We start from the raw sequence: 475,122 nt of genomic DNA on the forward strand, positions 1-475,122 counted from the left end.
GACACAGAGTTTCAAAGAGAAGCCCCTCAGCTCTCGCCCACTGCCCAATCTCCCCTCGGCCCTTCAGCTCTCTGAGGCACGAGGGAGAAAGGCCCAGTCGGGGGAGAAGGCGCTCCAGACCCCACACTGGCTGGAGGGGTCCGGGGACCTCCACTCTCGGACCGCTGGCCAGAGCTCCAAAGCTTGTCGCGGCTCTGACTCCCCCTCCCCAGGACAGCGCGCCAAATCGGCGCATGCGCACTCACAGGATTGCCGCGTAGCTCTTTCTCCCCCCCCTTCTTTCCCCGCCCCTTCTCTCCCTCCCTCCTTTGCCCGTCCCCTCCCTCTACCCCCCTCGCCCCCCCCCCCGGTCGCGGCACCTCAGTCCGGGGAACAGTGGTGCGAGCTCCAGGCCCGTGCACTGAGGAGGCGGAAACCGGGGGAGCCCCCAGAGCTCCATCAGGCCCCTTCCAAAGGCTCCCCCACCCGGTCCACGCCCCCCACCCCCTACCCCGCCTCCTCCCAATTGTGCATTTTTGCAGCCGGAGGCGGCTCGGAGATGGGGCTGTGAGCTTCGCTCGGGGAGGGGGAAAGAGGGGAGAAGAGAAAAGCTGGGGGTGAAGGGTTTGGATTTGGGAGCAGGGGGCGGGCGCACCCCCGTCAGCAGGCCCTCCCCAAGGGGCTCTGAACTCTACCTCTTCACCCACGCCCCTGATGCTCTTTGCTTAAGGATAGGATAAGAATAGAGGAGGAGGAGGGGAGAAGGAGGAAAAAGGGGGACCCCCCAATTGGGGGGGCGACGGCAAGAAGTAGCAGGACCAGAGGGGAGGGGGCTGCTGCTTGCATCAGCCCACACCATGCTGACCCCGCCGCTGCTGCTGTTGCTGCCCCTGCTCTCAGCTCTCGTCGCGGCCGCTATCGACGGTGAGTGAGATTCCCCGGCCCCCTTGGACCCCTGGGGACACCCACTCCCCAGCCCCCACTCCTGCGCTCAGATGGGGAAGGGAGACGCGGGAGGGGGTGCCTTTTGTTATCCCAGTCCAGCTGACACAGCAGCGGCCAGACTGGGGGCGGGGATGGGGGTCCGATTTGGAGGATGGGGGCCCTGGGCAAATGATGCTTCCGGGACCCCCCAGCCCAAACAAAGACCAGAGGCCTGGGAAGGGAGAAGAGGGCTCCCCTTTTTTCTGATTCTGGGATCCAGAGGCCTTCTCTTCCTATATCTGGTTGGGGAGGGCCTCCGCCTCCCCTACATCCTCCCCCCCCCCCCATCTGAAATGTGAAGGAATCCGGATTTGCAATGTACGGCTGCAAAAAGGGGGGGGGGGGCTTTTGCAGTGGCCTCTGAATCTGGAAGGGGAGCTGGGTCAGGGTTGCCCTGCTGGGCAGAGGGCAGGCAGGCCCGGGAAGGCTGTGGGTGGGGAGAGGGAGGGCCTCGGGGAGGGCCCCCTGCTTGGGTGTGGAATCTGGGCCCGGGAGACCAGGCTTGAAGGCCTGGGTCCAGGATCCAGCGGGGCTGCCCGCCTGGGTTCCTAAGTGGGCACTTCCCCCTCTCAGGGCCTCTGTCAGTAGCCTGGATAGGGCTGTGTTGGGGGGGGGGGCAGCGATGCTATGTGACTTTGAATTTTCCTTCTTAATTCCTGGGAGCTTTGAGATGAAAAACGTCAGATGTCATCATTGGGGAAGGGGACTGGAGAATGGCCTGGAATGCTGAGGTGGGAGGGAGGAGGAAAGCTGGTTTCTCCCTGACTTCTGGCTTGATCACAGTTTGGACTGGAAGGAGAGTTGGAGGTTGGATGGGGGTTATGGCTATGCCCCTGCCCCCCAATTCCCTGCTCCTCTAGTAAATGTGTTTATTTCTCTCCATCATTTCCCCATCTCCCCCCCCACACACACACACTTTGTATACTGCAGTTAGGCTTTCGCTAGAACAGCGTCCTTTGGGGGAAATGAGGAGCCCCCTTTCCCCCTTTATGTCAGCTATTTTTCTTTTCCTTGTGAGTCACTGGTTCAAGTCTTGCCTAAGCTTTGAGCTGGGATCACGGGGTTGGGCTGGGCTGGGCCCCTGATTTGAGGATCTCATACCTTCCCGTCACTTTAGTCCATCCATCCAGGGAAAATACTGGGCCCAATACCATCATGCACCCCTCCTCCATCTTCTAAATTTTGCCAGATTGGGATTGGGAAAGTTTTTCTCTGAAACCAGATTATCTCTCCCTCTCCTCCCCTCCCCCCAACTCGCTTCAGTTAGAGGAGAGAGGTTAGGGGGTCAGGAAGTAACTGTGCCCAGAAAGACAGTATTTTCAGTGACCCCCAATGATGCCATCTTGGGGACTGTCTGTCCCCTTCCCCACCACTACCTCAATTATCTGCCCCAGAGGAGGAAAGAGGCTCTCTCCTGAATATGCTCCAGATCAGCCCTCACAGGCAGCCCTAGCCCATGACTTCCTTGTTATACATGTTCTTTCCTCTTTTTCTCAACCCTGTGAGGTAGAAGGGGAAACTAAGGCAGAGAGGTTCAGGTGCGTGACTTCTAGGAAGAATAGAAAAAACATTTTAAGAGAGAGAGTCTCATCAGGAACCCCATGATGGAGTTAGGCAGAAGCAAGAGGGGTCTCTGTGGAAAGCAGAAAAAGGTCCCCAGCCCACTCAGGAAGGGCCCTGGTTGCGTCACCCCCAAGGTTCTCAGGTGGTTCTATTTACCACGCTATAGGTCGGTTGGTGGTGGGTGGAAGTGGGAGATACTGGTCGTGTTCTCCTTAACTGTCTCCCTCCTCTTTCTTAAAATTTCCACTGAGCCCACATCTGTAATCCAGCTCAAACTAAACTGTCTCCAAAGGCCCAGGAAGAGGACCGCTCCCCAGACACCCTCTACTGCTCTTACCTTGGGAATGGGAATATGAATCATTGGTTCTACCCCACTCTGAAGGGTGGGAAAGGGGAATTGCACAGACCTTTAGGGCCAGTGCTATCCAGGGCAGCCTAGAGGATTCTCTTATCTCTACCCCTGCCCTCATGCCTTGGGCCCACAGACATGGAACGTTGTTTGCTTTCCAAAGAAGGAAACCTCCTGACCCCAGATACCTTAGTGTCTAACTTTCCTCTCTGCTGCTGTCACAGGCCCAGGGGCCTCCCCCACCTCTTCTGCTTTGTCAGCTATGCCTGAACTCACATGGGGTTCCCTTCTCTTTGGGGAGCAATGTCACCCCACTAGTAGGCAGAATTGAGTGTAGTTGCTACCAGTGAGGATGGGGAAACAGATGAGGTGGGGGATGGGCAAAGGGGTTATTGAGGACCCTGCTGAGATTAGGAACATCTTGGTGTGGGAAGGGCAGCCCCAGCAGACCGGGCTCAAGGAAGGCGGACTGCCTCCTACTCTCCACACCCCTCTCCACACATCCCTTCCTTGAGCCAGTGTATTACCAGTTATCAGACAAGCCGCACAGTTGAAGTGAGTTATGAGGCTGAGGTGTTTGCCTGCTGGCTCTCTGAGAGAAGGTTCCAATCTCCTTTTTTCCCCAGCCAGACCCAGATCCTTGAACACCTCCCTTCCCCCTGGTCTTTCAAAGCCGAGATGTGTAGCGCATTGATTTGGGGATGGGAGGGGTATTTTGATGTTCGAGGTTGCTTCACAAGACTTCCTTTTCGTCCAGTCTTGCTCCCCCTTCCTCCATTTTCTCCATATTTTTTTTTTTTGCCCCCACCCTTTCCACTGTCACTGAGCTTCTTAAGGATGTCAGCTGGGGTCCTGGCCAGACCCTGTCCACATCCCCCCACCTCTTCCAAACTCCTTCCTCTAGGAAGCCCTTCTTTATTCAAGTCTAACTTTCTTTCCTCCTGCTGCCGTCTTAGCCTTTGCACAGCAGAACCCCAAGCTTGTTGCCCTTCAGTAGTCTCTTGTTGGGGTCCCCTCACTCTGTGGACTCGCCAGCATTCAAGCCCTCTGGCTCTGGATTGGGGGGGTCATCACCCTTGGGGAATCTGGGTGCAGTTGATTGGGGCCATGCAAGGTCCTTGACCTGGTGGAGCTGGGTGCCGGGTGTGAGCATTTGGAGAACTCAGTCCCACCCCACTGTGTCCAGTCCCAGATTTCAGCCCAGTTAGCAGGGTCCTGCATTGTTTGGAGAAGGAAGCAGTTGGCTCTGGAGTGCTTCCGGTGCCGTGGCCCCAGGCACCAGTGTAAAACCTCCCCAGGAAAGAGGTGAGGGATGGTGGGAGAGAGGTATTTGTACCTCTTGCTCCCTCAGAGGAGATGAGAGTCTCTCCCAGGCCTTGGCTTCCCTGGGTGCAGAGCTCCAGTATTCTTCCCCCACCTCCCTATTCTGTGGGAGGCATTAACCCCTGTTCTGCGTATCCCTCGGGTCACACACGGCTAGGGCAGGGACTCTGTCTCCCTGAGTCAGGATATATGTTGCCCCCACCCTACTCTGAGTCTCAGGAGGTTTATTATTTTCTGGGTTCATCCCAAGACAACCGTGCCATTATCTTGGCAACTTCTGGGCTAAGACCCCTTCCTGTCTATTTTTCCTCCCATCTGCTGTCATTGGTGTGTGCTGTCTTGGCCTCTTGGGACCTCTGTCTCTCATCCTCTTGGTTCATCTCTCTCTGGTTGCCCACCCTTTGAGGCATTCTCTATCTCGCTTGGTCTCCATTGCTTGATTTGTCTCTGCCTGTCTCCATCCACCTCCATCCAGGCCTGTGGGTGTCCCCAGAACTACCTGAGAACAGACGTCCCTCCTGGGCTTTCCCACCTGCTCTCCAGTCCCCACCTTGTCATTTTGGAGTTATTCTCCCCCTCCCAGGTCAGAGTCGGAATGTCCTGTTGTGCAGCCCCCCCCCCCCCCACTTTCCTCCAAACTTCTCTTTCTTCCTCCCCCTCCACTGAGTTTAGGCATGGGTTTTGGAGAGAATGTTTCTGGAGGAAGGGAACTTGATACCCTTCGTGGGCTGAGTAACAGGGGAAAGGAGATATTTCAGAAGGAAAGGGGGAGGTTAGACTTCTAGCAGAACTTCCCTATGACCTGAGAACTGGTGAAAGGTGTGGGGAATAGGTCAGGAGCTCAGAGCTTCTGCTTCTGCTGAGCATAAGCCATGTGTGTGTGTTGGGGGGTAGGTGGAGAGGGCTTATAAGGGCCCAGTGAGAGATATATGATGACCTCTGGAGGCATTCGAGGGGTCTGAGTTTTACTTATGGGGAAAGGAAAAGATGGTGGGGAGGTCACTGGTCAGGCTAATGTCCTGCTGAGTCAATATTGACTCAGGATGGAGGGGGAGACCCTTCCCCTCCCCTGGCAGTCCAAGCCATCCCGTCTGTACGTCTGTCCAGGCCGCAAAGCAGAGGCCCAGACTCAGGAATGACAAAAATGTGTCTGAGCCTCACTGAGCTGCGGGAAGGAGCCACCGGGTAACACCCAAAATACATAAAATTCAGTGAAAAGCTCTCGGTTTGGGTCTGGGAGGCCCTGCTGCCCCACCCCCATATGTTTGAAAGCTTAGATTCCTACAGGCTCTGCCCCCCAGCCCCTGGCCACCCCCTGGCTCCTCTGTTCCCTTAGATATTTCATGTGGTTCCCTTTAGAAAATATCCCCCAGCCAACACAGCCTATCTCTCCCTCTGCTGTCTCTGCTCTTGAAAAAGGCCTCAAGGGTCTCTTTCACACTTTCCTGGCCTCAAGTCTCCTGGTCTTTTAGGAGGAAGTGCCATCTGAGGTCTCAACTCCCTTCCTCACCCTCACTGCTCCCACCGGGATCAATGGATGGGTCTCCTCCTCTGGAGAAGACTCTCTCAGGGTCTGTTCTTTCCTGTCATCCTCTCTTCTCTGGCCAGGCACTCTTACCCCCCCTTCCCCACCCCACCCCCAAGGTCCCAGAATGGGACAGAGGACGACAGCCAAGGCTCAAGCAGGGCAGTGGGGTCCGTGTTGTGTCTGGACACACACCCAAGCCTACACCTCCTGTCCCGGCTCCAGCTTGGTGGCCCTGGGGGCCATGGCTGGGCTGGGTGCCTGGGCTTGAGGGGGGGGCAGGGGTGCTGGCCAGAGTTAGCATGGCGGTCACATTCATCTCCAGGCAAAGCTGAGAACAGACGGCCCCTGTGTCCTGGCGTTCTCGCTGCAACCTCGCTCACTCTCCTCCCTCTCCAGTCCTCTCCTCCTTCTTCTCCTTCCTCTGTCTTCCCTCTCTGTTCCGTTCTTGTCCCTCTCTGCCTCCTCCACCACCCCCTCCTCACTCCAAGGAGCCCTGAAGGTCACTGCCACCCCCTACAATCTCTTTCCCCACTCCTAGTGCCAGAGAACCAAAATGTTCTTCCTGCTGGTTCCTTTTCTTCATCCTTTTTCATCTGGCCCCATCCTCATGGCCAGTGAGGAAACCACCTGTTTGTTCAGTTACTAAAATCGCTCTGTGCCTCAGTTTCCTCATCTGTACGATGGAGATCGCAACAGTACCCACCTCCCAGGGTTGTGAGGATTTCAGTGAGTTAACACGTACAAAGTGTTTCAGATCAGTGGCTGACGCAGAGTGACCAGGTTGAAAGGTGTTAGCTCATATCATTAGGAAGCCCCAGTTCTCATGAGGGGGTTAGGCAGGGCAGGCCAGTGGCTGCTTGCTCCTGAACTTGGGGCCATGTTGTTCCCTCACCTAAGTGGCAGGCCACCAAGATGGGTCTTCTGGGTGCTGGCGTCAGATGCAGAAGGCTCCGCTGAGGGGAGTGGGGTTGGCTGGCAGTTCTAAGCCGATTACAAGTGCCCTACCCCACCCCCACTTCTATGTAGACTGCCCCAAAGTAGGTTATTTGTTTCTTTCCTCCCCACTCCCCCTGAAGGAAATCAAAGACAGGCCTCAGCCTTCAAACTCCAGATTCCTGGGGCTTTCTCCACCATCCCTGACAGGAAGGAAGTGCTTTCACATATCTCTCCAGGATCCTTGTGCTGCCCTGTCCCGTGGGAGCAGGGCAGCACCCCCAAGTCCCTGTGCCCTGGGCCCGAAGAGGTGCTGCTGTGGGACAAGGGGCCTGAGTGCGCCTCTTCCTTTCCCTCCCCCCACCCCCCACTCCCCTCCCTCCACACGAGCACATCTGGTTTGTGAATCTCTCTCATTCCAGCTTTCGGAGTTTGCCAGCTGCTGTTTCCTCGGCCGAGTTCAGGCCAAAAGTGGGGGTGGGGGACAGTGGGGGGGCGCAAAGTGAAGGCCAATGGAGGGGAGATCGTGGCCAGGACATGGAATGGAGGGGGGGTTGGAGTGGCCAAACAGTGACCTCACGGGGCTATGAGTTCTACCCTGGGGAGGAGTGGGGGCAGGGACTAAGTCCATGTGAAGGGGTGGGGGTGGCATGGGGGCCATTTCTGGGCTCCAAACAGCCCATCTGCCTTTAGTCCCATTCCAGCCCCTTCTACCCCCCACCCCCACCCCCCCACCAGCCAGTCTCGGCTGGCCAGGGGAAGAGGACCGGTCTCCGGCATGCTAACTAGGCTGGCGGGCTGTTTCCCCGGGAAGACCTCACAGCTGGCCCAGTGGGGCAATGAACTCAGCATTATCCACCTCCTCAAGGGGCCTTTATTCGCTGCTCAGGGTGGGAGGTAGGGGAGGGGGACGCCGGGGGTGGGGGAGCCTGGCCAGGCCATCCCTGATGTGTTTCCTGAACTCGGCTCTCATCCTGGCCAGGGGCCTGAGTGCAGTCCCCTCTGCCAGAGATGGGGGTTAGGGAGGGAGGACACGGTCTCCGTGTGGCCCTCCTCAGACTCTACCCTCCCTGCTCGGAGCCCTGACATACTTTATTTATGCTCTGTCCCAGCCCTGAGCTCATTCTGCCCTGCATTTGATTAGTTGTGTACAGCTGTCTTCCCAGGGGGACTGGGGCTCCCAAGGGGGCAACTCACTCCTCCTTGGCACCCCAGTGGCTAGTGCAGAACCTGGTACAGAGCTGGTCTTCAGTGCATGCCAGCGGAATGGAGATGGAATTGACCACAGGCCGAGGAAAAGGCAATGAAGGGCTGGGAGACTAGGAGCCCAGCCCTGGGTGGGGACGGAGGAGGGTAGAGGGCTTTTCTTCCCATGGAGGACATGGTGATGGGGTTGGAAGGAAGAGCTCCGAGTATCTCTCAGTGGGAGTGGGAAGATTGATGTGGACTGCAAGGGTTAAAAGCGTAGAGTTGGCTCAGCTGGTTTCAGTCCTGGTTTTGTCACTTGCCTGCTATGTGACCTCACCCTCTCTGGGGCTCGGTTTCCTCATCTGTGAAATGGTGGTATTAGTATTACCTATTTTGTCATATTGTGGAGAGGATTAAATGAGATAATAAGTGGAAAGAACTGGTTTACCACAGTTCCGGTACATGCTGAGCCCACAATAAGAGTTAGTGTTACCGTTCTTAATTCCTCCTTGAAGAAGGAGGTAGGAAATCTGAGTAAGAGCAGAGGAAGCCTGGTGGGGGTGAAGGGTAGGGCAAAGACGTCCTGGGCTGAAGCCAGCTCCTGTAGGTCACCCCAGTCATGCCCCTGCCTCAGATCTCCAATTGTGACATCCTGAGCAATCTTAGGTGCCTCTTATCTCGCACGACATCTACTGAAAGTCCTCCCTGAGGTCTAACCAACAAGGAAGGCTGTGTCTTTGGAGAACGGAGGTGGAGGCAGGGCTCCCCCCGCGCTGCCCCACCATGCCTTCCTGTACCCCTGCTGATACAATCTCCAAGTCACCGCTGTGCCAAGGGCACCCCCACACACACTTCCTGTCCGGGGGCCTGGTGCTTAGGACTTGGAGATGGGCAGGCTGATGGGTTTCAGGCAGCAGGAGTGTCCCAGAGGGCACACTGAGCAGAGAGGTTAGAAAGGAGCAGTAGAGCGTGCAACTCTTGATCTCAGGGTCGAGTTCGAGCCCCGTGTTGGGTGTAGAGCTTACTCAAAAAAAAAAAAAAAAAAAGCAGCTGCGGGGTTCTAGTGGGAGGAAAAGGAAGATAAAGAGAAAACATGTCAAAGGCCTAAATGCCGCATCCTTCACCGTCCCTCTCGGTCGGCAAAGCCGGGGCTGCTGGTGTCTGACCGGAGTAATGCAGAACGGCAAGGGCTTTGAGCCTGAGGACTGGAGGAGAGGCACACTGGACAGGCAGCATACGGCGCCGGGTCGGGGGCTGTAAAATCTGTTCCCTGCCTCCTTCCCCTCCTCCCACCACAGGCACACGGTTGTTCAGGAGCGGCCCACAGCCACCTGCCACCCCTAGGCACCTGGACTGTAGCTCAGAGTCTGGGCCAGATGGGGATTGATGCTGGGGAAGGAAGAGGAGCCTAGGGCACTTTAAGGGGCCTCCATCCTTCATTTACATCCTCATTTTCCTTCCTTACTCCTAGCCCCTAAGACTTGTAGCCCCAAGCAGTTTGCCTGCAGAGACCAGATCACCTGTATCTCAAAGGGCTGGCGGTGTGATGGTGAGAGGGACTGCCCGGATGGATCTGATGAGGCCCCTGAGATTTGTAAGTACCTTTTCTGATCCCTCCCCCTAAACACCTTTTCCTTTGGGCCCAGGCAGTTTGGGATAAAGACGGTTGATCTCTAGCCCGGTGTGGACCTTGCTCTGTGATTGTTTGTCCATGACACAGCTAAAACTCTCCCCCTCTTCAAAGTGCCCGGCATGGTGCCTGATGTGCTCCTAAATGGCACCTCTGATTGCTCGTTAACGGCTGCACCCCCAAGCCTGTCAGCGACTTTGTTGTCTGGGCTGACAGCTTTGCTGCAAGGAGAGAGCCTGGCTTCCCTGCCCTTCTGGCTCGGTCTTCTTCCCATCTCGGAGACTTCTGACTCTTGATAAGTGCCCCCAGGTCTTGCCAGATCCCCTTCCTATCCTCAGGCTCCCAGGCCAAAGGCCACTGGCTCTTGCTCAGCCTCCGTACCAGAAGCCCCACCCCTGTGCGTTTCCCGCCACCCCCGCCTTCCCCTGCCCCAGTAAGTGGTGTAATCAGAGGCAGCTGTTTAAACTGGGAGAAAGGTCCCCACCCAGCCTTTACCCTGCCAGTGGGGGGTGGAGGACTTGCTGGCAGGACCCCAGAGTCCTGGGCAGCTGGCCGAGTCCTGGGGTCTCCACCTTTAGCCTCTCCCTGCTTGGCTAATCTGGGCCACGGTCTAGGAGACCCTGCATTCCTAGGTCTGTCCCTGTTCTCTCTCACAGCTCCATCCCCTGGCCTCTCCCCATACCCTCACCCACAATTATCAGGGGTAATTTTAGGGCCAGAAAGGGAGCCTCCACTTCTCTCTGCCTCACCCCCATACCCTGCCCTCGAGGGGTGGGGCCAGAGATATTCTGCAAGCGTTTCTATGGTGAGGGTGGTTCAGCCTGGAGTCTCTTCTTGACTGATGCCACCTTTATGCCCTACATTTTTTTACCCTCGTGCTTGATGTTGGGGTGATGAAAGCCATGCAGAGGGGCCAGATCTTCCTTTAGTTGGATGCAAACCCCACCTTATACACATCCCCACACTGTTCCCACTCATATATGCTCCCAGGCCCACCATACTCACACACAGCCCCTCCTGGACACCCATGTGGCCCTCCCCCACCCCGCCCGCCACCCCGAGACTAAGGCAGATGTCAGCACAGACATATTCTCACTGCAACAGAGTCAATACTCTCAAACGGGGATGCAGAAGCCCGACCTCAGACAGATGCCCCCAGGCACTCACATACAAACTCAGACTCAGATTCAGACTGTGTACTCCTCCCCAGGCACACATGGACAGATGCACTCACATGGGGACACTCTCTCACTCACACACCCTGTCCATTGTGGAAACCAGTAGGTAGTGATCTGTCTCTCAGCCCACGGCTCAGCCAGCATCCTAGTCTGCGTGGCCTCCTTAGGCTTCCCTGAGGAGCTCTACCCTGCTCGCCTTGGCCCATCATCAGTGGGCCCCAACCTTTGATGCTTCTCAAATCCTTCCAACCAGGCAGGCTGCTCTGGGGTCAGGCATTTAGAGTGGTGCTGTCCAATAGAAATATAATGCAAGCCACATATGCAATTTTGAAATCTTCTAGTAGCTACATTACAAAAGGTAAAGGTGGGGGCGCCTGGGTGGCTCAAGCAGTTGGACGTCTGACTCTTGGTATCGACTCAGGTCTTGGTCTCGGGGTTGTGGGTTCGGGCCCCTGCATTGGGCTCTGCACTGGGTGGGGGGCCTGCTTAATAAAAATAAAAATAAATTAGGGCGCCTGGGTGGCTCAGTTGGTTAAGCGACTGCCTTCGGCTCAGGTCATGATCCTGGAGTCCCGGGATCGAGTCCCGCATCGGGCTCCCTGCTCGGCAGGGAGTCTGCTTCTCCCTCTGACCCTCCTCCCTCTCATGCTCTCTGTCTCTCATTCTCTCTCTCAAATAAATAAATAAAAATCTATAAAATAAAAAAAATAAATAAATAAAAATAAAAATAAAAATAAATTAAAAAAATAGAAAATTTAAAAGTAGTTAGGTGAAGTTAATTTTCACTTTATTTTACCCAATATATCTGAAATATTATTATTTCAGTATATTAATCATAGAATATTAGTAATGAGATCTTTTGCGTTCTTTTGTGTGTGTGTGTCTGTGTGTGTGTATGTGTGTGTGTGTAGTATTAAGTCCTCCAAAGCCAGGGTGTATTTTATACTTCCAGTTCAAACTGGTCACCTCTCAGGTACTCGATAGCCACATATGGCAGTTGCTATGTGTTGGACAGTGCAGTTCCAGAAAACTTGGTCTGGCTCTCAGCCCCAGGCTCCAGGCCCTGGGGAGCTATGGGAAGGCGGTGTTCTTTAGCATGTGAGCCTCCCTGCCGAGGACTCTTGCTTTCCTTGGCTTATCCAACCCTCTCACCTCTAAACCTCAGCCTGTCTCCTGAGTGTACGATGTGGAGGTGCTGGGATCCATGGGTACCGGGCACGTGGGGAGTGGACTCTGCTGAAGGCCTAGTTCTCCCCTCCCCCTGGCTGTGCGGCTCCCGTGGGGGTTGGTGTAAAAGAGCTCTAGGTGGGAGAATCTAAGCAGCCCCCGAGGCCTCCTGAGATGGGAGAAGTGCAGGTGTCTGCAACGCCGCTCTCGGTCTCCTCATCCCCTCTCCCGGTGGACAACTGGCCAGACAGCCAGTGTAGCCGGCTCGCCCACGCCAGCCTTTCCGTGTGCCCCCAGGTCCACAGAATAAGGCCCAGCGATGTCAGCCGAACGAGCACAATTGCCTGGGCACCGAGCTGTGTGTTCTCATGTCCCGCCTCTGCAACGGGGTCCAGGACTGCATGGATGGCTCAGACGAGGGGCCTCACTGCCGAGGTAAGGGCTCTTCCACCTCTCCTGCCCCAGGAGATGGATGCAGTGAGTTCTCAGCTGGGCACGTGATGGGTTTGGAGGCCCAGTGCCCAAGGACTCTCCTCACACCTCCAGTGGGGATGAGGCATTGTCCTGCTCCGGTGCTCCCAAATCAGTGGGCCTTTGGGCTTGGGGCTTAGTCAACAGCCCTGCGGGGATCAGCTGGGGCCCCGGCCTGGGCACCTCTCTTCGGCTGTGTGTGCCTGGGCAAGTCACTACCTCTTTCTGGACCCCAGGATCCCGCCTATAAAATGAGAGCTCTGCACTAGATCAGTATTTTCATCCTTTGTTGTTGTTGTAAATCGTGGGGTCCTTTCTTCAAATGGTTTCTTACATGAAACCTGAGTATGAACAGGGAAGAGCAGATGCTGTGATTGAAGCTGGGGGTGGGGATGTGGTGTTTGCTCCACCCTCCTCCCTGCCAGCCAGTGCCCCTGAAGACATCCTCCGGGGAAGTGCAGATCTTTGAGACACCCTAAAGTGGCTTGATGGGAAGGGCACCCAGGCCGAGGAGGAGGGAACTTTAGGAGGATAGGTCCCTTCCCCTCTGCGGCTCAGGTCACCAGCTCTACTGTTCTTCCCCTGAAGGCCCCTGTGGGCCAGGGAGAACCTGGGTCATTTGAGAGCAGTGGGGGAGGATTTGTCCTTAAGGCAGAGCCTCGGGCCTACGAGGCAGGGACTAGGGTATGGTGACTTCTCCCTTCTACTGAGCTCAAGGCCTCCAGAGCCTGAGCAAGCCCCTGGGTGAGGGTGGCATGCTGTGCCTATACGCTTGTCAGAAACATCTGCCTGTGGGAGGAGACACATCTGGATCCTGTTCACCGAGGGCAGGGAGTGTGGAGCAAGGAGTTTGTGGAAGATTTTTATCCTTTCCTTGGGTCGAGTTTGCATGTTTTCGTCTAGAGCTCCTGGGATGGGATGCAGAGCTTGGGCCTAGGGGCTGACTTTAATGACCATGCCCATCACATCTTATCACGTGGTATATGTTCAAGTTTGCTTCCTTTTGAATACTTTGTCAGCATCGAAAACAACAAAGAACCTTGAGAACCTAGGGTTTGAACTCCCTTCTCTGCTATTAGAGAAGTTGGGCCTCCTTATCCTCCTGCCACATGTCCAGAAGAGAAATTCTTTTCTAGATTTTTCTGAACAAACAATATCGTCCCCCCCCATCCCGGCCCTCCCCCACTTTGTGGGGAAAGCCTGGCCAGGCAGCACCTTTGGGCTCCCGGGTGGAGGTGGAGAAGAGAAGAAATCAGTGGGGACTGGCCCCCCATCCCAGCTCCTCCTGGCAGGCTTAATGCCTCTGAACATCTTAGCATCTCGGGCAGCGCTCTCTTCTAGGTGGGGGGGAAGCGGGGGTGTGAGGCAGCTGGACAAAGGGGTCTTTGTGGCCAGGCCGCCTGGCCCCACGCAAGGCCATTAATTGGGTCGCTGGTCTTGGGGGGGCAGCTGCTCCCCCACCTCTTCCCCCTCCTGTCTCATTCCCTTCTGTCTCCCCTGTGGAAGTGGGTCAGTGGCAAGAGGAAGATTAGAGAAAGGTCCTGAGGGAACCAGTTTTGTTCCTCCTCCCATTTTCCACCTAGACCTTGGACCTTCTCTCTGAGGCCTCCAGGGCTTAAGGGATGGGTTAGAGGGGTGCTTCCAGACCAGAGCTGGGATCCTGAGGGGAAAGACCCCACCCCATGCCCACTCCTCCCCCTTAGCCCCGAAGCCAGCGTTGGAGTTCCTGGGCCGTGCAGATAAGAGGCAAATGAAGGGGCCGAGACTCACCGTCCTCGCTCCCTGTTGACCCCAGCAACTGCCAGACCCCTCTCCACGGGGACGGAGGGAGTCCAGAGCTACTAAGGCAGGCAGATATGGCCTCTAAGCCATAATTGGCTATGGGACCTTGGGCCCATCTTATACCCTCCCTGGGTCTCAGTTTCCTCACTTGCAAAATATATTAGATGATTCCTGAAGCCTCTTCCATCTCTGACGCTGCGGGCCTTGGAAGTGGTTTCCCAAGGGTTGACGGGAGGCGGGGGAAGGTGGCAGTCTGGGGGCCTGAGTATGTGCTGCCTGCCCCCCCGCAGAGCTCCAAGGACCCTGTTCTCAGCTGGGCTGCCAGCACCACTGTGTCCCCACACTCAACGGGCCCACCTGCTACTGCAACAACAGCTTTCAGCTGCAGGCAGATGGCAAGACCTGCAAAGGTATGTGAGCGCATGTGCTTGTGTGTCCGTGTATACATGCTGGGGGGGGGGCATGCGTGGCTGGGGGGCGGGCGTGGGGCAGGGCCGGCGGGTAGGAGGAGAGTGAGACGGAAGGTACAGACAGGAGGCCCACCCCGGGGCGTGACTGTGAGCCCTGACCACTTGCTGCCACCAGATTTCTAAATTCCTCTTAAAATCTCATGGGTCGGATATGTGAGTTTTCTTGTAAAAACCTTAAAACATTATAGATAAAACCAAAGTCCCCTTTGACCAGTCCTCTTCAGCTCTGCTCCCTTTCCCATCTCTGGAGGTCAGCTGTGTTATCGGTTTGCTGCCTCTGTCTCTAGGCCTTTCTCTACGCATTGGAATGCATGGATCCGCAGATAATCCAATTGAAAGTGTTATTTATGTGCGTGCGCCCTTTTCACATAAATATCACATGGTACATACCTTTCTTCAGTTTTTCTACTCAGTACGTTCTGGAGATTTTTCTGTATTAATATGTAGAGATCTACCTCGTTCTTTTAGAAACCACTATGAAGTAGGACTATTACGACAGTTTACTTGGCCATCTCCCTATTGGTGAGATGTTCCAATTTCTCTCTGTCACGAACAGTGCATCCTCTTCTGTTTTAAATTTACCTCCCTCGGCTCTTTGCACAAATGCCACTTTCTCAGGGAGGCCATCCCTAAAATCACAACCCACTGCCTGCATTCTCTACCCCCATCTCTGCTTAATATTTTTCCCACCAGTCACTTTCCACTGCACTAGCCTTTCTAACATATAATTTACTTTTTTGTTTTATTTATTACTGAAATACCAATATTTCATTTATTGTCAGAATTTATATTTCATGAGGGCAGCAATTTGAATATATTTTATTCACAGCTGCATCCTCAGAGCCTAGGACAGTGCCTGGCATTGGGCAGGTGCTCAAGAAATCTTTTCTGAAGGAACGGATGATGTGCGCGTGTGCGGGGGTTTCACGAGGGCAGATTCCAAGCCTGGACTTGCTAGGGGATGAAGTTTGCACATCTCTCCTTGTGATAGATTCTGCCAAATTGTCCTCCAAAGTAGCCATAAGGATGGACAGCCTCACTGGTAGGGTCTGAGGGCACCCGCTTTCCTACCCTCGTTACGCGGGAGATGACCACACTCGTACCCCTCTCCCGGCAGACTTTGACGAGTGCTCAGTGTACGGCACTTGCAGCCAGCTGTGCACCAACACGGACGGCTCCTTTACATGTGGCTGTGTGGAAGGGTACCTGCTGCAGCCAGACAACCGCTCCTGCAAGGCCAAGAATGGTAGGTGGAGTCCCCTGCGGCCACAGCGATAGATGGCCCCCGTGTTGCTCCCTGGGGGGGCGGCCTGAGAGGTCCTAGAGCCCCTTGTCGTATCGCCCCTCTCTCCTCCATCTACAGAGCCAGTAGACCGGCCCCCCGTGCTGCTGATTGCCAACTCCCAGAACATCCTGGCCACGTACCTGAGCGGGGCCCAAGTGTCCACCATCACGCCCACTAGCACGCGGCAGACCACAGCCATGGACTTCAGCTACGCCAACGAGACTGTGTGTTGGGTGCATGTTGGGGACAGCGCTGCCCAGACACAGCTCAAGTGTGCCCGCATGCCTGGCCTGAAGGGCTTCGTGGATGAGCACACCATCAACATCTCCCTCAGTCTGCACCGTGAGTCGCCTGCTCCTAACTTGGAGAGCAGGGGAGGGCGGGGAAGATGGAGCAAGCTGGAGCCTGCCTAGGACAGAGGCAGAGGGTTAGACAGGATGACCCCTGTCTGGGGCAGGAGTCCAAATAAGAAGCCCTTGACTGAGGCCAAGGCAGGGGGCTGCACAAGATGACCCCTGCTGGGGGGCAGGGGCGGACTGATGGCTCTGCCTCCTTCCCTCTCTCTGAGCTTAGTCTCTAGATGGCTCCTGAATTTTGGGCCAGGGCCAAGGAAAAATGCTAAGGGGGCAATGAATGGTCAATCTCCAGAGACCCGGGACTGTCCCTTCTTAGAGAGAAGAGTGTTGATTCGACCGCAGAGGGGCTTTCCCATGTAGCAGGAGCCAGGGCAAGGGTAAGAAAAGGCCTGGAGCCCAGGCGGAGCCTTGCTAGGTTGTGGCTGAGGGCAAAGGTGCCAGGGTCTGGCTGGGTCTATCTCCATGTTCTGTCGTTTTCCTCGGGGACATCATCAGAACGGATCCATGGCTGCAGGGTGAGTGTGGGGGTCCTGAGGCTGTTTGGGGGGCTTTGTGACAGTGAATGAGACTAGAGGAGGAACAGAGAGCACTGGGGCCACAGGAACATTTTAAGACCTCTGGGATGTTTCCATTCAAACTCCTTCCCTGGGCTGTACTTTGCTGTCTTAGGGGTGGAAGAAGGGATATACCTAGGGATGGGGCCAGGGCATAGATCCACTGCCAGAGGCAGCCCTGCTCATCTCAGATGCTGTTACATAAACAAACAAACATCTGGCACCATCACATTTCCAGGAAGCCACACTGCAGAGATGAGGGGGAAGATCTGGCCTTGGTTGATCCGACCCCCGGGAGGGAGGGTAATTTGATCTGTGACCTTGAGTAAATCAGAATTCCCTGTGCCTGCTTTGATTTCCTAATCTGCATCATGGGTTTGAGCTTGCCTGTCCAGAGCAGATCAATTGAAGTGAAAGCGAGAGGCAACCCATAAGGTTTAGATTGTGAACCCTGGGCCTGCTGGAAGATCTTCATTCTTCATTGCATCCCCGTATTATGATCACCACAGAAGACAGATCCCAAGAGGACACATGGGCTTAGTTCTGGACTAGCAGGGGTTCCCCGAGAGCCCTTACCCTCTGCAGCCTCATCACCTCGTCCGCACCTCGGCTCCAGGTCCTCCAGAGCATCCCAGTGGTGTCTCTGGTCTGTTGGTCACCAGGGCTCACTTGGGATCCGACATGTCTTCCTTGGAATGCTGGGCTGGGGGCTGCCATACTTGGTTGGCTGACCTCTCGAGGGGTGGGCAGATCAGGGAACCCAGTGGCAGAGAGGGTAGCATAGGGCGAGACCCCTGAGACAGCTGCCCTCTCCCTGCTCCTTGTTGACGGCCCCACCCAACAGGCCTGTCTGGACAAACAGCTCTGGCAGCTCCCTCCCTGGCCCTGCCTCGGGGCCAGACGATGGGCTCGTGGGTAGGCGGCTGGCGAGGGCGCCCTGATGGGAAACTTCTCGGCTTTTGCTCTGGCCTGGCCCCGTCTCCTGCCTTCCTCCAAAGGAGAAGCAGGAAATAAGCTCAGGCGGGTACCCCTCCCTTGGCAAATAGAGCCTTGCCTCCCAGTCTGTTAGATTCATTGGGCCCCTCTGGGGCAGAGTCCAGGAGGCAGGAACAGATCAAGGTTCCGGGGAGAAATGCTAGTGGGGTGGACGAGTGGGTTCCCATTGCCCCAGCCTCTGTGCCTCCTCCCGGCCCCCACCCCACCCCCCATGCCGCCTGAATGTCTGGCTGTCACCCTGAGGATAGTTGTTTTGCTCTCATCCCACAGACTAATTATGGGCCCTGCGATGAGGATGTCGGAAGTGTCTCTCCCTCTCCCCAGCACCCTCCCCCATCCCTAGCTCCGCCCCTTCACAGGAGAAGCTGAGTGGCCTGTCCTGGTGTGCGGGTGGCTGGTCCCGGGCACTCACCTGTGCAGTGGGCTGCTGGCCTGTAATTAGCTCCCCAAGGGGGATGAAGAAGAAAGGTTGCTGCTTTCTCCTGCTTTCTCTCTGCCCCCTAGGGGAGCCCTCCCTGCAATCATCCCATTCCTGGCTATGACTGTGACCTCCATTGCACCCCTGGGAGGGAGCCCCATGCAGGAGGGAGGAGTCTGACAATTGAGAGGTGCTGGGGCCCAGAGGCCAAGAGGCAGAGAGAGCCTGCTTGCTGGTGTGGGAAGAAGGGGGAGCCTGCCCCAGAGAAAACTCTGGTAACAGAAATAGAATAGAAAAAAGGAAGGAGGCCAGGAAGTGAGCCTGTTTCACATGGGTCCTAGGGCATGTGTGTGCCAGACCTGCTCGGAGTCCTGAGAGCCCTCAGAGGGCCCCTCCAAGACCCTGCCATGCTCAGTGGTCGGTGCAGCTTCCAGGAGAGGCTCCGTGGAGCCAGCTGGGGATCAAAGCTCCTGCTTTTTCCTGTCTTGATCCCAGCTCCTTCCCTCTGTTTCTACTCAAAAGTTGGGGGACACTCTCTGACCAACTTCTTCACATGATCTGGAAGGGGTGTGTGTGTGTGGGGGGGGTGCATGCGCGCATGTGCTTTCCTCCCTTAACTGAGCCCCGGCTGCCAACACTTCTGTCTGTGACTTTCACTGACCTGGACTGGGGGGACTTGGGGCTGAGTCCTCACCACTTCCCCTCCCTCCTGGGATGTAATCCCAGGGCCCATCCTCCCCTCTGCCGCCGTCCCAGCAGCATGGGGAGGTCTCTGTGGATTCTGATTCTGTGACTGGAGAACATGGTAGTGAGACAGAAGACCCTTAGGGAGGACTGAGGCTGACCCCTCAGTTTTGTTTTGTGTTTTTTAAAGATTTTATTTATTTGACAGAGACACAGCAAGAGACAGAACCTAAGCAGGGGGAGTGGGAGAGGGAGAAGCAGGCTCCCCACTGAGCAGGGAGCCCGATGTGGGGCTCGATCCCAGGACCCTGGGATCATGACCTGAGCCGAAGGCAGATGCATAACGACTGAGCCACCCAGGCACCCCTGACCCCTCAGTTTTTGATAGTGCCTTTCCCAAAGCAGGGATGCCTTGATTTTAAGTGGTATGTGGACGTGCATTTTTTTTTTATTGTTACAGTTTTTGTGTAATGCCCATTAGGAAACTCCTATAACTAGCACATCAAATCTATGATTTCATAGATTGCTTAGGATGCAGCAAAATAAGAAACATGAGTCGACTTACAGAAACAGTAGGTAAATGATACATATGTACATAAATGTACATAACCATGGCAAGCATTTAGAAAATGATACACGAAAGACTGAAGTTGTGGAAACTGAGACCCAGAGGGGACAATGGGTCTGGTAGTTCCATAGCCAGGCCTGGCCTGCCCTCTCTGCCTCTCACCTCTGACCACCACCTCTGACCACCGGCTCAGGGAACCTTAGGCTCCGCCCAGCCCCCTGCAGGGCTGCCCCTAGGCGGGACTGGAGGTCAGATCTACTGACCTATCCTCCCCAGTCCCCCACCCCCAGCCCTGCATTGCCTTAGCTGTGCTCCTCTGACCTGTCTTCCCCTGGCTTTGAGGATGTTTTCACCCTAGAAAGAATGAGGGCAGCCTGCAGGAATGGGGCCCTGGGAAGGGGTGTGTGTGGGGAAAGAAGGTTCTGACGCGAGGCCTTTTTAAAGGAAGTAAGTTTTGCTGAAGTCACTTAGTTTTGGACTGTGTATTCGGGGATGCTCTGGAAGGGCCCTCCAGGGTCCTGGGGTTTCTTCCTTGTACCATGCCGCATGGGGAAAGGAGTGAGGAGGCAGAAAAGGCCCCCTACACTGCAGGCAGCAAGGTTGCGAAATGAGTCCCCAAGTCCAGCTGGCCAGTTTCTCTTATCCCTCCCTCTTTCTTTGTGTGCCTGTGTGTATGTGTGTATGTGTGTGCTTAAAATCACAACAGGAAATGGGTAGTGATGTGTCTAGAGGGAAGGCAGAGAGGGGGGCAGAGAGTAGCCCCTCTGAGTCTGAGATGAACTGACTTCCCTGGCTGGAAGGGGATCCGTCTTCCCACTGAACTGGGCGGCCCGGGCCCTCTCTGCCTCCCACCCTGTACATATGGAACCCTTCCAGATTTTATGTATGAAAGCCAGCCACCCCCCCACCCCCCCGCCGACCCTCTCCCTTGGCCTTCCTCACCCTCAGGGTGTCAGAATCCTGGGGGGCTCTTGCCAGCACAACCTTTGGCCTTGGGCCACCCGTGCCCTGGTGCTTTTGCTCCCCGCTCCCACTCCCATCCCGAGTTTCCGAATCATTTCACAGCCCTTCTCTCCTCTCCCTGGCCGAGCCAGCCCCACGTCTCCCGGCTCAGCTCCAGCCTGGCCTCTCCTCCCCCGCTGTCTCCTTGAAGCTGCCTCTCCACCCAGCCTGCTCCCAACACAGCCCCCCTCCCTGTTTTCAAGCCACAGGAAGTAACTTCAGCAAGAGAGATGCATTTTAGAGCCCAGCAAGGATTTCTCAATAGTGGGAAGACCCTGGTTCTGATTCTGAATCAGAGCTGCAGAATCCGAGCCTCTCATCCCCGGGACCAGGACTGACCGCCTTTGTGGGCCTGGGCCAGGCAAGGGAAGAAGCGGGGCATGCACCCCAGGCCAGAAGTACAAGCAGGGCAGGAAGGGAGCCCAGGAGACAGAGGCGATGTGCTGCGGCTGAGCCCTGGCCTCGCTGGGAGCAAGAGGTGCTGAAGTCAGGAAACAGGGGCATGAGGACGTGCCATTTGGCAGAGCTTCTGCCAGGCCTGCCTGGCTATCTCTTACCTACTTGCAAAGCCCCCAGACTCCTGATCATCTCCCCTGGGCCTCTCTCTCCCCGCCAGCCCTCAGGGCAAGAGCCCCGAGTGACTCTAAGAAACAGGAGGATTACCAGACAGATGTGTTCTCCCACCGTCTTGGGGCCAGAGAAGGAAGATCCTGGCAGTCGAAGGGAAGGGAAAAAGTGATGTCCCAGCACTAGGACAACAGAGTGAGGACTCAGTGCTCAACAAATATTTGTTGAATGAATCAGTATATGTGTGTCAGACACTGGGGACAGAGATGAAAGATAGCACCCTGCCCTCACAGTATTTGTAGTCAGGTAAACAGGCTGTGGTAAAAGGAGTGACTGGGGCTTACGGGAGTCGGAAATACAGAAAGCTTTCTTCTGGGGACCTGAGCTGAGTCTTGAAGAATAGGAGGTATTAGCCCCAAACTGCCCACCTGGAGGGCCCACCTTTAGTCAGGAAGCCACGGGGCTCTAGCTGAAGGCACAGATGGTAACTTGTTGGAGAAGGTAGGGAAGAATGGGGTCAAGGTTAGAGGGGACGATGGTACAAACAACAGCTCCCATTTGTGGAGTGTTAATTATGTGCCAGGCCCTGTGCTAAGTGCTATGAATGTACCATACCATTTTGCAGATGAGCAAACTGAGACTCAGACATTAAGTAACTTTCCCATAGTCCCATTTACAGATGAGCAAACTGAGACTCAGACATTAAGTAATTTTCCCATAGTCCCATTTACAGATGAGCAAACTGAAACTCAGACATTAAGTAACTTTCCCATAGTTCCACAGTTGGAAGGTGATAGAACCAGGATTCATACCCACTCTCAGTGTCTGGAGCTCTGTGCTAAATGCTATTAATGTACCATACCATTTTACAGATGAGCAAACTGAGACTCAGACATTAAGTAACTTTTCCATAGTCCCATTTACAGATGAGCAAACTGAGACTCAGACATTAAGTAACTTTCCCATAGTCCCACAGTTGGAAGGTAATAGAACCAGGATTCAAATCCGCTGTCAGTGTCTGGGGCCTGACTGGGCCCAGGGCAGAGCAGAGTGATGGGAGAGGTGGGGAGGTTCCTGGAATAAGGACCAGAATGCAGTGTGTTCATTGGGGATGTGGTTAAAGTGGGAATGGGGTTTATCCTTGCTCATCCTTCCTCATCCAGGGACCTCATGCCCTGTCCTACAATCTTTGGGTATATGGATGCATTAGGGGATATTTCCTCTGGGCACAGAGGCCCCCTTCCTCTCCCAGATTTATTTTAGGGTGAGTGACTAGAGCCCTGCAGCTGAAGCCAGGGCCTTCTTGGGAATGGTGGGGCAGGGGTGGGGGTGGGGGTTGTTTTTGGAAAAGCAGCAAATGTTTAGGGAAATATCTCTTGAAGTTGAGAAAAATTGGAGTTATGGAGAGGGCAGAGTGCTGAGCATTGGTGGGTGGGAGGGGGGGAGAGTGCAGGGAGGACTTATCAGTTATAGACACACACCAGGTCTATTCTGGAGCCTGGAAGTGAAAGTCTTTTGTGACATCACTGGCAAGCTGTGGTCTGTCCTCTGACTGTCTCACCCCCCTCCTAGCTTCCTAGCCTCCTCCTCTATGCTGGAATCCCCAACAACGTGACTCCCAGACCACCCCAGACCCTTCCCACCACATAGCACTCTTCTCCTTAGGTTTACTTGAGATTCCCCTGTCTTCAAGATTTGCGGCCCTTGGGGACGCCTGGGTGGCTCAGTCGTTGAGCGTCTGCCTTCAGCTCAGGTCGTGATCCCAGGGTCCTGGGATCGAGCCCCACATCGGGCTCCCTGCTCTGCGGGAAGCCTGCTTCTCTCTCTCCCACTCCCCCTGCTTGTGTTCCTTCTCTCGCTGTGTCTCTCTGTCAAATAAATAAATAAAATCTTAAAAAAAAAAAAAAGATTTGGGGCCCTTGGCCAGAGCCCCTCTGGAGGATGCTCTGGGGTCAGCCCTGAGAAAGCTGGGCCACAGGGGACAGCTGCCTTCTGAATGTGTGGGGCCAGAATGTTCAGGTCTTCTGGGGTCAAACCCAGGAGTCAACTTGCCCCCCATGCCATGAGACAGGCCAGTGGCCCAGACACTGCCCATAGGGGAGCCCAGGAGGGAAGGTGCCCTCTCCTAATCTGAGCCCATCTGTCTTCACTGGCCTTGGATAGGTATGAGTGGCCGTGTGTGTGAGTGCGTGTGGTGGGGCGGGCAGAGGAATCTGGACTTTAGCAGAGAGGAAAATAATGTGGTGGAGGGGGGTTGTATAACAAAGGATTTTTGCTTGCGACTAATAGTCTCCAGCTGCAAAAATACCAAAGTAGAGGCCAGGCCGGGCTGGGGACGCCCGTTCTTGCCAACTCCTCACCGGCCTGCTGAGTGGGGCCCTGCCTGGCCTTTGGGAGGTGGAAGGGGAGACCGGCCAAGGGTAAATAATCTAGAGCAAGGACGATCCCTCTGCCTGCTCTCCCGGAATTGGCAGGGAAGCCAGGCCAGGAGGGAGTCTCAAAGGTCGGCCACATCCTGGGGGGCACGGGGGGCGATTGTGGAGCTGCACCTGTGATGGGGGGGCATTCGATCTCTTCAGATTTCTTCCTCCTTCCTTCTTGCTGAGGGAAGGGTGGATGGGAAGCAGCGCCAGGGTGTTGCCAGCCCTGAGCTGGGCAGTGACTCAGGGAAGCCTCAGGAAGTTAGAGAGAAGGACGCAGCTGCACCAGCTGGTGCTGGGAAAATGGCTTCCAGTGAAGTTCCCTTGCATGCCATCAGCCCCCCCACTGTGGCCACCAAGTAAAGGGCGCGCGGCCCGATTTCCCTTCCAACCTACTTGCCTGCTAGCTGCCCGGTGCTGCAGCAGGTCTCCCGCCCCACCACCACCACCTTGGGGACTTTGGGTTTCCTCCAGAGGCCGCCTAGTGGCATTCATTTTGATCTGTTTTCTCTGTGGTCACAGTGTGTGGGGCAGTGTGATTGCCTTATCCCAGCCCGGGGCCCTCTTCCTCTGTGGCCTGGGACCCGCACTCCCCAGGCTGCTCTGCCTCTCTCTTCCCCTATCAGCAGGATGAGCCAGTACTGGGAGCCCAGAGGAGACAGTGCTTGGGCTTAGGGGTGTGTCAGCAACCACAGGGGCAGTGCCTCTTCTCCGTGACCTCCTTCTCTGGTCACCTTGAAGTGAGGCTTAACGGGGGGCGGGGGGGACCTGAAGAGGAAACCAGTTTGATGAGAGCCCCGAATTGGCTCTTGCTCTTCCTCCCGCGGCCTAAGTCCTGTGACTGTGAGTCAGTGTCAGGGCCTGGCCAAGTTCCTTGGGAGCCACGTTCCTGTTCCCTTTGCCCCCACCCCCACCCACTGTTAGGAAACAGCCCCTGAATCCCTGTGGGTGGGGGGAGGATTAGAAGGGGGTTGAGCAGAGCGTCTAGTTATTATACCCACAGCTCTGTGGGGGCAGAATAATCCCTACTGGGTTTGAGTGGGGGTAGTGTGTGGGAGTAAGTTGCAGCCAAAGGCAGGTGGTCCACAGATCTCTTTACCTATTGGGGCAATTGGTGGAGGTGGAGTGCAAGGCAGGGGTCCCGAGGAGTCGCTGTCTTAGGAGATTCCCAGTTTGCAAGAGGCATTACCTCTGGTGGTGGTAGTTGGAGGGGGCAGTGAGTGGATGGGAGCCAGTGGGTCTTGGAGAGGAGGAGTCCGAGGAGGCCCGCAGGGGTCCCTGTCCCCAGATTTCCTACTGTGCCCTACCCCTCCCCTCTTCAGTCCTTTTTAGCCTCTCCCATCTCCCCCAGAGATGGCATAAACTGAGTGTGGGCACCTGGTCTCCATCCTCCTCTCGTCTTCACGAAGCTCCCCTTCTTTGTGAACCATGCCTCAGTTTACTTTCAGAGTCCTTTTATGGCCCTCCTCCTATGTTCTCTGTCCTCCAGCCCTGGATGTTATTCTCTGCTCCTTCCCACCCTCCCTAGGATAGGAAATTGAGCAATAAGGACATTGAAGAAACGGGAACGGGGGTGAGTAGAGGAAGTTTGGCCTATGTCACTGGTTCCAATCTTTTGATACCATGGGCCTTCCCTTTTCCATGTCTATGGGTGCCATATTTTGACACACTTTTCTCTCAGATTGAATTTATTTATTTATTTATTTATTTTAAAGATTTTATTTATTTGACAGAGAGAGACACAGTGAGAGAGGAAACACAAGCAGGGGGAGTGGGAGAGGGAGAAGCAGGCTTCCCCGCGGAGCAGGGAGCCCGATGTGGGGCTCGATCCCAGGACCCTGGGATCATGACCTGAGCCGAAGGCAGATGCTTAATGACTGAGCCACCCAGGCGCCCCTCAGATTGAATTTATTAATGGTGTGCCCTGCTTTTCCATTTTTAAGAGTCACACAACATGTACGTGTCTGGTCAGTGCCCTGGCTGGCATGAGATAACTTGACTTACCATATAACGTTGATGAAAATCCAGCCAACATCAAACATGCGTGATGTTTTAGTTAGCCTGAGTGCTGGTATCTCAAGTAAAAGCATATGTAAAAATATTGGAATGAACTTGGGCACCTGTCCTCACTGCCTTTTGGTACCCCAAGAAGATGGTCCCGCTCAGGGAAGGGCTAGAGCTGGGGAAGCTTGTCCATGAACTAATCAGCCAACATGCCTCCTGTGTGTGGCCCTGAGCTCGGTGTGTGGAGCAGGGCTCTGTGGGAGGGCACTCGGACACTTGTCTTTGGAGAAACCAGATAGAAACCAGCTAGGAAAGATGGCAAAGAATACAAGGCAAAATGTGCCCTTGCCAAGAACTCCCACAGGAGCTCAGAGAGGAGAGACAGCTATAGCCTACGTGGTGAAGGAGGTCGCCCCAGAGGAGGTGGGCTTCCAGGGGTGGGTTCTGCACCAACAAGGGTGGGCACGTCTGTAGGAGGACCTCCCCCCATAGCTCTTTCATTCACATTTTCCAGACGTGGAACAGATGGCCATCGACTGGCTGACGGGCAACTTCTACTTTGTGGATGACATCGATGATAGGATCTTTGTCTGCAACCGAAACGGGGACACGTGTGTCACTTTGCTGGACCTGGAGCTCTACAACCCCAAGGGCATTGCATTGGACCCTGCCATGGGGTAAGAGGGGTGGGCCGAGGCTGTGGTGGAAGAGAGAGTGCCCGATGTCCAGAGCCCAGTTAACGTGCCCTCTGCCCACAGGAAAGTGTTCTTCACTGACTATGGGCAGATCCCAAAGGTGGAGCGCTGTGACATGGATGGGCAGAACCGCACCAAGCTGGTTGATAGCAAGATCGTGTTTCCTCACGGCATCACGCTGGACCTCGTCAGCCGCCTCGTCTACTGGGCCGACGCCTACCTGGACTACATTGAGGTGGTGGACTACGAGGGCAAGGGCCGGCAGACCATCATCCAGGGCATTTTGGTGAGGGGAAAGTTTTTTCAGGGCAGCCATTCCCTAGGCCTCCCAGTGAGAGGGAGGATGACATGGGAGCACGTTTGCCTTCTGGTGGGAAGCGGGGTAGACATGAGCCCCTCAAGGAAGGGAGTGGATATGGCTTCTACTCTGATGGAAACAGGTCATTTTAGAGACATCTTTTACTTCCCTTTTCTCACTTGATCCTTACAACAACCCCTGGGAGATAAGCGGGCAGGTGTCTCAGTTCGCTTTTGGCATTAGAAAAAGCAGGGTTCAAAGAGGTTAAGAGATTTGCCTGAAGTTACGCAGCTGGGAAATAGCACTGGGACCAAGTCTAGAAGCCCTTCCAACTCAGAGATGGCACCTCCATTCTGGGATCATTGAGGTGACCAACCATCCCTGTTAGCCCTGGACGTGCCACAAACCAGCAAATCCCTTTGTCTTGAACAAGCTGGAACAGTCACCTTGGATAAGTTATGTGGGTAGCAAGGGCTGTTACCAGGCTTGCTTGGGGCAAGTCTGTCCTCTCAGTCTTCCCAAAGCTGGTGGCTAGAGTTGGGCTAAGAATGTCCTCCTGCGGACAGAGTTTAGGGCCCAACTCCAATTCAGTCCAAAATGGTTCCATTATCCACTGTATGCCTGAGCCTGTGGGGGACGTGGTTCCTGCCCTCAAGGGGTTTGAACAGAGTGGATGGGATGAGTCCACAAATCACCAGTCAGTGGATAATAGCCAGAGAGATGGAGCGTGAAAGGTGAGCCTGTGTCTGGTTAGAAGATCCCAGAAGCTCTTCAGAGAGACGCTCTGTGAAGGATGAGTGGGATTTTGACAAGCAAAGATCTCAAGAGCCGGAGGAGACAGGAGGAAAGCGCAGAGTTAGACAGTTGTGGAATGAAGTGGGGAGTGCAAATGATGAAATTTGGATGGGAAACCGAGGGGCTCTCCAGGACAGAGGGAGGATTCCCTTCTCCTCTCATGCTGACCATTCCTACCTGCCCGTCTCAGATTGAGCACCTGTATGGGCTGACCGTGTTTGAGAATTATCTCTATGCCACCAACTCGGACAATGCCAATGCCCAGCAGAAGACGAGCGTGATCCGAGTGAATCGATTCAACAGCACTGACTACCAGGTCGTCACCCGTGTGGATAAGGGTGGCGCCCTCCATATCTACCACCAGCGGCGTCAGCCCCGAGGTGAGGGGGGCCCCGCAGCCCCTGCATGGACCCTCCTGTGGGAATGCCCGGTTCTCTCATATCATGACTGCTTCTTATAGCAATCCATCCCGGACTAGCTCCCCTGGCCCCTCAGCTTCTCCTGCCAGCCCCTTCCTGCCCCTCAGCCTCTAGATCCCACCTCCATGGAGCCCCTGCACCCAATTCTGCTCAGGACATAGGTTGCTCCTCCCGGTTCCCTGGCTGCTTCAGAGTAGAAGCATCTGACCACGGGCACTGGTGTGACTCTCTCCCCTGGCCGCAGAAACGGCCACCTGCAAGTCTGAAGGCAGAGAAATCCCAGTCCTGTGGCTTCTAAAGCTTCAAATGGGACAACAGGCTTAAAGACCACAGCAGGAAGGAGTGTGGTCAGACCTCAGGAAGCCTTCCCAAAGCCTGGGCACGGGGGCTCTGGAGGGGCCTGACTAGCTCTCCCCTGCCTGCAGTGAGGAGCCACGCCTGTGAGAATGACCAGTTCGGGAAGCCAGGCGGCTGCTCCGACATCTGCCTGCTAGCCAACAGCCACAAGGCACGGACCTGCCGCTGCCGCTCCGGCTTCAGCCTGGGCAGTGATGGGAAGTCATGCAAGAGTGAGTGACCGCGGGGGGTGTGTGCCCGCTGGGATGGGGTGGGACACGTCCTTGTCTGCCTCCCCACAGCCTGGCCATTTCTGTCTGAGATGCAGAGAAATGAAGGGATTTACCCATTTTGCCTCTAGTGGGGGGCCGAGACGGAATTTGAACCCACATCCAAGAGCAAGGCTTTTCCCATTACCCTCCTCGGGCTCCGTAGAAGACTGTCAACTGGCCCATTCAATTCATTCATTCATTCATTCATTCACTCAACAAATACCTCGTGAGCACGGGCTGTGTCTGGTGCTGTCCTGGCCATGAGGATTCGGCAGTGACAAGATAGATGTCATCTCTGCCTTACGGAGCTTATAGTCTGGCAGGGGAGACAGACGAGTAAAAGTTACTCCAGGTGGTACCTGGTGTTAGGAAGAAAACAGTGGAGCACAGCCCTGCTGATGGCAGTGAGGGCCCCAGCTGGGGTGGAGTGATCAGGGAAGGCTTCTCTGTGGAGCAGGGATTTGAGCCAAGTTCTCTATGAAGGGAGGAGCCGAGTCACGTGACCACCTGAAGGCAGAGCCCTCTGGCAGAGGGCATCAACAGTGCCAGGCTTCAAGGCTGAGAAGGGCACAGCATGAATGAGGCGAGACAGGAAGGAGAGGTTGGACGGGATTCGAAATGGGACGAGGAGCTCTTGGTGACTTTCCAGCAGAGAAGTGACGTGATGTGCTTCACATTTGTCAAAAGATCATGCTGGCTGGACGCTGGGTAGAGGGTGAACAGCAGGGGAGTGGCAGGAGCTCCTTCTGTGCTGTAAGCAAGGGGTGGTGTGGCTTAGATAAGGATGATAGGAGTAGAAGTGGTCCAGCGTGATCCGAATCCAACATTTTACCACGGAGCAGTGAGCACCTAACTGAAAACCTGCTCCTTGCTACTCTTGCACCATCTCCTACCCTTAGACTGGCAAGGCAGACCCCCCAGGGTGCTGTCCCTGGCCTTTACATGTTTATGGATCTGTCCATGTGACCCCGACCCCCTGCCATACCCATACCCCCTGACCCAGGAGAGCTGGGGCATTGCAGCCTCTTGGGCCGTGGCCCTGGAGGCGGGGTGGTAGTCTGTGTGTGTGTGTGTGTGTGTGTGTGTGTGTGTGTGTGTGCGCGCGCGCACACACATGCCTGACTTTGTGCCCCTCCTTGTGCCTGCCCTAGAACCAGAACACGAGCTGTTCCTTGTGTATGGCAAGGGCCGGCCAGGCATTATCCGGGGCATGGATATGGGGGCCAAGGTCCCGGACGAACACATGATCCCCATTGAGAACCTCATGAACCCCCGGGCCTTGGACTTCCATGCTGAGACTGGCTTCATCTACTTTGCCGACACCACCAGCTACCTCATCGGCCGCCAGAAGATCGATGGCACCGAGCGGGAGACCATCCTGAAGGACGGTAAGGGCCCCCGAAGTGAGGGCTGTGCAGATGGGACTCCCGAGGGACACCCACCTGGGAAAGGAAGCCACGTGAGGCCTGCGCATCGCCTTCTCAGCGCCCTCTCAGCATGGAGAGTCCCCTGCTGACTGGCTGGCTGGGCCGGTTGGCATGGAGATGAGGGGATAGACAGATTGACCCCTGTGTGACCCCCTTCTTGGCTGAGCCGGAAAGAGGCAGGAGGATGGATGGGTTAGGCAGCGTGCGCCGTCCTTGCCAACCCTTGGGAAAACTCGGGGTCTCTCTGCCGTCGGCTCTGAGCTCCGGAGCTGCACCCAGGACACAGCCCAGGGGAGGCCTGAGGCCTTGAATAGAGCAGCCCTGCCAGCACCTGGGTGCCCACAGAGGGCCTGCACAGCCCTCACAGCCACCAAAGCTGCTTGCTTATTTGTCCTGCGAGGAATATGTTTTGGGACCTGAACCCAGTTTTTCCCTCTGAGCTGCTTGGGCAGGACAACACTACATTGTCTCCTCGATTTCCATCTGCCTCTGAGCTCCTGAGTTCTGCCCCTTTCCTACTGGGTGTCAGGAATTCCCAAACCTGCACTTGGACCCCCAGGACAGAGCTCTCTACCCAGTGAATCTGGCTGACGCCCAGTTACTGCTCCCCACCCCCCCACCCCAGTCCTGCTCATTGAACCTCAGCAGTCAGCAATCATAAGACTTTGGGGAAATCAGAAGTAACTCATCAGGAAAAGATTGGGGTTCCCTATACCAGGGGAGCTGCTATGTAAGCTTGAGATGAACCCTTTGGCTAAGTGAAAAATCACTTCCTAATTTATTCATTTTGTTAGCTCAGGACTTTTGGGCCTGGGATGTTGTGTCACACTTGTGCTCAGAACCACACGCACCCCAGCTCACCCCAGCTCAGGCTCAGACAGGCCCTCACATGAGAGCTTGCATCTGCCACATAGGTTCACGGGCTGCCGGCCGCAGTTTTGAGAGCCCCAGGGCCTCAATGCAGTCTCCTCAGCTCCTTTTCCAACCCCCCACCCCAGCACACCCACCATCTCGGGCACAGGGTGCTCCCCGCACGGCCTGGGTGTCGGGTTGCTCAGAGGCAGGCAGTGTTGAGGTTCCTTTGAGGCTCTCTGTCATGGCCCTCTTCACTCCCTGCAGGTATCCACAATGTGGAGGGGGTAGCTGTGGACTGGATGGGGGACAATTTGTATTGGACGGATGATGGACCCAAGAAGACCATCAGTGTGGCCAGGCTGGAGAAGGCTGCTCAGACCCGAAAGACTTTAATCGAGGGCAAAATGACACACCCCAGGGCCATTGTGGTGGATCCACTCAATGGGTGAGTCTTCCCAGGGCCTGGGGGTAGGAGGAGTCAGGAACTGTGGGTCTCAGAACTGGGAGGTGAGACAAGGAGTATACAGGGGAGAGCAATCTAAAGTGGGGTGCTGAGGCAGGACTCAGAGGCTGAATGGGGGAAAGGTGCCCCATCTTCAGGACAATGAGAGTGATGCCTTAGACACATACAGAGAGATCTGGTCCTGTCACTCCCAACTTGGGGCCCCCTGCGGGCTCCCCTCGCCCTTGGAGTGAGAGCCACATACCTTATCAGGCCTGGGCTCCTACAGGATCTGCCTGCATCCCCTCAACCTCATCTGCATCTCTCTGCTACCCTAGGAAATTCTGTCCCCACCGCCCCCTGTCTGTTCCTCAGACCCCCCAGCTCTTCCTGCCTCAAGGCTTTTGCTCTGGGAGTTGCTTTGCCTGGAGCTCCCAGACATTTGCAGATCTAGCCCCTTGTCCGCATTCACACCGAGGCTCAAATGCCGCCTCCTCAGGGAGGCCTTCCCCAGCTGCTGCCCAGTCCACTCTCTATACCGTCACCCTGCTTCGTGTCCTCCCTGGTTTTTCTCGACCTCCAATGTGTGTCACCTTCCAGTTGACTTGTTTCTTGTCTGTACCCCTGGGTGGGATGTGATCTCCAGGAGAGCAGGGGCCTTGTCTGCCTGGGTCTCCACTGGGTCCCCGAGTGCCAAAACTGTGCCCAGCTCACAGTGGGCACTTGACAAATACTGGCTGAGTGGAGGAATGAATGAAATGTTGGGGCGAGGGTGGAGTAGGCAGGAAGCCCCTGGGAGGAGCTCTGGTACAGCACACGTGGATCGGGGTCACACAGCAGGCTGCCGAAGGCAGCGGTGGCCCATGGGTGCTGACCAGTCACTGCCCACAGGTGGATGTACTGGACAGACTGGGAGGAGGACCCAAAGGACAGTCGGCGAGGGCGGCTGGAGAGGGCCTGGATGGATGGCTCACACCGAGACATCTTCGTCACCTCCAAGACAGTGCTTTGGCCCAATGGGCTGAGCCTGGACATCCCAGCGGGACGCCTCTACTGGGTGGATGCCTTCTATGACCGCATCGAGACCATACTGCTCAATGGCACAGACCGGAAGGTGGGCAGGCACGCACCTGTGTGGGGGTGTTCTTGTGTGCGTTGCTAGGCCACGTTTGTGTGTGGATGGGGCTTTTTTCTTTTTTTTAAGATTTTATTTATTTGAGAGAGAGAGAGAACAAGCAGGGGTGGGGGCAGAGAGAGAGGGAGAAGCAGACTTCCCGCTGAGCAGGGAGCCCCACGCGGGACTCGATCCCAGGACCCCGGGATCGTGACCTGAGCCGAAGGCAGACGCTTAACCGACTGAGCCACCCAGGCGCCCCTGGATACAGCTTTTTGTGTGTGAATGTGTGGGCATCTCTGGATCTAGGCCCGTGTGCTTCATGCATGTCCACCTCCGTCCCTGTGGATGTGCGCCTCTCTGTGCTGTGTGTGTTACGTGTCCTATTGCCTGAGGATCGCCTCTCCAAGAGCGTGTCTGGGACTGCATGCTGTCTGCGGGCTTGGCCACTCATGTGCGTACCGGAGCGGACAGCGCGTGTGCATCTCTGCACGTTTGTGCACACACACACAGCACACTTTGGTGTGAGCCTGCTGTGTTTGCCTCTGTGCAAGTGCAGGACTCCTAGAGATGGAGTCGACGCGCGCTTTTTCACTGGGTCGGCCTTATGCTTCGGGAGTCATGTGCATATCTAGGCATGTGGACTGAGCCTTTTCCTGGTATAGAAGGCCCTTGATGATCTGGCCTCTGACTATCTCTGTGGTCTTATTTCTCCCCCTATTCCCTGTACCCTGACATTTGAGCAAGTGACAGAAGACAGCTTGGAATTCCCAGCACATAGCGTATGGGGTGCAGCCCCCTGTGCTGTTGCTGACGCAGTTTCCCCACTCCTCCTCCCCTGTCCCATGGCTCAGGAGCCACCTTCTCCGGGATGTTGTCTCCAGACCCCTCTTCCAGCCTGGATTACCGTGTGTGCCCTCCATGAGACAATAGTGGCTTCAGGGCAGGGACGGTGTCTTTTTCATACCATAGCTTGACCCTTAATAGATCCTGGCAAATGTTTGTTGAGTGAAGAAATGAACGGATGAATTCTGGCTGTCTGCTCAGTACTTTGTGTGTGCGTGTGCGCATATACCCACGTTGGAGGGATATGAATGCATATGAATGGATCCAAGGGAGGATAGTGTGGACAAGTTCCCCATCAGCATCCTGCTGGGTCCAGGGTCTGGCACCTCAGTGTGTGCAAAGCTGTCACCCTCACGGGCTCCTAGGCTAATGGGGGAAACAAGACCCACACCCAGGACATGGACATGTGAATGAACAAAATGGTAATCCCCCTGGGCCCTCCTCAGGCACCCCATTTCTCCTCAGCTCCTCAGTAACCTCCCCTCCATTCTTAGATTGTATATGAGGGTCCTGAGCTGAACCACGCCTTCGGCCTGTGTCACCACGGCAACTACCTCTTCTGGACCGAGTACCGGAGTGGCAGTGTTTACCGCTTAGAACGGGGCACAGGCGGCGCCCCCCCCACCGTGACCCTTCTGCGCAGCGAGCGGCCCCCCATCTTTGAGATCCGCATGTATGATGCCCAGCAGCAGCAAGGTACCGCCTGCGGCTGGGGTCAGTGATTGGGGGGGTCCTGGATGGGGAGTGAGGCTACTCGGGCGGTGGGGGTGAAGGCACTCCCCAGGGAACCTAGGCTCTGAGTTTCGAGGCCCTGGAGAAGAGAGTTTGACCGTCTTCCACGTCTCCCTCCCTGTCCCGTGCCTCCATGTTCTCTCCAACATGCTTATTGTCCTGTCGTCACTGCCTCCCTTTCTGACTCCTCACTTGAACGTGACTTTTCCCTGTCCTCGCCGGCCCCTCCCTCGGCCCTGCCTTTGTAGTGGGCACCAACAAATGTCGCGTGAACAACGGTGGCTGCAGCAGCCTGTGCCTGGCCACCCCTGGGAGCCGCCAGTGCGCGTGCGCTGAGGACCAGGTGTTGGACACGGACGGCGTCACCTGCTTGGGTACGAGGTGCCCAGCCGGGGTGGGAGGCCTGGGAGCAGCCAGCGGGAGGGGGCCAGAGTGTCCGTCAGAGATGAAAGAGGCAAGGGAGACCCTGCGGGGGCAACAGGAGGCAAGGGTTGTGGTGAGAGAAGGCCCTGGGGGCAGGAGGGCGTTCGGGGAGGACCGGGGATGGGAGGAATCTGGGAGAGCACAAAGATTAGGGGAAACTGAGTGATGACCAGGACAGCTTTGGGAAGAGGAACACATCCTTTTACATTTGTCTCCCCTGGATCAAAGTAATATAACAACAGTTTTAAATACTGGAAATTAGAGAGGGGAAAAAAAGCCCAAATCCCACCAACAGACCCCAGTGTATTGTTAGCAGTGTGGGGAAGGAACACCATCTCTTTATGACCAGCTGGGTTACATGGTCGGGTTTAGGTAGCTGAGATCATACTGCACATAAAATGTCTTCCACCCGCTTGGGCTCATATATGTCACAGCATTTTCTGTGTTATTGTTACATTGTTTTAAATAGGCTCTTTTTAGATAAAAGTAGGTCATGCTCGTTGTAAAAAAATAAATAAATGAACAGTATAGAAAAACATAAAGAGAAAGTACAAGCCACCCCAAATACCACCATCCATGGATGTCACTGTTACCATTTGGGGGGGACACCCTCCCAAGCAGTTCTCTACGTGTTTACCTTTACTTAAACGGAATCGTGCTCCACCTGCTGTTCTGTTTTCTGCTTTTTGTCACTCAACAGTAGGTCATAGATATGTCAGCAGAATTTTTAATGACTGAAATATATTTCATTAGTAAACGGTCCTTAATTTTCTCAACCATTTCTCTCTACTGCAGGATGTTTAGGTTGTTTTTCTCTTTTGTTATAATCACAGCTAACATTGATTTCTTGAGCACAGACAGGATTATAAGCACTTCCCATGCAGTAACTTGTTTACTCCTTAAAATATTCCTGTAGGGAGCGTATATTTTATTATCCCCAGTATACAGATGAAGAAATTGAGGCCCAAAGTCCAAATAGGGATTTGAACCCAGGAAATCTGACCCAGAGCCTGTTTTCTTCATCACTTGCCCTGCTATTTCCCACACCTTCCTGCCTTCCCATATTCTGGATTGTTACCTTAAGATAGAATCCCGGAAATGAAAATGGGTCAATGGGGCCTTAGCAGACAGCTAAGGAGTGACTGAGGCCAGGTGGAAGGCAAGAGCATTGGCCGAGAGGGAAATCAAGTGGCCAGGGTGATGGAAGGATCCACACGGACATTGAAATCCTCGAGAATTAGAGCAGGAGAGAACAGGGGAAAAGTGACACCAAGCCAGGAGCTAAAAACCCTTAAGATGCCAGGGAGTGGCCTGGGGGCCCGTAGAAGTAGGGGTTGGTATAGTCTAATAGCATGAAAGTCAGCGCTGATTTTTCAGGAAAGAGAGAATAGTCGGGAAGCAGTAGCGAGGAGCAAGGTGACACATACCAAGGCCCAGTGGTCCAGGGCCACAAGAGAGGCAGTAGGCACCCACGGGATGCACAGAAGTTTCAGGGATTAGAGCGGGGATGAGAGATGGATGGGTCAGAAAGGCATCCAGCAGAGCTCAGGGTGCAGGGACAGGGGCCGACATGGGAGTGCTGGGCTTCTTGACGTTACCCATGCAAGCACAGACCAAGGACATAGTGGTTTTACTGCTGAGAGCTCAAGGCAGACAGGGGTGGTGAGGTAGGAGTGTCAGGGGACAAGAGGGTGCAGCCTGCAGAGTTCTGGGGCCTGTGTTCACTCCTTCTGGCGGAGCTGATGCATCTGTGAAGGAAAAAGCCCAGGGACCAGGACAGGGCCCTGGGGGTCCCAGAGGTGACTTCCAAGAGGCAGTTTGTGGAGGAAGCGGGTGAGGAGTGGTCTTCTCAGTAGGAACAAAAGTAACGGGGCGGGGGGTGGGGCTCCAGGCTCTCTCGGAGGCAGCTGGTCTCAGGTCATACTGAAGTACTGAAAGTGTTCAAGTAAACATCACCCTTGCGGCTTGAGAAAGAGCTGCACTTTCCATCCAGATTATTTGTTCGTGAAGAATTACGCCCTAGGAAAAATGACTCTCGGGATATTATTTAAAATAATACAACAGGCAAGCATAGTACAGAGAGCAGAGCCCCTGCCCCATGACCTGGGTCTGACTTTCCCCCCACACCCCTGTGGTGCCCGCAGCGAACCCATCCTACGTGCCCCCACCCCAGTGCCAGCCGGGCGAGTTCGCCTGCGCCAACAGCCGCTGCATCCAGGAGCGCTGGAAGTGCGACGGGGACAACGACTGCTTGGACAACAGCGACGAGGCCCCGGCCCTCTGCCGTGAGTCCTCAACCCCCCTCCCCGGGGGTGGGGGGCACGGCAGGCCTGCAGGGCAGCAGGTGAGCGAGCTGGGCCCCGCCCTCTCACTGACCCCCGACCTGTTCGCTCCCCAGATCAGCACACCTGCCCCTCGGACCGCTTCAAGTGTGAGAACAACCGGTGCATCCCCAACCGCTGGCTCTGTGATGGGGACAACGACTGCGGGAACAGTGAAGACGAGTCCAACGCCACTTGCTCAGGTGTGGGTTCGGGGTAGACCACACAGGGTGCCCCGCAGGCAGGGAGGGGGAGGTGGGGGCGGGGGGGGCAGCCAGGCTTGGGAAGACAGAGCGGCCTCGGGAAAGAAAGGCGCGCGGGGTATTAGGGCCGAGAGGACGGGGCTGCGAGCGGGAGAGGAGTGCTCTCCCTGTGCCCAGAAGAATGGGGTTGGCTCTGAGGGCTGAGGTTTCAGGGAACAGAGCGTGGCTTCAGATTAGAGACAGGAGCAAGGAGGGTGGATCTTCTCCTTGGAGGACACCAGAGAAATGGGGTGAAGCAGATGGGGTGTCAGACCACATGGCTGTTGTTTTTTTTTTTTTAAGATATTTATTTATTTATTTATTTAAGAGAGAGAGCAAGTGTGAGCAGGTGGAGGGGCAGAGGGAGAGGGAAGGAGAGAATCCCAAGTGGACTCCATGCTGAGCGCAGAGCCCAACGTGGGGCTCGATCCCACGACCCTGAGATCACGACCTGAGCCAAAACCAAGAGTCGGACGCTTAACTGACTGAGCCATCCAGGCGCCCCACACATAGATGGCTTTGAGCTTCTCTAAGAGAAATGGCTTTGAGACCCTTGGGAAGACTTCCTGATAGGCAGAGGATAGTAGGAAAGAACAGGAAGTTGAGAGGGGGACAGGGCTATGAACACTCGGCCCATCCCTGTCCCCAGCTCGCACCTGCCCACCCAACCAGTTCTCCTGTGCCAGCGGCCGCTGCATCCCCATCTCCTGGACGTGTGATCTGGACGATGACTGTGGGGACCGCTCCGATGAGTCTGCCTCATGTGGTAAGGGGGGCAGCAGGGAGGTGAGACTGGCACGGGGGGGGAGCCCAGGAGAATGTGCACTGGGGCAGGGGTGCTGGAGGGCCCCTGAACCTTAGTCCCCAGGTAGCCATGAGCAAGTTACTTCATCTCTGTGGCCTCTGTGAGTTTTGCCTGCAAAATGGGGGATAATAAGAGCCCTGATGTGGGGATTCAGTGAGATCCTGCATGAAAAGCACTCAGCGCAGGGTGAATGGTTGGTAGCTAGAAGCTTGAGAAAGGATTGCTCAGAAGGATGGGGATGAATGAGCAGAGCTTCAGGCTGAGCCCCCGCCACTTAGCTTTCCCACCCCTGACTGGCCGGGCTATGGCTGCTGGTTCCACGAGGGACCCCGCACCCACCTGCCTGGGGCTCTGATGCTGTATAATCTTGAGGGCCCTACTCAGCTGTTCTTTCTCTCTGACAGCCTATCCCACCTGCTTCCCCCTGACTCAGTTTACCTGCAACAATGGCAGATGCATCAACATCAACTGGCGATGTGACAATGGTAAGAGCTTGCCCCCCTTAACCTGCCCCGATTCCTAGGAAAGCTAGAAGCTACAGCCAGGTCCTGGGTGGGAGGTAAAGGGGTTTTAGAATCAAGCTGGGGCCTCCTTCCAATTCACTGAAGCCCCACTCTGTCGGCTGGGAGCAATGAGGACAAGCCAGAAATGCCATGGGGAAAACCAGTATGGACCGAGGGGAGACCCTCCCGGTCACCCATCAGCACCATTCCTCCCCAGATGGAGCCTGAGCGGCCCATTCTCTGGCAGAGGCTTGGGGCCAGGGAGAAATGAGTGAGAAAGGCTAGAAGGAAAGAGCAAGGGGAGCCCAGTGCCCAACTCTCTTCCCCCTACAAACCCCAGCTCCTGGGGTCCTTGGTGCACCCTCCAGGCTCCGGCTTCAGGCTCAGGAGCCCACCTGGCGGTCAGCCACGGACCACGGGATTTCAGCCCCGAGCCCTGGGGGCCAGGATCGTCATGTGTGTGCCGTCTGGTGGCTCTGGTCATGTCTGTGTGTTGTGACGTGTTGTACCAGTGGCTCCCGCCCTGGCTAATGTGTGAGAGGATGCACTGGGTCAGCGCCATGTTGCCCCTCATCTTTGCTGTGTCTCGTGTGCCAATGGTTGCCCTGGCGGTTTCTGTGTTTCAGAGAAGGATTGTGGGGACGGCTCTGACGAAAAGACCTGTCCTGAGCCTGCCGGTCAGTGCATAGAAGCACATGCACCATCACCCCAGAGCCCGAGCCGGCCTCAGGCCGCCTCTCAGGACCCCCAGGCAGCTCCCCTCTCCAGAGAGCTCCTAGGATGTGAAGGGGAAGAGAAGGGAGAGAGGAGGTGACAGAGAAAGACAGTGGAAGGGCAAGAAGTAGACAGGGCAGAGGAGAGGAGATGACAGAGGTGGGAACAAGAAGACCAAGACACAGAGGGGAGGAGAGACAAGCAAATCCAGGTGGAAAAGAGGCAGGGACACACCCCAAGGGAGGAAGCCATGCCCCAGTTTCCTCAAGCGTCCTGAAAATGTGGAGGGAAGTCCCGTAACCCCCACCCACAAGGCCTCGAAAGCAGGACATTCATTCAGTCACCCTCAGATGCCTTCCAGAAGTGGCCCCTGACCCTTCCCAGCTGCAGACCATACTCCCCGTGAGCCGGGTGCCCAGAGCCTGGGGTCCAGCAGTGCCCACGCTCAGGGGGGGCCTGATGAGGCCCTTCCCTCCCCAGCAGGACACCTCACCTACACTCCCACCTCACTCCCTCCCAAACCAGAGAAGTCTCTGCCTTTCCCCCAAAGCAAGCTGACCCCTGTTCCCGCACCCTGCCGAAAGGAGAAAGGGAAAGGAACGTGTCCAGTCCCCGACCCGCCGCCTTCCGAGACTCAGGGAAGGGCCGTCGTGGCCCCCCCCCTCCCCGCCCTCCTGCGTGGGCCATGGTGCATGCTGCAGTCTATGCAGTTTCTGTGTCTTTTCTGTTTGTTATTTTCTCAGTGGGGGGGGGGGTGGGCTGAGGTGGGAATGGGGAGGTGGGCGTGGGGGCCCCAAGCTGAGGTCACAGAGAAGGCCGCTTGCTGACCTGCTCCTCGCTTCTGCCATTCTTGCCTCCCCCCAGACAATGACTGTGGGGACAACAGTGATGAGGCCGGTTGCAGCCACTCCTGCTCCAGCACTCAGTTCAAGTGCAACAGCGGGCGCTGCATCCCCGAGCACTGGACCTGCGACGGGGACAACGACTGCGGGGACTACAGTGACGAGACCCACGCCAACTGCACCAACCAGGGTGGGTGTGCGGGGGCAGCAGGCGCGGCAAGACCGTCCGTGCCGGTCACTCAGCCGGCCCTCCGGCCCTCCGTGCCTCCCCCGCCGTGTGCCTCTGCCATCTGGGAACTGAGATGACCCAGACACGGCTCTTATCCTCAGGAGTTGCCTGTCGTGAGGGAGGGAGAGAGATTGTCAACAAACCGTCGTCACACGCTGTTAAGATTACGGGCTTTGCAGTTGGGTGGCCTTGGGTTTGCGCTCCAGCTCTGCAACTTACTATCTGGGTGGCCTTGAGCAAGTTACTTCATCTCTGTGGGCCTCTGTGAGTGTCATCTGCAAAGTGGGGATAATAATAGCGCCCACATCACAGCGCTGATGTGGGGGTTCAGTGAGATCATGCACAAAAAGCGTTCGGTGTACAGCCTGTGCTCGAGAGCTGGGAGCTTGAAAAAGGATGCTCGGGGGGGGGGTGAGGATGAACGAGCACAGTGGGGACCAAAGGAGAGGGGCATTGGCTCTGTGAGGGTCCTCAGGGCCCAAGCCTCCAGGGCCCAGCCAGGGGGCAGTGGGGACCGAGTTTAAGCTGGGAGCTTGAAAAAGGATGCTCGGGGTGGGGGGCGGGTGAGGATGAATGAGCACAGTGGGGACCAAAGGAGAGGGGCATTGGCTCTGTAGGATCCTCAGGGCCCAAGCCTCCAGGGCCCAGCCAGGGGGCAGTGGGGACCGAGTTTACTGGAAGGCACAGACTCTCTCAAGGAAGGTTTGTTTCTTGGCTCTGGCTGATTGTTTCCATGGAAGACTGCAGACCCAGAGTTGCCCAGGCTTTAAGAGAAGTCAGAAAAGCAGGTTTTTATGTGAAACCTACCCACTTCTAAACACTGGTGTATTTAGCTTCCTGTGCCTGCCACAACAAAGTACACAAACTGAGTGGCTTAAACAGCAGATATTTATCATCTCCGTTCTAGAAGCTCGAAACCCAAGTCCAAAATGTTGGCAGGGTTGGTTCCTTCTGAGGGCTGTGAGGGAGAATCTACCGAGGGCTCCCTCCTAGCTTGTGACGTTTGCAGGCAATCTTCGGGATTCCTTGGCTTATATATGCTTCACCCCAGTCTCTGCCTCCATCTTCCCATGGTGTTCTCCCTGTGTGTGTGCCTGTCTCTGTGTCTGGATTTCCTCTTTCCACCCCAATGACCTCATCTTAACTCGATCATTTGCAAAGACCTATTTCCAAAGAAGACCACGTTCACAGGTACTATGAGTTAGGACATCAGCATATTTTTAGGGAACACAAATCAACCCAGAACAACTGGCAATGGACTTTAAAAGTTTTAAAAATACTGCAGGCCAAAATCTTTCCACAGGCCTTATCTGGCCCCTGGACCTCCAACTTACAACCTGTGCCTTGTAGAGTGAAGGTGCATCCAGTGAGAGTAGTATGATTGCACGAGCTCCCGCCAGGGGCCCAGGACTGAGAGGGAGGGTGGGGACGGTCACCTGAGGCCCAGGAAACAGTTGCTAAGTCTCAAGGGCCATCTCAGAGGTGCTGGGTGAGTGGGACAGGTAATAGTGCTTTGAGATTCTGAGAAGGGGGCCCCGAGGCCTGTGGTATGGCAGGAAAAACACTCTGCCCCTCACCTACAAGCTGGGTGAACTTGGACAAGCCATTTCTTCTGAGCCTTGGCTTCCTCCTCCATGAAATGAGAGGGGATGTAAGGGACCTGGCCGGTGGGAGCAGGCATGTCGTAACTGGTAGCGACCGCTAACAGTGGTGGTGAGCTAAAGTGGTCTGGGGCCATTTAGGAAGAGGTGGGGTCTGAACAGGGCCCTGATGAGGGATTGGACTGTGGCCAAAGGGACAGGAGGGAGGGTCCTCAGATGGGAGGTGGGTAGGGGTGGAGAACCCAGCAGCAAGATGTAGAGGGTGAAACCGAGCACTTTCGCCTCTGCCTTTTGGGGCCCGTCAGGCTGGAGGAGCCGGCCAGGAATGAGGCTGTGCCCAACGGGGGCAGATGACACCAGCTGGTGAAAGTCAGGCGCTGGAGCCTCTGAAAGACTTTGAAGCTGGAAGGTGCTTTCAGAGGACAATCCTAGAAGGGGATTCAATTAGAAAGAGGTTCAGGGGCCCCCAAGGAAGGAAGCTCAGCTCGGAGGCCACTGCCGAGATGCAGGCATTGACCAATTGGCGGTGGGGGGTGGGGGGGTGGGGAGCAGACAGCAGCGTGAGAGGGAGGTGGGGCTCCTGCACTGTCACCGGTGGGTGCCTCCGGGTGCCGCTCCTGCTGCTTCCCGGCCTCCTGAGTCAGATCTCGGTGCAGCAGCCCCACTGAGCCTGCAGCACATGAGTCACATCACTCCCCAGCCCTGCCCTCCAGCCTGCCGGGCTCCCACCGCCTCGCTGACCTGTGTTCCTGCCACTCATTTCCTCCTTCACTCTACTCCAGCCGCGCAGCCTCAAATACACTTTGGGCATTTTATGAATATGCCCCGCATGGTCCTGTCTCTGAGACTTTGCACCTGCTGTTCCCTCTGCCTGAGCTGCACCTCCCGGGATTCTCATGGCTCACGTCAGTCAGGCCTCTGTTCAAACATCTCCTGCTCGGAGGCCTTCCTTGGCCATCTTACCCAGTGGCATCCCCACCCCTCTCTCGCCTTGACCCAGCTTCGTCTCCATGGCTTTGATCGCTCCCTGCTAGAACTTGAGCTCCGTGAGCGTGAAGACTTTGTCTTGCTCACACTGGCACCTGGAACAGTGCCCGGAACACCAGAGGTGCTCAATAAGTGTTTGCGGAGTTCCTGGGTCAAACAGAGGCTAGGCGAAGGGTGGGGGGGGGGCGCTTTGAGCTCTGGCCTAGCAAATTGCTTAGCCAATAGATCACCGGTGTGTAAAATAGAGAGATTATTGACTAGCCAGCCGCTTGCTGGGGTCCTGGGAGGTGTGACCTTCCTGACTCCAAGTTAGCTTCTGAGAAGGGTCAGCAGGGCTCAGAGAACTCTCCATCCCTGCCTCAGCTCATAGCTCTGGACTGGGCAGAACAGGAGGGGGGTTGGGAAGGTAGACACGGGAATGGCTGACCTGGAGGCCCTCCGCCCCCATGCCCTCCCTCTGTCCCCTGCAGCCACGAGGCCTCCTGGCGGCTGCCACAATGATGAGTTCCAGTGCCGGCTGGATAGTCTGTGCATTCCCCTACGGTGGCGCTGTGATGGAGACACTGACTGCATGGACTCCAGTGATGAAAAGAGCTGTGAGGGAGTGACCCACGTCTGTGACCCCAACGTCAAGTTTGGCTGCAAGGACTCTGGTAAAAAGAAGGATGGGTGGGAGCCTAGACTGGGGCAATATGGACAGGAGGAGACCATACTGAGAGCAGGGGAGTGGCAAGGGAGACAATGCTATGCTAGGAGGGGTGGGGGGAGGAACACTGTGAAGCAAAGGGCACAAACAGAATTTTGTGCATGATGCCTGGGGGAAGTGGTGAAGGGGTCAGGGTCTGCACTAAGGGCCCTGGGAACCAAAACTGTCACCACCAGATTTGAGCTTCCGCACCCTCTGCAGATTCTTGCTTTTTCTGTTGCCTATATGAATCTGACAGAGAAGGCCTCAAGGTTCCTAGTGGACCCCAAGGCATTACAATCATGGCCCTATTAGAGAAGCCCACTGGGTCTGGGAAGAAAGGCATGGAGAGCCCTCCTGTCCCGGCCTGGCCCCTCATACCATACCCATCCCTCAGCTCGATGCATCAGCAAAGCATGGGTGTGTGATGGCGACAGTGACTGTGAGGATAACTCGGATGAGGAGAACTGTGAGTCCCTGGCCTGCAGGCTGCCCTCGCACCCCTGCGCCAACAACACCTCAGTCTGCCTGCCCCTCGACAAGCTGTGTGATGGCAACGACGACTGTGGAGATGGCTCGGATGAGGGCGAGCTCTGCGGTGAGGCCCAGGCCTCGGAGAGGCCCCAGGACAGGAGTAGGGAGGGTGGCTGGGTGAGGCGTCTGGGCCAGGGCCAGCGCCGGTGGAGCAGGACAGGCTCTGTGGGGAGAGGTCTCAGAGCGGGAAAGCCGGCTGCTGGGCAGGACACCCCCAGAGCAGTTACCAACAACCCTTGTTGAGTTCAGACTCACCCGGGCAAGAGGCTGTGCCGAGCACGCCACACTATTATAGCATATTAATCCCTCAGACGGCCCTGTGAGGCCGATGGAATTACCATCTCCATCTTCCAGATGAGAAAACTGAGGCAGAGGGGTTAAATAACTGGACCAAGGTCACGGGGCTATGAAAGTGTTGTGGAGAGAGCACAGTGCAACCCCGTCCTGTGGCCCCTTGCCCACACCCAGCTGGCGGAACAGTGCGGAGCTGCCTTTAAAAATGAAGGCACCAGGGTTGCGGGTTGATATGGTCAGGGCAGGTTTCCCAGAGGAGGCAGGGATTTAACTGGGTTCCCAAGGACGGACGGTTAGATCTTGTACAGCAGGGGTGGGGGGGGTTGGCGAGGAGGCTGTGCGTTCAAGGAGCAGAACAAATAGGGGTCAGGGAGGGCTGCGTGGTGTGACGTGGGGATGAGGAGCGGAGCAGACCGCCTGTCTCCCCTGCAGAGGCAGAGCGTCTGTCGCTCGGGGAGAGGAGTGGGAGAGGAAGCAGGCTGGGGCTGGCCTGGAGAACGGCTGACAGCTCTCAGGGTGTGTCAGAGAACCCGGCAGGACATTCCCTACCACACCCCACCCCAATCACACCCAAATCAGGGGAGATCAAGGAAAGGGCAGCCCTCCGAGAGAGGCGAAAAGCTGCCCCCCTCCACCTGCCATGGGCTCAAGGAGGGACAGGGAAACGGAGACCAGATGCTGCCGTGATGTGGGGGTGCTCCTCCTGGTCCCAGTGGGGGGTGCCAGGGTCCCAACCCTGGCCCTGAGGAAGCCTGGGAAGTGGTGGGACAGACGCTTGGCCAGAAATGCAAAAGAAGGATGCCACGGGTAGGGAGCCGGGGCTCTGTCTGGGCCACCCAGGACTTGGGGCCCAGTCAGGCCGTGATCCTGCCTCGTCCCGGCTCCTGACCCTGGTCCTGTCCCCTGCCGGCCACCCTGCAGACCAGTGCTCTCTGAATAACGGAGGCTGCAGCCACAACTGCTCGGTGGCACCTGGTGAAGGCATTGTGTGCTCGTGCCCGCTGGGCATGGAGCTGGGGCCCGACAACCACACCTGCCAGATCCAGAGCTACTGTGCCAAGCACCTCAAGTGCAGCCAGAAGTGCGACCAGAACAAGTTCAGCGTGAAGTGCTCCTGCTACGAGGGCTGGGTGCTGGAGCCGGACGGCGAGAGCTGCCGCAGCCTAGGTGACATACGGGTGAAAGGTGGCGGGGAAGGCTGGGCAGGCTGAGGCAGGCCCCTGAGCTGCCGTTGGCGGGGTTTGGGCTGCCAGATGCCAAAGGCTGCGGTTTCCACCCATGACCAGGCCCCGGGCCAACAGAGACCCCGCCTGCTCCTGGACAGGGTGGCTCTGAGGCAGCAAGCCCCAGGCTGACCCCTATCTCCCACCCCTCCCAGACCCCTTCAAGCCATTCATCATCTTCTCCAACCGCCATGAGATCCGGCGCATCGACCTTCACAAAGGGGACTACAGCGTTCTGGTGCCTGGCCTGCGCAACACCATCGCCCTGGACTTCCACCTCAGCCAGAGCGCCCTCTACTGGACCGATGTGGTGGAGGACAAGATCTACCGCGGGAAGCTGCTGGACAACGGAGGTGACCGCCCCCCTCCTGCGGGCCTAGGACTGATGCGGGTGGCGCGCGCAGAGAAGGGGCACTTGGGTACTCAGAGCTGCAGACCCAGATCCAGGCTGCCCGGAAGCCGAGGCCCTTAGCTCCCCCATCCCCCACATTCTCGTTAATTGGGTTAGATTTTGCTGTGGGTCTCAGTTCCTGACGCCCCGTAATTATCGTCAGCAGAGCTGCCAGCCTGATAATTAACAAAATGATCAGCCTTTCTTTGGAATGGCCTGGAGCTCCCCAAATCCTAGAACGGCAGGCTTAAAAGCAAAAAGCCATTTAGGGATGGGGTACCTGAATCCTGCCTTCTGTCCAAAGGCAGCCTGACCCATCACAGACATCTGTCATTATAATACACATATTGAGCACCGGCCATACACACAGAGCCCTGGTGAGACAGCAGTGATCAAAACAGGCCAAAACGTCTGCCCTCATGGAGCTTACACACCAGGGGACACATCAGATATAAACAAAACAAATGGGTACAACATGGAATATAGCAGAAGGGGATAGTGCTGTGGATATAAAGAAAGGAGGTGGGGTGGGGGTAGGGAGACTGGGAGTTGACATTTTAAATTGGGCGGTCAAGGAAGGCCCCCTGAGAAGGCAACATCTGAGCAAAGACTTGAAAGAAGCACATTTTACTAGAGGAGTTTGTATTGTTTCTAATAGAGAAAACTTGGAACCATCCCAAATGTTCATCAACAAGGGGATGGCTAAGTAGATTGTGATAATGTTCACACTATGCAACAGTTTTAAAAATAATTATATATATAAATATACATATATTTCCATGGAAAAATATATTAAAAATATATATATATATTTCCATGGATAAATCTTCAAGACAGTTTATGAAGTGACTTCTAGAAAGTTCTGTCCTCCTCAGATTGACTCTATGCCTATCCCCCAAAGCCTCCACCCTCTGCTCTGACCTCTTTCCATCGGTTAGCCCTTCACAGAGCTGCAAGCAGAGGAAAGCTGTGACCTCCCGTTCTTCAGGGTTCTAGAAACTAGGCCTCTCCTCTCCTATCTGACCTCCTGGTGGGGCAGGGGGCCTGGGTGAGGAGAATAGGAGGGGGGGGTCTGTGAACCCCAGGTGAAGCCAGGGTACATCAGAGATACTGGCAGTGTCAGGGTGGAGGGTGAGTCATCCAGGCTGCCTAGTCTACTGTGATTTCACACCCATGACCTTCTCTTTACCAGCCCTGACTAGCTTCGAGGTGGTGATTCAGTACGGCCTGGCCACCCCCGAGGGTCTGGCTGTAGACTGGATTGCAGGTAACATCTACTGGGTGGAGAGTAACCTGGACCAGATTGAGGTGGCCAAGCTAGATGGGACCCTTCGGACCACCCTCCTGGCTGGTGACATTGAGCACCCGAGGGCAATCGCGCTGGATCCACGGGATGGGTGAGGACCCTGCCCAGCCCTATTCTGGCCCCATGGTCCCCTCTGAAACCTCATTCAGCCAGGTCAGGGACACCTGTCTCTTCAAATGCTATTCACCCCCTCTGCCCTTTACCACTATAATAGCCCCGCTCCAGGCCCTCGACCTTGGCCCCCCTGACCCCCTCCCCATTCCCCAGGATCCTGTTTTGGACAGACTGGGATGCCAGCCTGCCCCGCATCGAGGCCGCCTCCATGAGTGGGGCTGGGCGCCGCACCATCCACCGGGAGACAGGCTCAGGGGGCTGGCCCAACGGGCTCACCGTGGACTACCTGGAGAAGCGTATCCTCTGGATCGATGCCAGGTCAGCGCCCCCCACCACGTCCCCAGAGGCCTCCATGCCCCCCGCTTCCCCTCTAGGGATAGGGTGGGGTCAGGAGTCTCAGGACTTGGTAGTAAAAAGGCCTGGGCAGCTGGAGCCAGAACTGGGGCAACCAAGGACTGGGCCGGGTGGGAGGACTGAGGTGAGGGGCAAGTGAGGCTGGGCCGGGGGAAGAGGTGTGGGAAGAAGAGGGTGGAAGCAGGGCTGTCACCCTGCATGGGGGGGGGGGGGCTGGCCCAGGCATGAGCAAGGCTGAAATTCAACCTCTTGTCCTCACTCACAAATCTGTGCACTCTGCTCAGGGGCTTTATCTGCCCAGGGGAAGGGGAAACTTCTTCTAATTGGTCTGCTCAGAGGGGGTGCCTTTTCCCAACCTCCTCAAAGCCCCGTAGGTGCCAACTGTGGCCCTGTGGAGGAGTGAGCCAGGGGATTCAGGGCGTGGGAATTGGGATCTGAGAGCTGGGATCCTAGACGGCGAACCACTCTGGGTCTCACTCCACATTGTTGGCCTGGGAGGAAGGCCTGCTCCAGTGTGCTCGGGGGTTGTTGAGGGGGGCGGCGGGCCAGGGCCAGGGCTTGGCCCCAGCCAGCATCCTCACTCTGCCCCGACCACGCTCTCAGGTCAGACGCCATTTACTCAGCCCGTTACGACGGCTCCGGCCACATGGAGGTGCTTCGGGGACACGAGTTCTTATCGCACCCGTTTGCAGTGACGCTGTATGGGGGGGAGGTGTACTGGACGGACTGGCGGACAAACACGCTGGCCAAGGCCAACAAGTGGACCGGCCACAATGTCACCGTGGTACAGAGGACCAATACCCAGCCCTTTGATCTGCAGGTGTACCACCCCTCCCGGCAGCCCATGGGTAAGGGGCCAGAGAGGGGCCGGCAGCCTCTGCAGAAGCCCTTGGGAAAAGAGCGGGCCATGAGAGCATGAGGGGCTGTGCTGAGATGGTGGGGATGGGCCAGCCGCGGGCGATGCTGCAACGGGGAGGGGGAGAGCGGGTGAGGAGGGGGTGGCCCAGGTGAGAAAGGTAGGGGCCAGCAAGTCACAGGACACCCTCACTTCTCCTCTCCCCCAACCCCAGCTCCCAATCCTTGTGAGGCCAATGGGGGCCGGGGCCCCTGCTCCCACCTGTGTCTCATCAACTACAACCGGACCGTCTCCTGCGCCTGCCCCCACCTCATGAAGCTCCACAGGGACAACACCACCTGCTATGGTAGGAGGCCCCTCCCTCAAGAGCCACTGGTGAACTGAAGCCAACAGGGAAGGGGTCGGGTACCAGGCTCACGGCTATAAGCGAAGGTAGACGGTCCCAGTCTGGGGAGCGGGGGGCTGCTGGGAGAGGCTCCAGAGACAGCCACTGTAAGAAGATGCAGGAACTCAGGCAGGGAGGTGAAGCCCAACGGGGGCACTTCCTGAAAGCCAACGGCCAGCTGCAAATGGAAGGAACCAGAAGAAGGAGGGACCCTCATTTGGGTGGGTGGGAAGCATGAAGGTAGGGGGCTGCCCTCAGTGACCTGCCCATGCCCCACAGAGTTTAAGAAGTTCCTGCTGTATGCACGTCAGATGGAGATCCGGGGGGTGGACCTAGATGCCCCCTACTACAACTACATCATCTCCTTCACGGTGCCTGATATCGACAATGTCACGGTGCTGGACTATGATGCCCGCGAGCAGCGCGTCTACTGGTCCGATGTGAGGACACAGGCCATCAAACGGGCCTTCATCAACGGCACGGGCGTGGAGACTGTCGTCTCTGCAGGTTCTGCCCTCGCCCTGGACCCCCGCAGTGGGTGTGGGCGCACCCCCACCCGGGCCTTCCTCCCATCCCTGGTCCCCTTGGTCCTGATACTTCTTTTCCAAATCTTCCTCCTTCTCAGTGCTCCAACCCTGGGTTCCCGATCCCCATTGCCCCCCCAAACCAGGCCAATCCCCCACTTCCTCCAGCCTCCTGACCTATGCCCTGCAAACACCCAACCTCCAACTCCCTGCTGTGCCCCCCAGACTTGCCAAATGCCCACGGGCTGGCTGTGGACTGGGTGTCCCGAAACCTGTTCTGGACAAGCTATGACACTAACAAGAAGCAGATCAATGTGGCCCGGCTGGACGGCTCCTTCAAGAATGCGGTGGTGCAGGGCCTGGAGCAGCCCCACGGCCTGGTGGTCCACCCGCTGCGTGGGTCAGTCCAGGGCCCAGGGTTGGGGAGCGTGGGGCGTGGGGCAGGAGCAGAGGGGTCTGACTTCACCTTCCTGCAACTTCCCAGGAAGCTCTACTGGACTGACGGGGACAACATCAGCATGGCCAACATGGACGGCAGCAACCGTACCCTGCTCTTCAGCGGCCAGAAGGGCCCTGTGGGTACGAACTTGCCTTGCCTGCGCTACAGCTCTTCCCTAATTCCTCAGTCAGGAGATCCTCGGGGTCCCTTGATTGCCCCTCTGTCTCCCGAACTCCTAGCTTAGTGCGTGTCCTCACCATCCTCCCCACGACCACACACCTTCAGCCCCCAGCCCAGGGGCCAGGCTCCCTGGCAGTGACACTCACCTCTTTCAGGCCTGGCTATCGACTTCCCTGAAAGCAAACTCTATTGGATCAGCTCTGGCAACCACACCATCAGCCGCTGCAACCTGGACGGAAGTGGGCTGGAGGTCATCGACGCCATGCGGAGCCAGCTGGGCAAGGCCACTGCCCTGGCCATCATGGGTGAGGGCTGCTGGGTGGGGGCAGGGACGGGGGCGGAGAGGACGGGCTGGGCTGGGCTGGGCTGGGCTGGGGGTGGGGCCCTCCCCGGGGTCTCATCCCCTCCTGCCTACCCAGGGGACAAGCTGTGGTGGGCAGATCAGGTGTCAGAGAAGATGGGCACGTGCAACAAGGCTGACGGCTCAGAGTCCGTGGTCCTGCGGAACAGCACCACGCTGGTGATGCACATGAAGGTCTACGACGAGAGCATCCAGTTGGGTGAGACTGGGGCTGGGGCCACAGGCAGGGGCTGGGATACAGAGAGGAATCCCTGGGCAAGGAGGTGAATGGGAATGAGCACGGGTTAGACTCCACTCAGCACCCAAAGGGGCTCCTCTTTCTCATTCTCACAAAGGTAACCATATGTGCTGACAGCCACCCTGGTCACAGGAGCCAGGGGCCTCTGCCAGGACAAAAGACCTGGGTGGGGGTTGGGTGGTGACCCCCACAAGGTCCAGGGTGAAGGCAGTGACCGTCCTGTCCCCAGGCAGCGCAAGCCTGACACAGGTCCCGAGGAGGGCCACCTCAATCCTTTCTTTCTCTGTGCCTCCCACCTCCCCAGACCACGAGGGCACCAACCCCTGCAGTGTCAACAACGGTGACTGCTCCCAGCTCTGCCTGCCTACATCCGAGTCGACCCGCTCCTGCATGTGCACCGCCGGCTACAGCCTCCGGAGCGGCCAGCAAGCCTGCGAGGGTCAGTGCCCGGCACCGCCCGGGCCCCCAGCCCTGCCCCTCTTACCCTCCCGCCCCATCTGCGGCCTCTCACCCTGGGGACAGGGCTGGATTTATCACATATTATTAAGTGCCTCCTGGGTTAGGCGCTTAGTAAGCCCCCACCGTGTCGGGTGCTGCCGGGGAAGCCAGGGGGCAGAAGTCCCTGTCCCTGTGCCGCAGTCTTAACCAGAGAGGGGGCTCACCGGAGGGGAAACTGGACTGTGAGGCGGCTCTCCAGTGCCTGCAGGAGGGTTTTGGAGACAGAGATGTCGGCAGGCAGCGCCAGGGCCGGCTTCATGGAAGAGGGGTGCTGTGAGCTGGGTTCTGTAGGACAAGTAGGATTTGAGTGCGTGGGTCAAAGGAGAGAGGACAAGTGAGGCACGGGGTCCACAGCAAGAGGAGGATGTGTGCAGCGCCCCCGCCCCCCCGCGGCACCAAGCCCGAAGGGTGGGCAGAGTGTGGGGGGGGAATCATAGGTGATGGGCTGTGGGCTAGGGCGGGCCTCCTGTGGGTTCTCAGCAAGGAGTGCCTGGAAAGTGGTGTTTGGGGCAGATTAACCTGGCGGCAGAGAGCCGGCTGGGTGGGGGAGGGAGAAACCGAGGCAGTTAGACCAGTTAGGAGGCTATTAGCGTGAGCCCAGTGTGAAGAGATGGGGCTTAGCAGCTGGGTTGAAGAGAAGGGGTGAGACTCAGACATTTCACAAGAACTTGCTGACTGATTTATGAATTTGCCCCAGGACAGCACTTCCCAAAGTGCGCTCTGGGAACCTCCCTCTTTGATGTGGGTAGATGTTACAGAAAGAAGCACTGGGTTGAACAAAGTTTAAGTGTTTTTTGCTGCAGAACTTCTCAGAGTCTTGAATATGCAGATCTGCACTGAGATATTTTCTCAAAAGAAAACTCTAATGTTTGGGGTTGCTCCAAACTCCCTTGACTTTTTTTCACGGAGGCTGAGAAACCAGAGCCTACTGGGGGAGTCATTTGGGGCACACTGTATCCAGGGATAAAGGCAGTGGAGGATTCTGGCTCATGTTGATAGTGGCGCCTCGTAAGAAATGGGAAGAGAGGGGCACCTGGGTGGCTCAGTCGGTTAAGCGTCTGCCTTCGGCTCAGGTCATAGTCCTGGGGTCCTGGGATCGAGTCCCGAATCAGGCTCCCTGTTCAGCAGGGAGTCTGCTTCTCCCTCTCCCTCTGCCCCTCCCCCTGACTCATGCTCTCTCTCGCTCTCTGTCTCTGTCTCTCTCTCTCTCTCTCAAATGAGTAAATAATTTTTTAAAATCTTAAAAAAAAGAAGAAGAAGAAATGGGAAAACAGAATGAGACTGGCTCAGGAGTGAGGAATCAGGGATGTTGAGTTTTAGGTGTTTGAGAGAGGGTATGGATGGCACAGGCCCAACTGGGGAGGATGAAGAGCAACCCAAGATGGAAGTCTTCATTGAGGAGTCATCTAGTTCCGTTGTCTTGTCTGAACCTCCCCAGGTTCTCCCTAACAGCTTTTGAGGGTGCAGTTGCATTGAGTGAAGCAGGACTAAAGGGCCCCCTTCGGGAGAGAGAAATCCAGGTCTCTCCTGCCCTCTAGTGGGGGCTAGCAGTCTTGCAGGTTCTTCCCGAGAGCTGCTCTCCTTTCCCACCCCCCACACCCTATCAGCCAGGTGACCTCCCAGCCCAAGCTGCAGGCCTCAGGCTAAGGTGTGTGTATCTGTGTGTGGAGCGGGGAGGAGTGATGGCTGGGAGAAGATAACAAAAAGAAGCAGAGAACAATAGGTTTGAGAGTGACAGACCCCAAGCTTAAACGGGTGTCAGTGAGGCCCATGCCTGAGTGTCCTTGTGTTTCAGGTGTGGGTTCCTTTCTCCTGTACTCTGTGCATGAGGGAATCCGGGGAATCCCCTTGGATCCCAATGACAAGTCAGATGCCCTGGTCCCAGTGTCAGGGACGTCCCTGGCTGTCGGCATTGATTTCCATGCTGGTGAGTGATTTGGTGGCAGGAGGGAGTGGAACATTACCTTGGGGGTGGTGTGGGAGCCCAATGAGAGTCTGCCTGACCACAGCTGGAGGGGGAGACAACACAGCTACCCTCCCCCTCAGGCTCTGTCTTCCCTCCCAAGCCCCCTCCCCCCCCAGCACTCACCTCCATTTTGACACCATTTGATTCTGACCCCCCCCCCCCACTTTTCCCCCACCTTGTGGGACATCCTCATGTTGGCTCCTCTACCTCCAGAAAATGACACCATTTACTGGGTGGACATGGGCCTAAGCACTATTAGCCGGGCTAAGCGAGACCAGACATGGCGCGAGGATGTGGTGACCAATGGCATTGGCCGCGTGGAGGGCATCGCCGTGGACTGGATTGCAGGTGAGCTATGAGAGGGTCCTGGGTGGGCTGGGGGCCTCCAGGTGAGGCGGAGGCCTGGTGGGGGGCATGTGGGATCTCAGGAGCAGTCTGAGGAGAAGAAGTAAGCCAGAATAGATGGGGGAGCAGCAGGGATCTAGAGGCGGGAAAGGGACTAGGTACATGCATTCCCACCCAATCCCCCTAATCTCCACCCACTCCCTCCTCAGGCAACATCTACTGGACCGACCAGGGCTTTGATGTCATCGAGGTCGCCCGGCTCAATGGCTCTTTCCGCTACGTGGTCATCTCCCAGGGTCTGGATAAGCCCCGGGCCATCACTGTCCACCCAGAGAAGGGGTGAGAAGCTGGACAGGCTGCCCACTTCCCAACCCTGGCTCGGGTCTGGCCTGGTCACTCTCCACAGCCCGCACTGACGAGACCCTCTCCTCCATGGTCTGGGGACTGACCCCCAACTTCTACCTCCTCCACCCCACAGGTATCTGTTCTGGACTGAGTGGGGCCAGTATCCACGTATTGAGCGGTCTCGGCTAGATGGTACTGAGCGAGTCGTGCTGGTTAATGTCAGCATCAGCTGGCCCAATGGCATCTCGGTGGACTACCAGGTTTGGGTGCAGGCTTGGCCCTGGAGCCCACGGGATATCCGGACCCCATGCTCTGGGGGGGAGGCTCCCCTTACCCTATGCTCTGCTCCCCGTTGACTCTCCCGGTGATGAGGCCCTATTCGGTGGGGAGATACGGACCCAGGGTAGTCATGGGGTCTTCTGGCCCAGTTCCCGACCCAGAGTGGGACTCCTGCCACCCCAGAAGGGTAGGGGGGCCGTCACTCAGAAGCGAGGACTGAAGGCATGCCTAGAGGTTGTCAGATCGGCAGGTCAGAGGGCAGGGAGGATATGGAGGAAGAAAGAGAAAGACACGGGAGGCAGGAGTGAGTGGGACACGCCCTGTGGCCCAGGACACTGGGGCTGGCGGGGAGCACTGGGCATTGGAGGTGAGGTGGGTGCCTCTGGCCTATAGGATGGGAAGCTCTACTGGTGTGACGCCCGGACAGACAAGATTGAGCGGATCGACCTGGAGACGGGCGAGAACCGTGAGGTGGTTCTGTCCAGCAACAACATGGACATGTTCTCCGTGTCTGTGTTTGAGGATTTCATCTACTGGAGTGACAGGTGAGGGCTTCTGCCCTGGCCTTCTCCTCCACCATCCATTCCCGCCCTCCTGGCCTCCGTCAAGGCCCTGCTCACAGCCTAGCCCTTCCCTTCCCCCCAGGACTCACGCCAATGGCTCCATCAAACGTGGGAGTAAGGACAATGCTACAGAGTCTGTGCCCCTGAGAACGGGCATCGGTGTCCAGCTCAAAGACATCAAAGTCTTCAACCGGGACCGCCAGAAAGGTGAGGCTGGGGCCCTGGGCCAGGCAGGAGAGGCACACGGGGGGCCCCCTGGCCTGGGAGTGATCCCCTGGAGTGAGAGGGGCTGGGAGAGATGCGGGACCCACGGGGCACTTGGCAGCAGCCCCAGAGAGCCGAGAGGGGGAAGAGAGGCTGAGGAGCTCTAGGACCGGTCCGGGAGCCGAGCGCAGGGGCCGGGAGGGTTGCCGGTGCTGAGGCCCCGTGGTGCCGCAGCCAGAGTCTCCACCGGCCGGGAGGTCGGAGGCACCGGCGAGCTACGCTCTGTGACCATCTCCTTCCCCGCGCCCTCCCGCAGGCACGAACGTGTGCGCGGTGGCCAACGGCGGGTGCCAGCAGCTGTGTCTGTACCGGGGCGGGGCGCAGCGGGCCTGTGCCTGCGCCCACGGGATGCTGGCTGAAGACGGGGCGTCGTGCCGCGAGTACGCCGGCTACCTGCTTTACTCAGAGCGCACCATCCTCAAGAGCATCCACCTGTCTGACGAGCGCAACCTCAACGCGCCCGTGCAGCCCTTCGAGGATCCTGAGCACATGAAGAATGTCATCGCTCTGGCCTTTGACTACCGAGCAGGCACCTCCCCGGGCACCCCCAACCGCATCTTCTTCAGCGACATCCACTTCGGGAACATCCAGCAGATCAACGATGATGGCTCGGAGAGGACCACCATTGTGGAGAGTGAGCCCAGACCCCGATCCTCCCCGGGAAGGGGAGGCTCGAGGGCTGTGGGGAGGACCGGCACCGCCTGAGGGGAGAAGCCCTCGGCCTGCCCAGCGTGCCCCAGATCTGAATCCCAGCTGTGACTGCATCCCTGACAATTCGCCAGCTAACCACACTGCACCCATTATAGTTACTTGAAAGTTTCTCCTCATTTGGAGTCAGAGTCGCCTCCCCTCTTCCTTCCCCCTCTGGCCCTAGTTTGCCCCCAGGTGGCACAGAATAAGCCAAAGCTCTGCTCTGTGTGGCCGGGACTCACGGCACAGGCTGCAGAGAGTCTGGGTTCAACCCCAGACACAGGATTTCCGGCACCTGGGCCAGTTGCCTCTGCTGTCCAAGCCTCAGATGTCTCATGTGCATAGAGAGAGAGGGTCACCTGAAGGGCAGGTGTGACAGCTTAGCTCAGCACAGGACATGTGTGCATGCTCCACAGAGAGTACTGAGAGCTAGAGATAGCATCCTAGAACAGCTGTTCGGCTCTTTGCAAAGCGCTCTTTTGTTCCGCTACGGTTTTCTCTTCTGGCTGGATAACCCGTGATCCTTTGACTCACTCCTTTGCTCATTCCTTCATCCATCCTGTCCACAAAGACCTGCCAGTCACGGAACTAGATGCTGGTATCCAGCGATGGTATGCATCTGTCCGTTGAACCTCCTCTGGACATGTCCCGCTCCACGCAGAACGCGCCTGTCTAAAAATGTGTCCAAAGCTAAACTAGATACTCTGCAACCGTAGCTTGATCAAGAGAGACTGGCAAGAACTGTCCCCTCCCTTCGGGCCATTGTTTAAGCTACAGTACTTCTAATGCTGCAGCCTTCTGGCAAGCGCAGCGTCATACAGCTAGAAGCCACGAAAACCCGAGGCTTTTTCTCTTGGGCTATGGTTCCACTAGTCATCGTGCACTTAATTCTTTAACCAGAGTTTAGGATGTTTACAGACAATCCGGTTCAGGTCTTGTTCAGTTGGAAGCTCCCAGTACAGCCCAAGTCGGGTGTGATTTACCAAAATCCATAAAGCCATTTCTACCCAGCTGTGGGGAGACGCAGGAAGAGGGGTCAGGGAGATGCACCATGGATCATTTGCGTAGAAAATAGGGAAGGATTGGGGGGGCTTGGGGGTGCCCAGGGCTGTGCTTCCACGTGCCCCCCAGCTCCCACACATCCCCATACAGCCCCAATATGCCAGAGGAGTGGGTGCTCCAGGCTGTCATCCCCCTTCGGCTCTGCTCCCTGGCCCCATCCCGACCCACGACTGCTCCTCTCCCGTTGCAGATGTGGGCTCCGTGGAAGGCCTGGCCTATCACCGTGGCTGGGATACCCTCTACTGGACAAGCTACACAACATCCACCATCACCCGCCACACAGTCGACCAGACCCGCCCAGGGGCCTTCGAGCGTGAGACGGTCATTACCATGTCAGGAGACGACCACCCACGGGCCTTTGTGCTGGATGAGTGCCAGAAGTGAGCTGCTGGGTGCAGGGAGTGGGGAGCGGGGAGGGCTAGGCCACAGGGTGGCAGAAGCTGCCCCAGGCAGCCCCGGGTAGGGGTGTAGCGGCAGGAGAGGCTGACTGTCCCCCGAGATCAGCTACCTCCTTGCTTTGTGACCTTGGACCAGCTATATGAACTGTCTGAGCTTCAGTTTCCTCATCTGTAATATGACAATAATATTTCCGGTGCCTGAACCAAGGGGAGGATCAGGGGGACTCTGAAGGACAATTCTGGCTCAGTGATGAATTGATTCATTCATCAGAGAGCCATGGTCAAGGCACATAGTAGGTCCTCTGTGTTTCTGGCACGCGAAGCTTCAGGCAAAGGTTGTTCACTGAACACCTACTGTATGGAAGCCTTCATCCGGGCCCATTTAAACCACCTCGCTGGGGCGAGAAACCATAGTGCTGGGAAGCGCAGAGCCCCGTATAGGACGGTATGTGGTGACCAAGAAGCATCCCAGAGGCCATGCTGTGGCCCTGGGCCTAGACGTGGGGAGGCCAGGGAGGGGCAGCCCAGACATAGGGCAATGCTTTGAGCAACCGCTGGAGGAGGGGGAGTGCTCTAGGCAGGGAAGGACTGTGAGGGGCCTACCCATGCCCGGTCAGGGAGTCCCCATGGGCAGGAGCAGGCATGCAGATGGCCCAGGAGGCTGGGATCAGGATGCAAGGGAGTCCAGAGCACGAGTCAGGAGGACTTGGGAGGAAATACCCCCGGGTCTCCACCTGCTCTGCTCTCCTGCAGGGCCAGCCCCCCCGCTCCATTTCCAATGTATGGGCCTCTGGTGAACCACCCCCTCACCTTAGAAATCCTGGCCCACGTGAAAGCAAAACTGTTTTCCCCAGAACTCAGCAACCCTTGGAATATTTTCCCAAAGCTTTGCTAGGAAACTAAGGGACAAACAAAACCCCAAAACAGCTGCTTAGAAACGGGGAGTGTACCGAACCTAGATTCCTTACCCTGATGTCACTCAAGTCCAGCCTCAGCCCGGCCTGCCTGGCCCTGCAGACGAGGACAAGGGCCCTCTCCCTGGTCTGCCTCACCCTGGCCTGCACATACATGGCTCAAGACAAAGATCCTCTCTTCCCTCTGTGACCCTTGGTGACTTTAGCTGCTTGGGCTGGCCCCAGGGCCTGTCGCTGATGGGCCTGGAGCCTCCATGAAGGGGTGGTGCTGCTGGGTACCCCTGCCTGCCTCCCACCCCCAATCCAGAGGTGATGGAGCACTGTGGCTTCTAGAAGCTCCCTCATGGCTGCCCACCAGGTTCCTTTGTTCTGAGCCCAGGGGATTCCATCATTCACTCAGCAAATGGCTTTTGAGAACCAACGATGTGCCGAGGAGCCAGGGGAGGATGAGATGGACCTTGGCTCTACCTCAGGCCTATTTGATGTTAATCATGAGGCTTCAGGGAGCTTTATGAGTGTGTAACAGGACGTGACCCAGCTGGATATCAGGAACGCGTCCTCAAGGCGGCAGCACCTGAGCTGGGGTCTGGAGGATGACCCAGGTGAACTGAAGCCAGGGCAGGGTGCAGGAGAAAGAGCTGAACTCTCTGGGAGAGGCCCTCTCTTGGCCAGAAGGAGCGAGTGCTGGGGGGGCAGGCAGTGTGCACCCAGATGAAGGAGACAGGGACCTCCTGCTGAGCCTACCCTACAGCTGGCCCTCAGGGAAGCCCCCCCTCCCGGGCCTCCCCCACCCCCACCCCAGCCCCTTCCTGGGACATGGTTTTACCAAGCCTGGAAGCCTCAGCTGTGGGACATGTCCTTCTTCCACACGCAACAGTTTATCACGGTAAAAGGAAAGCCACTTCCTACCACAGAGTCAACTGGGCCCTACCTGAGGGTATGGAAGTCCCTGGTTGGGGACCAACAACGCCAGGAGGCTGACTCTAGCAGCTGTGCCTGGGACACCCATTTTCTCCTATGGAGGCCAGAGAGAGATGGCACCATCCTCGATGGCATCATGCCACCATCCAAACTCCCATCCTGATTCCAGGAGCCATCCAGAACCGCCCCCAAGCTGCGGCTCAGACTCCAAATAAGCAAAAGCCTGAAATTATGGAGAGGGTGCTTTTCAAGAACTTCTTGAGGGTAGGATCTGTGTGTCCCTGGCACTGGCAGACACGAGACGCTCACAAGGGTGTCCTGGATGCCGGGCGAAAAGCAGTTAAGAATAAAAGACTGGGAAATAGTCATATGACATCATTAGGTGAACATTAACTCTTAATCCTTCAACCATTCTACGAGGCAGGTAGTAGTATTATCCCCGCCTCATAGAGAAGGAAACTGAGGCACAGAGAAGTTAAGTCACTTGCTGAGGTTCCTCACTGGTAAGTGGCAGGGCTCCGATCGGAACCCAGAGCCTGCCTTACTTGGCTACACTGTCTCTCAGTAAAAGCAGATAGTCGTTTCCCAGACGCTGAGAAATACGTGTACACGCGTACCCACACAGAGACCCTGTGGCAGCTGCCCCCTCTGGGCGCCGGGGCTGTGTTGGCCTTGGTGGCTGTGAGGCTGCCTGGGGTGCTGGCGTCTGGGTCACACCCTGGCCGACCCTTGGGTTCTGGTCGATTCCTGGCCCTCGCCCGGGCCCTCCACGACAGACTCCCCGGCTTTGACTCCTGATCCCCGTGGCCCTCCCTTCCCCCAGCCTGATGTTCTGGACCAACTGGAACGAGCAGCACCCCAGCATCATGCGGGCAGCCCTGTCGGGAGCCAATGTCCTGACTCTCATCGAGAAGGACATCCGCACCCCCAACGGCCTGGCCATCGACCACCGTGCCGAGAAGCTCTACTTCTCCGACGCCACCCTGGACAAGATCGAGCGGTGCGAGTATGACGGCTCTCACCGCTATGTGAGTCTGGGGTCGCCGACGGAGCGGGGGGCTCGAGGCGGGCTGGGGTCAGGGGACGGCTGGTCAGCCAAGAAGGAGATGGCCCAGGCAGAAAGGGAGGCGCCCTGGTGGGATGATTCTGGAGGAGAATGAGGCACAAACATTGCCCCTTAGCTGTGTGGCCGCGTGCGGCCCTCATCCTGTGCAGGCTCGGCTTCCTCGTCGGTTCAGTGTGGAAACGGCAGGATGCGTCTGTGGGTCCTTCCCCTTCCAGACCGTGTCCGGGGACCCTCGCCCCTGGGGCCAGCTGCAGTGGGGTGGACTTGGGAGAGGCCCAAGCCTGCCCGTGATGGGCCCCGTGCTGTTGCCACAGGTGATCCTGAAGTCGGAGCCAGTCCACCCCTTCGGGCTGGCTGTGTACGGGGAGCACATCTTCTGGACCGACTGGGTGCGGCGAGCCGTGCAGCGGGCCAACAAGTACGTGGGCAGTGACATGAAGCTGCTGCGCGTGGACATCCCCCAGCAGCCCATGGGCATCATCGCCGTGGCCAATGACACCAACAGCTGTGAGTGGGGCCACTGCCACCAGCCTTGCTCTCCTGCCCATGGTGCCAGCACGTACACACACACACACATGCACGCACACACACACGCACACACGCACTACACCCTGGTCTTGTTCTCCCAGAGCCTCCATGCGCAGACATACACTTGTACACACCTTCACCCCCAAGAAACTCCAAAATGCCTAATGCTCCTCTACTCCAGCTCCCTCAAGACATCTTTGCACGCGCACGCACACACACGTACGCACATTCACACTACCCACCACTGGTCTCACCTGAATCCTTGGACACCCCAGCACATGCCCTAGTCCTTCTCCCACCCAGAACCACATGTGCCCCCAGAGCTGATCACACACATCCCAGGCTCTGCCTACCCCATGCTCTGCGTGCATGTGTGCATGTACATGCGTGTGCACAGAGACACTCCCACCCTGGATCTGCCTTGCCCAGTGGCCCCCACCCAGATCCGTAGCTTTCCCAGGCCTCTCACACATACTCCTGGGCCCCACCACGATGCTCCTTAGACTTGAATCTCCCCAAGCACACAACGAAGCCCTCATCATCCCCCTAAGAGCACCCCCCCCCACCCCAGGCCCACCCCAAACACTCCCCCTGGCCCTCCCATAGCACCTTTTCTGCTCCCTCAGCCGGGTGCCGCTGTGCCAGGGCTGGGGCTAGGAAGCTCCATGAAGCTGTGTGAGTGGGTGTGGGCATCCCGTGTGTGCACAGCCGGGGACACTCCTAGCCCATTGTCGTCCGTCCCTGTTCCAGGCGAGCTCTCCCCTTGCCGCGTCAACAATGGGGGCTGCCAGGACCTGTGTCTGCTCACTCACCAAGGCCATGTCAACTGCTCTTGCCGAGGGGGCCGCATCCTCCAAGAGGACCTCACCTGCCGCGGTGAGAGACGGGGGACACTGGTGGGGGACCCTGGGCACACGCTGGGGACCATCGCCTCCCAGACTCCAACAGCCCGGCCCCCCGAATAGTTTTACCAAGGAGAAACTGAGGATGACCTGAGTTCCGGGGGGCAGAGGGGTAGAGGCATTTGAGGCCCCAGGGCCCAGGCTCATGAGGCTCCCTCCACGCCCCCTCCAGCCGTGAACTCCTCCTGCCGGGCACAAGATGAGTTCGACTGTGCCAACGGCGAATGCATCAACTTCAGCCTGACTTGTGATGGTGTCTCCCACTGCAAGGACAAGTCTGACGAGAAGCCATCCTACTGCAGTAAGGCGCCCCCGCAGCCTCAGCGCCCCGCCTTCCTCCCTTCCCCCTGGCCTCCAGGCCCCCCAGCCTCTGCCTCCGGCAGGGCCCAGTGTGGGAGTGAGGGGAGCAAAACCTCCATGACCCACTCCGTGGCTGAGGAGTCTGGGGAGGTCGTGAAGGGCAGAAGCACCGCTAACCCTGGGCCAGACCCAGAGCAGGGCTGAGCAGGTTGTCAAGGGAACAGACGAGCGAGGTCCCATCGGAGGCAGCGCCTCCCCCGGAGCTGCTGCTGACTGGTGGCCCGCTCCCCCGCTCCCCTCCGCAGACTCACGCCGCTGCAAGAAGACCTTCCGCCAGTGCAACAACGGGCGCTGTGTGTCCAACATGCTCTGGTGCAACGGGGCGGACGACTGCGGGGACGGCTCCGACGAGATTCCCTGCAACAGTGAGTGGGACCCCGCTTCCGCCCCCCCCCACCTCCCCAGGCCCCACGGGGTCTGCTTCAGCGCGCTCTGCGGGGGTGCCTGGGGTCTCCTGGTCCCCACGGCGGGGGGGGGGGGGCTCTGGCCTGATGATCTTGGGGTGGGTGCTGTTCTAGAGACGGCCTGCGGCGTGGGCGAGTTCCGCTGCCGGGACGGCACCTGCATTGGGAACTCCAGCCGCTGCAACCAGTTTGTGGACTGCGAGGACGCCTCTGACGAGATGAACTGCAGTGAGTGACACCAGTCCCCGGCGCCTCCTAGTCCTGCTCCCTCGCCTCCTGCCTGGCCTGCTCGCTTGGCGGCCTCGGTCCCCTCACAGCCTGTGTGCTCCTGCCCCGACGCCAGGCCTGGGCTCTGGGGTGGCGTGAGTAGAAGGGGCGGTCAGCATCTCCTCCCCTGAAGGGTACCAGGCCACTGTCTAAAACACCAAGGGCAGCTCCGGGGGAGGGAGTGTGGAGGGAACCGGGTGTCACCCGCATCCCTGCCCCCACCAGGCGCCACCGACTGCAGCAGCTACTTCCGCCTGGGCGTGAAAGGTGTGCGCTTCCAGCCCTGCGAGCGGACCTCCCTCTGCTACGCCCCTAGCTGGGTGTGTGACGGTGCCAACGACTGCGGGGACTACAGTGACGAGCGCGACTGCCCAGGTCCCTCCTCGGGCCGGGTGTGCGGCGGTCGGCGGGCCCTCCAGGGCGCCAGTGCCCTCACGCCTCCCTCTCCCCCCAGGAGTGAAGCGCCCCAGATGCCCCCTGAATTACTTCGCCTGCCCCAGCGGGCGCTGCATCCCCATGAGCTGGACGTGTGACAAGGAGGACGACTGTGAACATGGCGAGGATGAGACCCACTGCAGTGAGTGCCCCACCGCAGTGCCCACCCACCATGGCCACGGAGTCCCAGTCCATGCCCCACCTTTCAGTTCCCTCCCAGGAAGTGTCCCCTTGGGAGAAGGACCCCGGGGCCCCCCTGTCTGGCTCATGCTGAGCCCCCACAAAGGGATGCCTTGGGTCTCTCCTGTCCGTCCTCCACCTGCCTGCCCAGCAGAGTGACCTGCCATCCCCTCCCCCATCTCACTTTGGTTTCCAACCGCCCCAGACAAGTTCTGCTCGGAGGCCCAGTTTGAGTGCCAGAACCATCGCTGCATCTCCAAGCAGTGGCTGTGTGATGGCAGTGACGACTGCGGGGACGGCTCAGACGAGGCGGCTCACTGCGGTGAGGGGTGGCTGTGGTCAGCTCAGGGAGGGGCTCCTGAGGGACAGACGCCCCCACCCCACCCACACACCCACACACCCTCCTACAGGAGGGGCGGCATGAGCGTGGGGATGTCACGCCGACTGCCCAGCCCGCTGTGCCTGCTCCTGAATCTCTTGGCGGCTCCCTGTCCCCCCAACAGAAGGCAAGACATGCGGCCCCTCCTCCTTCTCCTGCCCCGGCACCCACGTGTGTGTCCCCGAGCGCTGGCTCTGTGACGGTGACAAGGACTGTGCAGACGGTGCTGATGAGAGCATCACAGCTGGCTGCTGTGAGTGGCGGGGGGGTGGTGTGAGGAGTGGGGTGGGTGGCAGGTGGCCACAGCCTCACTCTACAGAAGGGGAAACTGAGGCCAAGGAGAGGCGGTGCTTCAGCCGGGGTCGCTCAGGTGGTTAGTGGCAGAGCCCTGTCTACAACCCAGATGGCTGTCTGTGCACTCGGACCCCACGAAGGTCCCGGGGGCAGGCAGCGCTGGTCAGGTGGGGGCTGAGGGGCCACGTCCGCCCGTCTCCACCCGCAGTGTACAACAGCACCTGCGACGACCGCGAGTTCATGTGCCAGAATCGCCAGTGCATCCCCAAGCACTTCGTGTGCGACCACGACCGGGACTGCGCGGACGGCTCCGACGAGTCCCCCGAGTGTGGTGAGGGTGCTGGGCCTCCGGCGGGTGGGCCGGCCTGCGGGGGGTGGGGGGCCCGAGTGGCGGTGGCAGCAGGGGCGTGCCCTGCCCTCCCTGCACCTGGGCCCCGCCGGAGCCTCCAGCCTCACCCCCTCACCCCGCCCCTCCGCCCCCAGAGTACCCGACCTGTGGCCCCAACGAGTTCCGCTGCGCCAACGGGCGCTGTCTGAGCTCCCGCCAGTGGGCATGCGATGGTGAAAACGACTGCCACGACCAGAGCGACGAGGCCCCCAAGAACCCGCACTGCAGCAGCTCAGGTGGGCCCAAAGCCCGGCCCCTCCCCAGCTTCGCCCCCCCCATCCCCGCAGCCCCCCTCCCCCCGCTGACCTGCCCCTCCCCCCCCAGAGCACAAGTGCAACGCCTCCTCGCAGTTCCTGTGCAGCAGCGGGCGCTGTGTGGCCGAGGCTCTGCTCTGCAACGGGCAGGACGACTGCGGGGACGGCTCGGACGAGCGCGGCTGCCACGTCAACGAGTGTCTCAGCCGCAAGCTCAGTGGCTGCAGCCAGGACTGCGAGGACCTCAAGATTGGCTTCAAGGTGTGCCCCACCCCGGAGTGGGAGCTCCCACACCCCCAAGGCCGGCAGGAGCTCCGTTCCCCACCCCCTATTCATTCATTTGCTGGCTCATTCGTTCGTTCGTTCACCGAGGGCGCATTGGGCACCTAGGCTGCCGGGCAGTGTTCCAGGCGCCGAGGCCCCGGTGGGGAACAGAAGCGAAGCCTGTGCTTGGGGGCCTCCCTCTCTTTGGACGGTAGAGCCAGCAAGGGCTGCGGGAGAAGGAGGGATGTGCAGATGTCAGGGGGGCGCCAGAGGTAGGGGTACCCAGCTCAAGGGCGAGGCCCGACGGGAGCACCGAATCTGGGAGTTTTCACCGTAGAGACAGCATTTAAATCCGTGAGCCCAGAGAAGTTCCCCAAGGGAGTGAGTGTAGATGGAAAAGAGGGGAGGCCCAAGGCCTGAGCCCTGTGCTCAGCCACACCAAGGCCGGTGGGGGGTGGTTTGTGAGGGCGGCCGGCAGAGGAGCCTGAGAAGGGGCAGCGGCTGGGGTGGGAGAGCAGCCAAGTGAAGAAAGCCTCGGAGGAGGAGCATGATCAGCTCCGTCAGATACTGCTCACGGGCCACATAAGATGAGACCTAAGCGTCATCCTCTGGGGATAGAAGCACGGTGGTCATGGGTCACCGCCGCATGAGAGCCAGACTGCTGGCATGGGGCAGCTCAGTCCGTGCTTGCTGCCTGCCCACCCTGCCAGCCTCGGTTTCCCCAGCAGAGCCAGCCGCCCCGGGGTGGAGAGAGCCGGAGCGCCAGTCTCCAGGGGCGGGGTGGGGGAGGGGAGGCCCAGACCCCTGCGTATGCCCAGCGCAAGGCTCCCTGTGCCCGCAGTGCCGCTGCCGCCCCGGCTTCCGCCTGAAGGACGACGGCCGGACGTGCGCTGACGTGGATGAGTGCAGCTCCACGTTCCCCTGCAGTCAGCGCTGCATCAACACACACGGCAGCTACAAGTGCCTGTGCGTGGAGGGCTACGCCCCCCGCGGTGGCGACCCCCACAGCTGCAAAGCCGTGACTGGTGAGACGGGCACCCGGAGGGCAGCCGACGGCTCGCACAGCTGGGGGCCGGGGGTGCTGGCACGTGCCGCAGCTGAGCCGGGCTGAGCCAGGACGCTCTCTCTCCAGATGAGGAGCCGTTCCTGATCTTTGCCAACCGGTACTACCTACGCAAGCTCAACCTGGATGGCTCCAACTACACGCTGCTTAAGCAGGTGCCGGGCCTGGCCCTCCTCACCCCACCTGTCTCCCCAGGCCCAGAGCTAGTACCCTGCCCTGTACAGCCCCCTCATCCTCCCCACTTGGGCCCATGTTCGTCACCCCTACTGACTTCTCCAGCCACCCGTGTCCTGATCCTGTGGTCCTCCTTCTCCCGCACCCCCCATATCCAGGGCCTGAACAACGCCGTCGCCTTGGACTTCGACTACCGAGAGCAGATGATTTACTGGACGGACGTGACGACCCAGGGCAGCATGATCCGAAGAATGCACCTTAACGGGAGTAACGTGCAGGTGATGCCCGGGTCACTGCACAGCTCTGCTTGTCCTGGCTTCTCCCTCCCCTCCAAGCTCAGAGAGTGAGGTCTGGGAGATTCCTCCTGCTCTTTTCCTAGTCATCGGTAGCTTCCCCCTTAGGGCTGGCCTCTCTTAAATGCACACCCCAGATACTATGGGGCTTGGGGTGCGGTCTCTCTCACCTGGAGACCCCTGCCCTAGAGCCTCCGCTGACACCAGGCCCAGCGCTGGGCCTTTTCCATCCGTTGTCCTCCCTGCCAAGCTGGAGGACAGAGCTCCGCTTCACTTCACACCTGGGGGAAGCTGGGCCCCAGAAAGACTGAGGGTCCCGCCCCAGGTCACCCAGAGCTCTTCCTTCCCTGCCCCTGCCCACAGGTGCTGCATCGGACAGGCCTCAGCAACCCGGACGGACTGGCTGTGGACTGGGTGGGCGGCAACCTGTACTGGTGTGACAAAGGCCGGGACACCATCGAGGTGTCCAAGCTCAACGGGGCCTACCGGACAGTGCTGGTCAGCTCTGGCCTCCGTGAGCCCAGGGCTCTGGTGGTGGATGTCCAGAATGGGTACGTGGGTGAAGAGGGTTGGGGGAGCCCCTGAAAGCCAGCAGTGTGCTCAGGCATCCAGGCCCAGCCTCCCTGTGGGCTCCCAGTGGGACCAGTCACAGGATCTCTTAGGGCTCACTGCCTGCCCACCTGCCAGGTACCTGTACTGGACAGACTGGGGTGACCACTCACTGATCGGCCGGATAGGCATGGATGGGTCTGGCCGCAGTGTCATCGTGGACACCAAGATCACATGGCCCAACGGCCTGACACTGGACTACGTCACCGAGCGCATCTACTGGGCTGATGCCCGCGAGGACTACATTGAGTTTGCCAGCCTGGACGGCTCTAATCGCCATGTCGGTCAGTGAGGCTGCCTGCGCACAGCAGACCTGGGGGCTGGGGGTCTGAGGCTCCGGAGGATCAGGCCACTGGGGCAAGAGCATAGGATTAAAAGTCGGAGGGCATGGTCTGAGGACACCACCCACCAGGGGTATGGGGGGTCCAGAACATCTCAGCTTACAGCCTTGGACAAGCCCAGGCATGAGGCCACCATCTGCAACCTCGGGAAGGAGAAAGAGAGGTCCCTTCTTATGCACAGTTCGGGGGGCTCTGAGAAAGGTGAGGGTGGGAGGCCTGAGGGTGGGGTACTTTGGCACAGGGAATCATAAAATATTACGGAGTAGGAACCTGTTGTCAGAGGCCCAAGTTCGAGTTCCAAGTCTGCCACTTATTAACTGCACGACCTTGGGAAGCCATTTAACCATCCGGAAGCAGGGCAAGCGCCCACCTCAAGTGGTTGTTGTGGGGTTAAGGGCGTCCAGTAGGGAAGGTGCTGACCGGCTGCCGGGCCTATTCCCTCCCCGGTCTGCAGTGCTGAGCCAGGACATCCCACACATCTTCGCACTGACCCTGTTTGAGGACTATGTCTACTGGACCGACTGGGAGACCAAGTCCATCAACCGAGCCCACAAGACCACGGGCACCAACAAGACACTCCTCATCAGCACCCTGCACCGGCCCATGGACCTGCATGTCTTCCACGCCTTGCGCCAGCCAGATGGTGAGTAGCCGAGTGGGGGGGAGCAGATGAAGGGTGAGCCTGGTACCAGGGGCCCCTGTGGGAGGATGGGGCCCAGCAGGACTGGTTGCAGCCCGCCCCTTCTCCAGCATTGCCTGAGACGTGCTTGCCAGACACTGGGAGATTAGGGGGCCTGTAGACAGGCCAAGATCTGGCTTTCAGGAGTTACAGCCCAGCCCGGGGCCAGCCGCGGAGTCTCGTAGCAGCAAGCCCCTGAGGGTGCGGACCACCGAGGTGGGACCCCAAAGGCAGGCAGGCCGTAGCTGAGGGCGGGCCCAGGGGAGGCAGTGTACGAGGCTTCAGGGCTGGCCTGATCCTGGGACCTCAAGAAGAGTCCTCTCCTTTCTCTGGCTTCAGCCTCCTCCTAAGCGAGTAGGATTTGGATCCGTCCTACCTCTGCCAGGATAGAGTGGGCTAGGCAGCCTTCAGAAGACCAGAAAGTGTGGCACCAGGGAGTGCCGGCTTCACTCTGCCGGAGGCCCGTGGCTCAGGGAGCCTGGCCCATACACTGGGCCCAGTCGGCTGCGCTTTAGCCACTTTCTCTCCGGCAGTGCCCAATCACCCCTGCAAGGTCAACAATGGTGGCTGCAGCAACCTGTGCCTCCTGTCCCCCGGGGGGGGCCACAAATGTGCCTGTCCCACCAACTTCTACCTGGGCAGTGATGGGCGCACCTGTGTGTCCAACTGCACAGCAAGCCAGGTGAGGCTCTTCCCCCTGAGCCCCATTCACCAATGCCTCGCTCCCCCAACCCCCCACACCAGTACCCCCACTCCTCCTCAGACCCCAACACCCGCTCTAATGTCCTCACGCCATCTGGTTTTTCCACGCTAACGCCCCCACATTTCTTGCCTACCTCTTGTCTCCCCACAGCAATACTTTTATACCCGTCACCTCACACAAACACTCCCACACCCTAACCCTGGCCCTCCCTCCCCAGTACCCCCCACGCTGACCCCCCCACGGATACCCCATCACCTGGCCTTCCTGCACTCCTCACATCCCAACCTTCCATCCAGCTCAGCGCCCCCACAAAATACCCTGACCCTCCCGCTTCTTTGAAACATCCCAGCCCCTCAAAAGAAATCCTCCCAAGTTCCCCAGACCCCCACCAACCCCTCTTGCCCCCACCTGCCCTCCAGTTTGTGTGCAAGAACGACAAGTGCATCCCCTTCTGGTGGAAGTGTGACACGGAGGACGATTGTGGGGACCACTCAGACGAGCCCCCGGACTGTCGTAAGTGCCCAGAGCAGGGGTGGCAAGAGGGTCCTGGCTGGTGGCAGCCTGACTCCCGAGGCTCTAAGTGGCCATGCCCAGCCCCAGCCCTTCTGACTCTGAGGCTCCCCTCCCGGCAGCCGAGTTCAAGTGCCGCCCGGGACAGTTCCAGTGCTCAACGGGCATCTGCACCAACCCTGCCTTCATCTGTGATGGGGACAATGACTGCCAGGACAACAGTGACGAGGCCAACTGCGGTAAAGGGCTGCCCAGCCACCGGCTGCCCTTCTTCCCCCCCCTTCTCCCTCCCTGGGATTTGGAGGTTTCATACTACACTCCAAGGGCAAGGAAGCTCGGCCCACAACAGCCTCCTCTCCAGGCTGGACTCCTGCTACTCTGGGCCCTGAAGCCAAAGGCTCACTCCCGAGGGGGTGGGGCGTCCCTTCCCTGCCCCCGAATCCTCTGCCCTCCATTAGTTACCCTCCCCTCCTTCCCACCTCCCACAGATATCCACGTCTGCCTGCCCAGTCAGTTCAAGTGCACCAACACCAACCGCTGTATTCCCGGCATCTTCCGCTGCAACGGGCAAGACAACTGTGGGGACGGGGAGGACGAGAGGGACTGCCGTGAGTGCCCGGAACTGTGGGCGGGGAGCGGGCTGGTGGGCAGACAGGCACAAGAACACAGTCCACAGTGAGATCTACCCACCGCTTCTTCCAGGGGCCGCGCCGCTCTCCAGGAACGTTATTAGATGGGCAACATAAATTATATTGGGTGTGACTTGGCTTGCTCATGAAATCATCATGCTCGGCATAGAGATGTGCAGACCAAAAGCACCCAAACTGGAGCTAAATGGTCCCTTTCTCCTAAGAAATTGCTGGCAGGACCAGGGCCAGAGCTTGGAAGAGGGAGAAGGTGGTGATCTTGAGCTGTGGTGCAGGTGCAACGGGCAGGTCCTCACTCTCTCCCCCACTCTGCAGCCGAAGTGACCTGTGCCCCCAACCAGTTCCAGTGCTCCATCACCAAGCGCTGCATCCCCCGAGTCTGGGTCTGTGACCGGGACAACGACTGTGTGGACGGCAGCGATGAGCCCGCCAATTGCAGTGAGTGGCCTGGTGCCCCTGGATCCCACCTGCCCTCCGTAGTGTCGGCTGCTCCCGCGCCCCCCCCACTCCTGCGAGGAGCCTCCCCCTCACCACCGGCCGCCCCTTGCAGCCCAGATGACCTGCGGAGTGGATGAGTTCCGCTGCAAGGACTCGGGCCGCTGTATCCCGGCGCGCTGGAAGTGTGACGGAGAGGACGACTGTGGGGACGGCTCCGACGAGCCCAAGGAAGAGTGTGGTGAGCCTCCCCGTCCCCGCTCTCAGGTGAAGGCGTCCAGCTGGCCTCCCGTGCCCACCACCTCCCGTCTGATTCCTCGTCCCCGCCCCCACCGGCCCCTCAGGAGCACACACCTGTGTGGAATCTTCTCTGCCCACCCCACACAGGGGGCTCTGTCGTCCCCGCCCCAGGGCAGCTCCTCTCACTCGTGCCCCTCCCGCCTCATAACCTCCTTGCGGACCCCGCATCTCAACCAGAGCGCTGCGTGGCCTCCCCCTTGCCTCCCTCGATCCCACTCCTGGCCATCCTGCCGTGCCTGTCCGAAACCCTCATACCTGCCCCCGCTCCGTCCCTGACGGCCCCGACGTTTGCCCCCCAATCTTGCCTCCCCTAGACGAGCGTACCTGCGAGCCCTACCAGTTCCGCTGCAAGAACAACCGTTGCGTGCCAGGTCGCTGGCAGTGCGATTATGACAACGACTGTGGGGACAACTCGGATGAGGAGAGCTGCAGTATGTGCCCTCCCACCCCCGCCCCGGCCCGCAGGCTCCCCGCACCCAGACACCTGGGGCCCCTCCCCTCTCAGCACCCCTGCCCCCGCCAGGCCGCAGCGGGGGCAGGCGGCCACCTCCCAGGGCTGGGGGTCAGGTGCCGCCTCCCTGCTCACCCCACCCCACCCCGCTCCATGTCGTGTATTTGAGTCTGTGCCATTTCACCTCATCTCATGTTTCTCTCCATTTTCACACTGTCCTCTCGGGGTTGCAGAGGTAGGTATCTCCGATGTGCCCGTGCTCCCACCACACCCCCCGCCACTGCCCCAGAGCCCACCCGTCCCTGTGCTGTGCCTCAGCCCATCAGCCTGTACTGGCCTCTCCCTAAACCCTGGTGCTTGTCTCAGTGGTCTTGTCCCTCTCCTGTTCCCCTCGATCCCCCCGCACACAGTCTGTCCTGAGGGCAGAGCCAGGGACCCATGCCCTCTCTCGTGTGGCTGGCCCAGAGGGGTAAGTGTGAGCCCCTGCTGGACCCAGCTAATCCCGTGAGGGCAGCCAGTTGGCTCGCTCGCCATTGGCTGAGCATCTTGGTCATTATGCCAGTCACCTGTGGCTCTCAGGGACACAGGGATGGGTGGTATCGCTCTGCCAAGGGCTGGAGAAAGCCCGAGGGCTGAGTCCCTGTGCCCACCCTCCTGGGGCCTGTCTCTCCCCTGTCCTTCTCCAGCCCCTCGGCCCTGCTCCGAGAGTGAGTTCTCCTGTGCCAACGGCCGCTGCATCGCTGGGCGCTGGAAATGCGATGGGGACCATGACTGCGCAGATGGCTCCGACGAGGTGGGGAGGGGGACCAGCGGAGGGAGGGGTGGCCTCCGGAGGATCGGGGCGGGACTGCAGGGGTGCCCCGATCTGACCGGGATGCCCGCTCCTGTGCCCACAGAAAGACTGCACTCCCCGTTGTGACATGGACCAGTTCCAGTGCAAGAGCGGCCACTGCATCCCCCTGCGCTGGCGCTGTGATGCGGATGCCGACTGCATGGACGGCAGCGACGAGGAGGCCTGCGGCACTGGCGGTGAGCCCCTCCCGCCGCCCCCGCGCAGCCCAGTCACCGTGCCTTCTCTCCTGTAGTCACTGCTCAGGCAAAAAATCGTTCTTAAGCACCTATCGGGTGCCAGGCGCTGTCCCAGGCATCGGGGATAGAGCAGTGGACAAGACCCAGGGCCTCAGGCTACATTTCTGTGCGGGTTGTGCCCTCCACAGCAGCACTTAGTCAGGGGGCCAGCTGGACCCAAATCCCGCAGAAACCCATTGGCTGTGTCCATCCAGGCTCCACACGAGTTCCCACAGGGCAGTCCCCGCTCACTTTCCTTTCCCTTTCCCGGGGCAAGGAAGAAGCCCCTGCCCCTGGCTGACCTGCCTGGGCTCAGTGGCCCAAGGCCACATGGTGAAGCTTGCATAAGAGAAGTCTGGGGCTTGGAGCAGAGATCCCCCACCCCCACCCCCACACCGACAGGGAGGGCAGACGCTCTGGCTCTGCCCTGGTGGGCTGGAACCTAGGTCTCCTGACTCCCAGCCCAGTGCTCCTCCTTTGTGCCTGCCATTGAACTAGGGTAGGCCCCGATGCCCTGCCACAGCCAGCAGAGAAAGAGGGCCCCCTGGACCTCTCTGTACATGCTTCCCCAAAAAGGCCTCTTCTCTCCTAAATAACCAGAGGAGGCCATTCTGCTCAGCTGCAGGGCTGGTATAAAATTAGGAGGCCTGGGTTCGTTCTGGCTGGACCACTGCTTGCCTGGTGATCCCTCTGGGCCTCCACCTGTGGGGGGGGGAGGCAAGATCCTGCCGCCAGCAGCCAGCCTGGGGCTCAGGGCTCACTGTGGGCTCTTTGCGGTCCGCCGGTGCCCAGTGCGGACCTGCCCCCTGGACGAGTTCCAGTGCAACAATACTCTGTGCAAGCCGCTGGCATGGAAGTGCGACGGCGAGGACGACTGCGGGGACAACTCCGACGAAAACCCGGAGGAGTGCGGTGAGGCGGGGGGCGGGGCCCGGGGGCGGGGGCGGGGCTCTCACACCGCGCGGGGCTCCAGCGCCGCCTCCCAGGCTGATTCTGGCTCCGTGCGCTCCCACCGCTGCAGCCCGGTTCGTGTGCCCTCCTAACCGGCCCTTCCGTTGCAAGAACGACCGCGTCTGCCTGTGGATCGGGCGCCAGTGCGACGGCACCGACAACTGTGGGGATGGGACTGATGAGGAAGACTGTGGTGAGCAGGGAGCCAGTGGAAGGAGCTTGGCGCCGGCGGGCGGGCGCGCGCTGCGCCCTAGTTTGGGTGCTGCCCAGGGGCTGGGGGGTGGGCCGAGTGCGAACTGCGCCTGGGGAGGGGGAGGAGCCAAGGCCGGGAGCCCGGGGGCACTTCCTTGGGAGAGAGAAGCCCCGGGAGAAAGCCCGGGAGGCTTCCTGGCGCCTAGGTCTTGAGGTGGAGCTTGGGACTCTGAATGTTTAGGCAGCAACCCCCCGAAGCTTGACAGACAGCCACAGGGGGTCCCTGCGGCAGGAGGCCGTGGGGTGGCGAATAGTCAGATCTGAAGCCCCCGCCCTCCCCAGAGCCCCCCACGGCCCAGACCCCCCACTGCAAAGACAAGAAGGAGTTCCTGTGCCGGAACCAGCGCTGCCTGTCCTCCTCGCTGCGCTGCAACATGCTGGACGACTGCGGGGACGGCTCGGACGAGGAGGACTGCAGCATCGGTAAGCCCCGCGCTGGGCTGCGGGGCGGGGGTGGGGGGGGGCGCCGCGGGGGCAGAGAACCGAGGCCCCGGCCCAGGGCGGCTCAGGGCAGGGGACCCGCTCTGTCCCCCGCAGACCCCAAGCTGACCAGCTGCGCCACCAACGCCAGCATCTGCGGGGATGAGGCCCGCTGCGTGCGCACCGAGAAAGCCGCCTACTGCGCCTGCCGCTCGGGCTTCCACACCGTGCCAGGCCAGCCCGGATGCCAGGGTAGGAAGGCGGGACTCGGAGGGGGCGGGCAGACACCCAGACTCTCCATGACCCTCCCACCCCCGTGTAACCCCCAGACATCAACGAGTGCCTGCGCTTCGGCACCTGCTCGCAGCTCTGCAACAACACCAAGGGTGGCCACCTCTGCAGCTGCGCGCGCAACTTCATGAAGACGCACAACACCTGCAAGGCCGAAGGTACCGCCCCCAGCCCGCAGGGGACAGGAGTGGGTGGGGCTAGCAACACCTGGATGTAAACCAGGGCTGACATGTGGGAGGGGACGCTTCCCTCCCCGCACTGTGCCAAAGCACAGAACCCCAGACCCACAGGCCCGCTGCCGGGTAGAGGGTGCTGGTTTGGGGGTTGGCTCATCTGAGGAAGTTTGGGGTGGGGGCAGCACACCTATATCCCACATGTGCCTCCTCGCCCACCACGCCCTGGAGGAGAGCACACAGGCACGCATCACCACACAATCACGTGTACCCCATTTGCTTTTTGTTTTCAGCTTTAGCGGAGTGTAATTGACAATATTGTCAGATATTTAATGTGTACAGGTGATGATTTGATATATGTACACCTTGTGAAAAGTTTCCTTTCATTGAATTAACACACCATCATCTCATATTTACTTTCTTGGGGGGCAATGAGAACACGTAAGTTGTACTTCTCCGTGTCTTTTGGCGTACACCTGCACCTGCCTGAGTACAGAGAGCCCCACCCAGCCGCGCACACACCCCGTACCCATGAAGGCATGTGTATACACACAGTCCCACCATGGGCACCCACAAGCACATATCACACGGCGTGCGGCAGAGTGTGGTGATGCCAGCCGGAAACTATGGGGAGGCAGAAGTCCCTGGGGCTGGAGAGGCCCAGAAGGTTTTCTAGAGTGGCAGGTCATACCAGATTAGCTTAGGGAAGAAGAGGAGGAAGCCCATCCCAGCAGCAGGCCCGGCGTCCCCCAGCCTGGCCTCCTGCCTCTGCCTTTTCCCTCACCCAACGCCTGGCCTCTTGCCCGTCCAGGCTCTGAGTATCAAGTCCTCTACATCGCCGACGACAATGAGATCCGCAGCCTGTTCCCCAGTCACCCCCATTCGGCTTACGAGCAGGCCTTCCAGGGTGACGAGAGTGTCCGTATCGATGCCATGGATGTCCATGTCAAGGCCGGCCGTGTCTATTGGACCAACTGGCACACGGGCACCATCTCCTACCGCAGCCTGCCACCTGCCGCACCTCCCACCACGTCCAACCGCCACCGGCGACAGATTGACCGGGGTGTCACCCACCTCAATGTGAGCACCCCACCTGGGATGGGATCCGCACAGATTAGATGGGAAGACTGCAAAGAGCAGATGGTTCAGAGCAGAGTTTGAAAGGGCCAGTGGAAGGGGGCAAAGGGTGAGACTGGTGGGCAGGGCAGGCAGGATCATGTTGTGGGCACGATGACAGGTGGGCAGAGCCATGCCAGTTGTCGGTAGTTGGCTCTACCACCTCGCAGCCCAAGGTGGCAGGGCACAGGGGGCACACTGGCCTTGAGCCTCAGAGCCACATTCAGCTCCTGATGGTCGATGCCACCCTCTGTGTCGGTCTTGGCCGCCCATTTGACCTCTTTGGGCCTCACTTTGTTCCTCAATAGAGCAAGGTAATATCTAATCTAGCAAAACATGAGAAAGCTCTAAGTAGGGCTCATAAGGTAAGTGTCAGTGAATCTCTTCAAAATCAGAGAACTGGCCCTCCGCCTGGGATGACTTGGTAGCAGGGACAAGCCAGCAGGTGGTGGTGGGGATAATGGGCAAGAAGACAAAAAGTAGTAGCCCCTGAAATTGTCATCCGCCCTGTGCAGATTTCAGGGCTCAAGATGCCAAGGGGCATCGCCATCGACTGGGTGGCTGGGAACGTGTACTGGACGGACTCGGGCCGAGATGTGATTGAGGTTGCACAAATGAAGGGCGAGAACCGCAAGACACTCATCTCGGGCATGATCGATGAGCCGCACGCCATTGTGGTGGACCCGCTGAGGGGGTGTGCAGGGTTCCTGCCGGGGGGAGGCAGCCAGGCGGTGCTAGGAAGCCCCTGGGAGGGGAGTGGGTACCCAGCGTCCCCAAGCATGTGCTTCCCCTTCCAGACCACCCTGAGATCAGAGTCCTCCTCTGGCCCTTGTGACTTCAGGCCACCCCCAGCTCTGGCCCTCCCCAGTGCTGCCTTTGCCAGAACTCCCAGCTGGCCTGTCGGGTAGGGGCCTGACCTCCACTTGGCTGGCTGTCATGTGCCGCCAAGTTCCGGCTCCTCCTTTGCTCCACGGGGCAGTTCTGCCCACTTTGTTGACTCTGGATCAGCACAGTGTGGTTTTAGAGTAAAAGATCCTTAACCTGGGCAGAAAGCTGACTCCCCTGGTTTTCTCTGGAGGAGGTAGACAGGACACCCTCCTCCCAATACCCAGCAGTCCCTGTGCCCAGGCCATAACCTGGTGGCCCACCTTGCTCAGCCTCCTCTGGCAGTCCCAAGGCCTACCCACACTTCTTCTCCTTCCCTAGCACCATGTACTGGTCAGACTGGGGGAATCACCCCAAAATTGAAACAGCAGCAATGGATGGGACCCTTCGGGAGACCCTGGTGCAGGACAACATCCAATGGCCCACAGGTCTGTGGCAGCAGGGGCAGGGGGTGTGGGAGGGGTGGGCTTGCTGAGCCTGAGGTCACATAAAAGCTAGGAGGGGAAGGGGCTTGGACTGGGAGAGACAATGAGTCGTGGAGGCTTTTCCTCGACATGACTAGGAGTGGTCGTGGAAACAGAACGGAGCTGTCCCAAACATGGAGACAGTTCTGCTTTTCCTCGAGCCTAGGGTGGGAGAGGCTGGGCCCTCACAGTGCTCTCTGCCTCCCGCCCCCGCCCAGGCCTGGCTGTGGATTATCACAATGAACGGCTGTACTGGGCAGATGCCAAGCTCTCAGTCATCGGCAGCATCCGGCTCAATGGCACAGACCCCATCGTGGCTGCTGATAGCAAACGAGGTCAGCATCTGAGAGCAGCCTCAGCTGGCCCTGCCCTTGGGCCTCTTGTCCTCCCCACTGAGTCCAAGGCCTCATCCAGCACCTCCATCCTCCTCATCCTGGCGCCCAGCAGTCCTGCAGTGCCTTCCAGGCCTCGACCCCTCCTCCCCCACGCTGGACTCCCTCTGTACCAGCCCTGCACTGTCTGGCCCACTTGCCCATTCATTCATTCCACCAATGAGTATTGAGCTGCATGGAGGCAACAGAGGTGGCAGGAGGAGCTTATTAAATGTAGGGAGAGGGAGCAGAAGTCCATCCTGATCCCAGAAGTCTAGGGCTGATGGGACCTTTTGCCAGGAGGGGCCGCAGGAGGAGGAACAGGTTGGGGGGAGTTCTGTTTGGGACGTGTTGAGTTTGGGGTGCCTGGGAGCCATGGGAGCCAGTGTCCTGGAGAGTGACCAGGGCCTGAGTCCCCTCTGAGTCTACCTCCTCCCCCAGGCCTAAGTCACCCCTTCAGCATCGATGTCTTTGAGGATTACATCTATGGCGTCACCTACATTAACAATCGTGTCTTCAAGATCCATAAGTTCGGACACAGCCCCTTGATCAACCTGACGGGGGGCCTGAGCCACGCGTCTGATGTGGTCCTGTACCACCAACACAAGCAGCCTGAAGGTAGGCAGAGAGGGCAGGCCTGGGGGCAGAGTCTCCAGGCTGTCGCCTCAAGTCTCGGTGGGCGGGGGGGGAGGTCCTGGGTCCCCAAGGCTCAGCATCCTCCCACCCCTGCCCGCACCCGCAGTGACCAACCCCTGTGACCGCAAGAAGTGTGAGTGGCTCTGCCTGCTGAGCCCCAGTGGGCCTGTCTGCACCTGTCCCAACGGGAAGCGGCTGGACAATGGCACCTGTGTGGCCGTGCCCTCGCCAACGCCCCCACCAGATGGTATGCTCGGGCCCCTCCCGCGTCCCGACCTCCGGCCCCGGGACCCTCTGCCCCACGACCCCTGAGTTCCCCTCTTTCCCTGGCTCTGTGCCTGACGGTCCTTCCTGCAGCTCCTCGACCCGGAACCTGTAACCTGCAGTGCTTCAACGGCGGCAGCTGCTTCCTCAATGCGCGGAGGCAGCCCAAGTGCCGCTGCCAGCCCCGTTACACGGGCGACAAGTGTGAGCTGGACCAGTGCTGGGAGTACTGCCGCAACGGAGGCACCTGCGCGGCCTCCCCCTCCGGTACGGCCTCCCCCTCCCGTACGGCCTCCCCCTCCGGTACGGCCTCCCCCTCCCGTACGGCCTCCCCCTCCGGTACGGCCTCCCCCTCCCGTACGGCCTCCCCCTCCCGTACGGCCTCCCCGTCCGGTACGGCCTCCCCCTCCGGTACGGCCTCCCCCTCCCGTACGGCCTCCCCGTCCGGTACGGCCTCCCCCTCCCGTACGGCCTCCCCCTCCGGTACGTTCTCCCCCTCCGGTACGGCCTCCCCCTCCGGTACGGCCTCCCCCTCCGGTACGGCCTCCCCCTCCCGTACGGCCTCCCCCTCCGGTACGTTCTCCCCCTCCGGTACGGCCTCCCCCTCCGGTACGGCCTCCCCCTCCGGTACGGCCTCCCCCTCCCGTACGGCCTCCCCCTCCGGTACGGCCTCCCCCTCCCGTACGGCCTCCCCCTCCCGTACGGCCTCCCCGTCCGGTACGGCCTCCCCCTCCGGTACGGCCTCCCCCTCCCGTACGGCCTCCCCCTCCGGTACGGCCTTCCCTTCTGCTGCCAGGCCTGCTTCCGGCTCCTCGGCGTCCCCCGGCCCCAGCCTCTCGGCCGTCGGCTCCACCTCGGGCGGGTCCCCAGCGGCCACCCCCCCCCTGCCGTCCTCCCTGGCTTCACCTCTGCCCCCCGCCCCGTCACGCCTCACTCCCCCAGCCCACGGCCCCAACGTCGCGTCCCTCTGCCGCCCGCCATCCGCCCGGGTGCCCCCGGCCCCGCTCCCCCCGCAGCAGGGCCGGCGCCTCGGTGGGCCACAGCCCCGCTCACACATCCTCTCCCGCCAGGCATGCCCACGTGCCGGTGCCCCACGGGCTTCACGGGCCCCAAATGCACCCAGCAGGTGTGTGCGGGCTACTGTGCCAACAACAGCACCTGCACCGTCAACCAGGGCAACCAGCCCCAGTGCCGATGCCTCCCGGGCTTCCTGGGGGACCGCTGCCAGTACCGTGAGTGAGCCCCCCGGGCCCCGGGGCGGGGCGCCCAGGCTGGCCGTCACAGGGCCATGCTTTAGGGAGGGAGGCCGCTCGCCGCTCGGGCCGGCTCAGGTTGCTCCCCCGTAGAGGCTCAAGGTGGTGAGCCCCCGGCATCAGGATTGTTCCAGCAAAAGCAGTGCCCTGTCAGGCTGTTTGGGGCCGTGTCCTTATGCTCTGAGTCTGCCGACGGGGGGTTGGCCACAGGGGGCTCAGGAGGAGGTGGGAGTCACCTACAAGACCTGGGGGTCCCCTCGGGTGTCCACAAGCTGGGGAGGACCCTCGTGAGGGCGGGGCTTGAGACACCTCCCCCCCCCCCCAGGGCAGTGCTCTGGCTACTGTGAGAACTTGGGCACGTGCCAGATGGCCGCCGACGGCTCCCGGCAGTGCCGCTGCACCGCCTACTTCGAGGGACCGAGGTGTGACGTAAACAAGTGCAGCCGCTGCCTCGACGGAGCCTGCGTGGTCAACAAGCAGAGTGGGGACGTCACCTGCAAGTGAGTGGGGCCTGCCCCGCAGTCCTGCCCGGCCTAGACCCCGGCCCGGCCCGGCCCCCCTCTGCCCCGGCCCTCCCTCGGCGCCTGAGCCACCCGCTCCCGGCCCAGCCAGCCTGCTATTCCTCCCTCAGCTGCTCCGACGGCCGGGTGGCCCCCAGCTGTCTGACCTGCGTCGGCCACTGCAGCAACGGCGGCTCCTGCACCATGAACAGCAAGATGATGCCCGAGTGCCTGTGAGTTGCACCTGAGCCTTCCCGAGACCTAGCTCATCCCCACCCCTCCCCCAAATCTGAGCAGGGACCCTCGGGACCCTGCGGCCCCTCCCAGTTCCATGGCAGCCATGGCTGCGGAGGCTGTGCCTGCTCAGGTCTGCCCCTCCTGCCTGCAGGTGCCCACCCCACATGGCAGGACCCCGGTGTGAGGAGCAGGTGGTCAGCCAACAGCAGCCTGGACGTAGGTGGCAGGGGATGGGGAGGCAGAGCTCCAGGGGCCTGCAGCAGGGAGATTTTAGCCTCCTGTTTCCCCTGATCCCCTCTGACTCCGTTTCCCACCTCCTCCCCTCCAGATATGGCCTCCATCCTCATCCCTCTGCTGTTGCTGCTGCTGATGCTTCTGGTAGCTGGAGTGGTATTCTGGTACAAGCGGCGAGTCCGAGGGTGAGTTATGGAAAATTCTGGAAAATTCTGGCTATTAGTTTACCATCCTAGCCTTGCCCTCCTAGAATCCCTGCCCCATTAAAATCCTGCTTCCCCCAGGGCTAAGGGCTTCCAGCACCAGCGGATGACCAACGGGGCCATGAATGTGGAGATTGGGAACCCCACCTATAAGATGTATGAAGGCGGGGAGCCTGATGATGTAGGGGGCCTACTGGATGCTGACTTTGCCCTGGACCCTGACAAGGTGGGCCGGGAGGACAGAGGAGGAGGCTTCCAGGGTAGAGACAAGAGGCTGTGGGTGGGACAACGAAGGGCACTGGGTTGGATGATGGAATGGAGGTGGGGCGCCGGGCACCTGGGCCACAGATCCCATCCCCTGAGCCCCACTTGAACCCTCTGTCACCTTGCAGCCCACCAACTTCACCAACCCCGTGTACGCCACACTCTACATGGGTGGTCACGGCAGCCGCCACTCCCTGGCCAGCACGGACGAGAAGCGAGAACTCCTGGGCCGGGGCCCTGAGGACGAGATAGGGGACCCCTTGGCATAGGGCCCTGATCACTGGACTCACCCCAGAGAGCCTCCTGCCCCCTGCCAGAGAAGTCCTTCGATGAGCCCCCTCCTGCCCAGCCAGCCCTTCCCCGGCCCTGCCGGGGTGTATAAATGTAAAAATGAAGGAATTACTTTTTATATGTGAGTGAGCAAGTGAGCAAGCGAGCACAGTATTATCTCTTTCCGTTCTCCTCCTTCCTGCCTGCTCCTCAGCACCCCCCCCCATGCTGCCTTCAGGGAGAGGGGCAGGGAGGGCTCTGGGGGCTCCTGCGGCTCACAGGTACCTGCCTCCCACCTTCCACCAAAATGCACCCCCACTGGGAGAGCTGGTGGTGCTGCCTCCCCTCCCTGTACGAGACACTTTGTCAAGGCTCTCCCCTCCCTCGCCCCACCCCCACTCTCATCCCCCACCCCCACCCCCCCAGCTCCCTGAGGGCTCCTTCTGGGAAGGGAGAGTCCTTTGCTGCCCCTCTCGGGAAGACTTGGCTCTGGCTGAGGGAGCAAGGAAAGGATGGAATTTTTTAGTTCTTCCTTGGGGGGGGGGTGTTCCATGCGCCAGCCCCCACTCTGGGGCACCTCTGAGATGGCCATGCTCAATACCCCTCCCAGACAGGCCCTCCCCCTCTCCAGTGCCCCCACCGTGGCTCCCAGGGCTGGAGACTTTCTTCGGTAAATGGTCCCCCGGCCTCCCCCACCCTCCCCTGGGGATGAGGAGAAGGTGGGGCACACCCAGAAAGGGCAAGCGGGGCAGCCCCGCTTTGGGGACATGAACGTTTTAATAATTTTTGCTGAACTCCTTTACAACTAAATAACACAGATATTGTTATAAATAAAATTGTAAAAAAAAGAAAAAAGCCACTTGTGTCTACCTATGAGTGTGAGACTCTGGGAGCTGGGCTGTGCTTGCCTGCTTCTGCCACCAGAGGGAGGCCTGCTCTGTGCTGGAGGCAGGCTGCAGAGTCTGGTCTTCAGCGCCCTTCTCCCTGAGCTCCCTCCCTCTCCATCTGGCTGGCAGGGGAAGGGGGTGGCACTGGACTTGAGGAGGAAGACCTGTTTCTCCTGGCTGTGTGACCTTGAGCCAGAGACTTCACCTTTCTGGATCTCGTATTGTCTCTGGCTCTACGACGGTAACTCCAAAACCTGCTTCTCTGCATTGTCACTTACAGGATAACACCACCAGCCTCCCCAAAATGATCTCCCACAGTGAGAAATCCCACCATAAGAACTGAACACACTGGAGTTGTGAAGGGCTTTCTAATCAGTCCTTCAAGATGTTCCCACACAGCTCTCTCTGCCTGAGTTTGCTCTTGAAGCGCTAACATCATCATGGAGACTAATTAATCAGATGCCAAGAGTAGAACTCTAGATTCAGGAGAAATGGGAGCGGGGGGTGCCCCTGGACTGAAGGAGAGCTGGGAAGACCAGTTAGCCAGGCCCCACTGGCCACCAACAGATCCAGCTCACCCATAATTTTAGACATCCCAGGAGTTGACAGGAAAGGACTGCTATAATCAGAGGGGTCGTAGGTCTACTGCGACCCTCACCCAGAGAGAGGGGAACCTCTTGCAGAAAGTTACACAGCCTTACACTGTCCAAGACTGAGAGAGTTAGAGCACCGCTCTCCCCTTAACAGCAAACGTGAGCTCAGGGAGGGCATCTGCAAACACTGGAAGAACCGTTACCCAACTCCCAAAGGAGGGCACTATGTTGCTTTCTGCCTCCCTCCCTGGTTCAACCTCCTCATCTTACTCCCTTCTTGAGGAATCTATGGGCCTAGGCACCTCTAGAAACAAGAACCTTCCCCATCCCTCTTAGCCCTGAGATCCCATCTCCAGCCTGAGCCTCCAAGCCAGTTCTGAGATCGTCCACTGTCTGGGGCACCTCAGAGCCCCAGGGCAGAGTCACCCTGCTGGGGAGAAGAGGCATCCTCCACTGTTGCTTAGGAAGGTTTGTGACCTCATCTTTCCACCAGGTGGCGCACGCACTCCTGCAGCGCTGCTCACCCGTAAGCCCGGCACAGCCCCCTCCCCAACACTAATTATGCACCTGCAGGCGGACCCCAGCCTAGCCTCTCACTTCCTTCCCTCGGGCTCTTCTGCCACACCCCCTCCACCCTCCACCCTCTGCCCGCCGGCTCCCCTCCCTCCCCCAGCGCCTGCCTGCTCCCCACCACCACCAGCCCCACCCCCTCGCTCCCTCCCTCTGTCAGCCGTGCATCTGGCGCCCCCGGGGAGCCACTGATTCTCAGCCTGTCGCCTCAAGATCCTGGGCAGAGCGAGAGGGGCCCCCAGCTGCGGCTTGGAACACACACCCCTCCAGTCAGCTTCCTCCCTCTGCCCCTCAGGACCGGCCAGGAAAGAGTCTACCAGGAGGCAGTCCTCGAACTCCTCACCTGGCAAGGACATCGGGCCTAAGACAGAGATGGAGAAGAGACAGGGACTGAGGCTGATACAGACAGAATGAGAGACAGAGATATGGGGATGGAGAGATGCAAGGGCAGAGGCAAAGACCCAGAGACGGGAGTGGGGTGTGTGTGTGTGTGTGTGTGTGTGTGTGTGTGTGTGTGTGTGTGTGTCTATAGCTGGAGATAGAAGGAGGTGACCTAAGACTAGCAAAAGGAGAAGAGATGAGGTGGGGCAGTCGGGACTCCAGAAGATCAAGACCCTAGTGATGGGCTGCTACCCTGGGTACCCTAGGCCTGGGAGTCTCCACTGGCCCCGTCTACTACCTCACAGCAGCCCCTGTGCTGGGCACCTGGGCTCAGGATTCTGGTTGGAGCCTTGGGGCGTCAGGCCTGGCCATTCCTGCCCCTTCCAGCCTCTCTCCTCCCTGCCCCATCTGCACCCAGGTCCCTGCCTCCTGGCTTCTGTCTGTCTCTCTGGGTGTCTCTGTGTCTGCCTCATCTTCTCAGCATCACTGATCCTTTCTGCTGTCTGTCACATCTTTGTATCTGAATATCTCTTTGTATGTGACTGGGCTTGTCTTTTGGACTGCCAGGGCCAGCGTGTACCTGTGCGTGTGTCCATCTCTGTCTGTGGATGTTTGCTCTCTGCCAAGGCAAGGAAGGGGGTGGGGTCCGAGCACCTGGCTGGGTGTGCTTGTCTCTTGCTGCAAATGTGCATTTGTCTGTGTGTGTGTGTGCATCTGTGTGTGTGTGTGCATCTCTGTGTGTGTGCATCTCTGTGTGTGTGCATCTGTGTGTGTGCATCTGTGTGTGTGCATCTCTGTGTGTGTGCATCTCTGTGTGTGCATCTGTGTGTGCGCTCCTGTGTGTGTGTGCATCTGTGTGTGGGGGGGTGTGCATCTGTGTGTGTGTGTGCTCCTGTGTGTGTGGGGGTGTGCATCTGTGGGGGGGTGGGTGTGCATCTGTGTGTGTATGTGCTCCTGTGTGTGTGTGCGGGTGTGCATCTGTGGGGGGATGGGTGTGCATCTGTGTGTGTATGTGCTCCTGTGTGTGGGGGGGATGTGCATCTGGGGGGTGGGTGTGCATCTGTGTGTGTGTGTGCTCCTGTGTGTGGGGGGGGTGCATTTGTGGGGGGGGTGCTTCTGTGTGTGTGTGTGCTCCTGTGTGGGTGTGTGGGTGTGCATCTGTGGGGGGCAGTGTGCCTCTAGGTGTGCACCTGCCTGCATGTGTGTGCTGGTTTCTGCATGACCATGTTTCGCTCCGCCCGTGGGCTCACCTCTGTGTGCGGCCTGCCCCTGTGAATGCATCTGCGTGCGTGCCTGGGGGGGGTGTTGGTGTCTCAGGGCATGCGTCTGTCTCTCGGTCTCTTTGCTTGTCCCCATCTCTCACTGTCTAGGTGTCGGTCATACCACAACCTCAGCCACAGCCTCAGCGCATAGCAACAGCTGACAGCTGAAGACTCCCCGGGCAGGGAAGAGAGCGAGACTGGGGGGGCGGGGAGGGAGCCGAGCCGATGAAGAAACAGCCAAGAGGATAGGGACAGGGACAAGGCTGGGGCTGGGGACAGAGACAAGGGCAGAGACGGAAAAGGAAAGGGACGAGGACCTAGAGGAGCTGGTGGTGAAAGATGGGACAGTGGAAGGGAAGGGGTAGAGACTGCACCAAGAGGCTGGGCAGGCGGCGCTGAGGGGACTTCCTGCCCCACCCCACCCCCCTGCAGGGACTCTCTGGGCCGCGCGGGGGTCAGCGGTGGGGCGCGAGGGGCAAAAGTGAACGGCCGGTCCAGCAGAGGGGTCCGAAGGCCGCGGAGGTGCCTTGGGGGCGGGGGTGGGGGCGTCGGGCGCCGTTTGTCAGCCCTATTGACAGACGTGATGGGGTTTCCGTCCGTGATCAATGATTCTCATCTCCGGGCCGAATGAGCCGCGGGGCGCCCATCCATCCCCGTCAGCGCCGCGCGGCCGCAGCCGCCCGAGGCCCCGCCCGGCCTCACCTCGGCCCCTGCCCTACTCCTGCCCCGGACCCACCTCAGCCCGGAGCCTAGAAGGGGCCCGGAGCACCGAGGGACCCTGGTCTTGAGGGGCCGCTGAGCCTCGCCGGGCTCCTGCTCCGCCGTGCACCCCTTTGGCGACACGGTCCCGGAGCCTTGGGCCCCACGCCCGGCCCCATCCCCATCGGCGCACAGACCTAGCCCCTCGGGTACGCGACCCCTAGGCCCCGCAGCCCTCTGCGCTTCGCACCTGGGCCGGGGGCGTGTCCGGGGCGTGTCGGGGTGAAAGTCACCTTCGGTGCCCCCAGCTGGGCGGGAGGGGGCGCGCGGGGCGCGGCCGGGATTGGAGCGACGCGGAGCCCCGCCCCCCCCCGCCCGCCCGCCCGAGTCCGACCCAACTTTCTCCCCCGCCCGCGCCCCGCCCCCAGCGCCGAGCTCCGCTCCTCTCGCTCAGTCCGCGCGGGCCGCGCCGCCTGCTCCCGCCGCTCCGGCAGCCGCCCCACGGAGCGCCAGCCCGGGGCCCCTCGCCCCCAGGCCCGGCTCCGGCCTGCCCGGGACCCGTCCCGCCCGCCCCGCTCGGCCGCCCGGGAAGATGCGGCTGCTCCCGGAATGGCTTCTCTTGCTCTTTGGTCCGTGGCTCCTGAGGAAGGTAAGGGCGAGCCGGGCTGGAGCGGGAGCGCCGGGGTCCGGGACGCAAAGGTCCCAGAGTGCGAGGGGCTCCGTGCGCCCGCCCGGCCCCCAGCGCGGAGCGTCCCAACTTTGCGCGGCGCCGGGGACGCGGACAGACAGACTCCCCGATCCAGGACGGGCGCTCTCCCAGCCCAAGTTGGCTGAGGGTTGGGGGTGGGTGCCGGGGTGGAGGCCCGACTTGGATCTGGCTCCAGGCTCGGCGGGGGAGGGGACGAAGCCCGACCCGCGAGTGCGCCAGACTGAGCGGGAGTGCGAGACAGACAGACAAGCCAGCAGGGTGTCAGCCTTGCCGTCTTTCCGCGCCAACCTCGCTCGCCTTCCTCGCTGTCTGTCCTTCCACCCTTCCACCCCGCCTTCCTATTTCTCTTCTCTGCACTTGTCACAATGCCAGGCGGGCACCGTGTTCCGAGCATACACGACCCGAACACACGCGCGCACACAGATTCGGCCGAACTTGGCTACAATCTCCCATCACATTTCTCGCGGAGACACCTTCTCCCCTGCACAAACCTCGCAGACACACCCCTCTCTCGCGCCCAGCTGATGAGGGTGGGGGCTGTCTCTCTTCCTGTGCTCTCCTTGCTCCCACATCCCACGGCTGCCTCTTTCCCCCCCACCCCCAGGCTCTGGGGCGAGCACCGAGGCTAAGGAGGCCCAGATTTGATCTGCCTCCCTCCCAACTTAGAGGCTTCAGCTCCCGAGCGCAGCGTGCTCCTATGTGCTGGTGTGGAGTGTGTGGGTCAGCGCGTGCACCTGTGTGCATGCATGTGTCTGGGGCAGCCAGGCTTCGGTCTCTAGTGCTGGGGTCCAGGGTGCATGTGTAAGCTACTGTGGTGTGTGGTGTTGGCTTTGAAGGGGTGAGTGCAAGCGCCTGCTTCACAGTGCCCTGCTATGTGCCCCACAATGGGGGCCTAGGCCCTGGACCCCGTCTCCTTTCATGGCCTCCTTGCCCAGGACTTTTCCGTTTCCTGCACCCTAACTGCGACTTTCCTAGCTTGGCGGCAGGCAGGTAGATTCCTAAACCCCTACTCCCTGCACACCAGCCCCGAGCCCCTGTGGAATCTGCAAGGGGTGTAGTCCTCCTACCTTTCCCCTGCCAACACTCGGACCCCACCTGCTCAGCCAAATCAAACTCAGCAACTCCAGCAGGTTAGGGGCTGTCCTAGTGAAGGTGGTGATTGAGCTTCCTGATTCTCCCAAACGCGCCTGGTGACCTTGAGGGGCTGGAATGTGGGCAGAGGGGCTCCCTTCACAAAAACTGCTTCCCCTGGTGGGGGGCCCCTTTGGACTCGCTGCCCAGCTCTGCCCTTAGACTACTGCAGGAGGGGGCCTGGGCCCCACAACCCATCTGTGTATGTGAAGGCCTGGGGGAGAGGAGGTAAGGATGCTACTCCCCTGCCCCTCCTTTGTACTTCCTCCCCACTCTCCTCTCCACTCTCCCCATCAAATAAACTCCCCTGTGGACAGATCTGGTTTAATTTCCTTGCCCCCTGAAGGGGAATGAAACATCTGGTGAAGACTTGAAGGAGAGTAAGCGTGAGGATGTGAGTGATGGGGATCTGAGTGTGTGTGAGCTGGTTGTGGGCCTCCGTGTTGGAGTCAGTGGGGGAGAATGTATCTGCCATTTGGTCCAGCTTGTGTGCATGTGAGAATCAGTGTTTACACGCATGTAAGTCCTGTGGCTGTGTACATATGTGTAGTTGCATGGCAAGAGTGTGTGTAGAGAAGTGTTTGTGTGTCCAAGTACCTATCTGTGTGTGCTTGTGTGCACTTGTGAGTACAGTATGGGCACATGGCCTGTCCCAAGGTGGGTCTCCGAGTGCATCTGTGCGCTGGGGTGCATTGTTGCCTGTAGGTAAGTCTCTGGCATTTGTGAGAGTCTGTGTGCTTGTGGTTTGGAGTGCCTTGGGGTGTGGGTATGGGATTGTGAGGCTCAGGATGTGTTCATGTATCTGAGTGTGGCTTATGTGTGTGTGTGAGAGCTCAGGGCTGTCTCAGTGCCAGGCTGGGAATATGTTGACATGGTAAGAGGCTGGTGGGGGACAGTTTACAAGGTAGCTCTTTGGAAAATCCTAATTGTCCAACGCTAACAACCCTGCCTCCCCAGCCCCCTCCTGGGCCTGGGACTCCGGGCTTCTGCTACCCCGGGGGCTGTGGCCTTTTGGCCAGACCTTCTTCAGGATCTTTCTGATAAGGTCTCTGACTCCTCTCCCCCTCTGTCTCTTGTCTTCCCCACCCCTTGCCAAAGCGGCTGCCTACTAGGAGAAGCAGCAGGCGATCAATAGTCACTAATCACTAATCACTAATTACTAATTAGCTGGGGGAGGGCAGGGGCGGGGCCCTGTGGGACCTTCCATCTCTATCCTGCCTCAGGGCAGGATTAGGCCTAAGCGAGCCTCTCAGAGCCGGCGGGGCCCCAGACCTGCGTCTAGCCACCCCCTCCTGCCTCATACCCCTCTCCAGCCCCCCAGCTAATCTCTGGCTGGGCCACTTAGGCACGTGCAGCCTGGGCGAGGGCCCAGAGCCTTGGCGGGGATTTGGGGTAATCAGGGGCCGCAGCTGGGCCAGGGGCACAGGAGAAGGGGGGCCCTGTGAGAGCTCCCTTGGGCCAGAGCCTGCATGTATGAGAGAGGTGCTCATTGGAAAGGAGAATTTAGAGGGTCATGAGGTTGGGGTGGGGGAGGAATTGGAGATCCAGGACTGGGTGAGTGGGGAAGAGGTGAGGTAATTGGGAGACAGAAACAAGGTAATGAAGGGTCACTGGGGTCAGAGGCGAGGTCACTGGGAAGGGGCGACATAAACGTTGAAAGAGACCAGGTAAGTGGAGGGGGCGCCCCATCCCAGGGCTCAGAGATGAAGTCATTGTCAAGGAGATGGGGAACTTTGAACAGAGCCCAGCAACTCCACATGGGTGGGGTCCAGGAAGGGGACAGGGTGACAGAGAGAGGGCAGGGTCATGGGGTAGGTAGGGGTCCCAGGGCTCAAGCACGGCTGGGCGCAATGGGGAGTCGCGGGTGTGGGGTGCAAGCGAGCTGCGGGGTGGGAATGGGGAGCAGGAAGCCCTGCCTTGAGCGCTAGAAATTGGCGAGTCTCCCCCTCTCCCTCTCCTGCCCCTCCTCCACCTCCACCCCGCCCACTCCCCCTCCGGCTCCGGCTTCGGGAAATTACATCCCCGCTCCGCGGCTCTCCCCCCCCCCCCCACCGCGCCCCGGAGCCCGCGCCTTTATAGGCACATTTATTGCAATAATAAAGTGTGGCGCGGGGCGGGGGGCGGGGGGCGGCCGTTCCCGGGGGGACCGCGCCGGCTCTAGGAAGCAGGGAAATAAAATAAAATAAAATAAAATCAAAATTCAGATAACGGTAGCCTTGCGCTGCCGGCCTCGAGCAAGCGGGCAGGCGGGGCTGAGGGGGAGGGGGTGCCCGGCCCAAGGGCAGAGCCCGCCCCACCAGCGGTCCCCGCCCCCTCACGCTATAGTGGGGTCTGGAAGGAGGTATCAGCGCTTCCACCTGCCCGGCCCCCTCCCATAGCCTAATCCTGCCTGTCTTCTGCCTTTTCCTCTGACTTGTCCTCCATACCTGTCCTCAGCTCCTGTCTCTGTCCCTGTCTCCCATCTCCTTCCTTGTCCCCCCATTGCCCATTCCAGTCCCCATTCACATTTGCCATCCCCATCTCCTGGGTCTCTGCATCCCTCAGCACCCCTGTTCCTGCCCAGAAACCCATCCCCCATTTCTGTTCCCACCCCGGTCTGCTCCCCATCCCCATCCTCCAGTTCCTATCCCACTCTCAGTCCTGCTTGCTGTCCCCAGTGCCCATCCCTCATCCACCATCCCTGTCCTCCTTCATCCCCATTTTGGTTCCCATACCATTCTCTACCCCTCGTCATTCCCCTAGTTCCTACCCCATCTACATCCCTGTCTCTGTCCAATGCCTAACCACCATGTATGATCTCCTCTCCATCCCGGTTCCATGCCTATCCTTGTTCCCTCCTTATCTCTGCACCATATACTGTGCCTGCCGAGTCCCAAACCCCAGTCCCCCTCTCTCTCCATCCCAGCCCTCACCCCAGCCTGTCCTGTCCACCCGCCTCTGTCCTTACCCCAGTCTCTGTCCCTGGTTCCCAACCAGACCCTGTCTAGTCCACCCCCCGCTGTCTGCGGTGGCCCCCACCCCCACCCCTTGCTAGGTACAAGGGCTTCATATGCTATTCCCTGCCCTTCCTCAGCCCAGGCCCGGAGCACTCTTCCTTCCCCAACCACAGGGTGCAGTTCCCTTCCCCGGGCCGGAATCCTGAGCGGCCCCGCCTGACCCACACAGCCGGAGAGAAGCCAGAGACTGGCCTGGAGGCCTGGGGGAGGTGCGCCCTGCAATGCGGCTGGGGGCCGACAGCCTGAACCTCCCCCCTTTCCCCACGGTCCCATCCCGTAAGAACCCCCCCCACACACACACGGTGGAGTTTGTTCAGCAGCAAGAGGCTGCCTCAACTCCCCTCCATTGTGTGGGCTCACTGCCTCAGGGGCAAAGCGCTCCTGGCTGGGCTCCCGCCCCGCATGGGCCTGGAGGCGCCTGGTGAGGAGCACCCCCCACCCCCACCCCCACTCCCACCCCCGCCTGCCACCAAGCACCTCCGCCCCCTGCGCCGACAGCCAGACTAGCCTCTCCCCTCGGCAAATGTCACTGCGCCCAATTAGCTTAATTAAACCAGCTCTGGAGCGAGGGGGACCCCTCCTCGGACAGCACCCTGCTCCCACTCTCAGTCAGAGAGGGGGAGGGACAGCACCATGGGTCTGGGGAAAGAGGGGCTCTTTTATCACCCTGCTTTCCCTCACTCCCACTGCACCCACAGTTGGAGACAGCCTGAAGGATAGAGGGAAAGAACCAAGAGAGACAGACAGAAACAGGGAGAAAAACAGAATCACGGAAGGAGAAAATTCGAGACAGAGTGAGGGACTGAGAGAAGAGTCGTGGAGAGAGATGGAAAACAGTGAAAGAGGGAGCGCGAGAGAGAGGGAGAGTGATCGTGCAAGCGAGGAAGCCAGAGGGAGGATTTGATTTTATTTTATTCCATGTTCCCATTTCTCGGCTCGTTTCCTCACAGGCTCTCACCCCTCCCTGTCTGAGCTCCCCCCAAGGTCGCTTTGGCTGCCCCCCCAACTCTTCCCTTTTATCTTGGCAGTCTCCTGCAGTGGGTGGGGGTGCGGGTGCCCAAAGCCCAGGGATTTGCCAGGATCAGAGAAGCGCAGACAGCAATTTGTCTGGGATCGCCGGGCGGTGGGGGCCGGGGGCGGGGAGACCCCCAGCACCCCTCGCCACCCAGCCAAACCTCCTTCCCTCTCCCAGCTCCTGCCTGCGAGGAGTCGCTGGACTGAAGCAGCCCTTGACAAGTCCTGGGCTGGATGCAGGACTACGAGCGCTGCGGGGGTGTACTGGGAGGGGGTGTCTCAGAGGCATTCGGGGTCATAAGAGCAAGTGACTGGAGACTGATGGATGCCCCTGGGAAGGCAATGTTGGGTCCAGAAGGGTGAGGAGATTAGGAGTCAGAGTTCAAATGACTCCCCCCTTCTTTGACTTTCTCTGGAAGCTTTATGCACTCCCTTTCTCCAATGACCTCCCTGAGGCTCAGGCCCTGCCCTCTCCAAGCCCACCTCCTTGGACGCCTGCCTTGCCCCCTCTCCCCCCCACGGTGGCCTGGGACCCTTCCCACCGTCCTTTTCAGGCCCACCCTCCTGGTGTTAGCTGCTAGCTCAAGCTTGTCTGTCTGAGTCAATCACTCTTGCCGCCCCCGCCCCCCTCACCTGAGCTGGGAGGAGGGATGGACGGGAGGAGGAATGAGGGGGGCGATAAATATGTATGACGAGCGGGTGGCGGCGGCGGCATTAATAACCCGGGATCGCAGTGCTGTGGGGATGGGGACCAGGCGGTGGAGATTCTAGCCCAGCAGCTTGACTCCGGCATTCCTGTCCCTTGTGGACTCCTGGTGTGTACACAGGGCGTGTGCAAACAGAGGGGGGCACCCATGCTACCAGGCCTCTTTACCTACCCAAAGCTCAGCCTGCAGGCCAGTGCGGGGAACCCCCCAGGGACCAGTCATATACTCACACAAATGCACCCCTCCCCTCCGGGAACAGACCGCACTTGTTCGTTCTGTCATTGTGGGTATGGTGACACACACCCTTGAGAAAGAGCTTGACACATGGCCAGAGGATGATAGGGGCTCACACAGGAAAAGTAACAGCTCCCGAGAACCAGACACAGCCAACCCAGGCGTACAACTACACCACTCACACCGACGCAAGCACCACAAGCTGACCGACAGCCTCGCTCAGACCAGCCCGCGGGCACACACAGCGCACCCAGGCACACGCACAACCAGGCGCACGCACAACCCAGGCACACGCACAACCCGGCACACACACAACCCAGGCACACACACACCAAGGCTCATGCACAACCCGGGCACACGCACAACCTGGGCGCACGCACAACCAAGGCTCATACACAACCCGGGCACACGCACAACCCAGGCACACGCACAACCAAGGCTCATACACAACCCGGGCACACGCACAACCCGGGCACACGCACAACCCGGGCACACGCACAATCCGGTCACACGCGAAACCCAGGCCCATGCACAACCTGGGCGCATACACAACCCGGGCGCACGCACAACCCGGGTGCACGCACAACCCAGGCACACGCACAACCCAGGCACACGCACAACCAAGGCTCATACACAACCCGGGCACACGCACAACCCGGGCGCACGCACAACCCAGGCACACGCACAACCCAGGCACACGCACAACCAAGGCTCATACACAACCCGGGCACACACACAACCCGGGCACACATACAACCCGGGCCCATGCACAACCCAGGTGCACGCACAACCCGGGCACACGCACAACCCAGGTGCACGCACAACCCGGGCACACGCACAACCCGGGCACACATACAACCCGGGCACATACAGAACCCGGGTACACGCACAACCCGGGCACACGCACAACCCGGGCACACGCACAACCCGGGCACACATACAACCCAGGCGCACACACAACCCGGGCGCATACACAACCCAGGCGCACGCACAACCCAGGCGCATCTACACAGCCCCAACAGACTGACACAACAGTCAGCACCACAGGCACAGGCACACACACACACACACACACACACACACACAGGCCCCTCAGACCACCGTGCGCAGCCCCTCCAGCAGACACGCTCACCCATAACCATAGGTTGAGACACATGGTGAGCGTGCACGTACACACACGCTCTCACACACATCGTCACGCCAGGCGCACACACACACACACACACACACACAACCAAGCCCGGGCTGACAGAAACACCAGCACGCCAGGCTGACACACGCGCCCCCCCCCCTCCGCCCCGACAGTCTGAACCTGGGCAGCAAGGGCCACGCCAGCCGGCCACAGCTAACAGTCTGCCTGACACACTCTGACACCGCGGCTCCTCTCCCTCCCGCCCCCCTCGCTGGAGCGGCATCTCCATATTTCTTCCTCTGGCTCTCACACGTCTCCTTCCTTCCCGGCCACCCCCCGCCCCACCCCACCCGCCCCAGATAATTGATGGCCCGGGCCTGGCCCGGCCGCTCCCGCCTCTCGATCCATCTTGTACTCGCGCCCGCGCTGTCTCCCGGATCGGCCGCCACCTGAGACAGCCGGGGACGGGTGAGGGCGGGCGGGGTTGGTCCTCCGGCCCCTCCAAGCCCCGGGAAGGACCACTAGGCGGCCTCCCCCACAGTAAGAGGGCCGGAGGCGGAGAGGGGTGCCCGCGGAGCCCCCCAGCCTCAACCCACAGCGCCGAGACTCTCCATGGCTCTTAGTTCAATCGGTTTCCCGGGCCCCTCCCCGCAAGGGAGTGGAGGCTGAGGCCTGCGTGGGGGGCTTTAGTCTGGGCAGAGGTGTGGGGAGGTCTTCACTTCTTTCCTGATGCTGGGATGTTGACAGCGGTCATGGCCTGGACTGCCTGAGTCCACCTCCTCCCTGGTCCACCATTACTCGGAACCAAGCAGGTTCCAGGCCAGGGGAGACGCAGACGGCGTCCACAGCTCCACTCCCTACTCTACCCTCGCGGGCTTTGGCTTTTTTGCCTTTCTCAGCTCGCATCGGAGTTCTCTGAGAACACATGGATTCTCAGTGTCATTTCACAGATGGAGAAACTGAGTACTGGTCGGTGACTTGGCCAAGAGCACAGAGGGCTGAAGGGCTGCCGGCCGGCACCAGTACACGCTCCCGGAACCACTGACTGTGGACTGCCCAGTTCCCTCTGGGCTCCTAGCGGCTGGGGAAAGGGGCTGGCCGGGGGGGGGTGGGGGGGTGGGGGTGGGGGTAGGGCCCTGGGATGGCCAAGGACAACTCCAGCGTCTCTCTTTTCTGCTCTTTCTCCGTCCACAGGTCGTCAGCGCCCAGATTCCGGAGTCCGGGAGGCCGCAGTACCTGGAGCTGCGCCCCGCCGCGGCCAGAGGGGGCGCCCCTGGCCAACAGCTCGCGGTGCCGAGGGCTTCCCACGGCCTGGGCACCGCCGGCGCCTGGAGCTGGGCCTGGCCGGCTAATCACACCCGGGCGCTGGCCCGGGCGGGGGCGCTGCCTGCGCGGCGCACCAAGAGGAAGCCGTCTATCAAAGCGGCCCGCGCCAAAAAGATCTTTGGCTGGGGGGACTTCTACTTCCGGGTACACACGCTCAAGTTCTCGCTGCTGGTGACCGGCAAGATCGTGGACCACGTGAACGGTACCTTCAGCGTGTACTTCCGCCACAACTCGTCTAGCCTGGGCAACCTCAGCGTCAGTATCGTGCCGCCCTCCAAGCGTGTCGAGTTCGGGGGCGTCTGGCTGCCCGGGCCGGCTCCCCACCCGCTGCAGTCTACGCTGGCCCTGGAAGGGGTGCTCCCCGGGCTGGGGCCCCCGCTGGGGATAGCGGCCGCGGGACCCGGGCTAGGGGGTACCCTCGGGGGCGCGCTGGCGGGCCCATTCGGGGGCGCGCTGGGAGTGCCCGGGGCCAAAGAGTCTCGCGCTTTCAACTGCCACGTGGAGTACGAGAAGACAAACCGCGCGCGCAAGCACCGCCCGTGCCTGTACGACCCGTCGCAGGTGTGCTTCACCGAGCACACGCAGAGCCAGGCCGCCTGGCTCTGCGCCAAGCCCTTCAAAGTCATCTGCATCTTCGTCTCCTTCCTCAGCTTTGACTACAAACTGGTGCAGAAGGTGTGCCCAGACTATAACTTCCAGAGTGAGCACCCTTACTTTGGGTAGCGCGCCTCGTCCTCGCCTGGGCCCTAAGCTTCCCGCCAAATCCCGGCCTCCCTCAGTGGGACCCCTCCCTGTGCCCCGCAGCTCCTGTGGCCGCGTCCACCCCTTCCATTCCGAGGGCGAAAGGAACAGCCCTCCCGGGGACCATCAGCCGGCGTAGGTCCACCCTTTCCTCATGGGGAGTGCCCACGAGGCAGTGGGGCGGCGGGGGTGGGGGGAGAGGTAGCCCCCTCCGCTGCCTCCCAAAGTGAAGAGGCAAGAGCGCAGGCCTAGAATAGGCGGGGCTTGGAGGCGGTCCCAGCGTCCCTCACGTCTGCCGTGGGTCCCCCCCCATGCCGCAGGCGCTGGGCTGGACATTCCCTTTGTCCGCATCTTTAATGACGCCTGGCCTGGCACCCTCGTCGCACCCTTTCTTACCCCCAGGCGCTTGTCCTCCTGTTCCATCCTGTCCCCACGTAAAGACTGTGAGGCCTATAAACTGCGGCCTATCCCCGACCCCTTCTGCCTGCCGGTATGCCTGTCCGCCTTTCCCCGAAACCCTAATTAGGGTAGCGGAAGCAGAACTCCTGGGCCTAGGCGATCGACTGGGCGCCTGCCCTCTCTGCCCGTCTCCCTCTCGTCCCTGCAGTCCTGCTCCACCTGCCCCTTTCCGGCTGCTTCCTCTTGGTGATATTTTTCTACGCCAAAACAGACGGGAAAGGGAACAAAATAAAGTGAAATCCAATACGTGTCTGTGTGAGAGACCTTCGTAGGGAAGGGGGTGGTGCTGTGGGTTTAAGGGTGGCAGAGACCTGGCCAGGGCCTCCTCCCTCGGCGGCTCGTGGGAACTGAGGCAAACATTGAGGGAGCTAACACCTTGGAGGTCATCCAGGACCAGATCAGGGAGAGACGAGGGCGACCCTTGCGGTAGGAGCTCTGACTGAGATGGGGGATTTTCTCCCCGAGGTGGGCGAGGTGAAGCAGCAGCAGATCGAGTGGGGATGAGACCTGAGAGGGGACTACCAGCGGACAGTTGACACGACTTGGGGGAGGAGGTATAAGGCCTTGAAATGGGATGGAGTTGCAGGGACAGCGTAGGCAGAGCGCTGACAACCTGCTAAGCTCCGAGGGGCTGGCGGGAGGCGGCAGGTGGGGGGAAGGGGGAACGGTGTTTGCGGCATCTGGAGTCATCGATCTTCCTTTTCCTTCCTAATTTCGTGGGCGCTGAGTTTGCAGACGGCTGAGAGAGGGAGGGAGGCCAGAGACGAGGGGGTGGGGGAAGGGACGAGCGCGAGTTTGGAGAGCCGGGCCGCGTCGCCGCCGCTCGCCGCCTGCAAACGAGGCCCCCTTCAGCCAGCTGCCCACCCTCCCCGCCCCGCCCCTGCAGCTCCCTCCTGCCGCCGCCGCCGCTGCTAATTTTATCCGCCCCCAACTCTGGCCCGGGCGTTAATTGGCTGCGGCTTCATTAGCAGTTCTCAAGCTCAGCCGCCCCCCTCCCCTGGGGACCCCTGACTGGGGCGAGGGAGGGGATAGGGACAAGCTGAGGCACAGAACGACACCAAGACACCTCGTCTTCTGCCCTCCTTCTCCTTGAGTCCTGGGCCAAGATACCGACTCAGAGAGTGCAGGACTCTCCAGGGAATTGCCCACTGGTTCTAGCAGGAAACTGAGTCAGAGGTGAATCTGATCTAAACATGCCTGGAAGTGAAAAGTCGTTGAGGGGAAAATAAATCATGGATGGATGGATGGATGGGTGGGTGGGTGGATGGATGGCTGAATAACAAGATCAAGCTGAAAGGAAGAGGGAGGTGGGAGGTGGTTGTAGGTCAGAGATTGGAGGAAGGAGAACCCCCAAAGAGAGCCCATTGCTGGAAAGACCTGAGAACACCTGAGGCTAGAGTAGGAGGGAAGGAGGTTAGAGCTAAGCCAGGACTTCTGAGGCCTGGTATGAGAGCCAAGTGGGAATGTTTAGAATTAGCAGGTTAGCCTATCTGGGCCTCAGTTTCTTCACTTGTAAGGCAATGATAAAACATGTCCTGGAGATTAAATGAGACTGCATTTGAACGTGTTTTGTGATGGATTGTCCTTCTCTTCCTCTGACTCACAAACTGCCTCCTTTACAGCCATCCTCTTCTCCTCCTCCCCCACCCCTTCCCCCTGGGACATCTGGACCTCTGGGAGCTGAGTTGCCCCTGCCCATAACTGCGCTTGTTGCATTTTGTTACCTGATGTCCCAGCAGTCAGTGATCTATTCTTATATCTCCAAGGCTAGGCCATGTCTGGCACAGAGTAGGAGCTCAACACGTCTGTTGAATGAATGAGTGAATGAATGAATGAATGAATGGATGTGTAATTTTGCTAAGTAAGGCAATGGTTCTCAAAATCACTGCTTATTAGAATCACTGAGAGGTTTCACTGTCACCATGAGTGGGCAAATGTCTACTCATTAAGATCCATTGAATTAGAACCTCTGAAGAGAAGCCTCACACTCATATATTTATACTACATTTCCCAGCCAATTCTGATACCGAGGTTTTGGGACCTACTTCTAGAGGGGTCAGTGAGTCCCTCTCCCAAAGGATGAGTCCAGACGAAGTCAGGCTGAAAGGAAGATCCTGTGCGGTTCCAAGGATCTAGAGCCCCAGGCATATAAAGAGAGCTCACTGACTGCTGGAGCAGCAAGAGGTGAACAGGTAGCAAAAGTGCAACAACAGGAAGGGGACACCTCACTCATCTCCAGGATATCGCAGGAGAAGGAGATAACCATGCAGTAGTCAGAGGATCAGGGGAGGGTGATCCATCCCAGAGCATGTTTACATACAAAATCTCACTTAATCCTCACTACATGTTATTTTTGAATTACAAGTGAGGAAACTGAGGGCCAGATAGGCTAATTTGCTAGTTTGTCCCAGAGGTGGAACTTGAACTCAGGTCTCACCCTTCCAAGCCAGAGGGCTTTCCGGTGCACCAAGGCTCTCTAGCTCGAAGAGGAGTCTTTATATTTTCAAAGAGCCTAATAATGCTAGGTATTCAGTAGGCACCCAGTAAATGGCTGTTGTTTGGACAACAGTGGGGGGTAAACCCACTAAGCTTCGGGACAATGAGGAGGTGGTGCAGAACTGGATCTCTTTTCTTTCAGGCAAGTAGCTTCTGTCTGACCATGGGCTACAGATGAGGAACTGAAGCGGAAGAGGGAGGGGGGAAAAAAAAACTACAATTCCCAAGAGACCATAAAGGGACCACCTCACGCATGCGTAGGTCCCTCCCCTTAATCCGGTGGTTTCTCGGGCCGTTCTCGCGCACGCGCTCTCGGATCAGTCTTCTTCCTACCCTTTGCTTCCCCCGGCTAGAGTTGGTGGCTGGACATCCTGCGACCTCGGGTTGCGATGCTGCCCTCCTCTTTGCTCTGGGCGACTCGGGTAAGAATGGGGCTTCGGAGATTGGGTGACCAATAGAAAGCGAGCTCCCCTCCTACTTCAGTTCCCATTCACAAACTCTGGGGTTCTCCTGGCTTTTCCACGCACGTGGTTTTGGTCCTCGGGGAGCGGACTTGCAACCAGGGAATCCTTGAGAACCCCTCCACCCCCAGTGCCCGCGGAGCACCTGGGGCCCCTCCCCATTCCGGCAACCAGACGCCCGAGGGCCTGCGACCACCCATTTCACGTGGCATTAAGGAGAGAACTGCACCAGATGCCCCGTGGACCCTGGTGAACAAGCCGGTTTCCTGGACCGGACCTGCGAGCCGAGTCTTTCCTGCCAGCTCTGAGCCGTGCAGATGATGCAACGCGGCCCCACTACTTACATCAGGCGTCCCTTGGCACTGTGGGCTGGAAGGACATGGGAAGAGTTGGGGGGCACAGAGGGCAGGATGTGGGTTCTGGCTTCCCTGCCAGCAGGCTCCCCACCACCCACCACCACCATCCCCCTTTCCCCAGAGACTGCTAATGGTCTCCTCTGCCACCTCCATTGCTCTGGAAACTACCCCTACAGCCTATTGCCTGAATCCTTGCCAACTCAGCCTACAACCCCCTGACTGCCATGGAGGCCCTGCAGGAAGATCCTTTTGTTCCTGTGGGTTGGGGAGGTTCTGGAACCTCAGTAGACTGCCCCTGAGCTCCAGAGACATAGGCTTCTGGAGGACAAACTTTGCCCTATGGCTTTGCAGAGTGGTTCATGCGCCGAGGTGGAGGGAAATTCTGAGGTGAGGTAAATGGACCAAATCAGAACCACCCCCTGGACATTGATCTCGACCTTGGCTCTGGAACTGGCATTTGAAGGCAGAGGTGGGGGTGGTGAGAATTGGAAAAGGCTGGCTCGACCACTGGCTGCTAGGTTTGGAGCCAGAAAGCCTGATAAGCATGGTTGAGGGTTGTTGGGAGACTGTTTGGGTGCTTTTTATTTGACTCTGGTTTTTCCTCTCCTAGCCTCTGCAGAGATGTGGTCAGCTGGTCAGGAGGGCCATCCGGTGCCAGCACAGTGAGGTGGCCCAGACCCAGACCGGAGAAGCAACCAGGGGCTGGACAGGCCAGGAGAGTCTGTCAGACAGTGACCCTGAGATGTGGGAGCTGCTGCAGAGGGAGAAGGACAGGCAGTGTCGTGGCCTGGAGCTCATTGCCTCAGAGGTGGGGCTTGGGGAGAGGGGCCATGACATGGGCCACCGTGGGTGCAAGAAGTAACAGGTCATTGTACTGCTGTTTCTCCACATTTCCCTTGCAGACTCAGGGCCTTCTTGCTGGGCCTTATTTCCTTCTCTTCTTACTGTCCTCTGAAGAAGAGGCAGGGCCAGTCTGGATTATGGGATGGGGACATTAGAGAGCTTCCAAAGCTGTCCGGGGCCCCTGTCATCTAGTCTGGTCCCTTCCCCTTCCCAAGAGGAAGGAGGAGCCTGGAAGCATAGGTTCGAGTGGACAGGTGGTCTTGCTGGGGACACCTGTCACGGCAGCTGGGTTTCTCAGGATGCTGCCTCTGGCCTTTCTTCAGGCCTGACAAGGAACGCTGAATGACCAGAGCTTTCTGTAGAGCCCAGCTCCTCCCTGCAGCCTGGGGCTCTGGCAGGAAGGGGCTGTGGGGGGCTCCAGGGAAAGGGGCTCAGTGCCTTCTGACATTAACCCCACCGCTCCCCCCTCACCCAGAACTTCTGCAGCCGAGCAGCGCTGGAGGCCCTGGGGTCCTGTCTCAACAACAAGTACTCGGAGGGTTATCCTGGCAAGAGGTGAGGGCTAGGCACCAGAGGGCTGGAAGGCAGCCTCAGGAATGCTGCTCCCCGTGGGGGACACCTGCCTGTACCCTCCCAGTGTGTGTAGAGGAGTGGCCTTTGCTGCTGGTTGTGGGGGATACTGGAACCCTTTTTGTGTGCCCTGATACACCCCCATCTCATGGCAGATATTATGGAGGAGCAGAGGTAGTGGATGAAATTGAGCTGCTCTGTCAGCGGCGGGCCTTGGAGGCCTTTGACCTGGATCCTGCGCAGTGGGGAGTCAATGTCCAGCCATACTCGGGCTCTCCAGCTAATCTGGCTGCCTACACAGCCCTTCTGCAGCCTCATGACCGAATTATGGGGCTGGACTTGCCCGATGGGGGCCAGTGAGTATGGATGGGGTGGGTGATGGGTTTGGTGGGCAGGATGGGCATTGTTATCGAACACCTCCCGTGGGCCCTGCCCTGCAAGTCAGTGGATGAGGATGAGAAGAGCCCAGTCGCCAGTGTTCACCATGGAACGGACTGGGCAGGGGCTTGTGTATACGAGGAGCAGCGTTCCAGGGACAGGGGCCTTTGGAGCCGGGTGGGAAGGGTGTGGTGAAGTCAGGGAGTTACTCGTTTCTGAAGCTCTCTTTTCTCTCTCATCCGCTGCCAGTCTTACTCACGGCTACATGTCTGATGTCAAGCGGGTCTCAGCCACGTCCATCTTCTTTGAGTCCATGCCCTATAAGCTAAATGTGAGTGCTGGGGCCCTGGCGGTCCTCTGCTGGGGACGGTGAGGGGCTGGAGTCCTGGGCACCCTCCAGGGTCAGGAGAGCGAGCTGCCCTGCTTCCTTCTCAGGGCTTCAGCTTTTCGTTTGTCCACCCAGCCCAAAACCGGCCTCATCGACTACGACCAGCTGGCACTGACGGCCCGACTCTTCCGCCCACGGCTCATTATAGCTGGTACTAGTGCCTACGCGCGCCTCATTGACTACGCCCGCCTGAGAGAGGTTGGTGGGGGGCTGGCATGCCGGCCGCTTCCCAGGGGGGTAGTGGGGAGATTTTGGAAGGGGAGCAGCCTTGGGGAGGCCTGTGTGGGCCCTCCCCAGGCTAAGGCCTGTCTCTGTACCTGCCCAGGTGTGTGATGAGGTCAAGGCACACCTCCTGGCAGACATGGCCCACATCAGTGGCCTGGTGGCTGCCAAGGTGATCCCCTCACCTTTCAAGCATGCGGATGTTGTCACCACCACCACTCACAAGACCCTTCGAGGGGCCAGGTCAGGCTCCCCTGAGGTCAGGCCTTGTCTTTCCCTGCCTTCACGCCCTATTCCAGGGGCATGGTTGGGCTGCATCTGAGAGGAGTTCGTTCCCACCTGAAACCCTGAAGACTTCTGCCCAGGCTGTGATGACTCTCCTTGTCTTGTCTCCTTATCTTGCCCATGGTGGCAGTTCCCTGCTAGGGGATTTGGGGGTGGGACTGAAAGGCTGCTCTCCTTGACCACTGGAGTCCTGCACACCGGCCCGACTGAGACTCCCAAGAGCACAGGGGGCCCAGGCCAGCCAGCTTCCCCTGCTTTCCCAACCCCTCGTCCTTTCTTCTCAACTTAGATTCTAATCACCCACTTCCCACGTAGGTCAGGACTCATCTTCTACCGGAAGGGGACGCGGGCTGTGGACCCCAAGACTGGCCGGGAGATCCCTTACACATTTGAGGACCGAATCAACTTTGCTGTGTTCCCATCCCTGCAGGGGGGCCCCCACAACCATGCCATTGCTGCCGTGGCTGTGGCCCTAAAGCAGGTTGGGGAGCCGACTCTTGGGGGGGGGCATTGGCCTGGGGCCTTAGACCCTGCTCCTTGCTAAATGAATCAGAGCTGATAGAAGGGAAGTGTCTGGGTGGGGTCAAGCCTGGAGTCACAACTGTGCTGGAGGGGGAAGGGCAGAGGGGGTGGCCCTTGGGGTCCCAGGTGCTACTGTCTCATCTCCAGGCCTGCACCCCCATGTTCCGGGAGTACGCCCTGCAGGTTCTGAAGAATGCTCGGGCCATGGCTGATGCCCTGCTAGAGCGAGGCTACTCACTCGTGTCTGGTGAGCCAGGGGGGTGGGTGAGAGCCTCTGTAGCCTCAGACAGGGGCCTAGAACTCACCCCTCCCTGCTGACTGTCCCTCCCCTCAGGTGGCACCGACAACCACCTAGTGCTAGTGGATCTGCGGCCCAAGGGCCTGGATGGAGCTCGGGCTGAGCGGGTGCTGGAACTGGTCTCCATCACAGCCAACAAGAACACCTGTCCTGGAGACCGAAGTGCCATCACACCCGGGGGCCTGCGGCTCGGTGAGACCTGGGGTTTGAGGAAGGAAGGATGGCTGCCAGGTAGGCTTGGATTGTGCTGATCCTCTTCTGCCTCTCTCCCAGGGGCCCCAGCCTTGACCTCTCGACAGTTCCGTGAGGATGACTTCCGGAGAGTTGTGAACTTTATAGATGAAGGTGTCAACATTGGCTTGGAGGTGAAGAGCAAGACTGGTGAGTGGGCAAGACCCTGGCTGGGCCAGCCATACGCTATCCATCCCTCCCCCACTGGCTGATCTAACTGCCTTCTCTAGAGTTCTGACCGCTCTTTTCCTCATCCCCCTCTAGCCAAACTCCAGGATTTCAAATCCTTCCTGCTCAAGGACGCAGAAACAAGTCATCGGCTGGCCGACCTCAGGCAACGGGTGGAGCAGTTTGCCAGGGCCTTCCCCATGCCTGGTTTTGATGAGCGCTGAGGGCCCTTAGGAAATGAGGCCCACAGACTGAAGTTTATTCTCCTTCTGTCTCCCGGGGCCAATGGAGAGGAGAGCTTTCAATTTTTTGCTGGAGGAGGGAAGGGCTCTTACCTTGGGAAAGACCCAGCTATATTCTGGACTTTGTAGCTGAGAAGATTTCTTTTTGTAACTAGACTTAGAAGGAGGAGGCCTGGGGCTTTTTGCCCTGAGCTCTCCCATTATCTCAGTGTCACAGACTCCTTGCTCTTATTTGAAGAGAGGGGAGTTGCCCTTGTGAGCCAGAGGAAGGGGTAGGTAGGCACCCACCTTTCCGTTTTTATCTAATAAAATGCTATCCTGCCTTGAGCTCTCCTTTCACTGTGGGAGGGGTCCCCTGGGCCAGGTGGTGACTTGTCTCCCTCAACGTGTTCCTCCCTCCCCTCCCACCACCACCACCACCATCAGGACCCCCCCTCCACCCCCCACCCCCCGGGCCGCAGCCTCCTTTCTCTGTCTCTGATCAGAGCCGACACCAGACGTGATTAGCAGGCGCAGCAAATTCAATTTGTTAAATGAAATTGTATTTTGCCCACGGCTGCTTCTGTTTGATCCCAGGGGACTGAGGGGAGCAAGGGAGGGGCAGAATGGCAGGGGGAGGCCCAGGTGCAAGGCCACGGGAGGGCATGCCTGTTGGCCCGGGAAGCAGTGGGCTTGGGCACGGGGAGGCGCTCGCTGCGCTTCCCTGGGGCGAAGGTGCCTCATCCAGGGCAGGCGGGGCAGCCGGCGCCGAGCCCAGGCGAGCTAGAGCAGCACCGCCCCTGCGCGGCGCCCGAGCCTGGCCTAACGCGGGGCCCGCCACGTCACTTGGCACCGAGAGGCCTCCGCTTGCTCTTGGCTCACGTTGGCCACGCTCAACACGTAGCCTGAGCCACACCCTGCAAGGCCCGGGTAGGGGGGCAGAGGGGCTGGCTTGAGCCTTTTGGGTCAACACACTGCCTGCTCTCCTAACTCCCCCCACCCCCCCTGCGTGGGACTCAAGCTGAGGGTCAGAGGCGCTTCCGCTGCGGGAGCAAGGGAAGGGGGTGGGGAGCTGTGTCCCCTCCTGTGGGAACCAAGCCTGTGGAAGCAGCAGCTGGGCAGGGTGGCTGGAGTGGCGCCCTGGGGGCAGGGGGCAGAGAGTGGAAGAAATGAGTCGGCTGGCTGGCTGGCTGATGGTGCTTTACTGCTCACCACTCGCTGGCACCCCAGCCAGCTCAGAAGTCTGGCCGGTCCTTCTTCAGCTTCTTATAGTCAGTGGAAACTGCAAGAAACTATAGGAGGGAAAGGGGCACTGAGTGCCCCAGACTTCCCTTCGTGGCCTGGGGGTGAGGAGGGTGGTCCTGGGACCAAGATGAACAGATGGAAGAGGTACCTTGTATTGGTCGTTGGGGCTCAGGCGGTTCCAGGGCTCTGGGTTGTTCTTTCTGTCCCAGCTACAGAGAGGGAGGGGGAAGGTAAGGGTTTCCTCTCTGGAAGCTAGGACCCTGGGGCCTAAAGTGACAGGGTCTCTGCCCCACCCAACACCCCCGTCCTATCCTGGAGGGGGGGCTATTTCCCAGACACTGACAGGGGTGGGGGCAAGGTAGCAGGTGCTGACAAGTGAAACAAGGCTGTCGCCACTGTCAGTATGGGGCCAGGTGACAGACTGACAACCCAGCCCAGGGCCTCCCGCTTGCTTCTTGCCTCCCTAGGTTCACCCCCCAGAGCGGAGCGGCGGGAATGAGGCAGAGATCCTGAGGGCCTGGGGTTTCAGTGATGTGCCTGCAATTCCGACGCCGGAGGTGCTCCTGGCTCGGCCCGAGAGCCCCCACTCCCCACCCCCGCCGCCCTTGCTGGGGCTGGGAGTCTCCGCGCCACTCCAGCCCCAAAGGCGCCCCTCGCCCCTCACCCGGCCACACCCCCAGCGCTCAGGCAGGGAGGTGGAAGTACTCAAAGGCCGCCCGCCGGCCAGCACGTCGCCATGGCAACCGGGCCGGGAGCGGCGCGGGTTCCGCAGCCCAAAGCGGGTCGAGTTTGGGGCCCCGAGGAGTGAGTAGTGGGTCGGACGGGTGGAGGGGAAGGCCGGCGCCGCCCGGGTCAGGAGCGGGCTGCAGCCTGCAGTTGCCGCGCGGTGCACACGCAGGTGCGCTGCCCGGGGATCCCTGCTAAGACCACCGGTTCGCACCGTTCCTGAGAGGCCCTTGCGTTCCTACCCTATCCTTGCCTCACCCGGGCCCCCTGCTTGCGTCCCAGACCCGGGCTTTACCAGACGTCGGGGCTGCGCAGGGCGAGTCTCAGCAAGTACAGCGCCGCGCTGCCCATTCCCAGGCCAATGAAGCCGATCATCGGGATGAGCTGCGGAGAAGACGGAGGGCACTTTAGCAGTCAGCCCCCTCCCTGCAGTCCCGAGCGCCCTTTACAATTTTCTCTGCCAGCACCCGCCCCCGCCCTCGCCCCAACCCGGGTCTGGCTCTCCCTCCCGTTTGGGAGAGAGAGGACCTGGAACCTCCCACACTACATTTCCAGCCTTGTCTCCCTCATCCCACAGCGAGCGGATCCCAGGTGGCTTCAAGGGACAGGGGGCATATTGCAGGGATAGATTGAGGGCACGCTGGAGAAAGATTAGGAGCACTGGGGGAACTGGGCAAGAGGCAGGGTACTGGGAGATTTGGGGGCCCGCCAGGGAAACGGGAGAATCAGGAGTTAGATACAGTGGCTCTGGGGACCGAACTCACCGCGGGATGTCTCTTGATCTGCCGGTAGAAGCGGGCCCCGAGATTCGTTCCCGCCATAGCGCCTCTCCACCGTCTGATGCTCCCCAGCGGCTCTGCTCCTTCGCTCCTCCTGGGGTCCCGCCCCCGACTGGGGAGGGGTCAGCCCAGCCCAGCCCAGCCCAGCCCAGCCCGGCCCAGCGGGGCCCCGCTTCAGCAGGCTCACCCCACCCCCACTCATCTCTCCCTCCCGCAGTTCCCAGCTCCGAGCGGGAGAAGTGTCGGCAAGCAGAGGGCTTTCTGCTCTTGCACTCCTTCTGATGGCCGCACCCTGGTCCAGGGGACACCCTCATACCTGGGGCTCTGAACTGGTCTGAGAGAGAGGCAACGCAGGCTTTGACCAAGAGACTGATTGAGGGAGGATCCAGAGGTGGCAGGAAGAACTCACCACGGGACAGGCAGTCAGACAGAGAGACTTGCAAGCAAAGTGCAGGGGTGGAGGGTTCAGGGGTGGGACCAGGAAGGGCCAGGGACCAGTGAGGGCATCTGAAGCACTTCCCGCACAGCCCTAGAGCTAATCCCCAGGGAGCTGGCAGATTCCCAAAGGCCCTAGTTCTGTCTCCCTACACAGTGTAGTGGGAGGAGGAGAGGGACAGACAGACCCACAGCACTGAAGCAGCCCCAGCTCCTCTAGTCGTGGGTAGTTCTCTGAGTTGTGTTGTGGTTGGCTTGGAATAGTGTTTAGAGGTCAGGGGAGCTGGGTGTATTTTAAACCTGGCTCAGGATCGAGTAAGTCAGTTGTGAAGTTTGGGGTTTTGATAGACTTGCTTGCGCTGCCTCCCTCCTATCGGGATGAAGCCAGAGCCACCCAAGGAGGCTCTCTGTTTCTGGCTGTGATAGGAAGAGAATGGGGTAAGGGAAATAGTCAAGGAAAGATAGAAAAGATGGTGAAGGAGGAAAGAGAACAAGACACACAGAGATAGAAGGGCAGAGCAATCGCCTCCCTTTCTGCAGCCAACTTCGGTGTCAGCTATGCTGCTAGGGTGGGAAGGCTCACTGCCATCGTCGTTGGGGAACTGCGGTCCTAGGGACCCAGCCTAGTCTAACCACCTCTCCCCACCGCCATGCTAACTTCCGCCCTCCCATCCTCCTCCCTCCCACCCCGCCGGCGAATCCGGCAGAGCTCCCCCACTCCTCCGGTCCAGAGCCCTGTGGTGGCAGGGACAGGGGTGAGTTGTGCACCCACCACTGGACCTGAGGGGGGGGGGAGGTGTAGAGGGAAGGAAGCTACCCTTCCTGGCCTCCCCACCCCCTCTTTCCCGGCGCTGATACCTCCCCCGCCCCCTGCGCTGACAAGCGCGGCTGTAATTAGGCTGCGGGGTCCCAGGCTCTCCGCCTCCCTCCGGCGGATAATGAGATAAAGTGTCAGAGACACGGCGAGAACAAAGAGACAGAGACTCGCAGCGATGCGTTTGGGGGGGGGGGCGCGGAGGAGGGGGACTGACGGGATGTCAGAACCTGGAGCAGCGCAGAGCCCGGCCCTCCCTGAGCACTCACACCTCCAGGACCGGGCCGGGGAGCGGAATGTCCTGGCCCTCGTGTCCCCCAGCCCTCCAGTCTCCGGGACTAAAAATCAATCCCGGAACTCGAGCTCCAGGGGCTGCACATCTGGGCTGCACATCTGGCTCTGCATGGCACAGCTGGGGTGCCAGGACGCAGACAGGGACGTCTGGCCCCCATGCCGCGCCCCCTTGGCTTCTCGGGCCCTCGCCCCGGCTCTTGTACCATTTCTTGTGACTTTTGGTGACTAGGGTCTAGCGCTTTCCGAACCCTCCGCGCCGCTCCTTTCCTAGAGCCGCGGCTGTTCCTCCTGCACTGGGCCTCCGCCCCCACTTTCCAAGCGCCTTATTACGTTATTGCTTCTGCTCTGGCCTCTCCAGTGCTCCTTGACCCTGCACCCGTGCCTGGTGCCAGTCCCTAAGCCCTTGTCTGCGATCCTACTTCTAAGCCCCCACCCATCTCTGGATCATGATCTCTGGGGCCGAGCTGGGACGCAGGACTCCTTGAGTTCCGGATCCCATCTTTCCCCACCTTCCCGTACTTTCCCATCAGAAAGACTCAGGCCACGCTGACCGAGCCGCGTGAGGGACGGCAGAAGTCATTAGCTGCGGATCAGGCGTGGCCTGGGGCGTGCGGGGGTCCCGTGGGGACCAGATTCCGAACGCTAAATCGCACCGGGACACTAATCCGCGCGCTGGCGGCGCCGCTCGTCAAAAGCAGCTGGGCTGGGCGGAGAGAGCTGGCTGCCGGGGTTGTGGGCGCGGGCGCCCCCTGGAGGTTGAGCTGCTCCCAAGCTCTTAGGGGAGATGCCTCGGGCGCCCCCTGTCGGGTCGTGCAGGCTCTGCGCCCCACAGTTTTGGGCAGGTTAAGTCAGTGCCTGGAGCGTCGGTCCAAGCCCCGCCTGCCGCTCCTGCCACTCCCGCCGCCAAGGGCACTGGGTCCCGCAGCTTCCCCTCTTCTGGTTTGAGGTGGGGCCAGGGGCAAGCGCGGAGAGGGGACGAGGGATCTGCCACCTCTCCAGCTGTGGGAGGCACCACAGGTGCAGGCTGGTCCCTCTCCCGGGGCTGGGTCTCTGCCCTGACTGCCCTCTGCCCCTGCCTGCCCCAGTCTCTGGCTGCCCTTCTTTCTGCTTCTTTCTTCTTCCGGCCCTGTCTGTCTACCTCGGTCTCTCTGTGTCTGTCTCTGTGTCTGTCTGTGTCTCTCTGTTCCTTATCATTCTGGCCGTGTCTGTCTGTCTCTCCCTCTGCTGCCCTCTCTACCAGGCTTTGTCCCTCTGCATCTGTTTCTGTGTCTCTCTGTGTTTGTCTCTCCTTCCCTCTACATCTCTCTACCCTCTGTGTCTCTCTTTACAAATGCCTGTCTCTGTCTTTATCTCGTTCTCCCCCCTCCCATCCCCCAGTTCTATTCCTATTCTCCAGCTTGCTGCCCCTGGGGGGCTGCAGCAGTCCAACGAGACCAGCCTGGGGACACCTCAGGGCACTGCCCCGGGTCCACTTCCCGGTCACCTCCACATGCCCATCACCTCGGCGCGGACTCCGTCTTCCCTCTGCAGCCGTGGGGCGTGGAGGGGGCGCCCGGGAGGGAAGACACAGTGCCCAGCATCTGCTCGGGAGCCCCGGAGCCCCTGACCCCCTCTGCAGCTATTAAGGGCGCCGGGTCCCGAGGCTCCGAGAGATGATCATGATTGCATCAGCCAGACAGCCGCGGAGCTGGGAGCCGCGGGGCGAGCGAACGAGCGAGACAAAGACGCCCGCGCCATCTGTTTATGCAAAGCACTCTCCGCCGGGGACCCCGGCGTCCCGGGGCCTGGCCCGGCTCGGGGCACGGGGTCAGGAGCCTGCTCCCGCCCGGCGCCCCCTCGGCGCCGCGGCTCCCCCCGCCCCAGCACCCAGAGGGGCTGCGGGGCGAGCTGAACGGAGGGGGGCGGGGGGTGTTGATGTGATTGGAGCGGACGCGGCTGTTTCTTCAATAATGGATGGAGATGATGCGGACGGCGGAGCCAAGCCCGCCCGGAGAGGAGAGAGGAATAGAAATAGGGAGAAGGGGCGGGTGCGGGAGACTCACCCAGGCGCTCGCGCGCGCGCGCGCGCGCTCACACACACACACACACACACACACACACGCACACACGAGCGCGCGTGCGTCACACTGTCATTCGGATACACGCTGTCGCGCGGCTCACACCCGGGCACACGCCCCCGCACTGTCACGGAGATACACGCACCTGCAGGCAGAGACGCCAGAGCAACACACACTCACCGGCGGCTCTTCGTGATTCTCACACGTACACAGTCCTGCAGGCAGAGACACGCGGAAATGCCCACACTCGGGGCACACCCAGGCGTGAAGATTGTACAGACACATAGACACGCCAAAGCACGTATGCACACCTAGACCCTCAGGGGCTAAGCCAGACAAAAATCATAGGGGGGGGCAGAATGGGGACAAGTCCGACCAATACATACGTAAGGGCACAGACACACACCGGGGCACACATACCAACTTACACTAACACCTGGTGCTCTGATATACACACTTCACACACTTGGGGCACAGGCGCACACAAACACACACCAGAGGCACAGACACCCATAATCTCCAGGGACACAGAGGGACCCCCACCAACCCCCACACATTCAGAGGTTCGCACCCACACACATGCAGGAGCTGCTGTCTGTGCTCTCTGGTGGTGGAGTGTGGCAGAGAGGTTGCTGGGGTTCTAGAAGCAGGCCTTGTTAGCCTAGCCACATAATGAGGTCTTAGTGACAGGAGGTGCCTGGGGCTGTGGACTCTGCTCCCCTGCTTGACTGCCTGCTAGCTTCCTTCCTTGGCCCCCAGGGTGGGTGGTGCAGACCCTGGGCCACTCTGACAACAGCCAAGCCAGCTGGTCCCAACCCCAGCACGTGGGGAGGGGTGGGGAGCCACAGAGGGACATTGGTGGCTGCATAGGGACTGCCAGGATTGCCCACACAGCCATGAGGCAGGTGTGGAAGGGACAGTCACTCTGGATTCCCCCTCATTCCCCCGTGCTGCCCAATCTTCCCACTTGTAAGGGGTAATTTCCTTGCTAAGAGCAGAGTGGGCACTGCAGAGGGGTAGGGTGCAGGTTGTGTCCTGGACCGGGTAACCTGGCTCCTCCTCCAGTCTGTTTTCAATTCAGTCCGTTCCTTGGCTCAGACTTATGACCTTTGCTGCGTGTGGCAACATCATCCATCACCTAGGCCGCCGTTTGTGGGAGTGAGGGGCGTTGGGGGCTCACACAGGGGCGCTGACGCTCCTGCTTCCGTCATGAGTCCTGCTCTCCGCTGGCAGGCCTGGGCTCAACCCGCGGGCAAGTATTGGGGGGAGGGCGCTGATCATGGGGCTCAATCGCGATACTGGGCCCGTGTCCCCATCCCCGGCACCCCAAGCACCGGTCCTTCCAGCTCGGCACAGCCGGCCTCCCCGCTCCTCCCGCCCTCCCTCTCTCGGGCCCTTCGCTTAATTTCCTATTAACTGCTGATAAATCCAATTAAACCGCCGCTCTAATTAGGGACAGCTGCCGGCTCCGCGAGGCGGGGGGAGGGAGGTGCCCCCCGAGTGTAGAGGGGGGAGAACAGCAGCTCTCTCTGCTTCTCGGCACCCCCACACCAGCATCGCCGCCCAATGAGCCAGTAAATTGGTTTTGCTTTTGCATTGTGGGGGGGCCCTCTCGAGGATCTCAGGGGCTCTGGTTTGGAGTCCCTCAGATCTCTTGATGAAGAGATGCGACCCGAGTCCTAGCATCCCCGCACCGGGCCTCCGACCACCCACCCACACACCACGCCTTTCTTAGTAGGCGTATCCCGAGGAGGGATGGGGGCAAAAGGCTGGATTTGTGTGTGGTGGTGGAGGAGGACTGCTTGTGATCGGCTCCTATTCCAGCCCAAGAGTGATTACAGGGGGGCCGCCTGAGGCTTCCTTTATGACCCCGCCGCCGCCCCCAGGCGTCCGGGACAGTCAAGGGCAAAGGGAACAGGAAACCGAACCCGGTTCCGCATTGGGTTTTCCTGTGTGCTTTCCTACCCCCTCCACACTTCAGCCTTCTGGAAGGGAAGGGGGGCGCGTCCGTCCCGGGCCCTTCTCTTCCCCAGCCCAGCTGAGCCTCTGCCCTCCCCCCGTCAGCAGCAGATGGTGCCCGGGCTCCCGCTGCCAACCTTGCTAGGCGGTGCCAACCTCAGGCCTGGCAGACAACGGGCAGAAGAGGATCTCCTGACTGGCGGGGCTGACCCTCCCCCATCCGCCATCAAGCTCCAGACCCTCGGCCTGCCCTACTCCAGGGACCACCCCGGGCTGCCTCTCACTGGTCCGCTCCCAGGTCCCCAAACTCCTCGTATCCTTCAGCTCCCTTCCCCACACCTTCCCGCTCCCCGCCACCTGCCACCGTGACCGGGGCCGGCACATTTGCATATTTGCATATGCAAACAATAACATTTGCATACGGCGCGCCGCAGGGGGGTCTCCGCGTGAGCCGGTTTGCTGTCTGCCCAGCGCCCTCTCACTCGGTACCTGTCGCAAAGGGCTGGGGCGGGGGCCGCGCGGGAGGGGTTAGGCCCCCCGGCCTCGCTCGCTTGGTTCCCAGAGGACTTGAGGAAGTGTTGCCATGGAGACGGCACGCACCCCACCCCCTCCCAGGCCCAGGGTCTCCGGCACGGTGTCTCAGGTTCTCTCCTTCCGCCCCCCCTTCCCCCCGCCCCGTCCCTCGCTCTCCAACCGAGATCTTGCATCGCCCCCTGGCGGCCTAGCTCGGCACTGAGCCAGGTTCCGAAATGTAAGGGGGGCTGCTCGCGGCTAAATCGCCAAGAGCTAGGGGGACCTACCCTGGTGCCAGGTCCTTCTAGACGCCGGGGCGCGGGGGCCTGACTGCAGTCAGGCTCCCCTTTCTTCACTGACAACAGAGGCCTCGCCTGGCGGACGCACCTGTCTCCTCACCTCCCACCGGCCTCAGCCCAGGTTGATGTCGGGTTACCTGATGCTAGTGAGGTGACACAGCTGGGGAGGATTCTCCACCGCTTCACAGGCCCTCTACTCGGCCCCTAGTTAAAGAACAAACTTTTCTAACTTTTTTCAAAACTTTAATACATTCGCAGCGTTCGACAGTTCGCCTCCCACATCCCCGGGGCGCCTCCTAGTGGGGACGCGTTCTTCTTCCAGCTCCCGCGGGCTGGGCCTGAGGAGTTGCAGGTGAGGCTGCTCTGCCTACCAGGTATCCAAGGCCCGAGGCCGGGGGAGGCGGGCGGGAACCAGTCCCTTCCCGGAAGCCCCGCCATGCTCCGCCGGGCCTTCCCACCCCTCCCCCATCCAGCATAGTTGCTTTCGCCCCTTTCCTCCCCAGCCTCCACTGGGCCTGCCCAGAATGGGGCATGGGTATCTCCCGTCAGCAGGCGCCTGCACGCCTAAATCTCCTCCAGGAAGTCGGTGGGGAACAGCCCCACCTTGCGGCCGGTGTAGACCTTGACGTAGCCGCCGGCTTCATCTCCTTTCTGGACCACGATCTGAATGAAGGATTAAAGGTTTAGGTAGGAGAGGGATTAAGGAAAAGGTAGAAGAGGAGAGCAGGGGAGCCCGGATTTATGGAGGTCTATCCTAGCCCCATTAATGAGTTAAGATCTGCAAGGAGTATGGTTTGCTGAGGAACCCTGGGGCCTGGCGTTGGATTGGGGCGCCAGAGCTACCTGGTCCTTTATCTATCTATCTATCTATCATCTATCTATATTTATTTTATATATTTTAAAGATTTTATTTATTTATTTTAGAGAAAGAGAACACAAGCAGGAAGGGCAGAGGGAGAGAAAGAATCTCAGGTGACTCCACCCTAAGCACAGAGTCCACGCAGGGCTCAATCTTCCCACCCTGAGATCACGAGCTGAGAAACCTAGAGGCGGTTGCTGAACCCACTGTGCCACCCAGGCACCCCTACCTGGTCCTTCTTGAGAGTGATCTGCCCTATTTCACGGTTTCCCACGAAGGATCTGGTCACACGGTGCACACGCTCTCCAGACCGGACCCGAATGATGAAGTTTGGAGGGAAAAATCCAACCTTCTCCCCTATTTTCCCCTGGAGGAGATGGTAGGGAGAATCAGTCTCTCAGTCTGATTCTAAAGTCAAATGATGTCCCACCCTAGCCTCAGCCACTTCTCTTACCCGCCACCACTCCTCATTGGAGTCATCAATGACTGTGATCTTCTCTCCAGGCCTGGGAGAGGAAGGGAGAGGCCTCTGAGATTTAGGGGGCTTACTTACCTATCTGGCCCAGGTCCAGCCCCAACAGGCTCCAAGCCATGAGTGCCCCCTTTTCCTTTCCCATAGGGAGCCAGGCTCTCCCCTCTCCACTCCCGGTACACCCCCATCCCAGTCCTAAGGCCTCTCACGGGAAATCCAGATCGTCCTTCTCCAGGGCTTTGAACCGATACAGAGCCACAAAGTAATGAGACTGCTGGAAGCCAGGCTGCTTGTGCTGGGGGTGAAAGGAGGTGATGAGTCTCGGACTCCTCTGTCCCACATTGAGGGGCAGGAGTCCAAGGCAGGGGCATTCTCCAGACATACTACATTACAACTCTCTTCCAGGTCCCTGAACTAAGAGGATTCTGTTGCGTGCATGCATGCTCACGCACATGTGTGTGAGGTGGTGGAGAAGGCAGGTTAAGGGTGATGGGAAGTCATGGAGTAAGTGTGAGCTTCTGCTGAGGCCATGAGTGGTGTCAGACCTGGGTTGGGGAGAGGACTGGGGTCCCTGCAGGGAGAAAGGAGTCTCACTTTGTCATCAGGTGTCTTCTTTTCAGCCTTCTTATTCCCTTCAGGGTTTCCTGGGATGGGAAACACCGACAAGTTGTCTCTAGCTTCTGGAGGGTAGCCCTCATTCTTTTACTCTTCTGTTGCAGAGCCTCTTTGATCTCCAAACCTGGCATGCCCTTTGGCCCTCCATCCCCTGTACCACAGCAGAGTCCCTGACCCTACTCCCTCTCTAGGGATGGAGGTGGGTGACACTCACCATCCTGGGGTTTGCCTTCCTCTGGTCTGGCAGACTCTGGCTCTTCTTCCATCATGGCTGCTAGAGGCTGGAGGGGGTACCAGAGTTAGAAGATGCTCTCTTGGGAACCCACACTTGCCCTGGCTCTCCAGCCAGGCCAGCCAACTACAGAATAATAGGATCTCAGGGTTGGAAGAAGCCTTGGAGGAAATACCTAGTTCAACCACCAGCCTAATGCCTGAGCTTCCTGTAAAACATCCTGGCAGGTGGACCATCCACATTTGTGCTTGAATGTAGCTAATGACAAGAAACTCACTACCTTACAAAGTAAGCCCATGCCATTTGAGGGAAATTCCCTAAATTAAACCTATTTGGTCTCCCTGTAACTTTTAGTAATTGGTCCTGATTTGGCCTCTGGAGCAATATAGAACAAACATCGTCCCCTTAAAGATCTGAGGATAGCTGGTAAGTCCCACCTGTCTTTTCTTCCTTAATTAATCCCTTCAAATCACCCCCTTCCCCATGATGCTGATTCCAGGATTTTTACTACATCTGTTCTTAAAAATACTCTAGTGTGTAAGAGAAAAATGGGCAGCACAGTTTTTATAATTCCCTTAAGAGAATAGAACCTGAGTGTGCTTGCCTTTCTGGAAGAAGTCAAATCACATGGCTATGGCCTTGTAAATCATAGTTCATTCTACAGAAATCTCTTAATTTGCACCCAACCTCCATATCAACTACTCTGAGGCCAATCCCTAGTTCTGTTTTTGTATGGTTGATATTTTTGATCCAAGAACAGAGGTGTACATTTTTCCTTACAAAATTTCAAATTATTGGTTTTGGGCTTTTCTTCTAGTCTGTAAGATATCTGAATATACTGTTCAGTGTATAAGTTTTCCTTCCTAGGTTTACCACAAACTTAAGGGATAATACCATTTATATTTTCATTTGCATCCATGAGAAAAATCTCCATAGGTGAGGACCGAGGACCAAATCATGTTATAAGGTATCAGAAATCTCCCTCGAGCTAGACATTCCCTACAGGACCTGGATCCTTTGGGCACAGTCATTCATCCAATTTTAGGACTCCATCTAACTGTTAACCATATCAGTCCATCCTGGTGGTCCAGAAAGATATAAGGATATGCTAACAAATTCTTTGCCAAACTGAATGCAAGTCTATGGCATTACCAATCTAGTAACTCTATTTCAAAAAGAAATGAAGTTGCTTTTGGCTGCTAGTCTGGGGCCTCAGTTTCCTCATCTATAGGATAAATGAGTTAGACTAGATGATATTCATGGACCCTTCATGGCTCTAGAATTCTGATTACTTGGCATGATAGGTTTGCTTCCCCAAATCCAAAAGTATGGCTCTTGCCTCTGTTGTCCAGCAATGCCGGGGGCCTGGGACCCAGACCTCAGTGGGGTATGGTACTTAATCTGACAATTCCAGAAGGGAGTTTCTGAAGAAAATACATGCTATGGCGGGAGTTCTCAACCTGAGGCCCTCTAATATTGCATGCAAAAATGTGTCTGTTGGGTTATGTGCGATTTTAGGGGAAGAGAATCCCTAGCTTCTATCAGTTTTCCAGAGAGGAGACAGGACCCACTGCTCAATGGAATCTCTCGGAGGGACCTCAGGAGGAAAATATGGTGCTCACATTTTTCTTATCTGCCTGGCCCTTCTTCCGTTCCTTGTTTGCCATGATCACCCCAGTGCGCAGGGTTTCAAACACAGGATCATTGTGATTGGCAGCAGCTAGTGGGAATGGGAAGAAGAAAGAAGCCATTACTGGGGAAGCAGAGAAAGAGCTGGAGGAAAGAGAGACCTAAGTAAGGGAGAGGTGGGATCGAGTAGATGGATACGTGCGCGCGCGCATGTGTGTGTGTGTGTGTGTGTGTGTGTAATTAGGGTAGGGTCAGCTGGGCCTATCTAGGTCATCAATCTATAAAGAGCTCTAAAAACATCACTGGAAATGTAATGTGATGGAGAAAAATACCAGCACTGCTTCCAGGCAGAGCATTTTATGATGTTGGAAAGACAACCTTGCTACTAAGTTGCTTGGGATTTGGGGGATGCTCACAATCACTATTCCCCTTCTAGGGAGAGTGGTCCTTTAACTGCTGGCTTTTTTGTTCCACTGAGTGGCATGTGCAAGCTGGGGTGCTGCCACCAGTGGGTTCTTCCTTTTTCCACCCATGCTCCTCATAAAGTTCAGCCTCTCCTCCAAATAAGTGTTGAGTAAATTGTCAACGAATTTGTAAGGGTTGCCGAATTATGAATCTGCCCAGAAAGCCCACAGCTCTTGGTCTAGCCCTGAGACTGGTATTACTCTGTAACAAGGAGGAGGACAGTCAAGAATCCTTGTTCTTGCTTAGAAATAGTTTTACAGAGGAAGAGCCCAGATTTTGAAGCTAGGCAGATGAAGGTTTCAGTCTTGTCTCGGTCTCCTGTTAGACATATAGAGCCCTTGCTAAATCTTACCTCCCTCAGCTATTAGAACAGGAATATTGACTCTGTTTTCAAATTGGCTAAAATATTAGGTTTAGAGAGAACCATGGGAAACAGAATCTTTCTGTTTCAGAATTTAGCTTCCAAATCTAGAGGTGGTGCTGGAACCATCTCTAGGCTTGCCCTTTCCCTTGGGTCCCACATGGAGCACTTACAGAGATCTTTGACACAAGCGTACTGCTGGTTGCTGTAGAGTGGGGAGCTATAGGCCCGATGGAAACCAGGGGGCTGTAGGATGGGATGGGAGAAAGCATTAGAGACAGCAAGGTATGGCCCAGAACCCCATCTCTCCCATGAGTGCAGCCCCTTCTTAAAGAGATGGGCTGAGAAAGAAAAAGCAGGCAAATGGAAGTGATGACTTGAGAGGGACTGGAAGTGGGGGTGCTGGCAACACGTCCCCTCCCTTCTACTTTCTCGCTCCCCAGAGCCTACTCACGATCTTGCCGAAGCATCTCTGCATCTCCACATAGGACTGACAGTGTTCATGGATGTTAGTTTTGCAGTTCTTACAGCGGAGCCCAAATTTGTTGTTGACTTGGGAGAGGGAAGAACATTTGGGTGAGGTTCTTGATTTCCCCTTCCCTTTGTACCAGTGCTGCTACTCTAGCTCTCAGGTCCCTTTTCCGTCTAGGACCCAACACTCTCAGTTTCTAATAGTGTTGTTTTTATTTTTTAAAGATTATCTATTTGAGAGAGAGAGAGAGTGCGCAAGCAGGGAAGGAACAGAGGGAGAGGGACAAGCAGTTCCCTGCTGAGCATGGAGCCCTGTGGGCTCGAACTTAAGACCCTGAGATTGCAACCTGAGCTGAAATCAAGAGTCGGATGCTTAACTGACTGAGCCCCCCAGGCGCCCCTCTAATAGTGTTTTCTTAAAGCCACCTCTTGCCCCAGCCTGCCTGCTATACAAATGCTCCTCTCCTGAGCCTGTACCCCCCCCCCCCCCCCCCCCCGCCTCCAACATCACACTCTCTCCACTTCCCTTCGTGACTCACGCACAATCATCCGGGCACAGACATCACAGAACTTGGGCTTCTTGAAGAAATGATCTTTGAATTTGTGAGGCTTGTCATTGACAAGCTTAGGAGGTTCTGGGGGTGGTTCCTCCTCCTCCTCCTCTTCTTCCTCCTCTTCCTCATAGATGTAGTAGATGGGCCCACCCCCAGCTCCCACTGCCTCCCCATTGGCCTGGGGCTCTGGGGGAAGCTCCATCTCCTTTGTCCCCGGAGGCTCCTTCCTGAATAACTGCTTCAGCCTCTGTAGCTGAGGGCGGGGATGGGGGAGGGGAGGAAACCCAAAGTTAAAAGAACTGTCACGCTCTCTACAGCAGGTAAGGCTGAAGCTAACTAAACATTTTTCTAGCGTGGGCAAGGGGCACACCCCAGGATTAGGAGATATTGGGGGCTGCAGGTGCAGGCTAGCATTCCGACGATGGATGAGTCACATACAAGTGAGATCAATTCAAACATTCAAGGGCTGCGGTGGCTTCCCAGCTCCCCACACCGGTGATCACAGGCCCAGACTCACCCCACTTTGCCGAGTCTCTGCTGGCAAGGAGGGCTTAGGGGACTCCAGCACCTCCTTTTCTGTCATCCTGCAAGAGGTTGGACCCCACTATGAAATCTAATCCCTGACTGCCATTCTTCCCTGTCCCTGTCCTAATTCCTGTCCCTCACCGTAGGGTGGTCCTTGAATGGGAGACTTTGGGAGAAATTTGGTTAAACAGAAATCCTTTCACAGGCTTATCGACAGAAAGACTCCATGGAGGTCCAGAGAAAAGCGCAACAGACCAAAGAACTTCCCAACCGGTTCCTCAAACTGATGCACATCCTTCCCTGCCCTACGGGGCCACCCGTTTCCAGCCCCAACACAGTGCTCAAAGCTGCATGGTTTAGGGATTTTCCTAGTTTGTTTCTCCTGGGAATCTGTGGGCAAGAGAGATGTGACACACATCTTCCCAGATCCCCTTTCTTCAAGAGGTTTAATGTGTGTGTCCAGAAGCATGCTTGGAGGGATGGGCTGGGGACATTTGTTCACCCCAGCCCCTTTCTTGAGTCCCGGGGGCCCGGGGCCTAGTTCCCAGCCTGCTTCAGTCCTCAGCTATTTTAAGTTTTCAGAGTAATATGAGCCTTTCCTTCCCTTACTACTCCATTCCCTTGACACCACCCCCACCCCACCCTCCAATCCTAGCTCTTGTCCTGGAGTCATAATTTCACTCCTAAAACCCTAACTACTCACAGGCAAGAGAGGAACGAAGACACTGAATAGGCTACAGATTGGGGAAGCTGCGGGGAGCAGTTCTGGCGATGGGCAGAGGATGAAGAGGCAACTTACGTTTGGGATTCCCTAAGTCAGTCCACAGTCTGTGGAGGGAAGAGGGAGCCCCTGGGGTCTTGATGGTGGTGCTGGGGGAGGACTGGTCCTCTTCCTTGGGGGCTAAGCCCCCCCAGTACCCTCTGTACTCACACCGGCTACCCAGACGTTATTTGTAGACCTCCCAGTCTCTCGCCTTGGTGTCAGAGCTGAAATGACAGGGCTGGAGGAAAGTGGACAGCTGAGCGACACAGCTGACACAGAGAAATTGGACACGGGGAGGTCTGGGCTGGGCTGGACCCTAACTCCTCCCATCCCCCAGAGCTGCTATACCCTGGTTTTTTATCTATGGTGTACAGGTCAGGTCTAGCTAAATTCAAGAAGGGACAGTGTCTGTTCATGCTGCATACTCATTTAGGTGATTTTGGATGACTGAAGGTAAAGATGAAATTGTAAACAGCTTTCCCCAAGGTCCAAACACCTCTCCAATTCTACCTTCCCTGGACCTACTTTAGGAACTAACTTTTGATTTTTTAGCCATTGTCTTTCCTGCGGCCATGTGTTTTTACACCCTCAAACATTGATCTACCTCTACCTCAAACCTTTAGGAAGGAAAGGGCCGGGAACTGGTGAAGAAAGGAGAATTTCAGTTCTCAGAGGCTTCCTGTCAGCCAGACTAGATTGCATCCTTATCCATGGATAGTTGGAGGGGTACCTCGCTGCCATCCTAAAAGGGAGTGAAGAACATGCATAGTACTGCTTTATTCCCTCCAGTGCCCCTAGGAACATCCCCCCACCCCCTTTCTAAAATCTTGTCCTCAGGGTGAAGGGAAATCTAAGAGCTACTGAAAAAATCCAGGCTGGGACTTCTGTCTGAGGGATTCTGGGAGAGTGTGGGTCTGATGGTCAGGGTAGAGATGGTCTCATTCCCACTGGACAGAAGACAATAGCTACCACATGGTGGGGGCGGGTTATCTTCTCTAAGTAATGTCTGCCTCCCCACGAGGACTGCAAACTTCTGGAGGTAAGATAGCCATGCCCCACACTTGCGAAATCATTTGGATTCCCTGATTCCATCTCCCTCATCTGATGCCCTGGTATATGAACTTATGGGTCAGTGAGGTATCTGGCATTCTTATCTCGCAGGGATGCAGCCTTCTCCTACTCTGGACTGTGACATGGCTGAAAGAGAAGATACTCCCATCTCGGAGGACAGCCATTTGGATGTGGTCATGTAGTGCTGCTTTATCCCTTGTATCTGTAAGAAGTAAAGGATTACACTGGAGGTTGGGTCAGACAAGCCTCAGAGGAGCCTGGCTAGAGACACTGCTACCCAAACCCAAGAGATTTCCAGGGTCATGTGCTTTGTCATTTCTGTCACTACTCTTTTTCTTTCTTTAAGGGGTGGGTGAGATTGAATAGGGCCTGCTGGATGGCTCTTAATGGCCCCGGTCTGACAGGCTGCACAACAACAGGGCTAGCTTTGAGAAGCTGCAGAGAGAGGAAAAGCTCCGTCCATGCGGGGTAGGGAATGTCTGCTTTTCACCTTTCTTCAGTTGCATAGGACAAGGACTGCTGAGCATGCCTGGATAATATGGCATCTTGGCACTGCAAGTTCAATTGATGTAGCTTTTACTATAAAAACATCCACTTCTGTTCTGCCACGCAACACTCAATGGCTTTTGTATTAAAGACAGGCCCAAGTCCTCCGGCCCTGAAACGTTTTCAGAAGATCAGATTCTGGACACGTATGAGGCCACCATCTCAACCCAGTTTTGGACCTCACTCACCCCTCCCCAGACAGCCATGAGGACCCTAAATGAGTATCACAGAATTAACACAGTGGAAAGAACCTCAGAGGTAAGCTAGTTAGTCCAAGTCTCTTATTTTACTAATAAGGACTCAGAGGTCTGGAGTTGAGAATGGATGTGCTTGATGAAACCACACTTACTGGGAGTTGGGAGTTGGGAGAGCCCAGAACAAAGGTCCCATTGGAGACCCAGCCACCTGTCCGAATATTATGTCCAAGGAGGAGAATGGGATGAGGGAATAGTGTTAGGAAGGTATGTGTGCATATGCTAGGGAAAGCCATCTCAACCTATATGAGATCCCTCCAACAGCTGTGGGACTGTACCTACCCAGGACCTCCAACTCCCACCCATACCAGGGCAGCAACAGAGAAACAGGGACTGACGTCCAGTGACAGATTTTTTTTTTTTATATTTAAAAACAAAATCAACCTCCCCCCAAGTAACCCCCCAAACAAACAAAAAATCAGATTAAATAAAATTTACAGTGAATATACCCAGCAAACATCTGTATGTGCAATTAAATACTGTCTGTTACTGCGGCACGAACCTCAAACAAACAATATACAAGTGTTCTGGGAGGTGGGGGGAGGCCCAAGTTTTAACTCTTTGGGGTTTGGGGAGACAAGATGGGGGAAGTGAGAGAAAGGGGAAATCAATTTTGCTTTTCTTAATTCTGTCCATATAAATATATTCATAAAGACCAGAAATGAAAAGGGAGCTTGGGATGGTAAGGAGATTGAATAGGGGAGTGTGGGACCCTCCCAATTCTACCTGACCAAAAAAATATGAAAAAAATTAATTTCATGGTGGGAGAAGAGATAAAAAATGACAGAAGAGGATGGGAAGGAGAAGGAAGCAAGGGGGGCCAACCAGGGGAAAAAGAGGGGACCCATGGCAGGGGAGCAAGGAGGAGTCCAGTGCCAGTGTGTCTGTTCCATCTTCATCCCCACTGTCTCAGGCTCCAGTTCAGTGTCTGTCACCTTCCTTTCTGCCTCTGTCCGTGATCTGTCAGGATCCCTCGACCCCCTCCACCCTGCCCCCACCCCTACTGTGCCGGTCCCTTCCCCTCCTCCATTTATTGGGAGCTGGCTCGCTCCAGGATCCTCAGGTCATAGTTCTTTTTGGCCACTCGAAGTTTGAAGCGACTCACAGAGTTGTTGAGGCGAAGAGAGGCATTCTGGGCAGCCAGGGGGCTGGGAAACACAGCCACAATGGTGTACAAGGCAGCGAGGTCCGCGTGGCGGCCATTCTCAGCAGTCCCACTGTTGTCCCCCCCGCCCCCGCCAGGCAGCCCCTGAGCATCTTTGAGCCATTGGATCTTGGCGCCAGACATGGCAAGCTGAGTGAAGAGTTTGTCTGCCTCGGTCCGAGTGATGCCCTCAGGGAGATCTGTCACCTCCAGCACCCGGCCCAGGACTGGAAGGGGAGGAGAGAGGACATGGTTGTGAGAAGAATAGCAAGCAGGCAGCAGAGAAGTCTGCAGCTGACCCAAGTCTATAGACGGCGTCCTCAAAAGCCTGGCCTTGCCCACTTGGCCCATTCCTACTTCCCCAAATCAATGCAACACCCCACCATCTAGGCAGCTAGGAGAAACAAAAAAACCTTTTTCTTCTCTTAGACCAAGAAGAAACTGGGGGTCAGAATCCCAGATTTCTTCAGATCTGGAGACCTACACCTCAGTTCTTGTGCCAAGTCAGTAGCCCAATCTGAAATATATCCCACAGTCGTCCCCTTCCCAGAGATCCCTCTTCCTTCTCATCTAGGGAAGTCCATTTCCCTGCCTTTCCTTATTTAGGAAACCACTCCAAGTAAGGGTAATGCTTAGTGGGGAAGGCCTGCAGGGGGGGTTACTCCCCCATATTCTCTTGTCAAGCTTCTCCTAAAGGACTAGGAAGACTACCAAGGCAGACATCCTAGATTAGGGTCAGGACCACTCTCATAAGACTCTCCTGTTAATAGGCTCAGCATCCCCCGCCACTGTGTTATACTCAGTTTTTCCCATCACCTTTCCCAGGACCTGAAATGGCCTGATAAGGAGGACTGAGATGCTTCAATTCTCCAGTTTCTCCTTGCTCTTGAGTACAGAAGGGTCCTATTTCTACTCCCCACCCTAAGCTGGCTTTTCTCACTCCTCCTGGGCTGGTAATGCAGGCTGGAGGGGTGAGCACCTTCTCTTGGGGATTCAGCATTTTGTCACTCACCGACATCTGTTGTCCCCAGGTCAGTGGAGGCAGATTTGAGTGCTTGTCTCTTGCTCCGGTTTCCATGCTTCAATCCACTCTGTCCCTTCAACATTTGAAAGATAACTCTCATCCCAGGTAAACAACATTGACTGCCTTGCATCCTAATGTCTGAAAGATTAAGGAGCAGCACCCAACCCTGAGGATCCTGCCTGGTAGCAGGCAGACTGGCCAGAGTGGCCACTGAGAAACAGAGTCCTTCCCCCTTGGCACTGGGGTCAGGTGGGAAGAATGAGTATGGGAGAAGGGTAAGGCCCCTCCCACTTTATTCATTCTCACTATGCTATCTCCCCTGTCCACCCCACTGGTTGAGGTGGATGGCTCAGAGCTAGGGGCCTGGATGAGAAGAGGGGTCTGTTGGTGGACACCCTTACCTGGTGTACCGTGTAAGTCGACTGGCCATGGAGCAAGGGAGGGCAGATAGACAGATTATACTGTAATGGCTGGCCCAAGAGGGAGTAGCGCCCATCACCTAGGGAGGAAGAACAGATGGTTTTCTGGGAGTTAGAACTTCATGATACGACTTTTATGGGGGCTCTGGAGATAGATGACAACAATGCATACTTTTCCCACTTTTTCTATGATAGGAGTGCCCATGTGCCTGACTGAAAAGTTGTCTCTCTTCCTAAACTCCTTGGCTCTCGGCCTAGGTATCTCAGGCAAATGGGGCTTTTAGGTTCCCTCACCCTTGAAGAAGGGCTCTGTCCACTGCAGATGAAAGGCCCTGGAGGAAACCTACAGACCCTTATGAATGTTTTTCATTCATTCATTCATTCATTCATTTATTCATTTCCTTCCTTCCTTCCCTCCCTTCCTCCCTCTCTCTCTTTCTTTCTAAGTAATCTCTATGCCCAACATGGAGCTTGAGCTCACAACCCTGAGATCAAGAGTCACATGCTTTACCGACTGAGCCAGCCCGGTTCCCCTAATTTCTTACATAGATTCTCCGACCCCAAACCCAGGGCTCAAGTTTCTAACTCCTGTTGAGTGGCAATACAGTGAGTGGGTAAGAGCACAGGCTTAGAGCCAAACCGCCTAGGTTCAAATCCTGGCTCTGTTACTGGAAATGAGAGGTTGGGTACATTTTCCTTTCATCAGTGTTGAAGGTTGAGTGAATACAAGACACACAAAGCACTTATAGTAATGCTTTGTACACAGTAAGCACCATAAATGTTACTTTATTGTTGATAAATGTTAGATTTCAGAACACTTTAGTTTTTAAACCATATTCTCATCTGATTTTTAATACTGCTTGTGACAGCCAAGGCAGAAACAGATATTATTATTTCCATCTTATATGTGATTAATCCCATTTTATAGATTTGGAAACTGAGGCCTTGTTCCAAGGTTAAGTAACATGCTCAACATCACAAAGCTAATTAGTGGTAGAACATGAACTTTAACCCAAGTCTTTCAACCCAACTCCACTGTTCTCTCTTCTAAAACCACACTGTTTCTGACACATCCCCATAGTCTCAGCCCTCAGACTCAGTACTGATGAGTTAAACTCTTAGGTTCGTTAGAAAGTTTCTTTCCTGGGCTCACAGTCCCCTACCTTGTAGACTTGGTAGTAAATACTAAATATGTAAAGGAGGTCTGAAGTAAGCTGACTATGGGCAGCACTAAAGAGGGGCAGGTGTCCTTGGCCTAAACAGGGATATTAAAGGAAGAGTTGGCTCCGAGAGCTGGATGACCAGGCCACACTGGTTTCCTGCCTGTTGCTACCATCTGGATCTTCCCACTTGGGAATGGGCTGTGAAGGGCAGCAGCCAGCCCTAATCTAACCCCTTACCCTGTGCTGGACCCCCAGGCCTGGGAAACTGTGTGAGGACAGGAAGGGGACTGAGTCCTGTGCAGACACTGCTGAGGCTGGTGACAGGAGAGGGTGCTGGAGACTGGGTAGGAGACGTGACGGGGCTGCTGCTCATCTGAGTGTTGGCCTGTGGGAGAGAGGAGCACACATCATATGTACACCAAACATGACCCTCTGGATATTCCTATGGCTTGGCTTAAAATTCACCTTGCTCAGAAAACTTCTCTTGCAGAACTCTGTCAAAGTCAGACTGCTCCTTCCAACAGCCCCCTTAGTCCCTAATTAATTTGTATTAATTAATTAATGTATTTAGTTAAAAGATTTATTTATTTTAGAGAGAGACAGAGTGAGCGTTGGGGGGGGGGTGGGGAGGAGCAGAGGGAGAAGGACAGGGAGAGAAGTACAGAATTTCAAGGCAGACTCCCTGGTGAGCTCAGAGCCCCACGACCCTGAGATCATGACCTGAGCCAAAATCAAGAGTCGGACGCTTAATGGACTGAGTCACCCAGGTGCCCCAATTTGTATTATTTTAACATCCACTTTTTGACATAGTGTTTTAAGTATTCTCTTGGCATTTCCAAGTATGTGTCCCTTAGATCTTAGGTTCCTTGAAAGCAGATACTCTCCTCTATTTCTTATGATTCCCCCCTGAAGAGTGCCCATGGACAGACAAGTAGAAGAGGCTGCTCAGTCAATGGCAAAGATTATTCCCCGAGAAAAATCTGGTCTCCTCCTTGCCAAGATAATGTTGGGCTGCAGGACTCACCTGGGGGCTACTGTCAGGATTGTATAGGTCTCCAGGTTTCTGCCCGCGCTGGTCCATGCTGTAATATTTACAGTGACTCCACTGGACCATGGATGGGTTCTGGGGGGGCTGGGGTCCATTGGGGACATTCAGCTGCATGACCACCACACCTGGTCCAGAAGGTGACACTCCTGAGTGGCAGGAAGAAAGGGATCAGTTGTGAATTCAGACTATATTTTGACCTTCCAACTAACCCTGAGTGTGAAAGCCAGTAAGCAATCAACCCACTCGCTTCAGGGTCACTTAAACTGTGTCTTGCCAGGAATCTGAGATAGTTGCTGATTTAGTGTGACTCCCCTCTCCCAAACTAGTGAAAGTTTGAGTGGAAGAGACATGGGTCCCAGATGCCAATGCTCTCGTGGCCTTGACCTGGTGAGGGGTGCCTGGTATGCTTGGCAGAAAACTACTCCATTTGTCAAAATCAGGTATTACCAAATGCCCAGGTCAGATTGCTTAACTGTCTGGGCATGGTACAGGTCCCAGCCTGGGGCTTGGGCCAGGGCCATAGGCACGTGCAGGCTTTTCTGGTAATGGCTGCAGATAGGTCAGCGATCTCTCTGGTTGCTCTGGAGATGAATGCACACAGCTTCCCTAAGCCAGGCCAGGAAGCACTTGAATTGGGAATGGCATGGAGCTGTACGTCACATTCAGGAAATGACAAATAATTCAAGGTGCTGAGGCACAGGGGTTGTGTAGGGGAAGTGGGAGATGAGATATGTTCATTCATTTATTCAACATTTATTGAACATTTACTAGGTGCCAGTTCCTATGCTGGGCACTGGGTGTACAACAAACAAAAGTGGTCCTTGCCCTTACGGGATGGACAGTCTATCGGAGTCACACGTTAAGCAAACAGCTGGTGTCAGAGTTTGAAGCACGTTCTCGTAAGGGCCTTTATCCTGTAGGTGTTGGGAACAGAACTTCAGAGAGCTAATTCAAGAGGCCGGATGTAAAATGGCTGAAGAGAGGGAGGGACCAGAGGCAGAAACATGAACTGGAAAGCCTCTACAGAAAAAAGAACGAGGAGGTTTTGAATTAGAGCAGTGATGGCGGGAATCGAGCGGGAGGGTCAGACTCTCTGAAGGTTTCGCTGACAGGTTCAGGTGACTGGATGTGAGCCTGAGGTTTTAGCACAAACAACCATGGGTAGCCTTACCCTCTCACAGGCCGGGGGAAGCAAAGAGCTCAATGTGGAAGAACATTAAGTCCTGAATCTTCCTCATGGTGAAAGGCCAAGGTAAGGGATCAGGGAGAAGCCGTCTGAACGACAGTCCCTGCTGGGAGGGATGGGCAGGAGCTCTGCTTCCCCACAGGGGACTGTCCAGCCTGAGCGTTTGCTCCTGACCTCTCAGGCTAGATCTCCGTTGAGGGACAGGCTGAGTCCGTGTGTGTGTGGCGGGAGAGAAACGGCACTGGGGGTGCCTAGCGCGAAAACCTGCCACAGTGCTGCCGTTGTCACGGCTCGGTGCTCTGAGGTTGCCACTGGCTGCCGCCGTCACATCGCTTCCTGGGACAGGAAATGCTGCAGCCTCTGCCCTGGGCACCGGTCATGCTGGGAAGTGAGCATGACTGCTTTTCTCAGGTAGCGCCAGTCAAAGGGAAGGAAAAGCAGCAGCAGGAGGCCTCAGAGGGCAGCTTGGGAGACACAGCATCTGTCGTACCCTATTCTCCAGTCAATTTGTGGCCCCCACCCTCTGGGGTCCATCTAATCAGCACAAATACTCAGAGTGACAGGCTCGCCTCTCCCCATCCTCTGCCACAGGGGACAGGGTATTCGTCAGCATGGCTTGTGGAAGGGCCACCAGAAAATCGAATAGCTGTGGAGTGTCATACATTTAACAACTCCCCCCTTACTATAGCTGCTCTGGGCATTTTCTTTCCCCATCCAAAGAGCCCCACCTGCTCCAACATCCTCTTCCAACAAAATTGCAATTGACCTTATTCGAACACCTCATTGCTACCTGAGGGGGCCAACGCAAAAATAATCAAATCTACAGCTTTCTAGAAGGCAGCTCATAATCTGAGCCTAGTGCCTCAGGCCAGGAAGGATGGGGGGGACATGTGAGTGTGTAGGGTGTGGGCATTTAAGGAAAATGGTGGAAGCTCTTTCTAATACCAACATGTAGCCATAAGGAGCTATTAGAGGGCTCAAGGGGAGGGGGAAAGAGAACAAAGTCCTCATATTATTTTCTCTGATCCCGACAAAAACAAAGCCAGGGTTTTCAGTCCCAGCCTTGGTCCTCCCCACACTGAGCCCTCCCCCGCTGGCCTGGCGCATTGTTCCTTCACTCAGCCGGGACACAGAGCACTACGCTGATGAGCTGATTTTTATGCTTCTCTTCCTCAAGCCAAAAGCAGGTGGCATCCGTTAACAGCTAAACTGTCGCTACTTCTTAATGGACGTGGCAATAAAAAAAAAAAAAAAAGAAAGAAAGAAAAGAAAAAGAAAAAAAAAAGAAAGAAAGAAAAGAGAAGAGAAAAACCACCCCACTACCGAGGGACAGCACTTCCATATAATCAGGTTGGGGAAAGGGGCCTCGGTTGAAGCGGGAAGGGGGAGAGGGGGGTTGAATAAGGAAATCAATTTCAGCCTGAAAGCTCTGAAAGGAGAGGGGACGTGTGAATGGCTTTTTAAGTGGCATCATTAAACCTGGGCAGAAAGGTCGATTGGGCAAAGCAAACCGCATAAATACAAACAGATGACATTTATGTCTAGCAGAATTGGTTTTTGTTTAGTTTTTTTTTTTTTTTTAAATCACTGAGGTAGAAGACTGATAAGGCTTCTTCCTTACCACCAGGAATCAAATCTATGGAAAGGAATGTCCAGAGAAATAATATCCACAGGCATCTTTCCCATATTACAGGATACAATCCACAGTATCTTAGTGTTTTTCCCCTTTTTTGGTGAAGGAAAGTTGTATCCTTACGGAGTGGGAGAGAAAAGTGTTCGTTTCCGCTCTGGAATCCCCTCAGCTACAAAATGAGCCGGTAAGTATGTGAGAGGCTATTTCTGTATATACGTCACTCTGGCCACGGTGCTGTGTCACAGTGAGCTGGGAGTCTGTGTATATGTATCACTGCCATTTCACATCTGTGTGCATCTTCCCCAGACACGCGCTTCTGGAGTAACCTCAAGGGACCTGTGGGCCATCATTTTAGTGGGAAGAAAAGTATTTCCTGGGGTTATAGTGCTGTCTAATAGCACAGTGGAGGAATTAAGGTCTAGGCCTGGGGGTAAACTGGACAACTACAAAAATGTATTAATAAGCCAGAACAGTTGTTCCAGGAACAGCCAATCTTAATCCCTGCCTTTATTTTTGGAAAAGTGACCATGTTGCTACATGGAAGAAGGGCGGGTGACTGTCCTCTGAAGGTGATAGCAGCCCTTGTGGGCTATGCTGGCTTTCTCTCCTCCCAATAAAGGGCAAACTGGAAAGGAAGGAAGAAGCAGCACTTGTTTTTTTCCTTCCAGCTCCTCTTATATTCCCATGAGCAGAGACTGAAGACTTAAAATCAATGATATGGTGAATATGGTCTCTTAGGTGACACAGCTGGAACATAGGGTCCCATCACCTAGAAAGAGTACAAGGGATCAGTCAGAGAAGTCTAGAATCAATCAATCAGGGAAGCTTGGAAGAAAAGACATGTAACAGGAAATTCCAAAGAAGTAAGGCAACTAGATGATGAAGAGGGCTTCCTCCATTTCTATTGATTTGGGAAGAGCACAGATGATTTCCTTCTAATCCCAGGCCAGACCTCCAGTGCTGCCAACGTTCAGAACAACAGCTGTTCCAGTTTGCTTAACCTAGCACTAAGTCCAGAGTAGGTAGTGAAAAATTCTTCTCACTTGCTTTGTTTCTAAGACCTTGTACTTGAAGATGAAGAGATACAACCACAGAGACCCAATACATACACTGAGATACCACTAAGGATTCACATAAAAATGCACATACAAGTATACCCATATGTACATGCACATTTGTTTTAACAAACAGGAGAGAAAATGCCCTGCAGGAGCAAGAACCACCAGAGGCTACAGCGGTTCTTGGAGCTGGTTTCTATAATTTCCATATTCCACTGGGAATTTCAAGGTCAAGTGCCCCCGGCGGACACTAGGAGAAACAGCTAGAGAGACCAGTAATGTAATAAAGGGTAAAGGCTGTTGAATTTAAAACCTCTCAGCCTGTGAGAGAGCCATGTTTGGTCTGGATGAAGGGAGAAGTCATTGCTCCTTGAAGGTAAGAACTGATCATGTCTTATGAGCAAGATTAATTCTGGAATCCATTCCACAGCATCTAACACAGACTGCAAAAACTCCTAGGTGAAAATCTTATTTCTAAAATGGGGAAAACTGTCAAAATATTTCCCTCTCACCAGAAGAGGGCACTCTGATATTCCCACAACAGAGGGAAATGGGGATGGCTGGAGACTGCATTAAGACGTCCTCCACTGGAGAACCCCCGAAGTTGCTTTAGCTGCCGTATAATGCTGTGCCAGGGTGAGGTGAAAGGGCGACAAACAAGGGTAGCTGTACTTGGTGTGTTGGGAGAATTCCTGGCAAAGGCAGAAAGTGAGAGGCTGCATGGCATCAGCCTATTCACGGGACAGCTGCCCCTTCAAAGAAAGCCTTTAGCTATTGAACATGATAGCCATTTATTTCCCACTGGAGGGAAAGGAACAGAGTACAGAGACCTGTTGGAAGTATGATATTGAGGGTGCAGGATGGGTTATGAAAAGGCAAAAGACCCAAGTTCAAGGTCTAGGATCGTGACCTCAGGCAAGTCATTTATCCTCTTTGAGTCTTAGATCTTATCTTCACAGAGTTGTGCTGAGAATTAAAATGATACAATGTATGTGAGCACATATGAAAAACTGCCAAACAAATCTAAGATATGACTTAAAAAGCATTTTATCAGCCTCCCTCACACTCCCAAGAGAAAAGTAATGCTGTCTATAGGAAGAATGAGTGTGGGAGACAGAGGTAAGTAAGCACTTCATGTCTCAAAGGCATGTGAGTGGTGAGTGTAATGCTGGATACAGGGAGGAAAAAAAAAATAAGAAAGAAAGAAAACAAGGAACCCAATCAAGGATGTGGCTTCCCAGGGATGGAGATAGGGCAACCAGCCTTACCTCTCAAGAGGTCAACTTCAGCACCCCTGGAAAACACCAGTCAGGACTCTGGTCTTTCCTCGTGGTGGCGTTACAGCTGGGGACAGAGCCAATCCCTGAACCCTCTTGTCATTCCCAGCTCTAGAGCACAAATCCTTCAGCAGTGTTTGCTCTTGCCGGTACCCAACACCTCCCAATTCTTTATCCTCTTACCTGAGTACTGCTGTGGCATCTGTGGTGGACTGCAGGGAGAGGGAGACTGAGGCATCTGGTACTGCTCAGAGCCGGGAGGTTGCAGAAACCCCACAGAAGGGCTGGGGGATGGAGAAGAGAGTAGTGTTAAAGTGGGAGAGGGAGGAGCACAGCTCCTGGCAAACAGCTGCTGCTTGCCGGGCCTCCCCCGTGGGAAGCAGAGGCAGCAGCCAGTCATTCCCAGACCAATTTGCCATGCAATTTCTAAAATCACTCATCAGTTCAAAGTTAATTATATATATTTGTACTTGATCATCTTTCAATTAGGAAGCTGCTAATCAGTGCTACAGATGGAATGTTAGTGACACAGGCTCTTTCTTCCCAACAGTGTTGAAACACCAGACACATACACGTGCACACACACACACACACACATTCTGAGAAACACGAAGTGCCAGAAACAGGCACACAGTGCCAGAGAGAGATGGGTAAAACAGAACTAAGGAGACGTCTGATTTAGGATATTTACACAATGGCAAACAGAGTTACCTAAAGACAAAGGGGGAATCCGCCCCCCAATACTCAAGATAACATGGAGACATACACACAAAAAGAGAAGTAAACATACACACTTCGAGCAACACAGAAATACATACAAGTAGGCCCAGACTTGACTTCTAGTTCCAGCTCTACTTCTAACTAGCTGGTTGACTTTGAGTAAGTTTCTTAATCTCCCTAGCTGGAATTTTCTCATTTATAAAAGGGAGAAAAATAAAACAAGGGGAGTGGACTAAATATTTCTAAGGTGGCTTCTACCTCTAAAATTCTATCAGCTATGACATATACTAATATATATATAAATAGACATACAGAAATAGACCATCTGAGATTCATCCATGGATATAAACAGAGGTACATAGGAAAATTTACATATATATATATATATACTCCAAATTGCTTCTTTTAATGATGAGCAGTTTCTATCCCATAATTCTAAATCCCACTGATAAGAAAAACAAAACACTGGGGACATCATAAAGCCTCTGTCTCTGGAGTACGAATTTTTTTCTGCTGATGAGCTCTTATTCAAATGTCAAAACAACAAGGAGAAAAGAAGAATGAACTCCCTCACATTCTACCTGCTTTAGGGCACCACTGGAATCTTTCCCCTGTCTTTCTTTTCTTAGGTCAGTGGGAAGTTGCTGAAGGTCTATGGGAGATGTGCCCCGACTCTCTGGGAGTCCTCACCTCGTACCGTTCTGCTGAGCCGGTGGGATCACGCTGTAGTACACTGGTACGCCCCCTGCTGGGAGGCCCCCTTGCACAGATTGGCTCGCAGGGACCAGCATGGGTTGCTGGAAAGGCGGCTGGACCACATTTTGCGAGTCATTACCCACTGGGACCTGGGTAGAGATAAGAAGAGAATGACCACTTGTACTCCCAATGAGCTCATCCAGAGAATGGCCAAATAAGTCATCACTACACCAGGACACTGACTTCCTTCCCTACCTGTAGAGACTCCTCCTACTCTCCTCATCTGCCTAAAGAAAATGTGTACAGAGCTTTCTGCACTTCCCTATTCTCCAAACACCTCCCTCGGGCATCTGATGTAGAGAAAGGAGCCTGACTTCCTTTAGATCCTACTTTTCTGGGCCATATACTCATTTGCATGGCTGTATAAAGACCAAACAATTTAAATAAAGACAATCTTCTCAGACTCTCTGGGCTTTCTCTCAGAGGAAAAACACCTACAAATTCTAGGGGGAAAGTGAACAGTATTTTAGTGTTGGAGTTGTCACACTGGATGATGTGGGAGACTGTCTTCCTTTTCCTCATCCCAAGGACTGGGTGATCTTTCCCAGTGCAGAATGCACCTACTTGGTAAGAAGGCAGTGGAGTGTACTGAACCACCAGGCCTTGCATCTGGCCCCCCATGCTGCTCCTCTGGTTGCTGAGCAGGCCCTGGTTCTGTGGCTGCTGGACCCCAATCATGCCTTGGTAAGCCGCCTGCTGCTGGTTAGGCATCATGGGCTGTAAACCTAGGGACAGGCAAGGCAGAAAAGACATTAGCATGGTCTCAATAATGTTTAGGAGGTTACACTCTCTCAGTAATTTTCCTTCTCCTGTCTATTTTACCTTTTCTTTTTCTGGAGATCCTGGGTCCCTCTTGGAACTAATCATTCCTGTTGCCTTTTTTTTTTTTTAAACAAGGAAGGTACTTCTCTCTGAGAAAGAGAGGGCACCTTCCACTGCCCTTCCTCTATTTACTGCCTCCCTACCCCAGCAGTTCCTCTTACCAGGCTGCTGGGATGGCTGAGGCAGCTGTTGACCACGTTGGGGGCTGTAGGCCACCGGGTGAGAGAGAGGTCGATATTGCTGGTTGGAGTTAGGATACTGTCCAGGGGGATAGTAAGAAACCTGGATCTATGGTGAGAGGAAACAGATATGTGAGAGGCTCCCTTAAATTCAACCCCAACATCCCCAACTATTAAATGCATCAGGGTATGGGCGCCTGGGTGGCTTAGTCAGTTAAGCATCCGACTCTTGATTTCAGCTCAAGTCATGATCTCAGGGTTGTGAGATCAAACCCTGAGTTGGGCTCTGCGCTCAGCAAAGAGTCGGCTTGAGATTCTTTCTCTCCCTCTGCCTCACCACCCCCCAAATAAATAAATATTTAAATCAATAAATGCATCAGGGTCAAAGGCCAGAAATCTGTAAACAGAGATGTCTGGACCTGCAATTGTAGCATTAATATACAAGTTTGAAACAGAACAGGAATGATTTATGTTATGCAGAAGGATGACCTTCTGACTAGAAAGACAACTCTCAAGTGCAAGGTGGGGAAATGGAAGTGGGGACAGGTATCTCCTCTGATCTATCTAAACTAGACGAAGAAAGGAGGATTATAACAGTGGACAAATTGAATTAGTGATTTAAGCTGGGAGCCCATGCTGCTCACCTGTTGAGGGGGCTGCATATAGCCCTGGGGCGGCAGGACTTGCTGAGTAGGTGGCGCATGGCTAGAAGGGGAATAGTTGGATGTGGGGAGGGGCTGTCCCGTAGAAGCCATGATGAAGCTAGTCTGCTGAGGATGCTGGGAGATAAGTGGGGGCTGGAACAGAGCTGAGGATGGGTCAGCTGCTTCAGTAGAACCTTGGCGGCTAAGGCTCATTTGTCCAAAGGGGTTGCTGAGGTCATCTGCCTGTTGAGACAGCAAGGGAGACTTGAAGACTCAGGTCATATCAAGCCCCCTGTATCTGGCTTCAACACAAAGACAGATAGACAGAAATAGCAACCCTCTCTACAGCCTTCTTTACTTACACCAGTTTGGGATACTCCTGCCTCCATTCCCTGGGAGGCACTTTTTAGCCCTAAGCCTCTATCATGTGGTGTTTTAGACTGCTGTGAACTACGGGCGCCTGACTGGCTCAGTCTCTGGAGCATGTGACTCTTGATCTCAGGGTTGTGAGTTCGAGCCTCACATTGGGTGTAGAGATATTTAAAAATAAAACTTAAAAAAAATTGCTATTAACTGAACAGGTGTTTGAAGCCTAACTCCAGAATCAGACTCCTCACCACATATGAGATAACAATGGCCACTGCGACTATGACCTCTATCAGAATTAGTCTTGGAGAGATGGGAGCAACAACACAACTTTCTGTATATATAGAAAAGACAGGACAAACTAATTAGGGCTTAAAAAAAAAAGATTGTAAGTCCTTCTCCATTTCCTGTCTTCCTCATGTCTCCAACCATACAAAAGGCTCTATGTTGCCATAGATCCTGTTTTTATAATAAAGGACCTAGATAACACCTTGAGTGGACTAGGGATGGCTAGGTTCATGTGGCTCCCCAGCTCTGCCTATGTAGCGGAAGGACTGGTGGGCTTCCCCTCCTGCTGCTTATCTCCTTACTCCCTCCTCTCGAGGTCATTTCCACCTCTGTTCTCTGACACTTGCCTAGAGTTCTCCTGCCCTTCAGGAACCACTTCCAATTCTCACCTCTGAAAGGAGGCCAGGCTGAGTGGCTGAGCTGGAGGGCAAGGAGAGTGACAGGCTAGTCTGTAATTGCCTCCTCTCTCAGCTCTCTTCTCTAAGCAGCAAGAGGGATAGATGGTGTTCCGCCTCTCACTTATATGATGATAGGTCAGAATTTGTTAGCTTCCCCGTTCCTTCTGCTTCCTGGATGGTAATTCTCTCTCTCACACACACACACACACGCACGCACATGCACACGCACACGCTAGAGCAGGACTTCTTATGAAAAACAAACTAGTAGAAACAAAAGACAATGCTTTCCTGTGGTTTCACTTAATTTTCAGGAATCTGATCTTCAAGTTAGCTGTTTTGCTACCTTAGTGGGCAGGAATAGATGACAAGAGGACTGGACTGCAGATTATTTTGAGGTCCACATTCCAGAGCTTTTCAGAATGGAGATGAGAGTTGGAAGGAAAGAGGGGATTCCAATGAAAAATCAGACCGTGTGATTCACACACACACACAACCAGGGCTCTCATAACCATGATAGGAGCTATCAACTATGAGGTAAATCAGGTCTTCACAGGTACAAACAATTGAAACAGCATGTTCTATGCAGTGGAAGTGGCTATTTTTTATATAAAATAACACAGTAAGACAGAGGAACATTTTAAGTTTTTACCAGTAATGGCAGAGAAATCTGCAATTGTGTTTTTATCTTCGAAGGAAATTATAGAAAACCATCCTATACAGGATAAACTGGGTTCTGGGAGTTCATACCTGTCCAGAAAGGAGATGAGATGAAGGATGCACATAGAAGAGCGATGAGGAGGCCAGGTTAGAGCCAACATCCAATTCTGTACCCCTCCTGAAACTCAGGGGAACTCAGTGCTCCTTTCTGTCTTATATTTAGGCATCTTTGATGCCTGAAATGCTGTGACGAGGCCACTAGAATGGACTATAGCTCAGCCTGTGCTAGCCCTTTGCTCAAGAAGAAACACCTTTTAACACGGCCTTCCAGAAAGTGCAACTGCTTTGTCCCAGATGGACCCCACAGACATACCACAGATACAGGCCACACATGGACATGACAAAAAGGGGAACGGAGTTTATACCATGTTGTACTGCTGGGGCGGAGAGACTGGCAGAAGGACTTGGGGACAGGAGCCTGGAGAGAACTGAACAGGCTGCGGAGAGGGCTGCAGAGCCGGGACTGGCTGTGGACCAGCAGAGAGGCATGTGGACAGGGAAGAAAAAAGGGAGATACAGGGAGAGGAAGGGGGAGGGGAGCAGAGGCGGGGAGGGAAAGGGGAGGAACAACAAGGTTAATCATAAAAAAAAAATGTCACATGAATAGCGAGGCTGCTGAGCAGACTAGAGAGCAAGCCCTAGATAGCTTGCGGCTTCTGCATCTCTGACAAATAAGCAATCTCTCCTATGAGGAGAGACCCGTGGCAGCGCACACTCCACCCCGTTAGCTACTCAGAGCTCAGCAGCTGTTGTGAGCAATCTTAGGACTCTCAGAGCCAGTGTCTGCAGCCTGATTCCAAACACAGCTTTTCCCAAAGCATTTTTTCTGAACGCACGATTCCTGGGGAGCATGATCGTAACCCTCCTTGAATGCCCACTTGAGCAGGGATTCCTGCTTCTGTAGGAGGGGTTATCCAAGGTCTGGCTCAGCTTTCCCAGCCAAGCCCCTGATTTCACACCACAGCTCTCCTGGAGGAAGTGTTCATTCACAAGGATCGTCTCCCTCCCGAGGGTAGGGAAGGAAAAAACAGCCAGTCCATGCCTGGTTCCAGCTACTTCCTCCTGCTTCATGATTGTTCTGTGCTCCTCCAGGCTGTGAGGGCAGTATGAAAAATGCCCCCATAAGCAAACAGGGAGGGATTTGGAATAAAATATAAATAGCTTCACTGTAGCTTTTGTTCCTTCAGTCCCTCCACTAGCCTCAAGCAGGAAGATTTGTTTATGAGGAACATGATGTGTTCTAAAGCAACTAATGGGAAGTTCTTTTTTCTCTCTCTTTTTCTCCTCCAGCCATTTCAATCACCTCTCCTGGAGAATCGGTTCTCCAGCCATAGCCCCTGGTGGTAGATGGGGTGGGAGAAAGGAGAGAGGCTAGGAAGGTGGGGGGGGGGGAATACCATTTATATACACCGTCTCATTTACATACGTATCTCATTACAGACTCGCAATAATCCATAGGGAGAGGTGATAACTTGTATTTGCAGTTAGGATAGTAAGGCTCAGAGGAATTCAATCACACGTGCAGGAGCACACAGCTAATGCAGCTGAGCTGGGATGGGAACCTACCTCTGCCTCACACGTATTCTTTCTACTCCACTCTGACAGTAGGGAGCAGGCGAAGGAAGAAGTTAAACAGAATTATACAAACATGTTTTTGTTTGTATGATTCTCCTCCCTCCTTTCAAATTTAGAAGTATGGGGGCCCAAGGTGTCAATATCATCTCTTGGCATATACCTCTGGGGAGGCCCTTTCACAAAGGGGACTAATAGTTCTGAAGGCAGAATCCGGGAATTAGGAGCCCTCCAAAACAGAGAATGCTCCTGTTACCTGGATTAAATAAAATCTAAGTCATCTTGGTTAGGAAAAAAGTACTGAGAATCCACTGCGTGCCCTTGGGGGAGATGTTGCAGCACCTGTGATAAACTCCCAGCTCTCCTGGCATACCCAGTGTCTGTGAGCCATTTCAAATATAACTGCTGCCCAGGCTGCTCAGCATGAGCTACTTGTGCTGGTAGCTTTTAAACCCATTTTCTATTATCCTAATCCTTTTCTTTCTCTTGGGGGAGGATCTATTGTGCTTCAGGTCTTATATCCTCTGGAGGGGGAGGGGTAGCCATAGGTATAGCTGCCTGTTTCTTCACATTTGTGAGTTCTGAGGAAAAAGGGGGAAGAAATGATGCTCCTCTCTTAGGCCTCTTCCTACTGAGGAAGGGTAGTGGTAAAAGTAGGTGTCTCCGTGCTATTTTTAAGTTCTTCCACCACTATCCTCAGCTACAGTTCTCAAAGAATCTCAAACTCCAGGGCTAGGGAACTTTGGAAAAACCATGGGGAAGCCAAACACTGGCCCTGAGGGCTTTGACTGCCACCTGCTGGTGAATTTAGATCACTGGCTCCTGGCTGCCTGACTAGACTCCCAGAGGGCTCCTCCTCAAGAGGTCCACGCCACCTTAGGTAAATAGGGCAAAAGGTAGCCACTGGTCCTTTAATCCTCAGCCTCACCCGTTGGTTTCATGTGTTCTACTGACACATGACAGGGAGTTCTGCTCTGCCATCAGAAGCCTGCCAAGAAGGGAAAGTTTAGCATAGTTTAGCCATCACTGTCCCCAGGCCTGTTGCAAAATGCCTCTTGCTACAAATTTCTGAGGGAACAGAATCTCTGTAACGAATAATGCTCCTCTGTCTCCAATTTACAGGTCCTAACCTAGTACTGGACATCCTGCAGGAGATCAGTCAATACCCATGACCTATCCACTGACCCTCGTGATCCAGAAGCAGGGCCAGAATGAGTAAAAGTTTGGGATTTAGGGCCAGTCACCCAGACACTCTAAAATTCTTCCAGCCCCAAATGGTTATTCTTGTTATCTCTTTATTCTCTTCCCACTCTTGTTGTCTGTTTCTAGATATGGATGGAAGGAGGAGGCAGATGAAGACCAAGAAGGAGAAAAGAGAGCAAAACTACATTAAATTACACACATCCTAGAAAATGCAAACAAATATTGGGACCGTAGACAAGTGAAGGACGCACAGAAACACAGTAGATAGCCAGAGAGAGAGAGAGGCGTACCCACTTATAGGTCTGAATGAAGACCCATCAGGGAAAGCACATACACATGTCACACTTCAGTATGGAGCGAAGTAAGCTGGTAAGAATGGGACTTAATGAGGTAGATGGTGGTAGAACCAGAACAAAAGTCAGGACTACAGAGAAACTGATTTAGGGGCCAAGATAAAGGCCTGGAATGATCTGCATGTAGGTTACATTAAGACACAAAGCAGGGAAGCAGGGTGTCCCAGATCATCAAAATATCAGAATGGGGTAGTACTGGCCACCCTTCCCCACTTGTTCCTGGGGAATGAGTGTCTGCGATTTGCTTGTTCTACCTACAGAAGAGACAGATCTGAGGCCAAGCTGCACTAACAGAGCACAGAGGTGAGGGAGCCTGGGAGCTGAAATGAGAAAAACTGCAGCAGCAGAGTGCAGACGTGGGCTTCCCGACTAGCAGAGAGCACCACCAGAGATACTCCAGGACAGAGGATGGGCTCCACTCATGGGCAGCTCTACTCATGGAAAAAAAGAGTAAGTGAAGACCTCAGCACAGCTCTCCTCAGAGTATTAAGGAGACTTAAACCTAGAACGCTAACGTTCCAGTTTAGAATAGGGACTGATTCTGATGCTGATGACTTGCATGACCTCCACAGAAACAAAACTTCACCAAAACCCTACTTGGTATCAACCTCTATCAGTCCAGCAACACAAGGAGAAAGAGCTCTTTTCTGGCACGGGAAACAAAGACAACTTTGGGGGGGGTTGTGCCTTATGGCATATGTATGGCAGGGGTCTTGAGCATATTTCCTTTCCTCAAACCCCAACTCATAAATATGTGTTTATGGCTCAACAGTCACATGAACACATTCAGTCAGTTATGGCAGGAGCTGTGATCTCTTCAAGCTCCATATATGGACACAGTGAACAAAATCGCCTCGCTAATTACACAGGACATCGAGGGAGATGAGGTACAGCAGAAGTGTGGAATGGGGTAAAAGATCCCACTGGCAGTTCTCAGGAAGAAGAAACAGAAAGCAAAAAGCCCGCAGGCTGACTCTAAGAGCACCTTAGCCAAACCCTTGCCCTTACGCCTCTCTCCCCACAGCTTACAAACCAGAAACGGAGGAGGGAATGGCAGGCTTCCAACAGATCTTTCCTGCCACCCACAGCACAACAGACATGACTGTACTTCCAGAGCTCGCTTGAATCGGAGCGGAGGGGGCTCTGGCACTGAGTGGTGACTCACCTGTGAGATCATGTGATTATTCAAGGGTGGCTGTTGCTGAGGCGTGGGTGGGAGAGCAGGAAGTTGCGGCTGCTGCGGCTGCTGCTGGCCAGTACAAGGGAGAAGGCCCCGGACGGACTGGGATGAGGTGACCTGGTTGCACACTTCTGGGGCACCTAGTGCCATACCTAAGGCAAAGAGGAGACCCACCAAGAGTTGTAAGCACCAGCCATGATCATGCCACCCTTGGAGATGCAGGGCTCTACTCCTTCCCTGCTGCTTCTCCTCACTTCCCTTCTGTCCATTCCCCCACTGTCTTGGGAAGATCCATGCATGAGCACAGATGCATTTCAGCTGCCCTGCTGATAGGAGTCTTCATCTTAGCAGGTTTCTCCTCCCCAGGGACAGTAAATACCTTGCCCGTCGATGTTGGATTTCAGAATGGAACGAAATGTGAGGCTGCCAAGGCACCTCCTCTGAAGAGCCTAGAATCTGTCCATCATGACTAAACAGCTGAAAACATGAATGTTTGCTTCCTGGGAAGGTGCAGATTCCTAGTCCCTTAAGAGACCTATCTTCTCTCTGATTTCTTTCCAACTTGCAGCATTTCATAAAAGTTGCTGAGAAGGCAACCTTGCCTCTCCAAGCACTTGCCTGTGCACACACATAAGCACAACTGTCACCCAACTCTTCTCCCCATTTCCATCCTCTCCAAGCCATGCACGCATTCACATAAAATACTTTTACTGACTATCTGCTATGTGCTGGGCATTGTATAATGAACTGAGAATACAAAGGTGAAGAGAACACAGTCCTTGCCATTAAGCAGCACAGGATCTTCAGACAGGAGATGGACACGCACACAACGATTACAATCTATCTGGTTAAGGATAAGGGATGCATCAGTGATATGGACTAAGCTGTATGGCAGCAAGGTTGAGGAAGGAGTAACTCACTTAAAGAGGAAATGGGAGGAGAAATGGATTTAAAGGGTGAAGAGAAGGCTTGTCAGACCAAGAGGGGATGAAGTTAATACCATATTCAACCAATGGCTAGAGAGCAAGAGGAAGAAGGATATCTGGAAGTAAGACGGAAGTGGCAAACCGGGGTCAGGAAGAAATGCTGCATTAAGTCATTCGGATTAGATTATGCAGGGAATGCAGAAACATGAACATTTTTAAAGAGAGGACTGACATGATTAGATCTATGTTTTGGATTGATAAACTGGCTCTAAAAAGGGCTGAGGATGGAGCAGGGAAACCAGCTCGGGGACTAGTATCATAATGAAATAAAAGAACACAAAGGCCCAGATAAAGGCAGAGGCAGTGGGTTAGAGAAGAGGTAACAGAGAAGGGCAGCAGAGACCTAACAGAGGCAAAATCTTCACGACTACTGAGGTCTTCTGAGGACAAGACCTACAGAACTTCTGGGATGAGAGGCAAGAATTCTTTAGAGGCAGAAGGAGGGTGAAATAGAGGCCCACTGGGTATAAAGAGCTAAGTACCCCCTGCTAAGAGCGCAACAGGAATAACGGAGAAGGTTACACAGCACGTCAGGAGAGCTGAAGGGTGGTTACAGGCCTGGCATGTGGAACATAGGCTCCTTCTCAGTGACTGGGCTCCAGAGAAGCAGCCACAGCATTTCTTGCGGTTCTGGCTTACTGGTCGCTACCAAGTGATTATAAACAGCTGAACTCCAAGGCTTTCTTCTGCGCTACCAACCCTCTACAATCTCAGAGGTTACAGAATGCAAGCAGTATCATTCTTATCTTAGTATATAACTTGAACTTGGGCTGACAGGGATGCCAAACCTTGTTCAGAAATAAGATAAAATAATCGAATCCCAATCTTTTGTTTGTTCGTTTCCAATTAGGAAAGAAGGTCTGAAAGAAAATGAGACAGGGGACTCAAAAGAACAATGGATCCAAGAAATCAAATTTTTCCTCATCTGGCTATGTTAGTTTTCCAGGACACTATACTGGGACAACGTTTTGTTAGAAGTAAACATCAGTGACGTTTTGCAGAAGACAAGCAAGAAATGATGAGCATGACACTGAAGGACAGAAGCTGTAGTACCTGGCCTGGAGATCCTTCCTGCACTGCCACCTTTACTGCTCCCGATGCTGTCCCCTCGGGTGAGGATAGAGATGCCACTGAAGCTGCTGGCTTTGGTGACAGGGGGCCGCATGCTCCGGACAGAGCCGTCAGAGTCTGTGCTGCTCCACGGCCGTGGCTCCAGGGATTTGAGTTCGCTGTCTGTGCTGCTCTGGCGGCTGCTTGAGGTTCGGCTCAGCCCCTCACGGTTCCCCCTGCAGAGACCACAGTGGTCAGAGCACCCCCCACCTACCACTTCAGCAGAAGAGCTAGGAGAGAGTTCATTTCTATTCTTTCAATAACAAAGAAGGAGTAAGGGTTGGGAGGAGGATGGACATTGATTTCTTGTTAGTTGGCTGGCCAACCAAGATTTGCTGAGAGCAGACAGAACAAGATCCAGTACAGTAACAAGGAACACAGAGGCAAATCTGGAAGACAGTGCACTGGCAACTAATTCAATACATCAGACCAGAGGTGGCCAGGAAACCATATACATGATGCTGAGATTGGCTGTGGTCTTTTCCCCTGCCCCCGCCGGGATCCCACACATGCAGGAGATAGTGGGGAGCAGAGGGGTACCACCCTTTTCTAGGAGTTCTTAAAACAAAAGGACTCCTAGAAGTTACTATTGTGGGAAGGCAGAGGTAGCCAAGATATAGATAAATATAATAGGTCTTCCACAGAACATGTGTCAAAGCCAGCAGAGGTACCACTTTTCCAGAGGTGGGAAGAGGAGTACAGTAGATTAATGGGGCACTCTGGAAAACTCAGTCTGACAGTCTGAAATTGACCCAACCTGTTCGTGGAAATTCTGCATTGGTATCTGGGAACAACTGGTTCCAGGGTCTCTCAGGGCTACAATTTTCAACATGATCAAGCAAATATGCCCTTGGGACCCAGGATGGCAAGGAGCAGGGGGCTGGCTGTGCCTAGGTGCCGCCATATTAACAACCCTTATTGCCCTAGGCAAAGCACAAAGCTATTGAGAAAAGAGACTTCTCTCTTATTTTGCTCTGGAAACATCAGGGTTATCCTGATGCTGTAATTACTGCCTAATGATTATAAACAGTTGTACTTAAGATAGATGGGGTTGACCTAAAACCCCTACGTCTTAATGAGCCCTTAGTGCTTCTTAATCAATAAGCAACCAAGAACCAGGAATTCTCCTTTCATATCTCCCACCCCCAACAACTACTGACCTAAAGAAACTAAATGACAACAATTACAAAGATTTTGGTATATATACTGGGATGCAGGTGAGCAAAAATCATAGTAGCTTGGGCTCCCCCCTTTTCACCACCATCCCGTCTAAAGCAAATAGAAAACCCTATCCCAATCCCCTTAGCTTCAGAGATACTAGGCTCGGAGTTATTCTCATAAAGAAAGGTAATTTTCTTATGAGGGTAACATTAAATAAAATACCTTTCTTTATTGGAGAATATCTGCTCCAAAGGTTACTATAGGGAAAATGGGCAAAATAAAAGCTAGGGTCACTATTTTAGTTTTTAGTCAAGCCAATCACAGTGGGCTAAAAACAAACAAACCGGAAGAGCTGGTTAGGGACATGCTAATTCTTCTCAGAATCCCAAGTAGATGTATATATAACCTCAGTGCTTCTCTCTCTATAGTTAAGAGAACTGGAAAATATTCCTGTCTCCCTAAAACCTTATCCCTCTCTCTTAGGAATGTCAAAAGTGGAATGGGAAACAAAGAAAGAAATGTAAATCAGGGACTCTTCAGAAACAGAACCAGACCTGAAGTGAGAGCCAAGAGCTCTGACTCAATTGCCAAAGGCAAGTCTACTGAGAGGACTCAATAGAGATGTGTCTGTTTCTGTGTTAGGGGATAGAGCAGTGGCAATGGATGAAGCTGCTCATTAGATATTAATTAGAACCTGAATTTTACAAGACAAGTCCTAATGGACTTTTACACCTAAATCAAACACAGCACTATCTATTAGGACAATTTTGCCATTTACTTTGTCTTTCTACCGGAGGTAAACAGTGAATGAGTCAACTTTAAACCAAACACCCTGGGAAGCTTGAGCCAAAGTAGCAGTGCTTCTGTACTCCTTCTGTACTCATTAGGTTCCCCCAAGACAGTGATGGCCCAAGTGTTGAAAATGTGGCTAGTATGATGATCTAACCTCAGTTAGTACAGTACACCAAGAGTTAGAGAATCTAAGTTGAGTCTTGGCCAAGAAAGAGATCAATTTTCCTTCTCTACAACTAAACCTAATCTCTAGCCATGTCCTTCCACTTCACTAAACATATGGCAACTAGGGAAACCTCCTAGACTCAGTTCTAAGCACTGGACTGGGGTATGTATGTGTGTTGGGAGAGATGGGGGTACAGGACAGAGAACATTCACACTTTATACTCCTATAAAATCAAAGTTGACTCAGCTTTCACAAGTAGATTTATGCTCGTGAAAAGTTCAGTTTATTGGGTCTGGGGAATGGGTAGGCAGGCCTGTGTAAGAAGCAATGGTAAATGTCAGTAATGGCTTATTTGTCAATAGAGTAGAATCTTCCAAAGAACTGGGAAGTTGCCCTAGTTATTGCCAATGTGGATGACGGAATGTGGTGTATCAGTATTTGTTTCACACACTTGGGAAGAAAGGTAAAAAGCAGTTAGAGAAGACCAGCTTCTCATCACTAGAATCCTGAACTAGTACCCAAATAGAAGAAGTTGCCCCCTTGAGGGTCCATGGTACTGCATTTTAGATGACCTAGATCTTTAACCAACACTTAGTATGGAAAGCAGCAGCTTAAAAGGAGGTCTGGATAGGAGAGGGTTGCACCTGCTCACTAGATCCTTGGAGCTGTTTGATGTAGTTTGATGCTCCACAGCACTAATGGGCATCATTCTTACCAGCGAATGCGATAAATGAGGGCTCCGAATGGAATACTCAGAGAAGAAGGGGTGATGTTTGTAGAGAGCTGGTCTGGTGTATGGTGAAAGAACACCAGACAGAGAGTCAGTCCCAGTTTTGCCACTAATAGCCATGTCAACTTGGGTTAGCTACTTAATTTCTCTGCTTTCGTTTTCTTACATGTAAACCAGTTTACTAAATCAGGACACTGAGAGATGTAAATCAGATACAGTATACTTTGGCACCGTAAAGCCCTGTGCATTAGCATATGCATAGAAGTTAGTTTAAAACTGTTTATTACAGGATTCTGGGATGATTTATGATCCTGAAGTATACAATATGGAATAGGGATTTTTTTTTTTTAAAGGGGAACTCTATATCAACCATCATGAACAGGGCAGAGCCCTCACTGCCTAAGGGCTTTCGGATGGACTTCAGGGTGGGATGGTCTAGGAGAAAGAGTTCAGAGATATGGAAAAGGAGGTAATGCCCCATTCCAAGAATGAGAAATCTTGCAACTCAAATTTCTACGTGGTTTGACTAGCTTTAGAAAGGACACAGGGGGAAGGGACAACTGAGGTACTGGAAATGAGAGCTCTAACTAATCTCAGTTAATTAGTTCCTATCAAGCTCAGGATTCAAAAAGAGATAAGCCCTTTGGAAAGGGTTGGACCTGAATCCTAGTACTGAATACTCAGGTTTTCTCTACTCCATAGTTTTTCTATTGGTAAAATGGGAAGAATGTACTTAAAATGAGTTGGTGCCAGACAGGATCCTAATGAAGTGCTTCTCTTACCACGGCCTTCTGTAATCCTCTGGAGTGGGACTGAGAAAATCAAATGAAAGGGAGATTCTCGTGACAGCTTCGTGGAACATGGAGAATATTAGGCCCGACGAAGTTAATATAGCAGCTTTCACCCATGTCAACAGCAAGTCATGGACAGTCATAAAAAAAAAAGACGTGTTCTATGTCCATGCTAAGGCAGACAAGTGTTTTTCTGAGGCCATCTTACAGATTACATTGTCCCAGAGAGAAAACTACATAGACAGAGATGTTTGTGTTTTTATATGTGTGTGTGCATACTATTCTTTCTTAAAGATATAAAACATTCCCTACGCTGGGTCAGGGATAAGCTCTTCACATCTTTCATAGATTCAGAAAAGGTAGGCAGAAGATACCCATTCTTTTACCTTGATATAAATACATGTTGAAATCCTCCCCAAATGCCCAATTCCAGCAAACTTTTGGAAAAGAGCAGTACCTATCCCAGACACACCTATCTGGTCCCCTTCACCACCTATCCACAACTTAAAATGAAATCAGCAACAACAAAAATAAAGTCATTGAGCAGGAGCCATTTCTCTTTTAATGGGGAAAAATATCCAATGTTGCAAAAACCACAAGTTGAATTATTCCACAAGCAGCCATGCATGGAGCAAACTCACTCCGCTGAAAAGATTACAGCAAAATAAAATAAAAAACAAAAACAAAAACAAGGAGAGATATAGATCACACAGAGGTACCTAAAAATCTGCCTTCTCTTGTGAGAGCTAGAAGAAAAGGCTTCTTTGGAGAGTCTGTTGGTTAACATCAAAGAAAAGCATCATTACAGGATTATATTAACCTCACTGACAAAGCTCAATGAGAAGCAGGGAACATGCTAAGTGGTACTAACCTGATGTCATTTAGATATCCGTTCTGGCCAGTCTAGGTGAAGGGGAGAAAACGGAAAATAACTTATAAGAAAACAGCATGGCATAACCGAAAAGGGTGTCCGTGATGCTATGAATACCCAAGGTCCTCAAACCAAGCTCACCCCCCAACAGGGAGAGAGGGAGCAGGGACAGGATGACCCACACCCACACACCCAATCTGACCTCTCACCTTTAGTGGGAAAGAGCATTCAGTGTTTTTAGCCTTCCCACAGAGTGTTTAAAAAGAGACGCTGATATGGAAAGGAGGAAGAGGAAAGTTTGAACCTATTATTTCCTTTTTAGTTCTAAATTTATTCTCTCTAGAGGTAAGCTGAGCATAATAATTGCTGTGCTTAGTCCTACAGAGTATGATCAAGGGAAGGGCAAAGGGAGACAAGAGAAAGAAATTTAGTTTTTTTGGAAGTCATCCTCAGTGACTATTCCATTTCTATCCTCCACACTGGCCAAAATGAAAAGACATTCTGACCTGACCTGAGACCCAAGGAGAGTAAGAAATTGGGGAAGCAGGTACTTTTTGGAGTCTAGAAAAAAGGAAAGAATTAAAAGCCCAAAACAATCCTTTTGGGGGATCATTTCCTGACAAAGCCACTGAGCTGAGTGAAGTGAGCATTATGATGCACTCCCAAGCCTTCGAAAAAGGCCCCCGGAGTGTCCAGCTGCTGAGCAGAGTGGGCTCCACAAAGAGCAGAGCCTACGCGGGGCAGCTCAGGCTCCAGAGAAGGCTGCGGTGGCAGCATTTCCATCCAAACACCCTTCTTGCCACTTCCCTTTCTTGTTGGCCTGCCTCTTCCTCCCGTCCGCCCCAACCTACAGTTCCACCCTTCACCAGCTCCCTCTGCCTGGCCAGCTTCCTCTCCACACTGGAATCTCTGGATTTTGGTGGGCTTTGGCCATATTTCCTTGTCTAGACCTTCTGAGATTCCTGATGCCTCTAACACAGCAAGAGTTAGGAAGTGCTGAAATGAAAGGTGGTAAATCCGCAAGGATTTAACAAAGGATACATATATTAGTAGAGGCTTGAGAGACTAGAAATCAGGAGAAAAAAGGAGAGAAGAGCTAACTGGGATTTTGTTACAGCTGTAAACAGATATGTTCCAGTGTTGTTCCTAATTAGCCGCAATACCTTATTAAAAGTTACTTGTGTTTTCAGAGCACCCATGGCTTCGCGAATGGCAGGCACATTGGGACAGTCATTTACCATGCATGAGTGAAGCAGAGTAGCACATCACAGATAGCTAAGCTATGATGTCACTGGTACTTCCTAATCTAAAGTGCCCAGAGCAGAGCAAGCTACGGAGAGGTGGTTTACTTTAGGGGTCAAGAGCATGGTCTCTGGAGCCAGACTGCTTTGCTTGAGTTCATGTATCAACCTAAGATTACTTAACCTTTCTATGCCTCAGACCCTCATTTCTAAAATGAGGAAAATATCGCAACCTACCTCAGAGACCTAGTGTGAGGATTAAATAATTTATGCAAAATGCTAAGAACAGTGTCTGAAAGATAGTAAGCAGTATATAGATGTTTGTTATTATCATCCACCAACCTGCTCTGTCCACAACTTAAGGTCATTGCCGGCCACAGCCATGTACAAGTGACCTCTCTCCTCTCATTTCACCCAACTGGTTTGCAGGTAAAGGTAGAGAACCCTCTTTGAGCTATGGTTGGATAATTTGGAGGACAGATTTTTTTCTGACTCAGAATCGCAGTCTATATAACAGAAGCTAAGATGATTCCTTCTCCTTGGACTTTGGGCCAGGAGATTTGTTGTGTATCTCTCCCCAGGGAGGATCCTTGGAACACTTGGGTCTCCTGAGACAATGGAACAAGTTCATAGAGGAGTTCAGTTATCTTGAAGTCAGAGAAAATATTTTTCTGAACTAGGTGATGATGGAAAGAGAAATGTATTTTTTGTCTTGCTGATGGAGGGGAGAGTGGGGAAATGAGAGGAGAGTAGTGTTCATCAAAGTATACTGATTAGAACTGGCCATCTTTTGACTACAAAGGGAGGCTGGCTCTTTTTCCTTTGTTAATTTGACTGTAAGATAGTGCTGCTATCCAGATCCTACATTTTTCTGGAGATCTGTTCCTCTCTTGCTTATCTACAGCCTTTCCTGAATTTCTGCTATACTTCTCTCTAGTCTTGTTAGGCAAAGGCCACCAAATACAGGGGTACCAAGTATATTTAATATGGCCCACAATTCTTAAGAACAAAGTTGCCTAAAATGATCATGTTTCCTTTTGGCCCACAGAGTCCATCCTATTCTAAGAAGCAAGGTAGGAAATATAGGAAGAAAGAGACTTCCTGTTCAGATAGAGAGTGGAGGGAATAGTAAGTGGTACCCTCTGTGCATGTGGAATGTGGATCTCAGAGAATGGATGCCAGACCTGTGCTCTAACAACCACCAACATATCCTAAAAATGAGGCTGGCCAAACAAGATGGATGTATATAGGCTGTGTGGACACTAAGTCTTCCACTTAGAAGCAAAGATGCCTAAAATGGATAGTGGAAGTGAAAGAGGGTAAAGGGGAAAAGGGATTGACAGGCAAGAGTCAGGGCCCTTCCATAAGCCCTGCCAAAACCATTTCTATTTTCAGTCTAATCATATCTACCAAATTCAGCCATTCCATTTGTTCTCTTTGTATGCCATACAGCAAAATGTATTAAAAATAATACAAATAAAAATCTGCAGCTTCCCAGTTAGCCACATTTAATTTGAGAGACCAAACTGGGGCTGGCTGATGTTGGTTAAAAAAAAAGACAACAACAAAACATTTATGGAGGGTTCATTCCAATCACAGTTCCAAAGATTAAGAGCTAAAAGCTATGGGCTGACAACTCTCAGAAGCTACACTTACCTCTCGGGCAAATATTCTCTCTCGGACCCTTTGATATTCCTCCTCTCTCTCTTCTATTGACTTGCTCCTCCTTCCATCCTGCAATGGAACTCTGATCTAGATCGATGAGCAGAATTAAGCTAGTTAAGTTCTCCTCGTACTGCAAGCTCACTGCACACCAGCAAGGAAGAGAAACCGGGAGAGTTTACAGTTGCCATCAAAAAAATGGAAAAAAAAAAAGAAATAAAATTTCCAGTGTCGGACAGGTTTCACTGGGTACATCTGACCATGCAGTTTGGGAGATCAGGTTTTCTGGATGACTGGAACCTCTTCATCTCCCCACCCCCACCCAGTGTGTCAAGAACAACTATTTATAAGGATTGGGTTGCTTCCTTATAGTAATCAGATACTAAGGATCAAGAGAATAGCCCAGGGAATAAACAACATTGCTTTGGAGGGAAAGAAAGGGATAGGAGGAAGCCTGAGAGGGAGAAGAAACAAGTATTTAGCAGAGCTGAATGTAGAGAAGAGTTTTACCAAACTAGCACCTGATATTACCCCTTCTTTACTCACTAATGCCATGGCCTGAAGACCCAAGTCACACACAGCTCAGCGAAGAGGGCCTTGGGAATGAAATCCAAGTGAAGCTAACCTAAAAGCTTAAGCACTTTTTCTCATCTTAACTTCAGCCTTTGGAGGGAGGGAAAGAGATAGAAATTACAGAGATAGAGAAGAAAGAGAACAGAGCAACACAAAGAGGAAAAGAGAAAGAAAAGGAGAATAGAACAGAAAGAAGGATGGACAGGGAAAGGAAGGGACAAATTAAGGTATGGTGGAAGGAGGAGAGAGAGAGAGTGATAGAAAGGGAAAAGAAGGAAATGCAGGATAGAGAACCTTAAATTCTCTGAAAACTACAGACAGGTGATGAGGGACAGCTGGGCAGATCACCACCTCTGGCTAGCCTACCGCCCCACTCTCCATCATGGTTTTTCTCTCTTGGCCTGTGAGTTGTGAGCACTGTCCCGGGTAGGGTGTACACAGTGTCCTTTTCCATACTGCTCTTGAAGGCAAGATGCTCTGAGGGAGATAGCCCATCAAATGAATGTCATCAGGTATGAAAGATTCCGACCTTCAACCCAGAGGCTCTGAAAGCTTCCGATGAAGCAGCCATGGAGGCCGCTGCTCTAAGCTGCTCTTCCTGACCCTCACCAGAGGCAGGCATAACTTCAGGAGTATCAACTTTTGACTAGATTTAATTCTCACTAGACTTAAGAACCTAAATCCTACTAAATGTCCATTTATAAATCCCATTCCAAGAAGATGTAGGACCTCAAGTGCCCCTAACACTAGTGAGCCAGTGACAGAGTAGCAAGAGCATAATGGGCTTTGAGGTCCCAGGCAGAATCTCAGCTCTCCACTTCTGAGTAATGTTATTTCAGGCAAGTAACTTAACACCTCTTAGCCTCAGTTTTCTTATATTTAAAGTGGAGCTAATAACCCCACCTACACCGGGTTGTGGAGACAATTAAAAGAGATAATGCACATAATGTGTTTAGAACAGAGTCTAGTTCAGGGAAAACACTCAATAGAAATAACAATTACTGTATTTATTATTAATATCATAGACAGAAAATGCATAAAGCCTACCCTACTATGGATCGAGCCTGAAGCTGAGAGATGAAAAGTTCATAATATGGACAGATTCCACTCCGCCCCAATGTGTCTCTAGGCCTCAATAATTCCTGATCCACAGAAAAAGGGTTTTGGGAAAATGGAGAGAAGGGCATCAGGATGGAAAGGCTCTTTCTTGTTTTTTAAATTTTGTCTTTTGTATGTTTGTTTTCAATCAGACCCAGCGTGGTTTGTCCACAAAAGGTAATGGCATTTTTCTCAAAAGGACTCCCTCAAATACTCAAGTAGCAAGCAGGAAAAGTCCTGGTCTCAAGACCATACAATATCCCAAGAAAACTAATTTTGACTCTAGAGGTAAGATATTATTACAGTTATCATTAATTAGCAAGACTAATATTGGCTCTACCCAACCATGTTCTTCAAACCTTAATCCTGGTTCTCTACCTAACCTCCTTTGGAGGTCAAGCAGAAGCTGGCTGGATCTAAACCCTGTATGTGGCTGGGAAAACTAATCCCTAAAAAAAACCTTACTATCTGAAGGGCAGGCTAGAAGTCAGGGCAACAGCCAGGCCCATGAGTGAAGGGATGAGGCAGATTGTTCACTTCTTATTCCCACAGGAATGGATTAAAAAGGGGATACTGCCTGAGACTCCCAGCATCAAATGTCAAATTAACTCACTCACCTTGGTAGAAGGAGTTGGGAAAAGAACAAGGAGTTTGCAGAAAGGGATCAGAAACATCTTTATAAGTGGGTATATTACATCACAACTTTGCCAGTCCAAGGCTAGCCCTGAGCTAGGATAAGACAGAAGTGGGATAAAGTAGCTTTTGGTGGTTCCCAAAGAAATTCCTAACTATTAAAGAAAAAAAGAATGAAGCCGTCAGCTGAATCAAGGCTGAAGCAGGGAGGGACCTTGCTTTGTCCCAAAATGACATGAGTTAGAAGTCAGTGGCAGAACCAGGGAGTTCTAGGCCAAATGAGAAAACCCAGCAAAACTCAGCACCATGTCTCTCTGGGGCTAGGAGGGCAGCATTCAGTTCAACAAGTGTAGTCAGTCCTCAACATTAAGCCAAAGCCAACTCAGTATAACTCAATGCAATTTTCCATACTAAGATGTTTTGAATTTTCTTTATCCCACAAAAATTCTTCTCCCCTCCCAGTTTCTCTTACTGCAATCTCTCTATATAAGCCCACCCCTTTCCATTCTTCACCTGGTTATCATCTCGGTCCATACTGGCATCATCTCTCTTGAGAATGAATCTCTGTTGAAATTCTGTATTCTTCTCATCCTTTATGTGTTCTGAGAATCTCTGTTCAGGGCTGGGGTTGGGAGAGAAACGTAGAAGGAAGGAAGGAAAAAGACGCTTTTGTTAGGAAGCAGACCTCCTGATATAGCACTCTTAAATTCCACAATTTCCCTTCAGGGGATTTCTGGAGTCAGGCATCCAAAAAGTCACAATGAAATCCTCAAGGTCTATTCTTTATACATATACATATAAGTTGTCTTCTTCTAAAGTTATACCTGTCCCATCAGTAAAGGTGAAGAGACGCCAGGGGCTAGTCTTCACAAAACACCAGTGCCTCTAAAATCTATCTCCAAGTCCTCACGAAGCATAGGAATTGATAACATAACCCTCCATTACTGTCTCCTCCCCGGAAAGGGGTATCTTGATCCTATACCTTCCTCTTCACCCCATAGGCTATCCCAGGGAAGTCTCCCAATCTGTGATCTCCTCCCTTACATTCTCGTGTTACTGGTTTTGTTGATGATGACAGCTTTTCCAGTTTGATCAACATTGTGGTCCATCCCAAAATAGGCAGCTACCCGGTGTAATAGCATCCGGTGATATGAGGTCATCTGAGGGAACTTCTTGAACTGGTTACTGAAGGGAAAGCAGGGGAAAAAATGAAATAAGGACAAACAACAGCAATAATAGCCAATTGTAATTTTTCTTGTAAGTGTCTAAAGTGGAGAATTTCTTAGGAGAAACAGACATGTTATAAGGAAGATAGATCCTTACTCAAATGGGAACCAAAAAGGTTCTCTCAGCTTCTTTATCTATAGCATTTTGTAGATCGCTCTAATGCACTACCCTCATTTAAGACTATTCCTTAAGCTCTAGGTCTCCCCCACCTGGATGATATTCTACAAAGAAAAAAGGGAGAAATTTAAGAATAACTAAATATGGGACAAGGGCTAGCTGCTAAAAAGATATCAATTCTTTTCAACTCCAGTCTATGCAATAACTTAAAAACCTCACTTGGTCACATATACTTTTTAATACATTCTGATCATTTCTCAACTCCTTTTGGTTCCCAGTGAGTAACTACTTCAAAATTCAGACTTTAAGGGAAATAAGAGGAATATCCTAAAATTGTACCTGAATTTCTTTTCAGTGCCCCCTCCCACCTCTAAACGTGTATTTCATTCAAGTAACTTACTTGTTGTCATTAATAAATTCCAGAATCTCCTGTTCTAATTTTAGCAGCATCATTCTGTCCCTGTTTAAAAAAAGATTAAAACAAAACAAAACAAAAAGCAGCCCTCCCATAGACATTAAAAGCATTGAAACCTGCACGCTACAGAAGCTGAAGAGGGGGATAGATCCAAACCCCAAAAGCGGACAAAAACACAAAGGCTGCTGAGCCTCGCTGGCCTGTCTTACATTACTTTAAAAAAGAAAAACAATCAAGTATATATTTTGTATTACTTTAAAAAAGAAAAACAATCAAGTATACATTTTGCCTCTAAGGCAGGATTAGCTCCTAATCATGTACTTTGTTTTCCTTATCAGAAACCTAATTCTGTTGGCAGCCATATTCATTTAAACACATACTTTATACTTATAATAAATCTAATCAGTAGTCTACATTCCATCTGGTTATTTATACAATTTTAAAACAATTATGATTTAGCTTATGTATATAACAATTATTTTTCCTTCTATGCTTTTAAATGGTACTTCCAAGACTTCATATTTCTTTGTCTCTGCATTCTCCTTCCACAGATTTTTCTCAGCTCTTCTGAAAGCAGACACCCCAACAAGAAAGTACTCTGAATCCCTCACAGAGGGAAATGGTGGTCGGGGGTGAGCATCATAGATCTGAATAATGGAAAAATCCTGAGAAACTACTTGTCCTTTTAGGTATCCTGCTGGGTCCTACTATCCCCCTTCCATCAAATAATGTTTTTACCTTGGGTTCTTCTTCAGTGTATTTACAAGAAATTCATGTAGGTCTATTCCAGTGGAGTCTGTATATTCTTGGCTGGAGTCTAGAACCAACACAACAAAAGAAATTTAAAATAAATGAAACTGCCTTGCGTGAAATCTAATCCCAAGCAGAAACCCACAACCCAATCAGGAGAGATCACAGCAAAGTAAAATCAAACTCCAGGGATTTTAGCTTAAAAACCAGAATGACACTTGATTTGCCAGGTCCCTTTCCCCTGCCAGATTCCCCATGACAGTGATGGAAGGTAGAATCTGGGTCATAGTGCTGTATTACACTGAGAAGCTACCTTACCATAATTATTTGCTGAATGTCCTGACCGAAGCAAAGCAGATTTTATTCAAGTTAAGGAAAATAAATTCCAGGTAAGAGCAGTCAGAACTGCATTTTCGAGAATCTCAGCAAACAGGTTCAAATGTTAATCATTTATTATTGCTTTATAAAATCTTAATCCCAAGGTTGCCTTTTTTCCTCTCAACTATAATTTTTATGGACCAGGTCTTTTTGCTACCAGCCCAAGAGTTTAAAACCAAGGAGAACTTAATAATTAGATGCAAATCTGATTTAAAAAAATCACTCCCAGCATCCCAAAACCAAAATATAAATGGTATATGGAGGATCTGCTACTAGTGGTGACTCATGTCACTACTTATTCCAGAGCAGAAATAAAATCAGAATTAACTACAATGTCCTCTTATAGGTAGTGCCAATGTTAACGGAATAGCTCTCTGCAGCATGTGAGCCTCTAAGGCAGGATTAGCTAAAGCATCAAAGAAAGTAACCTAGTCAGACACCTCCCCAAGCAACCATAAAGTCAGCAGCACACTAGAAACTGTTGATCCAGTACGGTCAGTGGGTGCCAGGCTCCAAGATGGAAGGAAAGGGCACTGCAGAGCCAGACCCCAGGACACACGAGAGGTGGGGAAAGTTCTCACCTCTAGAAAGCATCTTCCTTGGGACCTTTTCTTTGTTTTTGTCCTTGTCTTCCTTTTCAGAGACATCCTTTGTGGATTTTTCTTCCTCCTTGTCAGAGGGGCAGCTGATGTGCAACTGAATTATATCCTTGGATAAGGGGAAAGAAGAACACAATCAAAGGGGAAATGGGATTTTAATTCTCCCACAGGATTTTACTCTCCCTCGAAATCTCAAAGAAGGGAAATCTTGGGTGGCAGCATTCTCTTACAGAAGAGAGTATTTTTTTTAAAGATTTTCTTTGACAGAGAGAGACAAAGCAAGAGAGGGAACACAAGCAGCGGGAGTGGGAGAGGGAGAAGCAGGCTTTCCGTGGAGCAGGGAGGCTGACACAGGGCTCGATCCCAGGACCCTGGGATCATGACCTGAGCCGAAGGCAGATGATTAACGACTGAGCCACCCAGATGCCCCAAGAAGAGAGTATTTTGTTAATTAAATTGTTTAAGCTTTTGTTCTACCAAAAGGGTAGAAGGCCAAGCCTTTTCTGCCAACAATCACAACCACTCTATGGAGAGCTCAAGTTACACTGGCTGTTCTTGGCATAGGAACTGGATGGAAATGGTTCTAACTGCCAGAGGGAAGTGTGGGTGGGAAAACAAGATTCAGCCCCGGGATCTCCTTGTCTGTATCATCCCGGGTGGTCCAGGTGTGAAGACCTATACTTTATGCTTTCACCATGCCCTGCTTTACTGCAACCACTTGTTTTGAAGTTCCTTCTACCCCCATTTCCAAGTCTAATGTTGATGCTGTGATTGTTACACTACAGTTTACCAAACAACTGCCAAACTCAAAAGTTATACTACTCTGATAAAGGACCTACCTGGGTTTCTAGTGGCCCATCAGCAAATGGGGCAGAGGACTCCTCACACACTGCCAGGCTGCGCACCAACTTCAGCTTGGAATTAGACTGAAAAAAAAAAAAAAAACCCAAATATATACATTCCCTTGGTGGACATTCAGAAAGCTGCTTTTCACTGAATGAAGGGTATCCTCTTTGGCTCTGTTAGTTGCTGCTCCCATTAAGTAGGGTTTTTGTGTTGTTCTTTTTCTTCCCCCAAAGAGGACTTACTCACCAGTTCCTTATTTACTTCAAAGATAATTTCCCTACTTACATTAGTAAACATAAAAACAAAATGGCTACTTTGAACAGATGATAGGAAAACCACTTCACTTAGCTCTTCCCCCTTTCTCTAGCCCATACTCCAATTTCAGACCCAGAAGTTTACTGAAAATTCACAGTTGCAGAGCTTAGTAGACACTGGATTTAAGCATGAGAAGTCCTAGCTTCAACTCCTGCTTTTGTGCTCATGAGCTATGAGAGACCCTGAGCAAATTACCTGACCTCTCTGGGTCTCTGTTTTTCCTCAATAAAATGGGGACAAAAACACTTAAAGGATGACTTCTGAGAATTAGGTGACATAAAGTATATAAACGTACATAGCATAAATAGTGCCTAGAGCACAGCAGACAATAAATGCTAAATGACTCTAAACCTGAGGTGGCAAGAGTGTGGAAAGAAGTGTCTAAGAAAAGAGTAAAGAGAAAGAAAACTTCCTAACATTTGGGATTTAATGTGATAAGAAGCTAATACACTTGGTTTACTTTTGCTGGCTGGAGAATACCAAAAAAATCTGAAATCCACTTTGTAAATCATTGCTCTCCTAGGGATCCCCAAAGCCAAAAATTATAGAAATCTACCTATAAACATTTACTAAGAGTTCTTATAATAAAATCAAGATTTGCCATGAATACAACAGCATAAAACATGGCATGTGTTCCTGGTCGTGCAGTATAGTGAAAAGAACTTGCAAGTCTGAAGAACTGACTTCCTGCAGAGCCCTGCCACTTACTAGTGAATATCATGTCAAGTTCACTCTGTCTCTATAAATCCAAGTCTCCTCATCTGTAAAATGGACACAATAACTGTCTATTATCTCAAAAAGTTTGGGTGGGAGTGAAATAGAAGTGAACACCCTCTGTTGTGAACTTTAACATCAACCCCTCACTGAGGATTAGGCCATGTCAGGCAAGACACAGAGTCAATTTATCTGATGTTGTGGTCTTCTTCAAACCCAGGCCATATACTGGCTGAGCCACCCCCAAATTCTGCCATTGTCTTTTGGGGGAGAATGGGGTAGACACCCTTAATAATTACTCTGGTGACTACTGTTCTCACTGCAAGAAAGGTTTAATATTTTACTGTTCCCCCAACTAAAATTAAAAAACCATCACATACTAACACATATAGTCCTCCCTGATAACACTGCTTAAAATAATCTGTGATGTGCTAATTTTATCATAAAATGATTAAAAACAAAATCCTCCTCCTCCTCCCTGCCCCAACCTAAAAAGTAACCCCACCACCACCAAAAAAGGCTTTATTTTTAGGATGTCCAAAAGTGTTGAGTCATTTCTACTAATGGGGCAGGATTTATAAAGGATAAATTCCTAAAGGATAAATGAGAAAAAAATGTTGGAGGAAAAGAAAACACTCATATAGTACTCCTAGAGAAACCAGAAGTGAACAGAGAATCTGGCTTTACAGCAGAACCAGTACCAATTTGCTCAGGCTTTGTGAGAGGCTCTGGCTGGGTATCAGAAATAGACTGTAACTGAACTAGAGACAGTAGAGAAAAATACAGCCAAACCTTCTAATAGGAAATGTGTGTGTGTGCATACATTCACAATTAGAGCATGAAGGGCAGGCAGAAAAACTTTGCTTGTATATAATCCAAATAAATTAGATATTAGTGATAAGTCCATTTGTGAAACACATTACTAATAACAGTAGAAAGGAAGGTATAGTAGTCCCCCCTTATCCCCTGGGATACTTTCCAGGACCCCCAGTAGATGCCATGCCTTAAACTATGGATAGTACCAAACCCTATATATACTATGTTTTTTCCTATACATACATACCTAAGATAAAGTTTAATTTATAAATTAGGCACAGTAAGAGATTAACAACAGTAACAACAACAATAAAATAGAACAGTTAATAATACTGTAATAAACTTATATAAATGTGGTCTCTCTCAAAATATCTTAATGCACAGTACTCACTTTTCTTCTTGGGATGATGTGAGATGATAAAATGCCTACGTGATGAGGTGAAGTGAGGTGAACGATGTAGGCACTGTGAAGTAGCGTTAGGCTACTACTGACCTGACGATATGTCAAAAGGAGGATCATCCGCTCCTGGACTGTGGCTGACTAGGAGTAAGTGAAACTGTGGAAAGCGAAACCTCAGATAAGTGTGGGGGACTACTGTATATAGAAAGGGCTCTCACCTTGGCTCTTTTTCTGGCATGACCATGGCTGGATGTCCGCCTCTGTTAGAAGGGGATTAGAAAATATTAAAGGTGTAGAAAATCAACATTTAGCTTAAAAACAATACAAGTTTACAAAGAAAAAGCACTAACTGTAAAACCATTACAAGAGATAAACTATGATGAGACCCACTTGGTGTGGCTGTCTCCCCTTTGCTACAACTCTAGTAACTGTGACACAGAAGGGACCACAGACCACCTACATACAAATCACCACTTACCATGAAGAAAATGAATAGGAAGACACTGACTGGTTGGCCTACTTCATAGGTTAATAAAAATTACTTTTGGATAAACCATGGAATCCTCTCCTGATTAGGCGGCTTCTGGAAATGTCACTACCATAGCATGACAGAGTGTTTTTACCCAAGCATGATCACAGGAGCCTATTTAACCCATAATGTACAGGCAATATGGCCCTTAATCATCACTTACAATAACATCTTTATAGGATAACATGTTCAGAGTTCTAACTTGAGAGACCCAAAGCACCTGTCCCCATGGCTGCTGATATGCAAACAAGACTCTTCTTGCCAATTGCCTCCTTCCCTGAAGATGAGAATTCTCCCAGTTCTAAGCTCCTGGTGGTGGCTCTTATAGCCTGTCTGGGACAGGATAAAAATAAGGGAGCGTGGAAGATATGGACAAGACTTCCAGAGCGAGGGGAGGGTAAAAAGAGAGGGTAAGGAGCAGAATAGAAGCTGAAGAAGATGAAGAATGAAGGCCTGTGGTAAGATGAGAGAAGAAACGACTAATTCATTGATAGGATTTCTGAACAGCTGAGAAGTCAAAATGGGGGCTTTGGGGAAGAAGTATGGTAGGGTTTTGTATGGGAGGAAGCACCTGGGGCTTCTCACATGTCTGGAATGGAACTCACTGTCCGCTGGGGTGGGGAGAGAACTGAGGTTGGTGGGTGGGGAAGGGGAAACAAGACAGAAGCAGAGTACCAGCATAGTCCTGAGTAGGTGAGGATTTCTCTTTCCTTTGTCCTCTTCACTAGTTACCAAACAAAACCGCCACAATGCAAAATGGAGAACTGGAAAGGTGGATGGAAAGAGTGAGAAATGATGATGAATCTGGTCAATGTAAGAGATGTTACAGTAAGGAAGAGCCATAGTCTGGGAATATGAAACAGTATTTGTCACTGTTTTTTCAAAAAGGTAGTAACATACACAGAACACAAATATTCAGGAGGTGTAATGGGGGTACATACAACAGTAAGTCTCCTTTCATATCTGTCCCCCAGCTACCTGGTTCTCTCCTAGAGGATCAAGTAGTACTGACTTTCTTATAATCTTTCCATAGATCTTTTATGAATATATATAAGCTTATTGTACATATGTATATACAGGTTTTTTTTTTTTTTCTTTTTTTTAAAAACCAAACAGATGTGGGTGCCTGGGTGGCTCAGTCGGTTAAGCATCTGCCTTCGGTTCAGGTCATGATCTCAGTATCCTGGGATCGAGCCCCAAGTCGGGCTCTCTGCTCAGTGGGGAGTCTGCTCCTCCCCGCTGCTTGTGCTCTCTCTCTCTCAAATAAATAAATAAATCTTAAAAAAAAAACAAACAAACCCGAATAGATGTATATTGTACACACCTTGCCTTTAAACTTTTTTTTCATGGATATTATTCTACAGAAGATCTACCATTTTTCTTAATGTCTAATATGGTATTCTACTCTGTGGCTGTACTATAATTTATTTTACCAGTCCCTTAAACTCCATCATTTAGGATGTGTCTGATCTTTTGTTAGTATAAACAATGCCTCAATGACCATACCACTAAGTATATCTACAAATACAGTTTATCTGTAGTCCACTAAAAAAATTTTTTTTAATTTAATTTTTAATAAAATTATTGCCAAATTGCCCTTCAAAGAGGTTACACCAATTTATAGCCCTACAAGCAATTTATGAATCTGCTTATTTCCCAGAATGGATAGTTTCCATGTAATAGTCAAACACATATTGAAAGTCTAATACGTACCAGGCACCATGCTACCTACTGGAGAATACAGAGATTAAAGAACACCTTGTCCAAAAGGGACTCATGGCACTGTTGGAGAAGACAGCCAGACAGACGACTACGATACGGTACGTTAAGTGCAGCACAGAAGTAGCCGCGCGGCACTACAGGCGCACACAGCACAAGTGTCTAACCCAGACCGGCGACTCACAAACCCACACGTTCACAGACACCGAGTGCCTGCCAAGAACTGCATCGGGCTTTCAAGATACAATGGTGAGCCCAAACTGACCTAATCCTGGGCCTCAATGAGCTTGTAATTCTGTGGAGACACAGACAGACATTACTCGAAGAATTATACGGGGTAGACCTGCAATGGGTGAGTAAGGTTGTCAAGGAAGGCTTCCTAGAGAAAGACACATCTGAACTGAGTTTTGAAGGATAAACAGGTATCAGGCAGATTTGACAAGGGAGGTTCAGGGGTTGGGAGAAGCCAAGGAAAGAATACCAAGGAAGGCACTCTAGGCAGAGAAAGCATGTACAAAAGCATGCTTTCTCCAAACTTTTCAGCTCTTATTTGTAACAAGGACCAAGGAATCAGATAATGCTGAAGCACAGGATGCCAGAGGCGGACGGCTGCCAGGCAAGGGATTAGGTCACAATATGTCATGCTGACAAATCTGGGTCTTAGCCTAGGACAATGAGACACACAGCATGTTTGAAGAGAATGAACATAATCAGATCTTTATTCCATGGCCATATTTCTAAAGCAGTATGGCAGATGAATCCAAAAGGACCACAAGTTTAAAGGCAGAAAGCCGAGCTAGGAGGTCATACCCAATTGGTATGGGTTGGTTGAAGGACCCCCGCTAAGTTCAGTAGGTCAGGGTTAATTTGCCCATTCTAAACTCAATCTCAGAACCTGCCTTTTATAATACTGTTTCCATGTGAAAGATGTTCTGAGTTCCAATTGCTGATTCTAAGAATATGTCTCACACAGTGTAAGTAAGGAAAGTCCCCTTTCTGCAAACTTTCCAGCTCCAATTCATAACAGGCCCTCCCTTGACTGCATCAGTAAGATCCCTGGGGAGACTTCCAGGGTATGAGTGGCGGGGGGGGGGGGCCGGGAAGGTAGGAGAAAGAGCAGAATGTTTAGTGTTGTTGAGGGGGCACATGATCTGTTGGGAAATGGTGGAGTGGAGAGGGATTCTGAAGGGTGGGACAAAACTAAAGACTTTGTAGAAGGAGCAGGAGCTCCAGTAGATGGCAGCAGCAGCTCCCCCTGCTCTAGAAGCCGCAAAAAGTCAGAGGCAGGCTCCCCTTCCAACCTCCCACACGACCTATTTGTATATACAGGTGAAGACACTTTTGAACTGAGTGTCCGTAAGGTGTATAACACCTATATACATCCTGTCTTTTCTGCTTATCTTCAAGGAGTACACACCCAACAGGAGTTTAGAACACCACTTCAAATAGTCTCCTGAGAACAACTTGGACCCAAAAGTTCATTTAATTATCATCTTCCAGATAACATGACAGCACATAATTAAACATTCATCACTTAATCTGTCCTGAGGATTTAAAATTCATTATTGGTATCAGTCGAGGCTGGAAGTACAGCTGGAACAGTGGCAGATTGTCTCTACAAACTCTAGAAGGAGGGGCGAGGAATGACAACTCACATGCAAAGGATAATGGAAAGAAAAGCAGCCAGTACAGAGATCTCGCAAATTGTAAGAGGAAAGACAGTAGAAAAGCAGGCAGCCAGAGAACAAAATATTTCAGAGAGCTGTCTGATTTTAATTTGTCCCTTTATGTTGTTGCTGTTTTAATCTTTTAAGAAGAAAAGGCCTAGATGAATTGGGCTGTCAGGAGAAATGATGCTTCAACTTTCTAAACCCTCAAAAATGTTGCCGCCAGGGTGCCTGGGTGGCTCAGTCGTTAAGCGTCTGCCTTCGGCTCAGGTCATGATCCCAGGGTCCTGGGATCGAGCCCCACATCAGGCTCCGTGCTCCACGGGAAGCCTGCTTCTCCCTCTCCCACTCCCCCTGCTTGTGTCACCTCTCTCGCTGTGTCTCTCTGTCAAATAAATAAATAAAATCTTAAAAAAAAAAAATGTTGCCGCCATTGCTTTTTAAACTAACTTATTATGGTTAGTCTATCTCCTAAGCATGTAAGAATGACCAGTCTAACCCTTGGGCATGAAGGAAAGGATTTACATAATTTGGGTCTGGGTAACAGAGGACACTAGCAGTGACCACAGAGAAGAGAAGGACCGGAACAGGTAAACCAGAGGAGGCTCAGAGGATGAGCTGCCTGGGTACCAAATAGGAGCCCTGGAGGAAGCCTGGCTGGCTACCTACTGCCATCATATCTGCACTGCACTATGAATTTGGATGGAAAACAACATGGCAACCAAAGAGTGAAATTCCTCTCACTCACTTACCAAGTGGCAAGTTCAGAGATTATTTCTGACCCAGAAAATGCTGACTGTTTTAACACAACCAGGATATGAATTTAACACCGTGTGTAAAACTTCAGGCAGCTGAAGTTTCAAGAATTTATTGTATGAGCCATATTATGACTTGTTAAATATGTGTTTGTATACAGTTCATTTTTTGATATTAAAAAATATCAAATGTAGCAAGGTCCAAATGGATTAGGAAATTACTATCTTCTCTAAACTTCACTAGGGACTCTATGACAAAAAGGGAAGGAGATAGTTCTTGAAAGCTGAAAATTGGGCTTTTAGGGAGAATCAAGTGACTGGCTTCTTACAGATTCCCAATGCCAATTATGATGACATTTCTATTCAGGTATAATGAGTGTGCATATGATGCACTTCTAATCCTTACCTGTGTCTCCTGACGCAAACCAGTATCTTCACTCTCTTTCTCAGTTTCTTCCTTACTTGGAGTCTTAGATATAAACTTGTTTTTATTTACAGATTCTTCCACCAGTTTTTTTTCTGATTCTTTCATTATTTCCAGGGTCTCTTGAGTAGTGTTACTGTTAGACATCTTCTTCAAAATAATACAGTAGCCTCTACGGACTCCTAAAGAAACATCAAATGCATTAAACAGGAGTTTATTTATCCATACTTCACATACACACAAGACTTGCATTTCACATACTAGTCTGCAGCAGCCACCCTGTAACGTACAGAAGGGTCCCTGGATAAATGCTGACCCAGGATTGACTGACTGATTGACTGATTTCTTTTTTTTTAAAGCTTTATTGAGGTAGTGGCGCCTGGCTGGCTCAGTCAGTGGAGTGTGCGACTCTTGATCTTGGGGTTGTGAGTTCAAGCCCCATGTTGGGTGTAGAGATTACTTAAAAATAAAATCTTAAAAAAAAACAAAAAAATAATAGGGGTGCCTGGGTGGCTCAGTCGTTGAGCATCTGCCTTCGGCTCAGGTCATGATCCCAGTATCCTGGGATTGAGCCCGCATCGGGCTTCCTGCTCTGCGGGAAGCCTGCTTCTCCCTCTTCCACTCCCCCCTTGTGTTCCCTCTCTGTGTCTCGCTCTGTTAAATAAAGAAATAAAATCTTTAAAAAAATAATAAAAGCTTTATTGAGGTAAAGCTGACATACAATAAATTTCATATATTTAAAATGTACAATTTGATGAATTATGAAACATGCACACACCTGTGAAACCATCATCACAATCAAGATAGTGAGCACATTCATCACCCCAAAAGTTTCTTCCTGCTCCTTTGTAAGCCCTTCCTCCCCTCTCCACCATCCCAACCTACCACTGATCTGCTTTCTGTCACTACAGATTAGTTCGCATTCGCCAGCATTTTACATCATACAAATCTGGATTCTTGGTAATTATTTTGAGATTCACCAGGATCCAGTTCTAAAGCAATGTAGTATGAGTCCTCTTAGCACTTTATTTGCCCTCCCTCATTTCCTATAGAAATTTGCTTACATTTTCAGCTTGAGCACCAGACTCTCTCCGGAAAGAAGTAAAGTATATTATAAAGCTCTATTCACCACCAGAGAAGACCACTCTCCTTTCCCAAGGGAGAACTTCCACAGCTACCACAAACCACAACAATGTTACCAACTTTAAGTGTCTCCCCCATCAAAAGGCAACAAAATCAGATGATGGTTATAAACTCTTAAATTCTTTCCTTTATCTTAAGCAATGAAGAAGTAAGAGAACTTGGCAGTCAGCTATCCTTCAGAAAGACTGGGTCTCTCCCTGAAGGAAAAGAGAATCTTTGCTTTGTTATTCACTATTTGGGCTCAGTCACTCTACGGCCTCCCAATGAGACAGAGCTTCTGTACTCCAGGGGTAGCCAGCTCTTTATCACTTACTCTGGATACCTGGAAAATCCTGTAATGAAGTGAACACAGTACTTCAAGCACACACTCAGAAACAGAAGTTTGTAGAGGTTTTCCTTCCATAGATTACAGACTGTCCTTCAATCCTGAATACTTCTCTTTCCCTCCTTTACAAAGATAAGACTAGAAACCCTCCCGGACATCATATTTATTTCATGTGGCCCTAGAAACTGAGCCAAACAAACAAACAAATAGCAATGATTCAAGAAAACTGTCACACCAGCCATTTTTTCCTCCTTCAAATCAGTTTAAACTATAAGACACTGAAGGCTCCTTAAGAAGCACAGTAATCTCATCCTAGCATAAATTAGATAGTCTATAAGATTATTGCTTTGTTCACCTGGTCCTGACTTGTGCAGCTGCCTAGACACTTAGTTTGCATAGGGCTAGATAAAGGCCCTTTAAAAGACCAGAGTCATTCATATAATCATAGTCATACACTTGAATTTAAGATGACAAATACTGGAAGAAACTGACTACACAAGAAAATGGCCAATATTCTATTTTTTAATTAACTGGATCCAGTACCTAGAGGATTCTATAAAAGAGTTATAACCTATGGAGCTTTATGGATCTTTGGCTGTACATGGAAACTGCATATACACATATATTTATTTTTTCTCCCATAGGTACATCAAGCACCCATTCTCTTCAGTTTGAAGTGTAATAAAACTCAGCACGTGTCTTTTCCATATCTCTTAGCTGGGAAACATCAATAGAAATCAGAATTGTAAGGGTTCTTAAATATGCCTTCATGCAATCCCACCTCCCCCTGCCACCATCCCCACATCAGAACTCCATTCTGGAACTTCCTCAGAGGGTCCTGCAAGCCTCTCCTAGAAAACTCCTGGCAAGGGATCATCCCACTATTTTTTAAATAGTCTTATTACTACAGAGTTGCTCCCTATAATAAGCTATGTACTGTTTCAATCTTGATGCTAAATCTGCTGTCGAGTCACACAAAATTAAGTTTACGTCTTTTACCACATAATAGACCTTCAGTATTTTTCTTTTTCAGGCTTAAATACACTCAAACAAATTTCTCTGTCAGAAAGAGAATGTGAGGGCTGGCAAAAGGGGAAATTGGATGAAGGTGGTCAAAAAGGTACCAGCTTCTAGTTAGAAGACAAATAAGTACTGGGGATGCAATGTACAACATGATGATTATACTTAATGCTGCTGTATGGTATATTTGAAAGTTGCTAAGAGTAGATCCTAAAAGTTCTCATCCCAAGGAGAAAAATTTTTTGTAGCTATATAAGGAGATGAATGTTAACCAAACCTATTGTGGTAATCATTTTCTTTTTTAAGATTTTATTTATTTATTTATTTACCTACTTACTTACTTATTTAATTGTCAGAGCAAGAGACAGAGAAAGAGAGAACACAAGCAGGGGGAGCGGCAGGCAGAGGGAGAACAAAGCAGGCTCCCCGCTGAGCAGGGAGCCCAATGTGGGACCCGATCACAGGTACCTAGGATCATGACCTGAGCTGAAGGCAGATGCTTAACTGACTGAGTCACCCAGGCGTCCCTGTGGTAATCATTTTCAGTATATATGTATGTCAAGTCATTATGTAGTACACCTTAAACTTACACAGAGCTATATATTAATTATATCTCAATAAAAAAAAGGAAAAAATAAAAAAAATTTAAAAAGGGGGAAGGTGATATGGAAAAATATAAAGCAGCTGGGTGTTTCTTTTTCCAACAATTACTTCTTCAAATACTTCTTCAAATCAGAATGACAACTTTGCAGCTCCTTTTCACACATAAGTCAGAAAAGGCTCAACTATCTGGATACCTAGACTAATTTCACAGTGTCTAAACACTGTTTCTCAGCCAAAGCACTAAGGGAAAAATTAAACAAAAAAAGGTCTTTCATAACAGCCCCACCTGTGGAATACGGTCACATATTCCAACTGCAGTTTTAAGGAGCTACATGGTTTCCTTCATTCACTGAGAAACAGAAAAACTTGAGCTTTAGATTCTTAAAAACCCTCAGAAAACAGACAGTGATTAATGATGCATCCACTTTTAAGAATTTTGACAGGCATTTCCACTGACAGCCTACCAGCCTCTTAAAGGCTGTGTAAAATAAAGTAATTCTTACTCCAAGGAAAATGCAATAGCAGAGAAAAAGGTACTCTAGCACACTACCCAAATCTCCCCTTTCTTCCACACATAACAATCTAGCCCAGATTCTCTTTTGGTGTTTGCCTTCGTCAAAGGACACATGATCAGGGAAAGTGACCCTATTCCTAGAAGGTGGATCCTAATTAGCTAGATCAATCATGGTAATTCTCTTTCCTTTTTGTGACTGATTTAGGAAGGGACAAGCGACTCAGTCATCACCAGTGAAATATGAGAGGACTTTGCGACATGAAGAGCTTCAAAGAAAGGGTATTCATTCTATTAAAAAAAAAAAAAAAGTGGGGTGCCTGGGTGGCTCAGTCATTAAGCGTCTGCCTTTGGCTCAGGTCATGATCCCAGGGTCCTGGGATCGAGCCTTGCACCGGGCTCCCTGCTCGGCTGGGAAGCCTGCTTGTCCCTTTCCCGCTCCCCATGCTTGTGTTCCCTCTCTAGCTGTCTCTCTCTGTCAAATAAATAAATAAAATCTTTAAAAAAAAAAAAAAGCTACTAGGGAAAAAATGGTTATCTTTTGCTGAAGGTAGTCTTGTGTACAGATGATGCCTGGATTGCAATATTCTATTAACTCATGGAGGATGGTGGAGCAGAGAAAATAAGCCTGGATCCTTGATGCTATGAGGCAGACTGAATTAGTCAACCTGGATCCTCCTAGCTCTGTACCTCTTGATATGTGAGGTCATAAATCCTATTATCATTTAAGCTATTTTGAGTTTACTGTTCCTTCTAGCCAAAAGCAACCTGAGATAATCAGAAAGGGTATGTGAAGAGAGGGACTATCTGGACCAGACAGACAAGCCTAGCTTTAGAAGTAGAAATAACTGACAGAGAGCTAGATGATATCAGCTAAAATTTTTGGAGTGCTTACACTGTCAGGCACTATCCTAAAGTGTTTTATGTATCTCATTTAATCTTACATCAATCGTATTAGATATATATTTTATTATAATCACTATTTTATAGATAAGTAAGCTGGGGTACAGAGCAATTAAATAATTTCAGGTCATACAACTGGTACATGGCAGAGCAGGACTCAAAGCCAGGAAATATGGCTCTAGCACTTGCTTTATTAACCTTTATGCAATACTTCCACTAATTAAGGGGACAGATATTCAAAGACTAGGCAGAAAATGGAAAGTCTACCAAAGATACAAAGGAATCATGGAATTCATAATTGGAAGGGGACTCAGAAGCTTTCTCATTTAGCTTCATCCTTCTATATCCATAGTCCTCCTCAATCAGGTTCTTGAATCATCAATAACTCTGAAAAATGATTGTCCTGACCCTGTTTGTATACACCTAGTGAAGGTAAGTCTTCTCCTCCATATTACAAACCTTTTTTCGGGGGAAATTATAAAGAGGCGATACCTTCCGGTTACTTTCTGCCACTGGCCCCAGTTTAGTTCTCTGCGCAAGTCATAAAGAACAAGCGTAATCTCCCTTCCATGTCAGCCCCTTACAGGAGACAACTTTATCTTACTTCTTTCTCTAAACACTCCCTGCTTCCTAAGTCAGGTCTTCAAATACCATATTTCCTCACCATTTTGCTTCTAGGATAAAAGAAGCTATCCTCAAGTTAACAAAGGCTGGTTATGAGGGGTCAGAGTGTTACTATTCAGAGTCAAGATCCATTGGAAGATACACTGAGCTCAAAATCATATTTCTTGAGCTGAGGCTCTCTTTTGTTATACAAAATAACCTTTAACTAACATTGCCAGTCCTGCAATCCTAAGTAGAAGTCTCTCCTTTCTCTTGGGGCAAAAAATTCCTGGAAACAAATTTTTCAATGCAAAAAGTGAAGGTTCCAGGTGAGGGACAAGACAAAGACAATTTATTAACTGAAAAAAAAGTCTTAAGGAGCACGAATAAAGCTAGTAGAAAAGGGTTAAAAGCAGAGAAGTAATTTCCACTCTTCATGGTTTATTTGGTATAGAGAGGAAATGAAGGGCTTGGGGCAGTCAGAAGAAGAAAGGAACTATTTCACATGTAACTCAACTAGAACAAAGCAAAGACATTAACATCCCAGGAGAGCCAAGATATGTGCTTCCCTACAACCTATCTGTGCACACTGTACATTTCATCCAGGCAAACAGCACAACTTTAAGGGAGAATGTCTCCTGAGGACACTCAGTGGCTCAAAGCTGCACAGAGGGGACTGCCAGAAGTGGGGGGCAAAGAGAGGGAGTGAGGAAATAGGATGATACAGGGGAGGATGACTGGGAGCCAAGATTTGGCAATTTTTTCAGGGAGAATACTACATATTCCCCATAAATTTTTTGACTGCCAAGGTAAGTACCTTCCAGAGCACAGTGAAATTATATATCCTTCCATCAACTCATAAACAACTTTCTAGGCATGAGGCCAAAAAGAATATATTATATAGGGGATACTCAGAGACAGAAGGGCATTTTCTCCCTCTTATACCATGGAGGAGAAAGAAGACAATGCTAGAGGCCAAAAATTCTGACCTACCCTGTGGCAAAATTCCTGTAAACTTACCAGTCCTCTGCCAATTTGTATAGCAAGAGTAAATGACTCCCAATTGAAAAAATATATTTTTTAAACTGTTTAAAATCTAGGGGCTCAGGAGAATAGATAAACAAATTGCTGTATGTTCATACAATACTATGCTATAATAAAAAAGAATGAACTTCTGGTGTTTGCCTTCTTCTGAGGATACATGATCAGAGAAAGTGACCCTATCCTGAGCCCTAGGAGGTGGACCTTAATTAGGTACACCAATTATGGTAATTGTGTCCTTTCTCTGACTGGTTTGGGAAGAGACAAGTGATCTGATCATTACCAGAGAGACTAGGGGACTTTGCTGGGTATATACTGAAATACACAAAAACATGGATGGATCTCAAAACTACTATGGTAAGTAAAAGAAAGCAGAACTCCCTTAAAAAAAATACATAATTCTGGGGCGCCTGGGTGGCTCAGTCATTAAGCGTCTGCCTTTGGCTCAGGTCATGATCCCAGGGTCCTGGGATTGAGCCACGCATCGGGCTCCCTGCTCAGTGGGAAGCCTGCTTCTCCCTCTCCCACTCCCGCTGCTTGTGTTCCCTCTCTTGCTGTGTCTCTCTCTGTCAAATAAGTAAATAAAATCTTAAAAAAAAAAACAAAACAATGTAATTCCATTTATATGAAGTTAATGGACAGGCAAAACTAAACTACAATGATTTAAATCAGGAAATGCTTGCTTAGGATTTGGGGGTAAAATATGGGTATAAGGGATCCTTCTGTGATGGAGATATTCTATCTTGTTGGGGGATGTGGTTACATGGGTGTATGCAACTGTCAAAACTTATTAACTGATCTGTGCATTTTATTGTATGTTATTTAAACATACACACATACAAACAGACACAAACCATACACACAAATGCTCTTAGGAGTCAAGACAATGGGGACAAAACATCCTTATAGTTAAAATGGCAGGGTAAAAACAAAATAAGTTTGCACTCATGCATGGCAAGTCTATTCCTACATTATTTGACTGGAGTTGGGAGAAAAGGAAAAAGCACTAATGTTTACTGAGCACAATTATGGACCTGGTGCTTTATGCACTTCAACTCATATTCACCAAAAGTAGTTAATCACCTTGCCCAAGGTCATACCACTACTAAATAACAGAACCAGATGAGAACTCTGGTGTTGTCTGATTCCAAAGTCTACATTCTTTTTTTTGACTCTGGTTTATTGTTCCTACACATTACTTTATTTAATCCAAACAAAACCCTTTGTCAGGGCATTTTTCAGATGAAGAAACTAAAGCTCAGGGATGCCTGGGTGGCTCAGTCAGTTACGCGTCTGCCTTCGGCTCAGGTCACGATCCCAGGGTCCTGGGATTGAGTCCCACATCGGGCTCCTTGCTCAGAGGGGAGCCTGCTTCTCCCTCTGCCTGCCGCTCCCCCTGCTTGTGTCCCCTCTCTCACTGTCTCTCTGTCAAATAAATAAAATCTTAAAAAAAAAAAAAAAAAGAAAGAATGAAAGAAAGAAACTAAAGCTCAGAGGAATTAAATAACTTTCCCAAGCTAATACAAGAGGATCAAGGGCAGGACGCCAACCTAGCTGTGTCTAATCCCAAAGCCAAAGTTGTAGGTGTCCCAAGGCAAACATTCAAGAGTGTTCTGGGGCATGAAGTTGGGATGAGAGGGGTGCCTAGATCTCAGGCCTCTCTTCAGAATGTTCATGGGGGACAAATTTGGGGGTTCAAAAATTAGGTTTCTTTTTTTTTCCCAGTATTTTATTTATTTATTTATTTTATTATTTTTTTTAAAGATTTTATTTATTTGTCAGAGACAGACACAGCGAGAGAGGGAACACAAGCAGGGGCAGTGGGAGAGGGTTCGAGAAGCAGGCTTCCCGCAGAGCAGGGAGCCCGATGCGGGGCTTGATCCCAGGACCCTGGGATCATGACCAGAGCCGAAGGCAGACACTTAACAACTGAGCCACCCAGGCGCCCCCCAAAATTAGGTTTCTAAATTCTCCCATCTTTCTCCTCAATCTAGGTCACCCCTCATGACTTTAAATTTTTTACAGTTTACAGAGAGTATCTTATTTGATCTTCTCAAGGTATAAAATATTATCTCCATTTTTGAATGAAATACTAATAGTAAGAAATATTAAGTGAATTATTCAGGGCCATACAGTATGTATACGGAGGTAGAATTCAAACCCACGTCTTCTTGATTGCAAAATCCCATGTTCTTCCCACTATAGTGCTCAAAGGACAAAAACCAACAACAGTATGATAACTGAAAGTTCAGTATGATGCCTGAAAAGGTAAATGGCTCAACCGTCCTGGGTAGACATGATAAAAGACCCTGCTGAGTTATAAATATAAGAGACACAGGTCCAATACTCCCTTTTCTTCAAAGAGAGAAAGCAGAATATGGAGGACTAAAGAATAAAGTACTTATGGAACGTATAAGGCTGTAGTTATGTGACAGTCACTAAGTCCTTTAAAGACTTCAAAAGTCAACTGTCATAGGTTTCACTAGTACTAGGCCAATAAAAATAACAATAACAATCGTACCAATTTTCAAAATCAGGGAAGTGTTAAGAAAATCATTCTGCTCTATAAATGCAAAAGGATTCACTGGTGTGTAAGAAGGCCACAGGAGTTGGCTGATGTCCAGAACAATTCCTTAGGCAAAGTAAAGAGAAAAACAAGATTAAAATGTTCTGGACATGTACCCTCTTTCTTTGTTCAATCTCTGTTATGGCTGTACTTGCCCTGAAATGAGAACTACAGGTGCTTTTGATCAATGAACTGAAATGTTGGGCTTTATTATAGTTTCTATCAGTTTTTCTACATTCTCGGCCAAAAATGCCCATTTTACTTCTGTGAACAAAACAGAACAAATCAAATTTCCTCCTCTTTCAAGCAAAGAGCAGCAGTGGGTGGGTGCCTTTCCTTCTGCTGCTTCCATTTTCTTTAGTTTTATCATAGTAATGCCACTATGTAGAAAATATCACAGAATCTTAGGGATGGAAAGGACCTTCAAAGTTCACAACTGTCTTCTCCCACACACTGGCAAAAGTGCTCCCAACTGAATCCAGAGAAGACATTCTGGCAAAGAAAATAAATCGCAACTTACCTACTGTTCATGGGCATTTCGGGATGCTTTCTATTACTAACTTAAATGCTATGCGGGTAAGTCTATCTTGCCCTACTGTGATGACCTTAGAGGTCAATGCCACCACTTGTTAGGTAGAAAGGACACCTAAGCCAACAATGTAGTATTAAAAGAATATTTCAGGGGCGCCTGGGTGGCTCAGTCGTTAAGTGTCTGCCTTCGGCTCAGGTCATGATCCCAGAGTCCTGGGATCGAGCCCCACATCGGGCTCCCTGCTCAGCAGGAAGCCTGCTTCTCCCTCTCTCACTCCCCCTGCTTGTGTTCCCTCTCTCACTGTGTCTCTCTCTGTCAAATAAACAAATAAAATCTTTAAAAAAAAAAAAGAATATTTCAAAATATAAAATGAAAGTGAGATTGCCAGGGAAATGAAAAAAGAATCGAATTTCATATGAAGGAACTGAAAACCTTTAAGAATCATTATTCCTAGAGCCTCTGCTGCAAAGGAGAGTCTGCTATTTATTCCGCAATATCCAGTTACCTCTTCCTTAATAAAACCACTGGTTTTAGGTTGGGCATAGGGATGCCTGGAAAAAAGCTACACATATCCCAACCTCCACTGTAGCTAAATGTGAGCACCCTAATAAATTCTAGTACATGAGATATAAGAAGTAGTGTTATGAATTGAACTGTGTCCCCCTCCAAATCTGTTTGTTGAATCCCTAACCTCCTGTATCTCAGAATGTGACTATATTTGGAGATGGGGTCTTTAAGGAGGTGATTAAGTTAAAATGAGTGGGCCCTAATCTAATCTGACTGATATCCTTATAAGAAGAGGAGATTTAGGGGCGCCTGGGTGGCTCAGTCATTAAGTGTCTGCCTTTGGCTCAGGTCATGATCCCAGGGTCCTGGGATCGAGTCCCGCATCGGGCTCCCTGCTCAGCAGGAAGCCTGCTTCTCCCTCTCCCACTCCCGCTGCTTGTGTTTCCTCTCTCGCTGTCTCTCTCTGTCAAATAAATAAATAAAATCTTCAAAAAAAAAAAAGAAGAGGAAATTTAGACACACAAAGAGACATAGAGATATATGGGCAGAGGAAAAACTGTGCGATGACACAATGAAAAGGGAGCCACTTGCAAGCCCAGGAGAAAGGCTTCTGGAGAAACCAAATCTGCCAACACCTTGATCTTGGACTTCTAGCCTCCAGAACTGAGAAAATAAATTTCTGTTGTTTAAACCATTCAGTCTGTGGTATTTTGTTATGGTAGCCCTAGGAAATTAATACAAGTAGTAAATACAACCTCTACGAAGTACCCTTACAGGAAGTGGGTAGCCCTTCTTTACTTACCCTAATTCCTACTGGCTTAAATGTGGAAGCAGCCGTCTGGGACTGTGAGATGATACTAGGGTTGAAAACCATAGATCATGAGGCAACAGACAAAAGAAACCTGGGTCCTTGACTAGAGCAGTCCCAGACTGGACTGACTACCTCTAAATTTCCTGAATGTGAGAAAAATACACTTCACTCTTACCTAAGATACTATTTAGGTGCATGCATGCGTGCGCATGTGTGTGCACACACAAAGTAATTCTGATAAAAATAATAATTCCTCAATTCCTACAAGCAAGAATCAAGCAGCAACACTCTGGAGCTTATATGTACTTGGGAGGGAAGAAGTAAAATAACAGAAAGTTGGCATTTTTTAAAAAGATTTTATTTTTAACATGGCGCTCGAACTCACAACCCCAAGATCAAGATACTAACTGAGCCAGCCAGAGACCCCGAAAGTTGGCATTTTATGGAGAATATAAGAGCATCACCCTTGTGCTCTAATACTACCTGTGCTGTAAGGAAAAGGCTGAACATAATAATAGGGTGAGTTGGGGCAGCACCCATCAAAATAAAGAACCTTCAATCTCCAGAGTGTAGAAGGCAGCAAGCATGTTGTAGTGGATAAATTTATGAACTTTGTAGTTTGACATGAATTTGGCTAGGAGAGTCCGGTTTCCACAACTTAGTAATCATGTAACTGAGCCTCGGCCTCCTCATTTGTAAGATCAGGCATGATACTTACCTCACAAAGCCACTGAAAGAACACGTGAGGTAACAAATGCAATGTGCCTGCACACAGTAGATGCTCAACAAATGTTATTCCACAGTAAGAAGGGAAAGAACGGTAACTGACAGACCCCTTTCCCTTGTTGTTCACTGGTACTGTTTTTCTCTTATGAATGAACATATTCCCATTCAGAATTGGCATCTTGTATACACCCTTTTCCCAATCAGTATAGAAGCCATATTATCCTGCATAGGTGAGATTCTTATCTATTTTAATGATAAATGACAGTAAAAGACTATAAGAAAGAGAAAAGAGAATTTTATTTACCCCTTCCTGTTGGCTTCCGATTTTTCTTGGTACTTTGGTATTTTAAGAACTGTTCTTTTTTTAAAAAGTCAATTCAGGTAAATGCTTCTTCCAAAAGAAAGAACTCCAGTGTTTGATATAGCTATAAGCATAGGCCCAAGGCAAGAGATCAATCACTGAAGAGTGGCTAGTTCTTCAGACTCTGTTACCCATGATGGCTGGTCAGATGTGTAAAGAATACCCAATGTTTGATGGCTCATATCCTAAGGAGCCCTCTTCTAGAATGCTTACCATTGATCACTCTGTTGTGTGCACAGAGCTAGATTCTTTTTTTTTTATTTTTTTTTTTAAAGATTTTATTTATTTATTTGAGAGAGAGAGAATGAGAGAGAGAGAGCACATGAGAGGGGGGAGGGTCAGAGGGAGAAGCAGACTCCCTGCTGAGCAGGGAGCCTGATACGGGACTCGATCCAGGGACTCCAGGATCATGACCTGAGCCGAAGGCAGTCGCTTAACCAACTGAGCCACCCAGGCGCCCAGAGCTAGATTCTATACAAGTAGGCATTATCATTCCTTTTTTGTGGAAGAATAAACTGAAGTTCAAAGTGATCATTGAGCAAATCTCATTCACTCTAATTTCAAAGTACATCCAGAATCTCATGATTTCCCCATACTTCCACCGCTACCACTCTGGTCCAAGCCGCCATCTTTCTTCGTGGAATGATTATAATAACCTACCAACTGGTCTCTTGCTTCCAATCTTGCCCCCCTACAGCATTTTCTAAACATAGCAGCCAGAGTGATTGTGAAAAAACATCTTCAGATCATGTTACACATTTGCTCAAAACCATCCAATGGCTCCCCATCTCACTCAGAGCAAAAGCCGAAGTTCTTAAAATGACCTACAAAACTTAAATAATCTGATACCAGTTTGCCCTCTGACCCCATCTCTTACTATCCCCCTCCCCCGACCCCCACATTTGCAGGTCCAGTCATACTGGCTCCTCCCTATGCCCTAAGCCCACTTTATAGTGATTACTTTTGCTGTTCCCTCCTCCTGCCTGGAATGATCGTTTTCCAGATAACAGCATGGCTTGCTTACTTAGTCTCTTCAGGTCTTTACTGAAATGCCATCTCAGTAAGCCTTCCTCTGGTCACAATAACTAAAATTACAAAACTCCAAATACTTCCTATCCTATTGCCCTAAGGCCTCCCCCACAAAAAGCTATTTAATTAGATACCAGACTTTTTGCTCCTCTTTGCTTAACAGATAAATCTGAAGTTTGTTTTCTTCCTCGGAGACAGAAAGTGACAGTATAATGAAAAGTTCACATCTCACTCATAGAGATGCAAATACCTCAAAAGGGGAGACAAATTCATGGACTTCTTGAGGTCTCTTTCAGTCCTTCAAATCTATAAATAGTCAAGCATGGGAGCACTGGAGAGAGGAGAACAAGACCCACCATAATTTCTACTCTGATGTAAAATGTAAGAAGAGAAACACAATACTCTTGACTTCTTTCATTTACAAAATCTAGAGGGGGAATTTTCTTAGTATGAATGACTCATTCTTAATCTTTAAAGCAATAGGTACAGGAGAAAATACATGCCATGATCTGCTATGACAAGGAACTAACACTGAGCTGAGTGAAATCTCCCAGACCTACATCAATAAATATGAACAGGCTAGGAAAGTGAAAATGGAAAACACAGAAGCAACCCCCAGCTAATTTTCTAACTCCAGACAAATGGTGTGTCAATATAATACTGATAGGGATCTACCATAATACCATATCAGTGTGGAAGTGAAAGAAGGAAAAGCAAGTAAGACACAAGTTGCCAATTTCCAACTCAGCTTTAAAGCTACCAAAATAAGCAAGGGACTTCTAGATATAAAGACAAATCTCCTCTGCTCTAGAAGGCCAGAGTTTAACTTAGACTTGGCATAAGCTCGAGTGCAGTAGCAGCTTGATTCACAAATAGGTGATAGGTGTTTCCCACTGTATCTTCTTCCAATCAGATCACATTAAGAAGATAATGTATCATTACAGTGTTTATATTAAACTGCAAATTTTGAAAGAGAAGAGAAAAACACCTTATACCGTTCTTGAAACATTTTATTTCATAGCTCTAAATACAGTTATGGTATTAATGTCATATATCATTGAGTAAATGAATTCTATAAGTTAAATGATGATATGTTTATGTTCTATCTGCTCATTGGCCCCCAGGTCAGCCAATCTGATCCAGGACTCCATGGCAACAGGCTCTATCACTAAGAGCTACAAGACAAGACTCCCTCCGCCTTTTCTTTCTTTCTTTCTTTCTTTTTTTTTAAATAAAGCATTTCCCACAGAAACTGCTGCAAATACTGTCAAAAAATAGTCTCTACAGACAAATAAGAAATCCTGCCGTTCTGATATACTAAAAATGAATAGTGGGGAGAAAGACTGAATAGCAATGACAATGAATCTATGCAAATAACAAGGGATCCCAAAAACTCCAGAGATTTTCCTCTGTTTAATTTCAGTAGAGAAATTCAGGAATCCTTGAACTGTGAAAAACCAACACCAAGATAAATTGAGGATTAGTATTAGGGAGTGCTGCCCAGCTAAAGTTATGGTATTGAAGCTTCCCATGCCACAATATACAGGAAGAGTTAAAAGCTTTAACTTAAGACAGCTAACCTTTTCCCATAATTTTTTTTGAACTGTTAAAATAAGCCTCAAAACTCACAGATCTCAGGTTCTTATTCTCCGTATTTCGCAAAGCACAGCCCATACAGTCCTTCAAATTCTAGGTCTGTCTGCTCTACATTCCCCTCTCCTACCACCCTCCACTTGCTTAGAGAAAAAAATTGCCATGTCCAAATGAGGAAATAATATATTTGCTCTTCACATACCATATGCCCCCATTCCTTCTCAGCTGTAGACCTCCTTGAAGCAAAGAGGAAACAAGATAATTACAAACTGGATAAGGAAACTAGACTAAAACAACCCATTATTCTCCCCAGTGGTACTCACTGACATTCTAAAATCCACCTGACATATTACAAGGTATTCTGCTTTCCTGGCATGCTTTTCACCAATAACTAATATAATATCTCTGGATGAAACAAGCAACTTTGGTCCCCACCTTGTGGTATATGATGGTAAGTGAATGCTAAGAAGTAGACAGAATCTGAATGGTCAGGGTCAAAATTAGCTTGGAAATTGTACATTTTCATCTGGCTCATTTTTGTTTTAATTGTGCTAGACAAACATAATATAAAAATTACCATCTATTCATTTTTAAGAATACAGTTCAGTAGCATTAAGTACATTCATATTATCCTGCATTATAGAAGAGAACATGGTTTCAGACACAAAAGCCATGGTAAGACACTACAATCATTCTTTCTATGACTATATACTAAACATGTATTTATCGTACAAATCACTTACTATTAAGAAGTATAGCTTATGAAGAACACTCAGATGTTAAGAAGATCTGACACTAATGCTCACTAAAAATAGCTACCCACTGTCTATTTCCAGTATGTTTTTCACATGCCAAATACAGTTTCTTACATGCACATCTCAGGTCCCAAATAAGTCCAAAGTAGATGAAAGTTTACATTTCTTTTGCCAGCATTGAGTTCCAAGGGACCCATAAGAGCAGACTAACATGAGAAGCAATAGACAGAGTTCCAGAAATTCCTAGAACAGAGAAAATGTTTCCTGTTACACTGTTTCAAATTTCCCAAGAATTAAGGAGATATTAAGGAGAATGAAGGTTGTTAAGGAGACAACCCAGAAAAGACGAAAAATGTAACTTGTAGTGGGAATCATAAATAATATCAAAGCTAAAAAAAAAAAAAGTCACTGCAAAAAAAAAAATCACTACTAGGCCTCTCTCTGTACATCAGTTTCCTTTATACCTTCATAACAGAAAACTCAAACATTTTGCTCTGGTCCTATAACCGCCCCTCCAGCCCCCTTTTAAGATCCTAAGCCAGTACATATGGAAACACAGCATATTTACTGACCTCAGAAGCACAAGAAGTTGCACGAATAGGCTATTTTTTCAGTATGACCACCCTGGGCTCTGGTCAGAGGAGGCCATCTTCCTCAAGTACCAACAAGAGCCAGAGCAGCTCTCATTTATTATGCACCTACTGTATTCCAAACACCATACTCAGGAATTTATAGAAGTTACCACATTTATCTTCACTTTAACACATTCCGAAAATTTACTTTCAGATACTAACAGTTAAGGATTAAAAATTTCTTCATCCTTGTTTTTTTTTTTTTTTTTTAGATTTTATTTATTTGTCAGAGAGAGAGTAGAAGGAGGCCGAGTGGCAGGCAGAGGGAGAAGCAGGCAGGGAGCCTGATGCAGGACTCGATCCCAGGCCCCGAGATCATGACCTGGGCCAAAGGCAGATGCTTAACTGAATGAGCCACCCAGGCATCCCCTTCATCCTTGTTTTAAGACCAGAAAAGTTTAATACCAGAGAAGACCCTTGATAGGCTTCTTTATACTTATAGAAAACACACACAAAAAAGAAAAGAAAAATGAACCATAATCTCTAACTAAAAGATAACTGCTATTAATAACACAGTGTTTTCAGATAAATTTTTCTAAATTTTGTTTCCATATTTGTATGGAATTTGTATCCACATTGCACATATTTCCATATCTAATAATTTTTATGTAGTATATATTATACAGAACATCTTTTTTAAAAATTTTATTTATTTAACAGAGAGAGACATAGCGAAAGAGGGAACACAAGCAAGGGGAGTGGGAGAGAGAGAAGCAGGCTTCCCGTTGAGCAGAGAGCCCAATGTGGGACTCGATCCCAGGACCCCGGGATCATAACCTGAGCCAAAGGCAGACGCGTAACGACTGAGCCACCCAGGTGCCCTATACAGAACATCTTTAAACCATGATTTTTTCTACTACTAAAACTGTGACCAAAAAAAAAAAAAAAAGTGACCATTTTCTACATTATTACTTTTACCAGTCATTTTAATAGCTATCTAATATTCTACTACATACAAGTACCATAATTTTTAAGTAATCTCTACACCCAAAGTGGGGCTCGAACTCACAATCCCGAGATCAAGAGCAGCATGCTCTGCTGACTGAGCCAACCAGGTACCCCACATGTATCATAATTTTAAACCATTTCCCTATTATTTTATAGTTAGGAAGCTGTTAATTTTTATAATAAAATAATGCTGTGATGAATATATTTGTACTTAAATCTTTATTCGTATTTCTCATCAACTCCCTAGAATAAATACATTCAAAAGTTTTGGAGATAAAAAATTTCTCCCTTAGTTCACCCCAATTAATAGAAGCAAGGATAGCCACACTATCTAATTATGGTATTTTTCAACTATTCCCCCAAGAACATATAATGTCCACTTAGCACATCCCATGACAGTGCCTGGACTTTAAGTTAGACATTCACCCAGGCAGTGCTTTTTACTTTTCTTCAACTCAGGCCCCATTTTAGTAATATTAACTCTCCTTTCCTATATATCACTAGAAAAGATATATACCCTATACTCCTTTAGACTCACTGGCCTAAGAAAATTAATAGGGAGGAAAGGGGGCACCTGGGTAGATCAGTTGGTTAAGGGTCTGACTTGATTTAGGCTCAGGTCACAGGGTTGGTGAGATGGAGCCCTGTGTCAGGCTCTGTGCTGGGCGTGGAGCCTGCTTAACATTCTCTCTCTGCCCCTCCCCCGCTCAAAAAAAAAGGGAGGAAAGGATAAAAAGTCACACAGGGAAATATTCTCTTTGACATTAATGTTACATACCATCTACTAGCTTTTGTGAGTATACCTTTATATTAGAGAGCAGTCCAAAAGATGAAGCCTCAAAAACGACAAAAGAATAACACTGTAGTCTTTAACATGAAACTGTAAGAAAATAAAAGGGCATGGAGATATTGAATATTTCAATATTTGTTTGTGATTTGACATTTGGTCCATTTAAGATCCTAGATGTTTTTTTTAAGTGAGTTCTATGCCCAACATGGGGCTTGAACTCATGACCCCAAGATCAAGAGTCACAGGCTCTACCAACTGAGCCCACCAGGTGCCCTAGATCCTAGAGTTTTTTAAGCTTGTGAATTTAAAGAGTTTTTCTACATAGTGCTTCATATAAATCCCACACTCTCACAAATATATGCAGAAAGAATACCTCCTCATCAACTCACAGAGAGAAAAGCAAAGGATACAAAGTTTCAGAGGTAGACAATAAAGGCAAGCGTCCTAAGATTTTAAAGTACAAAGTAAAACACTAAACAAAAAATAAAAAAACCAACCAACCATCTCATTTACAGAAGTCAAAAGATGATGGCCAAGAAAAGAAGAGAGCTATGAATCCGACTTAACATGTTCCCCAATTTGGTCTCAAGTAATAAGCATCAAATTAGAGAAGATACTTCTTTTTTAAAAAAAAGATTTTATTTATTTATTTGAGAGAAATAGAGAGCGAGGACAAGCAGGGGGAGCGGCAAGCAGAGGGAGAAGCAAGCTCCCCGCTGAGCAAGGAGCCCAATGCAGGGCTCGATCCCAGGACCCTGGGATCATGACTTGAGCTGAATGAAGGCAGACGCTTAACCGACCAAGCCACTCAGGTGCCCAGAGAAGATACTTCTAAAAGGATCAACTGTGTCAATTTTAACCTTAAATATTTAGATTATGCTTATATTGTTTTAAAAACTCAATATGCTACATGGCTTTAAAAACCACTTCTGGCTTCCTCAAAAATTACTGGTGATCTGAAGATATAAATGGTACATCCCTGTTTAATTTCTTTTTTTTTTTTTTAAGATTTTATTTATTCAACAGAGAGAGAGCACAAGCAGGGGGAGCAGCCAAGGGAGAGGGAGAAGCAGGCTCTCCACTGAGCAGGGAGCCCGATGTGGGACTTGATCCCAGGACGCTGGGATCATGACCTGAGCCCAAGGCAGACACTTAACCGACTGAGCCACCCAGGCCCCAGCCCTGTTTAATTTCTAGACATTAATTTCTAAACATTAATAATAATGGCTAATGCTAAGTAAGCCTTTAAGATGACCAGGAACTATCTTAAAAGCTTTACAAGCATTAACTCTTTTTTTTTTTAAATAAGTTTTTTTTTTTTTTTAAGATTTTATTTATTTGACAGAGACACAGTGAGAGAGGGAACACAAGCAGGGGGAGTGGGAGAGGGAGAAGCAGGCTTCCCACTGAGCAGGGAGCCCGATGCATGGCTCAATCCCAGGACCCTGGGATCATGACCTGAGCCAAAGGCAGACGCTTAATGACTGAGCCACCCAGGCGCCCCGCATTAACTCTTTTAATCCTCAAAACAACCCTAGGAGGTAGATACTGTTATTATCTTCATTTCATATATTTTACATATGAAGAAATGGAGAGGTTAAGTAATTTGCCCAATGTCAGAGAACCAGCAATTGGCATAGCTGGGATTTGAGCTCAGGCAGCCTAAATTCAGAGTCTAAGTATTTAGCCACTATACTTAAAAAAAAAAAAAAAAAAAAAAAAGCTCCTAACAGGCTATAGACAATGGGAGTGGGTAGGCTAGGAGAGAACACCAGAGAAAGTACGTATAAAGTTTTAGGCACAGGGGCACGTGGGTGGCTCAGTCAGTTAAGCATCTGCCTTTGGCTTAGGTCATGATCCCAGGACCTTGGGATCAAGCCCTGGATCTGTCTCCCTGCTCAGCCGGGAGTTTGCTTCTCCCTCTGCCTCTGTCCCTCCCCCAGCTCATGCTCTCTCTCTCAAATAAATAAATAAATCTTTAAAAAAAAAAGTTTTAGGCACAGAAATAGTCTCTATCAATTTTACCAGGAAGTTCTTTCGACATATATCACATTTTAAATTATCCCAAATAGGGATAATTTGCAAAAGCAGTTCTTGACCTTTTCCTCCCCCTTAAAAAAAAAAAAAACGAAATGAAGGATAGAAAGAAACTGAAATCTTACTTCTCCAACACCTTTCAACAGCTTTTCTTGCCTTGACCTTTTCCAAAACCTTGACAGTTAGAAAACAAAAATGATAAAAGAAGGCACTTTCACTTGAAATAAAAAGACCTCTTAGTAATTTTTCCACTGCTAATGACTGAAACATTTGAGAAAGACTTAGGTCGATCCCACCCACTCCCAAATGGAAGGAAAACCAAGTTAAAACCGTCATCTTTTAATTTCACAGCAGTTTTCTTCCCCCTCTATGGCTATTCCTGTCCTCGCTGCAGACAGGGAACTGCTCCCAATGACGTCAGAGCAGTCTCCCAGCAACGATTAATAAGGGCTGTCCACCACAGGGGTTTCCTGAAAAGCTAGCAAGAAATTATCCACATATTTGCTGCAATATTGAGATGCAAGGATATGGTGGAATTTCTCTTAACCCTTATAGCTCCAGTCTCTGGCAAGCTTCAAAATAAGTTATTCTTCTGGAATGCTCTCAGTTTACCCTAGGATTATCTTCCTTTTTCTCCCCCAACTTCTCTCCAAATAAAATTATAATTTTGTTAGTTTGAAATACTTATATCTGTAATAAATTGATAATATGATATATTTGAACTACTATAATAAATAGGACTAGGATATAAGTCTGGCAGATATTACTCTTTTCACCTCATACACAGAACTTAGAATAGATGAGAGCACAGAACAGAAAAGAATGTCAGGACAGAAAAGCCAACAAGTTCTTAAAGGTACTTTTCCACATATGTTACCCAAACACATCCACAGACAAAAGGCAAAAACCTTAAATTTTCCTAGCTCTAGTCTGCTGAATTTTTCACACTGACCTCTGCAGGCAGCCCTCCAGAGATCAGTGGTATTAAATGGAGTTGCATAAAAAAGAACTGGAAGCCCATTACTTACTTAATCCAGAAAAGGGTAAATTAGGTTCACACCCAAGAGGATATCTAACAATTTCTTCCTAAAGCTTTGTTCTAGCTTCATACATTCAAAATGAGAGTTTTAGTCTACAGTGGCAAGGAATTTCACCTACCTACCTATTTTTGAGGTCTGAGAAACAGCATACAAATCAAACTGCCTGCTCAGGACCAGTGCAAATAAGGTAGAAAAATTCCAAATTCCAAAACTCAACCTAGAATTACTCATGGATGCTAGGTTCCAGAAACCTGCTCATGAGCCCCTTTTCATTCTGTATTTAGAAAAAGCAATTAGGTAAAATTCATTAGCAGCAGGACATATAGGGTTAATTCGGGCACTATGCTTCAGCAGTCCTGACTCTGGCCCCAACCTATTCTAAAAGGAAACATACAAAATAGCATCGCTATCTTTAACAACATCCCACTTTGGCTTCCGCTCTGTTCAGTGGAACCCAGTTATCATCAAGGCATAGATGGGAGAACGCACCACTTCAGATGGATTTTCTTCTTCCTTCTCTCTGTCCCCTCCCTCTCAGAAGAAAAAAGACTGCAAACAAAATCACTACGTCACTGGAGGCAGAGGGAATCCCATCTCTGCACTCTTTAGAAACCAAAGCCAGCAAACAAAAACAAGCCAATTACAAGAAACAAATAAGTAATCCAAAATAAGAAGCAGTAAACCCACAGGAAATTCTTATGATAAATGATAAAGCTCAGTACGTCAAAAAGCATGTTTCAGTAAAAAGGCTGAACAAATTGCTCCTAAGATGTTCATAATCAAAAAAAGCTTCCTAGACACAGCAAAGGCGACATATTTCTTATCATCACAGTTAAAGACTAGGGGGCAGTTACATAAAGACATAGGACACAGAGACATATTCACCAGCGGATGTGGATAGCTGTGGAATGACACAGTGAAGGATATTTATAGGGGATTCCCTGCTTCCTGCAATGTGCGTCAACAGCATCACCAAAGAAACAGAAATCACCACTATTCTCATAAGCTAAAGCTGAATGAAGCATCACTAGAAATAGCCAGAGGTAGAATCTGAAAACAATAAAAGTTCTAGCAAACCGAATTTTTAAAATATTTTAAAGGTAAAAATCAGCAAATGAAAATGCCCACAAAACATCTGATAATTCTCTAATTTTCCTACTTTGTATTATACAGTTACATTGGCCAAGATAAAAAAGGTATCTATTTTTCTAGCTTCTTCCTTATCCAGTCTATGGAGTTCAAGGACTTTTATATAAAGAAAGAAAATTATCCAAAACTCACCCCAGATGGATCTGCACTTAAACCAACAGCAAGCTCACATTATTAATGGAGACCTCATTGTAAGAATCTGTTCTGCCGGAATTTTGCAGGAAGAAATTCCTTCTGGGAAACCTGTACCTCTTGCCCCACCCACGGTCCCCTCTTGCCCCCTTCACCCTTGAATGAAATGCTACTGATCCTTGCTGCTGCGTCTCCAGCAGGTTAACTGCTCTGACAAGCAGCCCTGAAGCAGACCACGGCCCAGCTGGAGAGATGTCACCTAGAGCTCTGCCAACAGTCTCTCTCTCTCTCTCTCTCTCTCTCTCTCTCTCACACACACACACACACATATGCAGGCTGCAAGAGCACCCCCTCCCAACTCCTCTTTTCGCTCTCATTCAAGCACTTCAGCGACATGCCTGCCTCCACACTGCTCTGAGGATAGCTTTTAAAGACACAGCAGCAGTTCTTTTCTGCTGCATATGGAGAGATGCCAAAATAAAGGCTTATTAAATAAGAATAATGAGTTGCGGATATATATGGAGTTAAAAGTTCACTTTTAAATCTATTTTGCCCTTTTCTCACCTGTAAAATAACCGAGGAGAGAGAAACGGTCTTTGCTTAAAAGCTACTAGGCTAGACTTCAGAAATTAAGACCAAACCTAGAAACAGAATTTTCTTTCCAGTGAGCTATATTTAATGAAATCATTTTTCACTTGGGGGAAGAAGGTGGGCAACACAGAATACTAGTAGCTATCTGTTCCTCCTTCCATGTGTGTTCCACAAGGATGGTGAAGAGACTGGCTATAAAATGGGGGAATGAGGAAACTGTGAAGGCATCTTACTGATAAAACTGATGAAAAAGGATGAGAATAGAGTGTAAGTATGTGGATGAGGATAAATAGATTTTTAAAAAGGAAGTGGTACGAAAGACACCAGGAAGGAAGAGTAATAGTTCTTAAAAGTATGCATGGCTCTGGGGCACCTGGGTGGCTCAGTAGATTAAGCATGACTCTTGGTTTGGGCTCAGGTCATGAATTCAGGGTCATGAACTCAGGGTCATGGGATGAAGCCCCTCTCCAGCTCCGGCCCTGCGCTCAACGGGGAGTCTGCTTGTCCCTCTCCCTCTGTTCCTCCCCCCACTAGCGCTCTCTCTCTTTCTCTCTCTAAAAATAAATAATTAAAAATCTTTAAAAAGTATGCATGACTCTGAGACAGAAGACATATTAAGTGACCTCAGGTCCTGATTTTTAAGAGCCCAAGGAAAGGTAGTAATAATTTCCATTGCTACAAGAACTAATGGACATTATAAGTGGCACAAGGTCTTCAGTAGCACAAAATAATACATGGGTAGGGGTCCAGGCATCCTGAGGAAAACAATAAAACCTGTCGCAAAGACAACTAATCGTTCATTCAAAAATATATTCATTGTGTGCTGTGTTCTTACTATGGGCCAGACACTATGATAAGCTCTAGGAATATGAGACAGATTTATTAAGGGTCATACAGAAGAAAAAAAGAAAGGATCTGGTTTTTACTCTGAATGAGATGAGAAGCGATTAGGGGGTTAGAAAGCTGATCCTAAAAGGCCAAAGAGACCACTGACAGGAATCTGGCTTTTACATTAGAGAGGCAATCTCACTTGAGATGAGAGACCACTGGGAGTTCTTAAGTAGAGCAACGGCATGTTTTGACCTTTATTTCTTTTTTGCCTCCAAACTTTTAAGAAATTTCTAACATACTGGGGCGCCTGGGTGGCTCAGTCGTTAAGCGTCTGCCTTCGGCTCAGGTCATGATCCCAGGGTCCTGGGATCAAGCCCCGCATCGGGCTCCCTGCTCCGCGGGAAGCCTGTTTCTCCCTCTCCCTCTCCCCCTGCTTGTGATCCTGCTCTCACAGTGTCTCTCTCTGTCAAATAAATAAATAAAATCTTTAAAAAAAAAAAAAAAAAAAAAAAAGAAATTTCTAACATACAGAGATTTTGTAAAAATAGTACAACAGCCACCTGGATTCATATTCAGGTTTAGTACATATGTGTGCATGCACCCATGTGTGTAAATTTTTTTCAGAGCTATCTGAGATGTTCTCATAATGACCCTTCACACATAAAATAATTCAGCATGTATCTCCTAATAAAGCCACTCTGAACTATGAAATAACCACCTGTCAAGTCCCAGATGGGTTAATGAGTAGCACACCTGCCAAAAAATCTAAATAGCACTGCAAAAGCTTAGAAAACTCAAATGACTTTGGAATCACCATCCACTGAAGGCTGGACAGAACCTGCAAGCTGAACCAAACCAGGTCAAATGTCTGCTAAAATAAAAGTCAACGTTCACCATGGCATTTAAACCAGACCCAGACCCTTGTAACATAATATTCATATTTTCCAGGATACAATCCAAAAATTTCTTGGCATCCAAAAAAACCCAAGATAATTTCAATTTGCATAGGAAAAGAGATGACCAGATACAACACTGAGATGACACAGATATAGGAAATCTGACAGCTATTAAAACAGCTATTATAAAAATGCTCCAACAGCACAGTATAAGGTATAGACTTGTCTATTCACTATGTTGTACACCTGAAACTAATGTAACACTGTCAACTATACTACAATTAAAAAAAAAAAAGTATTCAAAAAGACTTTGTGGAGCTAGAAAGATAATCTGTCACTTGAGAATTAGGTTTAAGCATGATAAATGCCTATATTGACCTATCCTTATCCATGATTAAAACAATAACCTTATTTAAAAAAAAAAAAAAGGAAAGAAAATCTTTCTCTAAAAAATTAGGGAAATATTCCTGAAACTAATGGCAAGAAAGAATATTTTAAGAAAAAATAGATGATATAAAGAAGAACCAAATGGAAATTTTAGAACTGAAAAATGTAACAATCAAAATATAAATACTCCATGGGTTCAACAGCAGAACAAAAATGACAGAAGAATCCAGTTAATTTTCAGACAGATCAAATTCAAACTGAAGACAGATAAATTTGAAGAGAGGTCAAATCTCAATAGCAATATCAAATAGGAATCAATATCAAATCTGAACAATAAAGAGAAAAAAGACTGGGGGGAAAAAGAACAATCATCAAAGATCTGTAGGGCAATACCAAAATGTCTAATATTTGGGCCATCAGTGCTCCAAAAGGAGAGGAGAAAGAGTGGTGAAATATTTGAAGAAATAATGGTTTAAAATTTCACATATTTGACAAAAGACACAAACATACAGAGTCAAGAAGCTCAGCAATCCCCAAATAGGATAAATAAAACAAAATCCACTCCTGGATTTATAATAATCTCACAGCTAAAAACTAAAGACAAAGAAAAAAATCTTGAAAGCAACCAGAGAAAAATGATGTATTACCTATTAAGGAAACAATGATCTGAATGTCTCTATATTTCTTATCAGAAAGGGAACTAGAAGGAAATAAAACAACATTTTATTTTTTTATTTTTTATTTTTAAAAGATTTTATTTATTTATTTGACAAAGAGAGACACAGCGAGAGAGGGAACACAAGCAGGGGGAGTGAGAGAGGGAGAAGCAGGCTTCCCGCGGAGCAGGGAGCCCGATGCGGGGCTCGATCCCAGGACCCTGGGATCATGACCTGAGCCGAAGGCAGACGCCTAACGACTGAGCCACCCAGGCGTCCCAACATTTTATTTTTTTTTAAAGATTTTATTTATTTTATTTGACAGAGAAAGAGAGAAACAGTGAGAGAGGGAACACAAGCAGGGGGAGTGGGAGAGGGAGAAGCAGGCTTCCCATGGAGCAGGGAGCCCAATGCGGGGCTCGATCCCAGGACTCTGGGATCATGACCCAAGCCAAAGGTAGATACTTAACGACTGAGCCACCCAGGCACCCCTAAAACAACATTTGAAAGTGCTGAAAGGAAACACAGCTTTCTATATCCAGAGGAAATATCTTTTTTTTTTTTTAAAGATTTTATTTATTTGACAGAGAGAGACACAGCGAGAGAGGGAACACAAGCAGGGGGAGTGGGAGAGGGAGAAGCAGGCTTCCCATGGAGCAGGGAGCCCAATGCGGGTCCCGACCCAGGACTCCGGGATCATGACCTGAGCCGAAGGCAGACGCCTAACGGCTGAGCCACCCAGGCGCCCCCAGAGTAAATATCCTTGAGGAATGAAGATGACATAGACATTCTCAGATAAACGAAAACCAAGAGAATTCACTGCTAACAGACCTATTCTAAAAGAATGGCCAAAAAAAGTTCTTCAGAAAGATGGGAAATAATACAACTAAACTTGGAACACCCGGAACAAAGAAAGAAAAATATAAATGCTAAATATCTGGTTACTATAATATACGATTCTCCTCCTCTTGAGTTCTTTGAAATGTTTGATGTTTGCAAACAAAAAATTGTAGGATGATCTCAAGGAATTTTCACTGTATGTCGATAAATGTAATAGATAAGACAACTACAATATTAAGGGGGGACAGGACAAGAACCTATATGGTGGTAAGGTTTCAACATTCTACCTAAATTGGCAAAGTATTAATTCTAAGTAGACCATTAAAAGTTAGGTGTGTATATTGAAAAAAAAAGAGAGATCACTACACAGCCAATAAAATCTACATAAAAAGGTACAGTCAAAACCTAATAGATAAAGTTAAATGATTAAAATGGAATATCACAAAATGTTCAAATGACTCAAAAGGCAGGAAAAGGATACCATCAGAGGATTAAAAATAGGAAGAACAAAGAAAAAAACAATAAAATAGTAGACTTAATGCTAAACATATCAATAATTACATTAAATGTAAATGGTCTAAAAATGCCAATTAAAAGACAGGTGTTCAGGGGTGCTTGGGTGGCTCAGTTGGTTAGGCGTCTGCCTTTGGCTCAGGTCATGATCCCAGGGTCCTGGGATCAAGCCCCAACTCAGGCTTCCTACTCACTGGGGAGCCTACCTCTCCCCTTCCCTCTGCCCCCTCATGCCCACGCTCATGCACGGGCTCTCTCCCTCTCAAATAAAATTCTTTTTTTTTTTTTTAAAGATTTTATTTATTTATTTTGAGAGAGAGAGAATGAGAGAGAGCGAGTACATGAGAGGGGGAGGGTCAGAGGGAGAAGCAGACTCCCTGCCGAGCAGGGAGCCCGATGCGGGACTCGATCCAGGGACTCCAGGATCATGACCTGAGCCGAAGGCAGTCGCTTAACCAACTGAGCCACCCAGGCGCCCCGTCCGTCTCAAATAAAATTCTTAAAAAAAAAGTTGTTCAAATATATTAGAAACTTCAAATATGATAACTTATACTTAGGCAGGTTGAAGGCAAATAGAATAAACTACTTGGTATGGTACTTTAATAGTGGATACATGACTTTACATATGAGTCAAAACCCACAGAAGGGTGCCTGGGTGGCTCAGTCAGTTAAGCATCTGCCTTCAGCTCTGGTCGTGATCCCAGGGTCCTGGAATTGAGCCCCACAGCAAGCTCCCCGCTCAGTAGGGAGTCTGCTTCTCCCTCTCCCTCTGCCCCTCCCCCCACTCACGTTCTCGTTCTCTCTCAAATAAATCTTTTCCAAAAATTAAAATAATAAGTAAATAAAATCTTAAAAAAAAAAAAGACTGATGCCTTCCCCCTAAAATCAGAAACAAGACAAGGTTGTCCACTGTAAACCCTTACTATTCAACATCATAGTGAAAGCCCTAGCCAGTACAATAAGCAAAGAGAAAGAAATAAAAGCCATACAGATTGGCAAAGAAGAAATAAAAACTATTTCTCTTCAAAGACAATAAAATTGCACACATATAAAATACTAAGGAACCACCCCCCACCCCCAGAAAACCCTAGAACTAGTAAATCTGTTTAGCAAGATTGTAGGACATAAATTCAACACTGCCAAATCAAATTTCCCCAAACTGATCTATAGATTTGGTACAATTCTAATTCAAAATCCCAGTAGGATTTTTTTGTAGATATAACAAATTAACTCTAATATTTATATGGAGAACCAAAAAAGCAAAATAGCCAAAATAATTTTGAAGAATAATTTGTAGAAATCAGAGTACCCAATATTAAGACTTACTATAAAGTTACAATAATCAAGACAGTATAGAATCGGTGATGGTAAAGAACATATCAGTGGAATAGAATAGAAATCCAGAAATCCAGGAGTGCCTGGGGGGCTCAGTTGTTAAGTGTCTGCCTTCGGCTCAGGTCATGATCCCAGGGTCCTGGGATCAAGCCCTGCATCAGGCTCCGTGCTCAGAGGGAGGCCTGCTTCTCCCTCTCCCACTCCCCGTGCTTGTGTTCCTGCTCTCGCTATCTCTCTCTCTGTCAAATAAATAAAATCTTAAAAAAAAAAGAAATCCATATAAATATACCAACTGATTTATTTTACAAAGGTACAAAAACAATTTAATGGAGAAAAGACAATCTTTTAAACAAATGGCATAGAGGTGGCGCCTGGGTGGCTCAGTCGTTAAGCGTCTGCCTTCAGCTCAGGTCATGACCCCAGGGTCCTGGGATAGAGCCCCACATCGGGCTCCCTGCTAGGCGGGAAGCCTGCTTCTCTCTCCCCCATTCCCCCTGCTTGTGTTCCCTCTCTCGCTGTGTCTCTCTCTGTCAAATAAATAAACAAAATCTTAAAAAAAAAAAAATGGCATAGAAACCACTGGACATCCATATACAAAAATAAATGAGTATCAACCTAAACCTTACACAAATAGATTGCTGGTCTAAATGTAAAATGTCAAACTATAAAATGTTTGGAAGAAAACAAAGGAGTAAATCTTTGTGACCTGGAATTAGGCAAAGAGTTCATTCTTTTTTTAAAAGATTTTATTTATTTGAGAGAGAGAGGGAGAGAGAGAGGGAGAAACAGACTCTCTGCTGAGCAGGGAGCCTGACATGTAGTATAGATTAAACAAAAATAGTAGAATGTTGATGATTACTGAATGGTACAGGGGGTAGATTCATTATAATATTGTATTTACTTGGCATTTTTGAAATTTTTTTCATCTAAAAAAAGAAAAAAGGCCAGGAGAACCAGCAAAGGAAACTAAGAAGGAATGGCAAGTAAAAAAAGAAAGTGTAATGTCTTGGAAGCCAAGTGAAAAAAACATATAGAGGAAAAGTCAAAAACAATGTCAAATACTTGATAGGTCAGTAAGATAAGAATTTACAACCAATTATAGGATTTAGGAATAGAGAGCAGTGGGGTAAAAGCCTTAATCAAGTGGGTTCAAGAGAGAAAAAAGGAGAGAAATTGGTGATAGCAAGAATAGATAACTCTTTCGGGCGCCTGGGTGGCTCAGTCATTAAGCTTCTGCCTTCGGCTCAGGTCATGATCCCAGGGTCCTGGGATCGAGCCCCGCATCGGGCTCCCTGCTCTGCGGGAAGCCTGCTTCTCCCTCTCCCACTCGCCCTGCTTGTGTTCCCTCTCTCGCTGTGTCTCTCTCTGTCAAATAAATAAATAAAATCTTAAAAAAAAAAAAAAAAAAGAATAGATAACTCTTTCAAATAATTTTGCTGTAAAGAGAAATGAGGTGGTAGCCGGAGCTGGATCAAGAGCTGGAGAGAGGATCAAGAAGGGTATAAGATGGGACAGACTGTAATATATCTGAGTCCTGATGTTCCGTCACAAAATTATTCTCTTAAAGAATCATTAGCTAAATCCATATAAAGTAATGTTAAGACCCCCCAAGTCACACTAAGTGATAAAAGCAAGTTGCATTTGCCAAAATCTTTTTGAGTACTTTCTATGGCCTAGGTACTACTCTACGCATTTTAAAATGCAAACTTTCATTGAAATCTCATTCTTCAATAATCACAAATAGTAAAACATTTGTATATAAAAATGTTCACAAACATTATTTATAATAGAGAAAAATCTGGGAATAAATAGCCAATAGGAATAATTAAACTGATGACAAATTCAAACAAATGAATGGAAAGTTATTTTCATGATGTGTTTATAAATTTTTTTTTTAATGACAAGGGAACGATTTGTGATAGTCCAGACAAAAATCTTATGCAAAACTATATATACATTATGATATTAACTATAAGTATCTATGAAAAGATAATAGATTAAAAATATAACAAAAATTTAACAAGTATCTCTCTCTTAGGAATGAGATTACAGGTGATATTTATTTTCTTCTTTATATAGTTTTACTCATCCGCATTTTCTAAAATGTCTCTATTTTTTTTTTAAGATTTTATTTATTTTTGCAAGAGTGGGGGGGAGGGGCAGAGGGAGAAGCAGGGAGCCTGATGCAGGGCTCAATCCCAGAACCCTGGAACCATGACCTGAGTCAAATATAGATGCTTAACTGACTGAGCCACCCAGGCGCCATAAAATGTCTTTAATATCCACATATGGATTATCAGATATTTTTAAAATAGTCATTCTCATACTGAACTACATAAACTAAGAGATGACAATAATGAGAAAAATAGGCAACTGGGAATTTTCAGGTCCCTCCATGCTTAGTATATGGAGGCTTAACTGTGAGCTTTACAACAAAACAAACCCTTGAAAATTGAACTTAGGGTTAACTGAGAATATTAGCTATTCGCTGGGTCACATAACTAGGATGTGTTCAGATCTTCATAACTGCAAGCAAAGCAAGTCAAGAAGTTTTAAAATAAGAAGTATCGTAATTCCAATAAAAGTCCTCTAGTTCTTCTAGATTGCATCACATAAAAATTCAACCACAGCAGCCCCAAATAAACACTAAGGATACCTCTGGCTCTTACAATTTGTTCAACCAAAAAGAAGTTTAAATGCATGGACCCTGTTTGGGTCCATATTCCACAATTATAAAAAACGATACCTTGAAGACAATTGGAAAACCAAACATGAACTAGATTTTGTGGGGTTTTGTGGTTTTTTGAAAAAGATTTTATTTATTTATTTGACAGAGAGAGACACAGCGAGAGAGGGAACACAAGCAGGGGGAGTGGGAGAGGAAGAAGGAGGCTTCCCGCTGAGCAGGGAGCCCAATGCGGGGCTTGATCCCAGGATCCTGGGACCATGACCCGAGCTGAAGACAGACGCTTAACGACTGAGCCACCCGGGTGTCCCATGAACTGGGTTTTGAATGACATTAAGTATTACTGTTAATTTTGTGAAATATGAAAAGGTCACAGTGGTTTTTTTAAAAGTCCTTATTAGTTTTAGATGCATCCTGAATTATTTGCAGGTGAAATGACATATGTGGATTTGCTTTAAAATATTCCAACTTCAATAACAATAACAAAAAAAAGTGTGGGGGGAGATTGTGTTGAAACTGGATAGTGGATTCATGGTGGTTCATTAGACTATTCTCTATTGTATTTATGTTTAAATCTTCCATAAGAAAATTTCTCAATAGTTTACATGAGCGGGGATGATGAGGCTTTAAATTTCCAAGACATTTCCCACATCTGGATGGCAAATAAAACGACATCAAATGTCCAAAAATACAAAAATGAGATATAGAAAAGGAAGCTGCTGGTGATTCTGACAGGTAAACCTGCTTATGCAGTGAATAAGACATTCTCTGAACTAAGTCACAATTAAGACTAAAACACAATAGCATTCATTCATAACAGGACTAAAAAGAAACAGTAAGTAAGGTCTGTGGATGGTGAGTATTGAGGGAGTATGTGCTGTTTCTGCAGCACAAAGCAGAATTCAGATAAAGAAAATGTCAGTATTTCATTGTAGCACAACTTTTTACTACTCGCTAAGATATTTTCCTTGATGTAAAGCACAAGGACTAACAGTGACTGATTTGCTGGCTTTCTACTCACTAATCATGTAACTGGCAAACAGCTCTACCTCTTTAAACCTGACCTATAAAATGGGGATAACTAGACGTGCCTTGCAAGATATTACGAAAATTAGAAACAAATCGCTGGCACAAAACATGCAACTTAATAAGCTGCAGCTAGTATTATTATTACTGAGTTTAACAGGAAAAAAGAATATCCATTAGAGTCAGGAATGATAAAAAGAAGCTCACCATCACTGCCTCTATTCAATATTAAATTGGAGGGCTTAGAGAAAAGGAGTAGGATGCAAAAAAGGAAAAGAACTAGAAAGCAAGACAAAACTGTTCTAAATTTAGTAATGACCCTGCAGAATCCAAGAAAATCTAAGGACTAACCATTTAGCAGCAAAAAGAGCTCAGCTGAAATGAAAATCAATGTATTAAATCAACAGCGTATCTATATTCTAACAAAAATAGAAAAAGGGAACCCATATACAATAACAACCAATACTGCCTAGAGACAAATCAAACAAAAGATCTTTAATGAAAAGGTTATATAAAACACTACTGAAGGATATTAAAAACCCAAACAAATGGAGTTAGAGAAAATACCTCTGGCTATAAGACTCAATACTGCAAAAAAGCCAGTTCACTCCATGTTAATCTAAAAATTCAATGCAATTTACAACAAAAATGTCAATGGAGTCTAATAAAATGAACAGGTGGAGATTGCCCTACTAGTAGAGGCTTCTTAGACAGTAATTAAGACACGTGGAATGAATACTGACTGATTATTTGATGAAAGGTGAAATGAAACAGGGTCGCTTCTGTCAAGGGGTTTTAAAATGGCCCAGGGGGTCTCCCATCCAAGTACTAACCAGGCCCGACCCTGCTTAGCTTCTGGCCATTTAGGAGATGGACCTTATCATGTCCTCACCAGGTGGAACCATGAACTTTGAATTGAAACAAACTGTAAATATTCTAAGGACTCAGCCCAAACGCCTGCAACTTGGTACAGAAAGAGATTCTGCTTACTGAAAGCCTTAAGAACCAATTATTTTCAGCCAAAATTAGTTTTCTGCCAACATCAAACGAAATTCTTTGTAAACAATATATAAAAGCATTCCCTTTTGTCTTTATAAACTTTTTTTTTTTTAAGATTTTATTTATTTATTTGACAGAGAGAGACAGCGAGAGAGGGAACACAAGCAGGGGGAGTGGGAGAGGGAGAAGCAAGCTTCCCGCTGAGCAGGGAGCCCGATGCGGGGCTCGATCCCAGGACCCTGGGATCATAATCTGAGCCAAAGGCAGACGCTTAACGACTGAGCCACCCAGGCGCCCCTGTCTTTATAAACTCTTGATTTTTGGGTTCCCTAAGGGGGGACTATTTGGGTTGCTGCCCAAATGTGTCTTCCCCAAACTGCCATTCTGAGACTCCAAATAAATGCTTTCGTTTTTATTAAAAAAAATATATGTGGAAATTGAGCAGACCAATGGAAAACAATAGAGATCATAGAACAAACCCACACATATCCAAAAACTTGATCACATTAGGAGACATAATTCATATTCAATAACAAATGTTTTAGAGCAACTAGTTCTCTATAGAGAAAAAAAGTCAGAACCCCACACAAACATAAATTCCATATGGATTAAAAACCTACATTTGAAAAGAAAATTCTTAACATTTCAGAAGCAAATATGCAAGACTCTTATGACCTCAGCATAATGAAGGACTTATTAGATAAGAACCAGAAGCAGAAACCAGAATAAAAAAAGACTGTAACTTTTGATGACTTTAAAATTTATAATTTAAAACTTAAAACTTCTATACAGTAAGAAATACAGGGTCCTGGAATGAGCCCTGCATCAGGCTCCCTGCTCTGCAGGGAGTCTGTGTCTCCCTCTCCCTCTGCCCCTCCCACCTGCCCTCTCTCTCTCTCTCTCTCTCTCTCTAATAAATAAAAATCTGTAAAAAAAATTGTGAAGTTAAAATATAAGCTATAGGGCGCCTGGGTGGCTCAGTCGTTAAGCGGCTGCCTTCGGCTCAGGTCATGATCCCAGAGTCCTGGAATTGAGTCCCACATCGGGCTCCCTGCTCAGCGGGAAGCCTGCTTCTCCCTCTCCCGCTCCCCGTGCTTGTGTTCCTGCTTTCGCTGGTTCTGTCTCTGTCAAATAAATAAAATCATAAAATCTTTAAAAAAATAAAATAAAATAAAAGCTATAGATTGGGAAAAAAATTATTTGAAACATACATATATGACAAATAATTGGTACCTGATATATACAAATAATTATAAAACAAAAAGAAAAAGATAACTCAATAGAAAAGTTGGCAAAGACTCGAAAGTAGAAACCCAAAAGGCCAATAATAAAAGAAGCTTATCTTCTACTAGTAATTAGGAAAATGCATACTAAGATGGGGAAATACCAGGTCACACCGAACAGACTATAAAAAAATTTAAGGGGTCGCCTCCTCTTGGTCCCATATTGAACTCGAGTTGGAAGAGGCAAGTCCGGTCTCAAAATGGAGGGCCATGATCCAAAGGAACCAGAGCAGCTGAGAGAACTGTTTATTGGTAGTTTGAGCTTTGAAACTACAGATAATAGTTTTAGAGAACATCTGAAAAATGGGGTACACTTACAGATTGTGTGGTGATGAGAGACCCCCAAACAAAACGTTCCAGGGGTTTTGGTTTTGTGACTTCCTCTTGTGTTGAAGAGGTGGATGCAGCAATGTTTGCCTGACCACACAGGGTTGATGGGCATGTAGTGGAACCAAAGAGAGGTGTTTCTAGAGAAGATTCTAACGGTGAAGAAAATTTTTGTTGGTGGTATTAAAGAAGATACAGAAGAATATAATTTGAGAAATTACTTTGAAAAGCATGGCAAGATTGAAACCACAGAAGTTATGAAAGACAGGCAGAGTGGAAAAAAGAGAGGATTTGCTTTTGTAACTTCTGATGATCATGATACAGTTGATAAAATTGTTGTTCAGAAATACCACACTATTAACGGGCATAACTGTGAAGTGAAAAAGGCCCTTTCTAAACAAGAAATGCAGTCTGCTGGATCACAAAGAGGTCACGGAGGTGGATCTGGCAACTTCATGGGTCATGGAGGAAACTTCGGTGGAAGAGGAGGCTACGGTGGCGGAGGTGGTGGCAGCAGAGGTAGTTATGGAGGAGGTGATGGCGGATATAATGGATTTGGAGGTGATGGTGGCAACTATGGTGGTGGTCCTGGTTATAGTAGTACAGGAGGCTACAGTGGTGGTGGACCAGGATATGGAAACCAAGGATGCGGATAGGAGGTGGTGGTGGAGGATATGATGGTTACAATGAAGGAGGAAATTTTGGAGGTGGTAACTATGGTGATGGTGGGAACTATAATGATTTTGGAAATTATAGTGGACAACAGCAATCAAATTATGGACCCATGAAGGGGGGCAGTTTTGGTGGAAGAAGCTTGGGCAGTCCCTATAGTGGTGGTTACGGATCCAGTGGTGAAGTGGTGGATATGGGTAGCAGAAGGTTCTAAAAAAATTCAGAAGAAAAGGGCTACGGTTCTTAGCAGGAGAGAGAGCGAGTTGTCAGGAAAGCTGCAGGTAACTTTGAGGCAGTCGTCCTAAATGCATTAGAGGAACTGTAAAAATCTGCCACAGAAGGAACGATGATCCATAGTCAGAATAGTTACTGCAGCTTAAACTGGAAACCCTTCTTGTTCAGGACTGTCATAGCCACAGTTTGCAAAAAGTGCAGCTATTAATGCAATGTAGTGTCAATTAGATGTACATTCCTGAGGTCTTTTATCTGTTGTAACTTTTTCTTTTTCTTTTTCATTACATCAGGTATATTGCCCTGTAAATTGTGGTAGTTGTACCAGGAATAAAAAATGAAGGAATTTTTAACTTAAAAAAAAAAATTTAAGGGGTGCCTGGGTGGCTCAGTCCGTTAAGCATCTGCCTTCAGCTTGGGTCATGATCCTGGGATCCTGGGATAGAGCACCACGGTGGGCTCCCTGCTCAGTGGGTAGTCTGCTTCTCCCTCTGCCCCTCACTCCCCGCTCGTGCTTGCGCTCTCTCTCTAGCAAAAATAAATAAATAAAATCTTAAAAAATTTTAAAAATTACAGCTTTACAACACTGCATACTGGTATGCCAATACACTGTTCATTTTTGTTGCTGAGCACTACACCATTGTATAAATAAACCACAATTTATTTATCTACTTACTGTTGATAATATCCAAGTTATCAGGGTTTCCAATTTTTAGCTATTACAAATAGAGCTGGTATAAACATTCACGTACAAGTCCTGATGTGGACATATGGATCCATTTCAGAGGTGAAATGGCTGTCATTATGATAAACGTATGTTTAATTAAAAAAAAAAAATCAAATTGTTTCAAAGTGGTTTCACCATCTTACATTCCTATCAGTAATATATGAACTCCCGTTGCTCCACATCCTCACTAGCATTTGATTTCATCACACTTTTTCAAGATCAGCCATGCTAAATAGTTCTGTAGTGGTACCTTATGGTTTTCATTTGCATTTCCCTAATAACTGATGTTGAACATCTTTGCCAACCCCATATCTTCTTTAGCGAAGAGTCTGTTCACATCTCTTCCCCATTTTTAAACCGGGTTGTCTTCTTATTGTTGAATTATGGCATTCTTCATATATCCCACACTCAAATTATTTTCTTAAACTTCTATTTTCTGCTAGGCTTTTTTTTTTTTAAGAATAAGCTCTATGCCCAACATGGGGCTTGAACTCATGACCCTGAGATCAACAGTCACATGCTCCACCAACTGAGCCAACCAGGCACCCCTACTCTGTCTTTAAAAGAGAAATTTTATTTTGATGAAATCATTTTTTTTCTTTTATACTTTGTGCTTTTTGTGTTTAACTTATGAAATCTTTCTCTAATCTATGATCACAATGATTTTCTCAGACGTTTTCTTCTAGAATTTAATTTTAGCCCTTACATATAAGTCCATGATCCATCTGAGTTAATTTTTGATGATGTGAAGTAAGGTTGGAGGTTTTTTTGTTGTTTTTTTAATGTGGTGAAGGATAGCAGAATTTGCCACCTCACATATGCCACTTTGGCATAGGATTATTTTGAGCAGAATGAAATTAAGAAGCAGATAAAAGAAAAGCTCTCTGCCCTCCCTCTATTTGCCTGAAAGCAGGACATAAATTTACAAAGGTATCCTCCTTCCCTCTTCACCAGTAAGGACAAAAGTTAATCATAGGAGACAAACCTTATCAGCCTGGAGATGGCACCAGAGGGTTCTACATAACAAACTTTACTAGCTAGTCTTTATCTACCATTAGTTTCACATATATTGCCTTCCCACAATTTGCCACCCCTAGACACTCAAGGTCTTTTTCCTTTGTCTTATCACTTCTCTAAAAATTTGTTAGGATGCTACCTATATAACTTTATTTTTTTTTTTAAGATTTTATTTATTCATTTGAGAGAGAGAGAGACCGAGCACAAGCAGGGGGAGAGCCAGAGGGAGAGGGAAAAGCAAACCCCCTGCTGAGCTGGGAGCCCAACGTGGGGATCGATCCCAGGACCTCAAGATCATGAGCTGAGCCGAAGGCAGATGCTCAACCATCTGACCACCCAAGCACCCTATATAACCTAACTTTTAACCAGACCTTTGAGTTACTCATCCAGGCATTTCTCTCATATATATATAAATATGAAATATATATGTCAATAAACTTGTTTTCTCTTGTTAATCTGTCTTGTTACAGAGACCCAGCTGGGAACCTAGAATAGAAGGAAAAAAGACTTTTCTTCCTTTATAATGTTTATCTGATTAAGGACCACTTATTAAAGTTTTCCTTTCCCCACTTAAATGCCTTGAGATAATCATGTTACTTTCTTTTCTAGTCTGTTAATACGTGTGAATTACACTGTTTGAATTTTGAAAGCTGAACCAACCTTGAATTGTTGAGATAAACCCTACTTGGTCATGATGTATTGTCTTTTATAGAAATTACTGATTTCAGGGTGCCTGGGTGGCTCAGTCGGTTAAGCGTCTGCCATCGGCTCAGGTCATGGTCCCAGGGTCCTGGGATCGAGTCCCGCATCAGGCTCCTTGCTCTGCAGGGAGTCTGCTTCTCCCTCTCCTCCCCACTTGTGCTCTTACTATCTCTGTCTCTCTCTCTCAAATAAATGAATAAAATCTAAAAAAAAAAAAAAAGAAATTAATGATTTCAATTTACTAAAATTTTGTTAAAGATTTTTGCATCTGTGTTCATACTAAATATTAGCATGTCATTTTCTTATGTCTTTGGTTTTGGTGTCAGGGTAAGGTTGGGCTCATAAAATGAGTGGGGAAGTGTTCCCTCCTCTTCTAAGTTCTTCAAAAGTTTATGTAAAAATGGTACATTAATTCTTCCTTAAACTGTTGGTAGACTTCAGCAGTGAAGCCATCTGAGCCTGGAGTTTCCTCTGTAGAAAGTTTTAAACTACAATTCAATTTATCTAATAGATATAGACCTACTCTGGTTATCTGTTTCTTTTTGATTGAGCTTTATCAGTTTGTGTCTTTCAAAGAGCTTGTGCATTTAATGTAAATTGTCAAATTTACTGGCATAGAATGGTTTGTGGTACTTATCTTTATAATGGCTGTAGAATCATCACTCATGTCCTATTTCTCATTCCTGATACCAGTAATGTATTCTCTCTTCCTTGTCTAAACCTGGCTAAAAGTTCATCAATTTTGTTAATCATTTTAAAGAACCAGCTTTGTGGGGCACCTAGTTGGCTCAGTCAGTAAAGCATGAGACTCTTGGGGGGCAGGGGGGAGTCGTGAGTTCAAGTCCCATGTTGGGTGTAAAGCTTAGGGAGGAAAGGAGGGAGAGAGAGAAAGAGGAAGAAACAGAGAAAGATGGGACTCCTGGGTGGCTCAGTTGGTTGAGTGTCTGCCTTCGGCTGGGGTCATGATCCCGGAGTCCTCGGATCAAGCCCCGTGTCAGGCTCCCTGCTCAGCGGGAAGCCTGCTTCTCCCTCTCCCTCTGCCACTCCCCCGCTTATGCTCTCTCTCTCTCTCTGTCAAATAAATAAATAAAATCTTAAAAAAAAAAAAAAGGAAAGAGAGAGAAAGAAAGAAAGAAATCAGCTTTTGGTTTCACTGATAATATCTACTATTTTTCTGCTTCTTAATTCAATGATTTTTGCTCTGATCTTCACAGTTCCCTTTCCTCTGCTTATGTGGACTTAAGTTCCCTTTTCTTTGTCTCATTTCTTAAAATGGAAGCTTAGGTCAATAATTTGAAATCTTTCTACTTATAATATATGCATTTAATGTTCTAAATTTCCTTTATAATGTTATAAATTTCCTTTTAAGTACTGCATTAACTGAATCCCACAAGTTCTGCTATGTCATGTTCTCATTTTCATTCTTTAAAAAAATTTTCTAATTTTCTAAAATTTTCTTATTCTTTGACCGATGTCTAATACAGATTATGTTTAATTTCCAAATATTTTGGAGTTTTCAGATATTCTTCTGTTACTGATTACTAATGTAATCCCTTTATGATAAAAGAACATACTTTGTAAGGTGCCTGGGTGGCTCAGTCATTAAGCATCTGCCTTCGGCTCAGGACATGATCCCAGGATCCGGGGATCGAGCCCCACATCGGGCTCCCTGCTTGGCAGGAAGCCTGCCTCTCCCTCTCCCACTCCCCCTGCTTGTGTTCCCTCTCTCACTGTCTCTCTCTGTCAAATAAATAAATAAAATCTTAAAAAAAAAACTGTAAAATTTAAACTTATTGAAATTTCTTTTATGGCCCAGAATATGGTCTATCTTGGTTAATATTCTATGAACACTAGCAAAGAATACTATCATACCATTGTTGGGTAGAGTGGTCAGCAAATGTCAACAAGGTCAAGTTATTTACTGTTTTTTTTGTCTAAGTGTTCAATCAAATATTGAGAAAGTACTGTTGAGATCTCCAACTATACTGAGTTCTCTATTTCTTTCAGTTTTATTACTTTTTTTTTTAAGATTTTATTTATTTATTTGAGAGAGAGAGAATGAGAGAGAGCACATGAGAGGGGGGAGGGTCAGAGGGAGAAGCAGACTCCCTGCCGAGCAGGGAGCCCGATGCGGGACTCGATCCAGGGACTCCAGGATCATGACCTGAGCCGAAGGCAGTTGCTTAACCAACTGAGCCACCCAGGCGCCCTCAGTTTTATTACTTTTTGCTTCATAAATCTTGAAGTTCTGTTATTAAATGCATAAACATTTATGATTGTTAGTCTTCTTAAAGAACTGACCCCATTTTCATCATGAAATCACTCTCCATATCCATGGTACTATCCCTTACTGTGAAATCTACTTTGTCTAATATTAATATAGTAACTCCTCCTTTCTTCTGATTAGTGTTCCCATAGTATATCTTTTTCCATCCTTGTACTTTTAGTCTAGCTGTGTCTTTAAATGTACTTAATGTGGGTTTCTTGTAAATAGCACCATAACTAGGTCTTGCTTTTAAGTGCAATCTGACAATTTTCACCTATTAATTGCAGTGTTTAGATCATTTGCATTTAATGTGATTATTTATATGGCTGGATTTAAGTCAACCATCTTGCTATTTGATTTCTACTTGTCCAATCTGTTCATCTTACCCTTTTTGGATGTCTTTTAGATTAATTAAGCATTTTATGATTCAATTATCTCCTTTCATGGGCTTATTAATTATACCTCTTTGCTTTTTTTTTTAAGTGGTTTCTTTAGGATTTAAGGTATAAATCTTTAACATATCACAGTCTATCTTCAAATAATATACCATTTTGCATACATTGTAAGAACTTTAGAATGGGGCGCCTGGGTGGCTCAATCGGTTAAGCAACTGCCTTCGGCTCAGGTCATAATCTCAGGGTCCTGGGATCAAGCCCCACATCCAGCTCCCTGCTCAGCAGGGAGTCTGCTTATCTCTCTATGTCTGTCCCTCCCCACTGCTCGTGCTCTCTCCCTCTCAAATAAATAAATAGAATCTTAAAAAAAATAAAAATTAAATTAAATTTTAAAAAGAACTTTAGAATAGTATACTTCCATTTTACCTCTCCCAACCTTCTGGGCAATTGTTGTCATACATCTTACTTCTACACATCTTATAAATCCCACAATACAGTTTTATTATTTTTGTTTTAAACAGTTATCTTTTTAAATGGCTTTTTCCGGATAAAAGAACTAGTAATAGTTTCTATATAGACTTTTTTTTTAAGATTTATTTATTTATTTTAGAGAGGAGTGGGGCAGAGGGAGAGAGAGAGAATCTTAAGCAGACTCCATGCTGAGTGCAGAGCCTGACTCCAGACTTGATCTCACAACCCTGAGATCATGACCTGAACCAACAGCAAAAGCTTAATGCTTAACCAACTGCACCACCCAGGTGCCCCTCTATATAGATTTCTGATTCTCTTCATTTCTTTAATGTAGATCTAAGTTTCCATCTGATATAATTTTCTCCTGCAATTAACATTTCTTGTAGTCATAGCTTGATGGTGACTAATTCTATTAGCTCTTGTATATTTTAAAAAGCTTTATTTCATCTTTATTATTTTTACTGTGATAAAATTCATATACCATATAATTCACCCATTTGAAGTCCACAATTCACTGGCTTTTAGTGTATTCAGAGTTGTGCTTCCACCACCAAAATCAATTTTAGAACATTTTCATCACCCCTAAAAGATACCCTATACCTATTAGCAATAACTCCCCATTTTCTCCCAATCCTCAGTCATAAGCAACCATAAATGTACTTTCTGACCCTAGAGATTTGCCCATTCTGCACATTTTCCTCTTCAATTTTTTTTTAAAGATTTTATATATTTATTCCACAGAAAGAGACACAGTGAGAGAAGGAACACAAGCAGGGGGAGTGGGAGAGGGAGAAGCGGGCTTCCTGGCTGAGTAGGGAGCCTGATGCGGGGCTCGATCCCAGGACCCTGAGATCATGACCTGAGCCGAAGCAGATACCCAATGACTGAGCCACCCAGTCGCCCCCCTCTTCAATTTTTTAAAGGCATTTTTCACTGCATATACAATTCTACGTTTATAGGCTTTTTCATTTAGCACTTTAATGTTACCACTCTAGTAACTTCTGACTTGCAATGATTCTAATGAAAAGTTTGCCGTAATTCTTACCTTGTGTATTAGTCAGGGCTGCCATAACAAAATACCACAGATGAGATGGCTTAAACAACAAAAATCTACTTTCTCACAGTCTGGAGGTTAGAAGTCCATGATCAAAGTGTTGACAGGTTTGGTTTCTCCTGATGCCTCTCTCCTTGGCCTGCAGATGGCCACCTTCTCACTGGGTCTTCATGTGGTTTTGTCTCTATACACTCATGCCCCTGTTGTCCCTTTATGTTTTCACATTTCTTCTTCTTATAAGGACACTAGTCCTTATAATCCAATCCAGATTAGGGCCCACCCTAACAGCTTCATTTTTTAAAAGATTTTCTTTTTTAAAGTAATTTCTACATCCAAAAGAGGGCTCAAACCTATAACCTCAAGATCAAGAGTCACACGCTCTACTAAGCCAGCCAGGCTCCCCCTTAACATTAATCATCGCTTTAAAGACCTTTCTCCATGTACAGTCACATTCTGAGATAACTGGGGGTTAGGATTTCAACATACAAATTTGGGGGGACACAATTCAGACCATAATCCCTCTGTATATAATGTAGGTTCTTTTCTCTGTCTCCTTTGGGGACTTCCTCTTTTTTCACTAGTTTGAGGCAATTTGATTAAGATGAATCTTGGTATAGCTCTCTTCATGACTGTTCTTTTTGGATTCTCATGGATCTAAGCATCTCAAGGAACCTAAAACAGAAAAAGTCATGAAGAGAACTACACCAAAGCATATCATAATCAAATTGCTTAAAACCAGTGATGAAGAAAAAATCTTAAATGAGCTTTTTGGATCTATGAGTTTACAGTTTTCATTAAATTTAGAAAATATTCAGCCATTATTTCTTCAAATATTTTTTGCTGTCCCCACCCCTATATTCCTGAGACTCCAATTACTTGTATTCTTAAGACTGCTTGATGTTGTCCCACTGTTTACTTATTATTTACTTATCACTGCATATTTATATTTTCAATCTTTTTCTTATATTTCATTTTGTTTTACTAATTTTTTTTTTTTAAGTAAGCTCAATACCCAATGTGGGGCTTGACTCACAACCCCAAGATCAAGAGTCACATGCTCTACCGAGTTGGCCAGGTACCCCACTTATATTTCATTTTGGATGTGTCTTTTCTCTTTTCTTTTTTTTGTCCCGCTGAGCAGGAAGCCTGATGTGGAACTTGATCCCAGATCCCAGGACCCTGGAATCATGACCTGAGCCAAAGGCAGACGCTTAACTGACTGAGCCACCCAGTTGTCCCTGGAGGTTTGATTTGGGTCATTTTTATATCTTCCATGTCTCTACTTAAAAGCTCAATCTTTCTTTCAGTTCTTTGAACATTTGGAACAGTTGTAACTGTTACAATGTCCTTGTCCACTAATTCTATCATCTGTGTAATTTCTAGGCCTACTTCTATTGACTGGTTTTTCTCCTCCATATAAACTGTATTCTGTGCTTCTTTTATATGCCTGATAATTTGTGATTGGATGCCAAATGTCGTCAATTTTGCATTCTTGGCTGGTGTTTTTTTTTTTTTGTCTTTAATTTTGAGCTTTGTTTTAGGAATTCCTGACTTAGAAGCAATTTCATCTTTCTGAGGCTTGCTTTTATGCTGTTAGGCAAATCCAAGGTAAATCCTTTAGATTAGGGCTAATTTGACTGCTTTACTGAGGCTACGCCCTTCTAAGGCCTCCATTCAATGTCCCAGGTGTTAGAAGGTGTTTCTGCTCTGGTTAGTAGAAACACAACATATTTGTGGCCCTGTATTCCAGGGACTGTTCTGCCTAATGCTTTCTAGTGGTCTTTTTCTGGCCTTGGGTTAATTTCTTCACTATTCATAAACTGATTAGCACTCAACTAACAAGTCTAAGATGGTAAAATCCAATAGAACTTTCTGCAATGATGAAATTGTGGCAACTGAGCATTCAAAATGTATCAGTGCAACTGAAGAACTGAATTTTTAAATATCCACACGAGGTTAGTAGCTACTGTACTGGACAGTTCAGATTTAGGGTAAACTTCTACAAATTTCTGGAGCTCTCTCTTTTTTGTGTGAAGCTTTCTTCTGTCAAATACTCTGCCCACAAATTCTAGCTGATCTGGCTTCTCTGAGCTTTTACTTCTGTCTCCTCAAATGTGGGAGACTGCCAGCTCTGTTTAGGTATCTCTTCTCATCCAAATGTCTAGAAACTTTCATCAGATGGGGCCATCACAGTGATCAACTTGTTTCCCTTCTCTGAGGTTTCACTGGTCTGCTGCACTACCCTTTGTCCAATGTCTAAAACAGTTTTAAAAATATATTTTGTCCAGGGGCGCCTGGGTGGCTCAGATGGTTAAGCGTCTGCCTTCGGCTCAGGTCATGATCTCAGGGTCCTGGGATCGAGTCCCACATCGGGCTCCCTGCTCCTTGGGAGCCTGCTTCTCCCTCTGCCTCTCTCTCTCTGTGTCTCTCATGAATAAATAAATAAAATCTTTAAAAAAAAAAAAAAAAAAAATATATATATATTTTGTCCAGTTATTCATTTTTTTTTATTTGTTTAAGGCAGAGGCATAAATCAACTTCTTGCTCCTCCACCATGACCAGAACTGTAAGTTCCCTTCCACTGAGTTTTTAACTTTGAATTATTATTATTTTTATTTCTGTGGGTCTGAATCACTTGTTTCTGCTGATTTTTGTTTGTAATGACTTGAGATATTATTATATTACTCTTATTAGCTCTTATTTGTTGGCAATCTATCTTTAGGAATTCTCTGAAGCTAGGATTGAGGTATGTTCCACCAGGGATGATCTGAGTTTGCTTCTCTCAGGTGCCTAGGAGCATTATCAACTTGGATCTCCATTTAAAAAAAAAAAAAATCAATTTATACATATTAAACTTTCTGATCAAAAAACAAATTTGCATGGCTCAAAAAAATTTAAATTAGTTCCCTTTCCCTTCCTCTTAGTTGGGGCCAAAGATTGAACTAGCACAGTGTGTAATAAAGGACTTAACCTTGGCCAAAGACAGGTCTGGTCTTTGCCCTCAGCTCCCTGGAAGTAAACCTAAACTGCAGAAATGCCTGTTGTTAAAAGTTTTTGTTTACTGAGGGCTTTGAGCTGTGCCAGAGGGTCTAACAATGTGATTTATAGTGGGGACTATGAGTCACACAGGATCAGCACAACTTCAGGAGGGGTTAGAGACTGAGGTCAGCTACGTTGGCAATCAAACATATCTACATGATGGAGTCCCAAAAAAAACTTGACACCAAGCCTCGGGTGAGCTTCTCTGGTTGGCAGTACTCTATGTGTATTGTCACACACCACTGCCAGGCAGAGTTAACGCTGTCCCTGACTCCACTAGGAGAGGACAAACAGAAGCTGAGCATTTGGAACCCTGCTAGACTCTGCCTCATGCATCTATTCTGTTGGCTGATTTTAATCTGTATCCTTTTGCTTGAAATAAACTGTAACTTTGAGTGTAACAGCTTTTATTGAGTTCTATAAATCCTTCTAGCAAAGTACTGAACCCAAAGGTGGTCTGGGGGACCCTCAAACTCTACAATGGTGCCAGAAGTAAAGCTGGATTTAGGGACTGTTTCCTACGTTTGCACAGTCAGCAGCACTAGGACTGAAGATTCAGGGGTATGGCTGAGGAGGAGCAAAGAAGGCAATACAAGTGGCCAGGAGACTGATTTCATACAAAAGGATTGGGCAAATAAGTAGTCTCAAGTAGCATTCCTCCTAGCCTTCCCTCAAGAACGTTCATGCTATCTACCCCTACCTTAACACTACCAAGTAATCTAAAAAATGTCAGAAAAATGAAACATAACTCTACTCTTAAAGGTCTAGATCTGAATTAAGATCTCTAAGATAAACTCAACTCTAATATACAATGTCATGGGGGGTTGGAAATGGAGGTTAACAGCCCAGCAGATAATATGCAATTTTGGTTCTGAATGTCAAGACTTTTACAGTAAACTAAGGTGAACTCAAATTTATTAAGGATGCACAACACCACCATCAGACAGTCAGGGATAGACTTCTGCTCAAGTAAACCATCCTCCCAGCATGCCAATAATAAATATGCTCTAACTTTGTTAGGCAGACAAAATTTGGATGGTTATTTCAGAAACCAAGTATGTCTTTCTGGATTTTCAATTTTTAGTCTGTGTCATTTTAGTCTCCAAAGTATAATTCCAAGTAAGACTATAAAGTATTAGTATTCTTACCATTCTAAAATATACAAAATAGAGAATCCCCAATACTTAGGATCCCTCTTTCCCTACACTGATATCCTATTATCCAATGAGTCAGCCTTCTGGTAAGGCAGGTAGCTGACTACCATGTGCCAAGAGCAGTAGAAACAGTTCAAAGATTTCACAGAAAGGAAGATAATTGGGGGCGCCTGGGTGGCTCAGTCGGTTAAGCGTTTGCCTTCGGCTCAGGTCATGATCCCAGCGTCCTGGGATCAAGCCCCTCGTCAGGCTCCCTGCTCAGTGGAGAGCCTGCTTCTCCCCCTCCACCCCTCCACCCCCTCCCCCTCCTCTCATGCACTCTATCTCAAATAAATAAATAAAATCCTTAAAAAAAAAAAAAAAAAGGAAAGGAAAATGATTGTTCTTGCCCTTACAATTTAAATCAGTAATTTAAAGATACATATGTGAAATTAAAAACCAACAGAAATTCAAAATAATGAGAAAAACAAGTCCATTTACCTCTGATTTTCCTCTAAGATTAGACCTCCTTGAACGCAGGGATTGTGTTTTAAATCATCAGCAACTTGAAAACAGAAGGTTCAGGACGCCTGGGTGGCTAAGGCCGGTTGAGTGCCCGACTCCTGATTTCAGCTCAGGTCATGATCTCAGGGTCATGAGATCAAGCTGCACAAGGGGCTCCACGCTCAACGGGGAGTCTGCTTGAGATTCTTTCTCTTCTCCCTCTCCCTCTGCCCCTCCCCGCTCTTGCACACATGCATGCTCTCTTTCTCTCTCTCAAATAAATAAATAAATAAAAAGAAAATAGAAGCCTCAAAAATACAAAAATTAAGAGTACAAATTTATAAGAGCTGGGTAGCTTGAGTCATGGACAGTTTCCTAAACAATGTTAATTCTGCCCTGGATTTTTCAAGGAAGGTGGAAATGTATTGGCAAAGAGAGTTGAAGATAACTTGAGGGAGAGCAAAAGCACAAGGGAAAGATAGTATATTTAGTCTAGTTCAACTTGGCTGACTCAGTCCAAAGAAATGAGTTTAATGAACTATCAGAATAGTCAGTGAGTGGGGCTGTCCTAAGGTCCTGCTGAAAAATGTGGGATTTATGCAACTGAGAGCCAGTATCACAGGGGACTGAAATGATAATGATGATAATAACTGGAATCACTGAGCAGTGAGGCCAGTTTCTCAGCCAGTAGTACTGACCAAAAGTAGCAAAAGAGGCCAAAAACCTTGTTCTGGTTCAGAATATAGAAGTATTTCAGGGTCCCCTGGCTGGCTCATTCAGTTGAGCATCGGATTTTGGCTCAGGTCATGATCTCAGGGTCATGGATCAAGCCCTGAGTCAGGCTCCCTGCCCAGTGCAGAGTCTGCTTGAGATTCTCTCCCTCTGCCTCCCTCTCCCCTGCTGCTCCTCCCCCTGCTCGTGCTCTCTCTCTCTAAAATAAATAAATAAAATCTTTTTTAAAAAAAGGTATTTCATCACTGGTGCAAGAATAGGACTCAAATCTATACCATTACTTTTTTTTTTTTCTTCAAGGTACAAGCAAACTCAGTGATGGCTAACAGGGTTAGGGGGGACAAACATGGTTTTTCTTCCCCAGTGCCCAAATGATTGACAGCCATCCCCCTTCTACATATAGTGATGTGAAAAGGGAAAATATATATTTTTTAAAGATTTATCTATTTGAGAGAGACAGAGAGATAGCATGTCCCAAGCAGACTCCACACTCAGTGCAGAGCTCGACCTGGGGCTCAATCCCACACCCTAGGATCACAACCTCAGCCAAAAATCAGTCGGGCATTCAACCAACTGAGCCACCCAGGCACCCCATGGAAAATATTTTTAAAAGTAAGGAACACACAAGAAGTGGTGTACTCATCTATCAAAGAGGAAAAAAAGCAATGTCAAGAAAAATATTTTCATGAAAGACAGGATGCAAGGAAAAAAAACACAGGATGAAGACAAAAGAGAAACATCAGTTCTGATGCACCAGAAAACAGAGAAGAGAAGAAATATCATTCAAAATAATTGCCTCAATTTTAGATTTTGCCATCCTTCTTCCAAGCCTACAGTCTGTAAGAAGGTGAGAGAACAGGCAATGAGAAGAAAAATTCCCAAACAAAATAAACAAATGCCCCATATCCCAAGACCAGAGATTTTTAGTGCCCCCAAGTATCTGGATTATATTTATAATGAAACTGAATCTTGATTTAATGCTGTGCTTTTCATAGGGATTCTTCCCTCATCTCTCCTAAAAATGCAACAATTACCATAAGAACATAAAATAAACATTATCACAAAAATCAGCATAACACAATCTCTGAGTAGACTCTAAGCAAAGAACAGGGGATAGCTTCTATCTTTCCCACTGATGCCAAAACAAAATAACAATAACCAAAAAAGTCTGAATGCTCTTACATGATATCACAGATTGTGGCCTGTTCCCTGCCTTACAGCCTTCCCAGAATGGACCAGTGGGATTTAACATGAACCAAATCTGTCAACCAAGCTGAAGACAGACATGTGAGTTCTAATGAGCAGTGGTGAAAAACATACTGCTCCATTCGGCTCCAAACAATGATAAATAATTCAGGAAAAGAACTGCTGCATACAGAGCATAGCAGGAGGATTTAAAAATAGACCATAGGCTACAGAACCTAGGTAGGGGAATCAGGAGTCAGAGAAAATGGATTTATGTCAACAAATTCCCGAGCCCTTGCAGTACAGGATGCTGCTGAAACTGCTACTCAAAATGGATGCCAGAATTCTAGTGTGCTTTTTTAAAAAAACAAGTATTTTTCAGGAACTTGGCAAATTTGGTAATGAGAACTAATAAGCAATAGCACTATTTGGCAATAGTAGATATCACAGAAAAAGCATATCAAAATGACACAGGGAAGACATGTTCTTCAGAAAAAATTATGAGGTTGGGGCGCCTGGGTGGCTCAGTCAGTTAAGCGTATGACTCTTGGTTCTGGCTCAGGTTGTGATCTCAGGGTCGTGAGACTGAGCACAAATCAGGCTCTGTGCTCAGCATGGAGTCTGCTGGAGATTCTCTCCCTTTCCCTCTGCCCCTTCCCCTGTGCGTGCTCTCTTTCTAAAATAAATAAATAAATAAATAAAATCTGAAAAAAATTAGAAGGAGGTTAAAATTCTATTTTCTGTACCACCAAGTTCTAGGTCTAAAATCAATTTGGACTTGGGGCGCCTGGGTGGCTCAGTCGTTAAGCATCTGCCTTCAGCTCAGGTCATGATCCCAGAGTCCTGGGATTTAGCCCCACATCGGGCTCCCTGCTCAGCATGAAGCCTGCTTCTCCCTCTCCCACTCCCCCTGCTTGTGTTCCCTCTCTCGCTCTGTCAAATAAATAAAAAAAAAAATCTTTAAAAAAAAAAAAATAAAATAAAATCAATTTGGACTTTTACTTACTAATTATGCCTCTAGTATCAAGGGTACATAGCACTCAAGATTTTTCTATTCCTTTTTTCACCTTGAACAGATCCAATCATGCAATACATGCAAACACAAGATTCTCACCTGTTAATAAAAAGAGTAGCTTGAACACTGAACAGAAACCATGATTATGTTCTCACCAGATTTATTTATTTATTTTTAAAGATTTTATTTATTTAAGAAAGAGTGAGCGAGAGAGCACGAGGAGGGGCAGAGAGAGAAGGAGAAGCAGACTCCCTGCCAAGGAGGGAGCCGGACGTGGGGCTTAATCCCAGGACCCTGGGATCATGACCTGGGCCAAAGGCAGATGCCCAACTGACTGAGCCACCCAGCCACCCCTGTTCTCACCAGACTTAAATTCTGCGTCTGACAGAATTGATTGAGTCTGTAATTAGATGAAGACAGTCCAAGATCCTGGGTTCATGTAGATGGTGAAGGTTTCAACGTACTCAAGAGTGCTTCAAGTGGGACATCTGACAAATAGTGTGGCTGGACTGTCAATCTTAAGACTGGTGTCTTGAGGACCATAAGAATGACCAGAACCCAGATGTACTCTAAATACTCAACAATGTATGTAATGAAGAAATAATATTCTATATCCAAACTGCATTTCCCCACAGCCAGTCTCTTCATATGCTCGAGATCAATTTCAGAAAACTGAAAATTTTAAGACCATACAATGATGCCTACACTACCTATAATGTGTGATATAAAATACCAAATAAACCATAATCTGGTTCTTTTATATACTGCTTTATCCTAACTAAGTAAAACAGGACTGAAGAAATTCTTGTTCAGTATAAACTACAGACCATTACATAAATAGACGAAAATGCTTATGCCTCACCTTTTTTTAGAAGAAAAATAGGCCATGTCTCCTCATAACTGTGCCATTCAACTTAAACTACACAAAGACCAGAATGCACTTGTAATAAGATGAAGACTTTTTTTCAATTCTTAAATTCTCTAGTTTCTAAGTGTAAACAATAAATAACATTTTCAAAAGACTGGCTCATTTAAAAGATGGTCCATCCTAAAGCACTTCTCCAGGCATGACATAATGTGGTCAGATCAGCTGTTTTCCATCCCTGCTCCACTCAACAGACAGTAAGCCAACACTTCCTCTCTCTGTAAATCCAGGCTTTCTTACTGTTGACAACAGACAGTATGGTCAGATAGACCTGGAGTTGAGTCCTGGTGCTAGTACCACCCTTGGTTATAGTAAAGGAACACTACTCTGGGACAGATCCACTCTAACCCTCTTCTGACCTGCCTATCCCTTTAGGGCTAGATGTTCATGGGACCAAGTGGACATATCTACCTGAAGCCCCTGACTCTACCACCCCCCAACTATGGTCTGGATCCCAGAATTCCCTGCCCAAGCAGTTCTGAGCCCACTTCCAAGGACTTCAGTGGATCTCCTCTCAAACTCTGTCCTGCCATAGACAATACCCACTGTTGTACACATTCCATGGTCTGAATCATGGCCAAGGGACAGATGATGAGAGGGTGAGGATGGAGACTAGACTTAGAGGGTATCCCCGCACTATCCCATCCTGTCTCAGAACTTTGAGGAGTCCGAGAATTCTGGCCTTCTAGGTCACTAGGAAAACATATGTCTAAGAAGTAGGGGACATTTTTCTCTTAACAGTTTTTTAAATCTTGACTTATAACTTAAATATATAGATATACAGAAATTGTGCTTCCATTCATGCTCTTGCCCTGAAATTGTTAGGAGCAGGCCTACCTAGTCCTATCATATACCAGCTATGTGATCTGATTAGTTTGCTTTTGTTTTTGTTTTGTGTTGTTTTTTTTTTAATGTGATCTGATTTGTAACCACCTCTGTAAACTTCACTTTACTGACCCATAAAATAATCTCCTTCAGGGCGCCTGGGTGGCTCAGATGGTTAAGCGTCTGCCTTCGGCTCAGGTCATGATCTCAGGGTCCTGGGATCGAGTCTCGCATCGGGTTCCCTGCTCAGTGCAGAGCCTGCTTCTCCCTCTCCCTCTGCCACTCCCTCTGCTTGTGCTCTTCTGTCTATCTCTCTGTCAAACAAATAAATAAAATCTTTAAAAAAAAAAATAATAATAATCTCCTTCATAGATTTTAATGTGATGAAATAATTTTCAAAATAATTTTGCAGGGTGCCTGATGAACAGCAAATCTGAGAGAAACTGAAGCTATTACTATATGCTCTGCCATCACTCTTCTCCCTAGTATGGGCAAAAAAGGGACCAAAAGGGCAAAAAGTAGGGCCAATTTCAGAAAAAGTACAATAAAACAGCCATTTGTGGGTCTCATTTTAGGGATTTCTGTCATTGATTCCATGGAGGTCTGATAGTATTGGTTGTTATTTTTCTTACAACCATTTCTCCCATTAAAATGTAAGCTTTATTTTCTGTAATTATATAGGAAGATGAATGCTAACTAAACTTATTGTGGTAATCATTTCTCAATATATGTATGTAAAGTCACTATGTGATACACCTTAAACTTAAACCAAGCTGTACATCAATTATATCTCAATAAAACTGGGGAAAAAATGTAAGTTCTATAAGGTCAGGGATTTTTCCTTTTTCTTCACTGCTATGTCCCTTACTCTCAGACAGGTCCTGGCACAACAAATAAGTATTTGTTAGTAAACCATTAACTACAGGAGTGCCTGGGTGGCTCCTGTCGGTTAAGGGTCTGACTTCAGCTCAGGTCATGACCTCGGGGTCCTGGGATCAAGCCCCTCATGGGGCTCTACACTCAGCAGGGAGTCTGCTTCTCCCTCTCCCTCTGCCCCTCCCCCTGCTCATGCTCTCTCTCTAATAAATAAATAAAATCTTTAAAAAAAAAAAAACTTCAAAAAAATTTAAAATAAACCATTACCTAAAAAAACAAGTACAGAGCGGTTATCTGACACCCCCACATCCATATAGTATGCTAGCAAGCCTGGTATAATCAGAAAATGATTTATTTATATACGACTACTTTACTTAGCTGTTTCCTATAATTTCAGAAGTTTCCTTAAAAATGAAATTGAAAACATTAGAGTATGCCTTTAATATGAGGACTTTTCTGCTCTCTTCAACTCTGCTTCCTCACCTGCTTGCAGAGGGATACTAATAATACTCAGTAATTTCATATATAATCTTACCAGAGAGGATAATTCAATTAGCTACATTATACTGAAGCTCTTGCTTTAAGATTCGAATAGGATGGGATCTAGTAGAAAAAAAATCTAAAAGAATAGTTTAGGAAATAGGTCCCTTTCTGCATGTCTCATGGTTTTTTTGTTTTGTTTTGTTTTTGTTTTTTTAAGATTTTATTTGTTTATTTGAGAGAGAAAGCATGAGAGGGGGGCTGGAGGGGCAGCAGAGGGAGAGAGACAAGCAGACTCCTAGCTGAGCACAGAGCCCAGTGCAGGGCTCGGGGCTCAATGTGGGGCTCAATCCCAGGACCCTGAGACCATGACCCGAGTAGAAGTCAGTTGCTTAACCGACTGAGCCACCCAGGCGTCCCTGCATGTCTCATGTTTTTATCCCCAACTCCCTTGAGTCTTGCATGAGTCAATCCTATCAATTCCTAAGAACTCAGTGGAAGCCTATAAACTATCTTACACCCCATCACATTCTCAAAAACATATTGTGGTTTTCAAATTTCCTTAATCAATCCATTTATCTCTCTGATGAATATTCATTTCCAAACTAAAGGTTAAAATACTACAGCAGAAGTAGGTAATTTGGAATCAAATTTATTCTGAAACAGAGTAAAATGACCCCGATAACATTATACGTGAAACTCTGGGTAGACAAAATGATGACTGGCAAAAAGACAGCTGAATAGCACACCCTGTATAAATAAGAATTAAAAGTGTGTCAACAGAGAAGACATGTTGCAGATGTGCTTTCTGTATCACACAAATCCCCAAACCGGCCTGGCTACTTATTCAAAGGCTCATTTGAAGAAAATTGCATCCTCCATATTGGTCTGATTCTGAAACTCAACTACAGTATAAGGCATCAGCTTAAAAAAACAACTACTCTCGGTGACCTCAAGATACTATTAGCAAAACACAAGTGTGATATTCCTGAGCACTGGTAAAATAAATTCTCAACAGTCCTAAATTCCATGATTGAATTTAGATGAATTAACTAATTCCTCCCTGAACAAAATTCATAAGTTTCTTAAAAAACAAAAACAAACAAAAAAAACCCCCAAAAAAGCCAACAAGCTCCAATACATTCTATTCTATATCAAATTACAAAGCTATAAATGTCTAGAAATGCCTCAAGGTGTGTAACTACTGAAGGTAATTAGCATTCTCAAAATTAAACATCCACTGCGATGCTCAAGGAACTGGGAGCACAGAAAAGAGATAAGGGCAAACAAATCCCACCAAAAAGATAAAGTTCAAATGTGTCTCTCTAATAAATAAAGAAAACAGGATTCTGGAATTAACCAACGTAACTTGCTGGGAGAAGAAAAATTATCAACCTTGTAAGTGTCAAATAAAATATAAAACTTTTTGTTGCTGTTATTCACTGGGAAAGTGGGTATTAATTGGGCTGGAAGCTCAGAACTGTGATGATTTTGTAATAAAGATTGCATGAAAGATCCTTTCATTTGAACCGAAAAGATATTGTTTTAAAAAGAAAATACACTTTAAAAAAAAATCTATACTAAATCATCTTATTCTGTAAGATCACCACACCAGAGTTGTGCCATATAACTTTACCTCTAATCCTCACTTACACCTTTACCCTAACAAAGAATACAACTATGGGATCTTGGACAAAGAAAATTCAGTATTTTATACAGTTAGTTTTTAGAGACTGAATTCCCAGCTCTGCCACTTACAAGCTATGTGATCTTGGGCAAATTACTTAATCTCTTTGTGACTCAGTTTCCCTTATCTGTAAAACAAAGGTAACAGTAACTATCTCATGGGGCTATAAAGATTAAATGAGTTAATATACAGGTAAAATGCTTAGACACATGGAAAGCATTTAAATAAATGTTAGCTATTATTTTTGTTGTTATTTAGTCTTCTCTAAACTAATAAAAGAAGATTGGGGTCACTATTTTTAAAACTTGGAGGAATCGGGGTGCCTAGGTGGCTCAGTCAGTTAACTGTCCGACTCTAGATTTAGGCTCATGATCTCAGGGTTGTGAGATCGAGCCCCACATAGGGCTCTGTGCTGCACATGGAGCCTACGTGGGATTCTCTCTCTCCTCCCTCTGCCCTCCCCTCTTAAAAAGTTTGGAAGAATTAATATAGAAATAATATTATCTGTTTTATGGTTCCTCTGAAACTGCACGACCTGCTTGCATAGAAGGAATAAGCAGGCCCAGAGTGACATTAGGTTTTATGCATTTTCTCCTTAGAGACAAATATGGTAGGATGCAATCTAAGATTCCTGTGCTAGGGGAATGAAGTTCCCTTTCTGCACCTACCAGGAAAATCAATGGTACAGGAAACAAACAAGTAAATCATAATGTATTATGTTAAGTGCTAGCTAGAGCTGCTCACAAGGTTAAGTGGGAATAAAGGGAGTAGGAATGTAGATCATACCAGAAGAAAGGCTTCTTCTAGAAGGAAGGCATGTTTAAATCTAATCCTCTAGGACAAATAGTATTTAGCCAAAGAGAAAAGTGGAAAAACAGACCTAGATGGAATATTCACCAGCTGGATGATTTGAGGAAAGTTACTTAATCTCTCTAAACCTCAGTTTCCTTATCTATAAAATGGAATGATTACAATTCTTTTTTTAGAAGACTGTGAAGATTAAATGAGATAATATATATAAAGTACTTAGAACACAGTGCCAGGAACACAGAGTGTTCACAGAGTGAACCCAACAAACAACAGTATCATTAACACAGACATATGGATCACCTTGATGCTTTCTCAGAACAGCAAGTATTGCATAAAGAAAGCTAGAGTATAAGGCATTCACAGAAAAGTGGCTTGAGAAAAAGCTAGAGAGGAGTGGAAATAGGATCATAAAATGTCTTGCACACTAACTAAAGCTATGAGAAACTTGTAAAGGATTTTCAAAAATGAGTTACATCATCGTATTTCTATTTTAGAAACATTACTTTTGCTACAAAGTGGATGGCTTAGAAAGCAGATAAAATAGAGGCAGACACGCCAGCTAGGAAAAAGATGAGATAAGAATTCTAACTGTAGAATAAGGGGATTGTGACCCTAGGGGCATTAGGAGGTAGAATCGTTAAGACTTAGTGACATATATGAGATGTGTATGATGATTGAGAGAGGAAAAGTATAAGAAGATATCCAAGTGACCGGATAGAAAAGCAGCTTCTCAAAGTGTAGCCTGATATGCCTGGGAATCTCTAAGACTTTTTTCTGCAAGGTCAAAAACACTTTTATAATAATACTTTATTATTATATAATATATATGAAATAAATAACATTTATTAGATACATATTATATATATGAAATGAAATAATAATATACAATATAATAATAAGCCCTTGTTTGCCCTTTTCACTCTCATGCTCTCACAGGTATATGACAGTATTTTCCAGAAACTATATAGCATGTAATATCACAACCAACTGAATGAAAAGGCAGATATGAGAATCTGTCTGTGTTCTATTAACCCCAATATTAAATTAGATTTGTATAAATGAAAAACAATGACACATTTCCCATTAAATTTTGTTAACTGTTTTTGAAGAATTTTTTTCATTAAAAACTTGCTTTTATATTAACATGTATTAGATTATCACTTTAAAATTAATAAATGTTTTTAAATTTCTCAGTTTTAATTTGCAATACACTAATATAGATAGATATAATCCATATAAACAAAAGCTCTTTTGGAGGCCTCAATAATTATTAAGAGTGTAAAGAAATTCTGATATCAGAAAGTTTGAGAACAACTGGGGTGGATATGTCTACCACTGAAATCAGAATACTGAAGGAGAAATCAGTCTGGAAAGAAAGATGATAAAGTTCAGTTTAAAACATGGTAAATGTGGGATTGAGGGGAAGACGGTGGCAGAGTAGGAGGATCCTAGGCTACCCTGACCCATGAATACAACTAGAGAACTATCATATCATCCTAAATAACCCAGAAATCAATCTGAAGACGCAGAACAAACTCCACAACTAAAGGTAAAGAAGAGGACACATCGAAGAAGGTAGGAAGTGAGGATATGCGGCTTCAGAGAGAAACAGACCGCGGCTGCTGCAGTGGGGAGGGAGGCACGAATGTGGAGACGGGCGAGAGATAGACTAACACACAGGGGAAAGCAAATCCCCATAGCAAATGGCTTAGAAAGTGAGAGGGCAAATTTCATGCCTTTTGGCAACCAATGGGGCTTAAAGCCTCGAGTTTTAAAGGCCAGTGTGCTTGGTTCTGATAGAGCTCAGAGGACATTGGGGCTGCTCTTGGAGAAAAGGTAGGGCAAACAGCCCATGGACATATAGCATGGAAACAGTGATCTGAAGAGGGCCAGGGACACAGAGTGGGAGGTTACTTGTTCACCTCAGAGCATGTCCCAGAGAAGTAGTATTTATGGAGAACAAAAGAACTGGCCAGTGCCATTTCCTTCCCCCACCCCTCAGCATAAGCACAGGGACACCTGCAGGAACCAGCCCAGCATGGACACTTGCTCTCTAACTTGCTTATGCCAAGCCCCCCTCCCTGCCCTCTGGTGGAACCACCCCTCCCAGTCACACTTGGCTCAGCCCCGGCTTGACAGGCCCTCTCCCCCAGTAGACCAGCCCAAACCCCTGCCAACCACCTCATCTCCTGACCAGGGAGTTTTATGAGGCCTTGGTTCCAGTGGTAGTGGCAACAAGACTCATTTTACAAGCAGACCAGAACATACCTAGTTAAAACAAGCCACATTCAGGCCAGGGACCAAGAACACTGTCCAAAACAGGCAAAGAGAGCCTCTGTAGACAACTGGCCTGAAGGATGAGATAAAGAAGCCAGGACACAACAGCAAAGGGCACAAAGCACACATTGGAGACATTCTCAGAAGCACCAGGCCCTGGGGAACAGGGGACACTACACTGGAGGGCACTATAGGACCTCTTCTTCATAAAACCATTGCCCTCAAGAACAGGAGACATAGCTGAGTTTTCTAACACATAATAACAGACACAGAAACTTAGACAAAATGAGAAGACAGGAATTTGCCCAAAATGAAAGAACAGGACAAAGCCATGATGGGAGATCTAAGCAAAGCAGATATAAGTAACATGCCTAATGGAGAATTTAAAGCAATGATCATAAGGATTCTCACTGGATTTGAGAAAAGAGTAGAGGACATCAGTGAGACCATTAACATAGAGATAAGGAATAACATAGTAGAGATAAAGGGCTCACTAAATGAAATGAGAAACATGCTTGATGAAATGAACAGCAGGCTGGAAGAAGCAGAGGAACAAATTAATGACTTAGAAGACAGAGTAATGGAAGGTAATCAAGCTGAACAAAAGAGAGAAAAAAGAATTATGCAAAACCAGAATAGACTTAGGGAACTCAGTGACTCCATTAAGCATAATAACATTTGTATTATAGGAGTCCCACAAGAACAAAAAAGAAAAAAAGAAGGCAGAAAATGTATTTGAAGAAATAATAGCTGAAAACTTCCCTAATCTGGGGAAGGAAACAGATATCCAGATCCAGGAGGCAGAGAAAACACCCAACAAAATCAACAAAAGCAGATCCAAACTAGGACATATTGTAATTAAAATGGCAAAAATACCAGGGTGCCTGGCTGGCTCAGTTGGTGGAGCATGCAACTCTTGATCTGAGGGTCATGAGTTTAAGCTCCACATTGGGTGTACAGCTTATTTAAAAATATACAATAAAAAGGCAAAATATAGTGATAAAGAAAAATATTAAAAGCAGTAAGACAAAAGAAGACAGTTACACATAAAGGAAACCCCATTAGCAGACAAACAAAAACAAAAGAAGTTCATCACCACTAAACCAGTCCTGTAAGCAATATTAAAAGGGACTCTTTGAGTTGAAAGGAAAGATCAAAAGTGACAGTATGAAGTTAGGAAACACAAAAGCAGTAAAAATGAATATCTCTCTAAAAAAATCAGTCAAGGAACTGACAAAATATAAGGATATAAAATATGACACCATATACCTACAACATGGGGAGAAGAGGAGTAAAGAATATATGCAAACTTAAAAAACCATCAATTTAATATAGACTGCTATATGCAGAAGATGTTATATATAAACATATTGTAACCACAAATCAAAAACCTCTCACAAATATGCAAAGAATAGAGAAAGAAATCCAAGTATATCACTAAAGAAAACCAGCAAGCCATGAAAGACAAGAATCAGAAAATCTTCAGAAACAACCACAAAACAAGTAATAAGATAACAATAAATACATTTCCATAAGTAATTACTTTGAATGTAAAAGGATTAAACACTTCAGTCAAAAGACACAGAGTGACAAAATGGATTTAAAAAAAAAAGCCATCTGTACGCTGCCTACAAGAGACTCATTTTTTTGTTTTTTGTTTTTGTTGTTGTTGTTGTTATTGCATGGCTTCAAGTCACAAAGGTTTATTTCTTTTCTCTTTTTAATTTTCAATTAGCCAACATATAGCACATCATTAGCTTTTGATGTGTTCAACGATTCATCAGTTGTGTGTAACACTGAGTGCTCATCACAACCACAAAGGTTTATTTCTTATTCAAGCCTCATGTCCAGTGCAATTTGGCATGGCGGTTCTGCTTATCTTGATCATTCTGGAACCAAGCCAGATAGATCCGCTACCACCTCAAATGTATCTGGCTATTGTGTAAGAAGGAAAGGAGAAAATAGGAAGGCATACATTGGTTGTTAAAGCTTCTGCCCCCAAATTTTCACATTTTATTAGCCAAATCAAGTCATGTGGTGTGACATTTTTTTTTTTAATGGACACAATATTTTGCAGATCCTCCAATCAAGAGACTCATTTTAGACCTAAAGACACCTGCAAAGATGGAGAAACTTTTATCATGCAGATGGATGTCAAAAGAAAGCCGGAGTAGCAATACTTATATCGGACAAAATGGACTTTAAAAACAAAGAATGTAACAAGAGACAAAGGACACTATAGGGGCGCCTGGATAGCTCAGTCGGTTGAGGATCTGATTCTTGATTTCGGCTCAGGTCATGATCTCAGGGTCTTGAGATCAAGCCCAGCATCAGGCTCCACTCAGCACGGAGAATGCTTTTGATTCTCTCTCTCCCTCTCCCTCTGCCCCACCCCCGCTCACGCTCTCTCTACATAAATAAATAAATAAAATCTTAAAAAGAAAAAGGACACTCTACAATAATAAAGGGAACAATCCAACAAGAACATGTAACAATTGTAAATATTTATGCATCCAATATGGAAGCACCCAAATACATAAAATAGTTAATAACAAACATAGAGGAACTAATTGATAATAATACAACAATAGTAGGGGACTTTAACACCCCATGTATATCAATGGACAGATCATCTAAACAGAAAATCAACAAGGAAACAATGGTTTTGAATGACACACTGGAGCACATGGATTTAAGAGATATATTCAGAACATTCCATCCTAGGGGCACCTGGCTGGCTCAGTCTGTAAAGCATGGGACTGTTGATCTTGGGGTTGTGAACCTGAGCCCCACACTGGGTGTAGAGGTTACTTATGGAAATTTTTAAAAACTAAAAAAAAAAAAGAAGAAGAACATTCCATCCTAAAACAGAATACACATTCTTTTCAAGTGCACATGCAACATTCTCCAGAATAGATCACATATTAGGTCACAAAAAGCTTCAACAAATTCAAAAAGATCAAAGTCATGCCATGCATTTTCTGACCACACTATGAAACTAGAAGTCAACCACAAGAAAAAATATGGAAATACCACAAATACATGGAGATTAAATAACATGCTACTAAACAATGAATGAGTCAACCAAGAAATAAAAGAAGAAATTTAAAAAAGTACATGGAAACAAATGAAAACAAAAACACAATGGTTCAAAAACCTTGGGATGCAGCAAAAGCAGTTCTAAAAGGGAAGTTTATAGCAATACAGGCCCACCTCAAAAAGTAAAATCTCAAACAACCTAAACTTACATCTAAAGGACCTAGAAGAACAACAAACAAAACCTAAACCAGTAGAAGGAAATAATAAAGATTAGAGCAGAAATAAATGACACAGAAACTAAAAAAAATAGAACAGATCAATGAAACCAGGAGCTGGTTCTTTGAAAAAAAAATCAATAAAATTGATAAACCACTAGCCAGACTTATCAAGAAAAAAAGAGAAAGGACCCAAATAAATAACATCACAAATGAGAGGAGAAATAACTACAAACACCACAGAAATACAAATAATTATAAGAGAAAATTATGAAAAACTATATGCCAATTGGAAAACCTATATTTCCAATTGGAAAACCTAGAAGAAATAGATAAATTCCTAGAAACATATAACCTACCAAAACTGAAACAAGAAGAAATAGAAAATTTGAACAGACCAATTACCAGCAAAGGAATTGAATCACTAATCAAAAAAACTCCCAACAAACAAAAGTCCAGGACCAGATAGCTTAACAGGCAAATTCTACCAAACATTTAAATTAATACCTATGCTTCTCAAACTATTCCAAAAAAATAGAAGAGGAAGGAAAACTTCCAAATTCATTCTATGAGGCCAGCATTCCCTAATACCAAAACCAGATAAAGACACCACAAAAAAAGAGAACTACAGGCCATTATCTCTGATGAACACAGATGCAAAAATCCTCAACAAAATACTAGCAAATCAAATCCAACAATACATTTAAAAAAATCATTCACCACGACCAAGTGGGATTTATTCCTGGGTTGCAAGTTGGTTCAATTTTCACAAATCAATCAACGCGATACATCACATCAGTAAGAGAAAGGATAAGAACCATACGATCACTTCGATAGACATGGAAAAGCATTTGACAAAGTAAAACAGCAATTCATGATAAAAACCCTCAACCAAGTAGGTTTGGAAGGAATGTACCCCAACATAACATAGACCATAAATAAAAAACCGACAGCTAAACATCATCCTCAAATGGGGAAAAACTGAGAGCCTTTTGCCTAAGATCGGGAACAAGACAAGGATGTCTACTCTCCCCACTTTTATTCAACGTAGTACTGGAAGTCCTAGCCACAGCAATCAGACAACAAAAATAAAGGCATCCAAATTGGTAAGGAAGAAGTAAAACTTTAGGGGCGCCTGGGTGGCTCAGTTGGTTAAGCGACTGCCTTGGGCTCAGGTCATGATCCTGGAGTCCCGGGATCGAGTCCCACATCGGGCTCCCTGCTCAGCAGGGAGTCTGCTTCTCCCTCTGACCCTCCCCCCTCTCATGCTCTATCTCATTCTCTCTCTCAAATAAATAAGTAAAATCTTAAAAAAAAAAAAAAAAAAAGAAGTAAAACTCACTATTTGCAGATGACATGATACTATATAGAGAAAACCTGAAAGACTCCACCAAAAAACTACTAGAACTGATAAATGAATTCAGTTAAGTCACAAGGTACAAAATCAATGTGCAGAAATCTGTTGCATTTCTACATACAAATAATGAAGCAGCAGAAAGAGAAATTAAGAAAATAATTCCATTTACAAATGCACCAAAAATAATAAGATATCTAGGAATAAACCTAACCCAAAAGGTGGAAGACCCGTACTCTGAAATCTATAAAACACTGATGAAAGAAATTCAACACAACACAAAGAAGCTCATGAATTGGAAGAACAAAGTTGTTAAAATGTATTATACTACCCAAAGCAATCTACACATTTAATCCCATTCCTTTCAAAATACCAACAGCATTTGGGGCACCTGACTGGCTCATTCGGTAGAGCGTGCAACTCTTGATCTTGGGGTTGTGAGTTTGCGCCCCATGTTGGGTGTAGAGATTACTCAAAAATAAAATCCTTAAAAAATAATAAAATAATAAAATAATAAAATAAAATAAAATAAAACATGGTAAATGTGATGTGCCTGTGGATAGACTAATCAAAGTGCCCAACAGGCAGTTACACTGTTCAGACTAGATATCTATACAGCCAAACTGTGATGTAAATTGAAACCTTGGATTTTGAAGGGAGAGTGCATAGTGAGAACAGTGACAGATTAGCAGCAGAGAAGGCTAGAGAGGTGAGCAGAGAGACCTCAGGACACACCAGTATTTAAAGAATAAAGAAGAGGAAGAGGAATCCCTATATAGAAAGGAAAAGGAAAGTTATAAAAATTAGAAATAAAATTGAAAAGTAAAAGAGCATATCACCACCTATAAGTTAAAAAGAGAAAAAGCTGTTTAGGGCTTTGAAGGAAAGCAAAAAACCATCCACTGTTAGTAACAGCAGGGGAAAATAGAATAAATAATGAAATCCAGCATTAATTCCAAAATCTCAATTTAGGCAAGTGTTTCAATCTCTTCTAATACTTTTTTCTTATCAGAGTTACTTGTAAGAGATAGAAAGATTTCAGATTCTTCTTCTTTGCTTTTTTTGTTCACCCCACCAGAGGAAATGCAAGCACATAAGAAAATGGCCAAAGGGATGGAAATCAAAAGGTCCTGGATGAAATATATAAAGGGGTTGACTGAAGTAGTGACTCAATGAACAAATACTCGCTGAGTAACCACTCTGTGCAAGGCATCAGGACAGGAACTGTTAAAATATCTGACTAGGGACACCTGGGTGGCTCAGTCAGTTAAGCGTCTGCCTTTGGCTCAGGTCATGATCCTGGGGTCCTGGGATCGAATTCCGCATCAGGCTCCTTGCTCAGCAGGAAGCCTGCTTCTCTCTCTGCCTATTCTGCCTGCTCTGCCTACCACTCCCCCTGCCTGTGCTCACTCTCTGACAAATAAATTTTTAAAAACTCTTAAAAAAAAAATAGCTGTCTAATGTAACAAACTATGCCCTTAGTTCATCAGTAGAAGTGATAGACTCGAAATAGAAATCTTTCCTGATAAGACTGGCACAAGCAGGAGCCACTCTATCCCAAAGGTGGCTCTAGCAGATTTCCAGAGCTCAAAGTCACCCAATTACTAATATGTGTCCTAATTCCACAAAATAACTCCAAAGAAATATTTTCTTCAAGTGTTTGATAACTATGTGGTCCTGTACAATACTCCATCTCTCTGATTTTTTACATAGATAACTACAGTTTTGAAATACAGAGATAAATCTTTAAGAAATCCTAGCATATATTTATCAAATCATCATAAATGCTGACGTAAGCTCCAAAACTAATTAACAAAAGTTAAAGAATTACCTAGCGAGATGCACTTAGGCTGGAAAGGCTGCTTTAACTGGTCAACTCTACCCTTTAAATATAGAAAAATGTGATTTTATAAATATAGCCATTCTTTTGAGAAAAGGACTATATGGATAAGAATAGAGAAAAGGCATATGAAAGCCAGAATCTAGCATTACATCCAGAGAACCCTGAACAAGAAAGGATATATTATCACACACAAGCTGTCACTAAAATCTTTTCACACCATCATCTTGTGCTATGGTAGCTAACCTATTTCTAGCTCTAAGCCTGTATCTGATTGATTTGCAAACTTCTGGAAGTAGCTGGGCTTCAACAGACACTGAACAACATCAGAAGTATTTTTTTGTCTGAGTTATATTTAGCCTCTATTCCCCCCTCCTTTTCTGTTTAAGAACTTGAGAAAGGAAGAATTATTGGATAGTAGTTACTAACAATGGGTGTTCCTAATGTTATAAAACTTTGGCTGTGGGGGTCCTGGGGGAGATTTCATTTTTGACTACCATGGAGTAACAGAGATCATATTTACCTTCCTGGCAGAAACAACTAAAAAAAAAAAAAAAAAAAAAAACGAAAAAATGGGTAAAACCATGATTTTTAAGACACTGGACATCAGGGAATAAACAACAGTGATTCCTGACAGATGGGAAACAAATAAGGTAAGCCTTATGATTACCCAAGGTCAATGCCTAGACACTGCTTCCAAGTAATGTCAAAAAAAAAAAAAAAAAAAGGTGGAGGGGAGCCCAGGAGAAACCTGGGCAGAGTCCAACATGCTCCCTGACTGGAGAACACAGGAGTGAAAGTCTGAGAAAGCAAAGGAGTCTAGAGTTCACAAAAGAGAGTATGCCACCGGGGAAAATATTTGTAAACCATGTATCTAACAAAGGAATTGTATCTAGAATATATAAGCAACTCTCAAAACTCAAAGAAACAATTAGGAAATGGGCAAAAGACATAAGCATACATGGGGTGCCTGGGTGGCTCAGTCGTTAAGCGTCTGCCTTCAGCTCAGGTCATGGTCCCAGGGTCCTGGGATCGAGCCCCGCATCGGGCTCCTCGCTCTGCGGGAAGCCTGCTTCTCCCTCTCCCACTCCCCCTGCTTGTGCTCCTGCTCTCGCTGTATCTATCTCTGTCAAATGAATAAATCAAATCTTAAAAAAAAAAAAAAAAAGACATAAGCATACATGTTCAAAATCATTAGCCATTAGGGAAATGCAAATTAAAAACAAACAGATGAAATATCTCTACATACCTATCATAATGGCTAAAATAAAAAATACTAGGGCGCCTAGGTGGTTCAGTCGTTAAGCGTTTGCCTTCAGCTCAGGTCGTGATCCCAGGGTCCTGGGATCGAGCCCCGCATTGGGCTCCCTGCTCAGCGGGAAGCCTGCTTCTCCCTCTCCCACTCCCCCTGCTTGTGTTCCCTCTCTCGCTGTGTCTCTCTCTGTCAAATAAAGAAATAAAATCTTTAAAAATAAATAAATAAATAAAGATGAAATATGTAATTACTCTTGGGCATTTATCCCACACAAAGAAAAACTTATGTTTACAGAAAAACCTGAACATGAATGTTCATAGCAGCTTTATTCATAATGGCCAAAAACTGGAACCAACATAGAAGTCCCTCAACAGGTGAATGCTTAAACAAACTTGGGACAACCATACCACAGACTACTACTCAGCAACAAAAGGATACAAACTATTGACACATGCAATAATTTGGATGGATCTCAAGGGAATTATGCGGAGTGGGAGAAAAAGTCATTCTCAATAGGTTATATATGGTATGATTCCATTTAATTAACATTTTGACATGACAATATTAAAGAGCTGAAGAACTGACTAGAAAAGCCAGTGTTATAGGTTCACGAATGGGGTGCAGGCAGCTGGATGTGGTTATAAAAGGGTAACAGGAAGAATTCTTATGGGAATGGAACTGTTCTATATCTTGACGGGGGTTGTGGATATACAAATTCACACAGTGAAATTCCACAGAACTCCCCTCAACACACATACCCATGCACTGAGAGCAGTGCATGTACAACTGTCAAATCTGAATAGACTCTATAGATTGTAACAATATAAATTTCCTGGTTTTTCATGGTACTATAGTTATACAAGCTGTCACAATTGGGAGAAATTGGGTGAAAGGCACATGGAATGGAATACTGCTGTAAATTTTTTTTCGCAATTTCCCATAAATTATACTTATTTCACAACGAAAAGTTTAAACAAATGACTGAGAAATGATAGATTATAAAATGAGTAAAGAGCAACATTTAAAAAGTTATTATAACTATATTCCATATGTGTAAAAATCTCAAGGAAAAAGCATGTTAGGTAGAAGAAGTAAAAAAAAAAATCTCTGAAATGGTAGAGATAAAAACACACTATGTACGACTGATAGCAGATTAAAAATTGCAAGAGAACAAATCAGGGCGAGTAAACAAGAAAACAGCAATAGAAGTCAACCAAAATAAAACACAGAAAGAAAAAAAAACATTAAAATAAAATGAACAAAGCATCCATGAACTGTGTGGGACAAATTCTAATTGCCTAATATATGTGTCAGTGGTATTTCCAAAGAAGAGACAGGGGAAAAAATATTTAATGAAATAGTAGCTTCCAAGTTTCCAAATTATAATAAAACTGTAAATACACAAATCCAAGAAGCTGAAAAAAAACAAACCAAGACACACCATTACCAAATTACCTAACACTAATATTACAGTAATACAGAGTAAATTTAAAAGCAACCAGGTGGAAGGATATATTACATATAGAGGACAAAGATGAAGACGATAACAGAATTCTCACTGGAAACTATTCAAGTCAGAAGACAATGGATTCACATCTTAAAAGACTGAAAGAAAAAAACTGTCAACCACAAATTCTATACTCACAGAAAATATCTTTCAAAAATGAAGGCAAAATACAGACTTTTTCTGTACAAAAGCTAAACATCATCACAAGTAGACCTGTGCAAGTCCTTCAGGCTGAATAAATATTGTCTGGATTTACACAAAGGAATAAAGAGCATCAGAAATGGTTACAATGTGGATAAATATAAAAATCTTTTTTTTACTCATTCAAATATTTTTAAAGTTATAAACTATTCAAAGCAATAATTTAAGATATACTGTAATTTATATATATATACAAGTATATACATGCATGTGTATATATGAGTGTGTATACATATGTATGTATATGTGTGTATAAAATAAATAAATCTGTCAAATACATAAAACCTTAAAAATATATATATATAAATTCAAACACACACACACATACACACACACAAGTAAATTGTATACCTGGAATAGGGCAATGGTCAGGAGGGAAGAAAAAGCAGTATACTATTGTAAAGTTCTTATACTATACATGAAGCAGTATAATATTACCATGAAATGGAATGTACGGCCCGTAATTGGAAAAATGGCAATCAACAGAAACTCACTTAGGAATCCCAGACACTGGGCTTTAAATCAGCCAATTTAAATAAGACCAAAAAAGGAAACTATGACTAAAGAATTAAAGGAAAAGTATAACAATGTTTCAGAAACAATATTAATAGAAAGATAGAAATTATAAAAAGGAACCAAATAGACGAGCCTGCGTGGCTCAGTCGTTAAGCGTCTGCCTTCGGCTCAGGTCATGATCCCAGGGTCCTGGGATCAAGCCCCCCATCTGGCTCCCTGCTCCACAGGAAGCCTGCTTCTCCCTCTCCCACTCCCCCTGCTTGTGTTCCCTCTCTGCTGTGTCTCTCTCTGTCAAATAAATAAATAAAATCTTTTAAAAAGGGGGGGGGAACCAAATAAAAATTTTGGAGTTGGAAAGTACAATAACAAAAATGAAAAACATAAGCAGAGAGGTTTGATACAAGATCTGAGCAGGCAGAAGAAAGAATCAACAAACTTGAAGCTAGGTCAATTAAGAATATCCAGTCTGCGGGCACCTGGGTGGTGCATTCTGTTGAGCATGGCTCTTGGTTTCGGCTCAGATCGTGGTCTCAGGGTCATGAGACTGACCCCCACGTGGGGCTCCGTCATCTGCATGGAATTGCTTGGGATTCTCTCGCCCTTTTTCCCTGCCCCCCTCCAAAATAAATAAATCTTTTTTTCCTAAAGACTTTATACACTTATTCATGAGATACAGAAAGAGAGAGACAGGCAGAGGCAGAGGGAGAAGCAGGCTCCCTGCAGAGCAAGGTGCCCATTGTGGGACTTAATCTCAGGACACTGGGATCACAACCTGAGCAGAAGGCAGACGCTTAACCGACTGCATTACCCAGGTGCCCCAAAATAAATAAACCTAAAAAAAAAGAAAAAAAAACCAATATCCAGTCTTCGGGCACCTGGCTGGCTCAGTCAGAAGAGCATGCAACTCTTGATCTTGGGGTGAGTTCCAGCCCCATGTTGGGTGTACAGATTACTTAAATAAATAAACAAAAACTTTAAAAACAACAAACAAAAAGAATATCCAGTCTGAGGAACAGAAGGAAAAAACATAGCTAGGGCAGTGAGGCAATAAAAAGAAAGAAAAGGCATTCAGTCTGGAAAAGAAGTAAAATTTTTCTATTTGCAGGGGGCAGCTGGGTGGCTCAGTCAGTTGGGTGGCCAACCCTTGATTTCAGCTCAGGTCATGATCTCAGGGTCCTGGGATCCAGCCCCAAGTTGGGCCCCTTGTTCAGCGGGGAATCCGCTTGAGGATTCTCTCTTCCGCTCCCTCTGCCCCTCCCCCCACTCGTGCACTCTCTCTCTCTAAAATAAGTCTTCAAAAACAAACAAAAAAAATTTTCTATTTGCAGATGACATGATCTTATATATAGAAAATCCTAAGGAATCCACTAAAAACTAATAAACAAGTTCAGCAAGGTTGCAAAATATAAGGTCAACATACAAAAATTGATTGTATTTCTATACACAAGTAATGAATACTCCAAATACGAAATTAAGGGGAAAAGTCCATTTACAGTAGTAACAAAAATAATAAAATACTTAGGTATAATTTTAACAAGGAAGTATAATAGAATAGGATTAAAAAAGTGTAAGGCTTATATATTAAAAATTATAAACAATCACTGATAGAAATTAAAGAACTTATTATTAAATAAGGGGGAAGATGTCCCATGTTCATGGACTGAAAGATTTAATATTGCTAAGGTGGTAACACTCTCAAAACTGATCTACAGATTCAGTGCAATCCCTATCAAAATCCTAGCTGGCTTTTTTTTTTTTTTTTTGAAGACATCGACAATCTGATCCTAAAATTCATATGGAAATGCAAGGGACCTAAAATAAACAACATAATCTTTTTTTTTTTTTTAACTAATCTCTACACGCAACATGGGGCTCAAACTCACAACTCTAAGATCAAGAGTCAGATGCTCTACCAAATGAGCTACCCAGGCACACCAAACAACATAATCTTGAAAAAAGAAAAACAAAATTGGAGGACTCACATTTCCTAATTTCAATTTACCACACAAAGTAACAGTAATCAGAACAGTGCTGTAGTGGAATAGAATTGAAAGGCCAGAAATAAATCTTTACATTTATGGTCAACTAATTTTTTTTTTTTTTAAGATTTTATTTATTCATTCGACAGAGAGAGACACAGCGAGAGAGGGAACACAAGCAGGGGGAGTGGGAGAGGGAGAAGCAGGCCTCCGGCTGAGCAGGGAGCCCGATGCGGGGCTCGATCCCAGGACCCTGGGATCACGACCTGAGCCGAAGGCAGACGCTTAACGACTGAGCCACCCAGGCGCCCCTATGGTCAACTAATTTTCAAACAAGGAGGCCAAGACAATCAAATAGGCCAAGGACAGTCTTTTCAACAAAAGGTCCTGGGACAAGTGTATAGCTAAATATAAAAGAATAAAGTTGGAACCATACCTCATATTACACACAAAAATTAACTCAAAATAGATCACAGACCTAAATGTAAAAGCTAAACCTATAAAATTCAACATGAAACACTAGAATAAATCTTCATGACCTTGGGTTAGACAAAACTTTCTTAGACATAACACTAAAAGCATAAGCAACAAAAGAAAAAATAGATCAGCAGACTTCATCAAATTTAAAACTTTTGTCTGGGGGCGCCTGGGTGGCTCAGTTGTTAAGCGTCTGCCTTCGGCTCTGGTCATGATCCCAGGGTCCTGGGATGGAGCCCCATATCGGGCTCCCTGCTCAGCGGGGAGTCTGCTTCTCCCTCTCCCACTCCCCCTGCTTTTGTTACCTCGCTTGCTGTGTCTCTCTCTGTCAAATAAATAAATAAAATCTTAAAAAATAAAATAAATAAAACTTTTGTCTGTAAACAATACCATCAAGAAGGTGAAAAGACAACTCACAGAATAGGAAAAAATATCTGTAAATCATGTATCAAATAAGGAACTTGTAACCATAATAAAGAATTCTTACAACTCAATAAAAAAAAAGATAAGTTATCTAAAAAAGGCAAAGGATTTAAATATATATTTCTTTAAAAAAAATATACAAATGGCCAATAAGTACACAAAAAGAAGCTCAATTCAACAGCATTAGTCATCAGGGAAGTGCAAATCAAAATCATAATGGTATTACTTGACACCCACTAGGATGGCTAGAATCAAAAGACAGACAATAAGTTTAGTAAGGATAGATAAATTGGGGCCCTCATACATTGCTAGTGGGAATGTAAAATTATGCAGCCACTATGGAAGCAGTTTGACAGTTCTTCAAAAAGTTCAACAGAGTTACCATATGATCCAGCAATTACACTTCTAGATATATACTCCAAAGAAATGAAAACATATACCCACACAAAAACTTATTAAAAAATGTTCATAGCAGCATTATTCATAGTACCCAAAAAGTGGAAACAACCCAAATGTCTAGCAACTGAGGAATGGATAAGCTAAATGTGATATATCTACACAATGGAATATTATTCAGCCATAAAAAGGAATAAAAGTACTGATACATGCTACAACTTGGATGAATCTTGAAAATATTACTCTAAATGAAAGAAGCCAGATACAAAAGGTTCATATATTGTCTGATTCTTTTTATAGGATATATCCAGAAGAGGCAAATCCACAGAGACAGAAAGCAAATTAGGGAATGGGAAGTGATTATTTAATGAGTATGGTATGGTTTACAAAATGATGAAAAAGTTTTGAAACTAGAGAGAACTAGTGGTTGCACAACATCATAAATACACTAAATACCACTGATCTATACACAAAAACTGGTTAATTATAAGTTATGTGAATTTCACCGTAATTTTTTAAAAAAGAAATTAACTTAGAGGGGGAAAAAAGTATATGCCCATACAAACAAAAAATAAATGTGGGAGTATATACTTTACAATTCCATTTATATAAAAATCTAGACAATGCAAACTATTCTATAGTGACAAAAGTTGATCAGTGGTTGCCTAGGATCACAAGTTGAGGGAAGTATTAAAAATGGGGATAAGGAAACTTGTGGAGGTGATATTTTCATTATCTTGACTGTGGTAATAGCTTCATGGGTGAATAACACATATGTCAAAACTTAACAAACTGTACACTTTTAATACGTACAGTTTACTGTATGTTAATTATAGCTCAAGATCTATTTTGAAAAAGATGGGGAAAGGGGAAATAGGGCAATGTATTCATGCTGGCAACTCAATAACTGATAAGGGAGTGATAAAAGCAGTTTTATTTTACCTTGATGAGTGTACAAACAACACCTGGCAAAATTGTACATGGAGAACCACTCACAGCAGCATATAAATTTGAATTTCTGTATATTTACAAATACTTCTATTAACCAACATTATACTTTCAGAGATCCTGAATCTTCATTTTTGACTGATTTTCGGGTAGTGCTAAAAACCCTCTCAGTTCTGGCAAGTACTACCATTAGTATGATCTGTAAATAAACATTTAGACATACCAAGAAAGCTCCTACAAGAAGCCCTAATAAGGTTCCTTAAAGCTAAAATATCTGTGAACAGTATTTCAAATGTGATGAAAACAACACAAAAGAGTCCTATCATCCATACTAATAATCTTTTAAGAATTCCCCCATTAATATCTATTAACCTTTTGTAAGATAAAGTAAATACCTATTTTGTAAGGTAAATATCTATTTACCTTTCGTAGATATTCACTCAAATAAATTTAAACTATTTCAAACTTAGAAAAGCTTTAAAGTTAAAACTCTAAATTGGATTTTTCTTTACCAAAAAGTATGTCCGTTGTTTCAAAGACAAACAAAAAGTATGATGTATTCACTAGTGGGAAAAGTTATGGAAATGAGGGTGAAGTTCAGTCAAAACCACTTTACATTCATGTATTTATGACAGGTGAGGAATGACATCATCTAATGACATCATCTAATGACATCAGCTACCATCATCTCTCACTTCGACTACAGCAGTAGTCTTTTTTATTTCTTAATTCAGGTGAACTCAGTCTTAATATACTTTAGTCTCAGTTTCTTCATCTATTAAATGGGTACAATAACACTTCCAACCTCACAAGGTTGCGTGACAATTAAATGAGAATACAGGTATAGCACTTAAGTTTGTTGCCTAGCACACGGAAAGTGCTCCATAAATGTTACCTATTATTACCTGAATAAATGTTCAGCCTCCATGAGTCCAGTGCTGGAATGGCATCTCATATAAGAAACAAGTCTAACCTCAAAAAAAAAAAAAAAAAAAAAAGTTAAAAGCAATTTAAATCTTAATATATTGAGACTCCCAAAGAAAATTAAAATATCCATTTCAAAATCCACAGCAGCTTCTTTTTTTGTTTTTTTAGATTTTATTTATTTATTTGAGAGACAGAGAGAGTGCACACATGAGCAGGGGAGTGGGAGAGGGAGAAGCAGACTCCCTACTGAGCAGGGAGCCCAACTTGGGGCTCAGTCCCAGGACCCGGAGATCATGACCTGAGCCGAACACAGACGCTTAACCTACTGAGCCACCCAGGCGCCCCTCCACAGCAGCTTCTGAATATCTTCTTTCCCAATTCCTTTTGCTCACAATGTTTCTCATAACCCTACACCTGCCCTGAACCCTCTATATCCATTCCTACTTTTTTTTTAATCCATTGCTTTAATGCACAGTTTTATTTTTTTATTATTTTTTTAAGTAAACTCTACGCCCAACATGGGGCCTTGAACTCACGACCACAAGATCAAGAGTTGCATGCTATGGGGCGCCTGGGTGGTTCGACCAGACTCTTGGTTTGAGCAACCGACTTGGTTTCCACTCAGGTCATGGTTTCGGGGTCCTGGGATCAAGCCCTGCCATCAGGCTCCAGGCTGGGTGAGGAGTCTGCTTGAGATTCTCTGCCTCTCCCTGTCCCTCTGTCCCTCCCCCAGCTAGCACTCACTCTCTCTCTCTCTCTAAAATAAATAAATAAAATCTTAAAAAAAAAAAAGAGTCGCATGCTCTACCAACTGAGCCACCCAAGGGCCCCTACCTATTCCTATTTTCAATTCACAATACAACACTCTGCTCACTTGGCTCTTTCTCCTCTAATGATCCACTCTTCTTATAAGCAGTTCTTGGTCCACTTTCTAATATAAGTTAATCATCCAGTCTTACTGCTTGAAATTCTTCAGCTGTTTTCTACCCATTATCCTCTTATACAAGACAATTCTAGAAACTGAGCTATCAGATAGGGAATCTCTCTCAGTAGATGAGAAGAATATAAAGAAGCCAGAGACAGAATTTTCTTCTGTGAGTAGAAACAAATACTACAAGCACATAATTTAGTATCTCCCCTCTCTGACTACAATATTTGTTATTATTATTATTATTATTGCCATTGCTATTACAGGACTCTGAGAGCTGGCTGCTGCTTAATCCACAGTAGAAACTCTGAGTGCTGAATGCCACCACTAGAACCCTTAATATGCCAAGCCAGTCTGTGTTCTTGGAACCCTCAAAATACCTAAGCCCCGCTGTGTCCTATGCTGAAGTGAAGAGCATCCCTAACTCTTCAGTTTTACAACTCTATACCATGAGTATCACATTGCTAAAGTCTGCCTTTCCGATACTGTACTAAGATTTCTATGAAAAAACTCTTCTGGTTTCTTTATAGCCCCTGTACCTTCGGGTTTTGGCATTAGAGATGTGTGGGAGTTTGGTAAGGGTTGGGAGGCATGGCCAGGATATCGCCCTTCCCCTTTTCACCACCAACCTTGGTCCTGAAACACTGTCTGCCTGGTGATTTTGTCCCCCCAGGAAATGCCTTATTCTCCCCTATGCAAAGAAATTACTAGTTGCCTTTCCCCACAGGCCCTCAAGCCGTGCCCAGATGTGCCTGATTTTTAAGTGGGCATAGTGAGTTCATGCTGAGAGCCTTGCCATACCAAGAGTTAGTTCTCTATCCAACTCTGACTTAGAGAATCAAGAGCAACATAATTCAAAACACACACTAGGACTTACTAATGTTATGGTTTTCTTGCCCTATTTGTAATTTTATCAAATTAAAAATGGAATACTTTCAGAAAGAAGTTCAATTCCTTTCTGCCGTCCATCCTCCATAACCCCCATGTAGTTTGCTAATAAAATGCTATAGCCTCATAACTAATTTCTCTACTTCCTCTCTGGGCACTCTGCTATCTGTTCTCCCCAGAGAAGCATGAGTGATCTTTTAAAACTGTAAATCAGATCATTTAGCTTTCTTGATCAACCAGCTTCTTTCTACCAATGGTTTTCCATCATCCTAGGTGAGGTCTACAGAGCCCTACAAAATCTGGCCCCTGCCTATTCTTGAACATACCAAACCACATACTCCCCATGAGGCCTTTGTTAGTTCCTCCTGCCCAGAACACTCTTCTCCCATCAGGAAACGCTGGTTCTGCCTCCCTTTTAGTTCACACACCACTATAAAAAGGTCTTCCTGACCATCCCATCTGACTATACCCTCTCCCTTACTCTCAGTCACATCACCACATCTATTTTCTTCATACTATTCACCACAATCTGTAATTATTTATTTGCAAATTGTCTATCTTTTCAAATGAAATCTTGTATGTCTTGTTCTTATCTGTACCTCCAATGTGGAACAGTGCCTGACACAGAAGCACTGTAACAGTTTTCTGTCTGATTAATTTACAAAGCTAAGTACTACCTCTGAGATAAACTTCAGTTTTTAAAAAATTTTTTAAACTTATTTGTACAGCCAGGGTGCCTGGGTGGCTCAGTCATTTAAGGGTCTGCCTTCAGTGCAGGTCATGATCCTGGGGTTCTGGGATCGAGTCCCACATCGGGCTCCCGGCTCAGCAGGGGGAAGTCCGCTTCTCCCTCTGACCTTCCCCCGTGCTCATGATCTCTCTCTCACTTTCTCTCTCTCACTCAAATAAATTTTTTAAAAAATAAAAATAAAAAAACAAACTTATTGTCAATAGGATGGCCAAGCCGTCAAAACCCTGTGTTCTTGTCTTCATTCTAACAAACTGCCTCGTATTCTCAGCTCCCTTGCTTTCTCTGAAGACAAAATTTGCACTCAGAAAATAAGATGGCAATCTTATCTGGCAACACTGTTCTCTGGGGTCTGTGAGACCCAAACCCAAGGTTCTCAGGCAGCAGCAACTGACAAAGATCTGGTTACCAGCACTGTACTAAGGAGAGCCTCACAACCCAGAACAACCAGGTTAAACTGATACAAGGTGCAAACGCCTTCAAGAGAACACAGTTGATAAAGAGTTCTGTGAAGTACTCCAAACGCCTTGAAGATAACCTCACAAGAGTAGGAAGATTCAGTTTAGCCATCTGACTGGTGGTGTGTTCTAAAAGCCTTAATAATGATCCTGTCACTAGGAAAACAGACACTGTGCCCTCGCCTTCTAATCAGCTGCATTTAGCAGCCAACATCCATCTTTTGCAATAAAATGCCACCTCTAAAGTTCCTATTCCCATCAAATTATCACAGGTTTGGGCAACAGATAAATCAGAAACTACAGTTAACAAATCTACTTGTCTGGGACCCAAGACAATTAATTAAACCTACTTGGAAAAGCAGAATAAATAGCCTCCAGTCACATGGAGACAAGTTTTAAAGATCCTAACAACTGTAACACTTGGACACACCAAAATGGCTGTAACCTGCAAACCAGCCACATGTCACTTCCAATAGTACTCTCACATTGAAAGTGACCTTCCCCCTCCAAAATAAATAATGTTTAAAGTCAGGTGAATCTTGAACAATGACTGACTTTTCTCTAAAATAAGGGCTATGACAGCTACCTTAATGAGAGGCCCAATAAATTCAGGGCAAGGGGCTCATTGTGCTGACACTGTCACCTCATCTAGGACTTCAGCTGATTCATCCCGATGGGCTGACAGGTCGCTGACATCTGCACCTTGCCAAGGTTCTTGTTTATTTCACATATAAAAACACTGTCTCCTCAAGACAACTGCAGCCCAGACCTGTTCTCCTGCTGTACAGCCTTTCCTTTCACTGAGACCTCGGGAAAAAAAGCTGGCATTTCAGGCTCATATTAGTAACTCTAGATGGCTAACAAGGCATGGAAGAGATGGGAAGAGAGCTCATAAAAGGACCAGTGTTAACATTCAGGTCTTACCAATTTTTAAAAAAAGGATAAAAAGAAAAAGATCAGAATCACCTGGGGAAGAAACTAATCTCTTCATCATTAAGAGATGCTTGGTATTATTATGGTGATTTGGAAAACAGTCACAAAGTCAGGACCTGAAAATGTCTGGTCCTTGGCCACACCAAGTAATCACAGACAACATCCTTTAAGTAAGCTCTGTTTTAACATAAACTTCAAGAAGAAAGACAAGGCAATAATAATTTTAAAAAAACCCCACAAACTATCCAATTCATTTAAAAGGAGCAATGGAAGGAAGGGAGTAAGAGAGAGAAAAGGAGAAAGAAAGAAAGGAACAAGGAAGAACAATGAATGCCCAATGTTGTAGATCAAACATGGCCACAAATTATTTACAGCAATTCCCATCAAAAAGTGGAGCTCATTTCCTTACCCTTTGAATCTGAGCTGGCCTTGTGACTTGTTTTGTCCGACAGACTGTGGCAAAAATGACACTGTGCAATTTCTGAGCCCAGGCCTTAAGAAACCTTGTAACTTTCACTCTCACTCTCTTGGGACCTAGTCACCATGCAAGGTAGCCAAGAAAGACTGCAGGAGAGGCCACGGTACCCTGGATGACAGCTCCAGCCTAATGATGGACAACACTGGAGTGAGGCTATCCAGGTACAACCAGCCCCTGGCTAACCTGCCAACTGACCACAAACACATGAGTAAGCCCAGAAAATTCCATGTGCAATAGAGGCAAGCCAGATGGGCCCTGCCCAAATTGCCAGCCCACTTAATCATAAGCAAATAAACACTTGGGGTTTTTTGGTTTTGTTTTTTTTTTAAGATTTTATTTATTTGACAGAGAGAGAGCGAGAGCACAAGCAGGGGGAGAGGCAGGCAGAGGGAGAGGGAGAAGCAGACTCCCCGCTGAGCAGGGATCCCTATGTGGGGCTCGATCCCAGGGCCCTGGGATCACGACCTGAGCCAAAGGCAGACGCTTAACCGACAGAGCCACCCAGGCACCCTAATAAATAGCTGTTTTAAGCCACTAAGATTTGGAGTGGTTTGGTTGACAACAATAGGTAACAGAAATACCCGCAATCAGCTGAGACTAATTCAAAACATCAATAGTGACACACTCAAAAGCAGCATGTGCATTCCCATCATGTAAGGAAACTAGAATCTCTAAATAATATATAGAACCACTCTTCATAGATAAGACATATATCCCAGAATCCCAGCAAAACACTCATTAATAAATTTGTTCCGGCATCTATCCCACATGTAAACACCTGCAGAAGATATGTGCAAATATATGTATCCCACAAAGGACTCATATATAAGATATACAAAAAAATTCTACAAATCAGTAAGAAAAAGACAAACAGCCCAATTTTTTAAATGGACAAGAACTGAAAGCACTGGGGCGCCTGGGTGGCTCAATCGGTTGAGTGTCTGCTTTCCGCTTAGGTCGTGATCCTGGAGTCTGGGGATCAAGTCTTGCAACGGGCTCCCTGCTCAGCGGGGAGCCTGCTTCTCCCTCTCTCTCTGCTCCTCCCCCCACCATGCTTGTTCTCTCCCCACCCCACTCTCTTAAATAAAAATAAACAAAATCTTAAAAAAAAAAAGTTGAAAGCACTTCACAAAAGAGGATCCTTGAAAGACCAATATGCACATAAAGACACTCCACATCAGTGGTCATCAGGGAAATGCAAATTAAAGCCACAAAAAGACATCACTACATCCCCAACAGCTACAATTAAAAGGACTGACAGTACTAAGTATGGTCGAAGACACAGCACAACCAGAACTCTCATACATTGCTGGCAAGAGAATAAATTAATATAACCACTTCGGAAAACTGGTAGTACTTATACTTCTATCCCATGAACTAGCAATTCCATTCCTGGGCATATAACCAGAGTGCTTACATCTATGAAAAGACATGTACAAAGTGTTCACAGCAGTATTATTCCTAACAGTCCCAAACTATAAACAACTCAATGGAAAACGTATGGTACAATCAGAAAATGAACATTACCTACCAATGATAAAGAACAAACCATTGCTATATGCAACTACATTCATGAATCTCAAAGACAATGTTGAGCAAAAAAGACACAGTAGTATATACTGTATGATTCTATTAACATGAAATTCAAAAACAGATTAAAACTAATCTATGGTAATAGAAGTCAGATTAGTGATTCTGCGGATACAAGAGTATTTGAGGGGATAGCTTATAACTGACATGATGATGGATGCAGCTGGTTGTGCACCTGATCATCCAGCCAACCAACAGACGCTGCTAGGCTTAGTTCTGCTTTAGGAAGGACACATTCTAACCCCTGCACTGGTTTGTACAGCCTGGCCTTTTGTGGCTCCATGACCAAGTCAGTGCCTTAGTTTAAAACCTCATCATTTTCCACTGGCCTCCTTAACGCAAAACATACTATGATAAGGGTAATCTTTAAAAAATACAAATATAATGGCATAATCCACCCACACCCCTACCATACACACACTCCCCTTCTTAAAATCCTTCAAAGACTCTCCATTTCTTATAGGATAAATTCAGCACTCTTTAGCAGGATACTTAAGTTCCTTTATGATCTGGCCCCTGACTACCTTTTTTCTTTCTCTCCATATATCCTGAGTTCCATAACAAAGTATTTGTAGTTGACCTAGAAAGCTATGCTTTTTTCTCACCTCAGTATCTCTAGCTAAGTAATGCATGTTCTACCTAGAACAGCAGTTCTCGAAGTACGGTCCCAGGAGGTCTAAGAGGTCCAGTATTTTCACAACAACAAGATCTTATTTATTATGATAACACTAAGATGTTATCTGCCTTTTTCACCATGGTGAAATGGTAGGTATAACTGCCACTCTTAGCATAAATCAAGGCAGGGGTATCAAACTGTACTAGTACTAGTACTATCATATTCTTCACCACTCCACACCTGTAGCTTAAAAAAGAAAAATTTTACTTGTAAATGTCCTTGATAAAGCAGTAAAAATTAATAATTTTATTAAATTCCACTCTTGAGTACATGTCTTTTTAATAATTGGAATGGCAAAATGGGAAGTATAAACCAGTTCTGCAGCATATCAAAGTACAATAATTGTCTCAAGGAAAAGCAACTGAGCTGCAAGCTAAACTAGCTACTTTTTTCATGGGATACTATTATTTCCTGAGTAAGCAAATAACAGGCAAACTATGGTTATGTGGCAATGTTCTGCACAAAAATGAACAAAGTGAGCCTGTTCCTTCAAAGAAAATAAGTGATAGTATTTGTTGTCAGTGATAAAATTCAAGCTTTTCAGCTAAAATCAAAATTTTGAAAAAGTGTATCTTCTCTGAGCTTGAAAACTTCTTAAGACTTTTCTGATGAAATGACAGTGATATTCATGAGTGTGTTTTTTTTTACTTGTATAATGAACTGTGTCAAACATCTGGAAGATCTGCATAACTCGGTGACCAGTATTTTCCAACTGACCAATTCATGATAATTCAAAAATTACACATGGATAAAAGATCCATTCAATGTACAAAATAAATGAATTTTAATGTCACTAAGTACAAAAGTTCATTAATATGGTTTCAGATTCTACACTGGAACTAATCTTTAAGGAACTACCACATGTTGAGTTTGGGTATAGTATCAAAGAATATCCAATTACCCAAAGATATTAAAATACTTCTCTGTTTTCCAACTACATATCTCTGAGGCTGGATTTTTTTTTTCAAATACTTCAACGAACATGACATATTGCAACAGACTGAATGCTGATGCAGATGAGAATGCAGCTATCTTCTATTAAGCCAGACATTAGAGATTTGCAAAAATGTAAAACCATGTCCCTCCTTCTCACTAAATCTTTTGTTTTAAAAAAGTTTTTCAGGGCACCTGGGTGGCTCAGTTGCTTAAGCGTCTGCCTTTGATTCAGGTCATGATCCCAGGGTCCTGGGATCGAATCCCACATGAGGCTCTCTGCTCAGCGGGGAACCTGCTTCTCTCTCTCCCTCTGCCTACTGTTCTGCCTACTTGTACTCTCTCTCTGTCAAATAAATAGGTAAAAATCTTAAAAAAAAAAAAAAAGTTTTTTTTTTTTTTTTTTAAAAAAAGGTTTTTTTCATTTAAAAAATGTGTTACAGGGGCGCCTGGGTGGCTCAGTCGTTGGGTGTCTGCCTTCGGCTCAGGTCGTGATCCCAGGGTCCTGGGATTGAGCCCTGCGTGGGGCACCCTGCTCGGCGGGAAGCCTGCTTCTCCCTCTCCCACTCCCCCTGCTTGTGTTCCCTCTCTCTGTCAAATAAATAAATAAAATCTTTTTTTTTTTTTTTTTTAAAGATTTTATTTATTTATTTATTTGAGAGAGAGAGATTGAGAGAGAGCACATGAGAGGGGGGAGGGTCAGAGGGAGAAGCAGACTCCCTGCCGAGCAGGGAGCCCGATGCGGGACTCGAACCAGGGACTCCAGGATCATGACCTGAGCCGAAGGCAGTCGCTTAACCAACTGAGCCACCCAGGCGCCCAATAAATAAAATCTTTTATAAATAAATAAATAAATAAAGTGTTACATACAGTAATATGTAAGGAACTTACTATTATTATAATGAATTAATAAATATTTAAATATTTTCCTAGTTTTGACTTCCAATACAGTAAATACTGGCAGATATAACCTACATAAATGAAAGTTCTTTGGCGTCTATAATAATTTTTCAAAGAATTGAGAGGTCAGAGACCAAAAAGTTTGCTAATTTAGAATTTCCCCTGCCCGTCTCGTGCTTCAAGGCCCTTAGAACTTAGGTAAAGTTAACCTGCTATATTTGCACATAGTGGAGAGCAAAGACTACACTCTTTCATAGGCACTCAATCAGTGGTGTGTTACAAGAAGGCTAAAACGTAATCTGATGCCTATGCCAAGTGCTCCACTATAAATACGCATGGATAAAAAAATTTCAAATTGGTTATTTTGTATATAGCCACCATAACCAAATCTTCTGTCTCAAATCTGGAATCAATTGCTAGTAGAATGTAAACTGCCAGGGACGCCTGGGTGGCTCAGTTGGTTAAGCAGCTGCCTTCGGCTTGGGTCATGACCTCAGGGTCCTGGGCTGGAGACCCGCATCGGGCTCCCTGCTACTCCCTCTCCCTCTCCTGGGGAGCCTGCCGCTCCCCCTGCTTGTACATTCTTGCTCTCTGTCAAATAAATAAATAAAATCTTTAAAAAAAAAATGTAAACTGCCTATATTCTTACTTTTTTAATGCCTATATTTTTAGAAGGCAATTTTACACTATGTTTAAAAATTATAAAAGTATACATTTTTAGCAATTTACCTTAATAGTTTATTATTCCAAATATGGAAAATGACATATGTACAAGGTTATTCATGAAGCACTCTTTGTAACTGCAAAAGACTGGGAAAAAAATCAAAATTCTCTTTAATAGGAGAATGATAAAATAAGCAGTACAAACATATCCTGTAATACTCTTTAGACATACACAAGAATAAGGAAATTCTTGTACTTACAGGTTATACTGCTAAGTAAAAAAAGCAAGACACAGAACCATTTTAGTAAAATGGGGGAAACAATATATATACATATTTACATATATGCTTATAAGAAGATAGGATGTGGGGCACCTGGGTGGCTCAGTTGGTTAAGCATCTGCCTTTGGCTCAGGTCATGATCTCAGGGTCCTGGGATCAAGCCCCACATAGGGCTCCCTGCCCAGTGGGGAGTCTGCTTCTCTCTCTCCCTCTGCTCCTCCCCTGGCTCGTGCTCTCTCTCTCTCTCTCAAATAAATAAAATCTTTAAAAAATGTTTAAATTAAATTTAAAAAAAAAGAACACAGGATGCACAAAAACTGGTAATAAACTGGTAATAATAGTTGCCTCTGGAAAGAGGAACTGACTAGTTTGGGCTATAGAAGCAAGAAGAAAACTTCACTCAGCTTTTTTCTATCCTTAGAATTTTGAACCATGTAAATGTAATACCAATTTAAAAAGTAAATCTAAAAATATGTAAAAATCTTCATTTCACAGAAGGAATATCTTTTTTTCCTCTAGCCTCAAAAAATATCAACTCCTAATTTTTAACTGTATGTTCAGGGCTGCCTAAACCAGGTAACTATAATTGACATAAAAATAAAAGATACCCACTATGAAGCCTTTGAATTAATGTGTTAAGTGGTTAACTAGTGATTTGGGGGTAAGGTCAGGATCTTCATCTTTTATCTCATATACTTCTGAATTATTTAAATTTCTTACAGTGAGTACATATTACTTTTGTAATTTGAAAAATGTCAAGATTGAAGACATTATATTAAAAAACCTATAGTTCTGGGGCACCTGGGTGGCTTAGTCAGTTAAGTGTCTGCCTTCGGCTCAGGTCATGATCCCAGGGTCCTGGGATCAAGTCCTGCATCGGGCTCTGTGCTCAGCGGGAAGCCTGCTTCTCCCTCTTCCACTCCCTCTACTTGTGTTCCCTCTCTTGCTGTGTCTCTCTCTGTCAAATAAATAAATAAAATCTTAAAAAAAAGAAAACCTAGTTCTGACTTTGAATTGAAAATACTGATATGAACTTGTGATACACTTTCTTAAAAAAAAAAAGCCACCTTATTTCCTAGCCTTGTTCACTGAAAACAGAAAGAAACAATGACCAACTCACTAAGCAATTAGTACCTCTTACACACAGAGTAGTCTCTAAACTTCATTTCCACAAAACAAAGAAGCTATCATAGGTAAGGGATCACATCAAAAAGACACTAGAGTCACAAAAAAAAAAAAAAAAAAGGCTAGAGCCAACCTGAAGAAGCTCCCATTTGCCAAGACGAAGCAATCAATGAGACATCAATACAGATAAAACTGTGATTGCTGAAACACATAAATAGGCTTAAATTGCAGTTTATGACAATTAAAAAAAAAAAAAACCCTTATCAATCACCTTTGCAGGATGTTAGTGAACAAAGTCATTATTTTGAAAACAGTAATAACTGTTAATTAAAAGAAAGACTCAAGCATTTGTCTCACCTTTCCTGTGCAAGATGTACCTCACAGTAACCAAACAGGTGATGGAGAGGATATCTCTTTATAAAAACATTCCAGCTAAAATAAATTAAGAAATGATAGAATTTGAGTATCACCATTTAAAACCCCCTAATGAAGTTCAATGAAGTAAAGGGGGTATAAACAATGATCATCAATGGCTGCTGACATCATAAAAATGAGACTAACAGACATCACACACCTCCTCCTAATAGAAGCGCACTATAAAGTATTCTAGCCAAAACAATGAATCTAAATCTGGTCAAATCTCTAGATGTAACTGCCAATTTGAAGAAAATACAGAGGAGAGAGAAACATGTTAAATGACACTAGTATGATGTTAATCACCAAATCCATCTGTGGGAAACTAATGAACAGATGACCCAGTCCTTCAACAAATAAACTGCAAAGAAAAAAAAGGGGGGGGGATTTTTAGATTAAGGGACTCTAAAAATATGGGTGCCTGGGTGGCTCAGATGGTTAAGCATCTGCCTTCGGCTCAGGTCATGATCCCAGGGTCCTGGGATCAAGTCCCACGTCAGGTTCCCTGCTCCGCAGAGAGCCTGCTTCTCCCTCTCCCTCTGCTGCTCCCCCTGCTTGTGCTCTCTCGCTCTCTCTGTCAGGTAAGTAAATAAAATCTTTAAAAAAAGAGAGAGACTCTAAAAATACATTGACCAACTACAAGGTATAGACTTTATTTGGATCCCATTTTTTTAAATTTGAATCCTGTTTTAAACATATAGTCTGTTTTAAAAACTTATGATACAGGGCGCCTGGGTGGCTCAGTCGGTTAAGCGACTGCCTTCGGCTCAGGTCATGATCCCAGGGTCCTGGGATCGAGTCCCGCATCGGGCTCCCTGCTCTGCGGGGAGCCTGCTTCTCCCTCTCCCACTCCCCCTGCTTGTGTTCCCTCTCTCACTGTGTCTCTCTCTGTCAAATAAATAAATAAAATCTTTAAAAAATAAATAAATAAAATAAATAAATAAAAACTTACGATACAATCAAGGAAATATGAACACCAGATATTTATATATTAAGAAATTACTGTTATTTTAGATGTACAAATAGTATTGGTATTATGTTTTTTAAAAGTCCCTATTTTTGGAGGAGAAGAATGAAGGGGGGGAAATCGGAGGGGGAGACGAACCATGAGAGACGATGGACTCTGAAAAACAAACTGAGGGTTCTAGAGGGGAGGGGGGTGGGAGGATGGGTTAGCCTGGGGATGGGTATTAAAGAGGGCACGTTCTGCATGGAGCACTGGGTGTTATGCACAAACAATGAATCATGGAACACTACATCTAAAACTAATGATGTAATGTATGGTGATTAACATAAGAATAAAAAATAAATACGTATACCATAAAAAAAAAGTCCCTATTTTTTAGAAATATATACTGAAATATTTATGGATGAAATGTCACAGATTTGATTCAAAACAATTAGGAAAGGGGGTTGGTAGGAGCATAGATGAAACCATGTTAGCAATAAGCTGATAACTGTATATGGGGGTTCATTTTACTATTCCCACTGCTTTTGGATGTTTGGAATTTTTCATAATAAAGTTTTTTAGAAAGCAAATTTCAGGGCGCCTAGGTGGCTCAGTCAGTTAAACATCTAACTCTTGGTTTCAGCTCAGGTCAAGAGTTGTGGGATTGAGCCCATCATCGGCTCTACACTTAATGGGGAGTCTGCTTAAGGATTCTCTCCCTCTGCCCTTCCCTCCCACTCTGTCAAATCTTTTTTTTTTTAAGATTTTATTTATTTGAGAGAGAGAGAGAGTGTGTGTGCACAAGCAGGGGGAGAGGCAAAGGAAGAGGGAGAAGCAGGCTCCCCACTGAGCAGGGAGCTGGATGCAGGGCTCAATCCCAGACCCTTGAGATCATGACCTAAGCCAAAGGCAGATGCTTAACCAACTGAGCCACCCAGGCACCCCTCAAATAAATCATCTTTTAAAAAAATTTTTTTTAAATAAAGAATAAAAGGCAAATCCCAAAAACAAAAAATATGTATATATGAAATACAACCAGTGAAATGAAATTTGGATAGTAATCTTCTATTGAAGTCCAGTTCAATACCTACCTCTTTCCCTACCTTTCTGTACTGGTTTCTCTCTTTCCTTCTGTGTTTCTTTGTACTAAACAATTAGACTCAACTAAATTATACTGCATTCTGTTTTATATTACAGAATCTAATCCATTATATCTACTGTTGTTTTGATCATCAAATGTTCATGTTTTATCTCCACAGCCAGCCAGTAAGGTCCTTTAACACACACAAAAATTTTAGATTCCACAGCCCTAGAATGACGCTAAACATTCTAATAGTCCTAAGTACCTTATGTGACACTCAAGTTGTCTCCGGAAAACCCTAGGACCTATGAAAAAATGGAATATTCTTCTTTGTCAACCTAAGGGCCACTTTGTGGTAAAATTAAGTTTTTATTCTAGTAAAAGCACATAATACTTTCTTCAAATTTTACAGGGATCCCTTTTGTGACATCAAAATGCTGTTTCTAGCAAGTTTAGGCAAGATAATAAGCACAAGCTTTTCCTCCCAGAATTCAAATGGGCATATATTTATACTCTTTCAAAGAAACAGAATTATATATTACTAAGGGTTTTTTTTCTTAAAGATTTTATATATTTATTTGAGAAAGAGAGCGCAGCAAGCAAGAGAAAGAGAGCACGAGCAGGGGGAGGGGCAGAGGAAGAGGGATAAGCAGACACACACACACCCCCTCCTCCCCCCCTCCCCCTGCCAAGGGGGACCCCAACTCAAGGCAATCCCAGGACCTTGGAATCATGAGCTGAGCAGAAGGCAAACACTTAACCAACTGAGCCACCCAGTGGCTATATATTACTAGGTTTAAATACAAATTTTCTTAGTTAAGTGATTGGTTAAATATGCTGAAGTTATTTAATAAAACTTCAGCTGCAATATAAAAAGAGAGCTTACCCCAAAAAATAGTCTCAAAGCCCAGGAAACAAAGAACTCACTACCTAACTGGAGACTAATCAAGAGTGCTAGAAAATAAATCTATTGGAGTACTTACAAGTTTTGAGTTGAGTACTTACAAGCTTTATCATTTTTGTTTTTTAAAGATTTTATTTATTTTTGACAGAGAAGAGTGTGTACAAGCAGGGGAAGCAGCAGGCAGAGGGAGAGGGAGAAGCAGGCTCTCTGCTCAGCAGGAAGCCCGATGTGGGGCTTGATCCCAGCACCCTGGGAACATGACCTGAGCCGAAGGCAGATCCTTAACCATCTGAGCCACCCAGGCACCCCTACAGCACCTTTATCATTTTAATAAATGTTTTTAAATAACTGATTTTCCCTCTAATTATAAAAGAAATCCATGTTCTTTTTTAAATAGAGATAAGCAAGGACACCTGGGTGGCTCAGTCGGTGAAGCGTCTGCCTTCAGCTCAGGTCATGATCCCAGGGTCCTGGGATTGAGCCCTGTAACAAGCCCCACAACAAGCCCCGCATCCAGCTCCCTGCTTGGCAGGGAGTCTGCTTTTCCCTCTGCCCCCCCACCCCCGCTCTCTCTTGTCAAATAAATAAATAAAATCTTAAAGATAGATAGATAGATATAAGCAAAAAGAAAATAAAAACCAGGGTGCCTGGGTGGCTGTCGGTTGGGGATCTTCCTCCAGCTTGGGTCATGATCCCAGGGTCCTGGGATTGAGCCCTACATGGAGCTCCCTGCTCATCTGGGAGCCTGCTTCTCCCTCTCCCTCTGTCCCTCCCCCCTGCTCGTGTTCAATCTCTCTCTCTCAAATAGATAAATAAAATCTTAGAAAGAAAGAAAGAAAAGAAAAGAAAAAGAAAAACCATCCTGCTACCTCCTTCATAACATTTTGTCTCAATAAATAGTAAATTCTTTGGGGGCAGCTCATTTCCCCAAGGAACAAGATCACTCACATCTAGAATTCATCTATGGAAGCCCCAGCAGAAAGGGAGGGGGAAAAAAGCACACAGGCTTAATCCAACAAGAGTAGTATACGGATTTGTTGTCAATTTTTTTATATTTCGCCATTTGTATAAATCTAGGGTCAGAAAAAAACATATATTCCATTTGTATGGGTTTTTCTTGGTTTATAATAATTTTATTGGCATTTTCCCAGCATCCTTAAAATGTCTTACTATAGTAGCAACAAAGTCCTACATTTCCAATTGCCAAATCAGGTAGTAAACACATCATATTCACTCTATATGTAAAATCTTACTCTATTTTAACTTATATTTAAAATAGTTACTTAAAATAACCATTCCTTTTATTTCCTATTTCTTTTATTGAAGTCCTACCAACTCCATCGACAGATTTTCACATTTCATGTACAGTTAAACATACATGGAATTAGTTTCTCCTCAAAATATCCCACGAATCAGAAGACATGAACAGACATTTCTGCAAAGAAGACATACAAATGGCCAACAGACACATGAAAAAGTGTTCAACATTACTCGGCATCAGGGAAATACAAATCAAAACCTCAATGAGATACCACCTCACACCAGTCAGAATGGCTAAAATTAACAAGTCAGGAAACGACAGATGTTGGCGAGGATGTGGAGAAAGGGGAACCCTCCTACACTGTTGGTGGGAATGCAAGCTGGTGCAGCCACTCACAAATCCATATATTACTCTTGTTGAATTAAGCCTGTGTGCTTTTTTTCCCCCTCCCTTCCTGCTGGGGCTTCCATAGATGAATTCTAGAAGTGAGGGACCTTGTTCCTTGGGGAAATGAGCTGCCCTCAAAGAATTTACTATTTATTGAGACAAAATGTTATAAAGGAGGTAGCAGGATGATTTTTTTTCTTTTCTTCTCTTTTCTTTTCTTTCTCCAAAACAGTATGGAGGTTCCTCAAAAAGTTGAAAATAGAGCTACCCTATAACCCAGCAATTGCACTACTGGGTATTTACCCCAAAGATACAAATATAGTGATCCGAAGGGGTACATGCACCCCAATGTTTATAGCGGCAATGTCCACAATAGCCAAACTATGGAAAGAACCTAGATGTCCATCAACAAATGAATGGATAAAAAAGATGTGGTATATACACACACACACACACACACACACACACACACACACACACACAAAACGGAATATTATGCAGCCATCAAAAAATGAAATCTTGCCATATGCAACAACGTATTGCATAGGGTATTATGCTAAGTGAAATAAGTCAATCAGAGAACGACAAGTATCATATGATCTCACTGATACGAGGAATTTGAGAAACAAGACAGATGATCATAGGGGAAGGGAGGAAAAAATGAAACAAGATGAAACCAGAGAGGGAGACAAACCATAAGAGAGTTTTTTTTTAAGATTTTATTTATTTATTTGACAGAGAGAGAGATAGCGAGAGCAGGAACACAAGCAGGGGGAGCGGGAGAGGGAGAAGCAGGCTTCCTGCCGAGCAGGGAGCCCGATGTGGGACTCGATCCCAGGACCCTGGGATCATGACCTGAGCTGAAGGCAGACGCTTAACGACTGAGCCACCCAGGCGCCCACCATAAGAGAGTCTTTTTTTTTTTTTTTTTTAAAGATTTTATTTATTTATTTGACAGAGAGAGACACAGCGAGAGAGGGAACACAAGCAGGGGGAGTGGGAGAGGGAGAAGCAGGCTTCCAGCCGAGCAGGGAGCCTGATGTGGGGCTCGATCCCAGGACCCTGGGATCATGACCTGAGCTGAAGGCAGTCGCTTAATGACTGAGCCACCCAGGCGCCCCCACCATAAGAGAGTCTTAATCTCAGGAAACAAACTGAGGGTTGCTGGAGTGGAGGGGGGTGGGAGGGATGGGGTAACTGGGTGATGGACATTGGGGAGGGTATGTGCTATGGTGAGCACTGTGAATTGTGTAAGACTGATGAACCACAGACCTGTACCTTTGAAACAAATAATACATTATATGTTAAAAAAAAAAAAAAAAAAAAGAAGATAGTAGGAAGGGAAAAATGAAGTGGGGGAAATCGGAGGGGGAGACAAACCATGAAACACTATGGACTCTAAGAAACAAACTGAGGGTTTTAGAGGGGAGGGGGCTGGGGGGATGGGTTAGCCTGGTGATGGGTATTAAAGAGGGCACATATTGCATGGAGCACTGGGTGTTATATGCAAACAATGAATCATGGAACACTACATCAAAAACTAATGATGTAATGTATGGTGACTAACATAACATAATAAAATAAAATTATAAAAAAAAATATCCCACACGGATGCCTGGGTGGCTCAGTAGGTTAAGCGTCTGCCTTTGGCTCAGGTCATGATCCCAGGGTCCTGGGATCGAGTCCCGCATTGGGCTCCCTGCTCAGCTGGAAGCCTGTTTCTCCCTCTGCTGCTCCTCCTGCTTGTGCTCTCTCTCGCTATGTCAAATAAATAAATAAAATCTTTAAAAAAAAAAAATCCCACAAAATTCTGAATTCACACACATGCAAAACAATTCCATGCCCTAAAATTCACCTGCAAGTACCTAAATATAATGCTCACCTGATCTCTAGCTCAGACATAATGCCCCATCCATCCAGGTAAAGTATTAAGAACTGTACTTATCAAGCGTAATTTGGGAGACAGTAAGGAAAGAATAGTGAGTAGCTTCAGCAATTCAGCTAGGAGGGAAAAAATTATCCCTTCCACACCCAGAGCCTAAACTCTAACAAGTTTTCAGCAACAGTCAAAATTCTCAGAACAGTCCTGACTTTTCACTGGACTCTGTCTTAATTAAGTAGTCTGAGTGACAGTGCAAAAATTAATTTGAAGCTACCTTTCCTCTTCTTTACTCCGAAAAGCTGAATATTGTCTGTCTTGACTATTAAAATCCCCAGAGATTTCAATTCTGCAGGAGCTCTACATGGTTCTAAATTTAGACAAGTAATAGAAATAGTTGGAAGGCAATTCATTTTAATATCTGAACTTTTATGTTGCCAGGCAGCTAATTTCTTAAGTAATCTTAGAGCAGTCATCCGCATAAAAGAATAAATATATAAGCCATATAATCACTGATAGGCTCATAATGGTGTTAATTAAAATATTATCTGTAACTTCTGGACATGACCTACACCCCCCTCCCTCCCCAAAACAGGCTGTATTTCCTCCACAAGGAAAACGGGATTTTAAATACTTCAACAGAACATATTAATAGCACATCATCACTTTCCTTACAGCTTATTTGTTTCCACATCAATGGAACATATAGATAGGTTTAATGGGTTTTACCTTCACTGACATATCCCATTTCACGTAGAGTCCTAGAGCAGGATGTTCTCAAGTTCTTGGACCATAAGTGATTAGGGCATACTAGATCCCAATTCTAAGGCTATTTTGGATTCTCTAAAACATCAGACCTCATAAGGAGCCACAGAACCATACTCCAAAAGAAATGTTCAATACAGGGGCGCCTGGGTGGCTCAGTCTGTTGGGCGTCTGCCTTCAGCTCCGGTTGTGGTCTCAGGGCCCTGGGATGGAGCCCCGCATCGGGCTCCTTGCTCAGTGGGGAGCCTGCTTCTCCCTCTGCCTGCCGCTCCCACCCTGCTTGTGCTCTCTCTGACAGATAAACAAAATTTTTTTTAAAATATTCAATATAATAAATACCCTAACCATGTCAGTTTTCCTAGACTGTACTCAAAGTCCAATTGTAAAATATATATACAGGTGAATGCAAAGTTCAGGTTCAAAGCACTAAGTATGAAAGGCCTGGTTTGGAGTTTTCCTATCCAAGGACATTTTAATTCAGACAGCAGAAGATACAGAGGGAAACAACTTTTAAGTGGCTGAACTACAGGAAGAAAAGATCTGGATTACATGAGAGTAAGAAGGATATGAAAACTTATTTTCACCTTCACACCAAGTTAGGAAAAAAAAAACAATACAATGCCAATTTTCTGCACAATACCTTGCCTCCCATGGCAAATCATCAGATCTGCCTCTAACAGACTTCATTCTGAGTTTAGACACTTTATTATCAGGTACATTTGGGAAGACACAGAAGGGTCTCAGATCTGGAATCCAATTTTTTTTTTTTATTGGAAATAACTGATGGGGCGCCTGGGTGGCTCAGTCGTTAAGTGTCTGCCTTCGGCTTGGGTCATGATCCCGGGGTCCTGGGATCAAGCCCCGCATCGGGCTCCCTGCTCAGCGGGAAGCCTGCTTCTCCCTCTCCCACTCCCCCTGCTTGTGTTCCCTCTGTTGCTGTGTCTCTGTCAAATAAATAAATAAAATCTTAAAAAAAAAAAAAAGAAAGAACTGATACCACAAAGATAGCAAAGAATAATTAAGAAAAGGAAGTCATTCCCCTTTTAAGGAATCATTTGCCACTAAAGGAATCAGGGTTCCTTGCAGAAATGATTGATTCCAGTTCTGAAGCAAGTGAAGTACAAAGTGAGCCCAAAACACCTTGTAGTGCCAGAGTGTAAGGAAGTCCTCAAAGCCTGCCTGGGTCATGTCAAAAGGACACAGGAGTCAGTTTGATGGGGCTCCCACTGACCAAATTTACAACTGCTATTTTTTCAAGTTTATTTATTTTCGTAATCTCTACACCCAATGTGGGGCTCAAACTCACAACCCCAAGATTAAGAGTTGCTCACACTTCTGACCAAGCCAGTCAGGTGCCCCACTGTATTTTTAATACTGAATATTGTCAGTATTTTTGACAGCAGTGAATTTTAACATAATGGATTCTTTTAAAATACTCAATCTACACTGATCCTCAAAAACAAAAAAAGAGGGAGGAAAAGTAAAGCTCTTCTTTTTAGAACACCACCAACTAGAAAATGTAGAAGTAATGAGAGAATCAACATTTTCCAACCACCAATGTCATAACCAATATAGGCAAGGATCATAAGTGCATGTTAATACCACTGGGTAAAACATTAAGGAACAGGGCGCCTGGGTGGCTCAGTTGGTTAAGCGACTGCCTTCGGCTCGGGTCATGATCCTGGAGTCCCGGGATCGAGTCCCACATCGGGCTCCCTGCTCAGCGGGGAGTCTGCTTCTCCCTCTGACCCTCCTCCCTCTCATGCTCTCTGTCTCTCACTGTCTCTCTCGCAAATAAAAAAAAAAAAAAAAAAAAAAAATTAAGGAACAGAAAAGTCACACATTTTTGAAAGTATCATCCCACAGACTGTTTCTTAATTACAAAGTGAAAAAAGTACCTTTACAAAGAAGAAATGCAGCTGACATCAACTTAACTAAGTTATCAAACTTTTTATCACCAACAATGGGACAAAGGGACATTATGTACACAGAGACACATACAACATCTTCTCGTCAAAAATGTTTAACCTAAATCTAATCATGACAAATTCAAACTGTAAAACATTCTTCAACATAACTACCCTGGACTCTACAAAAATATCAATTACATGAAAAACAAAAAAAGGAGGAAGAGAACTGCTCTGAATTAAAAGACTGGGAAAAAAATGACCGTTAAATGCCAACACACGACCCTTGAATAAATCCAGGATTGGAAGGAAAGCTATAAAGCAATATCTCAATTGTTGAGATAATTGAGGAAATTTGAGTATAGACTATACATAATTATAATATCACTAAAATATTTTGAATGTGATAATGAGTTTTATAATACTATTGTGGTGATATAGGAAAACAACTTTAAGCAATATTTGCTTAAGAAATTTGGGGGTGGGGGTCCCTTGGTGGCTCAGTTGGTTAAGCGTCTGCCTCCGGCTCAGATCATGATCTCAGGGTCCTGGGATCGAGCCCCCCAGTGAGCTCCCTGCTCAGTGGGGAATCTGCCTCTCCTCTCCCTCTGCCCCTCCCCCTGCCCCTCGCACACACTCTAAAAAAAAAAAAAAAAAGAAAAAAAAAAGAGTTCCCTTTTCTCCACATCCTAGTCAACAGTTGTTAGCTTATCTTTTTGACGATAGCCATTTTAACTATAGTATGAAGTGATATCTGTGATTTTGATTTGCATTCCCCTGATGATTAATGATGTTGAGCACCTTGTCATGTACATACTGGCCATCTGTGCATCTCCTTTAAAAAAAAGGTCTGTTCAGTTCCTCTGCCCATTTTTAAATCACGTTGTGTTTTTCCTATTGAGATATATGAATTCTTCATATATTTGAGGATATTAACCCCTTATTGGATATAGGATTTACAAAATTTTTCTCCCATTCAGGTTATTTGTTCATTTTGTTGACAGTTTCCCTTGCTGTGCAAAGGCTTTTTATTTTTTTAATTATTTTTTTTAAAGATTTTATTTATTTATTTGACAGAGAGAGACACAGCGAGAGAGGGAACACAAGCAGGGGGAGTGGGAGAGGGAGAAGCAGGCTTCCCACGGAGCAGGGAGCCCGATGCGGGGCTTGATCCCAGGACCCTGGGATCATGACCTGAGCCAAAGACAGACGCTTAATGACTGAGCCACCCAGGTGCCCCTTTTTAATTATTTTTAAAATAATTTCTATGCCCAACATGGTGCTCAATCTCATGACCTGGAGATCAAGAGTCACATGCTCTATTGACTGAGCCAGCCAGGCACTCCCCCACCCCCGTGCAAAAGCTTTTTAGTTTGATGTAGTTCCACTTGTATATTTTTGCTCTTACCTTTGTTTTTGGTGTCAAATTCAAAAAAATCATCACAAATACAGATGTCAAGGAGCTTACTGCCAATGTTTTCCTCTAAGAGTTTCATGGCTTCAAGTCTGTTTCCAAGTCTTTAATTCATTTTTTAATTTTTATGGATAATGTAAGATAGTTGTCCAGTCTACCCAACCCCATTTATTGAAGAGACTATCCTTTCCCCGTTGTATATTCTTGGCTGCTTTATCACAAATTAATTGGCCATATATGCCTGGGTTTGTTTCTGGGCTCTCTATTCTGTTCCATCAATCTATGTTATCTGTTTTCATGCCATTACCACACAGTTTTGAATATTATAATATAGTAATATAGTGAAGTCAAGAAATGTGATGCGTCCAGTTTTGGTCCTCTTTCTCAAGACTTCTTTGGCTATTCAGGGTCTTTTGTGGTTACGTACAAATTTTAGGATTGTTTGTTTTCTGTGAAAAATGCCATTGGAATCAGGATAGGGATTACATTGAATCTACAGATTGCTTTGGGTAGTATGGACAGTTTAATATTAATTCTTCCAATCCATGAGCATAGACTATCTTTCCATTTATTTGTATCTTCAATTTATTTCATCAATGTCTTAGAATTTTCAGTGTAGAGGTCCTTCACCTCCTTTGTTAAATTTATTCCTAGGTTTTTAAATGATTTTATTTATTTATTTGACAGAGAGAGACACAGCGAGAGAGGGAACACAAGCAGGGGGAGTGAGAGAGGGAGAAGCAGGCTTCCCATGGGGCAGGGAGCCCGACACGGGCCCGATCCCAGGACCCTGGGATCATGACCTGAGCCAAAGACAGACGCTTAATGACTGAGCCACCCAGGCACCCCTATTCCTAGGTATTTTATTATTTTTGATGCAATTGTAAATAAGACTATTTTCTTAGTATCTTTCTGATAGTTCATTATTAGTATTTAGAAACACAACTGACTTTTGTATATTGATTTTGTATCCTGCAACTTTACTGAATGCATTTACTAATTCTAACTTTTTTTTGGTGTTTAAGGTCTTCTACATAAAATGTCATACGCAGAAAGTGACAGTTTTACTTCTTCCTTTCTGATTTGGATGCCATTTATTTCTTTTTCTTGCTCAACTGCTCTACTTAGAACTTCTAATACTATGCTGAATAAAGTGGCAAAGAAGGCACACAGTCGGTTAAGCATCGGACTCCGGGTTTCAGCTCAGATCGTGATCTCGCAGTCATGGGATCCAGCCCTGCGCCGCACTCCGTGCTCAGTCTGCTTCAGATTCTCATTCTCTCCCCCTCTGCTCTTTCCCCTGCTCGCTCGATCTCTCTAAAATAAATAAAATCTTTAAAATAAAAAGAAACAGATCTAAAACTAATGATGTAATGTATGGGGATTAACATAACAATAAAAAATTTTTTTTAAAAAATAAATAAAATAAAATAAAATAAAATAAAAAGAAATAGGGATGCCTGGGTGGCGCAGTTGGTTAGGCATCTGCCTTCGGCTCAGGTCATGATTCCAGGGTCTTGGGATCGAATCCCACATTGGGCTCTTTGCTCAGCAGGGAGCCTGCTTCTCCCTCTACCTGCTGCTCCCCCTGCTTGCTGTCTCTCTCTCTCTCTCATTCTCTGACAAATAAATAAATAAAATCTTTAAAAAAATAAATGAATAAAAATTAAAAGGTGGCAAAGAAAAGCTTTCAGCTATTCACTGTTCAGTATAAGCTGTGGGCTTGTAATATATGGCCTTCATTATGTTGAGGTGCATTCTCTCCGTATCCACTTTATTGAGTTTTTATCATAAATGGATGTCAAACTTTGTCAAATGCTTTTTCTGCATTTATTTAGATGATCATGTTTCTTAGCTTTCATTTTGTTAAAGTGGTATATCACACTGACTGATTTGCAGATGTTGAACCATTCTTGCATCCCTGGAATAAATCCAACTTGATTACGGTATATAATCCTTTTAATGTATTGTTGAATTCAGTTTGCTAATATTTTGTTGAGGATTTTTGCATACATGTTCATTGGGGATACTGACTTGTAATTTTCTTTTCTTATACTTCCACTGTCTGGCTTTGGTATCAGGGTTATGCTAGCCTCTGAAAATAAGTTTGGAAGTGTTCCCTCCTATTTTTTTGAATAGTTTGAGAAAGACTGGTATTAATTCTTCTTTAACTGTTTCACAGAATTCACCAGTGACACCATCTGGTCCTGGACTTTTGTTTCTTGGGAGGTTTTTGATTACTGGTTCAATCTCCTTACCAGGATTGGGTCTGTTCAGATTTTATTTCATGATTGTCTTGTTAGGTTGTATGTTTCTAGGAATTTATCCACTTCTTCTAGGTTGTCCAATTTGTTGGAATATAATTGTTTGTAGTATTTCTTAGGATCCTTTATTTTTTTGTAGTATCGGTTGTAACGTCTTCTCTTTCACTTCTGATTTTGAGTCTTCTCTCTTTTCTTCTTGGCAAGCCTAACTAAAGGTTTGTCTATTTTATCTTTTCAAACAACCAGCTCTTTGTTTCATTGATCTTTTCTATCATCTTTTTTAGTCTCTATTTATTTCTGCTCTGATCTCTGTTATTTCCTTCCTTCCACTAACTTTGGGCTTAATTCTTCTTTTTCTAGTTTCCTTTTTTTTTTCCCCTTTTGGTGGGCAGCAAAGTTTATTGAGCAATAGTAAAATGATAGTACAAAGCTCCCAAAGAGGGAGGGGACCCGAGAGAGTTATCCTTTTTCTAGTTTCTTGAGGTATAAAGTTAGTTATTTGACATCTCTCTTGTTTCTTAATGTAGGCATTTCTCACTATCAACTTCCATTTTAGAACTGCTTTTGCTGCATCCCATAGGTGTAGTATTTTGTGTACTGTATTTCCATTTTCATTTGTCTCTGGGTTTTTTTTTATTTTTCTTGATTTCTTCTCTGACCCAATGGTTGTTCAATAAATAGCATGTTGTTCAACCTCTACATATTTGTGAATCTCCCAGTTTTCTTTTTTTTTTTAAAGATTTTATTTATTTGACAGAGAGAGAGAGAGGGAGAGCGTGCGCAAGCGCACAAGCAGGGGAAGCAACAGAGGGAGAGGGAGGAGGAGGCTCTTCACTGAGCAGGGAGCCCAACGCAGGGCTCAATCCCAGGACCCTGGGATCATGACCTGAGCCGAAGGCAGACACTTAACTGACTGAGCCACCCAGGTGCCCCTCCCAGTTTTCTTCTTGTAATTGATTTCTAGTTTCATACCATTGTAGCTGGGAAAGATTCTTGATATGATTTCTATCTTCTTAAATTTATTAAGACTTGTTTTGTGGCTTAACATATCTATCCTAAGAATATTCTGTGAGTACTTGAGAAGAATGTTTTTTCTCTTGATTTTGGATGGAATGTTCTGTGTATATCTGTTAAGTCCATCTGTTCTAACATGTCACTTAAGGGAATGTTTCCTTATTGATTTTGTTTGGATGCTCTATCCCTTGATAAAAGTGGGATATTAAAGTCCCCTATTGGGGCGCCTGGGTGGCTCAGTCATTAAGTGTCTGCCTTCGGCTCAGGTCATGATCTCAGGGTCCTGGGATCGAGCCCCGCATCGGGCTCCCGGAGCCTGCTTCTCCCTCTCTCTCTCTCCCTGCTTGTGTTCCCTCTCTTGCTGTGTCTCTCTCTGTCAGATAAATAAATAAAATCTTAAAAAAAAATAAAGTTCCCTATTATTGTATTGCTATTTCTCCCTTTCTCTGTTAATATTTGCTTTATATATTTAGGTGCTCCCAAAACCTACCCCTTTCTTATTTCAATTAACAATACCATCCATTCACCTAAGACAGAAACTGAGAGTCATTTATTCACAATTCCTTTCCTCTCCTCCCACATTTAACCAATTCCCAAATTTTAGCACCATCTCCTTGATCCATCTGATCTTCTCAGCTCCTATCCCCTCTTCTCTGCTTCTATCACTTCTGGGCAAAGAGTTTAGTTAATGGGGCAAGACCTCCAGAGCTCTTTTTTGCCTCCCACAGAGCAGCCAGCTATGTTCCTAACAGTACCTGCTCTATTGGCCTCTATCCCTGAATAACTAAAAGCCTCTGACCTACCCCTGATGGACATGTAGCACAAACGAGAAATAAATTGTTGTTTCAAGCTACTGAGAGTGGGGGTTTGTTTCTTACCCAGCATATCCTGGTCTATCTGGATTTCAACTTCTTCTGCGTGGACTACTACACCAGCCTCCTAACCAGTGTCTCCCCCTCTACGCTATATCCCCTATAAATATTTCTCCAAATTGCTATCAGAGTTACTCTTATAAAACAAACATTTTTATGACTAAAATCTTCCAGGACGCCTGGGTGGGTCAGTCGGTTGAGCATCCGACTCTTAGCGTCAGCTCAGGTCATGATGATCTCATGGGTTGTGGGATCAACCCCAAGTCAGGCTCTGCGCACAGGGAGTCTGCTTGAAGATTCTCTCCCTCTGCCCCTCCCCCCGCTCGTATGCTCTCCCTCTCTCTCTCTCTCAAATGAATAAATCCTTAAAAAAAATCTTCAGAGATTTCTCTTTGCCTCAAAATATTCCAAATTCCTTAATATAGCTCTTAAGGTCTACCATAAAATCAGGCTCTCTATATATCCTCTCCAGCTATTCAAAATAGTGCTATATCTCCATACATACCTTATTCTTTAATATTCCTAGGTCTTTGCTCAGACTATTCTATCTACTTAAAATGCCTTCCCACCCTCACGCCACCTCCCCCACCTTTGCCTGCCTAGCCATATAAGACCCATAGTCAGCTATCCCTCCCATTCTCTCAACAGCTATTCAAATTTGGCTTCTCTTTTCAAGGCCCCTATTTTTTTTTCAAGGCCCCTATTTTAATAACCCTCCTTAACTCAGGCCCCTAACCCAAAAAGATAAGTCTTCTACATCACAAGGAATAGTAAGGCCCTACAGCCTTCAAGTTCTTTTGTTCAGATACCAAACATCTGTCCCCACCCTTTTCTTGACCTTTTCCTTCTATTTTAATAAAGAAGGTAACAATTCTACCTCTGTTCTGGATTTCATCTTCTCTACATGCTCCAGGACTTCACTCCATTATCCCCACTCTCTATTGTCTTGCTCATTCCCCAAACGTATAAATATGATCAAGTCTCTCATCTTAAAAAAACTCTTCCTTGAACCCCACAATCCCTCAGTACTATCCTCTGTCTCCACCTCTTGTAATGATCTTGAAAAACGGCTTATTTGCCTTTATTTTCCCCACCTCCTATTTATTCCTCAATCCAATGCAATTTGGGCTCTGCTCTCATCTCTCCAGTGATCCTTCCTTTCACTGATGTCACCAATGACCTGAGTGCGAAATCCAGTAGGTTCTTTTCTGTCCTTACCATACTTCACCTTTCTACCCCACTTGACGTGATTGCCTTTCTCCACCTTCAAACTCTCTTCTCTAAGGTCCTATATCACACATATTTTATTGGTTTTCCATTTACCTTCCTCACCTCCTCAATTTTCTTCCAAGACTCCACTGCCACTAGTCACACCTTTAACTGTCAGTGTTCTTCAAGACTCTCTCCTCAGCCTTCAACTTTTCAGTTTCAAAATGATCCTTAGATGACCCAACCCATCACTTCAACTACAGTGTGTATACTGTTGAATCACGATGTCTCTCCAGCCTCAAATTCTCTCTCCAACTCCAACCTGGTACACCCAACTTCCTTTCAGGTACTTCCTATGTGGTTCCATAGGTACCTCAAATTCAACCAGTCTAAAACCAAACACCTCACCTTTATTTCCAAACACACAACTTTCTGTATTCCCTAACTCATAAATGATGTCACCATCCACCCTGGTATGGAACCCAAAAAGCTAGGACAAGACCTCATCCCTCTCAGCACTATTCATTCTCTCTCTCTCTCATTCGAGTGTGCGTGCACACACACACACACACACACACACTTCCAAGTCTAACTGGTTCTACCTGCTAAATATCTCTTGAATCTCTTCATGCCTGTGCACTTGCAGGACCACTTCAGAGCCTATGTCTTATCTGGATTATTTTGACTGCCCTTAAACTGGACTCCCTGATTCCAGTATATTTTCCAATCCAGTTCCCAATTTGTCACAAGTGATCTTTTTAAAAAATAAGTCCTTCAAGGAGCGCCTGGATGGCTGTCGGTTAAGCGTCTGCCTTCAGCTCAGGTCATGATTCTAGGGTCCTGGGATCAAGTGCATATTGGGCTCCCTGCTCAGCAGGGAGCCTGCTTCTCCCTCAGCTCCCCCCTCCCCTGCTCATTCTCTCTCTTTCTCTCTTAAATAAATGAAATCTTTAAAAAAAAATTAATTAATAAATAACATGGATTTTTTACTATGTGTTGGGGGGGTGTTGGACCCCTAACACCTATGTTGTTCAAGGGTTAACTATATTTTTTTTGTAATCTATAATAAAACATGAGCTCCTTAAGGATAGGGACAATGTCACTTTTTTTTTTTCCTTTTTTAGTTTCTTTGGCATATAACACAATATCTAACAAATAGGCACTTAAACGTCTGAGTGAATGAATGATTTGGTCTTTTCATAAATTTTCTTGATGTTAGGTATTTGGAAGCAGTTCTATAAAGCTCACTTGAAGATCCCTCTTTCTATTATAAAAAATACAGAAGGACCAGAAGCTAAGAGAAGATTTCTTTTTTTTTAAGATTTTATTAATTTATTTGACCGAGAGAAAGTACCAGCCGGGGGAGCAGCAGGGAGAGGGAGAAGCAGGCTGCCACTGAGCAGAGAGCCTGACGTGGGGCTTGATCCCAGGACCCTGGGATCTTGACCTGAGCCGAAGGCAGACGCTTAACTGACTGAGCCACCCAGGTGCCCCTAAGAGAAGATCTTCTAACAGAGACTCATTCTAGGAAGAAAACATACAGGTGACACTTATTTTAAAGAAAGACTAATAATAAACAGATAGTTCTCTGATTTCTAAGCTAATACTATATGATAGGCTTGCAGTACACCAAAGCAGCCTATATAAAAGGATTAAATCTGTGTTAGGTGAAAAAAGGTGGGTTGGTAAAACGAAACAGTGGCAAGTGAGTCCCTATAATTATTATTTTTTTCTTTTTTTCCTTCTCCCCCTCCCTGTAATTCTTATCTTTTTTTAAATTTTTTTAAAGATTTATTTATTTGAGAGAGAGAAAGAGAGGCAGAGCACAGAGGGAGAGGGAGAAGCAGACTCTCCACTGAGCAGAAAGCCCGATATGGGACTCAATCCTAGGACCCTGAGATCATGACCTGAGTCAAAGGCAGACACATAACTGACTGAGCCACCCAGGTGTCCCCTCCCTGTAATTCTGCACTGAAAATCTATCATCTTTTCAGGGGGCCTCATTTGGCAGAATGCCCTTATTGTGGGCATTGAGCAAAACACAAGTCAACAATAAAGGACAAAATGAAAGAGAAAACAGAATTTTGTGGCCTAGAACACATAATGGACCTGAATAGATCCTATGTCTGGATCCAACCAGTCCACTAAGTTGAAAAGACAACTGCCATTTCCCAACCAAGAGACAGAAAAGCAGTTATGAAAGCAATGTTAATTCCAAAGGAAAAAAAGGAAGAAAATAGAGCACACAGAAATAAAGCGGCGTTTTCTCATAGCCAACATTAACTTCAATGCTGTTGTGTTATTTAACAGCACTGGAGAACATTATTTAGAGACTAGTAATTTGATCACGTTTAATACAGACAGTCCTTCTATGAGATAGGCTATGCTCACTGACTGTGGCCACCAAGCTGGCATAAATAAAACTCAGGTACATGGAAAGTATGCTCATTAATATCTGCAGATACCTCTTTGTCCCTCTTCTGTATTATTAAGATTTTTTTTTTTATTCATTTGAGAGAGAGAGAGAGAGAGAGCATGTGAGAGCATGAGCAGGGGGGAGGGCCAGAGAGAGAGAGGGAGGAGCAGACTCCCTGCTGAGCAGGGAAGGCCGATGTGGGGCTTGCTCCCAGGATCCTGGGATCACGACCTGAGCCAAAGGCAGCCACTTAACTGACTGAGCCATCCAGGTGCCCCCCTCTTCTGTATTATTAGCTAAATACAGGTGGAGTAAAATACTGAAGCTAGCTTAAGAATACATTAAATGGAGCTTCAGTCTCAAGTGTCCACATTTTTTTTTTTTTAAGATTTTATTTATTTATTTGAGAGAGACAGAGATAGTGAGAGAGAGCATGAGTGGGGAAGAGAGGGAGAAGCAGACTCCGGCAGAGTAGGGAACCTGACGCGGGACTCAATCCCAGGACCCTGAGATCATGACCTGAACCGAAGGCAGATGCACATTTTAAATTTTAAATCAATAGATGTATCAAAAAGTATTACTGTACCTAACCTTTAGAGATACCTCCAAAAGTAAGTTTTCCTCTACCCTAAAAGGAAGCAGACCATCAACTCCATTCTACATATGAAGACACTGATTCAGTGCAATTATTGAGATTAAACTCAGGAAAGCATCAGAGAACTTCAAACAGGGTTAAAAATTCAGAGTTTTAAACAGTGGCTTTGATTTTACTTCTCATAAAGCCTATACAGAAATCAAACAAATCTGTATTCTTTCAATAGTCCTATCTTGCTGATCAAATATACATAATTTTTCAGCCATTACATTCATTCAAAAAGAAACAAAAAATATTTCTGCACTACCATAAAGGGAAAATACTGCAAGTATAAAACCCTATTTTGACTTCATAATCAAAAATACTGACAGGATGGAGAGTAAAACACAAAGAATAAATTTTAAACCAAGTAACTCTGAAGGGAAAATAAAAAGATTAGAAAGGGGTATAAGTAATATAAGGTTGAAGATACTATGATAATAGGAAAGGTAACACTTTGATGGTACAATCAAGAAGGGTAAAAATTTAGTTCAGGGTTTCAGTTACTGGCCTTAGTATAGCTCTGGTCCAAATCAAGACTCAAACAATGATCTCTCTTGGGTATGGCATTAGCTAGGAGAGGCAAAACTGGCAAAATCACAATCTAGAACATACCCCTCTAGAACATATGCCTCAAATCATCTAGTTTCTTTCTTTCCTTCTCTTCCTTACAGTTAGTAGAGGAGTAAGACAAAAATCACATGTTTTAGAGAGCTCTTTTGGCACAGGAGAGATCACGATCCTAGCAAATTTAACTTCAGTGTGAGCAGAAACTCAGAATGGAATATGAAGAGAGAAATATGATAGGGTAAAGACAAAGGGGAACCCAGCTTTGTGGAAACTGGTTCAAAACAGACAGAAAAAATAAGAGGTTTAGGATGCCTTGAAAGGGATCCAGAACATGATACCCAAACCAGTGAAGGTTTTTGTTTTTGTTGTTTTGGGGAACAGAGGCATTCAGAGGAAACAATGGTTTATCCAAGGCAGCAAGGTGAGAGAACAGGGAGGGTGAAAGAACAAGTAATTTATCTGTAGCTGATGCCTAAGCCTGAAAGCAAAGGAAAGACAGCAAAATATAAGGCAGGTGAGGTTAAAACACCCAGGTTAAAACAAATCAAAACAAAACAAAACAAAAACAACCTTTGTACTGGGAGCAAAAAGAAGACATTAAAAGGTTATAAGCAGGGGCACCTGGGTGGCTCAGTCGTTAAGCGTCTGCCTTCAGCTCAGGTCATGGTCCCAGGGTCCTGGGATCGAGCCCCACATCGGGCTTCCTGCTCCGCGGGAAGCCTGCTTCTCCCTCTCCCACTCCCCCTGCTTGTGTTCCCTCTCTTGCTGTGTCTCTCTCTGTCAAATAAATAAATAAATAAATAAATCTTTAAAAAAAAAAAAGGTTATAAGCAGCAGAAAAATAATAGATTTTAGTCTTCTTTTGGCTGAAGGGTACAGAACTAAATGAAAGATTAGAAGGAGCAAGACTAGGATAGGAAGGCCAGTTAAAGCCCATCACAGTTACCCAGATGAGAGAGGATGGTCTCCTGAACTAAGAAAGTGGCAATGCTGATGGAGAGAAATGCAAAGATTCAGGATAGACTAAAGAGGTAAGTGTCTACGTAACTTATAATTACTGGGTGTTAAAGAGTAAGGACTCGGGGGCGCCTGGGTGGCTCAGTCGTTATGCGTCTGCCTTCAGCTCAGGTCATGATCCCAGGGTCCTCGGATCGAGCCCCGCATCGGGCTCCCTGCTCTGCGGGAAGCCTGCTTCTCCCTCTCCCACTCCCCCTGCTTGTGTTCCCTCTCTAGCTGTCTCTCTCTCTGTCAAATAAATAAATAAAATAAAATTTAAAAAAAAAAAAAAAAAAGAGTAAGGACTCGAGTTTAACATCGAGGTTTCTTGGCTTATGCACCTAGGTGGTATCATTAACAGAAAAAAGAACTCAGAAGAAAAAATTGCCATGGAAAAATTATTTTTGCTTTAGTCATGCTGAATCTGGGATGCTAGGTAACAATCAAATGGAGATATTGAAGAGACCACTGAAGAAATGAGCCTAGAGCTCAGGTGAGAGATCAGAACTGGAGACACAGATTCACAAGTTGTCAGCTTATAGTAATAGATGCTAAGTGAAGCCATCAGAGTGTATGAGACTGACTGTGTAGAGCAAGGTTTTTCTAAATGTCATCCAAGACAACTGACCAGAGACATCAGAAACACTTGTAATGTTTGTTAAAATACAAACCCCATTCCAAACCTACTAAATCAAAATCTCTGGAGGTAAGACCCAAGAATCCACATTTCATTCATTCATTCAACAAATGTGTACTGAGTGACTATTCTAGGCCCTAGGAATACAGCAGTTATAAAATAAGTAAGGTCCCTGTTCTCATAAGGCTTCTAGGTGTGAACCAGACTACAGACAAAAAAACAAACAAGGTAACTTAAGATAGTGGTAAGTGCTGTGGAGATAATGAAACAGAAGAATGTGATAAAGCACAAAGGGGAGGTTAATTACTTTGTATAGGTGGTCAGGGAAGATCTATGGAGGAAGCATCTGAGCTGAGATTTGAAAAATAAGAAGAGGTAAGGCAGGTGAAGATCTGGGAGAATAACATTTCACGCAGAAGGAATTTGAAGTACAAGGGCCCTGGGGACCTTAACTGTAAGAACAGTTAAGTATAATACAAGTTAGGTCAGAGAAGCTAGCAGGGGCCAGATCCGGAAGGCTTTTGTAAGCCTTAACAAATTCTCCAAGGGATGCTTATGCCATTTAAGTTTAAGAATGAGAGATAGCCAAAATTCAACAGAAATCTTAAGGAAAACACACACTAAGAGGTGAGAAGGAGAAAAAGAGCCAGGAATGCAAGTGGAAAAGAAATTAGTGTCACTGAAACATTTCAAGAGAGGGGTCAACAGTGACAAATGCTGCAGAAAAACTGAATAAAATAAGGATAAAAAGGATGAACAAGGTCTACCATGTTCTTCCCATTGATTTTGATGGCTGCGGGGAACTGCCTCCACCAATAGCATTAGAAACACTAAGTGCCCACTTCTTGTGTGGGTATACATTCACCTGCTACCTACCCATAGCACACTGTTTCCTGGACGTTATCAGCTGGTTACTGTCCTAGATTTTCTTCTTCCCTTTTCGCACAGTCACAAAGGAAGAGTAAGTAAAAAGAACAATTTGTGAGTATAGGGAGAAAATGTATTTCAAATGTATTCATTATTAAATTTCAATTGTCACTGCCTTGATTACTTTCCTCCTAATTCTCTGTTACGAAGCTTATAGAAGCTTTCACAAATCTAATCCACCTAGTTCTCCAAGGGACAAAGAATTACCTGATGCCCATAATGCTGCTCACATGCCAAAACCATGCATAAATTCTTACAAATGACATTTGCAACAAAAACACTGCCCCCACAAAAAATATGAACCACATACTTGGAAAATTTTTTTTTTTTTTTTTTGAAAATTTGGTCTTTTAATATAAATGTTGACACCACTTTAAGGTCCAATGAGCTTCTAGGAAAGAGAAAGTGCTTTGCAGATATGAATATGGTTTTGATCATTAGTAATAATAAACACTGCAACACAAATATTATCAACATGAAATATACCAAAAGCATCCATACAAGGAAGATAACAAAGTGGCAAAGGAAACTAGTTAATGAACTTAAAACAGTCTATATTCTGTACATCAGACAAGAACTATATAGAAGACTAGTAATGGTTGGGGCACCTGGGTAGTTCAGTCACCTGAGCGTCCGCCTTCGGTTCACCGAGCCCCGCATCAGGCTCCCTGCTCTGCAGGAAGCCTGCTTCTCCCTCTCCCACTCCCCCTGCTTGTTTTCCCTCTCTCGCTGTGTCTCTGTCAAATAAATAAATAAAATCTTAAAAAAAAAAAGACTAATAACAGGAGCAAAATTATCTCCAAAAAATCTAGATAGAAGTTGACCAAAACCTGACCAGCTTTTTTTCTCCCACTACAGATTCACAATTAACAAATGCCAACTAGAAATAAACTGAGTTCTTTTAAAACCTGCTAATGCTTCATTTATTCTTATATTCTAGTTCTATAGGATAAGGACTTAAGCTGAGATCTTTCAGAACCTCTAGGTAATTGTATGGGTACCACACTATAGTTTTTACTTGCTTGTAAAAGATTTTGAGATACTCAATAGAAAAAAAAAAAAGCTGTAAAACATACTATTAACACCTATAGAAAAATGGAAGAATCAGAACACTGGTCTCAGGGGAGAGACCTTACAGGAACACCACCAAGTGTCATTATTTTCCCCAAGAAAATACCCAAAAATGACTGCAAATTGTATCCCAGGAAAAATCGAAGTCTTTGACAATTTAGAAAAGTCAGAGTGTCAACAAGTAAGCAAGCAATCAAAGGGAATGAAAGATTCTTGATGCTTTTGTGGTTAACAAACTGAGGAAAAGAATAAAATGAGTCCTTTAAAAACACCAGAAGTGTTTTCACTATTAGGAGACATGACTACCTGAGGCTTTTGCACCTTTTCTCTCATCTCTAATTGGAGTTCCCAATTTGAGAAGTTCTTTTTTTTTTAAAGCACAGGAAAGCACTCTGGGAAACTTACTGTCAGACCTAGAAAGCTGAAACAGCTTTCCCAGTATAGGCTCAAACAACCGAACAACTCACAAGAGACCCTGCAGAAAATCAAAAGAACACCTGGATTTAGTAAGCATCCCAGAATCTTTCCTATCATACTTCCCAAGTGAAAATGATGAAATCACCAGAGTATTGTAATTAAGAGCTTTTAACATCAATTTTTTTTTAAGATTTTATTTCTTTCAGAGAGAGAGCACGAGCAAGCACGGAGGTGGGGTGGGGGAGAGCAGACTCCCCGCTGAGCAGGGAGCCCAACATGGGGCTCGATCCCAGGACCCTGGAATCATGACCTGAGCTGAAGGCAGACATTTAACCAACTGAGCCACCCAGGCACCCCAACATCAATTTTAAGTGTTGGCGAAAACAGATATATGCTAAGGAAATCTAAGGGAACTCAAAAAGGAGTTAAAACAGATCAAGGTTAAGAAATCTTTCCTATCGGGGCGCCTGGGTGGCTCAGTCGTTAAGCGTCTGCCTTTGGCTCAGGTCATGATCCCAGGGTCCTGGGATCGAGCCCCGCATCGGGCTCCCTGCTCCGCGGGAAGCCTGCTTCTCCCTCTCCCACTCCCCCTGCTTGTGTTCCCTCTCTCGCTGTGTCTCTGTCAAATAAATAAATAAAATCTTTAAAAAAAAAAGAAATCTTTCCTATCTCTGTTTTCAGAAATGAAGTCAAAGTTAGTAAGGAATGACAGAGTAACTTCATTGGAAAGATGGGACACGTGCTACACTGCTAACCTAGCAAGCATGGGGGCACCTGGGTGGCTCAGTTGGTTAAGTGTCTGCCTTCAGCTCAGGTCATGATCCTGGAGTCTTGGGATCGAGCCCCACACCAGGGTCCCTGCTCAGAGGGGAGTCTGCTTCTCCCTCTGCCCCTCACCCCACTCATGCTCTCTTTCTTGCTCTTGCTCTCGCTCTCTCACTCAAATAAATAAATAAAATCTTTACAACAAAAATAAATAAATAAACAAACTAGCAACCATGGTAAGAACAAAAGTTAACCAACCACTGAAAGACTATTAAGTTAAATGTTTTCTACACAGAGAGTAAGGATATAGCTGGAGGAAAATACTGAGGCCACCGTGTATGAAGAAGGTCTCTAAAATTAGACCCAACTGTATTCATGCATACACATTCAAGCCATGAGTCCAGTTATTTTTCCTACTTGTAAATTGGCAGCACGTTCCACACAAGGACACTCAGAGTCCCTTATCCAGTCTTACAAGGAAGCACAGAAAAACCTTTAAAAAAAAAAACAAAAAAAAAACAGCATACACAGTTTCACAAAATTCTCTCCTCTGCACTTCCTGGGATCATGCAACCAAAATGCAACACTTTTTAACCCTTCCTCAAAATATGCTTTTTCCTGAAAACTTTCCTTGAGTTCATGAAGAGATCTGGCACAGGAATAAGCACTGCATCATTCAGAAATCATTACCTACACTGAAACATTGTCAGTACTCAGTATTATCTATCAGAGCTGAGAACATGGTATAGAGATGTTTAAGTATCTCTAGAGTATGAGAAAGACTTCCTAGAAACTTTGTGAAAGGATTTAAAAGAGGACAACAGAAGTTTAATAGAAATATTTATCAAACTACCTATATTATGTCAAATTATTCACAAAATAAGAACTACTAATCTATTTCTGATGCTGTTACTTCTTTACCCTAATATCAGAACCACATCCAGTCCAAACAGATACAAGATCCCCAATTCTTCCACCCTCCCACAAACTGTTCTCTCATAGGCCTGGCAGCTTTCAATGTCCTGACAAAGGTTTAAGCAAAAACTTTAGGCTTTGCCACCAGCATTCCCACAAAATGTTAAAACCCCTATCTCACCCCCTTTGCCTTCCTAAGCTGGAGAACAGTGGCCAGGACTGCCACAAAGAGAAACCTCATCTAGGCCACTCTAGCCAGAAGGTCAACAAAGGTAACAAATGCGCCAACCAAGAAATGAGAAAGGAAAAAATAAATGAGGGATAATCCACAGAATTCAGGAGGCCTGCTCCTTTTCTCCTCAGATTTAATATAGAATTTAGTTGCTAAAAATGCCCCCCCAAAATGGATTTATGAAAAAAAGGATCAGATGTTCCCCAAAACGAACCACTCCATCATTGTTAGAGAAAGCTATTCTCATAGTTTTTGAGCTCAACTGGCTCCACATGAATGGGGGAAAAAATATAACCCATAGAGCCCACACTGTAAATATTAATATCTTCAGTCTACTGAAAAATTCAAAGGGGAACCAGCCTGTTCAGTGCCTTGGGGCCAAAGAGGTAAGGATGGTAACTCTCATCAGGGAAGTGAACACACATCAAGGGAGGAACCTAAAGCGGGAGGTAAAAATTCTAGTCACATGAGATCTTAATATAATCTTCCTCTAGGACCACCAACACCAAAGATCCCCTATGCTTCATCCTCTCTGCCTTCGAAGTGCTTTCATTCAATGATCTGAAAGCACAGGACTTCTGTCAAAAAGAGAAATGTGGCAAGAAATGACAGAAAAAGAATCTCAAATTCTTCCAATGAGTACCTCACAAAATCCTAGTGAAAATTCATTCCACACCTCCAAGGACAACCCATCATGATCAAAAATTCATGACAAGGAGAAAACCGTTGAGCACCCAATGCATGGTAAGTTCTATGCTAAGTGCTGAGGACACAGCAATTAACAAAACAAGACTATTTACTCTCATTAAGCTTACTTTCTAGTGGGGGACACCAAACATAAGTACGTTATAGGTTGCTAAAGAGTAAGGAGAAAAATAAAGCAGAAAAGTAGGATAGAGAATTATGTAAAGGGTGGGGGGGTTTGCAATTTAAATAACCAAGGAAATGTCACGTTTGAGTGACATTTGAATAAAGAACTGAAGGAGGTGAGGGGACAAAGTTATGCGGCTTTATAATGAAAAAGTGATCCAGGAAGATCTTGGGAGTAAATGCATAGCCCCCGAGGCAAGCAAAAGTGAGCCTGGTGTGCTCAAGGAAGGGCCAGGAAATCACAGGAGTATATTGGGGAGGAAAGGATGTTACAGATCTAGGGCTTTAAAGGCAATTGTAAAGTCTTTGGTTTTTATTCTGAAAAAGCAAGGAAGCTATTTCCCCTTCAGACTCCTCTTTTCCATTAAAAAATATCAGGCACCCTATTTTTACATACGCGAATTTTTTAATTTTTGTTTTAAATTGTGGGGATTGGGGCGCCTGGGTGGCTCAGTCAGTTAAGTGTCTGCCTTAGGCTCAGGTCATGATCTCAGGGTCCTGGGATGGAGCCCCACATTGCATGAGCCCCGCACTGCACTGGGCTCCCTGCTCAGCGGAGTGTCTGCTTCTCTCTCTCTCTCTCTCTCCCTCCCTCTGCTCCTCCCCCTGGCTTGTGCTCTCTCTCTCTCTCAAATAAATAAAATCTTTAAAATAAATAAATAAACAAATCGTGGAGATTTATAATATAGATCTTACAGTGGACACAAAGACAGCTGGAACTGTAACTCTGAAATTTAACTTTTGCTGACAGTTCATCAGACATTGCAGAAAGATTCTCTGTCCCCTCAACCCTATGGAGAACAGCAATGAGGGAAGAAAAATACAACTAAAAAGTGAACTGAATTAACCTAACCTACCACTTGGCACCCCTATTTAACTCATTTTTTTTTTAAGATTTTATGTATTTATTTGAGAGAGAGATTAAGAAACAGCATGAGAGGGGAGAGGGTCAGAGGGAGAAGCAGGCTCCCCGCAGAGCCGGGAGCCCGAAGTGGGACTCGATCCCAGGACTCCGGGATCATGACCTGAGCCAAAGGCAGTCGCTTAACCAACTGAACCACCCAGGCACCCTATTTAAGTCATTTTTGTTTTGAAGGCTCCAGAAAGAGAAAAAAAGGAAATACTGGAGAAAGGAAATGGAAGAAAAAAAAAATGCATGAGAAAGAAAGAGGAGCCACTAACAACTAATTCAAGTGCCAATTTGACCATCCAAAAATACAATAAAATGCTAGGAATGTGTGATATTCTGGAAGTAGAACTGTCACCTCCTTCTTCCCCAGTCTCCATGTGCCCACCAACATCAGACAGAACTCAGGCTTCTCTATTTCAGTTAAGTCTATTTGAAAAAAAATTTATACAAGAACATTCATCCAACTGGGATCTGAATTTAAATTTTCCCACACCAACAAAAACACTGACTCGGAAAGCTATCTGAGTCCCCATGTTCATAGCAGCATTACTGACATTGGCAAAGTCAGGAAAACAACCTTAATGTCCATGGATGAATGAATGGATAAAGTTGTATATATGTATGTATATATGTATATATATATATCATGGAATATTGGCCATAAAAAATGAGGAAATTCTACCATTTGTGACAAACATGGATAGGCCTCGAAGGCATGTAAGTCAAAGAAAGACAGTGTACGATCTCACTTAATGTGGAATCTAAAAAGACAAACGAAAAAAACAAAACACCAAGCTCATAGAAAAAGAGATCAGACTTGTGGCTACCAGAGGCAGAGGGTAAGATGAGGGGGAATTGGAGGAAGGCGGTCAAAAGGCACAATTTTGTTATATGTAGTAGGGATGTAATGTACAACATGATGACTATGGTTGCCACTGCTATGAGATTTATAGGAAAAGCTGTTAATAAAGTAAATCCTAAGAGTTCTCGTCACAAGGAAAAAAATTTTTTTTCTTTCCTTTTTTTTATTGTATCTATACAAGAATGATGGATGTTAGCTGAACCTATTTCTATTTCAACAATCATTTTACAATATACGTAAATCAAACCATCATGCTATGCTGTGTGCCTTAAACATAAACAGTAACGTATGTCAATTATTTCTCAATAAACCTGGAAAACATGTCTCATCATTATCCAAGAACAATTCACTGAGTGAATAATTATTCTGTGGAGTCACCAAAATCAGTAAGAGTTTTAAGAGGCTCAAGAGTGAGTTACGAGCCTAAAGTAGGCCCAACTTTTAAGCTCCAGAAACATCTCCCTCTATGTTCCAACTCGGATCCCTGTCCTCTAATAACTCGGATACCGGCATGATTTGAAACGCTTCAACACCTTTCCCTCCCATTTTTCCAATGCTCGAAGGAAAACGGAAACTCAAGAAACACATGGAGCTAGTCACCCCCAAGCACTACAAGGGCGCAACAGTTTTTAGGTCCCACCGCACAGGCCACAGGTGGCGCCAGCCCCCCGCCCTCTGCCCCGCGCCCCCCATTCCCCCGCTTCTCGCCTGCGCTCCCCGCGCACACTCGGGGCGTCTCGGGCCTCGGGGCCGTCCTTCACGGTGGGTTCCGGCCCTGCCCCACCGCCCCCAGGCCCGGGTAGCTCCAGCGCGGGGAACCCAGGCCAGGGTGGCCTCCGCCCGCCAGCCCGCGCGGCCGCCACGCCCCCTCCCCACGGGCTGCCCGCGCCGCCCGCCCCCTCGGCCGGGAGGTGGCCTCACCTCACGCGGGCCGTAGCGGGGAGGGCGCCCGCGTCTCCGCCCGCCGCCCGGGCCCACGGCCGCTCGGCTGCGGCTCGGCCCCGACGGCCGGCGGCGGCGCGCTTCTGGGGGCGGGCTCTTCTCGGCGGGGGTTTCCCCAGGGCCCAGGGCGGGGGAGCAGGGGGGATTGGGGCGGGGGAGGGGAAAGGGGCTTGGGAAGGAAGGGGGAGAGGGGGAGAAAAGGGGGGAACCAAACCCGGAAAGGGAGAAAAGGGGGGAGGGGGAGAATCAGAAGGGAAGAAAGGCCCAGAGTCCGCCCCCCGCTGCGGCCTGCGCGCTACGTCACCACGTCCGGCGTAATCGTCAGCGCGTCCTGCGCCCCGCGCGTCCCTGCTTCCTCTGTGCCTCTCTCCACTGCTGCAGACGCCCGCTACCTAGTCACCCACTTGCCCCGGCTAGCCACACGCTGTCCTCCCCGGCACACACGCACACGCCAGCGCCCTCGCTCGCTCCCTCCGCGTTACCTGTGTCTCGAGTCAGCAGTCCAGATCCACTGCGATCCTCAGTCCTCAAGTCCATGAAGCCTGTCAGATTCACCCAGGATTTAAACATAATACTAATTATTGTAAAGTAATTTAAGTCTACAGAGCACTTTCAAAATAGCCTTTCACTTAGGACAGTAACTCCTGCAATAAATATTTGTAGTATAAATGGACAAAGATCATGTAGTAGGTGGATATCCGTTTTTTTCAGGTGTAAAAATTTAATTCTATAAAAAGGTTTAAGTCCATCTTATTAAAATCACTTACCACCCCCTTCCAAGATACAGTTCTTTTCCTTAAGAGTCATTTGAGTTTGCAACCTCCCCCATTCTGTCCGTTCTAGGCAGAATCAATTTAAGTTATTGATCAGATGGACTTGGATCATTTACTGACCAACTCCCTCAAAGAAGAACTGTAGTCTTACATTGATAGAATTTGGCTATTAAATATTTACTATGTTGCAAGAACTGCAGTAGGCAAAAAAATAAATAAATAATTACAGTACAATGTAAGTGCTATAAATAGAGATATGTTCAATGTGCTGTGGAAACAAGGAGCAATTGGTTGTTAGAGGTAAGGGAGATGGAGTAAGCTACAGAGAAGTTATGTGCTTTGTGCCTTAAACATATACGGTGATGTCTGGTTAATTTTCAATAAAACGGGCAAAATTCCCACACCTTTAAACACTTATATAATAGATCAGGCACTGTGTGCAATGCTAGGAATATAAGGTAAGCAACAAAGATGACTGGCTAAGTGACTGCACTGCAGACAGAGATTAGGGGCATGGCATCTAGGAAAGAAGAGCCCAGAAGGGCAAATATTGGTGGAAATATTTGGCCCACAAACAAACCTGCATAGCAGAAATAATAAATTTTTGTTAAGAACTTGCTCTGTGCCAGCCACTGTAAGCGCTTTACAAAATTATTTAAATCTCAAAACTCTGAAATAATCATTACAGATCTATAATCCCATATTCGAAGTCAATAGGGCCAGACATGTTTCAGAATTCAGAAAATTTCAAGTTTTAGAAAGGTAAAATGATACACATATTGTATATTATGTAATACCCCCAGGGGCATCCCATAATCAAATAATTGATATTTCTGGAGTAAAAATGTATAGTAGTCTCAGTACATTTTTTTAAAAGATCATAGATAACCTCCCCTCTGTTCAGTTCACCATATGAGTTACAAAAAAAAAAAAAAAGTGTATTATGGGGGTCTTTTGGATTTTGGAATCATGGGTAATCATGTTTCCCATTTCTCCAATGAAGAAATGAAAGCAAGAAAGTTCAAGTAACTTGCCTAGAGTCACACAGCTAATAAAAGGAAGAGACAGAATTTTGACCAAGGTCGTCTGGTTTAAAAACTTATCCTCCTGGGACGCCTGGGTGGCTCAATTGGTTAAGCGCCCACCTTCGGCTCAGGTCATGATCCCAGGGTCCTGGGATGGAGTCCCACATCAGGCTCCTTGCTCAGCAGGGAGCTTGCTTCTCCCTCTGCCTGCTTCTCCCCCTGCTTGTGCTTTCCGCCCCCCCCCCGACAAATAAATAAAATCTTAAAAATAAATAAATAAAAAATTAAAATAAAAACCCATCCTCCTAACTCCACCCACCATTCCTGCCAGGTAAATCCCTACTGTGGGAGCACAGGCCCTTCCCTGAAGAGCCACTGGTGAGGAACTTTGGAGAACCAGGGATTCTGAGAAATCTCAAAATTCCCTTTCCTAAATAGAAGAATCCCCAAAGGGTGAGCAAATCTAGCTCTCAAGCCCCTTTCCCACCTTCAGACTTGCCCCTGCAGATACAGAAGACCTGGCTAGAACACTTCCCCTCCTTTCCCTTAGCCTTCATACTGGCTAGTTTTGAGCCCAGTGGGGTGGGGATGGGGGGGTAGCTAACAAAGGAATCTGCATTACAAGCCTCAGGAAGGGAGAAAGGGGGCAGTGGGGCTTTGAGAAGTACCTGGCAAAGGAAAATGAAACTCTTGTTATCTGCATGACAATGACATAAAGTGCCCTGCCAAGGACCCCTCTTATTTGAGAGTCACTTTTTAACGCTCTGTCTTAAAACCTCTCGTCTCTCCCTTTTCCTCCAGGCTTCCCAGCAAGGCCTTTGATCTGAAGAGGAATTTCATCTCTAACCTTTGTCCCCAGGTCTGGCAGCTTCCATGGGTAACCCACTGTCTCCCAGCACTGGCCCAGGGACATTTCTTTCCCCAAACTAAACAACCTCCCCTCACATCCCCCACTCTGTACTTTCACTGACTGTGTGTTGGAGGCTTCTGCCAAGTTCTACCTGTAACTGGCTTCATCTCTCAAGTCAGATGTTTGGCGGCTCTATCCCCTGCAACAAGGAGCCATGCCAGCTGGACACACTCTCCTTCCAGGGCCCCTGGCGGCCAGGTTGGAGGTGAGGCCGCAGCTGCTGAGATCCTGAGCCCCAGTTTTATGGCTCTGTCTCAACCGTATCACTGAAAGAGGGCCTCCTCCAGCAATGATCTCCTCATTACTCCTGGCCTTCCTATTCCTGGCTCCAGCCCCAGTGGCCATTCCCAGAGCTGACAGCCAGTGTCTGGCATGTGGAGGACCCGCCGTGGACCTGGATCGTCAGCGGGAGCTGCTTCTTGACCTGGCCAAGAGAAGCATCTTGGACAAACTGCACCTCAGCCAGCGTCCAACACTGAACCGGCCTGTGTCCAGAGCTGCTCTGAGGACTGCGATGCAGCGCCTCCGTGGGCCCCCGCAGGGGATGCTTCCAGAGGCTGACGGGGAACAGGAATATGAGATCATCAGCTTTGCTGACACAGGTGGGGTCCTGTTCTATAGATCTTCCCCCAAGGATGGAAAAGTCTCCTCCCCAGCCTAAGCCCTGACTCCCTCCCCCAAACCCTCCCAACTCTTGCTTGCCATGGCCTGTAATCTAATCCCAGGCTCCCACACCCCACCCCACCCCCTGCTCCCTCTTATTTAAACTTGACCATTGGGCAGCTGGGAAGTGGGTAGATTTCACTTCTTTTGAGACTGGCTGCCCGCATGTCCTCTGGCTCCCACAAACTTCCACAGGCTGTGGCATGAGCTCATCCACTTCCTGGGCCTGGACCCTGAGGCTGGGAGCTGGGGCGTCTGTCCGTTCTCTGGCCCCTGTCTCCCCCAACAGCCAGATGCCTCATCTGAGTAAAAAGGGGAAAAGTAAAACACCAGGACTACAATACTCCTCCAGCCTACCCTTGCTCCCTCATCTTAATACCTTGGGTCCTCACATCAGAACAGGGTCAAAATGGGACTCAGAAAAGTAGACAAAGGATAGAAGATGGAGGAGAAGGAAGAGTTACGTCCAGAGAGGAAAAAGGAGTTGGAGAATTTAGTGGGTAGCTGGAGAGACAGTCAAGAATTTGGAGACGGGACCCTAGAAGCAACACAAAGTGATCTCTTTGGCCTCTGAGCTTCTTGCGAGCTCTTCCTTGGGTCTGGAAAGTCCTTCCCATTCCTGGCCCCTTTCCCCTGGTTAGCACCTACTCCCCTCCGCCTTCAAGACCCAGGACTTCCATCCTCAAAAAACCCACCCTGACCTGAGGGTGAGGGGCTCCCTCTCTGGTGGCTCCCCTACCCTTACTCTGAACCTGAACTCTGTGTGGAATTGCCTATTTCCAGGTTTTCTGTGAAGTCTGTCTTCCCGTAAATGTCGACCCCTTGAGGTCAGGGACTGTCATTTAGTCCTCATGTTATCACCAGAAGTTAGTGTATAGTAGAAATAACTAACACTTACATCATATTTACATTATTCTAAGTTTTTTACATACACTAACTCCTTGAGATCCTTGCAACAATCCAGTGAGGCAAGTACTATTGTTATCCTCATTTTAAAGATACTGAAACTGTGGGGTGCCTGGGTGGCTCAGTCAGTTAAGCATCCAACTCTTGATTTTGGCTCAGGTCATGATCTCAGAGTCATGAGATTAAACCCAGAGTTTCGAGCTCAGTGGGGAGTCTGCTTAGGGATTCTCTCCCTCTGCCTCCCCACCCTCAGGTACACTCTCTCTCTCAAAATAAATAAATAAATCTTAAAAAAAAAAAAAAGATACTGAAACTGAGGCACAAAGAGGTTAATTGGGGCACCTGGCTGGCTCAATTGGTAGAACATGAAACTCTTTTTTTTTCTTTCTTTCTTTTTTTCAAGATTTTATTTATTTATTTGACAGAGAGAGACACAGCGAGAGAGGGAACATAAGCAGGGGAGTTGGGAGAGGGAGAAGCAGGCTTCCCACGGAGCAGGGAGCCCGATGTGGGGCTCCAACCCAGGACCCTGGGATCATGACCTGAGCCGAAGGCAGACGCTTCACGACTGAGCCACCCAGGCACCCCAGAACATGCAACTCTTGATCTCGGGGTCATGAGTTCAAACCCCACATAGGGCAAAAAGCTTACTTTAAAAAAAAAAAAAAGTTGAGTAACTTCTCAAGGTCACGTGACTAGTAAGTGGCGGAGCCAGACAGCCTAGCTCTGGAACCCACAACCTTGACCACTATGCTACTCTGCTTCTCACGAACATACTAGATGCTCAATAAGCATCGGTTGCATTAAACAACCAAACCATGCTGTAAGTCAGTTTGACCACAGTGTAGAATCTCCAGTGATGTATGAGACCCTATTTTAATTCAAAAGGGGTTTCTGCCTATGACTAAAGATTTATTTATTTATTTGAGAGAGAGCAGAGCATATACTTGAGGGGGGATGCAGAGAAGGAGGGAGAGGGAGAGAGAGAACCTTAAGCAGGCTCTATGCCCAGCGCAGAGCCCGATGGAGGGCTTCATCTCATGACCCTGAGATCATGACCTGAGATAAAATCAAGAGTCCGACGCTTAACCAACTGAGCCATCCAGGCGCCCCTGCCTAAGATTAAGAACACAAACTCTGCAGCCAGAGAAGCCTGGGTTCAAATCTTTGCTCTGCTGCTTATTACTGTGTGACCTGGGTTGTTAATGGTTTTCTCATTTGTAAAGTGGGGATAATGAGAGGATAGTTGAGAGAATTAAATGAACTAATACAGGTAATGTTCTTAGAAGGTTAAGATAGGAGAGAGCAAGAAATCAAAGACTCAGTTCCTACCCATGAGGGGTGTAGTTGCCGCTTCTGGGAATAAATTAATTAGAAGGTAAGGCAGAATGAAATAATGCTAGAGGAGGGCACAGAGCTTGCTAGGCCAGGGGTTATTCTTTGGGTCCTAGTGAGACAGGGAAGTCTTTCAGAAGACTGCAAATGGACTGGCGTTGTACAATAAGTTTGGCTTCAAGGGGTAGAGAATGGTAAACAACATTCTAAACGGAGGGAAAAATGTGAGTAAAAGTCTGAAGGAGTAAACTGCATTTGGAGTTGAAAAGCAGCTTGGTGTGGATGAGCACACGGTAGACAGATGACCATGAACCATGACTCCTTTGAACACCAAGATTCTGGGTTTTTGTTTTGTTTTCGTTTTTGTTTTTTTTTTCACTTTTGTATCCCTGACACCAGTTCCTGGCAACATTGTGGCAACATGATGCCCACCCGCATTTAGTGTGCCTGCCTCATCTCATTTGATCTTCACAACCACACCATAAAGTAGAGTTTATTATTCCCATTGTATGAAAGCAGAAACTGACACTCAAAGAAGATCATTTACATGGCCAAGGTCATACAGTTTGCAGGGGGCAGAATTCAAACACCGTTCTCTCTGACTTCAAAGTCTATATACTTTCCACATATTTGCTCATCAGTGAATGAGTACAACATTCAGCTGGAGGGGGCCTGATCTGAGGTGACATTTGGAAGTGAGAATGACTGATACCTGGATTCTACCTTTTGCATTTAATATGTTAGCTTGAAGTTTTTATTCCAATTTAAGCTATCATCCATCCACACAATAGTGAAAGCAAGACCTGAGTATGGTTCTTGCTGGAGGTAGGAAGAGAGAGCTTGGGACTCTGGGGAAACTGGAGTGGGGGCGTTCAGTGATGTCCTGGAACTGGCTCATACTGGCTCATGAGAACAAATTATGAACATCTCCCAACTCCGCATCCAGTGATGTCACATTAATAGTTTGAAATTGGCCGTGGTGGGAGAATTTATACCACAGAAATTGGCAAACACTACAAATTGGGATTTATTTCCCTCTGGAATCCAATTGTTAAACATTTACCAGCACACTACTGCCTGTGACCTAAAACTACAAGTTATCTGCCTCCCACACATCGAACATACAATGCTGACACAGGGACAGGATCACAATAATAGATACCCCTGTTCAACATGGGAGACAGGGGAGTGTTGGACACAGAACAGTCACTGATCCATGAAAGTTCTGATATCCAGCCAGGCACATATCTCAGTCTACCCCAAATCCAGAATTCCCTTGGTTAGGGCTTAGTTCTGCTCCCTGGCAGGATTTTTCTCGCCTCTTAAGGAGAGCCCACCAGTGCTCTCCTTGCCTTCTAGATCTACTGTCTCAGCCCTTGGCTCCACCCTCTGAGATGTCTTTCCTTTTAAATAGGAAATGACCTGTGTCTGTGGGCTGAGCAGTTTTCTCAGCCTGCTTCCTGCCCAAAGAAGTTGGGGGCCCAGAGACCTCTTTTCATTTTGAATCATCTCTGTCCCTTTTAGTCCAAACTGGTGCTGCTTTCACTACTAAAATTCTCTGTAAAACCCTGTGGGCCATCTAAATAACAAATTGCAGTCTATTCAGTTAGACAAAAAGGCACTCAATTTTATCAAGACAGACCCATCTTTAGGTTGCAAGTCAGGGTGTTATGGGTCGATATTCCTAAGATTCTTAGAAGCCCTTTTGTCTAGTTGAGAGGATCTATAGAACATCACCTTAAATTTTTTTAGATTTTAACAAAGGTATTAGATCTTTAAAATGGGTCTTACAGTTGACCCTTTATTAAATGTTTTGATCTTAACTCTGAGGCCTATTTTACTGGCAATCCCCTGGATTTGATTTTTGCCCCAAGACCATTTCTTACTTTAAGAATCTTTTGCCAGACAAAGGTGAGGAATGAAAAAATATCTTATTGTTCAATCTAGCAGGTCCTGTTGGAAATATTTTCTCTAAATTCTTTTTTTTTTAGATTTTATTTTTATTTTATTCATGAGAAACAGAGAGAGAGAGAGAAGCAGGGGAGAAGCAGGCCCCCCGCAGAGCAGGGAGCCCGAGGTGGGACTCGATCCCAGGACCCTGGGATCACGACCTGAGCCGAAGGCAGACACTTAACTGACTGAGCCACCCAGGCGTCCTTATTTTCTCTAAATTCTGCTTGAAAATTGAACAGTTCCTTTTTTAGTTCATCTCACTCCTGAAATGCCTTATCATAGGCAGCTAAAATAAGCCAACTGGCACTTTCAGCATTCTGCCTGGAAATATCTTTAGCTAAATTCACAACTTTGTTAGATACCATTTCTAGCTTCCAAGTTACCACAGATGATAGCCAATACATAACACAGGTTCCCCTTTCTCCAGCTTCCGAGAGCAATTTCCTCACTGCTCTTCCTACCTCCACTAGCAGTGTCCTCACCATTCTTCCAACCTCTGCCTGCCACCCAGTCCCAAGGCCAAGGCTACATGTTTTAGGTCTTTGTTACAGAGCACCTTACCTCTGTTACTAATTTCTGTTTCAGTTACCTATTAATATAACTAATCAGCGCAAACATAGAGGCTTAAAACAAGAAAATCGGTCATTTCTGTGCTTTGACTGGACTTATCTGGACAGTTCTTTATCTCCATCTGAGGAGTAGCTGAGGGCACAGAGGCAACCGCATTCAGTCAGGAGCTTAGGGGCCGGACCATCTAAGATGGTCTCTGATCCTCAAAGTCTCTCTCCACATGGCTTCTCATCATTCAATAGTCTAGCCCAAGTTTCTTTAAAGCATGCTGGCTGGCTTCCAAAAGGGCAAAGCATCATTGTGTAAGTACTTATCAAGTTTCTGCTTGCACTGTGCATGCCTGTGTCTCATTGGCCAAGTCAAGTCACACAGCCATGCCCGGACAATATGGAAAGGGACTGCACAGAGCCATGAATATTGGGAGGTGTTGTTCACTGGGGGCCAACAATGTAATAGTCTACCACAGCCCCTGCTGGTTATGTGTCTGTGTACCATAACTAGGGTAACTTAAGAGGTTCTAGTGGTAGGGGCGCCAGGGTGGCACAGTTGGTTAAGTGTCTGACTCTTGGTTTCGCCTAAGGTTATAATCTCAGGGTCATGAGATCGAGCCCTGCGTCTGGTTCCACGCTCAGCATGGAGTCTGCTTGGGAGTTTCTCTCCCTCTCTCTCTGCCCCTCCTGCTTGTGCCCTGTCTCCCTCCTTGTCTCTCTTTCTCTCTCTAAAATAAATAAGTAAATCTTTAAAAGACAGAGAGAGATTCTAATGGTGGGGTGCTTAGTGACATAGCAAGATTAGTTGCACCAATCAGACTTTTCATCTAAGATTTGGGAATTGGGACACTGGAAGATCGTATCACTTTAGTTCGGAAGAGCTGATAAAAGATTCTGTAGACTCAGGAGATGGGGCTACCATTTTAGGACCTACGGAAATTGACAAAGAAGCGGAAGAAGTAGATCCGCAGAAAGAAGAATGGAATAGACTTACTTAGAGAGACCAAAATGAGAGACGTCATGTTGACTTTGAGAGCTGTCAAGAGCAGACTTATTCCTGACTTTCCAATTCACATGAAGCCTAGCTGAACTTTATGTTCATTCAACAATTGTTTATTGAGCTTATTATGTACTAGATACTAGAGAGAGTGGTAGACCATGCAGGCATAATCTCTACATTCATGGAGTTTACATTCTAGATGGAGGGGCGGGGGGGGAGGAGAGGAGGGGAGGAGAAGTACATAATAAACAAATGAATGAAAAAACAAGATGACTACGGAGAGTGATAGTAGCTATAAAGACAGTTAAGCAGGACGATGTATTAGATGGAGGTAGAGTTGAAGGCTGCTTTAGATAGGTTAGCCAGAGAAACCTCTACAAGAAGGAGACATTTGAGCTGAATGCCAAAAAGAAGCCAGTCAATCAAAGATCTTGGAAAGACATTTCAGACAGGAGGAAGCACAAGTGCAAAGGCCATGAGGTGAGTCCATGTTTAGTGAGTTCAAGGAACAGAAAAGAGCCAGTATACGTAAAATATAGTCATTAAGTGGCAGAATACCTAATCATACAAGTTTTCTGTGTTAAGGGGTTTAGATTTTATTCAAATAGCAATGGGAAGCCTCTGAAGGGTCTTAAGCTGAAGAGATTAAGCTGATCAGATTTATGTAATAAAATGCACTCTGGCTGATATATAGAGAATGGTTTGGGGGACAAGAGTGGACCACTTGGGAAGCTATTGCTATAATTCGAGAAAAAGATGACTGTGGGTTGAACGAATATATAGTAGAGGAGATGGGGATAAGTGAAATTATTTTATGAATTGGAGGTAGAGTTGGCAGATCTTGCAGATAATTTTATTTTCTTATTTTTTTAAGATTTTATTTATTTATTTTGAGAAAGTGTACACAAGTGGAGGGGAGGGGCAGAGGCAGAGGGAGAGGAGGAATCTCAAGCAGACTCCATGCTGAGCACGGAGCCCGATGCAGGGCTCCATCTCATGACCCTGAGGTCATAACCTGAGCTGAAATCAAAAGTCAGATGCTTAACCAACTGAGCCACCCAGGCGCCCCAAATCTTGCAGATAATTTTAAAGTAGGGGGTGAAGGTAATCAAGGTTTTGGCTTAAGCAATGCATTTATAGGGAATTAGGTTGGAGAAGGAATAGGTTTGGGTTGGGGGGAATAAATCTAGAGTTTATCTTTGAACATGAAAAGTTTGAGATATCACTAGATATCCAAATAGATTATCAGATCAGCAGATGGAAATACAAGCCTGAGGATTAGGGAGAGGTCAGGGCCAGGGATATGTATTTGGGAGTCATCAGCATACAGATGGAATAGAAAGCCATGGGAATTGATGAGATCCTTCTGGAAAAGAATATATAGAGAGAAAAGAAGGGAGCTCAGGACCTTCAACATAGAGAGGTCAGGCAGAGGAAGAGGAGCTGTCAGCAAGAGACCCAGATAAAGTGGCCAGAGTCACAAAAGCCAAGAGAAAGAAATATTTCAAGAAGGAGGGAATGATTAAGTGTGTCAAACACTGCTTAAAGGTCAAGTAAGATGAATATAAAGAGACGAAACCGTTGGATTGGGAAATATGGAAAGTGTCGGTGATCCTGACAAGAGCAGTTGCAGTGGAGTGGAAGGAATAGAAACCCAATTAAGGTGTTTCAGTAGGGACAGAGCAGGGATGAAGAGAGAAAATTGGACAAGAGTAATAGTGACAGGGAGATATACATAGACAGAATCATTGTGGTGAGAGACTGGATATGGGGAATGAAGGGGTGCTCATAGGGTTTCTAGAGGTGATAAGGAGGGTAGTGGTGCCCCCAATTTTAAGAACAGAAAGAGGGGGTAAATAGGAAGGAAAAGAATGATTTCCACTTGGGAAAAAATTGATTTTAATGTGCCAGCAGGATATTCATGTGACAAAACTAAGCAGTTAGAAATTTAAACCTGAACCTTGTTGATTCCCAAATCTATACATCCAGTCCAGAGGTGCAAAATGGTCTGGACTAGACCTCCAGATTTGGGAATCATCACCGTAAAAATTGTGTTGGCTGACCATGAGTGTGGGTAAGAACTCCCTTCAGTGTAGAATAAAAGGAAATGAAGGTCAAAGACAAACTTTGGAGAACTCTTGCATTGAACAGATAGTGGGAGAAAGAAAAGCCAGCAAAGAAAATCAAGGAAGAATCATAAGAGTTGTGTCATAGAAGCCAAGGAAGAAAAGATTTTCAAGAAAGAAAGGGTGGCCAACAATGCCGAGTGCTGCAGAGGGTTCAAGTATGCCGAGAATAACGAGGTAGCTGGTAGAATTCATACTCAGAAGGCCACGGTGACTGGGGCTTCTTGTGTCCACAGGCCTCTCCAACACCAACCAGACTCGTCTTGATTTCCACTTCTCCTCTGATAGAACTGCTAGTGGCATGGAGATCCAGCAGGCCAGCCTCATGTTCTTTGTACAGATCCCTCCCAATACCACCCGGACTTTGAAGCTGAGGATCCTTGTGCTAGGCTCACGTGACACCAACCTCACCTTGGCCACTCAGCACCTGCTGGAGGTGGATGCCCGTGGCTGGCACCAGCTCTTCCTGGGGCCTGAAGCTCAGGCTGCCTGCAGCCAAGGGCACCTGACCCTGGAACTGGTACCTGAAGGCCACGGAGCCCAGAACTCAATCATACTGGGTGGGGCTGCCCATAGGCCTTTTGTGGCAGCCAAGGTGAAAGTTGGGGGCAAGCACCGGGTTCACCGGCGAGGCATCAACTGCCAGGGTGGGTCCAGGATGTGCTGTCGACAAGAGTTCTTTGTGGACTTCCGTGAGATTGGCTGGCACGACTGGATCATCCAGCCTGAGGGCTATGCAATGAACTTCTGCACAGGGCAGTGCCCAATCCACGTGGCAGGCATGCCTGGCATTGCTGCCTCCTTCCACACTGCAGTGCTCAACCTTCTCAAGGCCAACACAGCTGCAGGTACCGCGGGAGGGGGCTCATGCTGTGTGCCCACGGCCCGGCGCCCCCTCTCTCTGCTCTACTACGACAGGGACAGCAACATTGTCAAGACTGACATACCTGACATGGTGGTCGAGGCCTGTGGGTGTAGTTAGTCCATGTGTGGATGGGCAGCCCAACACGGGGTAGGCAAACATGCCCTCACAGTGGTACCCTTCCTTGAGAGGAGGGAATGACCCCATTACTGCCTCTGTCCAGAAGGAGGGCTCCTTCCTGAGCAACCTATGGAAATTATCCCAACTGTGGCTTGAGGGGATCTTCATCTAAGGAGAGTCACTGTACCGTCCTCATGACCACCAGTCTCTCTCCTAGGGCATAGTCTATCCAGCAAGCCCCACAGGCTCAACTGCCACCCAGGGACTCTGATCCACCTGCAGCCGTGAGCAGTGCCATCTAGTTCCCAGGCAAAGCCACCCATAGCCCACCCTTAATCCATCCCATAACCCACTGTACTTCCCCGCTCTTCCCACTTGATGGCTGTCCCACTTGATGGCATCCCTCCAGGATGAGCTGACCCAGCCCCTTCCCCTGATTTTCTGGATTACCAGAGAGCCCCTTCCTTGGATTCATTGGAGATTAGATCACGGCTGTCCAAAGTTACTCTTCTCTGTATCTTGAGCCCCTTTCTTATTTGCGCTGGTGGGCTGCTAAGGCTCTCTTGGCACACCCTCATCCATTCTTTGTCCTTCTCTGCCCTGTTCTTCCCCCTTAAGGGCTGACTCACCTGAGCTCCTTTGGCCCCTGGCTTCCTGCTGAATTTGACTAAGGGCAGACACAAGCAGGAGATCAAAGGATAGGAGGAGACAGAGGTCAGGATATTTCTTATTCCTGTTCCCTCTGCCTAGGTGCCATGTGTCTGTGTGACTGTGGCGGTGGTCTGTCCCTACAGCTCCTATCTGGCTCCCCCCTGGCCCCAGTTCTTCCCAGGTTCTGACATCACTGCTTCTGCACTAGGGGTTGTGAGGGCTTTCCACTCTTGCTAGTCCCTGGGGGCCTCAACATGCCTCCTTGGTTCCCTTAACCCTGCCTACACCTCCATAAATAAGGTCTTCATTAAGTCTTCTTGGTGATGCAAACACAGACAACTGAATGGTTCTTTCGCCTCTTGCCAGGACCCTGGCTGACACCAAGGATGACACACAGTCTACCTGCCTGGCCCACTTCTGCTCTCTCTCACACAGGCTCCTCAGGGCCGAGCTACTGTGTCTATCCCACACTTCGTGCTTCTTCCTTTCCTAGGCTTCCTCCTCTTCTTTCTTAGGCCTCCTCCTACCCCCCAGAACCATCTTTGCTGGTCTCAGAGCTAATAAAGACTTAGGTTTTATCTGTTCTTCTCCTCCCTCCATACTCACTCCAAGAGATGAGACAGATCATTGCTCAGTCAGCAAGTAGGCTGACATCCTGGGAGCACACATGTGGGGGGAAGCAGAGGCACGGCTCAGAGCTGGCGGCCTTCCCTCACTGACCCCCAGGGCTCCATCCAGGAGACCTGCCTGGAAACTGGAACTGGCCAAGGGCCACTTGCATGGGACGGGGAGAAGGGAAAGAAGAAATGGAATGAGGAGGGGGGGTATTTGCTCTGAGACTGGGTCCTCTCTAGACCTTTGCCCTTCTTTCCCCATCATCCCCTCCCTTTGGTTAGACAGCCCTGAACCATGGGGTCGATATTGTCTGCAGCCCAAGGCCGAGTTTGCGCAAAACTCACGTGTCCTTTGGGTAACGTGATGTCTGTGTTTGCTCAACGTATAACCCCCTCCTCCCAGGGTCTGAGGTCCCTGGAAGAGGAACCCCAGAGGAGAAAGTCTGAAAGGGATCTCCTTAGGAGACCTGCAGATCTGAGCTGTGGGGCTTCCTGAGCAACCCACAGAAGTCATGCCACTTTTGCCTTGAGGAGATCTTCATCTAAGGAGAACATCTAAGGAAGTCTTATGTGCCCCTTCCTTCCCCTTCCACAGTGTCTCCCCTCCCTATAAGCCACCCCTCCCCTAGATCTGACCTCTCTCCCTCCAACTCCAGCTTCAGTCCCCAGGGCCAAGACTAAAGTGAGGTGAAGTAAGGCAGTCCCTTTGGGGGCAAAATTGTAGGGGGTTGCCAAGAAATTCATCCATTGAGGTTAATAAAGCAGCCCATTCCCTGGGAAGCTGGTCAGTGCTAAGCCAATGCAATGTTTTTAAAACAGCAAAATGAACGCGAAAAAAATCCGTGATGAACAAAACAACAAATTTTAAAATAAATACAGAACCGGTATTAACTTCCTTTCTTTTTGGCTCTGCCTTTTGTTAAAAGGGGAAAGAGTGGGTCTGTCTTCTTCCAAACCTTTGCTTCCAGATCCTCTTGGCCCCTAACTCTAGACTGTGTCAGGCTTTTCTCATGTGGGCAAGATAATCACTCGGGCTTCTTCTCCTTTCTTACCCGCCCCCAAGCCTGTCCCTTCCCCCCAGCACCCAACCAGGTTGGTGGTAGGGCGGGCCTGTGAGGCAGATGGCTGGGGTATTTATAACCTGGGAGCACTTCTTGGGGAAAGTGACTAAGATGCTAAGAACATATTTATAGCTGGGTTCTGACGTAAGTGTCAGTGGGGAGGTAGGGCCAGGCCAGGCACAGCAGCAAGAGGGTAGGAAGAGCCGAAAATTGGGGGCACCTGATAGAGAGTAGGGGAGAAGAGGGGTCAGCGACTCCTGCAGCCACTTGGTGCTGCTTCTCTTGACTCTGTCTCCTGGCCCCAACGGGTAAACCCTCTGAGACACCACCATGGGCAGAAACTTCTTTGCAGTTCGATGTTCCAGACCCCAGCGGTAGAGGGCTGTCACTCACCAGCCTCAACCAACAGAGAGGTTGCTCAGAGTGGGGGAACAGAACTGGACAGAGGGGCTTGAATATGTTTCTGCCCGGGGAGAAACGTAGGAAGAACAGAATGGTCTAGAAGTCTCCTAGTCCCTTCTCTCCCCACCCACCGCCGCACAGTGCCCTGAGTTTCTAGGAAGAGCCTGGCGCCCGTCATCAGGTTCCATTGGCACGTGTCAATGCGACAAGGTCTAAAACCAAAGGTAGAAGGGATGTGGGGCCTGAAGACAGCTTCTGCTCTCTGGTAGGGGCGAGAGGGGAGAGCACGGGGACCGGCTTCTGTGTTTTCTGTAGGAGAGGCGGGGTCCCCAGAGTGAGAGGCTGGAAAGCGCTCTGCATCTCCCCATTCCTCTGAGCAGCCCATTCCCTGGGAAGCTGCTCCGCCCTAAGCCCCCTGCCGTCCGGTGGCACTACACCGCCACATGGTGGACACTGGCGGTACTGAGGCCCGGCCCCCGAAGCACCACTTTCGGCCCCTGGTGCCAGACCTAGTAGCCTCTTGACAGTCCCCACTGGCTACATAGGCGGGAGGTTAATAAAACAGAGCCGGGGCACATTTCCAAATCACACTCACTTCCTTCTAGCTTCTTGAAGCAACTGGGGCATAAGGAGAAAGGCTAATATGAAGTCTACCCTTATAAGTTCGAGGTGGAGGGGCCATGGCCCTCCCATTTAGTCAGCAAGGAAGTGTGGTAAGGAGGGCTGGGATTGGAACTGAGGTCACTGCACTCATCTTGCTCTGCTCTTCAAAGTCCTTAGACCTCCCATTTCCCACCCTCTTTCACAGAGGCCTCGCATCACTTCTAGGATGCCCCGAATTTAGGTAACTCTCACAGTCCCCTTAAAGAGAGCCAGCAGCTGGGTATGGGCCCTCCCAAGTCCCATGCCCTTCTGTCAGCCTTGATGGACTCTGCCCTGCTGTAAGATTGCATCACCGCCACCCCTACCCCTCTGGGTTTCCCCAGACATCGCAGTAACGTGCCCCCCACCCCCACCGTGCTCCAGCCCCCCTCCACGTTGTGCTCCAGTCCAACTGGACTCTGGGCAGCCAGCATAGGCAGGGTCAGGAGGTGACTTCCGTGCCCCATGGCACTGCCACCTTGGCCTGGGCAGGAGGACTCCATTCCTCTCCGCACCCCCCCCCCACCCCCGTCCCAGCCCTGTTGCTAGGAAGAAAGAGACCAGAGTTCTCCCTCCTGCCCAGAGACCCTGGAGAAATAACCAGTGGAACTCAACAGCTGCCTCATAAGAACTGCTGCAGCAGAGGTGTCTGGGTAAGCTGGAAGGACCAGAGGTATGGGAGGAAATTGCCCTCCCCACCTTGCCTCTATGAGTCCCTCCCCCGAGCCCCAGACCTTGGGGACTGAGCATGTGAAATCATTCTCTTTCTTGCATCATGCATGTCCACATTGCCCCCCCCCCCACCCCCTTACACCTACCTCAAACTCAGTGACCAGGCCAGATGGTGAAACCCGAGCTCCCGGGGAGGGTGGGGGGGACCTCCACCCCCCTCAGGGCCCTGATGGGCAGCACAGCCGGCCAATCCTGGGGCTCAGAGGGTAGGTCTGCTGGCTGACCACTAAGTGGGGGAGCCCCAGGTTTCGGCTCTAAAGAGGCCCAAGTCAGTAACCAGCCATGAGCTGTGAGGGTCAAACTGGCAGACTGCGCTAAACACAGCCACCCATTGGACCATCCGCATACTGCCTTCCTGAGTCCCGGGCCATAGAAGACAGGTGGCTCTACCCTTGGCTGAGGGTAGGTGTGGCACGGCGGTCTGCTGCTCTGCCCTCATTGGCTTCCCCGCAATCAGATCAACAGAAGGAGCAACTGCCATCTGAGGCTCCCGACCCAACCCAGGGCCATTCACCAGGAGCATGGGGCTCCCTGACGTCCAGCCCCAGCTGGTACTGCTGTGGGCACTGGTGTGGGCACAGGGGGCAGGGGCTGCATGTCCCTCCTGCGGAGGCCCCACGCCGGCGCCCCAGGCAGAACGAGCTCTGGTCCTGGAGCTAGCCAAGCAGCAGATCTTGGAGGGGCTGCACCTGACCAGTCGTCCCAGAATAACTCACCCTCCACCCCAGGCGGCGCTGGCCAGAGCCCTCCGGAGACTGCAGCCAGGAAGTGTGGCTCCAGCAAATGGGGAGGAGGTCATCAGCTTTGCTACCACCACAGGTGCGTTAAGAGAGAGGCAGGCAGAGAGCAGACAGGGAGAGGGAGGCGGAAGGGGGCACTGACAGAAAAGGCAGACGGAGCAGGGTGTGGGAGGAGGGAGGACAGAAGAGGCAGGGACGGGTTTCGGAGCACGGAGGACACAAGGCAGTCCCCGCGTCTTCTAAAGGAGCTAGGGAGAGCAGCGGGCGGGGCTTGCAGGGGTCTCAGAGGGGAGCTCCAGCCCTGCTCACATTCCTCCGTCCCTTCTCCATCTCTCTGGCAGGCCCCTCCACCTCAGCCTGCAGCTCCGTGCTCACCTTCCACCTGTCCACAGCCCAGTCCCACCACCTGTACCACGCTCGCCTCTGGCTGCACGTGTTCCCCACCCTTCCTGGCACTCTTTACTTGAGGATCTTCCGATGGAGTCCAGGCAGCGGGCACCAAGGGTCGCGCACCCTCCTGGCGGAGCACCAGACCACAGCCCCGGGCTGGCACGCCCTCACTCTGCCCTCTAGCGGCTTGAGGGGTGAGGAGTCCCCTGTCCTGAAACTCCAGCTGAACTGCAGACTCCTAGAAGGCAACACCACCTCTGCCCAACAGCCTCGGCAGCTCCTGGACACGGCGGGAGACCAGCGGCCCTTCCTGGAGCTTAAGATCCGGCCCAGTGAGCCTGGAGCCGGCCGGGCCAGGAGGAGGACCCCCACCTGTGAGCCTGAGACCCCCTTATGTTGCCGGCGAGACCATTATGTGGACTTCCAGGAACTGGGATGGCGGGACTGGATCCTGCAGCCCGAGGGGTACCAGCTAAATTACTGCAGCGGACAGTGCCCCCCCCACCTGGCTGGCAGCCCCGGCATTGCTGCCTCCTTCCATTCGGCTGTCTTCAGCCTCCTCAAGGCCAACAACCCTTGGCCCTTGGGTACTTCCTGCTGTGTCCCTACTGCCCGAAGGCCTCTGTCTCTCCTCTATCTGGACCGGGATGGCAATGTGGTCAAGACAGATGTGCCCGATATGGTGGTGGAGGCCTGTGGCTGCAGCTAGCGAGAGGACCTGGGGATTTGGAGTAAAGAGATCAGTTGGGGGTTCCCAGGCAAAGGGCATCTGTGGTGGGAGACATTGCCTGATCCACACCCCCACCTAATGGGTGGGGTGGCAGGATGACCGGGGTGACCCCTAGGGGACCCAAATGGGCACTTGTCCATCCAGACTCTTGCCTATTCCAGGCTGGTTGATGTGTGGGGAGATGGGGAAAGTGTGTTCTCTAAAGGAGTCTCCCCAGAAAGCTTGATTTCTGACCTAAGCCCCCTGAGAAGGTGGCAGAGGTGAGGGAGGGGTGGAGGGAGGGAAGGAGAAGGCAGAGAAAAATTACTTAGTCTCTCGCAAGAAGAGAAAGTCCTCAAGTGAGGGAAGCAGGCTTGGGACAGGGGAAGCAGGCTAGCCCAGGATAGGAACTGTGGAAGAGCTTTCAGGGAGGGTCAAGAAGGAGATGGGCAAGGGGCTAAGAGGAGGTGGTTAGGAGAGCCCCGGAAATGGGAGCCGGGAGAGAGGGGTACTGAGCCTAGGAAGTTCCCTGGTTTTTCCCAGTGTGGGGGACAGGACCCACCGGGGAGACTAATGTTTATCCTTTCCTAAAAAAAATGAGGGGGAAAATCAACAAGTATGAGTTATAAAGAAGGGCTGGGGTGATAGTCCAGAGGGATAGTTTGCAAGGTGAGGTCTGGGGACCCCTGGGAGGTCCCTGAGACCATTTCAGGAGTGTTCACAGGATCAAAACTATTTTCATAATAATACTAAGATGGTATTTGCCTTTTTGATTTTCATTATCTCAAAAGTATACAGTGGAGTTTTCCAGAGGCTATGTGGCATGTGATTACATCATTTTTCTGACATCATTGTTAATGGGATATGTGCCTGTGTATTCTTGTGTTACAGAATTCTTCAGTTTTAACTTCTAATATAGTAAATTAACATGAACCACATAAACAAAAATTCAATAAATTTCAAGAGTATAAATGCGGGGTGACGGGGTGGCTCAGTGGGTAGAGCATACGACTCTTAATCTCAGGGTTGTGAGTTCAAGCCCCACATTGGGCGGGGAGCCTATTTAAAAAAGAAAAAAAGAGGGGCGCCTGGGCGGCTCAGTCGGTTAAGCATCTGCCTTCGGCTCAGGTCATGATCCCGGGGTCCTGGAATCAAGCCCTGCATCCCACTGGGCTCCCTGCTCAGTGGTGAGTCTGCTTCTCCCTCTGCTCCTCCCCCTTCTTGTGCTCTCTCACTCTCTCTCAAATAAATAAATAAAATCTTAAAAAAAAAAAAAAGAGGGTAAAGGGGTCTTGAAGTCAAAATGTTGGAGAATCACTAATCTAGAGACCCGGGTGAGGGGGAAAAAGGAGTGTGCTCTAAAAGAGCTTCTCTGAAAGAAAGGACCACTGACTGGTCTTGCCTGACCCTCTGGGTATAACTGGTGTCTGGGCCAAAGTCATATGGGGGAGGGAGGGTCAAATAGAACTCCTTATCTGTCCCCCCACAGTCACTACCTATATTTGTAGGGCCTCAGACCTCTTTCTAGTTTCACCTTTTCCCCTTGACCCTCAGTCTGAACAGTTAACCTACTAACTCTCCAGGCCTGAGGAGGTGGTTCTTGGAAGCAGAGCTAGGATGTGGGAGGCCTGTCTGAGGGGTGACGGGAAAGGACGGGGCTCCTTTTCCTCACCACGTTTTCTCCCCTTTCTCATAAAGAAAGGTCAGACAGACTAAAATAGCTGCCCCTTCCCCTGCATCCTGTCACTATAGCAACACGAATCCGAAGGGACAAGACACTCCCCTCTCAGACACTACTGTTCTGCACTAGCAGCCTCTTCTAGTGTGCCTTTCCGTTTCTTTGGGCTCATACAACCCCCCCCCGGGCTCCTAACTGGGCTTTGGTGGGGGGACCTGTCAAGCCTCCTACTCTCAGCTCCCCCGTCTTCTCCGCTTCCAGACGCCGAGAGAGTGTCATGTTGCAGAAAGGCCAGCAGAGGGAGCAGACAGCCTGGAATTGCAGAAAGCGGGCAGCACAGAGGTGCGGAGGTGCCCGCAGTCTCCAGAACTTGGAGATGAAGTAGAGCGGGGGTTCTCCGCGGAACAGTGTTTCGGTCGCGTCCCGGGGTACCTTAGTAACCTTGTGAACAGCATACTCTGCACCCAGAGCCTCAGCCACTGCTCCTCTCTTTTATGCTCTATAGACCCTTCACTTCTAAGCCAACTGTGTTCCAGTCTTGTTTGCACCAAACCCCAAATCTGTCCTGACCCCTTCATGTTCCATTGAAAGAGTGAGGCCAGCAGATAAACCACAGGATGGCCGAATGCTCAGTTAGCACCAACCAAAGTCGACGACGCTACCTCCAATATTATCTTTCTCGGATGAACTTTTTCGTCGCCCCCCCACCTCCCAATATATTTCTTAGTTTTTTCTGGCTCGGGGGGGTGGGGGGGAGGGCTCTTCGTGGGCAGCCGATCCAAGGATCCATGCCGGGATTTATTGCCCACCACCAGCAGCGTGTTCAGCGGGGGGGGGGGGGGGAGGCAGTATAGGGTCCCTCAAGGGAGGGGGAGGATCCTGGGGGTCCTGGGGGTGCAATAAGCCCGGCACCCCCTCTCTTGCTTTCAGCTACCCCGCCTCATCCTCCAGAACTGCAAGAGGGAGGGAAGTAGAAGGGAGGTGAGAGGCGAGCGGGAAGAGCGGCGGCGCGCCAGCTGCTTGAGCGAGAAAAAGTTTTTGCAAAAGGGAAAAAAAAAGTTTGCGCTTCTCGCGGGTGGTCCCGGCTCGCGGCCCGGCGGGCTGGGCCGGCGGGAGGGCTGGCGGCCAGGTTAGGGGGGGTGGGGGTGGCACTGAGGCTGCGCTGCCGTGGCCCTGTCCGCCCCCCCTCCCCACCGCACACCCCCCAGCCCAGACTCCGGCCCTGGACCGCGCATCCCAAGCCTTGCGCCCAGAAGGAGGTGAGAAGGGGGGCAGGCGGGGGACCACCTGGGAGCAGTGGGGGAGGGGGCCCGAGGGGATGCCCTGCTTGCGAGGGACTCTGCCCAGCCAAGAGGGAGACCTGGGGCACAGAGGCAAAAAAGGGGTGGGAGAGCCTGGGGTGAGATATAGAAAGTTTGAAGAATTTTTTCGTTTGTATCTCCCTTTCTCTGTATCTTTTTTTTTTTTTTTTCCTTCTGACAGTCTCTGTGTCTCTGTCTCAGGCAACCGTGGATCTCTTTGTCTGTCTCCGCCTCTCCCATATATTAGAAACATCTCACTTTCATGAGGTTGGGATGAAGAGGCTGGAGGGCCGGCTAGCTGGAGGTCTGCGTGGTAGAGAGGGAACTCCAGGTGTGTCCTGAGCGCCGGCAGGAGGACGTCAGTGTTTCTGGAAGGAGGGAACAGCTAAGGAGAGAGCCCTAGGTGGGGTGGAGATGGGTGTGTGTGAGGCGACAAAACCGGCGCGGGACGGCTCGGCTTGAACCCCTGACCTGTCTTGTGACAGATGTGCTTGCTGGTGCATGCGTTCTGGGGAAAAGGAGTGCCTTCTGTTTTAGGAAGGGGGCGGGAGGGCCCAGCGTCTTGTTTAGGCCCTGGAAAGACTTCTCAAGGAATAGGGACTCCTGAGTCCCCAAGGGCTGTGGTCAGGGGGCTTAGGAGGAGCCGAGGAGACCTTGTCTTGACCCTCTGACCTCGGGACCACCAGGACAGCTGGGCCAGCCGCAGGGAGACCCCTACTGGGACTGGGCGGGACCACTGGCCACGGCCTGCCTATGTATCCCGGTTGGAACCCCCTCCCCAACGGGAGCTGGGGGCCGAGGCCCCTCCTCTGGCTCAGACCACCCTGCCTGCCCTTGCTCCCCGCTCTGAAGCCTCTTTCAGGCCCGGTGACCCCGAAACAATCCGCCCTGGGCAGCTAGCTTTGGGGACAGGATTAGGGAAAGGGGATCCCATAGTGACTGGGGACTTAAGGTTTTGGGGGCTGGAGAACTGGGGTCTTCATAGGATAGGTCTTTACTGTCCAGTGGAAGGAGAAGGCGGGGCAATTTCCCGGGGGAGTTGTAAGGGCCGGAATTAGGGTGGTTTTCCCTATGGGGGCGGGGTCCGGAGACACCCCCCCCTCAATTATCTGCACGGCATCCCCAACCAGGCGGTACAGACCCCGCCCTTGACGTCACTAAGGGGTTCCCGGGGGTCTGGAGGGGTTAACCCTTGGGAAGCCAGCTGTGATAATCAGGAACCTAAGGTGTCCTGACCCCTTCCTCCGCCCATACACACCTTATTTTATTTACCCAGTCACTTTCTGTCCCTGTAGTTTCTGGATTCTTCTTTCTTTTCCACCCCGCCACGGGGACCCCCACGCTCCAACAGTGCCCCCCGCCCCCCGGGCGCCACTGCCAGCTTTCTGGATGAACTGAGGGGAGGAGGGAAGAATGTGTCCCGCCTCCCAACTACACCCCCCCCCCCGCCCTCCCTCCACCGCGGCTCGCTCGACTGGGCTCCCGGGGCGGGAGGGGGAAGCGGAGCCGTCTGCAGCCAGAGCCTGCGGCGGCGACTTGGGTGGGCCGAGGAGGCACGGGGGCGGGGAAGGCGGGACCGGGAGAAGGGGGGCGGGGCCTACTCCTGGGAGTTGGGGAGCGGGGGTGCGAGGGGGACTCTGGAAAATAGGGAGACACAGAAGATGATTCAGGACTCCAGCAGGGCAACCCTAGAGCTCCCTGCCCCATCCTGCGCTCTCATCCACACTCCAGAAAAACTTAACCGAAGCTGGAAAAGTTGGCGAAATTTTCCTGTCACTAGTGTGAAGGGGAGACGTGGGTGGGCTGTAGCACGCGTGGGCGAGGAGGGATGTCGCCCCATTTCCATCGCGGCTCCCCTGCGGCTGGGCAGTGGCACGGGAAGATGACTGAGTAGGCACGTTTGGGGGAGTCTCTTTAGTGTTTGGGGGGTCGTTTGCGAGCCCCTGCCTCCTTCTCCTGGGTGAGTCATAGAGGAAGGAGGCGGGAGAAGTGTCCCCCCATCCAGCTGCCAGCCAGCTGTGCCCCCCCCCACACACACACAAAGTGCCAAGGTCGAGTTGGGAGGTCTTGGATGCGGGATCCAGCTCTCCGCTGGGAAAGGAGGAGTTAGGAAGGGTACAATCCAGGCTGCGGGGCTTGGGCTGGGTCATGGGGTCCGGGTTCCGCTCCCCATCTTACCCCGCCCTCACCCAAAATCCCAGCATCCCGGGATCACCCACCGCGCCGGCCGGCCCGCTCCCGGTCGTTCTCCACCCTACCCCGCCCCACCCCACCCTCGGTCCCGGGAGACCGGAAAACCCGGGGTGGAACAAAAACTGGAGTTTGAGGAGAAAAGCGGACAGCCGAACCCTCTCCCTCACAGCTCTTCTCTAATGGATAATGACTTTGTTTTTTCATTCTCTCAAAGCCTTCTCTTACAGTCCTTTCCTGCTCCCCCAAAAGAGACCAAGTGAGGTGGGCGCCCAGATTCAGACTACCCCAGGATAACACCAGTTTCCACTCTTTGTACTCAACAGGCCCGGGAGGCTCCGCTCAGAAACCTTATCCCCTTCTATACACAGTTTTCTGCCTTAGAAAAAGGCAGATCGTCTGTGCTCCCTCCTGGCCCCACCAGCCTCTCCGTCTGGGCTGTGGCGAGAGCTCCCTCTGCTGGATACTGGAGAGATTGTAGACGGCCTGTCGCTGGGCAGGAACAAATGAAGGCAAAGGGGCTCAGCATGAGTTCCCCCATCCCACCCCTCAAAGCTGGCCCATGGTCAGAGCAAGAAGAAATAGAGGGCCATGGCATAAAATCACTTGAGGCTCATACAGGCGCAATTAGTCCATAACACTCCCTCCTAAACACACACACACACACACACACACACACACACACACACACACACACACGAGAGCTTAGACCACCCAGGCAAAGATCCCACTCAGTTCCCACAAAGATCCTCAAGACAGCCTCTGCCTCTTTGGGACGCCTTTCCTTACCCCCCTGGCTGAGTGATGCTCATTTCACTTTGATCTCCCGTGGCAGATGTCTTAGAGGTTCTACACCTGAATTAGTTATCTGACCTTCCTTATTTCCCTCCTGCCTTTATAACTTGCACATCTCCCTTCCCCTCCTGCAGTGTCCCCACACTCTCCTCTGAGACACCATGTTCAACCCGATGACCCCGCCGCCAGTCAGTAGCTATGGCGAGCCCTGCTGTCTCCGGCCCCTCCCCAGTCAGGCCCCCAGCATGGGGACAGAAGGTCAGTGCAAATACCAGTCTCCAGGCCTTGAGGCCTGGCGGCTCTCTCAGCCAGCCCCAGGGATCCTTCCTCCATCTCCTACCCCATGCCAGTCTCTAATCCACAGAAGATTCGAGGCTCTATGTCGTATAGGCTTGGGATATGGGATCAAGCCTCTCCCGGGGTTTCAAGGTGAGGCCTTATGTGCCCCCCATTCCCATTCCCCATTCTGGCTATCTCTCTTTTCTAGGACTGCCTGGTCTGCCCTTCTGCCACCAGGCCAACCTCATGTCTGGCCCCCACAGTTATGGGCCAGCTAGAGAGACCAACAGCTGCACCGAGGGTGAGGCCTCAGGCAACATCTCTTCCCTTTCTGCCTCTCTGGGACTTGCTCTAAAAGAGAAAGTTGCGGGGGGAAGGCAGGGGATCTCACTTGGGAGAGGAAATGCTTGGAGATCGGAGCCAGGGGTCAGAGCATGATCAGGTCACAGATGGGGTCAGTAGGGCAAAGCAGTCAAGTGTCATTGTTTTGTTGAGAGTCAGGACCCATGGGTTGGGTGGAGGGAGACATGCCCCCATTTACCATAGCTGTCTCCCCTGTTTCCTGCCCCAGCCCCACTCTTCCCTCCTCCCCGAGGTTCAGTCAAGTTGACCAAGAAGCGGGCACTCTCCATCTCGCCTCTGTCAGACGCCAGCCTGGATCTGCAGACAGTTATCCGCACCTCACCCAGCTCCCTTGTGGCCTTCATCAACTCACGCTGTGCATCTCCCGGGGGCTCCTATGGTCACCTCTCCATCGGCACCATGAGGTGCAGAGAGCCTTGGGCTAAGAGGCCCCTAAAGACCCTACCAAACCCCACTAAAAGCCTCAAGCCTTCCAAAGCACCTGACTCTATTTGAATCCTTATCATTTCAAAGGTGTTGAAGCCCTCTTCGGGTGCTTCCCTGGGCCTGCCTCAACCCCATCCCATACCGTTTTTCAGAGACACTCCAAAATAGCCCAAGGACTCCTGAAATTCTTTCAGATGATAGTCCTAAGTAACTGCCTCTCCTCCTCCTCCTCCCCCTCCTCAGCCCCTCTCTGGGATTCCCACCCCAGATGAATCACCAAAAAGGGACCTCGCCTTCCTTCGGGGTCCAGCCCTGTGGTCCCCATGACCCCACTCCAGGTGGGATGATGCCGCATCCTCAGTCCCGAGGACCCCTCCCAGCTTGCCAGGTGAGAGTCATCATATTGCTGCCCAATTTCCCTCAGCTCAGGGAGGGTGGGTGGTGGACTCTATGGGGAAAGGTGAAGGAAGGACAGGGGATCAAAAAGTTCTCGGTAGGAGAAACATAAAGGGGTATGGTTGCTGGGGTTCACTCCTTGGGGCTGAATCAGCCTCTTCCAAATGAGATCCCGCCTTTTGCCCATCCCAGTGCAGTCTGAGGAGGAAGTCTCTTCCAAACCCAGGGGTTCCAGCTGCTTGGGTGGGGGCACTCAGGGCAGGAAGACCTGGCTGGGCTCCCTCTTCCTTCTGCCCACTTCTACCTTCATCACCCTCACCTCTTCCCTTGGGGAAGCTGAAGTCTGAGCTGGACCTGCTGGTTAGCAAGTGCCCAGAGGAGCCCTTGGAGGGCGATATGTCCAGCCCCAACTCCACAGGCACACAGGTAAGGGGGGGCGACTTTAACTCTGAAACCTGAGCTAAATAAACAAAAGCTGTCACCCCAGTAACCCTAGGATTGCCTCCTCTGCCCTAGGATCCCCTGCTGGGGATGTTGGATGGGCGGGAGGACCTGGAGAGAGAGGAGAAGCCTGAGCCTGAGTCTGTGTATGAGACTGACTGCCGCTGGGATGGCTGTAGCCAGGAATTTGACTCCCAGGAGCAGCTGGTGCACGTGAGCCCCAGGGGGTAACAGGAATGCTGGCTGGATCTTGTAGGACATTCTGGCGGGACTTTGTGTTGTTAGGCTAAGGGCAGGAGGTCCCAGGATACCGAGGTCAGAGGTTGAGTGGCCAGTTGGGTCGGCAGAAACTCAGGAGCTATAGCTTTGTTTTAGAAACGTGGGAGAACGGAGGTGCGGGCTATGATGTTCTTTCTGCGACTTCTTCCCCCATGAGGTGGAGCCTTGGAGGGATATGGTGGGGTGGGGAGGTTCCAGGGAAGGTCTGTTTTGGGACTTGGGGGCAGAAGGGAACCTCAGAGAGCCTCTGTATCTCCTCCTTCAGCACATCAACAGTGAGCACATCCATGGGGAGCGGAAGGAGTTCGTGTGCCATTGGGGGGGCTGCTCCAGGGAGCTGAGGCCCTTCAAAGCCCAGTACATGCTGGTAGTGCACATGCGCAGACACACGGGGGAGAAGCCACACAAGTGCACGGTGAGGCCCCCACTTCCCAAGCTCAGGGTCCTTCCCTAAATTGGGGCTCCCCACCAAGAGCTCATATGACTTTCGTGGAGCCTAGGCACTTTGCTGCCATAAACAAATACTTAAAATTGTATCTTAGGACTGGGTTAGTATAAAGATGAACATATTGATGTTGTGTATTAGAACACTTTCTTGGACCTAAAAGCTATTTTTCCCTTGCTTTAAGAAACTAAGACATTTCTGTGGGCCCCCAAAAGTACCCTGGGCCCTAGGCACTGTGCCTGCTACTCTGCCTAATGGAGAAGCTCGGTGTCAAGGACATAAGACACTCCCAGAATGACCCCATCCTAAGCCAGTCTAAGATTCCCATGCAGGGAGATCTGCTCTGGCGTGACGGGGAGATGCTCGCTGCCGCACCCCCTCCGGCTTCCAGTTTGCCGAGCTCTTGCCTGCCCTTGTCCCTGAATTTTCGGAATTGCCCTCCCATCTTGAGTTATAGTCTCTGATGTATGTCCCCTTTGAGATTTACAGTTCTTCTAATCTCCATGTCCTTCTGTCTGAGAGCTATCTTTTGACCCCAACATCCCCTAGTTTGAGGGGTGCCGGAAGTCATACTCACGCCTCGAAAATCTGAAGACTCACCTGCGGTCACACACGGGTGAGAAGCCGTACATGTGTGAGCACGAGGGCTGCAGTAAAGCCTTCAGCAATGCCAGTGACCGAGCCAAGCACCAGAATCGGACCCACTCCAATGAGGTGAATGCCCCACCTAAGGGACCCTCCCCACTTGAGAAGCCAGCTACTGGGCAGATTCCCCCATAAGAAATCCCTTAGCCCAGCACCCATTCCACAGAGGTGAGTCCCCGTCCCCCACCTCATTCACCTGGATAAAGTCTTTCTGAAACCAAGAACTTCCACATAACCACCCCACTAGCTACCTCTAACCAGCCAAAGGGCCAACCTAAATAGACCCATTCGGCCTGGAGGGGACCCATGGTCCCTTCAACCCCTGGCTTTATGAAGCCTCACAGACCTGGGCTGTCAGTTTTCCTAATCTTTCCCTTGACCCTCTCATTTTTTGCTCCAAGGGCCCCCCTCTCTCCTTAATTCCCTGGGTGCTGTGCATTCCTCCCTGACCCCCTCGTCCCCAACTGATGCCACCTCTTCTTCCCATGCCTTCTGCACTCTCCCGCTTTGATTCCTTTGCCTGATGTCTTCACTGTCCACCCAACAGAAGCCGTATGTTTGTAAGCTCCCTGGCTGCACCAAACGCTACACAGATCCCAGCTCGCTCCGGAAACACGTCAAGACAGTGCATGGTCCTGATGCCCATGTGACCAAGCGGCACCGAGGAGACGGCCCCCTGCCCAGGGCACCGTCCCTGTCCACAGTGGAGCCCAAGAGGGAGCGGGATGGAGGCCCCATCAGGGAGGAGAGCAGACTGACCGTGCCGGAGGGGGCCGTGGTGAGCTGGCCCAGGCGACTCCTGCCTCCATGCCCCGGCCTGCCCTGCCCACATCCTTCCAGTCCCCTCCCAACTCTTCTGTGTCCTCCTCTGTAAATCACTCTTCTGTGGAAGTCCTCCAGTCTCTTACCCCAGTGGTGCTCCTTGGGTTACCCCAAATCAAGAGATTTTTGCATAATTAATTATTGAATTGGTTCAACAAACTCTTATATGGGGCTTAGCATATTATTCTAATTTATGTATAGTTTACATGTACAATTCACATTAGTATGAGTATAATTTCATGTACTCCTCACAACAGCTTCATGGAAAAGGAACTTCCTCTCCACATTTTCAGATGACGAAACTCAGGCATATAGACAAATGGTCCAAGGTCACCGAACTAAGTGCAAATTTGAGCCCAGGCAGTCTGTGCTCCAACCTAGGCTCTTCTCATCAACATCTCTCCAGTTTGCCCCCTCCCCTCACCCGCTCAGCCCTCCCTACACCTGTAAGCTTCCCCTCGGTCCGCGCAGTCACTGAGACACAGGCCTGAGCCACTCACCAAGTTCAGGGAACTGGGGGGCGGGGGGGAGGGGCCGCCCTCAGCCCTCATGTTCCCCGCAGAAGCCACAGCCCAGCCCTGGGGCCCAGTCGTCCTGCAGCAGCGACCACTCCCCAGCAGGCAGTGCGGCCAATACAGATAGTGGTGTGGAAATGACTGGAAATGCAGGCGGCAGCACTGAGGACCTGTCCAGCTTGGATGAGGGGCCTTGCATTGCTGGCACTGGTCTGTCCACTCTTCGACGCCTTGAGAACCTCAGACTGGACCAGCTACATCAACTTCGGCCGATGGGGCCTCGGGGCCTCAAACTGCCCAGCCTGACCCATACTGGTAAGACCTGGGTGTGGAGGTAGTCGCTGGGCTGAGATCTGGACCTTCTCTGAAGTTGGAAGGACTTCCCTCCTCAGGGTTGCCCTATAGCACCTTTGTACAATTAGCAAAAGGTCCCCCTTCCTCAGACACTTTCCTTCCATCCATCAGGTAATTGTGATACACAAAGTATGACGTGAATGCTGCTCCCTAGGGCTGTGCAGTGTACAACCTATACAACTGTTCACAGTGGTTCTGAATCCCTGGTGACGCAGACGTAGAAAGGACATGGGTCGTACTAGGGTCTGAGTCGTCAGAGTTAAGGAGCCTGTCCCTGGGATTCCAGGACAAGGCCGTCCCATGGGGGAGGCAGGGTGAGATTCAGAGGGCTCCCTGACCACCCTGCTTTTTCTCCTTATCCCTTGTAGGCACCCCTGTGTCCCGCCGCCTGGGCCCCCCAGTTTCTCTTGACCGCCGCAGCAGCAGCTCCAGCAGCGTCAGTTCAGCCTATACCGTCAGCCGCCGCTCCTCCCTGGCCTCCCCTTACCCCCCTGGCTCCCCGCCCGAGAACGGGGCATCCTCTCTGCCCGGCCTCACCCCTGCCCAGCACTACCTGCTCCGGGCAAGATATGCTTCAGCTAGGGCAGGTGGTACCCCACCCACGGCAGCACCCAGCCTGGATCGGATGGGGAGCCTTCCTGCACCTCCCTGGAGAAGCCGAGCTGAGTATCCAGGATACAACCCCAGCGTAGGGGTCACCCGGAGGGCCAGTGACCCGGCCCGGGCTGTTGACCGCCCTGCCCCAGCCAGAGTCCAGCGGTTCAAGAGCTTGGGCTGTGTCCACACGCCCCCCACCATGGCAGGGGGAGGACGGAACTTCGATCCCCAACTCCCAACCGCTGTCTACTCACCACAGCCCCCCAGCATCACTGAGAATGTCGCCATGGATACCAGAGGGCTGCCCGAGGAGCCAGAAGGTGGGACCTCCATGATAGGCAGTGGCCTAAACCCCTATATGGACTTCCCATCCACTGATACTTTGGGATATGGGGGACCTGAGGGGGCAGCGGCTGAACCTTATGGAGCTAGGGGTCCAGGCTCCCTGCCTCTTGGGCCTGGTCCACCCACCAATTATGGGCCAAACCCCTGTCCCCAGCAGGTCTCCTATCCTGAACCCCCCCCTGAACCATGGGCTGAGTTCCCTTCCCACTCCGGGCTGTACCCAGGCCCCAAGGCTCCAGCTGGAGTCTACAGTCAGTGTCCTCGTCTTGAACATTACGGACAAGTGCAGGTCAAGCCAGAACAGGGGTGTCCAGTGGGTTCTGATTCCACAGGACTGGCGCCCTGCCTCAATGCTCACCCCAGTGATGGGCCTCCTCGCCCACAGCCTCTGTTCTCCCACTACCCCCAGCCTCCCCCTCCCCAATATCCCCAGTCAGGTGCCTATACCCAGCCACCCCCTGATTATCTTCCTTCAGAGCCCAGGCCTGGCCTGGATTTTGATTCCCCCACTCACTCCACAGGGCAACTGAAGGCTCAGCTGGTGTGTAATTATGTTCAGTCTCAACAGGAACTGCTCTGGGAGGGTGGGGGCAGGGGAGATCCCCCAGTCCAGGAACCTCTCTACCAGAGTCCCAAGTTTCTAGGGGGTTCCCAGGTTAGCCCAAGCCCTGCCAAGGGTCCAATGGCCACATATGGACCTGGCTTTGCACCTAACTTGCCCAATCACAAGTCGGGCTCCTATCCCGCCCCTCCACCCTGCCATGAAAATTTTGCAGTGGGGGCAAACAAGGCCCCCCATAGGGCAACAGCACCACCCCGACTTCTGCCCCCACTGCCCACTTGCTATGGGACCCTCAAGGCAGGGAGCACCAACCCCAGTTGTGGTCATCCTGAGGTGGGCAGGCTGGGAGGGGGTCCTGCCTTGTACGCTCCTCCTGAAGGGCAGGTATGCAACCCTCTGGACTCTCTCGACCTTGACAACACTCAGCTGGACTTTGTGGCTATTCTGGATGAGGCCCAGGGGCTGAGTCCTCCCCCTTCTCATGATCAGGGGGACAGCTCTGAACACACCCCACCTCCCTCTGGGCCCCCCAACATGGCTGTGGGCAACATGAGTATCTTACTGGGATCCCTGCCTGGGGAGACACAATTCCTCAACTCTAGCACCTGAAGAGTGAGGAATCCCAGGAATCACAGATCCATTTCCTAAGGGGTTTCCATTCCGGCAGAGAAGTTGGGATGAGGAGCCATAGCCCCCTGGGATGCCCCAGGGATGGGAGGTATGGGTTGGGGCTGTATACCTTGTGTATATGTTTTGGGGAGGAATTTGTAATGACACTGTTTCTGGATAATAAAGGAACTGCATCAGAAAGCGCCCTGCTTTACACTTTACTATCTTGGGGGGGTGGTGATGACAGGGAACAAGAAGAGAAGTAAAGGTTAATCCACCTACTTCCCTTTTTTGGAAGGCTCCCCCACCCCATCCCAACCCCTCAGGTCAGACTCACAAAGACAGTCATCTGGGAGACACAGGATTTAATGGGATGTCCTCAAAACAGAACATCCACTATCCCCACCACCACCAAAGGGTAGCTAACAGAGATCAGTGGAAACATGTTTTTGTCTTCTTCCTTGCCCCAGTCAGGGGAAAAGGCTGGTGAAGTCAGTGAGCATGAGTTGGACTAGCTGCCCAGGGTAGAGAGCATGGGCGGCTGGGTCAGATGTCTCCTGCTCTGGCCGAAATAGGGTTGGCCCAAACACAATTCCCAGGTTGTGCGGGGTCATGCGGTTCTTATCTGAGTGTGCTATCACCCTGTGGGCAAAGATCAAGAGAAGGGGCTATAATGCAGCAGCTTCCCCACTTCAAATAAATCTAACCCTTCAAAGGGATGAGCAGCAAAGAGTTCACTTTGGGACCCCTCCATGTGGTTGGTGGCTGAAGGAAACCAAGCAGAGAGCCGCAAGGGGCATGAAGATGGGACCAGTAGAGACACCTTCAGGATACAAGTTGGAAAATACAACCCAGGAGATGCCTGCCTCTTCCCAGCCCCTAGAGTCCTCTTTTTTCACAGATTAGGCGACTCGAATTCAAATGGCTCTCCTCTCTCAGAAGCCACTGCCCAGGCCCAGCTCAGCCACGGAAGCCATGAGCACGGTCCCAACAGGAGACAAAGAGGCCGGGGGAAGGGAGCGGTGAGATGGCCCTCATTTCTCTCACAGCATCCCTGGGCATCTCTTGATCCCCATTTTCCCACTTGATGCCCTGCCCGGGGGTTGCCTGTTTCCTCCATCTGCCCACTAAACAGGTGAGAAACCTAGGTGTCCCCTACCTTCACTGCTTCTGAACACAGTCCCCGCTGCATGCCCCACTCCACCCTCCCTCCGCGTACGCAGAGATGTTCAGTCGTCCTGACCTGCATAAATGTTCCAGGAGGTACCGCAGAGTGTCACGGTTGGGCTTGGGCATCGAGCCTAGTAATTCTCGTATCTGAGAGAGGCGCTGCTCTGATTCAGAGACTGCTAGAGAGAAAAAGGGAAGGGAAGGGCATGGGGGGTGAGGCTATGGAAGGTGCTAGGGAAGGGTGGGTAAACTTGCTACTCTTTCCCACGCCCACAGAAGACACCATTAATGTACCACTGCTTTCTTTTCCGCTGAACCTAACTGCAGCTTTATTATTATTATTTTTTTAAGATTTTATTTTTAAAGGGCACCTGGGTGGCTCAGTCGTTAAGCGTCTGCCTTCAGCTCAGGTCATGATCCCAGGATCCTGGGATGGAGCCCCGAATCGGGCTCCCTGCTCAGTGGGAAGCCTGCTTCTCCCTCTCCCACTCCCCCTACTTGTGTTCCCTCTCTCACTGTCTCTCTCTCTGTCAAAACATAAATAAAATCTTTAATTGTCACAAACTTAAAAAAAAAAAAGATTTTATTTTTAAGTAATCTCTACACCCAACATGAGGCTCAAAGTCACAACCCTGAGATCAAGAGTCAAATGTTCTACCGACTGAGCCAGCCAGGAGCCCCCGCAACTGCAGCTTTAGAATTCTTTTTAAGTCAGCCCTCTAAACATTCACACACACACACAAATAATAACTGGAGTTGGCACAGGAGTTGAAAGTCGTTTTCCATCTCTGTGCTCAGTTTGGAATAGAAGGGTGTAAGGGAAACTCTATTCTTTACCCTTCACGCCCCACCCCCATACCAAGGGTATTGCCCAAAGTTCTCATCCCTTACCAAGGGCAGCACGAAAATGGGGCAGCAGCATTGGGGGCACCAGAGGCTGGGGTAGCTCCCTGAGAAAAAGCTTCAGGGCTCCAGTGACCACGTGAATATCATCCCACTCAGCACTGTCCAAATCTAATCGGCCTTCTGGGAGGAGAAGGAGGTACAGAGGGGCTCAGGGCTCATGAAGGGCCAGAGAGATCCAGAGACTGAGAGGTCAGGAGTTTGGGAGAAGATCCAGTTAAGGCAGACCACAGAAATACCTAGGAGATCCACAGGGGGGCAAGGCAGCAGAGGTGGGGATGGGGACAACCCACCCAGGGGCAGGACACAGGGATCCAGAAGGAATAGGGAGGATGTCAGATGTTTTAAGGGTCTGAGGGGCCTTCCACGAAAGTACCTTGTCCTGGCTGTTCTGGGAACACGTACCTCCCATCGGAGGTGACCGCCCGCTCTGCAACATGGATGAGAAGAGATCAAGAGCTAAGCCATTTAGTTCTAGCCAGACCTCCCCATTCTGCCAGCTTCCTGAGAAACTGCCTGTGGTTCCGAGGCATGAAATTCCTAGTACCACCACAAGCCCACAAACCTTCTCACCTCTGTCCACCAGGAAGCGAAGTTTCTGGACCACCGCCAGGTTCCCGCTCACCCGGTAAATGCCATCCACATCTAGACCTGGGAGATGAGGCAGAGAGCAAATAAGGATTCCTGCTCTAAGTTATTATTTTTTTTAAAGATTTTATTTATTCGAGACACAGAGATACAGAGAGAGAGAGAGAAAGCATGAGCAGGGGCAGAGGGAGAGGGAGAGGGAGAAGCAGGCTCCTCGCTGAGCCAGGAGCCCGATGTGGGGCTCGATCCCAGGACCCTGGGATCATGACCTGAGCTGAAGGCAGACGCTTAACCATCTGAGCCACCCAGGTGCCCCTCCTGCTCTAAATTAAATAAGGATTCCTGCTGAAACCTGTGTAAGGTGAGGACTGGTGAGAGATGCAAGGGTGGAGAGGAATAAGGCAGAAGGAAGACTAGGGTGGAGGAGGTGGGGAATTCTAGGCCTTGGCCCATTGGAAGGGGAGGTTGTGGGGTCTCTGGAAAAGTGACCTCTCTTATCCACAGCAGCAATGCAGAGCCGCACAAAGCTGGGCACGGTGTCCCCTTCTCTCTGGCACAGTGATTCCAACTGGCAGCCAAACACCTGGTCTGGAGAGGCACAGAGTGAGGTGGGAGGCCAGTGGGAGCCTCACCCATGGAAGCTCTTAGCACGGGTTTTCACCCCAAAGTTGGGCTGGCCCTCCTGGCTGCCTTTTCTAGCGCCCCCCCCCCCCCACGCAAGGAGGTGCACCCTTCCTCCCCTAAAATTAAGCAGTAGAGGAGCAGAAGATCGCTGATCTAGTTCTGGGACGTTCTACTGTGAGTCTCACTGAAGTTTTCTCATCCACGAAGCGGGCTGATGCCCAGATGAGGAATATAAACGTGCTTGCAAAACTACTACAGCAGGTACGGAGGAGAAGGGTGCCCCTGGCCCAGCCCACCTCACCTCGGAGCAGCCCACGCTCCTGCAGGCTTTGCAAGGGTGGTCTCTTTGCGATAAGCCGCTTTAGTTTGCTCCGGACGCGGTTCTGCTCCGTTCCTTCGGGACACCGACCTGTAGGAGCAGGTGGAATGAGGGCCCGAGAGCGCCGCGGGGAAGGAGCCCACCGAGCCGGGACACGCGCCCCCGGCCCCGCCCACCCGAGGCCCGCCCCTCACTGGAGCTCCGGCGGCCGCTGATCCGCAACAGTGGCTTGGACACCGGCTCCGACTCCTCTTCGTCGTCCTCCCCGCCGCTCAGCTCCTCCAGCTCTGCCGGCCCCGAACCTGACTGACGCAGTTCCAGGGGGTTCTCTCGATCCTAGACCCGGAAGGGCGAGGTGGGCCGAGTCGGAGATTGGAAGAGAGGAGAGAGAAATCTGCGCCCCCCAGCTCGACGCAAGGAGGCCCTAGCCGGCTGCTGGGGTCCCACGTACCAGCCCCACCCCAGGGCCCTACACTGAGACCACCCTGCCCCCTACTACCCCCGAATCCTACTGTTCCTTCCCCACTCCCTCTGTCCCACCCGGGCCGAGCCTCTCCCCGGACTCTGCCCCACCATCTCCCACCCATCTCACCAGGCGTTCGATGACCGCCCGCAGCGCGCGGTGCCAGGCTCGCAACTCGGACTCCTGGTCTGATTGCAGCAGGAACTCGTGGCCAGGGACCGTGCGGATCTGAGGGACCAGCGGAGAAAGGGCTTGCTTGAGTCAGCGGGGAGGAGCACAAAAAGCTGGGAGGCCGAGCGGAAGACCTGTGCGGGAAACCCGGAGCACACCTTCGGGTCGGGTGGAGCTTTGGGTACGCGCAGGAGGCACTCACGTGCAGGACGTTGCGGCGGCTGGACAGGTGGCGGCCGTGGGCCAGGGCGGCTCCGCGCAGGTCCACGCTGCTTTCGGGTCGGCTACCCGCTGGTCCCTGGCAATTGGGAGAAACTGAGGCCCTGTTCCCCTCGTTGCCTCCCTCCCACCCGGGGGACTGCGAGGACACGGGAAGCTGTGCTTCTTCCTCTACTCCCCCCTCTCCCACCTCCGCCCCACAGCTGGCCTGAGGCTGTAGGAATCGGGCCCGAACCCTTTCCCGCACGCCCCCTCCCCCCCTCCCTCACACTCACCCAGATTGAGGAGGGCGCGGCGGGCGGTGGCTCCCGGTAGAACACCAAGCTGTTACCTGCTAATACCACCCAAGAGGGGCTCCAGTTCTTCCTGCGGGGGCGGAGGGGGCAGTGGTAGTAGGGCAGAGGTCAGTTAGAATCACGTGGGGAGGGCGCTCTTCCCGCACTCGGCTCCAGGGAATCCAGCCGCCCAAGCCCCTGCGGTATTCCCGGGTCCTGTCACCTGAGCTTCCGCCCCCCCAGGGCGATCTTGGTCACGTTGAGCAGGCCCGACTTTTCCACCTCCTGGGGAGTGGAGCGAGGGGTATTAGTAAGCCACCCAGCGCCCCGCACAGCCCCCACGGCTTTCCCAAGGGGGGGGGGTCGTGTCCCAGGAGTGAGGTCCTTTACGATTGGGCGGGTGGCGGAGGCTGCGTAAGAGAGGATACCCAGAGAACACTCAGAAAGAGGAAGACGTTTCTAAAGGAGCAGGAATTGGGGGGTGGGGCAGTGAGGTTTTTGCCTGCACAAGGAAGTGGGTTTCTTACATGGGGGTCATCCAGGACCTGCGGCAGAGGTCGAGAGGGCTCCAAGGCTAAAGGCTGGTCCGAGGGGTGGAGCTGGGAGGTGCGCTGGCCGAGGTAGGGTGAACCCTGGGAGGGAGGGAATCGGAGAAACAGGTGGAGGAAACGTCAACTTCGGAGTCCCGGCTATAGGGGGAAGAGGGGTGCGGATGTGGGTGAGAGGCAGGGGGTGTGATGGGTTACAAATGAATGTCTTGCATAAAAGAGTGTAGTAAAAAGATGACTTTTCCTGCATGTGATCAGGAGGGGGGGGCTCTCACCTGGGGGCCCAGCAGTTCCAGGGTCGCCGTATCAGATTCTGAGCCCTTTGCCCGAGGTTGCAGGACACCACTGTCCCTATTCCGGGTCTGCGTCCCCTCCATGGAGCCAGGGTTCTGGGGGGTGGGGTGGGGTGAGGAGTAAAGCTACGGCCAGATGCCACCTCAACCCGCTCTCAACACCCTTCTCAACAATTTTCTGATGGCAGCCCCTGAGAGAAAACACGCCACTTTGGGGTTCAGTAGGGGAAAGGAGGAGGTGGAGGGGACACAGGAAGAGGCAGGAGGGAAAGTCTCACCATCTCCCGCACACGAGTGCGGCGCGGGGGCTTCCAGGACTTGCAGCCAGTCAGCGAATTTATGTAGAAGCAGCGTCCGGAGTTAGGGTCCAAGTGCTGCTCCCAGGAGTCCAGCCTCTGCAGTGGGGGGCACGCAGGGCTTGGGGGAGGAGACCGGGGACAGCGGCGAAGGTCCACTAGGTTGCAGTACACGGGGTGCTCTGACATGAGGGGCTGGGGTCTTGCCTGCCAGGAAAGGGGGAAGAAAAAGGTAGTTATCCTGCCTGTGTCCTTCCCCAATCTTCTCTCCACCTAACCACCTCCTCCTCTCTCCCCCACTGTTTTCTCACCCCCAGCTCCTGGCTGGGGTGACCCAGGTACTGGGGAAGAAACCCCAGTCCCCAGCTGGGTGTTTTTTTTTTTTTTTTTTTACTCCCTCCCTCAGTCTTCTTTGCTTTTCTCCTCCTCACTTCCTGTTGCCAACTTCCCTCCTCCCCCACCCCGCCCCTACCCCAGGGCCTCAGAAAGGGGAACTGGCTTTTTGTGTGTGTGTGGAGGGGGGGGTGGTTGAGGGGAGCGCCCCACCCTCACATTCTCCAGAGTGAAAGGGAAGAGAGGGAGAGGGGTCAGGGAACCTTACTAGGGAAGTCTGAAAGAGGAGGGGCCATTTTAATCCACCAGCAAGTAAGAGAGAGGGGAGGAGCTGAGTCTTCAAGAAGAGCAAGGGAGTTACATCTCTAAGTGGGACTTGTTGGTGACCTGAGCTGGTAAGATGGGACACAGGAAAAAACCCTGCCCTGGGCCAGGAGTCAGGAGAAAGAAAGAAAAACATAGCTCCTTGGCTTTTTCTCAGTCCCTCTGTCATCTGCCAGGTTCCATGTATCCTCAGGATCTTTGCTACTTGCTATCCCTCAGCTAGAATTCCTTCTCATTTCCTAGTTTGGTTCCCGGCTATTTCTTCCTCCTCCTCATTCGGATCAACTACATATCATTTCCTGGGAGATGTCTTCCCAGATTATCTCCATCACTCTCTACATTTATGCTTCTTGGTAGCACTTACCAGTACCAACAGTTACTTGTTTATGTGTTTGTCACCCCCATGGGAATCCCTTGAGGGCAGAGATTCTGTCTGCCTGGTCTGCCATTGTGCCTAGAACAGGGCCCAGCAGTAAATAGCCGTTTACTCTTTACTCTGCTTAGAAGGGCTGTGACTCACCGTGTTGGCCCTGGCCTCTGGCAGTAAGTCTTCCTGAGAGAAGGATCTGCCACTTGTTCCTTCCTGGAAGGGTTTCAGGACGGTAGGCCTCAGATTGGTAACACTGACGCTTCTACACATTTTGGGGGGAAGAGGAGGAGGCTGCTTAGAGGCGGTCTGGGTCCTGCCTGGGGGTTCCTGGGACAGGTGCAACTCCTCCATGGAGCCATGAAAGAACTTTGGCCCTGGAAACAGAGAAACGGGAAGAGTGGGGGCAGGTGCTCAGAGGGGTGATCTTGGCTGGATCCCTCATCCTGGGGACTCACAAGGAAGACAAGAGCAGGGCAGGTTGTGGAAAAGTACATGAGACCTAGAAAGCGTAAGAGTAGGAGGAGAGGCAATGGGGACACTGTGATGGGGATGACGAGTAGGCTGATCAGAGGGAAATAAGAGAAGGGGGTCAGCAGACGCTTTGAGGGAGAAAGATCCTTCCAATAATTCCTAGAAGCCAGGGAGGGGAGGTAGGAAGGTGAAGGGAGTACTCACCAGGTGTCCAGAAGGATTGGCGGGGGGTGATGGTGGTTGGGCTCTGGGAAGGGATAGATTCCTCTGTCATGTAGGCAGCTGGGACAAAGATGGGCCGAGAAGTGGGGGGTGCTCCCAGGCGCCTTGCCAGCCACCAGTCTGAGTTGGTCTTTCGAAGCAGTAGAAACCTGTCCCCTTCAGCCAGGGACACTTGCCGGCCATCTGTCCCAGTGTAAGTGAAGGCATAGAGGGCACAGAGCTGGGATCCCCGAGAAGGGTTTTGGGGCCCCAGCCCAAGGCTCGCCCGGGTACTTGACCACCACCGGCCTGACAGCATTGTAGTCAGTACCGTCACCTGTGGGAAAAAGGGGTGTTGGAGATCCAGCAAAGGACGCGACTGGCTGCTTCCAAGCAGAGAGACATGGTTTTAAGAACAGCGTAGGGAGATAGGGAGAAACGTAAGGACAGGAATCTCAGAATGAGAGCAGAGGGTAAAGCAGAGAGCCTGGGTTGGGGGTCATCTACAGGTTTAGGGGACTGAGAACTCCCGGGTGACGTGACTGGTAAGGAAGTATATAAGTAAGGTGAGAGAGGATGTGGTCAGCAGAGCTATGAGGCCAGCAGAGGTATGAGGCCAACAGGGCAGGAAACCAGGGGAGATAGGCTAGCCTGGTGATTTTCCTCCAAGTACCTTCTGGGGCCCATCAGAAAATCCACGGGCAGGAGGAGCAGGTCCTGGGTGGTGGTAGGACTTTTGAGCTGGACACAGGAGGATGAAGAGAGAGAATCAGGTCAGAGACAGAACACAGGCAAAGAGACAGGAATTAATGACAAAGATAAAAAAAAGTTTGTGACCTTTATTAAATATACACAGGCACCAATGTTTCCGTTACCAATAGCCTCAGACCTAGAGCTGCGTGCTTCCTGTGCAGACTCTGAGAGACACAGAGAGAGAAACCGGAGCCAGAGAAATAGTAAGACCAAAGTAGAGAGAAAGAGAAAGTGGCTGGGAGAAACACAAAGGGGTTCCAAGTTAGAAGAAGAGGTGAAAATACCACCATCCTCTCAATCCAGGATGTGTTTGGGGAGCTGAGAGGCCTTGAAACAATACTCTGTACATAGTCTGTGGGGCGGAGTCCTACATCAGTGTGCGGGTTCCTTCATCCATGCTCTTAACAGGGATTGGCTGAGCACCTCCTGTGTGAAAGGAACAGTGTTAGGCCCTGGGGATAAGAGAGGGGAAGGAGATAGACACAGCCCTCATGGAGCTTAAGGACAGATCTTAACTAATGACACAATACATTTATTAATTACAATCGAATCAGGACTCTGAACAAGTATTACAGGGTGCTATGACAGCATATGGGGGTGGATGGGGGACTGACGTTGGCTTTTCCTTGGTGGAAGATGGGAACTGAATTCCCCTGTCGATTTCCAGGGCTTTAAAACACACACTGACTGATGCTTCCTCCTTACCTAATCACTCTTGTTTTGCCCTTCTCTCAGCTTCCCCACTGCACAATGTGAGGCTCTGGGTCTGACTTTGGAGAGGTAGGATAGGGACTGCCCCTCCCCCTTGGTGACACCCGAGAGCCAGCGCTCCTGCCCTGACACATGATCTGAGGGCGGATTCCCAGTCCTGGGATTTGGCCTCAGTGATCTTCTTCCTCAGTGGGCTCCACTTTCATTCAACATGTGGAGGACCCTACCCCTCAACTATTCCCTCCCACCTCCACAGTAGTCCCCAACTTCATCCCATTCATTCATCATTCATTCATTCATTCATCTGGTGTTTGCTAAGTGCTCACATCTCCTCTTCTGCCTTCTCTGCCAACTCTCCTGCACTTTATCCTCTCCCTCTTTATAGCCTCCTTCCCTTTAGCTTTTAAACATATTCAAGTCTCAGTCATCTTTAGCCAAACCTCCCTTTACTATACTCCTCGGTTACCACCCTATCCCCCTCTTTTCCTCTTTACAGTCAAACTTATTGAAAGAGTTGCCTACATATGGGGGTCTCCATTTCCTCTCCCCTCACTCCCTCACCTCTGCAAGGTCCCTCCTCCCTAGGGTCACCCCTCACTTTACAGGGGTACTTTGCAGGCCTTATGTTGCTTGACATCTCAGCAGCAGCCAACACAATTGACTATTCTCTCCTTCTACAAACACTGCTGGTGTTCTTACCTTCTTAGCAGTCCCTTCTCTGTTGCATAAGGACTTTGCTTGTTCCTTAAACCACAGAGGTCTGTCAGAGATCTTGTGCCCTTTGAACTCTATACACCCTATGTAGTCTTATTTTCTCCCCAGCTTAAATGGCCTCCATATGCTGTTGAGTACAGGAGATCCAGTCCAGATCTTTCCCTGGAGCTCCAGTTTAATCCACTGTCCACTGAAAAGCACTTGGATATTTCACAATGCCCAAAGTAGCACAAACACAGTATGTTCTAAACTGAACTTGTCAGCTTCCCCTGCAAACCTGTTTCTCCTCCAGTACCACTATTCGGTTAAATTTAAGTTCAATAAATATTTATTGAATGCTTGCTACCATACGTGCCAGGCAGGAACCGTGCGCTAGGCATTGTTGATTAAGAGGACAAATATGGCCCCTGCCCTCTCATAACAAAATATAGTGTGATAATCACTATGACAGGAAAATACTATCACCTGTTGGAGCACATACAGGGTATACCCAATTGTGCATGCCAGAAACCTGGCAGCCAGGGGCGCCTGGGTGGCTCAGTCGTTAGGCGTCTACCTTCGTCTGGGGTCATGGTCCCAGGGTCCTGGGATCGAGCACCACGTCGGACTCCCTGCTCCGCAGGAAGCCTGCTTCTCCCTCTCCCACTCCCCCTGCTTGTATTCCCTTTCTTGCTATCCCTCTCAGTCAAAATAAATAAATAAAATCTTAAAAAAAAAAAAAAGAAACTGGCAGCCAACCTTAATTTCTGCTGTTTTCTTACCACTCCTATTTAGCTGATTACTAAATCTTTTCAATCTACCTACTTCCTTTAATCTCTGCAACTATCATCTTCCTTAGTCTGGATGATATAGCCTCCTAACTAGTCTCCTTGCCTATGGTTCTCCTCACCTCCAGTCCATTCCTGGCACTGCAGCCAGAGTGACCTTCCTAAAGCACAAAAGTGCCTTGCCATGTACCTGACTTAACATTTCAAAGGCTTCTCATTGTCCTCAGAGTCAAGTCCAAAATTTACAGTATGGTTTACAGAGACTTTCTCCCTTGAGCCTAGCCTTTTCATGCTCCCTACCACAAACTCCATATTCTCACCACACACTAATTCCTCAGATTCCTAAAATGCACTGAGGTCTCTGGTCCTTTGCATATATTTTTTTTCCCCTCTGCCTGAGACACTTCCTCACCAATCTTCACTGGCTAACTCTTACTTATCATTCTGATCTCAGCTGAAAGGTCATTTGCACAAGAAGACCTCTCTTAACCACTTAGAATTGGGTCAGGGCCCTACTAGGAGCTCCCACAGCAAGTTTTACATTGCCCATTATGACTTCCATGAAACTTTAAAGATTAGTTTATTTTCTGACTTCCGAGGAAGTCTGTGAGCTCTGCCAAAGCAGAAGCCTATATCTGTTTTGTTGGTAATTGTATCTTCAATGCCTCGTATAGTGTGTGGCACAAAGTAACCTCTCCGTGCCTCAGTTTCCTCATCTATAAAACAAGAATGAGAGAACCAAGCTCGTTGTTTGTTTGCATTTTGTTAAATAACCATTTTCTTTTCTTTTTTTTTAAATAACCATTTTCTTATAGCTCACAATTTTATGCGACAGAAATTCGGATAGGGCTCAGCTGGGTGATTCTTCTCTCCCAGTGGCATTGGCTATTCACTTAGTGATATTCAGCAGGCAGATGGGTTGGTCTGGAGAGCTTCACTCACATACCTGACACCTTGATGGGAATGACCGGAATGCTGGGATCAGCTGGAGCTGTCAGCCAGAGTGTCAACATGGGACCTCTCCAGCATGGCAGTCTCAAGGTAGTGAGACTTCTTACATGGCTGCTCAGAGCTACCTGTGTTCCAAGAAGCCTGGGCAGAAGCTGCAAGGCCTCACTTCAAAAGGCCCAGATCCCCCAGAGGGTTTTTTTGAGAGTTAATTAATATATATGTTAAAGTACTTAGAACAGTGCATAACTCATAAGTACTATTAGTTATTATTCTTTTTAAGTTTATTTAAGTTTATTTATTTAAGTAATCTTTACACCCATCATAGGGCTGGAACTCATGACCCCAAGATCAACAGTCCTGTGCTCATCTGACTGAGCCAGCCAGGCGCCCCACGTATTAATTATTCTTAAAGGGATGCAAAAATGAATAAGAAGCCTTCCTTTCTCAATTACTGATATGTACCTCCTCGTAAATAAACACTTACTGCCAAACTCTCAGCCTTCTTACTTCCCTTCAATCTGACTTTGTCGCTACACATGCTCCCTCACCTTCAGTGACACTGTCTAGCAGCAAGACTGGTATTAAATCAATATTTAATAGTCACATGCTTTTTTATTAATAGGATATCTACATTAATTTCCATTGTGTCACTAAAGTAAGTTCATCGTAACTCTCAGCTGTATAATTCCTATTCTTGTGAACCCGAATCGAGAGTCGGCCTTTGGTGGTAGTCCCTGTCATGACAATGCCACCTCAGCAAGACTAGAGAATGCCTTGGTTTCCGTCACCGCCGCCCCGCGGCGGCAGAGGAGTCAAGTGCAGTGCGCCGGACTCTACACGGAATCGCTTCCTCCAGCCCCGCCACCAAAAAAGTGCCACTCTAGCACAGCCTCTGCGGCCTCTCCATCTCGATGATATCCTTTTCCTGTTTCCTGATGTTGCATGATGGGAGAAATAGTCTACTTTCCGCGAGCGGTGCCCAGGGAATGATCTAGTTCAGAACTCCATTTCCCGGCATGCATCGCGGCGGACGCTCAGCCCACGGGCAGGAGGCCGGTTCCGGTTGCATCAGCGTGGGATCCACGGCGAAATGAGACTGTTCGTGAGCGAGGGCGCCCCGGGGAGCCTGCCCGTGCTGGCCGCGGCGGGCAGGGCCCAGGGCAGAGCGGAGCTGCTTATCAGCACCGTAGGCCCCGAAGGTAGTCGGGCTGGTGCTGGTGGGCGGTGGATGAGGGGGCCGGGGCGGAAAAACACGCCCGACATCCATCCCGCAGTTGTCTTCCCCAAACCCCCGCCGTCCATCACGCAGTCCCGTCCACCTCCTCCCCCATTATTCTTGGTCAGCCCATCCCTTTTCTCCCCGTCACATCTTCCCGTATCCCGCCTCACTCCAGTGAACCTCTAGTTCCTTTCCAACTTTCTCCCACACCCTTCAGGCTCCTCCCACCCCCATACTATCTCTAGTTATTCATCACCACCTCCAGGCACCCCTTTGTTGTTTTCAGGAAACCCTACTCTCCTCTCCTAAAACAGACGCACATTCACTCCTTTCGGTTTACCTCTTCTTCCCAGCCATCTGTTTGGGTGCCTCTTAAAAGTAGTTCTGTCAGTTCTCCCAGTTCCTTAGATCACCCTGTTACTCTCGGTTGTTTCAGTATTTGGCTGCTGCATTGTCCCAGTACCACCACCACCACCACCCCTCTGCAATGCCCATCTGTTGCTTCCAACTGGTGGTCTCAGCTGAACACCTGCTAGTCTGTCCAGCGCATTCTGGACCCACCCCCTTGCATCGGTCCTACCCAGAAATCTTTCCAGTGTCTTCTCTTTTTCCCTGAACACTGTGAAGTTGTCCTTCTAAGTTAACAAAGTTTTTTTTCTTTTCCTTGTCTTTTCACTCCTTTTCCTCTTCCGCATCAGAGTGTGTGGTCCCGTTCCTGACCCGGCCTAAGGTCCCTGTCTTGCAACTGGATAGTGGCAACTACCTCTTCTCCACTAGTGCAATCTGCCGGTCAGTATTGGTCCTGAAGGCAGGGAGGTGGCTGAATAAAATCAGGGTTTACTGTCTGCGGTGTGGTTTACTTTGCAACCACTACTTCACTGTGGGGTAAGAAATAGGCTAGACAGATGGGCCCCTCTAATTCCACCTTCTGTTGCTCTCTCCTTGGGCAGATACTTCTTTCTGTTATCTGGCTGGGAGCAAGATGACCTCAGCAACCAGTGGCTGGAATGGGAAGCTACGGAGCTGCAGGTGGGCCTGAGACATGGGGGATGGCAGGCAGGCCCTTGCTCTGTATGGCCATCCTGACCTGTGTCCCCCACATTTTAGCCAGCTTTGTCTGCTGCCCTGTACTATTTAGTGGTCCAAGGCAAAAAGGGGGAAGATGTTCTTGGCCCAGTCCGGAGAGCCCTGACTCACATTGACCAAAGCTTGAGTCGTCGGAGCTGTCCTTTCCTGGCTGGGGTGAGTTGGACTCTGAAATGGGGATCAGAGAAAATTGTATGATATAAGAACCAAGAGGAAGGCTATACTCAGAGTGCAAAACCCAACACTGCCACTTGCTAGCAGTATAATCTTGAAAAATCACCAGATTCTAATCTTCCAAGTTTTTTCATTTTTGAAGTGGGGTAATATTAGTAGCCACCTTAATGGGTTATTGTGAGGATTAAGTGAGGTAACTTAAAGTGCTTGACAAAGTGTTTAACTCGTAGTAAGTGTTTAGGAAATGTTTGAAATTATTGTATGCACTGGGAAGAAACATAGTATTTTACCTGTGGACCTTTTTCTTTTCTTTCTTCAACGAAGGAGACGGAATCTCTAGCTGATGTTGTTTTGTGGGGAGCTCTATACCCATTACTTCAAGACCCAGCCTACCTCCCTGGTGAGAACTGTGCATGTCACTTCATCCCCAACCCCAGCCCAGGAGCTTGGTGGAGGAATTACAGAATAGGCAATACAAAATTGAGGGTCCGCTTTGAAGTGTAGCATGACCGGGCAGTTACAGTATAAAGATGGCTGAGGGAACTGGGGAAGGTAACTGGAGAGACTTCATGAAGAAAGGAAGGAGATCCATTCTTGCCTTGCCCATTCCAGGTCTTGCTAATTCCCTCTTTTCTCCCATGCCCACAGAGGAATTGGGTGCCCTGCACAGCTGGTTCCAGACCCTGAGTTCTCAGGAGCCATGTCAGAGAGCTGCAGAGACTGTGCTGAAGCAGCAGGGTGTCCTGGCCCTCCGGCCCTACCTCCAGAAGCAGCCCCAGCCTGGCTCCGTTGAGGGGAGGGCTGTCAGCAATGAGCCTGAGGTTTGGAACAGAGCAGCAGGGTCCCCATAGAGCCTCAGTACCTGGGGGTGGGGGGGTGCTTGGAGAGGGACTTCGAGCATGGCCATTAACTCTTTCAGTTGTTGGAGAGCAAGGAAAATTTCTTTAGTCTCTGGGCCTCCTCACCTGGTGAGGAATCGTGTCTGCCCTTCACAGGAGGAGGAATTGGCCACTCTGTCTGAGGAGGAGATCGCCATGGCTGTAACTGCTTGGGAGAAGGGCCTGGAAAGCTTGCCCCCACTTCGGCCACAGCAGAATCCTGTGTGAGTAGGCACTGATGAGTGGGCTTTGTTTTGGTTTGTTTTGCTTTGTTTTTTTAGGTAGGCTCCACACCAGCGTGGAGTCCAACACAGGGCTTAAACTCATGGCCCTGAGATCGAGACCTGAGCTGATATCAAGAGTCAGATGCTTGGGGTGCCTGGGTGGCTCAGTCGTTAAGTGTCTGCCTTCGGCTCGGGTCATGATCCCAGGGTCCTGGGATCGAGCCCCGCATCGGGCTCCTCCTTGCTCGGTGGGATGCCTGCTTCTCCCTCTTCCACTCCCCCTGCTTGAGTTCCCTCTTTCACTGTCTCTCTTTCTCTCTCTGTCAAATAAATAAATAAATAAATAAATAATCTTTAAAAGAGTCAGATGCTTAAGCGACTGAGCCACCCATGCGCCCTGGGGCTTGGTTCCTTAAGTGGGAGTTATTGATAGTGCCAGTGTCTGTCTGACAGGTCACCTTCACTCACCTCTTTAATTTCCGTCTTTTCCTTTGGCACTTTGTACCTCTCACCACACTGATCCCAGACACCAGTTATATAATAGAATGCAACCCCCCGAGGGTAGAACCCCCGGCATACTCCCCTTTATGTCTGCCGTGGTAGGAAGCACACTTCCAATGAAGGGAGAAGTCACAGAGCGCCATGTGAGCGCCACACAGTGTGCTACAAAGTGCTTAGGGGCTCAGGATACAAGGATGACAGGTGGAAGGCTGGTCGTTGGTGAAGGAAGGCTTTCCTGAAGGAGCTGATTTCTCACCTGGGTTTCAGAAAAAATTACAGTGTTTAGTTATAGGGAGCAAAGTCGATGAATGCAGGAGAAATCAGTGAGCTCTCTTTTAAGGAATTGAGCTGGAAAATGTTCCAGGAAGTAGTTGGAACCTTTAACTGGAATTTACATTAGCAGCTGGGAAGAAGGGGTAAGTTAACAAGAAGAATCATTTGAGTCTTTATTTTTTTTGTTTTTAAGATTTAATTTATTTATTTGACAGAGAGAGAGAGACATCGAGAAAGGGAACACAAGCAGGGGGAGTGGGAGAGGGAGAAGCAGGCTTCCCGCTGAGCGGGGAGCCTGATGTGGGGCTCGATCCCAGGACCCTGGGATCATGACCTGAGCCGAAGGCAGACGCTTAACCGACTGAGCCACCCAGGTGCCCTTCATTTGAGTCTTTGTTAACAGTAGGAACCATGGGAATCTGAGCTCTCAGGATGGCCAAGGTTGAAGGACACAGTAAAGGATGGGAGTGAGTGATTATAGGTTGAGAATGGTTGGAAAGATCAAAGGAGCCCTGGTGAGGGGTCAGTGCCAAGGATGTGTGCAGCCGAGCTGTCGGGTGCGAAGCACAAAAAGAGCAGAGTGGCTCGAGTGACTTGAGACCGCAGATTGAGTGGCATAACTAGGCACGTGCCTGGGAAAGATACTGGGGAGCATGGCTAGGAAGGCGGTAGCTGATGCCTGCGGGCTTGAGTAGGACCACAGAGAGAGTACCACTGTGGGCTGGGGTCGGGGGGGAGTCCGGGGGTATGGAAGGACTTGAGTGGCAGGCTGTGAGTACTTGAAGCAATGACTGGAGGTCATGCTTCCAGCTAGGAAGAAGAGAAGAGGGCAGTGCTGGGAAAGGGTGCTTGGGTGGCATTGGGAGTCTGGGGGGCGTGGTGGTTGGACAGAACCAGGAAGAGTTTTGTCAATACCCAGGAACTGGGAGCCTGAGAATGAGCTGGTGGAAAAGAATCAGTCGTGATCATAAAGTGAGACAGAGGTCAGTGTGGAATGCAGCTCCGTCAGAGCAGTACCTGGCCTTGCTCACTGTGGCAGGCCCTGTACTTTAAACTGTAGGGGGTCTCATGGCTTTTAGGGGAGTTCATGATCCTGTGGTTCCATGTGAGGAAAGACTTCTGATGTACCTGAGTCTGTGACAGTAGAACAGGTCTGTGTCTGGGTGTTCTGTGCACTGTTGGTCCCTCTTGACCCTTGCTTCTCCTCCATGGACCGTTGTCTTTCTCTTTCCCTACCAGGCTGCCTGTGGCTGGGGAAAGGAATGTGCTCATCACCAGCGCCCTCCCTTATGTCAACAATGTCCCACACCTTGGAAACCTCATTGGTTGTGTGCTCAGTGCTGACGTCTTTGCCAGGTGGAGCCAGCTGCTGGGGGAGGACCTTCTGAGGGAGCGGTGGGCCCAAGGGAACAGAATGCCTCAAGGGTGGAGGCTGGGGGGATCCCCGGGACATGGGAGGGGCCGAGGGGGCCCCTGAGATCACCATATCCCCTTCCAGGTACTCCCGCCTCCGCCAGTGGAACACCCTCTATCTGTGTGGGACAGATGAGTACGGTACAGCAACAGAGACCAAGGCTATGGAGGAGGGTCTGACCCCCCAGGAGATCTGTGACAAGTACCATGCCATCCATGCTGACATCTACCGCTGGTTTAATATCTCATTTGATATTTTTGGTCGTACCACTACTCCACAGCAGACCAAGTAGGTTTCCTCTAATCAGTCAGGAATGGGGGGTGAATGCTGGGGCTGGGGGCAGTGAGAATGTCCTGGAGACAGAAGGAACCAAAAGTGTTGTCTAGGCATCCACCCCCCCACCCCCCGGAACTTAGGATCTGAATATTGCCCTGAAATGGATCCCAAGCATGGGGATTCCTAGAGGCGGAAGGCTGCCCAGGGCCTGAAGGATCGGCAAGGCAGGGAAGAGACAGGACTTAGGCTCATGGGAAGTATCTGCCTGCCCTCTGCCACCACCCTGCTCTTCCCTGGCTGCTCTGGAGTTCCAAGGACATTCCCACGCACTCCCATGCAGGTGTATAGCAAATATACTCATTCTTCTCTGCTTGGTATTCATCCTTAATAAAAACTATATAACGGGCAGGCTGTCAGCTTAATAGTGTTAAGCAGTTTCGCAGTTGGACTGATTAATTTTGATTCTGGGACATATTAAAAAAGTACAGTCCTGTCCTTTTAGAGATTTTTGTTAGCACAGTGTACAGAACTGTTAAATTTGTATTTGACAAACATAAATTCCAGAGTGTTGAGGGAAGAGATTGTGTGGGGGAGTTGGGGAGTGTGTATGAGGGGTCTGGGTCGTGAGACTCCCTAAAGATGACTAGATGGCCGTGGCCTTGGGGGGCCTTCTGCCTGGTTTCTGCGGCACTGGGACTGATGTGGGGCCTGGATGGAGTGACGGGAGGGAGGGGCACCACCTCCTCTGACCTCCTCTGACCTGGCCCTCCCCTGTGCCTGACTCACCTTGCCAGAATCACGCAGGACATCTTCCGGCGGTTGTTGACTCGAGGTTTTGTGCTGCAAGATACTGTGGAGCAGCTGCGGTGTGAACGCTGCGCCCGCTTCCTGGCTGACCGCTTTGTGGAGGGCGTGTGTCCCTTCTGTGGCTACGAGGAGGCCCGGGGTGACCAGTGTGACAAGTGCGGCAAGCTCATCAATGCCACTGAGCTCAAGGTGAGAGCAGCGTCTCATGGAAGAAGAGGAAGGAGGGAAGGAGGAAGGAAACAGTCTCTATTGTTCACGGACTCGCAGGCTGGTCCCATTCAGGATTTTTATTTTAGCATTCAGGACCTTTCCCCAGTGCCTCTTTTTTTTCTTTTTTTAAGATTTTACTTATTTATTTGAAAGAGAGAGAGCAGGGGGAGGGAGAGGGAGAAGCAGACTCCCCGCTAAGCAGGGAGCCCAAGGTGGGGCTCCATCCCAGGACCCCGGGATCATGACCTGAGCCGAAGGCAGCTGTTTGACCGACTGAGCCCCCCAGGTGCCCCTCACCAGTGCTTCTTTTACCCCATCTCATCGTTCAGTCCATTGGATGCTTACGGAGCATTTACCACGTGCCTAGCATCATGCTAGGAAATGGGCAAGATGAGGGCCTGCTTCCCTACCTTTGCTCCTGCTTCAGACCACCTGATCTGCATTTGTTTATTAGTTCTTTTTTTCTTCCGTAAACACGCCTCCTCTTCTGTGTTTATTCTTTGGCTAACTTACTCGTTCATTTATACAACACATGTGTTTTGAGTCCTTATGATAGGGGTAGTCACTGGGGATGTAGCAGTGAATAAGACAGATCTTTCTGTAGTGTGGGGAGGAGACCAACCCTGAAGCCAAGAGCATCCATACAGGATAAACTGCCGGGACGCTGGGACGGTGGCTTCTGGGGAAAGATTTTAGCCGGGTGATTAGGGAAGGCTTGTCAGAGGAGCTGACACGTGACCTGAGAGTTTAACTGAAGAATGAGAAGGAGCAAGCCGGGCAATGAGAGGCTGAGAGCGTTCCACGCAGAAGGAGCAGGAAGTGCAAAGGTGCAAGGCAGCAAGCAGTTGGCTGGGCAGAGGGAGGAGGCCAGTCTAGCCGTAGCACAGTGAGAGGGAGGCTGGATTGAGATGAGGTCAGAGAGGTCGGCGGTGACCGATGCCCGGGGCCTGGTGCGCCACTGTGGCAGCTGGATGGTAGGCTGCTCCGTGGAAAATGGACGGGAGGGAAGCAAGAGAGAAGGTGGGGAGACCAGTTTGGAGGCCAGAGTGGTAGCTCAGAGACGGGATAATAGGTTGGCCTGAGTTAGTAACAGCAGGAATGCGGAGGGAAAAAGGATTTGAAATAGATTTCGGAGGCAAACTCCATAGAACTGAACAGGTGAATTCGGGGTGAGGGGACGTCAAGAAAACGAAGACTTACAAGTTTTTGGCTTGAGCCGCTGGGGTAGACAGCAGCACCGTCTACGAACGTGGGCAGGCTTGGGTGAAGGACAGGCACCGTGGTGGAGTGCGGGGGTGCTGGGTTTGTTCAGCTTGTGGAGCCTGTCAGACACCCGCGTGGAGGCGGTAGGTGAGCGGTTGGAGGTAGGCTTGTAGAGCTCAGGACAGAGGTCCTGAGAGAGAGCCCGTCGCTCCGCTTCAGCAGCCCAGGCGCCTGGCTGGCTCAGTCGGTAGAACTGGCGCCTCTTGATCTCAGGGTCGGTCATGAGTGAGTTCAAGCCTCGCGGGGCGTGGAGCCTATTCAAAAGAGAAAGGACTCAAAAGCCCAGATCAGAACTCACTGGGAAGCTTTCATTGGCCACCCCCCCCAACTGTTGAGTCCTCTCGCCATCACCCGCCAGTATTAGAGTCAGTGTGTGCCGTGAAAATACGTATTTCTTGATGTTTTGCTTTGGAAAGGGGTGCACTTGTTTCTCAGGGGACCCGCTCTCCCTAACATGATTGTAATTTCTTCAGGGAGAGGAAATGTGTGTCTTGGCTCCTTCCTCCCCTCACGCAGCTGTGTACAGTGCTCTTTACTTAGCCTGCACTCAGAGAATGCTTTTTCCTATTCTTTGCAGTGATAGGACAGAGTCGTGAAACTCTGAGTAACAAATGTTATGCTCTGTGGACCTGAGTCTTCAAGTTCACAGAAGGCCCAAGTAAGCATGAAGCTCAGTAAGATGGCAGACTGGGGAGCTCATTCCTCCGTGCGTCTCCCCTTGCCTGCACAGCTCCCCCTGGCCTCAAGTCCTGATCCTATGTCATCACCGTGGGTCACCCTTTCCCTTGAATTTCCCTTCACAGAAACCTCAGTGTAAAGTATGCCGGTCGTGCCCTGTGGTGAAATCCTCTCGGCACCTGTTCCTGGACCTGCCTAAGGTAAGTGGGCCTTTGCCTCAAGCTAGTCTGCACGGCCTCTTCGGCCCCCTCTGCCTCAGCCACAGATCTGTACCAAGCCATGCTCAAGTGTTTTTAATTTCCCTTTTAAAAACACACAGGCTTTTTTTTTTTAAAGAATTTTTTAATTTATTCATTTGAGACAGAGAGAGAGAGCAGGAGTAGTGGGGAGAGGCAGAGGGAGAGGGAGAAGCAGACTCCCCACTGAGCAGGGAGCCCGACATGGGGCTCGATCCCAGGACCTGGAGATCATTACCTGAGCTGAAGGCAGATGCTTAACCATCTGAGCCACCCAGGCGCCCCCAAAAATACACAGGCTTATTGTAAAAAAGACATAACAGATTAAAGGGGACAAAGTGCAAGGCCCAGGCCCATTCCCCAGAGGTATTGAGGCTCATTTTCCTTTGTGTCTATTCAGAAATAACATGCATATGAAAGTATTTTCATGTCTTTTTTCTTTTTCCTAATACAGATTAGATCATGGCATTCACACTGTTTTGCACTCTACTCTCTTTCTTTTACTTTATAATGTGTCTTGACTGGATTTTCCGCATTAGTAGATTTGCCTCCTTTTTAACTTTGGAAATAATTTCAAGTTCACCAAAAGCTGCAAGAATAAACAGTTGCTAGATCAAAGAACCTCATGTACCCATTATCTAGGTTCACTAGTTGTTAAGGTTTTGCTCTATTTATTTTAGCATATTCTTGCTCTTTCCACATATGCACATGCGTACATAGCCTCTTTAATCTCTCTCTCTTTTTTTATTTGTTTAGAGAGAGCGTGCACGCACACAGTGGGGAGGGGCAGAGAGAGGGGAAAGAGAGTCTTAAGCAGACTCCGCTGAGCATGGAGCCCGATGCAGGGCTTGATCCCATGATCCCGAGATCACCTGAGCCGGATGCTTAACCAACTGCCACCCAGGCGCCCCTGTATTCTCTTTACTCTTAAATACTTAATTGTGTTTCTTAAGGAAAAAAAGACATTCTTGCATAGCCATAGTAAACAACTTTAAGAAATTTAACATTGATATAGTTGTCTGATCTACCGTCCACATTTCAGTTTTGTCAGTTATCCCAATAATACCTTTTATGGGGTTATTTTTCCTTTAGTACAGAATCTAGCTCAGGGTCATGTATTGCATTTAGTTTTTCTGTCTAGTTTCCTTTAATCTGAAAAAGTTCCTCAGCCTTTCTTTATCTTTTAACAGTGTTTAAGACTGCGGTCCCTGCCCCCCCCCACCTCCCCCCAGTAGAATATTCCTTATTTTGGATTTGTTGGCTGTTTCCTCATGATTAAATTCAGGTTATGCATCCTTAGTTGGAATACTGCATAAATGATATGTGTCCTTTCCAGAGGTACATGATGGCCATTTCCCCCTCATTGGTGATGTTAATTTTGTCTAGTTGAGGTGTTACTTGTTTCTTCTACTATACAATTAACATTTTCCCCCTTACAACTTATAAGCAGTCTGTGGGAGTATATTTTTAAAACATACAAATACCTTGCTCATCATTAAAATGTGCCATAGATTTAGCATCCATTTAATCGTTTTTTTTTTTTTTTTTAAGATTTTATTTATTGAGAGAGAGTGAGCAAGCACAAGCAGGGGGGTGGCAGAGGGAGAGGTAGAAGCAGACTCCCCACTGAGAGGGGAGCCCAGTGCGGGGCTCGATCCCAGAACCCCGGGATCATGACCTGAGCCGAAGGCAGACGCTTAAGGAACTGAGCCACCCAGGCGCCCCTTAGTTAATCATTCTTATCCTGAACCACTTTTCATGAAGCTTTTCCAACTCTCCAACCCCTTCTCCTTTGCTCATTTATTAGTTATTAGATATCCATTATCAGTGTGGGCTCATGGATTCCTATTGTTTTCAGTGGTTTGTAATTCATTCCTGTCATGAATTATTTTCATGTTTACATTGTCCCTTATTTGGCCAGCGGGAGCCTCTTTAAGATCGTTTCTCTGTGTTTTTGACATCTTCCACCTTTTGCTAAGTGCTTCCTTATTTTCTGGCATAACAAGATATCTAGGTTCATTTGTTCCAGCGTCAGAATCAACCATTTCTCCACAAAGCCCTGGTTCATTTTAGTGGAGAACAGTATTAGAGACCCACATTGAGGTGTGCTCATTGCAACTGGGGTGTCTTTGCTTCTAGGCCCTTCCCGCAAAAAGAGTTAGGCATTCATTTGAAGTTCACACTGACACCTGCGATTCCAGTCCATCCCTACAGGGGTCTTCCCCACCTTCCCTTATTTCATGTTTGTTTCTCCCTTCTAACACAGTAAGTGCCCTGGCTTCTGACCTTTACTCATTTGCTCAATCCTACGGTACACCTAAAAATAATTTCAGAATTGCTTCACCCATACCACTGCAAAAAGCCCTGCTAAAAAGAGTTTGGGGTTTGTTGGCAGCCTTGTCCCTCCCCCCAGCTGAGGCTATATAATCAGATAATGTGTTCAGAATTGTTTTAGCTTAGCTTTTGCCCCCCTTCACTGTGGTTTTGTTACTGAAATAAGTTAGTAAGTTTGGTTCATTTGCTTTTAGTTTTTTTTCCTCTCCTTGTCCTTGTTAATTTTATTTTTTGAATAAGGAGAACATCAGTCTGCTTTTAAAAATCAAAACCATACAAAAAGGTATACTCAGAGAAGTGTCATTCCCTTTCCTGTTCATGCCACCTTGTTCTCCCATCTCCTATTGCTAATCAACTTTGTCTTCGGTTTTATTCTTAATGTGTTTATTTTTGTAAACATATATATCAAGATAAGCAGGTGTGTGTGTATGTTTTCTTATTTCCTCTTCTCATTCAAAATACAGCATTCTGGGTGTATACTCTTTTGCGTTTTGTTTTTTTCACCTGACAGTACATTCTGGAAATCACTCCATATCAGTTCATAGGTATCCTTATTTGGTCAGTTTTTAACAGCTGCATAGTACTCCATTTAGTGTAGGTACTATAGTTCATTCAACCTGTTTCCTAGGATTACCATTTAGGTAGTTTCCAGTAAATTGTGATTATAAATAATGCTGCAGCAAATAACCTTGTGCTTATGAATTTTTGTACTGTTGGAAGTGTATCTTCAGGTTAAATTCCTTAAAAGTGATTACTTGCATATGTAGTTTATTGCCAGATTTTCCTCAGTAGGTGTTGTTTTGTTTTGCCTTCCTACCAGCATTGTGTGTACCTGTTTCCCCATAGCCTCAGTGGTAGAGCTGTTGTCAGGCTTCAGAAGCTATGGTATTTATGTGTGTAAATCACATGAGCCATTCCTTCCAACAGATTTATCTTTGTTTTTCTGCTTATAAAAGTGAAATAAGCTTGTTTCTAAAATCTCAGGTAGAAATATGGTATAAAAGTAGATGTTCCACATAATTCAATCTGAGAATAAAGCACTGATACATATATTTCTTCACAATTTTTTGAGTTTCTGTTCATCTGTATGTTATTACTTATTTTTATAATGATAGGATTATATGATACATTTTGTGGTTTGCTTTACTTAATAAACGTATCTTGGAGATCTTTACATGTCCAGTACATACAGATCTAACTCACTCTTTAATGGCCTTATAAGTATTTAATTGTATTGATACACCATATTTCTTTAAACTCTGCTGAACCATGGTTGCAATTTTTTTGCTATGATGAGCATGTACTTCCTTATATACACATCCATGCACTTTTGTGTATTTCGTTTTTTTTTTTTTTTTTTTTAGATTTTATTTGTCAGAGAGAGCACAAGCAGGGGGATGAGAAGGCAGAGGGAGAAGCAGGGTCCCCGCTGAGCAGGGAGCCCGATGCAGGGCTCGATCCCAGGACCCTGAGCTGAGGCAGTTGCTTAAGCGACTGAGCCACGTGGGTGTCCTATTTTTGTCTATTTCTATTGCAGAAATTCCTAGCAGTGGAATTGCTATGTCAAAGTCATGAGTCTTTTTATTTTTTTTTTAAAGATTTTATTTATTTGACAGAGCACAGTCAGGGGGAGCGGCAGGCAGAGGGAGAAGCAGGCTCCCTGCTGAGCAGGGAGCCCGATGCGGGGCTCAATCCCAGGACCCCGGGATCACGCCCTGAACCAGAGGCAGATGCTTAACCGACTGAGCCACCCAGGCGCCCCAGTCACGAGTCTTTTAATTATATACTGCCAAACTACTCCAAAGAGGTTGTACATATTTATCCTTCTGCGAACCATGTATGAGACTGTCCTAAATCAGCTCTCTTTCTCTGCCATCTCAGCTGGAAGAACGACTGGAGGAATGGTTGGGGAAGACATTGCCTGGCAGTGACTGGACACCCAATGCCCGGTTCATTATTCGTTCTTGGCTTCGGGATGGCCTCAAGCCACGCTGCATAACCCGAGATCTCAAATGGGGAACCCCTGTGCCCTTAGAAGGCTTTGAGGACAAGGTAAAAACCCTATGCTTTATTCATATGTCATTATTCTGCCTTTGGGTTGAGACCCTGAGCTAATAGAATAGACTCTTGATTATGTCTTGCTTCATTTGGAGGCTGGGTTGGTGAGGTCCTCCCAGTGTTCCTTCCTCCTAGTCTTTCTCCTTCCCCCTGGCCCCCCAGGTATTCTATGTCTGGTTTGATGCCACCATTGGCTACTTGTCCATCACAGCCAACTACACAGACCAGTGGGAGAGATGGTGGAAGAACCCAGAACAAGTGAGCAGTTCTTGGTTAGCCTTTCTGTTGGGAGGGTGCGTGCGTTGGGGTGGTTAGGGTTGGGTATCTGATCTTCCTTGGGCCTTTGAAGAAGATCTCAGGACCTTTGTTTCCCAACTGTATTCTGTAGGTGAACCTGTATCAGTTCATGGCCAAAGACAATGTTCCCTTCCACGGCTTAGTTTTTCCTTGTTCAGCTTTAGGAGCTGAGGACAACTATACCTTGGTCAACCACCTCATTGCTACAGGTACCCTGGAAGACTGAAGATGGGGAAGTTCCTAGGGAAAGAGGGCTGAGGCAGTATTTGGAAGAAGATCCTGGAGAGGTGCTAGATCTTGAGTTAGGAGTTGAAATGAAATAGGAAGTAATTAGAACATGAGAACTCAACCCCGAAGAAGGGAACAAGAGCCTAAGAAAGCAAAAGCCTGAAGCTAAAATTTTGTAATGGGTAGAAGCAAAGGGCAAAAAGGCTAAAATGGAGAGGAAGAAATCCCCAAATTCTTTGCAGGCCCACTACTCAAGGAGAAGTGTTGCTGGACACCCATAGTTGAGGTTGAGGGGAGAGGAAGAGTTAGTGGGTCAGAGAGGGAAATGTGTGATTTGAGCACATGGTTCTCATTCTACTTCTCTGTCCAGAGTACCTGAATTATGAGGATGGGAAATTCTCCAAGAGCCGGGGCGTGGGAGTGTTTGGTGACATGGCCCAGGACACAGGGATCCCTGCTGACATCTGGCGCTTCTATCTGCTCTACATTCGGCCTGAGGGCCAGGACAGTGCCTTCTCCTGGACAGACATGTTGCTCAAGAATAATTCTGAATTGCTTAACAATCTGGGCAACTTCATCAATAGGTAGGACTTGGGCAGGCGGTCAGGGTTGGCAGATGAGCTCGGGGCGGGGCGGGGTGGAGGCTAGCTCTGCTCCACTAGGTGGGAGATGGAAGAGACGGCGGCACCAAGAAGGCAGGAATGAGCAGGAGCTGTGAGGGATAGGGAGGACAATGTGGAAAGTGGATTTCTATCAATTGGTACCTGATCCTAGAACATAGTAGGATATGTTTGCTTGGGTGAAGTCCGTTGTACAGGTGTGTTTTAGCAAAGTTGGTCACAAAATGAGTTTTTGCAAATTGGTTTCTTATTAATGTTCTTTATAGAATTGGAAATGTATTCTCTCCTAGCAAAAAAGTTACTTGCAGACCATTAGACAAGTTTGGCTGAAGAAAGGGATTATTTTAGTGTAGGGGTAGGAGACGTTTACTGTACTTTGGGGAGTTTTTGTTACTTTAGGCTCGCACTCCATTACTGATCTCCGTCTCAGCTCTTCTGCAGTCTAAAGAAGTATTCTCCGTGGCTCCCTACCCTTTCAGATTTGGTTGTCAACTGCATTTCACAGATTGTCTCTATTAGAGTACTGGATAGCAAGTTACATATATTTCGACTTGATCGTTCTTTATATTGATTTCTTAAAAATAAAATGCACGTTGCTTAACTTTATCAGGTTTCTTATTCTTAGGGGAGAAAGAGAGAAGAAAGAATTTGTTAAGCTTTGCCTTCTAGCTTGAGGGAGCCAGGAGGTGTCAGTTCTGAGAGAAAGAATTAGGAGAGTCAGGCCAAATTTCTAGAAGGGGACTGGGCAATAATTCCTCTTTTCTCTTCCCTCTCTTTCCTTACTACCATCAAGAGCTGGGATGTTTGTGTCTAAGTTTTTTGGGGGTTACGTGCCCGAGATGGTGCTTACTTCTGATGATCGGCGCCTGCTGGCCCATGTCACCCTGGAACTCCAGCACTATCACCAGCTGCTGGAGAAGGTTCGGTAAGCAATCTTGCACTGAGATCGGTCTCATCTCAGTGATCTCTCCTGGCATGTTGAGAACCCCATACTCGTCCCTCTGGGACTTTACACCTTGGCCCACCCCCTCCCTTCCCAGGATCCGGGAGGCCCTACGCAGTATCCTCACCATCTCTCGCCATGGCAACCAGTACATTCAGGTGAATGAGCCTTGGAAGCGGATTAAAGGCAGCGAGGCTGACAGGTAAGTTTGGCTACAGGAATAAAGTGGCGGTGGGCCATGTCCTCCTGGAAAGTCTGACTGTCTCTTCTTCCCCAGGCAGCGGGCCGGGACAGTGACAGGCCTGGCAGTGAATATCGCTGCCTTGCTGTCCGTCATGCTGCAGCCTTACATGCCCACGGTCAGCGCCACCATCCAGGCCCAATTGCAGTTGCCACCTCTGGCTTGCAGCGTCCTGCTCACAAACTTCCTGTGCACCTTACCAGCCGGACACCAGATTGGCACGGTAGGTCTGAGGGCTGGACGGGCCGGCCTCAGCATCCCTGCCCTTGCCATGCAGCCTTTGGGGTGAGGTCAGAGAACTTGGACATAGGACTCTCACAGCTGTTCTCTGAACCCCTACCCCACTCCTCCCCACTGTGCGCTTAGGCTTGTTTCTGATAGGAAGTCCTTGGTGTTCACTCACAAGCTCAGTGTCATCTACCCATATGCCATCATCACTCTTCATGCCAGAACCCAAGACCTGGCATGTAAAACTAACTGGTCTACAGTAGACGTTTGAAGAAACACCACGGTCCCTTGGTCTCCATAATGCCGACAGGCAGTGAGCAGGGAGAATACAGGATAGCCATTTCCTCTTTGACACAAGAGGATAAAGTAAGTTCACCTCTGTAGCCTTGTGTCAGCCTAGCATCCTTAAAATAGTTAAATAGTCTTGGACCTTATTAATACTTTGGCCTTTCAGAGTGAGTGCCAGTGCTTTATCTGGATTCTTTACTGAAATCGGCAGTACATTTGTCTCTTCTAAAACATGTAGAGTTCCTGAATGTCAGTGACTGGGGATAGAGGGGCCCTCTGCACAGTCTGGCAGGGTTTCTCCCTCGTCAGGGCATGATTATGGAATTCTTTCTTCACAGGTCAGTCCCTTATTCCAAAAACTGGAAAATGACCAGATTGAAAGTTTGAGGCAGCGCTTTGGTGGGGACCAGGTGAGAAAGCTAGACTGTGCTGTCACCCAGCAAGAGCCACAGTGTCCTCTCCTCGGTGTCCCTAAGTAGTTCTCACTCAGTACTCTCTCCATCTTCCAGTCCTGCTCCTTCCTTCCTTTGAGTTGTTCTTCCCTGTCCTAGCAGCAGGAGCCCTTGGAGTGAAAGGTCATCACCGTCCCCCGACTGTGAGGTGACACTCGGGGCCGGGGGCATATTTACAGAGCAGGTGGTAACTCTGTTGTCCTTCTCCAGGCCAGAGCACCCCCCACACCAGCAGTTGTAGGGGCTGTGGCAGCAGTGACCCCACAGCAGGTACAAGTGCTGATGGACGAGGTGACAAAACAGGTACGCAGCGGAAGCCCCGGGGGAGAGTGGAAAAGCCGAATCCCAAATAGGCTCTTTCTGGTCTCACTGCTGTTCTTCCCCCACCTGCTCTGCTCTTAGGGCAACACTGTCCGAGAACTGAAGGCGCAAAAGGCAGACAAGAACCAGGTTGCCGCCGAGGTGGCTAAGCTCTTGGATCTGAAGAAACAGTTGGCTCTAGCTGAGGGGAAACCCCTTGAAACCCCTAAAGGCAAGAAGAAAAAGTGAAAGTGAGAAACTGGCTCATAGAAAGTGACTTTAATGGATACGACAGTAATAAATAAATGTACAATCTCTATATACATGCTGAGACCCTTTCCTGTTGTCTACCCCGAGCTTCCGCCACTCCTGACTAGATGGGGTTGAGGGTCACATCACTGGCACTGGAGGAGATGGTCGGCAGCCACTTTTGTGAACGGGAGGTAGTGGCCCGAGGGGGAAGCGATGGTCCCAACTGTTCATGCTTGGTGCAGATTAACCATTCGGTCAATGAGAGCTCGGCGAGTCGCTTCTACTTCCCTGGTCAGGCGCTCGATTTCCTGCTTGAGCCGTTCATTCTCTTCAGCTAGCTGTGCCACTTTCCTCTCATTCTCTTGTTCTTTCTCCTTCATGCGTTGCTTTCCAGCCCCAGCTGGGGACTGGCCACTCTGTTTCCGTTTCCTGGGTCTTCTGTGGTCTTCCTCTTCTTCCTCCTGAGCCAGGGAGCTCTGACTGGAATCTGGAGAGCAAGGGCTCTGGGAGGTGTTCGTGACCTCTGCTGGTCCTGGCTCCTCAGTCAGCCAACCCAGAGAGGCAGGGTCAAGAGTGGTGAAGGTTTTTGATTCTTCCTTCAAGGGAATGAGGAAAGATAGGGTGGATATTAGTTGAGAAGGGAAGGGCAGTTACCCCCCCCCCCCCAGCTTTAGGCATAGCATTCTCACCTCCTTGTTTCCAGGGGGTGAAACATAGGTACCCCCATTTTCATCTGAGGACAGCACCTCTTGCAGGTCCTCATACCAGGCTTCCAGCTCCCAGCTGGACAGTGTCCCGAAGGAAAAAGGCAATGACTCAGCTGCCATATCTGCAGTTGGATCAGGCTCTGGAAAAGGGACATACTCAGGATGGGGGGTCAGGGGTGGGAGCGGAACAACTCCACAAAGCAGTCAGATCATCTATACAGGTTGGCAAACTGGCCTGGTACCTGTTTGCAGATAAAGTTTTATTGGAACATAACTACATTCGTTTATTTATATACTGTTTACGGCTGCTTTCATGCTGTAAGAGTGGAGACCTCAGCATCCAAAATATTTACTGTTTGGCCCTTTAAAATGTATCAATTGGTCTATACTAATCTTCCCTCTTTGCTGCTTTCGCCTGGCATTTGAAGAAGCATGGGTCTAGAATATACATTCTTAAGGGATCCTGGTAAAAGTCCTCAGCCTCTCTTGAGGAACTCTGTTGGTAGTTTCCAGGGGGCAATTATCAGACCATCTTGTGTTCCTTTCCCCTCTGTGTGGGCAGGCCTTTGGGTGAGTCTAACCTTGATGGGGACTGAGGTCTGGTAAGACCAACCAATTATCTTTGTTGGGGCTGACTGCTCACTCATCCAGCTTTTAATTAGGACATGCTCTAAGAATAGTGATTTGGTCACCCAGTTAGGGGCAGGCCAGGAAGATGGATGTGGCCTGTCAGGAAAGGCTGCTCAGATTGAAACCCTCCTCTCCTGTCTTCTCTAGGTGTTTTCATAACTTATTAGGACCCCAGTACAAGGACCCTAAGCAGCATCTCGGAACTGGTTTTGGGAAAGGGATGGTGAAGTTTACCTGCTCTCAGGTGTGGTGATGTATGAAGATACACTTCCTTCTGGAACACTGTGGGGATCAAAGATAGATGTTAGCCATTTTTGGAAGGGAGGCGGGCAGCTCCTTTTATCTCCAGCCTCCTGTTGGTCTTTCCTCATTTCCTGTCTTATAGGGTGTGGACAGTCAATGGTCCCTGCAGCCATTTCCAAGGACAGTGGAGAGCCTGACCTTTATTTATTTATTTATTTTTTAAAGATTTTATTTATTTGACAGAGAAACACAGTGAGAGAGGGAACACAAGCAGGGGGAGTGGGAGAGGGAGAAGCAGGCTTCCCGCTGAGCAGGGAGCCCGATGCGGGGCTCGATCCCAGGACCCTGGGATCATGACCTGAGCCGAAGTCAGATGCTTAACGAATGAGCCACCCAGGCGCCCCCTGACCTTTATTTTTAGTTGCTGACATTTGTGGTCCCAATTACATAATCGAAAAGTCATGACCAACTCCACTTTCTCTAAATTCAAGGTAGGCCTCAAACCTGCCAGGGTAAGGACTGGACTACAGGGAAGGCAACAAATCAAGTGGTATTTTCCTAATTCCATTCACACACTGACATCCTCTAAGTGCACATTTCCAGTCTTGATCTCTCCTGGGACCTCCAACTGGGTTATCTAATTGCTTACTAGGATCACCTTTTGGATGTCTAAAAGGCATCTCAGACTTCATATGTCCAAAGACAAATTCTGCTCATCTTCCCCTTCCATGGTCTTCCCCATCTCAGTAAATGGCAACTCTACTTGCTTAAGCCAAAAGCCTTAGTATTGTCCTTGATTCCTCTCTCACACCCCACAATTCAAACCACCAGCTAAATTTTTAAACTCATTCTTCAAAAACCCAGTTGCATTGTTTTCAGTCTAGATCAAGTTACTACCCTCTCTGTTGGATTACCCAGTTTCTGCTCTTGCCTCCCCTCCCCAAGTCTGTTCACAACAAACAGCCAGAGTGAGCCTTTAAAAACTTAAGTCAGGTCCTGTCATTCTGTTCAAAACCCTTCAATGACTTCCAATTTCACAAATATTAAAGGCTAAGGTCCTTAAAATGGCTTAGCAGACCTCGCACAATCTACTCCTTTCCTGCCCTGATTTCTCATTGACCACTCTCCCTCTTAAGTCCAGCCAGCTGGCCGCCTGTTTCCATGTTCCCACCTTAGGACCTCTGTTCTTGTTCCTTCTCCTGGAAAGCTCTTCCTTCCACATATCTGCAGGGCTTACTCCCTTGCCTCTTTCTAGATCTCTCATTTAAATGTCACCTCAGTGAAAGAATCCCTAGCCACCCAAGGTAAAACTGTAACCCTCACCCTGAGCATTCGCTACCCTTCCATGCTTTGGTTTTCTCCACGGCACTTTTGTATTTGTTCACGTGCACCTTTTCCCACTGAAATGTAAGCTCTGTGAGAGCAGAGATTTTCTTGTTCAGGGATGTATCCTGGGCCTAAAATGCATGGCACATAGTAAGTGCGTGATAAGTAATTTGTTAGGAATGAATGGGTAAGTTCTCACCAGTCTCTTACAGGGAAGGGAGGAGGAAGCCCAGAGGCAGAGCAGCAGCTGCCTATCCCCGGGGACTGGAGATGCAATATCGCCCAGAGTGTTTCTCTTCAGGGCTGTCCTCCCTGGGGAACCCTCCTTGCCTTCCAGTGGGTGGGACGCTGCTTTCATCAGCAGTGGCGCCCCAGGCCAGAGGGCTGCAGAGCCAAACAGGGGGCTGGCCTGATGCAATGGTTACACACACACATAATTAGTTGGAGACAGGACAGGGGCAAAGAGGCAGGGACCTATCTCAGGGGAAGGACCATACACTGGGGAGACCCCAAATGGCTTCCCACACTTAAGAGATCCAGGATGCTCTCTTGTACAGGAGGCCCAGGGACCTCTGGGGGAATGGGAAAACCCATCTCTGCTCCCCAGCCATCGGCACCCCTCCTCCCAAAGTCTTGAGTCAGTCTCCTTAAGGTTCTCTTCTCCGTTAGGGTGTGGAATGGCTGTCCTGTGGAGGATCCAGGAACCCCAGCTACCGACGTGGCCACTCTGGCCCTGAGACGCTGGGGCTGAGACAGGATTGGGGGTGGGGTAGGGGTAGTGGCGTTCGCTGATGGTGAAGCGGCGGCAGTGGCGTGAGCCATGGTCCCCTAGGCGTCTCGGCGTGGGGGAGTGTCCTGCTGCCCCGCCTCCCACCGGACAGGCCCAACGAGGCGGCCTGGGGTCAGAAACGGAAAAGAATAAATCTCCCGAGGGCATCCGGACCCCCTGGCCCAACGGCACAGAGCCAGGCCCATGCTCCGGGCAGGGGTGGGGTGACGTTATCGTCCGAAGGAAGAGAGCCCTGTGAGCACCACTCCTGAATAAACGATACTCCCCATCCCTCCCTCGGACTGTCACTGACTTCATCGGGGAAGGGGTGGGGCCACATGCTAAAAAGCAGATGCCCTAACTTTGAGGGGACAACCAGCGTTCCCGAGGATAGGAGGGTAAAAAGTAGATGGGGGATCAGTACTCGCCTCTCTCCTTAGGTTCCGGCTCTGATTTTGGTTCTGTGGCTGCCACCCGCTCATCTTCAACATGATATGCTCTGGGCCTTAGACTCAAGCCTCTGACCTCGGTAGCTCGGAGCACTGATCTTTTAATAAGGCCTTGCCCTCCTCTCGGGGGCGGGCCCAGAAGCTTACCAATCAGAATGCGGCACGCCGGCTCTGGCCCCGCCTCATCCTTTACATCCGCCACTCAGAAGCTTCCGCGGCACCGCCCCCATCGTTCCCTCCCACTTGGAGGTAGACGTCGTGTTGGACCCGGAAGTGGCTTTGGGTCACGAGGCTTCGCGGAGGAGGTGAGTGAGTCATGCGCGCGCGCGGAGGGGAGAGCTGGAGGGGGAGGGGAGGAAAGGGGGGCGGGGATGATGCAATGTTTGGCAACCGGTGTCTCCGCGCGCACGCGCAGGGGACTACTAGGGCGGTGGGAGGTGCGGGGGGTGGTGGTGGCGGAGAGGAGAGGAGAGGGCGGGGCGCCAGCGCCAGGCTCCCAACGGCCCCAACGGCTATCAACCGTGGCTGCCCCTAGGCTGCCTGCGAAGCCTCGGTGCAGCTTGTCTTCCTCAGGAGCTCTTATTTCGCCCACCTGGCATTAGCCCCCGTTGCACCTTCTCCATAAGGGACTCCCATTTTACTTGGTTCCCTCCCAATTAATGGGCACAAGGTCTTTTAAACCAATCTCTTTTGAAAGTTTGCATCCAGCCACAGGACTGCCTAATGTCTTCTCGAGTATTCTTAAAAAGATCTTCTCTTTTAGCTCCCCTAATTCCCCCAGAAGGGGCCGAGGAACTTGAATACTTTTGATGGTCATTTTCAGCTCCTCGCAGGAAAGCACCCTAAACTTTTATCTTGGTGAAGTTTCTGATGAGCCCTCAGCATGCCAGAATTCATGTCCTTTGCCCAGTGGACGCGATTCGCTCTGTTTCCCCACTCGTCATTGCCCCCCACGGTGCTCTGGTGCTCTTCACCAAAAGATCAAGGCCCGCCCTTTTCGCTGTACCGGACGCGCAAGTCCTGTGACTCCCTGCTGTGAGGAGCCGTGCACAAGCCTCCTGCCTCCTAGGTGCTTGGGCGACAGTAGAACCTCGTTGCCTGGGACATTGGGTGCACTTGAGCGCACAACTGCCGTGGACGGGTTGTCAGGAGCCCAGATTCTAGCCTCAACTGTCCCTCACTTGCCCAGGGATCCCTAGGCCAGCCACCTAATCTCTCTGTGCCTCAACTGTTCTTGTTTGTAAATAAAAGCTAATGAGTTGTAAAGATAAAATGAGAGAACTATAACTTGGAGGCAGTTAAACAAAAGTGAAAAGCACCACTTAAAATGCAAAGTATTTTTCTTGTGCCATTAGGTAGAAAAAAGATGCCATGTGGCGGCCGGTTATATATACTGTCATACCCTCGTGGGGGCAGCCAGAGTTAAGGAGAATCTGTCACAAGGTCGGTTGTGGCTGGAAGGCAGGTTTAGGTGGTGGTGTGACAGTGACAGGTCCTTGGCCAGGCCTGCTCCGTTGCTCCAGACCTCCATTTCCCCTTCTGTAAATGGGGGTAGGGGGTGGGTTGGACCAGATGGTCTCTCCTGGCCCAAAGACTTGACCAGGTTGTCAGTGACAGGCAAAGGTCATGTGACTTGACAGGCTGAGGTCGTGTTGTGACATGTTGACCTGGGGAGGCGGGTCAAGTCCCAGCACACTACCCGGGAAGCCTTTGGGGCGGGGCAGGGCAAGTCGCGACTTTCATCTTTTGGGGCCGGCCCCTCCCGGACCTGGCATTCCTGGCTCCCCCAACAGATTGTGGCTTTGGAAGGGGCCCCTCCCCGGGGAGGGCTGGGATTGGCCACCAGTGGCCTGGGAAGAGGCTCAGATCCTTCCGCGGAGGGCGGGGGGGCCGCGTGGGGTGTTTGTTCTCTTGGGGATTAATGGGGGGTTGTGGGGGAGGGGTAGGCGCGCTCCCGCATGCGCACTGCGGTCCCTCCTGTTGGCTCGTCGTTGTCCGCTGGGCGGGGGCCCGGCCCCGCCCCTCTCCCGTCCGGGCAGCGGCGGCGGCAGCGGCGGCTGCGGCGGTGGCGGCGGCAGCGACGGCGGCGGCGGCAGCAGCCTGCGCGGTGCCTTCTGGGAACGGAATCCCCAGGGCTGCCCCTGGCCCCCATGGCGCATGCGCGGGAGGCCGCTCGGTGATCCGCGGCGGCGGCGGCGGCGCTTCCTGCTAGGACCGGCCGGGGCCGTACCGGAGGCTCGGGCTCCACCGACCCTCCTCCCACTCCCTCCCACTCACCCTCTGGGCCGCGACTGCGCAGGGCGGGGCCGGCCGAACCATGGGCCGCGGTGAGTGCAGGGCCCGGCCCCCCCACCCCGCCCCTCCCCCTCCCCTCCCCTCCCCTCCCCTCCAGTCCCTACCCTCTGCCCCCTCCGCGTCCTCTCGGCCCCTTTCCCTGGCCCCATCCCCACTCCCCCGCCCTCACCTGCCCCCACCGTTTCTCCCTCTCACTGCTTGACTTTTGCCTTCTTCACCTCCTTCCCCTCAGTGCTTCGCCCACCCTCCGCCCGCCCTCTCCCCAAGTTCCTTCCTACTTCGTGCGCCTTCCCCTCCTCCCCAGGCTGAGGGAAGCAGGCTGGGTGACAGGGCGCCTTGTTATGAGAGGGAAAGTTTAGAAGCCGCCAGTGTGGGGTGGGAGCGATGGTGAGATTGGAGAGGATACTTGCAGGTTTGGAGGGTGGGGGGGCGTCCCCACATATCAGAGGAGAATCCCTCTTGGAGCCAATTTGAAGCCAGTGGGGTAGGAGGTGCTGAATCCCCTTGCCTGAGGCTTGGGGGAAGATCAGGAGCTTCTCAGGATTCTGGGAGAAGACAGAGCTATGATTCCAACCTTTCTTAAGAAGATCCAAATCAACTAGATCAGTGATTGTCTAATGGAGCAGGCATGGGGGGGTTCTGTTGGTACCACCCCAGCGGACAGTTGGGCAATTGCCTGGTGACCTGTGGGGCAATCTGTACTTTTTATATGATCTTCCTGGGGGTAGGGAACAGCAGGGGGCCAGACTCTCTGGGAAACTTCCTAGTGGCCTGGCATTATGGGAATTTGCCCATACTCCAGGATGAAGTCTTCTGTCTCTGATGGGACAAAGGGGCCTTGCCCTTTATGTCTAGGGATTGGGCTCTGATTCCTTGGTCCCTGGGAGTTGAGGCTTTGCTCCTCTGGTTCCTAGGGCCTGTACATGGAAAGGATGGTTGTGGACTCAGCCAGCAGATCCCTGAGATCTGTGTGTGCACTTACCTGTAGGGTTAAGGATCTTTCCCTTGAGAGTGTCCTGGGGTTTGGTGCTTTTCTGAGTTGGGCAGATTTCCGACAGTCCCTTCTCTCTCCTCTGTTGCAGGTGTGGGCTAAGCCGGAGGCCCCGGCTTTAGACTGGACCCCACAATGTTTGCAGAGATGTTCAGGTAGCCACGGCGGGACGGCAGAGAGTTCTTCATTTTCTCTCCCAGCTCTCAGGGTTTCTCCATGCCCCTGAGTTCTTCTGGGTCTCCCCACAATCTTTGCCTTCCTGGAATACTCCCTCAGGTACCCAGTGCAGTTTAATCCTCCTAATGCCCACATGGATGTCTGTGTTATCAGGCACGTGGGAGCTGATTACACACAATGAATGGGGGCAATGAGAGCAGTGGAGCAGACAGAGCTGGGGGCCCTGTGGCCACATCTGTCCCCATCGGCTGGCAGCGCTGTGTTCGAGAGGGTGCTGTGCTCTATATCAGGTATGGATCCTCAGGGTTCCCAGAGCTCTGTCCCCAGCCGTTCAGTGCCTGAGTTTTCTCTCCCGCCTCTCCTCTCAGCGCCCAGATCTCTGATAGCCTATTGCTCTCCTCTGTTCTTCCTTCCTCGGCCTTTTTGCTCTCTGTATCTCTGGCCCTTTAAATCTGTTCTCCCTCTTTCTCTTTCCACATCCTTTACTCTCTGTCCTTCCTAGGAAGGTCTTTGACTAAGGAACTGTCCTTTAGGCACGTCTCCTGATTCAGTGTCAACTAACTCTGTGCTCTCTGACCCTGTGCTCTCCCAGCCCAAGTGGCACAGAGCTGTCTTCCTTGGAGCAAACCCGGAGCTACCTCCTCAGCGATGGGACCTGCAAGTGCGGTCTGGAGTGTCCACTCAATGTCCCCAAGGTCAGAGTGGTGAGGGGTGCCAGAGAATACAGGGATGAGCCAAGAGACCTAATACAAGTCACTGACCGTGGTAGCGCTTCTCCCAGATGCCACTCTCTCAGGGTCCCTGTCCGTGACTCCCGCCTTACAGGTTTTCAACTTTGACCCTTTGGCCCCGGTGACCCCGGGTGGGGCTGGGGTGGGGCCTGCATCAGAGGAGGACATGACCAAGCTGTGCAACCACCGGCGGAAAGCCGTTGCCATGGCAACTCTGTACCGCAGCATGGAGACCACCTGCTCACACTCTTCTCCTGGTGAGTCTTCTCCGCTTTACCGACAACTGAGGAAAACTTAAGGGCCTGGAAGAGGGATGGTGGGAGGAGCTCTATGAGAGGGAGCAAGGACACGGGTGGAGGAGGGAGCTGCTTGAGGAGAGGGAGGCACGGGGAGGTTGGGAGTTTGTGGGAGATGGGATGGAGAAGACGAAAGTTGTTGGAAGGGGAGCCGCACGCTGACCCTTAATCTCTCATTTATTGCAGGAGAGGGAGCGAGCCCCCAAATGTTCCACACTGTGTCCCCAGGGCCCCCCTCTGCCCGCCCTCCCTGTCGAGTCCCTCCTACAACTCCACTTAATGGGGGACCTGGCTCCCTTCCCCCAGAACCACCCTCAGTTCCACAGGCCTTCCCCCCTCTAGCAGGCCCTGGGGGGCTCTTCCCACCACCAAGGCTTCCTGACCCCGTCCCCTCTGGAGGCAGCAGCAGTCCCTGTTTCCTCCCAAGGGGCAACGCCCCCTCTCCAGCCCCACCCCCTCCGCCCGCTATCAGCCTCAACGCTCCCTCCTACAACTGGGGAGCTGCCCTCTGCTCCAGCCTGGTGCCCCCTGACCTGGGCTCTTCTCCAGCCCCCCATGCCTCCTCCTCACCACCTTCAGACCCTTCTCTCTTCCACTGTAGTGATGCCTTAACGCCCCCTCCTCTGCCCCCAAGCAATAATCTCCCCGGTCCCCCTGGCCCCCCTGGTCCTGCCACTCAGCCACCAGTGTCTTCAGCCACTATGCACCTGCCCCTGGTCTTGGGACCCCTAGGAGGGGCCCCCACGGTGGAGGGGCCCGGGGCACCCCCCTTCCTTGCTAGCAGCCTACTCTCTGCAGCGGCCAAGGCACAGCACCCCCTGCTCCCCCCTCCCAGCACTTTACAGGGCCGAAGGCCCCGTGCCCAGACACCCTCGGCTCCCCACTCCTCATCACCCCGGCCCTCTCAGCGTCGTCCCCGCAGACCCCCAACTGTACTGCGATTGCTAGAAGGGGGAGGTCCTCAAGCCCCTAGACGGAGCCGTCCTCGGGCCCCTGCTCCCGTCCCCCAACCTTTTCCTCTCCCTGAACCATCCCAGCCGATTCTCCCTTCTGTGCTGTCCCTGCTGGGACTCCCCACCCCTGGCCCTTCCCACTCCGATGGAAGCTTTAACCTTTTGGGGTCAGATGCACACCTTCCTCCTCCCCCAGCCCTCTCCTCAGGGAGCCCTCCCCAGCCCAGGCGCCCTATTCCGCCCTCCCTCCCGGGGGCCACCAGTGGCGGCCTCAGCAGTGTGCCAGGTACGTGAGCGTGAGCGTGCAAGAGCTCTTCCTCCTCCCGGTGGAAAAAGGCAGCCAAGGCGTTTAGGGGAGTTTAGAGAGCTCTTCGGTGGTTTTCCGGGTTGGAGGCATGAAGGTTGGGTTCTTTGGATGCTGGGAGAAAGGTCCTCCCTTGAGCTGAATTTCTCTTTTCCTTTGCAGGTGCCCCTGCCCCACCAGCTGCCTCCAAAGCCCCCCTGGTCCCCAGCCCTGTGCTTCAAAGCCCATCTGAAGGGCTCGGGATGGGGGCGGGCCCAGCCTGCCCTCTGCCTCCCCTGGCTGGTGGGGAGGCTTTCCCTTTCCCCAGTCCTGAGCAGGGCCTGGCGCTGAGTGGAGCCGGCTTCCCGGGGATGCTAGGGGCCTTGCCTCTCCCTCTGAGTCTGGGGCAGCCCCCACCTTCTCCACTGCTCAGCCACGGTTTATTTGGCGTGCTGGCTGGGGGAGGGGGACAACCTCCCCCTGAGCCCCTGCTACCCCCACCGGGAGGACCTGGCCCTCCCCTGGCCCCAGGCGAGCCTGAAGGGCCTTCGCTTTTGGTGGCTTCCCTGCTTCCACCGCCCCCCTCAGACCTTCTTCCACCCCCTTCTGCACCTCCTAGCAACCTCCTTGCCTCTTTCCTGCCCCTGTTGGCCCTGGGCCCCACAGCTGGGGATGGGGAGGGATCTGCAGAGGGAGCTGGGGGTCCAAGTGGGGAGACATTTTCAGGTTTGGGAGACCTGCCCCCCCTACTGTTCCCCCCACTTTCAGCCCCCCCCACCCTCATAGCTTTAAATTCTGCGCTGCTGGCTGCCAGCCTGGATCCCCCCTCGGGGACACCCCCCCAGGTGAGGACAGGGGGTGAGTGGGTGGGACAGAACAAGAGGTGGAATCAGGGATGGGAGCTGGGAATCAAAGGCTTTCAGTTTCATGCCTGAGCTCTTCCTCAGGGCCTTTGGGGAGGGCTTACTTCTTGGCTGGGGGTAGGATGGCTGCAAGAACTGGGTCTGTATTTAATAAGCGTGGCCTACTTCACGTGAGGCTTCAGTGAGATTGTATGTGTGAAAGTACTCTACGTTTATGAAATATTTCACACACACAGTGTTATAACCATTCTTTCTCTTTAGCCCTGTGTCCTGAGTGCCCCCCAACCTGGACCACCTACCTCCAGTGTCACCACGGCAACTACTGACCCGGGGGCCTCCTCTCTGGGCAAGGCCCCCTCCAACTCAGGGAGACCCCCCCAACTCCTTAGCCCTCTGCTGAGTGCCAGCCTGCTGGGTGAGTCTGAGGGAAAGCTGGTGTGAAAGAGGAAAAAAAAAAGGAAGCAGTAAAAATTGGGAGTAGAGGCTAGATGACTTGGGGAAGAGTCTTTGACCCTGGGGTTAAGCCTAAGAGATAAATAGGGTCTACTCAGCCTAACCGGTTTGCGGAGGGAGACTCCTGACCTTCCAACTCCTCACAGGTGATCTGTCTTCGCTGACCAGCAGCCCTGGAGCCCTCCCCAGCCTGCTGCAGCCTCCTGGCCCTCTTCTCTCTGGCCAGCTGGGGCTGCAGCTCCTCCCTGGGGGGGGAGCTCCTCCACCCCTCTCAGAGGCTTCTAGTCCCCTAGCCTGCCTGCTACAGAGTCTCCAGGTGACGGTGTGTGTTGGGGGTGGGGGGTGTCAGGGACAGAATTTTTTCCCAAACTGGAAGTAGATTTTTTTGAGTTACAGTAGCAGAGGAACCATATTTGGGACTAAGATTTTATTTTTTGCCTGCAGATTCCTCCAGAGCAGCCAGAAGCCCCTTGTCTGCCCCCTCAGAGCCCCACCTCAGCCCTGGAACCGGAGCCTGCCCGGCCTCCCCTCAGTGCCTTAGCCCCACCCCACGGTTCTCCCGACCCCCCAGTCCCTGAGCTGCTCACTGGGAGGGGGTCAGGGAAACGGGGCCGGAGGGGAGGAGGGGGACTTAGGGGCATTAATGGTGAGGCCAGGCCAGGCCGGGGCCGAAAGCCTGGCAGCCGGCGGGAGCCTGGCCGACTGGCCCTCAAGTGGGGGGCACGTGGTGGCTTCAATGGACAAATGGAACGGTCCCCAAGAAGGACCCACCACTGGCAGCATAATGGGGAGCTGGCTGAAGGGGGTGTTGAGCCCAAGGATCCATCCCCTCCTGGACCCCATTCTGAGGACCTTAAGGTGAGTGCAGGGTGATGGAGCTTTGGGCTGAAGGGCTCTGAGGAAAGGCTGGGAACACGGTTCCTTTCCCTGACTTTTCCTACACATACAGTCGGTGTTTTCCCAGGTGCCCCCAGGGGTAGTCAGAAAGTCTCGTCGTGGCCGGAGGAGAAAATACAAGTGAGTGTTGGGCCTACCACAGTCCTGGCCTTTCCCCACTTCTTGATGGTTTATAGAAATGTCTAGAGCGGCCTGACTTTCAAAAAGGCACAAACTTATTTAAATATGTATAAGAATATTATGCCTTTATGATCCAAAAGTAGAAAGTTTCCCATCCAAACTCTGAACTTCACCTCGTGCTTGGGGAAGTATTCCTGATCATCCGTGCCCTTATTGCAGCCCTACCCGGAACAGCAATAGCTCCCGCCAGGATGTTACCTTGGACCCCAGCCCTACAACCCGCGTAAGTGTGTGTCAGGGTTGGGGGGGGGGGGGTTGTCAGGGATGAGGCAGGAGGAGAAGAGGATTAGAGGGAGTGGGGAGAAAATAAAAAGACTTCCCAATACCTAGCTGTCTGATCACTTCTTTCAACTTCCCCTCCTGTATAGGCGGCTGTCCCTCTGCCTCCCCGGGCCCGCCCTGGCCGTCCTGCCAAAAACAAGAGGAGGAAACTGGCCCCTTAGCAGCCATACCTGGAGCTGGATCTGACCCTGATTGGGGAGAGCTGAGTGCTGAGCCTTGGGAGCCCCTGCCAGCCACCTGCACCTGTGGACAGTGGGTGGGGGCACTACTCCCCACTCAGAGCACAAATGCAAGCCCTTCCCCTACAATCCCATCCTGAGCCATTGCAGGGGGTAGGGAAGCTCACCCCCTCCCCCCCAAAGCCATGTCACTGAAAAGGCCTGGGGGGGTGGTATATGGCCCTCTCCCCACCAGGCTAAGGGGAACACCCCCTTCCCCAGGTCTTTTATTTGTTTAAGTTATTTTTGCACAAATGACTCTTTTATATTTAATTCGACTTCATTGCCTCCCTTCTTGAAGCCAGCAGGCTCAGTTTACAAACCTGTGAGCTACTGTTGGCTGCTGCCCTCCTTCCCGGTGAAAGGTACAAAGCAATAAGCATCATGCATTCCCCCCTCACCCCTCCAACACCCCTCTGCCTCTGGCTCAGGTTGCTCAAAGCACAGATCCCCTCTTACCCCTGTCCCCAGGTTTGAAACACATAGCCTCATTTCAAGGTGTAGCCAGCTTCCCTCTACTTTCCTCTGGGATCTAAAAGGGGGTAAGGGGGCACAGAGAGCCCACTGGGCCTCTCCTCCCACACACACTACACTGCCCCTTCTCCCCCATCGAAACGCTCAGAGACGTTGTGATGATGCGACTGAGGATTATGCAACGTGGTCCAACCGGAGCGGCCAGCACGACCCGCTGTCCAGGGGCTGCCTCCTGCCTTTTCTTTTGTAAAGACAAGACCCTTGGGAGTTTTAATTCTGTTTTGTACTTGCCCTGTGGGGCCTCCACTGCTTTTCTATGGGAGACACTCTTAATTTAACAGATGAGAATATTTTGAAACTCTGGCTCTGACTCTGTACTCATTTTTTCCTTAATTCTTTGGTAGAAGAGCAGGTTACAGTTTAAATCCTCTTGCAGCAGAGAGGGGCTGAGGCTGCCTGTTAGGCTGTGAAGGTCCGTCTCAGTGCTGCCTCTTCCCCAGGAAACACAGCAGGGGCCACACAGAGGACAACAGCATTTAATGGTCAGAAACAGTTGTACAGTACTGCAGCCAGCCCCGGGAGCTGTGCTGGAGGACAGGACCCAATCCTTCCCCGCCCCAGGCAAAGCAGTACTGGACGGGAACTGGCGTGTGGTGGGGCCCACGTCCCCGGGGCCTGAGGGGAGACCACCATCTACTGTCTCCCAGCTACCACTCTGTATTCCTCAGAGGAGGGGTGTAAACCCCACATGCAAGAAGAACCCCTTTGCCCCCAGTGTCAAATGGTATGGGGATGCGAGGGTTATAATTAAGGGGAAACCCTATGTAAGCTGTTAACAGAGTTCAAAGGGGTAGGGATTACCCCTGTTCTCCATCTCCTAAAGGTGCTCACTTTCCCAGCTTCTTCATCCGTTCGTCAATGTTGGCAAAGTTCCCTTCAACTGTGGACAGGTTCTCACACATGGTAGTCTGCACCTAGAAAGTCACAGAGATGTTTTACTAGGCCCAGGCGCTTGCTTGGGTGAGCACCTGAGAAATGCTCTAAGAGAAGAGAATGGAAGCACAGCTTATGGGACCCAGAGCGGGCAGGTTAGAGTAGCAGTTTTCAGAGTATCCTTGGAGTACGACAGACCTAGTTTAGGGACTGCCAAGCAGGCAGGACTCAACCAGAACCATTCTTTTGATCTGTTTTATATAATGAGGAACAGGTAAAATTTTACTGAAATGAGAGTTTTACTGGCTCAAAAGTTTAGAAAACTGCTCTAGAGGCAGAACATACTAACACTTTATATATTTTTTCATTTATCTTGATGGTCCTGTGGTGTTGGTCTCTCAGCTATAATTCTGCCCCCAGCACTGAAAACAGTGCCTCCAAGAGAAACCGAGGACCATGTGCTGGGCTCTGCTAAGAGTGAAGGGGAAGCTCGCTGCCCAGCGTCAGAAAACAAGCAGCACAGCGAGGCTGGAGCCTGCTGTTCATTTCAGAGTCCGTATTCCTCCCAATGTGCCGTGCTCTGGATATAAGCACATCTGGCTGAGGACCCAGGGAGGGGAAAGCTAAGCCGAGACTATAGAAGAACAGGGTAGGTATTCTAGGAAAAACTGAGGTTCACTGGACTCCCTAACAATTCTCCCACAGTATTTCACCTAATCCATACAATCCTGAGAAAGGTATAATTTTCCAGATGGTAAGATGGAGGTTCACAGTTTAAGTTGTCGAAGGTCCCACAACTACTGAAAAACAGTGGAGACTCGAGCCAAGCCCTTGCCGCATCATGCTACTACCCGGGCCAAGGCAGAACCCACTGAGACAAAGCTGGAGAAGCTGGTCTGCTAGAGAAGGGAGGCAGCAGACCAATAAAGGGGCACACACCTGGGTCAAGAGGGTGGTGTTGTCCTTGAGGGAGCTAGCAATCATCTGCTGTGTGGTATCCAAGTGGGTCAGGAGCTGACCGAACTGCATGGCTACGAAAGAAGGTAGGAAAGGCATGGGGGACATTAGAATCCAAGAGGGAAGGAAACAAAAGCTGCCCGCCTTCCCATTCCTCTTAGCTCGCCTGGCAGCTGGCCTCCCACCTTGCTCATGCAGCTGCTTAATGGTGACGAGTCTCTGCACCAGCTCAGGAAGGGTGGAGGCAACGGGGCTCCAGCGCTGGACGGTCTCATAGAGCTGGTGCACCTGGGGGGACAGGACAGGGCCCGGAGGGGATGGCCGAGCCAAGTACACACGGAGCCCGCGCTAGGGTGGGGCAGGCGAGAAGCACCGCCCTATCTCAGCTGGTAAGAGCTCACGAAGACAGCATCTGGGATTCGATGCTCTCAGGCTTTGGTGAGGCCACCAGAATGACTTGGAGAACACGAGGGAACAGGAAAGGGTATAAAGATGGGGGGAAGGGCGCTTCCTGACCTTGCTTTGTGTATCTGCATCTTCTACAGAAGCTTTATGCTTGGCAATCTCATTCACCTTTCCCAGGACACTCTGGAAACAGATTTTAAGGTTGATAGGGCACCCAGGGCTTCCAAAGTCCCAAGCTACCTGTAATCCAGTTTGCCCTCCACCTAATACCTGTAGCCGAGCCTCCACTTGGTCCAAAACTGCAAGGTCCAGGGCGTTCACCTTTGCTTGCAACAGTTCTACAGTCTCCTGGGGGTGGGGGTTGGGACAAGCTTCACGAAGGGGAAAGGATCAGACTAGGAAGAGGCCACCCAGTATTCCACTGGAGGTGATTAATATATAGCTATGGACCCTAAAAGAGTTCTCCAAACAAACCCAACCTCAATATCCCCTCTGTAATCCAAAAATCTGGTTCCTCTTATACTCACCATAAGACAGGCTCCCTGTAGACCTGCTGAAAGGGGATTCTGGTGGGGAAAAGGAGGAAAGAAATCAGTGGTTCTTGGATCTCCACCTGATTACTACCTTCTCCCATCCTTTCTGGTTCTAGCTGGTGACCCACTGGCTGATCTGATAACTGAAGACCTTCCCACCCTCCCAGGGTTCTGTGGAATGCTATGGGTGTTAGGGATGAGGGTGCAGGATCCAAGGGTCAGACTAAGTAGAGGAGAGCACCTGACCTGAGCATCCTGATCACAGCGTACAGTTGCTTCCAGCTCTGTTAGGCGCTTCTCAAGTTCTGCAACCTAGGGTGAGGAAGGAAGTGAGATTCGCCATCTGCCTCCCTGCTGCTACAGCGGGCACTAAGATCCTGCTCTTCTCTGCTTGTCTGCTTGCCATTCCCCTCGCTCCTCCTCTCCACTCTGCCAAGGGACTACTTTCTCTGGAACACATCCCTAATCGCACTCTTAAAATCTTAACTGAGAGTAGATGGGTGAGGGAAACATGGAGAACGAGACATCAAGAGGAATCAGAAGCATCCCCAGCACCCTCTCCTGAGATCTGATCCCTTGGAGGGAGGGAGGAGAGTCTTCAGGGCCACGTCACCCTAGCCCCCCAACCTTCCTACATACGTACTTACTTTGGCAGCTTGAGAGAACTTGTCCTGCTCAGGCCGAGAATGTAGTTCGTAAGTGACAAGGCTACTATCTACGGGAGTCCCGCTGGTGGTCCTTCCCCCTGAACCAGTTCCTTTGCTGTTTTTGGTTGCTTCCAGCTGCAGCAGCAGGCGCCTGGGCCAGGACACCGAGTGATAAGATCAGGACTTGAAGGATGCGGGCCAGCCCAGCCACTCTCTCATTTCTGCCTCACACTCAGCATTAAGGAACAACTAGGCTACCTCTCCCCTTAGTATCCTGGCCAGTACCTGGCTGAGGCTCCCTACGCCCCAGTCAGCAATGATTTCCCAACAAAGCAGGGCACCCACTTAGCCAGAGCTCCATCAGGGTCAGTAAGGTTGATGGCTGCATCTGGTCCCAGCAGCTTCTCCAGGTGGGAAGCAAACAGCTGCTGCTTCAGGGCTGCCAACTGTTTAGCCAATACCACGGGGGTCAGCTTCTCTTCAGTGGCTGACTCCTTCACTGCTGTCTGGTATGAAAAGAAGTAGACAATGAGGGGTGGCAAGGGGGAATCAAGACCAGAAAAAAGGGGGCGCCTGGGTGGCTCAGTCGTTAAGCGTCTGCCTTCAGCTCAGGTCATGATCCCAGGGTCCTGGGATCGAGCCCCACGTCCGGCTCCCTCCTCGGTGGGGAGTCTGCTTCTCCCTCTGCCCCTTCCCTTGTTCATGCTCTCTCGTGTGCTTTCTCTCTCAAATAAAATCTTGAAAAAAAAAAAGACCAGAAAAAAGGATCAAGGCCCTTAAGAATGGCTGTGGCTGGAAGTTACTGGATGGTTCTTACCCACCTGTGGCACTGAATGTAGATTTATTTATATTCCTAAACCTAGGAACCTCAGCTCCCTTACCCAGGAGCCTCAGGAACCTTTCTCCTCCTGCTGTGAGGTCCTCCTCTGCTATGTAAGTCAGAGCACAAAGGGGAGAAGGGAGTTTATAGTTACCTTGATTTTCTCAACTTCAGTCGTCAGCTCTTGGACCTCATGCAATAGTCGCTGGTACTTTTGCTGGGGTGTCTCCTTCACTCCCAGGCCCTCTCCAAGCTAGAGAGCAAGTACACACAGTGAAGTTACACCTCTCGGTACAGGGAGCCTTCTCAAGAATTTAACCAAACCCGGAGCCTAAGTTGTAAGGGCTTCCTGTCCAACTCAGAATCCACAACACCGTTACAGAAAAACTGGAGGTAGCTGGAGGCCTGCAGACTCTCCGGAGCAAACAGCAGGGGGACTAAGCATCCTCACTTGTACCCTGCTGGGATTCTCAGGACCCCCAAGGAGAGAAAAACTCAGAAGCCTGACTGTATCCCTTGATGTCCCTCCTAACTAGGATCACTGCACCATTCCCATCAACACACACACAACAAACCATCTCATATTCTCCAGATTCATATCCTGTTCTCTTGGTTTTTCCAATACGATCTGAGAAATCTGCCAAGAAAAGAAGATGGAATTGAGGGCGTGATCGAGGCCCGGGGCAGTCATGGTCTCAGGTGACTGTCAGGGCTACCATGAAAGATCTCCATGAAGGACCCTTTCCCCGAAGCAAGTCACTACGGTCTGATGATAGGCCTCCCCCTCAACCAGTTTACACCCCAGTCTCACCAAGGCCCTTTGTCCCCACTCTCTTGTCTTTGAACTTGTCATAGGCAGCATTGGGATTGACAATGATGTGCTCCACGCTTGTGCTCGTCAGCTCCTCCTGCAGGAATAGGTAGTTCAGGCCAGAGGCAGATTCATTCTCACCCTAGACTTCCCCGACCCCACAAAATCCCCAAACCACTAGAGGAGACTGGGCCCTATGTTCCCAAGGGAAGAGAAGGGCAGCTCCATTCCAAGCTGCTGACCCAAGCTCAACCTAGGAAACGGAAGCTTCCTGGTAAATTTGGAGTGTCAGTTGTATAAATATTAACACCCTGATTCAAGGAACACAGGTAGCATAACCTCCCCGCCCACTGTGTACATAAGCCTCCCCCTCCCCCCACCCCACCCACCGGGGCCCTCCCAGTTACCTGGCACACACCATGCACTCAGGGCAAGAAACCAACCTACCTCTTTGAACCTCCCCCTCCCAAAGGTCAATTTCCTTGCTGCTGAGGAAGGACATGTCAAGCTAACCTCCCATCCTTGCTGGGGGGAAAGAGGAAGGGTGGCAGACAGTCCAGCTGCTAACTCTGAGGGTGAATATGCTGCTGAAGGGAAGATACCAGCTCTGAGATACAAAAGCGAGGCTGGGAGAGGGCCTGACCAGCAGTCCTTTCTTCAAGGCTGCCATGAGGCTGGGGAGTTCAGGGTATAGAGAGAAGAGGCAAGAGATTACTGCATTATTTTTTAAGGGACGTCTTAAAAGCAATAACAGAAGTACTACCTGCTTGCCAAGAGGACCCACGGGTGAGGGCCACGCCTACATCCTGACATGGAGGTAGCCCAGCAGCTTCTCAAAGAGAAGCTGCAGCACCCGCCTCTTCTCCCTGAGCCCTCTGTTCTTGTCTCAAGCACTGAAACTCTCCCATTAGCAGGGAGCATGGCAAAGAAAGTGATAAAGAAAGTTCACCCTAGAAACAGTAGTGGAGAGGTTCCCTCCTTACTAGATACTGACTGGCTGTTCAGATTCCAACAACTACACCAAGACCGGGCACTTTGGACTAACACATCTCCTTCCCTGGTCAGCAGTCCGACAGCTCTCACTACATTCCTGAAGGAGGGGGGAGGAGACCCAGGAGTCCTGTGCTATTGGGGACGACAGCTCCAACTTCCACAGGAAGCAGGCAAACTGAGTCTTCTTTCGTTTAACAACCGTTCTCAACCCTGCCTGCGCATTTGTGTCACTTACAAAATGTAAATTTAAAAAAAATTAAAATTAAAAAAAAAAAAAAGGAGAAAAAGAGGCCTGGGTTCTCCTCTGTAGATTCTGATTTCATTATCATTCTGGGGTAGGGCCAGGAGAGTAGGCCAGTTGAAAAGCTACCCAGCTGATTCTAACGTGCGCCAGGACTGGACAGAGAGTCTCTGCCTGAATGTGGGTATTGGGGGTGGTAGGGGATGATAATGGAGAGGCATCATGAAGAGCAGCAGAAGCTCCATCCTTCATCTCTGGTCTGCTATTAGAGATGGAATCAGTTGAGTGGCAGCTTTAAAAATAGGGAAAGGAGGGAGTAAGGAGAAAACATCAACTTTGACATTTACCTCTTCTTCAGGGAAGTGCTGAGCAGAGAGGCAAGAGCTAAAGATTAAGGGAAAACAAAAGGGCTCAACGTCCTACATGCAAGGGCAAAGAGACAACTGAGCCCCAAATTATTATCTCTTTAATCTTCTCTGAAATGTATGGCCAGAGCACCCACAGGCCAAATAACTGTGTGGCGTCTGGCCTCTACAAAGTGTTTGTCTGAGAAGGACTCCTGACCAGGAGAGACAACCACCTTCTCTTTTAAGTTCACAATCAAGAGTATGCCACTCCTCCCTGTGATTGCCCCAGTCAAGGCCAATGAAGTAGAAATCCATTTTTAAAAGATCCTCTTAAAAAGACAAATGGGAAGCACAGTCTATAGACCAAGGAAGGAAATTAATCATGGCTGCCATCTGTTAAGCCCTCATTATGGGCCAGGCACTATGCTGATGAGAACGTACTTTCCTACACACTTTCCTAAGCAGGGAAGGGGTCGGCTGAGTAGAAAAGGGTCAACATACAGAATGTGGGCCTCAGAGGTCCTGGACAGTGACAGGAATGAACAGTGCTTTCATCTCACTATTCCCACTTAGGACCACGTCCTTGGTCAGGAGAGCTGCCTGACACTGGCGTCCCCTCCAAGTCTCTCCAAGGATGTGGTCCCAGACACCCAGATGGCTGACACCCTTCTGTCCTCCAGCGGCACCCACTCCACCAGTGCCTCAGAAATCTGGGGGCATGGGCTGGGGACAGTGTCATTACAGTGATTCGGAAGATGGGAAAAGGCTGTCGGCTGGGGGTGGGGCTGGATAGAGGGATTAAAGATTTAGCAGAGACAAAAGGACAGAGAAACAACTGCCCATCACAGCACACCCCATTAAAAAGCAGATGAAAGGTCAGGCTTCTTACCAGCTCCTTGTGGTTTTCCCCAGAGGTGAGAAAATCAAAAGAGTTAAAAGGAAAGGGAGTGGGGAAATGGGGGTGAGGGAGGGGAAAAAAAAGACAAAATTGTTATTAGCAAATTATCACATGCACTATATGATAGCTTCAAACACACTGCACCATAGGGCCCAGGGGAGCCTAGCAAAATTTGGGGGCCAAGAAATTTCAGCTGGAGTCACTACAAGAAGAACTTGGGACCCTTTCCTCTCTGGTGGTGAGAATGTCATGAAGCTCTGTCATTAGAAGCAGTGTAAGATTATCTGAGAACTAGTGAGATGCTGCAAGCCAGTGGGGGCATGGAACAGCAAAGTGGGGGCGGGGGGACAGGCAGAATGTGAAGCAGAGGCTGTGGGGATTCTAAGGACGTGGAGCTGACTAAGGGTCCGTAATTCTCAAGGGGGGCCTTCATGGTTCAAGTCTCGCTGTCTCTTGGTTTCTCTAGTCTTGAAGAATGAGACATCTGGATGGCGGAATCGGTCACAATGAGGGTGCCCGCATGGGTGGTTTGATACGACTTTAGGTTAAGCAGAACAAAATATGTCAGGAGATAGTGAAGTACCCGTTCTCATTCTCTGCTGCCAGAGGAGAGGCAGGGCACGTCCTCGCCCCTCAGATAGGCCAGTGTGTTTGTATCCATCTTGATTAGTTGGTAACTCACCCCCAGCACCGAGGGAACCAGAGCAATTCTGCCAGGATGTGCGAGCACAAAGAATCCAGAGGACACCAAGATTCACAGCTACCAGCCCATGTGCAGAAAATGTTTCTTCCACCCTCTGCTCACAAGATTCAGAGGTTAGAGGGTGGACAAGGGGGGAAAGGTGAGAGAACTTCAAAGAGGCCTTCTTTTAGTCCAGCCACAGAGATAAGCCTCTCCCTTCTAGGCAAGATGGGTAAGGAACTGCCAGGAGGGGAAATCTAGCTGTATGCCCTGCCTCTCCAGGAGCTCTACTGATGGGCACGTAGAATCGTGGAAGGTTGAAGATGGTTATGTATATATGACGATGCATGGTGGGACAAAGACAAGTGCTTCCTGCCCCAGAGAGTTCAGCTAGACACACCTGAGCCTCAACCTCTCCGTCCCCTGTCTGATGCCAGGGTCCAGCTAAGCCAGGACTCCTGTTTCAGCTCACGGTCAAGGCAGATCCAGACCCTGTGGTCTACGGTGGGATGTCTCTGCACAGAGGGAGTGTAAGTACTCACAGGTGCACACATGCAAACACACAAGGGGAGGCACACACACACCACCTTTCTCTTACTTGCCCTGCCAAGCTAAAACCAGCTTGGGAGAAACTCAAGGAGAGAGAGAACAATGAGCTGTAAGTTCAAGTTCAAATCATGAGGAACAAGCAGAATGCGGGAGGATAGAAAATCAAAGAAAAGGAAAAATGGTGTATTAGTTTGTAAATAGTATATACCACCTTCAGGTCTGTCCTTTGGGTGCACTGTGGGATGATGAGTTTTTAGGCATAATTCCTATAACCTAGAGTTTTAACAGTCACCACGGAAACAGTCCATTCAGCCACCTCGATTGGAAAATTCTAAGTGCCCTGATCTCAGGTACCAGCTTACCTGGTACATGACTCCCAGTCCCTCTCACTAGTGGACCCCCTGACTCCCCAGGGCTGTTTGGCTAAATGGCTGTGCCTCAGAGGGCAAGACCTGAGGTTCTAGATCAGACAGGGAAAGAGGCCACTGCTGCTCTCTGAGCCTGTTCAGGCTCTTTGCCAACACTGCAGCCAGAGGGACTTCAGAACCATGATGACAAGGAAGTTGGAGAGTGCTGTAGAATAAAACTGTCCAGGATGGATCAACATAATGCTGACCATCCACCCATTTCTAAAGGAGGGGTACAGAAACAGAAAGACTCATGGAAACACAAATAACCCACATTACTACCTTAAAATTACATACAACGCTCCTTTCCCATCCCATTTACCTTTGTCTAAAGGCTTAGCACAGGGAACATTAAAATGAGTTTTCCCCAGGGATAGTCTACACATAGCTAAGAAGTGAGGACTGTGACTATCCCCCTTGTTCTCTACCCTTGTCTAGAATGGCTAACAGTTACTTCTTTTCTCTTAACTTCATTTCCGTCTAAGGAGGAGAAAGCCAACCCCTTCTAACTTCAGCCCCTAAATGCCTCATATGCAAAAGCAGTCCTAGCCTCCATGTTTCTATTCCATCCTCCACTGGACAGTTTTATTCTGCAGACCTCACAAGGGAAAGAGACAATGATTCATGGATCAGAGTTGTACTTCCAAACCTTGATTAATGATTTTTGAACACAAGGCCAGCAGGCCCCTTAGTGACCCAGCTAGGGACTCGATACAATTTAAAATGATTAGCTACAACAATAGTACAGTGACAAGAGCATTGCATGCGAGATGGCAGATGAAAAAAAAAACATGCAGAGAAGAAGCATCGAATGGTCTTACTTGTGCAAACTAGTGTCCAGGCAAGGTGGTGAGGAGGGAGGATGGGGGAAGCATTAGGAAAAACTCAGGTAAGTTCCAGAGCGCCAACAGTCAGTGAACACAATCAAGCAAACTCTAGGATATCTCAAACTATAAGGAAGAGAACGTACTGTTTCTCATCTCAGGCTGGTGGAGTGTCCAGCAGTATCTCCCCTTTGGAGAACAAGCCTCTGCCAGGACCCTGTCAAACTGTGGCTATAGGTCATTTCTTCCCCTTTCCCATGGCATTGGAGATGGATAAGGCATCAAGGGAAAAAAACTATATCCTGTTTCTAGTGAGATTTTTCTGAATTTACTCTCCTTGTTCCAGCAGTTCAAAAGCCAGGAGCACAATGCCTCACAGACCCAAGGTAGACTGTGGGTCCAGCAGGGAGGAAATTCCAGTCGGGAATTAGCTTTCCTGATGAGACATTTTAAGAAAAGTCTCCAGGGGCGCCTGGGTGCATCAGTCGTTAGGCGTCTGCCTTCAGCTCAGGTCATGATCCCAGGGTCCTGGGATCGAGCCCCGCATCGGGCTCCCTCTCCCACTCCCCCTGCTTGTGTTCCCTCTCTCACCGTCTCTCTCTCTGTCAAATAAATAAATAAATAATCTTAAAAAAAAGAAAAGTCTCCAAACAAGCCCATCGTCCAAATCAACCTAGGAGTGTCTGACATGCAGAGACGAGATTCTCCTACATTGAAGAGGAAAGGGCTAGCCTGTGCAGCCGTCTGGCCCATTTATTTTATAATATTTTACTTCCTGCTAAAATTGTTTTAAAGGAATAGTAGGAAAATCAGGATCATCTTTAGCAAAACTAAAACCTTTTATACTACTCTCCTCCCCCCTCTTCTCCACTATGGGAATTGCAATACTTTTATGTTTAAATTAAACTAGCAATTACAATCTTTTTTTTTTTTTTTTAAAGATTTTATTTATTTATGTGAGAGAGAGAGAATGAGAGAGAGAGCATGAGAGCGGGGAGGCTCAGAGGGAGAAGCAGACTCTCTGCCGAGCAGGGAGCCTGACGTGGGACTCAATCCTGGGACTCCAGGATCATGACCTGAGCTGAAGGCAGTCGCTTAACAAACTGAGCCACCCAGGCGCCCGCAATTACAATCTTTAAGGGCTATGAGAGGACATTATTTCCTTCAGCAGCTCAATTTTTTCCACAGTGGAGCAATCAGAGGAAGGAGGTTAAAAGAGTGAGGGTCAACACACTTTGATTATTCCTTTAAATAAAAACCTGGAGATCCCCCAAAAGGTTCCATTAGAAGCTGGTCATATTGGTTGTCTTCAGGGAAGGGACCTGAGTGGTGGCAGGCAGAGGTGGGAAGAGACTTTTGTTCTATGTGCATATATTATCTATTTTAAAAATGAATCCGATTAAAGTTGAAAATAATCTGGAGACTAAGGCAGAACATTCTGTTGTCAGGGGTTAAGAAGGTGACTGAAAACCTCATGGTTCAGCCACAGTACTGGTGATGTGCACTGTCATCGGGCTAGGTCTTGGGAAGGCAGGTGAGAGATAGGCAGCTAGTGAGAATCCAGGCCTCACAGACATGAGGTTTCTGGACTAAGTACAACCCACTTCTCTTCAAGTTGCACATTTACATCAATATTAAGAGCAGTAACAGAACCGTTACCCAGCTGACTTCCCGAAGGCTGCCCTCCTAAGGCCCACAGGGACACCCAGAGGCCAGAGACATTAGCTGACATCAGTAAACATCTCAGCACATCCCCCCCTTCCTGAAGCAACTGAAGGTCTCCCCATCCTACTCACTCCTGCCTAGTGATGAAGACTCATTTAGCTGAGCCTTAGGTGACGGAGGCAACTCGACTCTTCTTGTAGTTACCATCCAGTTCCTATGCACTGCTATACCATCATCCTGGGCAGTATGCTGCAGGAAATGAATACTTCTGGTATCCCTCCCTATCAGCCGCCCCACTAGGTACTACTGAAATAGGCTGCTCAGGCTCCGTGGGGAGAAACAGCCAATCAGGGCTGCACATTCAGGTGCTTCCATGCCTGTCATCTTCTTCTTAAGAAATGTCTCAGTTCTTTCAAAAGGAAAACTATAATGTATTTTTTGTTTTGGAAAGGGGATTGCTGTGATACTGTCCATTCATATCATAGTCAGTGACAAATGGACAAACTTCCATTTATTATCTCACCATGAAGCCGTGATACTTTATAGGCTGAGGCCTAGGCCCAAGTTGAACAGTCTCTGAAATGGGTTAGAGGACTGAAGTCCTCAGCTTATACACTCCTGCTCTGTGAGGTCAAAGACAGCTTCCTAATAACATACATCTTGGAGTGACAGGTGCACACCCAGGTCCTGGAGCAATGACAACATCAGCGTTATCTCCAGATATTCAAGCTTGGGGGACAGACTGACATGCCAGCAAGTACAGAAGCCACAAGGAACACACCACTGAGAGAGGAGACAGGGAAGGTGTTCCTACAAAGTAGGAACCACTTCCACATGGGGGAAATCAAATAAGGAATAAGTGAGTACGCCAAGCCATACATTAGAAGCCAGCAGCCAGCATTCTCCAGGACTAACCAGCCCCACAGATAGAGCCACGGACTTACAAACAAACATACGGAGCCTGCTTCATCAATGTGACCTTAGCCCAGCTCTCTTTGGAATAGAACCTAAACCACATCTTGTAAAAAATGCTAATAGAGGGGCGCCTGGGTGGCTCAGTCGGTTAAGCATCTGCCTTTGGCTCAGGTCATGATCCCAGGGTCCTGGGATCAAGCCCCACACTGGGCTCCCTGCTCAGCGGGAAGCCTGCTTCTCCCTCTCCCACTCCCCCTGCTTGTATTCCTTCTCTCGCTGTCTCTCTCTCTCAAATAAATAAATAAAGAATCTTAAAAAAATGCTAATAGACCATTGTTCCCCTTGGTACTTATACACAAGTTTTTACTATGTTGATTTCCATTCACTCCATTTTGTTTAGTCCATGTTTCCTATCCTATATGTATCCTAACTCCACCACCATTAGTCTGGGGCATCCTTAAAGGCAGGGACATTTCTTCCTCTGCATTGCACAAAACCAACACAGAATGAATACATTCAATTAACAGTGCTAAGTGGTTCCCCTCATGGTTAAAATGTGTCCACAGCTAATTTCTTCCTTAGAGTTCTTCTTAGATCTGAAAGTACTAAGGGACTCTCCTTTGCTGCTAGAAAATATTTATGTTCTTCCTCAAATTTGTTTTACTCTGACCAGATCCCTTATCTTTCTAAAATCACATCATTTTCTCACTCCTTGCTCAATGGATACTAGGTGTTCAGGAAAAGGACTATTCCTCTATACTTCAAAATCTAGCTCTTGGTAGGATACTAATGAAAATGTATCAAGTGAAATATTTTATGAAATCAAAGGCCTAGTTCCTAACCTCAAGTAGTTTATAAGTGCTCAGGCTTCATGATTCATTACCGTAGACTAGCACCCAGGGGCCTACCTAAATCACTAGTCCCAAACTAAACTGTTTTGAGATACTTCAACTTTTATTTAAAAGACCCAAGGATCAGGTCTTGTTAGTTGTGATTCCACCAACATGGCTCTCCGTCCTGGCATTGTTCACTGGTGGCTGTAAGCCTGCAACCTACATACCTCCCAGGCTGGGTTGGCATACCCGCTTATTGCTGTGGCTTGCCAGAAAAGGGAAAGGGTCTGCCTGGGGGAGAGAGGTCAGGGTCCATAAGAGTCCTGAAGCAGCACATAGTCTTACCGCATCAAACTCGGCTTGATCATCCTCGGGTAGGTCGCTGGTTTCATAAACATCTGGCTCGTTCCTGGCCTGCAGACAGAAGTAGTGACCACCCCACCTCATTACCCAGCATCCACCAATACCCCTGGACCCACTCCATTTGAATAAGCTAACAGAGAAGGCAGGCTGTGAGGCCAGGATTCTGTCCCTTCTCTTCCACCTGCCCACTGAACTGTATGTCAGTTCCCATGTCTTAGAGGGGTGGGGATGACAGGAGGCACAACTGGGACCTCATGGTAAGTGGTGAAAGTAAGTGATGACAAAGATGTGACCCTGAATATGAATGGGGGCGGGCTCTTGGCAATCATTATGTCCAAAGTAGGAGAGAGCTATCTTCGAATTAGGCCCTGTACACCATTACCCTGGCACAAAGGTTGAGAGTGACTCAGGACCTTAGTATCCAAGGTCCTGTGACCCAACCCCCACCCTTGAGAATGTAGGCAGGGCAGCACAAAAGGAGGGTACAGGCTGGCATGTGCGGGGGGGGCGTGGGGGGGGTCCCAGAGGGCAGAGTTCTCTATCTGGCACTAGAAGGGTTCTGTCACGGTAACCTTTTCTTTGGCAGGGTGAAGGCCATCACCAAGTGGCCTGGTATGTGTGTTTGGGGTGGGGATGGTGGGGGGAGGGGCCTTATGGGGAGATTTGGGGAGACACGGGTGATGCTGACACGGACGGTAGAAACACTCGGGCACAAGTGGTAAGCCCCCAGAGACGATTTTTGGGCGGAGAAACCGGCCACTGCCGGAAAAGGGGCCTGGTAAGCCATTCCGCGGCCGGGCCAAGTCGGGTCGGAAGAGTTCGGAGGGTACTGTGGCCCGCCGGGGAGCCAGAGGCTGGAGCCCTGGGGCGGAGGAAGGGCTGCAGGCGGGAGGGGTCACGGGTTAGTGTCTGTTGGGGGTCCTTAGTAGGTCGGGGGTGCGGTCCTGGGGAGCCGGGGTTGGCCCTGTACTCACAATGCCGGGAAGGTCGGCGTATTTAGGGTCCGCCATGGCGGCGGCGAGGCGGGGTTGGGGGACCGGGGCCTCGGTGAGCCGGGGCCGGTGTTCGGGTAGGGGTGAGGCTGGGTCCGGGTCCCGGGCTAAGGCGGCGGCAAAGGGAGCGGCGGAGGAGGCGGAGGAGCAGGAAGTCTCGCGACAGGAATCGTACTGGAGAGAGAAGGGTAAGGCAGAAGTCGCGAGAACAGCCCGCTACCACACCCCTGGAGAGGCCGGGATTGGCGAGAATACGGCCAGGGAATGAGGTAATGGCGGGGGGACGCCGCCTGGGATTGTGGGATGTGTAGTCTTGGACCACTCGGGTTTGGACGGAGAACGACAATAACGCGCCTTGGGAGTTATTTCACACGACTTATTTTATTTCATTTTTACATCAAGTCTATGAAAAAATATTTTATAATTCCTGTTTTTCAGATGAATACGTTTGGGCTTCCAGAAATTAAATGACTAGATAAAAATAATACATCCTGTCATGCTGTGGCACAGAAAGGACTTCAAAAACAATAATAGCAAGTAAAATTTTGTAAGGGCTTAGTCATGTTAGGAATGAAAATATTAAGTAATCTTCTCGAGTTAGAGCTATCAGATAAAGTACAGGACACCTAGTTAAATTTGAATTTCAGATAAACAACTAATAGTTTTTTGTTTGTTTGTTTTTAGTGTAAGTATGCCCCATATTATATTTGGGACATACTAAGACACACACACACACACACACACACACACACACACACACACACACACATTATTAGTTTTATTTGAAATTCAAATTTAATGGGACATCCTGTTTTTGTTTTTCAAATCTGGAATTTTATTTCAAGCTCATAAATAGGTAAGTGGTGGCTGTATGTCTGTTGGAACACCCTCTGTGCTCTTAACCACTTCACTAATAGTTTTCAGCCTTCTGAATTTCACAGCTCAATAAAATTAAAACAACAGCAACCCTGGGGCGCCTGCCTTCAGCTCAGGTCTTGATCCCAGGACCCTGGGATCTAGCCCCAGGTGGGTCTCCCTGCTCCCTGCCTGCTTCTCCCCATGCTTTCTTTCTCTCTCAAATAAATAAAATCTTTAAAAAAATAGAACAATAGCAATCCTTTCTGAGGATGGACATAGTACTGCTACCTTTTAATTTTGTCAACTAAGTGCATTAGAAAAAGAAAGCCTACTGTTTACTATAGCCATCATTTCTTACTAGAAAAGTAGGAAGGACATACTCTCAAGAATGAAAGACAGTCCCTTGAAACTGAATAAATCTAGCTTTATGAAAAACTTGCTGCATTGTGTGTGGGTGTTTTTTTTGGGGGGGGGGCATACCCAGCAAACTTTTTTCCTGACCTTCCATAGACAAGCTTTTTTTTTAAAGCAGTTTTTTTTTTTTAAGATTTTATTTATTTATTTGACAGAGAGAGACAGCGAGAGAGGGAACACAAGCAGGGGGAGTGGGAGAGGGAGAAGCAGGCTCCCCACAGAGCAGGGAGCCCGATGCGGGGCTTGATCCCAGGACCCTGGGATCATGACCTGAGCCGAAGGCAGACACTTAACAACTGAGCCACCCAGGCGCCCCCCCCCCTTTTTTTTTAGACAAGCATTTTTGAAACTCCATTAAGGCTGCCACCCTGGAGCCCCTAGGGGCCTGAGTTTAGGATGTTTTCCATAATGTTTCCTGAGCTTGCAGGATGCTGCAACACTTAGAAATAGTGCCAGACCAAGTGACTGAAGAGATGCTTGTGTTCCGGAGTTTGGAACTCATTGTCATTCTATGCATACTCTCCTGGCTCCTCTCCAAACCTCTACCCCTCTTTCTACAGAGTCCTACTGCCTTCCTATCCAGTTTCTTATGCTGGACCCATTTCCTTCAGTTTCCTTAAGACTCAAGGTGGGTGAGAGGTATAAGCCCAATGTGCGGAAGCCCTCATCTGAGTTCTGAGTGGTTACTTCTTGTCTGGCCAGGCCATCATTCTCTCATTCTTGCCTCATAGTGTCCAAGTGACCTTAGACAATTGCTAAGCAGAACCTCCATCCCCTCCTCCCGTTTTCCATCACCATGCTCCTTCCCTTGGCCTAGAGCCTCAACTCCTGCAGTCTAACTCTCTGTTGGCCAGCAGAGGCCTATGACGTGGAGAGAAATCAATTTGGCCCGCTTCTAGGTGGTTCTGCCCAGGGGCTGCAGCAGGAGTCTGACCTGAGGGGAGGAAGGACAAAGAATCTCTAAGGCTTGGCTTTTTTTTTTTTTTTCTTTCTTTTTTTTTTTTTTTTTTGCTAAGGAAGGGGGAGAAACAAAGAAAGCCCTGAGAAAGGGGCTGGGGTGTTGGGACTCTATCCAGTGGTAACTTGGACAGGAAACACTTACGTAGGCGCTGAAACCTGTCTGAAACCTAAATGCAGATGTCTGCCCTATTGGTTCTCTCTCAAAGCCCCTGTGGCCTTCCCCATCCCCATGATTACTCCCCCTTCACTGTTTTCTGACTCCCTTTCTCTTGCAAAAGCTTCTCCTGCCCACCTGCATCCCAGCCCCAACCTATGAGGCAAAAATGAGAATTTTATCCGTTTCTGAATTCTGATAGCCCAGAATCAGAGTTTGCCTTCCTTCACATTGGGGACCTGGTGTGTATACTGGGGAGAGAGCGCACCTTTGGACGTAGAAGGGGAAGGGACTAGCCTCTCCCCTGACACTGCTGTCTGAAAAATGGAACCTGGACACCCACCCCCACAGGGGTACTGGCAGCCGCCCTTGAAAGCTGAGTGGGTTGGGAATCTGTGTGAGGGGGTTGGGGACGGGGAATGAGAAGTGTGCTCTCAGTTTGGAGAGGATGGTGACAGGGGCGGGCCGGGGCGGGGGTGGGGGAGGAGGGTGTCCCGGAATAAAAGGGGTGGAAACGCCGTCGACTCTCTTCCCTACCCCGGCGACAGGCCCACCTCAGGCCCCTTATCCCTTCCAGAGGGGTGGAGTCCGAGGGAAGGACAGGCAGGCCTGGGAGGTGGGGCGGTGGGATGCGGCGAGGGACTTGGGTGGGGAAGGGGTGAGGGCGAGGTTACCTAGGAGCGTCAGGGGTGGGGGAGGAGGCGAGAGGAACGGAAAGGTGCCCCCTCGCGTGGACGCCCAGCCGGAGGCCCCCCGCGGAGGAAGCCCCGCCCGCCCCGCGGCCGCCGCCCCGCCCAGGCCCGCAGCGCGGCGCTGCAGCGCGAGGGGCGGAGAGGCAGAGCGCCGGGAGAGGACCAGACGCCCAGGTCGCCCGCATCCCCGTGCCGCAGGAGCGAGCACGCGCGCCCCGGCCCTGCTCTCCAGCCTTCGCCCGGGCGCCCCACCTGCTTTCTCGGCTCCAGAGACCGAGCACCTGTCCTCCGCCTCGGCCCCAGCTGAGCACCCCTCCTCCGGAGCGCACACCGCCCCTGCAGCCCGAGAAGTGCCCGTCGCCGGCGACCACCATGGCGGAGACCAACAACGAATGTAGCATCAAGGTGCTCTGCCGATTTCGGCCCCTGAACCAGGCAGAGATTCTGCGGGGAGACAAGTTCATCCCCATTTTCCAAGGGGACGACAGCGTCGTTATTGGGGTGAGTGTCGCCCCGGGAGGGAATTTCGGGTAGGGGTCCGCAAGATGAATCTCCCCCGCCCCCGCCGAGTCTTCGCCCCGGGCTGTCACTCTGCGCCCCCTCCCCGTCGCTCAGCCTCCATCCTCCTCGCCGCAGCCCCTCCCCTCCCCTGCATCAGGATGGCTGGGTGTGGCCTGGCCAAGCGGGCGGCCAGGTCTCCGCAGAGTGGGAGGGGGCTACTTCCTCGCAGTCAGGGGACCCATTCTCCCCTTTGCTGCTCGCTGCAGCGTCCCCACCCCTTAGAGCCAGTCCCGTGTTTTTCTGATGTTTTCCCTCTCCCCTAGGGAAAGCGCATCTTCCCTTTGTTATTGGCTCAGATCTCTACCCCCACCTCCCAGGAAGGGAGGGGGTAGACTAGTGGATGGGCTAGATGGGAGGTGGGCAGTCCAGGGTCTTTGCGAGTGGAGGTATGAATGAGAGTGGGCTCTAAGACCGAGCCCTCCATCAGCCCCTGAAGTAGTTACAGCCTAGACTTGGGCTGAGGGCACAGGTCTGATGAAGGGTTTTCTGAGAAAGAAATACATTGATGCCACACCCAGTTTGGGAAGGGGGCTCTGGGGTCCTAAGGGAATGTCTGCCTTTCCCTCCCAGGTACAGTAGGAAGAGGATTTCAGACACCCCAGTTCCCACTAACAAATAAAAATAACCAGATCCTGAGGTCTTAATAAGTACTTGCTTATTCATCCTTTCTCTTGATGATCCAGTAAAAAAGTAGCAAGCTGTTTCTACCTCATCATGACAGCTCTACCCATGGAGGAGATCTTATTAAGAAGGAGAACTAATATTTACTACGGGTTTGTTACTCAACATGTATTATTTAATCCTCAAAACAACACTCTGAAGTAGGTACCAATATTTCCATTTTACAGATGAGGAAATTGAGGCCCAAAGAAGTTGAATGACTTTCTCAAGGTCACCCTGTTAATTCATGGATCTGAACCTAAATCTCCAACTCCAAAGCTCATGGCTTTTCCTCTATATCACACTGCCTCTGCAGATTTCTCTTCTCGACCTTTATTTGTCATGGCCCAAAGGGAATTCCTAGGGAATTCTTCACCCACCCCTCCTTTACCAGGTTGGTAGGGAGTGTTAGGCTATGGGGTGAAAGGATCTGGGATCAAGTCCTGTAGGGCTTGAGGGGTCCTGGGCCAGGAAACTGTAGCCAACCTGAGAAGGGAGGGGCACATATGACAGCTGTCCTCAAGGTCAGGGACACTGTTTATATATCTTTGGTCCACAGTGCTTGGCCCAAGGCATGCTTATTAAACGAATGAAGGAAAGATGGGAAGGGAGCGTGGGCCCTCTGAATCAGTGAGAATGGGACTTTGAGTAAACATGCCTTAGGAAGAGCCTGCTTACATGTCCCGTCTCCAGGGGCCCCAGTCTGTCACCATGCTGAGCTCTCACCCACTGAACTCAAATGGGTGCTTCTGCCTTGTGTGTGTGCTTACATATGTGTATGTTCACCATATCGAGAGGGCCCCTGTCTCTCTTGGCCTCAAGGACCTTAGGCCTTACAGTCTGGTCAGTGTGGCCAGGCTAAAATAATCGGTCCTGGGGGCTCCTCTCCAAGTAGTCTGGACAACAGGCATTAGCTGTGAGAGTTGGAGCTTGAGGTTTCCCTGAGACATGAAGGCTGAGAAATAGGAGGGAGGTGGTCATAGGGGTGCATATCCACAAAAGGCTTTTCTACTTTGAAGCCTAGCTTCCTTGGTTTAGTTCTTTCAGGTAAGTCTGAACAAACTCCTTTAGGTTCTCGGGCCATCCTAGTGTGGCGGGCATGTGGCATGGGGTGATGTTGGGAGAAGGAGTGGTGGTATTGATCTGTCGAATTCGCAAAACAGGAAAGACACTGTAGAAGGGGGAGAGAGGCAGAGAGGCCCAGGGCCCCCTGCCAATTCAGATTCTATCTTAGTTCCACAGCTGGTCTTCCCTTGCCTATTTTGCCTGATATTTGCAGGGCTACACCTTTGTCTCACTGTGTATCTTCCTTTGCCCCAGCCCTTCCTGTCAATCTCTCCAGCTGAGATAGATGCTTATGGGGGGCCATTTTGTCTCAGGCAGCGTCCTTGGAGCTTGCCTTCCCAGCCTGACTGTTCATTGCTCATTTGGAAGGAGGAGGGCTCTGGTAGAAGGGATTTGGAGGCAACCCTCAAGGGTCCCACCAAGGGAAGGAAATCTCCTACCCCCTCTCCTCTTTCCTCCTCTCACTCCCTTTGGGGCCCAGCATCTGAGGAATTAGTGGAGGAAGCCGCTTCAGGAAGGTGAGGGAAGAGGGAAGGGGGAGACAATAGTCTCTCCAAACCCAGCCCCTGCTCCTTTCTCTGGTGGCTCTCCTCTCTGCCTCTGCGGCACTGCGGCTGCCTCAGGGCTTCAGAGTCTCAGATGCTCGTGGGCTTTTTCTGCCTGGCAGAGGGTAGGAGAATAAGCTGGAAAGACAGCTCTTTCAGCCTCATCCCTCCCCGACGCCCCTGACTTCTCCCAGGAATCTGGAGGATGGGGCTTAGCCAAAGTTAATGGCCTGAGTCATAGTAGAAGGGTGTCTGGGTCACTGTCTGTGGGCTGTGTACCTTGTTTTGCTCTTTATGTCACTCAGAATCCAGTGTGACTTTTTCACTGGATGCATTTAAGTGTCCCTCGGCCCTGGTCTCGGTGGGCAGAGTGTCCCGGTGCCTGCCGTCTGGGCCGCTGCCTCTATACCAGACGTGGGAGGGATGACAGTGAGGGAAGACCCATACATTCTGCTCCTCTCTCCCTATTCCTCTCCCTCATCCATTCAAGTGTCTATCATATTCTTTCTCCCTCAGATCTCCTAGTTGGCTAGCAGGTTCTTAAGCAGCAGAAATCCAGCACTATCCAGTACCTCATTTGGAAAAGCTAGGTTGGGATCTGCAGGATTACTGAATCAGAGTCAATATTGTTTAGGGTGGCCCAGGATTCCTTTGATATCTGAAGAGGGGGAGCAGGTCTCCCTTTCGCTTTGGGGGAGTCTCATAAAAGAAAATGGAGAGGGGAGGTAATGTTCACCGTGGCCAGTGTCTCTCCAGCATTACCATGGCAACAATCCCCAGGGGTGTCACCATGGAAATCAGGCCTGGTGCTCAGAAGTTCAGCCTCTACCAAGTGCTTTACTGAGGGTGGAAAAGGTTGGTCATCTTGGGACCCCTGATCTTAGGCCCTCTCATTAGCTTTAGTCAGTTCACATAATGGAAAACTACCAAAAGGTGCTGGGAGACACAAAGCACCCGTTTGAGTTCAGTGGGCGAGAGCTCAGCATGGTGACAGACTGGGGCCCTTGGGGATGGGACATGTAAGCAAGAGACAACAAGGAGGCTTGGGTGGGTTTAGGGAGAACGGAGCCCTGGGCTGTGGGATTCTGAAAGGGAGCTCTCTGGAGAAGGCTGTGAGGGGTGCTTAGATTGCTGTGGCGGGGGTGGGGAGTGGATCTCAGGGGGTGTTCCTCAAAGGTGGAGCATCTCCCTGAGTGTTGCTAATGAAACCATTCTTCCAGTCTCCGACACTGGCATGGTGAGGGGGTTCCTGGGAGAGGATAGGTGGGAGAATCTCATACTTCTGAAGATGGGGTTGAGGTTGGAAAAAGGGAGTGATGCAGGGCTTCAGTTCTGTCTGGAAACATTTGGGGAAATGTCCAAATGGGGGTGGGGGTCACGTGGGGAAGGGGAAGGAAAAGCCATGAAGAGGATCTGACGCCGTGTTCAGTATTCAGACGCTTCAGTTCTTGGATGACTGGCACTATCAGTCTGGATTCAGATTGCTTGGGTTTGAGACCATGTGCTACCGTTTCTCAGCTGTGTGTCTGTGGGCAAGCTACCTTACCTCTCTGAACCTCAGTCTCCACATTTATAAAATGGAATAATAATAGTACCTTCTAGGATTGCTGTGAGCATTAAATGAGGTAATGCATATACATTGCTTAGAACAGTGCAGGCACATAATAAACTCCTGATAAGAGTTAGATGTTATTATTTTTTTTATATATGCTGTGTCCCCACAAGCTAGCCTTTGACACACTGGGAAGTAGTTAACCTTTCCCCTTCTTACTAGTTGTTTCATCCCAACATCCAGGTCTCTAATATCTTCTTGCTCTCTTCCTCCATCAATATCTGTGTTTTTGACAAATATTTATGAAGGACATCCTGTGGGCCAAGGACTGTGCTTGATGTTGGGGATTTACAGAGAATCCCTGCCTTCAAGAAACTCTTGGTCTACATGGTGATCCAGTCTGTAGAGTGGTCTGGGCAGATATCTGAGAGGGGGCATCAGAAACGGCTTAAAAAAAAAAAAAAAATCAGTAGCTTTTGCAAACTCTACACACTCAGATTCTGGTAAGAAACCTCCCACAGCATACGATAGTCCAACTCAAAGTAATTGTGTGTCATGAGAAATAAATAAATAATGGTGATGTTTCCCATGTGAGTAGTCTAGAGGCAGAAAAAAGTAGAAAACTACTGGTCTAGTTATTCTCATCAAAAGATCTGACAAACAAATTCATCTTGAGTATAATCAATGGAAAATTACAAAGAAATTTACAATTTAACAGAAATAAAAATCTTAAGATAAAATAATGAACTAGACTTGGGATTTAAGGGCCTAGTATAGAGTAGGGAAGTGGTAGCAGGCCTTTCAAGAACCTCTGAAATTATAATGTGTCTGTGGCTTTCCATGCTCACGAGTTTACTAAGTGAACCCATTTTTAGTTCTTGGATATCTTTTACCTTCACAGTACTGAGAACACCACCCTTATACTCTCTCTGGTCTCTTTCTTCTTCCCAGCGCAGGCTGCAGAAAAGGGGTTCCTCAGGTAGCAATTGCCTTCAGCACTTGGAGAGCGCCCTCCATTTTAATGCATCCACAGCCTTCTCTGGAATCCTATAACTGGGAATGTTTGTGAGAGAGAGAGGAGGAGGGAGACAGAGGGAAAGGCAGAGAATGTGTTGGTGCTCATGTTCCCAGAAGGGAAGAAGGGAGGGGCAAAGTTGGCTTGAGAGTTCTATTTAATCCCCTTTGGCTGCATTCCTGGCTTCAAGAAGCATAGATAGACATTGGTGGAGAAGAGGCTAGAGTCATTGGGCTGAGATAGACATGTTTTGTTTGTTTCTGTTTCTTGGCCACTGGATAGGAGCAACACTGAGTTCGATTACAATTCAAGAATCAAGTTTCAACAAAAGATAAATTAATTAAATTAAAAAAGAAAGGTATTACCACTGAGGAGGACAGGCATTAATGCTACTTTAAAGCTGTTTTCTTCTAACACTGTATGATTTTATTCTGTGTAATAAGGATATTATTCTTTATAATGAAGTGTAATGATGAACCATTCAGATAAAAAGGATGAAAAATTCACAAAGCCCTATGAGTACCCCATAAACTCACTCAAACCTTTAAAAAAAAGTAGATTTTAAAAAAATAATATTAAACATAGTCTGATTACAACATTAAAATGTTTTAATTGTTGACAAAATTAAAAACAAAGAGAAGCATATACAAGAAACTAAAAATCACTCAAAATCCCACCACCCCAAGAAAAACACTGTTAACAATTTAATGTGTTTGTTTCCAGTGAGTTTTTGCTGCATATACACATATGTTAATTTTAATAAAAGTGTATCATAAACTATATATTGTTTTGTAACTCAGCTCTTTCACTAACATAATACCATGACTATTTTACCATTACTAAATATTTTACATAATTTTATGTATTTTTAAAAGTGTTTAATTTTTACATAAATCTTAACATGCACATGTGACAAAATTCAAATGATATAAAAATGTATACAATGAAAAGTAAACCTCTTTCCTACCTTTCTTTTCTAGCCACCCAGTTCCCCTTTCAGAAGGCAACCTTTTTACCAGTTTCTTATGGGTCTTTCTAAAAACATACTATACATTTATAAGCAATTACATATATATGCGCATATACTTAAAAAAAATTTTTTTTTATTTGTTTTAAGCAATCTCTATACCCAATGTGGGCTTGAACTCACAATCCCGAGATCAAGAGTCGCAAGCTCTACTGATTGAGCCAGCCAGGTGCCTGGCATATACTTTTTTTTTTAAAGAAGAATGGTAGCATAGTATACATACTATTCTGTACCTTGCTTTTTTTTTTTTTTTTTAAGATTTTATTTATTTATTTGAGAGCGTGAGAGAGAGAGAGAGACAGAGCATGAGGCGGGGAGGGTCAGAAGGAGAAGCAGACTCCCCGCTGAGCAGAGAGCCCGATTGGGGCAGGAGGACCCTGGGATCACGACCTGAGCTGAAGGCAGACGCTCAACTGACTGAGCCACCCACGCGCTCCAGCTTTTTTTTTTTTTTTAACTTAACAATGAGTCTAGGAGATTCTTCCTTATCAGCACATAAAGATATATCTCATTCTATTTTTTTTAAAGATTTATTTATTTATTTATTTGACAGAGAGAGACACAGCGAGAGAGGGAACACAAGCAGGGGGAGTGGGAGAGGGAGAAGCAGGCTTCCCGCTGAGCGGGGAGCCTGATGCGGGGCTGGATCCCAGGACCCTGGGATCATGACCTGAGCTGAAGGCAGACGCTTAATGACTGAGCCACCCAGGCACCCCATATCTCATTCTATTTAACAACTGTATAGTTTGTTGTAGGGTTATGCCATAATTTATTTAACCAGGTCCCTATTAATGGACTTTTAGGATTATCCTAATAAGTTGCTATTACAAACAATTGAATGACCTGTATATATATAAATACTGCATATGTCTATAGGATACATTTTTAGAAGTTGAGGTCCTAAAGTATATGCACTTAAAAATTTAAGAACTGGTTCCAAACTGCTTCTCATAGAGTTGCCCCTGGTCTGTATGTGCCCTCTCCAATGCAATGCATTGTCAAAATATTTTATTTTGTCCACTTTGATAGATTAAAATGGTATTTCATAGTTTTAATGTGCATTTCTCTTATTAATAATGAGGTTGTGCATCAACCAGCCATTTTTAAGAGCCATTATAACGTCATTTTATGATGTTATATTTTATGAGAGCACTTATTGAGGTATAGTTTACATACACTGAGTGCACAAATCTTATGCAAATGGTTTGATGAATTTTATAACATACTTTGACACCCATGTAACCACTACCCAGATAGAAATCTAGAGTATTTCTATCACCCCTGAAAGCTCCTTCTTGCCCCTGCCTGTCAGTATCGCTCCCAGGCATCCACTATTGTGACTTCTATCACTAGCTAAATTTTGTCCTTTCTTGAACTTCATACAAAGGGAATAATACAGTATGTGCTCCCTTGTGTTTGAGTTCTTTTACTAACACACTTTTGAGATTTATTGGTGTTCTATTATGACATCATTTTATTTTATTTTATTTTATTTATTTTATTTTAAGTAGGTTCCATGCCTACTTGGAGCCCAGTGCAGGGCTTGATCTCACGACCCTGAGATTGAGACCTGAGCTGAAATCAAGAGTTAGACATGTAACCGACTGAGCCACCAGGCACCTCTATTATGACATCATTTTAAACAGCAACAAAGAATAAAAATATACACACGCCATTATTTAATCAATTCCTTATGTTAACCAGTCCCCTAAATATTATTCTTTTCAGTTGTTTTCAGTTTCTTGTTATTATAAGACGGTGTGATAATAAACATTCTTGTAACTAAATATTTGCCAAAAATATTTTCATGGTATAAATTCTTAGAAGTAGAACATCTGAGTCATTGGATATGTGCAATTCATGACTTTTGATTATGTATTTCTGAATTGCCCCCATAAAAGTTGTATGGACTTACTGTCCTACTAGAAAAGGATGAAGGTGCTTATTTCCCAAGGAAAGTATACCTCCTTGAACCCTTATCTACACTGGGTATTCCAATTAAGTTTGTCTTTCAATTCGATAAGTGAGTAACGACATTACTGTTTTAGTTTGAATTTGTATTTATTTTTCTGTTGTTAGTACCTAGATCTTGTCCATTTTTTTCTCTTGAGGCTTATCTTTTTTGTTACTAATATATGAGAGTTCTTTATATAATAAGAATATTAATATCTTTGAAAAACTTAAAATTTTCTTTTTTAAAAAATATGCATTTTCATTTTAGAGAAGTTTCTTTTCTTTATGTTTATTTATTTATTTAAGTAATCTCTACACCCAGTGTAGGGCTTAAACTCACGACCCCGAGATCAAGAGTTGCATGCTCTTCCAACTAAACCAGCCAGGTGCCCTTAATTTTAGAAAAGTTTTCAATCTAAAAAAAAAGAAGAGAAACTCCTAAAATTCCACTGTCCAAGGATAACCACTATTAACATGTTTTTTTGTTAAAGATTTTATTTATTTATTTGAGAGAGAGACAGAGAGAGCATGAGCAGAGGGAGGGGCAGAGGGAGAGGGACAAGCAGATTCCCTGCTGAGCACAGAACCCAACACCTGGGGCTCGACACATGGGGCTTGAGGACCCTGAGATCATGACCTGAGCTGAAGTCAGACACTTAACCGACTGAGCCACTCAGGTACCCCTTACCATGTTTTTCTAAGCAAGGTGTACATCTATACATATACATTTTTTTTTTTTACAGAAATGGAATCATCCTTTACATACTTTTTATTTGTTTTTTACACTGCATACTGTTTTATGTATTTATTTTTTGCATACTATTTTTTGATTAACAGTATTTTGTGTATACCTTGTCTTGTGATTACATATTTTTCTATAACATCACCTATAATATTTTACATTTTTAATTTAAAAGCAGTATGTTGTCACTGTAAAACATTTAAATATCACACACAAAAAATGTTGCAAGCCTGTTACTCTGCTCTCTGGTGATAACCACCATTAGTAGGTGTGCATGTGGTCTTCCATGTCTTTTTTCTAAGGCTGTTCTGTACATATGCTTTAAAAAATATATAATCACGGGGCACCTGGGTGGCTCAGTTGGTTAAGTGGCTGCTTTCGGCTCAGGTCATGATCCCAGGGTCCTGGGATCGAGCCCAACATCGGGCTCCCTGTTCAGCGGGGAGCCTGCTTCTCCCTCTCCCTCTGCCTGCCTCTCTGCCTACTTGTGCTCTCTCTCTACCTGTCAAATAAATAAATAAAATCTTAAAATATATATATATAATCACATTGCACACACTGTTTTTATTTTTTCACTCAATTGAACTTGAACATGTCAGTATATGTAAACCAACCTCACTCATTTTAATGGGATTAGAATATGGAGGTATCATAATCAACATCTTATTGACGGATGTTTGAATTGTTTCTGGTTTTACTTTAATACAAACTGCTGCACTGAACATCCTTCTACATAAATCTTTAAGTGCTTAAGTAAGTGTTGTAAAATGAATTCCTAGCACTGGAATCCCCAATATAGAGTACAAACAGTATGGACATTTAAATATTTAATAGAATTGTCCTCCAGAAAGGCTCGATCAGTTTACAGCACTCCCTTCATTGTAGAGAGCATCTTCACAACCTATTTCTCTTTGTGGATTCTGGTTTGGGGGCTTCAGAGGCTTTTGCCAAAGAGAGATCAGATAAATATTTCAGGTAGATTTTTGTTTTCCCATAAGCCAGACTTTTCAAATCTTTTAAATATTAAAAAATCTACTTATTAGTTTTCCTTTATGCAAAGAAGTAAAAAGAAAGAAACAAAATAATACACTACTGTCCCACTCTCTGTGACATTAAGATGTAAAAAAATTTTAAAATATAATACTTGTACATGGTTTAAAAATATAAACAATCCAGGGGCGCTCGGGTGGCTCAGTTGCTTAAGCGACTGCCTTCGGCTCAGGTCATGATCCTGGAGTCCCGGGATCAAGTTCTGCATTGGGCTCCCTGCTCAGCAGGGAGTCTGCTTCTCCCTCTGACCCTCCCCCCTCTCATGTGCTCTCTCTCTCTCTTTCAAATAAATAAATGAATAAAATCTTTAAAATGTATATATATATAAACAATCCAGGAGCACCTGACTGGCTCAGTTGGAAGAGCATGCAACTCTTGATTTCGGGGCTGTGAGGTCGAGCCCCACATTGGGTGTAGAGATTACTAAAAAAATAAAATAAAATAAAACTTTAAAAAATATATATGTAAGTAATCCAGGATACAAAGTGTCAAATAAAAGACTTGTCTCTCCTCAAAGTAACCACTGTTAACATTTTTGTATAATTCCTCTAGAAAAAAATTCTCTGTATAGATGGAATATTGTGAATATTCCTAGAGCCACTATCTCCAGTTCTGGCCAATAAAAGTTTTATGACTTTCCTTAATTAGTTAAAACATGTCTCCCGAACTCTGGTGACCATAGATTTAGAGCTTTACATTTCAGATGGATAAAGATGGGCTCTGCAGTAAAACAATGTGACAACTAAGTCATAGGCTTTTTTTTTTTTTAAAGATTTTATTTATTTATTAGAGAGAGAGAATGAGAGAGAGAGAGAGAGAGCATGAGAGGGGGGAGGGTCAGAGGGAGAAGCAGACTCCCTGCTGAGCAGGGAGCCCAATGTAGGACTCGATCCGGGGACTCCAGGATCATGACCTGAGATGAAGGCAGTTGCTTAACCAACTGAGCCACCCAGACGCCCCTAAGTCATAGGCTCTTTTATACTGAATGGCAGGAAAACACGACTGAGAAATTTGTCACTTGTGATGGAGAACAAGCATAGTCTCATTTAATCTTACCAGACATCTTCCCTTTAGTATGATTAGATAGTGAATATATTCTTTGTTTGGCTCCCCAGGTTGTAAATATTTTGTATCTTTAACATCTTATTAGCGCACATGATTTGTAACATATAACCTAAATGAAACAAAATACTTGTAGGTCAGTGATTTGTTTCAGTTTCTCTTTACTTAAAGTTGATTCCTTAAAAGGAAACCCATGTTTCTGATTTCATATATTTCTTTCACAGAGAGAGCTTGTGTTAATGTTTGTAGAACAGCTCAGCAGCTTGGTATATGTATATTTCATTTACGTAATGGGGAACATACTAAACATATGTCCCTAACTTGGCATCTTTCACTTAGTGCAAGATCCTTCCATATCAGGACATATGGATCTATTGAGGAAGTTATTTTTAAACCTAGAGGTAGATTTTTAATGTGTTTAAAGATTTTATTTATTTATTTGTCAGAGAGAGAGAGAGCAAGAGCACAAGCAGGGGGAACGGCAGGCAGAGGGAGAAGCAGGCTCCCCGCTTGAGCAAGGAGCCTGATGTGGGGCTCCATCCCAGGACCCTGGGATCATGACCTGAACTGAAGGCAGACGCTTCACCAACTGAGCCACCCAGGCATCCCTAGATTTTTAATGTTAATGAATTGTTTTGTACTCTCCATGGCCTGTGGCCCTACTGTCTTTTCCCGTTCCGTTTCCCAGGGAGGGGGCTGGAGTGGTGGAATGCTAAATTATCACACCAAGGCTGAGATCCCCTCACACAATCTCACGCTGTGACACTTCTCAATGGCACTCCCTAGCGCATGGGAACAGCTCCTGGTGTCAGTACTAACTTTTGCTCCTCCTTCTCTAGTTCCCCTCATCCCCCCAGATCATCCGTGGATGCAGATGGCTGAAAAACCAGGTGCCTTCTCAGGCTAATGGAAGGGGGCTGCGGTATTTCTTCTCCCTCACATCCTGACTGCCAATGTCTGCCATGTTTTATTCCCATTCTAGGGGAAGCCATATGTCTTTGACCGTGTGTTCCCCCCAAACACGACTCAGGAGCAAGTTTATCATGCGTGTGCCATGCAGATTGTCAAAGGTAATCTGTATTATCTTTGTAAGATGTATTTTTAGAATGTATGTTTTCAGGTTCCCCATTCCTTATCCCACTTCTTTCCACCAGTGCTCTTTCTCTGCTGTCTCTTCCAGATGTCCTTGCTGGCTACAATGGCACCATTTTTGCTTATGGACAGACATCCTCAGGGAAAACACATACCATGGAGGTGAGGGTTCTGACTTTCATGAGGGGTGAGAAGCTGAGAGTGTAAATGAGAGGCCAAGGAATCTCAGTGGGGCAAGATCTAAGAATCAAGCTTTCTTGGTCTGGAGGATGAACCGAGGGGCAGGAGTGTAGTGGAACTTTAGTGAAATCCCTCCAGCCTGCTACAGTTTTCTATCCTTTCCACTACTCCAGTTTTCTTCTTTTGATCTGGAAAAGCAGCTGCATTAATAGTCCAAAAGGCCACTCAATTCTCTCATCGTTCCAGTAAGAGGTAGATATGGCAGTGACTGCCTCCAACCTCAAGATGGTCTTCTTATCCACTATGACCTTTGTGTTCACCTGCATACCTCTTGAGTTGTCTCATTCTTTCTGAGTCCCAGCCTCATTCTGGAATACCTTTCCTCCCCAGGGAAAGCTGCATGACCCCCAGCTGATGGGAATCATTCCTAGAATTGCCCGAGACATCTTCAACCACATCTACTCCATGGATGAGAACCTTGAGTTCCACATCAAGGTGATCACGGCATGACAGCTGGGATCCTCAGATGGGGCCTGGGAGGGGAAGAGCTAGTATGAGCCCACTGAGGACCTGGGCACCCCAACTTATTTTCCTGCTCTGGTTACCACAGTTCTTCTCTGCCAAGATATTCTCTTCTGCTCTTTCTCTCCTACTACTACCATTTGAGCAGGTCACATTCACTTGAGATCCCTGGGTCAGATTTAAGACAGGCCCTCTTCACTTTCTCCCTGACCAGGTTTCTTACTTTGAGATTTACTTGGACAAAATTCGTGACCTTCTGGATGGTGAGTGATGTTTAACCCCATTGGGCAGTGGGGGTGTGAGGAGGGCAAGGAAAAGAAGGCTCACATTGCTTTTGGCAAGAGATGCAGAGGACACACACACTCATACCCATGTCCCTTGCCCCCATTCACCAAAATTCCCAAAAGCGAAAAGGGTCAGAAGATGAGCTTCAAGATCCAGGCCTATATAGTAACAGCCTGAGGCCAGTTGGAACCTTGAGGCTAGAATCCTGGAGGAGGAGAAACTGGCTTTCAGTGTGTGCTGGAAGTTTAAGCTTCATGGGGAAGTCTTTCTCCTTTTTCATTTTTAAAAAAATTTTTTCAATTTATATATTTACTTACTTGAGAGAGAGAACGCATGAATGGTGGGGGGGGGGGTGGGAGGAGCAGGGGGTGAGGGAGAAGCAGACTCTGCACTGAGTGCCGAGCCCAACGCGGGGCTCAATTTCACGACTGTGAGATCATGTCCTGAGGCGGACTCTTAACTGACTGGGCCACCCAGGTGCCCCTCTCCTTTTTTCACATAGAAGAGACTACTGTCTCAGTGGGCTACAGGATGCGAGTTGGGGTGGAGGTACTAGCCTTGCTTACCCTGCATTGTCTTGATTCAGTGACCAAGACAAATCTGTCTGTGCATGAGGACAAGAATCGGGTGCCATTTGTCAAGGTGAGAGTGGGGATGGGGCACCTGGGTGGGGGTCACCTCATTGAGATTTGAGGTGTGGCAGGAGGGAAGACCAGAGACCCAGAAATTGGAGGGCAGATGTCTTGGAGGAATGAGATGTGCCAAGGGGCCGGGGAGAGTCTGAGGGCTTGGATAGACAGTTTTGAAAAGTTGTCTGGTCAGCATGCAGGTAATAAAATCTGCAGATCGACGTTTATGGGTCACTGTCCATTCGCCCCCTGCAGGGTTGTACCGAACGCTTTGTGTCCAGCCCAGAGGAGATTTTAGATGTGATTGACGAGGGGAAATCAAATCGTCATGTGGCTGTCACCAGTGAGTGGGGATCTAAGGGGCTCTTGAGTCTGGGAGTCTGCTGCTTGTCTGCGTCCTCTGGGGCTGAGGGACTGGAAGTGAGCAAGGGCAGACTGTGTCCTCCAGAAGAAGAGGCTCCTCTCGGGTGTGCGACCCAGCTGCCTGGGAGACGCAGTGTCGGGGCTAGTCCTGGCAGGTGCCCTTTCTCCCCGGGTCAGCCAGCGGTCAGTGGAGGCTGGGGGCTGAGGGCCTCGGCTCTGTAGGTGTCAGTACAGGGACCGCCTTTCCCTTTGTCCTGCAGACATGAACGAACACAGCTCTCGAAGCCACAGCATCTTCCTCATCAACATCAAGCAGGAGAACATGGAGACCGAGCAGAAGCTCAGTGGGAAGCTGTATCTAGTGGACCTGGCAGGGAGCGAGAAGGTTGGGCACTTGGGGGTGGGGCGGGTAGGGAAGGAGGTCGGGGGGGAGGGGACTTTTTTAAATCAAAATAACTCTTTGATTGAGATATAATTCACATACCACAAAGTTCACCATTTTGAAATATACAGTTCCATGGGCTTTAGGATACTTGGAAGGTTGTGCACCCATCACTACTAATTCTAGAACATTTTCATCACCTGTTAGCAGTCACTCCCTATTTCTCCCTCCCCTAGCCCCTGGCAACCACTAATCTACTTTTTGTCTCTGTGGATTTGCCTTTTCTGGACATTTCATATAAATGGGATCGTATAATACGGGGGCGGGAGGGGGTGGCTTTTGTCAAGAGGGCTTAGGGTAACAGAGGAAGGGCCTTGTCTGTTCTCTTCCCCGGTCCCCTCCCCTCCTTGAACTGAATCCCCCTGAGTAGAGAAGAGGCCATGAGAGCCCTCTCTCCCCCTGCAGCTCTCATGACACACTCACTCATCCCTTAATGCTCTGGTAGGTCAGCAAGACCGGAGCAGAGGGAGCCGTGCTGGATGAGGCAAAGAATATCAACAAGTCACTGTCAGCCCTTGGGAACGTGATCTCTGCACTGGCTGAGGGCACAGTGAGTGTCCCTTAGACCCCGTCCCATCATGCCCGATGCATGGGGTGCGCGACCCCTAGTCAGCACCACTCTCCTTTCTGATTCCCTTGTTGAATATTTTTCTGATTCGTGGTCTCCCTCCTCCCCCAGAAAAGCTACGTTCCATATCGTGACAGCAAAATGACACGGATTCTCCAGGACTCTCTGGGAGGAAACTGCCGGACAACTATGTTCATCTGCTGCTCACCATCCAGCTACAATGACGCAGAGACCAAGTCCACCCTGATGTTCGGGCAGCGGTCAGTGACAGGGTCCCTACTCCTGGGCCAGCCCCTGTTGCTTTCTCCCCTCCGTGTCACGCAAGCCTTCATGGAGATCTCATCTCCTTGTTCTCCTCACCCAGGGCAAAGACCATAAAGAACACTGCCTCAGTGAATCTGGAGTTGACTGCTGAGCAGTGGAAGAAGAAATATGAGAAGGAGAAGGAGAAGACAAAGGCTCAGAAGGAGACGATCACCAAGCTAGAGGCTGAGCTCAGCCGGTGGCGCAATGGTTAGAGAGGGTTCCACTGGGCGTGAGAGGCGGCTGGAGGAGGAGGCTGAGGGGACCAGTGGGGCCCTGTCTGGGGCAGGGCTTCAGGGCAGGCCAACCTCCCCAGAGGGCTGCGTTTCTGGAGGGGTGCAGTCGAGTGGTGTGAGGGAAGTGGAGAGGGGGCTGACCACCCTTATCCCATCCCCCAGAAAAGGTTGAACGTGCACTTGGCAACAGAGATGGAGACCTGCCCGGAGGTCTTGGCATTGAGGAGTGAGGGAGGAAGGACTCCTGGATGCAGCTCTCTCTTCTCCCATCGCTCACCTTGTTCTGCCTCTTGGCCAGGAGAGAATGTGCCTGAGACGGAGCGCCTGGCTGGGGACGATGCAGCCCTGGGAGCTGACCTCTGTGAGGAGACCCCTGTGAATGACAACTCATCCATTGTGGTGCGCATCGCACCTGAGGAGCGGCAGAAATACGAGGAGGAGATCCGCCGCCTCTATAAGCAGCTCGATGACAAGGTGAGGACACCCAGGGCACAGAGGGGAGGCCGGTGGGATGAGAAGTGAGGGATTAAGGAATTCGCTTGTACTGCCTTTTTTTTAATTTTAAAAGGGACAAATGCTCATTATTGAACATGTGGAAGATAGCACTGAGTAACGTTTAGAATTGTTGGATCACAATATCATACACCTGAAACTAGTAAAACACTGTATGTTAGCTCTACTGGAATTAAAATTAAACTTAATAAAAAATTATATCATTAAGAAATTTAGAAGATAAATAAGAACATATTGAAGAAAATGTAAGTCATCCGTCATCCCACCATTCATAAATACTACTATTAACATCCTGCTTTTCTCCATACATAGAACATGCAGTTGAGATACACTGTATATGTAATTTTGCATCTGATTTCTTCATTCTGCATTGCATAAGGAGCAGTTTCCTACTTTGTTAACAATTCCTTACAAAAGTATTTTTTTTTTTTTAAAGATTTTATTTATTTATTTGACAGAGAGAGACATAGCGAGAGAGGGAACACAAGCAGGGGGAGTGGGAGAGGGAGAAGCAGGCTTCCCGCGGAGCAGGGAGCCCGATGCGGGGCTCGATCCCAGGACGCTGGGATCATGACCTGAGCCGAAAGCAGACGCTTAACGACTGAGCCACCCAGGCGCCCCTTTACAAAAGTATTTTTTAAATGGCTGCCTAACAGTCCATTTGTCAAAATGTATCGAACCATTTGTTTGTTACTTCTAGTCTTCTAGGGCTTCTAGTCTTCTTTGTTTTTAGTAGCTTGTTCTTGCTCTTGTAAGTAATTCTGAAAGCACTGTCTTTGCCTCTGAGGCCCAAGACTTTGCTTTTGAAAGATTTGATTAGAATGGAGCACTAAAGTGAGATTTCTAGGTTAGAGGACATGTACTTTAACCTAAAGGCTTTTGCTGTGTATTGTCAAGGTTATACCACCTTCCAGGGAGAAAGGAATTTGAAAGTGAGGGCAGGAGTGAGGCAAGAGACTGAGGGCAAAGCTTCTTTTTAGGATATGGGGTTTCTAACTCAAAGCCTGAACTGTCTGGATTTTTGTCAGGATCCTACCTCTGCCCCCACCCCCATAAGTCCAGACTGTATGGAGCTTCCCTTCACTCCATCTTTCCCCTTTGCCTCCAACAGGACGATGAGATCAACCAGCAGAGCCAGCTCATAGAGAAGCTTAAGCAGCAGATGCTGGACCAGGAAGAGGTAATGGGAAGGAGGACAAGACATGAGAGGAGAGCGGTGTGTTCCCTAAAAGGCATAAAAGACCGTTTACAACCAGATAGAAGAAGGGCTTAGTCTTCTGCGTCGGGCTTGGTCACCCCCCCAAAACTATCGAAGTCTGGGGACTTAACTGGGGCTTTGTGTAAAACACAGATTTGGAGTCTGGGTGCTTCTTCCTTCTGTGAAACCTACAGCCCACTTCCTCTTGACTCTTGCTTTGACCCTTGCCCCTCTCCTGGAGCTCTGCCCTCCAGGCTTAGGGTGCCAGAAGGGCCCCGTCTGGGGCAGTGTTCTCGGCTTCCCCAGACCAGGGGGCCATAGAGGCGGTCACTGGCAGCAGACCCCCTCACGTACCTTGCCTCTTCCTCCAAGCTGCTGGTATCCACTCGAGGAGACAACGAGAAGGTCCAGCGGGAGCTGAGCCACCTGCAGTCAGAGAACGATGCTGCTAAGGAGGAGGTGAAGGAGGTGCTGCAGGCCTTGGAGGAGCTGGCCGTGAACTACGACCAGAAGTCCCAGGAAGTGGAGGAGAAGAGCCAGCAGAACCAGCTTCTGGTGGATGAGCTGTCTCAGAAGGTGGTGAGTGGCTGACCGGGGTTCAGGAACCCCCTGGCCTCCAGAACATCCTCCATGTCCCAAGGGACCTCTGCGCCCGGGGGGCTGCATCACACTCGTACCTTTGCCCTGCTGTGCAGTGTGCCAGGGGACCCTCTCCCGCCCTGTCACCACCCTTCGCCCTCCTGACCCCTGTCTCTCCCAGACCCTTGGGCAGGGCCTGTGTTCTCTCTAGCAGCCCTCGGGGTCATATAAGGCAGAGGCTCTGCGCGGGCTAGGGAGGGGGGTGGGCAGATGGCAGCGAGATGACGCGAGGGGCTGTCCCCAGGCCACCATGCTGGCTTTGGAGTCTGAGTTGCAGCGGCTACAAGAGGTCAGTGGACACCAGCGGAAGCGAATTGCGGAGGTGCTGAATGGGCTGATGAAGGACCTGAGTGAGTTCAGTGTCATCGTGGGCAACGGGGAGATTAAGCTGGTGAGTGGGGCTGGGGGCAGCAGGTCATTCTTGCTCTGGGCACTGGTGGGAGAGGCAGGGGAGCACCACCCAGGCCCTCAGGGATACTGAGGAAGGTGGGCCAAAGAGCCAGGAAATACGCCTTTAAACTAGACCCGGGAAAACAAGTAGAATTTGCATAGCCTCAGCTGTAAATACACCTTCTAGAGGGTACCGAATAAGAGGCCATGGAGATGTGCATGTAGCTGGCGTTAGAGGTGAGGCACAGAGCTGGGAACAAGATACGCAAATCCGTAGCGGAGACCATTGGGCTGATCAAGCAGATCAGTGTGACTCCAAATCACATTGCCTTATAAGATGGAAGAGGGCAACTGTCGGAATTGGATCTTTAAGTGCAGGGAGAAGGATTTAGTGTGAAATGCCAAGTGATAGCAGCTAAAAGTTGTTTGGAAGATACGTGTGCCACCCAAGTCTGTGTGTGTGTGGGTGTACGCGGGGACGGGCAGAATGCACGGGAATGGGAAAGCTTCCCTGCAGCCGAGAAGCACCTCTTCCTGCCCTCTCCCACCCGCAGCCAGTGGAGATCAGCGGGGCCATCGAGGAGGAGTTCACGGTGGCCCGACTCTATATCAGCAAAATCAAGTCAGAAGTCAAGTCTGTGGTCAAGCGCTGCCGGCAGTTAGAGAACCTGCAGGTTGAGTGTCATCGCAAGATGGAGGTGACAGGGCGGGAGCTCTCATCCTGCCAGCTGCTCATCTCCCAGGTGAGCGCCGGGCCCTGAGAGTCTTGGCGTGCCGTGGGAAGGAGGATGATTCTGCGGCTATGGGATAAGACTCCCAGCACCTGCCGTCATGTCAAGGGCCTAGGGTCAACCACAGTCCAGGACAGAAGAGCCTGGGCTAGCCGGGGATGGTCGAGGCCAGGGAAGGGAAGGTTCAGAGGGGATACCACCCTCGGAGCTGATGGGGTCTAAAGGAAGGGTCTCCAAAGAAATGGCCTCTGGCCCTGTGTCTTCAGGCCGGCACAGCAGACGGGGAGGGCCTGGGAAGAAAGCTGCAGAGGTCAGTGTCGCCCAGCTGTGTCCTTGACTCCATCCTTCTTCTTCCGCTCACTAACCCTTCCCCCACTAGCATGAGGCCAAGATCCGCTCGCTTACAGAATATATGCAGAGTGTGGAACTAAAGAAGCGGCACCTGGAAGAGTCCTATGACTCCCTGAGCGATGAGCTGGCCAAGCTGCAAGCCCAGGGTGAGGCCTTCTTCAACCTCTAAACCACGCGACCTGGGATCTGAGATCCTGGAGCGGGGCGGGGAGGAAAAGCCACAAACATCAAATAGACCTTCTAACAGCACGCTCCTCCCATGCATTAGACTGAGGTCGTAGAAGCTTTGGCCTATAGCTTATTGTACACAAGCCATGAACCCTCCGTGGATCTCTTTCCCTGTCATATCAAATCGCACTGTCCTAACCCAGAAGAATATCCCTGAGGGCCCACCCTGGGTCCATGTCCCCTGCCCTACTTGCAGCTCTGGTCGAAAAGTGAAGTTCTTTCCGGAGGAGGTAGGTGCGATGTAAGCCACGCTCCCCTTCCTCTTTCCCTCAGAAACTGTGCACGAAGTGGCCCTGAAGGACAAGGAGCCAGACACACAGGATGCAGATGACGTAAAGGCGAGTGGGGAAGGGGCGGGGCATAGACGGGGCCCAGCACGGCCGCGCCGGCCCTCTCCCAGCTGGTGCCTGGGAGTCTGGCTTTGAGCGTGGGGTGGGGCTGTTCGCAGAAGGCCGTGGAGGTGCAGATGGAGAGTCACAGGGAGGCCCATCACCGGCAGCTGGCCCGGCTCCGGGATGAGATCAACGAGAAGCAGAAGACCATCGATGAGCTCAAAGAGTAAGAGTCCCCTGGGTGGCTCCGGCCTCCACGGCTCCCTCTTGGCCCGGGGTCTGGTTTGTTCACTTCCATGGGCCACTCCCCCTGACCATGCCACAGCTTTGTAGCCCAGCTCCAGGAGGCACGGGAGTGAGGACTAGTTCTTCTCCTTGAGCTCTTATGATTGGGTAGCCCATGGCTTCTCACTCTGTCGTGGAAACTGTGGCCTGCGTCTGCCTCCAATAATTCGAAAGTAGATGCATCCATCAGTCCTGACCAGACCCACTTGTACCAGAAGGAAAACGTTTGCAGGGCTGGTCTTCCCTTTCCCCCCTCATTAATAACCTTTTTGTTCTCTCCAACACCTCCTCGCCCTCTGCAGCCTGAATCAGAAGCTGCAGTTAGAGCTAGAGAAGCTTCAGGCTGACTACGAGAAGCTGAAGAACGAAGAACACGAGAAGAGCAGCAAACTCCAGGAGCTGACGTGAGTGATGGCCCAGACCGCTACTCACGCACACCCGCAAAGGCAGGGAACGGTGCAGGTGGGAAAAGGGTGGCCGCAGGAAGCAGATGCCTCAGACGAGTCATAGGATGCAGTGGGGAAGGGCCAAAGAAAAAGGAGAGACAGAGACGTTCAGAAATAGTGAATATTAGTGAATAGTGAATATTAGCTGCCCTGGCCTAGAAAGATGTCTGTGATGTTCTGTTAAGGGTGAAAAGCAGGCTACAAAACAGTATGAATGGTATGATCCCATACAATTTTTGTGGGATATCCCTGCATAGAAGTAAGAGTCTGGGAAGACTGACACCAGAATGTTATGTTGGTTTGATCTGTCAGCAGTAGAATTATGGGCTTTTTATGAAACTCATCTTACTTTTTTTTTCTTCTCTAATTTCTGCATAGCAAACATGAGAAACTTGTATAATAAGTAATAATAAAGTCTAGATCGAAGGAATGGAGAGGGAGGAGAGAGGGAGGGAGGACAGTCCTGAGGGACTCTTGTGTTTCCTTCTCGCCCCAGATTTCTGTACGAGCGACATGAACAGTCCAAGCAGGACCTCAAGGGTCTGGAGGAGACAGTTGTGAGTGGTTTCCCTCTGTGCCAAGTTAACAGGGTGAGGTGGGGGCTTCATGTCTTCCCCTGACTTCTCCATGAGCCCATTCCTTACACAGCATTAGTCTGTGGCATAATCAGAACACATCTTTTCCTAAAGGATGAGTGATTCACCTGCCCAAGTAGATTGACGCTTCCTATAATTTTGGGGCGAAAATACTGACCTGGTATTTGGCTACCCACAATGTGTCATCATTCTTTCCAGGCCCGGGAACTCCAGACCCTCCACAACCTTCGCAAGCTGTTCGTTCAAGACGTCACGACTCGAGTCAAGAAAGTGAGTGCCATCCTTGGAATCTTCCCAGCCCCCGTACTGTCCCCTGCCCGCAGGTTTCTCTAACCCCTGTGGCCTCCAGTGGAGATGGCTTGGCCTGGTGTGGGTGAGACCTTTTTGGCCTGGGACAGCCACATCTTTCCCCCCCGTCTTTCATCAGAGTGCAGAAATGGAGCCCGAGGACAGTGGGGGGATTCACTCCCAAAAGCAGAAGATTTCCTTTCTTGAGAACAACCTGGAACAGCTTACAAAGGTTCACAAACAGGTAAGAGTAGGGGAAGGGGTGAAAAGAACTCTTGAGGCTAGGTGCCTAGGAGACCCAAATCCTCCGAGGTCCCTTGGATTTAGGAAATCTGCTTTTGCATGTTTTCCTTACTTTTCCCTTTACTTTTCCTATGAATCCCTTCTTTATCCATGTTTGGTTCCACTTTTACCCTGTTCTTTGTTCCATGCCTGTTCTCCCTTCTCAAAGCTCCCAACTGCCTCTGCTCAAAGTGAAATCCCCCAGGCCTATGGATTTGGAGGGAGAGGTTGAAACTGGTAGAGGTTTCAGAGGCACGGGGCTGTTAACTACACAGGAGGGATACTGGTCAGAGGCAAGGAGAAGCCAGGGATGTTGGGCTTCCTCTCACGGAGAGAACTCCATCTGCATAGGCCTGGGGCAGGCATGCAGGCTAATTAAAGGATGTCCTCCAGATGGCGCAACCAGCCCCTGGGTGGGCCTGGTTGAAACTCCTGTGTATTAAGTTGCTGCCTCTCTGTCCCCCTCCTTGCTGCTGCGGCTCCTTAGGTGGATGACTGGGTTTCAAAGGTATGGGGTGGGGAGCTAGAAGGGGCAGTCCAAAGGAGTCAGGACAGGAAATGTTTGGTGCGTACAGAGCAGGAGCACCCTCGCTAGCGCCAAATATCTGAGCCTTGAAGACGTGCCACAGTGTGTCAACCGGCTCTTCTAACTGATTCGTGCAATAAACCCTAATCTATACTTTATTCCCTTTCTTTCAAACCCACCTGAACATTTGATCTAGACTCATATTCTCACTAAACCGGAGCTTAAATTTCTCAGTGCAATGCCCAGCATATTTAGAAATACTTGGCACATCTTTTTTTTTTTCTTTTTAACATATATAATTAAAAAAAAAATCCCAGAACTGTGGCCCAATGATAATTTGCAGGGTATATTTATTTTATTTGGGCCCGCAGAGGGCTGTACTATCATCTTTCCCCCTTTGCTTATTATACAGCAGTATAACAATGTAACAACATTCCGGAAAAGTTGAAAGTCCAGGGAAGAAACATTTGTAATCAGTTCTGCCATCCTATGTTCCTTTCTCTGTGTTCACTTTCCTTCTCTGTCCAAATGCATGCCGTATTGCTTGTTTTTTCCCAATATTTTTATTGTGGTAAAATACACATAAAATTTGCCACCAGAACAATCTTTAAGTTCAGTGGTATTAAATGCATTCATACGGTTGTGCAACACCCCCACCGTCCTTCCCCATCCCTGTCATCTTATAAAACCGCACCTCTACCCCCACTTCCCAGTAACTCCATTCCCCTCCCTCCCAGCCCCTGGCAACCACCATTCTTCTTTCGTTCTCTATGATTTTGACTCCTCGAAGTACTTCCTATAAGTGGAATCCTGCAGGATTTGTCCTTTTGTGGCTGGCTTATTACACTCAGCATCATGCCCTCCAGGCTTATCCACAGTGTCGGATGTGTCAGGAAACCACAGGCTGTTTCCTTTTTCCTCACTGAAGCCGCTGCCTCTCTCTGCTCAAAGTCCCAAAGACCAAAAACAACTCACCTAGATGACGGAGGCCTCCTCACAATGTCCTACCTCAGCAGACACAAGACTAGAAAGGGAAATGAGAGAGATGTAGAAACTTCTCAATTCACAGACTCTTAAATAGCCAGGCCTTCAGCCCTAGTCTTAATTAAGCTGAACTCTTGTCACAGCCAACCATTGTTTATAATCTTTAAATTGTCCAAAGTAGAAGGGGCACAGATGTATTTCCAAGCTCTGCCCTTTCTCCCCGGGTTCCCTGCTCTACCAGCTTACCTGGTATCTTCCAAGGCCGGCTCCTGCAGGCTGGAGCCACCCCGCCCCGTTTTTGTACGAAATCCTATAAAAAGATCAGGAAGTCTTCTCTGGCTGCAAGGTGGTTGCTACCACTCTCTCTACCTTAAATTAAATGGGGGAGGGACAGCCCAGGAAGTCCTTGAATGTGAAGCTAATGAGCACAAATGTTTGTGAGCCCTCAAACATTTTCTTTCCTTCCTATGGGGTGCTGTGTGAATGTGTGCGGGTGGGGGGTGAGGGGGGGCTCCCATGTTTCAGCTTCTGCTCCTGCTCTCCACTGCACCTAACCTGCCCTCAAAACCATATGCACCTTCCAGACTGCCACTGCGCTCTTGCTGTCCCGCCCTGTGCATGCCTACAAAGCCATCTCTGAGTGCGGGGTGCCTCATCCCCACGGTTGCCCTGGGGCTGTTGGTCTGGCACAAGCTGTGAGGTATTGGGGGGTGGGTATCGAGGCCAGGAAAAGACTGGGACAGGGCACTGTCCCAAGAGTTCTGGGCTACGGTGGACCTGGCACGTTTTGCTACTCAGAAAACGATGTGACTTTTTCATGCCTGACCACTGTTTGCTCCGGGAGAAGGAAAAAACAGGCCAGAAGAGCAGTTAGGTAAAGGGAACGAGGCCTTTCGAGGAAAGAGTGCTGTCTCCGTCTTCCCTGACTTGATTTTTCTTTATTCTCTCTCCCTGCCCCGCACCCCCATGCTCCACCGCTCCACCGCTGGCTCTCTCTTGGGTCTCCGGCTTTGCCTTGGCCTCTTCCCTCGGGCTTACCCCACAGCTGGTACGTGACAATGCAGATCTGCGTTGTGAGCTTCCTAAATTGGAAAAACGACTTAGGGCTACGGCTGAGAGAGTTAAGGCCCTGGAGGGTGCACTGAAGGAGGCCAAGGAAGGAGCCATGAAGGACAAGCGCCGGTACCAGCAGGAGGTGGACCGCATCAAGGAGGCCGTTCGGTACAAGAGCTCCGGCAAGCGGGGCCATTCTGCTCAGATTGGTGAGTGGTTCTGGGTGGCAGCAGACGAGGTGGGATTACCTCTGGGGAGATCAGCACGTTCCTAAGTGTCAAGCAACTAGATGATTGCTTTTTCTCCTACCTCCACCCCAGGATCACCCCACTGCCATCCCCCCAAAACGTATAAAAGTGAGTGATGTTATGAGCGGCTCGGTTCAGCTCCAGCTCCGTGACTTCCAGGACCGGGGCAACTGCAGGGAAACGGCCTCCTCACGGTCATTTTCCTTGCTTTACCACAGCCAAACCCGTCCGGCCCGGCCACTACCCAGCATCTTCACCCACCAACCCCTATGGCACCCGGAGCCCTGAGTGCATCAGTTACACCAACAACCTCTTCCAGAACTACCAGAACTTGTACCTGCAAGCTGCGCCCAGCTCCACGTCAGACATGTAGTGAGTGGCCCCGGGCGTGGGCTGGGCTCCCAACCCAAGGCTCTCTGCTCTCTGTAAGGCATAAGTTGGGTCAGCTGCTGGCTGACACTTAATTCCTTTCCTAAGTAGCTTCATCTCAAACCCTTTCTCAACTTCACACCTACGGTTAGAAGGTGGGCACTGCCCTCTCAGCCTGTGGCCCCGTTTGTTGTCCTCTGTTCTCTGGGGACGGGAGGGGTGTACGGCTCCATCCCCACTGGGATTATGGGTCCTCAGCATATCGGAGGGCGGGTGCCAGAGGCAGCATCTCTCTTCTCTGCTCCATCCAGCTTTGCAAACTCCTGTACCAGCAGCGGGGCCACATCTTCCAGCGGGCCCCTGGCTTCCTACCAGAAGGCCAACATGGACAATGGTGAGTGACAAAGATGGGTGACCAGCCTCTGGGATCCCCAGGGCAAGTTGAAAAGTAGAAGAAAAGTAAGTGACCCTGTGCCTACAGCTTGAACGCTGCCCATCCCTTCAGGATCTTGGAGTCTTAGAAGTGGATTCCTCCTATTGCCGTGCTTGTCCCCACCCTCCCCTGCCTTCCCCTTTCTCCTTTCCTTTAGAAGGGGTCAGGGAGAACTTTCTCAAACAAAATGATCAGGCAGCTTGGGGGAGTTGCAAATACAGAGCCACAGACCCAGGTGGCAGCTATACTCCAAAGTCTTACCTTTTTCTCTAAGGGGTCAGGATGAGAGAGGGTTTGGGGAGATGGCTTCTAACACCCCGTCTCCTTTTTCCTTCTCCGAATCCTGTGTTCTCAATGATGATGTCTTCAGGAAATGCCACAGATATCAATGACAACAGGTACACCCATCCCCATTGCTCTTGAGTTCTCTGGGTGGGACCAGAAGAAATGGTTAAATTTCCCTCGTGCCCTACGTAGAGGTTCTCTGGAGCCTGCAGGGAAAGGAGGAGGAAATGAGAACCATTCTCGTCATCACCGGGTTGTCCCGAGGATCCACTCATCCCCTGCCTCTTGGTACAGAGAGCACATCCCCTCCTCCAATCCCACCTGTGGCTTCTCCCCACTCCGTCATGGGGGCTGGGGGAGTGCCATGGCCATCTGATGACCTGGCTTTCTCTCCTTCCTTTGGGAACTCTGTGACCTTGGGCGAGTCAGCTCCATCTCTCCAGCCTTGGTTTTCCTTGTATTCCTGTAAATCCCGAATAGTCCCTGCCTTTTGTTGTCTCACAGGGATGCTATGAGAGCAAAGTGACAGGGATGTTTTCCTCTATTCGGAGCTGACAATGCTGGGTCTGTTCTTCTAGGAGTGACCTGCCTTGCGGCTATGAGGCTGAGGACCAGACCAAGCTTTTCCCTCTCCACCAAGAGACGGCAGCCAGCTAATCTCCCTCACGGACTGCCGCATACCTGCACTTTCAGGTAGCTTCAGGCTGCTTCCTCTGACCAGCCTCCGGTTGCCTCCTGTCTGGCCCTCAGCCTCTTTGTTTCTCCTGCTTTTTTTCATCATCTCAAAACTTTTACAATATAGTTGTCCCTCAGCTCCTGCTTTCCCTGCCTAGGGGATAGGTCCCTCCTGGCCCCCAGGCTCCAGACACTGACCTCCCCTCCCCCGCTGATGCTTGCCTTTTGGCCAAAGTAGTAACCACAGTACTGCTTTTCAGCCACTAGGGGTCACTGCCACATGTCAAAAAGAGTGAGCAGGGGTGATGTCCGTCTAGAGCCACAACCGGCCCCCCGGAATGTAGTCGATATTAGGAGACCTTGAGAGATCATCTCAACCCCGTCTGCCTCCACCCTAAAAGAATTTTGGATGGATAGGTATTTTCTGAACCAAGATACCTCCAGTAAAGGAGGTGTTGGCTTCATTCCTGTACGTGTGTCGCATACATCTCCGATCTGTGTAGGTCACCAATAAGCTTTAGGAAATGCCCCAGGAGGTCTGACTTGTTGTCTCTAATACTGCAGCGTCAGCACTCCCCTGCCACCTTGCTCAGTGGAGGTAGGAAATAGCTGTGTTCCCCCTCTTAGCCCCCTCGTTCCACCTCTGTCCCCAGGTCCTCTCTTCCAGCAGCTCAGACACCTTCCCGGTGCTTGTGTGTCACCAGGCTTCTCACTTGCTTTAGGGCCCAGAACTGGACACTTGGAGCCTGTCTTATCGTCCCCTTTGGATCCCTGGAGAACTAGAAATGAGAGGAATAGGGCCAGTCACTTGCCGGGCTGCGTCCATGCCAAGCCCTCTCTGGGGGCTTTCCAGGATAGTAGGCCAGGCACACACAGGCAGAAGGGCGTGAGGAGCAAAGAAGGAGGGATGGGGAAGAAAGAGGAAGGCCTGGGGCAGAGAAGCAGGCCCTGGGGGAGTGGTGTCCGGTTGTTGGCATTAAAGGAACAAGACCGTAAGTCGAAGTTTGTACAAATGCCACCCTGTTCCTGTTGAGTGGCTGGGCTGCAAGGTGGTTCCTCACAACCTCTTTCTCTTTCTTCCCCAGTTTCTAAGAGGGACTGAGGCCTCTCCTCTCAGCATGCTGCAAACCTGTGGTCTCTGATACTAACAACTCCCTCCCAACCCTCGTTGTTCAACTGTACTGTTTGATGTCTTCTCTTACTCTGTATCTCTTTGTACTCTGTATCTATATATCAAAAGCTGCTGCTATGTCTCTCTCCTCTCTGTCTTACTCTCTAAGTATCTAATGATGTATTTAGCAATTTCTAAGCATAGTATACTCACTCTCCTCATTTGGGGCAATAGGGAGGAGGGTGAGTGTTTCTTCTTTCAAACACGCGTCTCTCACACTGAGTGGTGTTAGTCATGGAGATGATAAAAGGAAAAATGGGAGCTAGAGGGCCGTAATCCTTCACACACACACACACACACACACACACGCACACACACACACACACACACACAAAGCCTTAAGCAGAAGAATGTCTTAGCGTCAGAAGAAGACACAGAAATAGACTCTCCCCCTCCTTTTTCGCCGACAGCACAGGGGAGGGTAACCTGGAAGGACAGCTACCTGACACGTAGAATTTTCTTCATATACCCCTCAACTGAACCACCCTCCCTTTTTGTACCTTTTGCCTTCCTCTTCCTGTCCCCTGACCCCCTGCCCCAATGACCAAGGACATGGATTGTTCAAGGGACCATTTCCCTTTCTCCTCAAAACTCCTTTTGATATTCTCTGTCCCAGAACTCATGAACAGAACCTAGAGTTGCTTTAAAATATTTGGAAAACTTGAGGAGGCAGACCCTTCCCAACAGTCTGTCAATGGCTGCTCATATGTCCGGTGATAGTTACAGGCACGTGTAGTCAGCGAATTGCTTCTTTGGGTTTGGGGGTGAACAGGCTGGGAAATTCCAAGTATTTTTTGCCACAGTGATGAGCTGGATTCCTTTCTCTGTCCCATATTGGGCTGCATGTTCTTCTCATGTCCACCTTTTGGTTTGGGACCTTCCAGTTCATTGGCAAAATATCTCTCTCAAGATGCCTTCCTTTCAGGCTAGAGCCTGACTTTTCCCCATGATGCATAAAAAAATTTTTTTTGTTTGACAGAATTCCTTTGATAATGTCCCCATCTGGTTTTAAGTGCACTTTGAAGAAATGGGCAGAGCAGATTTTCCAGACTGGGGAGGGGGTGGTGAGGGGGGAGTTCTCTCCCCCCAACACTGCTCCATGTAATTGATAGGACTGTTATTTTGGTTTCAGACATCCTTTCCTTCCACATGGTGCTAAGGTGGTTTTCTAGGTAACTACAGGGATGGAGAGTGGAGGTCAAAATCAAGAAAGTCCAAATCAAGAAAGTCTGGTGTCCAGATACCCAGTCTTACGTAGGATGGAAGAACAGGATCCCCCAGCAGCAGGGCAACCATTACCTAGCTTCTAAGGCAGGAAAGAAAGCTTGGGGGGAGTGCCAGCTTATAAATATAGGCTGTATTGGCCTGGGACTCCTTCAAGGGAAAAAGTTCCTTCTTCCTTTACCTGTTGGGCCCCTCTTAGCAATTATGGAAAAATGCAGGGAAAAATCTACCATAAGGGTGTAGAGTAAATCCAAGGCAGCGATATTCAAACATTTTTAAAAATAAATCTTATATAGAACCTGATATAAAAAATAACCCAAAGTGACGCAGACCTGGGCAGTTTACATTTTCTTTATTTGGTGGAAAATGCTTCCTTAGTGGAGGAGCTCTTGAATGGTCCTAAGAGTTCAGAACCTGAGGGTTCTGTAGTTTGCAAACCACTCCTCTGAGGGAAAGGGGTTCAGCTTGGCTCCCCTGCCCCAAGCCCCTAACTCAGAGCAGAGAAGGAAAGGCCCAATGGGAGAAGAAGGAAGATGCCTGTGCACCTGTGGACTTGAGCTAATATTTGCCAACAGGGCAGCTGAGAAGCCAGTGGGCTTTATGTAATCTTGCCACCAAATAATTCTTTTAAAACGCACAAGAAAACTTGAAGGTGTCGGGCAGATGAGGAGAGAGATGTAAGGGGAATCTAATTCACTTACATAAATAAGAACACGCACGCAGGACCTTCACCAGAAGCTTCACTCTACGTCCCCCCCCCCCCACCCCAGCATCCCTTTCCAGAGAGCCAGGGTCACCACAAGGGGCACCTGGCCTGCCCACTCCCATCTGCCAAAATGTTGCATGCCAGTGTGGAAGACAAACCAAGCCGCACAAACCCCAGTGTGTATTTACTTGATGTACATAGATACCTTGAAAATAAAATAAATTCAATGATGACTCCGTGGTGTTGTAAATCTTTATCCCTTCCTGGTCCCACTCCCTTACTTGCATGTAATGGCATTTGACAGCGTGGTATATATCCTTCCAGATGTTTTTCTATATATTTACACATATTTGTTTGTTTTCCCCACTTGAAAATATATTCTGGAGATCTTTTCATGTCATTATACATAGACTTACCTCATTAAAATAGGGGCGCCTGGGAGGCTCAGTTGATTAAGCATCCGATTCTTGATTTTGGCTCAGGTCATGATCTCAGGTTTGTGGGATTGAGCCTGTGTTGTGCTGCACTCAGCATGGAGTCTGCTTAAGAGAGTCTCTCCCTCTGCGTCCCTGCCTCCCCGCTCGCATACTCTCTCACTCTCTCTAAAAATAAATGAGTCTTAAAAAAAAGAAGTACCTCATTAAAATATAGATACAATTTTTCATAAACTTATCCTATAATTTTTTCAACCATTCCACTACTGGAGGACATCAATCTAGTTTGTTTGTAGTTTTTAACAAAAAATGGTATCCCATTCTCTTCATTTTTTCCCCCAGACCATCACCTCAGTCCCAGTGTCAATTCTGTCCCTCTCCAGTGGGACTCCATTCCTCCTTTGCCAACAGCTCGGTTCTCTTGTCCCAAGATCATCTACCACATTCACCCTTCTAACCCCTATTTTATTTTATTTTATTTTATTTTGTAAGGAAGCAAGCTGTATGCCCAATGTGGGGCGTGAACTCACGACCTGGAGATCAAGAGGCACATGCTCTACCAACTGAGCCAGCCAAGCACCCCCTATCCCCATTTTATTTTATTTTATTTTTATTTTTTTAAGATTTTTTAAAAATTTATTTATTTGACAGAGAGAGAGACAGCGAGAGAGGGAACACAAGCAGGTGGAGTGGGAGAGGGAGAAGCAGGCTTCCCGCTGAGCAGAGAGCCTGATGCGGGGCTCGATCCCAGGACCCTGGGATCATGACCCGAGCCGAAGGCAGATGCCCAACAACGGAGCCACCCAGGCGCCCCCCCATCCCCACTTTAGAGCATACCCCTACGTGTCCTCTCTGCTCATACCTTGGAGCTTCTGAGATGAATGGAGAAAAATGCATGACCGAAACACTGGGGCAACTGAAAGCCTAGGAAGCTAACTGGCCCTTCGGTGCTGCTCACGGCTCCTGTGTATCCCTACTGGGTTTCCTCGCTTGCTTCCTAGAGCAGCTGGTCAACACTCCATTCCCTTCTCACCTCCTCTGTTAGGCAAACAATTAAGGCAATTGATCGTGAAATTCTTCATCTGCCCTCTATCCCTACACACTTACCTATATCTGCACCGATCCTTTCCTTTCTTCCTCGTAACAAGTGATAAATCTCTCTTCTCTGGACTAAAGCAAGTCCCTTCTAGATCCTTCATTCTTGAGATACTTACATAGACCCAATATATACAATATCTAAAAGTGTGGCAGACGGGCAGGTTATATCTTGTGATTTCTCCCCTTCTCCTTGTAAGGTCTCCCTGAAAAGTGTGTTACTTTTACTTTTTAAAGTAATCTCTACGCTCAACTTGGGGCCCAAACTCACAATCCTGAGATCAAGAGTCACATGCTCTACTGACTGAGCCAGCCAAGTGTGCCCTGAAAAGTGTGTATTTTTACTGTGCTTCTCTATAAGTGACTCCCCATCTTGTTTTCTTACAGCCAGATTTCCTGACAAAGTCCCAAGCTTCCCCTCCCCACTTCTTCATCTCCCATTCATTCCTCAGCCCACCTTGAACTGGCTCTTGTTCTGCTGAAACTGCTTTCTGAAGGTCACTGGTTGCCAAATACAATGGGCACTTCTCCATCCTTGTCTTGCTTCACCTCTCCATGACATGTGACACTGCTCTCCACTCCTTTCTGGAAACTCCTTGGTCTGTGACCCTGCTCTCCTGGTTCCTTTTACCTCTCAGTCGTCTCCCACTAGCCTCTTAAATGCTGGTCTATACCAGGGTTCTTGCTTTCTCTGGAAGGTGCCATCCACTTCCCCAGATTCCATAACAATTACTCAATCTGTATCCCCAGCCCAGACTATTCTGGGCTCTGGGCTCATATGTTCAATTGCCCTCAGGTACCTCAAACACATTCCAAACTGAACTTTTCACCAAACTGCCTCTTTTCATGTCACCACCACCATATCTCCTCACCTTAGCCAGAAGCCTGGGATTCAATCTCAAGGTCTCCCTTTCCCTCAAGTCCCACATCCACTAAGAATTTTCCAAACTGACATCAAACTCTACCTTTAGATGTCATTCCCTTCTTTCCATCCCAACAGCCACTGTTTTAGTTAACCACCTCGTGCCTACACTTTCGGAATACTCGAGTCACCCTCCAGAATGATGCCTGAGTGGTTCTCGTTTAATCCATTTAATCCATCGAAACCACTTAAATGATGCCTGAGTGGTTCTCGTTTAACCCATTTAATCCATCGAAACCACTTAAAGGATCTCCTACTTCGTAAAGAAATACTTTTGGGTGAGCCTCAGGCGAGAGGTTACTCCCAGAAACTGGGCAAAACCGGAAGGCAACTACTTTGCAGCAAAAGAGCCGCCGACCTGGGAGTGAACGAGGCCAGCCCAGGCCGCTTCCCCACCGCCTCGGTCGCAGGTCCGGGCCCGGCGGACCGCCCGCAGCCCGCAGGGAACGCGGCTTCCGTGCGCCCGCCCCTGCGCCAGGTGAGCCCACCCACCGCGCGGGCGTTGGGGCGGGCGGGCGCCAGGGGGCGGAGCCAGCCCCGCACCGCCCTGCTGCGCGCCTGCGGGCCAGCCTCCGGTCACGTGACGGCGGCCCAGGTGAGCACCGCTTCCGGAGTCGGAAGCCTGCTTCGCCGCGGGCTCCGGCTTCCACTCCGGCGGGTGCACGGGAGAGGGAGACTATGGCGTCCTCCTCTGTCCCGCCGGCCACCGTACCGGCGGCGACAGCGGCCCCGGGCCCGGGTTTCGGCTTCGCCTCTAAAACCAAGAAGAAGCATTTCGTGCAGCAGAAGGTGAAGGTGTTCCGGGCGGCCGACCCGCTGGTGGGCGTGTTCCTGTGGGGCGTAGCCCACTCGGTGAGACCCGGCACTAGCCCCCCCAGAAGCCCTGTCCGAACCCCGCTGCTCTGGCTCCTCCGGGCGTCCCTGTTTCCAGGCTTCCGCCTCCGGAGCCCCTCGCGCGGCCACTTCCCCCCGCGGCTGTCCTGGTCCCTGCCCACCAAACCTTAGGTGTTCCCCGGCGTATCTTCTCGCCCTAGACGTTGTTGTTGTTTCTTTTTTGAAATGTAGACTTTGTTTCCCCCTCTGCCCTCTATTCCACCACTCTAGTTCCGCCTTCTCCACCTCAAATCCAGCTCGCTGCCTCCTTCCTGCCAGGTCCAGCCTCAGCCGCAGGCCACGGAGACCGGCCGGGACCCGGCTTCGGCTGGAAGGACATTAGGGGGAGGAGTGGCTGCTGTTCAGGGTTGGGTGGTGGTGAGGTGTCCGGTGAGAGTTTGTGTGTGGAAGGGGAGCAGGGAAGGTAGCTAAATGAGGGGGATAGTTCACTTTCCTTTCTAGCTGCTGTCCTTGATTTTGGAACCTTGGCTTTGGGGAAAAGCTCCAGGCTTTCCTGGACTTTCTAATCCTGCTTGTCTCTTCCTTTCCCTTCCAGAGGTACAGCATTTCAGAGAAGCTACCCACCCTGAGCCCCATTAAGCCTTATGTATGGTATATGCCTTTGCTCTTAACTGCATCCCCATTGCTGGCTGGAGTGATGGTGTTTGGTGTAAGTGGGGGGCTCGTCTTTGACCAAAGAGATGGCGCTGCCGCTCTGGTCCTGGGGACACTATGATGGTTAACTTTAGAAACAGGTAGAGGGGTATGGCCTGGGAATCAGGAGGAGGCCAAAGAGGCCAGTGCATCTGTTTTCCTTCACTCAGGTGAAGGAAGCACAGCTATTGCTCCTCCTTCCTCAGATTTGGAGTGGGAGGGATGTAGTGATCTTGGCTGTAACAGGCAATATTTTATAAATCAATTTCCTCAAGTCGTTATAGTCACGGCAGGGTTGTAGAGATGGACGAGGGTGAGGAAGAATACAATTTTTTGTCCCCTTCTTAATTTGTGGTTTAGAATGTCGTTGGGTGTCTGTATTTGTATTTGTGGTTCTGTGGACCGCTCCCAGAGTATCTATGCTAAGGCACTTGGTATGGGCAAAGCTGATGGAGGTAGAGCTGCCTCTCATGTGTACTTTCCAGGTGACCCATCCATCCCTTTGGGAAGCTGAACAGGGAGGATTTTTCTTTGGTAAGGGTTGAGGGACTTACACATGAGAGCTGCCTCAGCTTCCCTAGGTATATATACTTTAGCTCCAACGCCCCACCGTGCAGCCAACCCACATTTACTTCAAGTGTCTAGAATGGAGAATTCCTTGAACATATGTCTTAGTGATGATTCAGCCTGCTTGACAGCAGGTGGTGAGGAGGGGGCATGAAGAACTATAGCTGAATTTTAGGCTGGGAATCTCAAGTGGCTTTTTTTTTCCTGGAAGAATATGTTCTGTCCTCCTTTTCTACTGAGAATGAGAGGAGCACGGTTTCACTGCAATCTGTGGGATTTAGGTTAGACTGCACTTCATAACCTCTGTTAAATGATCAAATAAAGGTAGGCAAGACACCCATTTATTCAGTTAAGAAACACCTCAGGACCCCTTGTGCCAAACATTATGCTAGCTAGGCACCTGAGAGACACAGACAGCTACAACTGGTCCTTGCCCTCGAAGAGCTCACAGTGTAGGTGGGGAACTTACATAAACTACCCATTAGAGTCGTATGTTAAGTGCGCTATTAAAGGTGGGTGAGCGGTACTGTGACAACACTGGGGAGAAAACACATCTCCTGGGATTTCTTCGTACAGGAACTCCCTTTCCACCCAGAATTAGCAGATGGCTGATTCTGGGGGCCAAGGAGAGCTTGTGTTGCTTGCATCCTTTGGGCCGTGGGTTGGCTTGACTTTAGGAACAGACAGCTAATGAACTCATACCCTCTGCCTGCCTGCATGCATTCCCTCTGAAATCAGCTGCTCTTCTTTTACTTTACATCCAGGCAGTGGGGATCTACTAGAGAGACCTGGGTCAGGGTGGTCTGGAAGGCCTGGTCCTGTTTGTAAGGACATGCCTCCTGCAGGATGTGGACATCTCATTCTTGTTGCTGTGGACTCCTCAGAGTCCCATTAACTCTCTTGTCTACTTCAGAAAAAAAAAAAATGCCTTTTGTTTTGTTTTTAATGGAGCATAGAACTGTTTGTCTTGAGTGTTTTGAGTCTGCTGAGGGTATTTTTTTTCTTTAGAACTTCTCACAGCTTTAAAAATAACCCTGAGCTGCTCACAGAGTTTGCCTAATATAAAATGACTGGTGCGAGCATGCAGTTCCCCGGGGGTGGAGTGTGAGGGGCTGTGTGTGGGGGCTGCTTACTGCAGTCCTTGTTGGGAGCAGAAGAGGTTGGATGCTTTCTCTCACCTCTGGCAAGTAGATGCATAACCAGTGTTCTTAAAGGAACGAGGTTTGAGTTGCCCTTTTCTGACTCTTGCCCAGACACAGTGTAGAAGTAGCTCTCCACACCACTCCTCACTGGCTCCCTGTTCTTGTTTCGGCTTATCAGATCAATGAGCTCAGCCAGGTGCCTCCCCCCGTGATGCTGCTGCCAGACGACTTTAAGGCTAGCTCCAAGATCAAGGTCAACAATCACCTTTTCCACAGGTATGTGGAGATCCCTGCTCTTCTCCTGTCAACCTTCCTAGAAGAAAATAATACATAATTTTAAGAGTTAAGATTCAGTGAATTGAAGGTTTTAGATTGGGAAGGCAATTTACAAGCTCTGTGTTCTAACCCCCTTCCCAGTGCAGAAATTCAGTATCATGCAAAGAAACCATTAAAATAACTTCCAGTGTTCTCTATACCCTTATATATTTGTAATAGTTTGTTTTTCATCTAGTCTGGCAATACCACAGAGTAAATACATTTAGATGCCCTTACCATTAGCTTCTGATAGAGACTCTCTGAAAGAAATATCTGAGTTTCCTAGGTGCTTCTGGTATCAGAAGATGCCATTCCAAACAGTGGCACCTATTGCTGATTTTAGGATGTCTCGAACTTGCGTGAGATTTGTGAAATGATGCTGTTTAAACAGGCATTAAATCCTGGTTCTACTTAAGCTACTTACCAGCTCTATGTTTGAAACAGGTAACTCAACCACCCTGAGCCCCAGTGTCCCCTTCTATAAAATGGGAATAATATACATTTAAAGGACTTTACAAGAGTTTTATGAGAATCAAATAAGGTAAATGTGTGAAGGTGCTCTATAAACGGTCAAGCTCTATATAAATGTAAGGTAATACTGTTACTTTGTTTTCTTACCTTGAAACCCCTGTTTCAGGGAAAATCTGCCTAGTCATTTCAAGTTCAAGGAGTATTGCCCCCAGGTCTTCAGGAACCTCCGTGATCGATTTGGCATTGATGACCAAGATTACCTGGTGAGAGTCCTTTTTGGGTGAGAGGGGTCCTTTCTCCCTGACAACCAGGGAATCCTTGGGCCAGTCATGTTGGGAGAAATGGGAGCTTTGGCAAGTCTGATTCTTTATCTATTTGTGGTCACGGGCATCTTCAAAAATCTGATGAAAGCCATTAACCCTGTCCTTGGGGAAACATGTAGCTACATTAAAATTTTTGCTTTCACTTTCATTCAGTCCAGATGAAGAATCCCTGCTCAACCTTTTATGCAAGGGTTTTATCCACTTTCAGACACAGTCACTTGACCATTATCCTATGACTTGCATCTCCATACACAGAGGAAAAGAGCCTCTGGCCTGTGTTCCTAGGTATCCCTCACCCGAAGTCCCCCGAGTGAAAGTGAAGGCAGCGACGGTCGCTTCCTTATCTCCTACGATCGAACTCTGGTCATCAAAGAAGTATCCAGTGAGGACATTGCTGACATGCACAGCAACCTCTCCAACTACCACCAGGTCAGGCGGCTCTCCAGCTTCACTCTTGCCCTCTCCTCTCTATTCATAGCTTAGCTGCTAGAGTACATGGAAACTTCCTATCTCTTCTCCTCCCTACAACCCATTTTGCTGCCCAAGAAGCACTTGACATCATGTTTTTGAAAACTAGGAATTTCAGAAAAAGCCTCTGCATACCTCTTTGTGTCTGACCAAATAGGAGAAGTTAGACATGGTCCTTCTGTTTTGGTATTTACAATCTAGAACTGCTGTGGATTGATACATAAAGCCACTTGTAGAGCAAAGTATGAACTATAGACTGAGCCAGAATTAGGTGAAGTGTTAACACCAAATACACTGTCAGGAACAAATGCAGTTTTGAGGAGGAAATCAGGATAAGTACATGGTTGGGGATAAACTGGAGGGGAGAAGCCATGATCATATCCAGTCCTAAGTGGGATTAGGGAGGCTATTCTGTCTGATCAGATTAACTTGGAATGTGGAGTTTCTGGAATATTTTGGTGAGAAAAACATGGCCTGAATATCTTCCTACTGAAAAAAATATCTCTCCAAGGTCAACAAGCAAGGAATAAATGAAAGACTCAAAAAGTGATTGGTTTATTCAACACTGAATGTCCATTATCAGTAGGCCCTCCATTAGGCAGCAGAGAAAGAGGTGGGTGAGGAAGAGGCTCTGGAGGATCTCTTGGTCTAATGGCAGAGGGTAGGACATAGTGGAGGGTGTGCAGTAACAGAGGCATGGATGGAGTGCTGTGGGGGTGCAGAGGAAGAGCACCGTAACTTACCTGGGGAAAGAGAGAGGCGCACTGGGAGCTTCAAGGAGAGTTTTTTAGAAAGAGTATCATAGGAGTTGATGCTTGAAAGACTAATATGGACTCCTTAGACAAGGTGGAAGAAAGCATTCTAGGCAAAGGAAAACTTGGAAAGGCACAGAGCTGTGAGAGAGGTATGTTATTTAGAAATAGCCCCGTGACTGCATTTTCGAGATTGGGCTGGACTACTGGGAGTGAAGAGTGAGCAGGTTCGAGGGAATGAGAACAGTCTCGGTGAGCAAGGACCAAGGCTGGAGAATGGAGAAGCCTTAGTGGTCGAGAGGCAGAGGAAGACCTGTGGGAGACTTGTGCGAATTGAGGGCAAGGCGCCTCCGGATTCCTGCTTCGGGATAACTGGGTGTCCATTCACGAACATTTGGGAAGCAGAAAAAGAAACCAGTTTTGGGGAGAAGGCAGTTCTTTTTTTTTTTTTTTTTTTTAAGATTTTATTTATTTATTTGACAGAGAGAGACACAGTGAGAGAGGGAACACAAGCAGGGGGAGTGGGAGAAGCAGGCTTCCCGCGGAGCAGGGAGTCCGATGCAGGGCTCGATCCCAGGACCCTGGGATCATGACCTGAGCCGAAGGCAGACACTTAAAGCCACCCAGGCGCCCCAAGAAGGCAGTTTTGATTTACACATATTGAATGTGGGGTTTCTTTTTTTTTTTTTTTTAAGATTTTATTTATTTATTTGACAGAGAGAGACACAGCGAGAGAGGGAATACAAGCAGGGGGAATGGGAGAGGGAGAAGCAGGCTTCCCGTGGAGCAGGGAGCCCGATGCGGGGCTCGATCCCAGGACCCTGGGATCATGACCTGAGCCGAAGGCAGACGCTTAACGACTGAGCCACCCAGGCGCCCCGAATGTGGGGTTTCTACCATTCCTCCAGATACAGATGTCCCATAAGTGGTTGGGGAATTGAGTTCAGGCAAGTAGAAGTGTAGATTTGAGAGTCACAGGTGAATAGATGGTGATTAAAACCAGAAATATAGACTAGATTATTGATGGTAAGTGTGTGGAGAAGAAATGAAAAGAAGCAAGGAGAGGGGAGAGCCCATAAAGGAGACTGAGTTGCCGATGTCCTCCTTTGTTCTGTGTGGGATTTGAGAAGAGAGGGGAGGAGAATTGGAAGAGTGGAATAGTGGGAGCTCAGGGTGCAGAGAGTTCTAGGGAGAGACTGGTCAGGAGTATCAAGTGCCCCCTAGTTGAAATACAACAATAACTACAATGAATACCCATTGGATTTGGCAACTGAGGGATTTGAGGAAGGGAGAAGTAGATTTCAGAGGAAAAATAAGGATATGAATCTGATTTCACTGGTTTGAGGTATGAATGAGAGGAAGTGGATTGACCACTTTTCTGAGAAGGCTGGCTCTGAAGAGAAATAGGCGGCAATACTGAGAGAGACAGTTGCATTGAAAGAGGACTCGATTTTTATTTTGTTTTTTAAGATATTTATTTATTTATTTATTTATATTTAGATTTTTAGATTTTATTTATTTATTTGACAGAGAGGGACACAGCAAGAGAGGGAACACAAGCAGGGGGAGTGAGAGAGGGAGAAGCAGGCTTCCCGCGGAGCAGGGAGCCCGATGCGGGGCTTGATCCCAGGACCCTGGGATCATGACCTGAGCCAAAGGCAGACGCTTAACGACTGAGCCACCCAGGTGCCCCAAAAGAGGAATCGTTTTTTAAGAATCCAAATTATAAGCCATCATGTAAGCATTTTTACTACAGGAATCTAGCCCACCAGGAAACATAAGTCTAGGTAAAATTATTTCATTGGTAAGCAGATGTAATTTCTAATCCTGGTTCTGTGACCACTCATACTTAAAGAGGGTCTAGGGGCATCTGGGGGGGCTCAGTCAGTTGAGTGGCCGACTCTTGATTTCAGCTCAGGTCGTGATCGCAGGGTCTTGGGATTGAGCCAGGCTCCAAGCTCAGCAAGGAGTCTGCTTGTCTCTCTCCCTTTGTGCCCCCCTTATGCTTGTGCCCCCCCCAAATAAATAAAATCTTTAAAATTAAGAGACATTATAGAAATGGAATAAATCAGAGATGAAGGTTCACAAACTGCATGGATAATCACAGGCCTCTTTAACAAGTCCCCACCACTTTTTTTTTTAAGATTTTTTTTTTTTAATTTATTTATGTGCGCGCGTGCGAGAGAGAGAGAGAGAGAGAGAGAGAGAGAATGCAGAGATGTGTTTGTAGGGGGGCAGAGAGGGAGGGAGAGGAAGAGGGAAAGAATCCCAAGCGGATTCCACGCTCTGCAGGGCTTGATCTCACAACCCTGAGATCATGACCTGAGTGGAAACCAAGAGTCAGATGCTCAACCGACTGAGCCACCGAGGCGCCCCCCTCCCCCCACCACTTTTGTTTTTTTAAAAGTCTTTTTTTTTTTTTTTTAATATATTTATTTGACAGAGAGATAGCACAAGTAGGCAGAGCAGCAGGCAGAGAGAAAGGGAGAAGCAGGCTCTCTGCTGAACAGGGAGCCTGATGTGGGGCTCGATCCCAGGACCCTGGGATTATGACCTGAGCCGAAGGCAGCCGCTTAACCGACTGAGCCTCCCAGGTGCCCCTCCCCCCACCACTTTTGACCGGGTAACCTCTCTACTTGAAGTTGTCTGCCCTACCCTGGAATGGTGGTATTTGCATTCCCATCCCTGGGCTGTTCGTGCATTTACTTCTCAGCTTCTCCCCATTCCTTCCTCCCTCCTACCTCAGTACATTGTGAAGTGCCATGGGAACACACTGCTGCCCCAGTTCCTGGGGATGTACCGGGTCAGCGTGGACAATGAAGACAGCTACATGCTTGTGATGCGTAACATGTTTAGCCACCGTCTTCCTGTGCACAGGAAGTATGACCTCAAGGTAAGGAAAGGATAGTTAGGGCTGAGGGAGAGGCTCCTGATGGCCTGAGAGTGGGGAAGGGCCTGGGAGGGCATTTAGAGGGTTCATTTCAAAGGAAAGAAGACTATGGGTTTGAGTACCCATCTTAGGAGCTGGATCCTAACTATTCTTTTAGTCACTTCTGCTGACTTGGTCTTTGGGTCTCTCCACAGGGCTCCCTTGTATCCCGAGAAGCCAGCGATAAGGAAAAGGTGATACTGCTATTAGGTGATAGGGTGAGGGATGAGGGAGGGCAGACAAAGGGATCTCCTTAGGATAGAGGTAGGGGTCATCAGCTATTTATTCTTATCTTAAACCACCAAAAGGAAGAGAGGTGTGAGCTGGTGCCGACCCAGGGATTAAATGTTTGGAATGGGCAGCGGGAGCAGCTGCTGTCTCACTGGCATGGGCTATCCCATGTGGAAGGTTTGGCGAAGGATGGAGATGACGAACTTTAAGAGCGAAATGTTTACCCTCTACCTCCCACTCTGGGTTCTTGTAGTCAAGCAGCTCTTTTTGCTTAAGAAGAAGAAAGAAAAGTCAGCTTGAGGGGTCTTGACTGAAAACCGTAAGCAGAAGGTAGTGGGATGTGATTTGGGGTACCACTGCAGTGACTGAGTTTGGAGAAGCTGCTAGAGCTGAGAACGGCCTCTGGGGCAGCGTGGCAGTGTGGAGTCAGAGGGGCTGTAGGATCTCTCTCCCCTCGAAGCTACTGAGTTAGACATGGAGCCCCAGATAGAGCATTGTTCTCTGAGACCTTGGGGGAAGGGATAGATTCCTAAGATGTCCCTTTACTTTCAGGTTAAAGAATTACCCACTCTTAAGGATATGGATTTTCTCAACAAGAACCAGAAGGTTTATATTGGTGAAGAGGAGAAGAAAGTATTCCTAGAGAAGCTAAAGAGAGATGTGGAGGTGATGATCGGTGTGCTTGGGAAATGGCTGTTTCCTGTTGCTCCCCATTCCCAGTCTGAGGGAACTGCTCCCCTTCCCTTTATTCTTTGGGTTCTCTGCATGTAGGGGAGTTGGGTATGGGACATGAAAAACCCTCAGAGGTGATGCATGGAGGGGGTGGCTAGAATCAGCCAACAGGATGACCTCAGATACCAGGACATTGATGTACTAAAGGGCAGTGGTGTCCTTCCAACCCTCAGTTTCCATCCTTCCTTTCCCCAGGAGGGCCCCAGAAACTCAGGAGTGGAGGTATAGGGGTGGTACCTGGGAGTGGGGAGGGAGATCTGAGGTATCTGATTTGTCAGTGGGGTCTCAGTTCCTAGTGCAGCTGAAGATCATGGACTACAGCCTTCTGCTGGGCATCCACGACATCATTCGGGGCTCTGACCCAGAGGAGGAGGGGCCTGTGCGGGAGGAGGAGTCAGAGGGGGATGGGGACTGTGGCCTGACAGGACCACCCGCTCTCGTGGGCTCCTATGGCACCTCCCCTGAGGGTATCGGCGGCTACATCCATTCTCATCGGCCCCTGGGCCCTGGAGAGTTTGAGTCCTTCATTGACGTCTACGCCATCCGGAGTGCTGAGGGTGAGAGAGATCCTGGAAATATTAAGGGTGTTGGTGGTGGGGGGGGGGTTGGCCTTGGGGGACTGAGACCAGGGTGGTGGGAGAGAGGCTGGTTAGCTTTTCAAAACAGATCTGACTGGTTCTTGGGGAGAGGGAATTGGGACTGTACTTGCTCTTCATTGCTGGTTTCTTTCCCCAGGGGCCCCCCAGAAGGAGGTGTATTTCATGGGTCTCATCGACATCCTGACACAGTATGATGCCAAGAAGAAAGCAGCTCATGCAGCCAAAACTGTCAAGCATGGGGTAAGGGTTCCGCAAAGCCTTTCCTTTCCTATCTTTTGACTCTTCGGGAACAGGGGGCCATTTGTGCCAGAGAAATGGGGTGGCAAAAGGACAAAGGGTTGGGGATGGAAGTGGTGTGGAGTGGAATGGAGGGTGGAGAGTGGGGAAGGGTGGGGCAGTGGCCTGACACCGTGTTCCATACCTCCTCTCACAGGCTGGGGCAGAGATCTCTACTGTCCATCCTGAGCAGTATGCTAAGCGATTCCTGGATTTTATTACCAACATCTTTGCCTAAGAGACTGCCTGACTCCATGCTGACTGCTGCTTTATCTTCAAAGTGGCAGGGTTCTGAGAGGCTTGGGGGAATTGTGGATATGCTGATCACTACTTCTTCTTTTCCTCCTTTGTTAAATTCCAGCTACAGGCTCCTTGCATCCAGATAACTCCATCTTGTTGAGTAGGCTCTTCCTGACCCTCAGAAATACACTATCCCATCTCCTCCTGTCCAGTTTTCTTCCTTTTCTCCCTCCCCTCCAACCATTCTGCTTGCTTCATTAGAGTGTTACTGTTGACTCACTCCCAAGTGCCTTGATCTTTGTAAATGTCCTGTTGTTTCTAGAACATAGGAGGAGATGGGGGAAGGGGGTTACTTGCCAACTTCAGGACCTGACTGGACAGATGGACCTGGCTCAAGCAACTACTCTGGATGCACTTTGCTGTGTGGGATGAACTAAGAGTGTCTGAATTTTGCTGATAACTTTATAGAACTCACTGTGGCATGCTTCCTTCCCAGTAGGCCCTGGGATGGAGGACTTTCAAGATACTACAGTTTTGGGTGCTGGCATGCACACATGTGATGGGATATGGCCCATCTTACACACTAATGGGGTGGGGAGTGGCGAGCCGGCTGGCACCTCACAGAGGTGGGACCCACGAGGACACTTGAAATTATGCAGGGAATTGGAAAAGGTGTCTGTCAAGAATTGACTCCTCTCCAGTCTCTTCCCTCATCCTACTTCCAACCCCCACCCCTGTACTTCTGGGTACAAGAGCCCAGAGATGGCCAAAGTGTTCAAGCCTGGGTGAAGACATTGGACTGCTACTGCTCTTCACCAGGACCTCACACCCCTTCTGGGGCTGGAACCCTTCAGTGGGGGGTGTGGGCAGTTTTGGAGGCTGGAATGATGGGCCAGGGTAAAAGGTTCATTCCCAGTGCTAAATTTCCTCTCTTCATGTCTAGCCATCCCTGAGGTTTTATTCCCACCAGAAGGGAATATCTCTGCCTGGGTCAATCCTGGTCACTTCAAGAGGATGAAGGACTCAAGTGTGGGAACCTGCTCTACTCCTTGGAGGTGTGCACCTAGCATACTTCCTTCTCAGTCCCTTCTCAAATCCTTTCTCCAGTTGGATTTGTTATTCTGTTCTTTTCTGTCTCATACTGCTACTGTGTCTCCCAAGGGACAGATGGACTTCTTTGTCATCTTCACTCTCCACCCCCAGAGAGGAGTCAGAGCCAGGACTCAAATCACCCAGCCCCCTCCAAAGAGTTGAAATGACATGTGATAGTCTCAGAATGTAGAGGACTCTGATGACCCAGATAGTGTCCTCCCCATCCCCTGATGCCTTTGGGGCTAAGGCAACCATTCTTGCTACTCTTCACTCGATCCCCTTTATGGCTTCCACACTTTTTTTTAACATAAAGATGGGCACTAGCAACTGGCCTGTGGGGATGCAAGGATTCTTTGCACTGTATATAGCTGGACTGATTTGTCTCACAAGAAGTCATACAGTCATAAAGGAGAATTCCTCTCTCCCCTCCATCTTCTCCAAAGGAAGTAACAAGAGGAATCCACAGTTAAGGATTAGAGCCCCTATAATATCTTCCCATCAGGGGCCCGCTGATCTTTTTCATTCCAGCCGTCTACCTTTCCCCTGTTGAATGCAATAAAACTCCATGACACCAGCAGCTGTCGCTCTTTAGAAATTGGTTTTCCGACCATGTGGCTGATGTATCATGAGCAGTATGGTCTTCATTTTGTTGCTTCTGTTTTTCATCTTTTTTGTTTTATTAATTAATAAAAAAGATCTTGTGTATTTACTCCCATTGCTGTCACTATATAGGAAATAAACTATTGAATCCATATTCCTTCACAGACATGCCTTCCCCCACCCCCTTTCTGGGGAACCCTGTGCTTAGGGGTGTGGAAACCAGATGAAGAATTACGATCATTAAGATGTTGGGCCCCTAACTAAGAATGTGGGGTTCTAGATCGATAGCTGTGAACTTAAAAGGTTGTGAGGGGTGTGCATGGGAATGGAAAACTTACTGTCCGGCTTTGTGGGAGTTCAGCTATAGGGGGGCCAGGGAGAACAGCTGATGTGGCGCTCCCTCTTCCCCCAGGGTTCTGGGCTTGATCACACACCCATTCCTGTAAAGGTGGGTGAGCCTCTCAGAGCACACTGGCAGGAGCTAAAATAAGGAACTGGGTGTTTCCCCAGGCTTCCTGGGAAATATGTCCTCTGTCTGGAGAGCGGGAAGAGTACAACGGGGTCCTGGGAAAGTGAAGAAAGGGACCAATCCTCCAGCCCAGAGGGGGGGAGTGAAAAAAGGGGTGGATAAATAGAAGTTGTTGCCAGTCCGGGAGATCCAGTACTGTTTGGCCGAGGAGGTCTTTTGGCTGGTGGAAAAACCTGGCTTGATGTGGCCCCAGGGAAGTGAATTGGACTGGGGGCGGAGATTGCTCTGATGTGGGAAGCAGAACAGAGCAGAGCTGTTTTTCCTTTGAGTTTTTAACTCTATTTGAACCATAGACTTGACACCCCCAGACCCCACCCCAAGGCATTTTTTAAAAAGATGTATTCACTTCCCGTTCTGCACTAGCCTCAGTATCCCTGTTTGTGGAAACAAAAGTCGGAGGCACTTACCAACACCCATCCGGGAACAGGTTGTGGGGGTCACAGAAGGTAACAATCTAGGAAAACGCAAGCGAGGAGGGAAGGGATTGAAATAGTTTAGTCCTGGGGTTTGTTTATTTTTTAGAACCAGTGAATTTCTTACTATGACTCTTCTTCCCATCCCAAATTATTCCTCAAAGTCCCTTCTAGCAATAGCATAAGGATCACAGAAGAATTGCCCCCTTCCCCACCTACCTAAGCCGACACTCCTCGCCCACCCATCCGCCACCAGCCTGCAGAAGCTGCCACGCAGCTGGCTGGAAAAGCAAAGGGAGAGCCCCCCCCCCCAACCCCGGGAGGGGGAAGCGAGAAGGGTGGCGTCTCTAAGAGATTTAACCTACCCTCGGTTCCACACGCCACCCCCTCCCTCCAAAGACTGGGACGGCTCCTCCATTTTTGTTTTGGGGCGGAAGGGCAGGGGCTCGTGGATGGAAGGGGGTCAAAGGAAACGGTGATTATCACCTGTACGGGGGAAGCGGGTGCCGTCCTCCCTCCTACCCTTTCTCTCAGTCTGCACCCCCTCTGCAAACTCCCCCCCACCTTCTCGGGGTCTCCCCCCCCTTGTTGCTAAGGCCCAGACCGTCATCCCAGCAACAGCCTCAGTCATGTGACCGGCAATGGCGGCGCTGACGGGAGGTAGGTGAGCCCGGCGCCCCCCACACCCACCGCGCGCCCCCCGGACCCCGCTCGCAACCCCCGCGCGCCCTCCCTGCCCCCCCTGCGCCCCCTCCTCCGCCTCCTTACCCGCGCGCGGCGCCGGGGGCCCCCTCCACGCCTGACCGATCCTCTTCCTATCACCCTCCAGCCTTGGCCTCCATTTGGGGGTTCTGGGAACCGCGATCGGGCCGACATGCACCCCCACCCAGTGGTGGGGCTCTGGGGGCTCCGGCGAGAGGGGGACGTGGGGATTGGTTCTGGATCTTGCAGGAGGTCATGGGGGAGGGGTGGGGCTGCCTCAGTTGGTGCCCCCAGGGACCCTCGCCCTTCCCCCGCTGCCCCTGTGTGGCCGCCGTCTGGAGGGAGGGACTGGCCCTGTGTCCGGCCTGGGTTGCCCCAGAAGAATCAGAGACCCAGCATAAGCTGTGGCCCCGCCTCCCTTTTCTGTGCCAGCAGGACTTGGAGCTAAGGACATCTAGGTCCTGGGTTCCACCTTGGATAGACAGAATGAGCTGAGGGTCTAGGATTTCAGTTTCACTTTCTGAATCTCGAGGTGCATCTGGCCTTGAGGGGACTATGATGGAGGCACAAACAGAGAGCCGCTCCCCTTTGGATCAGTCAAGGAATTGAGGTCACACTAATGGCCCCTCTTTCTATTTGAGCTACATTTGGAGGTGTTGTAGGGACAGCTCTGTAGCTGAACATGGTAAGACTCAGGGGAAACCTAAGTCTCCTCCAGCTGAGCCCCTGCTGAGCCCCACACCTCCCTAAATGCAGACTGGGTTGCTGACAGGCTTATTGCCCCAGTGCGGGGCTGGGGGTTGTTTAAAAGGTGACAGTAAGAACTTCATTATTTAGGGGCTGTTGCCACTTTGTTGGCATTCCAAACAGACTTCAGCAGAAGGGACTGGGTTAGCTCTCAAAGAAGGCTCCCTAGCGATAGGGACTGAATTATTTGGGAATACGGGGTAGGGTGAGGAGTTGGGAGAGCATAGGTAATATTCTTACCCATGTGATCTGAGGGAGGTGGCAAGAAAGACCTCCATCTGTGTGGGCTTCTCCCTTCCTGACTTCTCTTATCTGTGCCCTAGGCTTTCTTGAGAGCCTCAGAGCTGGGGAAGAAAAGAGGAAAGTTAGCATGTTGAAGTTCCATCTTTAGCAACTTGGGAGAGGCTGGGGATGCAGTTCTGCAGAAGAGAAGGAGAGGAAATGGAAGAGGAGTTTTTGTTTGGTTTCTGGGCTGCTGGTGGAGTGGGGTGAGGCGGGTATGGTAACATTTGTCATCATAACCTTTTACTCTCTACTCTCCCCCTTCCCGCTAGTCCTGGTCAGCTGAGTGTGGAAATAGAGGGATTTCTGCTGCTCTCATTGTCCATGGGCTTCCCAGGTATCTGCCTCCCAGGGGAAACTCAGCTTCGCCTTTAAATTGGTTTCCTCCATTCCGTGTGCCAAGTAATCCCATTCCCAGTAACTTACACCCAGGTTCCCAGTCTTCTGTTACATGGGCTGCCGTGTTGGCGCATGTGGGAAGGGGGGACGGGGTTTCTCACTTTCCTTCCTTTTCCTTTCCACCCACCAGGTCACACAACCTACAAGTAGGGAGCAGGGACAGTGAGAGAGAGCCTGCATGCCAATTCTAAGCTCTTCAGGATCAAAGTGAGCACAAAGTCTCCCTCCCCTTTAAAGAAGCCAGTTTTCACCCAGAGGGAGGAGGGCGAGATTGTTTCTGTGATCTGGGGAGGAGTATAAAGAGAACCAAGACTGGTGCTTAGCTCAGATGATGATAATAAAGTTAGAGAAACTTTCTTGCTCTTCAGTGGGTGCTGGGGTTTGAAAGATAAGAGGAGACAGAAAATGAACTTGGGGGAGGAGTTGGGGGTTGGACTTTGAGATAGTAGAGGTAATATAGGGTTGGAGAGGAACCTGAAGTAGGAGGCACTGATTTTGTCAAACGGGGACCCCCCACCCTGAGTCCCTTTCACCCTGGGGGCAGTGTCGTTCGTCCTGTCCAGAATGGCAGCCTGTGGAGGCACCTGCAAGAACAAAGTGACTGTCTCCAAGCCTGTGTGGGACTTCCTGAGCAAGGAGACCCCAGCCCGGCTGGCCCGGCTTCGGGAGGAGCACCGTGTGTCCATCCTCATAGATGGCGAGACTTCTGACATCTATGTCCTCCAGCTTTCCCCGCAGGGCCCTCCCCCGGCCCCTCCCAATGGGCTCTACCTGGCCCGGAAGGCTCTCAAGGGGCTGCTAAAAGAGGCTGAGAAAGAGCTGAAGAAAGCTCAGAGGCAGGGCGAGCTTATGGGCTGCCTGGCTTTGGGGGGTGGCGGGGAGCACCCTGAGCTACACCGTCCAGGGCCCCCCCCTCCCCCTCTGCGAGCAGCCCCGCTTCTGCCCCCAGGGGCTCGGGGGCTCCCTCCCCCTCCCCCTCCCCTCCCCCCTCCCCTTCCTCCCCGCCTTCGGGAGGAGGCTGAAGAACAGGAGAGCACCTGCCCCATCTGTCTGGGGGAGATCCAGAACGCCAAGACATTGGAGAAGTGCCGGCACTCATTCTGTGAGGGCTGCATCACCCGGGCCCTGCAGGTGAAAAAGGCCTGTCCCATGTGTGGCCGCTTCTATGGGCAGCTGGTGGGCAACCAGCCCCAGAATGGGCGGATGCTGGTCTCTAAGGACGCCACACTCTTACTGCCCAGCTATGAGAAGTATGGCACCATCGTCATCCAGTACGTCTTCCCGCCCGGTGTCCAGGGGGTAAGAAGACCTATGGCCTGCCATTGCCCTTTGGTTTTCCCCACTTTGGTTTTCCCCAAGCGCGTTCTCTGACCTAGGCAAACTGGGTGAAGGGGAGTGTATTTGTTAGATGTGACGTAGTCTTGCTGTCTCCCAGTATGCCTTCCCACTCAGTGCCCCGGAGCTAGGAGGTCCCCTTCAGGCCCAGCTTTTCTGTCCCACAACCCCAAGGCACACAGGAAAATCAGATATGAGAGAAAGGCATTGAATACTATTTCCTTGATGAACTTGGATGTCAACAACTATTCTTGGCAGGGGTGAATTCTGTGGAGATGGTGGCTCAGGTGCCGGCGGGCGCAGCAGGAAGGGGGCTGACCCTCCTCGCAGGGCACTGAGTGTTACTTTGTTCCCGATTGATGAGACAGTGGAAGGTTAAAACAGGAGCGGTCAGGAGCCTAGCGGTCTCTTCCTGCCTGACCAAGCAAGAGTAATTCTCAGTCCTGGTTTGCAGAGGGCGGGCGAAGCTCTGAAGAAGAGTAATGGGCAAATGGAACAGGTCAGGCAGGCAGAGAAGCTTGGGAGCGTTCTCAGGTGGAGAAGGGAAGGCTGAAAGATAGCTTATTCTCAGTCTTCACATTTCTGCTGAGTTATCTGGTGAGTAAGGACTGGCTACTTCCCATCTCGTTTGAGAATCCGCTTGTCGCTGAATTGAGACTTGAGGGATTGAGGCAGCAGAAAGAACTTCTTTAATAGTAAGGATTTTGTCCAAAAACAGGCTCCTGCTGTCCAAACCTTTCAAGGAAGTCTCTCCTTCCGTGACAGGCTCTCAGCCTGTTGCTGCCCTGTCAGCATTAGCTGGGGGTGCACAGACAGACAGCCGGCCAGGATGACCCTCTGGTGGCATGGTGGGCCTTCAGACGCCCAGCTGCTCACCGTCCTGTCTGCCTCCCCTCCCTCCCAGGCTGAACACCCAAACCCAGGAGTTCGCTATCCCGGCACCACCCGGGTGGCCTACCTCCCGGACTGCCCTGAGGGCAACAAGGTGCTGACCCTGTTCCGAAAGGCATTTGACCAGCGACTCACCTTCACTATCGGCACGTCCATGACCACAGGGAGACCGAATGTCATCACCTGGAACGACATCCACCACAAGACCAGCTGCACAGGGGGACCGCAGCTGTGCGACCCTTCTTCATTTCCTTTCCCTTGGCCCCTCCCCTTCTCTCCATTTCCAGTGAGGGAATGACATTAATCCCCTCTCCTGCTGGGAGCCTCCTAACTGGAGAGGACCACCCCCAAACTATTCAACCATCTCTTCCATGCCAGTTTCTCTACATTCAACCTGGTCCAGTATGCCCAGCTTCACCTACAAAACTAAGCAGAATTGGGCTAAGTTACCTGGGGTTTGGATATCCTTAGGGGAGGTGGGGAGGGGCTGGACTGGGGCACCCAGAATGAGGGTGAACATGAGGCTAATATGAGTAAGCTGCAACAGCTAATCCTGACCTTCATTTCTCTTTGCTCCCAGGTTTGGGTACCCAGACCCCACCTACCTGACCCGGGTGCAAGAAGAGCTGAGAGCCAAGGGTATCACGGATGACTGAAGGCCTTCCCCTTTGCCAAGCCCTTGCCTTTCTCCATAGGACCCAGCGGAAGCCTCTGTTCTCCTCTCTCCCTCTGCCCCCCACACCACACGAATAGGGCACCAGTCTGACTGGGGAAGGAGTTCAGAGAGGGAGGGCAGTCCCTTCCCCTGTCCCCCCACAGGCGAGTGCTTCAGTGCAGTGTGAACCACTCCCTTCTGGCAGAGGGATCTCCCAGGCTCTGCTCCCCTCCTCCCCTGTACATACTCCCAATCTCCCTACCCCCCTCCACTGCCCTTGGCTTTTTCTGGTATGTGCTGTGCTCCAATGACTAAGCTGAGAAAGGACCTGGGTGGGGAAGGAGGGTCTCTTGAGCCCCCTGCCCCCACAAACTGCTCCGCTGCTGAACTTCGGTGTGGGGGAGGGGGCATGGGGCTGAGCTGAGCCCCCAAGGAGCTGGCCTTGTGTGTTCTTCAGAAACAGTCCCCCTTCTACCTTAACCTTGTCCTTTCTGTCCTGTGTCTCCGTCTCTGTCAGTCTGTCTCCCGCTCTGCCCCCTATAAGGAGCCTCCTTACCCTGTTCTGGAATCGCCGCCAGACTGTAGCTTTTAATTTAATAAAAATAAAGTAAAATATGCAACTCTCTATGCCACACCCGTTCTGTTCTGTGGACCAGGGTGGGGGTGGGGTGGGGAGCGGAACCTGCTGAGGAGGGGAAGGGGGTGGTGATCGGGGAAATCCCTGTGTCTCCCCAGTCTCTGCTCCAGAGCGCCTGGGGAAAAGGCACGTATTTAGTGGGCTCCTGACGCGTCCACGTCGGAATCGGGATTAAGAGGGGTTTGTTTGTTGCTGAACTTCGGTTGTAGAGAAAGCAACAACCCTAGCCCTTTGAGAAGTTTGGCTGGGGTGGGAGTGGGGGCGGAGCCGGGCAGGGGGCGGATTCCACAGCAGCAACTCCCCGGACGCGCGCAGGCCTAGAGCCCCCCAGCTTCCGTGCCCCCTCGGCCCTGAAACTTGGAGCAGGGTAGGGGTCCAGCATGAAGCCCCCGGACCGCCCCGCCCCTGGCCGCACTGACCGGATACTGGGGGTCATGGGGGGCATGCTGCGCGCATGCGCCCTCCCCGGGCAGGAGGGGGTAAGAAAGGGGGACCACGGTGGGGTCGGGAATCTTTAGGGGGCTCCAGGAGGTCTGCACCCCACAACTCAATTTAGCCGCAAACAGGAATTCTGCAGGGCAGTTGCAGGAACCCATGAGTTCCAAAAGAGGGTCAGGGCCCTGGTCTGGGTGAACCGCTCCCTCCAACCCAGCCTAAGCGACCCTTTTACAACAATGTGGATTTGACAGGAGGACCAAGGAGAAGCAGGAGGTCAAGGCTGGGCGTGGAGGGCGGTTTCCTTACCACCAGTCTTTCTCCACAGCCCCCGAAGAGAAGCCCCCTAGGGCCAGGAGGGACCGAGACAGAGTCTGACTGTACCGAGGGGGATCAGAAAGGGGAGCGCGAACGTGAGGTCCCCGCCTGGGCTCCGCTGCTCGGTAAGAAGCTGGGGGTGGGGTGGGGCACAGTTTGCCCTCCTGCGCAAAGTGGCGAATTCAAATAATGCTGCTCTTATTAGCGTAAAGGTTTGCATCTAATCTGCATGAGACCCATTTAATTGCCAAGACCTCCACGCTTCTCGCCCTCTAGTCCGCTGTGCGTCCCCCACATCAGCCGGTCCCGAGCCCCCGCAGGCGGAGTGTCCCCGCGCCCCACCCCTGGCCCCTCGCCAGCCCGGCCTCCAGGACTTCGCCTTAATTGGTGATTAGCCTCAGCTGGAGTGCTGGGGCCTGGAGGAAAGAAGGGTCTGGCGAGAGGGCGGCACCTGGGCTGCGTTCCCCACAGAGCTCCCCATTCACGCATCCCCGAAAGGGAGGGGGCTTGTCTACCCCTGCGCGGCTAGGGACAGTCCCAGCCCCCGGGACGTCTTCACACAGGCCCAGGCCCATCCATCCGCACCCTTCTCCACCGCAGAGGCGGAGGGGCGACCTGGGCAGACCCCGCCGCCCGGCTTACCCCCGACCCCTGCGCTCCGCAGTCGGGAGCCCGAGAAGCAGGAGGGAGGGGAACCCGGGGAGGAGAGCCGAGGCTGGAGAGGAGAGGCGGAGGCGGTGGGGACGTGGAGTGGGAACGTGGTGGTGCCTGGGGGAGGGGGATTGGGGCTGGAGCCCGGCACAGGCTGAAGGGGGGAAACCGGAGGGAGAGGGCGGAGCTGGACCGCAGAGGCCCCTCCCCGCGGCGGCACCGCGGCCGGGCCTGTTCTTCGGCTCGCCGTTCGGCCGGGACCCGCGCAGCGCCAGTGACTCGGGGAGTCGGTCCCCGCCTCCTCCCTGCCCGGGCCTAGAACCACCCCAAACCCGAGAGGCCGGAGACCGAGCTGGAGCGGCTGCCGCATCCCAGCCCAGCTTCCCCCACCATCCCTCCCCGCCCCGCTGGACATCTGGACCCTCGGCCCCGCACCGACTGGGTTCCGGAAACCCTCCCCGCCCAGCTCGGCTGCCCGGCCTCGCGCCGCCGGCTCTGCAGAGCCCCCAGCCCTCCCCCAGACCAGACTTCCGCCTACCCCTGGACGCCCCCTCCCTGTTCCCTCCCTCCCCCCCTCCCCCAGCCTGGAGCGGGGTAGGAGGGAGGGGGGGTGTGCGCCCTGCGCCGTCCCCGCCCCGCCCCCCGTGATTCCCCCTGCATGGCCGGGCCGGGTGGGGGGTGCGGGGGGCCCCGGGCGCCATGCGGGGGGGGCACAAGGGGGGTCGCTGTGCCTGTCCCCACGTGATCCGAAAAGTGCTGGCAAAATGCGGCTGCTGCTTCGCCCGGGGGGGTCGTGGTGAGTGCGAGGTCGCAAGGGCCCGGCGTTGAGTGGGGGGCGGGCTGAGGGTTCAGGGCATCAGATTGACCTGGCCCTAGGGATTTAGAGGCTGGAGACTTCTACCTGTGTTTTCCAGGGAAGTGACTTAGTAGATCTCCAAGATCCCATCTGCCTCCAAATTTGTAATCAGTTCAAGTTAAGGAAATTGGGGAAGGGGCAGGAAACTCTTCTCTCTGTCCTGCAGTCAACTGGGTATGAGAAAAACCCATCCACAATCCCCCTGGGCCTAGAACTGGATCTTCCTTAAATCCTTTTGCTGAGAATCTACTTCAGATCTGAAAAGGGACAGAGGAATGGAGGAATGAGGATGAGGGTCTACCAGGGGCTTTATGACAAATCTCAGATCCTCTGTTCCTGAGCCCAGGGCAAAGATAACCCTGATGAGCTCTCCTCACTTGCCTCCCCCCACCCCGCAATTGGGTTTGTGCATGTGTTGGGGAGATGGGCTGCAGAAGTCTTTTCTTTTTATAGTGATCACTGCAATTGGTGCAGGAGGGGTCTGGGGGTGGCAGATGGGCTTTTAGCTCTCCCCCCACCACCTTCTCAGGGAATGGTCTGTGCCCATTGGGAGGGGGCGGCTTGTAGGAGAGCAGATGGCCACCCCCAGCTTCCAGTGTCTCCCCAGATGGCTGCCCCTCCATATCTATAGCATACTTAGGATATGGGGGAGCCTCCATATATAACTGGAGCTTCCAGGCCTTGGGAGCCCAGGTGTTTACTGTCCTTCCTCCCAAGGGTGCCCAGGGGAAATTTTCTATCCTAGCCAACTCAAATGAGGATGGCAAGAGAGTGGGCCCTGGGGGAGGGCTCAGCATCATGAAGAAGGGCCTCTGGGAGCTCCCTAGGGACCCTGAATCTGGAGCTGGAATAATATCTATGGCCCCTTCCCCCTCCCCCCCCCCCCCCCCCCCCCCGCTCCCCATTAGAATCCTATTCCATTGCTGGCAGTGAGGGGAGTATCTCAGCTTCAGCTGCTTCGGGTCTGGCTGCCCCCTCTGGCCCCAGCTCTGGCCTCAGCTCTGGCCCCTGTTCCCCGGGCCCCCCAGGGCCAGTCAGTGGCCTGAGAAGATGGTTGGATCATTCCAAACATTGCCTCAGTGTGGAAACTGAGGCAGACGGTGGCCAGGCTGGACCATATGAGGTGAGCAGGGAGCACCACAAAAGCATGTAGGACATCCATGAAGGACACTGGGAGAGAGGGCAGGTTGGGGGCCACTGGCCACTGGGGAGACATAGCTACTGTCCATGACCTCTGACACATGACCTCTGGCTCCCAGAACTGGATGCTGGAACCAGCTCTAGCCACAGGAGAGGAGCTGCCAGAACTCACCCTGCTGACCACATTGTTGGAGGGCCCTGGAGATAAGACACAGGTATGAAGAAATGGGTCTGCATGGCTTCCCCAAAAGCATCTGTCTACTTACTCTAGGATGTTCTTTCCTTCCAGCCACCTGAGGAGGAGACTCTGTCCCAAGCCCCTGAGAGTGAGGAGGAACAGAAGAGGAAGGCTCTGGAAAGGAGTATGTAAGTGTTCCCACACACTCCCTCCCCTCTGCCCCCCCCCCATTGTGCAACTTCCAGAAACTGTCCCTCACATTTTAGATTTAATACTTGGAATTTCCTCTGAGGTTGGCTGTGGTAGTGAAGGGGCTTCTAGTCCAGGAGGGAGGAAGTGGCTAAACCAAGGATGTGCACTCCTGCTCTCTTCCCAGGTATGTCTTGAGCGAACTGGTAGAGACAGAGAAAATGTATGTGGACGACTTGGGGCAGATTGTGGAGGTAGTCCCCTTTTCTCTTCCCAGCCGCAGCCCAGCCCTTTCCCTCTGCTCAGGGCTAATTTTAGGAGATGCCTTAGTACTCCTCTGTCCCACCTTCCCAGTACCCTCTACATGCTGGACTTCTTGGGGGAGGGGTTTTCCCCACCAGGGCTGGCCCCCCACACTCATGCTCCCGCCCCAACCTTCCTGCAGGGTTACATGGCCACCATGGCTGCTCAGGGGGTCCCGGAGAGTCTTCGAGGCCGTGACAGGATTGTGTTTGGGAACATCCAGCAAATCTATGAGTGGCATCGAGAGTGAGTGGTGGATCCCCGAGAGTGAGGGGGAAGGGCGTATGTCTCATTTTCTCTGTAACCTAGCCAGGGGCCATGGTTGCCTGAGGAACGTTTGGAGCTGCTTGATCACAACCTGGGTAGACAGCTCTCAGTTGCGTGGGGTGGGGGTATTTGACCAGCCTTTTCCCTGCCAACCCCTCCAGCTATTTCCTGCAGGAGCTACAGCGGTGTTTGAAGGATCCTGATTGGCTGGCTCAGCTATTCATCAAACACGTGAGGCTTAGGAGGGTGGCCCTGGAGGGACGGGGCTTGGGAGGGGGTCCGGGCTCCCGAGAGAGGTGTTCTCTCTCCTCACCCGTCCTGCGCTCCTTCACCTTGACCCCTGTTAGGAGCGCCGGCTGCATATGTACGTGGTGTACTGTCAGAACAAGCCCAAGTCAGAGCACGTGGTGTCAGAATTTGGGGACAGCTACTTTGAGGTCAGTGGCTGAGGGACCTTGGGGGAAAGGGGACAGAATCATCAGGCTCTCCAGGCTGCATAACCACATTCCTGTCCCCAGGAGCTCCGGCAGCAGCTAGGGCACCGCCTACAGCTCAACGACCTCCTCATCAAACCAGTGCAGAGGATCATGAAATACCAGCTGCTGCTCAAGGTCAGGAGCACCTGTTCCCTGGGGGTTCCGCTGGCTGGGATAGCCCTTTTCTCGTTCATCTCCCCAGGGTTCCTAAGGCTCCCCCCAGACTTCCTGGGCATCCTCACCTGTGTCCTCAGGGGGAGGATGTGAGAGTTTCTGAGGGTGTCCTCAAGACCTCCCTGAGCATTTCTTTTCTACATCTTAGGATTTTCTCAAATATTATAGTAGAGCTGGGATGGATACTGAAGAGCTGGAGGTGAGGACTCCCAAATCTGCTAGGACACACACCACATACCTCTTATTTTTTTGGTCTCCTGGGTTCCCCCCTCCCCCGCCCCCTGCTCCTTGGGTGGTGTTGAGCTGTCTGGTTTTTACGCGGAGGCTGGTTGAGAGTTGAAACATGGTCTGAAGAGGCTCTTTCTCGATAATGACAATGCTCCTCTCTTCACCTGCTACCCAGCACGCTGTGGAGGTCATGTGCTTTGTACCCAAGTGCTGCAATGACATGATGACCCTGGGGAGACTTCGGGGGTTTGAGGTATGGGGCTAGAACAGGAAATTGGAGGCCCAATGCTCTTTGGCCCCTGTCTGAGCACTCGGGAGGTCCTCGTGGGGAACTGTCCCTCCCCTGGGACTGACCCCATGGTTGGTTGGGAGCATCAGGGGAAGGAGGGAGGAGCAGAGAATGTCCCTTTTCTCTCCTTGCTTTTTTTCTCAAAATCACTACCCTTTGGTTCTAGGGCAAACTCACTGCTCAGGGGAAGCTCTTGGGCCAGGACACATTCTGGGTCACAGAGCCCGAGGCTGGGGGGCTGCTGTCCTCCCGGGGTCGAGAGAGACGTGTCTTCCTCTTCGAGCAAATTGTCATCTTCAGTGAGGCCCTGGGAGGAGGAGTCCGAGGAGGATCACAGGCTGGATATGTATACAAGAGCAGCATCAAGGTGGGGAGGAGGCCGCAAGGGAGGGGTCTGGCTGGGATGGGGCGAGGCCTCTGAGAGAATGTCTGGCTCTTGGATTTGTTGGAGGGGACAGGAACCAGAGAGGGCCTAAAGAATCTGGGGGCTCTCTCCTATTTGCCAATCCAGGTGAGCTGCCTGGGACTGGAGGGGAACCTCCAAGGTGACCCTTGCCGCTTTGCACTGACCTCCAGGGGGCCAGAGGGTGGGATCCAGCGCTATGTCCTGCAGACTGCAGACCCTGCAGTGAGTCAGGCCTGGATCAAGCAAGTGGCTCAGATCCTGGAAAGCCAGCGGGACTTTCTCAATGGTGAAGCTCTCACCCTTCCCTCCCTGACGTGCTCTTTCAGCCCTTTGACCTCCCGAATCCCTCACTGCCCAATCTCCAATCCCTGCCCTCTTGACCCCAGCTTCTCCCCATCTCCCCAGCAATTTACAATGGCTGACAGTTTGTGGGAGAAGGGCAAAGTGGGAAGATGATCTGGGCAGAGCCCTTAGGGAAAGAACCTGTTGTAACCCTCCTTCTGTTCCTCTCTTTGCCCAGCATTGCAGTCACCCATTGAGTATCAGAGACGAGAGAGCCAGACCAACAGCCTGGGGCGGCCAGGAGGGCTTGGGGTGGGGAGTCCTGGGAGAATTCGGCCTGGAGACCGGGCCCAGGTCAGCACACATGCACCCATCAATGGCTCTCTCCCCTCCCTGCTGCTGTTGCCCAAAGGGGAGGTGGCCAGAGCCCCCCTGCCCCTGGACACACAGGTATGAGGAAAGGAGTTCCCCTGTTATGGGGGCAGAATGGGGAGGGCCTCTCTTATTCTGGGATCCCTAAATCCTCCTCCCCCATATCATTCCCTTTTTCTACCACCTGCCTTTTGTCTGCCCCTTCCTACTTCCCTACTCTTACCTTCCCCCTTCCAGTTTAACCCTGGGAGAAGCTGACGATCTTAGATGATCTAAGATGTCTAGCAAGAGGAGGTGGCTTAGCTAGGGGCATACACTGAAAAGAAAGGGGTGAGGGTGGATTCCAGGACTTTTTTTTCTCCTCTAACTTGAGTCTTTCTTCAGGCCCTCAGTGACATCCCCCGAGCTCCTCGTGACTCTCCTCCAGCTCCACCAATTCCAAACACCCCTCCCTGCCAAGCCAGACTTGCCAAGCTGGATGAAGATGAGCTCTAAGTGGTGAAGGCCTGGGGTGGTGCTCACCCAGCCACCCCATTTTCCGAGGAACTTCAGGGCAATCCTTCTGACATCAACTTGGAATTCCTTCTTGATGTGTCTGGCGGGGGAGGGAGGGGGCAAGGCTGGGAGTGGTGTTGACTTGGAGGAGGATTCCTAGACTCAGAAGGACTTCTTTCTGCTTAAGGAACACGGGTTCCTTCAGTGCCCACCCCTACGCATGCATCACAGGTCCCCCCAAAAGGAGGATATGGGGGTGGGTGGGAGGGCTGGGGCAGGGGCCAGATAAAAATGATTGGTTTTGACTCTGATTTTTTTTTTTTTCAGTTTTCTGAGATTAAAGGTTTTGTGATATCACTAAGGCTGCTGTACTGGCAGAGGGAAGGGGAAGTGGGGTGAGACGATGGGGAGAAATCCACTGGCCTGCAGATGGTCTGGTGATAAGAGGACACACGGTGTTGCTGTCTGTGTCCCTCACCTGCAGTTGCGGCATCTCGCAGTCCAGACCTGGAACTTGGAAAACCCTAGATCCGTGATATATCCTCCCCTTTCCCAGCCTGCTTTCTCTTCCGTCTGGCCTCCATTCTAGACCCCACTGGAAAGCCCAGTGTAGTGTGACTTCCCACCATCTCCCCAGCACCCAGATTCTAAAGCACTAAATGCCCAAGTACCTTTCCTTCTGAGGCCTCCATGCTCAGCTGAGGGAGAATGGGGAGGTGGAGAGGATGCTGGGGCCTGTGGCCCTTTTTGGCTCTGGGTTCTCCTTTTTGCCATCTGCGAGGTCACAAGGCATATCCGTAGTGAGCAGGAAGGGATTCTTCTTCAAGCCACAGACCCAAGAGTGGACAGCCCGAAGGGGTCTTCACCCCTCCCAACTTCTCGGATAGCCCCTGGGACGGAGAAAGCCAAACATGCAGAGATCCATATCCAGATGCCCTGTCCTGGGTCCTTGGGCATCTGTGTGTCCACTGTGTCCATTCGTCCCCTGGGCTTGGTCACGTGTACTTGGGCTTCCTCAGCAGACAATAGGCTGCTGGGGTGGGATGGTTAGGAGGAGCTGGAGCCTCCCTGTGGGCCTGAGGTCCCTCTGGCCGACAATGGGGGGAGGGACCTCTAAGGGGGGGACAGGACGTACAGCCCAGATAAGACTTCTGGTGAACAATAGGAGGAATTGAAGAGGGGAGACCCACCCTCACTGTACCCCACCCCCAGGGCTTTGGGGTCAGGGACTGGGGACCAGAGGGTGATGGGGAGAAATGCCAAGTATTCTTGTAAATGGAAGAGGGGGTGGGGAAAATAGCAGGATTCTGGATCCCAGAACCTTTGTATCTCTTGAGGGACCACAGAGGTACATGAGGTGGGTGCATGACCCATTTGAACTTAATTTAACCACAAATGTGTTTTGGAGTGCCAACTTTGTAAATAGCACTTGAATGTAATAAATGGCACTTCAAGTTTTTTGGTTTCTAAGAAGTAAAAATCAAAATTTGCGATGAGTTCAGTATTTCCTCTGAAGCCCTGAACTGGGAATTGAGGCCCAGCTCCCAGTAGAGGTGTGGGTGGTGGTTCTCTGTCATCCCTGTCCCACACTGTAGCTGAGCCGCGTCTTGGCAGGCTGTGAGACTGCTCTGCCAACAGAGCCTCTTGCATCTCTTGGGACAAGCTGTATACCCCATGAGGATTTGGGTCTGGGGGAGAGGCATGTGTGTGTTGGGGGGCACGCTGAATCTTCTTGGGGAGAACGCAGAGGCTCTGGAAATGATGGGTCACTCTGCAGGAGCCAGCTATCTCCTCCCAAAGGGCCAATGGGGAAAGAGCCCGCAGCCAGGAGGCCAGAGTCAAAAGGCTTAGGAGTGGTAAAAAGTGGGTGTTGGGTGTTGAGAGTGCGCTATATCTCTTGTCCCTACACCTTTCCACACACCCTCCCCCTTCCCCCGCCCTCGCCCCGCCCCAGCAGGCTCCAGAGCGTGCGGTCCCGCCAAGGATGTCTCAGGAAACACCTAACCTAGAGACGCCCTCTCCCCAAGCCTTTGCCGTCTCCGGGCCCTTGAAGGTCCCCCATGAGAGGGCGCCCTCCGGGGCCGGATTGGGCCCTGCTTCACGGAGGCGGGACTCAGGGCTAGCGGGTGGAGGGGTATTTAAGACTAGGCGGGGTTGGAGGTGGCCAAGGGCAAAATGACTGGGCTACCGGGCGCCAGGACCTGCCCATGCCTGGGAGAGGCCTCCGACCTTAAGTTCCCCCTGGGCGCCAAGTTCAGGGAACCGCTCACCGAGGCTCGGTTCCAGCAGCTCTTCGGGGACGCAGAGCAGGAGCCGGAGCTACTCGCCGAGCCCCGCTTGTCGCGCCTGTGCAGACGGTGGAGGCGGCGGGCCCGCGCTGGCTCCGGACCGGGGGCGTGGCGCCTGCTGCTGGCGCGGCTGCCCCCGCTGCGTTGGCTGCCCCACTACCGCTGGCGGGCCTGGCTGCTCGGGGATGCCGTGGCCGGAGTGACCGTGGGCATCGTGCACGTGCCCCAGGGTGAGCGGCCCCAACACCAGCCTGTCTGGGGCCGGAGCTCTGGAGGGCGTCGGGAAGGCGCAGGGGCTGGGAACCCGGGAGCGAGAGGATGGGTGGTGTGGCTGAGGGTTCGGAGACAGGATCTGAGACCAAGTTCTGGGTAAGGACTGCCGAGCCGCATCAGATACCCTACCCCCAGCTCCCCTCATTTGCGCAATCCTTCGAGAAGTCTTGGACACGTTCCGGGTCAGGGAACTGGAGAGAGGCACAACACCTCCTTCCCCCCGCCCCCCACTCCCACCCCCCTGTCTGGGCCGACACGGATCTGTGACCTTGTCCGCCCCACGACCTCCCACCGAGGCCTGTTAACCTCTCGGTTCCCTCATGTGGCATGATTTAGCGTCTCCATGCCAACCTCTAAGACTGTGGGTAGAGAGGGGGGCGTTCTGGAGGCTGGTCACCTGCCCCCAGCCACCACCCCCCACACACAACACACATCACGAAGATCTTTCCTTCCACTTCTCCCCCAGGCATGGCTTTTGCCCTCCTGACCTCCGTGCCTCCAGTGTTCGGACTCTACACTTCTTTCTTCCCCGTCCTCATTTACACCTTGTTGGGTACTGGGAGACACCTGTCCACCGGTGAGTGACCTGGTGACTCCTCTCCTTCTCTGTGGGGTGAAAATGGACAGGGGTTTGAGGCTTCGGTTCTTGCGAGCTCCTTAGCTCTTATTCCTCTCTTCCCCTCCCCTGCTTCCCTTCCGCCTCTGCAGTTACCCTGCCAGGAACCTCGGACCTAGGCAAGGCTTGCTGGTTGGGGGGGAGGGGGTGCTGAGTGGGTGCAAAGAGAAGGGAGTGTCCTCGGACTTTACTGCCCCCATGAAATTTGGTTTACGTGAACATCTCCGGGACTTGGAAGAGGGGAGGGGGAAAGAGCTGCGCGGTCCCCCAGAGGAGCGCTTGGTCCCCTAGAGGAGCGGGCGGTCCCCCAGAGGAGCGCGCGGTCCGCGGGGCGCCTGCAGGAGGGGGCCGCGAGGCCTCTAGGGGGCAGTATTTGCCGGCGGCCGCTCCCTCCTCTCCTCCCTCGCCGCGGGTTCCCGGCTGCTGCACTAGCTCTCGGCCTCACTGCCTTCACCTGAGCAGCGGCCGTCTGGGAGAGCGGGGTCTGACGACCGCAGCCCGGCAGAGGGCGCCGAGCCTGGGCGGTCACCGCGCCCCAGGCGGCACAGCTGGTGATCTCCGCGTTTGTCCCCCGGCCCTAGGAACTTTCGCGGTACTCAGCCTCATGACGGGCTCGGCCGTGGAGCGGCTGGTGCCTGAACCCCTCGGGGGTAACCTGAGTGGAATCGAGAGGGAACAGTTGGACGCTCAGCGGGTTGGGGCGGCTGCAGCCTTGGCCTTCGGAAGCGGGGCGCTGATGGTGAGGGAGGATCCTGGGAGATCCACGTGGGTGCCCCTGGGGAATTGGGCCAAGAGCGAGGGAGGGACAAGTGTCCCGCGTGGGTGTAGGCGGGAGGGGTGCGCTCCGGCGGGTCCGCTCCCGCTCCCGCTCCCGCAGTGACTGCGCATCTCCTCCCCCGCAGCTGGGCATGTTCGCGCTGCAGCTCGGCGTCCTGTCCACCTTTCTGTCGGAGCCCGTGGTCAAAGCGCTGACCAGCGGGGCCGCGCTGCACGTGCTCGTGTCCCAACTGCCGAGCCTTTTAGGGTTGCCCCTCCCGCGCCAGATTGGCTGCTTCGCTCTCTTCAAGGTGGGGGTGGAGAAGAGCGGAGAAGCGGCTTCTAGCGGTCCTGGGAAGAGGGAAACCCGGAAAGGAAGGAAGGAAGGAAGGAGGGAAGGAAGGACGGCGAGTGGAGGGCTAGAGGGTGACGGGGGCGGAGGGAAGGTTAGAGCCACCTGGCTGAATGAGGGTCGCTGCGGAGGTGGAAGCCCTGATGGGAGCCGGGAGGCCTTGCCTCGGCCGGGTGGGTCCGCGCCGGGGGCAGTCGAGCCTGGCACCGGGCCGTCGCTCACCGCCCCTGCCCGCAGACACTGGCCGCCGTGCTGACCGCGCTGCCCAGGAGCAGTCCGGCCGAACTGACCATCTCGGCACTCAGCCTGGCGCTGCTCGTGCCGGTCAAGGAATTGAACGTGAGATTCCGAGACAAGCTACCCACCCCGATCCCAGGGGAGATCGTCATGGTGAGGATGGCTCCGGGGTCCGGGGGCCCCCTGCACCGCACAGACCCTGCCCATCCCGTAGGAGCTGCCCGCTGCCGCCCCCTGGTGGAATGCAGCGAGCTTACAGATGAGAAGTCCTGCGCATCCGTGTCCCTTTCCAGGCCTCTTCCCAGAACATTTTGACCCTCCGGAATTCCCCACCCACACGGTCCCATTTCTCGCACGAAGCCTCTTCGGGACCTCTTAGAATACCTTCTTCCTGCTTACAGCGCTCCCTTGCGGTGTCGCCCGCCACAGCACACTCCACTCACATCTCTCCCCTAACCCGGCCCTTCACTGTTCACGGTTTCTCTCCCTTCCCACGCCCACTACATTTCTCTCTCTCCCCAACTGAGTAAGTGTTCCGCGTCTCCAACCACACGCCATCTATGCCTAGATATAGCCCAGCTCTCCTACTTAGAATGGCTCGGTATACTTCCTGATATCCACGATCCCTCCTGGGAGCCCCTATTCCTTCCTCCGGTCCATCTCTTTCCATAACCTTGGGTAGGCCTCATTCCTCTTTCCCATCCCCACCGCCCTCCACTCTAAACGGGCTGTCAGGCACCCATCCCAAACACATCCCAGCGCCCCCAGGGGCTGAGCCTCTGCAAACCCCTAACAGCTGCCTTAGCATCCTCCCTCCTGTGAAGCTTTTTCTAGCCTCAGCCAGGAAGCCCATCTCCTGCCATGCCATGATTTGCTCTTTCCCAGGTGCTTCTGGCCTCTGTGCTCTGCTTCACCTCTTCCCTGGACACAAGATACAACGTCCAGATAGTGGGGCTGCTGCCTGGAGGGTAAGGGAATCAAGACACCAGACTGCTCTTCTCCCACTTCTCCCACCCAACAGTTCCTCTTGATGCGCCCCACCCTGTTTCCTCTGTCTTCCCCATATCCTTCTTAGACCCAACCCATCCTCACCCTGGATCCCTCTCTCTCCAGATTCCCCCAACTCCACCTCCCCAACCTGGCTGTGCTGCCCAGGCTTCTGGCCGACTCGCTGCCGGTGGCACTGGTCACTTTTGCTGTGTCCGCCTCCCTGGCCTCCATCTATGCAGAGAAGTATAGCTACACGATTGACTCCAACCAGGTGTGACTCTGCCTGAGGACCCCAATACATTGAGGAGACACCCCCCTAATCTGATGTTCCTCCTTCCCCCCATGCCCTTGTCTCTCTCCTCTTCTTCTCTCACTGCGTCCCTCCAGGAGCTCTTGGCCCATGGTGTCTCCAACCTCATCTCCTCCCTCTTCTCCTGCTTTCCCAACTCTGCCACATTGGCCACCACCAGCCTACTCGTGGATGCTGGTGGGAACACACAGGTAAGAGCATGTCCTTGGGTGAAGAGATAGGGGGGTGCGTATCATCCAGGTTGGGGTGGTGGTGGAGAAACAGGTGGAGGATTGGTAGATACCCAGAGGGCAGCCGTATAGAGGAGGATAGGAGTCTGTGAGGCAGAGTGAGGGGGTGGGAGTTTCTGATAGGAGAGATAGAAGATAACAAAGCTCCTTTAAGACCTTTGTGGACTCTCAGCACTGAAAAAGTTTACGGTGCCCCACATGTAGCTCAAAATAAAAACAAAACTGGACTGTAAAATAAATTTGAGAGACAAACTTCTGATTCCTCCCCCCTCAACGGGGACATTTTCTTTTGAAAAGAAATATCACACATGAAAATCTCCCCCTAATATTTCTGGTTTCCTACTCTGCCGGTCCCCTAAGAATGTGGTGAGCCTGCTTTTAGGGTAATCCAACAGTGGCTTTTAAGATGGACACGGGCTACAAAAATAAGGAAGTTGAACTACATCTAGGTAAGAGACTGCAGAATGAGAGGCATTTCATTGGGAGAGGGCAAAGGTAGGTGTGAGAGGCAGAATAGCAAGAAGGGAGTGGGAGACTGAGGAATATCTTCATGGAAGGGGATTTGGGAGGAGGGAGACTTCCAAGGAAGGTGAGGCAGAGTGGGCAGGGCGGCCAGCTGTCACACAGGGGTGGATGAGGTCCCCTTGCTTCTCTGCTTCCATCCCTCCTTCTTTCTAGCTGGCAGGCCTCTTCTCCTGCATAGTCGTCCTCTCGGTGCTGCTGTGGCTGGGGCCCTTCTTCTATTATCTGCCCAAGGTAAGGAACAGAGGAGGTATGGGGGTGGCTGGGAGGGCGGGCTATATTCCAGCACATTGGGGCGGTCAGCTTGCCTCCTCTGCCCCAAGGCTGTCCTGGCTTGCATCAACATCTCCAGCATGCGCCAGATGTTCTTCCAGATGCGGGAACTTCCACAACTATGGCGCATCAGCCGCATGGACTTTGTGAGAAGTGGCAGGATTACCCCAGATTGCCCCCTCCCATTTCCCAGCATCCCCAGCTTCTGCCCTGGATTGCAGCTAATTGTCCTGGTCCTAAGTTCTGTAGTCCCCCCACTCTGCCCCCCTCAACATGCATACCTTCTAATCCCATTACTCAGACACAAGGTAGAGGGTGGGGTTTGAACCCCTTCAGGCCTGAATATTTGTACCTCCCCAGCTGGTGCAAGGTCTGGGGTCATTACATTTGGTGTATACCCCCTGTTGGGTCAGTCCTGTCCCCTCCTCCTGTCATTCTTTCTACCTTCTCCTGGGCCATCCCTCCCTATCGTTTGCCTTGGCCGGCACCGCCCCTGGACCTCTTTCCCTAGCAGTGGTGGCCTGGCATTTCACTCCCGCCCCTGTCCTGCAGGCCGTATGGATGGTCACATGGGTGGCCGTAGTGATCCTGAGTGTGGACCTGGGCCTGGCCATTGGTGTGGTCTTCTCCATGATGACTGTGGTCTGCCGCACCCAGAGGTGGGAGGAGAGATGAGTTGGGAAGAGCGGTGGGGAGAGAACAGGTGCCTGGGGTGACTCTCCAGCCAGGTCAGGCTGGGAATCTGACCCCAGCTTCCTGCCCAGGGTGCAGTGCCTGGCACTTGGACTTGCCGAGGGGACGGAGCTCTACAGACCACTCAGAGAGAGCCACAAGGTGGGTGGGCTACAGACAAAGAGGGAAGGGAAGACTAGACCCAGGTGTTTTTCTGACCCTCTGCCCTCTTAGCTCCTCAAGGTCCCGGGGCTCTGCATCCTGAGCTATCCATCACCGCTCTACTTTGGGACCCGTGGGCAGTTTCGCCGCAGCCTGGAGTGGCACCTGGGGCTTGGAGAAGGAGGCAAGGTGAGAGACCTGGTCAGAGGGGAGTGTGGCTTCTCTGGGCGAGGGAGGCGGGTGCGTCTTCTGAAGGGGCACACGTTCATGCTTGTGTCTTGGAGATGGTAACTGCCCTTCTCTACTCACAGGGGGCTCCAAAGACAGATAGCCCACCTGATGCAGGTGAGACGGGGTGACAAGGAGGGAGACTTGGGCGCGACCCGCGGGGGCGTCCGGCTACCCCTGTCTTCTCCCATCCTAGTTGCTGAGCCCGTCAGAGTGGTGGTCCTAGACTGCAGTGGTATGGCCTTTGCAGATGCTGCTGGAGCCAGAGAAGTGCTACAGGTGAGGGGCGGGGTAGGTGGAGGAGAAAGTCCCCTTAGGATCCCATGCATACCCTCTGACGTAGGATTTGATGCCCTGCCCCATCTCCACAGCTGGCCAGCCGATGCCGAGACGCTGGGATCCATCTTCTCCTGGCTCAGTGTAATGGTGAGAGGTGTGGAGGCTGGAGGGACCTGGAGCCTGGGGAATGACCGGACGCTTGGGGGAGGGAAAAGGACACGGTGTGGATTTAAGAGCTAAGAACCTGACCCGCCTCTCTACACAGCCTCAGTGCTGGGGACACTGACCCAGGCAGGACTCCTGGACAGAGTGACCCCAGAACAGCTGTTTGTCAGTGTCCAGGATGCAGCTGCTCATGCCCTGGAGAGACTGGTGAGGGGGCAATAGCAACAGGAGTGAAATCCAGGAGGTGCTGGGCCATAGCAGGTCACATGTGAGTCAGTGGCTGAGGACCTAGGCCGAGGGTTTTGGGCAGGGGACTGAGAAGGAACCTAGAGGAGGGAAGGGGGATGAAATGATGAGTCAATTTAAGGCGAAGCCAGGGAGACGGGGCCCAGCTCTGCATGAAGAACTGAGGAGCTAAGATTTCAAAGTGGGGTGGTGTGCCCCTCAGAGGACTGCCAAATGCTGAGTGAGGGAGGACGGTACCTAAGCTGTCCCTGACACGTTCCCCTCTCTTTTCCAGGAGCCTACTGGTCCAAAGACTTGCACAGTGTGGGTCTGACCCAGTCATCTGGAGTGTGGAGGGCCCCAGCAATATGTGTGTGTGGAGTCCCCTTACTTCATGTAACTAATAAAATAAAGCTGAGAGCCTCTGGGGTTCATGAAGTGAGCCTGGGTGTCCGCACACTGAGCCCTGGTGCCCCTTTCTCCATGCCCACAGCACTGCAGACACAACTAAAAATGGCTTTCACTTGTGTGTTCACCAGCCCTCACCCCAGCTCCAGAGTCACCAGTTCTCTCCATGGGGTGGGGGAGGGGGTTGGGGCTGGAGCCTATGCACAGAGTCCTGGGTCCAGAGATGAGGGAGAGGGGCACAGCCCTGGGAACACACGTGGGGGGGCTTCCCCACCCCCTCAGTCCCAAGGAGATGAGAGGAGAGTATTTCCACTTTAGGTTCTTAGAGTCCCCATGGGCTCTTTGGCACTTGGAAAGTTGACCCCCCCCCCACTTCCTGCCCCATGAGAAGGAGGCAGGGGGAGGACTTGGCACTGGCTGTGGGACGAGTTATGGCTCCATCATGTCCCTAACCCTGGGCACTCGCAGAAAGGAGGAGTGTCACCAGGACAAGCCCCTATTTGGGATCAGATTCTGAAGGGGATCAGGGACAGTCAGTGGAGTGGTCACCGGGTGGTGGGGTTTGCTAGAAATTCCTGGGATTTTCTAGAAATTCCTGGCAGGGACAAGGAGGCAGGCCCAGCCTGACAGTTTGAAAGCCCCTAGTGGCCATCATTCCGAGGTCATGCACTGCAGCCGGTGTTTGAAGAAGAGTAGGCGATGTTTGGCCACCTGACTTTCATCCAGTGATCCTGGGTAACGGTACCGGGCGTAAGTCTCTGCCCCCACATCCCTTGATGTCCAAGGCAGCTTCAGCTTAGATGCATGATCCACAACGACGTCCGAGCAGGAGCCCACTCGAAGGGAACCAAGCCCATCCAGGAAGAATTCTGGGGGGGCGGGGGAGGGGTAAGGGAGTACACAGTGAAAGGTCTGAAGCTTATAGAAGGCCAACCCTTAAGGGAGAACTGAGATTTGGGGTGTGGAGGGTGCACAGGCAAGGACCCCGTTTCTGAGGGCCTTGGGCTAGTAATTAATTCTTGGGGCTCTTCTGTAAAATAGAGTCAACGTACTTACCTTGTGCTTTGATAAGGTACCCTCCTCCCCACCTCCCCAACACACACCTAAAGGTCCAATAGATACTGAATGGGCTGCTCCAGGAGTGTGGTCTGAACCAGGGGAAGCGGCTAGGAGTGGAGTAAAGGGGGCGGGGACAGTGGTGGGGAAGTTAAAGGTGGACCCAGTGGCTGTGCTGGGCGTGGAGGTTTAAATGGTGTGCGGGCCGGGAGGGTGGGAGCTCTGTCTCTTGCCAGGGCGCAGATCTTGGTAAATCTTCGCAGAACTGCCCGCAAGGGTCCTGGGTGCCAGCCGTGGGCTCCACGGGAGGAGGTGGGGGGTGGGCGTAGGAGTAGCGGTACCTTTGGAGCCTCGCCCAGCGCGCCGCCCCCCACCCAGCCACCCCGGGGTCCCTGCTGGTCCGGGCCGGACCGGGAGGGGGCGCCACTCACCCAGATGCGCCACGCGGCTGAGGCGTGGGTCGAAACCGACCTCGCGCACCTTGTCGGTGCGCGCCAGGAAGAAGTTGACCACGCCGTCCGTGACCACGCAGCCTGGAAAGCCGACGAGCTCGTGGTGGAAGCCGCGCCTTTGCCGGAGGCAGTTCCCGCGGCCCGGCGCGCCGGGCTCCACGCTCAGCATTTGCCGGTAGGTGGTGGCGAAGCCGGAGATCTCGCGCACAGCGCCGCCGACCTGCGGGGAGTGGAGGACGGCTCCAGGCGGGACGGGGAGTGTCGGGGGGTGGGGGCTAGATCTGTGCCCGCTCCCCGGGGCGGTTCCCCTGCCCCGTCCTCCTCCGCTCCACCCCTGCAGGACCCGGACTGTCCCCCAGGCTCCGCCGCGTCGTCCTCTGTCCGTCCCAGGGCCGTCCGCCCTCGCCCGGGTCTCCCCCGCCGCTGCCTCAGCCTGCTGGAGGCCCTCCTTCTCCCACCCCACGGCCTGCGGGCCCTCCCCTACCAGGTCCAGCGGCGTCCGCTCCAGCACGTCCACAAGCCTCTCCAGCCGCGTCCGCGCCGTGAAGACGAAGTCGTCGTCCACCCACAGGACGTACTTGGTGGTTACTTGGGACACGGCCAAGTTCCGGCCTGCGAACCAGCCCTGGGGGAAGGGTATACATGGTTAGTGAGTCTGTAGAGATAGGACACAACCCCTCTGCCACCTTTCATCCTCTCTCCTGACGCCTCTAAACGGTCCAGTGCCCACGAATGGCTCAGAGCGAGGTAAAAAGTGCAGTTTCCCACTGCCAGGGGTTCTGAGTCAGTGTTCCGGGAGGTGTTAGAACGCGTTTAACTCATGCGTGCACGCATTCATTCATTCACCTATTTATTGAGCGCTCCCTAGGTGCTCAGCACATTCTAAGAATGCAGTACGAATAAGATAGGCACGATTCCTGTCCCACGGAGCTTACGTTCCAGGAACTGCCATGCCTAACAGGCACCCCGGTAATTCTGAAATTACAGGTAGGTAGTCCTGGGATCACTACTCTGGAGACTTCAGACTGAGGGCGCGCCCTGTGGCGCGCGGTTCAGCCTCGCTGGCTGCGCACCTTGCCAAAAGGCATGAGATAGTGCTCGATGTGGGGGCCGCTAATGCTCTCTGGCTTGTCGCTGTCGTCGGCGATGACCACGGTGACCGTTGGGTAGAAGCGGCGGATGCTGGCGATGAGTGCCCGTAGCCGATTGTAACGCAGGAAGGTCTTAGTAGCGATGGTGACCAGGGCGCTGATGTTGTACTGGGCTGGGAGTGAGGGAGAGGGTTAGGTGCAGAGAACGAGAGTGGGAAGTGAGGAGCAGGAAGACGTCTTCTCCCAGGGCCTCCCTCTTCCAACTTCTCCCCACCAGACCTGGATTTAGGTCCTAGCGCGCACCAGCCTCACCTCCCTGGGGTAGAGACCCAGATGGGTACAGTCGAGGGTTGGGGGGGTGTCTTATGCGGATGGTAAAAGCAGCCTCATGTCCCTCCGTGGAGAACCGGACTGGGAAGAAAGGACACAAGCCATGGTCCTTAGGGCTGGGATAACATTCCCTTTTCAGTAAATCAATATTTAAGTGCCTACTCCTCCTGGGCCTGGTGGACAAGAATGCAAGGTTTTTACCTCCATGGCACTAACATTCTAATGGGTGGGAAAAGAAAATAAAAGATTTAATTTAAAAAAGAGATTTAATGAAAAGCTAACGTTTATTGAGCATTTACTATGGGCAGGTACTTTTTAAGTTACCTTAAATATAGGAGCTCATTTAATCTTCACAAGCCCTATTAAGTAGATTCCTACTACAGAAAAAGGCATAGAGAAGTTAAGTAACTTGTCTCTATTTACACAACTCTTAAGCAACAAAACTGAGATAGGAACCTAGTCAGTCTGGTTCCAGGCTAAATAAATAAAATTCAGATACTGGTGAGCATTGAAGAGAAAATAAAACAAGTAATGTGATAGTGAAGAGGAGACATTTGAGCTGAGATCCAAATGACAAGAAGGAGCCAGCCATGCAAAAATCTGGGGGAAGAGCATTCTAGGCAGAGGGAACAGCAAGCGCAAGGGCCCCAAAGTGGGAGCGGGTTTGGTGTGGCAAGTCTTGGAGAGAAGCAGGAGGGTTGTGTTGTGCCTCTTTTGCTAGAGGAGAAATGGGAGCTCTGGGAGATAAAGTCCCTTGCCCTCCAGTAAGTGGTGGGTTGGGAATAGAGCTCAAGTCTTCTGGCTCCTGGGGCAGGTCACTTCCTGGGGCCCCCACGGTTGGCCTGCAGGGGGGACACACCCAAAGCTCGGGTTTCCCTTTGGCCTGCTCTGGCCCCAGATGAACAAAGGCCCCTTCTCTCCCTCCCTGGTCCTGCTGGCCTAGCTGAAATGCCCATTGTGTGACTGGGTAGCTCTGGCCATTGCCCGAGTATCTCCCACACCCTCTGCCATTTGCCCGCTCCAGCCTTTCTGGGCTCTCTGTTCAACCAGCCTGCCCCTGCCTCTGCCCAGGCCTCCCACCTGTGTCTGCTGTGTTTGCCTGGTAGCTTCGGCTGCTATAAGTGACCAGTTGAAGCTGCCGGTTGAGTTGGTCCAGCCCTGGGCTGGTGAGGGTGAGATCTGGCTGCCCCTCTCCAGTGAGAGTCACTCCAGTCACTTCCCCTGCCACATCCCAGGTGCCTAAGGAGGCGGTCAGGTTCACCTGGGAGAGGGGGTTGGAGAGTACAGGGTTAGACCTCGGACCCGCCTCTTGCCTTCCTGGTTCCTCCATCCCTCCTTTGGCAGCTGGGGTCTCCCTCCAGCATCTTCCCTCCAGCATCCACCTGGCCTTCCCAGCCTCGTTTCCGCTTACCTGGTAAAGCTCCTGACCAGAAGCTGCCTGCAGGCTCAGCCCTGGGAGGAAGGAGAGGGAGTCAGAATCACAGACAGCCTTGAATTCTTCTTCCCTTTCTCTTCTCTCTTTCACCACACACAGCATGGGCCTTCTCACGCATCCCTCTTTGTTGAGGCCACAGCAGGGCCCATGTGGGGACGCAGCCTAGAGTAACTGGTTTTTTACTCCTTCCCATCAAAGCAATAGCTCTTTATGGCCTGCCCCACCTATCCACCTGATCTTTGGTCAGTCAGCAAAGAAGAGATTTGTTTCCCCAAACCTCTCCAGTGACAGGCTTCTGCGATTCCTGACAACCCTAGAGGCCCTTCTGTCCTCACCTCCCACCTCATGAGCCCCCTTCTGATCCCAAATCCCCCTTTCATCAGAAGTCCCCCACTTCCCTTTCCAATCTTCCTTCATTCTTCCTCAGCCAGCCTTGAGCTCTGCCACCCCCACGGTGGCTTAGGCCATCTCCTAGGCCCATTCTCCCCACCTGGCACCAAGATGCTCCGGAGGGGCTGGACCTCCACGCCCTGCAGGGGGTACTGAAGAGGGGAGTTGGCAGGGGCTATGAGCAGCTGGTCCGCAGCAGACTGGCTCCTGGCGAGGGAGGACAGTGCAGGAGTCAGGGGCGGAGGAGCTGTCCTTCCAGTCACACCCACCCTCCGGGCCTCCCCCTGCAAAGACACGCCCTCCTTTCAAGATGGTACCTGGAAAGGAAGGCCTGGAACTCCTGCTCCCTGGAGGCTGAGGCAGCCCTCAGCTCCTCAGGGTCAAAGGCCTTGGTGAAGTCAATGGCTCCAACCTGCCTCTGGAAGGGGAGGTAAAGGCTCCCTCCACTGGACTCACAACTACAGTTGTTCCCAGAGAGCTGCCTGGAGGGAGGACGAAGGGTCATCAGAGCCCAGCCATACAACTCCATTCACCCCACAAAACATTTACACAGTGCCCCACACCTTGGCTTTTCAATCCTGCCCATCCAGTGTCTGTCCCCTTAAACACTGCTCTTCAAATAGTCCCCAGGAGGAGAGACCACCAGTGGCATGACTCAGCTCCTAAATCTGAATTTTACAGAGGTGTAGAACAGGATCAATTGCTAGAATTTCAGAGTTGCCTACCCACCATTCAGGACCCCACCTGGACACTCCTTTCACGGGGAGTCATCAGGACATCAGGAAGTCTTCCAGGGCCCTCCTCTGCCTGCACACCCTCCCCTCCGCATCACCATGACAAGGTTCAGGGAGGAGAGAGATTTTTTCCCCCAGCCCAAGACTCAGAAACTACCCCCGCGCCCTGCCTCACCCCCACTCCCCAGCTAGTCAGGAGAACCCAGAGATCAGAGCTCAGCAGTGCAGGAAACAAAAGCTCCCCAGTCACCCCCAGCGAGTTCCGCTCTGCCGCCACCACCCCGGGCACTCACCCCACCACTTGCTCCTTGATCCTGACCGGGATGTGTGCATAGCGGGGCTCTGGCGCAAGGTCTGGCAGTTCTGGTCTTGGGGGGGCCTGCAGGGGCGCCCACAGCGCAAGAGGTGCCCGGAGGCCCGGCGCGTCCCGGGTGCTCACGTAGAGGAGCCCCAGCGAGGCGCAGGCGAGCAGCAGGACCAGCACACAGAGGGCCCGGCGGCCCAGCCGCATCCTGGTGGACGGTAGGGGTGGGAGGGTGAGAAAGGTGTGGAGGGGAGGCGTGGGCTGGGCCCCTCGAGCCCCGCGGTTCTGGAGGCTCCTGCCAGCTTCCCGGGACGCTCTCCACATCTCGGCGCGCTAGGATTTGCACAGCGAATCGTTCCCCTGGCCCTCCTCCCTTCACTGCCCGGGCCCCGGGTCTCCCGGCCTCCTTTCTTCTCGCCTTCTCCCGCATCTCGGTTTCCTCTCACGCCCGAGGCCCGGCATGTTGATGCAAGAGACCGCTGGATGCGGTGCTTTCCTCGCGGCCGCCAATAAGTAGGAGTGCACTGCTTTCTTAGGGCAGCGGGCGTACCCAATCCCGCCGCCCCCCGCCCTGGCCCGCGTGTCCCCCACCCCTCGGTCCGAGCATCACCTGGCCCCCGGTGGGCTGCACAGGGCGGCTCCACACCTTGCCTGTCATGAAAAATGCAGAATCACGCCCGCGCTATTGGGTGCCCCCGGCGGAGGTGACCGCGCGAGTGGCCTCGGGAAGCTGTGCGGGGGACCGGGGGGACCCGCGAGCGCGCCGCCTCCCGCCTCCAGCTCGGCCCCTCATCCCGCCCGGGCACTGACCTGTCTAACGCTCTAAGGCCGCCGCAAGATTTCAGTCCGGGCTGCTCCAGGCTCTCAGCCCCGGCCTGGGGGTCTTCATGCGGCTGGAGGCGGCCTGATCGGGGAGCCGGGCGTGAGCCTGTGCCGTGGGGATCCTCCTGCCTCCCGGGCTCGCCCAACCCCTCCCGCCTTCGGACGCTCCGGGCTTTGTAGACCACGGCGCGGGGTGGTTCTGGGCGTTTCCTGCGCGGGGGGATGGGGGTGGAGAACGGAGTTGAGAAACCGTGCATCCCAGCCCCAGAAACAAAGCCGGGGCTCCCCGGCACCCTGTCCCACTTGCCGGGAGGGGAGGGCTCAGGCCGCCGCCGGGTTGTTCGGATCGCGGCGCCGCGCGGCTCGGCTCCCGGGCTCGTCGCGGCGGAGGCTCGGGCTACGCGCGGGGAATGCGGGCGCCCGGGCGCCTTCTGGTGGGCGCAGAGGACATTGCGGGGGCGCCTCGAGAAGGTCCTTCTCCCGACCCTCCCAGCCCTTCGCCTGCAAACCTGGCGTCTCAAGGGCCTGCCCTCATCCCAATCTATTCCCTAGTCGCACGGAGCCTCCCTCTCATCGAGGCTGTAACAGGATAGGGAATAAGGGCTTTGGGAGGCGATGGGGTGGGGGCGCCCTACAACCCCATTCCAAGGAAGGTTTGGGTAGTTAGGGTGAGATAAAAGAAACCAGACTAGATCCTGGAAAATAAAGATTTTGCCTGGCTAACAAAGACAGGTTCACACCCTCCCTCCCATCCTCGCCTCCCCCGCAACACCCCCACCCCAATCATCTAACAAAGACTCGAGAAGTAATACAAAGGCCTGCTTCCCGTAACTGCTCCTCGTTGCAGATGCTGGAGGAAGTGGCTAAGTTGGCTGTAATTCTGCATGCAAGCCTTAGACCCATAGACTCTCTTCCCTACAGCAGGATTCAGGACACTACCCAAAGTCCTGTGGTTCCATGGTTCTAATAAAAGATGTATCAAAATCTAATAGGGAAAACAAGACACAATAAGAAATGTAGAACGTAATGAAAACGCGGGGGGAGGGGAGGATGGATTGTTGAATGAATTGTATACAAAGGATTGACTAATCAGATGAGGGGAAAGTGGGATTCTCAGTCTCTTTACACCAAAATAAATTCCAGATCTATCAAATATTTTAATATTAAAAACAAAACCAGAAAAGTAGTAAAGGCAATCATGGAGTTTTTGTGTTTTGTTTTGTTTTTTACAATCTTGGAGTGGGGGAAGAGATCTCTAAGCAAGATATAAAGGGAATAGCCTGTACCTCTGAAACAAATAATACACTATATATTAAAAAGAAGAAGAAGAAGAAGAAGAAGAAGAAGGAGAAGAAGAAGGAGAAGAAGAAGAAGGAGAAGAAGGAGAAGAAGAAGGAGAAGAAGAAGGAGAAGAAAGAAGAAGATAGCAGGAGGGGAAGAATGAAGGGGGGGAAATCGGAGGGGGAGAAGAACCATGAGAGATGATGGACTCTGAAAAACAAACTGGGGGTTCTAGAGGGGAGGGGGTTGGGAGGATGGGTTAGCCTGGTGATGGGTATTGAGGAGGGCACGTTCTGCATGGAGCACTGGGTGTTATGCACAAACAATGAATCATGGAACACTACATCAAAAACTAATGATGTAATGTATGGTGATTAACATACATAATAATAAAAAAAGATATAAAGGGAATAGTAAAAACTTGCCTATATAAAAACCATGAGTGAAGGAATTTCTATAAACAAACTTGAGATAAATGACAAACTGAAAAGAATCTTTCCAACATGTAAGACAGATAAAGGTCTATTTTCCTCAAGAGCTGTAAAACATCAATAAGAAAAAATGATCAACTACCCCAAATGGACAAAAATCAGGATTAGGCAGTTGACAGAAAAAGTGAAAATGACTTTTAAATATATGCAAGTATACTTGATCTTATTCATAATAAGTGAAATGCAAATTAGAACAACAGTGAAATTTTTTATTTTTATTTTTTAATTTTTTTAAAGATTTTATTTATTTGAGAGAGAGAGAGAGAGCACGAGCAGGGGAGGAGCAAAGTGAGAGGGAGAAGCAGACTCTCCGCTGAGCAGGGAGCCTGATATTGGGCTCAGTCCCAGGACCTTGGGATCATGACCTGAGCCGAAGGCAGATGCTTCACTGACTGAACCAACCAGGTGCCCCAACAGTGAAATTTTTAAAACAAAATTATTGCAATATTATTGATTATATATTCCCTATGTTGTACTTTTTATCCCTGTGAGTTATTTATAACTGCAAGTTTATACCTCTTAATCCTTTTCACCTATTTCACCTATCCCCCCACCCCCTGAAATGTTTTTTGATTATCAAATTAGTGAAGGTCAAGGTGTTTGCTAACACATTGTATGGTCAAGTATGTGGAGAAACAGCCTCTGCATACATTGTTGTGAGTGTAAATTGATACAACTTAGGAGAACAATTGGCAAATCTCTTAACATTTAAAATGTTAATCACTTAAATTGTAAATATTAATCATTTAAAAATTTAAAGATATGGCTCTGTCAGACAATGAGGTACTGGGTTAAACTATACCTACTGATACTGAATGATTTCCAAAGTTGCTAAGCAAAAGCAAGCAGATTCTGAACAGCATATATAATTGGCTCCCATGTGTGGTTTTTAGCTTCTGGGCTTGGCCAAAGCCTGGATATGAGGTGCTTCCATAACAGAAACCCGACACTGCGGGAATGGCTTTGGAACTGGGTCTTGGCCGAAGCAGGAAGGGAATTTGAGGAGTGTCAGTGAAGATCAAGAAACATTGAAGAGGTTGTTAGAAGCCGGATGGTCTTTAAGGATGTTGCAGTTGCCGGGAAGTGGGGAAAGTAAGGGAACTGAAGGAAAGGAGGTCTTGCTATGTTTGGCAATCTTGGCACTTGCGGTGGGGTGGGAGGTAGAAACTTCACCAAATGAACTGAGGATCTCACTGAGAAGATTTCTAAGCAGAATATTGAAGATGCCATCTAGTTTCTTCTTGCTGCTTAGAGTAAAAATGAAAAGCAAGAGATAAGCTAAAGGAAGGCAGGTTGAACAGAAAAGGGCTGGGGGTTGCTGGGTTTGATGATGCCTAGCCCCTCCAAGGACCAATGATACTAAAATCCAAAAATGGGGGTGCCTGGGTGGCTCAGTTGTTAAGCGTCTGCCTTCGGCTCAGGTCATGATCCCAGGGTCCTGGGATCGAGCCCCGCATCGGGCTCCCTGCTCTGTGGGAAGCCTGCTTCTCCCTCTCCCACTCCCCCTGCTGGTGTTCCCTCTCTCACTGTGTCTCTCTCAGTCAAATAAATAATTAAATCTTAAAAAAACATATTAAAAAAAAAATCCAAAAATGCCTTCCAGGCAAAGATCATATCTAGGGAACCTTAAGAAAACAGGATCTGAAAATGATGCCAAGGATGTGAATATAAATCTTTGTTAAGAAAGATCTAAGGTGGTGCCTCAGGGAGTGGTTCAGTCTGACAATAGGACTCCTAAGAAAGCGTTGTCTGTCAGCAGTCTATGCAGAAGCTCAGAGTAGATAAGGGCTTATATCAATAATATTTGTGGCTATGGCTTTCATTTAATTAATGGTTAACCTCAATAGGATTCATAGAAGACCCATAAAGATTTTAAGAGAACTGTTTGCAGAATTTTGTTGGTGATATACTAATTCTCTTATCATTCTGATAGAATGCATGTTTGCTGTTTCAAGGCCCCAAATTTGTGGAAATGCATTACATTGCAATCAATAACTAATACAGAATATTGTATAGCACTGAGAGTTAATGGTCTGCAACTATACACAATAACTCATAATGCTGAAAGAAAAAGCCAGACACAGATTACATTCCGTATGATACTATTTATTAAATAGTATGATAACTATTTATTAAATACAGGCAAAACTAATGTATGACATTTGTAGTAAGGATCATAATTATCTCCAAGGGGAAGGATAGTATCTAGAAGGGGTCAAAGGGAATCTGGGTCCTGATATTAAAGTTATATTTCTACATCTGAGTGCGGATTATACAAATGTGTTTAGTTTGTGAAAATATGCTGAGCTGCAAACTTATAATCTGTATACTTTTCTGTATGTATATTATACATGAATACAAAGTTTAAAAACATGTGAGAACAACAACTGTAGTCTGCTTTTGGAAATATTCAGAAAGGATTTTGTTTGGGGTGCCTGGGTGGTTCAGTTGGTTAAGCGTCTGACTCTTGATTTTGGCTCAGGTCATGATCTCAGGGTTGGGAGATCGAGCCCTGCATTGGGCTCCATACTGGGCCTGGGTGTGGAGACTGCTTGAGATTCTCTCTCTTCCTCTCCCTCTGCCCCTCCCCTGCTCTAGGAAAAAAAGAAAAAGAAAAAGAAAGAAAGGATTTCCTTTAAGCAGTACACAAAGTTGCAGTTGGGTGGTTTTTCTGATAGTCATCTTGGGTTACTCATGTCACTGCAGCCATCTGGCAGCTCAGCTGGGGCTGGATAGTACAAGTTGCCATCAGGGGGAGGTTGGTATTGGCTCTTGGTCGAACCTCTCGATTTATGTGGTCTTTTATCCTCCAGATAAGCTAACCTGGGGCATGGCAATGTCAGGGCAGCAAATGGGTATGAATGGAAGGTGCCAGACCTGCCTTGCTTGTAATTCACACAGCATTCTCTTTCTCTCTCTCTCTCTGTATATATTATATATATATTATATATATATAATATACATATATATAATATACATATATAAATATATAATCATAATATATTTATACTATAATATTTTATAATAAAATTATATTGTAATTATAAATATAAATATATATTATGTGTAATATATATTTAGTTATTCATTTGTCAGAGCCAATCATCTGGCTCTCTCAGATTCAGTGAGTGCCTAAGCCCACTTATTGCTGAATGTGGCTATAAAGAATTGGTGACCTTTTTAAATCTACCACTATCACCAACGATCAAATGTTGAAGTCCAGGAGTTGTTGCTTAATTAGATACTTTTAGAAAGGAAGGGTATCTTAATAAGTGTGTCAACATTACAAGAAGTAATGCTTGGAAATGGCAGAGCTAGTTACACAAGTGTGCTTAGGAGTAAACACACACCAGTAAGAATCAACAAAAGACCCAGATCGTCTAATATCCTTTTCCACTAAAAGGAACAAGCCTCCTTGGATGCATTCCTGGTTCTATCCCAGGGTTGGGGCAGGAAACATTAAAGATGAACACACAATGTCAGAAAGCAATGAAGTACCAAAAAAAAAAAAAAAACAGGAGCATTTTCAAAGGACAGACATAGGAGGCAGCTTGAAGGGGCTTCCACTGGATGAATCTGGGAAAGTTTGAGCACCAAAATAATTTAGGATAGGAATGAATGATAAACCATTGAAAAAAATAGAAATCTACAATCCACACCGATAATAAATAAATAAATAAATAAATAAATAAATAATAAATGTAGGAGGAGGAGGGAAAATGCCAACTGATACATTTGAACAGAGGGATGGAGTGGAAAATAATAATTTTGCAACTATCGTAGTGAAAATTGGATTGGGCAAGAATCATCAATGACTGCTGAGTCTAAGGGTTGGGGGGAGTTTACCATCACCAGTGAGGGGCAGAAGGATACTGTGTACCTGCAGATACGTTACCTGGAGAAAGACACGGCATCACCTCTGCAATTTTCTGGCTGGGATACATAACTCGATCCTAAATATGAGCAAACACACAAACCCCAAATATTTTAGATACATGAAGGAAACTGGCCAGTATTTTTTTTTTTTTTAATGTCAATGTCCTGAGAAATAAAGGACGGCTGAGGAACTGTTCCAGGTAAAAGGAGACCAAAGAAGCAGCCAAATGCAACGTGTGGTCCCAGATGGCATCCTGTCCTTGAGGGGAAACATAACAGATATTTTGGGGATACCTGATCAAATTGGATTATGGGTGGTAGCTTAAAGTTTGATCTTTATTAAAGATAAATGGGAAAAAAAAAAGGATAAATGGTAAGCATTAAATCTCCTGAAGCTGATAACTGGTTACTTAAGAAAATATCCTTGTTCTTAGAACACATATCCTGAAGTGTTAAGGGATAAAGTGGCATGATGTGTGTAATCTACTTTCAAGTTGCTTGGAAAAAATAAATGATACAATGTGTATGTGTTGTATATATATGGGTACATGTGGTATACATAATATAAAATCTGTATTTTATTCATTTAATAACTATTCACAACACTCTTTATATGAACTGTACATCCTATATAACATATTATACATGAATGTGTGTGTATATATGTGTATATGTATATACACACACACACACTATATATATAGAGAGAGAATGATAAAACAAATGTGACAAAATGTCAAAAATTGGTGAAGCTGGATAAAAGATATATGGGAACACTGTATGTATTTTCCAAGTTTCGAAGTTTGATATTATTTCAAAGTAAAAATTTAAAAAGAATAAGTCTTGCTTCTCCACTAATCTAGTGGAAAGTGAGTGTCTATTTAGTAATTCAGTTACGGTCTGAGAAATTGTTTCAGCACATTACTGTCACATTCATAAAAATTGACAAGTAAAAAATTTTAATAATGAAATTTTAACCATAATTTAGAATTTCTTTTTTTTTTGGCTTACTTCTTTTTTTTTTTTTTAATTTTATTATGTTATGTTAGTCACCATACAATACATCATTAGTTTTTGATGTCATAATTTAGAATTTCTAACAGAACTTATACTAGTTCTTGTATCTCAGCATTTCTTTCTTTGACGGTGATATTTAGCCTCGGCTGAATACTGATTTTATCTCTTTCTCTCTCCGAGCATGCGCGCGCGTGCACATATACACACACACACACACACACTCTTTTTGCTGAACCATTTGAGTTAATTGCAGACATTGTGACTTTCTACTCCTAAATACTTAAGTATCTATCTCCTGAAACAAAAGGTATTCTTCTTTTTTTTTTTTTAAAGATTTTATTTATTTATTTGAGAGAGAGAGAATGAGAGAGAGCACATGAGAGGGGGGAGGGGCAGAGGGAGAAGCAGACTCCCCGCCAAGCAGGGAGCCCGATGTGGGACTCGATCCTGGGACTCCAGGATCATGACCTGAGCCGAAGGCAGTCGCTTAACCAACTGAGCCACCCAGGCGCCCCAAAAGGTATTCTTCTAAATAAACAATATGATTATTGAACTCAGGGTATTTATCATTGATACAAACCATTGTCTAATACACAGTCCATATCAAAATTTCTCCAGTTGTCTCAATGATGTCCTTTACAGCTTTCAAAATAATTCCAGTCAAGGAGTGCTTACTGCATTTATTTCTCATGCCTCTTTAGTTTCCTTATCTTTGAAGATATTAAATACACTTATTTAAAAATTTTTGGGGGGGTTGCTCTATTATTTCCATTTACTCTACAGCAAATTCTCTTATTTACTGAGCTTGTTGACTACCTGTTATGGTGTTAATTTTCAGGATGAGCTTTGAAGTTTTCATTTGCTAGTCTGTCTTTTGTGAGAGTTTCTTTCTCATGTTTGTGTCTTGGTTAGGATTCATTGTAGGTGACAGACACTACTCTAGGGGGTTCTTGCTGGGTATAATGTGGCATACAATATGGTTTTGGGGGTTGGTTTTTTGTATGGGTGATAGTACCCTCCATAGGCTTTTGGAAATATGTGGGGGCATTTTTAAAAAAGATTTGGGGATTTTAAGGGGAGGGGAACACCTCCCAGCTTCCAGAATCATACAACTCTTTTGCTATCAGCAAAACTGAGGTCACAGCTGCAATAAACTTCCGAAAACAGGAAGCTACAAAGTGCAGAACCCCTTGGCCTCTACTACAACTTAATCCCACAAAGTGGACACCTGCCATTTGGGGTCATCCATTCTCTCCCAATTTAAGGCCTATCTCAATTCATGTTTCCTAGGCACGCATTTGATTGATAAAGGAACACTAACCGCAAAGAATTCAGAGAAATGTAGTTTTTAGCACCCCAGCTTCTGCTGCAAGCCTAGATGCAGTAGGAGAGGGTTGTAATGGGTGCTCCATATGCCAGTCCAGGTTGGAGTTGTAAGTTTTCCTCTCTCCCTGCTGCATCTCCCCATACTGAGCAGTTTTGTGACGGTCTCCCCAGTTCCGAATGAGGGTTCATATTGAACACACAGGGATCTGATCCAGGGGTGGGATGTTGCTGATCCTGTCCCCAGCCAACTGCACTCCTCGTCTAATTCAGCATGGTAGCCTAGAGAGCTGGCTAGCCTAAGTCTCTTTGCAGTCACTCCAGGCAAGCAGCTTTAAATGGATGGGGCCCAGCCAGAGTCACAACCTCCTACAACAACCTGTCATATAGTGGAACATCCAGTGAATTCTCCAAAGAGCTAGTTCCTGGGCTGCTTGTTTCTTTCTCCTGTGGTGTCAGCCCCCAGCCCTCATATTTCCATTTCTAGTTCGAGGAGATGCTTATTTTGGTTTTGGTTTTGGTTTTGGTTTTGATCATGGGTTCTCTTTTTAATATATATTTGGAATATATTATCTGTCACTTTATCTGGAGGGAAGGGAGGATTTTCTCTTGAGTTTCCTCAGTCCTATGATGGGAAGTGACCCTATAAAATTTGTCTACTTATAAACTTCCTCCTTCTTTTCCATAAAGTAACTTTCCTCTCCTTTGTTTGCTGGACCAGCTTATGGTTCTTGCCATAGCCTGCATGTCCCAAATTGCAATTTTCTGCTAATTCTGAATAAACCCATTTTTTACTGGTAAAATAACTGTTTTATTTTTTTTTTTAAAGATTTTATTTATTTATTTGAGAGAGAGAATGAGATAGAGAGAGCATGAGGGGGGAGGGTCAGAGGGAGAAGCAGACTCCCTGCTGACAACAGGGAGCCCGATGCAGGACTCGATCCTGGGACTCCAGGATCATGACCTGAGCCGAAGGCAGTCGCTTAACCAACTGAGCCACCCAGGCGCCCCAATAACTGTTTTATTTTTAAGGTCAGCATTACTTGGTGAACCAGAAGTGGGATCCAGAGAAGACCCCCAACAGCTCCGAGGCTGGTGAGCAAACAGGTGCCCCCAGAGCTAATTGAGCTGTCTGCTTTTTTGCCTACCCTGGAGTTTGAGGGTGAGTCTCTCCTGCATCTCAAGCTCTGCTGTTTTTGTATTTTGATCTCTCCAGGCTTTATTCAGGATCTGTTTTAAAGCTTTGTCTTTTCTAAGAGTACTCTATTGGCCGTTGGTCTGACACCTTTTTGGAACCAGACTGTTCCTATTGGAACTGGGCTATTTAGGAATTTTTCTTTTTGTTCTACAGAAAAACCTCTAAGAAATGAGAGATCCCAGTCATCAAAATGCTTTGAGGGCACCCCCCCTTCTGGGACCCTGGCCGTTTTTACATTAAAAACTGGTGTTTGGGGGCACCTGGCTGGCTCATTCAGAAGAGCATGTGACTCTTGATTTCACGGTCATGAGTTGGAGCCCCACGCTGGCATAGAGATTACTTAAAAAAAAAAATACCAAAAGAAAAAAAAAACAACGAAAAACCCCTGGTGTTTCCTCATGTACATTGCTAACTAAATGGACCAATTTAACTAAAAGTAATTAAGGAACACCAATGGCCATTATGGAGAACTTTCTATCTCCCTAAACTTGCTTTTCTCAGAACAGAATTGGACAACCATGGCTCTAAAATGGTCAAAACTGTGGGCACCTGGGTGGCTCTGTTGGATAAGCGTCTGCCTTCCACTCAGGTCACAGTCCTGGGATCGAGTCCCACACTGGGCTCCCTTCTCAGCGGGAAGTCGGCTTCTCCCTCTCCCTCTGTGTCCTCCCTCTCTCTTAAATAAATAAATAAATAAATAAATAAATAAATAAATCTTTAAAAAAAACAGTCAAAACTGAATGGGACACCTGTTTTGATTGGTATTTTGAAGCTTCGAAAAATTATAAGGAATCTAAAATTGCCTCTATGCAAAATACAATTTCTAGATTAACTGAGGCAAACAAACACTTGGAGAAAGACAAAACATTACTTGGTTTTGTCTTTATTTTCTTTATCTGCAAACACCCTGCAGCACCGTGTGCCCAGGCCCCCCTCCAGGTGCTGTCGCCCACCTTCCCTTCGACACCGCCTCCTCTTCTAGTGGCTCAGTTTCCCCATTCCGATTCTTTCACCGAACTTTCTCCTCTTCTCTGAACCTCTTCCCCTTCCTGTTCCTCTGAACTTATCAGAATCTGGTAAGTTCAGAGGAACTTATCAGTTTAAAGTTAACTCTTCTGAGGCTCCAAATAAACCCCCAATTTCTTATGTTCCCTGGACTAAGGCTGAATTGTGAGCCATAGTTAAGGAGTTTCTTAAAGTGACTGAGGACCCCCATAGGTTTGCTGAAGAATTCGGCATAGTTATTCAGACTTACCAACCTGGTTGCTCAGATTTATATCAGTTAGTCCACATGCTTGTTGGGTGAGGGCCAGGCCACACACTGGATGAAACTTGCCCAGTGGGAACATCCTGAACAGGATGTAGAAAAACAAGCCCCTAACTTTGCGCAAAATGCTAGAACACTTGCTGAAAACCTCCACCGAGCAATTGCAGTTGTTTTTCCTAAGGCCATTAATTGGAACAAAATTCAGGCTTGCACACAAAAATCTCATGAACCTGTTTATGATTCTTATAATCAATTTCAGATTGTTTTCAGAGAAAATTCTGGTCTTCCTTTAGATATTGAATCCACTCTGATAGCCTTTGACTCCATGTTTATTAGTGGACTGAACCGGGAGCTTTCTCTTTTTTAAAAGAATCAGGATGGAATGGGAAACTGTGTCCACTCCAGATTTAGTTAATTTGGCAAACCAGCTCACTCACACCCTGGATGAGACACCTAAAAGAAAGACTCCTTAAGATTCTTAATTCTCGGGTGGCTGGGTGGCTCAGTCGGTGAAGTGTCTGCCTTCTGCTCAGGTCATGATCTCAGAGCCCGGGATCGAGTCCCCGCATCGGGCTCCCGGTTCAGCCGGGAGTCAGCTTCTCCCTCTGCCCCTCACCCTGCTCTCATGCTCTCTCTCACTCTCTCAAATAAATAAATAAAACCTTAAAAAAATCTTAAAATCTTAATCTTTAAAATCTTAAAAAAAAAAAGATTCTTAATTCTCAACTCTGGCAAATGAAGTCCCCTAAACAAAAAAAACCTCATATTCTCTTATTATTGCAAAGAGCCAGGGCATTGGAAAAAAGATTGTTACAAACTTAACCGCTCAGGTACCTTTAGCCCTCTAGCCAGCTTTTCCAATTCTTTTTTTTTTTAAGCTTTTATTTATTTATTTGACAGAGAGATAGAGCCATAGAGCACAAGGTGGGGTGGGAGGGGGTGGGAATGGCAGAGGGAGAAGAAGCAGGGAGCCTGATACAGGACTCATCCCAGGACCCGGGGATCATGACCCGAGCGGAAGGCAGACGCTTCACCGACTGAGCCACCCAGGTGCCCCTGTCCTCCTAATTCTTAATGATGGGGCTCTGAGGCACTACTGGGGCTTTCCCCAATCTTCCCTCTTAATGGGCTTAGAGAAACCACTCCCCAGGTTGGGAATGAATCTCTCTCTGTCCTTACTGACACCGGAGCTATACTCTTGGTGCTCAACCACATTGCTAAGCAACCCCTGCCTTGGAGTACTAAACCGGTTCAAACAGTGGGGGTCTCTAATAAGCCTCAATGGGTTCCTGTCTCTGAACCTATTCCCTTTTCTTTAGGGAATTCCTTTTTGGAGATACCCACGCTTTTCTCCTTAGTTCCTCCACCCCTATTTATTTATTGGGCCAAGATTTCTTAGAAAAATATCATGCTGGAATATCTTTCTCCCAAAAGGGGAAATAATTCTAGAATTTGACAGTAGTAATCAAAATTGCCAACTAGGTTGGTGCGCCTGGGTGGCTCAGTTGTTAAGCGTCTGCCTTCGGCTCAGGTCATGATCCCAGGGTCCTGGGTTCGAGCCCCGAACCTGGCTCCCTGCTCCGCGGGAAAGCCTGCTTCTCCCTCTCCCACTCCCCCTGCTTGTGTTCCCTCTCTCGCTGTCAAATAAATAAAATAAAGTGTTTTATTTATTTATTTATTTATTTGACAGAGAAAGACACAGCGAGAGAGGGAACACAAGCAGGGGGAGTGGGAGCGGGAGAAGCGGGCTTCCCCGCGGAGCAGGGAGCCCGATGTGGGGCTCAATCCCAGGACCCTGGGATCATGACCTGAGCCGAAGGCAGACGCTTAACGACTGAGCCACCCACGTGCCCCTAAAATAAAGTGTTTTTAAAAAAAGTTTTCTGCAGGCTCTACTTTGCTACAATATATAGATTATTTGCTTCTCTGTTGCCCCTCTCCAACCTTTTCACAGAAGACAGCATCCACCTGCTAAAACTTTTGGCCTTCAAGAGACATAAAGTCTCGAAAGAAAAATTACAGTTTCCTCAAACTCAGGTTGGATACTTAAGGCAGCTAATCTTGCAACAAGGACTACATTTGGATCTAGGTAGGCTTCATGACATCCTGAACTTCCCCACACCGAAAATTAAGCACCAATTATGAAGTTTCCTTGGACTGGTTATTGTTGAAATTGAATTCCAAACTTCTCTCTTATGGCTCAACCTCTATATGCTTTACTAAAAAAAGACAAACCTGACCTTATTATTTGGAAAGACTGGAATGACATAGATTTTGGGACTTCGATAAAAGCTTAACAAAGTCCCCGCCCTCAGACATCCTAAATTATCCACTTCCCTTTTCTTCTTTGTGAGAGGGATGGGCATGCCCTTGGAGTATTCACCCCAAAACATGGGACTGTCATCGCCCCACAGAGTATTATAGTCAACAGCTGGGCTGCAGCTCAGGGACATCTCCCTTGCCTCAGAGACATTCCTGCCACTGTTAAGTTAAGGCCGCTGAGGAAATCATCGCAGGGTTCCTTGTGCCCCATGCAGTAGAGGCCCTCCCGAATTCTCACACCTAGCACTTCTGTCATCTCACCTCCTAGGACATCCTCCTGCCAACAGCTCCTCACGGAACTCTTTCTTGCTGCAATAACCTTAACCCTGCTGTTCTCCCCTCCTTCACCGAGGATAATGCTGACAGATCACCTTTCCACTCCCTGTGAGTTTACAGGAAACTCCTCTCATCAAGGCAGACTTTTCATGGTTTACTGCTGGTTCTTCTTCCTCTTCTTTTTTTTAAGATTTTATTTTATTTATTTGTCAGAGAGAGACAGAGAGAGCACAAGCAGGGGGAGCGACAGGCAGAGGGAGAAGCAGGCTCCCCACTGAGCAGGGAGCCCGATGCGGGACTCGATCCCAGAACCCTGGGATCATGGCCTGAGCTGAAGGCAGACGCTCGACCAACCGAGCCACCCAGGCGTCCCTTAACTGCCAGTTCTTATTTAAAGGATGAAAATGGGGGCGCCTGGGTGGCTCAGTCGTTAAGCGTCTGCCTTCGGCTCAGGTCATGATCCCAGGGTCCAGGTGTCGAGCCCCACATCGGGCTCCCTGCTTGGCCGGAAGCCTGCTTCTCTCTCTCCCACTCCCCCTGCCTGTGTTCCCCCTCTCGCTGTCTCTCTCTCTGTCAAATAAATAAAACCTTAAAAAAAAAAAAAAAAAAAATAAAAAAAATAAAGGATTAAAATGGTAAGCTTCATGCTGGGTATGCTATTATAACTTCTTTGGAAGTCACTGAGGCAGCACCTTTACCTCTGGCTACTTTGGCTCCAAAGGCTGAGTTGTATACCCCGACTTGGGCTTGTGCCTTAGTCACAAACATTTATACCTATAGTCGGTATGCCTTTTTTGGGACATGTTACAGAAGCAGTAAGGTCTCCTTAACTCCAATGGGGGTAAAATTAAAAATGGACCCTAGGTCCAAATTTATTAGATGCCTTTGCAGCTGCTCTATTACTAAATTTCCTGGGCATTCCAGACTCAAATCCCTGAAGGTCAAGGGAAACCACTTTGCTGGTATTTCTACCAAAAAATGCTGTTCTCAAGGAAGACAATAGCCAAACCTCTGTTATGATCCAAAGGGATGCTCTCCCAAATGATAACTTGGAAAAACTGACCAGAGATGCCCAATGATTGGCCCCAGAAAAGGAAAAAGAATATTGGGAATCTAAGAGTTGTTGGTTTGATAAAAAGAGAAAACTCTGATTTGGATCAAATAACAATCCAGCCCCAGCAGAAATCTAAAATTGCCACTGCTTACCACTGTACATACGTTAAACCACTGGTTTACCGACAAAATGAGAGCATTCATGAGCCAGTGTTGGTGGGGAAATATTAATAAGGCCAGAAAACGTGTCCGCCTCACCTGTCCCACCTGTCCAAAAGACAGTCTCGGGAAACTGGTTTTCTACCCTGCTTCCAGATCCTTTGAACCACCCAATAGACCATCTGAGGTTTTGCAAATGGATTTCATACAGCTTCCCCCCTTCTCATGCTTATAAATATATTTTAGTCATAGTTTGTATGTTTTCTCACGAGACTGAAGTTTTCCCTTTTAGACAGACCACACAGCTTCTTCTGTAGCTAAAATTCTGTTAGAAAAAGATGCTGTCTCCCTGGGGAATCCCTCATGAATTTCATAGTGTTTGGGGAATCCATTTTACTGGTCAGGTGCTTTGACAAGCCTGTGCTGCTTGGCTGGGTTTACAACACTTTCATTGTGCATACCATCTTCAATCCTCATGGCTAGTCGAACACACTAATGACACTATTAAGACCTAACTGGAAAAATTTGTAGAGATCCTCCAAATACCTTGGCTGGAACGATTGCCATTGGTTCTTCTAAAACTCAGATATAACCCTTTGGAATTTATAGACTCTCACCCTTTGATATGGTCACAGGATGACCAATGCACTTGGCCTCTGCCTCCTTTGACCCACAGTTGATAAAAAGAGATCTACTTTAGGGGCACCTGGGTGGCTCAGTTGGTTAAGCATCTGCCTTTGGCTCAGGTCACAATCCTGGGGTCCTGCGATCGGGCCCCACATTAGGCTCCCTGCTCAGGGGGGAGCTTGCTTCTCCCTCTCCTCCCTGCTCATGCTCTCTCTCAAATAAATAAATAAAATCTTAAGAAAAAGAGATATACTTTAATATTGTAAGGGCCTAATTGCTCCTATTAAAAATAACCATGCTTTGAAAAAAGAACAACCATGTTTTGGTAGAGCACTCTTTTTACAGTGTCTCCCAGGAGACAAAGACCTGGAGCACCACGCCTTGCAACCTAGAGATTCTGTCATTGGAAAAGATACCTCCAAAAAGACTCTCTTGAACCTCACTGGAAAGGCTCCTATCGGGCACTGCTAACCAAACCTTGTGCCACCAAACTCTAGGGAATAGACTCTTTGATTCGTGTAACATATCTAAAGAAAGCACCACCAAACCCTGACTGGCCCTGCGCACCAGCTGGTGACCTCAAAGGAAAGATTTCCTAGAACTGAAGCAGACCGCTTCTGATGAGACAGCTTTCCCAAGATATCTGGACCAGGCAGTTGGAAGGTTCAGGATTCACAGAAGTCTCTTTTTCTCACCTGGACCATGAGTTGATTCTGGATTCTTACCCAAATTCATGGTTTCTGAATTTACAACTTTACAGACTGTATTATCTGATAACACATTTGGTTCCAAACGATTCTTTTGAGATAACAATACTGTTTAAAACACCTTTGAAGTTTGCTGTTTTGCAAAAAAGTTCATCAGTTATCACTTCATATTTATACCTACACTGTATCTCACCAAATGCACTTGGTTAATTCTTTCAGTGTGCTCTCGAAATATTCACTATTCTGTGTTCATGGCCACTTTCAGCAGGGACTTTCAGGAAGCATGCAGGACTCCCAAGTTTGCCTGTGTAGGGAGAACTTCTGTCCCCTAAGTTGGAATAAGTGCCAATAAATGTGTCTGGTTGGTTACTTTCAGTCCTAGGGTCCTGGTTTAGAACCATCATACGATTTGGAATTGTGTTACTTTCGATTCTGTATCTGTTGCTTGTCAAACCATTGTAAAAATGGTGTACCCAAGGAGGAGATAACTTCCAATGCTTGTGATCTATATGGACTATAGATGGCAAGTGCCTAAGAGTTCACCCTCCTACCCCTCCTTGTTACTTGAATGTGACCTCAGTAGGTTTCCAATCTGTACAGTTTCCCTACACCGTGGGACATGACAGGCAGGAAAGGCCCTTCCTGGCACTGAGGGGCAACAGGCCACTAAATTAAGAAAACCTGACTTGGGGCGCCTGGGTGGCTCAGTCGTTAAGCATCTGCCTTCAGCTCAGGTCATGATCCCAGGGTCCTGGGATTGAGCCCCACATCGAGCCCCACATCGGGCTCCCTGGGCTCCCTGCTCAGCGGGAAGCCTCCTTCTTCCTCTCCCACTCCCCCTGCTCGTGTTCCCTCTTTCGCTGTGTTTCTGTCTGTCAAATAAAGAAATAAAATCTTAAAAAAAAAAAAAAAGGAAAACCTGACTCTTTATCAGTGATGCTTTTAGAGAAAGATAATGATCGAAAGGGGGAAATGTGACAATCAAGGGAAACTTTAAAATGGAGTTGGGAGACCAGAAGGGGGAGCTCTTGCGCCATCCCTGTCAACCTGGAGCACCTCCATCACGCACCCCCAACAGAAGCCAGCAGGAAAGAATCATCGATTACAGGACCCAACAGGAAAAGATGTAAATTGTATCTCCTACAAGAAATTGACTACCCCACCAACTCAGTCAATGAGAAACCAGCCTCATCCTGAACTCTTGCCTTTCTCCAATGGATTTTTGTTCAAAGCAACCTCTCCCAGCTTCCTCGTTTTTCTCCATAAAATAATATTTCTCTCCTTTGTTTGTTAGACTAGCATACAGTTTTTGCCATGGCTTTCTTGTTCCGAATTGCAATTTTCTGCTATTTCCTGAATAAGCCTTTTTTTTTTTTCCTGGTAAAATGACTTATTTGTAAGGTCAACAGATATATGATTTGAAATGTTTTTCACCCATTCAGTAGGTTGCCTTTTCATTTTGTTGATAATTTCCTTTGCTGTGTAGAAGCTTTTTAGTTTGATATAGTCCCACTTGTTTACTTTTACTTTTTTTTTTTTAGATTTTCTTTATTTGACACAGAGAGAGAGAGAGAGAGAGAGCAAGAGCACAAGCAAGGGGAGCGGCAAGCAGAGGGAGAGGGAGAACCAGACTCCCCACTGAGCAGGGAGCCCGACAGTGCTGGGCCAAAGGCAGACTCTTAATGGACTGAGCCACCCAGGCATCCCTATTTTTACTTTTGTTGCCTTTGCTTTTGGAGTCAGATCCAAAAATTCAACACCAAAACTTTTTTTCTATAAGTTTTATGATTTCAGGTTTTACATTCCAGTCTTTAATCCATTTTGAGTTAATTTTTGTGTATGGTGTAAGATAATGATCTAGTTTCATTTTTTTTTTTTAAGATTTTATTTATTTCACAGAGAGAGACAGCGAGAGCAGGAACACAAGCAGGGGGAGTGGGAGAGGGAGAAGCAGGCTCCCGCTGAGCAAGGAGCCCGATGCGGGGCTCAATCCCAGGACCCTGGGATCATGACCTGAGCTGAAGGCAGACGCTTAACGACTGAGCCACCCAGGCGCCCTGTTTCATTCTTTTTTTAAAAGATTTTCTTTATTTGAGAGAGAGAGAGAGCCGGGGAGGGGGGAGAGGAGCAGAGGGAAAAGGACAAGCAGACTCTGTGCTGAGTGTGGAGCCCAGCGTGGGGCTCAATCCCATGACCCTGAGGCCAAGACCTAAGCAGAAACGAAGAGTTGGATGCCCAACTGACTGAGCCACCCAGGTGCCCCTAGTTTCATTCTTTTGTATGTTGCTGTCCAGTTTTCCCAGCACCATTTATTGAAGAGACTGTCCTATTCCCATTGTGTATTCTTGGCTCCTTTGTCATAAATTAATTGATCATATTTGTGTGAGTTTATTTCTGGTCTCTCTATTGTTTTGATTACTATAGCTTTGCAATATAGTTTGAGAGCAGAAAGCACGACACCTCTGGCTTTGTTCTTTTTTCTCAAGAGTGCTTTGGCTATTCAGGGTCTTTTGTGGTTCCATACAAATTTTAGAATTATTTCCACTCTAATCTTTATTTTTCTTCCTTCTACTTCTTTTGGCAGCTTGATTTGATTTCTTTATTCAACTTTTTAAATTGAGATATAATTGACATATAAAATATTAGTTTCAGGTATAAAACATAATGATTCAATATTTGTATATATTGTGAAATGATCACCACAACAAGTCTAGTTATAACATTTATCACCACACAGAGTTACAAATTTTTTCTTGTGATGGGAATTTTAAGATCTATTCTCTTAGCACCTTTCAAATATATAATACAGTATTATTAGCTATATTTACCCCGCTGTACATTATATCCCCAGGGCTCGCTTACTTGCTTATTTATTTATATATTTATTTATTGGACTTCTTTATTTTATAACTGGATTCAACTTCTTGAAATAAGGCTTAGCTCATTCATTTTTGGCTTTTCCTATTTTATAATACATCTCTTATAAATTTCTCACCAAGTACTACTTTAGGTATCATAAGTTTTTTATGGCTATTTTAAATTCTTTATATAATTTCAAAATGGATAATACTTCCCCATGATTCAAAACCAGGAAGTATAAAAAGGTGCACAATGAAATTTCTCCCTCCCAAACTTCTCTCCCACTTGCTCAGTTCCCATCCCGATACGTAACCTTGCTCTTGGTTTTTTTGTGTGTCCTTCCAGCTTTTCTTTGTGGTTCACAAGACTAGACAATCTGATTTCCTGTTTCCTTTTTTCACACGCAAACATAGGATATTAAATGCCCTGTCAGGCAGCTTGTTTTTATTCTCCTTAATAAATGGGGATTATATTCCCCTTAGAGACTTTTCAATGGCAGCACATATAGAACTTTCTCCTTCATTTTTGTGGTTGCATATTATTTCAATTAGGAACATTCCATCATTTTTTTCACTATCACTGTCCTGATTAAAATTATTTCCTCCCAATCCTTTGTTATTACAAAAGATTATTACATTGTACATGTGTGCATGTGTAAATATATCCATACGAGTATAATTGCTAGGCAAAAGGTGTATTTATTTAGAGATTGTTTTAAAAAATATTTTATTGGGCGCCTGGCTGGTTCAGTTGGAAGAGTGTGTGGCTTTTGATCTTGGGGTCGTGAGTTCGAGCCCCTTGCTGGGTGTACAGATTACTTAAATAAATAAGTAAACCTAAAAATAAATAAATAAATAAGTAAAATAAGTGTCTTATTATGGAAAATTCAAAACATAAAGTTAGAAATATTATAATGAATCTCTCTGTATCACCTAGCTTCAACAATTATGCCTAGACCCATTTCATTTATCCCTTGCTCATCTCCCTGCACTACCACTCACCACTCATAAATTGTGGTGAAGGAAATCCCAGACATCCTATCTTTTCATCCATATATGAAATGTATTTCTACATTTATCTAAAAGATAAGCCTCTTTAAAAACACAGCCGCATACCATATCACATTAAAAAGATAACAATAATTTTTTAATATTATCAAATATTCAGTATTTTCAAATTATCCTGATTATCTCATAACTTTTAAAAAATATTTATTTAGGGATGGCGGGGTGGCTCAGTTGTTAGGCATCTGCCTTCGGCTCAGGTCATGATCCCAGAATCCTGGGATCGAGCCCCACATTGGGCTCCCTGCTCAGCAGGAAGCCTGCTTCTCCCTTTCCCATCCCCCTGCTTGTGTTCCCTCTCTCACTGTGTCTCTCTCTGTCAAATAAATAAAATCTTAAAAAAAAAAAAAAAAGATTTATTTATTGGGGCAACTGGGTGGCTCAGTTGGTGAAGTATCTGCTTTTGGCTCTGGTCATGATCTCAGGGTCCTGGGATAGAGTCCTGCATTGGGCTCCCTGCTCAGCAGGGAGTCTGCTTCTCCCTCTCCCTCTGCCCCTTCCCCCTCCCTACTCTCCACCCCCCCAATAAATAAAATCTTTTTTTTTTTTTAAGATTTTATTTATTTATTTGACAGAGAGAGACAGAGAGAGAGACAGCACGAGAGGGAACACAAGCAGGGGGAGTGGGAGAGGGAGAAGCAGGCTTCCTGCGGAGCAGGGAGCCCGATGTGGGGCTGATCCCAGGACCCTGGGATCATGACCTGAGCCGAAGGCAGACCCTTAACAACTGAGCCACCCAGGTGCCCCTAAATAAAATCTTTTTAAAAAAAGATTTTGAAAAAGATTTTTAAAAAGAATTTATTTATTTATTTGAGAGAGAAAGAGAGAGCAGGGGGAGGGGCAAAGGGAGAGGGAGAGAATCTCAAGCAGACTCCCCACTGAGCGTGGAGCCCCATAGTGGGGGGGCTTGATCTCATGACCCTGAGATCATAACCTGAGCTGAAACCAAGTGTCAGATGCTTAACCCAACTGAGCCACCCGGGTGCCCCTATCTCATAATTCTTTTATGAGAAAATTATGGTTGGCTTGTTTGAATCACAATCTAAATAAAGTCTGTACAGTCCATATACTCCATTAGATTGTCATGGCTCTTTAAACCTCCTTTAATCTGTAGGTAGTTCCATCATTTTCTATTTCCTTACAGTTTATTTGTTGAAGAAACTAGATGATTGCCCCCTTATTTTCCACAGTCTGATTGTGCTGATTACATCCTCAGGGTGTTTTTAATGTGTTCCTCGGGCCCTCTGTGTCATCTTATTTATTTATTTTAGATAAATAGAGAGAGAGAGAGAGAGAGAGAGAGCATGAGTGAGGGGAGAAGCGGAGGGAAAGGGACAAGCAGACTCTGCACTGAGCACGGAGCAGGGTGCAGGCTTTGATCTCACGACCCCGAGATCATGACCTTAGTTGAAATCAAGAGTCAGACACTCAACTGACGAGCCACCCAGTCACCCCAGTCCCTCTGTGTTTTCTTTTCTTTTTTTTTTTTTAAAGGTTTTATTTATTTGACAGAGAGAGACACAGCGAGAGAGGGAACACAAGCAGGGTGGGAGAGAGAGAAGCAGGCTTCCTGCGGGGCAGGGAGCCCAATGTGGGACTCGATCCCAGGACCCTGGGATCATGACCTGAGCCGAAGGCAGATGCTTAACTGACTGAGCCACCCAGGCGCCCCACTCTGTGTTTTCTATAAATCGGTAGTTAGGTCTTGATCAAATTTGGATTTTTTTTCTTTTCATTGATCCTACAGATTTTGATATCACAATATTTTTATTATCAATCAATTATGTTTTCTAACTCCATTATGATTTCTACTTTGAACCATGGAGTTCACAAATGAATGACAAGAGAGAACATGGATGATTACACAGAATATTTCTCGGGCCAGGCCTGAAAGCGGTGTGCATCACGTGACCCACAGTTGGACAAAGCTCAGTCACACAGTTGCAGCTAACCACAGCAGGGACTAGGAAGTGTAGTTTAGCTGTATGTGTGTTCAGAAGGAAAATGAAATGAGTTTGGTGAATACACGATATGGCCTCTACTGGAGTCCTCCTTTTTGGTCACCACACAGTCATTCTATTTTTGCTCACACAAGTCTAACACACTCACCGCCAAGTGAGAGAACTCAAATTCCCATCTAGTCCTTGCATCAAGTTCAAACCCAAATCTCAGAGTTATTTGAAGTCCTCTTCCTTAGGGTCGCCTGGGTGGCTCAGTCGGTTGGGCTTCCGACTCTTGATTTCAGCTCGGGTCATGATCTCGGGGTTGTGAGATGGAGCCCCAGGGTTGGGCTCTGCACTGGGCGTGGAGCCTGCTTAGGAGTCTCTCTCTCCCTCTCCCCCTCCCCCACCCCCGCTTGTGCGCACGTGCTTTCTCTCGAAATAAATAAATAAAAATTTTTTACAAAATGCAGTCCTCTTCCTGCGTTGCAGCGGTGGCTCCGCTCCTCCCCTCCACACCTGATACAGGTAGGGCAGGTGTGGCTTAGCTGCAATAGAAGCTCACACTCAGAAAACGAACTGCGGTCAGTGGCTCTTAGGGATCCTGATATCCCGAAGGTTCCTGCTGTTCAGTGGAGAGTCTCTCTGATTAGACTCTGGTTCTGTTATTTGAATGAACATTGTTGTCTATTTTCTCCAAGACCTGTGGATCCCCCTTCAGTGTGGGTGGGTGGCTTACTTTTCCCTATCCTCCAAGATCATATCTCAAGTGGGCTTTGGAAAATAGTTCCTCCGTGGTGCTGTACAAATTTTAGAGCCCACTTCCAATATGTAGAAATTTGGAAGCCTTATGGTGATTTTACATTTAAGCTGTCAGAGACAGTTTGTGGTTTCTTTGAAATGCAATGCTTCAAAAATTTAAAGGAGATTTTTGGGAGTGATGGATCTGTTCATTCCCTTGATTGTGGTGATGGTTTTACACATATGTTAAAACTCAAATGGTAAACATTAAATATGTTTAGTCTGTTGTAAGCTAATTATACCTACAAAAGATTATAAAAACACATGCACACACACACAGATGCATTCACACAAAACAAAACCAAACAAACAAAGCCTAGCTTCTGGCCTATATACTTTGAGTCAGTTCCATTTTACTCCTAGTAATCATATTCAAGTTCTTTCCTAGTCATAGTTCTTTTTTTTTTTTTTTAAGATTTTATTTATTTGTTTGACACAGTGAGAGAGGGAACACAAGCAGGGGGAGTGGGAGAGGGAGAAGCAGGCTTCCTGCAGAGCAGGGAGCCCGACTCAGGGCTCGATCCCAGGACCCTGGGACCATGACCTGAGCTGAAGGCAGACGCTTAATGACTGAGCCACCCGGGCGCCCCTTTCCTAGTCATAGTTCTTAAGCATGCTTTATTTCTTTGCGTCCCCATCCATATGCTGCTCTCTTGTTAGGTTCTGACAGTGGTAAAGGGAGATGCAGTAAGGACAGAGGTAGCGACGGGATCCCGAGTCCTGTTCGAGCAGCGCAGTTCCGACAGAGGCGGCCACAGCAGCCAAGCAATGCTGGACTCCTAGCAATACCATTTCCCCTTCTGCTCCACTGGCCCCAGAGTTAGTGACTTCCGGCATTTGCTAATCACTGAGTAATCTTATCTTCCTCTTTTTGCTATTCCATCCTTTGTGACACTTTTGTAAACGATTATCTGTATTAAATTTCTTCTATTTGAAATACCCAGAATTGTTGCTGTTTTATTACCAGAACAATGTTTATGGTCTTGTTTACTAACACAAACAGATTGCCATCCTTTGAACCTCTGGTATAATTTTCTCACTGCCTGCCACCTGATTGCTATGTCAATGCCATATGTTTCGATTTTTTTTTTTTTAAACAGCAGCACTCCACTTCCGGTTTCTTAACCCTGATACCAAAGTCAGACAAAGACACTACAAGAAAAGAAAATTACAGACCAATATTCCTTATAAACATGATACAATAGGGGCGCCTGGGTGGCTCAGTCCGTTAAACGACTGCCTTTGGCTCGGGTCATGATCCCAGGGTCCTGGGATCGAGTCTGCTTCTCCCTCTGCCTGCCGCTCCCCCTGCTTGTGCTCTCTCTCTCTGACAAATAAATAAATAAAATTAAAAAAAACAAACAAACATGATACAATCGTCCTCAACAAAATACTAGCAAGCAGCATTCAGCAGCATATTAAAAGGATTATTATGCACCATGACCAAGTGGGATTTATTCCAAGAATGTAAGGATTCAGCATATGAAAATTGATCAATGTAATATACCACATCAACAAAATAAAGGGAAAAAAACACATGATCATCTCAACTGATACAGAAAAAGAATTTGACAAAATTTAACACCCTTTCATGATAGAAACACTAAACAAAATAGGGATAGAAGGTAACTACCTCCACATAATAAAAGTCATATATGAAAAACCACAGCAAACTTCATACCTAATGGTGAAAGACCGAAAACTTCTCCTCTAAGATCAGGAAAAAGACAAAGATACCTGCTTTTATCACGTCTATTGAACACAGTACTGGCAGTTCTAGCGAGAACAATTAGGTAAGAAAAAGAAGTAAAAGGCATAAACACTGGAAAGGAAGAAGTAAAATTATCTCTGTTTGCAGATGATATGATCTTATATGTAGAAAATCCTAAAGACTCTACAAAGGGGCGCCTGGGTGGCTCAGTCTTTAAGCGTCTGCCTTCGGCTCAGGTCATGATCCCAGGGTCCTGGGATTGAGCCCTGCATCGGGTTCCCCGCTCAGCGGGAAGCCTGCTTCTCCCTCTCCCACTCCCCTGCTGGTGTTCCCTCTCTCGCTGTCTCCCTTTCTCTGTCAAATAAATAAATAAAATCTTAAAAAAAAATTTAAAAAAAGACTCTATAAAAAAAGCTGTTAGATCTAATAAATGAATTCAGCAAAGTAGCAGGATACAAAGCCAACACACAAAAATCAGTTGCATTTCTATTCATGAACAATGAACAAGCTGAAAGGGAAATTACAAAAACAATTTCATTCACAACAGTATAAAAAAGAATAAAGAATACAATACTTAGGAATTAACCAAGGAGGTGAAAGACTTGTACAATGAAATGTACAAAACATTGCTGAAATAAAGGAGACATAAATAGATGAAAACACATCCCATGTTCATGGATTGGAAAAATTAATATTGTCAAAATGTCAATATTAGGGATGCCTGGGTGGCTCAGTTGTTTAAACGTCTGCCTTTGGCTCAGGTCATGATCCCGGGATCCTGGGATTCAGTCCTGCATCAGGTTTGTTGCTCAGCAGGGAGCCTGCTTCTCCCTCTGCCTGCCACTCCCCCTGCTTGTGCTCTATTTCTCTGTCTCTCTGACAAATAAATAAATAAAATATTTTTTTTAAATGTCAATATTACTCAAAGTGATCTACAGAGTCAATGGAATCCCTATCAAAATCCCAATGACATTTTTTGCAGATATAGAAAAAACGGTCCTAAAATTCATGTGGAATCTCAAGGGACCCCTCCAAATAGCAAAAAAAAAATCTTGAAAAAGAAGAATGAAAATTGGAGGTCTCACACTTCCCAATTTGAAAACTTACTACAAAGCGACAATAATCAAAACAGTGTGATATTAGCATTAAGACCAACATATAGACCCAACTGAATAGAATAAAAAGCCCAGAACTTGCATATATGGTCAAATGATTTTTGACAAGAATGCCAAGACTATTCAATAGAGAGATGATAGTCTTTTCAACAAATGGTGCTGGGAAAACTGGATATCCACGGGCAAAGGGATGAAGTTAGACTCTTACCTAACACCATATACAAAAATTAACACAAAATGGATCAAGGACCTAACTATAGAATCTAAAACAGTAGAACTCTTAGAAGGAAACATAGGATGAAAGCTTCATAACATTAGATTTGGCAATTATTTCTTGGATATGACACTAAGGGCTCAGGTAACAAAAAAAAATAGAGAAGTTGCATTTCATGAAAATTAAAAAAATTATATATCAAAAACACTATTCACAGAGTAAAAAGGCAACCCACAGAATGGGAGAAAATATTTGCAAATCATATATCGATAGAGGATTAATACCCCAATTATACAGAGAGAGAACTCCTAAACCCAACAACAAAAAACCAAATAACCCAATCCAAAAATGGGCAAGTGACTTGAATAGACATGTCTCCAAAGAAGATACACAGATGGCAATAGCACACGAAAAGATGCTCAAGATTACTGATCATTAGGGAAATGCAAATTCAAACTACACTGAAATAACACTGTACACCCATTAGGTTGGTTGCTATAAAAAAAAACCCAGGGTGCCTGGCTGGCTCAGTTGGTAGAACGTGTGACTCTTGATCTCAGGGTCATGAACTCAAGCCCTACGTTGGGCCTGGAGCCTACTTTAAAAAAATAAAATAAGTCTTTTTAAAAAATTCCCAGAAAACAACAAGTGTTGGTGAGGATGTGGAGAAATTGGAACCCTTGTGCACTGTTGGGTGGGAATGTAAAATGCTACAGCTGCTCTGGTTAACAGTTCCAGAAAAAAATTAAAAATAGAATTACCATAAGACCCAGCAATTCCAATTCTGGGTACACACCCCACAGAATTGAAAACAGAGTCTCAAAGAGATACTTGTACACTCATGTTTATAGCAGCATTATTCACAATAGCTAAAATGTGGCAGCAACCCAAGTATCCATGGAAGGATAAATGGATAAGCAAAATGTGGCATATACACACAGTGGAATATTATTTAGCCTTATAAAGAAAAGAAATCCTGAAATATGCTACAACATGGATGAACCTTGAGGACATTATGCTAAATGAAATAAGCCAGCTGCAAGAAGACCAACACTATATGAGTCCACTTATATGAGTTACTTAGAATAGTCACATCACAAAGACAGAAAGTGTAACAGCGGTTTCCAGGGGGGTGGGGAGAGGAAAATAGGGAGTTATTGTTTAATAGGTACAGGTATCCCCCACTTCTTGAAAGTTAAAAGGCAAAAAGTGAAAACAGCGTTCAGTGCTCATTTTGCAGCAAGGTGTTATAGAGAGAGCATGCAACCCAGCAGCGAGAGTGGCCCCGGCAAGCTTCTTCCCCCAGAACTATACTCAGCATCTCAGCATCAAGCCACCATAGCTTCGGACTGTGTCTGTGAGCATCTGTGCTTTACCTCAATTTATTTTGTGCATCTGTTAGCAAGATGTGTCCTAAGGTATCAGAAAAGCCTAAGAGAGCTCATAAGGGTGTTACACTGAGCATAGAACAGAATGTAATTAAGAGTTTTGAGGCATGTCTGGTTGGCTCAGTCAGTAGAGCTTTGCAGCTCTTTGTCTCAGGGTCCTGAGTTCAAGCCCCACGTTGGGCACGGAGCCTACTTTAAAAAAATAAATAAAGATTCCTTTAAAAAGGATGGTGGAGGCGCCTGGCTGGCTCAGTCAGTGGAGTGTGCAACTCTTGATCTTGGGGTTGTGAGTTCAAGCCCCACATTGGGTGTAGAAATTACTTAAAAATAAAATCTTTAAAAAAAAGAGTTCTGATTGTGTTGCACAAAATAAAGACACTGTGCATGTGTTGAACTCACCTGCATCCACCATTCATACTATGTACACAGAGAGAAAGAATCTTGAAAGTTGCCAAAGTTACTATTGATTTTGTTAGTAGCAAAGGTCTCTTTTTGTCAGCATCCAGTAATGGATAAGATGGAATCTATTGCTTGAGTGGATTGATGGGTGTACAAAGTGTGGTGTTCAGTTATCTTACACCTAAGGAGAAGTAAATCAGTCTTTTTAATAAGCTGAAACAGAAAGCACTGGATGATGGTGATGAAAGTGTTTTGGAAGTGGAATTTAGGGGCGCCTGCGTGGCTCAGTTGGTTCAGCGTCTGACCTAGGGTCAGGTCATGATCTCGGGGTCTTGGGATTAGCCCGAGTTGGGCTCTCTGCTCAGCAGGGAATCTGCTTCTTCCTCTCCTTTTGCCCCTCTCTCCCCACCCCCCTCCGTCCCGGCCCCCCGCTCGTGCTCTCTCTAACAAATAAATAAAATCTTAAAAAAAAGGAAGTGGAATTTAAAGGTAGTCATAAGTGGTTTGATTGGTTTTTGAGGCAAGGGTAGCTTCCCAGCTTAAAGTTTACTGAAGATGGTGCTTTAGCTGATACTGAAACCACCGAAAAGTTCCTGGAAGAACTGAAGACAATAATTACAGGAGGCTGGTATTTGTGTAAGCAAATGTTTGTGACAAATGCAGCGTATAGGAAAAAATTGCTGAGCAAGGCATGTATTTCAATAGAAGAAAAGCAGGCTAAGGGACACAAGACATCAAAGGACAGGTTGACCCTAATGCCTATTATTAACACCACTTACATGCTGTCCTCAGGACTCTACCAGTGTACCATTCAGAAAATCCTAGGGCACCTAAAGGCATTGATAAGAATACACTTTCTATTGTGTTTTGTTCATATCAAAACGGTTGTAATACCCAAGTGGTGTTTTTCTGAGTATATGAGTGGACACATTAGTCCTTTTATTGACATGTACTATAGAGAAAACAACCTCAATGATGAGCGTCTTCTGATTGTTGCTAGGTGTGCTGCTCATCCACTTGGCATTACTGAGTATGGTGGTAACACTTGTGTTGTGTTCTTAGCACTGAATATGACATCACTGCTGCAACTGGGTGAGCGGGCCTGACAGCCACAATTAAGGCTTAGCTTACTATATGCAAAATATGATGCATTTTATTGCAAGTGCCACTGACAGAGAGGGTAACTCCAAAGCATCTTTATGAGAGATCTGGAGACTACAGGATAAAATTGGCCATTGCCAACCTTGGAGATGCTCTGGACAGGCCAGCCATCTCAATGAGACATGGCATATGGAGGAAACTGTCCCAAAGAGGTATGATTTTAACTATTCAAACCAACAATAAATATGGCAATACTGTGAAAGTTAATAAAGGTGATATTGAAGAGCTTTCAGCATTCCCTGACCAAGAGCTGACAGATGAAAAGCTGATGCAATTGTAAGAGGAGAGGATACCAATTCAAAGCGAATGCAATAGCAGACGGCCTGCAAATGAAATCATCCAGGAACAGAAAGTGAAACACGTGTGAGATTTTCACTATGATTGGCAGTGCTGCAAAAAATGCAGAAAAATATGCCTTTCATTTTGAAAGGGCATGTAGATTTAGGACAGGTTTGTAGGATGTTTTGAATGTCTACAAAGAATTGTATGATACAAAAATGTGTGAGGCTAAGCAGTCAAGCATACAGTCATATTTTAAGCCTTCCACATCAGCCATATCAATCACAGCAGATGACAAACCTCGACCTTTGACTTCGAGGCAGACAGACAAGAAGGTGTAGATGTTAGTAATCTGCCTGCCCTCATGGATTCAGACAATGATGAGATATTCATAGATGAACCTCTTCCTCTCTCTCCTACACCCTAGGATCCTGCACCTTCCACCACCCTGACCTCCACTGAATGACTTAGCCATGATCATCCCCTCTCAGTTTACAGTGTGCTTGCTGTCTTCCCAATTCTCGTAAGTAAAACTACACTGTACATGCATTCTTTCCACTTTATACAGGCTGTGTATTTATCATATTCTTGCTGTTGCTGTATTTTTAGTGTTATTTTAGGTTTCATGTGTCATTTGGTATGATTTGGTAGGTTATTTTTTTGGGTCTGGGAACACTCAGAAAGTTTTCCATATAAATTAGTGGTAATTGCTTCTTCGCTTTACATAACCGCTTCAGCTTATGAAAGGTTTATAAGAACACTCTACTTTCAGATAGCAGGGAAACCTGTATAGAGTTTCAGTTTTACAGGATGAAAAGGGTTTATGGGCTGGATGGTGGTGATGGTTGCACAACAATGTGAATGTATTTCATGCCATCAAACTGTACATTTAAAAATGGTTAAGATGGTAAATTTCATGTTATATGCATTTTAACACAATAAAAAAAGAAGAAAGTCAATTGCTTGCCTACATACCATCAATGAACAAGTGAAATGTGAAATTAAAAACACAGTACCATTATATTACTACTCCCCAAAATAAAATACTTAGGTACAAATCTAACAAAATGTGTATAATATCTTTATGAGGAAAATTGTAAAACTCTGATGAAAGAAATCAATGAAAATTAAATAAATGGAGAGATACCCCATGTTCATGGATAAGAAGACTTGATATTGTCAAGATGTCAGTTCTTCCCAACTTAATCTATAGACTCAATACAATCCCACTCCAAATACCTGCAAGTTATTTTGTGGATATTGACAAACTGATGCTAAAGTTTATATGGAGAGGTAGAAGACTAGAATAGCTAGCACAATATTAGAGTAGAAGGACAAAGTCAGAGGATTAACACTACTATTTAAGACTTCCTATAAAACGACAGTAATCAAAATGTAGTGGTATTGGTGAAAATATGGACAAACAGATCAATGGAACAGACTAGAAAGCCCAGAAATAGTCCTATATAAATATACTAAACTGATCTTTGACAAAGGAGCAAAGGCAATACGATGGAGAAAATTTTCAAAAAATGGTGCTGAAACCACTGGACATCCACACGCAAAAAAAAAAAAAAAAAACAATCTAGACACAGATCTTACACCCTTCACAAACATTAACTCAAAGTGGATCATAAACCTAGGTGTAAAATGCAAAACTATAGACTCCTAAAAAATAACATAGAAAATCCAGGTGACCTTGGGTATGGCAATAACTTTTTAGATACAACACCAAAGATACCATCCATGAAAGAAATCATTATAAGCTGGAATTCATTGAAATTAAAAATTTCTGCTCTTTGAAAGACAATGTCAAGAGAATAAGAAGACAAGTCATAGACTGGAAGAAAAATTTGCAAAAAACATGTCTGATAAAGGGATGTTATTCAAAATATACAAAGAACCCTTAAATTCAACAATAATACACAAACACCTGATTAAAAAATGGGAAAAGGACATGAACAGACACTTCATCAAAGAAGATATATAGATGGCAAATAAGCATATGAAAAATACTCCACATCATATGTCATTAGGGAATTGCAAATTAAAACAGCAATCAGATACCACTACAAACCTATTAGAATGGCCAAAATCCAGAACACGGTCAACACTGAATGCCAATGCAGAGCAATGGGAACTTTCATTCATTGTTGATTGGAATGCAAAATGGTAGAGCCACTTTGGAAGAGAGTTTGGTAGATTCTTACAAAGTTAAACATATTCTTAGCACACAATCCAGCAATTGCACTCCTTGTATTTACTTAAATGAACTGAAAACTTATGTGCACACAAAAACCTGCACATGGATGTTTCTAGTAGCTTTATTCATAACTGCCAGAACCTGGAAGTAACCAAGGTGTCCTTCAGTAGGTGAATGGATAAATAAACTGTGGCACATCTAGACATGGACTATTATTGAGGGGTAAAAAGAAATGAGCTATCAAGTCATGAGAAGACATGGAGAAAACTTAAGTGCATATCATAATCTGAAAAGGCTACATACTGTGATTCCAACTATATGACATTGTGGAAAAGGCAGAACTGTGGAAACAATAAAAAGATCAGGGTTTACCAGGAGTTAGGAGGGAAGGAGGGATGAATGAAGTGATCACAGAGGATTTTTAGGGCAGTGAATCTATTCTGCATGGGACTATTAATGTAAATTCATGTCATTATTCATTTGTCAAAACTCACAGAATTTATAACACCAAGAGTGAACACTAGTGTAAACTGTGAATTTTGAGTGATAATGATGTGTCAAGTAGGTTCATTGATTGTAACAAGTGTACCACTCTGGTGTGGGATGTTGATAATAGGGTAGGCTGTGCATGTGTGAGAACAGGGGTTATGTGGGAACTCCGTACTTCATGCTCAATTTTTTGGTGAACCTAAAACTGCTGTAAAAAATAAAGTTTATTTAAAAAAAGAAAAACATTTTTTCAGAATAGTAGTTGCAGCATCACTGTGATATATAGAAGGGTGGATGTGAAGCTTGGAAGACATAGTTTGATAATCAGTACTCCTCCTTGTGGACAATACAAAAAACTAGAACAATTTAATTTTAATCATTGACCTCCCAATGTATATGTTATTGTTTTGATGTGTTTTCATTCTATCTTAATAGTTATTAAACTCCCAGAAGACATTAGTATTGTTTTTTACTGCCAATGATCATGCAATACTTTTACCTATTCTCCACTTCATTGCTTCTTACATCTCAGATCTTCCATCAAGAATCTTTGTCCTTTTGGGGTGCCTGGGTGGCTCAGTCATTGTGTCTGCCTTCGGCTCAGGTCATGACCCCAGAGTCCTGGGATCAAGTCCCGCATCGGGCTCCCTGCTCAGCAGGGAGCCTGCTTCTCCCTCTCCGACTCCCCCTGCTTGTGTTCCTTCTCTCGCTGTGTCTCTCTGTGTCAAATAAATAAATAAAATCTTAAAAAAAAATCTTTGTCCTTTTACCTGAAGTACATCTTTTAGGATTTTCCTTAATGAGAGCCTACTGATTGTAAATCCTCCTGGGTTTTTGTTTCTGTTTGATTTGAAAATATTGTATTTTGCCCTCATTATTGAAATACATTTTCACTGGCTGTAACATTCCCAGTGGAAGTTATTTTCTTTCATCACACTGAAGATACCATCTATTGTCTTCTGGCTTTTATTGCCATTGAGAAGTCAGTTCTCAATCTTACTGCTGCTCCTTTGAAGGCAATCTGTTTCTCTGGTTGCTTTTCATCTAATTTTATTTTTATTGTGGTAAAATTTACATGCACAGGCCTTATATGTTGTAGGTCAATGAGTTTCGATAAATGCATACACCAGGTAACCCACATTCTGGATTCTTTTAAGATCTGCTGTTTTTCTTAGTGTACTCAATTTCACTGTGATACGTCTGTGTGTAGACTTCTTTTCATCTATTCTGCTTGAAATTCATTAGGCCTCTTGAATCTGTAGATTTGTATTTTTCATTAGTTCTGGAAAATGCTCAACAGTTATTTTTGCTTTATTCTCTTTTACTCCTTCTTGAACTCCAATTAGTTGTATTTCTCACTTTACTCTCTCTATGTCTTATTTTCTCTTTCATATTCCTCTTTGTTGCTTTGTATTTCATTCTGAATAATTTCTTCCAATCTATTTTCTAGTTCATTAATTCTATTTTCAGGTAAATCTAAATTGCTTTTTGATTTAAATTTTTTTTTCTTTTTTATTTACAGTCTTTCTTCCTTTTTCTTTCTTTCTTTCTTTCTTTCTTTCTTTCTTTCTTTCTTTCTTTCTTTCTTTCTTTCTTTCTTTCTCTTCCTTCCTTCCTTCCCTCCCTCCCTTCTTTCCTTCCTTCCTTCCTTCCCTCCCTCCCTTCTTTCTTCCTTTCTTTTCTTTCTTTCAAGATTTTATTTATTTATTTATTTGACACGGGGGTGGGTGGAAAGCAAGCACAAGCTGAGGGAGTGGCAGGCAGAGGGAGAAGCAGGATGCCCACTGAGCAAGGAACCTGATGTGGGGCTCAATCCCAGGATCCTGGGATTATTACCTGAGCCGAAGGCAGCCGCTTAACCAACTGAGCCACCCGGGTGCCTGCTTTTTGAGTTTTTTAAAAGAAAATTTAAATGAAAAAATTTAAATACAATCAAAAATAAAGTACAATGAATTTCCATGTACTTATCATCCTGCTTCAACTACTATAAAATATGGTCATTTTGTTTCATTTCTATCCCACCATTTCTCCCAGACTCCCACAGAATTATTTTAATTGAAATGCTAGACATTATACCATTTCATTGGTAAGTACATGAGTATGTAACTCTAAGAGATAAGGACGATTTTTTTTTACATAATTATAACACCATTATTGCATCCAGCAAATTAACAATGATACCTTGCTATTATATAATATCCAACAAGTGTCCAAATTTCCCTAATTAATTCATAAGTCTTTCTATAGACAATTTGATTCAGGATCCAAACAAGATCTACATTGTATTTGGTTGATATATTTTTCTTTTAAGATTTATTTATTTACTAGACAGAGAGAGCCAGAGAATGCACGATCAGGGAGAAGGGCAGAGGGAGAGAATCTCAAGCAGACTCCCCACTGAGCGTGGAGCCCAACATGGGTCTTGATCTCACCACCCTGAGATCATGACCTGAGCCAAAACCAAGAGCCAGACGCTTAAACTGAGATACCCAGTCCCCCTGGTTGAGATATTTCTTTTTTTTTTTTTTTTTTTTTTTTTTTTTAAAGATTTATTTATTTATTTATTTGAGAGAGAATGAGAGACAGAGAGCATGAGAGGGAGGAGGGTCAGAGGGAGAAGCAGACTCCCCGCTGAGCAGGGAGCCCGATGCGGGACTCGATCCCGGGACTCCAGGATCATGACCTGAGCCGAAGGCAGTCGCTTAACCAACTGAGCCACCCAGGCGCCCTGCCTGGTTGAGATATTTCTTAAACCTCTTTTAATCCATAACAGTTCTCCCCTCTCCCCATTTTTCCTTGCATGCATTTGTTGAAGAAACTGGGGCATTGATTCTATTTTATTTCTGATTACATTCCTGATGGTGTTAACATTTTCTCCTAATTCTCGTATTTCCCATAAGCTGATAGTTATATTTAGAGTTTTGGCTTTTTGGCAAGAATCCTTCATAGATAATGCTCTGTGCTTCCTATTGTATCCCATCAAGAAGCACATAATGTTTGGTTGTTTCTCTTTTCATGATGTTAAGTTTTAAAAGTGTATGCACATGGGATGGGCTTGATTCACCTATAAGCCTCTTACATAATGTTTCTGACAGTCATTGATGACTATTGCCTAAATTAATTCATTAGAATTGTAAAATAATGACAGTATATTATTCCTTCTGCATTTATTAGCTGGAATTCTTCTATGAAGAATAATTGCTTCTTAAAATTAGTTACTTTATCCAATTTTTAATTTAAAACTTTATTTTTTCATTTCTACAAACTCTATTTTAAATGTTAGATCATTCTTATAGTTTCCTGTTTTCTGATCTATTTTCAGTTTTCTCTTTTATTTAAGTATAGTAAGCATAATTATTTTATAATCTGTGTTGACAATTACAATATCTGAAGTCGTTAGGGCATTTTTTTCATTGTCTTCTACCTTACAGTGTGGATGAATTGGTAAGCCTAACGCTGTTCTGATTTTTTAAAATATTTTATTTATTTATTTG

General features: G+C 49.1%; 21 protein-coding genes, 3 long non-coding RNA genes, 1 other non-coding gene and 1 pseudogene across 76 annotated transcripts; 16 read left to right on the forward strand and 10 right to left on the reverse strand.

Moving 5' to 3' along the window:
• Positions 1 to 375: 375 nt before the first annotated feature.
• On the forward strand, positions 376 to 81,059 carry LRP1 (LDL receptor related protein 1). Its single transcript, XM_036094591.2, has 89 exons — positions 376 to 903; positions 9,319 to 9,441; positions 12,120 to 12,257; positions 14,366 to 14,485; positions 15,663 to 15,791; positions 15,909 to 16,172; positions 25,914 to 26,076; positions 26,158 to 26,380; positions 27,378 to 27,567; positions 28,032 to 28,175; positions 29,366 to 29,602; positions 30,761 to 30,941; positions 31,830 to 32,052; positions 33,393 to 33,594; positions 33,879 to 34,004; positions 36,198 to 36,338; positions 36,452 to 36,577; positions 37,266 to 37,382; positions 37,826 to 37,906; positions 39,503 to 39,670; positions 42,768 to 42,950; positions 43,380 to 43,580; positions 44,732 to 44,977; positions 45,189 to 45,386; positions 46,617 to 46,821; positions 46,998 to 47,162; positions 47,802 to 48,046; positions 48,269 to 48,400; positions 48,719 to 48,946; positions 49,189 to 49,363; positions 49,448 to 49,542; positions 49,738 to 49,887; positions 50,002 to 50,142; positions 50,486 to 50,620; positions 52,475 to 52,606; positions 52,859 to 52,993; positions 53,200 to 53,329; positions 53,469 to 53,595; positions 54,008 to 54,159; positions 54,260 to 54,384; positions 54,698 to 55,075; positions 56,384 to 56,573; positions 59,250 to 59,454; positions 59,807 to 59,999; positions 60,771 to 60,896; positions 61,095 to 61,223; positions 61,528 to 61,647; positions 61,801 to 61,914; positions 62,179 to 62,328; positions 62,408 to 62,530; positions 62,774 to 62,890; positions 63,072 to 63,200; positions 63,450 to 63,572; positions 63,725 to 63,865; positions 63,954 to 64,144; positions 64,989 to 65,172; positions 65,280 to 65,365; positions 65,543 to 65,662; positions 66,041 to 66,228; positions 66,365 to 66,570; positions 67,082 to 67,270; positions 67,840 to 67,988; positions 68,429 to 68,522; positions 68,642 to 68,758; positions 69,008 to 69,127; positions 69,482 to 69,604; positions 69,717 to 69,842; positions 70,216 to 70,332; positions 71,039 to 71,145; positions 71,249 to 71,381; positions 72,213 to 72,332; positions 72,442 to 72,564; positions 72,906 to 73,046; positions 73,161 to 73,295; positions 73,373 to 73,492; positions 74,319 to 74,587; positions 75,139 to 75,317; positions 75,830 to 75,936; positions 76,191 to 76,307; positions 76,785 to 76,961; positions 77,086 to 77,226; positions 77,337 to 77,510; positions 78,314 to 78,475; positions 78,822 to 78,996; positions 79,128 to 79,229; positions 79,385 to 79,449; positions 79,562 to 79,652; positions 79,752 to 79,896; positions 80,063 to 81,059. The coding sequence occupies exons 1-89, from the start codon at positions 837 to 839 to the stop codon at positions 80,201 to 80,203; spliced, it is 13,635 nt and encodes a 4,544-aa protein (XP_035950484.1). The 5' UTR covers positions 376 to 836; the 3' UTR covers positions 80,204 to 81,059.
• LOC144382384 (uncharacterized) lies at positions 15,349 to 18,399 on the reverse strand. Of its 3 annotated transcripts, XR_013449231.1 has the most exons (4): positions 18,149 to 18,399; positions 17,317 to 17,726; positions 15,971 to 16,239; positions 15,349 to 15,774 (listed from the first exon to the last, which is right to left on the reverse strand). It is a non-coding gene; the product is annotated as an uncharacterized LOC144382384 (long non-coding RNA). The 3 variants fall into 3 exon arrangements; XR_013449232.1 differs by lacking the exon at positions 18,149 to 18,399 and having other exon boundaries at positions 15,971 to 16,235; positions 17,317 to 17,917; XR_013449230.1 differs by lacking the exon at positions 18,149 to 18,399 and having other exon boundaries at positions 17,317 to 17,917.
• A 3,969-nt stretch (positions 81,060 to 85,028) lies between the features above and the next one.
• NXPH4 (neurexophilin 4) lies at positions 85,029 to 95,293 on the forward strand. The gene is made up of 2 exons (XM_036094587.2): positions 85,029 to 85,245; positions 93,714 to 95,293. The coding sequence occupies exons 1-2, from the start codon at positions 85,189 to 85,191 to the stop codon at positions 94,566 to 94,568; spliced, it is 912 nt and encodes a 303-aa protein (XP_035950480.1). The 5' UTR covers positions 85,029 to 85,188; the 3' UTR covers positions 94,569 to 95,293.
• A 2,534-nt stretch (positions 95,294 to 97,827) lies between these two features.
• On the forward strand, positions 97,828 to 102,827 carry SHMT2 (serine hydroxymethyltransferase 2). The gene is made up of 12 exons (XM_036094593.2): positions 97,828 to 97,963; positions 98,969 to 99,166; positions 99,677 to 99,756; positions 99,927 to 100,127; positions 100,399 to 100,480; positions 100,613 to 100,735; positions 100,863 to 101,002; positions 101,360 to 101,525; positions 101,714 to 101,813; positions 101,901 to 102,056; positions 102,138 to 102,245; positions 102,360 to 102,827. Exons 1-12 carry the CDS (start codon positions 97,931 to 97,933, stop codon positions 102,485 to 102,487), a joined length of 1,515 nt encoding a protein of 504 aa, XP_035950486.1. The 5' UTR covers positions 97,828 to 97,930; the 3' UTR covers positions 102,488 to 102,827.
• Positions 102,828 to 103,030: 203 nt separating this feature from the next.
• On the reverse strand, positions 103,031 to 105,370 carry COXFA4L2 (cytochrome c oxidase hypoxia associated subunit FA4L2). The gene is made up of 4 exons (XM_036094598.2): positions 105,220 to 105,370; positions 104,751 to 104,839; positions 103,878 to 103,938; positions 103,031 to 103,776 (listed from the first exon to the last, which is right to left on the reverse strand). Exons 1-4 carry the CDS (start codon positions 105,274 to 105,276, stop codon positions 103,720 to 103,722), a joined length of 264 nt encoding a protein of 87 aa, XP_035950491.1. The 5' UTR covers positions 105,277 to 105,370; the 3' UTR covers positions 103,031 to 103,719.
• Positions 105,371 to 111,826: 6,456 nt separating this feature from the next.
• On the reverse strand, positions 111,827 to 120,627 carry STAC3 (SH3 and cysteine rich domain 3). 6 transcript variants are annotated; one of them, XM_078076168.1, is made up of 13 exons: positions 120,113 to 120,627; positions 118,588 to 119,824; positions 117,781 to 117,847; positions 117,249 to 117,516; positions 116,693 to 116,790; positions 116,412 to 116,484; positions 115,406 to 115,503; positions 113,766 to 113,832; positions 113,531 to 113,580; positions 113,146 to 113,231; positions 112,919 to 112,970; positions 112,694 to 112,831; positions 111,827 to 112,268 (listed from the first exon to the last, which is right to left on the reverse strand). In XM_078076168.1, exons 3-13 carry the CDS (start codon positions 117,844 to 117,846, stop codon positions 112,170 to 112,172), a joined length of 1,095 nt encoding a protein of 364 aa, XP_077932294.1. In that variant the 5' UTR covers position 117,847; positions 118,588 to 119,824; positions 120,113 to 120,627; the 3' UTR covers positions 111,827 to 112,169. The 6 variants fall into 6 exon arrangements, with proteins under 6 accessions (XP_077932294.1, XP_077932296.1, XP_077932297.1 ...); XM_078076170.1 differs by lacking the exon at positions 117,781 to 117,847; XM_078076171.1 differs by lacking the exons at positions 117,249 to 117,516; positions 117,781 to 117,847.
• A 392-nt stretch (positions 120,628 to 121,019) lies between these two features.
• On the reverse strand, positions 121,020 to 275,566 carry R3HDM2 (R3H domain containing 2). Of its 17 annotated transcripts, none has more exons than XM_078076159.1 (27): positions 275,349 to 275,566; positions 246,243 to 246,317; positions 235,263 to 235,325; positions 163,040 to 163,239; positions 158,182 to 158,223; positions 155,712 to 155,798; positions 154,855 to 154,981; positions 153,884 to 153,962; positions 153,131 to 153,190; positions 152,431 to 152,571; positions 151,900 to 152,008; positions 149,077 to 149,172; positions 146,180 to 146,211; positions 146,028 to 146,081; positions 141,612 to 141,844; positions 139,558 to 139,724; positions 135,630 to 135,731; positions 133,496 to 133,738; positions 132,834 to 132,960; positions 132,415 to 132,575; positions 131,785 to 131,939; positions 130,558 to 130,658; positions 125,197 to 125,366; positions 124,410 to 124,557; positions 122,992 to 123,089; positions 122,579 to 122,663; positions 121,020 to 121,793 (listed from the first exon to the last, which is right to left on the reverse strand). In XM_078076159.1, the coding sequence occupies exons 4-27, from the start codon at positions 163,202 to 163,204 to the stop codon at positions 121,453 to 121,455; spliced, it is 3,123 nt and encodes a 1,040-aa protein (XP_077932285.1). In that variant the 5' UTR covers positions 163,205 to 163,239; positions 235,263 to 235,325; positions 246,243 to 246,317; positions 275,349 to 275,566; the 3' UTR covers positions 121,020 to 121,452. The 17 variants fall into 17 exon arrangements, with proteins under 17 accessions (XP_077932285.1, XP_077932288.1, XP_077932284.1 ...); XM_078076162.1 differs by having other exon boundaries at positions 235,263 to 235,330; XM_078076158.1 differs by lacking the exon at positions 246,243 to 246,317.
• On the forward strand, positions 126,293 to 131,860 carry LOC144382385 (uncharacterized). Its single transcript, XR_013449234.1, has 4 exons — positions 126,293 to 126,472; positions 127,584 to 127,756; positions 128,034 to 128,223; positions 131,724 to 131,860. It is a non-coding gene; the product is annotated as an uncharacterized LOC144382385 (long non-coding RNA).
• Positions 197,023 to 198,342, forward strand: LOC118526595 (heterogeneous nuclear ribonucleoprotein A3 pseudogene; annotated as a pseudogene).
• TRNAN-GUU (transfer RNA asparagine (anticodon GUU)) lies at positions 199,286 to 199,358 on the reverse strand. Its single transcript has one exon. It is a non-coding gene; the product is annotated as a tRNA-Asn (tRNA).
• Positions 275,567 to 278,107: 2,541 nt separating the features above from the next.
• Positions 278,108 to 288,883, forward strand: INHBC (inhibin subunit beta C). Its single transcript, XM_036077945.2, has 2 exons — positions 278,108 to 278,679; positions 286,857 to 288,883. Exons 1-2 carry the CDS (start codon positions 278,367 to 278,369, stop codon positions 287,600 to 287,602), a joined length of 1,059 nt encoding a protein of 352 aa, XP_035933838.1. The 5' UTR covers positions 278,108 to 278,366; the 3' UTR covers positions 287,603 to 288,883.
• Positions 288,884 to 291,921: 3,038 nt separating this feature from the next.
• Positions 291,922 to 294,023, forward strand: INHBE (inhibin subunit beta E). The gene is made up of 2 exons (XM_036077946.2): positions 291,922 to 292,523; positions 292,786 to 294,023. Exons 1-2 carry the CDS (start codon positions 292,226 to 292,228, stop codon positions 293,541 to 293,543), a joined length of 1,056 nt encoding a protein of 351 aa, XP_035933839.1. The 5' UTR covers positions 291,922 to 292,225; the 3' UTR covers positions 293,544 to 294,023.
• Positions 294,024 to 296,139: 2,116 nt separating this feature from the next.
• GLI1 (GLI family zinc finger 1) lies at positions 296,140 to 306,763 on the forward strand. Of its 4 annotated transcripts, XM_036077926.2 has the most exons (13): positions 296,140 to 296,480; positions 296,770 to 296,853; positions 299,642 to 299,765; positions 299,995 to 300,087; positions 300,358 to 300,553; positions 300,819 to 300,963; positions 301,308 to 301,397; positions 301,488 to 301,625; positions 301,957 to 302,106; positions 302,686 to 302,850; positions 303,329 to 303,559; positions 304,166 to 304,433; positions 304,841 to 306,763. In XM_036077926.2, the coding sequence occupies exons 3-13, from the start codon at positions 299,669 to 299,671 to the stop codon at positions 306,583 to 306,585; spliced, it is 3,318 nt and encodes a 1,105-aa protein (XP_035933819.1). In that variant the 5' UTR covers positions 296,140 to 296,480; positions 296,770 to 296,853; positions 299,642 to 299,668; the 3' UTR covers positions 306,586 to 306,763. The 4 variants fall into 4 exon arrangements, with proteins under 4 accessions (XP_035933819.1, XP_077932303.1, XP_077932302.1 ...); XM_078076177.1 differs by lacking the exon at positions 299,642 to 299,765 and having other exon boundaries at positions 296,724 to 296,853; XM_078076176.1 differs by lacking the exon at positions 299,642 to 299,765.
• A 172-nt stretch (positions 306,764 to 306,935) lies between these two features.
• Positions 306,936 to 314,900, reverse strand: ARHGAP9 (Rho GTPase activating protein 9). 6 transcript variants are annotated; one of them, XM_036077936.2, is made up of 18 exons: positions 314,827 to 314,900; positions 314,157 to 314,490; positions 313,632 to 313,855; positions 312,437 to 312,661; positions 312,141 to 312,254; positions 311,845 to 311,949; positions 311,541 to 311,602; positions 311,318 to 311,408; positions 311,026 to 311,121; positions 310,782 to 310,880; positions 310,384 to 310,525; positions 310,172 to 310,279; positions 309,736 to 309,834; positions 309,232 to 309,309; positions 309,035 to 309,088; positions 308,647 to 308,781; positions 307,829 to 307,931; positions 306,936 to 307,227 (listed from the first exon to the last, which is right to left on the reverse strand). In XM_036077936.2, the coding sequence occupies exons 2-18, from the start codon at positions 314,470 to 314,472 to the stop codon at positions 307,056 to 307,058; spliced, it is 2,223 nt and encodes a 740-aa protein (XP_035933829.1). In that variant the 5' UTR covers positions 314,473 to 314,490; positions 314,827 to 314,900; the 3' UTR covers positions 306,936 to 307,055. The 6 variants fall into 6 exon arrangements, 4 of the variants coding, with proteins under 4 accessions (XP_035933829.1, XP_035933832.1, XP_035933830.1 ...); XM_036077939.2 differs by having other exon boundaries at positions 307,829 to 307,934; positions 314,827 to 314,897; XM_036077937.2 differs by lacking the exon at positions 308,647 to 308,781 and having other exon boundaries at positions 307,829 to 307,934.
• Positions 314,901 to 314,991: 91 nt separating this feature from the next.
• LOC144382387 (uncharacterized) lies at positions 314,992 to 318,540 on the forward strand. Its single transcript, XR_013449237.1, has 2 exons — positions 314,992 to 318,139; positions 318,375 to 318,540. It is a non-coding gene; the product is annotated as an uncharacterized LOC144382387 (long non-coding RNA).
• Positions 318,541 to 319,035: 495 nt separating this feature from the next.
• On the forward strand, positions 319,036 to 335,600 carry MARS1 (methionyl-tRNA synthetase 1). Its single transcript, XM_036077935.2, has 21 exons — positions 319,036 to 319,248; positions 319,967 to 320,057; positions 320,219 to 320,297; positions 320,376 to 320,510; positions 320,853 to 320,928; positions 321,177 to 321,349; positions 321,524 to 321,630; positions 323,644 to 323,760; positions 323,903 to 324,106; positions 324,889 to 325,090; positions 327,178 to 327,252; positions 331,504 to 331,674; positions 331,843 to 331,938; positions 332,069 to 332,186; positions 332,576 to 332,789; positions 333,619 to 333,750; positions 333,866 to 333,970; positions 334,046 to 334,232; positions 334,864 to 334,935; positions 335,188 to 335,280; positions 335,380 to 335,600. The coding sequence occupies exons 1-21, from the start codon at positions 319,140 to 319,142 to the stop codon at positions 335,524 to 335,526; spliced, it is 2,703 nt and encodes a 900-aa protein (XP_035933828.1). The 5' UTR covers positions 319,036 to 319,139; the 3' UTR covers positions 335,527 to 335,600.
• Positions 335,542 to 336,356, reverse strand: DDIT3 (DNA damage inducible transcript 3). The gene is made up of 2 exons (XM_036077948.2): positions 336,219 to 336,356; positions 335,542 to 336,125 (listed from the first exon to the last, which is right to left on the reverse strand). The coding sequence occupies exons 1-2, from the start codon at positions 336,354 to 336,356 to the stop codon at positions 335,757 to 335,759; spliced, it is 507 nt and encodes a 168-aa protein (XP_035933841.1). The 3' UTR covers positions 335,542 to 335,756.
• Positions 336,357 to 337,098: 742 nt separating this feature from the next.
• On the reverse strand, positions 337,099 to 339,695 carry LOC144382386 (DDIT3 upstream open reading frame protein). The gene is made up of 2 exons (XM_078076181.1): positions 339,633 to 339,695; positions 337,099 to 337,148 (listed from the first exon to the last, which is right to left on the reverse strand). Exons 1-2 carry the CDS (start codon positions 339,693 to 339,695, stop codon positions 337,107 to 337,109), a joined length of 105 nt encoding a protein of 34 aa, XP_077932307.1. The 3' UTR covers positions 337,099 to 337,106.
• Positions 339,696 to 339,790: 95 nt separating this feature from the next.
• MBD6 (methyl-CpG binding domain protein 6) lies at positions 339,791 to 349,109 on the forward strand. Of its 6 annotated transcripts, none has more exons than XM_036077930.2 (13): positions 339,791 to 339,958; positions 343,031 to 343,094; positions 343,270 to 343,406; positions 343,709 to 343,811; positions 343,942 to 344,104; positions 344,330 to 345,382; positions 345,563 to 346,224; positions 346,504 to 346,657; positions 346,842 to 347,017; positions 347,140 to 347,553; positions 347,645 to 347,712; positions 347,932 to 347,995; positions 348,141 to 349,109. In XM_036077930.2, exons 3-13 carry the CDS (start codon positions 343,294 to 343,296, stop codon positions 348,213 to 348,215), a joined length of 3,045 nt encoding a protein of 1,014 aa, XP_035933823.1. In that variant the 5' UTR covers positions 339,791 to 339,958; positions 343,031 to 343,094; positions 343,270 to 343,293; the 3' UTR covers positions 348,216 to 349,109. The 6 variants fall into 6 exon arrangements, with proteins under 6 accessions (XP_035933823.1, XP_035933821.1, XP_035933825.1 ...); XM_036077928.2 differs by lacking the exon at positions 339,791 to 339,958 and adding an exon at positions 341,678 to 341,980; XM_036077932.2 differs by lacking the exon at positions 339,791 to 339,958 and adding an exon at positions 341,680 to 341,980 and having other exon boundaries at positions 347,660 to 347,712.
• A 157-nt stretch (positions 349,110 to 349,266) lies between these two features.
• DCTN2 (dynactin subunit 2) lies at positions 349,267 to 363,743 on the reverse strand. The gene is made up of 14 exons (XM_036077944.2): positions 363,544 to 363,743; positions 362,552 to 362,620; positions 353,853 to 353,949; positions 353,617 to 353,678; positions 353,196 to 353,294; positions 352,567 to 352,727; positions 352,222 to 352,372; positions 351,821 to 351,886; positions 351,569 to 351,607; positions 351,312 to 351,389; positions 351,153 to 351,224; positions 350,822 to 350,924; positions 350,619 to 350,710; positions 349,267 to 349,720 (listed from the first exon to the last, which is right to left on the reverse strand). The coding sequence occupies exons 1-14, from the start codon at positions 363,577 to 363,579 to the stop codon at positions 349,634 to 349,636; spliced, it is 1,212 nt and encodes a 403-aa protein (XP_035933837.2). The 5' UTR covers positions 363,580 to 363,743; the 3' UTR covers positions 349,267 to 349,633.
• A 3,018-nt stretch (positions 363,744 to 366,761) lies between these two features.
• KIF5A (kinesin family member 5A) lies at positions 366,762 to 396,677 on the forward strand. 4 transcript variants are annotated; one of them, XM_036077952.2, is made up of 31 exons: positions 366,762 to 367,140; positions 378,854 to 378,941; positions 379,052 to 379,125; positions 379,534 to 379,638; positions 379,880 to 379,928; positions 380,537 to 380,592; positions 380,835 to 380,922; positions 381,203 to 381,327; positions 381,830 to 381,934; positions 382,064 to 382,212; positions 382,317 to 382,465; positions 382,790 to 382,965; positions 384,116 to 384,184; positions 384,575 to 384,781; positions 385,086 to 385,232; positions 385,786 to 385,974; positions 386,342 to 386,459; positions 386,815 to 386,879; positions 386,990 to 387,099; positions 387,461 to 387,562; positions 388,101 to 388,161; positions 388,399 to 388,470; positions 388,628 to 388,732; positions 389,258 to 389,278; positions 391,326 to 391,542; positions 391,654 to 391,689; positions 391,800 to 391,953; positions 392,262 to 392,344; positions 392,754 to 392,781; positions 393,247 to 393,361; positions 394,429 to 396,677. In XM_036077952.2, exons 1-30 carry the CDS (start codon positions 367,012 to 367,014, stop codon positions 393,323 to 393,325), a joined length of 3,156 nt encoding a protein of 1,051 aa, XP_035933845.1. In that variant the 5' UTR covers positions 366,762 to 367,011; the 3' UTR covers positions 393,326 to 393,361; positions 394,429 to 396,677. The 4 variants fall into 4 exon arrangements, with proteins under 4 accessions (XP_035933845.1, XP_035933846.1, XP_035933844.1 ...); XM_036077951.2 differs by lacking the exon at positions 391,654 to 391,689 and having other exon boundaries at positions 366,879 to 367,140; XM_036077950.2 differs by lacking the exon at positions 389,258 to 389,278 and having other exon boundaries at positions 366,879 to 367,140.
• Positions 396,678 to 399,447: 2,770 nt separating this feature from the next.
• PIP4K2C (phosphatidylinositol-5-phosphate 4-kinase type 2 gamma) lies at positions 399,448 to 411,268 on the forward strand. The gene is made up of 10 exons (XM_036077954.2): positions 399,448 to 399,747; positions 402,310 to 402,407; positions 403,084 to 403,180; positions 403,526 to 403,669; positions 407,207 to 407,353; positions 407,545 to 407,583; positions 408,173 to 408,286; positions 408,642 to 408,909; positions 409,088 to 409,191; positions 409,385 to 411,268. Exons 1-10 carry the CDS (start codon positions 399,574 to 399,576, stop codon positions 409,463 to 409,465), a joined length of 1,266 nt encoding a protein of 421 aa, XP_035933847.1. The 5' UTR covers positions 399,448 to 399,573; the 3' UTR covers positions 409,466 to 411,268.
• Positions 411,269 to 412,503: 1,235 nt separating this feature from the next.
• On the forward strand, positions 412,504 to 417,737 carry DTX3 (deltex E3 ubiquitin ligase 3). Of its 6 annotated transcripts, XM_036077957.2 has the most exons (7): positions 412,504 to 412,761; positions 413,336 to 413,488; positions 414,105 to 414,169; positions 414,362 to 414,438; positions 414,795 to 415,530; positions 416,471 to 416,688; positions 417,038 to 417,737. In XM_036077957.2, exons 4-7 carry the CDS (start codon positions 414,410 to 414,412, stop codon positions 417,111 to 417,113), a joined length of 1,059 nt encoding a protein of 352 aa, XP_035933850.1. In that variant the 5' UTR covers positions 412,504 to 412,761; positions 413,336 to 413,488; positions 414,105 to 414,169; positions 414,362 to 414,409; the 3' UTR covers positions 417,114 to 417,737. The 6 variants fall into 6 exon arrangements, with proteins under 6 accessions (XP_035933850.1, XP_035933851.1, XP_035933849.1 ...); XM_036077958.2 differs by lacking the exon at positions 413,336 to 413,488 and having other exon boundaries at positions 412,504 to 412,765; XM_036077956.2 differs by lacking the exon at positions 413,336 to 413,488.
• Positions 417,738 to 418,081: 344 nt separating this feature from the next.
• Positions 418,082 to 425,055, forward strand: ARHGEF25 (Rho guanine nucleotide exchange factor 25). Of its 2 annotated transcripts, XM_036077963.2 has the most exons (16): positions 418,082 to 418,228; positions 418,513 to 418,627; positions 420,918 to 421,132; positions 421,269 to 421,364; positions 421,439 to 421,515; positions 421,704 to 421,770; positions 421,962 to 422,065; positions 422,248 to 422,317; positions 422,434 to 422,523; positions 422,605 to 422,697; positions 422,885 to 422,935; positions 423,140 to 423,217; positions 423,420 to 423,620; positions 423,765 to 423,945; positions 424,180 to 424,391; positions 424,698 to 425,055. In XM_036077963.2, exons 1-16 carry the CDS (start codon positions 418,130 to 418,132, stop codon positions 424,806 to 424,808), a joined length of 1,860 nt encoding a protein of 619 aa, XP_035933856.1. In that variant the 5' UTR covers positions 418,082 to 418,129; the 3' UTR covers positions 424,809 to 425,055. The 2 variants fall into 2 exon arrangements, with proteins under 2 accessions (XP_035933856.1, XP_035933858.1); XM_036077965.2 differs by lacking the exons at positions 418,082 to 418,228; positions 418,513 to 418,627 and adding an exon at positions 419,371 to 419,949.
• Positions 425,056 to 426,946: 1,891 nt separating this feature from the next.
• On the forward strand, positions 426,947 to 433,828 carry LOC118526606 (solute carrier family 26 member 10-like). Of its 5 annotated transcripts, none has more exons than XM_078076182.1 (18): positions 426,952 to 427,326; positions 427,836 to 427,946; positions 428,567 to 428,724; positions 428,888 to 429,052; positions 429,331 to 429,483; positions 430,216 to 430,298; positions 430,444 to 430,591; positions 430,708 to 430,821; positions 431,539 to 431,616; positions 431,706 to 431,801; positions 432,208 to 432,314; positions 432,420 to 432,489; positions 432,562 to 432,678; positions 432,801 to 432,834; positions 432,914 to 432,996; positions 433,089 to 433,150; positions 433,262 to 433,429; positions 433,682 to 433,828. In XM_078076182.1, the coding sequence occupies exons 1-18, from the start codon at positions 426,984 to 426,986 to the stop codon at positions 433,788 to 433,790; spliced, it is 2,199 nt and encodes a 732-aa protein (XP_077932308.1). In that variant the 5' UTR covers positions 426,952 to 426,983; the 3' UTR covers positions 433,791 to 433,828. The 5 variants fall into 5 exon arrangements, 4 of the variants coding, with proteins under 4 accessions (XP_077932310.1, XP_077932308.1, XP_077932309.1 ...); XM_078076183.1 differs by having other exon boundaries at positions 426,954 to 427,326; positions 433,089 to 433,143; XM_036077966.2 differs by having other exon boundaries at positions 426,954 to 427,326; positions 433,089 to 433,143; positions 433,262 to 433,368.
• Positions 433,829 to 433,887: 59 nt separating this feature from the next.
• Positions 433,888 to 440,868, reverse strand: B4GALNT1 (beta-1,4-N-acetyl-galactosaminyltransferase 1). Of its 3 annotated transcripts, XM_078076185.1 has the most exons (12): positions 440,716 to 440,868; positions 440,397 to 440,618; positions 439,576 to 439,794; positions 438,866 to 439,030; positions 438,649 to 438,755; positions 438,135 to 438,175; positions 437,804 to 437,984; positions 436,706 to 436,804; positions 436,376 to 436,566; positions 435,787 to 435,927; positions 435,282 to 435,522; positions 433,889 to 434,663 (listed from the first exon to the last, which is right to left on the reverse strand). In XM_078076185.1, the coding sequence occupies exons 3-12, from the start codon at positions 439,791 to 439,793 to the stop codon at positions 434,446 to 434,448; spliced, it is 1,602 nt and encodes a 533-aa protein (XP_077932311.1). In that variant the 5' UTR covers position 439,794; positions 440,397 to 440,618; positions 440,716 to 440,868; the 3' UTR covers positions 433,889 to 434,445. The 3 variants fall into 3 exon arrangements, with proteins under 3 accessions (XP_035933862.1, XP_077932311.1, XP_035933860.1); XM_036077967.2 differs by having other exon boundaries at positions 440,397 to 440,773; XM_036077969.2 differs by lacking the exon at positions 436,706 to 436,804 and having other exon boundaries at positions 433,888 to 434,663; positions 440,397 to 440,779.
• Between the last annotated feature and the right edge of the window lie 34,254 nt (positions 440,869 to 475,122).

The sequence above is a fragment of the Halichoerus grypus genome, chromosome 6, assembly GCF_964656455.1.
Source record: "Halichoerus grypus chromosome 6, mHalGry1.hap1.1, whole genome shotgun sequence".
NCBI lineage: Eukaryota > Metazoa > Chordata > Mammalia > Carnivora > Phocidae > Halichoerus > Halichoerus grypus.

What these genes read in the sequence shown, in the direction of transcription:
- LRP1 (XM_036094591.2), top strand. Translation starts at nt 837, where the DNA reads ATGCTGACCCCGCCGCTGCTGCTGTTGCTGCCCCTGCTCTCAGCTCTC. An exon ending in CGAGGGGCCTCACTGCCGAG is followed by an intron (nt 12,258 to 14,365) that starts GTAAGGGCTCTT and finishes GCCCCCCCGCAG; the next exon opens with AGCTCCAAGGACCCTGTTCT. An exon ending in CAACTGGCGATGTGACAATG is followed by an intron (nt 37,907 to 39,502) that starts GTAAGAGCTTGC and finishes GCCTCCCCCCAG; the next exon opens with ACAATGACTGTGGGGACAAC.
- NXPH4 (XM_036094587.2), top strand. Translation starts at nt 85,189, where the DNA reads ATGCGGCTGCTCCCGGAATGGCTTCTCTTGCTCTTTGGTCCGTGGCTC. An exon ending in GTCCGTGGCTCCTGAGGAAG is followed by an intron (nt 85,246 to 93,713) that starts GTAAGGGCGAGC and finishes CTCCGTCCACAG; the next exon opens with GTCGTCAGCGCCCAGATTCC.
- SHMT2 (XM_036094593.2), top strand. Translation starts at nt 97,931, where the DNA reads ATGCTGCCCTCCTCTTTGCTCTGGGCGACTCGG. An exon ending in GACTTGCCCGATGGGGGCCA is followed by an intron (nt 100,128 to 100,398) that starts GTGAGTATGGAT and finishes ATCCGCTGCCAG; the next exon opens with TCTTACTCACGGCTACATGT. An exon ending in GGAGGTGAAGAGCAAGACTG is followed by an intron (nt 102,246 to 102,359) that starts GTGAGTGGGCAA and finishes ATCCCCCTCTAG; the next exon opens with CCAAACTCCAGGATTTCAAA.
- COXFA4L2 (XM_036094598.2), bottom strand. Translation starts at nt 105,276, where the DNA reads ATGGCGGGAACGAATCTCGGGGCCCGCTTCTACCGGCAGATCAAGAGA. An exon ending in CTGCGCAGCCCCGACGTCTG is followed by an intron (nt 103,939 to 104,750) that starts GTAAAGCCCGGG and finishes CCCTCTCTGTAG; the next exon opens with CTGGGACAGAAAGAACAACC. An exon ending in GCCCCAACGACCAATACAAG is followed by an intron (nt 103,777 to 103,877) that starts GTACCTCTTCCA and finishes TCCCTCCTATAG; the next exon opens with TTTCTTGCAGTTTCCACTGA.
- STAC3 (XM_078076168.1), bottom strand. Translation starts at nt 117,846, where the DNA reads ATGACAGAAAAGGAGGTGCTGGAGTCCCCTAAGCCCTCCTTGCCAGCA. An exon ending in CTGTGCCCGGATGATTGTGC is followed by an intron (nt 116,791 to 117,248) that starts GTGAGTCACGAA and finishes CCCTCTCCCAAG; the next exon opens with TCAACAACAAATTTGGGCTC. An exon ending in GGAAGGCAAACCCCAGGATG is followed by an intron (nt 113,581 to 113,765) that starts GTGAGTGTCACC and finishes TTCCCATCCCAG; the next exon opens with GAAACCCTGAAGGGAATAAG.
- R3HDM2 (XM_078076164.1), bottom strand. Translation starts at nt 163,204, where the DNA reads ATGTCTAACAGTAACACTACTCAAGAGACCCTGGAAATAATGAAAGAA. An exon ending in GGATATCTAAATGACATCAG is followed by an intron (nt 146,082 to 146,179) that starts GTTAGTACCACT and finishes GTTAACCAACAG; the next exon opens with ACTCTCCAAAGAAGCCTTTT. An exon ending in GATGCCACAGCAGTACTCAG is followed by an intron (nt 125,367 to 130,557) that starts GTAAGAGGATAA and finishes CCTGCCACTCAG; the next exon opens with GAGTGTCACCTTCTGGACCA.
- INHBC (XM_036077945.2), top strand. Translation starts at nt 278,367, where the DNA reads ATGATCTCCTCATTACTCCTGGCCTTCCTATTCCTGGCTCCAGCCCCA. An exon ending in CATCAGCTTTGCTGACACAG is followed by an intron (nt 278,680 to 286,856) that starts GTGGGGTCCTGT and finishes TTGTGTCCACAG; the next exon opens with GCCTCTCCAACACCAACCAG.
- INHBE (XM_036077946.2), top strand. Translation starts at nt 292,226, where the DNA reads ATGGGGCTCCCTGACGTCCAGCCCCAGCTGGTACTGCTGTGGGCACTG. An exon ending in CAGCTTTGCTACCACCACAG is followed by an intron (nt 292,524 to 292,785) that starts GTGCGTTAAGAG and finishes TCTCTCTGGCAG; the next exon opens with GCCCCTCCACCTCAGCCTGC.
- GLI1 (XM_036077926.2), top strand. Translation starts at nt 299,669, where the DNA reads ATGTTCAACCCGATGACCCCGCCGCCAGTCAGTAGCTATGGCGAGCCC. An exon ending in GACCCCTCCCAGCTTGCCAG is followed by an intron (nt 300,964 to 301,307) that starts GTGAGAGTCATC and finishes CCCTTGGGGAAG; the next exon opens with CTGAAGTCTGAGCTGGACCT. An exon ending in CCAACTCCACAGGCACACAG is followed by an intron (nt 301,398 to 301,487) that starts GTAAGGGGGGGC and finishes CCTCTGCCCTAG; the next exon opens with GATCCCCTGCTGGGGATGTT.
- ARHGAP9 (XM_036077939.2), bottom strand. Translation starts at nt 314,472, where the DNA reads ATGCTGTCAGGCCGGTGGTGGTCAAGTACCCGGGCGAGCCTTGGGCTG. An exon ending in CTGGGGGGGCGGAAGCTCAG is followed by an intron (nt 311,409 to 311,540) that starts GTGACAGGACCC and finishes CCGCCCCCGCAG; the next exon opens with GAAGAACTGGAGCCCCTCTT. An exon ending in CCGCGCCCTCCTCAATCTGG is followed by an intron (nt 311,122 to 311,317) that starts GTGAGTGTGAGG and finishes CCCAATTGCCAG; the next exon opens with GGACCAGCGGGTAGCCGACC.
- MARS1 (XM_036077935.2), top strand. Translation starts at nt 319,140, where the DNA reads ATGAGACTGTTCGTGAGCGAGGGCGCCCCGGGGAGCCTGCCCGTGCTG. An exon ending in CTGTCAGCAATGAGCCTGAG is followed by an intron (nt 321,350 to 321,523) that starts GTTTGGAACAGA and finishes TGCCCTTCACAG; the next exon opens with GAGGAGGAATTGGCCACTCT. An exon ending in CGGCCACAGCAGAATCCTGT is followed by an intron (nt 321,631 to 323,643) that starts GTGAGTAGGCAC and finishes TTTCCCTACCAG; the next exon opens with GCTGCCTGTGGCTGGGGAAA.
- DDIT3 (XM_036077948.2), bottom strand. Translation starts at nt 336,356, where the DNA reads ATGGCAGCTGAGTCATTGCCTTTTTCCTTCGGGACACTGTCCAGCTGG. An exon ending in CACCCCCTGGAAACAAGGAG is followed by an intron (nt 336,126 to 336,218) that starts GTGAGAATGCTA and finishes ATTCCCTTGAAG; the next exon opens with GAAGAATCAAAAACCTTCAC.
- LOC144382386 (XM_078076181.1), bottom strand. Translation starts at nt 339,695, where the DNA reads ATGTTGAAGATGAGCGGGTGGCAGCCACAGAACCAAAATCAGAGCCGG. An exon ending in GCCGGAACCTAAGGAGAGAG is followed by an intron (nt 337,149 to 339,632) that starts GCGAGTACTGAT and finishes TGATCCCCACAG; the next exon opens with TGTTCCAGAAGGAAGTGTAT.
- MBD6 (XM_036077930.2), top strand. Translation starts at nt 343,294, where the DNA reads ATGAATGGGGGCAATGAGAGCAGTGGAGCAGACAGAGCTGGGGGCCCT. An exon ending in CTGCTCACACTCTTCTCCTG is followed by an intron (nt 344,105 to 344,329) that starts GTGAGTCTTCTC and finishes CATTTATTGCAG; the next exon opens with GAGAGGGAGCGAGCCCCCAA. An exon ending in GGCCGGAGGAGAAAATACAA is followed by an intron (nt 347,713 to 347,931) that starts GTGAGTGTTGGG and finishes CCCTTATTGCAG; the next exon opens with CCCTACCCGGAACAGCAATA.
- DCTN2 (XM_036077944.2), bottom strand. Translation starts at nt 363,579, where the DNA reads ATGGCGGACCCTAAATACGCCGACCTTCCCGGCATT. An exon ending in ACGCCGACCTTCCCGGCATT is followed by an intron (nt 362,621 to 363,543) that starts GTGAGTACAGGG and finishes TTCTGTCTGCAG; the next exon opens with GCCAGGAACGAGCCAGATGT. An exon ending in AGTTCTCTCAAGCTGCCAAA is followed by an intron (nt 351,887 to 352,221) that starts GTAAGTACGTAT and finishes TCCTCACCCTAG; the next exon opens with GTTGCAGAACTTGAGAAGCG.
- KIF5A (XM_036077952.2), top strand. Translation starts at nt 367,012, where the DNA reads ATGGCGGAGACCAACAACGAATGTAGCATCAAGGTGCTCTGCCGATTT. An exon ending in ACCCTGATGTTCGGGCAGCG is followed by an intron (nt 382,213 to 382,316) that starts GTCAGTGACAGG and finishes CTCCTCACCCAG; the next exon opens with GGCAAAGACCATAAAGAACA. An exon ending in TGGATGACTGGGTTTCAAAG is followed by an intron (nt 389,279 to 391,325) that starts GTATGGGGTGGG and finishes CTTACCCCACAG; the next exon opens with CTGGTACGTGACAATGCAGA.
- PIP4K2C (XM_036077954.2), top strand. Translation starts at nt 399,574, where the DNA reads ATGGCGTCCTCCTCTGTCCCGCCGGCCACCGTACCGGCGGCGACAGCG. An exon ending in AAGCCAGCGATAAGGAAAAG is followed by an intron (nt 407,584 to 408,172) that starts GTGATACTGCTA and finishes CTTTACTTTCAG; the next exon opens with GTTAAAGAATTACCCACTCT. An exon ending in CCAAAACTGTCAAGCATGGG is followed by an intron (nt 409,192 to 409,384) that starts GTAAGGGTTCCG and finishes CTCCTCTCACAG; the next exon opens with GCTGGGGCAGAGATCTCTAC.
- DTX3 (XM_036077958.2), top strand. Translation starts at nt 414,410, where the DNA reads ATGCCAATTCTAAGCTCTTCAGGATCAAA. An exon ending in TCCCGCCCGGTGTCCAGGGG is followed by an intron (nt 415,531 to 416,470) that starts GTAAGAAGACCT and finishes CCTCCCTCCCAG; the next exon opens with GCTGAACACCCAAACCCAGG. An exon ending in TGCACAGGGGGACCGCAGCT is followed by an intron (nt 416,689 to 417,037) that starts GTGCGACCCTTC and finishes CTTTGCTCCCAG; the next exon opens with GTTTGGGTACCCAGACCCCA.
- ARHGEF25 (XM_036077963.2), top strand. Translation starts at nt 418,130, where the DNA reads ATGAAGCCCCCGGACCGCCCCGCCCCTGGCCGCACTGACCGGATACTG. An exon ending in GCCAGGCTGGACCATATGAG is followed by an intron (nt 421,133 to 421,268) that starts GTGAGCAGGGAG and finishes TCTGGCTCCCAG; the next exon opens with AACTGGATGCTGGAACCAGC. An exon ending in CCCTGCCCCTGGACACACAG is followed by an intron (nt 424,392 to 424,697) that starts GTATGAGGAAAG and finishes GTCTTTCTTCAG; the next exon opens with GCCCTCAGTGACATCCCCCG.
- LOC118526606 (XM_078076182.1), top strand. Translation starts at nt 426,984, where the DNA reads ATGACTGGGCTACCGGGCGCCAGGACCTGCCCATGCCTGGGAGAGGCC. An exon ending in GCTGCTTCGCTCTCTTCAAG is followed by an intron (nt 429,053 to 429,330) that starts GTGGGGGTGGAG and finishes CCCTGCCCGCAG; the next exon opens with ACACTGGCCGCCGTGCTGAC. An exon ending in CACTCAGAGAGAGCCACAAG is followed by an intron (nt 432,490 to 432,561) that starts GTGGGTGGGCTA and finishes CTGCCCTCTTAG; the next exon opens with CTCCTCAAGGTCCCGGGGCT.
- B4GALNT1 (XM_036077967.2), bottom strand. Translation starts at nt 440,665, where the DNA reads ATGCACGGTTTCTCAACTCCGTTCTCCACCCCCATCCCCCCGCGCAGG. An exon ending in GGCCTTAGAGCGTTAGACAG is followed by an intron (nt 439,795 to 440,396) that starts GTCAGTGCCCGG and finishes ACCGTCCACCAG; the next exon opens with GATGCGGCTGGGCCGCCGGG. An exon ending in CCGGAGCATCTTGGTGCCAG is followed by an intron (nt 438,176 to 438,648) that starts GTGGGGAGAATG and finishes CCTTCCTCCCAG; the next exon opens with GGCTGAGCCTGCAGGCAGCT.